This window comes from Amphibalanus amphitrite, unplaced genomic scaffold (genome assembly GCF_019059575.1).
Source record: "Amphibalanus amphitrite isolate SeventyFive unplaced genomic scaffold, NRLGWU_Aamphi_draft 000197F_arrow, whole genome shotgun sequence".
NCBI lineage: Eukaryota > Metazoa > Arthropoda > Thecostraca > Balanomorpha > Balanidae > Amphibalanus > Amphibalanus amphitrite.
Window position 1 is genome coordinate 113,742 of NW_024881692.1, and position 479,735 is coordinate 593,476.

At 48.9% G+C, this 479,735-nt stretch overlaps 31 protein-coding genes and 2 long non-coding RNA genes across 79 annotated transcripts; 12 read left to right on the forward strand and 21 right to left on the reverse strand.

Moving 5' to 3' along the window:
* Positions 1-912: 912 nt before the first annotated feature.
* On the reverse strand, positions 913-2,074 carry LOC122384712. The gene has a single exon (XM_043372378.1). It carries the CDS (start codon positions 1,759-1,761, stop codon positions 1,279-1,281), a length of 483 nt encoding a protein of 160 aa, XP_043228313.1. The 5' UTR covers positions 1,762-2,074; the 3' UTR covers positions 913-1,278.
* A 13,898-nt stretch (positions 2,075-15,972) lies between these two features.
* On the reverse strand, positions 15,973-17,268 carry LOC122384713. Its single transcript, XM_043372379.1, has 3 exons — positions 17,108-17,268; positions 16,350-16,703; positions 15,973-16,031 (listed from the first exon to the last, which is right to left on the reverse strand). The coding sequence occupies exons 1-3, from the start codon at positions 17,165-17,167 to the stop codon at positions 15,984-15,986; spliced, it is 462 nt and encodes a 153-aa protein (XP_043228314.1). The 5' UTR covers positions 17,168-17,268; the 3' UTR covers positions 15,973-15,983.
* Positions 17,269-35,847: 18,579 nt separating this feature from the next.
* On the reverse strand, positions 35,848-38,560 carry LOC122384714. 2 transcript variants are annotated; one of them, XR_006257082.1, is made up of 4 exons: positions 38,251-38,560; positions 37,243-37,285; positions 36,842-36,982; positions 35,848-36,319 (listed from the first exon to the last, which is right to left on the reverse strand). It is a non-coding gene; the product is annotated as an uncharacterized LOC122384714 (long non-coding RNA). The 2 variants fall into 2 exon arrangements; XR_006257081.1 differs by having other exon boundaries at positions 36,842-38,560.
* Positions 38,561-38,814: 254 nt separating this feature from the next.
* LOC122384715 lies at positions 38,815-41,641 on the forward strand. Its single transcript, XM_043372380.1, has 3 exons — positions 38,815-39,312; positions 39,636-39,748; positions 40,062-41,641. The coding sequence occupies exons 1-3, from the start codon at positions 38,895-38,897 to the stop codon at positions 41,343-41,345; spliced, it is 1,815 nt and encodes a 604-aa protein (XP_043228315.1). The 5' UTR covers positions 38,815-38,894; the 3' UTR covers positions 41,346-41,641.
* Positions 41,642-41,670: 29 nt separating this feature from the next.
* LOC122384716 lies at positions 41,671-44,143 on the reverse strand. The gene is made up of 2 exons (XM_043372381.1): positions 43,844-44,143; positions 41,671-43,036 (listed from the first exon to the last, which is right to left on the reverse strand). Exons 1-2 carry the CDS (start codon positions 43,996-43,998, stop codon positions 41,803-41,805), a joined length of 1,389 nt encoding a protein of 462 aa, XP_043228316.1. The 5' UTR covers positions 43,999-44,143; the 3' UTR covers positions 41,671-41,802.
* A 1,193-nt stretch (positions 44,144-45,336) lies between these two features.
* On the forward strand, positions 45,337-51,299 carry LOC122384717 (14-3-3 protein zeta). 2 transcript variants are annotated; one of them, XM_043372382.1, is made up of 5 exons: positions 45,337-45,721; positions 48,571-48,678; positions 49,390-49,710; positions 49,955-50,235; positions 50,711-51,299. In XM_043372382.1, exons 2-5 carry the CDS (start codon positions 48,576-48,578, stop codon positions 50,747-50,749), a joined length of 744 nt encoding a protein of 247 aa, XP_043228317.1. In that variant the 5' UTR covers positions 45,337-45,721; positions 48,571-48,575; the 3' UTR covers positions 50,750-51,299. The 2 variants fall into 2 exon arrangements, with proteins under 2 accessions (XP_043228317.1, XP_043228319.1); XM_043372384.1 differs by having other exon boundaries at positions 45,626-45,850.
* Positions 51,300-52,064: 765 nt separating this feature from the next.
* Positions 52,065-67,910, reverse strand: LOC122384718 (sodium/potassium-transporting ATPase subunit beta-1-interacting protein 4-like). 3 transcript variants are annotated; one of them, XM_043372385.1, is made up of 8 exons: positions 67,760-67,910; positions 66,492-66,611; positions 66,138-66,275; positions 59,993-60,073; positions 56,878-57,078; positions 56,237-56,297; positions 54,448-54,642; positions 52,065-54,131 (listed from the first exon to the last, which is right to left on the reverse strand). In XM_043372385.1, the coding sequence occupies exons 2-8, from the start codon at positions 66,543-66,545 to the stop codon at positions 53,728-53,730; spliced, it is 1,134 nt and encodes a 377-aa protein (XP_043228320.1). In that variant the 5' UTR covers positions 66,546-66,611; positions 67,760-67,910; the 3' UTR covers positions 52,065-53,727. The 3 variants fall into 3 exon arrangements, with proteins under 3 accessions (XP_043228320.1, XP_043228322.1, XP_043228321.1); XM_043372387.1 differs by having other exon boundaries at positions 67,851-67,896; XM_043372386.1 differs by having other exon boundaries at positions 67,670-67,797.
* Positions 67,911-68,080: 170 nt separating this feature from the next.
* Positions 68,081-77,042, forward strand: LOC122384719 (angio-associated migratory cell protein-like). Of its 7 annotated transcripts, none has more exons than XM_043372392.1 (2): positions 68,081-68,312; positions 75,276-77,042. In XM_043372392.1, the coding sequence occupies exon 2, from the start codon at positions 75,298-75,300 to the stop codon at positions 76,585-76,587; it is 1,290 nt and encodes a 429-aa protein (XP_043228327.1). In that variant the 5' UTR covers positions 68,081-68,312; positions 75,276-75,297; the 3' UTR covers positions 76,588-77,042. The 7 variants fall into 7 exon arrangements, with proteins under 7 accessions (XP_043228327.1, XP_043228329.1, XP_043228324.1 ...); XM_043372394.1 differs by having other exon boundaries at positions 68,107-68,143; XM_043372389.1 differs by lacking the exon at positions 68,081-68,312 and adding an exon at positions 70,469-70,543.
* Positions 77,043-81,764: 4,722 nt separating this feature from the next.
* Positions 81,765-83,850, forward strand: LOC122384721. Its single transcript, XM_043372396.1, has 3 exons — positions 81,765-82,095; positions 82,290-82,504; positions 82,625-83,850. Exons 1-3 carry the CDS (start codon positions 81,921-81,923, stop codon positions 83,708-83,710), a joined length of 1,476 nt encoding a protein of 491 aa, XP_043228331.1. The 5' UTR covers positions 81,765-81,920; the 3' UTR covers positions 83,711-83,850.
* Positions 83,851-89,169: 5,319 nt separating this feature from the next.
* Positions 89,170-108,130, forward strand: LOC122384722 (mutS protein homolog 4-like). 3 transcript variants are annotated; one of them, XM_043372400.1, is made up of 25 exons: positions 89,170-89,212; positions 91,741-92,031; positions 92,450-92,567; positions 92,929-93,091; positions 93,593-93,741; positions 94,121-94,305; positions 94,763-94,884; positions 95,251-95,410; positions 95,760-95,886; positions 96,162-96,290; positions 97,097-97,283; positions 97,736-97,872; positions 98,275-98,442; positions 98,683-98,838; positions 99,419-99,520; positions 100,313-100,426; positions 100,851-101,062; positions 101,391-101,586; positions 101,949-103,766; positions 104,069-104,178; positions 104,536-104,763; positions 105,153-105,388; positions 106,239-106,448; positions 106,800-106,990; positions 107,305-108,130. In XM_043372400.1, the coding sequence occupies exons 2-19, from the start codon at positions 91,955-91,957 to the stop codon at positions 102,186-102,188; spliced, it is 2,742 nt and encodes a 913-aa protein (XP_043228335.1). In that variant the 5' UTR covers positions 89,170-89,212; positions 91,741-91,954; the 3' UTR covers positions 102,189-103,766; positions 104,069-104,178; positions 104,536-104,763; positions 105,153-105,388; positions 106,239-106,448; positions 106,800-106,990; positions 107,305-108,130. The 3 variants fall into 3 exon arrangements, with proteins under 3 accessions (XP_043228335.1, XP_043228334.1, XP_043228332.1); XM_043372399.1 differs by lacking the exon at positions 89,170-89,212 and having other exon boundaries at positions 91,210-92,031; positions 101,949-102,497; positions 103,407-103,766; XM_043372397.1 differs by lacking the exon at positions 89,170-89,212 and having other exon boundaries at positions 91,210-92,031.
* Positions 108,131-109,935: 1,805 nt separating this feature from the next.
* On the reverse strand, positions 109,936-112,817 carry LOC122384723 (pseudouridylate synthase 7 homolog). 3 transcript variants are annotated; one of them, XM_043372401.1, is made up of 2 exons: positions 112,753-112,817; positions 109,936-112,275 (listed from the first exon to the last, which is right to left on the reverse strand). In XM_043372401.1, the coding sequence occupies exon 2, from the start codon at positions 112,233-112,235 to the stop codon at positions 110,088-110,090; it is 2,148 nt and encodes a 715-aa protein (XP_043228336.1). In that variant the 5' UTR covers positions 112,236-112,275; positions 112,753-112,817; the 3' UTR covers positions 109,936-110,087. The 3 variants fall into 3 exon arrangements, with proteins under 3 accessions (XP_043228336.1, XP_043228338.1, XP_043228337.1); XM_043372403.1 differs by having other exon boundaries at positions 112,768-112,816; XM_043372402.1 differs by having other exon boundaries at positions 112,720-112,765.
* Positions 112,818-113,613: 796 nt separating this feature from the next.
* LOC122384724 (casein kinase I-like) lies at positions 113,614-144,045 on the reverse strand. 2 transcript variants are annotated; one of them, XM_043372404.1, is made up of 11 exons: positions 143,850-144,045; positions 143,645-143,722; positions 141,590-141,700; positions 138,239-138,387; positions 124,496-124,724; positions 123,341-123,511; positions 122,858-123,006; positions 118,747-118,858; positions 116,853-117,057; positions 115,911-116,001; positions 113,614-114,824 (listed from the first exon to the last, which is right to left on the reverse strand). In XM_043372404.1, exons 2-10 carry the CDS (start codon positions 143,718-143,720, stop codon positions 115,965-115,967), a joined length of 1,239 nt encoding a protein of 412 aa, XP_043228339.1. In that variant the 5' UTR covers positions 143,721-143,722; positions 143,850-144,045; the 3' UTR covers positions 113,614-114,824; positions 115,911-115,964. The 2 variants fall into 2 exon arrangements, with proteins under 2 accessions (XP_043228339.1, XP_043228340.1); XM_043372405.1 differs by lacking the exon at positions 115,911-116,001.
* A 3,344-nt stretch (positions 144,046-147,389) lies between these two features.
* LOC122384725 (zinc finger protein 2-like) lies at positions 147,390-193,366 on the forward strand. Of its 13 annotated transcripts, none has more exons than XM_043372415.1 (11): positions 147,390-147,601; positions 151,364-151,625; positions 152,542-152,690; positions 155,933-156,009; positions 158,203-158,286; positions 158,685-158,761; positions 162,788-162,863; positions 165,591-165,697; positions 166,166-166,308; positions 166,535-166,668; positions 192,377-193,263. In XM_043372415.1, exons 2-11 carry the CDS (start codon positions 151,422-151,424, stop codon positions 193,066-193,068), a joined length of 1,743 nt encoding a protein of 580 aa, XP_043228350.1. In that variant the 5' UTR covers positions 147,390-147,601; positions 151,364-151,421; the 3' UTR covers positions 193,069-193,263. The 13 variants fall into 13 exon arrangements, with proteins under 13 accessions (XP_043228350.1, XP_043228345.1, XP_043228346.1 ...); XM_043372410.1 differs by lacking the exon at positions 192,377-193,263 and adding an exon at positions 180,370-182,216; XM_043372411.1 differs by lacking the exon at positions 192,377-193,263 and adding an exon at positions 172,578-174,321.
* Positions 193,367-196,490: 3,124 nt separating this feature from the next.
* Positions 196,491-212,764, forward strand: LOC122384727. The gene is made up of 12 exons (XM_043372420.1): positions 196,491-196,510; positions 200,729-200,950; positions 203,240-203,385; positions 203,754-203,893; positions 205,847-205,923; positions 206,810-207,315; positions 207,806-208,139; positions 209,592-210,408; positions 210,659-210,883; positions 211,368-211,555; positions 211,667-211,865; positions 212,106-212,764. The coding sequence occupies exons 2-11, from the start codon at positions 200,765-200,767 to the stop codon at positions 211,850-211,852; spliced, it is 2,805 nt and encodes a 934-aa protein (XP_043228355.1). The 5' UTR covers positions 196,491-196,510; positions 200,729-200,764; the 3' UTR covers positions 211,853-211,865; positions 212,106-212,764.
* A 461-nt stretch (positions 212,765-213,225) lies between these two features.
* LOC122384728 (DNA excision repair protein ERCC-6-like) lies at positions 213,226-247,789 on the forward strand. Of its 3 annotated transcripts, none has more exons than XM_043372422.1 (22): positions 213,226-213,349; positions 214,007-214,136; positions 217,414-217,571; positions 217,870-218,041; positions 218,335-218,471; positions 218,818-219,182; positions 219,401-219,602; positions 219,966-220,103; positions 221,529-221,665; positions 222,021-222,199; positions 232,771-232,947; positions 237,521-237,637; positions 238,561-238,656; positions 239,311-239,517; positions 239,977-240,151; positions 240,509-240,617; positions 241,020-241,118; positions 242,346-242,499; positions 242,807-243,811; positions 244,204-244,323; positions 245,469-245,581; positions 246,237-247,789. In XM_043372422.1, coding segments are annotated over exons 1-22 (4,539 nt in total). In that variant the 5' UTR covers positions 213,226-213,347; the 3' UTR covers positions 246,784-247,789. The 3 variants fall into 3 exon arrangements, with proteins under 3 accessions (XP_043228357.1, XP_043228358.1, XP_043228356.1); XM_043372423.1 differs by having other exon boundaries at positions 213,305-213,331; XM_043372421.1 differs by lacking the exon at positions 213,226-213,349 and having other exon boundaries at positions 213,883-214,136.
* Positions 224,187-236,766, reverse strand: LOC122384730 (glutamate receptor ionotropic, delta-1-like). The gene is made up of 2 exons (XM_043372424.1): positions 236,721-236,766; positions 224,187-227,228 (listed from the first exon to the last, which is right to left on the reverse strand). Exon 2 carries the CDS (start codon positions 226,816-226,818, stop codon positions 224,575-224,577), a length of 2,244 nt encoding a protein of 747 aa, XP_043228359.1. The 5' UTR covers positions 226,819-227,228; positions 236,721-236,766; the 3' UTR covers positions 224,187-224,574.
* A 383-nt stretch (positions 247,790-248,172) lies between the features above and the next one.
* LOC122384731 (cytochrome c oxidase subunit 6B2-like) lies at positions 248,173-255,155 on the reverse strand. 4 transcript variants are annotated; one of them, XM_043372427.1, is made up of 3 exons: positions 255,087-255,155; positions 251,644-251,737; positions 248,173-248,431 (listed from the first exon to the last, which is right to left on the reverse strand). In XM_043372427.1, exons 2-3 carry the CDS (start codon positions 251,709-251,711, stop codon positions 248,263-248,265), a joined length of 237 nt encoding a protein of 78 aa, XP_043228362.1. In that variant the 5' UTR covers positions 251,712-251,737; positions 255,087-255,155; the 3' UTR covers positions 248,173-248,262. The 4 variants fall into 4 exon arrangements, with proteins under 4 accessions (XP_043228362.1, XP_043228363.1, XP_043228360.1 ...); XM_043372428.1 differs by lacking the exon at positions 255,087-255,155 and adding an exon at positions 254,971-255,062; XM_043372425.1 differs by lacking the exon at positions 255,087-255,155 and adding an exon at positions 254,958-255,052.
* An 87-nt stretch (positions 255,156-255,242) lies between these two features.
* Positions 255,243-275,890, forward strand: LOC122384732 (meiosis 1 arrest protein-like). Of its 3 annotated transcripts, XM_043372429.1 has the most exons (11): positions 255,243-255,626; positions 255,970-256,142; positions 256,431-256,533; positions 262,382-262,501; positions 262,894-263,040; positions 271,821-272,004; positions 273,405-273,547; positions 274,087-274,198; positions 274,486-274,607; positions 274,856-274,999; positions 275,310-275,890. In XM_043372429.1, exons 1-11 carry the CDS (start codon positions 255,522-255,524, stop codon positions 275,532-275,534), a joined length of 1,578 nt encoding a protein of 525 aa, XP_043228364.1. In that variant the 5' UTR covers positions 255,243-255,521; the 3' UTR covers positions 275,535-275,890. The 3 variants fall into 3 exon arrangements, 2 of the variants coding, with proteins under 2 accessions (XP_043228364.1, XP_043228365.1); XR_006257084.1 differs by lacking the exon at positions 274,486-274,607 and having other exon boundaries at positions 255,251-255,626; XM_043372430.1 differs by lacking the exon at positions 255,970-256,142 and having other exon boundaries at positions 255,262-255,626.
* On the reverse strand, positions 256,569-262,822 carry LOC122384734 (PAXIP1-associated glutamate-rich protein 1-like). 6 transcript variants are annotated; one of them, XM_043372432.1, is made up of 3 exons: positions 262,736-262,822; positions 262,356-262,486; positions 256,569-257,654 (listed from the first exon to the last, which is right to left on the reverse strand). In XM_043372432.1, the coding sequence occupies exon 3, from the start codon at positions 257,585-257,587 to the stop codon at positions 257,138-257,140; it is 450 nt and encodes a 149-aa protein (XP_043228367.1). In that variant the 5' UTR covers positions 257,588-257,654; positions 262,356-262,486; positions 262,736-262,822; the 3' UTR covers positions 256,569-257,137. The 6 variants fall into 6 exon arrangements, with proteins under 6 accessions (XP_043228367.1, XP_043228368.1, XP_043228371.1 ...); XM_043372433.1 differs by lacking the exons at positions 262,356-262,486; positions 262,736-262,822 and adding exons at positions 258,258-258,350; positions 258,761-258,771; XM_043372436.1 differs by lacking the exons at positions 262,356-262,486; positions 262,736-262,822 and adding an exon at positions 262,063-262,109.
* A 4,100-nt stretch (positions 275,891-279,990) lies between the features above and the next one.
* LOC122384736 (cerebellar degeneration-related protein 2-like) lies at positions 279,991-374,416 on the forward strand. 3 transcript variants are annotated; one of them, XM_043372439.1, is made up of 9 exons: positions 279,991-280,147; positions 327,586-328,279; positions 353,988-354,100; positions 366,937-367,085; positions 369,758-369,911; positions 370,838-370,972; positions 371,247-371,344; positions 371,661-371,781; positions 372,224-374,416. In XM_043372439.1, exons 2-9 carry the CDS (start codon positions 328,117-328,119, stop codon positions 373,310-373,312), a joined length of 2,022 nt encoding a protein of 673 aa, XP_043228374.1. In that variant the 5' UTR covers positions 279,991-280,147; positions 327,586-328,116; the 3' UTR covers positions 373,313-374,416. The 3 variants fall into 3 exon arrangements, with proteins under 3 accessions (XP_043228374.1, XP_043228376.1, XP_043228375.1); XM_043372441.1 differs by lacking the exons at positions 279,991-280,147; positions 327,586-328,279 and adding an exon at positions 331,349-331,821; XM_043372440.1 differs by lacking the exons at positions 279,991-280,147; positions 327,586-328,279 and adding an exon at positions 347,542-348,054.
* LOC122384740 lies at positions 289,466-292,462 on the reverse strand. The gene is made up of 3 exons (XR_006257086.1): positions 292,294-292,462; positions 290,251-290,359; positions 289,466-289,963 (listed from the first exon to the last, which is right to left on the reverse strand). It is a non-coding gene; the product is annotated as an uncharacterized LOC122384740 (long non-coding RNA).
* Positions 357,458-359,553, reverse strand: LOC122384738 (protein N-terminal asparagine amidohydrolase-like). The gene has a single exon (XM_043372442.1). The coding sequence runs from the start codon at positions 359,406-359,408 to the stop codon at positions 358,473-358,475; it is 936 nt and encodes a 311-aa protein (XP_043228377.1). The 5' UTR covers positions 359,409-359,553; the 3' UTR covers positions 357,458-358,472.
* A 122-nt stretch (positions 374,417-374,538) lies between the features above and the next one.
* On the reverse strand, positions 374,539-377,744 carry LOC122384739 (testis-expressed protein 47-like). Its single transcript, XM_043372444.1, has 7 exons — positions 377,446-377,744; positions 376,897-376,995; positions 376,451-376,570; positions 376,187-376,300; positions 375,650-375,793; positions 375,241-375,400; positions 374,539-374,896 (listed from the first exon to the last, which is right to left on the reverse strand). The coding sequence occupies exons 1-7, from the start codon at positions 377,554-377,556 to the stop codon at positions 374,850-374,852; spliced, it is 795 nt and encodes a 264-aa protein (XP_043228379.1). The 5' UTR covers positions 377,557-377,744; the 3' UTR covers positions 374,539-374,849.
* Positions 377,745-379,346: 1,602 nt separating this feature from the next.
* Positions 379,347-383,714, reverse strand: LOC122384735. Of its 2 annotated transcripts, XM_043372438.1 has the most exons (4): positions 383,624-383,644; positions 381,571-383,071; positions 380,992-381,313; positions 379,347-380,709 (listed from the first exon to the last, which is right to left on the reverse strand). In XM_043372438.1, the coding sequence occupies exons 2-4, from the start codon at positions 382,974-382,976 to the stop codon at positions 380,392-380,394; spliced, it is 2,046 nt and encodes a 681-aa protein (XP_043228373.1). In that variant the 5' UTR covers positions 382,977-383,071; positions 383,624-383,644; the 3' UTR covers positions 379,347-380,391. The 2 variants fall into 2 exon arrangements, with proteins under 2 accessions (XP_043228373.1, XP_043228372.1); XM_043372437.1 differs by having other exon boundaries at positions 381,571-383,714.
* An 11,600-nt stretch (positions 383,715-395,314) lies between these two features.
* Positions 395,315-397,646, reverse strand: LOC122384742 (band 7 protein AGAP004871-like). The gene has a single exon (XM_043372447.1). It carries the CDS (start codon positions 397,061-397,063, stop codon positions 395,978-395,980), a length of 1,086 nt encoding a protein of 361 aa, XP_043228382.1. The 5' UTR covers positions 397,064-397,646; the 3' UTR covers positions 395,315-395,977.
* Positions 397,647-397,733: 87 nt separating this feature from the next.
* LOC122384741 lies at positions 397,734-419,123 on the reverse strand. Of its 2 annotated transcripts, XM_043372446.1 has the most exons (5): positions 418,987-419,123; positions 418,138-418,235; positions 409,952-410,115; positions 402,800-404,539; positions 397,734-402,556 (listed from the first exon to the last, which is right to left on the reverse strand). In XM_043372446.1, exons 1-5 carry the CDS (start codon positions 419,041-419,043, stop codon positions 398,217-398,219), a joined length of 6,399 nt encoding a protein of 2,132 aa, XP_043228381.1. In that variant the 5' UTR covers positions 419,044-419,123; the 3' UTR covers positions 397,734-398,216. The 2 variants fall into 2 exon arrangements, with proteins under 2 accessions (XP_043228381.1, XP_043228380.1); XM_043372445.1 differs by having other exon boundaries at positions 397,734-404,539.
* Positions 419,124-421,891: 2,768 nt separating this feature from the next.
* LOC122384759 (uncharacterized protein K02A2.6-like) lies at positions 421,892-426,043 on the reverse strand. The gene has a single exon (XM_043372474.1). It carries the CDS (start codon positions 426,041-426,043, stop codon positions 421,892-421,894), a length of 4,152 nt encoding a protein of 1,383 aa, XP_043228409.1.
* A 2,880-nt stretch (positions 426,044-428,923) lies between these two features.
* LOC122384743 (cytochrome P450 2B2-like) lies at positions 428,924-432,285 on the forward strand. Its single transcript, XM_043372448.1, has 3 exons — positions 428,924-429,165; positions 429,990-430,162; positions 430,449-432,285. The coding sequence occupies exons 1-3, from the start codon at positions 429,081-429,083 to the stop codon at positions 431,658-431,660; spliced, it is 1,470 nt and encodes a 489-aa protein (XP_043228383.1). The 5' UTR covers positions 428,924-429,080; the 3' UTR covers positions 431,661-432,285.
* A 1,237-nt stretch (positions 432,286-433,522) lies between these two features.
* LOC122384744 (farnesoate epoxidase-like) lies at positions 433,523-438,074 on the reverse strand. 2 transcript variants are annotated; one of them, XM_043372449.1, is made up of 3 exons: positions 437,909-438,074; positions 435,525-435,697; positions 433,523-435,399 (listed from the first exon to the last, which is right to left on the reverse strand). In XM_043372449.1, the coding sequence occupies exons 1-3, from the start codon at positions 437,991-437,993 to the stop codon at positions 434,191-434,193; spliced, it is 1,467 nt and encodes a 488-aa protein (XP_043228384.1). In that variant the 5' UTR covers positions 437,994-438,074; the 3' UTR covers positions 433,523-434,190. The 2 variants fall into 2 exon arrangements, with proteins under 2 accessions (XP_043228384.1, XP_043228385.1); XM_043372450.1 differs by lacking the exon at positions 437,909-438,074 and adding an exon at positions 435,917-435,956.
* Positions 438,075-438,779: 705 nt separating this feature from the next.
* On the reverse strand, positions 438,780-451,676 carry LOC122384746 (CLIP domain-containing serine protease 14D-like). Its single transcript, XM_043372451.1, has 7 exons — positions 451,546-451,676; positions 448,991-449,187; positions 442,575-442,834; positions 441,960-442,150; positions 440,648-440,749; positions 439,861-440,060; positions 438,780-439,474 (listed from the first exon to the last, which is right to left on the reverse strand). The coding sequence occupies exons 1-7, from the start codon at positions 451,610-451,612 to the stop codon at positions 439,301-439,303; spliced, it is 1,191 nt and encodes a 396-aa protein (XP_043228386.1). The 5' UTR covers positions 451,613-451,676; the 3' UTR covers positions 438,780-439,300.
* A 1,398-nt stretch (positions 451,677-453,074) lies between these two features.
* Positions 453,075-468,281, forward strand: LOC122384748. Of its 3 annotated transcripts, none has more exons than XM_043372454.1 (8): positions 453,075-453,213; positions 455,347-455,469; positions 455,996-456,192; positions 462,141-462,243; positions 465,984-466,190; positions 467,089-467,375; positions 467,606-467,823; positions 468,081-468,281. In XM_043372454.1, exons 3-8 carry the CDS (start codon positions 456,044-456,046, stop codon positions 468,173-468,175), a joined length of 1,059 nt encoding a protein of 352 aa, XP_043228389.1. In that variant the 5' UTR covers positions 453,075-453,213; positions 455,347-455,469; positions 455,996-456,043; the 3' UTR covers positions 468,176-468,281. The 3 variants fall into 3 exon arrangements, with proteins under 3 accessions (XP_043228389.1, XP_043228391.1, XP_043228392.1); XM_043372457.1 differs by having other exon boundaries at positions 453,093-453,213; positions 468,084-468,281; XM_043372456.1 differs by lacking the exon at positions 455,347-455,469 and having other exon boundaries at positions 453,086-453,213.
* On the reverse strand, positions 467,602-473,300 carry LOC122384749. The gene is made up of 2 exons (XM_043372458.1): positions 472,609-473,300; positions 467,602-469,137 (listed from the first exon to the last, which is right to left on the reverse strand). Exons 1-2 carry the CDS (start codon positions 473,109-473,111, stop codon positions 468,873-468,875), a joined length of 768 nt encoding a protein of 255 aa, XP_043228393.1. The 5' UTR covers positions 473,112-473,300; the 3' UTR covers positions 467,602-468,872.
* A 2,263-nt stretch (positions 473,301-475,563) lies between these two features.
* Positions 475,564-479,031, reverse strand: LOC122384750. The gene is made up of 2 exons (XM_043372459.1): positions 478,273-479,031; positions 475,564-477,208 (listed from the first exon to the last, which is right to left on the reverse strand). The coding sequence occupies exons 1-2, from the start codon at positions 478,626-478,628 to the stop codon at positions 476,806-476,808; spliced, it is 759 nt and encodes a 252-aa protein (XP_043228394.1). The 5' UTR covers positions 478,629-479,031; the 3' UTR covers positions 475,564-476,805.
* Between the last annotated feature and the right edge of the window lie 704 nt (positions 479,032-479,735).

Genomic DNA, 479,735 nt, shown 5'->3' on the forward strand with positions numbered 1-479,735 from the left:
CAGGGGCGGAGCTTCCTATGTTGGTGGGGTGGCTGCCCTACCAACTTTCCATTCGTCCTACCAATAAGCTCCGTGCCCCACGAACTTTAGCTCATTTGTCAGACTTTTTGACCTGGGAAATTTAATTGAGGAGCTTTGGAAGAACTTTTTATGCAAAGGATTCTTTGTAATGATAGGAATTGTTTCAGTCTAGCATTTTATTCAACTTGACAATCGGGCATTTTTAGATTGGTGACATTTCCCCCCACCCCCTCCAGCTTTCCTAGAAAAGCTCCACCCATGCGGCCGTAACGGTAAGTATACGCCATCTGCTTTTTTAGTCCTGAGCACAGAGTTACCAATAGAAAAATCGCCGGCTGCGGTTATTTTTGGCCTAATGGCAACCCGAATTTCCCCATCCACGCGGAAAAAGAGCCACGGACGTGAAAAGTAATATCAATGAGCCTAGCTAATAAGGTTTTACGTCATTTGTATACTTTTTCGCGTGGTTGCTATCTTCTTCAAATCGTTGTCATCTTCAAATAACACCATACAATTTACTTCTTTTCAAAGGCAAGGACAAGTCAAAGTAATATATGGTCGCATAAAGGCTAGGGCAGGTCTGTAAACATCATTGGTAGTTTTTCGCTTCAAAGTGCCGCAGTAGCGGTAGATCCATAAGCGTGGAACACAGCGCCAGGTTACTATCCATATCGTGCACTTGCCACGATTGTAGCAGGTGCAACAATCGTGGCAATTTCACGTGTCGGTCCTTAAGGAGTGACACGTGAAATTGCCAAGAAGTGTTTTTTTTTTTTCTCGGATCCAAGGACGTTTCGGAACGATGTTGAGATGTTAGCTAATAACCAATCCATTTCTTCGTCGCTTCTCATGCTCCCGTTCTTTCCTTTTTGAAAAAAATACGAACTGTAGTACGTATTGTAATGTATTCATTCGATGCACAAATATTATTCACAAACAATGTGTTGTGATGTATCCAATGAACATGCATGCACAAACAATGTATTGTGGTGCATACAGTGACAAGTATTCACAAATGGTGACCGTGGCATATTAACTGGAAATGTGAGCTTATTACACTCAGCTTTCATCACAAGATAAATCGTGAACACTAGCCGTCTTTTAGGCTCTCGGCTCTGACGCCATGCATCAGCGAAAACCGGACATAAGTCAGCTTAACAAAGACATTCAATGATCACTGATCAGTACTGTGTCTTTCGAAAGTCTGGTGTAACGCGTGGAACATTATACACAACATGCAAACAGAGATCAATACATTCACGAAATGGACGCCCGCAGGTGCTGCCTGTGCAGGGCGTTGACGGCAGCCAGGGGTACCCTCTGAGTGGGCAGACCGGACGCTCCGCGCACATACACGTGCACCACCGGCTGGCGCAAGATCCTCTTGGGGGCCTTCTCGGGCTTGCTCTTCTCAGAAGCCGCCGCTGCCAGCGTCAGCTTCTTGAGACTCTGCGCCAGCGCGGCCATCTTCCCGTGCGAGCGGTGGTCGTGCGGATGGTCCGGTAACCGGAAAGAGACGCTCCTCTTCTCTGCGGAGCTGGAGAGGGGCGCCACGTCCACGCTGTGGCTCTTGCAGAGGATCGGGCGAGGTCGAGAGCGCTCCCCCGGCGCTGAGCTGAGCGCCGTGGGCGAGGGCGGCTCGCTGGATACGTGCGGGAGCTCCTCCTCGCTGTGAGTTCGGCTCGCTGGAGTCCGGGGCGTCTCTGGGTGGACGCAGTCGTCAGGCGCGTCGTGCGGCATCTCTTTCACAGTGGCGAGCTGGCAAGGCCGACCCAGGGCTGCGAGTGCGCCTCGACGGCGAGGAACCGACTCGGCTGACTTCTTACTCCAAACGCGACACGTGATGGGCTTCGTGTTTGAGGGAGTGGTGCGAAGCAACTCAACACCGAGCGAGCTTCGATGAACGAGGTTCTTCAACTTCACCGCTTCTCTTCTTCCGCAGGTCACCAAAGATCGGTAGCGACGAGTTGGAATGGGCTTCGAACTACACAGAGCAGCGAGTCTCAGAAGCGTAACCTGACACCGCCGACGGTACCGACGTTCTGCCCGCGGAGCGTCGGCCGCTGCGGTAGTATAGTGGTGCGGGGAGCACCGGCTGTCTCGGCCGCTCCCATTGGCCGGCCGATGTGACCCGGCCGCTGGTTGGTCGTGGCCTCTGACGTGCCCCCGGGCGGCTCGATAGGTGTAAACAGAAGCACGCCACCAACCTGGAAACATTCCACTAAACTACGCAGCACGCAGCAATCATTGCGATTAGCGGTGCGAAAACACGAGAAAACCACCAGATATGAAATGAACGCAGAATCCCGGGATAAACTTTAATAAACGATAATTCTTGGCGTGAACTCTGTGGGGAATCTTTGAACATCCTCCAGGTTTTCGAAAAAGACGGCAGCAAGCACACCTGTTACAGTCAGACCATCAGTTCAGATCAAGTGACCTTGGAAAGCATTTAAGTACTGCAACTGAATATTGCAACTGCATACTGCAAACACATATGCTGGGAAAATGTCTGGACACTGCAGCAGAAGAGCTGTTACTTATTGGTTATGCTGTGCAGACTGCAGTGTGCACCGATAATTACCGCACTGACGAACAATGAGTCCATCTTTAAATAAGGTCTCTGAAGTTTCATCTCTGCCCACCTAATCACAATTCTTTGTCAGCCAAATTGTGTGACCTTTTCATCGTCAGTCACTGACTTTGTAATAATTCACTGACGAGGTTCACCTAATACCATAAGAAGCACGTCTTATTTTCCAAATGACTTGACCTTCATTGACCTCAGCACCGTGCATTTGAGCCCATTAAACATCGTTACGAGCGAGCGAGCGCAGCGAGCGAGCGAGTTCATTACGGAGCGAGCGAAGCGAGCGTAGTCTTCCCTTAGATTAACGGAAATTTCTGAGTATGAGCGGCCGGCCGGCCGGCCGGCCGTGGTCACGCTTTTGCGAGGCTTATATCTCAGCAACCACTTGACCGATTTACATGCGGTAATTTTTGTAGGGTAGCTTCATTCCTTCTACCAAGTATTGGACTATTCCCGATGCATGTAGGTGACCCCTTATGCACGTGCCACGTAAAAGACGAAGAGGTGTCACTTTTGTAATTGTTGCAATATCTCGGTAACTACTTGGCCGATTGCGCTGAAAGTTGGCATGTAGGTAGGCACCCACTATGCAATGCATATCCATGTGCCAGAGTTGAGGTGCTGCTGCACGTGCGCACGTGCAGGGGTCGATTCCAGATCTCGAGAACGGCTGGACCGATGGCGCTCAAATTTGGTACATGGTTAGGGACCGGTTAGTAGGGTGCCGTGCAAAAGTCAGTTGGGACCCATTTTGCACGTGCGCACGTGCAGGATGCCGCTTCCAGATCTCGAGAACGGCTGGGCCGATTGCGCTCAAATTTGGCACATCGCTAGAGACCGGTTAGTAGGGTGCCGTGCACAACTCAGTTGGAGGTACCCCCTCGCAATTTCGCACGTGCAATTGGCTCACCCTCTCGCTCGCTCCGTTAGTCGCCCCAAAAGGCGTTATACTGGTACTGAATTAAGGGAAAATCCTGAGTATGAGCGGCCGGCCGGCCGGCCGGCCGGCCGTGGGGACGCTCTTCAAAAGCTAATATCTTAGGAACGGGACATCCGATTGACAAGCGGTCTTCTTTACTGAATGTCACTTGGACGTAAAAGTTATGTGGTGTGATGGCCACCATGCGTTCTTGCCAACCACCGCACATGGCGCGTGGTAAAGTTGGACATTTTTTAAGAACCCCCAAAATTGCAACCTCAATAACGGCACAACGGTTGGGCCGATTGAATTGAAACTCGGTACACAGTTAGGTCTCCATCAGATAATTCATCTGCATGTGTTAAGGTTGGGGTGCTACTGCACGTGCGCACGTGCAGGGGGCGCTCCCAGATCTCGAGAACGGCTGGGCCGATTGCGCTCAAATTTGGTACACGGTTGGGGACCAGTTAGTAGGGTGCCGTGCAAAAGTCAGTTTGGACCCCGTTTGCACGTGCGCACGTGCAGAATGCCGCTTCCAGATCTCAGGAACGGCCGGGCCGATTGCGTTCAAATTTGGCACACCGCTAGCGGCCGGTTAGAAGGGTGTTTTGCACAAGCCCGTTGGAAGTACCCTCTCGCCCTTTCGCACGTGCAGGGTTCACTATGTCGCTCGCTCGTTCTTCGCCCAAAAGGCGTTTTACTGGTTGTACGGTATTTTGCGGTTCCTGGCTTGTAGTCTTGATTAGAATTACCTATACATAGACATGACAAAGCTCAGTTACGTCAAAATATCTATGAGTATTGCAACAATCTTATTTGGCATCCTAATACCCTATTTTGGCATCATAGTTGTTGTCCGCAATAACAATTTGCCCGACAGTTTGACATAAGTCAGATCAGATGACTTAACCCGGCACCGCCTGGGCTATTTCCGTACCCACGACAGTGTGGGGGTGGGTCGGATCCGACCCCCCCCCTGTTATCTCGAGAACCAATGGTCGTATCGAGCCCCGCGAGGCGGCGTTCGAAAGGTCTCTACGAGACCTTCCCAAAGCACTCTTAAGATTTTAAGATTGAGGTCAACTTTCGGGTCAAGGTCAGGTAAAAGGTCAAATTCAGGGGTTTTGCATGATTAGGCTTACGGACAGCGGAATCGATAGCTGCTGCTCGAAACTCACCACAAATGACCTCATAGACCTAGTGAAGGTACCATGTGCGTATAGGGGTCATACTAAGTACGGGTCGAGGTCAGGTCAGGTCACGAAAGGTCACGGTTTTCACTTTCTGCTACATGGGCGTGCGACACATGTTTTATGGCTTATTTTTCACGCCAAATCCGATGGTAATGGTTATATGTGACCCCAAGTCACTGTGCTGGTGATAAGTGTGCATTGAAAGCAAAAAAAATCGTTTATACCATACATAACTAAACGAGGGCTAAGAAAAAAAGTCAATTTTTCAGCTTTTTATTTTTGACATAAAAATGCACTTTTCTAGACGAACTTTGTCCCAGGAATCTGGTGGTGCCATTTGTTTTCACATGCGATGTTCAGAAGTGCCTTTAATTCGCGAAAATGCTTATGACGTCACCATGCCCTATGCATGTTGGAGCTATTTTTTACAATTTGGGGGTCAAAAATCAAGATAGAAAGTTGAAATTGGGGACATCTAATGTTCTAATAGAGCTCTATAACATATATTCCGGTTTTTTGGAAATTCTCAAAATTTTGGATTTTATTAGCTGTTTTCCAAAAAATATAGTTTTTTGAATTTTTAGGGGTGAAAAACGCATTTTATGGAAAATCCGAGATAGCCATTTTAAAGAACTCGTTGAGCTGCGTCTTTTCGTGTCCTCAATTTGCAATTTGCTTAAAACCTCGATTTTTGGTGATTTTTTAAACATTTACCACTTTTTGACTGAAAACGCCATGAAGTTACATCACTAAAATCGATATATCTAAAAAAAATTGAAATTTTTTTCTTAAATATTGCACAGGAGACGTCAAATTGATGGGGGAGAAGGTATGCCAAGTTTCAAGTTGATAACGCAAGCGGTTCATGAGTTATTCAAGAAAAACGGAGGGGGGTCGGATCCGACCCCCCCCCCAGGCGGTCGCGGGTTAACATCATGTTTGGACAATGATTGGGGAATCATGAGCTATAATGCATGTTCTTTATTACGGAAAAACAAAGGTAAAAAAAACTCCCATGGGACATCTTCCATGTGCCTTGTTATGTAATCGACCCCTTGCCGTGCACCGTCATCATGACGTAAGCACAGCTCCCCTCCCCTCCCCCCCCCCCCCCGCCCCGCCCGCCCACGCGGCTCGTCATTAGCCTTGTGACCCGCTGTAACGCCGACGGCTCGGTAAGCTGATGAAATGCGATAGCGTCTGTATACGCTGTTAAACGCTTACCATCGCTCCGCCGACCACCTGTGCGCGATAACGATAGGGGCGTTTGAACACGGCTTCCAGCTCGGACAAGATGTAAAGTTCCGTCGGACTTAATTTCCGATAGGTAATGAAAATGAAGCGACGCAATTACAATTAGCAATGCTTATTGCTTGCAATATGTTGCCCTTCGATTTCAATTGCTTCGGGGTTTCTTTCATTTCAGAGTTAGTTCTGTGTAAATTATTTTGCAGGAAAGTGTAATAAAATATGCTACATTATTTATATGATTAAGCCGGACAAAACTGTACTGCCAAAGGAATGTGTGTGCTCTATCGGTGCCGGTCACTGGCTCAGAATATCGACACAATGTAACGACAAAACGCAATATCTTGATCCAATACTGTCGATATTGCATACCGCTGACGTTAACATACGTCGCGGAAATCCACCACTAGCCTACCATCTGTATCATTATTGTATTTATTGCCTCCAGAGCCGCCATCGCAGCTCTAGTATACGTGCGTTGTTCTGTATGCATTCGCCCTTGGTATGCGTCGGCGCTCTTAACTGCCTTTCGTCGTGCGATGTTGCCAGAGAATTCGTCTGCTCCGCTGCTGCTCCGAGCAACTTCGATCCGACCGGGCCTCCGGGTCTCGGCCAACCACTGTCGGCCGCTCATCCGAGCACCAATGGCGGCTCGTCAGACAGTCGCGGGTCGACTCGAGCCCCCGGGCAGAAGTCGTAGTAGCGGGGATCCACGCACGCACGCGGGCGTGCTCGGACCGCATGAGCGTGGTCGAATTGTGGCCGAGACACGGGCCAAATGGGCCACTCAGATGCGGCACTCGAGCTTTCAGAGCTGTGTTTGCTATGGCGGGGCAGATGACGGCCGGCATTTGGCTCCTTTGTTTGTTTATTAGGGACTAGAGTGGAGTAATTTCATCGGTATTTCGTGCCAACATTGCCCTCGTAAAAGTGGAAATCGTGAATGATGTTGCTGCGACTCACACATTTGAAACATGGATGAAATAAGCATTACCTAACCAAATTTCCACTTGTTTACCCGGACTTCTTAGTTATCAGCAGTCCAACAAATGAATTTCAATTCACGCTCAAAGCTGGTCATTTCAGGTTTATCAAAACAGTCTCGGCACCGGAAGACATATGGCTGGAGAGGAGCGGGTGCGGGCTGGAGGAGGAGCGGTCCTGAATGTCTTGGAATAGTGTGCATTGGCAAGTTCAATACCCATTCAGTCAACTGATGATTCGAGTATGGACTTACGAGCACAGTATGTATGTATGTATGTATGTATGTATGTATGTATGTATGTATGTATGTATGTATGTATTACCATCATGGACAATCCACACGAGGCGTGGCTATTACAGTCCAGAGTCTGAGTTGGGTACATACAAAAACATGCATGGGCAAGAAACATGGACATACAAATTCAATTGCTGGACACTCGCTCTCTCTATATATACATACGGACGATTCAAGACAGCGCACCGCACGTGGATGTCAGAGCGCCTTCCCCCTGACACGGGTCAGCGTCGGGCGATCGTCATCGCTGGCCAGACTGCAGACAGTGCATCAGAGTTTCAATAAGGTGATAGGTTTAGATGGTGTAAACTGTAACGTCAACGAGCTCAAGTTACGATCGCGATAGGACATTGGCCATTGCGCGCAGGTGGCCGGGGCACGGTCCGGGTCACTCATTGAATTTAACTGGCTGTGGATACTCCCACAGAGTTCATGCCGGCTGAAATACCAATGTGCCCAGCGCCGGAGCGACTCGAGAATTCGCTACTGAGCACGGCGCTCCACCAAGCGAGACAAGAGAGATAGCGAGACAGAGGAGAGAACATTCTCCTCACGAAGGGTGATTTGTCAATGTGAGATGTGCGTCAGCCCTCACCGAACTATGCTGTAAGCCTTACCCAAGAAAGGAAACGTTCTCATTTAGACTCATGCGTGTCTCGTCTTTGTTAGTGTTTTGATTTCAGGTGTGCCGATTGTTATGCGTATTGCGGTCTGCATCTATTCAAATTCACCATGGTTGCTTTACCAGTGTTTTACCTCTCTACGACATACCTTTCAACAGCTTGCAGTTTCACAGGATTTGCTTAGTAATATCGTCTCGTACGTTAATTTCGTCACCCGGATTTGTGACGTCATAGTAACCAGGATTGAGTAAATGTGGTGGAAACAATATGCGCCATCTGCATTGTTTCAGGAGAGCAGTTATCGTGAGTGACAGTGTTTTTCCAATTTCCACGTCATCGTCGTTTCCATGACTGGCAAATTAAAACGATGATAAATAGGCAATGGTTCTAATTACCACAAAACGCTGTCATTTTATCGATTTTTCTTACAGGACGTGCTCGCATCAAATATTGTTCTGATTATTCGTGCGACCACGTTATACCGCGTAATGCTTCGGCTTCATGCTTTATATAATGTTTCACCTGTTTATTATTACCGAGTTATTACCTTCTAAATGGGCTTCTAGCGTGTCAGATGATCCCAGAAGTCTTTATCGACATCCAATTACACTTCTGGCACTCTCTCCTCTATACGGAAATGTTTGTGACGTTTCCACCGAATCCGTAAGTGTAACGAGATCAGGGGCTCTCAGACCAATGCACTCGTAGGTGGAAACATATCGCCGCTGCCCTCCCCCCCCCCCCCCAAAAAAAAAAAATTGCGTGCAGCATAGTTCACGATGTGTACATTACCGAGCAAGATGCGTTGATGCAAAGCATCTTCTGATCCGATTACGAGAAGTCCTAACGCTAAATTAATTATCGAAATTCGTTATCAATAGCGAAGGATCTCGCTTAGGTATCGAACAAGTGAGCTTGCAGCTTCAATCTTCCATCAAAAAATCTCATTCCTGTCAAAAGCTCCAGCCTGTCGCACCCTGTTGGTTGTCTGTGCCATGATTATCGATCCCCGTTGTTATTTACAGGGTGGGGCAGCATAATCGGGAATGCTTTTTGGGCTCTGGTCATGAGTAGGCATGGCATTATTTTGATAAATTATATCATGGCAATGAAACGCCCAAAAGTTGTGCATCATCTGACATGACTACATCCATGAGCATGCAACTTCCTGGAAAAGAGCAGCAAAATAGTTCGACGGTGCTCCAAGTGCTTTGCGCGCGCCCATAGACACTAATGTTAAACGAGTAAAACAAGAACATTTTGTTTAAAACAATGCCATTCCACGTAAAGGTTGCTGGACAGGACAACGTGTTATCACGGACGATAAGGATTGTGTGGGGATACTTAGGACAAAAAGTTAACGTAATCGTCGTAAAATAACTCTTAGCAGAGGACATACAAGATGACTCACTTGAATATAAGGAAGAAGCTCTTGAGCATATTAAAAAGAAACAATGTTCAAAACTTCAGCGACCAAAAATCTTATCACCGACTGGAATACGATAAAAAAGAATGGCATGCCATATAGGGGATTGTATCGAGAATATTGCAGCGGTCATGCAAAGTAAACATCCTGTTGAGGTGATGGACCTATGGGTGGTCTTCAAGGGAGGTGCACGTGGTGCACCCTACTTCATCGAGCCCGGATAAAACGAGCACCTCTGGTAAATACATCCACACTCTGGCAGACTCACGTGGAGTCGTCGGAAGAGAGGATCACTGACGGTCCAGATCACGTCTTACGAGGACTCTGTCCGTGCTGGTACTGCAGTGAGGACGACATGTTATTGTGTAGGGCACCTCCACCTGAGATGAACCAAAAACTTCTGGTCCTTCAACTCCGCCGATTTAAATCCGACCAAATTCTTTATATGGAGCGTTTTTTGGTAGAAGTTTAATGAACAACTTATCATCAGTAAAAACGGTCTTCAGTGCAAGGTACGAAGCTGATGGGCGATCATGGACAAGCAGGAGGCTGCACGTGCATGCGCGTGCTTTTGGACCCGCCTTGAGAAGGTCATCGACGCGAAGGGCGGTCAAATAGGATGAGGGATAGGTAAAAGGTGACCGATTGATGGGATGTTGTTAAAATAGTGCTTGGAGCTATATTTTTAAATTCATGACCAAATAATCCCGTTTGATATTTATTCCCGATTATGCTGCCCCACCCTGTAGCTTCCTTTGTGTTACTGTTCTGCCCACACCCCAATCCACGCCTTCATCCTAATTCGGATTCCTCCAACTTGCCGGGCAGCGTGGTTACCGCTTCAGCCGCCGCGCCGGCCGCGGCAGTGGGCCGTGCGGCACAGCCTACCGTCCAGGGGCTCCCGCAGAGAGCCCGGCGGCACAGCATACCTTCCAGGGGCGCCGGCCGCCGCGGCCGCCGCGCTTGTCACTCAGAGCTCCAGCACAGCAACACATCACGGTGACTATAAATAAATTACCGCGAGCTTCAGCTTTGTTGCCGAGCGTGACTGCATGCAATAAACGATTCATGCTTCATGAGCTCAGCAGTGTTACGACACGTTACACACCTACGCGCTGCTCGGGCCCCAGCGTTACGCTATGCTAGCGTCTCTGCTCTCTTACCTTGTTTTCGTCCCTGGTTGTCATGCGTTATCGGTGGTATAACGCCCCGCCACCGACCCGCGTTCCCCGAACTGGGGAAGGGATGGCTTATCAGTACCGATGTCCGCCAATTATCAGCACGGGTGGACCAGACCCAGATGTGACAGTTAAAGGATTACAGACTGGCGGTGTCCATCCCACGGCCCCACCAGCCAAGTCGGCCGGCGCGGGGGGGGGGGCTAATGCGCCCGGTGAGGTCCGACCCCTGCTCCTCCCTACCGCGACCGATAGCGGAGCGGCGCCGGCCGGACCGTTATGAACTAGATCGTCCCGAGCCCTGAGAAAGTGACGCTGCACCGTATGGAAAGTGGAACCTGTCATTGTCCGGTGCTGCTTCTGTGCTTGCTTTTATAAAATTCCTTCGGGGGAATTATTATACTGGAAACCAATGGGGCATTTCATTCACTAAACTTGCCTTTTTTGAGTAAGAGAAGCTTCAGAATGACTAACTTGCAGCCTAAGTCAATTTTGTATTGAATATGTCTTTACTTTGATTATAACTGTGGTGTAACTTGTGCGTAAGTTGTGCATGACTGAAAATCTTGGGCAAAACTATTGCTATTTTCCGGCCGGCAGCGACAGGCCCAGCAAATGCAGACGGGACCCAGAAGTGTGGAGAGCAGCCTGGACGTCGGTCCCATCGTTCCGAGTCGGAATTCCAGACGTTGACAGAGCCAGAAATCAGCAGAGAAACATACTGGGAAATCGTCATACAGGTGTCAAGCGACCAAATAATCGACAGAGTAATAATCAACCAAGCTGCATCAACGACTACATTCAATGCCTACCTGCACCTGTGATTGGGCGATGGAATACTGCGTGGCGTGCTAATGCTAATAGACAAACAATGACCATTGGCCAATTAGTTTTGTTTAGCGACATACTATGCGCGTTTTACTGCATTTAAAGGGACTATCCCACCTTCTAAAATGTTGTTAAAACCAGTTAAATTGTGCCCGACTTTATAGATTGGATGACCAGGAACACGGTTCTGGCATTCATTTTTCATTAAACATCTTAGGCTTCCCATATTCCAAACACAAACTTTCAAATATGTGACGTCACAGCCCAAAATTACCTCCTTCCCCAGGCCACATTACTGTCATAAAGCTGATTCTTTTTACTCTGTAGGCACAACAACAAAGTTCAGACCAAATTTTAGGCGATTTTTCAACGAACAAACCCATTTAAATCAGAATGACTAAACGAGGTGACGTCACACTAACGGTCGCTCCATGTTGAAGATAGGGCCTTGTACAAGACCCATTTTCAAATGAAGGGAACGAATTTCTTCAACACCAAGAGGCCGCGGGGGTTGCAACCTAGATAGATAGTGGTTTCTGAACCTCGCCGCAAACTTGGCTATTTCAACTCAAACCCCATGTTAAAGGTGGGATAGTCCCTTTAACTTTTTTCTTGTATATCAATGCGAGAAAAGACTTCATGACATTTTAACTGAAATGCAGCACTTAAATAAATCAAGAAAGATATATACCATAGTGTAATAAATACCATGGTTATTTATTGCACTCCTATAGGGTGAATAGGTCAAAAACGCCCCCCTTAAGCGCGAAACCTTCTGATACTCAACCCAACACAGATTACTTAAACCTTTGGGCACCATCATGTAGCTCAATCTTTTTACTACGCTTTGAGACCAAGCAAAGACACCTGCGTGTGGTATTTAACCCCCAAAAAGGTTTTCGCATACCCTTACAAAAGGGCGTTTTGCCCCATACCCTGGGTAATACGCCCACACCCATGTGCAAAGCGCCCCCACCCCATCCATCAACAGAAAATGATGAACATGGCAGAACTTGATGTCATTCTGACGTCATTTGTGGTCAACCTATCATAGCCTTTGGAATAAAATTTTGTTGCAATGTGTAAAATGGATGCCCGGAGGAGTCCTGAAAGTTTGGTGACGATATCTGCAGTCGTTTAGGATATATCAGCAAAAAAGGACAGGGAGAGGCCTTTTCGGCCCCGACCTACAGGGCGCTACCCTGCACTCTCACCACCGTGCAAAACGCCCCCCCTTTCAGAAAACTGGGGGCGTCTTGCCCCATGCATCGAGTAGGCGTCTTGCCCCATCCACTCCATTTCCGGTCAACAAAATATTGACAAAAAAACGCGCCACTAACGCCGCAGCATAATACATTCAACAGAATGACAATAAAACGCAGTTTTGAGTGATGTGCACAATAGCAAGTTTTGTGATATAAAGAGGGCATCAAAATATTAGGAATCTTCTGTAAAAACACCAAAAACCACACCCAAAACCAACATCAGCACCTACCCACGCTGCTCCTCAAGACGCAGAACCGGAAATAGAAACCTACGTAAACAAGCAGCTGACTGTTCAGAAAGACAGGATAAAACACCTATCCGTCGAAAAGAAATACGATTTTTTTAGGGGAGGCGTTTAACCCAGGGGTGCGTTTTCCCCACAGTTACCCTACTTTACGATGCCTACCTAAAATGCAGTAATTCTGCCTCACTTGTTCTGCTCTACTGCATCACAAATTAGGCAATGAATACTTCTGCGGCAGAATTCCCTAATCTCTAGGTATGATTTGGCAATGCTGCTCGCTGCCACCTTGTGTTGTGTAATGAAATAACAATAGTTTTGCGGAACATAGCTAAATAACTATTGCTAATGGAAAATAACAAACTATTGTTATTTTCCAGCCGTGATAAAATAACGGCTAGAAAATAACAAAAGCTTTGCTCCGATGAGGTGAGGGATGTCCGGCGCCAAACACGGCCATTGAAAGTCCAGTTTTACGGTTTGATGCTGGCGGTCTGCAGGGGCACGTTTCTAAACATCAGTGAGCCGTTCAGTATGTCGAACCACTCCCGCTCCGAGAGTGGCCCGCCTGGTATCCGGTGGCAGCGGTCAGGGAATACTGAAATGGACTTGCACGTGTGAGGAAATGTGCCAGCCGATCAAGTGTAGCAAGGCGGAACGAAAATGCATCAGACGATGCCACCGAGGCAGTCACTGTATCAGTGCCTTGGCGATTTCTGGAAGACCGCGTTCATTACAGGTGACGCCGCCATAACAATATCAACTTGCATTCACAGGTGAAAGCAAATTTCACAATGTGACCAGAGTTCACAGCTGGTGCCACCGTCTCTCCTAGCCGCTGCACGAGGAGCCCGTAACGAAGAAGACAAGAAGCTAAGAAGCGCTAGGAAGGTGAAAGGAACGTCGTAACGTTGATGGCTCTATTTGTAACTGAACTCCATACCCGTCGCATACATCTATTTTCGGTGCTTTAAAACAATTGTTAAGTAGCTTATTTCGAGCCGACTGTTCATCACGATGGCTGTGTCACGATGTTTGATATTGCATATTTGTGGAAAGGAAAATGCTAAATTTCCTCTTACAATAAGAACAGGGACTTAATTGTTCGATTGACACACAGGTGGTGGAACATTGTAACGTGGTTAAAACTATTGAGTTAGGTGGCTAAGACTATTAACCCATTGTGAAGAGATGCATAGGAGAATATTCTGCATTCAAAATATCCGTAACCCAACCTATCGTCAAGAAAACGATATTCACTTTGCGTGACAAAGCGCTGAGCGCAGCACCCCGTACCTCGCAGTCCCAACTCGGCGACCACGTCGGCGACTCTGCGCCCTCTGATCTCTGATCTGCCCGGTCACCGTCGCGGCCTCGTGGGGACTGCACACGTGACCACCCACGTGACCGCTCACGTGACCGCCCCTGTGCGCCTGCTGTACCGCCGGGCGGGGGCCGAGCGAGCCGCGGCGCGGTGCTGCGCGGGGCCGCTCTAGGCACGACAAGTTGTAGTAGAGACTGCTGCATTGTAAATGAGCCGAGAAATCAAACAAGTCGAAGCAATTGTGCCGGTTCTTTGAATGACTTGATTGCGCTGGTGTTTAAAAGAGACGTTAGAGCAATGGAAACACTGTGGACCTGTTTGTCTCCACAAAAGGAATGGATTAATTTTTGCGCATGATGATGTTTGATCTGTTGTAAATTTGTTATGTTGATATTTTGATATTTTTAGGTCACGAGTCATTTTTAAACTTTTTTATATGGAGTAACTTTGACTTCTATTTCTGATGACATTGACTTCTACCTTGACTCGAAAAATACTGAATCAAAACAATTTCTAATTGCTTTCAAAGGACCCTCCGATTTTTCCACATGCCCCTGAAGCTGAGTGAAAGTGACGTGCATGTAAAAGTGTCCCTGTGCCTTGCCTGGCTATGATCTTATTATATAGCCATCTCAATGATCAGCCCAGAAGTCATTGATCGCAACGCTCAGCCTGTTTTGCATATTCAGAAAACGACTTTTTGGTAGATAACCGTTATTTACCCAAGTAATCAAGCCTGCTCTAATGACTGGTTGGCGGTGAGTGGATCACTTCAGTAATACATTTACTCCAGCTAAGATTCTTCCCAAAGGGCTGTCAGCTAAGATTCTTCCATTGCTTATGGAAGACAGATTTCGGTCCTCATGCCTACGCAATGTTAAACCTCGCCAGGCGAGGGCATTTTTTTATAACGCGAGGGGGTACGACTCTTCTCCCCTGGCGATTGGCTCCTATGGCACTTAGAAACACCAAATTTACACTTAACAGTGTATGTGGGCCCGTAGGAGATCTCGCCCCTGTGCAAATTTGGTGACTCTAGGTCAATATTTAGGGGAGTTTTGGGGTAAAAAATTAAAATGTGAAAATCTAATTAAAACAAAATTTGGCGGCGCTAGCCGTTTTTACGCTATTTGCGAAAACCTTAGGGGGTGCATCAACCCCCCTCGCCGGGCGATGGTTACGACGTTTCTTTAAAGTATCTTGGTTTCTGTCGTGATGTTTTTCTTAGCCGTTAGCCGCCGTTCTGGATAATTCACATCGCGCCGCTGTTTAGAACTTGTGTGACGCCCATTAGACAGCCGTGTCCCAACGTTCACCAAATCCAGTGTCATTGCTTATTTGCCTATTATTGTTGCCCACAAAACACAGTCAACGGAATCGAGGCAGTTTATTGAATGTCAAGCACCATTCAGACATTACACGCCACGAGTACGAATGATAAACAATGGATGAAAATGGACATTCAGCTAGAAACAACTAGCAGTGAACATGTTTAGGTAAACAATATGAAGACAGCAATCACTCGACGGCACATCCATGATCTGCATCCAGGAACTACACATCACAACAAATTTACGAGTTATCGCCAAGTCGTAAAAGCACTCTACCTACTCTACATGGACTATGATTGTTTATCACTTGAAGAGCAACAGCTCCTGCACATAATCACAGACTGGTGAGTATATCACTAAAAACGCAGTCACAAAACGCAGACGGAGCTCATTGCACGTTGTGATTCACTCACGATTACCCGTACAATTACAAAATATCCCCCTACTCTCCACTGTCCTAGCCCCGCAAGCGCCCCCCCCCCCCCCCCTTCGGCTCCGGCCCCTCCCGTCACGGCCTCACTTCCGAAGCCGGCCCAGCACAGCTTCCTCCCGCTGCAGAGCCGTCTGCAAAGACAGAGAACTCTGTTAGCGGAGGTCGCTTTCGGACGTGCTGATAGGACGGTCGGGAGACACAGCTGTGTACTGTATTTTGCATGTAAACAATGGCATACGATTAGAAATTAAGCATGCCCTGGAAATATAAATTTGCTTTGTGCCCCTTCGGTGCGTTCTCTTTTTCGCACATTAGACATTTCGACAAAGCGCTTTGTGTGCTCACATAAAAAGGTGTACTTTGGTAAAAGTAAATCCGAATAGTGGCATTCTCATATACATAATTATTTCCAAACACATCATCTCCATAAACAACAGCCGAGCACGTACCTTATATTTTCTCAAGCACCACTGCTGTGTAGCGTGAATGAGCGCTCGGTTCCTCAGCGGCAGCATCTCCTTCGGCTCGAGGCCCTCTTGTCCATCCTCATGGCTGGCCTCCAGACGGGCGGCCATGCTGCCCAGCAGCTCTCGAACCTGGAGGTACCCCAGCTTGGGGAGTCGTGGCCGGCGCATGACCACACCGGTCGCCGGCCTGGGCTCCGACACTGCCGACTTCGCCGCCGGAACGCCAGCGCCTGAGTTGCAGCGCCTCTTGGGCTGGCTGGCGTCGCTCTCGGGCTCAGGCACCCAGCATCGTTTCCGCGATATGGGGACCTCGAAGACCAGCGGAGCCCCGATGCTCTGTGGGAGAGCAATGATGCTGGTTAGAGGAAATGTGTTGTGAAGTCACACGTGTCCGCTTCAGGTTTGGGGCTCCGTAATGGTACCTAATTAAAATAGAGTGAAACGCATTTCGTTCTGAGAGAGTTTCATCAGCGAAAGAAATGTGTGCAACGGCCCCATAGTTATAATCAAATAATTACGTGGACCTGCTTTTCTATCGCCCTGAGTCCTGACATATTGCGAATAACTTATAGTCTAAAAAATGTCTAAAAAACGTCCAATATTGTGATGAAGGCAGCGTATTACAATGCACAATTTGACATGGCTCGATGAGGATCATTTATACACGGAACAAATGCGAAATAAAAGAGATTTATTCATCATAAAAACAGCTTGAAATCGTCAATCGATCATATATTTACCTCAAAATACGCCAACACTTCCTCCAGCGACAGCTCAGGCAGAACGGCGCAGCACTCCATCTTCACCTCACAGAAAAGCCTCACAATCACAGACACACTCACAACCGGACAGCTCACACTTCTTCGAGGCCTCACAAGCGAATGACACACCGATTTACACCCTCGGCTATATCAACGATCCTTTTCGGACCATACAGAACCACTAAGACGTCACATTTTCGGGGATACAGGCTCCTCCCCTTTCCGCTGGCGTCCCCTTGCTCCGCTCTCACCCTTCTCCTGATAAGAACAAGATAAGAACGGTGCCCGAAATCCACATCTGGTGGGAAGTTGGTCACTAACGACCGAGGAGCACCGCTGGCCCCCTCAGACCCGGCGGGAGGCCGGGCAGGGTCAATGGGGGGGGGGATTAGCGGCCGGCCGGCTACCCCGTGGTGTGCCCTCACCGCTAATTGAGGGTGAGTTTAAATGTCACCGCTCAAGGAAATTAGAAGGGACGCTGATCACTCAGGCTTATGTCAAAGAGTGTGATCCGGTCGCGCCAATAATGTCTGGCGGTTACAAAGTTCGGTGCCCAGGTCATCATAGAATAGTACGGTCCGAATTCAAATGGCGTCAATATGAAATATTAGTCCATATTCTCCATACATATGTCCAACGATCGGCATTTGCAGGATGCACACCCTGATTATTTGCTATTATTCAGAGTGGCTGTGGTGGCGCCCTTGCCATGTCGGACAAAGGTGAACTTATCACATTATGCAGAAATGACCGAACTTGCTATTTGAATTCCCCTGATAATAGAGTTCAGTTAACAGCAAAGTAGATGCTTGTCCAATGCAGCTAGAGCACTTCATGGGCCGGATAAATCCGTTATCCACGGATAAATCCGCGGACCGGATAGGATTGGATTCTAAATTTGTTAAAAAAAACGGATATGGGCGGGCCGGATTTGGGAATTGAAATTTGAACCCGGATCAAAACGGATCAAAATTTTAACATTCAACAATGAAGTTAAAAATTAACCTATTGTGTTAAGCGGCAGCAGAGGTTTGATTAAAGTAATAGGCATCATTTTATGACACTCACTTGTCACAAGACTTGTCTTCAAGTGGATGATGTATGCAATGTATGCATGGTTTTTGGAACCATGATGGTCTATGAGATGTATGGCTGTCTGGTCCCTTAGATTGAATTTGTTAGTCCAGTTTTGGGTGAAACCAGTAATTGGTGAAACGGATTATTACGGATATTTTTTGGAAGTTTGGCTGCAATACGGGCCATGGGTGGGCCGGATTCTGATATTCAAAGAAAGGCGGATAATGGGCGGATCTGGATATGACTTGCCGGATATGGGCCGGGCCGGATCCTAAAAAGCCTATCCGTGAAGTGCTCTAAATGCAGCTAGTTAACTTCATTTAGTTGGATGATAATCTTCTGAAAATTGGCACTATAATTCACCAGACGTTGAGCGTGTTGGTAGCGATAACATTAGATAATAGCACCGTAAATATGTAACAAGCTTAGACACAATTTAAACAATTGACCTCTGAAAGCAGCCGATTTTACAATCATCTTTGTAATAAGTAACCCAACCAGGCAAGTCAATGATGATCTGTTACCTCCAATGCATGCCAATTCGCTTTCACTGTAGTCAGAATCATTTGCTGATTCGACCTTATCGTGACGGTGTCGCAATGCGGATCGGACGGCCGGTCGGTGTATTTTTGGCCAGACAAATGACTCCCCTAGGTGACAGTGAACGACCCCCGTGAGACGGCACGTGGGAGACCTCTGTCCGCCGACCGGTCAGAGCCGGGCACCTCTGGCTGACTCCTCCCGGGAGCCGTAATTCCATTAGACGCGCCGACCGTGTCCAGTAAAGCCCATTTGTCCGAACACCCAGCGCGCGTGCGTTCGAAGAATGTCCTGCAGTTAAATTCAAGTGCTTTAAGTCGATCAGAGCACCCAGGGAAAGTATTTTGTGTTGCGAGCAGTGGAGAGTTTCTGAGATTTTCTACCGGGGTCATCTATTCGGCACGTGTGGAAAGAAAGGGGTGTTTAACCTCTCCCTTCCAGCAGCGAGTAGAAATAAAGGAACGCCAGTGCAGCGGGGCGCGGGTTAGGCATTGAGGAATTCGTTTTCGTGGGCTTGAATTCATTCGAACCCTTGTCGCATGTGGCGAAGATGTCATTGGCGGTATACATCTATACTATGCATATCCGACGGGACGCCTTGATAGTTGACCTAACCCGACCTAGCCTGCCCCAAATGTACAAATATGTCACTAGTGAACAAAACGAATGCCAAATTCAGAATCATCATCACCCAAAATGTCAGAACCCGAAATCAGAACCCCAAATGTTCCAGCAAACCATTACTTCATGAAGATCTGGCTGGTAACGATTTTCCCCCATATGTGCGTCAATGATCTGACCTGAAGGGCAATAGCTGACCTACAACCTCAGAATTGTTGACCTGCTATTGACTTCGTCTCGTCAGGAGCAATGTTTTTTAGCGAAACTCTAACCCAATCAAAGGCCGAATGGCTGAAAGATCCGATTGAGTCCCGCCTTCATACTTACGCGGCTGTGAAAACATCAATACGGGAGCTGGTCAACAGTTTTGAAGACTTCTTTTTGGATGATGTTTATAGAATCACGCAGTTTATTTGGGCACAAATGATGATCTGTGAATCGACAACACCCATTCTATGTATCTATTTAAACCTTTACACCATTCACGACGTTATCATTTCGGGAGCATGTTGTATTGATATACCTAATGATGAGACAATCGGATATTGCATGACGGTGTCTGTACAGCGGAGCGACGCTGGGCTACTCCCACGCACCGGCATTCTTCCATTGCACGGCACACCAGTTCTTTCTGAATATATGGCCGTTGTGCGTCATCGGCGGGCGCTCGCGTGCCTTACAGGATGTTCAGATTAGATATTTCTGTATCAGATCTCGGCGGAATGAGTCACATCTCGACGTTACGTAGTCGTGAATAGCGTCAAGACATCGATCTGGAAAGCACCGGATCATGTTCTGCCCGTCCGTTGATGGAGGTCAGTGCACGCCCTGCGGTCGCCAGGCGGTGCGTCTAGGTATAGGTCGCGCTTTTAATCCTCCCCTCCCCCACCCTGCCCTACCCACACGGGTAGCTTGATTAGGTACAACCTCCGGTCGTCTTGTTGGGCCACGTTTTTAATCCGACCCTCCCCATCACTACCCTACCCCTCCCGGCCGACCCAATGAGCTCCGGAAAGGTCTTAGCGACGGTCTTGTGACTGCAGACGGAGATTCCCGTATGACCAGAGTCGAGCCGGAGCGGGCGAACAAGCAACATGTGTCGTGAAGAATAACCTGACAAATAACAAAACACGTGACTGATAATTAAAGTATGAATAATGTAATTGACCCAGACGACTGACCATTCACACCGATTGGAAGCATGCCGGATACGTGCAGAACAATGCGAAGCTGTTTGTAGGTATGTTATGTACCCCGACGCCAAGATAAGGTCAAGAAAGTCCCCCTGAGTCCCGTAATACACATCTCTCCGTGTGACATCTAGTAGTTATCACAATCTTGTGAGGAGCTCCTCATTAGTTTGCTTTAGGTCAATAAAGTGCAAAAGTTAACTAGAATAAGCACGGCGGATATGAGTATCGGCACCTAGACTGATTCGCATCATAAGGTGCAAGAATAGGTGCACAGTTATGAGAGATGTAATGAGTTATTTTGGGCCAGCGTCGTAAGAATACCCGGTGGAATTCTTACATTGTTTCTCTGTCTCGGTAATATAAGGGTAAAATTGCTATTAATAGAACAGGGTTCCTTTATTGCTTCATGTGAATGTAATAGTAGCTTGTAATAACATCCAATGCAGCGGTGTATCTAGCTTAGAAAGTCGGTTGTCATATAAGGCTGCATTTGGCAAGCAGCTCAACGGGCAACGGCCTCGAAAGGGCCGTTGCTCGGCAACTCTTGACAGCTCATCACTAGGTAACCGATTGTAGCATGGTGACTGGCCTCAATAGAAGCCGGCAGCCCAAATGGGAGCTGTTCCCATTTACTTATGTCATTATTGCATCAGACTCGTCGATTCTCGGCAACGCAGGTAGCTAGCGTGGCCGCCGTCTTTGTCAAAGGCTGGTCGCCGATTGGTTGTTATTCGTACACACCAATGCTGGTTTTTATACTGTTGGCTGTCAGCTCATGCCTCATCAGTGTGAATCATTTACCACGCACGTGATTCGCTTATTTGCATTTATGAGGGGTTTGCATCCAGGGCTAGTCAAGAGTTGATGGAAATTTAGAAACAATGCATTTTTATCCAAAAGTTAAAATTCGGCCTTGTGAAAATTTGACGACAGCAGCTTCACAACCCCAATCGCGTAGCTTTGAAGACCGAACAAGTTGACGGCAACACTGAGCAGCATCTATCTCACCATTTGACCGAATTTGTCGCTATGAAGCTCTCGAAGACCAGCATCGTTGATCCCCCAAAATATGGTAAGAGCAGTACCTATTCAACCATATATTCAACTATACACCTGAGTAACATTCCACGATTGTTCTGATGCTACCAAACAGAAGCAGCCTGTTGCTGAAAGGTGTCGAAAAAGTTATTTGCTTATCTCAGGATTTATGTCGGATCCAAGTTGTCAGCTTCAAACGCACGGTGAATGAATGTCTTCTTTTTAAGTATGTGGATCGCAAAACGTATCATTGCTGAGCAAACACAAAGCAAGGCAGTAAACAGAGTCTGAAATGCGTAACCTCTTGTTGAAATAGTTTGCCTTTGTCCTAAGGACTTCAAATCAAATCTATAGGCCATTCCTGAAACCGCAGATGCAACATTATCTAGGTAGGTACATAGAAAGCTCCCTATACCTATAGAAGACATAAGTAGATTATCAACTAATCAAAATGTACCTACTTATGTTGCTTGTTTTCGAGCTTCATGCTTCCCATACTATTAAACAGAATACCAACGTCGTACCCGGTACCTACTACCGGCTCACGTTCATCTGTTTGATGTCCAAAAGTTGAACTGCCGTGGTCTGGATTCACCTGGTCCAAAATACGGACTTCGTGATATAATTAACACCTTGATCCAGCCAACCAATCGTCGCTGAGCACAAGCTCGACGGACCAATCGTCTGCAGCGGCACAGCCTTCTGACCAATGAGCGACGCCGAGACAGACGTTGGACGGGCTTCGTCGGCGCCGGAGCTGGCGAAGCTCTCGGTCAGGTATAAATACGGGCATCGCACGGAGCATCAGGTAGATACATTCTGACTGCTCAGGTGGATCTAGCCTAGACACCAGTGCCCGTGAGACGAGGAATCTTCGACTTGTTGATCGTCGTCAGTTTCGATCACCGAGAGTCAGGTCAGAGTCAGCCGAGAGTCAACAGACTCCTCCCTCGGACGACTCAGTCAATCAGCTAGACTGCGAGGATCGAACCAAGGCGAGGCTGAGCTTTTGTCTCGTGGATCGTCTCCCATCTATCTACCGATCACCAAGATGCCGATGCGCGGCCGAACGAGCTCCGAGTGCCGCGGTGAAGCCGAGAGCCGGGTCGGGCGCCCCGTAGTGTCAGCGGCGCTCGCGGAGGGCGCCAGCGGACGCCCCCTGCCTCGGCCGTGCCTGAGACGCCCGCTCGGTCGCAGCCACAGCGTGTCCGAACCCACCCCGGCAGGCGCCTCCAAGAAGAGGAGCGTCTCGTTCGTGCTACCGATGGAGGACGCGCCGGGAGGCGGTCGGGTGGCCGCACTGGCCCGCAGCCTGAAGAGGTTCGCCTCCGGTGGAGGGCAGACGAAACCCGAGAAGACCCCCAAGAGGATCCTGCGCCAGCCGGTGGTGCACGTGTACATGCGTGGAGCGTCCGGTCTGCCCACCCAGAGGGTACCCCTGGCTGCCGTCAACGCCCTGCGCAGGCAGCACCTGCGGGCGACGTATGCGTTATGAAAGTTTGGAAACGTGTAACATTGTTCCAATGTGTTATTGCCAGGTCCAATATTTGGACTGTCATTTCGCAGAGTAAATGGAGCATTGTAATCATCAATTACATCTCGGCAGTGTCGTCAATTTCATCTTTCATCAATTTCATCGTTGTTAAACTGTGCTGCTGCTTTCATATTGCGTCATGTGTGTAAACTGTCGACAAATGGAGTGTGGCATATTTGTATTTTATGGAGAAATTGTAATAAATGACAAAGAATCTCGTTAAAATCTTTAGATGGGGAGAGGACTGAGAGAGAGAGAGAGAGAGAGAGAGAGAGAGAGAGAGAGAGAGGGAAAGAGAGAGAGAGACAGAAAGAGCGAGAGAGCGGGGGAGAAAGAAAAGGCATCAGGCAGACAGGGGATAATGCGAAAAGTACGTGAAACATGCAAATGCGGAGCACATGAAAATAGACGAACAACAAATCATCTCATGTGTACACATTCCGCCACACTTCTTGATAGGTAGACTTCTAGCCTTCTAGAGGTCTGTGATTCAGCACATTAGAAACGTTTTGCACTTATTCACACAAGAGACAGCTTTGGTAATTAACGTGTTTTTAGGACCTTGCGGTCCAATAAGCCTCTACCTGGTCATGTCATGAGAGGATGAGGGAATATATTGGGTATAGGGGCTCCGCACCACGTCGGTTCGCTGCTGCGTTTGTGACCGGTGAACAGAATCCCGACAGAGTTCATCGAGCCACACTTCATCGCCAAGAAGAGTTAACCCCGAAAAAATTCGCCGCGATCGCATTATGTATAAATTTGCGTTGCCACGACCGTTCAGCAAGGAAAGGGGAACATTAACCCACGAGCCGCTGGGGGGGGGGGGGGCATAAAGTTGCCCCCCCTTTACGTTTTGTGAAATATCTCCGAAACCTGATGAGCTACGAACGTGAAACTTGGCATAGCTTCAAATGAATACCTAGGCAATGTTTGAGAAAAGTTTGGTGGTTGTAGCACCTAAGATGACGTCACAGTGACGTCATAAAGTTTTGCCGTTTTCCGATATGGACCTTTTCTGATGACGCTGAGCATGAAACTCAACTGTAAATGAACTAGACAGCACCTGCTGTCATCCTAAAACATCTAACTATACTTCCATCTAGTTTCTGACCAATAATTGACCCTTTATATTCGGTCCCATATATCTGATGTATCGTGAGGAATATGAGAGTCGCAAATCTATTATTTCACTTCTGACGTCACTGTGACGTCACTTCAAATGGGATCGACACCAAATTTGGACACAACCTCGGCTAGGTATTCAGGAAGATGTGTGCAAAGTTTCGCTTCTCTATCTCTTCGCGTTGCGACGATATCGTCGCAGAAGTAAAGGGGGGGCAACTATATGCCCCCCCCCCCCCCCAGCGGCCGGCGGGTGGCGCGGAGGCCCAGCGGCCGCCGGGTTAAAAGGAGTGGGTTTTCAACAGGATGGAATGAGACAAATCGAACAATCGATCAGATTCTTTATAGCGATGTATCCAGCGGTTAGATTTATTTGATGAAAGTTAATAGACCCAGAGCACGAAAGAGTCGCTATAAGCCCATTCTTGAACACAACACTGGCCTTCATTGACATAAGATTGCATCTGACATCGTATTGCACGGACGACTTAGAATAACGTATACAGAAAAGGGCAGTAAAAACGTGCCGCTCGGCCTTTTTGGCGTAATGTGTTGCCTTGGTAAATATATGTAAGTACATGCCTAATCACTGTGCAGTGGGACGCACAATACTAATCGACCTCTTCTGAATCAGTCTATTGTACCTATTGATATTTATATTTTATACAATCTTCTTCAAGCTTATAGGGCTTCTGTCGTTCGTTTCACAGCTCCTTTATTTTCAACATAGTCATATATAGAGCGTTTCACAGCAGTTCAGGATTCAAGAGGCTTAGCAAGAGATAATATCAAACTGAATAGCCGTTGCCTTTCAAATGACATGTTCAATGATAAGTCAATGGTCAATACAAAATCGAACATTATGTGAGCAACGCGTATTGCGCATTCGCATTGCTTTCATAATGTATTATGAGAGTAATGTGAGGATCTTTCCATAGGCAGGCTCACATTCAGTGCAGCCAATAAACTTGTTCATATTCTTAAGACCTTTAGCTTATGGTAAGATTCAATAGGTGTGTCGTAACCTTTCACAAGTTTCATGGATCGTTCGCATGAACGACTGGCATAGGAGCACAGTGAGTATCGACTGGGGCGGGGTAAATGGCAAATGCCTGGTGCGGAGCTGAGCGCACGTGGTGAAATGTCAGGGACGCCGCCCCGCTGCTCTTTGCAGTGACGCATGAGAATGGAATGACGCTGAATAGTGAATGGAGTTGAACAGTTACGAACTCGGATTGACATTTGAGACCTCAAAGTTATGCTCGTTAGGAGAAAGTTTCTGGATTGTGATGCTAATAATGCTACACAAATTAATTGGGTGGAGACTTCCATTTCGCTTCTAGCTATAGACGCGTCCAAGGCTTAGACGCGTCTAGCTGGACGGCAAGGCTTAGACGCGTCTAGCTGGACGGCGGCAGCGTCTATCTGCCGACAGCTAACATTAGACGCGTCAATTCCTCATTGCAAAGCAACAGCATTTAGGAATTTGATTGAACACAACCGAAACTCCATGTAGGTAATACCTAGGAAAGCTATTATTGCATGAAACCTGCGTCGGGAAGTGTTCAGCACTCCTGGACTTTCACCACACATTTTGAGGCTTACTTCAGACCGAGTATTTTTGGTTTCAAACTCATAACCGTTAAGTGCATCCTTTTTCCCGACATTCCGCGAGGATCACATATTTCAAAGTCTAAAACGACAAATCATAAAACTACTACTACATTATTGTCAACATTTTCGGTGATAAGCGCCCATGATTTTATTTTAAGCCTATCATGGACTGGTAAACTCCCAGCTGAGTATCAGCGGCAAGTCTTCTGACGTGGCCCGTATATCATGCACTCTGGGGCTGGATCTGAGCTGCGTCATCGTGCCCATTAACCTCTCCCGGCAACGGTGGCGCAGGTAGCCGCCGCAGGGCAACTATTTTTATCACAGGCCCCGTCCGCGGTCCATTACCGCTGATGACGAGGCGGAAAAAGTCCTGTCGCTCCCGTGTCCCGACCAGCTACGGTGCAAGGTCGGGTTGGACGCCCCGCTGCACAAAATCGCCAAAATAGCTCCCGGAGATCGAGCAGTTGGAAGGGTTTATGGAAAACGATAAGCTGTGCAGAGAAACCACGGCCAAGGTATGGTTACCACTGCACTGCGTGGAAACTAACTGTCATCGCTGAAGCTTGACAAATTGAAGGAACTGGATTGCATGCTTTGGAAATGTTCTAACAAGAACACTTATTTTGGGGCAAACCTATAATACGGACGCCGGCGAATGCGCCTCGTATGCTTTCACGATGCAAACAAATATCATCTTTCCTGTTCTACCTATCCTAAGAGCAGGCCCATCGACCATTCTCATGCCTGCCTCATGTTAGTGCACCCTTATTCCAACATCCGGTCATGCAATAACTACCCCGTCCCTTCTCACGCATCCAAACATTCAATGAAAAACGAAACCGATTCTCGTACGTTGCCAAGCTTTGAGCCAAGCCGTGTTTCAAACGATTGTCACAAAATGGCTAGTACAAGCACGTGCCGCTTGGTCACATGAGCCGAGCTGGTGTCACATTAAGAGGAGCGGTACCTGTTCAAAAGAAAGTGATGATTGGAAGGCGCTTCAGTGAAGATAAAACTGGCGAGGAAAGGTGACGGACCATTTAGTAGTCAGCACTCTTACTGCGGCTTTCCCCTCAGATCCACCCACGAGCAGAGCTTTTCAACTCAGTATTCAACAGCCGGTGCCGTCCGTTAGTTTTTGGGTATTTGATTTGGATTTTATGTTGTACGTATGTACACAGCACGTGTCTCCATGGTCACATGCGCACAGGTATATGTAGACAATAAAGAGTAGTCTGTATATAGAGAAGTCTGTGGCCCAGTTAATAGAAGAGGCGACGCCTGTGCAGAAGAAAACTGGCTGATCGGATGAGAGGCCGCGTATGGGTAAAGATAATTCGTGAGACGGATCCGGGCAAGACTATTCACAATTCACATCACTACCCAGTTCCCAAACTGAGATTTCCCCTATTCCACGTACGAGCTCGTTCGCTGTGTCCGTTCTCTAGTTAAAAAACAGCTTTATTGCCATCTAATCCGATTCTGGTATTCCCTGGAGAGACTAGTTTCCTTCTAAATGTCTCGGGCTGCCGGAGCCGGGGGGGGGGGGGCAGCCGAACGGCTCGCTAAAGGTCAGTTTGAGCCAGCTCGGCGGCGGTTTCCGTCAGTTGATGCTCAGCCAAACCACGACCTGTGCTTCGGGAGGACACAGCTCTGTCCGTGAACTCATCATCAAGGGCGGCAACCCCAGCCGATTGCGCTGCATTACGACCCCTGTGAACCCTGTCATCAAAGTGGCTATTCCGGGCCACAGCGGGCGCCGCGCGCGGTCCGGCCGGGACCCCAGTGACCCCCCACGGCGCCGGAGCTGGTGACCTGGGTCGGATTCGGTCGGACCGCACACCCTGCCGCCGCGGGGCTCGCTCGGTCGCGCTGTCCCGTCGACTAATACCGGCATCAGCGGCGCTCGGGCGCGGCGGCGACGGATCAGCCTGCCGCGGGCGGTGACGCGCGGGGCGAGGGGTGCGGCGCGGCTGATGAGATGGACCGACAGCTCAGCAGCGGAGTTCGGTTGGCAGACAGACCCCGAGAGGTCGCTCAGCCGATGATGGCACAGGGGACCGTCAGCAGGGCGACAGGTCCAGCTTTGAGCCGACCAATCAGATGATTAAAGGTGGACACACTAGACGGTGACGCAAGCTGACCTGGGCAGAGTTGCATGCGCCACTGCGCACCGGCAATGCCCTTTGGTCAGGGAGCTCGCGGGACGGGTCACAACCCGGCGGACCGGGGGTGCCTGACGGTCAGGGAGCTCGCGGTACGGGTGCCCACCGGACCGGGGGTGCCAGACGGTCAGGGAGCTCGCGGGACGGGTCACAACACGGCGGACCGGGGGTGCCTGACGGTCAGGGAGCTCGGCACGGGTCACAGTCTGGCGGACCGGCGGTGCCCTCCGATGGAGAGAGGTCAGCGCAGGTCACAGCTGAGCGGACTGCTCTGCCTACCCCGGGGTCTCCCGGTCCTTCTCCCCACTGAGTCTGCGCCAGTGTCAATCAGCAGAGCGTCTTCGACCAAATGGTGTCCCTGATTATCTGTTTCATCTATGGATTTTCCCTAATTTTACGTCTTCTGTGCTGAGATGTTAAGGTAATGTCCCTCTCTTCTCGTAGTTCAGAAGCACGAAGAAAATTAGGTACCTGCTCAAGCACTCACGCAATTTGCGTCTCAACTTTATACGCATTTCAGTGCATTGAGGTGTTTTCTGTCTAGCTTATTTGCCTGACATGAGACGATTTAGGTTTTATGAAAAGCTTTGAACTTGAAAGCGAGTCATTTAGTGGCATATGCAATCTTCTCTCGGCTCAAAACATTCTATAGACAGAGTTGTATTACACTGAGTACAGCTCGAGTAATTGAAGAATTGAAGCGATTTTGTTTTATATATCCGAGGTTGTTGCAACGATTATAAAAACTCACATTGCAGACATTTCCCAGGCAATGCCAGCGGGGAGCGGACAGAGGCGCTGCCGCAGAGGCTCACAACGCTCCCAATAAGTGTAGGTACATACATACAGGTACAGCCCACCGCTAAAGTAATGTGCGGTTCTACGGATGGCTTTGACTGGCGATGTTTTTAATGCGGAGTGATCGAAAAGAAGACGTCAAAAGATAAAGCTCAAGCTGCAAGGGTGACGATACATGTAAGCTACATTCAAAGTTTCATTGTAGTCTGGCTATTCTTTCCCAAGCTTCAGAAGCAGAACATACCCATGACTGAAACCGCACATTACTTTTGCTGTGGACTGTACCTATAGGGGGTCACAGAGGATGATTATTGATTGCCCTTCTAATAAGTGTAGGTGCTGCTGCCAAACTGCGAGCCCACGCCATGGGGCATGAATTAGCAGTAAATACACTACGGATATGTTGCACGATGGCTGGACTATGGACGTAGGCACTCGATTTTCAATCTTCAATTTCAGCTCAAGTAATCGACCAATCAATCACCAAAAGCCTTGGCGTGAAATAAAGTGAAAAACATGGCTGTAATGAAAGCTAGGAGCAGCGAAAAGATCCGTACACGTTCCAGGTATCCCCAGGTCACCACCAGGCACTTTATTCTCAGACGGTTCTCGATCAGAGTTCCGAATGGTTCACATTAATTATGAAACCTTGTCATGCCTCCCTATCCAGACAAGAAGCCTTGGCTACCTTGGGAACTGCTCCGAAATAGGCAAACTTTCACAGTGTTAAATGTTCTAAGGCCAACTTTCTCAGTGATTAATATTGGCCTCTGAAGTCCTGACTGGACTGGCTAGAAGTTGCCCAAAAGTGCTGCAAATAGGCACCAGTTGACGTCAGCGGCTGGCGGATCTGCTTCAAGGCTGAGTTCGTCGTCGAAGATGCACGACTAAATCTCCAAGAAGTGAGATTTAGCTTGGAGGGAGGCCGGAGGCGGCTTAATTCCATGCGAATTGTAGGAATCGTTTGATACTTACGGTTCAAACCCAAGCCGTACTGGGTACTCTGGTGGCTTTGCATATGCCTATAGCTTTATTTGGATGTAACGGGCAGCACTGTGCGCGAAGTTAAGACATATAGCCGTACGTATACTTTCATGCTGCTGATGTATTCATTGGTCGGTCGTATCCCGAAGCAACAAATTATCGGTCTGACGAACGGTCACTAAGCAGAAGTACTAAACATCCATCTAGCTTAACTTTCACGATGTGTTTCCTCCCGGCACAGGCGAGCGGCTGCAGGTCGGAGGTCAGGTCAGTGACCTCTGCCGCCGGCCGTGTGGGGATCGGCCAGCTGCAGGCACCAGAGGCCAGCGCCCCCAGAGGAAGCCATTCATCGCCGACCCGACACCCAAACGACCAACTAGAGCCATTTCACTCTGTTACGGCTCTGGTGGTGCCCCGTAACGCTTCATAGGACGCATGCAACTGCCTAACAAACGCAAACGAATGAGGCTTAATGTGTTGTGATTTAACGGCCTGTTAGGATGCAATAAATAAATTTGACGTTTTGAGAATCTGGTTAAATCAAAAAGTCGAGTCGCACATGTTTGGTCGGCCTCAGCTGGGTGCATCCGTTCCAGGGGGATTCCTATGGGGAAGGTTCTTACCCTGCTGCTAGATCTGGCGTTTTGCGATGTTTAGACTTGTCTCATGTCTGATGTGGTCTGATTGCTTTGCTATGGATGCACATATTTACCGACTTATCTGCTGGCACCGGCGCCTGAAGGAACTCCCACTGGTTGGGACGGTTAGGCTACGGGGCACAAATCAATAGAATGGCAGATGATAAAGGAACGATGTGAATCGTTTAGATCCACTATCGCGTAATTCCTTATTCGTCCCTGTTTTTCTGCATTATTTCATCTTTCTCGAGGTGCAGGAGGCCAAGTTTGCAAGGTGCAACCACCTGTATCGCAGGATGATTGCAGACAGGCCACAGGGGTCACTATCAGACGAAGTACATAGGTACCAGACATGTGCATGGATCCGAGAAAATTGGTTTCAAATGTTGTGCATGGCGGGATCCACTCAGATCATAGATCCCCGTTCTTATTTTATCGTCAGATCCCGTGAGATCATAGGATAAATTTTTTCACGGCGGATCTGGTGGGATCATAGATCCTATAGCCTGCAGTTTGCTCCGAGATTCACTGAGATCATAGATCCATCACTCGGATCCATGTACGTAGGTGCAGGTCTCGAGGGTTTTAGCGGTAGGTTTTGCACCTAGAAAATTTAGTGTACTTCAGGCTATATCTTCGTCGTCTTAAGCTTTTAAGTGTTGAAGAGGCGATCGACTTGTTGGGTAACAAGCCGGCCATGATCGTGTAAAATGGCTTCATCGTAGATCGATTAGTTTCTGAGATATAGGCGGAAATGTAAAAGTGCAAAACCTACCGCTTAATCTCGCGAGAGCCGTACATGTCTGATAGGTATGTATGTACCTATAGTAACGATTTACAACAGCCACTTTCATGACGACTTTCATTGCCTCGGTACCGGTAACCTTAGGTCAAGTTGACCTTAGGTTGATGCAAGACTTTAGAAGTAATTACCTGTCGCTGCGTCTCGTAACCAGTAGCGGCGGAACACTTTCAATTAACCCGCGCCCCAGTGGCGGTCTCAGCCAACTTCGCCCTAGTGGGGGGGGGGGGGCATATGTTACCACCCACCTCTAACTCAAAAACTAAGAGGGCCAGAAAGACGCGGTAAAAAGCCGTCGATAGCTCTCAATGCGTACCTACGTTTGAAATTATTTCAGTCATTTTTCACCTTAGAGCAATATTGGGGTCACCAGAGGTCATCAAAGGTCAAAATTTGCCAATTGTCATTATATTTTTCAGAAAACATGCCGCTATCTCAGGAACTATGGTAGCTAGAAAAACGCAGGGAAAAGCAATCGATAGCTTTTGAACTCTTCTTTTGATAAGGCCATTATCAAAATTGACCTCAGGTCAACGGTTTAGCCTCCAGAGGGCAAAAACTCCAAAAATAGCTGTTTTTACGAAAAGTGTTTTTCGACAATCACTTTCGACTACAAAAAGCCACGACATTTCTATTGCCAGAATCGTGTTCCCCTCGCCGCGACGCGTCGAATGAACAATAATTTGACCTTGAAAGGTCAACTTGAAAATTTGACCTCAGGTCAAGGTCATGACCTAACCGGAAAAGGTCATGTTACATATCAGTCGATGCGTCTCAACAAGACAAACAATGAAACCATCCCCAGCGTTCTATCTCTTTCCAATCGCGAGTTATTGGCAAAAAACTGTTTGTAGCCTCAAATGACCTCAGATGACCTTTGTAGAGGCTATCAGCAAAAATGACACCTTGGTCATCACGAGTGGTCTAAATCATTGTGATTCTGAAATATTTGGAATGTTCCTATGCGTACACACGGATCTAGAGGATCTATTTTCATTTTTCTCCATTGACTTGTAATTGAAAGATCACGCCACTGACCTGACCTTAGGTCACGGATATAAAAAATCCGAGATATACAAACTGTAGGCGCCCATAACAGCATGCAATTCGCCAAGTTTAAAACCTTTCTGACAAACACTGCAGGCTGGACATGATTGCAAACTTTTTTAGGCTTGGTCAGTTAACTTGACCTGGTGACCTGACCTGACATGACCTGAGGTAAAAAATTTCGCACATTTTCAAAAATTGATGTACCAAAAGGCAAAAGCTACCCCAAGCGGCGCGGCGCTACGCCCGCCGTTTTTTTATTCACACGCAAAAAAACGTGACAGGGTGGTAACATATGCCCCCCCCCCCCACTGGGACGAAGGTTAACCCTCGCATGTGTGCGGCGTTTGCCAGCTTCTAATGTGTAGGGGGGGGTCGGTTGGACCCCCCCCCCTTGCCGTTTGGCCCCTGATCGAGCTAGAGCTTCGCGGAAAAAACGAGCGTGTTGCCCGTGACGAGAGGAAGCCGATGATAACCAATTTTAAGGTCCTAGATCATTGGTTGACCTTCCAGGTCAGGTCAATGACCCAAAGTCGGGAAAATCGGGACCTGTTGGAAAGTCGTAAAGTGTGGCTGCTAAGGGGTTTTTCGGGGTGCTGATCACGAATATCGTGTTAGTTTTGATCACAGATGATGTCTTGAAGCATTTAGACCAGGTCGGGTCAGGTCAGGTCAGGTCAACCAGTAGGCGTCGTGACGGGTAATCGTAGTACGTGTCAACCGCCTCTGACAGCTTCGTAACATGTTACGAAGTCACCAAAACTACTTCGTAAATGTTCAAATGGTTGCTAAATTCGAATTCAGCTCCAAAAACTAGCCTAGAAACATGTAAAACTCGAAAAAGTGACCCGAGGTCACCCGAGGTCACCAAAGGTCAATGACCTGACCTGACCTTCAGGTGACCTTGACACACACGGGAGTAACATCAAATCACATGTTTGATTGTTTGAAACCACAAAAAGCTTGCAAACACGCGGCTAGTGCGAGCCGACATACGCGAAATCGCGATTCCGGCCAAACATGGTCTCGGAAAAGAGGTCACAGGTCAAAGGTCATTTGGGTCAGGGTCATGAAATTTACAGGGTAGGTGTAAAATTGATCAATGCGAGGGTACTGAAAGTTTCGTCGCGATCGGCCTCTTTTTACGCGATTTATTCGCGAAAAACCATGGGGGGGGGGTCCATCCGACCCCCCCCCCCCCCCCTACACATGCGAGGGTTAAGGGAGGGGGGGGGGCCACTGCCGACTTTTGGTCCCATTCTTTCCATGCAACGCCCATAGGGCTAATGTTAAAATACCAAAATCAAAGGGGGCACGGTGCCCCGGTGCTCTCCCCGTTCCGCCGCCTATGCTCGTAGCGGTGCATCCGCTAATTTTTGCGAAGCTGTATTCTGTAAATTGCCGTTTTGTCTCAACTCTCAGCTAGGGACGAAACAGCCGGAGGTCGATCTCGCCCCTCCATTGATGCGTAGAAAAACGACAGCCCAGGTTAGTGAACGGATTGCCTCGTTGGGACATTTCCGCCGCCTCCCAAACGGTCATCCGGAGAGGATTTACTGGTGTGTGGACCCGACCCTATCCACTCCACGGTGGTCAGGTGGGGTGACCGCCAGCCCGGAAGGAACGGGAGCAGGAACGGTGGGACGTGGATGGGTTTGTCCTGAGGATGGCGACGACGGATGAAATGCAAACTCTGGAGTCGCCTTATATCAACCCCAACACCCGTCCTCCACCTACCCTCTTGGAGTTCTATAGCCTTGCACCGACTCTTTAGTGCCTTGCCTTGCACCTACCGAATGCTCACTCACGGCGGATCAACCCCATTCTCACTGGTTTGTGCTGACATCTATACACAATATTCATCCGATTATCCTGCCACCTAGCGGATCTTTTCTGATGATACTCAGGTCCGATCTACGGTTATCCTGCTCTAAGGTTATCTGTAAGAATCTTGATTTTGCTAGTGTTAATCATTTGGTTGTCGCAGTAACGAGCAGAAAAGTATCATCTAGTTACAATATCAGCCACAAATACATGAAACACATGCCTTTGTTGAAAAAAAGTGGAAATGAAGACCTTGGTAAGAGAAGATTGGTTTAGGTACCAAATCAGGAGTTGCTGCATGCATCTAATAACAAGGCAACATGCACACTGTGCAGTCATATATATTGCCTTTCATGGATAAATGTCAAGCTGCTAAAATACAACGCGAAAATAAGAAATAGATCCACCGGATCCACCCATCAATACCAACTTGTCGATGTTTTCAGGGAGACACCGGTTGGTCACGTGACTCGGAAACAAAAATCAGCTGATAGAGTGGCGGAATCGCCGCGATCAAACACGAATAATTCCGGACGATAGAGCGGCAGTATAGGAGTTATCTTCACAACAGGCAAACATTGCAATGTTTTATCATTCTATGATCAAGAAACGTTCATAAATCATATATTTCTTCGATGATTACTGCCGCAACCGACACGAACATATCGTAGCCAGCGCATAAAGCTGTGCTTTGCGATATTAAATGTAAAGAAAAGCATTCTATATCTTGCTTCAACCTTCTACTTACGCTTTTATAATTACGACAGCGACACCATACGGCCTATCGACGCTATGCAACTCCATGTAGTGTCCGGCCGCACTCTGCCGAGTGTGCCGAGATCAGAGGCGGACCATCCGGGGCACGTCCAGCTGCACTGCCCGGTCGCTGGGAGGGCGACACCTAGCGCCGCTCTTGCCGCTCGCTTCCGCGCACAACTTAGCTACCTGGCTACGCCTGTGGGAGGGGAGGAAGAAAACCAACAACAGTCTGATGAGCCAATGGAGTCTACGAGCCCCGCCAATCAGCGCCTTCCGCGCGCAGACGGGAGCTAGAGCTAATCATCTCCTTTCCTGTTTTCGCTGGTCCGCCAGTCACCAGCATCGTTCCGTGCTCTCCATCGTCGCGATTCGGCCGTGTTGTCCCTTGTGCGTCAGCAACGACAGTGAGAGAGAGAGAGAGAGAGAGAGAGAGAGAGAGAGAGAGAGAGAGAGAGAGGGGGAGAGAGAGAGAGAGAGAGAGAGAGAGTCTCGGATCACGCCAGACAAGACAGCCACATGGGTATTATTATTTACTTTCCAGTGATCGCAAGGGTTTAGTTGTTTGGAACCGGGTGTGATCAGTATTTGACGCATTTCTGTGATCTGTGTGATAAAACTGAAAAAAATAGTGAAAAATATCCACTTTAATTCACATATCGCTTTTGATTCATGGTACGGCTGCTTGATTTTGCTACAGCGTACATAGTTCATACACAACCGATCTCGGCATGTTTCTGTTCCAGAACAGCAGCTGCAGTGGACACCAAAAATTCATTCATGTTCTGACAACTTATTCCAAAGATACACATATTTTACGACGAACGTTCCAGAAAAAGTATTTTCTCGCTCACAGATGCTCAGCAGGAAGCGCGCGATTGATTGCAACTAGCACGCTCACGATTTCTAATATAGCGCTGGCCAAAACCTGCCCCTTACATCCAAATATAATAATATTAGTTCCAGTCTCTGTCCTATTTATTATTTATTAGCGCATCGAGAGTGAATGATACCACGGCATAGCCGTCATATTACATAGCACAAATTGCGAGACGACGTCGAGACCCGTATTGGCGTATCCTTCACAGATCCGGGTGTCTCGCCTCCACTCTCAATCAACCCTGACACACCATCAACCGAGCCACGTCGGCTCCGACCATCTTGATCCCCGCACTGAAATCTGATGGCCGGCCCGTAATTTCATCCTATCCGTCAGCGCGCACTACACCCGAGCTCAGCCTAAAGTGCACTGTGCGGCCTTCTCCGGATGACGCCTCTGAGCATGGCGCTTGACTTGCATCTGGATGCATAGAGCCTCTTGTTCGTGTACGGCCATTATCATTTCAGGAATCGGATGGTCTCGGCGGTGGCGGCGCTGGTCACCGTGGAGCCGTTGAAGACACAGTCAACTCGAGCACCAGCGACCAGTGACCTGTAAAGCAGCGAGTCGCGGCACATCAAGACGACCGTCACGATTCAGTCACGAAGGCCGTTATAGAAGTCACGGCGGCCGTCATATGCCAGCCGGCAGCCGCGGCGACCATCACATAGCAGTCACGGTGACCGTCACAGGTCACGACGGTCGTCAAATACCACTACGAGCCACGGCGACCACGACTCATAGCTCATGATTAACGTTTCCTGTCGCACACTCAGCTTTAATAACATTACATTAGCCTGTACACACATTTCTCACTCGAGAAATCGAAATCCGAGCCTGAGACCCATCATACGTCACGACACTTGCAGCGGCACCTGCATTAGCAGACATCCCATCCCGGCAGCACAAAAAGTTCCCCCGAGCCACCCACCTATAGGTGAGTGGTCCTTATAAGGACGCGGCGACGGGTCACACAATGCCATTATGTCACTGACCTACTACCTAGTGACGTGGTGGGATACAGCCTGACCAGTGACCTGTGGACGCGTTGGACTGGTCCACACAGTTACTGACCTGGAAATGATGTGATGGTTTCTGGACAATGTGGCTGGATACACGCGCCACGTGACTGGCCATCACAATGCTACTTCCTGCAGGTGACGTTCTACAGCTGGGATCGAACCACTGTCTCCTGAACCACTGCCAGCAATGAACCTGGTGGAAGATAATATGGTCAGAACTCAGAATCCACAAAGCATACCTACAATAGGAACGACAAAGCCAAACACATGAACGCAATGGCAGAATGTTATGCTAAGCTTATCATGTTTCCAAGACTTTTAGTTTCATCGACACATAAGACTGCAATTGTCTACGTTAAACTCATCACATACCTATCTAACAAAGTACTGACTTCCTGAGAAAACGCAGAACTTGTTTAATTATCAAGCAGCCTTTGTCTCCGTATTCCTCACACATTGAGCAGACGGTGGATGAGGTGATAACGGTAATTAAGCTCTGTGGAAAAGAGGAAGGAAATGAAGTCCATTTTATGCTAGAGTGTACCAAGCTAACAGAAGAAAGACAATGAAACCTAGCTCTACTGAGGCCATACGTGGAAGAACCCAACGAGGTACTGAAAGCATTCCTCTTCAACGATGATAGAAAAGAGATGGAGCAGAACAAGGATGGACTCTACCAGCTCTGGAGGCTGAGGAGAAAACTGGTGACAGAGGCGGGTGATGAGGAAAGGGCTTAACCAACATCCTAAGCTTATTCTACTAATACCCTCCCACCCGACCTGTGTTTATAGGGCTATCAGTCCTGTGACACTCACCACACCCAGCTATTATGGCCATACTCCTGGGGGAGCTTCGGGCTTCCCACATAGGATAGTTGTCTGTACAACCCGGAGCAGGATTGACCAGGATTGGCCAGAGGGGCAGGGCATGTACTTCAAGATCGCTACACAAATATAACTTTTTAGTGATATAATATTTTAATAACTAATCCTTGTCAGCTTTTGTTGATTAATTTTCACAGCATCATTTATTTCTGGTAATTCATTTCTAACGCTCATTGCTGCAAGCTCCAAAGGCACCTACCTCAATGGCCATCCGAAGCAGGGGGTTGATACCTACGCAGAGGAGAAAGAGGATGAAATCGAGAGGGAGAACACCATGGAAGCGCACAAAGAGAGAGCGGATGCACAAAATGAATCTGGGCATTAGGTTTATAAAGACTTGCAGTAGACTACATACTTCGTAGGATTGGTAATTGAGGCATGACAAATCAATAAAACAAATAATGTACGCCTTGCGGAACAAGGGTATGAGGAACAGGAACATGCATGCAGCATGCAACAAACTCTGCCCTGGTTGTGGTGATTTCAATCTCAACTAAACCATAGATCAAAAACTTGAAACAAAATCACCCAGCCTGGCACAGGTAACCTCTCACAATAAAACATCAAAAGTGCTTACCATAATACCACGGGAATGGTGTGACTGAAAAATGCCTAATACCTTGCCTAATCATAATACCACCAAATCCAACAACAATAATCAACAAAAATCAACAAAATACACAGAAACCAAAATAAAACTGCAGAGTGTTCTCGATTCGCAAAAGAAACGCCGTTAGACCAATCAAATGCGAGCACTGGCGTTTGCCAGCGAAAGCAGTACAGAAAACTGTGCGCAACTGTGGGTGATAATCATGGTCTGCAGTTTTCAACACCGAATCTCATAAATGCCAGAGGTCATCATGTTTTACGACTTATATCAACAAATAGACAATTGAATGGACCTCTTGCATGAACAGTTTTTTTGGAAAAAATGTATGAAACTGGGGTATTTCCAACCCCAAAAAATGGAATCTGGCGTTACTTTCTTTCTTAAAAATGGTTTTCCTTACTAAAATCGCACTTAAACTTAAGTCCTCAAGTTTTCTGCTAGAGACGCAACGTGATTGGCTAATCAATATTTGACGTCACATCTAGGGTTCGCCTGATGGCGCATCTGCGACAAATCGGTACGTTGCATGTTTTGCGTTGGGAGTGTTTTGCTGAAACCGGAGGCCTGTGAAGCAGTTTTTAAACGAGGGAAACGGTATTTGGCGATTGAAAATGTTGAAAAAACGGCAAGGAAAAGGAAAATATCAAACATACCGGTGGTGTTTTGTTCCCAACTGTTCCAACACCAGTGTTACTGCTCCTGATTTGCTCTATATACCGGTGCCGGTCTCACATAAAGAGCGTGCTCATTGGTACAAGATCGCACGTAGGGATGGTGCCCTTGCATCTGGAGCATTATGGGCATGCGAACAACATTTTGATGTACCAGATGACCTGGAAAATTACTTATATGTCAAAATGATGGGAGGAGCCGTCAAAATCAAGGCAGGAGTGACTCCCCACAAATTCGCTTGCCAAAGCCGTGGCGTTGCTGCAGAACATGTTTTGCAGAAGCGAAGCTCATTGCAGAGAAAAAGAAAGCTTCAAGAACTGCTTGCTGAACCTGCGGACGATGCAGCTCCAACAGAAGGTGGGTCTACACATTTACCTGGTTGTGGTGCTGGTTAAGTTGCTATTCAATCATGGGGCTTATCTCACTTCTTGAAGCATGATATGCATTTATTTTATCAGACACTGTATGAAATTTAATAGTATGTATTGGGTGGACTGATAAAGTAACAATTGCAGTGCATTTTAAATATGTGGGGACCATGCATGATGGTTTTTGACGAGCTCATCAAAGTAGAATTTGTGGATGGTCCTGATATTATCTGGAGTTTTCCTTTAGAAGGTGACATTATGTGAGTTATGCCCTTAGTGCATCTTATACTTACACCCATTTCTTCCCTCCAGGTGGTAACCTGGACAGTGGACCATTACCAGCTGATGGAGGAACAGCTACAGACCAACATCTTCCGACCTCAAGTGATAGTCCTGCAGCATGCTTCAAGGATGCATCTGTCCAGGTGAGTAAAAGGGATGGTGTTTGCTTGTACTTCCTTTTGTTAGAACACATTATTTATGTGTAGGGTGATAAAAATTTCAAGTAAGTTGTGCTACTGCCAGTGGCAGGAAGATGTGTAATGCAGCTGTTTCCAGTGATAATCTTTGTGTAAAGATTTTTTCATAAAGCCAGCTATGTATTTGCTCTGTTAGCTTTCATAAAGTACAAACTTCTTACTTTATCAGCCTGTCTCAAGCAAAAAAAGTCTGAAAGGCCAATTTAAAAATGAAAATTCATAATGGTACCTAACTTTTTCAAATGTTGTCATTTCTCAGGTGCACCCTGTTCGGAAGAAGTTCCGGTCTAAAGCGACTCAAGCAGGTTTACCATTAGGATGCCATGATGCACAAGCCAGCGGACAGCATGATCTTGCTGTACCTTCCAGCATGGAACATCAAGTCGGTGTGACGTCTGCAGCAGGTCACCAGAAATACAAACCAAAGGATCCATCATCCCTTGCAAGTGCCTCTGCCTCTGGTAAAGCATGTTCTGGTTCACCTTACAATGCTGACCAGGATCAAAACAATGCTAGAACTGCGATTTTAGTGAGCTCACCTGCAGCAAATGATACTGATACAGATTCTGATGGTCCCATTACGGCAGACACCAGCCCAGACTATGTCCCTGAGTCAGAGTCTTCTGACGAAGACTCCCATGGTGGCAGGGATTGGAAAAGATTGTCCCGCGAGCGCATCCGGCATTACATTGCTACGGACCCTATGCGTTACTTGGGCATTGGCAAACACAACATGTTTGTTTTGAATAAGATAGCCCAGAAACTAGACTTCAGAGAGAGCCGCGGAGGCATCACAAAGTTAGATATTGTCTTCATGATTCTGATGCGTGTTAGGACTGACCGCCAGTATCATTTTCTGGCTGACGATTTTGGTATTTCGGAGAGCTTTGTCTCTCGTGTCATCTCGGCATACCTCCCTGTCGTGGCCAGCTGTTTACGGGGTTGCATAAGGTGGCCAGAGAGCAGTGAAATCCGCAAGCGGCTTCCACTGGCTTTCAAAGCCCGGTACCCATCTGTGGTAAGCATCATCGATTGTTTTGAAATTGAGATAGAGAAACCCTCTGCATCTCTGCCACAGGCAACATCATGGTCCGAGTACAAAAAATGCAACACCATAAAGTTCCTAGTGTCTTGTACCCCAGACGGCTTGTGCAACTTTCTATCACGAGGCGTATCAGGTAGAACCTCAGACATTGACATCGTAACTAAAACAGGATTTTTAGAGCTTCTCCCATCAGGCTGCACCGTCCTTGCCGACCGTGGATTTAAAGGAATAGAAGGAGCACTGGCTTCAAAAAACTGCTGTCTCGTCCGGCCACCAAGTGTTGCTTGTGACGTTAGCCTCGATCGCGCCGATGTACTGAAGATGCGCACAATAGCCGGCCTACGCATCCATGTTGAACGCGTCATTGGTCGCTTGAGAGTTTTCAAAGCGTTGGACATTCACTCCAGGTTTCCACTGCAGATGGTAGATCTGCTGGATGACGCGGTCGCCATCGGTTGTGGCTTGATTAACCTCCAGGAAAAAATTGTGAAAGTGTAAGTCAAAGAGTCAGTGTGGTTAGACCGAAACAGGCTGACATAGGCGGGCGGTTCTACGGTTTGTCGTTGGTGTGAGCTGTTGCACTATGTACGCGTTTGTGATCTTATTCTTGCACCGTCAGCGACTCGTCGCTCAGTCCATAGGTTCCGTTGATGGGCGAAATGTGACTGTGCCTATACATACAAACGTTTGAGTTCTTCCTAACGATTCGTGTGAAAATGTACTCTGCGTTGTCGTTGGAGTAATTAGGGGATGCTACTGAACACTATGTAATGGAATACATCTTCATGCACCTACGCTTTGTGTATATAAGGTTTTACAACATGCAGCAACGGACGGATATTTATTGTCCACACAATTCAAGCATAACAGCGACAAACAGCGTTACTGATCACGACCGCACCCTGTCGACATCAGCACCGTCTCAAGGTGCTCGTCTCAATGACATCAGCTCAATCTACTGCTGACCACGTCCCTTGACCAACTCAGGGAAGACATTCTCACACCAGAACTTGCTGGCGGTCTGAATGAGGTCGCGACAGTACGCCTCATCATATCTTTCTTTACATATGTACACTGCCTTCTTCTGTGGGAAACCAGGGTCTGCCACACAGAAGAAGGCCAAGTCGCGCCCGGTCATCAGCATCAAAAGCTGCACCTGAGCGCGATGCTTGCTGACCATCGTCTGCTCCTCGGTAATGTATCGCCTCAGAGTCTTTTCGCTTGACGGGCACTTGACCTCTACCACCGCCCTGCCGTCGCTCGTCAGGCCGTCCGGCGACGCGCCAAAGATAGGCAGGTCAGGTCGGAGTACGAGGCCCGCACTCTCGACCTTCCCCACCTTCTTTGATACGGCTTTGAGCACCTGTGGCTCCAGCTCGCGCCCTCGCTGCATAGCAGCGCTGTCCTTCAGCTTAGCCGCACCGATGACGGACATCACGAGGGATCCGCTCTTGGTCTGGCAGCGCGCCGCCTCGTGCAGCTTTGAAGCGGTAATGCGCCCGAATCTCATGGCATGCCACATGCTGGACTGATGTTGCGCACGAGTTTCATTGCTTACAGCTTGGCACGTGGCCGATGTCATGCGGTTCTTGGCAAACAAGATAAAATCTTTGGCGGACACGTCTCCGTGACAGGTACCTAGGTAGGCATCCAAGAGACGGTCCATAGAGCACCCTTCCCACGGAGCCTGTGACGGTACAAAATAGTCAAATAGTAGGCCACTTGCACCCGTCTCACCTCTCCGCACCTCTTCGACCAGTTCCTTGAAAAAATCCTCACCCGCGTCCCCGAGCATGTTGCCACCAGGTGTGGCACTGCCGCTGGAGGTGTCCCTCTGATGTGGCCGCAGGTCTCCAGCTGGTACAGCCTTTACCGCGCCTCCCACCATCGAGAGACGCGGCTTCTTCCAGTAGGCCTGGACGTCCGTCACAGACGGCTCTGAGCTCCGCCTGTGGAGCCACATCAGGAGGGCAACGCCATGTTTGCAGCCTCCCTGGCTTGCCACACAGTCGATACACTGCACATATTTCACCTCCTCCTCTTCTTCGTCGACCAGCACAGTGACTCGATACCCTTTGCTGGTCACCTTGTGCTCTGGGGTCACACGTGCCCACACCTCACACTGGTTGGAGGTCCTCTTCAGTTGGACGTAACCGATGGCATCATCTCCATATTGTTCTCTTCCGGACCTGCCAGCAAACGGGGAAATGTTGTCAATGTTATGTTGCATAAACTCTTAGAAACCTGGCCTATAAAGCTATTTTCTATCCTTAAGTTATTAAGTATCTTTAATATCTAGAACATCCTCATAACACAACGTTATAAGAGCCTCCCTCATAAAGATCTACACAGGCACAGTGGAACACAAATTTGGGTAAATGATCTACCAGTGAACATGAACACATAACAAAAATTAAATATCTGAACATGGCACAACTGATGCCTGGGTTGCACACAGCATTACGCTGCAGTGCGCTACACACAACATTGAGAGCGCCAGAGTTTGTTGATGTTCACATGGGAGCGCAGTACAGCAATATGCATAGCGCATGTCGCACATGTAGCATGTTGCCATGGAACAGGGCACTGTTATTTGTCCTATATGTAACTGTTATTCTTTAACTTTGAGGTTAACTCTGGCACATGGCTTCCTGGCAGTTTAACAGAAATATCTTCCCATTTTTGCCCTGAATCTTCAGGTGCCAGGAAGGTGCCAGTCATTGTCCATTGTTTGCAGCAGGTAGGTAGGTTATAGGTACCTAAACCAACTCAAAATAATCTGGAAATCACCTTCACAATCTAATTAATTCATCTAGCTATGCTGTTCTCTCAACTAGGGATCATAATTTCAATTGAATTTCAGTTCTTCTCCTGAAAACAATGGAAACTTTAAACATTCCGTCAACCTCATAGTTAAATCACTCCAAAGTTTCTACGACTTAACCAGTACAAGTAGCTACGTTTTATTTTCAATTAACCATCCTACAGGTACTTACCTCTTGACCTTCACAAGACGAAATTCTGGACTGATGAAGTTGGTGTCCCTTCTGAAGAAGCTTTCAATCATGTCATTATCTACAGCCGGCAGATTTCTTGAATCGGCCTTCAAGAAGCCTTCATACATATCATCTACTCTTGCAGCTCTTTTCATGCCTGATAGCAGCCTCGACGACAGTCAGGAAAGCACTTCAACCTTTGTTTCAACAATCTAGACCTTCCAAAATCTCCTGCACCTTCTCACACCTTACAGAACTTCACAAATTACAACACAGCACACGTGAGACCTTTGTCCAAGCCTTTGTCAAACAGCCGCGCCAGTCTCGTAATTCCTGCGCCATTTGGGTGACCCTATATGTGACGTCATGGGGGATAAACCGCCCGCGGCTACGTTTCTCCCGCCATTCGAGAACCGAAATTTTAAAGTAAAAATTAAAGGTGATTCCCTTTGAATTTTGAATTGTAAGTGGTATTTTTGGAATCAGCAGACTCATTTTGACCCAATAAACGTTGCCACCAATTTCATGCAAGAGGTCCATTTTGTTTATTATTCATCTTGAAATAGACACCGCCATAGGCTTGTTTTTTAGTAATATTTCGTTAATTTTCATAGTGTAACCTTCAGCAACATGAATGGTAATTCATTCTAGGCCAAAAAAATATACTTAACACCTTCTAAATTGCAATTAAATATCCATATCTGGACAGAAAATGAAATTTTGATTTTAATAAAAAACTTTTAAAAGCAGATGATTGACAGTTTGACCAGGGAGCAATGATTTCGTTCAGAAATGCTGGGTTCTCAAAAATCTAAATTCGAGACTCGGAAGTAAGTTGTCAAAATGCCAGAGGTCATAGAGCTTTAAGCTTTCTGATTTCTTATAGTGTAGACAATTTTGTAAATTTTGGTAAATGTTTTAGACACCGCCATAGGCTAGTTTTTGAAAAATACTACATTTAGTGGAACAGGGTGACCAAGGACACCAATGGCGGCTGTGTATTCAACAGCTATTAAATTCAGTTCTTTACATTTAAAAGGCAACATCATGCACAGATTCTGAAAGATAATTTAAATTTGATGTTTTTGGACCATATTTATAACCCCACATCACTGATATTAGTCGATAATTTGTGGTAGAACAATGGCAGGTCCGGTAGGCTGAGAAGTTCAGCACTATGCTGATTTTGTAATTCAAGGAAACAATTTTTGCCCATGATATTACTTTTTCATTTTTAATTTTAAATTTTAAGAGTAGAAAAATAATGTTGTCCCTGACAAACCCCTAAAACCTTAGAACCATTATTTTGGAAATGGCGGAGTTGGGCAAAAATTTATTTTCGTTGTTACTTTACAGATTTTGATAAGCTGTGCTCTCTGTACCTTAATTCAAAATATATATTTGAATAATAAAACATATTGAAATCTGTTGCATAGTTTTCATTTTTGGACTGAAAAGGTCAGCTGAAAATAGTGGTCAAAATACCTTAGTGTTGAAGCGGCAAACCGGTTTTACCTAGTTCTCTATATACCGTGGATGTTTTCATGGCGCAGGAAAAGGGCGGGACAAGTTTGGTATTTTTCTTGTAGTATTTCTTTAACTGCTAAGAAAGGAGCTAAAAATATTAAGCTAGCTTTAAGATGAGGAGTGTTCTATTTTGAAGGGACAGATGCTGAAAAATACGAATTAAAATTGTACTAATATTTTTTTTAATTGAAAAGAAATATACAGTCAAGGAATACGTATACACCTTACGTGCGAGAATCCTTCACCGATCGTGGTTCCCGGCAAATTCCCGTGGTGCCCGGTTGGAGCTCCTGCTAAATTTTCAATCGGTTTTTTGAAGCATTTCTTGCCTTTCCCAAGCGTAAAAGTCAGGTAAGTTCATTCATCACTTTTGCAGATTCAATTCGCATTCCATATTCTCCGTGAATTTCAGCAATATCTCGAATTTGTGCAGCGTGGGCCCTTGACTGCGTCGCATTTGTCTCGGCGTGGCCGGCCAAGGTGATTTGGGATGGGCTGATCACGTGGGCGAAGTTTAATTCCCTTAAATCTGTTTTCATGATGCTTAATGTTGCTGGTTTTCTGCATGAAATGAATGTTCAGCTTTAAATATTGCATTAAATGTTAAATCATTTTACCACACAAGTTGAATTTTTTATTTTGCTATCAGCTAATTCTGATTCAATTTTGCACCAAGTTAGTTTGTTCACACCCATTTACTTGTGATACTTGACTTGCGGTTAGCAATAATAAGTGCATTTTTAATATTTACAGCATTTGATTTACATACAAACACTACAAATGTGAGTGCTTCAGTTAATGAAACTATGTCAAGTCTAAATATTTATCCATCAATCAATTTTGGCTGCCTTATCATACATCGACTCTACACATGTTCTAAAAATTGCAGACCAAGGTTGTTCAAGGTCAGGTCACTTGAAGTGACCCGACATGTTTCATGTCTGCCATAGCCACACTGAGTGGCCGATCACTTTGAAACTTTCAGTGATTGCTAAGAGCAATAGTATGTACAAAATGTATAGGTATCTCAGAATTTTGATATCAATGAATTAAGGTTAGGTCAATTTTGTGATCTCCCCATCATTAGTCAATGGGAGAGAATGAAAGGTGCATCTTTTGGATGAAAACCATTATAAACACTCTAACACTGAAGTACAAGTAACTAGGATACACTGAGCATGAAAATGGTACCCCTGACCCCTGTTTATGCCCCTGAGGTCATTTTCGGTCACGAATGGTATCTTGGCAGTTTTTCGCAAATAACTTTTGATAGAGGCATGCTAAAGTGATGAAAATGCCTTGGTTGTGTTCAGCTCGTCGATACAGATTGAAACAAAATTTTGCCTTCAATGACCTCTGGTGACCTGAACTTTGACCTGACCAAAAAAGTGACTGAAGGTATTTCGACATATTTGGTGCTCTTTCGAACGTCACCTTCTGCGCATAGCTATGTGGCCCAGGAGCTGGGTTAGGAGGGGGTGTTCAAACACCACCCCTCCCAGCAGGGCGTGGATATCCAGTACCCCAGTGGGGCATGGGTTAAAAACTGAAAAGTTTACAAGACAAAAACATGAAGAGAAATACATGTGTAGGTAGAAAGTGAGGCCACATAACAATGTTTTTTACACTTTTACTAGAATGTAATACAACATCCACACAAATGGATTTTCTTGGTAGTCTTGGGAGAGGAAAAGGTCCTAAAAGTTGGAGGTGAGAGCAGTAAAAAAAAAAAAACATTTGGATTTTGTTTCCTACCCCAGCTGACAAATTTCTGGACACTGGTATATGATACACTAGCTGGAACACAAGGTCACAAGCCATGGACTTGTTCATACCAAGAATGTCCAATTACTTCATCATTTGTCTGCTGGGGTAATTACCTAAGGTTATACTGAGAATCTTGATTCCTTGAGGCAGTGATATTTTGGCTATGTCATGATATTTTGATTGGCAGGTTCATGATTGCTAAAATCCTGATTGCTGCTGCACTAAATCTATTTCAGCTGTTGCACCCAGCTCTAAAAACTGTTGAAATTCACAAAATGATAATATGAATGGAAAGAGCATGTCCTACTAAGCTGGAAAAGTAACACCAATCATCAATACTGCCAATGCTTTTTACACCAAACATTGATGAGCAACACCTGACCTCCCATTCTGCCATGCAAAGGCAAAAATGATTGTCATGTCAGAGGTCACTACCTCAGGCCAGAGGTCATCCCTAATGTTATTGGTTTTGCCTTTGTATGGCAGCATTGAGTCAGGTAAGGTTAAGCAATGTTTTGGCATTTCTGCTTGTAGTGAGTCTTTTTGGTAAATGATTATATGAACAATTTTCTAGGTGGACATGGTTGTCACATTATAGTTTGGTTTTATTCAATTTTGAGCTGAGGGTGCAAAAGGCAACTCACAGCCCATCCAATCAGGGTGATGCATCTGTTGTGCTGCATTCTGCCTGCTGTGGTGCTGGGGAAGAGTGAAGGGCTGTGATTTTGCCATGTTGGTGGCCCACATGATAAACCCTTTCTGAGCTGCATGGGTTTTGTCTGGACCCTGAGGCAGAGTATTAGCAACATCACAAGTCATCAAATGGTGTGCACTGTGCAGCCTTATTAGGGACATTGGCCTTTCACATTGAGTGAAACACATATAATTTTGGTTGCCACAACCTTTGTGTTCTGTGGCGATGGCCAAACTTAAATTTGTAACTGGTAATGTTGCTCTGAAGTAAAAATTGCTACCAGAGTTGGTATTGAATGACATCATTGCTCAGTTCACAACTGATCATATGCAAAACCCTCGCAAGCATTGCTGTCAATACAAGGAAGCCCTGTGTAGAGTTGGTGCTATGAGCTATCTACAACAGCATTTAGCTTTTGTTCTGTAGTGATGTTGCAGTACGTCATTTCAATTATGTGAGGCATTTTTATGTATCATGCCCCATGATCAGTGTAGCAAGTTCTTGTTTGTTAGCAAAATGGTTATCTCCAACATAACTTTTGCTTCCTATACAATTAATGCATTGTGTTGTCAGCACGACTCACTCATTCCTGGGAACTAAGAGTGAAAAGAATCGTTAACGAGGTGCTTTTAAATTTGTTTTAAGAGTATGTCTGCAATTTTGTCCTTCCACACAGTCACATACTTGTCCTTCTGTTTGCAGTGTTGCTGGTTCTGACCGGTGTCCCTCTCCCCCACAGAAACCATGTCTGCCGACAAGGACGAGCTGGTGCAGCGGGCCAAGCTGGCCGAGCAGGCCGAGCGCTACGACGACATGGCCGCCGCCATGAAAAACGTCACAGAGACCGGTACGTGGATCACTGCGGGAGAACTGGTCACAGCGACTGTGTGATAGCGCAGCAGTCCTGGCCTTTGCTGATGCCTTCCATGATAGCTTCATAACTAATTGAGTTGCTTGTTAGCTGAATGTAACATAACAGCATGGAATAACTTCAAGATAAATGTTCGTTGTTGGTAGTCATACTGCTTGCATGACTGAAGTTCATTACACCACATTGTTTGTGCTTTGATAGACCATAAGAAATGCCTTGGGGACTAATTAAGAATTTTTATGCTGTGTTGCTCCTTTGTACATAATGTGGAAGGGTAAATGCCTAGTAATCACATACTAATCCCGCTGTACAGTGTAGACGCGCACTAAGCTCCAACAGCCAAAACCTGTGCTAAGTGATTTGTGCTTATTGCAGAGGTCACAGCCATAATTGCAGTGTCATCGGGAAATAGCGTACCGTTGGATTCATATTTTTATTGGTATCAAATTTATAACCGTCGTACATTAAGGAAATTTTCAATTGAGGTTACATTGCAAATATGACAAGACGTGGCCGTGCCTACGTCAGTTCTCCACCATGTAACGTAAAGCCAACTTTTATGACAAAGTGGGTGTCTCAGTCATGCAGTTTCAGACTCTTGACAATGTTGTCCTAAAGGACGCTAAAATTTGGCACGGATAAAATGAATGACACCCTGCTTTATTGATGAAGTTTGTGTCTCTCCAGGTAACGAGCTGAGCAACGAGGAGCGCAACCTGCTCTCGGTGGCTTACAAGAACGTGGTGGGCGCGCGGCGGAGTTCCTGGAGGGTCATCTCCTCCATCGAACAGAAGACGGAGGGCAGCGAGAAGAAACAGCAGATGGCCAAGGAATACCGCGAGAAGGTCGAGAAGGAGCTGCGCGAGATCTGCAACGACGTACTCAGCCTGCTCGATAAGTTCCTGATCGCCAAGGCTACCACGGCCGAGTCGCAGGTGTTCTACCTGAAGATGAAGGGCGACTACTTTCGCTACCTGGCCGAGGTGGCCACCGGCGACGCTCGCAACAGTGAGTGGATGGGGCGGCACACGGGGGGGGGGGAGTCAGCCGCTGTGGCAGTTTGGTAGGCTGGGTACGGACGTTTGCATGTGAAGTTACGATATCTTATCAGTTGACGGTCCCTTTCGGATAGCCAAAAACAAAGCATAATCGTAATAATGTGAAGTCGTACAAACGTGTAATCGTATTACGTTTTATGTCCATGCAATTATCTAGCGGTGTTGTGTAATGTGCTTTGTTTTGCACCCGACAGCGATCGTCGAGGACTCTCAGAAGGCCTACCAGGACGCGTTCGAGATCAGCAAGAGCAAGATGCAGCCGACGCACCCGATCCGGCTGGGCCTGGCCCTCAACTTCTCCGTGTTCTACTACGAGATCCTCAACTCGCCCGAGAAGGCGTGCCAGCTGGCCAAGCAGGCGTTTGACGATGCGATCGCCGAGCTGGACACGCTCAGCGAGGACAGCTACAAGGACTCCACCCTCATCATGCAGCTGCTGAGGGACAACCTAACACTCTGGACCTCCGACGCCCAGGTCAGTGCCGCTCAACTCAGTCGGCGCCGGGGTAGCGGGGAGCTGCGGTATGATCACGTTTGTTTGGGACTGTAACTATTCAATATTTATTGTATTGATACTGGCGACTGACAGGCTTGCAACCTGTTGCTGCGCCGTAGAGGTACAATTGTCTTCGTTGATATCTACCGGTTTGATAAGCCGGGTAAACCCGTGCAGCCTTACGATTGTCTTATCGATAAGTGGTTGTATTCTTCAAAGCTTATTCAGACCCATCGTTATCGTTTTGTACGGAGTAGGCACCATCGTCCGGATGTGGACGTCTGCTCTGGACTTAATATCGTTGGTGGTAAAGTCGGCTACATTCCTTCGGTTTTGACTGGTTTGCCTCCGTAATGCCCGAATAGGTTGTTCTCTCCTCGTAGCGTTTGGTCTGTACTGCCCCTTCCGATATTTTGAAATTGCATTATGCTGACGGTCGTCTGACTTTTCGCAGGGCGAGGGCGAAGAGCCTCAGGAGGGTGGCGACAACTGAGAGCGAGCGAGCGCGCGAGCGGTGGAGTGCCAGTGACTTCTGAGGTTGTGTATGCGTGAGACGGCTACAGTGACGACGCACGCGGCCGGGCGGCGTTCGGGCACCGACTGGCGCCGCGCGCGCGCTGCCGCCACCGCGCGGCGCGCGCGCGTGAGCGTGTAGGTCATTCCATTGCACGTGTTATGTCAGTGTAACAGTGCTTGTGTTGCTAACACCTGTAAACTTTGCTCAGCAGCGCGGGCGGCCCGGCCCGGCTGTGCGGCTTCTCTCCGTCATTCTGTCCGGACGGCGGCGCGGCGCCGAGCCGATATCTGGCGGCGCGTCTGCCCGCCCGCCCGCCGCGCACCGCCCGGACCACCGTGAAACCCAGCGAGCTGCGAGACCGTCGCTTGGAGACGAATTACATTGTAACATGCCCTGTGTGTTATGTTTGGTGTTACAATAATTGTGACTTTCGGCACGTAATTTATTCTGAAGCTTATTCGCCGGTAGTTGGTAATTTATCGGGTTTGCTCCTCTCGGAACTGATAAAAATAAAAGCTAAATTGTGCATTGCCTGTTTGATCCTGGGAAGGTGCTAACCACACAGCCTCGGCAATGTGTGACGTTGCGAGAGGTGGGCTGGCGATAAACAGAAACCATACAGTGAACGCAAACATTCAGGTCATTGGAGGGCCCAGGTGTGGTTGGACGGCCTGCGGGAGAAATACACGCAAGTCCATCATCGTTGCCACTCGTTAGCGGAAGCGGGGCGGTCACAGTTGCGACCATTGTTGCGATATTAGGGGGCTTTGTGGGTGGCTACGGATCAATTGCTATAGTTTCGCTCTTCCAATCACGTTCACGCAAAACTAACAAAAAGTCCGTATCATTGTTGTACCTAAGCGAATAACCGTTGGGTACTGTAAGCTTCGCTTCGCCCCTCCAATGCCTTCGGAGTAGACGAGCAGTGGGTCAGCACTGCTAATTTATCATTCAGGTAGACCGCCCGCTGTTGCAGCGTCAGGCCCGTCACCTGCTGTCGAACTCTCGTTACCAGATAACAAGGTTCTCTCCAAATTTATGAAAACAGACTGGCCAATGAGGGAAATCGACGACCGAGTATTGGATGACACTCATCCTTGACTGAGTGCGTGGAACTTCATCCATCCGTAAACTGCTTGCTGAAAGGCGATTGAAATAGATCAAGGATTCGTACTTTCCTAAAAAGGGTCTCAAATATTACCTATGTCGCGAGTGACCTGCAAAGCTGCGGCCACGTTGCTCCAAGAGTCTGTTCCGAGTCGTCGGCGTCCACCACACCACACGAACCTTGCACGAGTCAGTTGTATTCACACACTGAATAAATATACACTACGCCAACATGAGTTTATGGAGTATGTAGCATGACAAACATTCCGGGCAGTTGACATGAACAGTCGAACACGCAGCAGCAGATGGGGATTTTGCTATCGCTAGCAGCAAACCCATCACGCAGGGAACACATATGGCCTCTGTTAGTGGCTCAGAATCGGCTGCTGAATTTGTACAGGGTGGGCGGGTGGCGTTCGGCTGGGCCGTGCGCGCGACAGATCCACGGTACATGGGTGATGAACACTGGTGTGTATACTAAAACGGCACCCTAGCGGCACACAGCGTAGCCGCCGGCGAACTATACAGCAGGCTCCTCGAAAATTACAAACGCGCTTCTATGCGCCAAGCTAAGGGAGATCGTGCAAGGCACTCGCAGAACGGCCACAGTATGGGTTTCGCCGCTAAGGGCGATATCACGACACCTAACTACGGCAGTTTCGCACTACGAACAGTGACCGTTTGGCCTAGCTACACTGACAGGCTGTCATGGGATGCAAGTCAATAGGGCGACTGAGCTTAGGACATGGACCTTCAGACACAAAGTCGATATCGGACGGGACAGAACACATCAGATCGAAACAGCTCGGGCACAGCAATACACCAACAGACAACGCCACGACTGCGGCACAGATCAATAGCGATGAACCTACGGCCGCGTCCATTCAACATGGCCGCCTGCATATAGCACATGAGAGCCGCCATTATGGAACGGACGATGCAGGCTTCAGAACCAAACTGACAACTGTCAAAGTGTCTAAAACTCCTCACTATCAGCGTAGCCGCGATACGTAATAGAAAAGATCAAGTGCCGGACAAACGCGTTGCGGCCTATAAAGCATATCAATTACTGCAACGAGACAATCATTCTGGGGCACCTGATAAGATTGGTTTCAACCATTAATCCTATGTATATCCAATGGCAACTACAAATGTTTACGTAGAAAACTGCTTCAAATAGCGGTCGATTTGATTTCTAGTATGATTGTCAAGCACGAGTCTCATGAAGCATTCGATCGCCGATCTTATGTCAGAGAGGCTGCTCATGCCTTATCTCGTGTGTACCCGTGGGGTTCTATCGACAAAATTGAGTCTGCACAGACTGGCGCAGCAGCTGGCCTGTCATGGATGCTAGCGAGCGGGGGATACCGACTCACATCAAAGATGACCAAAGATATCCTTATCAGTCCAAGGGTCCACCCGAACACTGACACAGGCGCGCACACATCAGCATCAAATATCCTTTCAGATTCACAGACTGAGTCACTTTAAGGACTCACACGGCGACTCAATGAGCAGACTCATCATGATTCTACGCATGAGTGAGCGCACAGCCCCTCCGTACGACGGGGAAACGCTACAGTCATCACAGACACAGATAAATGTGTAAAGAAAGGGGAGAACACTGGGGGTGCTACGTCACTCAAAATCAGATCCAAAACGTACATGAACGAGCGAGCGACAGATCAAAGTTTGTTCAAGAGTTACAATGACGGGAAGACGAGCATATTATGCACCAAGAGAAGCCGTTAAAGCACTTGTTGCTTTGAAAGGCTCGTCACTACCCACCCACCCCACCGCCAAGCCGTCTTCCCATCCCATCCCTTCCCATCCCGCATCTCGTCCCTTCACATTGAAGTCTCTGTGAGGCTGGGCACGGCCTCGTACGGAGGCGGGCCCGCCCGGCCGTAGTCGCTGTACTCACTGCCGTAGCGGCTGGCGGCGGCCGGTCGGCGGCCGTAGCCGGACGGACCCGCACTTAGCGTCCCCGTCGTGCCGTAGTCCGAGGCCACGGCGGCAGCGGCTGCGGCGGCGTGCGCGTGCGACGGTCCGGCGCGCCGCTGTCCGTGGTAGTTGCTATAACTGGAGTGTACGCTGGGAGGCCGCGGCGGCTCACCGGACAGGTAGCCGGCGTTGGTGTGGCCCCGCTCGGCCAGCTCGCTGGAGGAGGAGTCTAGCAGCTGGGTGACGGGGTTGGCGTGCCGCCGCTGCCGCTGACTGGAGCGCGACCGGCCGCTGCGCGTGCTGCGCCCTGGTGGTGGGGGAGGGAAACACGGCGCGGCGTTAGTTTATACACTACACAGTACAGGCAGACCTCCGTGGGCATCGGGTGAGGATATTTCAGCTGAGGACGTTATATTTCTCACGAGTACAGCAGTGCAATAGGTAAATAAAACGCATCAAGCCATTGTAAACACAATGCTGTGCATTACGTCAGGAAAAAAACGCAAGATTCAGCCTCAATCAATCCAGCAATCAATCAGTGACTCTACAGCGTCTGTACTGTATTGAGCATCGACCATCAGTTTCCAAACCAGCACCCCCACCCCATCAACCCCTTTCCTCACCTGACGACCGCTGCGAGCTGCGAGACATGGCCCGCCGTTTAATCTTCCTAGGTGTCATGGGCGCGGCCCCGACCGCCCCTGTCGCCTGGTCGCCGGAGGGCAGCACCGCCGCTGGACTCTCGGGTCGCTCCTCCACGCGGTGCGGGCGGTACTCGATGTGGAACGCCGGGGAGAGAGGCCGTGGCTTGCTGGCAGCTGGTGGGAGGGTGAGGTGAAGAGTCAGAACAGGGAGAGATACAACTGTTTGTTAGTAGGTAGTGTACTGGTTATTGGTTAGAGTGGTTGAGAGAGCAAACACAAGGGACACTGCAAACAGGGGGCAAAATAATGGGACCCAGTGTGTAACAACGCCAGAACAGCACTAAAAATCGGACGGGAAGAATGCGGAGTAGTGTCTTGAAACAATGACAACACTATTTGAACACTAGATACAAGAGGCGAAGGCTTAGAATATCAGCAAAACTGGAAGCAAGCCAGCACATGGTGTCAAGGCAGACACAGACAGACTTTGTCATTTCATTACAGACAGACACAAGCAAACCAACCGCATCACTCGAAAGGCCTGAGGTCAGTCGCTAGTCTTAAGAAGCACCAGCCACGAAACAAAGCACGTGGACCGTGCCAACACGTTCCATTGGGATTAACCAGCGAGAAAACGTATGCGGCTCCTCAAAGATGGATGAAAAGACGCCAGCCCAGCTAGTGCCGATATTGATAGCTGAGAGTTTAGGTGCTCAGACACACTGTAGATTTACCGGATCACGCTAATCACATTATTCAAAGTCCTCTCGTTAATAAACAAGTTTTCCTTGAACATTTACTGAAGCTATCAACCTGCCAATGCACCTCACACGGCTGAGGCAAGCTACAAAGTCTGCAGAAGCATGCACCACTCAACATGCAGAGTGGAACAACTCACTGTTTCATCTTGGTTTCATCGGCCTTCGATCAACGAAACCAGTCTCTGATGATTTCAGGGACTAAGCATAACTGAGCTAGCGTACGTCACAAACACAAAGAAAACGCCATCTACAGACAGCTGCAGACTGGAATCACTCGCACAGGCACAGGAGCTAAGCATATGGCGATATGACAATATGTCACAGCCAGGGGAAGAATGGAGCCAGTGGACGCATTGCAGCCACAAAACACACAAAGCTGCTGGTATGACTTCACAGCAGGCGGTCAATCTCTCTGCAGGCGGTCTCGCTCTGCAGGCGGTCAATCTCACACACATGCGTGGGACGACGCAGTAGGTATTGAGCAGCTACCAAACCGAACCGCACCGCCGTGGGAAACGACATGCGCGCTCACCGCGCCACCTGCGGCCGGCCGACCGAACTACGAGTAGGCGGGGGCGCCGTAGGGTGGCGGAGGAGGCCCCTCGCTGGCCGAGAGCAGTGGCAGACGGGTCGGAGAGACGAGAGCCGGCTTGTAGGTGCCGCCCATGTCAAACCCGCCCACAAAGTCGACTGTAATGGGGAACGGTGTGCGATTGGAAAGGTCGCGTCAGGGAATCTCAGCCAATCACGTCGGGAAGAGGGCAATCAATGGATATGTGACGTCATACACAGGAAAACATGCGTGCTGAAAATGGATGGGCACCAAAAACATTGACCAATGAACATATTTCACTCGTATCAATGTCAATATCACTTATATTTGCAGTATAAGTGGACTGAAAACCAGCTCGAAGAGCTCTCTCAGTCGGTCCCAGCCCTCTGCCCTTCCACTTGCGCTGCACCATATCCCCCGGTCCTCAGCCATGTCCCTTCCGTCCCCAACTTACAGCTGTCGTCCTCCCGACGCCTGGCGACGACGAGACACAAAGCCAGGATAAGGCCCGCCACCTGGCGACAGACGGTACCGGTCACGATCGGGGAATCAGTCCGTTGATCAGAGAATCTGAATCGGTCAGGTCACGGGTCATGGTTTACTATTACTAAAGTAATCTTGATGGCTTACAGATACAGGCCACGGTTCACGGGTTACGAATCCCAGCACCACGAGCAATCGCGAGGGCTCAGTCACGGGTTACTGATCACAATATGGCATGGTTCGTGAGTCACGTGACATTCATAGGTCACGGTCACGGTTCGTCAGGCACGCGGCGTCTAACTAGTAACTGCGTTCGGCAGAGGCGCGATTGCAATAGCGACGATGAAGCGATCTTTCCGGTATATGCATCCGTGATTTTGTGGTGAGATGAAGCAAAGGAATTCAATACTTGAGGCTGGTGTAATTTCGAATATGCGCTCAAAATATTTACATTCATAAGGGCATATCTTAGAGAGCGATGCAATCACCCAACACACATTGCAGCCCCACCAACTGGTTAGGACTAACGGGCCGTTGATCGTTCACTTCTTGACCCTTACGATACTTATTACCCCACCTCTACCCTCTAATTCCCCCCCCCCCCCCACTCACCGCCAGTGCCAGGTGAATCCCGGCATGCAGGGCCTCCACGTGTTCCACAGGCAGCCAGCAGCCGTCCACGCGGATGGGCCGCGGTGGCCGGAACGGATCCTCTGGTACCGTACCGTTGGTGGCGTACACGGGTACACAGCCCGGTCCGGAGGCTTCCCAGAAGGGCGCGGCGCCCGTGTACAGGCTGAGCAGCTCGTTACTCTGGCGGAGGGGGGGGGGCGTCAGTGTCGACGGGGGTAGGTGATCAGTAGTTAAGATGGCATTGTCATTGGTCAGTACCGATGGGGAAACGACAAAGGATGAGGGGGCAGCAGGGTCAGTACTGTCGGGAAGTGACCAGACGAAAAATAGGGGGAAGGCAGGTGAAAAACATAAATCTTACTCATAAATTCGAGAATAAACTGATCACAAATTGTCCAAGCATGTAACGCACCAAGATCTGGAGTCCACTAGAAAAGCCGATGCGTAAGATTCCATATAGTTCAAACGAGCGTATTGCCTGTTGTTATGAGAATTATATTATATGAACTAATAGCACCAGTTACAAAAACACCCTATGCGTTTGGACCACCTAGATATCATGGTAGCACCTATCGGAATGCGTCAGAGCTACAAGGAAGTACAATCAACTAACGTCAGATACGCCGTCGCCATAAACAATATTCCAATGTAATTACCCCACCCACAGACGCACACACACGACCAAATAATCTGATCGACAGCTGCTAACTTCCCAGTCTGTGTGTTTTGCGTAAGAAGTGCGGTGCCCCCCCCCCCCCCCCGCCGCTTCCCACTGAATCTCTCCCACGGCACTGTCCATCGCGACAGGGGGGAGGTATTTGCTAGTATCTTAGTATTCGGTGCCATTATCGGCCTCAGACGCACTAGCCAGTAAGCACCTAGCGACGGCATTTTATCTATTTTTTTTTTATCTGAGCAGGTCTTAGTGATGGCAGTTGGTAACATTTAGCGCTGCTTGGTATATTCAACCGGTTGTTAGGTACGAACGTTGATTAACGAATTATCGGGATGTTCAGTATAAGAATCCTGAACAAATCGAATGTCAGTGACCAAAATGGCATGGACCGTAACGAGAAAACTTGCTTGGTGGAATGTCTTGTTATCTTAGGGCCTTAGGGGTGAAAATATTGAATATTCTGGCACTTCATCCTTGCCTCAAAGTAATTACCAAAGGTTGCACGAAAATAGCTATATAACAAGTTATAGCAGCAGTCACAATAGCAAATGGGGAATATTTGTTTCTGGTCCCTAAAAAGCTGTTTCTGGCACCTAATTGCTGATCAGCCCCAAAATGCTTATTCGACCCTAATATCTGAATCTGGCACCTAATTGCTTCCACACAGCCTAAAGTTGCCAGATCGTCTAGTTGAACTCCGTATTTGCTGTTTGCTGATTCAGCACCAAAACCAAAACATCCAGCACCTATTTTATTCCACGTTTGCCTACCTAATTCGCGTAATCTTCCTGATTTTATGTATCCTAACAAACATGAACTTTGCATTCGGTGATGTCAAGTGCCATTTTCGCCAGTGGAGATAATGATTAATGCCATTTCTAGCCAAAAGAGAATCACTAGCCAGCTATGGTGCAGCATAGCAAGACGCTCCTATACCAGCCCGCTATGTAGAGATTATTGCACCCTCAGCCATTTTAACGTGAAAAGTTTGGATCCGTCACTTCCAGCCAGGCTCTCAGGTCATAAACTGGAGTAAAGCAAAATGTCAACTCTGAACAGACATGCCACGCAACCGGCCCTCTTTTCAATATTATTAGCTTTCTGGCTTTCTGCAATCATCGTCTGACTCCATCTCGATCAAACGCAGCGTCCGGTTTCTACAGGGGCGTTTGACTGACCGGCCACACAATAACCAAAAACAAAATCAAAGCTTCATGCACACATAAGTAAGAAACGGATGAAAAAGGCACAACCACGGCACAACTCTGCGCGGCAAACAACGGACAATGTCCCACGCAAGATCCCGCGTTTCTTCAGCGGCCTTGAACGGAATGAAAACATTACATTTCTTTTTTGGAGCTATTTGATGACGTCAAAAAATACAATACCCGTTTTAATGGTCAAAATCGAGACAATTACTCACAAAAATGTTTCCCTTTAAGCATTACAAATAAATACTTTTAAATATTTAAATAACATTGTTTTTTCAAACAAATCAATATCATTTGCTTACTTAAACGTCATATACAATGCTGAGATCACTACAGGGCTGTCTTAGAGTGTAGCTGCACTGGCAACCTTTAGGCTAGACTCCAGGGGTGATTATACCAGAACAACATGATTCTACCAGCCAGTAGTTCATTTTTCTACTAGATTGGTGCTACGCTCAGCATTTAGGTGCCAGATTCAGAAAAAAGAGTAAGGCGTACCGATGAATAGGTGCCAGAAACAGCTAATTAAGGCCATTTTCCATGATTGGTGCTGGTATCCACCAAATAGGTGCTGAGGACCACTTTTGGGGCGAGTCAGCTTTTAGGTGCCAGAAATAGCTTTTCTGGGACGCAATTAAATGGCGTCCATAGCAAATACACATTGACATGCGTCCAAACAATTTAAGAGTATTTTGCAACAACAAGCACGACCTAAAACACCGCCAACTGAAAAAAAGGTCAACAGCATGACAACATATTGTGGGCGGAAGCAGGTAAATGAGCATACCTTGTGATGACACTGCAACAACAACGCATGACAAATAGCTTATTTTACAAAGCTTCCAGCTGGGCGATCAGTATCATTACGTGGTGGCATGGTCCAAACAAAGGGGGCGGGCAGGCAGAACGCATACGCCCATTGGGTTTCCGGGCGCGCCCATTCTGTCTCCCAGCCTCTATGTATTACCTTTTCTACTGTGAATTGCGATCACGCATTGTCCCACACCCACTGATGTAAAATAGGAAAATTGAATCACACTTGAGACGTAATTCAGGTTTTCTCATTCCCCTACGTCTACTCTGTTATTTTCAGCATCGTACACTCGTCCCCCCGCTCGTAGTCTCACAGAGTAGTCGCGAGTTTTCGCACGCCGTGGGTTTAGGGTCACGTCGAGGGCGGAGGTCATTACGCGCTCCCCGTACTCACCCTCTGCAGTTGGCCGACCTCCAGGTAGAAGCACAGTACGAACACGTTCCAGCCCAGCCACACCACCGTCCAGACCACGTACTGTGGGCAGAAAAAAAATACATTGAGCGTCAGCAGGCGCATCAATCATCTCAATACTCATGGGATCATGGCGCCGTGTACAGTTGACATGCACTCAATGACTAAAGAAAACACGTTCGTCATCTCATCGTTGATTATACCCGAACAGAGCAATAATACTCGTATGTTGTTCAATTTTGCTAAACGCTATTCTTCTTTGTCGGGTGGTGAGAGTTACAATACAACCAACGAGCCCCCCCCCCCCCCAAGATATCCTTAGGCTTCACGTCGCATATTGGAGACTTCATAAATTATCACACTTCAGCAGATTGACAGCTCAAGGACGCAGCGAGTTGTCCTAAAGCGCAGCATCACCCATCCTTGTCCCAAGTATCCAGAAAAACAAGCATCCAGGGTCGGTCCATGTGTGCAGAGGACGGACATCAGAGCTCAAAAGACAATAGGAAGCTACTACCTGGATAGCTATTGGTGATGTGAGAATCGGATATCGAATAACTTATTCATCGTGTAATGAGTGTTTGCTTGACACAAACCCACACACATCAGCATGAAACACGAACAGCCTGAGCCATCCCTGAACACGTCAGCTCGTTCGTCTCGCTTCACCGCCCGGCCGAGCTGGCAGCGTGCCAATGCTCGCTCCCTGAGGTGAGATTCCTCACTGGTCGCCCCCGCAGACCAGTAATAATACGACTGGCACGGCACAGCTTGCCGGTGGCAGTCGTCCTGATGAGCCGTCCCCTCAGTCCGTCATGTGACGTCATAGGAATGATGTGACGTCATACACCGGTGGCATTCGCCCTTGCCAAGGCCCTGTTTCACCGGTGATAGCAGCAAGCTACTATCAAATTGCGCGAGCTGACGTAATGTGATGACGTCATAGTGCTGACGTAAGGGGCAATTCTGGCGCACGATTGCCGCAATATTGTTTTACGTCATCAACTAAATGTTCGAAGTTAACGTCCAAATTTTCCTTAAACCCAACTTATTTTAAATACATTATATTAAAAAATATATATTAAAAATAAATATACTATCATGACTGCGTAAACTCTTACTTTTAGAGGCTCATACGTCACTTAATGCCGCGGCCAAGGTCGCGGCAATCGTGCGCCAGAACTGCCCATCACGTCAACAGTATGGCGTCATGACATGACGTCAGCTCGCGAAACGTGATAGCAGCGTGCTGCTATCACCGGTGAAACAGGATCACCGGTGAAACAGGGCCCAAGTGTGATCAGCCGTCGCTTTAGTCAATCATATGCCATCATAAGAATTTATGACGTAATCCACCTGTGGCGGCTGGGTCCAGTAGCCATTCCAGACGCGAGCGAATCTGGCCGGCCGGCCGGCCGGCGCGGTGGGGGGGGGGGGGGGGAGCAGGTGCAGCGGGGGAGGGGAGAGGCCACCAAAGGTCGTCTGGGCGCGTCGGCCGACCACAGGAAGTGGGCACAAACGACTGGGAACGCGAGGGGTGCCGGTGCCAGCGCCGCGGTCAGGGTGCCGGAGCCGGCCGGCCGCGGGCACGGCGCCGCGGTCTGGATACAGTGATATGAGGCGCTCGTTTGGATGCCGTAATATGGCCATTTTGATGCTGGTTTAGTTGCCGTAATATACAGTAATGAGGCTCTCACACACTGGGAGTTACGAGGCGACATAAACTGACAATGACAGGAGCTTCACAACGGCAAGGTAGTAGAAGTGCAACAAAGGTAGCTTGCAGATAATTCGTTCCATGCAGTGTCATCAAACATTATGATGAAATTAAAAAAACATTGGGGGGTCAGACGACCCCTGAGGAGTTTGCTGATGAGCATCACAATACAAGTGAAGATTATGATCTCACACCAAGCTTTCACCGAGGAACCATAAAGATAAAGCAATGGGTAGCGAATTCACACGAGACAAATGAGGAAACAAAGTCCCAGGTGAGAAATACTCCACACCTCAAGCACATTTGTTCGCGTTCCATGAGACCTCAGTTCGAAAATCATCTTCCGCCGGCAGCCCGCGCTACGGCCCGGCAGTCCCTCCCCTCCCCACGTATTACGGCGCTGCTACAGCCTGCATTACAAGTTACAACAATGCATGCCATTGTGAGTGCAAGGTCGGAGCGGCGTCTCCGTTCCGTAATTGGCGAGCGGCGCTCGTTATTGGCGGACGGCCCAGACACCGTCTGGTATGCGGTCGAGCAGACGTTTACGTTACCACACATAGGATTCCGAGACACTTCTGAGGGAGACTGGGATCTTTATTCTTGGATGTCACTGCACGCGGGATATGAAATGGGAAATGGGGCCCAAGCTTCACCACTCATGGAACTAAAAAGTACGGATCTGACCCTTGAGCCCCACTCGCGCTTTAAAAAAGATCAACATTTGTGGGGCATCTTGTCATAGCACGCCACTCCCAGTACCCAATGATTATGAAAATTCCACAGGTGACAGTGTGCTGTGTCAGCATCTTCTAAGTTCTAACCCTGTCACGCATCTGTTCATCGGCAAATACATCGTCTAAGGTCGTTCTCAGGAGGCTCGGGTCCTCCAGAGGAAGCTGCATCGAGTTGCTGATCACTGCCAGTCACACCGCCGTTCATACCTAAATCGGGCTGCTGCCATCCCCTCAGCAGTCAGGAGTTTATACAGCGAGCTGTTGCTGCTCAGAAACTCGGCAGTCCAAACATCGGCCTATTCGAGTCTCGAACGCGTCTCGATCGATAAGTTCGTCTTGTTCCGCGTTGGTCGACCGATAGTCGTCGAGGGTGCGGTCCGCTTCACAAATCACAAATTACCAGCTGTGCCTACCTGGCTGGCTCCCACGGTGTACTGATAGCTCAGACTATATAACACACAGCCAACACCGGTCAAATGTCACTCCCGCCTCCTCTCCTGCAGCCATGAAGTTCGTCGTTGCGCTCGCCCTCGTTGCCGCCGTCGCGGCCCAGGCCCCTCCGACGCCCGATCCCTCCAACCTGCAGTGCCACTGCAGCTTCGGCATCCACAACCTCCGCGACGACACCATCCTCTTCAGCTTCCGGCCTCTGTGGGAGAACGCCTGCGACGAGAGCGCCGACCACCTCTGTCAGGAGGAGTGCGTCACCCAGAGGGACGTCCTGGAGGCGGCCGGCAGCTGGAGCGTGCTCGTGCCCGAGCGCAACGAGACGGTGGGTGACATCGCCTGCGGAAACCTGGGCCGGGACGAGCCGACGGGCGTGCACTGTGGCCTGTACCACTCGGTGTGTGACCAGCTGCCGCGCCGCAGCAGCCACGGCCTGTTCGAGCCGCTCTGCTGCGCCGATGGGCTGTACGTGCAGTGCAGCTAGGACACCACGCCGGCCGGATACTTCAAGTTCAGAGAACTGCTTAGGGACGGCAGCTGCTAGTCAAGCTGCGTGGTAATGTTGTTTGTTGAGTTGTTGAATATACATGTGAAAGCTGGTTGAGAGTTTTGAAGCGTGTCACTTTTTAGGAGCGCTGCTTTCTGCTGTTCACGGCGACATTTTAACAGTTCGACACGAATGAACTGGAAAACCTCGACAATCCCCTAAAGAAGGTTGGATAGTTGAACTCGTGCGCAATGTTGTAAGTCGATTATATGGCTATCCATGTCGCACCGAGCATCGGAAATGTCAATATCCATGCGCTTAAAACAAATTCTAACACTTTAAAAGGCTTCTCAATAAACACGACTAGCAAATTATACGCAGCAAATACCGAATCATCTGAAGCAGAAACAAAAGATGAAGACCACTTACATAGATACTGATTTTGTCAGTAATTTACGGAGACTGAAATTACTTATATTTTTGCACGGTGTACAACTTTATATAAGCTAGTTTCACAACATTATTTGAAATGAAGTGAATGATACAAAAACAATTCACTGCACAATAAACTCGGATCGTTGAAGTTTAAGGGCGCCAGGACTCAGCTGTTCATCGGTGCCCACCATTGCACATTTGCACGGGACGAAAACACGCGATGCGACACCACCACAAACGCCAGACCTGCCAAACCACAGCCTGTCGACCAAACAGACAGGCGATCGGGAGGCGGGTGCTGGAGACGGACCCCAAAAGGTCGGTGCACGACACCTAACCACCGATTAACGACAGCATACGACACCGAACCACCGGCAAAGCAGGCTTGGTACGGAGACTGATACACAACACCGAACCAGTGATAAACTGTGGAACACGACGCCGAACTGTTCTGTCGGTGGCTTGTCGGTTCCGACAAGCCGCATCTTTGTAGCCCCGCGTCAGTTACCTCACATGACTGACGTTCACGCCGGTATGGGGCGTGAACGTAAAACGTACGCCGTTGTGTGTTCCAAGGCTGTCATGTAAAATGCAGTAAATTTTGTGCTTTGTGAAATGTATATGAATATGTATTTGAATTAGTGCCGTCCCGAATCAACCCACCCTTGATGACCGCTGGGAAGGTATGAATAGAACAGAAACGTCAAATGGTGACTAAATGGACCATAAAATAGCCAAATAATAGCCGGACCAGTCACTGACCGACCGCCTACAGGCTGTCATCGCACCTGTCATCAGTTGGCGTCTCAGCTCAAGCTCCGTGCACGGGTAGCACGCGAGCCGAGTATGTTCACGTGCTCAACTGAACCACCCAACTCCATCAGTGCCGCCGCCAGTTCAAAGCCCCACTTGGCACCCTGCCTGATCAGTGGACACTCAGCCACATACTGACCACGCTGCTCAGCGAAAGGTAGAAAGAATGTCGCGGCGGGCGCACGACCCACAGACAACCGCGCTCGGCTGGCCGGATATGACTAACAGGACGGCGACCCCGTCTGGCCGGGAGTCTGAGTGAGTCACTAGGCCGGGAGTCTGAGTGAGTCACTAGGCCAGAGTCAGAGTGAGTCACCGAGTTTCAGTAGTCTTAAACTCACTTAGTATAGTATGCGTGCAGACGACAATGCTCTCTGAATGTGAGAATATTCCGAGGTAGTGCGTATCCATAACAACACCGTAAGATTGTTAACAACCTTAGAGAGCAAACATCACTGTCCCACTGGCTAACTTCTCAGAGTTATGCAGAGAGTCGGGCTCAGACTGAGTCGGACTGAGTCACACTCTCTTCTCCAAGGTCAGCGAAACGGCCGAGAGAATAGAACTCAGCATGTGGTTGTTCCAGCGGCGACACTGACATTCCATTCCATAAGCAATGAGTGACACTACCGAGATGCGAGACACGGTGTGTGTGCAGCGAGAGAGCTCCGCCAGTCGGCAGATATAATACAGCCTGACGGGGATACTGGATGACTTCTCCACTGTGGACAATGACTCTCCCATGGTGGTACTGACAGTCCTCTGTGAGTAAATGATTGTCCCAATGGGAGAGCTCAGTGACCAGATAATGACGTGCTGATATGGCCATGGGGGCCTCAAATCTCTCCACAGCGCTTGCCAGAGCTGTGACTGTCAGAGATTTATAGGCCGCGAATCCGTCACATGCTTATTTAATGACAAAATGCACGCATACATACAAAGACTTAGGCTGAATCCGGGGAAATCACGGTTACATCTGGTACAGAACATCGACAGATGAATCCATCGCCGAGAAGAAAAAGAACGTGGGCCGTCAACTGATGATGGATTACGGTAAACCGAGACCTCCACCGGCTTCTCGCTGGCAGCAAAACAGCAAAGCAGTCCACCAGCATCCACCGACCCCCAACCACAAACCGCAGAAAAACGGGGATATTTCGCTCATAAAATCCCCCGAACTGCACTGCACCGTGAGGCGACTTTCACCTGCGACTCGGGAATGGAGAGTCCTTGACCGGCGACTGCAAGACAGTCACGATGGAGGGAGAGATTCGATCGGACCCTCAGCTATGATACATGGACTGACTACTGACCAAACACCTCAACTGTAACGTTATTCCTAACTCAACTCGATCTTTTCCTACTGTCTTCTTAGCATCATTTCTACTCATTATTTACCGACTGTCTGAACAAATTACGCTAATTCAAGCAGCACGGAACAATCTCCACCACAGTCATTAACTAAGAGGACTGAGCAGAGCCGGTACTCACCACCAGCAGGTAGCGGACTCTGTGCTGGTACGCGCCGAAGAAGCCGAAGATGACTGCCACCATCTGCAGGAAGTTGGCGATGATGGGTAGCCACATGTAGCTGAGGAAGTCGAACGCCTGCCGCTCGATGGTCGCCAGCTGAGGGAGGAGAAGGTGTTGAACAATAAAAGACCAATAAAAAAACAATGATGAGCCAGTGACTGTTTGTAAACAACTTAAAAGCTTCAGCCATCTTGCAAAGCCCTGTGACAGGACAGAATAGGTGCTCGAGTGCCAATGTGAATCATAATGCTGTTTCTTCAAACGACAACTCAGCTAGTTTTATCTCTTCATGAGCTATCACCATATTCTTACCAGCTGGATCACACATATTGTGATCAGGCCACATTTTGCTGTGCAGAGTCTCATGGCATTCCTATTGTACCACTGAGGCACCACTCATGCTGCCTTCTTGCTGGAGCTACTTAGGAACACCTGAAATGAAATCACAGTCAGTTCACTCTTCAACTGGCAAACCTCTGCACTCTTCATACAATATGAGCTGAGCTCAGGGCTCAGAAAATAAATTGAATGGGTGGCTGCTATCTAAGGTGCCTGCTCAGCAGACCTTGTTTCATGGCACCTCAGAAGACACCAACCAGCCATTTTGCCCATGCATCACCAGTGCAAATCTTGTGTGAATGTTTAACTTGTCCCAGAAAAGATAATGCCACAAAACTGCTCTATCATTCTACTCTGAAACTCTCTTGCCAGCTGCAAGCTGACCTTATTGAAAGTGTGGGTCGAACACTGTGAGTCATCGCACCCGTCACTTAAAAGCACTCAAACTCACTGCTACTCTCAATGAGTTAAAAATTTGGCACCTCATCCAATAGGCCACAATAGAAGCATGATGTGCAAACCACAAGATTAGATGTTCAGTTCATAACTGAACCATCAAAGAAACTACTTCAAACAAACACCAGTTAAAGCTGAAGATCTCGCACTAACCCACTGCACCTGTCAAACAAAGGATTAGCTTGTCACCAGCCTAGGCATGAAGCCCAGAATGATAATGCAGATGTCAGCATAGTAATAGGTTATACAGCCAAAATTTATCAGATTTGATCTCAACTTTACAGACACCAACACAGCTCATCAAAAGTCAATCTGGTCCTCTCTGTAGTTTAGTGTAAAAGGTGTCAGCCGTCAGTCCCCAAGCTATCTGGCAGTGAATTCAAGTTTGTGAATGATGACCAAGAGTTCCACATTGACATTGTTTGACCTGTGTTCCTTTTTTAAGGCATCTGGCACCTGGCAGTGAGCAACATTCTTGCCTCCTGGGTTCAGCGTTCTCCCAGGTCAAGGTTTAGCCCTTAGACCTGGAGAGACTTAACAAAAAACTGAAATTGTAGAAATTGTCATCAATTAACAGAGTGCGAGTGATGGCATGTGATCAGCGCCTGGCGTCACGGTCCTGCTCAGTGGGGCATTGGGGCCCAGTCCACAGCCACCAATTCATCTATTTGGACAAAGGTAATTTATAAACTTAAATTTTAGAAACATAGCAGTCCAGTCGTGCGATAGATTGGGGGTGGCCTCAGCCTGTATGCTAACAGCACATTGGTAAAGTGCATACTTACTCAAATCACTGCATCTCAAACAATGAAGGACATCAAAGTAATACTGCACCAACTCATTTGCTAAGACGCAAATGCAAAAAAAAAATTCGACCTATATCCTTCCGTTGTTCTTTGCGTGCGCGTTTGTCATAAGCTGCAAGGTCTAGTGAATGAAACGAACAGAAATAATAAGCAATAAAGACAAAGGAATATGACGTCATGAGATAAATTTCCTTCCTGTCCCTTGTTTTATGCTTTATTCGCCTCGTGACACCTCGCTAGGTGGCAGCACCGTAGAACCGTATAGATAGGATAGCGAATGTGGCGCACGAGTTACGAATACCGGTAAACGTGTATTTCTGTATCAGCTTCAGTGGAAATTTTATCGATTTTGATCCCTTTTATGTAACGTTTTGGGTTTTTGACCTTTGGAGTAAATTACCCTGCTATCGCTAGTGAATATCATACAGCATTTGACTTTTAATCTCAGTCTGAAGCAGCTTACAAAGACGCGTGGCAATTCGTTAAATGATCTTGTTTCCATTATTAGAATGGATATATTTCAGGCAATAAGGTGCATATGCAATCTTTCATGTTGTAGCAATAGCATGGTATGACAATGACATGACCACACAAGTACAAAAGACAGGACTCGGACTACAACTACTAGTGGCATTTGACCGAAATCGGAAGTCAGAAGTGATGGCTGCCAACCCGATTCCACTGCTAACAGCAGCTGTTCCACTATGCTAGGGTTTCTGAGGCAGCTTCCAGCAGCAGGCTGCAGCCCTGGAAGGAAGGAACTGAGGAGTCTTGCTGCCAACCCTCAAAACCCACTTGCTGCTGAGATGGCTGTTTGTTTCAAGGAGGTAGCTGAAGCGATTAGACCTACAATTAAGTCTGTTGCTGGCATGTGTGGTGCAGCACAATATGCTACATGTGTTCTGCACATGTGTCCAGCAGAGCACAGAACATATTTAGCTCATTGCACCTCACCTCAGTCACCCCCTTACTCAGCATTGAATCGACAAATGGTCTGCTTTATTAGTTACAACCTCTGCTCAGTGCTTTAGAAGTTGGTGCAGTATTGGTGGCATTAGAGGCATTGTAATCAATGATATACGTTCACAGCTGGCCTGAATTTGCACATATATCTCTTTTGTTTCCTGAACTATATCAACATCATATGATCAATGGTGTGAGAATACTACCTGGGAGAGGGAAGCCATCTGACGTCCTCGGGTGTTCATTCATACCTTCCCTTCAACAAGCCTGGGGTACCCTTAAAGTTATTTTCATTGCCAGGGCCATTCATCTTTCACATATGTAACTGATAACTGAATGGAAGAATGTAAAAGTCACAAATTTTTGGTGTCACTGGTCATAAGGCTCCACCCTCTGAAGCCTTATGAATCTGAAGTGATAACTCAGAACTGAGTTTGAATTACACAGATAACATATCCAACCCCCTGTCATTGGGAGCAGAATCAGCCTCTTCTGAACCGAATACATCCCTCATTCCCTGCTCAGTGCTCAGGCTAGTAGCTACTGCCTTTTGGCCCTGACATGCAGATATCATTAGCAAAAAGCAATGTGAAATGAACATGTCCCTTCGCCTTCCGGGGCGCCGTTCGAGCAGCTGGTTTTGTAAGTCTGTTCCATTCCATCCCACTGGTCAACAGGTCATTTGAAAGGTGGAGCGAACCCGCACTGAACTCACCGTTGGCCCGCACCAATCCCTGATCATTCTACATCGGCACCCGAGCGTCCACGCTGGTTTCTGAAGGCTGCAATCTACAGGTCTTTGAGGGCTCCACGGTGGCGTTTTGGGGCCCATCGCAGATTTAAGTTCCGACGGTAGTCAATGAGGACCTTATGCAGGTTTCCGAGAACTCCATGCCTATTTCTGAGGGCCCCACGTCGGCCTGTGACGGGCTATAAAAGGTGAATGTCTTATGCCGGCATATGAATGCTCTTAAGATCTCAGGGCGGTTCCAAACTCACCGGGCGGTACCTACCTACGTAGAAAACCGTTACGGCGAGGGTTCAGACAATGTGCCCGGAACCTTGCTCTTTCGGCGGATTGCAATATCCTTATCGGCCGCCCTTACCGCCCTAACATTGGTTGTAATCACCAATACTGCTTACGAAGTGCCACGGGACGCTTTGTTCAGGGCCCTTTTGACTGTGAAAAGATGTATGATGGGCTATGAGAATCATTATTCGTGATCTATGAGGAATTTGTCGTCGAATTATGTGCATTGCATTCCAATTTTGAAAGAAAAAGTATTCGAAATCCGAGGTCTCGTGAGATTAGACCGGCCGGTCTGCCTGCGGAGCGGCCGCCGGATCCTACCTATAGTAGTTCAGGAAACGGCCACCAGATGTCAGCCACTTCTGAGTCACGAGGCGAATTGGCTTCCATCATAGATAAACTCTTCTATCTGGCTAATAAGAGATAATATTTCTCATTTGATTTCCATTTTATCATTCATTTATGCCTCATTCCTTAAAAAGGAAGATGTGCACAGTGTGCACCAGGGCACTGTGCATTGTGCAATATTGATGAGGTTGATGAGAATGTTGGATTTTCGGTCTTACTGGTTTTCTACGCTGTTCAGATTTACATATTTTAAATTAATTAAAATATTCTAATCAAGAGACATTTTTCCAAAAAAAATAAAACTTCAAAAACCACAATGCAAATAAATTCTAAAAGCGAAAACATGCGGGACAAAATAGAATACTTGAACTTCAAGATGGCGCTGTCCATATTCTTGTGACTTGCTTGTGACAAATCTCAGCGTGAGTGAAGTTCCTTGAAATTATTAGAATTTATCGAATTAAACTGCGGTAAAACTCAACAAAACGCAAGTGATAGGGTGGTAAACTCACTTTCAATGCTTATATACTCAAGGCCACCAAAAGTGAACACATACATACTGAATAGAAAGGGATTTTGGTGAACCCAGCACTAGACTGAGCTGAGACTAGTCGGTGAACACTGAATCCAAGCCCCAAGGCAAGGAGGGTCAGTCAGAATGTGAAGTGTGAAACATCAAAATTCATAATCAAAGGCCAGAATGACAGAAAAAAGTTGCTGCTGGTATTTGTATTTTCAAAAGTCAGAAGTTAACCCTTACGAGCAGTGGTTCCCGGCTCCCGCATGCGATAGGATGAGCGATAAAAAACGATAATTATTGCTGTTAAGTAAATCAGTTATCGTTATCGCAAACCTTTCTTATCTTTTTATCGCTCTCACAGGTCCGAAAGTTAGTTATCGCGGAAAGCACTGCTTACGAGAAAGAATAACCGCTGATTGTGAAAGCATCAGGTTATTAGTAGAGCAGATGTCACAATGTTTTTTCAACTGAGGAGAAGCGCTATACACATGCTATATGATGCTTCTTTCTAACAAAACTTAAACCCAACCTGAACCTAACCTGACTTAACCTAACCTACAAACCTAACCTAAAAACCTACAAACCACACCTACCCTATAACCTACAGACCTACAGCACCTCTCCTCAGTTGGAAAACCTTTGTGTGATGTCTGCTCTACTGGTGCCAACATCACTTACCTATGAGTTAAGTTATTTGATACCGTTTTATTATTTTTCATTTCATGTTTTTTTACGTGAGGGACTGGCAAAAGTTTTGGGGTTCTGGGTGAAAGATACCTGCAGCTGCCATTTTCATTTGATTAACCTGGCCTCAGGTGATAATTTTACCATTGGAGAAAAGCGAACTTGGGTCTGTAGGCCTTAGGCCATGGCTCTGGCTTCCTCTGCCCTTTTGTCTCACCCACTGTGGCCTGCTGCAACCACTGTATCTCATTCTGGTTTCTGAATACGGACTGAAATGATCCCTGATGTCAGATGTGAAATGCAGATTGTGTTCGGAACACGCATTCTCGGGTAAACACCACGGCTCAGTTAACTAATGTATTAATCTATGCACATCGGCTCATTACACGCTAGTAACTACACTGACTGCCCATCAGGCCGGACCTACTGTCCGCCGGCTCATCCCCGAGCTCCCCTTGGCGAGCCAACCGCTCAGCCCCCAGCCCGTCTCGCCGAGCAACCCGCTCAGCGACTGCCGCCGCCGGCGATGCGCCGCATTATATAGGGGGGCTGGGCGCCCGCCGACCAATCAGCGGCCGCCACGTCACCTACGTCACTGGCCGGCCGAGACTGCAGGCTGCAGCGTCGGCGCACGCTGCCGGCGGCCGATACGAACGGCCGCCGCTCCCCAACACACACCCCCCCTACACAAGAGAGGTGTACGACCGCTCACATTTTACAAGTATGTACAACACTTCACAACGACACAGTGCACGATACACTACCGCGCCCGCGATTCGCGCAGTTCAGGGACCCCCGCCTGACACTGTACAGGGGCAGCCGCGCCGCATTCGGTACGGCGCGGACGGGCCGAGGGCGGTAGGAGGCGACTCAGGCCTCGCGCCGCGATTTGGGTGATGCCGCGCGCGCGCCACGCCCACCACTCGCGGCAAACCGCACGTCTGTCCATCGTACGCTTTCAGGTGGTCGTGGTGCCACATCTTGGTTTTACCGACGCCGTCCCACACTCGGTAGATGGCCCCTCTTCCTTCGCTTCTTCCGTGGCCCCACGGGCCCTTGTGCCGCAGGCCGAACTTTGGCTGCCCTCCAGCTGCCGCTCGGAAGTCGCGCTCGTTACCGACTACGCGCTCGAAGGGGCGTGTGGCCGGCTTGTTCTGCACCGGGGCCCTTGGAGGTGGGGTGGGCCTTTTCTGCCTCACCACTCGATCATTCTGACCTTCAGAGTCCAAGGCCCTGTCCCTGTTTCCCCGCACCGAGGTGTTGCAAGGCGTCTGATAGCTGAGGCGCTGTCGGGCGTGATTGTGCGGTGGGCTCTCTTCTTGCGCCTTCTGCGTGCCGCTCCACTCCACCGGACTAGCGTCCCCTGCGTCGCCGTCGACACCTGGACGGCTGGTGGTGCGTGCTTCTTCGCCCGCCACATCGCCAGCCGAGTTGACCTCGCCGCTGGCCTGGGCGGCCTGCCGGTCAGGTTGGCCTGCGATGCCGATGCTGGGCGACCCGCCCCCGCAACGGCTCGTCCTGGACCCGTCGGGCTCGACCAGGTCCCCGCATGGAGTCACTGGGGTTGGTCTGTGTCGCCATCGGTCCAGTCCTGCTGACTTGAAGACGGCCCGAGCGGTGCAAGTCACCAGGGCCACTGCCCGCGCGCAAACCTGTGCGCACTGCCTTGCCACGCCAGTGTTCGAGGCCCCCGATCGCTCGCGATGCCCGAGCTTGTCGAGCTGAGGTCGGGATGCAGGCGGAGCCTCGCTGCCCGCCGGCTCTGATCGTATCGTGCACACGAACGACGGTGTAGGAGGGCACCCTTGCCCCTGTCCTGTCGCGCTACAATCCCTCGATTGTGTGGGCTGCCCTGTCGTAGGGGTCCCGTTGAGGGCAGGTGGGTCAGCCACCCTCCGCTGCCACTCACGGTCGCACCCCGCTGCCGGTGTGTCCCCCCGCTGCCAGCGGCCCGCGTGCGCTGTGGGGCCCTCCATCACCGGGCGGGCAGGCATGCTCACAGCCGCAGTCGCCGGGGCAGGCGGGCGTCCCGCCCATCGCTGAACCCCACGGCCGCACCCGGGGCAGAAAGGCGTCCGTCCGCCGGCCTCCTCAGACGAACCACGGGGGCGCTCCGCCCACTCCAGGCCCGCCTGCTGATAACCGGGTGTGACGAACCGCCCCACCTGCTCGTTTGCGTGTGTGCGCCGCGCCGGACATTTGCGGACCAAGTGGTCGGGGCTGTTGCAAAAGAAACAGCGGCGCCCACTACCCCGCCTATTCGGGTTTGGTGGCCCTCGTTGGGGGTTCCTCGCCCCTGTCCCGTGCCCCGTGCGGTAGGCGTCCCGCCTTCCCGCCGTCTCAAGGGCTTGCAGAGCGCGCTGCAGCTCTCCAATTAGCCTCTCCAGCGCGTCCAGCCGCGCAGTGCCGGGCGCGCCTCGGTCTTGCACCGCCAACGCCTCGCCCTCGCTGGGCGGGCGCATTGCTCTGAGTGCGTCCTGCTGCCTTTCGAATTTATCGGCGACCTTCACGGCTTCGATGAGGCTGGCCGGGTCCTTCGTCAGCACCCGCACCCGCAGCTGCTCCTCACGGAGGCCGCATATGAAGCGGCTGACGACGGTCGCTTCCACGGACGGGTCGCCGGCTCTCGCCCCCGGGTAGGCCTCCCGGCCTGCCTGGCGCACCCTGTCGGCGAAATCGCGTGTCGCCTCACCGGGCTGCTGTCGGATGCTCGCTAGTTCAGCGTGCGCCTGCATCGCGTTCTTTGCTGTGCCGAAGCGGGCTTCCAACGCGGCCACCGTTTGCTGCAAGTTGCCTTGAGCATCCTCCGACAGCGAGGCGAAATAGTCCAGGGCGCCATCTTGCAGCAGGCTGACCAGGCCCTGCAGCCGATTCTCTTCTGAGAACGCGATCGTTTTCGCCCGAAACCGTCGGTACCATCGACCCCATGATTGATCATTTACCCCCGTGAAATTTTCAAAGTTAGCTAAAAGTAAAAGTTCTCTCTCCATGTTACGTTACTCTACTGAGCCGATTCAAAATAGAATAGAAATAAAAAATTTACTTTAAATGGTGCAACCCAACGAATGCGTGTCCGCTAGTGTCCGAACCGTCCTACCGACCGCGCCAGTTGTTCGGAACACGCATTCTCGGGTAAACACCACGGCTCAGTTAACTAATGTATTGATCTGTGCACATCGGCTTATTACACGCTAATACCCTGGCTGCCCATCAGGCCGGACCTCTCGTCCGCTAGCCCATCCCAGAGCTCCTCTTGGCGAGCCAACCGCTCAGCCCCGAGCTCCACCCGCCGAGCCACCCGCTCAGCGACTGCCGCCGCCGGCGATGCGCCGCATTATATAGGGGGGACTGGGCGCCCGCCGACCAATCAGCGGCCGCCACGTCACCTACGTCACTGGCCGGCCGAGACTGCAGGCTGCAGCGTCGGCGCACGCTGCCGGCGGCCGATACGAACGGCCGCCGCTCCCCAACAATTGCATGGCACAGTTGATGAGCTGCAGTAACCAATGTTAGAAATATATGCCATTGCCATTGCACACTAATTGCAATAAATCCACATCGCCTTGGGCCAGGAACCCAGAGTTTTGCTAACAGAATAAGAAGTTTGCATTTGTAATTTATAGAAATGTTCAGTTGTCCCTAGTAGGGCTGGTAACTAGTAAGGGTCATGACCTAGATAGTGTGCACACTGAAGTAGCTCATTGCAGTTCCTGTGTGCCAATTTTTCAGTTAGTGAAGGAAGTGCAGTGCTGTTGGTTCCTCATTTCCAGGTACCTATTTATCACATTAAGCCTGGCAGTAGTGGCTCCTGAACAAAATGTCAATCAAATGAACAAATACTCATTGGTCAACAGTGAATTGCTATGCTAATAAATTTACACTTCTTGTGTCCTGGGTAGTGTAGCAATCAACTATCCTTATGTCTCTCACATCTCTTTTTCTGCCACCAGGTAGCTGCATTATAAGATAATCATGTGTGGCGCGACCAGAGAACATGACACGCCTCCGCCATCACCGTTCCGTGGCTCCGGCGACGAGGACGAGACTCTGGAGCCCGATGAGGTGGTCGTCGATGACGATGGAATGGTTCTGGAGGAGGTGGAGACGCTGGAGGAGGGTCCTCCCCCTGAGGACGAGGACGACGACATGGACGCTGCTGCCGTGGAGGAGGAGGAGCCTGTCGAGGACATGTCGCGGCTGACTCTGGACGGCCACAAGGGGTCGGCGTTCTGCGTGGCAGTCTCTCAGGCGGGAGACGCACCTCTTATCGCCTCGGGTGGTGAGGATGATTGCGCGCGCGTGTGGCGAGCCGACACGGGCGCTCTGGTGCTCACCACCTCCGGCCACAAGGATTCCGTAACTCAGGTGGCTTTCAGCAGTGATGGCAAGTTACTGGCCGCCGGAGACATGGCAGGACTGGTACAGGTGTACCGCGTACTGGGAGGGGAGAAGGTCTGGGAGTTTGACACCGGCCTGGACCTCACCTGGCTGGCCTGGCACTCTGTGGCGCCGGCGCTGCTGGCCGGCACCCAGGACGGACAGGGCTGGATGTGGCGCATTCCTCGCGGCGACACCAAGACGCTTGCCTCGCACGGAAGCGGTTTGAGCAAGGCGGCGCTGCTGGCGGACGGCGCCCACCTGTTGGCCGGGTATGAGGACGGCTCGGCGCGTCTCTGGCAGCTCCGCTCCGGTCAGCCGGTACAGCAGTTCAGCGGCGCCGCTGCTCACTCGTCACCGGTCACCTGTGCAGCCGCGCACCGTGATAACGTCCTCCTGGCCACCGGTGCTATGGATGGCTGGGTGAGACTCTACAGCGCTACATCGGGGAAGCTTCTAACCACCCTAGCAGCTGCTCCTGATGCCGGCGCTTCTACTGACGCGGATGATGACGAAGGCGGTCCCCAGTGTGTGGAGGCGGCGGCTTTCGCCCCGACGGAGACACCCCTGCTGGCCACGGCTTCTGTCGGCGGCGTCCTGACTCTGTGGGATGCTGTGGCGCAGCGCGCCCGTCACCGTCTCTCCGACCTCTCCGGTGTAACCTGTCTGCGGTGGACGGCGGACGGTACCCGGCTGCTGGTCGGATGTCTGGATGGAGAAGTGGTAGAGGTGGATGCGCGTGCCGGTGGGGTAGTGAGACGTCTTACCTCGGTACCCAGCAGTGTACTGGACATGGAGCTAACAGCGGACGGTAAGGCCGTGGTGGTGGCGATGGATGACGGAAAGGTGCGACTGTTTGACCTGGCTCAGCCCGCGGCTACATAGGGACGACGAGGTGATCGCTCGACGGGCGAGGTGCCACTGTTTAATGTAAATGGATATGGTTAATATCTGGTCATCGGAGCATTGTTTTCTGAACATCTTGTTAGGATGCTGCAATAATGCCGATCGCATTCGTATTTCAGCAGGCTTTTGCTACTTGGATCCGATTTTGACGATGATCAGGAATTCATTTGTGTTGTATTGTTGGGCGTGGCTATGCCTGCGGAGAAGTTTATATGTATGACGAAAGTGTAATGTTTTCTTCGCATCATGGTAGACATGCTTGAATCCAACAGTAGCGCAGGATTATTGTCAAAAAGTTGTTTTTTGTTCGGTACTACGGTGGTTCAGAAATCAGATACTTGAAATTGGTTTGATAGTCGATATCGAACGAGGGTCTTAGGGACTCTTTTGTAATAAACTGCCTTATCTTGAATAAATCGTCTACGCATTTGGCAGTGACCTTTTTTGCACTGAACATTTACGGTGGCGGCAGGGCCTCCTCTAACATACCCACTGGGTGGGCAAATGCCCACCCAGTCACCACAATTGCCCACCCAGTGGCGTCGATTTGCCCACCCAGAAGCAAATGCAAAAATTCTGGTCCGGCCGGGCGTCCGGTACTACCTTTCTGGTCTTAAGCAAACTGGATGCTGTTTGAAGGTCAAAAAAAGTTTTATGGTTGCCCGATATTCAGGGGCGTAGCCAGGATTTCCTCAAGGAGGGGGCCAAACGCACAGGGGCCCAAGATAACCCCCTCAAAATCCAAAAAGCCATCTGGTTGCATCCAATATTTTTTGGAGGGGGCCCAAATAAATAGGGAAAAATATTTATTAACAAAAATATTAGAACTTAGGGGGTAAGCAGTCCATGGGCCCCTGTTAGATAGGCCCACGAATAGCTTCATAGAGTCGCCAGTCGGTTTTGAGGGCGGTCTGAGGGCCCGTAGGTCGGATGAGGGTTCTTCAGACCGTCAGAGGCCCCTACAGCGCATGAGAGCCTCGTAACTCGTAAGCCGTCTGAGGGTCATATAAGCCGCCTAAGGGCCACTAAGACCGACAAAAGCCCTCCTTGCACTTGCAGAGGCCCAGTCATGCCGACGGAGGGCTCTCTTAGACAAACTAAGGACCCGTTCAGGGCATTTGAGGGCTTCCTCAAACCGATAGGGGTCCCTCAGATCGACAGTGGATCCGATCCGAGCTCCCTCAAACCGATATAGGGTCAGACCAACAGTCGGAACGCATTGATTCTGTTTACACACCGTTGGACCCTAGTTGGACCCATCCCATCCAACTGGCCCCCTGGTTTCAATAGGGCCCCAAGGCTCTAAAATTGGGGCTCTCTTGGCCAAAGTATAACTACTCAGCTGTGTCAAAGGATCTGCCGCAGGGGCCTTTGCGTCGCCAAGGGCCCACTGTGTCAGCCAGGGGCCCCTATAGAATAAGGACCCCTGGCTTCCAGGGGGGCATGGTCCCTTTGGCCCCCTCCTTGGCTATGCCACTGCAGGTGACAAACGTTCTTCCAGGCGACCAGGGGGCAGGGGCCAGGCGACCAGGCCCCCAGGCGGCTAGCCCTCAAGCGACCGGGGCCCCCTAGGCGACCAGGGGCCCCAGAAAACCGGGGGTCATCGGATGAGTGCAGGGGCCCATTGGGTCATCAGAAGGCCAGAGAAATGAAACTTCGATATCAATTTTCTTCCGAGTAAAAGACGTTTTATCCAGTGTTTGAAAAAAATATCCCGGGGCCTGAGGGGCTCTCCCATGGCGCGTTTTGCGCTCAAGGGAGGGGGCCATTGCCCCCGTGGCCCCTCCCCCTTGGCTACGCCCCTGCCGATATTGTTATTCATGGACAAAGCCAGCTAAATCTCTAAATACGGCTGAGCTGAACAAATAAGCAAGAATCATTACCGGTTCGGGTAGCCTTTACCAGGGGCGTCGCCGACGGGGGGGTCGGGGGGGTCGTGACCCCCCCCCCCACTCTTGAAAAATGGGGGTGTCGACCCCCCACTTTTTGCGATGTTGAGTATGCTTTTTTAGCTTTTATGTCAGTGAAGCAGGCGTCAGCAACACCAACAAATATGTACATCAGATTCAGAATCGCTTCAAGAGCTCCCTAAAGCCAATTAGCCAATTAGCTTAAGTTCAATTAGCTGTGGGCGGGGAACACCAGCACAACAATACTTTTAAGTAGCCACCATTCTAGTACCTTTTTATCCCTCAAAGGATTGGACGCGCCAAAACTGCCCCGAGCGTTCGTCTGATCGTTAAAAAAATGGTCGCAGTCGATTCGTCGGATCAGTACCTAACTACAAAACTACAAACTAGCCTCAGCCCCATGGCTACCGTCACAACTAGCTGTGCACATGTTGTGGACAGTAGGGGACAGGGAGTCAGATGAGACCGTCTCGGGCTTTCGCAAAGAAAAGAAGTCGCGCAAAAAGGAGCCGATTGCAACGAAACTTCCGGTGCGCTCAAGTTAATCACCTACTTAAAAATAAATCGATATCCCTGATTCAAATTTTTCATAACATGCTTTTAACCCGCGCCCTGCTGGGGGGGGGGGGGGGTGTTTGAACACCCCCCTTGTGGTTTTTCGCGAATATCGCGCCGCCGTTTTTGGTACACCTTATCATACATCAATTCTACACATGTTGTGAAAATTTCAGACCAAGGTCATTCAAGGTCAGGTCACCAGGTCACTTAAAGTGACCTCACCTTATAAAAAGTTTCAATGTCTGTCATAGCTACACCGAGTGACCGATCGCTTTGAAACTTTCAGCGATTGCTGAGAGCAATAGCATGTACAAAATGTATTTCTCACAATTTTGATGTCGATGACCTAAGGTCAGGTCAATTTTGCGACCTCCCCATTATAAGTCAATGGGAGAAAATTGAAATGCGCCTCTTTTGGACGAAAGACATTATAAACACTCCCAAACACTGAATTACAAGTGGTTTAGACACACTGAACATGAAAATGATGTCCGTGACCCCTGTTTATGCCCTGAGGTCATCTTAGGTCACGAATGGTATCTAACAGTTTTTCGCAAATAACTTTTGATAGAGGCATGCTAGAGCGATGAAAACGCCTTAGATGTGTTCAGCTCGACGATACGGATCGACTGATATGCAACATGACCCTTTCCGGTCAGGTCATGACCTTGACCTGAGGTCAAATTTTCAAGTTGACCTTTCAAGGTCAAGTTATAGTTCATTCGATGCGTCTTGACGAGAGGAACACGATGCCGGTAAAAGTAAGCTTGTACAAGGCTTGGGTCAAAAGTTATTGCAGAAAAACTGTTTCCGAAAAAATCGGCTATTTTTGCAGTTTTTGCCCCCTGCAGGCAAAACCGTTGACGTTAGGTCAAATAAAATTATTCAGAAAGGGCGTTAATAGGGCTATCGAATGCGCTTTTCCGCGGCGCTGTATCTCTATTGGTTCCCGAGTTATGCGTTAGCTTCTTGGAAATTGTCAACATTCGACCTGGAAATCGGCGAAATTTTGCATTCAATGACCTCTGGTGACCTGACCTTTGACCTGACCAAAAAATTGACCGAAGTGATTTCCTCATTATTTTTGACGCTCTTTCGAACGCCGCCTTCCGCGTATCGCTACGTGGCCCAGGAGCCGAGTTAGAAGGGGGGGGGGGGTGTTCAACCCCCCCCCCCCCCAGCAGGGCGTGGAAATCCAGGACCCCCAGCCGGGCGCGGGTTAATTTAGGTATAGGATAGTTTTTGGAGCTGATTTTGAACTTAGCGCCAATCTGAACATTTAAGAAGTAGTTGTGTTGCTTATACATATGTATAACATGTTAGGAAGCAATCGGTGGTGGTCATCCACTATTAGGTACTGGTTGATCTGACCTGACCTGATCTACCCCAAATGCATGGAGTCATCATCTTCGTTCAAAACTAAGATAACATTCGTAATCAGAACCTCGAAAAACCATCACAACTTACATTCGCAAAGTTCTAGCAGGTCCCGAGTTTCCCTACTTATTGGCGATGACCTGAGTCCTGAGATGACCCGAAACCTTGTAAATGGGTATCATCGGCTTTCTCTCGTCACGGGCAGCATGCTCTTTTTCTGCAAACCTCTAGATCGATCAGGGCTCGAAAGCATACCTCAGCGTTACTTTAGTATACGTTATACCACGGTACATAGAATACTAGGTAACACCGGTTTGTCCGCTCAACACAGGGTCAATGGTCACCACTTTCTTCAGCTGACGTCTGTGACCTTGAGCTGACCTAGGACGATAGACAGCTGACAATTTAAGCTATTTGGAACTCACTTGACAGCTGAAGAGCGTGATTTAAATTATAAATATTTGTCAGACACTGACAAAAGATATTATTCACCTATCATTTTTTAAGCATATTCTGTCATAAATTAGCTGACTCCCTCTGGTCTTCCATACGGCAGAAAATGCAAGTGCAAATTCTGTCATCTTGAAGTGAACCAAACGCTTATGATACACATGATCGTTTCTCTCAGAGCACAACGAAAACTGCGAGAAAACAAGAGAGAGTCGGACTCTACAAATGGATGAATTTGGAAGAAAAATAGCTGTATTTTTTCCAGTGGAAATATTGACTTTGAAAACATTGGCCATCAACTTTAAAATTGCCCCCAAATATGAAAATGTGTGAATTGACAAAACAGGCAATCTTGCTGTTTTTGCCCAAGTTTGTTCATGATTTAGAGAGATTCGATGCGAAAATGCACTGATAAATACTTTTGAAAGCGAGGTCTCGATCCGTGTATTAATTTTGATTTTTAATTTAACGCTAGTCCCACTTTTTCTTCCAAGAAAATATTTTTGTCAATTTTTCACTAATTCTTTTATGCGTCATTGCTTTAAAAATAAAGAGAGTCGGACCGTAATTCTTTCAAAATGACTGATTGTGCTCAATATCTATCGGAATATATCAACAGATCCGTCAGACTCATTGGCTAAATATGTTTAAATTGCATTTTTCTTACTTTCTGCAGATTTTGCTGCAAAATTTTACTGTAGTTTTAGCTGCGTTTCCTGCAGATTGTGTTCACAGACCAATGGGAGACAAGTATTTCTTCATCAACAGGTTTATTCGCCACCAATTGGTCTAGCGGGTGTTTTTCGTATGCGCAGCTTATGTCACAGCTGCGTAAGAACACGTTCACTATAAGTCATAGAGGCCTCCACGGAGGCCGGTGGATGACGTCACGGAAAATGCCGCCGGGCGCAGTCAGCTGCTGGTAGGCAAAACATTCCGTGGTAGGCGTTGCGCCACTATAGGGTGCGGCGGGAATTCGAGAGGATGGTGGAGGTTAATCACGTTTTATCGTGAAAAATGCCGACTTCTTGTGCTGCTTATGGTTGCACTTCTCGCTCTGGAAAAGATAAGGTGTCTTTTTATCGGTTCCCCAAAGATAATGACCGGTTGAATGCTTGGGTACGTGCTACCAGGAGGAAAAACTTTGTGCCCGGCGCTGGGGCAAGGATATGCTCTAAGCATTTTATCACTGGTGAGTACCTAGTTAAAAAAAAACTGTGTACATGTTTAATATGAATGTCATTTCTACGTCATACATAATTGTGGAGTCAAAATGCCACAATATTTTTGCATGGCATCTCAGGCTATCAAACATATTGTCTATGGTTTGTGAGTGAAAGTTGATCCACCACCTAGACAAATTTTGATATATTTATTCAATTACAGGGGCACCAGTCAGTGAGAAAGGGAGTCCTGACTGGGTACCAAGTGTCTTCAACTTCCCGTCATCTCAGCATGCCAGCAACGTTGGGATCGGCGGAGTGAAGAGAGCAGAAAGGGCCCAACAAAGATCAGCTCAGAAACAGCATGCGTCTCTCCACCTGTCGGCTTCATCTGGAGATCAAGATGAAATGTGTACAGCCGAAGAACCAGTGTCTCAGGTGAGCTACAAACATTGGCTACTTAGGTACCTACCAGTTCAACCAGTTTTCCTGGCACCAAGAAGTAGGTAACTATCTCTATTTTGTTGATAACAATGCCTACTTTTTGTTATCTTGCAGGTCAGCATTGAAGAGGCCAGAGCTGCAGAGGCACTGCTGGAGATGTCAGCAGCAACTGGCACCCGTGAGGTTGGCTGCAATACTGATGGTACATGGGGAGAAAACCACAAGACAGTCGTCTCAGCTCTACTTGATAGAATTCATAAGCTGGAGGCTGAAGTCACATCGTTGAAGGAGGAGTGTGAGCAGCTGTTGAACAGCAAAAAGCATAACTCATTTGAGACTTTGAAAGAGAATGAAGAGGAATTTAAATTTTATACCGGGTTCCCATCCCTAGCAATGTTCATGTGGTTTGTAAGGGTTCTTTGTCTGGGGTGCGACCTTAGCAAAATATCCAGGTTGTCTGTGCACAACATGGTTCTTATGGTGTTGATGAAGCTCAGGCTTGGGACAACCAATCAGGATCTTGCATGGCGTTTTGGTGTAAGCAGGTCCTTGGTATCAAAGATCGTTCAAGGAACCCTCAGTCCAATGGCTGCAATGTGCAGGAGGCTCATCATCTGGCCATCAAGGGAAAGCATACAGGCCAACCTCCCTCTCTGCTTCCGTTATCCCGAACTTCGAAAGGTCAGAGTGGTAGTTGACTGCTTTGAAATTTTTACAGACAGGCCAAGGCATCTCACATCCAGAAAGAAAATGTTCAGTTCCTACAAACACCATAACACATGCAAGGTTCTAATTGGTGTGTCACCAGCTGGGGCAATTACATTCTTGTCTCCAGTCTGGGGAGGTCGATCATCAGACAAAAAGATCACACTGTCATCTGAGCTCATTGACATCCTTGATCCATTCGATGTGGTGTTGGCGGACCGGGGGTTTACCGTTTCTACAGAAATGGCTCTGTACAATCTCAAAGTTTTGACACCAGCATTTGTTCGTGGTCAAGCCCAGCTTCCTAGGGCAGAAGTAGAGAAGTCTAGGCTTTTGTCTCGAGCTAGAATCCATGTTGAAAGAGTCATTGGTAGAATGAGAACGAAGTTTCGCATTCTGAAGTCTACATTGCCAGTCACCATGTACACGCAGGTAGATGATGTTGTTTGTGTGTGTGCAGGTATCATAAACCTGCATCCAAGTGTGGTTCCGTGAGATGCCCCAAAACTCCATGGAATGCATGATTAGATGGTACTAAGTGCTGGTAACATGCTCCGATCATGTATTGAAAACAAACTCAATTGAGTTTGTTTTCATGACAGTGACATTGTTGATGAATAAAACAGACTTGCAAATGATTTGTGTGAGGTCACAAACAGATGTTATAGTTCGTAATCAGCATCACCTGTAGCACCAGCATCACGCCATAACCCAAACCCTTGTTATAAAGATAAGCTAGCACAAAAGATATATTTGTCAGCCAGACAATGATGATCAATGCAGCCAGCATAGCAAAATCAACACGACCATCTGGTGTCAGTGACAGAACAACCTACATGTGCACTAATGGGCACCCGGCACAGTCGCTAGCTATGACATCACTTCAGGAGTGCTGGCACAATCTCTTTCACATAAAAGGTTTCAAGAACCTTCACCAGGTAGTCACCCATGCTCTCCATGTACTTTATCACCAGAACATGGGGCTTCTGCCCCGGCACATACACACAAAATGCACATGACTTTAGCCCACAGACCATCATCTGTCCCTGCACCTGCATCATGTACGGGTGCTCTGCTTTGAGGTGCCCATTCTCATCTAGAAACCCAGCCTCCTGCGGAGACTTGTCCTTCAGGCTAAAGGGGCACTTCACCTCCAGAACCCATGTCCCACAGCATGCACACTCAATGATACCATCTGGGGAGGCAGCCAGGTAGGGGTGGTCAGGGCTGACGAACAGCCCACACTTACGAATTGTCAGCTCACTATGCATAGAGCTCAGAACCCCTTCTACAGCAACACAAGCATCTGCCTCGTGTGTATGTCCCCAGACTACAGCAGGCACTGTAAGCTTACAGGACGCTGGCTCCACGATCTTACGCACCAATGATGCACTCTGTCGTCCCCCCTCGACATGGCTCACCACCTCACCAAACACTGAAGCAGTCACCCTTCCATGCCTCTGGTTAAGCCACTCCTTCGATCCTCCCTGATCCACAGTAGCTCGCTCGACGTTCCCTATCACATCACTCGGGTACATCTTCTTCAGTTTGTTAACCAGCATCTCACAGTACTTCCTCGATGGCTCAGCATCACTAGGAGCTATCTTCTTCAAGATGGAGAACATCTTGTAGATGGGATATGGCAGCTCAGTCCTGCCATCCACAACATCACCACTGACTGGCAGAGAGCTTTGCAGCGCACACCCAGCAGGCAGATCCTGCAGCTCTGTCTGAAATGCAGCATCAGACATGATGAACTCGACGCTGCTTCGCTTGGCAGGAATGCCCATGTCTGCTGCAATGTCAAGGACCTTGCTGGGCTCCACCTTCTTCGTAGCTGTCTGATGATTCCATTGACAGGCCTTGCTTGTTGGTGCATTCTCTGTCAGTCCGTGGAGTACGGCTGCTTGGATCTTGTAGAGCACACCTGCCACATGGCTGCACACTTCTCCAAGTCCTGCCATGCATTGGCAGTGGGCAGACATAACACTGCCATTGGGGTGGCAGAGCACCCATGCATGATACGACTTTGAAGCCGTCTGACTGGCCTGTACCTCTGCCTTCACGAAAACACCACTGGTATCCACTGAGCAGAGCTTGAGTGGGCCAACATGACTAGACAAAAACACATTCCAAGCATCTAGTGACTTGAAAGCTTTCAAGTTGTCGGACGTGAAAGTGCCAGAAGTGGAGACCAGATACGCAAATATATCTGGAAACAGCACGAGTGGGAGCTTCTCGAAACTGTCCGAGATCCAGTAGGCCTCATCGATCTTGTACGGATCAGGAAATACCTTCTCTCCCAGGCAGAGCTTTGCTTTGTATCGTGAGGAGTCGTACATCACGAACAAAAACACAAACTAGAGAAAAAACTATCGAAAACAGCTCTCACAATCCGATAAACCACGAGACGCCAGTGCAAATGGCCGCGATCGCCCGGTTTGTTTTGCCTACCAGTCAGCGTTGCCAGTTACGAAAAATAGTTTGTGACGTCACCGTGGAGGCCTCTATTATGGATATTTCTTTTCAAAAGGTCAATGTGTTTCGTTAGATTTGTGGCGGCGGGATTATCGTTAACTAATTACTTGATATCAGATTTTAATGGGGAGTGGTGTAATTCCCGCACAACTGTTGACTTTCATTGTAATTGCTTGAGCTGGTTCCCGGGCCGCCTCAGATAGCAGGATGGTGATTGTATGTCAAGTATCAGCATGACGGGAAGGTGGGTACCCAGACACTGAAATTTCTGTGTAATTTGCGCCAAAAATTAGGTACTTATTTGTGCGAAAATTAAGCCCTTTTTATATAAAGCACATGTGCACATCTACTGATCAAGGCTATATCAAGGCTATGGCGTCCGCCGCCACGCACCGAATTCGGCGCATGCGAAGTTACGCCGGACATGCGCTGAAATTTTCGGCGCAATCCCGCCACTATGCCGGACATATTAGGCATAACGTGTATTATTTCCAGTCTGTTACAAAACAAAAATCAAACCTTACCTAACCCCATGTTGCATGTTCATATGAACTGTAGATCAGATATTTTTTTGAACAAATACCCGTCTTTCATCCTTTCAGCATACCTACAACCTACTAAACAGCCTTGGTATCAACCTAGCATTCATACTTTATCTGCACATACATATTGATATAGGTGGTATGTTTAAGTGTTGATGCACATAATGCAATGTGTTTTTTCCATGGGCGCAGGGACCTCACGTAAAGTTTGGGGGGCAGAGAACTTCAATGTCACTTTGTGGGAACCCTAATACCCCTATGAACAAATTCTTTGCAGTTTCGTGCTCATCTCACCTTGCCGAACCATTTCATGCTCTTAGTTTTGAATTTAAATGAAAAATAAATATTTTACTTTAAAAATTAGCATAGCTGAAAAGTGGGGGCATGCCCCCCCTCCGCTCCTACGCCTATGGTTTTTCTTAATGGTACAAATCATCCACATTCATATGTGAAGGGTAGGTAGCTACCTACAGAACCAAATCAATGCCTCGATTGCTCATTGTTTTCTTACAATAAGTCCCTCCTCTGCCAATCGCACTAAAGTATCTACTGTCACAATGCAGTGTGCGTCATGATTTCTCAACTCTATGCTTACAATATATTTCCATTTGTCAATCACATATTGTTTTTTTTTTACAGGCTTTCCGGTTATGACTGAGGCCGGCATCTCACCTGTCCTGGCTACGCCAAATCACTGCGGATGCCGGATGCCGAGGACCGGAGAGCCAACCGCTTTGAGGCGTGAGCTCTGTGGCGTGGCTCGAGTGACGGCTACGGCGCCGTCGACCTGGTTGAATAGCTGGGGCCTGGACGAGGGTGCCCTTAGTACGGTGGCCAGTCGGTTACGTCCGAGGGGCGCTCGAACACGCTGCCGTCGCGTGGCTGCCGGCGGCCGCCCCCTCGCACGTGAATCTTCTGGAGCGAGGACTGCGAGAGGCGGCCGCACCATCACCTGTGTCCGCGCTCAACACCGTGCCACGCACTAATGGCGGAAGCCCGACTTTCTCCGATGGAGGAGAGAAGCTGGACGCTGGCTGCCAGGCTGCTGGGGAGGGCGCTGGCTCTGCCATCAGGGGACCCCCTGCGCGCGACCGCCAAGGCCTCGGCACCGGCGCGCCTGTCTTCGGTCCGAGGCTGGAGATTGCGAGGCCGCCAGGCCTGGGCGAGAGCGAGAATCCCACCGTGTCAACAGACGGCTGGCGTCACCTTCCGGTTGGACGTGTGCCCGATCCGGGCTGGGGCCACGGCGGCGGAAAGGGAAAGCGTGGCTACGCTGCACCTCGCGTTCTTGCCCCTGTGTGCTGTCCGGCTTTGGACGGACGGATCTGCGGAGGGCGGAGTCTTCAGGTGCTGGGCGGGAGCCGTGCTGGTCTGGCTGTATTTGTATTTGTATTTGTATTTACATTTAAGAGCGATCCACATACAAAGTGCGTGGCGATTACTGCTCAGAATCCGTATCCGCGGCTGCTAATCTAATCATTCAAAACATTTGCACATTCACTCACGTCAAAACAAGGACAAGGCTGGACGAAGAGGCCGAGGAACTGCGGGCCCCGGCCGGAGAGCTGTGCTTTAGCTACCGCGCGGAGATGGTGGCGCTGGTGACCGGTCCGGAGACCCTACTCGGAAGAGACAGAGACCAGGACCTGCGTTCCGTACCTATCTGCTAACTGTGCAGTGGTGCTGGTGTGCAGCATTTTTGGATGGATAGCTACATTTCACGATTAAATAGCTGTTACGTTTCAGTGCAGGTGGCGTGACGAACAATGTGGTAGTTATCTGTTCGTCACTTCTGCGGCCGCTGCTATTTCCTACTCGAAGGCGGGCGCGCTGTTTGGCTGGGCCGCCAGGATGTTCCCATTATGTGTCGACGACAAAGCGAGTATATTCATGTTCTTTTAATGCACAGAGGTCTGTTGTATATTTGAAGTTTTATTTTAAGTTGACGATTGCGAAGGGCAGATTCATCTTCTCTCTTTCATTTGTGTTGCCACTTTATCGTTCATGTTTGTTATAAGTGTCCATGCGGCTTGGTTGTCATCTTTATTCCTGATGTATTTTATTTTACGAACATGCTGGTGATCAATGCAATACACTTTTGGTTAATAATGCTGCTTTAGCTCAGATCCTTTGTGGTATGTCTTGACTGTACTACTGCGATAGCGATTTTTCCTCACCAAAATATGCAGGCAACCAATGTAAATGCTGCCAAAAGTTTGTCATTACGTGATGTATCTAAGAAACATCGAGTTCCTGAACGTGGTCGTGTACTACGTAACCGGAAACTCAATAGGACGCAGAATTCTGTGAAGCAAAACTACAGAAGTGAGGCTGGCCACGCCAAAATCAAGTGAGATATGTCTAGCCTTTCTTCAGCCGCCAAGGCTTCGATAGACTATCCCCGGGTTCGGTGTCTCTCGAACTACGAAGATTCAACGTCGTCCAGCCAATCCTGGTTAAGGTCAGCGGGGATTTAGCTGTGGTTATGGAACAGGATTGGCCGTCCGAGAGACTCCGAACCTGGGGTATGTTGCAGCACAGCTATGTCGACAGAGTGTCGTCGCAAGCTGCACCACTAGACGAGAACAAATAAAACCGTCCCGTCCTAGGCTGACTAGGCTTAGCTAGGTGGCAGCACAGTCGCGCCGGCAGGGGGCAGTGCCACAACCAGCCGACTGATATTTTCGTGTGACGTCAGAACCGGTGCCTCCCTGCGTTATACGTTAGCGACTGGGGCGGTGTTTCACGGGACGCTGCTACCACGCTGCTATCAAATTGCGCGAGCTGACGTCACACTTGCGGTAGTGTTGGAGCAACGGGCCTGTTGATGTTTCCATGGAAACCCAATTTGACACGTGTAAAAGCAGCGTGCTGCTATCACCGGTGAAACAGGGCCCAGGAACCCACCAATAGAAGGGCTACAGTGAAGCAGAAAACATATTCGATAGCTCTTTCAACGCTCTTTCGCTAGATTCGCGTCAGATTTCATCTCAGGTCTATGTTTTGCCCATAGAAGGCAAACAGCGAACTGGACAGATTCTGCCGAAACATTTGCTTTGCAATAACTTTAGATTCCGTGAATTTGTATTGTATTTACATATGTTGTCTTGTCACCACCGTGTTTATCTCTTTTGAGACGCGTCACATGAGTTAAAATTTGACCATTCAGAATTAACGTTAAAACGACCTCAGGTCAACGTTATGTCCTGATCGAAAAAGGACCTCCTGCTGCATATGAATGGATCCGTGTTGTTGAGCTGAACAATGAACACCTTCCAGGTGCTGTCATCGCTCTACCGCGTCTTCGTCAAAAGTTGTAGAAAAAAAAATGCTGGTGGCCCTCGATGGACATTTCCACTAATGACCTTTCGAGTCATCACTCGCCATAAGTTGCACCCTGTCCCTGGCAATGATGAGCTGATTTGTCATGGCTCCAAAGATATTTTGCGTTTCTGACGAACGTTTTCAAAGCAGGAGGCATTCGTGCTTTTTCTAATTTCTCATTATTTTCTCATGATGAGGTCACGTATTTGACCTGCCTCCAGATCATAGATGTAAATCCTCAGAATCATGAATTGCTGACACATATAACCCCATACATTAGGTATACAGTGTACCAAATTTCGAAGTTATGGGAGAAAAGCTACAAGAATGGCGAGAGGGGAAAGTTTGATAGAGGTATACCGTATGTATAACTGAACTTGACATGGCGACCTGGCCTTAAGTGACCAGTGATAATTTTTACGCAAGTGATGTAGGTAGGTATACCTACCTAATAGGTTATACCAAATTTCGCGGCGCTGCGCGCCGATTTGTTACACGCGCACACACACACACATACGCACGCACAAAACTGGGAAGTGTGGCAAAAAATCACCCCTACCCATCGGGTGAAGACTAGAAACCCGACCCCCCACTCAAAATCCGTGGCGACGCCCCTGGCCTTTACTACAATGTATTATGTTAGTTAGCCCTCGCCCGATGAGGGGGGTTGATGCACCCCCCTAAGGTTTTTCACAAATAACGTAAAAACGGTGGCGCTCAAATTTCGCATACCCTCTGGGGCAGCCTTTTGGCACTTGTCCTGAAAATTTCAGGTCTCTAGTCTTTTCAGGTCAGGTCACCAGGTCACAAACCCGGTACAAGGTCAGGGGGAAATTGGACTAACAGTTAAGCGGCAACCGAATGCCAGAGTTTTTCGTTGATAGCGTGAGTTCTATAGCACGTAGCGCTACCAAATTTAAGACACGACTTGGAGCATCTGTTTGTCACTTGGCCTTGGAGTTTTAGGTTCCAGTGACCCGAGGTCAGGTCACAAGGTCACAAAAACTGGTGCATTGTCAAAATAGCAAGAATACCGAATAAGAATACCTACCTACCACGCAGTTTGCAGAGGGCTGTACATGTAACTCTGGAACGAATCCCTCGAGCATTGCTAACCATAAAACATACGACAAACGTTAACTTTGCAAACTATCATCTTATTTCCAATAACGGCACTGCTTATTTCGCCTCACCCCCGCCCCCCCCCCCCGGTAACAGGTTATGAAATTGGTTGAACCCCAAAACAGTGGCTGGATCCACCCTTGGGCAGGGGAGTAGCGAAAACTTTGCCCACCCAGTGAAAAATCCTTAGAGGAGGCCCTGGGTGGCGGACCTTGAGACTGCAATCCCCTGGAGCTTTAAAAAATAGTATTGATTTTGCCATAACACAATGTCATTCATGCACGGTGGCTGTTTCGACCGCTGCTTTTCTGTATCGCAGAGCGGGTGTAGGACGCTCAAGTGCGGGGTAGGAATAAAGGGAGTGGACCGTCGCAAGCTGTCTGAAAGGATCACAACGACACGGGCGTTATCTGTCGCGCCTTGAAGGCTGCAGAAAGGGATTAAGTTCGCTCATGAAGGATTATCTCACGTGCGGCACTCATGAACAATGCACGTTATTGTTTCTGGTGTGACCCAGAGTGAATAAGGGCTCTAAATTTTACCCAATGGTGGATCGAACAGGACTAGCTCGGCGTTTAGTGTTTACCACTAAACCCCTCCGGCAGCTGCGAAATTGACGACAATTTGTCGTTTTCCTCTCAGATGCTTAAGTTTTATACAAACAACATTCGGTGGAAAGGTGGTTTTAGAGGTCGATTCATCTCATTTCATTGTTCCCAACGGGAAGGGAAACGAGATGCGAATAGTTTTATCATTTCATTTATGCATTTTATATGTTATCATTCGAATATTTCAGACATTTCTTGCGGGCATTTGGCCCACAATAACAGAAATGCTATTCATATTTCATAACTACACTCTAAATAATGTCGTATTTAAAATGCAATAACTGCACGTATATTTTAGTAGCCTACACCCAAATCAACAGCAGAAGCAGCTGAGCTGCGACCTTGAGAAACGCGTGCACAAAACAAATGTTCCGAAATGTAAACAGACGAAAGGGAGATCGCTTGGAAGAAGGGATGCGTACTCACTCCTCGTGACAAATTTGAATTTAAGCCTCAAAGAAACTTGCAGGCAACATCGCCTTTCTGGAAAGTGTTGTCAATTGTCGATTTTGTTGACACCGAGCACAAACGTTTCCGCTTGGATGTCAATGTTGAGCGTGCAGCGCCATCATCAATCATAGGGGCTGCGTGCACAGTGAATGCAAATCAAAATGTAGCATTTCAAGACTTATTCGATCAAATTGATCATCAAATTCGACTGAGACATGCAGCGCAACTTCTTCAGCTTGCCTCAGTCGGTATCCGGTTCCAGTTTCTCCGGTCATGGCTCCGCCAGGTCAAGGTAAGAAGACGAGTCACACGTTACAGCGCTGTGCGTTACAGCGCTGATTTTCGAGTACCTATTGTGCAAACAAAATGAGTGGCGTGCTTCTTCGAACAAGTGGACATTTTCATAGCGGCTGCAGTTTATGTTTCATGAGCTTTGCGCTAAGGAATGGCCCCCATTTTCACGATGAATATCAGCAGAGCTGGAGAAGAGCTCTAAAACGATCGGCAATTAGTTTTAGTCCGTTATCGTAACCGATCTGTAATCGTAATCGTTATACGGCGATACCACCGGGACGATCGGCTGGGGGTTGAGTTGGTCTATTGATAGTTTGCGTCTATCGTCTATACCCTATCGTTGGTGTGTGTAGACCGCGATGACCGAGTGATCGCCGCTGCATCCTGTCCCTATTCGCTCGATGTGTCGCTTTCAGAGTCGGAGCGGGGCAGAGCGGCGGCCTGCGGGCCAGGACGGCGCCCCGGAGCGGCGGAAGTGGTCCTAGTGGCGCACAGCGCACCCCGCGGCTGGACCAGCTCGGCCTCTCCTCCATCGTGAGTGACACGATCCGGAGACCGGAGACCCGGGCCCGGAGACCTCTGAACTCAAGCACTCGCTCCGGAGCTCCCACGCTTGGTAGTTCGGCGCGCTGACTTCTGCGACCATCTCAAATCGTCTTCGCTATCTTCCCATTTATCAGGATTAATCAGATAACTTTTGGGACATTTATTTTCCCGGTTCAATAAAACAGCTTATTTCCCCGTACTCCATGCCTCAGCTGCCATCGTGATTACCGTCTACCACTGTGCTGTGGCTGCTGTATGTCTACTACTGTCTACTGTCTGGTGTGCTTTCTATAGACACTGTACCACTGTAATGTATGTACTGTTCACCTCTCCGCTCCCCTTCCCCCAGTCGGCGGGGAGCGGCTCTCTCGGTCGGACCGCCCACCGGTCCTCCTCCGGGTCCTCCACTCCGTGGTCACGGCGCTCCCACACCCCCGGGTCGGAGAGGCGCCGGGCCCACACCACACCGGGGTCTGTGACACCGCGACCCGTGCAGTCCTCTACTGTACTCGGTGAGTTGTCTGCGGGACTCGGGGAGTTTGAGTGGTTGCTCCCGGTGGGTGTAAGAGATGACGTCTGGGGACATCCCACATCCCGGTATATAAACCCACCTGTTAGATTTCCACAACCTTGGCTCGTATAAGAAGGAATGGCATGTGGTATATGACATCCGGGGACCGGGGGTATATGACATCTGATAGTGTAAGGCAGCCATGTCCCCGTTTCATTTTCGTTTTTCGACTGACCTGGGGTCCGATCCGCCGTCCGGTACGGTTAAAGTTTGGTCCGATAGGAGCCCGGTCCATTTTTAGCTTGACCCGCTATCAATCCGGTGACGATCATATCATATCAGATCAAACCTTCTGTTCCTTGTTATATGCGGTTTGCCTATGTTGTGTTTTAAAGGCGTTTATTATGTTGTTACACTTCTTCACCAAACATATTACATTTTGTCGCATGCCTATCACTTCCATGAATTAAACAAACCGACCGTCTGATGTCGTCCTCGCCAGCGCTGGCGGCCGGCCGCGGTCAGGCGACAGGCGCCGTGGGTCTGGCCGCCCTCGACCCCGACTGTCCCCTGCTGGTGCTCTCTCAGCTCAGTGACTCTTACACCTACTCCCGGGTGATCGCCAAGATCCAGGTCATCAACCCGTGCCAGGTACGGCACGCGCGGTCTGCGACAGCTGGCACCTTGACGGGAATGGTGATAGACCTCGATAGTCATTTAGCTCTTGACTTGATACTGATGGATTACAATCGGGACGGGACAATGTGTCAATGTGTCGAGTAGCTATTCGATGTCGTATTACAGTTACGCTTATTTTTATCACGGGCATCTGTGATAATAAACCGACCTCGTGTACCTATCGAAAATGCATGAAACACTGTTCACTGTTGTCCAGATGAATAAGAGAATATTGGTGGAGATCACTCGCTTTGACCTGTTTCCCGAAGAACCACCGAATTCAGCGGGCAACGTTAGCAGGTAACGTACTCGTATTTAACATTAAAAACCTCACTCTGATCCTTGCCGGCAGATCCTGCTACCCAACACACTGTGCGACCCCAGCCAGCCGCTGTACCGGCTGCTCTGCGAACAGTTTGGTGACGTCACTCTGACGTCACTGCCACGTCATCACTTCCAGTCGGAGGCCGGTCAGGAGCGGGTGGCGGGCCTGTGCCTGCCCTCTCTGGCCAGTGTCACCTCTGCGCTGAGAAATATGTTAGTTGGGTGACGGGGCGGGAGCCTCCGGGCCGGGCTGAGCTCTAACATGTCATTGGGTGACGGGGCCCTGTCCTGACTACGTCGCAGATCGTCACTGTTACTGTTGGTTGCAAGTGCCTACCGTCCGCATTTTGCGGTCGCTAACGACATTAGTATCGGTTACCGTAGTTTCAGCGATTACCGTTTATATTTACCATTTACGACAATATCTGTCGTTACAATGCATCGTACTCTCGTAACTCATCTCCCGCTTTGATATCGGCCATCTCATTCGTTGAAGCTTATTGTTCGCTGGAACTTGTCTAAATTGCATGAACAACACATCAAACGAGAAGGCCATTAGCCAAGAAGAACTCGTTTGTCGTAATAACAGCTGAGGCTCACTGTAGCATATGTTGGTTCTTTTGAGTGCATGCTGAGGAATATTTACAACAGTTCTCGTCCTCTCCGGCAGGTACTACTGCGCCACGGCGGCGGCCGCTCTGCTCGTCTACATGGAGTCGGTCAAATCAGTCGTGTTCCGACAGCACACACTCAAAGTCGAGTTCCAGACCGCCGAGGCCACCGTCATGATCAGTGAGCAAAAATAATTACGGACGCTCTGCGCGCTTTTCTTGCTCGTTGTTAGATAAAATGCTCACTTGAACTTCGTCTGCTGAATAAAGTCCTCTAGTTGGGTATCTTCAACTGGGCTGCGTCGGGGTGCCGGCTTTCGAAATCGTGGTGTAGAAATGCGTTGTATGCTTACATCTTCTGAATAAATCGTCCAAGAAGCATGCATTTAAAATCGAACACCATAAATTCGATGTGCGATTTGCGACAAACATGCATTTCTCGGGAGACCGTTCTTCCCCATACAATGAAACGAGCCCCCGACTGGAGCTAGTGCACCCACTTGGAACCCCTTCTCCTCTATCAGGAGAATCCTTCCCCGATTCACAGACAGTGAGACCTGCCGCCGTCTGGAGCTCGTACAGCCGCAGCCCGGGGGACGACCCGAGCAGACGGTGTTCGCCGTTATCAAACGGACTCAGACCCCCGGCGGGTCGCGCCGGCTCAGAGCTGAGCTGCTGCAGCCCTCCGTCAGCCTGAGCTCCATCAGGTGAGTTACTACACCAACCACTCGACCACCAGGTCAGTCTCAGTCAGCTGAGATCCATCAGGTCAGCCTGAACTCTATCAGCTCAGTTACTATTGTTCCGTCAGTTCTGACTGAGACTGAGTTTCAGTTAGAATGACTGTGAAAAGGGGTAAGTGCTTAAGGCGGTCGCAGATATGGTGGAGAACTACCGCTCTACGTCGCACGGCATATCGGGTCGATCCTTCATATCGCTGTTGCCTGTGGTGATCACAGGTTACATGTTTGTCAGTCCTGTAATTACCTGTGACCCGAGACCTGGTGACCTTTGACCTGACCTCTGGTTACCTCTGACCCATCCTCGGTCCGCCAGGACCCGTCAGGAGTGTGTTCAGGAGCTGGTAGACAGCCCCGACCTGCTCTACCTGCTGAGGGCCGTCATCGGACGCTTCCAGGACATCGAGAAAATACACTCCTTCTGCATTCAGCAGCACGACTGGGTGAGATAATACGACGTGGATGTAGTCCTCTTTTATCATCGGCATCCCGGTGTACTTGCTGCTTATCCTTTTATTCCTGTCATTCTCATAAGGCAACAACAAGGTTTTTCATGCACAGTGAACCAACTCCTTTGTGAATCGTTATGTTGCGTCGGTTGTACATATATAGCATAGGTACCTGCCCGGTGTGACTGTGCCTTATCAAATATCTCACTGTCCCGTCTTCTGCCGCCTCTGTGCTAAGGCCCTGACCTCTTCACCCCGCACATCGCCAGGACACGGAGCGAAACGTGGAGCACCGGCTGAACCACATCATTTCACTGAAGGCTTCCCTGGAGTGTGTGGAGGCGCTGAGAGAGGCGCTGGCGCCCGCGCAGCATCCGTTCCTCGTGTCAATGAGAGAGGTGAGGAGAGAGAGAGAGGGGAAAGAGGGAGGGAGAGAGAGAGAGAAAGAGAGAGAGAGAGAGAGAGAGAGAGAGAGAGAGAGAGAGAGAGAGAGAGAGAGAGAGAGAGAGAGAGAGAGCTGCCGAGATCGGTACTGTTGTGACGGTCATCTGTGTTTCTATTTTGGGTCTAAATGTCGATATTTTTCTTTCTTCTTGCTGGGATTTAACTGTTCCGACTACGGGCCAAGTCATTGGATATCCTCCTCCCCCCGGTGTAGTGACTACAGGAGACAATGGTCGAGTCCCTGCAGACCAGTATGTAGTATCGGCGGAGTCCCGGCTGACTCCCTTCTTGTCACAGTGCCTACAGGAGCCAGTAACTAGTCGAGTCCCTGCTAACCATTAGTATCCTGTCCCCGGTGTAGTGCCTACAGGAGCCAGTAGTCGAATCCCTGCTAACCAGTAGTACCCTGTCCCCGGTGTAGTGCCTCCAGGAGCCGGTAGTCGAGCCCCCTGCTAACCATTAGTATCCTGTCCCCGGTGTAGTGCCTACAGGAGCCAGTAGTCGAATCCCTGCTAACCAGTAGTACCCTGTCCCCGGTGTAGTGTCTACAGGAGCCGATAGTCGAGCCCCCTGCTAACCAGTAGTACCCTGTCCCGGTGTAGTGTCTCCAGGAGCCGGTAGTCGAGTCCCTACTGCTGCTTCTCCGCGCCGTTGACTCTCCCGTGTATGCAGTGTTTTGCGGAGCCGATGGCGGAATCGCTGCTGTTGCGGCTGCGGCTGACCAGTAGATGATCCCCCCCCCCCCTCCCTCCCGTTGTAGTGTCTCCAGGAACCAGTAGTCGAATCCCTGCTGCTGCGTCTCCGCGCGGTGGTCCACGATGACGTCCAGCCGTGCCGCGGAGGTATAGAGCAGCGCGTGCAGCGCTGCTACGCCATCAAATCGGGTATCAACGGCATGCTGGACGTGGCCAGACGACTCTACTCCGAGGCATACGACGAGTTCGTCTGTGAGTTCGCACTCGCGGCTGATGGCTGCAGTACAGACCTGTCGACAGGAATGAGAATGCTTTTGTGTTTTTCTGTTATCTGCGAAGTCGTGTCACTTTTTTTGTTGAAGTGCGAAAATTATACACAATTATAGCAAAGCATCGCAGTATTTTTGACTTATCGAAGTTTTACCCGAATCAATAATCGTTTACTGCACTGATGTAAAGCTTTTTGTGACGTGCATCTCGAGGGGCACCTGTCCGACTAGGCTGAGTATAAGTAAAGTAATCTTGAGGCTGAGTGCCATCAAAAGTCGGGAGTCGGGACTAGTTATTTCGATCGACGTCCTATAGACAGAGATGGTATCTTTTTTCTTAACCTCCCGACGAGTAAACCTAAGGCTTTCCTCGGATGGAACGGTAGGGCATATCGTCCATTCCGAGCCCTGACTCCCGGTACCTGCGTGTCTCAGGCTACGTGCAGCAGCTGGGCGAGCAGCACCGCCTGGCTCTGAAGCCGGGCTACAACACCAGCCGGGGCTTCCACGCCATACTGGCGCTGGGACGGCGCGGCAGCCGGCCGCCGGCGCTGCCAGAAGAGTTTATACAGGTGGGCATCTTGAATCGTTATGCGGCTGAGTTACATGATTTGCATGTACAGATGTAGATTATAAGTGTATGTTCGTGGTCGTCTGTGCTAATTATGATTGTTTCGGACTGTCTAAGGCTGTTGCGTCACTGGGAGAGTTTATGCAGAACGAGGTGGAGAAGAGGCTGCTTTAAATATAGCCGCGAGGCGGCTAATATGATAGGTGGGGACGAACTGCCTCAGCGGTTTATTTGAAAGTCCCGTCGTATAATTATGGATGTTGTAACTCAAAGATGCTTATAAATTTAGTGGCAGAGCTGCATGACCGTGACAATAACAAAAAATGACCGATGATGACTCGTAGCAGTGAGATGATTATATGACTGGATACGTTTTAGGACGTGTGACCGCCGTCCCCCTCAGGTTCAGCACAACCAGTCCACGCTGACCTGCACCACAGAGGTGATGGTACAGATGAGCCAGAGAGCAGACGCCTCCGTACTGGAGATCGGACAGCTGAGCAACATCGTGGTGTGCGAGCTACTCAACGAGCTGCAGAGTGACCTGTGCTTCCTCTATCAGTTGGCAGAGGTCAGTCGACTCTTGACCCGGGGAGGGAGAGGGAGAGAGACAGATGTGCTAGAGACCCCAGGCCTGTCAAGATTCCTCCCTCTCTATCCTTTTTATTATCCTGGCCTGGAAGCAGCAACGGCCGTTTTTCTTGGCCCGAGTTAATCACCAGGCTGTCATGAACTGATGTCACTAAGCTGTCTGAATCATCTCCACAACGGACCTGCTGGTGTTTGACCTGACCTGACCTGATCTCCCCAGATAGTCTCCACCACCGACCTGCTCGTCTCCCTGGCCGACCTAGCCGCTGCCCAGGATCTGAAGAGGCCTGAGTTCGGGGGCCGGCTGACGATCCGCGGCGGTTGGCACCCGCTGCTGGCGGCGACTACCACTGTGCCGCTACAGCCGTCAGACCTGGTACGGAGGATAATGGGGGAACATTGACACAGGGGGAGGGAATATCATCACTGGGGAGGGGTAGTGCCACCAACGTGCCGCTTCCGCCGTCAGATCTGGTACGGGAAGGAGGTAACGGGAGAATAAGCACTGCTGGGGTAAAGGCAGTGCCACTACTGTGCCGCTAACGAGTACAGTCGCCATACCTGGTACGGAAGGGGAACCGGTGCCAAGCAAACCCTAGCCTGAGCTATAGGGGAAGATCGTCAAAGAACAGAGGACAGTAGACGCAGCAAAGTATGCTTTCTGCATTCATCTGCCGCAAAGCCCGAAATGCGATTTTTTTTTCTTTTTCGGATCGGGTGGCAGTTTTACATTACATGAACGAGTTGTCCAGCAACATAGGAGGGGAGACCGACAGTCATTTCTTACTTATCACAGCCACTGTGTTTATATTCACACAGGACGTCCTGGAGCCGGAGTGTCATTAAACACTCATCAGTGATTTTACCTCAGACATTGGGTATTACTCTTCACGCCGGATCTGTAGCCGGAGTGTTGTTTTACGCTTACACAAATAGCGTGTTGGATCTTCACCCAGGACGTGGAGCCGGAGTGTCGCCTGGCCGTCATCACCGGCGGTAATATGAGCGGCAAGAGCACGCTGCTTAAACTGGTGGCCGTCACACAGATCCTGGCGCAGGTCAGTGTCGAGCTCGATGCAATACAGGATATGTCGTATGTACGGGATAGTCACGTGCCTGTATTGTATTCATAGGACACGCAAGGTTGTAGAGAGAATATTTAGTACGGTAAACATAAATCATTTAGTAACATACGGAATGCGAATGCGATAGGAGGATTCTTTGGTAAGCAATAACCGGTAAAAAGGCATGCGCTAGTGTTACTGGAGCGCCTGAGTGCCTACTGTACCGCACTTCGCTACCCTGGTGGCATTAGCACATCCGGGTGCCGACAGGTGACGCTAGCGTCGAGCGCCTGAATATCCGCTGTGCCGCATGGCACTTGTGGAATTAGTATAGCTGCCGCTAGATGGCACTGGTGTCGAACGCCTGAATGCATGCTGTACCGGACTACACTACCACACTGGTGGCATTAGTACGGCCAGCTGCCGATAGATGGCACTAGTTTTGGGCACCTGAATGTATGCTGTACCGGACTACACTACCACACTGGTGGCATTAGTACATCCAGCTGCCGATAGATGACACCCGGCGTCGAACGCCTGAATGTATGCTGTACCGCAAGGCGTAAAACCGATAGCGGCCGATCGGACGCTGCGACTGACAGCGGCCCATACCAGCCGCTCAGCTACCGGACCGGGTGAAGTAAAACGGCTCGAATCAACACACATCAGTGACGTAAAATCACAGCATGAAGCATGTAGTCACTTACAAGAGGAATGGTGGATATTTAGGTATTTCATAGAAACGTATAGTTTTAGGGGCTGTGACACTCGGCGTATCGCCTGCAGCTGGGCTCGTTCGTGCCGGCCGACAGCGCCACGCTGCCGATCGTGGACCAAATCTTCTGTCGGAGTGGCTGTGAGGACCGCACAGAGAAACAGGCCTCCTCATTCATGGCAGAGGTGAGCTGTTCTGGCAGGGGAGACAGAGCTGTGACGCTCTATAATCAGACTCATTGTGGTTTCCAATCAAATTTACCTAAAAAGAATGAACAGCACACTGATGTGTGCGCTACTACCATGTTGTAACGAACTCTCCACTTCCCGACCGCCCCTTCCCTGACCGGCGGCTGTACTGCTGTCTGCCCTTTGTGGCCACTGGCCAAGATGTGGAGCTTTCCTACGTTCTCCGATCGGTATTTGGCCGCTGACCATTGAATTCTTATCGTTGTAAGTATGTAATCGTCTGACTCTTCTGCTGAGCACTGACTGTTTCCATGTTTTATTGCCAAGATTGCTATTTTATCAGCGCTCTTCTCCCTGTGCTCCGTCCTCGTCCTCTGATACGATTGACTACTGTTTGATCACGCCTGTCTATGTCCGTCAGATGTGGGAGGTGTCTGGCGTGCTGCAGCAGGCCACCGCCCGCTCGCTGGTCCTGCTGGACGAGCCGGGCCGCTCCACCGCCGCCGAGGAGGGCGCTGCGCTGACCTGGGCGGTGTGTGAACACCTCCTGCGCCGCAGGTGCCGCACACTGGCCGCCACACACCACCAGCAGTGTAGCGGGATAGCGGATATGTATCAGAATATGGCCGCCAAGTGAGTGTTTGATAGCGGGACGGGCGTAGCGGGTCACATCCGCAGGCGATGCGAGTCAGACTAGAGTAGGATTTTATTGGGCAATGGTATTTGAGTGGGTATTGCAGCCTGTATCACTAACTTTTGGCAATAATTGAGTGTTGTTTATGCTGGCGGCAACTCAGACTCTGTCTTATTTCGCAATGGTACAGCTAAAATATTACGCAGAATCCAAAGTCAACTGTTCTATCTCGCTGTATCCAAGCGAATAGTAAAAGCCTCAGTCCTCCCTGTCTGCGAGTGTCCACCTTGATGTGATACTACTATGCATCTCCCTCCCGTCTCTCAGTTTCCACCTGGGCGCCTGCGACGGTGACCCGGTGGACACCGGTGACCAGCGGGCGGCGGCCGGAGCGGCCCACCGGGTGTTCGCGGGCCGTCTGCGCCGCACTGGGTACGGCCTGGAGCTGGCGGCCACCACCAGCCTGCCCCCGGCGCTGCTGGAGCACGCCAAACAGCTGCTCGAGACGGTGCTGAGGCCGCCGGTCAGTCGGGAGTGGGGTTTGAAGGAGAGTCAGTCTGATAGGAGAGGTAGAGCGGCGGGCAGCCTGAGTTCGAGGGGTGATATGGTGGGATTGTGGGACCGAGGTGGTCAGCGTGTGGATGGTTGGAGAAGACGGATGGATGAATGGACATTGGTGTCCATGTGCGACATGTGATATGATTTACAGCTTCTTTGTGATCTGCACTTTGGCCTGTTACTCCGGGCTTAACCCGTCGTCTCGGACATGGTCTGACCCATAACTTCTGCTGTTATTCGTACCCTCCTGCTCTGGCTCATGACTAATGTGACCTGGATATGACCTCTATGACCCCTACCCTAACCCCCGACTCCCCTCCCTCACAGAGACCGCTGCGCGTGTCCGACCGCCGTCAGCAGGAGCGTCAGGTGTGCGCGCTGGCTGCCAAACTGGCGCAGCTGGCGGACGGCGCCAGCCGGCCGACCGACGAGCTGCGCCAGGAGCTGCGCCAGCTGCGTCAGCAGTTCGTCGCCAGTCAGCTGGAGGGGGCTAGGGAGGAGGGAGAGGACGGGATGGAGGGGAGAGGGGAGGTGGGAGAGCAGAGGGAGGGAGAGATGGTGTGCTGAGTGATGATCGGCTGTGATCGAGAAGGGCTGTGTTGTTTAGTGATCTTTCGTGTTGCGATGTTTCGTGCAATATTGGCTGTGTGTCTCTGTCGTTGGGCGGAGGTAATAGTTCATGTGTTTTGCTGTATATGTCAAGTGGAAATGCGTTGTAGTTCTTTCGCTTGTAAGCTTTCCGCTGATGTGAAGTTTTGCGGGACTACTGACATTTAATTGTTATTTGTTAACGCTATTTTGCGTAGAGTTTAATGGTTCAGCGTGTTTGTTGTTGCCTTGACTTGGACTTGACTTCTGCAAGATCTCTATCGATGCGTGAGTACGTCGATTAGGTGTGTTTCATAGTGGTCTTACGGTAAGATATATGCCGTTTCTTATTTATCAGCGATACCTGATTTATGCCAAGCATATGGGAATCCCCGGGAATGCGCGTACCTTTATTGACCCTGTGTCAGATAAATGTATTCTAGAAAAGGATAATTGAATTGTTCGTAGAGTGTCTCTCGATAACCAGTTGCATCACTTACTAGAAAATTAGGTAAAAAAGAAAATAGGTCAGCTTCAGGTCTAAACTTCATTCGAACCAGTAGGTAGCGCGCATATGCATTTTAAATAACCCTTGTCACGGTTGCAGGTACCCATTGGAGTGCATCACGTGTTTATTTGCGAAATATCGAGCGTGTGTCAGCGGGGAAACGTCCTCTATAATAATCTCCCACGTAATTTGCGCACCAACTCCGTGCTTCCGTGCACCGTCATTGGGTTTGACCCGTGTCAAGACCTCTCATCTTCCAGGCTGCAGCTACGAATCATCGTCGTGCCTGCGCCTGTCATCGAACCGATATTTTGAACTACCATTATTCTTGGCCTAGCCATTATTCTTGATCTTGGCACTAAGTGTTTTCACTATAAAATTATTACAAAATAATGATGCTTGATATATCTTAAAATATTCGAGATAACCGTTCAGCAGGCTACGTAATATCATATTTTACCAATATTTGCAAGCAGTCCAGCAAGCCTGTGTCTATCGTTTGGCTGTTATAGAATCATCATGGCTGCCACGGTCTCCGCCGCCAACCGCGGGCGCTTCCAGCCCGCGTTTCCCCGCTCCCACGCAATCCACGAGAGTCAGAAGGCGGCTCGCTACTCTGCCCGCAAACGGGGCGTCAACTCCGGCCGGCCGATGGAGTACATTGACCCGGGCCGGGCTGAACTCCGCAGCGTACTGGTACGGACCAATGCCGCCATGCATCGCACCAAGTCTGGACAAAACTACGAGAAGGCGGTACGAGTGGTGAACGCGGAGTACTGGAAGCCGCCCAAACCGATACCCGGAGAGTGGTTTCCCAACGTCGGGCAGGTGTTTGACCTGAGGAAGGGAGATGTGGATGCGACGAAAGTGGATCATTTGTGTGAGATCTTGGAGCATATGCCGTTTCTGTTCAAGGCGATTGACAGAATCAAGATAAGTTGGTTGAGGAATAACTACCCGCTGCCTCTGAGAATAGTGCGGGCTCTCGATCGCGATGACTTTGAGCTGATCAGTTCCAACTTCCCTGGACCGATTGGCGATGTCAACAGGTTAGTAAACACCTGGTAATTTATCATTGCTCGAATATTCATCTTCCATATGTTTGATAACACCATTTAAGTTCACTAATAGGTGCATACTAAGTATCACATGCAAAGTTTTCATTCAGATAAAGAGCCGTTCGCGCCCCTTGTACGCTACAACACACTGATACGGCGCGAGACCGTTTCCCACTTATGGACCATGCCTGTTATCTCCACGGACCATAGCCTAACCTGTCGTGCATGTCGCTTGCGCCACCATATACTGACCAATGATTGGTGTTTACCCTGACCACTTTTGTTTCCACCAGGTACCCGGGGGCCATGTGGACCATGTCTACGGACGGAGCCAAGTCCACACCGAAGCGGACTCAACAGATGCGTCGAGACACGGTCACTCGATACAGTCGACCCTTTGACAGTGAGTGTGCTTCCAGCTTACACACTACGATAAAAAAAAATAAGATAGAGATAGAGATCTAGGGGATATGGTAGAAATCATAAACGCGATACTCATGGGCAATTCCGGTTGAGCTTCACTAACAAAGCATGGCCCAATGCATGACTCACTGATGGGATTCAAGTATAACTATTCCGCCTGTGCATTGAGATGTTGAAGATTTCAGGAAAGTGTCAGAGGAGAGGAATGTCAATGTTTTTCATGTTTTGTGCCGAAACCGCCCGTTAACCGTTTTCTTATATCAATGAGACTGTGTTTAAGATTTTCACCAGTTCATCCTGAACCCTTATGATTCCCCATCCATGATCCCGCCGGCAGAAACGGCATTGGCCGCCGACCCCAGCGCCGTACCCAAGACGGTCGTCCCCCACCGACGCGACTGGAACCGACTGGTACACCGCTACCTGGACGACTGTGTGTCCTCTATGCGGCCGAGCGGAGCTCAGCAGGGCCCACCGCGCGCTGATAGAGCCTCCTTTGGTGTTGGTGGAGAGAGACATAGTGTGGTGGGAGGGAGGAGACAGTCGGCTCTGGACTTGGAACATGGTGAGAGGGAGGGAGGGAGGGAGGGAGAGAGAGAGAGAGAGAGAGAGAGAGAGAGAGAGAGAGAGAGAGAGAGAGAGAGAGAGAGAGAGAGAGAGAGAGAGAGAGAGAGAGAGAGAGAGAGAGAGTCGGTACATCATAAAAATAAGGGAAATCATTTGGCTCAAGAGTGGGAATATGGTGAGAAATTGCGTCAATTCGCGGTAAACTCGGTACCTAAAGGTAATTGTTGAGTATTACGGTCACCGACGGTTATTCAAATGACACTGTTCAGTGGCATGACGGTGCCGTTTTTATAGCAGTGCCACCCTATCGTCAAGCAGTTCTCTGACACCGACAGTGTCCCACCCACCGTAAGTCCGTCTCACCTACCCTTCCCGTTCCGTCAACAGCGTCCGCGGCGGGCGACATGACCGGCTGGCCTTCCGTGCGGATGGAGCGACCGGTCTCGCGGCTCATGGAGCCACTCTATCCTCCCTGGCAGCTGGTTCAGGAAGCTGAGGAGAGCGACAGGCGCGTCTCCAACCTGAGCACAGTGTCGGCAGAGGACGCCAAGCTCATCATGAAGCGGTGCAGGCAGCTGAAGAACAGGACACTGGCAATGATGGATCAGCACTACAAGGCAAAGGTAGGGGAGACGTCAAAAGTAAAGGCGATATCAAGGCAGTGGATCGACGTTTGAGAGGAAATTCATGGCAATATTTTACTCAATGACATGTCATGATGGCATTTAGAGTTCGGCTCAATATCAGGCCGGCCTATAAAATATACCTACCGGAGTGCTTAGCACGGTTATAATCAGGGATGCGGAGCCGGAGCCGGAGCCGGAGCCGGAGCCGCCGGAGCCGGCATATTTTGCCCGGAGCCGGAGCCGGAGCCGGAGCCGTGAAACAATATAGCCCGGAGCCGGAGCCGGAGCCGGAGCCGTCAAAAATGGGGCGACTCCGGCTCCTTTTCTTAAGAGGAAACAATTATTTACCTAGTTCGGTTTGACAGTACAAGGCGTAAAACAATGTGGTATTCAAAATAGCCTTGTTATACAAATACAGAAGCAACGTGTACCAATCCGGCCCATCGCCTTTTTTCTTCCACCCGTATTTAATTGATCGCATAGGGGATGTACTGAGTAGAAGCCGGAGCCGGAGCCGCCGGAGCCGGATCATTTTACTCGGAGCCGGAGCCGGAGCCGGAGCCGCAATGACATTTCACCCGGAGCCGGAGCCGGAGCCGGAGCCGATTTTTTTTCTCCGGAGCCGGAGCCGGAGCCGGAGCCGTCTGAAATTTCCACGGCTCCGCATCCCTGGTTATAATGTAAATCGAGTCACTCATTTCTCGAATCGGTGAATATGGAAACGTAACTACCACTTAACGAACTATGGGTCTTGCTTGCCATAGTTACATACGGGTTGCGTGCTATCTCCCATAAACCATTCACTCTTTTCCCTTCTAATCAGTCTCTCCCCGAACCCCGCAAACAGATTCACAAGCTGGAGGACAACCGTGAGCAGCGTTACCGCCGCAAGGTGTCCTACCTGGTGCCCCCGTACCGGACCGCGGGCGCGGACATGCCGGCGATCCGGCGGCGGGTACAGCGGCGCAGTCGCCTGGAGGATGTGACGCTGCGCAGCGCCGCCTGGTACGGACGACTGCTGCAGCTGTGTGCCGCCGTGGGAGCCGCCGATATGCCGGTGGGTACCAGCGGGGTACCGGTGGGTGATGGTGGTACGGAGGTGGCAAATGTGTACCTGGTACCGGTACCCGATGTGCCGGTGGCAGCGGCATGCGTACCGCCTACCGGTACCGTGCATATGGCAAACGGGTGTACCAAGTGGGTACCCTCGAATGTATCAATAGCCCGGGGACCCACTCTGATGTATCCGGGTCGATCCCAGCGATCTTCTTATGTGCCTACTTCCAGTAGTGTCCGATATCAGATATGCTTCTATGTTCCATTAGGAGCATAGTTTACCAATCACCCCTCTCCCTGACCCCGTCTCCTCATCTCTGCACCTCGGGTAACCTCCCCACTGACGTTCCAGCGCTGTCAGGAGCTGCTGGATCAGCTGCTACCGTTCAGCCGCCGGGACGGCTCGCAGATCAGCCGCGGCAGCGAGAAGCTCTGCCTGCTGCTCATGTCCGTGCCGTACTATGATGCGCTACAGCAGGGGCTGCAGATGGCCATACTGTTTGTACACGTGCACTTCCTGCGGGGAAGTGAGAATGTGTTCAGGTGAGCAGGGTAATAATCGGGGAGGGGGCATAGTGCAGATATGAGGGGGAGAAATGCCTTCGAATGGGGCGGAAGTGATCATAGCGGTAAAATGGGAGATGGTAGCGAATAGACAATGGAGAAAAGGAAGGCCGCTGATAGATGGGAAAGAGGGTAGGATGGAGGGAAAATCAGGCGTGAGGCGACTCTCATCAGGTGGGCTATTAGCGAAAGGAGGAAGTATAGGCTACTGAGAGGTGATAGGGACAACCCCATCAAGGACTGGAATAAGTCGTCGTCTTCTCACTCCATCTATGTTGTGTTTTCCTGTCCAGACGATGGCTGGAGGCGCGGAGTCTAGCCGACGCCACCAAGAGCAGCCCACTGCTGGCGCTGGTCCGCGGGGAGCTGGCGCCCGACCACGACAGCTCCTCCAGCTCCAGCTCCAGCTCCAGCTCCGACGACGAGAGCGTGTCGTGACCGAGCTGAGTAACCGACCCCGGTGACGGCTGAGGGTCAGTGGGGTCAGCCGGCGCGCTCCTACGACGACGAGAGTGTCTCCCGATGATAGGGGGGTTAGTGGCGCCAGCCTGCGAGACTGCGAAGCTAAGGACTGTACGATGCGATACGTATCCAGAATTGCTCACCTCACGTACGGGTAGGAGAGACGGATATAGACGGTCAGGCTGAGACGAATCGCATCCGGAGCTTTATGCATGGGGACAGATATATGACCAACGACAGTATTTTGGCGACTTCCTTGATTTTCGTGCCTGCCTCCATGCACTTATTCATTGATCAGGTATACAGTGGCTCCAAAAATGGTTCGAAAACGTACACTAATTTACAACGCTGCAGACGTTCATATTACATAGGTTCTTGGTTCTCCTTTCACGTAAGCTGGACTTGGAAACTGATCAAGAAAACACTTACGATAAACGAACGATAATGAACGACAACGGCAACGGACGAACGACAACGAACGACCCCTATCGTAAAATACGATCGCAAAATAAGGGTCGTAATGCTTTGAGCATCCTGAAAGTGTCGCTTGATAGGCCTTACAACATGCCCGCACATGTGAGACTTTTTTGTTTGTGAACTGTATTTGCTGGTATGACATGCTGTGCTATGATTACATGCTATTGAGATTGAGATATACGTGTTTGTGCGCCATGTATGATTCGACGTAGGCGTAAATAAAACGTTTTTACTGTGTAGCACGTAAGTAGCCAAAATAACGTCCAACCTCAGGAGTATCTTCCGAACAGTGTCCTCTAACTCAAGGACATACCCGTTCTCGCTCTGGATCACGACCTGTTCCGGACTGCCGATCACTCCACATGGAAAACCAAGGACGGTGGAAGCCAGCGTCATTCGAAGCATATCCTTCCGTTGCTCAGTAGCGTAGACGAACCAGCCCGTGTTGACTCAGCCAAAGGTATTAACCAGTAAAACGCCTTTTGGGCGAAGAACGAGCGAGCGAGATAGTGAGCCCTGCACGTGCGGAAGGGCGAGAGGGTACTTCCAACGGACCTGCGCAAAGCACCCTTCTAACCGGTCGATAGCCGTGTGCCAAATTTGAACGCAATCGGCCCAGCCATTCCTGAGATCTGGAAGCGGCATTCTGCACGTGCGCACGTGCAAACGGGGTCCAAACTGACTTTTGCACGGCACCCTACTAACTGGTCCCCAACCGTGTACCAAATTTGAGTGCAATCGGCCCAGCCGTTCTCGAGATCTGGAAGCGCCCCCTGCACGTGCGCACGTGCAATAGCACCTTAACCGCAACACATGGGAATGCATTGCCTGGTGGGTGCCTACCTGCCTGTATGCCAAGTTTCAGCGAAATCGCCCCTGTAATTAACGAGTTATTAAAATGGGAACAAATTTGACACCTCTTATTGTTGTATTTTGCACGTGCACTGGGGGTGACCCACATGCATCGAGAGTATCCTATTTTTGGTAGAAGGGATGCTGCTACCCTACAAAAATTACCGCAAGTCAATCGCCCAAGCGGCTGCTGAGATATGAGCCTCTCAAAATCACTACTTTTGCAAAACAGCTTGAACACCCTTGACTTTTCACGTGGCACGTGCCACGACGGTCACTGAGGTGTATCAAAAGTAGTCAATTACGGGGTAGAAGGGATGGGGCTACCCAGCAAAAAAGACCGCAGGCCAGTCGGTCCAGCGGTTGCTGAGATATAAGCCTCTCAAAAGCGTTACAGGCCGGGCCGGGCCGGGCCGCTCATACTGAGATTTTTTCGTTATATTGAAAAGACTCGCTTCGCTCGCTGCGCTCGCTCGCTCGTAATTACATCCCCGGCCTCTTTTCCCTCATCCCAACCCAAAACCATGAAATCCGCGGTTGACAAGGAGGGTCGCCGGACGCATTCTGCCCTTCCTTCAACGCTGTTCCGAGCCGCTGCTCTCGGCTTGAAGCCTTGCGGCACAGCATGCAATCAGGCGCTCTACGCTAGTGTCATCTATCGGCAACAGACATAACCACACCACCGGTGATATTGTAGAGCGGTACAGTATACACTACCACTACATCCAGGCGCTCGATACTAGTGCCATCTATCGGCAGTTAGAATTACTAACACCGCACGAGCAATGCGGAACAGCATACATTCAGGCGTAATGCATTAGCGCATTACGCCCCTCGCCAGCTATTGGCACCTGGACGCACTAATATCGGTCGCACAGCGGAGATGCGCGCAGGCGTTCTTCATACTGTATCCGTGCTGACCTGTGCTGAATGTTTTCCAATGAGATTTGTGTGATGATGCTGACATTGATGCTAAGAAGTTGATGCAAAATGTATTCAGCCTGGACAGATAAATCGTCACGACTAGGAGAACTCAGTCCGGAAAATTTTCCTCTATCCCTTGACACTGATACAAGTCGATAAATAAATAAATGCTGAACAAAACTAAATGGCGTCAACAAATGGAATGTTCATACAAGTCATATGTATATTCAAAGCCACTTTCTGATGACATCGCGAGGAAGTACATGACCGAGCTAGAAACATCACCGAGCTACAACATGACCAAGCTAAGACCGAGCATGACCGTCAAGCTATAACACATGATGAGCTAGGAAAGCACATGCTACACAGCCTCGGTTTTCAACCGCTTCTCATCTGCACCCTCCTCCAGATCCGTTGACCTTTTCTGACCCCGATCGGACTGATCCCCAGACTGTTTCTCGTCGTCCGCCTTCTTTCCATCCGCCTTCTCGGCGTCTCCCTCTGCCTTCCGTCCTTTGTTGGACGGGTTTCGAGCCTGCTGGATCTCAGCACTGTAAGCAGCGTTCAGTTTCATCTGGGCAACCAGGCTGGAGTCTGTACCGGTGATCTCCCGCACTGCCATTGTCGCGTAGCTGGACGGCGGCAGAGAGAACTGCATGATGAGCGCTCGGAACGGCGCGTCCGGCTCGTCGGCCGGTTCCGCCGCTCCCCGAAGACGATCGACGTCGCTCAGCAGTAGGTCTGAGTTGGGGTTAGAGTAGCGCAGCACGCGCCAGGAGACATCACCCGGCCGGGCCAGAACGTGCCGGTAGGCGCCAGCCAGGCTGTACTGGGGCATAGTGTCACAGAGCTTCTGTGTGAGCTCCACCCCGTCCTGAGAGAGCATCTCTTTGTACCAGGACGAGAGCTCGTTCTCTGGATGGCGCACCGCCCAGCCAGGCAGAGGCATCACTAGATCATAGATCGAGTGCGCGTCCAGCTCGGCCTCTGTGAGCGCGTGCACCTCAGGCAGTCGCGGTCCGCCGCTGCTGGTCGGTGCGGTGGGTTCTACCTCAGCGACTGTCTCCAGTTCAGCGGCCGGTTCCATGTCCGTGGCTGACTCCTCGGCAGTGGACTGGTCACCGGCCAGCACCAGATCTCCGGGCCGCAGCTTCAGGCCGTGCTCGGCCAGTCGGCGCGATACCAGCCGGTTCCACACCCACGACTGGTAGGCGTGCACGTAGAGCTGCCGGGTGCCCGACGGGAGTCGGTCGAGCGCCTCTTGATACGCGGTGGTACGGATGGTGCTCAGCGTGTGCAGCACCCGTCCCTCGATCGTCGTCCTTTGCTGGCGGCCGGTGAGGCAGGACAGAGCCCTCTGCGGGTCGCGGTCGGCCCGCCAGGCGCGGTGCGCGTCCGCCATACTCCCCATCTCGCTCTCACGGCCCGAGAGAAGCAGATCGACGGCGACCCGCCACTCGCGTCGCAGGATCGCACGGCCCACCTCATGAGTCCCCGAGCTGGTGGTGCCGAAACGCTGCATGCCGTAGTAGTTGACAAAGCCCACCGACTGGAACGAGGTCATCCTGCGAGCGATCACGTCCTCATTTCCTTGCACGTGGCGCAGCACCAGATCAAACCGATTGCCCTTGAGGTCACCCAGCTTGAGCTCGCGGTCCTTGTAGGCAAAGTTTCCAACTATGATCTTCTGGAATTTCTTGGCTGCCTCATGCACCTGTTCTGCTGAAATCTGCTTGATGGAGACCATCTGAGATGTTTTTGCTCTGGCGTCTTTGGTGCCAGCAAATGCAAACTTGTTGGACTTGGTTTTCAGATCCATGCTCAGGTTGCTCAAAGCCACAAATGTGTCAAGATTCTCTTTAAACATGCAGAAGTGGAGGAACTTTGGCCTGCCCTGAGGCCAGGGCTTGTGCTTCCAGAATGTGTTCCTTTTGTCGGGAGCAGCGCTTGCCTTCCTCACTGAGATCACCTTCTCGCCATCAGCCTCAGCAGTGTTGGTGACCATCCCAGGGAAAGATGATTTGATGGTTTCATGAAACTGGGTCCTCTGCTCCTTGGTGAGCTGCCCGGCTGGGATATTGACCACCTCCCCACTTTTCTCCATGGCACTGAGATCAGTGAGCTTGTTCCAGCTGTCCTCTGGAAACCAGGCAGGCCTAACTGCATCTCCCTTTGCCTTCTGCTGCTGCACTGGAACAGCTGTGTCTGTCAGTGTCACTACCTCCCCAGCAAGGTCAATTTCATGTACAATGAAGTCACCCCATCGGTGCTTTGTAATCCCTGTGAAACCCTCTGAAGAATCGATAAAATGGCTTATTCCAACTTCTGCTTCAGTTCTTCCATTGCACTTCTGTTCACTTTCCTTTTTCTGCTGACTCTTGTCATCAGTGTTCTTTACCTCACGAAACTGTTTCATGCTTTGGAGAACTTTGGACTTTGTTTCTGACTTCACTTTTTCCTCATTTGTTATGGGCTCAGCTTTTATGGAGCTCCCGCCATTCTGTTCCATTTTGATGCCACAGCCTTGGATATTGTACAATTATTGCAACCTGAAATGTCAATCAGATTGTCAGTTACACAGGTATTGAATATCATTGGCAATGGTAGGTGGACTCAGCAGAGGAAATCATCAAAAAAAAAACACTGTCTGAATTCCAAAACTTGGAATGTCAGATCACAATTCCTTATGCAATGTGTGGTTTAGAGGAAACTTAAGGTACTCAAGTGGATAAAATTGGTTTAGAATTATTTCTAAAACTTGCAAAAAGATGAAACGCATTGCTGTTATGGGAGGCTAAACACAGTACGTCCATGGTCCATCCAGACCAGGCCGGGCAGGAGGCAGGACTGGCAGGAGCAAATTTACAGTTCAAGTTTGGACTTTGGTCCACTTCAATGACATGATGAGGCCTACGCATAAGATCGGAACATATGAGTAAACAGTAATGGCAATAATGTAATTAGCATTAATCACGGTAAAATTCCTCCAATACTTTTTGAAACTCGCCAACGATAAAATCAATTACAGCGGTGTGTTATACTGATACGGCGGTATATAGGGCCTTGCTGATACGGCCTGCCACGTGAAAGTGTCCGATTTGCGCCATTGCTCGTAACAATCGAGCTGGATATGCATCTAACAAAAGAACTCTAGTATTTATAAGTTGTTTACAAGATTTTCACACTCACAAGTCAAAGAGATTCCAAAAAGAACAATGTAATGAAAAAAATAATTACATATTTTTAGGGATATATTTTTGGTGAAATTTTCGCAAAATAATAGCTACGAATATGCTACGGATCATCTCAATCTACGGATCAAATCGCTTTAACGTTCGTCAAACCATATTCAAATTGGATTTTGTGATTCCGTCGCTAGCGGGCACATACGGTTTCTAAACTTTTTTGCTATTTATTCTTCCCTTTCTCTGGCAGATAGGAACTTGACAGCAATATCACATGCATAAAACAAAAGGTAAATTATGCAGCTGTTATATTCCCTATCAGATCAGTCTCCCTCCCGTTGACCATCTTGAGGGGGCCGACGTGGTTTTAGACTTGTCACGCACAGCTAGGTCAAGGTGTCGACAGGACGGCGACAACCTGGAATAATAATCGCGAATACACTACAATTCAAAGAAGCAATGTTAACAGATACGGCGTTACCAGAAAACGTGACAGGAATCCTATAATTATATCCTATAACTATAATCCTATATTTTTTTTATAGTCCTCATAACCTCCACTTCCACTAGATTCTCCACCTGCTTGAATTAACCTGTCCCTGATTTTTCCCCGGAATTCCATTTACTGAATGCCTTGATAGTAGATACCATGGTTGGAAGTCGGAACTAAATTCATAAGAAGAATCGGTAAAAATCATGAAATCGGATGTGTTACATGTATTGTGGATTGGTATGAACACAATGTTCACTCTACAGTTTACAAAACGAACATATATCAGTAGGTACGGTCTTTGACACATTCCACATCGAAGGAGAGCAGCCGACCGACCGCCACCTATCGGCGACCGCCGCAGGCTGAAGTGCGGGCCGCTGCCGCCAGGGGCGCCCGGTCGCGGCGCGGACACGCGGCCGGCGGACCAGCAAACCCGCGGCGCCGGGGCCAGAGCCGCCGAAAACCAGAAAACACTAAAACAAGGCTGACGCGAGGCGGAGGAGGGCTAGTCGGCCCGTCTCCCTCTCTCTCATCACGCAATGTAAAAACGCTCCTCACACTCTCCAGAGACGGCGCGCAGGCCTGTGACGGCGAGCCGCGGCCGCGTGAGCCCCGGGTGACGGCGGACGGCCGGCGGGCGCCGGTCGCAGTCAGTGAGCGCACGGACACACCCCGACCCGAAGCAGATTGTCATCCCACCCCGCCCCGTCCCCACATTACCCTCAGCCGGCGGAGGAGCCGCTGGGAATTCGACAGATAGGAAGGCTGCGTATTAGAGAATTACTTTTCAAGAAATTGGGAGAAATTATATCAGCGTCCGATAGCAAAATATGTTGTGCGAAATCGATCCAAATAATCTTCAACTAGCTAGGAGACTTCTGAAGAAAAAAGAACATAGAAGATAATCACGAAACGCAAATCGCATCAACCATACCATTCACGAGTCACGCATGTCGCAATACATAGAACTCACGGATGGAGGACTCACACCAGCAACCACTGTTCACTCTCACGACCACTGGGGTAGCTTCCCCGCACTCACACAGACCACAGTCTCTCTCATAGATCACCCACCATAACAACAGTGCGCCAGTCACCCGCCCAATACAAAACACTCAGCCGGGCTGTGGGTCGGCCGAGCGCCACTGAGCGCCCTGTCGTGCGGCGCAGAGGTCACGAGAGGCCGCCGGGCCGAGCGCCCCAGCCGCCAGAGTCATTGCAAAGTCCGCGTATATCACGATTATAAAACGGTGCAGCGCAGGCGGCGGCGGGGCCTATTAGTCGCGCGCCGCCTGCCATCTGGCGGCGGCGGGCGAAGCTGAGTTACGCGGTCACCCGCTGGCTGGCAGCACCGGTCAGTCCCGGATAACCTCCGCTCGACGCCCGGCAATCAGCACGCTACTATTTCTTCCATGTCGAGCTGGAACGCGAACAAAAATATGTTAGTGTTTACGGAGAGAGCACAATATATTGACATCTTTGAACCGAAAGTACACACATAAAGGACGAACGCAGAATAACAAAATTAAAGAGCAAAAAAATACTTGTAGTATGTGGGCTTCTACCTGGATCACTGTAAGCTTGACTGTAAGTCAGTTGAGAAAAAAGTTTGTAAAGGAAACTGTTAAAAGGAAATGCTTGCCCACGTGTAAAGCTAATAAACTATAATCCCTATCCCAGTGTGAAGGAAGCATTCACAAGGAAGCAAATAAGATAAGAAAATAAATTCTGCCGTCCAAAGGCAAAAACGCATATGTCGGGTCATGACCTGACCCGACATATGCGTTTTTGCCTTTGGACGGCAGAATTGCCAAATGTCTATATGTAAGGGTGGTAAGCGGAGATAGGTATGCAATAACTAAGGCTTCGTTGTGCTCGAATGAATAGCACTGCGAAGAATGCAGGCAATATGTACATGCCATCATATAATAGAGTCGAATTATTTCGAATCATTGGCGCTTGAATAGCGTGATGGATATCTTCTACAGGTGTCAATAGTGTCAATATGTCAATGCAGGTTCATGGTGCATTTAATCGCCGCTACGTTGCGAGCGTGAGCCCCTGGCTGGTACAACAGGTAATGACACGCTTATGATAATTCCAAGAATGCACGATTATTCGCATGAATTTGTCCTTAAATCTGGATGCACTCCGATTATCGGAGCACCCATGAAGTGTTCCATCATAATGATGAACAAATGTTATATTCAACCTACTCTTATTCAACGAATAAGGAGATGAATATGTATATTCCCCAGCTATTTTTCACTATGCATTGTGCAATAGCTCCGTGGATTTCTAGTGCCAGAATTTTCCGACACTTTTTGCGATCTAATAATCCAACCAACTACCCACTAATTCTAATGTCAGTGTCGACACATTTCGGCAAGTTGTGCTCTATACCACTGGAAATACATGGACCGATAGGAGCGTCACGTCAGTGAAGGGACATGTGCAGAGCGGAGTAGCACTCAGAGCGCGCAACGCGCGCCGCTCTCAGTCTTACGTGTGTGACAAGCGCGCGAGCGGCGGCCCGTCGACGGCGGCGCCCGACGGCCGGTCACAGATCATCGCGGCTCGGAGGCGGCATGGAGGTGCTGTGGTGGGGCGACAGACACCAAAACGGCGGTTCACCACTGGCCGGCGGCCGACAGGCGCACAGCGACAGAGCGAGCGACAGGTCGAGCAGGAGAGAGTGGCACAGAATGTGTGTGTTTGTGTGTGTGGCAGAGAAAAAGATAGAGAGAGAGAGAGAGAGAGAGAGAGAGAGAGAGAGAGAGAGAGAGAGAGAGAGAGAGAGAGAGAGAGAGAGAGAGAGAGAGAGAGAAGAGAGAGAGAGAGGAGACAGAGAGAGACAGAGAGAGACAGAGAGAGACAGAGAGAGAGAGAGAGAGAGAGAGAGAGAGAGAGAGAGAGAGAGAGAGAGAGAGAGAGAGAGGGAGGGAGAGAGAGAGAGAGAGAGAGAGAGAGAGAGAGAGAGAGAGAGAGAGAAAAAAAAAACCACCGTCTCAGATGAAGATGTAGCGCAAATGTAAGCGACAGAGAAAGAGCTCCGTGTTTTCGAGAGTGTAGAGAGTAGCCATGCCCAGCAACCGAAAATGCATAAGCAAACAACCAAACAAATCATCACGCAACTCAAAGCTAGTATCTATCTAACCAGTACCCCGACAGCTCCCTCACAGTGGTCTACGAAGCAGAGCCGACACGAGTCGCTTTCTTTTGGGAACACCCCTGTCCCTCATCCCTGACATCAGGCTACCCACGTCCTGTCACCCATGTCACCAATGGAATTGACAGTCTCTCCTTCCGTTGCTGTGCCCTATCCCGTGTTTTGTCCCATAGAGTGCCCTGCCTCACCCAGTGATGAATCCGCCCAGCCTGTCGCCCAGTTCCCCTCCCTGCCTCTCACCGTTTCCCTCCCTCCCTCTCACCGTCCAACCCTTCTCACCTGGCAGACCGGCCGTAGGTGAGATCGGAGGTGGACAGGTTGGGCACCGTGCTGAGCGAGTGTTGCGCCGTACCGCCGCCGGGCGCCACGGCGCCGGCCGCAGCCCGGTGACCACGCAGGTACATGCGCCGCGGGTCGGCGTCACCGCCGCCGCCGCCGCCGCCGCTCGGGGGACGCACTGCTGTCCGTGCCGCCACCGGACCGGCTGCGGAGGGAGAGGGACGCTCAGTGGGGCGGGAACGGAGCTAGCGAATACACACAGATGGAAAGGGCCTTTGACAGAGAGAGACTACGGGTCGCTGGGAGGGCAGTCAGAGGGAATACGAACCATACTAGTGCAGTATATCACACGCATCGAGCCTTTGGCACAAGAAGGCAAGACTATTACTCATGAGTGACGACGGAAATTATGTCGATTTATTGTTGTAATGAGACCTTATCCTGGCATGTGACCGAAAACGGCTACAGGAGACACGATATCCAAACAACGATTAAAAGCACCGCCGACAAGTTGTCAATTTCAATGCCACTGCAGAACTACTGAATAACGTTTCCGGTGAACACATGTTGGACGGAGTAGCACTTCCAAAAACCACCCAGCGGCACTAAGACTACGTCAGGACATTGATGGCACGCAGCCATGTCCCCTGTCCACGTCCTGCAGTGGCGAACCGGAGAACCACGCGGCGGCGGAGTCACAGAGGAACTCAAACGAGTGCTGCACTCACAGGGTACTCACAGGATTGCTGCAGGCGTCGCCGCCGCTCGGCCGCCGCGGCGCGGGACTCAGGAGCGGCGCCAGGACGGGAGAGCGCCTCTTCACTCGGAAGACCAGCGCTGGGTACAGCAGAGGATTGTGGAGAGGGGATGACGAGCTCACAGAGATGGGACATAGGGGTAGGCGAAGGAAAGGAGGTAGATGGTAGAGGATGGAGGAGGCACATAAGTAAGATTAATAATTTAACACCAACAGGTCAAAAGCCAATAACATGAAGAACAGAAAGAGATTAACAAAGGCTAGCGTTTGAAATGGAAATCAAAATAAGCGACCTTCTTGATAGCCGCAAATGCAGCCCTTGTGGGCTTTCCGAGGGCGACTGAACGCTGCAATCCTCAAAGCTGAACTTCCTTCTTTACACCGCAAACCACTCAGATAAATTTTACAGAAATTAATGAGAGGATATTCACACACATAAATTAGGGGTGGGAAAAGAGAGGAAAACAGCAAGGTGATACGTCATCAATTTATATTTTCAGACAAGGTATCATTGTCTGGCAGTCACTGCCAAACTGATTTTCATTTCTTGGCTTCAATAAAAAGCATCTATTCCGTTAAATAGTTGATCTGCTCGTCGTATCGTTCACTCTTCGGTCGCACATTCACTAGCCCCGCCTTCACAGCTCCATTCATAGCGAGGCTCAAACCGTCAAACAAACTGGACCTTCAAACCCAGAGACTTAAGCTTAAACCATCCAGCAGTCTTCATACAAACTCCTTCAGAGTTTGCAACTCCTTCAGAGTTTGACAAGCCACCCACTCCAATTCGGTTGCATTATCAAACGAAGCTGAGACTTCCGTGCTCGTTTCTAACTAAACTAAGGACCACCTTGGCTCACCACCACAACTAGGGCGTCTCAGCTCACTCCAACATCAGTTCCACCGTCGGGACACATCTGGCGTCCCATCACCACCCACTCTGCAGTCCATTCAGTTCTCTCTCAGCGTCTCTGGAGGTAGGAGATCGGGCGGCGGTGAGGAGCGGTGAGGAGCGGCGGACTCAGGATCAGGCCTCGGTGGGGCGGCGGCCAGTGTGACGGCGTCAGTGCAGCGCCGGCCGCGACGAGCGGGACCGGCGCGCGGCGCTGGCGGCGGCGGCGGCGGTGGCGGACTCACCGACTGGCGGCGGCGCGGCGCCGGGTCCGGCCGCACCCAGCCGGTGGGAGCCGCCGTGGCCGCCCCGGTGGCGGCGCTCGCGCTCCTCGCTCTCCGCCTTCTTCGAGCCGCCCTGCACGGACACATACGGCGGGGAACATCGTCAGTGGGTGAATATACAGAGCGTCACGGTGTAGGTAGGGGATGTATCTCACCGTCAGAGGGTACACAAACAGTGACGTGAGATGCGTATGAAACACACTGTCACAATGGGAAATAGGACACTAAGGCATCCTCACAATGCGGGGCTACGACACGACTGAGAGGAACACACCACCACAGAGAGGAATACGTAGACAGCGAACAGCATATCACCTGTCCGTGCTTCTATCCTCAGGATACTGAAATCCTTCTCCTCCACGCCTCAACCCCCCTCCGGGCTGGGCAGGCAACTTTGTCTCATGCGGGCTGCTCCCTTGGAGCGGCACCGCTGCTCCCGAGGGAGCGCACCCCGTAGCCGGGTGCAGTGAGTGCCTTGGGGCTGGGTGGCCTGTCCTCTGGACGGGCTCAGCCCCGGCGACTCACTAGGGTGCCTGCCCAGACCAATGTCTCCCCCTAATTCCTATCATCCTTCCGGCTCTGCAATGGTCTTGTCAGACCGAAAGGGCCTAACCCAACAAAACAAACAAAAACAGCATAGGGATGCATATCGAAGAGAGAGGCAGCTGATTATACAGACCACATTTCTTGGAAACACGGATAAATCCGCAAATTAAGAAGACTCGTCAATAAATAGTAAGAAAATTAACCTCACTCTCATTCTATCTAAAAGTAAATTCCGGATTCGAAATAAAACAAACTTTTTGAGAAGCTTTCGGCATTGCGCCATCATCAGCTCTGGAGTTTTATTCGCAAACATTTGAGAAAATATGCATTCGGGCTGATAGTTTTGTCTGCAGTTATTTCATCCAGTACTTCCTTCATATTATATAACAGTTGGCGGCGCAAGAACATTTCGTTACACACATGCATGTAGATCGACATCGTATCAAATAAACATCGTATAAGTTAACATCAAATAAACCTCGCATCGTATCGTGCATCATTCTTTTGAACAGATTCTTTTGAACACATAGGAGGCCCAGATATTGTGAAGTAAAACACCTTAAATACATTCATCACACAAACATACAACGAAAAAAAAACCACAAACACATACAACATACAAATAGGACATACACCTTGCAAACAGTTGATCGATGTCGATCAGTCTGTCAGGCTCAGGTACCACGCCGTATCAAAGACCACGATGAGGTTTGTGTGTTAAGGGTAGGTTTCAGATCACGAATGTATATTGATTCCCAAATCTTTCTGTCTGGACCGTCTTTGGAGACATGCAAAATTTGGATCGAGATGTTGTCGCTGCCCAGCTGAATATCTGGATGTTTGGTTTGATGGAAGCCAAAGGGAGTGTCTTCTTTTCTGTTTCTAGCATCTCTGATGTGCTCGTTGTACCTGAGCCTGACAGACCGGCGAGTTTCTCCGATATAAAATGATGCGTTTTCGTCGCACAGCTTACAGTCCATTCGATAGATGACATTTTTTGGTGACATTTGCCTTTAAAGGAAATAGTTCACTTTTAACATGGGGTTTGGAACTGGAATAGCAGTTTTGTTGCTTGCGCTGAGACTAGCACAAATCAGAAGCTTTTACGGCCCAACGATCACCCTAGACGAAGATATTCCATTTTTCGTTCCGAAAAGAGTGCCTTGCAGAGGAATGCGTGCCTTGCTGAGGAATGCAGTCACGTCATCGTCAGCCAATCAGAATGCTGCTTACAGCCGATGGGTTTGTCCTACGCAATATGATTGGTCAACGCGTAATAAGCTTCCGCGTCAAACATTATTTTATATAGAATATAGTTCTTCTTATACTAAAATATAGAAAATAATCCTTTTTACAAAAACGTTTTGTTTTATTTTCTGATCATTTTGAGCATAAAAAAACATAAATCCATAGCAAAATACTAATTTCAGGAAAGTGAACTATTTCCTTTAAGGCCTGCCTCACACCCATTGCACCGCCTACCTGCCCCCGGACACGGTGGAGGAAGGTAGGCTGACCTAACCAGTTTTTTCTTCAAGCTGGGACCTCCCTTCCACGCTACCCTTATGTTCAGATGACTACTCCTGATGATGCCTTCTGTCTTACGGCAGAGTTCATCATCCACGAAAGGGAGGGTCATGAAGGTTTGAGAGGGTTGTTGCTGAGTGGCATGAGTCAGAGAGGCTGATGCTCTTCGGACTGCTTCGTTTTTCAACCGATTGACTAAGTGAGGAGCACCGCTTACCTTCCTCCACCGTGTCCGGGGGCAGGTAGGCGGTGCAATGGGTGTGAGGCAGGCCTTAAAGGCAAATGTCACCAAAAAAATGTCATCTATCGAATGGACTGTAAGCTGTGCGACGAAAACGCATCATTTTATATCGGAGAAACTCGCCGGTCTGTCAGGCTCAGGTACAACGAGCACATCAGAGATGCTAGAAACAGAAAAGAAGACACTCCCTTTGGCTTCCATCAAACCAAACATCCAGATATTCAGCTGGGCAGCGACAACATCTCGATCCAAATTTTGCATGTCTCCAAAGACGGTCCAGACAGAAAGATTTGGGAATCAATATACATTCGTGATCTGAAACCTACCCTTAACACACAAACCTCATCGTGGTCTTTGATACGGCGTGGTACCTGAGCGTGACAGACTGATCGACATCGATCAACTGTTTGCAAGGTGTATGTCCTATTTGTATGTTGTATGTGTTTGTGGTTTTTTTTCGCTGTATGTTTGTGTGATGAATGTATTTAAGGTGTTTTACTTCACAATATCTGGGCTTCCTATGTGTTCAAAAGAATCTGTTCAAAAGAATGATGCACGATACGATGCGAGGTTTATTTGATGTTAACTTATACGATGTTTATTTGATACGATGTCGATCTACATGCATGTGTGTAACGAAATGTTCTTGCGCCGCCAACTGTTATATAATATGAAGGAAGTACTGGATGAAATAACTGCAGACAAAACTATCAGCCCGAATGCATATTTTCTCACATGTTTGCGAATAAAACTCCAGAGCTGATGATGGCGCAATGCCGAAAGCTTCTCAAAAAGTTTGTTTTATTTCGAATCCGGAATTTACTTTTAGATAGAATGAGAGTGAGGTTAATTTTCTTACTATTTGTTACAATGTCTCTCAAGTTAGCGTTGAAACATATTCAAGACTCGTCAATATAAGGAGAACCCGTCACGATGCGGAAACACCGTCATTATGCGTAGATACTATTACGCTAGAGGAGATATTATTACGGTACAAAGACACCATCGCCGTCATAGTACCAAGAACGAACAAGAGTCAGCGTGCGTACACTTGGCCTCAATTCAACGATCAATGAACTAATGGTGGCAATTACGCGTAACGTCTTCTTCGGGCAATGTCCACATCGTGGAAATGATTATATCCAGAAACAGATCCATCATTCATTACACATCGTGTAATGTGAATAACTTGGCTCACTATCGTCCATCAGTGTTTACAAACGCAGAGTACGTAGGCACTTTTCCGTCGGCCACAGCACGAATAAATAAGCAACAATAGAACATCCCAATAATGATAATGTGCCTTTTCGTCTAAAAATAGTGCAATTGGCACAATCATAATTGCCCCAAGAAATGCCGCACAATATTAAAGCCCTAAGCTTTAAATTGATAGGTACCTATATTTAGAGGACGTAATCAATTTCAATTTTGTCTGATGTAGTTTCAATTCACGCAGCTTTTGATGGAGTGTTGTAAGCGTTATTGTAAATACTCGAACTGTCTTCCAGACGTGTTAAGAGCTTCAAATGTCACCAGTCGTGCGTAACTGACGTTATGTAACACAAATTGTGTCGTGCACATACCCTACAAACAGAAAAGTAAACTTGTCAAAACACCCGCATCTCGGCACTTTCAAACACAAACACCAACCCTTTACATACCCAACGCACGTTCAGTAACGACATCTTCCACAAAGCCAAAGCGCTAACTAGGTTTTACACTTACACCGACGACACAAAAGATCCCGGCACAACTTACGAATTTGAGCATGTTCCAGTCAAAGACGTAGTCGTAGGTAAATCCCTCTCGGTGAAAAACGGTGCGGAAGAGTTGGCGCAGGAACGAATAGTCTGGCCGACCATCGAACGAGAGCGCCCGGCAGCACTTGAGGTACGCCGTGAACTCGCCTGAGGAATAGAGGCGGGCGTCAGAGTTAGAGTAGGACTACACGCAGGATGGATATGGGGGTAACTACACCACTGTGGCTCAGAAGTGGGCGTCAGGTTAGAGTCAGGAGTACACAAGCTGAACGTATGCATGGATGAAAGACAAGGCGTAATCTGGCTGCGGGCAAGCAATTATCAACCCTAAGCACAGGCATGGTTACCAGGCCATCGCCCATAACAAACGCAGTCGTAGCTAACGCCCCCCCCCCCTCCAAAAAAGGATACACTACACTAGCTGGCTAACACCCTAAAACAAAATCACCAACCGATCACCCTTCTTATCCGCTAAACTCACCTGGGAACCCCTTGCACAGCTCCTCGATGGGTACGGTCAGCTTTTTCTCGCTGATCTTCTCGTACTTTTGGCGCTTGGTGTTGGCCTTGAGGCCCTGCCAGGGCAGCGAGCCGCGGTTGAAGTACATCAGCACGTACCCCAGCGACTCCATGTCGTCTCTCCGGCTTTGCTCTGTCGGGTAAAATGTGGTTTGGAGGTCAGGGGCAGGGGGTCGGTACTGCGACGGGGAATGGGCTAGGGGCATTTACTTCAAGTGGGCAGGTCGGTGGAAGACTGGGACTGTACCATGAGGGGGTCATCAAGCTGCATTTAGAAATTGGCATATTTAAATATGTACGCACTTAAAGTGTGTTTGACTACATGGCCAAGTGTGCGCTGCATTCTTAGCGCACAGAAAATGGAAAATGGGTGCACCGTTGCAAATGCACATTGCAGATACTCATAGGCGTCTGGAAAAACACAGGGATGATGACTGATGAGCATGCTATGTATAAATGTATATTCAGGACTGTCCAATGCATAAGCAGTAGGTAATGAGTCAAAACAACACGGAGACGCGTCATTCTTCCACCTACACCAACAAGATTACTATCAGTGTGATTTTCCAAACCTGGAAAATCCCCAAGTGCCACATTCAACATCCCGAAAAAGCCCCACTGATTATTGAAAACTCGGAAAGCAGCTCGGTGCTAGTTAGGTGCAACTATGGTTTATTGAGGGTATGATCGTAAACAAACGTAGCCTCCACGAGTCCCATATAAACAGGCAGGGATACGGATGATGAGAAATTGGGGAGCGTCTGTCATGCCAGGATGAAATGAAATGTGTTTGGCCAAATCGAACGTTCGGCTGACCTGCAAACGCCTACGGAGTTGGTTGAACGTCACCGGAATAGATTAGGCAGGCATGCAAAATGCACCTTCATTAATTACGCTGTAATTACGAATGAACAAAGATAGGCGACAGACTACGCACAAAGCAAAGGAGAGAAATGATAATATCTTTGATATTTGCAACCTACATCTGGACAACATAAGACGATATTTAACGAATTATACACAAAATAATGCAGGGATACCGAAAATACAGCGCCGTCCTTCACAACCGAAAGAACACCACACCCGTGTCCACAACACCCAGCAGTTTGTATCTCACCGATGCCGATGTGTGTGTTGAGCGAGGCGTACCGCGCCGTGCCCGTCAGGTTCTTGTCCTCCCGGTACGGAATGTGGATGTGCGTCCGCTCGTTGATGTACCGCTTGGCCAGGCCGAAGTCGATGATGTACACCAGGTTGCCCTTCTTGCCCAAACCCATGAGGAAGTTGTCGGGCTTGACGTCCCGATGAATCAGATTTCGCGAGTGTGTGTACTCGATACGTGTTATCTGCCGAAAGGACGCACGAGTTAAATATGGTAACGATAAAACTCAAGGACAAACTGTGCTCTATCGAACTCGAGCAAAAAGGGCTGACGGTCTACCAGAAACATTTAAATAAACACCACGGATGGTCTCAGACACAATTGGACACACGCTGTCACAGTTGTTCGCTTGAACACCAAATACTGGGCGGACGGTTACGCAATATTTTCAAGGCATCATAAATGCCACGATACTAATGATACGACACATGTTACAGTCACAACATCTTGCATAACGGAATATTTCCGCGGTAAAACACTCGGCAGCAGAAAGCAGCCAACAAATCAAGTCAAATCTACAAACAGCTGGAGAGCAGGCAATCACTTTGCACAATCTGTGCCAAATGCCGTGCGAGTACCGATAATCGAGTTTTAGGGCGTTTAAAGCAAGCGTTTATCGGCGCCTGAAGTGCAATCGTGGGACGTTTAGCTCTGGTATCGAGCCCCGTGTATCTGGTACACGGAACACAAGTAAAGGCCTGGCTACACTATGCGTTTTCTTCGTGCGTTTCTGCGTGTTTGCGTGTTTTGCGTGATATCGTTCTAGAAAAAGGAACGATATTACGTTTTTGTGATGTTTTTCACCTTAAATTTTAGTTACATAAGAGTTATATTAGCTTTTGTATATAACCAAAGTAAAAATTATATTGTTTATAACTTTTTTTTCTAGAACGATATTCCGCAAACCACGCAAAACTGCAAAAACGCACGCAGAAAACGCATAGTGTAGCCAGGCCTTAAGTCCCCGCTTTGCAAGGCGCCGACGCCTAACCGTAACCCATATAACCGTCCTATCCCGCGAAGGTACACCTTCTGTAGTCGTCCTTTTCTGACGACTACAGATCATCGGAAAAGGAGGAGTAGGGGAAGGTGGGGTAAGACGGCCCAGCGGGGCAAGACGGACCACCAGCCCTCCCGGCTGAACCGCTGCTGGTATCTACATACTGCTTTATGCACTCACTATGTTTGTTTTCCTTCGTAACAATGGCCACCTTGAGCTCATGCTGCTAGGATGCATAGCTTTTGAGTTATTGAGAAAAATGTTGTTTTTCGTCAAACCGATCTAATATAAGAGGTCTAAGGGTGATTCAATTACGGCGGTTTTCTTGCATGATTAGTTTCTATTTTGCACTTAACTGTGAAGAACAAAGTTATAAACTTAGTTATAGTCACACTTTAGGAAAGGCAAGGTTTTGCAATGTTGGGCTATTCGACATATACGTCATGATAATGACAGAATTTAGATTTGGGGCAAGACGGACCACTGTGGTCCATCTTACCCTGTGGTGGTCCATTGTACCCTGCATATGGAAAGTTCTTTTCCAAAACATTGACACAAGTTTAAGTAAGCTAATTTTTCAGGAAGGAGTCTTTGTTGCATGTGAGCCATGCATGCAAGTGCTCAGTTAGCATGCATTCATGCCAAACGACAATCAACACACATGTTCCCAGCTTTTAGCTGCACTTCCATCACACATGAGTAAAGAATAAAGGCTCATTTTGTTATTTTACCATTGTTACTTTTTCTTACAAGAGTACAGAGCAGAAGTGTAACACACATGAAAGGATAGCAGGCACTTCTGGGTGGTCCGTCTTACCCCACGTTTTTTGTTGTCTGAACTTTTGACATGTCCCTCTTTAACCCTATTCCTGGCGGGCTCCGACGGGACAAGAAACTGGCGGGGGGGGCCGATTCGGCCCCCCCTTCAGATCTCAAAAACTACACATCGCAGCGACAAACGGTAAACGGCATCGGATACGCACGGTCAAGATCTACAATTTTTACTGAGGTCATTTTCAGGTCAGGTCAAAGATGACGTCACAGGGGTCGAAAAAGTCAAAATGGCGGCGCTAGATATGGAGAGTTTTTCTCGAATAACTTTCGAATTAGTCAAGATAGGAACAAACTAAGGGCATCATCGTGATCCTCTCGTCAATCCGCATCGAATGATATATATGTTGACCTCGAAAGGTCAAGGTCAAAGGTTGACCTCAGGTCACGTGACCTCGAGGTCATCATGTATATCATTCGATGCGTCTTGACGAGCTGAACACAATGAGACCATCCACGCGTCTGTATCTTGTTCCTGTACGGAGTTATTGGCCAAAAACCTTTGGTGACCTTTGATGACGTCACATGACCTCACAGCTGCCCAACAGCAAAACAGACCTCAAGGTAGTGAAGGTTGATCGTATATGAAGCCATGTATGGTATATGGGGCCATTCCGACCCGTTTTAGTGGTAAAAACAGGGAGTTGATTTTTCCCCCATTGACTTATAATGGGGAGGTCGCGAAACTGACCTGACCTTAGGTCACCGATATCAAAATTCCGAGATATACAAATTGCACATACTGGTACCCTAACTAAAGCCTGAAGAGAAGAAATTGATCGGTCAAAAACTCTAGCTCCGGCGTGATTGCAAACTTTTCTGAGGTAGGGTCACCAAACCGCCTCTGGTGACCTGACCTGAGGTCAGATCAACTCAAAATTTTCAGACATGTTGCGTAGAAGCCTTTTAGGAAAAGTCAGAAAATTTGAGCTTCCTAGCTCAACGCGTTTGGGAGAAATAACCAAAAAACCTGAGGGGGGGGGCTCCTGAGGCCCCCCCCCGCCAGGAATAGGGTTAAGAGCATCCACCACCTAGATGTCTTTAATTTGAAATCTAGTCTTTACACATATCAACAGAGGAAGGATTGAGCATTCCGAAGACTATAAATAATATGAATTACGAGAGCAGTGTAGCAAGATATGCGGCCTCAAACCTTAGCTGGTCCGTCTTACCCCACCTTCCCCTACCGGGTCGTTCCCGTCAGGAGGCGTGTGGGGATTTACATGATCAATGATAACGAAATGTTAATTTGTTGGTTCAAACGGTTCCGACTTTCAATGTAGGCCCATGCCCCCTTCAATTTCAATGAAGGTTCATACTTCTGTTTTATAGTCAGAGCACAATAAAATACCACAAATGTCAATCGAAGCACCTAACAGAGCACAGCCCGTCGCTTCGTCACTCCGTTTTACCAACACACGGAAGGCGTGATACTTCCTTGCTGTTCATCACCTTTCACCTCCCCCGCCTGTAGCCTTCAGCGCCGCGCCGGTTGGCATGAGGCTGCACCTCTTCCTACCCCTCCCCTACCGCGCCCGCCCTCACCCCCCCCCCCCCCACTACGGCGCACATTCCCAGACCTACGGCGCAGTTGTCGGGAGTGGCCACTAGATGGCAGGGCGGTCTACGCCGAGCCGTCTCGCTCAGCTGGCTGGCCCAGAAAGGGAGCGTAGTTCTCACGATGATAAGGAGTCGTGCCCGCCCGCACCGCCAACGCTGTTACCAACCAGCCGTTAATCGTCCAATCACCGTCACCAGAACCACCTAGCTGCCCCTCTATTCGCGCACCACCACAAAAAAACTATCAGTTACACCAAGCTAACTTGGCTGCTCTTCTCCTCCCCCATCCCCACAACCATCACCCAGCTGTTGCCCTTTCCCTCCCCACATACACCCGCTCCCATTCTCCAAACACTAAGCCTTGAATCCAGTGTTGTTTGGCACACCACCCCTCCTGAGTCCCCTTATGCGACTCCCAGGCTCTGTGCCGTCACGCGGAGCGCCCATTCCCAGGCGTTGTGGCGTCACCACACAGCCGTGAGACCGTCACAGGCCGTTACGTGACGGGCACGTGCGGTCCGACAGCGCCACTGGCCGGGTCACTTTCACAGCCGGCATTGTCGAGTGTCGAGCCGCGAGCCGCGGGCCACGCGCCGCGCCGCGCTAGGGCAGTCAGGTGGGCCGAGGTGCGGGGAGGCTGCCCAGGCGGCGTCAGATGGCGATGGACCGCACCTGGTCAGCGCGCGCGGAGAGACTGAAACCGGCGCTCGGACAGCCCAGCCTGCAGCCGGTGAGAGGAGGGTTTGCAGCCGGCGGAGGCTGCAGCCAGCTCGGAAACCCTACCCTGCAGCCAGCGCTGGCGTCCTGCAGCCAACGGCGACCCCTCTGACACTGAGAGTCGTTCAGTGACCCCGTGCGCACGACCGTGATATTTATGACAGGCAACCGGAGAGCGGTGACAGTGACGGGTGACACTTCTGACAGTCCCTGAAGTAATGTCAATCGTTAGCAGCGTTTCACCAGGGCCTCGATGGCCCGACGACAACCTACACCCCTTCCCAAGCCCCACCCCTACTCAAACAGACTTCGACAGAGCCCAGACTGTCGCTGGCTTGTAAAAGACCGGACTAAAATTAAATTCGGGACGACTAATCCAAGTTATTCACGCCTCCAATGCCAAGCTAGTCCCTCGTCTCACTCTCCACAATGGGTACTCGCACGAGACATGAGTTGCAAGTGGACTGAGATGCTCTGAAATCTTAACAGGCTAAATCAAGTGGTGAATTGAATATAGAATCGTACTAAATGACACCGAGAAGGTCGGCGCTTGGGTACTCTCCCGATCTGCCATGAATTGGACCCAGTGGCCCCGTCCAGCATCTCACCAAATCAATGTCATTTCATATTCATTCTATTCATCGACTTGAGATTGTAGGGCACGACAGTTTAGTACCCAAACCTATGCAGTGCCATAATTATGACCATTGTCCATAAACGACAACTCAGTGTCATACTGTCATAATCATACAGCAACTTTTCCCATGCATGTATCATTCAAGAACGCCCTGGTTGGCCGGTGTAGCCTTGACCCAGTGAGCTGGCAGCTCAGGTGCCATAGGCGTAGGAACCGGGGGGGCCAGGGGGGCCACGGCCACCCCACCATTTTGGAGTGGGGGGGCCAGTAATGTGTGTGGCCCCCCCACTTTTGAGAGCACTCCAATGTCTGAGATTCGCTCGCTAAACACAAAAAGATGGGCCACGGTGCCGTTTCTGTCACGGATAATCTGTGCTTTGCAGGTAGAATTAATACCGTCTAAAACATGCAGCAGTTTAGCGATTTAGCGCGTAAATTTTCAAATTCAGCGCAGAAGAGACATATCTGATATGTTTATTGCGCCAACCGGTTTCGTTTTGTGGATCTGGTCAAGGCACTAAGATGAAGATCTGGTTTGAGTCAGGTAGAATTTAGAAATGAGATGGATATAAGAAGTTTTTTTTTGCGAAAAAGGTGGGTGTGTATCTGGTGAATATACATATTGCATGATTAATGCGACCTTGACAGGGGTGGAGAATTATGTAAATCCCAGGGTTGCCTTTTCTGGACGGACCTATGCACCTACCCTACCTACAATTTCCCCAATTTCATTCAAAATTAGCTACAAATGAAAGGTTGCCTTTTGTTCATGGGTACCTTTGGAAATAAGAGTGTGTTTAAGAGAGTGTGATAAGAGTGTGAAATAAGTGTGTGGAAATAAGAGTTTTTCGTCAATAACTAGGTACCGATCAAATTGAGCTAGCGAGTCGGGAAAGCCAACTATGGACTCAAGAAGACCTGCCGAATCGAATGATATGCGACATGACCTCCTACGACCAATTTCGTGACCTGGGGACGCCGACCTGACCGTGACCCGAGGTCAACACCCTAAGTTTACCTCACCCAAACAAAAAGTATATCATTCGACGCGCCTGAGAGAGGCGAACACGATGCTGGCAAAATCGCGGCTCTGCGGCCATTTTTTGCGAAGTTATTCACCAAAAACGGAACCGTGCCTTGAGGCACTTGACCTGACCTCAGAGGTCACCGGTTTTTGTTTGTTTTGTTGGGTTAGGCCCTTTCAGTCCAATGAGACCATTTCAGAGTCGGAAGGATGATAGGATATACATAGGGGGAGACATTGGTCTGGGCAGGCACCCTAGTGAGTCGCCGGGGCTGAGCCCGTCCAGAGGACAGGCCACCCAGCCCCAAGGCACTCACTGCACCCGGCTACGGGGTGCGCTCCCTCGGGAGCAGCGGTGCCGCTCCAAGGGAGCAGCCCGCATGAGATAAAGTTGCCTGTTCAGCCCGGAGGGGGTTGCGGTGTGGAGGAGAAGGATTTCAGTATCCTGAGGATAGAAGCACGGAACGGTGTCAGAGGTCACTGGTTGACCTAGGACCATAAAATCGGGTATCGATCTCTGCGTCTCGTAACGGCGCACACGCTCATTTTACCGCGACGCGCTAGCTCCACCTGGGGCGAAACGGCGAGGGGGGTCGTACCCGCCCCCCGCCCCCTCGGCCAGCGCGTATGTAGAAAACCTATAGGACCGGGCCGTGGAGGGTTAAACTGGCCTCTGAAGGCCCAGACCGTCTAAAAGTCCCACACCGGCCTCTGATAAGTGAAAGTCAATCAGCCCAGTTGCAGTGGTCGCTGATATAAAACCTCTTAAAACGTTATAGGCCTGGCTGAGCCTAGCTGGGCCGTTCATGCTGATTTTTATAGGTATATTGAAAAGACTCGCTTTGCACGTTTCACGCTTGCTCGTAATGAAAAAGTTGCTGGATGCCTCTGGAATTTGCATGGGTGCCAACGGCTGCGGAGGACAGGGGAACGCGTCCATCAGTTTGAGTTTATGGACGGGAGAGTGGAGACTCCCTGAAATTTCAACCAATTTTTTTCTTTTTTTTTGTCTCTATTTTTTTTACCTCTGAGCATGTTTGCGAAAACAAAGTGGCCGAAATCCGAGGAGAAATCGGATTTTGGGGGTAGGTTAGGTTTTGGATCTCTGGGACCCTGGCCCCCCCCACTTTCGAAAACGTTCCTACGCCTATGTCAGGTGGTACGTAGGCGGAACCGGACCCAGTGAACCGCGCGTCGGAGCCGCGGCTCAGTAAGACAAGATTGGAGCTAGAAAAACTACAGAGGCGAGTGATAGAGGAATTAAGATAGAACTAGTCGTATATCAATATCAGGTCCATTAGGACAGGATCAATCGGATAGCCTTGGGTGTAAATAATGCAACTCAGATGTCCGTAATAAGCGCAGTTATTCCTTCCCCTTCCCCTCTCCCTCCCTTTAACTATCCATCAGTCACTACCGCGCCTGGCTGCAGCCAGAGCTGCTCTTCCGTCTGCCCGCAATATAGGACACGCGGCTCCATTCTCGCTATTCTCGCTCCACTCTCAGTCCTCGCCCGCACCCCCGCCCGCTCGGCAGGCCCCGCCCCGGGGAGCGATGACGTCACTAAGTCAGCTGATCATCGACCGGTACCGCCGCACACTGCCTGGACCGTGTGTGCTGGTGTGGGGTGGGAGCGCACCTCTGCACCTGACCGCCGCTTACAGCCCGGCGGGGCTAATTAGACCAAAATGGGATTTTATGCAGGTGTGTTTTGGATGTCAAGGGGTGAGCTGTGACAAGAACTGGTAAAATGAGCTGATATGATTGACTAGGTGGGATCTTTGTTACGCTAGGTACTGCTCTGCAAACTTCCATATCACTTTCTAGGAGAAAATTATCATCCGATATTTTACTGGTTATTTCATCGGTTTTGGACAAATAAAAACTTGCAAAAGCTCCATAAGATTACGAATTATACCTACCACTGAGGGTAAATCATATCAATTTTTTCCTCACAAGAAACAAGATGCTAGGGGTTATCAATCTGATAAAAAAAAAATGCAGAAAGCGTTGAAAATAACTTTCTACGTGGTACACACCAGTCTGGATGAGATGTCTTTGGCTAATGAACAATCATCTCCGATACCCCGATATGTATATCGGGGTATCGGAGACAGCCTCCTTAGAGCATTAGAAACCTGAGAGCAAATCGCCGAACAAAAACTGGGCGACAAATTTCGTATAAGAACCATTCATTCACAAAAACGTACAAAAAAGGAGAATGATTAAAAACGAAAATTAATTTGAGATTCCGTTTCAGTAATTATCGAGATAGCAGAGGTAATCAATACGATACATACCTACTTAGTCTGAAAAATATCGCGAACCAACGACAACGACCCGGCAAAACCGAAACCTTCATTAGTTATCGCCATATCCTCTACGCTCATAGCTTCTGTATATGGCATATAACGAACACCTGACCCGGTAGGTAATCATCACCGATATAGCGTGTCGCGTTCTCACTTCTAGACGATCCACTCTGTAATCGCACCCGCCGCGCATCTGACAGCGGGCATACGGTATGTACACCGACGGGGCTGGACGAGCCGCCGAACGCGGCGCACTCTACTCGCACTATAGCCTTCCGCCCCGGCCGGGCGTACCCACAGCCGTACCCACGCCGCCGCAGCACGAGGCCCGAACCGGTTCGCAGCCAGACAGGCAGACAGGCAGACAGGCGGGGCAGGGTGCGCGCAGCCGGCCGGTGCCCGAGCTCTGCCGGGAAATGTGGCAGGTGCGGCCGGACGGCGCTACAAACGTGGCGCACAGTCATGCAGCGCCCGAGCAACTGCGGCAGACGTGGCGCCCCAGAGGCTATGGTCAGATTCTGGCTGACGCCATAGGCTAGAAATAAAGTAATGCCACCTTGGGACGGCATGTTACGCAACAAACAGGAATGTGCCGAAAGTTGCGAATACAACAGAACAGCGGTGCTCCAAAATGATCATTACCGGCCAGGATAAACGTTAGCTCGACTTTCCAGCCAACACCATACGGAAAAGAACAGGGGAAGACCACGTGTCGCAACACGTTCCCACACCAGTTCATCCACACACCGAGTGACACGGCGTCAATGACGCCCCGGCTCCACCGCCCACGTCAGCCGGCGCAGGCACGCTCCTACGAGCCGCTGACATTTGGCACTGAGCGGAAGGTCCGGTTCCGAGAGTCGGTCGTCGTCGGGAGCTGCGCCAACGGTACCGACGCGGCGCCCATGTCGGTCAGAGGCCGTACGACCGACTCGGCCGGCTCGTGGTCAGTGGGTCAGGGGGAGCGCCGTCTGCCCCGCGGCAACGGAGCGGAGCGGGTTAGTAAATCAGAGCAGAAGATTTGAGAGTGGAAGACAGAGAGACTTGCAGCGGAATTGTCAGAACCACGCGGTCAGTTTTACCCAGTTTTAGTCGTCATTCCGGACCAGTGTCTGTTCAGAGAGTGACGCATTTTCACTTTCCTAGCAATCAGGACATTTCCCTCCTTGTCTATCAGTCCTCGCCGCATTGAAATCCCAGTACCGCTGCAGCGAAGAGGACTTTCTCTTTCCAGACCCCATTTGGTCTGACCGACTTTACCACCTCCATCCCGTACCGCGATTATGTTAGCTGTGACGTAGTGGCCGTTCCAGCACCGAGTCTGCTGCCGAACTGCCATACAAGGCCGACCGAGTCCACAGCGACCGAACACTGAGTGCCCCCGATACCGCGACATGCATCAGCTTTACTCCGGACCGAAAACGGACTTCACTAGCCCTTCTCTCTGTCTCGGCCTCTCAGCTCCTCCGTAACGTGCCCTGATTGCGCAAAGGATAAAACTCACAGCTCAAGAGACACCAAATGTGTTCTCGGCCGATGACATTGATGTCAGCTGATCAACACCTCAACTCGGGGCCGCGCCGGCCGGCGGCCTAGCGCAGGCCGGTTGCCAAACAGCGCTAAGATTATTCGCTGATACGTCCAGTCAGTGCAAAGCTACCCGCAGATCACCGAGAGACTCAGAAGACTCAGTGGAGGTATGCATCACCAACGGAATCACTTTGACGTCACGATGTCGTCAGTGGGCAGAACTGGCTTCCCGGTATTGGAAGACACGCACAGTGGATAGCTCACTGCAGGAGCACCGCTGGCAGCGATCGCAGCATTTCTGGAGCGCCGATGAGTGGCCAAAAAGGATCCGGGAGTGGTATGTTAAATCATATAAATACATAAGAAAGTAAGCGTAAAAGGTTACCGCTGTAAACTGGATGACATCTGTAACTGGCACGCAGCAGATGGAGTTCATCTCACCCAGCTAATCACTGAGCGTGGTTGTTGAAGCCTCTATGATTCCATCAATCCGCACACACTAGACCCGAAATGACCGGGCACAACAGGCTACGCCCGTGCTGACCGAGCGCCCAATGTGCGTGTCGGTGTGCCACACCCCACAATCCAGCACGGACCTGGGTGCGGTGTATGGTTACCTTCAGCCACGCATAGAGCTAACAGTCCGACAAAACTGACTCAGCTCACCGGAATGAGCAGAGCTGCACAGTAAAAGTACATCAAGGCTCAAAACAAGCACAGCTGTGGCCTGTGGTACTGGGTAGTGGCTAAAGGTCATAAGAAATGACTCAGCTGTCAGCTGTGGGTATGTTGACAACAAACGTCCCCACCACCATTTTCAGCTGCATTCTGTATGACGCCATGTTTTATAAAAATACGACTGAAATTCATACCATACCGCCAAGTTTCGGCTGAATACGAGTATGGGCCAAGTAAGTCATATACTCCCGACCTTCGAACATTCCTGTTCCACTCCATCCATTGCCTGGGTCTTTGCGCGCCGTCACATATGGCCCTCAAGATCCCAAACAATAGTCTCTCCCATGCAGTACCCTTCGTCCTCCGTCCGGCGTTCCAGACCTAACAGCACCGCTTGGGTCCACGGCTCCGTCCTCCCCCCCCCCCCCCCCCCGAGCAGCTGAGACCGGCCCGCGGCGCCGGGCCGACGGACAGTGCCCTGTTTGTTGTGTCTGCTCGTCCGGCCCGAGGGTCAGCAGTCTGTCAGAGGCGGGACACTGGCCGCCAGGCACGCCGTCTAGCCGGGTGGAGTCATGGACAGTGAACACCGTCCGGCTATGCGTCCGTCGGACCACGGGCTGTATCAACCCGATACACTTGGCAAGGCCGTGATAAATCGACATCTTTCCGTACTCTTCGGAGGCAATGCTGGACTGTTCAATTTCCACTGTCCGCTCCCACAATTCATTGAAATCCAGAGATACTTTGGAAGGTAGTCGCTGTGTGGATCCAATGAGCTATAATAACAGCAAAGCGATTACGTGTTGTTCACTAGTTCAGTTTGTCCGGACCTCGCATCATCAAATGACATATCACATACCACGTCCGGCATCCGGCAGAACCTAACCGAAAGCGAGCAGACCCTCTGTCAGGGACGGCTATCCTCCCTAACCAGGTCACTATCGGGGCGGCCCGCCTGCCGCTGGGGCAGCACCCCTCTCCTCCACTCCCCACCCCTCTCCAAACGAGCCGGGTCAGGCAGACGATCAGCCGTTCACGCCGCTACCTTCCTCTGCGGCGGTCAGGAAGAGCACGCTCAAGATATCCTGCTAGATCATGCTGGATATGATTGTGCACCGGCGCGGGCCATTGGTACCAGAAGTATCATGTGTGACAAAGCCGAGCGTGGAGGCGTGTCGAGCCCGAACTCGCAGTATTACCACCGTCAGTCCAACGCTCATTGTTTGAGCTAAAGGATATACATTGTTTGAGCTAAAGGATATACATTGTTTGAGCTAAAGGATATACAATCAGCTTAGTACAAAGACACAGTATCAGTGTCTTAGATAAGGGGATTTAACATTTAAACTGCGCCAGGCCATTGTTGAAGATAGTTCTAGGGACTAGATGGCTCATGATAGAGATAGTTAATGATTCATAACAATTGACATTGTAGGTAGTTAGTAGTAACCAGTTATCCAGTAAACCGTCTCACCAATTCACCACTACCTTGTCGGCACTGCATAGCAACTTGTCACCGCTACTTTGGGGCCCGACTGGTGCGCAGAAGTACTGAAAATTAAGCTGGGACATCGGACATGGCCGTAATGTTATCACAGTTGCGCCAGCCACGCCACTGCCTCTCCGCTCCTGGCCAGTCAGTCCATCCGTCTCATCACCTGGCCCAGTTCGGACCGACCACGGTACGAATGACGTCACCGGCAGCCTGGTGACGTCACCCATCAGCTGAGCGCCGCCGGCCGCGGGGGTGGACCGTCGGCGGCCGGTGGCCGTGAGCTAAGGTGGGTCGTGGCAAGGCCCTATCCTATGGCTGTGGGAGACACAGAGCCTCGCTACCAGTCGGCGAGGGCAAATCTAGTGTCCAGGCTCCGTTCCGTATCCTGAGGTGGGGACGACACTGATTATGAAGGAACGCAAAGCGTACTGACACAGGTCTGAAAATAACTCAACGGAGAAATAGACACCAGCCACCAATGATTGTTCCGCACAAAAAAAAAGATATCATGAGGACTCCTGAAGCATCGTGGCACCAATTAGATAAAAGTCATGCACCATCGAGCTCAGAGGTTCGTTAATGAGGAAATCGAGGTAATAAGAGAGCCTGAAAACGGTTTCATTTAAAATAAAATAGATACGTCGCAGTCCTGCGTGATTCGCTTTCTAATGATGCCATGCGGCAAAATAAGTGTCAGATTTTCCTTCTAATGCTGATCTGTTGAGACTTGATATACGAACGCTCAACAAGAATACTGCTGAAAAAAAATGATTGTGGCGAACCTAGCAGTCTCGAAAACAAACCATCCTAGTGCGTTCCCAGAGATCAAACCGGACACTGCCGACCACCGAGGCGACCGGAGCTCGCAGATCTTTGGCAGATCCGTGTCAGTATCGCTCAGATAGTGCGCGGGCGGGCGCCGCCGCTACCGGGGCTCAGCCAGAGCCGGCGCACGGCGGACAGCGACCCTCAGTGACTCATCGACAGCCCGCGCACCGGGGAGGGGCGAGGGGCGAGGGGGCGTGCAGTGGCGGACACCGTGCGCTGCCGCGGCCCCGCCCTGAGGAGGCTGGGCAGTGGGCACTCGACTGACGGGCCGAGAAATGTCAACGCCAAGCTGGTGTGGGACTATCAGCGCAAAGCAGCGCGATCGGTATCAATATTGACTGCAAATGTAGCATTATTTCATGCCCATTGCCCACAAAACGGGACATTTATCCAAGAAAGATGATATAGCATGTTGGAGGTTCGGACAAAAAAAAAACACGGTTTAATTCCTTGGAAAGCAGCAAAAGAATATGACCATCAAGACCAAATCGTCTCACCAGCATTACCGACTACCGTAATCTAATGCATTGCACGTATCACACCAGTTACCAGAATAAGCACTGCGTATTGGCTTGACATTTCCCGAAGATAGCTAGCACGCATATTAATGCTAAAGCAATGTGTGGACAATGTCCTAGAAGCTTGTTGTCAGTCGAATCGAGATTTCATGTCGTGACGGCGAGTAGCGTTTACAACTCGTGACTAAAATAATTCAGACATATTGCAGTTTCGCGTCAATGGTCAGCTATTCCACTACGATACAATATCCTGCAATCAGATCGGCTGTGCTCACTACACAGGTCACCCATAGCGAGTGTGTCTGCTGTGAGCACTGCGAGTGTTAGTCACTGTTACACCCTACTGCACACTACACAGTGCACATATTACACCCTGACAGGGAGTCGGCTGCGCACAGGTAACCCTATGCTGGGGTGTCAGCAGTGCACGCAGGTTACACCCATGCACAGGGTGTCAGCAGTGCACGGGTTACACCCACACACGGTGTCAGCAGTGCACGGGTTACACCCACACACGGTGTCAGCAGTGTACGGGTTACACCCAAACAAGGTGTTATTCAACACTCACCATCTGATCCGCCAGGAGGAGCACCGTCTTCAGTGAGAATTTCCTAGAGCAGAATGTGAAGAGGTCCTCTAGACTGGGCCCAAGCAGTTCCATGACCATCACGTTGTAGTCGCCCTCTGTTCCGTACCATTTGACCACCGGTATCCCCACTGTCGGTGGACGAGAATAGTTTGCGTCAGAGCTGCGGCAAGGGAAGAGAGAGGGGAGGGTGGATGGGATGAGGGAATAGAGGGAAAATAGTGAGTGAAGAGGAATGAGGAATATGAAATTAGAAAGAAGGGGAGCATACAGTAGATCATGAGAGGGAATTACGAAAAATGACACTGAAAAGTCAGGAAATGAACGGGAAAGAAACAGCGAGATAAAAAATAAAAAAGTAGTAAAAATACGGGTATGTCGACGAAAGCTCAGCCTCAAACAAGCATACAGCATTTCAATTCTAAAAGACGGTCATATTAGGCACAGCACGTCAAACAAAGGCAACACAAATCTCACAGTCAGATCGCTTCTCATACTGGCAGGAATACACACAACCGAAATGACGTCTGCCAGGAACCCATAATGAGCAAAGTTGAGAGCTCGGCTACCATCATATTTGTACTCTTCTGAGACGGGTGCATGCCGCACCTAAAAATAGCCAGCAAGCACCGCCCCTGGCACGGCAAGTTTGGCTGAACTCGTGTGACGTGGACAGCAGGCAGCCGTGACCTTGGCTCCATCGTTCCGACGCGCAGCTGGTGTCAACGTAACGGGATCGGGCGGCGCGCACCGGTCTGGCCCGCTGGCGGGCCACGTGGTCCCCCGCCGATTCACGAGCTGCTATTTACCCCCAATGCCCTGGGACCGGCGCCCACATGACACAGGGCACCCAGACAAACCGGCTCTGCGAGCAATTTCCATTATCTTTTGGACCACAGGAGACACGTCCTTTTCATCCAATCGCTTCCGGTTTTCACAAAACAATAGATTAAACACAACTGAGTATTGACAAGTTATCTAATACCGGCCGGTAAGCCATGGTTAAAGTACCTTCTCTCTGGCACTTCTCGAGGGTCGAAAGTCCCCCCCCCCAGTTTTTTCGCGATTAACTCACGCAAAAAGCGGCTGATCGCAACGAAACTTTCAGTACCATTGACGTAAGCAATTTTACACCTACCCTGAAAATGTCATGACCCTGACCCAGTCAACCTTTTTTGTGACCTATTTCTCGAGACCCTGTCAGACCGGAATCGCGCTTCGGCGTATGTCAGCGCACATTATTCGTGACTTTTTAATCTTTTTGTGGTTGCAAACGTTCCAACATGTGAAACCATGTTTGTCCCATGAGCTATGGCGGGTGTCAAGGTCACGTGGAAGCTAGGTGAAGGTCATTGACCTCAGATGACCTCGGTTCACTTTTACATGCTTTGCATGATTCTAGGGAAGGTTTTGGAGCTGATTCCACATTTAGCACCCATCTGTACATTTCATAATTAGTTTTGGTTCCTATGTAACATGTTACAAAGCTGTCAGTGGTGGCTGACACCTACTATAGATAGCCGACAGGACGCCTTCTGGTTGACCTGACCTGACCCGATCTCGCCTAAATGCATGAAGATATCATCTTTGATCAGAACTATAATGAAATTCGCAATCAGGAACGCGGAAAAAACATCACAACCTACAACCTCGCTTTACAAAATTCTAGCAGGTCTCGATTTCCCCGCCTTTAGGGTCATTGAGCTGGCCAGTGACCTGGAAGGTCAACAAATGCCATAGGACCTCAAAATTGGGTATCACCGGCTTACTCTCGTCACGAACAATGCACTCTTTTTTCGCGAAACCTGGTTCGATCAGGGCCCAACGATTGGGAGACCCACCCCATATCTTAGATGCTGCAAAAAGGACCAGCACGGGCGAGGGTTGACCGAAGCACTGGCTGAAATTAGCCAGCCCTGTTCTGGTCATGTTAGGCCACTGGCTTAACCCGCACCGGGGCTGTGCTCGACGCCAACTGCGCCGACTTCTAACTCGGCTCCTGGACCAAGTAGCGACACGCAGTAAGCGGCATTAGAAAGAATGTAAAAAAATGACGAAAGCAAATCAGTCATATTTTAGGTCAGGTCAAAGGTCAGATTCCTTCCTAAGAAAGAATGCACAAACAGTCACTCATGATTGGCTCTTACGACCTCCCGCATCGCTGATCGGAAATTGGCTGCGGTGGGATCCAGGCGGTGCTCGTTCAGCAGTCTGACGCCACGGTATAACACATGGCCTACGCCGGCCGTACTCGGTGCGTATGCGCGGCAGCATGCGGTTTCCAGCGCGGCGCGTGTCGTGCTGGTGAGTCTCAGCTGCCCGTGGGCCTATGGTGCTGTATAGGTGTGCTGGCTCCCCATACACGATGACACGACGCACAGCACACAATGTATGGTAGACAATAAGCTGCTCAGCCGTGAACCATCCGAGGAGCTCAATGGCATCAGAGACGTGATCGTTGCGCCGCCTACCGGTCACGACACGCGCACAGAAGTTAACAATTTTCTGTATCCTTCGCACTTGCGTGGCTCCGCAAGAGCCGTAGTTGGACAAGCAATATCGCACTACGGATAGTACAAGTGGATGGGTATTGGGTACTATCATAATCATCATCATAATCAGGATCATAAGGATGGGTCACGGAGGCAATTTTCCTATTCAGTGCGTCATTTGTACGTGTAACTTGATCTTTGTGAGTGTTGAGAATGACATTCGTCCAAAAGAGGCGCATTTCAATTTTTCACACTAACTTACACGTAATAGAGAGGGCGCAAAATCGACCTGACCTTAGGTCACCAAAATCAAAATTTCCATATAAAATTATACATATACTTCTTCTCTTATCAATGGCTGAAAGCGTAAAAGTGATCATTCAATCAGTGTATCTATAGTGAGCATTCAAACATCTTCTGAGGTAAGGTCACTTGATGTGCCTTGGTGACCTGATTTTGATCGACCTGGGTCTGAAATTCTCACAACATGTGCAGAAAAGGTGCGTGAAAAGGAGTGCCCCGCGGAAAAATCACAATCCCATGGCCGGCACGGGTTAAGAAGTCAATAGCGAACCTCTGCAGTTGCACTGTCTAAGCACGTCGCTACTTCGTGGCTCAGTGTCCAGGAATCTTTTAAAATCATCAGCTTCCAGTTCCTTTTGTCATGGACAACGCGCCCGTTTTATCCGCGAAGCTGTACCTCAGACCTCAATCAAGATCATCCGAACTGCTCGCCTGCTGGCTCCCCTGCCAGTCCAGCTACTTCATAATTAAGTTTAGGCAGTTCTCCTGGTCACAAAGCAAGACACCACATCCGCAAGCCCCTATCCCATGTACTTACCCCCTCCCAGCAGCATTTTATAAAATCTAGATTCGATGTACAGCTGTGGATGCTTTGTCCTTAGACTTTCTAGCTTGATGGCGACCTCCTCCCCAGTCGATATATTTGTACCTGAAACACAGTTGAAGAGGCTTACCATAAGACAATGAGATCAGTCACTATAGATAATCATCTTATCTAGCTGAAAATCTGAGCCTTTGATCAAAACAAGGTTGCATTACATCACTGAATTAAAATTGTTCTGTGTGAAGTCCATTGTGAAGGAGTGAGACCATATCTATTATGTCAGTGTCCACTGTCCAGGTAAAAGACGATTTGAAAATCATGACATTTTATACCAACATAACGTGCATTTGACCCATTAAAAAGGGCTCCAATAACCTGCAAAACATTATTTCCAAAGCGAAATCACAACAGTTGCCTATTGCCATGCATCTGAGCAGTAGTAGGAGCCATTTACAGGCTCCATCAACCAGCTTTCATCACATGAAAAGCTCCAGCTAGCCATTGTAGGTTTCAAGGTCAATATTTTGAAGTGAATGATGATAAGCCCACATAGTCATGGCACTGGAAGACCCAGCTAATAGTGAATAGGCTTACAAGTTACACTGTTGTCACTGTTCACTTGTTCCTTGCAAATCTAACATGTTTGGTGTGATATTACCAATTATCCTTTATGTCCATAATGAAGCTTTTACAATAAGGTAGGTAACCATACCCATCAGCTTGCACGAAAGTCAGGCTGTAAGATAATTGCCAAGGCAGGTAGACTCATGTTGGTAATCTTTGGATGGCCTCGCTAGTCAATGCACCAGAAATATGTCCAAAGTAGCAAGCCTATAACCTATTCAATAGAAAACATTTAAAAGGACACATTAAAACTCACCATACCCAAATTGAGAGCCCGGCCTTACAGTCTATTCAAAGCATACTTAGCATCTATATAGATATGTTTAACATTTAACCAACAAAGGGCATGTGTTCCTATTTTCCCTTTTACCTCCTTGGTTCATTTCATTACCATGCAAAGCAGCTCCTACATGCTCCAGCATTTTCACGTGACTCTATGATACCCATTTTCCACTATTTCTTGCAAGTGACTCTATGATACCCATTTCCCACTATTTCATGTGCCTGGTCAGTGGTCTGTCTGGCAATTTTCCACTCTTGTCCAACTCATCATAGTGAGGAATTTCCCCCCACAGACACCTAAGCCAAGATATAATTTTGGGATACTGCCCAACACCCCACACTGATCTCCCATATAAAGCTACAAGGTAAGTTTGTCAAAGAATGCCTGTTAGGTAAGGGTCCATCATTTTTCAAGCGAGTAGTCTCGAGAAGTGGTTTAGTATTTCATGTGGCATTGTGACAGGGTGCCATGGTTTCATTCAGAGCTGCAAGACAATGTACCTTCATCAAATGTTCTTGTCAGAGTCAGTCACGTATGCCGAAGCTGTCACAGGATAACATGAAGGTAACAATGTCACATCCCCTAAACATGAAAATTTATCAACCTATCCAAGCACTACCCAGCACCACCAGCCACCCAGTGTACAGCAGGGTAGAAAGAAATGAACAGTGCCTGCATTTTTGCTCCTTTGTATCACAGTCACAGGTTGGGTTAACTTAGACTTCAGTCACTGGCTGATCCATAAAGGCAGTCTTGGACACTGGGAAGGGCATACCTCAAAAGTTTCTCCGAATTCCAATAATTTAATTCTAGTGGTATGAACTTCCTTATGCAATGCTGTGGTGTTTAAAACAAACTTTCCATTGTAAAAATTGTTCAGTTTGCATTTTATTCTTGAAAAAACAAAAAATCCTCTCAATTTTAGGTGCTGCATGGTGGCCCCTGGACCCCCCAGGACTTCGGTGACCATATCCATGTTACAATTCCCCTCTGGAAAGCTTATATTTTCTAGTAAATAGATTACACAAATGTTTTGCATACAAGAGAGCCTCATATCTTATTAAATAGTCAATCCGTTATTGATATCATAACATGACTTTAAATTTAATCAGTACCTAGTGCCCGTAGTGGTAGGAACTTACCTAAGTAAATGTCACCAAATGATCCACTTCCAATTTTTCGACCTAATCGATACTTGTTGCCGACACGAAGCTCCATTTCTGAAACAAAATTGTAACATGAATTAAATGGGTTCGAACAACACAAAATTTCACCTTTCACCCAATGAAAACAGCTGATCGTCGGCCATATTGAATACCACAAAGGAATACACAAAGAGACGTTTACCTCTGCTCTTCTCGCTGCTGCCCGGTCTCCGGGTCTTGCGAGCACTTGAGAACAACACCTTGACTCTTAAATTTGAACCCTGAGTACCACAATCATTCCTAAAACTTTAATTTGCGCCGCACGCACACAGCCTTCACAAATCCCACGCATTCCCACACCACAACCTCCGCGCCGCAATACGCCGCGATACTGATTCCAAGCGCTTACACATTAGTTAATAAACTTATCAATAGGTGGCGCTGTAAACGCTAACTACGGATAATCTATTGCATGAAAATTTACTAGTGCTCAAAATGGTAGAAAAATGCAGTTTATCTTAGAAAGTGATGGTAAGTTGAAGTAATAGATGTGGCTAAAAAGTAGCATTTACAAAAGAGATTCAAAATAATCAACATGCTGTTTAACCCGCGCACCGACTTAGAACCGACGGGAGGGCGGATGATCGCCCCCCCCCCCCTGAGATCTCGAGAACGAAGCAAGGTAGTATCTATGACCGTGGAAGCAAGATAGCGACAAGTGGTAAACGGCAACGGATACGCACGGACAAGGTCTACAATTTTTACAAAGGTCATTTTCAGGTCAGGTCAAAGATGACCTCACAGAAGTCAAAAAGGTCAAAATGGCGGCGCTAGATATGGAGATTTTTTCTCGAATAATTTTCGAACTAGTCAAGATAAGAACAAACTAAGGGCATCATCGTGATCCTCTCGTCAATCCGCATCGAATGATATATTTATATATATATATATATATATATATATATATATATATATATATATATATATATATATATATATATATATATATATATATATATATATATATATATATATATATATATACCGACGTCGGCCGACGTCGGGGTGACGTCGGCAACTCGGCATCGGCATGCCGACGTCGGCCCGACGTCGGTCCAACCTCGGCACGACGTCGGCTGGATGTCGGATATGCCCGCATGTTCCGACGTCCAGCCGAGGTCCAGCCGACGTCGGACCGAGATCAATTGCTGAGGTCCAGCCGACGTCGGGCCGACGTCGGGGCGACGTCGGACCGACATCGGCCGCTGTTTTGACCGTTAAAATAATATAGAATAATGTTTTATGTTTCACAAAGAGCTTCTGTATTCAAAATATCCTCAGGAAACTCAAATCTTCCTCCACGCCGCAACCCCCTGATCCGGACTGGACGGGAAACTTTATCCCATTTGGAATTGCCCGTAAGCCGAGCTCGCCCGTAGCCGGGTGCAGTGAGTGCTTGGGGGCTGCTCGACCTATCCTTTGGTCAGGCTCAGCCCCGGTAACTCACCAGGGCCGGGCCCAGTTCATATATGTAGAAAGGCCAGTCGGCAAGTGTCACTTTGCCAGAGTGCCACTTATCAAAGGGACACTTTGGGAAACGTTGGTGCAGGTGTGTAAGAGTGGCTATATGAATCCATTGTGGGGTCGCCCTTTCCAATAAGTGTCACGTAACAGCAATGGGACCAGGGACTCTATATGAACTGGACCCAGGGTGCTCGCCAAGAAGACCAATGTCTCCATCCTATCATCCTTCCGGCTCTGAAATGGTCTTGTCGGACCGAAAGGGCATAACCCAACAAAACAAAGTAAATTTGATGTCTGGCTGCGTGGTGTAGTGGTTAGCGCACTATTCTCCCGTTCATATGACACGGGGTTCGAATCCCATCGCCGGCTGATGCTTTTGGCGTAAACATGCCGACGTCGGCGACTGGGGGGCTCGAATCCCGCCGCCGGGCGCCGGTTGATATTTTTGGCGCGTTGTCCCAATAAACATGCCGACGTCGGCCCCGTCGGTCCAACGACGAACGATCTCGTCAACCTCGGCAAACGACCTCGGCCTGACGTCGGCTCGACGTCGGCTGGACTTCGGCTGGACGTCGGAACATGCGGGCATATCCGACGTCCAGCCGATGTCGGGTCGAGGTTGAACCGACGTTGGGCCGACATCGGGCCGAGCCTCGGCCCGACGTCGGGCCGACGTCGGCATGTTTACTGGGATGATAGGATGGAGACATTGGTCTTCTTGGCGAGCACCCAGCGTCCAGTTCATATAGAGTCCCTGGTCCCATTGCTGTTACGTGACACTTATTGAAAAGGCGACCCCACAATGGATTCATATATGCCACTCTTACACACCTGCACCAACGTTTCCCAAAGTGTCCCTCTGATAAGTGGCACTTTGGCAAAGTGACACTTGCCGACTGGCCTTTCTATATGAACTGGGCCCGGCCCTGGTGAGTTGCCGGGGCTGAGCCTGACCAAAGGATAGGCCGAGCAGCCCCCAAGCACTCACCGCACCCGGCTACGGGCGAGCTCGGCTTACGGGTAATCCCAAATGGGATAAAGTTTCCCGTCCTGTCCGGATTAGGGGGTTGCGGCGTGGAGGAAGATTTGAGTTTCCTGAGATTATTTTGAATACAGAAGCTCTTTATGAAACATGAAACATGTATTTTATATTATTTTAACGGTCAAAACAGCGGCCGATGTCGGTCCGACGTCGCCCCGACGTCGGCTGGACCTCAGCAATTGATATCGGTCCGACGTCGGCCCGGCCCCGACGTCGGTTGGCTCGGATGGACGTCGGTACATCAACATGCGGGCATATCCGACATCCAGCCGACGTCGTGCCGAGGTTGGACCGACGTCGGGCCGACGTCGTCATGCCGATGCCGAGTTGCCGACGTCACCCCGACGTCGGGCCGACGTCGGCATGTTTACTGGGTATATATTATATATATATTTAACGCACTAACCTCGCGTTCAAATGACATGGGGTTCGAATCCCATCGCCGGCTGATGCTTTTGGCGTGTTGTCCCAGTAAACATGCCGACGTCGGCGACTGGGGGGCTCGAATCCCGCCGCCGGTTGATATTTTTGGCGCGTTGTCCCAATAAACATGCCGACGTCGGCCCCGTCGGTCCAACGACAAACGATCTCGTCAACCTCGGCCCGACGTCGAGCCGACGTCGGCATGTATATATTATATATATATATATATATATATATATATATATATATATATATATATATATATATATATATATATATATATATATATATATATATATATATATATATATATATATATATATATATATATATATATATATATATATATATATATATATATATATATATATCATTATTATATATTTATAAACATATATGTATTATATATATTTATTAATAAATATATCATTCCATGTAAAAAAAATAAATAATTAAATATACATGCCGACGTCGGCTCGACCTTGGGCTCGACGTCGGTCGTTAACATTTTTCAGTTTAGGGACTATCTCAAATTTCGTAGGAATAATTTTGGTTTTACAATTTTGCTTTTGATAGTCAACAAAAATAGAATCTAAGCACGGCACGACTCAAATATAGATATATATATATATATATAAAATTACAAGTTTAATTCAAACATGGCCGCCAGGCGCCAGGCATCTTGACTGACGCGTTTGCTTCGATCTCGGCGCGTAAGCAAAAGACCATTAGTTGTCAGCGGCCAAAGATTCTTCAGTCACGGACCCGGCCGCTGAACAGCGGCAGCGGCCGGGTTTGGGCGACCACAGGCCCGGGTACAACAATCGGCCCTCAACAGCGGCAGCGACATATCCTCCACTCTTCAAACCTTTCCTATCATCCAACTTTTATCGTAACATCGTAACCCTACCAATTACCATTCACAAACTTCCTCCTTCCCTCCCCTCACAAACACCAATTTAACGGTAAGTCTCACTGTCATTTATGTATCTTAACGTAAATTCATGGGTTTTTCCCCATATTCATGGCATAGTACATGGATATGGGTTTTCCCATGTTGTCTTGCAGTAAAAGTGGCCACTGGTCTTAGTTAGGACGGCCGGTTTCTTTTGCGCGGCGTAGTTAGGTCGCCGCCCTCCTCGCGAGGCCAGTAACGTAAGTTAGGGCCACTAAAAAAAAAAATGTTGTTGAGTGTATTTATATACTTTGGTGAGGTCTGTGCATTAGATTGCATGCTCTGTTGATACGCTAGGATAGTCCTTTGCATATTTTTGCAAAGAAACATATTAAGCCCTGCCTAGTCGATCCTAAAGCCCTCATAACACCCTCTTCAAGAAATCTACTTGATCATGTAGGTCAAGGTAGGTACCCATACCTACCTGTGCAATGCAAAATGAAGTCCTAATTTATCCCAATATAATCGCTGTCCGCAGCCACTTGCTCGCCCGCTGGTCGAGCAAGTGGCTGCTGCCCTTCAATGCTTCAAAATGCAAAGTGATGCACATTGGCAGACTCAACCCTGGGAGAACCTACCACCTGAACGACTCTGCCATCGAGGGAGTAACGGAGGAAAAGGACCTGGGCATCATCATCGACGAAGACCTGAAGTTTCACCAGCAAACAGCGGCTGCCATCGCGAAAGCCTCCCAGATGCTGGCTGTCGTCATCGTGAAGCGCTCCTTCGCTACCATCAATGAGGTCACTCTCCCTCTGCTCTACAAGTCCATGGTCCGACCTTTTCTGGAGTATGGGAACCTGATCTGGGGACCCTTTGGCAGAGTTGACCAGGCAAAACTGGAGCGTGTGCAGCGCAGGGCAACCCGGATGGTTCTGAGCATCCGGCATCTCCCGTACCCGGACCGACTACGTCATCTTCGCCCCCCCCCCCTCGCTGTATTACCGATGACGCAGAGGCGATATGATCACCGTCTTTCAGCTGCTGCACGGCGAGATGGCAGTGGAACCCGAACGGTTCCTGCACAAGAGCACCTCCAACCAAACAAGAGGCCACCAGTGGAAACTGCTCAAGCCCAGAGCGAACACCCTGACACGAAGAAACGCCCTCAGCACAAGAGTCGTCAACGACTGGAACGCCCTGCCGTCCTCAGTAGTGTCTGCCACATCGGTTGTTCAGTTCAAGGCACGACTGGACCGACACTGGGCGAACAGGATGTACGACATCCCGAATCCCTACCATTAACCCTATTCCTGGCGGGCTCCGCCGGGACAAGAAACTGGCGGGGGGGGGGGGGCGATTCGGCCCCCCCTTCAGATCTCAAAAACTACACATCGCAGCGACAAACGGTAAACGGCATCGGATACGCACGGCCAAGATCTACAATTTTTACTAAGGTCATTTTCAGGTCAGGTCAAAGATGACGTCACAGGGGTCGAAAAAAGTCAAAATGGCGGCGCTAGATATGGAGAGAGTTTGTCTCGAATAACCTTCGAATTAGTCAAGATAGGAACAAACTAAGGGCATCATCGTGATCCTCTCGTCAATCCGCATCGAATGATATATATGTTGACCTCGAAAGGTCAAATTCAAAGGTTGACCTCAGGTCACGTGACCTCGAGGTCATCATATATATCATTCGATGAGTCTTGACGAGCTGAACACAATGAGACCATCCACGCGTCTGTATCTTGTTCCTGTACGGAGTTATTGGCCAAAAACCTTTGGTGACCTTTGATGACGTCACATGACCTCACAGCTGCCCAACAGCAAAACAGACCTCAAGGTAGTGAAGGTTGATCGTATATGAAGTCATGTATGGTATATGGGGCCATTCCGACCCGTTTTAGTGGTAAAAACAGGGAGTTGATTTTTCCCCCATTGACTTATAATGGGGAGGTCGCGAAACTGACCTGACCTTAGGTCACAGATATCAAAATTCCGAGATGTACAAATTGCACATACTGGTACCCTAACTAAAGCCTGAAGAGAAGAAATTGATCGGTCAAAAACTCTAGCTCTGGCGTGATTGCAAACTTTTCTGAGGTAGGGTCACCAAACCGCCTCTGGTGACCTGACCTGAGGTCAGATCAACTCAAAATTTTCAGACATGTTGCGTAGAAGCCTTTTAGGAAAAGTCAGAAAATTTGAGCTTCCTAGCTCAACGCGTTTGGGAGAAATCACCAAAAAACCTCAGGGGGGGGGGGCTCCTGAGGCCCCCCCGCCAGGAATAGGGTTAAGAGCCTCGCCTTTACCTGTCACACACGCTCGTTGGGAGCGGGACCTCCAGGCCTAGTGGCCTTATTACCCGATAACCGATAAGGTAAGGTAAGGTAAGGTATAATGCCTGCTTAGACTTAACACCTACCTCTGCTTTTTGGTATCTGCTGCAGTTGAAATGGAGATGAACTTCAGTCAAAGCTAACTGGCCAATGTCAATTAGAATTGGGGGCAGCTCGGACACATGCAGCATAGATGTAGAGCTGCTCTGTCTGCGTCATTCCCAGGTGATGTCAGCCGCCCACTCTGCTGGTATGCAGAGCCTAAGGCTGCTGAAGCATTTTAGCAATCTTGTTCCATATGCCCGCTGCTTAAAATGATCCGCAACAGCTGATCCGATCCGTCTGAGTGTGCCCAACATTCTTCCCTCCCGTTATGTGTCCACTGTTCAGTGAGGAACTAGTGCATCAATCCCCAGCTGTAGCAGGTGGTGCTGGAGACTCAGCTGGAGCTGCTGGTGTTTCTGTAACTCCCCCTTCCCCAGTGAGAAGCTGGTGCTGCTGATGTCTGCCACTGTCCACCACTGTTGGCCTCTGCGGCCTCTGTCCGCAACTGTCAGCCTCTGTTGACCCCTGTCGACCCCTGTTGACCATGTCCACCTCTGTCATTCCTTGTCGACCCTTTTTGACCTCTGTCGACCTCTTCTGTCAACCTTTGTTGACCCTGCCCTGCCCTGCCCTGCCCTGGCTCGTGTCAGCTCCTGTCAGCTCCTTGTCGACATCTGTCAACCTCTGTTGACCTCTTCTTACGACCTCCTTTGTCAACCTCTGTCGACCCTGCCCTCCCCTGCCCTGGCTCCTGCGCTGCCCTGGCTCCTGCCCGCCCTGCCCTGCCCTGTCCTGGCTCCTGTCGGCTCCTGTCAGCTCCTGTCAGCTGTCCTGTCAGCTCCTGTCAGCTCTTGTCAGCTCCTGTATAACTCCCCTTCCCTATTCAGGAGCTGATGCTGCTGATATCTCCCTCTGTCCGCCTCTGTCCACCACTGTCGACCTCTGTCCGCCTCTGTCGACCTCTGTCCGCCTCTGTCGACCTCTGTCCGCCTCTGTCGACCTCTGTCGATCTCTGTCGACCCCTGTCGATCTCTGTCGACCCCTGTCGACCCCTGTCGACCTCTGTCGCCCCTGCCCTGGCTCCTGTCAGCTCCTGTCAGCTCCTGTATAACTCCCCTTCCCTATTCAGGAGCTGGTGCTGCTGATATCTGCCTCTGTCCGCCTCTGTCCGCCACTGTCGACCTCTGTCGATCTCTGTCGACCTTTGTCGACCTTTGTCGACCCCTGTCGACCTCTGTCGACCCTGCCCTGCCCTGCCCTGGCTCCTCCCCTGCCCTGCCCTGCCCTGGCTCCTGTCAGCTCCTGTCAGCATGCGTAGGTGGGTGGGAGGGTCCCTTTAATAAATCATGTGTGGTTGGATCCATGGAAAAACACATCACATTGGCCCAATTTTACCTACATATCTATACCTTTTCTTATGACTCATGAGTGATTTATTCCTGCAGAACTTCAATGTGAACTGACTGGGGCACATCCAACCAGGCTGTGAGACCGCGACTGGCCATGCAAGCAGCATCAACGCCACCACCTGAGCCACCGGTCGAACCAAAGTGGTCTCATGAAGAATCAGCGGATGAGGACTTGAGTGTGACACGGTGTGCGAGGCAGTCTGAGAGGGGGATCGACTCTACTGTCATGGACACTTCTAATGATACTGACATACTGGTGGCTGCAAAGGAGGTCAAAATTGAAGTCACTTCAATCAAGGTGAGTAGGTATATGAAATACTTAGTTAATGATTTTGTAAACTTAATGGTACGTAGGGGAAAGTTGGGTAATATAGGCCAGTAGGTAATATCGGACAGGGAGCTATCTTCTGAACTCTCCCCTAGGTGCATACGCAAATATTTTATTTGGAAAAAAGGTAGCGCTGGATTTCCTTTGTCGCCACCTCCTCTCGCAGGCAGTTTGCCGCTAGGCTGTCATAATTTTTTTTATGATAATCACCATTTGTCCTTCCATCCATACAACTTATTAATTACCTGTTATCGCAGAGATAAAGAAGTTGTAACTGCCTGTGTTCAATGTGTTTGTTGCTCCCATTTTGGCGCATTTTGAACGGCCTACGTGTTTGCTATTATCGGACACCCATCCGATATTACCCTATGGGGGAAGGTGTTTGAACCCCCTCCCCCTCTTCTAACTCGGCTCCTGGGCCACGGAGCGACGCGCGGAAGGTGGCGTTCGAAAGAGCAAGAAGCCAACGCATTACTCTGGGATCAATATCAATATCAAGACTCTTGGGATCCATTTGGGCGCCCGTCCGTAATTTGCTGCTGCTGTCTGATAATACCCAAGTAACTTTTTTTGTTAAAAAATCGCTGCGCTCCAACGCAACACCGGAACCTCAGCAGACTTTCAAAAAACAAAGTTTTGGGCTTTCTACGTATATTTAAATGACTCCCAGTTACATAAAGATGATAACCTTCATGTTACGATGGCTTGAAGTTGACCGTCCGATAATACCCAATTTTCCCCTACTGCCTCTTGGTATGACAAATTCTCCTTTACATGTAAAAAAAAAATATCCCGTGGACTTGCTCATATGTCTGGTCCATTTTCAGTTCATTGCAGTGGAGTGACAATAAAGGCTGTATATAAGAGTTTTTTTGTTTCATTGCAGGACGAGAGACCGGAGTCGCCGTCAGTGCCGGACGAGGATCCTCTCTCATGCAACACTGCGCGGCCTCTTAAAGAGGAAGAAAAGTTCCGGTGTCGGTCGCCGACACCGCCTCTTGACTTTATCGGGTTCACTGAGGTTGACCGGGACAGGTAAGTACAATATGAGCGTGTGTGTGTGCGTGTGTTTTTATTGCAATGGAATTTACTCCCACCCCTTCATTTTTTTTTTTTTTTTTGCGAATTGCTGGAGCGCTGTTCGGGTGCATGCATTTTGTGAGCAGGGGATGACGCAATCCGCGAGCTGACGTCATACTCGTAGGCGATGGCGTCGGCTCGCGTATGAGCCGAACGCTAACCGAAGTCCTCGTGGCATGCACGGCACGGTAGTATGTTGAGCGGCCCGCTCAATGAGGGATCTTGAGAGATTTGCTTATTTCAAATAATCGTTGCATCGTCTCTGTTGGCTTTGCTACATTTATTTCTATTTATTGAGGCTTACTCGCCGCTCAAATTGTTAAATGCCTGTCATTTTTGCCGGTCCAGTAGCTCAGTCGGTAGACTGTAGAGCGTTGGACTCCGCGAGGTGAGAGCTCGCGTCCCGGTAATGACAGTCCGGGTTCGAAGCGCGACGGGCGCTCGATGTTTATGAGCCTTCTGGCGGGTATGGTTGCCGTTGGTGGCAGGCCGTAACCAGGCGAACTCAGTGAGGGGTCCGGCCGTGCGCGGCTATGTGCGCACGTTAAACTTGGACTCTAAATTCTGCCATAGACCAGGAATTGCGCGATCGGAGGGTGGAGGGTAGGGCCATCGCAACAAGCTCGGCTTAGCGGGGGCTCTGTCCTTGTGAATCCTTCCATTCAAAAGGTTCGGACTAAATTTATTTAAAAAAAATATTACCTACGAAAGAATCTTCGGTAAATGCCATTGCAATGGACCGAATATTTTACGATAAAAATTCCTGTCGACGGAAATACAAGTAACACATTTTTTGCCATTAATTTCAACCATTCTTGCAAGTTGCAACCATAAAACATGAACTCAACTTTCAACAACAATAGAAGGGATGAGCATGCTAACGCGCCGCTTTTGTGAAATGCGTCGGCAAGTGGTGCGCTGCTAGTGCTCTTTGCCTGCGTTCAGGTGGGTCGTTTTTTGCGTGGAATTTTCACGCTGAGAAATTCCACACGAAAACAGTCGTTTTGGTATCGTGAAACATCCCACGGGATCCCGCAAAACGGACCTGCCCGAACGACCGTTTTCGTGAAAAATTCCTTGGCGTGGAAATTCCACGCGGAAAACGGCTGGTCCGAACGCAGCTTTTTGGATCGCACAAACCCTGCACGTGCGCGAGCACGCTACGTCACATGCAGGGGCACGGCTATATATGAAAAATCGCACGTGACGTCACACTTTCCTCGCTGCTCATTGGACAATAGTCCGTTGCCGGGGCAACGAGCATATATGCTAGCGCGGGATAGCGCGCTAGCCAACCACCAGTGACAGCTTCGTAACATGTTACGAAGGCATCAAAACTGCTTCGTAAATGTTCAAATGGGCGCTAAATTCGAAATCAGCTCCGAAAACTAACCTAGAAACGTGTAAAACTCGAAAAAGTGCACCGGGGTCATCAAAGATCAATGACCTTGACCTGACCTTCACGTGTCTGAGTGTTTACGACCACAAAAAAAAAACGGGAAATGCGCGGATAATGTGAGCCGACATACGCCAAATCGCGATTCTGGCCGAACATTGTCTCGAGGATCAGGTCACAGGTCAAATGTCATTTGGGTCAGGGTCATGAAATTTCCAGAGAATGTGCAAAATTGATTAACTCGCGCCGGGCCGGGGGGGGGGGTGTTTGAACACCCCCTGCGGTTTTTCGCAGATATTTCAAAAACGGCGGCACGGGGCGCCGCCGTTTTCCATCTTTTCCGCACATGTTGTGAAAATTTCGAGCCCAGGTCGCCTAAGGTCAGGTCACAAGGTCACGCCAAGTGACATCACCTCAAAATACAATAGGAATGCTCGTCATAGCTTCACCGTCACCGACTGAACGATTGCCTTGAAACTTTCAGAGGTTGATAAGAGCAACAGTATTTATAAAATGTTTATCTCGGAATTTTGATATCGGTGACCTAAGGTCAGGTCAATTTTGCGGCCTCTCCATTATAAGACAATGGGAGAAAATTGAAAAGCGTCTGTTTTGCACGAACGCCATTCTAGACACTCTTAAACATCGAGATGCAGGTAAAATTGACACACTGAACCGGAAAATGGCAACTGTGATCCCTCGTTATGTCCCCGAGGTCAGCTCAGGTCACGAATAGTATCTAACAGTTTTTCGCTAATAACTTCTGATAGAGGCATGCTAGAGCGATGAAAACGCTTTAGATGTGTTCGGCTCGACGTTGCGGATCGGCTGATATGCAACATGACCTTTTCCGGTCAGGTCATGACCTTGATCTGAGGTCAAATTTTCAAGTTGACCTTTTAAGGTCAAGTTATAGTTCATTCGACGCGTCTCGACGAGAGGAACACGATGCTGGCAAAATAAATGTCGTGACGCCTTTGAATCAAAAGTTATTGCCGAAAAACACTTTTCGTAAGAACGGCTATTTTTAGAGTTTTTGCCCTCTGGAGGCTAAACCGTTGACCTGAGGTCAAATCTGAGGGCATATTAGCGAAAGAGCGTTAAAAGAGCTATCGAATGCGCTTTTCCGCGGCGCTGTAGCTCTATCGGTTCCCGAGTTAACCGTTGGCAGTGTCCAAAATGTTGAAATAGCCAACATTTTACCTTTGGTGACCTGACCTTTGACCTGACCTAAAAAATGACTGAAGTGTTTTCGTTCTGATTTTGGCCGTTCTTTCGAATACCGCTTACCGCGTGTCGCTACGTGGCCCAGGAGCTGAGTTAGAAGGAGGGGGGGGGGGTGTTCAGAAACCCCCCCTTCCCCCGGCCCGGCGCGGAAGTCGCGGAGCACCGGCCCGGCGCGGGTTAACTCGAGATTTCTGAAAGTTTCGTTGCGATCGGACGCTTTTTGCGCGAGTTACTCGCGAAAACCTTAGGAGGGGGGGGGGGGGTCCGTTCGACCCCCCCATTAGTGCGAGGGGTAAGCTGAAATCAGGGAAGGTAGGGGTCATTGAGCGGACCTGAAACATCAACTACTGACCTTAAGTTCGGTAGAATCGCCACGAGAAACACGTTCCGTGTTTTTGCGAAGCTCGAGCACAAGCATGGACGAAACGGCTGGAGGAATCCAACCGAGGTTCTTCCTAAGCAAAGGCCATTGTAAAAAGGCAAATACTGATGAGTTTTAGTGTTCGATACCGGTGGATAGTTTTTGTTAAATGCTTATACTGGTAATTAATAACGTTGTTTTTTTTTCTTGCAGTGCTTGCTTCATCTCCAATGCCAAGACCATTCTGCTATCGGACTACCTGCCGTCAGACAAGCAAAACACTGTAGAAAGTAAGTGGAGATCGAAAGTTACTATAGTCAGTCTGTTCGGTATTGGTGGCATTTCTGAATAAGCTCAATGTTATATTTCCGAAATTCTGGCAAAGGGCAGCATGCTTATTGCTTATTTGTTCCTTAAAGGTAGTGTGCCAGCTTTCCTGAACCGTATGGAGTTAATGGCCCAGATAAGGAGAACCGGATTTTTAGAACTTATCCATACATTCAAAACTCATGGAAACGTCTTAAATTCTTCAAATTTTGAGTACCCCAGTGCGAAATTCGCCCCGACGGGTTGTCGGTCGTACCCCAACCACATTTCACACCACTATGAACAATAAATGCACACACTGAAATCGCTATTACCGATATGCTCATCCAATCAAGTTTCGATAAACCCGTTCATCATCAGCTCCTGCGGTTTAGAACACGCCTGTTAGGTGGTGCGGTAGACCGCGCCCAAAGCCAGGGCCCCGGTAACGTGAGGTAGCCGAGTCAGGGCAGCGTGCGCTGACCCAAGCCGGAGCCGCGCGTCCTCCCGGTGTCATGTGATAGCCCGGGGCTGCCCGCGGGGATGCGGTAGACCGCGCCCAAAGCTGCGGCTCCGGCTTGGGTCAGCGCACGCTGCCCCGACTCGGCTACCTCACGTTACCGGGGCCCTGGCTTTGGGCGCGGCTTCTGCTCATACTTTGTGGTGCGGTGGTGTGGTGGTGCGTCGGGCTGCGCGCTCTGACTTCGGCCAAGAAAAATGCGTCAGCTGATCATTGTCATTTCTGCCACTTGCGTGTGGTGAAGAAATGGGGTCATAACTTATGAGACGGCTTTTTCATATCAATTATTTTACATAAAATCATATTTCAAATCATAAATAATGTTCGACAGCCAAATAAAAGAAACAATACCAATACAGGCTTACAGTTTAAGGCTCGACATTGTGTTGTCTACGATTAGACAGCTGATAACTCATTCCCGTACGTCGTATGGTCGTAACACTATAATGACCTTTGCTTATTGTCACATGTGCGCCGCATTCGCGATTGTTGCCGACGCCTGTTTGCAGGTGAGCCCACTACAGTTGTTATACATATCTAAAAACCGATAAACTTTTAGGCGAAAAAGGCACTATTCCAGGCCCATTTTTGATTTTTTTTTTGCGAAATTAGGTAAAAACAGAAGCTTCTTATCCTAGGAAAAATAAAATGGGAAATCTTTCAAAGGTGGCACACTACCTTTAACCCGGCAGTTGCTGAGGTATTTCGTCACCCGCCGTTTGCTGGGGGGGGGGGGGGGCGTATTGGTTATTCGAGAACCAATAGGCGCAGGGAAACTCACAGGCGGCAAATAAAAAAAACGACCTGTGACTTTTGAGGTTACAGGTCGGGTCAAAGTCGGGTCAAACCCCTGAAATCGGGCTTTCGATAGCATGGACTACAGAATCTCGTAATGGGCGCCTCTCGTCAATAACTCTGTCAAAACCGTGCACAATCCTCCATATAAGTGCTACAAGTGTGTCAGATCTATGTAGTGGTCAGTCAAACATAGGTCAAGGTCAAGGTCAGGTCAATCAGGTAAGCACATATCCCCGAAATCAAAACTGGTATTCGCAGTCTATGACAGATGTTTGTTGGTCAACTTTAGGCGTTGAACACGATGGTGACATTCATTTTATCATAAGAGTACGTGTTTGGTTGAAAAAGATGAATTTAAGAAATGCATGCATCATAGTCGTGAAGTAGTCACGAGAAATTGCCAAGATTCAGTTCAGGATTTTGGAAAACGTGGAACGATAATGAAATATTCGAAGATAGCTATTTTATTATTCATGGCATTGGCAGTCTAATGTCGTTTACGACATGTCTCTATGTCTCTTCTGTGATTTTTTTTGAACATGTGCCGTTTTTGGTCGAATACTCAGAAATCATGATGTCACTAAAACCTTAATGTCTAAAAAAAATTATGACTGATTTTTCTAAAACTTTGTCACAATAAACTTCAATCGATTTCCTACAGGTACCCAAAATTTGGCGCACGTCCTGCTGCGCGACGTTTTTTAGCTATAGCGCGGCGAATAATACCCCTTCCCCCAGCAGTTTGCAGGTTAAGATTAATGCACTACGAAAATTTGTTGAAACCCGAACGACGAAAATATGACGTGCATTGCTTACCTACGTAGTAAATGCACTTGTTTTTTTTTTTTGCTTTATGCAGTTTTTGCCGAAGGAGAGTTCATCAAGAGCCAACGTCTCGTCATAAACTATCGGGACGTGGATGGTCTCGATGATGGCAACATATGTGAGTATTGTTTAATGAAATGAAATACATGTTTCAATTATACCTTGCACATACCATTGCATTTTACGTTGCACTCTTTTATATTTTTTTTTTTCACCAGCGCTTTTCTATATTGCCTTGTCTGATCTTGACGGCGCTTGCTATACCTTCTACTTGTCAGGTTTAATTGAATTGAGTTTCAGGTTGGGCCTTGCTCAACTAACAAACACCTAATTTCCTTGATGGTCCTCACGTCAGAACTAAGAGGTTATAACAGTTTAATAAAATATTAAGCGTCACGAATACAGTCTTCGTATAAAGAGCTGTAGACATTTGCTATTGACAGTGATTGCTATAGCCAATACAGCTTGCATATCTTAATATTCAAGCCGTGAAGAATCTGTATTGTTTTCCGGCAGTTTGTGAGCTGTGTTGCCGTGATCGGGACGGAGAATGTCTCGTCCATGGTCCGCTGGAGGTCGTACACGACACTAAGGTAAGGGACGGCAGCTCCGACTAGCAACTTTATTGTATTGTATTTATATTTAAGAGCGATCCACATACAAAGTGCGTGGCGATTACTGCTCAGAATCCGTATCCGCGGTTGCTAATCTAATCATTCAAAACATTTGCACATTCACTCACGTCAAAATACGGACAAAACTGAAAACACTCAGGACAGCCTCATCGCTCTTAGCCACCCCCACCCTATTGGTCAGCGACGATGTGCTGATTCATCGTCCACGATTGCGGCTTTAACAGCGCGGGCGAAGCGGGCGGGAGGCAGCTGCGACAGGTGAGGTGGCAGGCTGTTCAGCAGAGCTGCAGCTCGATAGCCGAACCGCCGCTTGCCCGTTTCCAGCCGCGGACGGGGAAGATGAAAGGGGTGATCTTGCCTGGATTGTCTCTCGCGAATAGCGCTATTAGCGACGAACAGGGCTGCTAGTTGCTCGGGTTCTCGGCGCTGCATGACCTTGTGTGCGATGACAAGGGTGTGGAAATCGGACATACCGCGCGGGTACAGCCACCCGAGTTTTGTTCGCAGGTCGGAGACATGGTCAAATTTACGGCGATCGAAAATAACTCTAGCGGCGAAATTAATATTTTTTTTGGAGTCGATCAATTTTTTTGACCCATTACCATACACTGAAAGGCAGTACTGGATACGCGATACTGCGAGTGCCGTCACGAGCGTTCGAATGATGCCATCTGGGAGACAGTGGCGCGCGTGTGAAAGACCAATCAACAGTCCCGTACACCGGGGGCAGAGTTCGGAGACGTGTGCGTCCCATGACATAGTGCTGTCGAAAGTGACGCCAAGGTTCCCCAACTGTGCGCACGGCTGCAACGCTGCATCGCGGAATGGTACTCTAAAGTCTGGTAATTTACGTAGATTTTGACGACTGCCAAATACAATAAGCTGTGTTTTACTTGCGTTCACTTTGAGGGCGTTAGCGCAAAACCAGTCGTTGAGAGACGCGAGCGAGTCCTCCATGCGCGAGATGAGAACTGCGAGGTCCCGAGCTGGACCGCTAACGAATACTTGAGTGTCATCGGCATACTGAAACACTTTTGCGTCGCCCGCGTATAGCGATAAGTTGTTAGAGAAAATCGTGAAAAGAAGCGGCCCTGACGCAGAGCCCTGGAAGACGCCCATGGCATTAGAAAGAGGCTTAGACAGCACTATACAGGGTGCGGAAAAAGTTCTGTCATATGCATGCTAATCTCGCCTACGAGCGCTGCGGTTGAGTTCTGGGCAGCGAATAGCCGCAGGCGTGACCTTCGGTGACCTAGCCACCTGGCCGGAGGGCAAAAACTACCAGCCATTCACGGTCAGTCATGAAAAGGCAGGCTAAACGACGCCTCGTCGCTGGGTGCCTGCGCGCGGCGGCCAAATCGGGCATGACTGATAAGCAGGTTACGGCAAAATGTGGAGTCACCTGGCGAACAGTCATGCGCATTAAAGCCAAAATACGAGCAGGGGAGACCAAGGGGGAGACTGTCGATCCGATGGTTCGATTCAATCAGGTGAATAAACATCCACACAAGGTGATGGTGCTCGGCGTGGTGGGTTCGGACGGCAAGAAGTGCCCGATGCTCTTCATTGATGCTAATGAGAAGGTGAAGAGGGTGGTGTACGAACGTCTGCTGAACAATGACGTCATCCCATGGATCCTGAAGACCTACCCACTCGGCAATTTTGTGCTCCAGCAGGACGGAGCGCCCGCGCACACTGCAAGTTCCACCCAGCAGAAGCTGACGGAAGAGCTCGGGGAGGCCCATTTCTGGCGCAGGGAGATGTGGCCTCCTCAGTCATCCGACCTGAACTCCCTCGACTACGGCATCTGGAGCGTATTGCAGGAGGAGGTCCAGGGAGTGTCCCATCCTAATGTGGAGGCTATCGAGGCGCACATCGTGAAGACGTGGGAGGCGATGGACCCCGCCTACATCTTCAAGACATGCTAGTCTTTTAACCCCTGTGTGGAGAAGGTCATCACCGCTGAGGGGGGTTATATTGAGTGAGGGGGGAGTGAAAGCATGTGGTAAGATGTGGCAAACCAGTGTTTGGTGGTTTTATTAAATATAGCTGCTCAGGTTGCATTTGTTTGTGGAAATGCGGAGATATGACAGAACTTTTTCCGCACCCTGTACGTCCGGATACATCTTTCAAAGACACGCTCTGAGTGTGTCCATGTAGATAGGCGGCGAACCAGGAAATTTCAATGCCGTGTAGCCAGTGTGCCAGAATTTGTCGATTTGGGTGGGAAACGACATCCAAATGAAATTCATTTTCCACTCTCATCACCAATTTTCAAGAGCAATTTGCCACTCAGTATTACATAGAAAAAGCGATTGCATAGCCGATGCTCTGTTTGACATCCTACAACACTTCATTGGTCACTTTTCACTCTTTTTGACCCAACCCAACTGGCAGTTATCCACTCTCATCCCCCCTTTTTGGTGGGTTATTTTCCTCTCTGACACCCAAGCCAAAATACAATTTTGGGACACTGCGTGTAGCACTAGTTTTTGCATCAGAAGATCGTGATCAATCACGTCAAAACATTTACTGAGATCAAGAAGGCATAGCATTGACAAATCCCCCCTATCAGTGGCGGCCAGGATGTGTTCAGTGACGGACAGCAACGCGGTTTCCGTGGAGTGCCGGGGGCGGAAGCCGTGCTGGGAGGATGCCAGAAGGTGATTATGGGAGAGGTAGGCGTAGAGCTGCTGATGGACAATGCGTTCAACTACTTTCATGATTACAGGAGCTAGGGATATGGGTCGGAAGTTTGCGGGGTCTGAAGGGTTACCGGACTTGAACAGAGGGTGAACTATGGAATGTTTCCATGAATCGGGGATGTCAGATTGGATTAAGCAGGTATTGATAATATGCAAGATGACGCCACCAATAGCGGGGAATCCGAATTTCAGCATGCGGAGGCAGACGTTGTCGGAGCCGCAGGCACTCGAGCTACGCATGCTGAAAATAATCCGCTCGAGCTCCCTCAGTGTTATCTCACGAAGTTGAAAACTGCATGCGCCGACACGGGTGAGACGCACATCCAAATCGGTGGGAGCGTTTTGGGCTCGGATCTCGTAAGCGACGCGAGGACCGACAGATACAAAAAATGAATTTAAATCATCGGCAGATAGATCGGGCTGGACGTTTGGGCCGTCCTTCTTCGCGGCTACCACTGACCTGATGCATTGCCAAACTTTGTTGGGGCCCCGCTCCCCAATTTCCCTCCGTATCTCTACTCGCCTGTCTCGACGCACTGCTGCCCGGACTGAGCGGTTTAGGTCTCTGTATTCGCTCGAGTTGCGGCCTAGATTAGATGGCGAAGCGCAGCGCGACGTTGAGACATGAGGTTACGGGTGGCGGCGGACACGGGAGGAGCGGTCGGGTTACGGATAGACACACGCTTATTTGGGGCATGGACATCAAAAACAGGTACGAAGAACGACAAGAAAGCATGCCACTTGTCACTGACGGTTTCGGCAGAGAAAACATAATCCCAGTCGACATCGAGTAAGTCGTGATACAGTGCAGGGTGATCTAGGCGCTTAAAAGAGCGAGATGAGATAATGGCGGGCTTTGACGCACTTTCGGTACATTGACTGCAATGCATGCATAACATAAGTCATAGGTTTTGTATTGTGGACCTTGCGTTACGTCTCATATGACGTCACTAAGGTCGTTTAAGGTAATTTTAGTACTCAAAACTAGATTTAGTGAGCTAGTCTGGAAAGGCGCCGGTGTATATAAAGTGTACTGCAAAGGCGAATCGTTTTTGGCAGATCAACCGGACCCCTACCTGGGTACCCTTGATGTGACCTAAGAGGTCACCGATTGACCTAAGCTGTGAACTAGGTAGGTACCAGTCGCTGCGTCTCGTAAGGGCTTATGGTATTTTTTTTTTTTTTTTTTTAGCGAAGTTCTAGCACAAGGTCTCTAGCACAAGATTAGTATCACGGATGGTCCGCATCACTTGCGTTACACGCCATAACTATATTCCAGGCACGACCCGGCATCGGAGATCCTGAAAGGGACGTAAAGACTCTGCCGCAATCTCTCAGTTCGGGACCTAACACCGGTAAGACATCAGTTTTAACCCGCGCCCCGCTGGGGGGGGGGGGCAGAATCTGCCCCCCTCCCGTTTTTCGCCAATAACTTCTAAACGCATTATGCCAGCGACGTCAAACTTTCAGTACCTTATCATACATCAATTTGACACGTTCCCTGAAAATTTGAACGAAATCAGTCGGAAATTTTTTGAGAAATTGACGTTTTAGTGACGTCATGTTCGCCATTTTCGCCGCAAAAACGGCAAAATTTCAAGCGCCGCTAACATCTTCATTTTTAAAGGAATCAAGACGTAGCAAAAAAGGTTATACGTGATTCCACGTTGTCTATCAAATGGCTATCTCGTCTTTTTTGGAAATTCTGGATTTTGGCCCAAATTTTTTCAAAAAACTGATTTTTTTTAAAGAAAATAGTTATAAAATCCAATATTTTGAGTGTATCGGAAAAAAACCGGAATATTTGTCAGAGAAGTGGTCATTGTGCATCTACATACCAATTTTTAGAAGAATCGGTGCAAAAATGTGGGAGTTATTCAAAATTTTATGACGTCACGACACACAAAATTTTTGAAAAATGATTTTTTTGGAAGTTCTAGACCTCGTACGGAAACAAAAATAGCACCACTCGATTCGTCGTGAAAAACTGCATCAGATAGACACCTTTTTGGGCCTTAACAACCAACTTCAAAATTTGACCTCAGTTGACCTGACCTTGACCTGACCTCGACCTGAAATTCATCCAGAGGTGGTCCATATCACTTATTGAGTGTGCCTATTGAATTCTATGAGTAAAATGACCCATAAAACATGTGTCGCACATGCCCTTTTCTATATTTTGTTTTTGGTGACCTGACCTGACCTGACCTGACCTGACCTTGACCTTGACCTTTGAATGACATTGTATGCAACGAATATTGTCTTGGTAGTCTAAGAACACGTTTTGGGCAATCAGTCTCAGTCCATTCTTCGGCAACTACGGTGCAAGGCCGATACTGTAGAAACTTGCATTTTGTACCCTTGACCTGACCTTGACCTGACCTCTGACCTACTTAAGCAAAAAATTTTGGGCTCTTAAGGTCCGCCTTGTTGAGAGCTTTCGATTGCCGTTTTCCCCGTCTTTCTACGACCATCGGTTCGGAAGTTAGACAGGGGGGGGGGGCAGAATCTGCCCCCCCCCCCCCCAGCAGGGCGCGTATGGCTGAATAGCCCAGCGGGGCGCGGGTTAAGACAACAGCATTGCACAATGCACATCATATAAGACTGTTGGGAGTATGCATGCTGCTAACTGTTGGGAGGGTCTCGGCGTGTTCATCCCAGTAAGGATATTAGCAGTATTTACGAGGTGGATCCATCATTTCAATACTCAGCGCAAAAATAAGCTGTGGAATTATGTCCCGCACCAATCTTAAGTCACGCGCATTGCACTTGCACCCTATATACGGTCTTGTATTGCACACTATTTCTACTGCTGACATATGTAATCACTACGTTTCCATGACACGTCTAAATCGATTTAGCGAAATTTCATGTGCGTGTTCTCGGATACTATTCAACTTATGCAAAAAATGAGCATATACTATGAATGGTTCAATGATTAATTAATGGCCCCAAACCCCCAACAAACAAACTATTAATGGTTTAAGCTAGCACTTAACCCTCGCCCGTATAGGGGGGGGGGGGGGTCGAACGGACCCCCCCCATGGTTTTTCGCGAATAACTCGCGTAAAAAGCGGCCGATCGCGACGAAACTTTCAGTACCCTCGCGTTCATCAATTTCACACCTACCCTGAAAATTTCATGACCCTGACCCAAATGACCTTTGACCTGTGACCTACTTTTCGCGACCATGTTTGGCTGGAATCGCGATTCGGCGTATGTCGGCTCGCATTAGCCGCGCGTTTGCAGTCTTTTCGTGGTTTCAAGCGTTCAAACATGTGATATGATGTTGCCCCCATGCATTAGGGTGGGTGTCAAGGTCACCTGAAGGTCAGGTCAGGTCATTGACCTTTGATGACCTCGGCTCACTTTTTCAAGTTTTACATGTTTCTAGGCCAGTTTTTGGAGCTGAATTCGAATTTAGCAACCATATGAACATTTACGAAGTAGTTTTGGTGCCTTCGTAACATGTTACGAAGCTGTCAGAGGCGGTTGCCACCTACTACGAATACCCTTGCTGGTTGACCTGACCTGACCTGACCTGACCTGGCCTAAATACATGAAGACATCATCTGTGATCAAAACTAACATGATATTCGTGATCAGCACCCTGAAAAACCCCATTGCGGCCACACTTTACGACGTTCTAACAGGTCCCGATTTTCCCGCCTTTGGGGTCATTGACCTGACCTGCAAGGTCAACCAATGACCTAGGACCTTAAAGTTGGGTATCATCGGCTTCCTCTCGTCACGGGCAACACGCTCGTTTTTTCCGCGAAGCTCTAGCTCGATCAGGGGCGAAACGGCAAGGGGGGGTCCAACGGACCCCCCCCCCCCCTTATACGTTCGCGGCTGGAAAAACACCAATACGGGCGAGGGTTAATATTATAATTATAATTTCAAATGATGGCAAAATGATTTGATTGAGCCTGAGGAAATCCATTTTGAAAAATGGGCTTAACTTGTGTAATGGAAACGTGGCTATTACGCTGATGATGATAATATAGTAACACTTAAGTTCCACCATTTCATTTTTTGCTCCCCTTAAGGTGAGCTTCTGTTATGCTTTCGTATAATTCCAGGAGTTTTGGCAGAGAAGAACCTTCCGGCCCGCCAAAGATTCGGCCCATACGAGGGCACGCTAACCACCGACGAACCACGGACTGGAACCGCTGGGTACAGGTGGAAGGTTAGTGTTGTTGTGATTGTTGTCAAGCGGGAAATACTGCGCCACTTCTTACGCATATCTCTCAAAAGTTAAAAAAAACTGTGTTAGAAACACGCCAGAATGCCTAATAGTCGTTTTCGCGCAGGTGAGGAGAACGCCTATTTCCTATAAAAACGTGGGTGTGCGTTTTCACACTTATTCTTTTATTTTGTTCTTGTCTTTGTATTTTGATACATTCATAGAATCATAGAAAGCTTACACAATTTAATGCGTCAGCCGCACCTGAGCAGTTAGTTGTGTTGAATCAATTGCCATCGTATTGGATTTGAATGCTGGCTCAATTCATGCCTGCTTTTTCTTCTATTGGAAGCATTATACTGGTTCATCGCTCGTGTAATGATATCGTTTGAATTGCATTACATTTTCACAAAGGCGTACTTTTGCATCTTATGTATCTAATTTGCGTTCTGTTTTTTTTTTCTTCTACAGGTCAAGAAGGGTGACCGTGTTCATCACTCGGTGAATGCCGAGGACCCGAGCTGCAGCAACTGGCTCAGAAGGGTCAACTGTGCCCGCTCGGAGGAAGAACAAAACCTAGTCGCCTTCCAGCACAAGGGCCAGATATACTTCAGGTGTGTTAAAATGGGCGCCGAAATATAATACGGGTATGTTGTCTAATAAATTTAGTTACGCTCTGCATTTTGTGTGTTCTACTTAGTGGTTGATAACTTGTTTGTGGTTGTAATCTATCTACGAGTATACTTTTTTAAAGTGATTGATGACCACTTTTCTGGTGCATGAGTCATGAGTATGCCAAATCAGCAATAGGTTTTGAGTTTGTGTTGTTGACTATTACAGGACATCAAAGCCCATCCCGAGGGGCTCAGAGCTGCTGGTGTACTACGGAGACGACTCGGCCCGGGAGCTGACCGTACACTCGGAGACGTCTGGGGAGCCTGCGGCTTCCCCTGCGCCCGGACCGTCATCCTCAGGTCAGTAACATTTATGCCACTTTTCGAAACCCGGGCATTCCACGATAGATCGACCAAAAAAGAATAAAATTTACACCCTCATATTTTATTTTTTGCTTAAAATTGGTCTAATGGGTTTTGATGGGCGGGGAACCCAGCTGTGGCAAGGATTTTTTTCTTCGAACAACGGTTTCCGAGATATAGCCTCGGGCAGTTCCTGGAGGTCACGCTGCAACCCTATGTTTGGCGGCTTATAACTCAGAAACTATTGGTTTTCTATGGTAAAAACTTTATATGGTTCAACTCGCAATCAATCAACAAACGTTTTGGCTATCTCGGATTTTCGATTTTTGAAAATTTTGATCACGTGACATCTTGACCTTTTTTTCGAAGAGTGACCTTGATATTTTCCCAACTGAAAGTCGCAATTTTGTCTGATGACGATTAAAGCCTTATTAATTGTCATTCATATGCGACAATAAAAAAGTGGCTTTAGGCCTGCGTTGACCTCAGGTCAGGTCATTTTTATGACCTTCCCATTATTACGAGCGGGAGCGACAGCGAAATTTCGAGAACAAAGCAAGATAGCGACAAGCGGTAAACGGCACAGGGTACACATGGATAAGGTCTACAATTTTTACTCAGGTCATTTTCAGGTCAGGTCAAAGGTGACGTCACAGGGGTAAAAAGAAAGTCTAAATGGCGGCACTACATATATATGAAGTTTTTCTCGAATAACTTTCAAAGTATCCCAGCTAGGAACAAACTAATAGCACCATCGTGATCCTCTCGTCGATCCGCATCGAAACATATGTATGTTGACCTCGAAAGGTCAAGGTCAAAAGTTGACCTTAGGTCACGTGACCTTAAGGTCATCATATATATCATTCGATGGGCCATGACGAGCTGAACACAATGAGCCTATCCGTGCGGCTGTATCTCAAACCTGTAAGGAGTTATTAGCAAAAAAAAACATTTGGTGACCTTTAACCCGCGCCGTGCTGGTGGCCTGAACTTTCCGCCGAGTGCTGGGGGGGGGGCGTTTTCACGCCCCCCCGTCTAACTCGGCTCCTGGGCCACGTAGCGACACGCGGTAAGCGGCAATCGAAAGAGCGTCAAAAATAAGGACGAAAACACTTCGGTCATTTTTTGGGTCAGGTCAAAGGTCAGGTCACCAGAGGTCACCAAAGGTAAAATGTTGACTATTTCAACATTTTGGAAACTGCCAACGGCTATCTCGGGAACCGATAGAGCTACAGCGCCGCGGAAAAGCGCATTCGATAGCCCTTTTACAGACCTTTCTGAGTAATGTTCTCAGATTTGACCTCAGGTCAACGGTTTAGCCTCCAGAGGGCAAAAACTCCAAAAATAGCCGTTTTTACGAAAAACGTTTTTTCGTCAATAACTTTTGACTCATAAGCGCCATGACATTACTTTTGCCAGCATCGTGTTCCTCTCGTCGAGACGCGTCGAATGAACTATTCGTTGACCTTGAAAGGTCATTTTGAAAATTTGACCTCAGGTCAAGGTCATGACCTGACCGAAAAGGGTCATGTTGCATATCAGTCGATCCGTATCGTCGAGCTGAACACATCTGACGTGTTTTCACCGCTCTAGCACGTCTCTATCAAAAGTTATAGCCAAAAAACTGCTGGCGACCGTTCATGACCTGAGATGACCTCAGGGGCACACAGAGGGGTCACAGGTGCATTTTTCCTATTCAGTGTGTCATGTTTACCTATGAACCGATGTTTGAGAGCGTTTTGAACGATATTCGTCCAAAAGAGGCGCATTTCAATTTTCTCCCATTGACTTATAATGGAGAGGTCGCAAAATTGACCTGACCTTAGGTCACAGATATAAAAAATCCGAGATATACATTTTATACATACTGTTACTCATATCAATCGCTGAAAGTTTCAAAGTGATCGTTCAGTCGGTGTAGCTATAGCGAGCCTTTGAACTTTTTCTGAGGTAAGGTCACTTGACGTGACCTGGTGACCTGACCTTGAACGGCCTAGGTCTGAAATTTTCACAACATGTGCGGAAATGATGTAGGAACACGTGTACCAAAAACGGCGGCGCTGCGCGCCGCCGTTTTTGAGATATTCGCGAAAAACCTGAGGGGGGGGCGTAAAAACGCCCCCCCCCAGCACGGCGCGGGTTAATGACGTCACATGACCCAAGAGCAACGTCACAATTGACCAAGAGCAAAAAAAGGTTTTAAGGTAGTCAAAGTTAGTCGTATATGAAGTCACTCATGGTATATTAGGCAATTCCGACGCGTTTTAGTGTAAGAATAAGGGAACTGATTTTTCCCCAATTGACTTATAATGGGGTGGTCAAGAAATTGACCTGACCTTAGGTCATCGGTATTGAAATTCAAAACGAACTGGCGCTAGGCGAAAGCAAACGCATTGGCGCCTATTCTACGTCTGTTTCTTTATTAGATCAAAAGGTACAGCCAAAAACGGAAAATTATTGTGTGTTCAACGCGTGACCTCGGATGACCTTTCAGCGGGTCACTGATACAAAGCTGCACCAGTGCCATCAATAATAGCCTAACTTAACATGATTCAAAAGTATTTGAACCGGTCAGATGCGTTTGAACCGGTCAGATTCGGTGGTAGCCGATATTTCTGCCATTGACTTAAAGGACAGGTCACAAAAATGACCTGATCTCAGGTCAATGCAGGCCGAAAGCCACTTTTTATTGTCCCATATGAATGACAAGTGATAAGGCTTTAATCGTCATCAGACAAAATTGCGACTTTCAGTTGGGAAAATATCAAGGTCACTCTTCGAAAAAAGGTCAAGATGTCACGTGATCAAAATTTTCAAAAATCGAAAATCCGAGACAGCCAAAACGTTTGTTGGTTGATTGTGAGTTGAACGATATAAAGTTTTTACCATAGAAAACCAATAGTTTCTGAGTTATAAGCCGCCAAACATAGGGTAGCAGCGTGACCTCCAGGAATTGCCTGAGGCTATATCTCGGAAACCGTTGTTCGAAGAAAAAAATCCTTGGCACAGCTGGCTTCCCCGCCCATCACAACCCATTAGACCAATTTTAAGCAAAAAATAAAATATGAGGGTGTACGGCTTTGGTTGATCTATCGTGGAATGCCTCCATGTTTGGTCGGTTTTGCAATTCGGCGTATGTCGGCTCGCATTAGCCGCGCGTTGGCAGTCTTTTGTGGTTTCAAGCGTTTAAACATGTGATATGATGCTGGTCCCATGCATTAGGGTGGGTGTCAAGGTCACCGGAAGGGCAGGTCAGGTCACTGACCTTTGATAACCTCGTTCCACTTTCTCGAGTTTTACATGTTTCTAGGCTAGTTTTTTTTAGCTGAATTCGAATTTAGCAATCATTGAGCATTTACGAAGCAGTTTTGGCACCTTCGTAACATGTTACGAAGCTTTTAGAGGCGGTTGCCACCTACTACGAATACCCAGCAAAACCCTTACTGGTTGACCTGACCTGACCTGACACGACCTGGCCTAAATGCATGAAGACATCATCCATGATCATAACATGATACTCGTGATCAGCACCCCGAAAAAAAAGCATAGCAGCCACCATTTACGACGTTCTAACAGGTCCAGATTTCCCGACTTTTGGGTCATTGACCGGACCGGAAGGTCAACCGATGACCAAGTAGGGGAGGTTGGGGTAATTTGGCCGTTTTTTTTTTTTAGAAAACGATGTAACTTAATATTGACGACATATTTCTGCATTTTCTCAACGCTGGCAGGTGTCGCATTCATTTTACTTTACTGGACAGTGAACTTGAAATGATAGAGTAATTACTTATATTGTAATTGTGACGTATTACAAAGGTCTGCAAGGCCGCCAAATTGCCCCACTAGCAGGGTTATTTGGCCGGGGGTGTGGGGTAATTTGGCTGGTGTTAGTTTGAGGCCGGGATTTTTTGTTATAGGCGAGTCAGCTTCACATTCAACAATGGCGTGTGTCCTACGACGCATTTGACGCATTTCGGAGGTTGACTCAGCAGTCTCAGGGGTCGAAAATAGTCAAAATAGCGGCTCTAGATGCGATCACAGTTTTTTACGAATAACTTTTGAAGTAATCAAGCTAGGTCAAAACTAAAAGTAGCATCGTAATTCTTTCGTCAGTCCGCATCGAAACATATATGTGTTGACCTCGAGAGGTCAACGTCAAAGGCAGACTTGTGCCAAGGTCCCAAAAAGGTCCGAGATCCAGGGTTCGCAGAGTCCAAGGTCTGGGACCTTGATGGATCCTGGACCTTGCATTGTCATTTTTGTCGTGAGACCTTGGAAACCCAGGACCTTAAAACATCCATATGCCGCGAGACCTTGGAATCCCAGGACCTCAACTTTTGAAGGTGGGAGGTGGAATCTAACATAAACTTAAAAGCACAACAGAGCATTTCTTATTCAACATGCAGCACTTCCGCTTTCATCCGCCATCAGCAACTCAGTTCAAAGAATGATACATTACATCACTAAAATTTATTTCAAAACACCTCTGCATGGTGTTTACACAAACAACAGTTCTTTACTAGGCATGGTCGACCTCAGGCCACCCACACTTCAGCATACAGGGTATTATCAATGTTTAACGGCTCAAGGTTAGTCGTCTTGGATGCTCAGAAATAAAAAGGTGAACATTCATTGTCTCTTCCTTAGTTGTCACCTTAGTTGATTGTGGACTTCTCAGAGCATGTCTTGATTATGGAGTTGAAACAGCAGTGAACAAATCATTTATCATTTTGATACTATGATTAATTTTAGAGAGTTGCACACTTGAACTTGACACCTGCCATTGATAAGTTCATGGCTCTTGCATTCTTCAGTCACATTTAGGACGGCCTCTTAACTATTTAAATACAAAAATAAAAATACTACAAGAATTAGAAGACTATTAGAATTAGTTTGGCATATCAATTTATTTCTCCACCTCGTGGCACCGGAACGAATGGGCGCTGTTCAAAGAGGCGTTGTTATTTTTCAAGGTTTCGATAAAAAACAAGTCGACAGATACAGAAACTTCGGAAAAGGCGGAAACGTCACAGGTTTTAAGTGCCAATACCAATACATTGTGGCACTTATTTGCACAGATGTCAAAATCAAACACAAATTTCTTTGCGATGAAGTAATTGCTGGAGAAACGGTTTTCACGGCTCTGATTTTCAAAGAACGCCCATCAAGATGGCTATCTCAACTCAATTCTAATGTTAAGGTGGGACAGTCCCTTTAAGGGCCGCCCCACACTGGACCTCGCATGCGGGTTGCGAGTTTTTGGTTTTTCGGGTTTCTTCAAAATTAAATAATTTCTTCAAAATTAAATAATACAATCTAAGCTGAGTGACCCACACTACCATCTAACAACGATTCTGCATGTTTTTAGCTTGCGAGCGACCTTGCATCGCATTCCAAAAGTTGATTTTGAGTCAACTTTCGATTTTCCTCGCTGCGAGGTCTGCGAGTTCTGCGAGGTTTGCGAGTTTTTCGTTGGAGTCGAATTTTGGTTCGTTGTGCTGGTATTGCGACTATATGTAAGCTTCTGAAGGTGTGCCGGTTTCACTGCATTCATGAAGTTACGATAAGAGAGCGGTCTAATCACTCTATGAATTAGTATTATGCCCGCAAACTCAAAACCCGCAAACTCGCAACCCGCATGCGAGGTCCAGTGTGGGGCGGCCTTAAGAGATAGGGACTAAACTAGTCCCACTCTGCAACTGAAGGGAACAAATTTCTACAACACCACGAAGCTGCGGGGGTTGCGATAGATGGTGGTTTCTGGACCTGGCCGCAAACTTGGCTATCTCAACTAAAAAAACTGGGATGGTCACTTTGATGCGTCCATGTTTCTTCAGGTAGCTTGGTATGTAATGGGTACTCGGCAGCAATGTTCCTTCATCCTATCTGTGTGTTTGCTGTTTCAGGTATCTTAATCACCGGAAACAGACTTAGCTGCCCACACTGTTCCTACGAATGTTTGGGACAGCATTGTCTGGACGCACACGTGAAGACACGGCACGGCATCGGCCGATTCCAGTGCGAGTGGTGTCCGTACTCTACCAACCATTCGGGCTATATGATAAAACACCAAAGAACTCACACGGGAGAGCGGCCACACGGTTGCCCTGTGTGTCCAGCCGGGTACAAACAAAGCGTAAACCTCACCCCACACCGGCGGAATCACAGTAGGAAGGGGTCGTTCCGCTGTTCCGTTTGCACGGCCCGGTTCGTTCAGAAGACAAACCGCACAAGACACATGCGGATTCACACTGGGGAGCGGCCGTACCAGTGCGATGAATGTGCGGCCAGTTTCACTCAACGAGAACATCTCATCAGGCACAAGCGGACTCACACGGGGGAGCAGCCGTTCGGCTGTTCCATCTGCCCGGCACGGTTCATTGTGCGGTCAGAACTCACCATGCACATGAGGACCCACACGGGGGAGCAGCCGTTCAGCTGTTCCATCTGCCCGGCACGGTTTACTGAACGGGAAAGCTTCAACAGACACATTCGTATTCACACAGGTGAGCAGAAACACGGCTGCTCTATCTGCCATGTACAATTCACGTCATGGTCGCACCTTATCGTGCACTTGCGGACTCACTTAGATGAGCGGCCGTTTCGCTGCTTCTTGTGCAAGGCACCATTCACTGAACGGACAGACCTCAACATGCACATGCGAGTTCACAACAAAAGCGGCCGTACGGCTGTTTCGTCTGCCCGGCACGGTTCAGTCGACGGTCACACATCTGAAGACAAATGCGATCCCACACTGGAGAGCGGCCTGGGCAGTGCGATGAGTGTAAGAACAGTTCCACCACACGATCAGATCTTATGAGGTATATTCGGATTCACACGGGGGACAAGACGCAAGGCGGCTTCATCCGCCTGGCACCGTTCCTTAACGGATACATATCAGGACACACATGCGGATTCACATGGACACTCAACGACTCAAATGGTCACTCACATGGTCGCGGATCACTCAACGATCAAGTATCATGAATTAATTGGAAGTTCGCGAGGGTGACGAGCCGTGCGGCTGCTTGCCCGGTTCTGGGCGGTTTGTTGAATAATCACATCTAAAGAAACACATGCGGGCTGATGCGGAAGGAACGTTGCACGGCTCAATCGCAGATGTTCCCACCAGACACATGTAGACTTGCAGGAGTTCGGTCATACCGTTGTTCTACCTGTCACCTTTTGACCGGCAGTGAAGCATGACACACCACGTGATCTGCCATGACACAAACACATAACACAACTATCGGTCCACATGTGAGCTGTGTGGAAATAGTGATTCCATCGAACAGGCTGCGCAGGTTATCGACATACGAGTAGGCATGATTGGTGTGATGTACATACGTTTTGTGCTGTTGTCATTGCTGCTGATTTGGGTTTGATTTTCTCCAGCTTGCGCTTGCATTATTTCTTGTAACACGGTTACAAATATCAATGTGGGTTGTTATATGTTTGGAAGATACGTTTTCCGGGCGCTGATCACCGATGGTTTCTGATGTGTCTTTCCCCCCGCCCCCCCCCCCCCCCGCCTCGGTGATGTGGCACCGAGCGACAGAGGTTCAGGCATCGTTGGAGACTGTCGAGAAACCTTTTTGTGTATTATATAGGTTGTAAATGGTAGTTGAAATACAATCGTCTAGAACACAATGTTTACCTGTCACTGCAGAGTGAGGTCCTTATGAAGCACAGACATGTCCCCCCTGCCTGGAGTGCTTAACCCGCGAGTTGCTGGGGGGGGGGGGGGGGCATTAAACGCCCCCACTTTTTTCGCCGCGCTGTAGCTTAAAGGGAGATTATGACCTTTTTCCACAGAATCTGAGTTAGGACCATTTTCTGACAAAACACAACAAGTTATAATGTAAATTAAAACCATTTTGCTCAATTCGGTACCTTGCCGCAAATATCTCAACTTGAAGTCACGTTAGCGGGGAGCGCTGAAAATGACCGTTGAATAAGTACTTACATCACTTTTTGGTACTTGCATGTAATTTTGTAAAATGAGCGTATTCATTACATTTGATCTTCATCACATCTAGTTAGTTAATGGTCGTCTATAGTGCCTTCAAAAGATATTCATGGTTTGGGGGTGGTTTATGTCTAAATTTACGCAACTATTTTTCCTGTTCATCTGTCGCCATATGCTGCTATTTTAGTAGCAACGACTCAATTTTGAATCGGTCCCGCCGACTGCACAATAAAAGAAGATAGATACAACACTTTTGCGGCATCACTGAAAAACTTATGCAGTACTGTTATCAAAATTCTCATAACACCGTTCGATAAACCTGAAGTCTTTTTGAAATAAATATGCTTGTATTTTTCGCTTCAGGCTCTGAGGCCAAAATAATGAATTTCGTAGTCGCAATCGCAAGATTTGGCTGCGTTTCTGGCGCTTGCCGTTCATTTGTGGCGCAAAATAATGTTGGAAACAAAGAAGAGTAGGAACTATGTACCCCCGAATTAGAATCTAATTAATTCTAAACCGAATTAACTCTAATTCAAATTAGAATCCTTACAACCAAGCAACGACAAAGCGATAACATAAACAAAAACCCAAGCGTCGCTGTTTGAAACAAAAGCGCCATATACTGCGACTTTTTTATAGAGAAGGACAACGCATTTCGGTGGGTGTTACAAGTACTGGACTGTAATCGCCACGCCCCGCGTGGATTGTCCATGAAGGTAATACATACATACATACATACATACTGCAAGTACTGCTTCTTTTTTGCAAAAATAAAAACCTTTTTCACATACGAAAATGTGCTAGGAAATTTTCATATTTTATAGAAACTACAGTAGAAATAGTATAGATGTCGAGTAATTTTTATTTAAGAAAAAAGAAAGCTCATTATCTCCCTTTAACCCGGCAGGCGGTGGGCCTCCCGGCCACCTTCCGCGCGGTGGGGGGGCATTTTTTGCCCCCCCCCCCGTATCTCCGAAAATACTGGACGGATCCGGAAAATTCAAACAGAATTCAAACGGAAAATTCACCGAGTAAAACGCATTTTATCGAAAATCAGCGATAGGGCGTCAGTTGTCTAGTACATATGTTGCTATAAGAGGTCACTGGTCATACCAGGTCAAGTCACAGGTCAGGTCACCAAGGGTCACCACATGAACCGAACTTTACTAAAGTTGTGCGTTGCATGTTTTATGGCTAATTTTTTCTTCATTTCCAACTCAATGGTGTTGGTTATAAGACCATCAGGTACGGTTTAGGGGAAGGAGGGTGAATTGCGCCACCTTAAGGAAAAACGATAATTGTAGGAAAACCGCTGGAGATATAAGCATGCACTGGTAATCATTTCAAAGAGGAGCTTATTGGCTACGATTTAAGAGCCTCCCGATCAATTAAGAATGTTTCGTTTGCTTCTGACAGCTGCTTTTTCAGAAAGATGCAAAAGGGCGCATTTGCCAACAACTGCTGTAAATTGCGCCAGGGGGATGGCGCAATTAGAACCCAATTGCGCCCTATACTTTAACATGGCTAAGCGAATGAGACGGAATGCATACACCCCTGCAGTCTAATGTCATTGCAGCTTACTTAAACATTCATAATGTTAGTCATGCTGGTTAAATAACAAATGTAGGTGTAAATCGCGATGCTTTTGCCCAGGTAGATTACCTACATGTTGTCGCGGAAGCGCGGAATGAGAGAAGACTGAGCGGGCCGAGACTTGTATTGCAACGGTGGTTCTGATTCTGATTCGGGGTTCGCCAGTGCCTGTGCGTTATATGCAAGGTGGTTGCACAATGAAGGACCGGTCCGCCGACCCGCCGGGTCGGTGGACGGTGCCGACACGTGGGGAAAGTGACGGCTATTTCTATGTAACAAAGCTTGCACGTGTACTCTCTTTATCATGATATGGAAGAAGGGAATCGGTCCCACATTATCTTCCCTCCCCCCAGGGAAGCGTAGGGAACCGAAGCGATCATAACAAAGAGAGGAAACGTTTAGCTGACGGAGAAAGAAATTTCCATATGAGCGTATCACAAAATGGTATGAACAGATAAGTAAGTTTCGTGACAATTACACCTACTACCGGGCGATCCCTCCGCACTCTTGGCGGGGACCGTCCCTGGGCATCTCCATGGCCCTCGGCATCTCTGGCCGAATATCAATACAATATAATTTCAGTGAATTGACCACGATTAACGTATTTGAATGTTCATACCGTTGAGAGTATGCTCTTTCTACGTTTACTAGTGTCAAAATGACACGGCAAAGTGCAGGCAAAAATTAAATGCACTTGCAATTTCTCCGTAAATTTTGGGGTGAGCAACCACAATGAAGCACAACAAACGACAGAACACTGACGAAAACGGATAATGAAACAGTACGGTTTTTTGAAACACATCGAAGTTAAAACAAATTTCACAGCACAATTTCACTGTCACTTTTTGACGAAAATACAGCAAAAGTTCATAATGGGTGAATTTTCTTGATTTCGGTGCCAATTTGTCTTGAATTTAGCGTTGTACTTTTCGTCTTCTCTCCTCCGATCTTGAGTCCTTCAGCGAGGTGGTGTCCATCACTCGATGATGCTGAGGAGGACGGCGCGGGCTGATGAGCCGTACGCTGTCGGCGGGCTCCGTAGTAGTCCAGGGTAGCTGATGACCTTGCCGCAGGGCAGATAGTCTTGCTGGGCAGAGCTACTCACTGGAGACGGTGCTGCTGGACGATGACGAGTCCAGGATGGTCAGCTCCCTAGTCGATGACGTGACGTACAGGAGATACACCGTCACGGAGCACGGACTAACCAGTCTGCGATGTCAGTGCAGATGTAGAGGCTGGGGTCCGTGGTGAGGGGCACAAGTCCCCTCGACCGCCGCTGCCACCATTGTCGCGGAAGCGCGGAATGAGAGAAGACTGAGCGGGCCGAGACTTGTATTGCAACGGTGGTTCTGATTCTGATTCGGGGTTCGCCAGTGCCTGTGCGTTATATGCAAGGTGGTTGCACAATGAAGGACCGGTCCGCCGACCCGCCGGGTCGGTGGACGGTGCCGACACGTGGGGAAAGTGACGGCTATTTCTATGTAACAAAGCTTGCACGTGTACTCTCTTTATCATGATATGGAAGAAGGGAATCGGTCCCACAATGTGTCCGTACGCTTGTAAAAGTGCAACGAAAACGTTTACTGTATAGGGTAGACCGGGGCAAGTCGCCCCGCCGAGGTAAAACGCCTCACCGATGTTTCTCGGAACTGACAGGGTTCTGGGGAAACATCATCTCTTCTATAAAACGTGCACTATATGATCATTATATGAGCAGACTGGAAAGAAATTGTGATGACTCTTTCGGGAGATATAGCAATAAATGTGTTTTTTGAGTGATTTTTATGTTTTGTTGTCAGATTATGTATCATGGCGTTCTTTTATGGTCCACATTAGGTTAACGACTTTTATGTATTTTGAACAACTATTGTCTAACGCTTATCATGCCGGGTTGGTTCGTGTTAAATTATGTCTTACTGGAGTGCAGGGCGTTGTTCTCTCACCGAACTACGTGATGGGGTAAAACGCCCCAGTAGGTCGCGGGGCAAAAAGCCCCTGGGGCGTTTTACCTCATGTGTTGTTCGGGCTACCCACTTTCTAATGTTCGGTAGCTGGCGAACAGTAAGTTTCTATGCCTTTATATGTATTTTTCTCAGCAACTGGATGGCAAAGGAAGTATTTTGTTAACATTTGCATTGCAATAATTTATTATTTGGTCTTATGAGGTAGGTGAAAAACCTGCTCATACAATAGTGTCATAGCTGAGCACCTGACAGGATGGAATGTGCTAACTTCAGTGCCGTGCCTCCAGAGGTCTAACGGACCTCTCACATAAGATTTAGCCAACTACCATGTTAAATCTTTAATCTTAAGTATGGGGCTACTTGCCCCAGGCCGTGGGGCGTTTTGCCCTGGGGTTGGGGCAAAATGCCCCATTTGCAGTTGCTTCACAAATCACTTCCTAGCTTGGAGTCCGATCATAAGTGAATCAATTTGAGGGGTGCAATTTAAAGTAAAATGTCCAAAGAACGCATTGAGCACAAATTTGGCCTTCCAGGTGATGTGGGACAAAATCTATGTAGCAAAATAAATTATCTGGGGCGCTTGCCCCAGGCTACCCTACCAAGTACCGACTAGATATATGTGATCGTATGCGCCTATACGGTAACATTTTCAATCGTTTCTCTCAAAATTAATAATTTTTATCGTTTCGACAGCTTTATGACATCAGTTTTTACTTTTTATCATAGCTGTCACCTCTCACGTCTGAGCCCATGTTGAAAATGTTGTATTTTGTCAATTAGGTACACCACAAGTTCGTAGCCTAAATGGCAGCTGCATTATAAGTTTGACAAGAGAAATAATTTGCGGACTGGCGACAGAGGGCTGCTCCCCTGCCTGACATTAAATTCCTTCTTTATTGCAATCAGTTAATGATGCATTCATACTGTCGGGATACAATAGCTACACTATTATTCTATTTGTGCCCCCCCCCCCCCTGGCGCAATTGCCATGGGCGCAATTAGAATCGAGGTACTTTTAATAAACGCGTAGAAGTTATCATAAAGATGTTGAAGGAAGTTTACTGTTTCAGTGAAATATAATGAAAAAAAGGGTTTTTCTTTCTAAATATCACTCCGAAAATCACACAAATATTACAAATTTTTATAGCCAACGGTTCAAAATACTGCAAAAAAAGCTAAGAAAACGCCGTAACATCTTTGATGGCGTAATGAGCCTTGCTGATTGGCTTTATCAGAGAGCTTGGGCCATAAAAGGAACTGTCCAGTGGGGAAAATAATGTTTTCGAACACAAAATTCAAAACATGCCACTGAATCCGTGGGAATGTTGGTGGGCGCAATTGGTTAGGAGGGCGCAATACACCCACTTTCCCCTAGGTCACTTTATGGTGGAGGTCAGGTCAAGGTCAGGTAAAAAAGGTCAACTTTCAAAGTTGTTAGTTTTACATAAAATGGGTATTGGTTCGATGCAGCTCGTCACGGGGAGCCTAATGGTGGCTTTGTTTTGCGCTACGAGATCTAGAATTGCTAAAAATTGAGTTTGAAAATATGACTTCATCAATTTTGAACAGTATTTTCGCTATAATTTGGCCAAAAAAGGTATTGATCTCAAATTTGGTATGTAGATAGAAGGCCGGTAGGGACTATCACATATATTCCGCTTTTTTGTTTTTTTTTTTTATTTTTCGGCTATTATATGATAAAAATCTTTTTTTCTTTTTGTGGTCCAAATCCGAAAATTTCGAAAATTTGAGATAGTTTTGAAGCATTCTTAGTTCTACACCTTTTATGTCTGTAACATTTTTCTGTATCTCTAAAGCTGTAGGCCTTACAGCTCCTCCCGCGAAATCTTTTTTTGGGGTCGAAAATGGCAGAAATGACGTCACTCTGACGTCATTAGCGGCCAGTCTATCATAGCCTTTGGAAAATTTTTGGCCACAATGTGCAATGGCTATTCACGGGAGGGTACTGAAAGTTTGGTGACGATCGGCGCAGGGGTTCTGGAGATAAATTGAAAAAAACTAAAGGGGGAAGGCACCCCCACCACCACCACCACCACCACCACCACCACCACCACCACCACCTGAAAGTTTAGGTCAGCCGATCCGTCCCCCCCCCCCCAGTCAAAAATCTGTGGCGACGCCCCTGCTCATACGTATGTCTTTGTCTTACAGGTAGTACACTTCAGTGTCCCCACTGCGACTTCAACTGTTTGGGACAAAAGCGTCTGGATAAACACTTGAAGACGCGGCACGGTCACCTTGGTAACAAGGGCCGATTCCAGTGCGAGTGGTGCCAGTACTCCGCTGAACAGCCTGGTCATCTGAGGGAACACCGTAGGACCCACACGGGGGAGCGGCGGCACGGCTGCTCCGTCTGTCCGGCACGATTCACAAAACGAGGAACCCTCAACAAACATATGCGAACGCACACAGGAGAGCGGCCGTTCCGTTGCTCCATCTGCCCAGCACGGTTTGCTGACCGGTCAAACCTCAAAAACCACATGACAATTCATGTGGGGGAGCGGCCGTACCAGTGCGATGTATGTCGGTCCAGTTTCTTGAAACGATCTCATTTAGTCAGGCATGCTCGGTTGCACTCGGAGGCCCGGCCGTACGTCTGCTCTATCTGCCCGGCACGGTTCACACAACAGGCAGACCTGAAAGCACATATGCGGACTCACCCCAGGGAGAAGCAGTACACGTGCGATAGGTGCTCATCCAGGTACTCAACGCGAGCACATCTCAACGTACACATGCGGACTCACACGGGGGAGCGACCGTACCAGTGCGATAAGTGCCCGTCCAGGTTCATTACGCGAGCAAAGCTCAACAGACACATATGGACTCACACTGAGGAGCGGCCGTACCAGTGCTATAAGTGCCCTTCCAGGTACTTTACGCGAACACATCTCAACACACACATGCGGATTCACGCTGAGGTGCTGCCGTACCAGTGCGATAAGTGCCCGACCAGGTTCTTTACGGAAACAAATCTCAACAAACACATGCGTATTCACAAAGAGAAACGGTCGCATGGCTGTTCCACCTCCGCAGCACAGTTCACTCTACGAAAAGGGCTCACCACACATGTATTGATCCACACGGGGGAGCGGCCTTACGGCTGTTCCAGTTGCCCGGCACGGTTTGCCCATCGGTCAGAACTCACCACTCACATGCGGACTCACACGGGGGACCGCCCGTACCAGTGTGACGAGTGTCCGTCCAGTTTCGTTACCCAAGCAAATCTCATCAGTCATGCTCGGATCCACACGGAAGGCCGGCGACATGGCTGCTCCGTCTGCCCGGCACGGTTCACTCAACTGTCAGACCTCGGCGCACACATGCGAATTCACATGGGCGAGCGACCGTTTGACTGATCCATCTTCACGGCATGGTTCCCTGAACGATCAAGTCTCATCGGACACGGGAAGGTCCACAGGAGTGACCGGAAGCACGGCTAGTCGTCCTGTCCTGCGCGGTTTGTTGAACGATCACATCTCGCCAGGCTTATGCCGACCACACAGGAGAGCGATGCAACGCGAAGCCACCACATACTGTCAGGCGTCACGTCATCCGACATTACACAAACACATCACGCAGCTCTGGATTCATGTTTTAACAGTGTGGGCAGGGCTGCGGAGTCGGAGTCGGAGTCGGAGTCGGAGTCGGTCGGAGTCGACAGTTACGACCGGAGTCGGAGTCGGAGTCGGAGTCGATTTTATAAACCCGAGCCGGAGTCGGAGTCGGAGTCACCGAAAATCTGTCGACTCCGCAGCCCTGCTAGGTCTGCGGAGTCGGAGTCGGGAGTTGGAGTCGGTCGGAGTCGACAATTCTGCCCGGAGTCGGAGTCGGAGTCGGAGCTGGTTTTTGAAAGCCGGAGTCGGAGCCGGAGTCGGAGTCGCTGAAAATCCATCGACTCCGCAGCCCTGAGTGTGGGAGTGTTAAATGGATCCAATATGCTACGGAAGCATGTCGAGAAGGGCGTGAATGTTATAAAATACAGGTTTTGTGTTGTTAATGCTGTTGACTTGGTTTGATGTTCTCTCCTGGTTTCATTTTTTTTTTTGTAAGACTGTCTCAAATATCAAAGTGAAATGCTTTATCTTTGGAAAACTTTGGAAGTGCCGACTTCGCCAACCTTAGAAACCCAGCTTCAGGGAATACTTATCGATCATCCAAGGACCCTGCTTGTCATCTGCGGTGATTTAAGTTTTAACCCTCGCCCGTATTGGTGTTTTTTTTTTTTCCAGCCGCGAACGACCCCCCATGCCGTTTGTCCCCTGATCGAGCTAGAGCTTCGCGAAAAAACCAGTATGTTGTCCGTGACGAGAGAAAGCCGATGATACCCAATTTTAAGATCCTACGTCGTTGGTTGACTTTCCAGAGGTCAATAACCTAAAAGTCGGGAAAGTTGGGACCTGTTAAAACGTCGTTAAGTGTGGCTGTTATGGGGGTTTTCGGGGTGCTGATCACAAATATCATGTTAGTTTTGATCACAGATGATTTCTTCTTGCATTTAGGTCAGGTCGGGTCGGGTCAACCAGTAGGGGTCCTGCCGGGTATTCGTGGTAGGTGTCAACCGCCTCTTGACAGCTTCTTAACATGTTACAAAGGCACCAAAACTACTTTTTGATTGTTCAGATGGTTGCCAAATTCGGACGCAGCTCTAAAAACTAGCCTAAAAACTTGTAAAAGTAAAAAAAGTGAACCGAGGTCACCAAAGGTCAATGACCTGACCTACCCTTCAGGTGACCTTGACACTAACCCTAATGCATGGGACCAACATCATATCATATGATATGGTTTGAACGCTTGAAATAGGTTTGAACGGCGTCCCAATAAGGTTTGGCAGGCGATAAGGACGGTTGTTGCTGGAAGAAAGATGGTCCTAGCCTTCCAGGCAGGGGGAGCATTTTTTGCCCCCCCCCTTAGTTTTTCCATATATCTCCAAAACCGCTACGCCGATCGTCACCAAACTTTCAGTACCCTCCCGGGAGTAGCTTTTACACATTGTGACCAAAATTTTTTTTTCCAAAGGCTATGATATGTTGGCCGCTAATGACGTCAGAGTGACGTCATTTATGCAATTTTCGACAAAAAAGGTTCGCGGGTAGAGCTGTCAGGCCTATAGCTTTGAAGTACAGAAAAACGTTAAGGACATAAAAGTTGTAGGTAGAATTATCAGGGCTACGAAACTGCTATCTCGAAATTTTGAATTTTTTAATTTTGACCCCCAAAATAAAAAATGAATTTACGAGGAAAAAATCCAGAGTTTTTTGATTTTCGAAAAAACGGAATATATGTGAAAGCCCCTACCGACTTCTATTCACATACCAAATTTTAGATCGATACCTCTTTTTTGGCTAAGTTATAGCGAAAAAACTGTTGAAAATTGATGACGTCAAATTTTCAAACTCAACTTTTAGCAATACTAGGGGGCATTTTTTGCCCCCCCCCCGTATCTCCGAAACTACTGGACAGATCCGGAAAATTCAAACGGAATTCAAACGGAAAATTCACCGAGTAAAACGCATTTTATCGAAAATCAGCGATAGGGCGTCACTTGTCTAGTACATATGTTGCTATAAGAGGTCACTGGTCATACCAGGTCAAGTCACAGGTCAGGTCACCAGGGGTCACCACATGAACCGAACTTTACTAAGGTTGTGCGTTGCATGTTTTATGGCTAATTTTTTCATTTCCAACTCAATGGTGTTGGTTATAAGACCATCAGGTACGGTTTAGGTCACTTTATGGTGGAGGTCAGGTCAAGGTCAGGTAAAAAAGGTCTAATTTCAAAGTTGTTAGTTTTGCATAAAATGGGTATTGGTTCGATGCAGCTCGTCACGGGGAGTCTAATGGTGGCTTTGTTTTGCGCTACGAGATCTAGAATTACTAAAAATTGAGTTTGAAAATATGACTTCATCAATTTTGAACAGTATTTTCGCTATAATTTGGCCAAAAAAGGTATTGATCTCAAATTTGGTATGTAGATAGAAGGCCGGTAGGGACTATCACATGTATTCCGCTTTTTTTATTTTTCGGCTATTATATGATAAAAACCTTTTTTTATTTTGGGGTCAAAATCCGAAAATTTCGAAAATTTGAGATAGTTTTGAAGCATTCTTAGTTCTACACCTTTTATGTCTGAAACATTTTTCTGTATCTCTAAAGCTGTAGGCCTGACAGCTCTTCCCGCGAAACCTTTTTTTTGTCGAAAATGGCAAAAATGACGTCACTCTGACGTCATTAGCGGCCAGTCTATCATAGCCTTTGGATTTTTTTTTTGGCCACAATGTGCAATGGCCATTCACGGGAGGGTACTGAAAGTTTGGTGACGATCGGCGCAGGGGTTCTGGAGATATATTGAAGAAAAAAACTAAAGGGGGAAGGCACCCCCACCACCACCACCTGAAAGTTTAGGTCAGCCGATCCGCCCCCCCCCCCCCAGTCAAAAATCTGTGGCAACGCCCCTGCTCATACGTATGTCTTTGTCTTACAGGTAGTACACTTCAGTGTCCCCACTGCGACTTCAACTGTTTGGGACAAAAGCGTCTGGATAAACACTTAAAGACGCGGCACCGTCACCTTGGTAACAAGGGCCGATTCCAGTGCGAGTGGTGCCAGTACTCCGCTGAACAGCCTGGTCATCTGAGGGAACACCGTAGGACCCACACGGGGGAGCGGCGGCACGGCTGCTCCGTCTGTCCGGCACGATTCACAAAACGAGGAACCCTTAACAAACATATGCGAACGCACACAGGAGAGCGGCCGTTCCGTTGCTCCATCTGCCCAGCACGGTTTGCTGACCGGTCAAACCTCAAAGACCACATGAGTATTCATGTGGGGGAGCGGCCGTACCAGTGCGATGTATGTCCGTCCAGTTTCTTGAAACGATCTCATTTAGTCAGGCATGCTCGGTTGCACTCGGAGGCCCGGCCGTACGTCTGCTCTATCTGCCCGGCACGGTTCACACAACAGGCAGACCTGAAAGCACATATGCGGACTCACCCCAGGGAGAAGCAGTACAAGTGCGATAAGTGTCCGTCCAGGTTCTTTACGCGATCAAATCTCAACGAACACATGCGGACTCACACGGGGGAGCGGCCGTACCAGTGCGATAAGTGTCCGTCCAGGTTCTTTACGCGATCAAATCTCAACGTACACATGCGGACTCACACGGGGGAGCGGCCGTACCAGTGCGATAAGTGCCCGTCCAGGTTCTTTACGCGATCAAATCTCAACAAACACATACGGACTCACACTGAGGAGCGACCGTACCAGTGCGATAAGTGCCCGTCCAGGTTCTTAACGCGATCAAATTTCAACGAACATATGCGAACTCACGCGGAGAAGCGGTCGCACGGCTGTTCCATCTACACAGCACAGTTCTGTCTACCAAGAAGCCTCACCAAACATATGCGGAGCCACACGAGGGAGCGGCCGTACCGGTGCGATAAGTGCCCGACCAGGTTCTTTACGCGATCAAATCTCAACAAACACATACGGACTCACACTGAGGAGCGGCCATACCAGTGCGATAAGTGCCCGTCCAGGTTCTTTACGGAAACAAATCTCAACAAACACATTCGGACTCACACTGAGGAGCGGCCATACCAGTGCGATAAGTGCCCGTCCAGGTTCTTTATGGAAACAAATCTCAACGTACACATGCGGACTCACACTGAAGAGCGGCCATACCAGTGCGATAAGTGCCCGTCCAGGTTCTTTACGGAAACACATCTCAACACACACATGCGGATTCACGCTGAGGTGCTGCCGTACCAGTGCGATAAGTGCCCGTCCAGGTTCTTTACGGAAACAAATCTCAACGTACACATGCGTACTCACACGGGGGAGCGGCCGTACCAGTGCGATAAGTGCTCGTCCAGGTTCATTACGCGAGCAAATCTCAACAAACACATAGGGGAGAGTGGGGCAATGGCGGACGGTGGGTAATACCGGCCACCCATCTCTAGTGAGTACTTTGTCCATCACTAATCAGCTGATAATGTTTACATTTCAGTTGAGCGCCATTCTAGCACGTGGTGCAAGTTTGTCACGGTAGCTCCATTATTTTCATTTTTATAGCGTTAAATGTGTTTTTCGTATCTGATTTTTAATTTTTGTTGCATCTATTTGCTGACTGTGAAATGTGTTAACGCATTTTCAGAAGTGCTGCTTTGCAATGACCTTCAATTAAGCCTTTCTTATGCGATTGCTGGATGTGAGGCGTTTGCGGCGCAATGCCTTTGACTGCTGCCTGCTTTCTTAAAATAAAGCTGACCTCGGGGTAATACCGGACACGTGTCCGGAATGACCCCACGCGGTTTTGTTTGCGACTTCTGTCGTTAAAGCTCAACGTTTCGGGTTGCTCTGTTTACGGCTGTGCTAGTTTGCTTGCTGTGTTTACGGTTGTGTTAGTTTGCTGCTCTGTTGGCGCCGCGCTGTTGTGTTGCAGCGAGTGCAGTGTTGTGTTGCGGTGCAGTGTACTGTTAACTGCTGAATACAGTTGTCGTTTCTTAATTCTCACTTAAATTTCCATCGAAAGAACGGTTTAAGGATAAATACCAGTGACGATATTTCGACTTTTGTGCTATTGCACTTAGTGGCCGGCATTACCCCTCGCTTTTTTGCACCTCCATTTTTCACCACATTTTCGCGTAGGCTCTGAATCTGTCATCAGTGATCTGAGATACTAAAACTGGGTGCTATCTGAAAGCCTATTCCTTTGGCTATAACCACAGTCAAAATCACCATAAAATAGCTTCAAATAGCTAAGCTATTGAGCAAAATGCTTATGGTGTCGCCATTGCCCCACTCTCCCCTAAGCATTCACGCTGAGGAGCGGCCGTACCAGTGCGATAAGTGCTCGTCCAGGTTCTTTACGCAAGGAAAGCTCAACGTACACATGCGCATTCACACGGAGAAACGGTCGCATGGCTGTTCCACCTCCGCAGCACAGTTCACTCTACGAAAAGGGCTCACCACACATGTATTGATCCACACGGGGGAGCGGCCTTACGGCTGTTCCAGTTGCCCGGCACGGTTTGCCCATCGGTCAGAACTCACCACTCACATGCGGACTCACACGGGGGACCGCCCGTACCAGTGTGATGAGTGTCCGTCCAGTTTCGTTACCCAAGCAAATCTCATCAGTCATGCTCGGATCCACACGGAAGGCCGGCGACATGGCTGCTCCGTCTGCCCGGCACGGTTCACTCAGCTGTCAGACCTCAGCGCACACATGCGAATTCACATGGGCGAGCGACCGTTTGACTGATCCATCTTCACGGCATGGTTCCCTGAACGATCAAGTCTCATCGGACACGGGAAGGTCCACAGGAGTGACCGGAAGCACGGCTTGTCGTCCTGTCCTGCGCGGTTTGTTGAACGATCACATCTCGCCAGGCTTATGCCGACCACACAGGAGAGCGATGCAACGCGAAGCCACCACATACTGTGAGGCGTCACGTCATCCGACATTACACAAACACATGACGCAGCTCTGGATTCATGTTTTAACAGTGTGGGAGTGTTAAATGGATCCAATATGCTACGGAAACATGTCGAGAAGGGCGTGAATGGTATAAAATACAGGTTTTGTGTTGTTAATGCTGTTGATTTGGTTTGATGTTCTCTCCTGGTTTCATTTTTTTTTTTGTAAGACGGTCTCAAATATCAAAGTGAGATGCTTTATATTTGGAAAACTTTGGAAGTGCCGACTTCGCCAACCTTAGAAACCCAGCTTCAGGGAATACTTATCGATCATCCAAGGACCCTGCTCGTCATCTGCGGTGATTTAAGTTTTAACCCTCGCCCGTATTGGTGTTTTTCCAGCCGCGAACGACCCCCCCCCCCCCTTGCCGTTTGGCCCCTGATCGAGCTAGAGCTTCGCGAAAAAACCAGCATGTTGTCCGTGACGAGAGAAAGCCGATGATACCCAATTTTAAGGTCCTACGTGGTTGGTTGACATTCCAGAGGTCAATGACCTAAAAGTCGGGAAAGTTGGGACCTGTTAAAATGTCGTTAAAGGGACCCTCCCACCTTAACATTAGATTTGAGTTGAGATAGCCAAAATGGGGTCCCTGGCTCACAATTACCGGTTTCGGCACTCACAACATCGAGAAATGCCTTAAATCGGAAATATTGAATTTCAAAATTGCAGCATTTTGATTCAGAGGGGCTAATGCATAGGAATACCCCTCTGAATGTGTGACGTCAGCGCAGATATCTAACGATTTTTAAATGCTTGACTAAAACGTTTTGTAGCACGCGGTGGTATATGCTGCTTTGCGCGCAACATCTGCCGCAAACGCCGCACTTCCAAAATGAAGTCGCTAGAAACAGCGGAGATTCCAAAAAAGTAAACAAAAGTAAATGTCTAATATCTTGAAAACCGGTGAATATTTTTCGGTGAAATTTGGTAGATATTCGTTTTTGCTCTTTCTGAACCGAGCGACATCACTTTCATGCCAATTCATGAACTTTTTTGAAGGTGGGAGGGTCCCTTTAACCCGCGCCCCACTGGGGGGGGGGGGGGCTATTTATAGCCCCCCCTCCCGTTTTTCTGCAATAACTTCCAAACCGCTTGACGGATCGACGCCAAACTTTCAGTACCTTCGGCTGCATCAATTTGACACCTTGTGTCAAAATTTGAACTTCGTAGCTACCATAGGTCGGCCGGAAATGACGTCAGAGTGACGTCATGTTCGTCCGATTTCGACGCAAAACATTGAACCACAGCAATCGCTCCCAAGAGCTCAGTGTTTAAGCTAGATCCAATTTCTTTACATGAAAGAACTCAGAATTGACCGCGCTATCAAACTGCTATCTCGGATTTTCAAAATTTTGAAAATTTCGAAAATTCTATATAATAATATTCAAAATTTATATTTTTATATTTTTTCCTAAAGTTTTTGACTTTTCGAAAAAAACCGGAATATATGTGACAGAACGCATGATTATGACTAACACTAGCAAGTTTTAGCTAAATATCTTCAAAAATGGCCAAGTTATACGCATTATTGCAAAAAATTCACAATTATTAATTTTTCAAATCAATTTTTCAGTACGTATTTGGCATCGTACACCAATATAAATGGCACCATCGTGTTCCTGAGCTCAAACTGCATCCAATAGACACCTTTTTGTTGAAAAATTTCAACTTCAAAATTTGACCTTTTTTGACCTGAAAGTGACCTGACCTAAGCTAAATTCGACTCAAAATGACCTCGAATGACATAGACGACATCAAATTAGAAATCTATGGCCTAAATGGACCATAAAACATGTGTCACGTGACCGACGCATGATATAATATTTTCGTGACCTGTGATGACCTGACCCTGACCTGAAAATCAAAGTACAAGTTTGGTACCCTCAAGGTATCTAGAGCATCTGTTCACGAGTGTGGAAACCAAAAATGAGCCTGATCTGACTTGTAAGACGGCGGCCAGAGCCCAAAATGTGAACAAGCCAAAGTGCTAATAATTTTTACTTTGACCTGACCTGTGACGTCATCGGTGACCTCGAGGTCAATGAAATTAGGTTTCGTTCGACAGTTTTTCCGGGGCTATCAGACGCCGTTTGAATTTTGACAATCGGCCCAGTAGTTTCGGAGTTAGGAGGGGGGGCTATGAATAGCCCCCCCCCCAGTAGGGCGTGTTATACACAGACCCCAGTGGGGCGCGGAATCGCCCCTGATCGAGCTAGAGCTTCGCGGAAAAAACGAGCGTGTTGCCCGTGACGAGAGGAAGCCGATGATACCCAATTTTAAGGTCCTAGGTCATCGGTTGACCTTCCAGGTCAGGTCAATGACCCAAAAGTCGGGAAAATCGGGACCTGTTAGAAAGTCGTAAAGCGTGGCTGCTATGGGGTTTTTCGGGGGTGCTGATCACGAATATCATGCTAGTTTTGATCACAGATGTTGTCTTCATGCATTTAGGTTAGGTCGGGTCAGGTCAGGTCAGGTCAACCAGTAAGGGTATTCGTAGTAGGTGGCAACCGCCTCTGACAGCTTCGTAACATGTTGCGAAGGTGCCAAAACTACTTCGTAAATGTTCATATGGTTGCTAAATTCGAATTCAGCTCCAAAAACTGGCCCAGGAACATGTAAAACTCGAAAAAGTGAACCGAGGTCATCAAAGGTCAATGACCTGACCTGATTTTCCGGTGACCTTGACACCCACCCTAATGCATGGGAGCAACATCATATCCCATGTTTGAACGCTTAAAACCACGAAAAGACTGCAAACGCGCGGCTAATGCGAGCCGACATACGCCGAATCGCGATTCCGGCCAAATATGGTCTCGAAAAGTAGGTCACAGGTCAAAGGTCATTAGGGTCAGGGTCATGAAAATTTCAGGGTAGGTGTAAAATTGATTAACGCGAGGGTACTGAAAGTTTCGTCGCGACCGGCCGCTTTTTACGCGCGTTTTTCGCGAAAAACCGAGGGGGGTCCGTTCGACCCCCCCCCCCATACGGGCGAGGTTTAAAGGGTGTATCAGTGTAACAAAACATAATTGGGTATCACCTAAAAGCCTCATCAAAGACATTTCGTTTGAGGGTATTTCGATCCTCGGCAGTCGCCTTTCTGAGCCGCGCCGGGGTCATGTTCGAGATGATTCCTTTTTTGCTCGATGCACAGTTCAGCCCGGCGCAGCGCGACCTCTGCTGCAGCACGACCCACGGAAAGCTGCAGACGGCACACCGCTGACTTCACTGCATTTTTTAGATCTTCGGAACATTTTGGGTGGTTTCGGTACACCTGGGACTTGAGGTGGTCCTAAAGGAAAAAGTCCGGTGGGGCTACGTTCGGAGAATTCGCCGACCACGGGCGTGTCTCGAACCTCGGCTCGAGATCACGCGCTGCATCCGAAGCGCTCCCACAGCCCCTCCCGGTTTTCTTTAGCGGTATTGGCGTGGCACCGTCTTGCTGGAGCCATTGGATCTTAACCGTTTCCGGATCTCTGCTCATCCTGATATTGCAGAACCCTCCAAAACGTCGCCAGAGCCACCCGATATCGCTGACCATTGACAGTCTGAGTAGCGCATCTCTCACACGAGTGGTGTTCGCCGTGAGCCTTTGATTGAGTTTATGGCCGCCGCTGTGTTCCTTGAATTGCGTTAACCTATTGTTAACACTTCCTCGAGCCAGAAACTTGTCAATAATGTGGAAAATTTTGTTTCAAGATGTTGCTCTCTTTGCCCTTACGTGTTTGAGGATCTTCCGTGGTGTCGAACCGACCGACTTATCTGGGAAAGCATAATTTCACGAGTTTTGCTTTTACTTCCTAAGACCACGGCTTCATTTTTTAAGCTGAAACCGTGGTGTCATATAAATCTACGAAAAATTCTCCGTTTTTCCACGTGCATTGATTTTGCTTAAATGTTGTTAGGGGTCCTCTATTCGCAAGCAAAAGAAATCCGTCTAACTTTTTTGAGAAGCCCGGTAACTACAAGCCAACTTTCAGAGTAATCGGCCCAGTAGTTACCGAGATATTGCAACTGTTACAAAACTGGCACCTCTTCGTTTTGCACGTGGCACGACTGGGGTCACCCACACGCATCGGGAATAGTCCAATACTTGGTAGAAGGAATGGAGCTACCATACAAAAATTACCGGCATGTAAATCGGTTAAGTGGGTGCTGAGATATAATTCTCGCAAAAGCGTGACACTGACTACGGCCGCTCATACTCAGAAATTTCTGTTAATATACGAAAGACTACGCTCGCTTCCTTCGCTCCGTAACGGAAGACAACGCTCGCCTTGCTCGCTCCGTCAACTGTAAAGAATGTTCCATTATTCTAGGTACCTACCAGTAAAATGCCTTTTGGGGCGACCAACAGAGTGAGCGAGATGGTGGGCCTTGCACGTGCGAAATTGCGAGGGGTACCTCCAACAAACTTGTGCACTGCACCCTACCTACTAACCGGTCCCTAGTGATGTGCCAAATTTGAGCGCAATCGGCATAGCCGTTCTAGAGATCTGGAAGGGACACCCTGCACGTGCGCACGTGCAAAATGGGTCCCAACTGACTTGCACGGCAGAGTCTTGTGTCGGCAGAGTCTTAGAGACTTGTGGCTTTAAGTGGCACACGGGAGAGCAGCACGGTCAACTTTACCTATACCTTCACGCTTTTGCTGTCTTCAAACATTGTCGTCATATTTTCCAGGCGGACTGCCAACGGTCAGTTGTCGTCACTGCGACTTCAGCTGTCTGGGACAAGATCGTCTGAACATGCACGTCAAGGATAAACACGGTCACATCGGCAGGAACGACAAATTCAAGTGTGAATGGTGTCAGTACTCTACGAGGAAATCCGACCATATGGCAAACCATCGCCGTATACACACGGGAGAGCGGCCGTACCGCTGTGATATATGTGACAAAACGTTTCCTGTGCAAGATAGTCAGACCAAACACCGCCGTATACACACGGGAGAGCGGCCGTACCGCTGTGATATATGTGACAAAACGTTTCCTGTGCAAGATAGTCTGACCAAACACCGCCGTATACACACGGGAGAGCGGCCGTACCGCTGTGATATATGTGACAAAACGTTTCCTGTGCAAGATAGTCTGACTAAACACCGCCGTATACACACGGGAGAGCGGCCGTACCGCTGTGATATATGTGACAAAACGTTTGCCGTACAATGGAGTCTAACAGTCCACCGCCTCTCACACACGGCAGAGCGGCCGTACCGCTGTGCTATATGTTTGAAGTCGTTTTCCGATAAACGTAATCTGGTCAACCACCGCCGTACACACACGGGAGAGCGGCCCTACCGCTGTGACAAATGTGACAAAGCGTTTTCCCAGCAATCAGCCCTGGCCCGACACAACCGATGTCATGCACGCTGATGGGTCAGACGCTGATACACTGACGTTCTCACACCGCCAAAAAGGTGGCACGGTGGTACGGTACGAGTATACCGTTGAAAGCTCGGCGAAGTTCCGTACCAGCGAACGCAGGTGGGCCGCACGGCTGCCCCACCTGCGCGGCACGATTTCTTCACCTGTCACGTGCTATCAATATCATACACATACGGACCCACGTTGTGCTACGGAAACGGATCAAGACGGCAATCCTGCTGATTTGTGACACAACAGTGTTTACTAGGATACCTGGTGAAACAAACATGGCTTGCAATACAATTTGATAGATGAAATGGTCTATCATCAGTCAAACTGACTCAGACCGACTCACCAACTCTATTCTGATCGACTCGGACAGACTCAGAACGACTCAGGCAGACTCAAACCGACTCAGGCAGACTCAAGCTCACTCGACCGACTCAAACCGATTCAGATCGACTCAGACCGAGTCAAACTAACTCAGACCGACTCAACCGACTCAAATCGATTCCGATCGACTCAGACAAACTCAGAACGACTCAGAGAGACTCAGGCAAACTCAAACCGACTCAGGCAGACTCAGACCGATTCAGATCGACTCAGACTGACTCAGACCGACTCAACCGACTCAAATCGATTCCGATCTACCCAGACCGATTCAGAACGACTCAGGCAGACTCCAACTGACTCGACCGACTCAAACCGATTCAGATCGACTCAGACTGACTCAGCTAGACTCAGAACAACTCAAACTGACTCAGACCGAATCAACCGACTCAAATCGGTTCCGATCGACTCAGACAGACTCAGGCAGACTCAAACCGACTCAACCGACTCAAACCAATTGAGACCGACTCAGACAGACCCATCGGTTTGACCTGAATCATCAGACCTAAATTGGTTTCAGATAAATTTATAGGTAGGTATATAAGATAAAAGATAAATATTTATATACACTGTGATAAATATGAGAAGCCCAAAACAAGTTATTGAAAACATAAACAATGGTAACGTTACAACAAAACTGAGCCAAAACACTCAAAACTAAGTGTTTCAATGAACGCAAGATTAATGCGTGTCACAGAAGCAGCTCAAGCTGTCCACTGTAAAGCGGATATTTTATTCAGAGTATTTTATTCACAGTAAAATTTAACTGTGAAGGAGCCCATGCCCACTCATACATGACAGGTGTGCAAAAACATGCCTGTAATACCTTATGCCTAGATACATATAGGTAGATGAAAATGTGTTGTGTCGTGGTTAGTGGCAAGACGTGACATGACTATTATCAATACCTGACAGTACAATTATTATGATATTATCATTATTGCAATTGCAATAAAAATGATAAATTTAACTTTTCGTCTCACTTTAAAGGGACACTCCCACCTTAACATTAGTTTTGAGTTGAGATAGCCAAATTGGTGGCCATGGCCTGCAAATACCCAAGATTACTTTACTTATAGCAAATACCGGTTTGGGCACTCACAACATCGACAAATGCTTTAATTCGGAGATATGGAATTTCAAACTTGCAGTTTTCGGATTCTAAGGGGCTAGTGCATTGGTATGCCCCCTTAGAATTTGTGACGTCAGCGGAGATCTAACGATTTTTAAATCTTTTACTAAAACGTTTGGTAGCACGCGGTGGTATATGCTGCTTTGCGCGCAACAAATGCCGCACTTTCAAATAAAGTCGCTAGGAACAGCGGAGATCCCAAAAAGTAAACAAAAGTAAAAGTCTAATATCTTGAAAACCGGTGAATATTTTTCGATGAAATTTGGTAGATATTCGTTTTCGCTCTTTCTGAACCGAGCGACATCACTTTCGTGCCAATTCATTAACTTTTTTGAAGGTGGGAGGGTCCCTTTAAAGGGACCCTTTAAGGGTCCCTTTAAAGGGACCCTCCCACCTTCAAAAAAGTTAATGAATTGGCACGAAAGTGATGTCGCTCGGTTCAGAAAGAGCGAAAACGAATATCTACCAAATTTCATCGAAAAATATTCACCGGTTTTCAAGATATTAGACTTTTACTTTTGTTTACTTTTTGGGATCTCCGCTGTTCCTAGCGACTTTATTTGAAAGTGCGGCATTTGTTGCGCGCAAAGCAGCATATACCACCGCGGGACCCTTTAAGGGACCCTTTAAGGGTCCCTTTAAAGGGACCCTCCCACCTTCAAAAAAGTTAATGAATTGGCACGAAAGTGATGTCGCTCGGTTCAGAAAGAGCGAAAACGAATATCTACCAAATTTCATCGAAAAATATTCACCGGTTTTCAAGATATTAGACTTTTACTTTTGTTTACTTTTTGGGATCTCCGCTGTTCCTAGCGACTTTATTTGAAAGTGCGGCATTTGTTGCGCGCAAAGCAGCATATACCACCGCGTGCTACCAAACGTTTTAGTAAAAGATTTAAAAATCGTTAGATCTCCGCTGACGTCACAAATTCTAAGGGGGCATACCAATGCACTAGCCCCTTAGAATCCGAAAACTGCAAGTTTGAAATTCCATATCTCCGAATTAAAGCATTTGTCGATGTTGTGAGTGCCCAAACCGGTATTTGCAGGCCATGGCCACCAATTTGGCTATCTCAACTCAAAACTAATGTTAAGGTGGGAGGGTCCCTTTAAATAGCCAAAATACCCGAGATTTTTTCATATCAAGTTTGCATACTCCAAAATTGTAACTTTTCTGCTTCCTCCAGTACCTAATAAGTTTGCGCAAGACTTAATTACCTATGACCTATCCATTAGATGTAGGGACGATCATGACCACTAAAAAATGGTTCACTTGGTTCTTACAAGCCTGTTAACTCACTACACAAGGGAAGGGGCTCAGGGGGGCACTGCAAAATGGCGTGGAAATCGCCAGTTGTCTCAAGATGTTTAATGCATAATAATCGGCGCCAAAATATCGTCGTATTACTATGCAAGGTCACCAAAGAAAAAGCCAACGTTATTTATCAAATATCAAAGCAAATTGGCAATATCTAGCACAACGAAACACATAATTCAACTCCTAACGATGCATGCCGAGTCCCCGATACCACCATGGCGACCGCTCAAGTCCAACTGGCCGGCAACTGGCCAATCCAAGGGCCAATCAGGGGCTTGTTTGTCATTTCTGGGTGGGATTAAAAAACATGCTACCGGCGACGCCAGGGTTACCGATACCCAAAATTGGGTAACATTAGTACCTGAGTCAGGGTTAGGTCGGTTCAAGGCTATGTAAACCGGTCAGGTAAGGTAAGGTTGTTTTAGTTTTTATCAGGCCATATTTTATTTTCAATCTTTTTATTCTTTATAATTTATGGAACTCTAGAGTGTTTTGTTACGTTACAATTCTACCGCACTTCGCACACATGGCGCGTAAACAAACATCGAAATGGCGCGTCTCGGTAGGTAGCAGCCTGAGCCAGCGAGGTTTACCCAAGGCCGTATAAGAGGGTATACCGTGGGTACTTGTCGCAACTCGCAGGTAGTGTCATTTCGTTGTGAAATACGTGAAACACAAATACGCGTGGTATAACAATAATGGTGATAGAACTCTAGCCACTAATATGAAGGTGGAATGGTCTTTATAGTCACCGTGGAATGGTCAAACCCAAACAAAAAATTTACCATTGAATGTGCCAGAACCATAGGTGTAGGAACAGGGGGGACGGGGGGGGCGGTGGCCCCCCCACTTTTCATAGTGGGGGGGGCAGTAATGTTAACTGGCCCCCCCACCTTTTGCCGAACTTTTTAATGTATTTGTAGGTATCACCCTGAAGAACAAACTTGACGGTTCTCCGACCTGCTCTTCCATGAAGATTTCCATTTCATTAGGTGGAACTATGGTCATGAGTACCCAAATATAGGAACGTTCCCATTTTGGGGAACGGAGTTCCCAAATATGGGAACGGGCGTTCCCATTTATGAGAACGGAAGGTAACTTTTCGGCCGTTCGCCCATTAAAACTCATTATTTCTCTTATATAGGTCACTCTGTGTGGCTTATTTATAATTTTTATGCTGATTTCGATCATTCCTCGTGCCCATCCTACCAGGCCTTTTGCCACTTACACTCATTAAGAAAGGAAAAAACTAGATTTTCCATGGGACTAGGTGTTTTAACCCGCGCACTGACGGGGGTCTGCGCCAACTTCGCACCGACGGGGGGCGGATGACCGCCCCCCCCCCCTGAGATCTCGAGAACGAAGCAAGATAGCGACAAGCGGTAAACGGCATCGGATACATACGGTCAAGATCTACAAGTTTTACTAAGGTCATTTTCAGGTCAGGTCAAAGATGACGTCACAGGGGTCGAAAAAGTCAAAATGGCGGCACTAGATATGGAGAGAGTTTTTCTCGAATAACTTTCGAATTAGTCAAGATAGGAACAAACTAAGGGCATCATCGTGATCCTCTCGTCAATCCGCATCGAATGATATATATGTTGACCTCGAAAGGTCAAGGTCAAAGGTTGACCTCAGGTCACGTGACCTCGAGGTCATCATGTATATCATTCGATGCGTCTTGACGAGCTGAACACAATGAGACCATCCACGCGTCTGTATCCTGTTCCTGTACGGAGTTATTGGCCAAAAACCTTTGGTGACCTTTGATGACGTCACATGACCTCACAGCTGCCCAACAGCAAAACAGACCTCAAGGTAGTGAAGGTTGATCGTATATGAAGTCATGTAAAGTATATGGGGCCATTCCGACCCGTTTTAGTGGTAAAAACAGGGAGTTGATTTTTCCCTTATTGACTTATAATGGTGAGGTCGCGAAATTGACCTGACATTAGGTCACCGATATCAAAATTCCGAGATATACAAATTGTAGCTACTAATGACCTAATAATATCCTGCGACTTTCAAAGGCCTCCGACATCTACTGTAGCTGTGGCACGGTGACAAAGTTGCAAAAAAGTGACTTGAGGTTGGGTCATTCAAAGTGACCTGGTGACCTGACCTTAAAAGGTAGGAAGTTCAAACTTGCACACCATGTGTAAAATTGATGAGGTTATAGTCATACCAAATTTCGCGGCGCTACGCGCCGCGGTTTTCCCGCTATTCGCGAAAAACCTCAGGGGGGGGGGCGGATATCCGCCCCCCCGTTGGTGCGCGGGTTAAGGGTGTAACATATTCAGCGTTCCCATTTTTGGATACTTCCTTGTGCTCGTCAACTATCGGTGATAAACAGACAGGTGCTTGACATGTCTCCACCCTCGGCGCGGACGGTGGATATAGGTATGGAAGACCTTGTTGAACATCGCTGAGCGTTGTGAATTACGTAATCCTGCAGAGGGGGGCGTCCCGCTGCGAGATCGACGGGAATAAAAGCGCAGAAGACCGGGCGAAACATGCGACGGTCTTGCCGGAAAGGTCATCTGATGATTGTTACGTTAACAATAATTTGCGGCGTTGGACGTGATGCTTGTTAATGAAAAGAGCCCCTGAAAGGCGTCGGTGAAATCGTTCCCAATTTTTGGTACGCCGTTTCCATAATAAGGAACGCTTGCAGCGCCAGTGTACGAGAGCGTTCCCAAATTTGGGCTCGCGGCCCGGATGATGGACTGCTTTAGAAATAGGGGAACGATTTGAAACTACGATGGGCCTTACAATATCAAACTCTTTCCCAACAATATTGAGGCAATTATCAGGCGGTTCACGATCGTTTTATATTTTTTGGACGTCATTTAACGGTTCTTTTTCTTGTTTTAAATAATTCCTACATGGCGTTCCCATATTTGGGTTTATCGTTCCCAAACATGGGAACGAAAATGCGTTCCCGAAAATGGGTACGCTTGACCATAGATCCGCCTACCGATTTGTGCTTCATCGTTATTGAGTGCAATTTTCCTCCACCTAATGAAATGTAACTTTGTCAGAAGCAATGCGCGCTGCAAAGAGAGGCAATACTACTGGCGCCGCAGAATGCGTAAACGGCGTAAACTACCAATTTATGTTAGGCGGCCTTGCATTAGTTGATCGGTTACTGGCATAGGCGTAGGAATAGGGGGCAGGGGGCAATGGTCCCCACTCTCGAATGGGGGCCAGCAATGTAACTGCCCCCCCCCCCCACACACCTTTTGCTGACTTTTTCACTTCTCACTTTACACGCTCGCTCGTAATAAAAAGTGTTTTTGGATGCTTCTGGAATTAGTATGGGTGCCAACCAGTGGCGGATCCAAGGTGGGGTCACATGGGTCATGCCCCCTTGGGGCCCGGGGGCACCACAGGCCTACCAGGGGCACCACCGACCTATCAGGGACACCACAGACCTGACAGGGGCACCACCGGCCTGTCAGGAGCACCACTGGTCTGCCAGGGGCACCACAGACCTGTCAGGGGCACCACAGGTCTTCCAGGGGCACCAAAGGCCTTCCAGGGGCACCACCGGCCTCGCAGGGGCACCTTGGGCCTGTCAAGGGCACCATGGACCTGTCAGGGGCACCTCAGGCTTGTCAGGGCCCAGGGGCACCAGTACCACAGTCCTTTCAGGAGCACCACAGGCCTGTCAGGGGCACCAGAAGCCTAGCAGGTGCACCACAGGTCTGCCAGGGGCACCACAGACCTGCCAGGGGCACCACAGGCTTGCTAGGGGCACCCACTGGCCTCGCAGGGGCACCTTGGGACTGTCGGGGGCATCACGTGCCTGTCGGGGACACATAAGGCTTGTCAGGAGCACCACAGTCCTGTCAGGGCCCAGGGGCACCAGCGGCCTAGCAGGGGCACCACCGGCCTCACAAAGGCACCATGGGCCTGTCGCTGGCACTTCAGGCTCGTAAGGAGCACCACAGTCCTTCCAGGGGCACCACAAACCTGCCAGGAGCACCTGCGGCCTAGCAGGGGCACCACAGGCCCACCAGGAACACCACAGGGCTGCCAGGGCACTTTTGGATTTTGGATTGATAATTCTTTTTTTTTGGGCCAAGTTATAGCGAAAAAAAAACTTCAAAATTGATGACGTAAAAATCTCAAAATCAACTTTTAGCAATTATAGACCACGTAGCGCCAAACAAAGACCACCATTAGACTCGCCGTGACGAGCTGCATCGAATCTTTACCCATGTTGTGCAAAAATATCAACTTTGAAATTTGACATTTTTTGACCTGACATTGACCTGACCTCCACCAGGAAGTGACTTTAACTGTTTCTGATGTTCCTATAACCAACACCATTGAGTTTGAAATGAAAAATTGGCCATAAAACATGCATCACACAGCCCTAGTAAAATTGGTTTCATGTGCTGACCCTTGCCATGGTGAGGTGACCTGACTTGTTACCTGACGTGGTATTATCAGTGACCTCTAATAGCAACATGTGTGCTAGGCAACTGACGCCCTATCGCTGATTTTCGATAAAATGCGTTTACTCGGTGTTATAGTGCATTCCCCAGAAGACCCGTGGGCCGTGAACGGTGAAACATTTTGTCTTTGACCTGACCTGTGACGTCATCGGTGACCTCGAGGTCAATGAAATTGGATTTCCTTCGACAAACTTGACAGGGCTTTCGAATGCCGTTTGAATTTGCCGGATCCTTCCAGTAGTTTCGGAGATACGATGGAGGGAATACCCCTCCCCCCCCCCCACCACCACCACCAGTCGCGTTACAAACAGACCCCACCAGGTAGCGGGTTATTGTAACTGAACCTGATGAACCATCAACCGACAGGACCATATTCCATCAGACGGTAAACCACGGCCAGTCATGTCAAATCCATCGACACAACCAGTGGAGCCACTTGCTGAACCAAAGTGTCATCATGAAGGGCTCCTTAACGAGGAATGGCCGCCGGAGAGGGAGAGCGATCCCATCGCCCTGGACGCTCGCTCAGAGAGCGACTTACAGCTGAATGTGAAGGAAGAGATCAAAATGGAAGTCTCTTCACCAAAGGTAAGTCTAGTGTGTAAACTGTAAATTAATGATAGTCCTCTACATTTTTTTTTTTTTACAATAACTTGATTTAGCATGCTAAAGCGCTGAAAACACCATGAATGCGTTCAGCTCAGTGATACTTATATACTGATATGAAATGTGACTGTTTCTGTGGCCTTGACATGAGGGAAATTTTTAAGTTAGTAGACTGAAAAAGTCAACTTATTGTTCATTGTGCGCTCGTTGGCGAGGGAAACGCGTTGTCGGTAAAGTCAACACATTGCAAGCTTGTTGTCAAAAGTTATTATAGAAAACGCTTTCGGTAAAAACGACAAATTTTCGGATGTTTTGCCGTACGCTAAATTGTTGACATTAGGTCAAATCTGATAATAATAATCGGGAAGACTTTTGAAAGAGCTATGAAATGCGTGATTCTGCGGCGCTGTAGCTCGTTTGGTTCCCGATAGGGGACTCGACTTAAGCACCGATTTGTGAAAAGTTGTCAAAATCGTGAACCAAAATTCGTGATAACATTACTTTTGTGATGTCCGGTGACCTCAGCAATGACCTGATCGAGAAATGGCCTGTATGATTCTAAAAGGTCTTATGTGGGCTATCAATTGATTTTCTCTGCGTCATCGTAACTTTCTTACTTTTCGAGATAAGCTTGTGTGGCCGAATACGACCCTTGGTTGAGAGGCCCATCCGTCAGGTGTCTTAACCCTCGCATGTGTGCGGTGTTTGCCCCTCTTGGTTGGACCCCCCCCCCCCCCTTGCCGCTTGGCACCTGATCGAGCTAAAGCTTCGCGGAGAAAATGAACGTGCTGCCCGTGACGACAGGAAGCCAATGATACCCAATTTTAAGGTCCTAGGTAGTAGGTCATTGGCTGACCTTCCAGGTCAGGTCAATGACCCAAGAGTCGGGAAAATCGGGACCTGTTAAAAGTCGTAAAGTGTGGCTGCTACGGTTTTTTTGGGGTGCTGATCACGAATATCCTGTTAGTTCTGATCACAGATGATGTCTTTAAGCATTTAGACCAGGTCGGGTCAGGTCAGGTCAGGTCAACCAGTAGGGGTCGTGACTAGTATTCGTGGTACGTGTCAGCCGCCTCTGACAGCTTCGTAACATGTTACGAAGGCACCAAAACTACTTCGTAAATGTTCAAATTGTTTCTAAATTTGTTACCAAATTGTTACCAAAAGTTTCGTCGCGATCGGCCGCTTTTTGCGCGAGTTATTCGCGAAAAACCATGGGGGGAGTCCATTTGACCCCCCCCCCCCTAGGTACACATGCGAGGTTTAACCCTTTCCGGCACGGGGAAGGGTTGATGCAACCCCCCAAGGTTTTTCGCGAATAACTCGCGTGAAAAGCGACCGATCGCAACGAAACTTATAGTACCCTCGTATTGATCAATTTTACACCTACCCTGAAAATGTCATGACCCTGACCCAAATGACCTTTAAACTGTGACCTACTTTCCGAGACCATGTTTGGCCGGAATCGCGATTCGGCGTATGTTGGCTCGCATTGGCCGCGCGTTTGCAAGTTTTTCGTGGTTTCAAACGTTCAAACATGTGATTTGATGTTGCTTCCATGCTTAAGGGTGGATGTCAAGGTCACCCGGAGGTCAGGTCAGGTCATTGACCTTTGGTGACCTCGGTCCACTTTTTCGATTTTTACATGTTTCTAGGCTAGTTTTTGGAGCTGAATTCGAATTTAGAACCATCGAACATTTACGAAGTAGTTTTGGTGTCGACGTAACATGTTACGAAGCTGTCAGAGGCGGTTGACACGTACTACGAATACCCGTCACGACCCCTACCGGTTGACCTGACCTGACCTGACCCGACCGGGCCTAAATGCTTAAAGACAACATCTGTGATCAAAACTAGCACGATATTCGTGATCAGCACTCCGAATAACCCCACAGCAGCCACACTCTACGACATTCTAACAGGTCCCGATTTTCCCGACTTTTGGGTCATTGACCTGACCTGGAAGGTCAACCGATAACTTATGACCTTGAAATTGGGTATCATCGGCTTCCTCTCGTGACGGGCAACACGCTTCTTTTTCCGCGAAGCTCTAGCTCGATCAGATGCCAAACGCGGGGGGGGGGGTCATACCAACCCTCCCCCTTGTGCCGTCAAAGGACGCAAAATGGCCTGTGCCGGCGAGGGCTAAGAAAGTGAGACAATGGAAATGGAACTGATGTAAATATGGGTACCTGTGTCCTTTTAGCTCATTTATGGAGGAAGAAGTAAAACATATCTCAAAAGAGTGCGTTTTATTTTGGTTCGTTGTAGGTTGAGCGGTCGTCTTCTCCGTTGTGGGACGACGATCCCCTGTCGCACGACGCTGAACAGTCCCCAGAGGAGGAGGAAAAATTCCGGTACCGGTCGCCGTCACCGTCTGAGGACTTCGTCGGCTTCACTGAGGTGGACCGGTACAGGTGAGGTTAACTAGGACTATTCGATAATCTGCTCAACGGATTATGGATGAAACCTAATCAATGTTAATGAGAGTAGTTCAATGCTTGGTTGAAGGGATGGAGCTGCTCTACAACATTACTTTCAGCGAATCGGTCCAGTGGCTGCTGAGGTATGAGCCTGGCATAAGCGTGACCACGGCCGCTCATACTCAGAAATGTCTGCTCTTCTACGTTAGACTTAACTCGCTCCGCTGGCTTTGTTATAGGATTAATTGCACAAACCTACCAAAGTTTATGACTAGAGCTTTCCCGTACGAGGTTTTAAAGTTCATGCTACTACTTTCAGATTTTTTGCCTACATACATGGCTCCGTCTTTTTCGACTTGCAGGACATTGGACCCTATTCCGGAAGGCTCACAGCTGATGGTATACGACGGAGGCGACTCGGCCCAGGAGCTGACTGTCCACTCGGAGACGTCTGGGGAGTCTAAAGCAGCTCCTACTGCCGGTCCGTCATCCTCAGAGTCAGGTCAGTGTACTGCTCATGTTTTGGGGCTATTTGATACTCTTTGAAGGGCGCTCTATTTGTGGGCCTTAACCCGCGCCGGACCTGGGGCTGTTTTGAGCAAGGCCAGAGGTATATGAAAAATTGCAGTGCCGTAACACTTTTCTCGCTTCTCATTGGTCAATAGCCCGTTGCCGGGGTAGCACGTTGCACGTGTGTGAGCGCGGGCTGGCGCGCGAACCGACCGCCGATTAGGGCTCCTATTAACGCCCTTTTAGGAGTGAATCCATCAGATTTTGTCTAGTGTCAGCGGTTTTGCCTGCAGGGGGCAAAAACTGCCAAAATGGCCGATTTTTTTTTTGGATTTTTTCCCCTGCAATAACTGTAATTGACTCAAGCCTTGCACGAGCTTACTTTTACCGGCATCGTGTTCCTCTCGTCGAGACGCATTGAATGAAGTATAATTTGACCTTGAAAGGTCAACTTGAAAATTTGACCTCAGGTCAACGTCACGACCTGACCGGAAAGGGTCATGTTGCGTATCAGTCGATCCGTATTCCGTATCGTCAAGCTGAACACATCTAAGGCGTTTTCATCGCTCTAGCATGCCTCTATCAAAAGTTATTTGCGAAAAACTGTTAGATACCATTCGTGACCTGAGATGACCTCAGGGGCATAAACGGGGGGGGGGGTCACGGATACCAGTTTCATGTTCAGTGTGTCTTAGTTACTTGTAATTCAGTGTTTGGAAGTGTTTATAATGGCATTCGTCTAAAAGAGGCGCCTTTCAATTATCTCCCATTGACTCAGGGGAAAATGGGGGAACACCCCCCACCCCGATATCAGAAGTATGGAAAGGTCCAGGATGACAGCTGACTGGCTTTTGGCAGCGTGACGTCAACAGAAGTGCAGGTATAGGCAGTTAACCACTTTGTTTTAGGTGGTTGCGAGACTCCCAATTTTACGTTTCGTGAAAAAGGTGTCATACTTTTTGTAGCATAATTAGCAGAAGGAAACTTATCTAATTTGACAGACAATCATAGTCCTGAAGTAGTATTTTTGCCATAATTATGACCAGGGGTGCGGAGCCGGAGCCACCGGAGCCGGCATATTTTGCCCGGAGCCGGAGCCGTCAAAAAAGGGGCGGCTCCGGCTCCTTTTTTTTTGAAGAGGAAAAATGTCTTGACCTAGTTCGCCTTGACAGTACAAGGCAGTAAGACATGTGGTATTCAAAATATGAAAGTAGCCAAGGCCCTAAAAACAAAAATAGCCTTGTTATGCAAATACAGAATCAACGTGTACCAATCCTATTGTCTTTTTTCTGCCACCCGTATTTAGTTGCATAGGGGATGTACTGAGTACTGAAGCCGGAGCCGGAGCCGGACCATTTTACTCGGAGCCGGAGCCGATGCCGGAGCTGCCATGACATTTCACCCGGAGCCGGAGCCGGAGCCGATTTTTTATCCGGAGCCGCATTCAACGAAGAACCCTTATGTTAGGGTACACATCAGAGCCACAATGTGGCTGTGTGCGCTAGTCCCGGCACGTGCTCGGGATTTTTTAATGGGAGGAGCACGACCTGCAGACGCCCCCATGCCAGAGAGCCCCAGGCCCCAGCCGTAAAAGTCGCCCGAGCTGGGCCCGAGATCGGGCTTCCCGGCCTTTTCAATACCTGGTTTTCAATAATCATTTCAGCTCATTTTTAGACGGTCTTCGGTTGTGCTGGCGCCTGTGACGTATTGTTTAAGCGTTTAACTGATAAAAGGCTAAGCATTGCATCCACTGGATGGAACCGACCACACAAGAAGAAGGCTGTTTAAAGTTGGGCCCCCAATGCGAATGGGGCTGGCCCATGTGCCCCCCCCCCCTTTATGCGCCCTTGGCCGAGACTATTCGGCGGCACTCCTAGCCGTCCAACCTATATAGAGAGAGAGCAACAGAGGGTCAACTACCCTGACCTGTCTTGTTTTCCGGCAGTTTGTGACGTGAGCTGCCATGAGTGGGACGGAGAATCTCCTGCTTCAGGACCCCTGAACGTCGTACCCGATATCAAGGTAAACATTGGTCTCTTTCCGTGTGCAATTTATCTGTGGATCAGCTGGCCTATACATTATACAAGGTACACCATTGTCGCATATCCTGACCGATGCGAGACTCACCCAGGCCTAAGCTATTATAAACCTCTTGAGCATGGGCCACAGCCTTCAAGCGTTCAAATGCGTCTGCAAGTGCCCTAAAATATGCTGTGCATTCTAATGTGAGGCGCTCGTGCTGAGACGCAAGTTGCACGCTTTACAGCTGTATTTCAGCCTTGAGGTTCCAGCATGGGTTGCCCTCATAGCACCCAAGGGCGTATATAGCACCGCGCTGATCGGCGCTGGCGAATAGGAAAGTCATACCATCTTAGATCAACGAGACGTCATCTGGAGGCTGGAGCTCGACCTGATCAAACGGCCTTGCTCCTCTTTGGCACGAAATATTTAAGGGCGGCTGAGGCCAACGCCGGTCACCTCAAATCAGATCATCGAGCGTTGAATTACCTACTTTACACGCTGCACTTTTTAAACCGTAACGACCTTGGTTGTTAGTCCTTGACTGTTGTAGCGACGCTCCGTGACAGAGAAACGCAGAAGGCAATCATGCTTGTTTGACAAAGAGCCATGTGTGACATTCAGAGACCATTGTAATACCTCGGAGATCGGCCCAGCCGTCTCAGCGGTTAGGGATCTGGGACCCTTTGAAAGTTTGAAACCTACGCAGGACCCTCGCACACTGACGTGAGGCTCTTAGAGGTGGGCGTGGGGCCAACTCAGAGCTAACGGCCGGTCCGAGCTGCCATGGCCAAGCGAGGGGGCTCAGGTAAACAAGCAATGTTGTAGTATCATATTTTGAAAGAGAAGTCGAACAATTACGATAATGAAATGTGCGATTTGTCTATAGATGTCACCTGTGGAGCGGCGTGGTCCTGCCGTGGAACGGAGCAGCTGTACCCTGCCGCCCGGCTGGGACAGCTACCTGTCTCCCTGGGAGCAGTCGTGGATCGGCGGACTGTTCCGCACCACCACCCACGGCGGACGGAGACACGCCGAGCTGCGTGACGGGCTCACCGAGCTCTGGTGTCGGCCACCGGAACCTCCAGCGGTGGCCAGCGAGCCGCCCGCCGACGCCGACCGCTACTATGGCGTGCCTCTGTTCCTGTGGCTGCCCCGCCGGCTGTGGGGTGCCAGCCTGTTCTGTCCCCAGTGCGGCGCCCTGCTCAACGGGTTCGGCCTGCACAGCCGGCTGAGGAAGGCGCTCGACCTGAGTCTGGGCTACTGGATAGCCACCGAGTGTCTGACGTGCCCCCAGTGTCGGCCGCAGAAGGTGTACGCCGCCTGGGACCACCGGCTCGTCCGGCAGCTGGACTTGGGCAGGCAGCAACAGTTCCCCGCTGTGCTGAAAAACGAGTAAGTCGCATCCGTCGCTAAATGAACTGATCTGGATAACACAAGAATGAATTCAACACTCAACAGTGCTTTTATCCCTCTTTCCCATATGATATTTCGCTATTCTAGAGCTGTGTGCCAAGAGAATTTCGGCACTGTACTGAGATGAATTAGGGGAGCGAAACCGGGGTTTTTGGGCGCCCGGACTAACAGCTGTCATCGGCGAAACAGAAGGCAGAAGGATGAATTAAAATGCTTTACGTACTTCGCTAGGCGCGAAACCTAGCGAAGTACGGACACAAACACTAGTAATTGCTGGGTAAAACACTGGTGCTGGTAATTTAACGATATCCATTTCACATAAACCTTCTATAAACTAAATTTTCACCTTTCAGTGTAAATCAAGATAATTGAGATATTGCTGATTTGTCTACTTGAAGTACCTAACTAGCTGCCAAAATGCGCACTCATCTGTTATGCCATTGAATACCAATGTACGACCTGTTTTCAGCCTCGCGTGCGACAAAGCCATCATCAGCCTGTTTCGCTCGACGGGCCCGTGGAGGAACCCGGCCGAGATACAGAGGAATATCTGTGACGGAGTGGGACAGGCGTACCTCACGCGCACTCTGTGTTACCTGAGTCACTGCGACGAGCACTCTGCCGCCCCTGGCGAGACGCAGCGACGGCGGCCGGTCGCGCTGCCACCTCCCCATCCGGTGGTACCCAGCGCCAAGAGGCTGATGCGGGTCTACCTTCGTGAAACCCATGCAAGACAACAGCGATACCTGGCCACAATCACCAGTGTATTCGGTGACGTCCTCAAAATGGACTCCAGCCGTAAGGTGCGTACCCTTGCTGCTGTTTTTTTTTCAAAATGAAAGGAGGAAGCTTTCATTTCCGTAACCAGTTATTATATCGATCGTAGCTGACCAATGGTATGCAGTTGCGTGTTCAATAGGAACATTTTTACCCTTCATTGAATTTGTATTCTTATATTACGTTGAATGATATGGGAAAGGTTACCAATGGCTAAGGTCATGTCAAAGTCGCTTAGGTCAGGAAGCTGGTCGAGTGAGTTCCTGCTGCATACGGTACTATCCGGCAGCTCATTTTTAGTACATTGGTGCCACCACAGCTACCTCCTCGGTAGCTCATTTTTTTTTTTAAACGTTTATTTACATCATCTGACACATACACACACATTCATCATATCAACAGAGACAGGATAGTTATTAAAAGTAAACACATGATGATGATTTTTTGGGCCCGTCTGGCCAGACCGGGACGACACTCAAGCTACATAGTGCCATCCCGGCCCCGGGGAGAGCTGGAGGGTACCTCCCCGGCCGGGGAGAGCTGTGGGATACCTCCCCGGCGCTCCAGACGGGCCTCCTGCCCCCGCCCGCGCTGCCCTACTTCTTCTTCATATGAAAATGGAAAATAAAACAGTACACAGTACACACGCATTCGTAGGGGCAGCGCCCCTGACCACCGACCGCCCGAGCGGGGCGCCGGGGCGCAGACCGCCCTTCCGGCGCCCCAGCCGAGCGGCCGGCGGGCCAGCCCTGCACAACATGCTAGGGCCGGCCACAGGTTAGCCTGGATGGGTTGGGGGCGGGGGCAGTTCGGTAGCTCAATTTTATCTGGATTCATCGACGAAAATCTCGAATAACTCAAATGACCTTGATAATGTAAACTTTCACGTCTAGCAATGTGGAAAAAATATAGGGCCTTGCAGTGGGGAATGCAATTATATGTTCAATATGTATTGTATAAACGGTTTATAAATGAAAAATGTACCTACATAACATTTTTACTACAGATGTTTCTATGCAACGTCATCTTTCAATAACCGGACATGAGCTAAAATGTGTTTGGCTTCCGAATGTTTTGCTTGAAGTAAAGGTCAAATGTGTCAAAATGTCTATTTCCCTATTAATTACAACACATTTCGACTACACACAGCAACCGTAGTTACTCCATTCGCCGCCAGAGGTGACCCGACGTCAGTCCGGGTTAGTGCTTAGTTAGTAGTTAGTTAGTTAGTAAGTTAGTAGTAGTTAGTTAGTAGTAGTTAGTTAGTAGTTAGTTAATCATGCGCAGCCAGATAGTCATAGTCGCCGCCTCAGGCGTGGTCGAGCGGAGTCTCGTCGGAGTCAGTGTGGGGTGCAGCGGACGGTTGCATTTGTTTCTTTTTAAATATATGTGACTGGCGACAAATGGGTATAACGTTGGTTTTAGGAAACACATCAGCTGCAAAGTATAGAAACTAACAAAGTCTGTGCTGCCCTTAGCTGACCCAGAAGTTCGCCGGAGTGGCAGCGGGGAGCGCGCGTTGGACTACAGTCACCAACGAGTACGACCAAGTTCTGATGTGCGTCCTCACCCCTGCGGCGGGCGACGGACTGCTGGACATGGGCCGCAGTCTTGTGATGCGGTACCGGGACGCGACAATGGGCCTACCGCGGCTGCTGTATGTGGACACCGGGTGCTGTGGTGGCTCTGAGAACACGCCCGCGGCGCCGGCGCTCCGCTGGTTCCCCGGCTGGGAGAGCGTGCCAGTGCGGCTCGACGCCGAGCATTTCATGCTTCGGATGGCGGCTGGTGTCACGACCAAAAGGCACCAGCTGTACGGACGCCTGGTGAGCGGACTCGCGGACGCGATCTTCGAGACCGACCCAGCTGACATGAAGGCACTCGTGCGGGCCAAACGACACGAACTTCGTGCTAGAGGCCTAGTCAATGTCACTGACGAGATGGCGCGGCAGGCGGTGACCGAAGCCGAGCGCCAGCGTCACTGCCGCCGCCGGACCCGCGGTGTGGACGTCACCACCCGCGCCATCGACGAGCTGCTGCGCCGGCTCTCGGGCCCCGCGGGCACGGATGGGCCGGACGGCACGGGTATGCCGCTGCTGGATCCGACCCGAATCTGGGCCATCTGGGAGGAGCAGAAGCGGCACCTGGCCTGTCTACAGGACGTGCCAGGGGTGGCTCTGTACCGCGAAACAAGTCCACTGACCAGGCGCGGCGCCCAGCTCCAGTGCTACTCCTCAGCCCGCGGGACGACTTTCGCCGAGAGCTTCCACAAGCATCTAGCGAAGTTCATCCCAGGTGTGCAGTTTGAGCATGGTTTCGTGTGAAGATATGCTATGAAGTCGTAGCTAGCAGTGCTGTAAAATGCTTACCCGAATGACGCTTGTTCATGAATACTTTTGCGCTACGGGGCGGTTTTTCCCTGCCTATACCACATCCAGCATCACGAATGCGCTGTAAAGTAAAAGAAACAGTTTCTTTGAAAAAGTCGCCCAAGTATAAATCCTTACCCGCTCAAGATATCTTACAACCGTTTGTTCACTTACAGGGAACGCTGCGTTGCGGGACCTGCATTTCCAGGCCCTCCTGGTCGAGGGCGTGGCGCGGTGGAACACCGAGCACCATCGGGCGAAGACAGAGCCGGACACCGCGGACAATGTTCAGCTGCAGTTCCTCGACGACTGGACACGCGCGACTCTGAACGACCTATCCCTGGCCGCGCTGAACAAAAAGTTTCTGAAGACAAACCACGGCGGACGCGTCTGGTATAACGGTAAATGTTCCTACGACGCCACTTACCAGAGCTAGACTCGGTGCTTTATGATAAACAGAAATGCACACATGTTTGGGACACACAACACATATTTTCACAAATCGCACAGTATATTCACATATATTTTAAGTATTTTCACAGTATTTTTTCAGTCTTTTTTCCGCAGTATTTTCACAGATACATATAGCACAGTATTTTCAGCGGAAATTGTTGCAAAACAACTGGTCAGTCGGAACTCCATATATTCAGATCAGTGCAACAAATCGTCTCACAGGCATAGGGAGTTGGAGGTGGGTCGATTGGATCCTCCCTGCCAGCTTTCGGCCGCTAATCCAAGGATTCAGCTTCGCAGTAAACGCCATCCGTTTAACGCTAACGCTATACTCGCTATTTGGGTGTTCAGTGTAGTGTTTGCACTATTCAGTAGTGTATGTTGCATGTCAAGGCTGGTTGGTTCCCATGCACTCTTTCTCGTTTTCTTTAGGTGAGCTAGTTGGTGTCGCCTACCTGTACAGTCAGACGGGCCGACAGCTCGACAATTACGTGGAAGGCGAGCTCGACCCCGGTACTCAACACGGCGACCAGGAGGACGACGGGCTGGACGAAGCGTTTGAGGGTACCGAGGGCGCTTATGATTACGCGCCCAGCCTAAGCAACATCCTGGGAATACCGGTAAGATTTCTCAACAATACCGGTTATAAATTCGGAGCTTACTGTAATTTTCTCTCGAGCCGTCAATCATATTCCAGAGTTGATGATTCGTTTGTCTGGGTTTATGTTCAGGAGGCTTCTCTGTGCGCGGCGGGCTTCGCTTCTGGAGCCACCGGAGGTGCCCCCGGAGCCGCCGAGGGCACCGCTTCTGCCGGCGCCGCCGGCTCCCTGGCCGTTGGGACTGGCGCCCGATCCCCAGCCGGCGCCGTCGGGCCATGGACCACGGACCATACCTATGGTGCCGGACTGGACAGCTGAAGACCCCACGCAGGTAGGGGCAGTGCCACGAGAATGGCGGCTGGGCAGCGGTCGTAAGCTCCTCTGCTTTAAAAGGTAATGTCCGATAATGTGGCAGAAATAGGTATATGACTTCGATGAAGTACCTCGGTTCGCCTCTAGCAAGGGGAATATGCACATTATTTAACCATGTGATGTAAACTATTCGCTTACGTTACCGCCCTAACGACGTGTCTGGCGCTGCCTAACGAGTGTTTCCATTTGTTCCTTCCAGCACGGTGTCCGGTCTCTACCGGCTGCCTCGAGGGCTGCTGGAGCAGTCACCACTACCGGCAGCGCCGCTGTGTCCTCAGCCACTGCCGCCGCCGCCGCCGATACAGGTGCAGCTGTATGAGTGTAGCACCCGGACCCCGTGTCCGCCTTCACACAGTGCCGAGCGCTGCCGCGCCTCTCACCCAAGACGGCAATTCAGACAGTGAGACGCATCCAAGAGGAACTATGTCCGCACTTGGGTCGTGAACGACTGTGGCCAGTGTAAACGCCACCTTACCTCTGACTAGACGGGCCACAGAAAAGGGGTAGGCGGTCTTGCAGAAATGAGGCGAGAAGCGCATTTGTCTTTCGGTGCGGCCATGTAAAACTTGTCAACGAGATCGTAATTTACGAGTGAAACTTATTCGTGTGTGTACGTATGTCAAGATGTGCCGTTCGTTCTTTGGGCCCCTGTAGGCCATGCAAAGATCTCTCAGTTATCAGGGAGTCGTGGGTCGCTAGGCGAGCGGCTGGGTAAATAGTTCCGTTCCCTGCACCGCTGAGTGTAAGTGTGTTGGCATAGGATTTCCATTGCTCCACGCCATCGCCCTGCCGGACAGGAAGCGGGGTAAGTGGCGAGGGGCATCCGTTCAGACTTGAAATACAATGTGAAGTACCGTATTGTCTTCTCTCTGCGTGAATGACATAGCCCGGTGGCTGTTTGACTTGACGGGTGAATGGATCCATCGGATTCACGGAGTTTAGTCCGAAGGGGGCTGGCTGGATCATGGATGCACGCCAATACCAGGGTACATCGAGTATCAATATGACCCGTCACTAGCAGCAGATTCGAAATGTGAATCTGCTGCCTGACCTGTCCACGGCTTTGTGTCTACTCTTATTAAATACTTCACGTCTCGGTAGAGCAGCAGATAAAAATTTGCGAATATTCTGCTGTCTGGCCGTTGCTTTGGGGGCAGTTCACCGGGCGCTCGGTCTGGCTCGGTCCTGCGGCAGCAAAGTGTCCATTGCGGCTGCGAAATGTACCGGCGGCGGGCCGGCAGTGGACTCCAGTGGACTCCTTCCGTAAATTTGGCAACAGAGTATGCAGCAGATTACGGAAATCAGCCTGCTGCTAGATTGACAGACGTCAATTCTTACCGTACGAAGCAGTTCTGGCGCAGCCTAGACAAAATATTCGTGTAAAAAAAACGTGTGGGGTGGGATTGTTTGTTTCAGGAAAACTAAGTAGGTACCTAATTGGATGTAAGTGCCTGCCTGCCTTAGCTGACGCTTACCCATGCATGTTCCTGAGGGTGAATTAGGAAATTGTTAGAAAAATATTATTCTTGGTTACATTCTCGTATCGCTCTTATTGCCTCAGCCTTGCTGTTATCCATGGTTACATAACATTGCACCATGTTTTGTTCAAGGTCGTATAAGAGGTTTTGTTTCAGTTTGTGGAACTAGGTGAACTTGAATTGCTTCAGCTGAATCAGAAATATTTTTGATTTTTTATTGCCATCTGTACTTTTTAGGTGCACTTATTTTCAGCACTGGCGGTTCCAGGTGGTGCATCTAGGGCTATGCCCCTCCCCTAAAGCCTGTTGAGCCCCCATTCCCCAATAGACCTCAGTTTTACCATTATGCTGGTGGCAGTGCAAGGTGCATGGAAATAAATGGGCCATTTCAGCCAGGGTATTTAGAACCTCAACTCAAATATAAAACAATTTCGGCCATTTGCCCCCCCCCCCCGGCCCCCGCCCCTCCCCCATGTCTGAGTGGATTTGTTAATGACTTTTAGCATGATACTAAACTTGTCAAGATGTGAACCAAGATGTGAACCATTGAACCGTTATGCTGGCTTTGTTTCTATTGTAGTGTCATAGTTTTGTCATTGGTATTTGCATTCATTTGGGGCAGGATGATGAATGAGGAAAATGGCAATGAAGATGCAAGTATGGGTGGGGATCCCACTGAAGACAGGGAAGAGGAAACAAGGAAGATAAACATTGATAGCTCCTTGATTCAGTCAGCCACACTTCGGGATGAGGTGAGATCAATTTGAGTTTTCAGGAATCAGGGCTGGGTTGGGACCGATTGAAGTCGTAACCCTCGGCTTTGTCATATCAATTGTTTTTTTCACTTTTTATGAGGTTATATCAGAACTCAGAAGACTTGCATGCTGTTGAGATGATAGTGAGGAGCAGGGAGGGCTTCACTTAACCTTCCAGGTGATGGGGGGGGCATTTTTTTGCCCCCCTTTAGTTTTTTTCGATATGTCTCCAGAAACGCTGCGCCGATCGTCACCAAACTTCCAGTACCCTCCCGTGAGCAGCTATTGCACATTTTGACCAATAATTTTTCCAAATGCTATGATAGGTTGGCCGCAGATGGCGTCAGAGTGATGTCATTTCTGCCATTTTCGACCCAAAAAAAGGTTTCGCGAGAAGAGCTGTCAGGCCTACAGCTTTAGAGATACAGAAAAATATTTTTGACATTAAAGGTGCAGAATTAGAAGGGCTACGAAACTGCTCTCTCGGATTTTGAAATTTTTGGATTTTGACCCCCCAAAATAAAAAATAGATTTTTTAAAAATATAATAACCAAAAAACCCATTTTTTTAATTTCGAAAAAACGGAAGATATGTGATGGTCCCTACCGCCTTCTATCTACATACCAAATTCGAGATTGATACATTAGCGTCGCCACGGGGGGCAAGCGGGGCAACTTGCCCCCCCAGGCCCCCAACCTCTGACCGGGCACCCCCTGACATCGATACAGATCCGATGAGATTTTGGAGTCGGGAAAAAATGGGGGTACCTTTCTGAGAATGCCTGTGAGGTTAGACTCGGTTTGAGCGTGCAGTTCAAACCAGAGTCTGACTCGCAGTCGCCAAAATCTTCAAGACTCCGAGTCCAGACTCGGAAATGTTAATGCTGTTATTCATTACATGTTCCTAGTTCATTCTTTATTACATTTTACAGCTGATTTTCATAAGTTTTGGAGTGCTGACACAATTTTTGTTCAAAGCGTGAAACAAAATCTTCGGGGCCTTTCTCAACTCGTCAAATGTCTGCGACAGGCTCAAGTACCTACCGTACAAGTGTTGCAGGGCTCATGAGCTTGCTTTAAACAAAGGCTCCTAAGGAGCTCCAGTGAGCCCTAAAGAAGCTTTCAGAGGGCCCAAACCGGCCTCTGAAAGTCCCACTGGTGTTCATGTTCTCTGAGGGCCCATACAGGGATCTTTGAGCCTTCGAACATTTCTGAGAACCTTAACTGGCCTCTGATAGTTCAGCCAAATTTTTGAGGCGACAGACTTTGCCAACCCCAAGCCGGCATCTGAGGGGTCACAGCCCACGTGTCCCTCTGAGGTCCGCAACACATGTTTATTATGTCCCTACGTAGGGTCCTTAGGGATTCGACACAGACCCCGAGGGTTCACACTGCTATCCGAGGGCTCCAGGCTCACCCTGGGCCTAGTCTCTTAGCGCCCGCCGCCCACACTGCTTCTGAGGGCCCCACCTTGGGCTCGGAAAGCCCTAAAGCACCACGTACACGTAAATATTTGAGGTGACCCACGTCGATCTCCGGGATCCTAAGCAGGCTTCTGAGAGTCAGTACTGACCCTGAGTGCCCTGAAATGGCCTGGAAGTCACAAACCTATCTCTACGGGATCCCTTGCCGCTATGCCGTGCGTTACTTTTGGTTCCTTTAACAGTTTTTGTTCGCGTTTGCAGCGCTTCCCTTCACACGAAAAACGAGAAACTTTTGTTCACACTCGAGTGAACAAAACACTTCATCTCACTGAAGCAAAGATGAATTACTTCCGAATTCCGATTCACACTTCCGACATTCACTCTCCGCCGAATGCCCAACTTAGCTACGATCGGCGGCTGGGATAAGTCCTATGCATTTCACGTAAAACCTCTGCATGCATGCGTGAATGGAGGTTCTAGCAGGGGGATCCGATTAAATGGAGCGTTTTTCACCTCTTAATGGGTAATGATCATGAGCGTCGAGCGTCTGCACAGGGGCCCTCTGCAGTGCGTCGGCAATCGCAGCCACTATGATTCTACCAGTCGTTTTGTTATGAAATTTCAAAATTTCGAATTTTTCTGTAAAAAATTACATGTCATAGCTAGAAGGAAACCTTTGTCACCATCGGATTCCTCGCACCATTGCGCGTCGAATGATATGTAAAACGAGTGAGTAAAGACTGGGGAAAGGCAAGTTTTGACACAAAAGTTGATTTTGCCCCCCCCCCCCCCTACCGACAATCTCTGGCGACGCCTATGGATCGATATATCTTTTTTTGGCCAAGTTATAGCGAAAAAAACTTTCAAAATTGACATCAAATTTTCAAACTCAATTTTTAGCAATTCTAGACCTTGTAGCGCAAAACAAAGACCACCATTAGACTTCCGGTGACGAGCTGCATCGAATTGATACCCATTTTATGCAAATCTATCAACTTTGAAATTTGACCTTTTTTGACCTGACCTTGACCTGACCTCCACCAGAAAGTGACTTAACTGTACCTGGTGGTCTTATAACCAACACCATTGAGTTGGAAATGAAAAATTGGCCATAAAACATGCATCGCACAACCTTAGTAAAGTTGGGTTCATGTGGTGAACCTTGGTGACCCTTGGTGACCTGACCTGTGACCTGACTTGGTATGACCAGTGACCTCTAATAGCAACATATGCACTAGACAACTGACGCCCCAGTGCTGATTTTCGACAAAATGCGTTTTCCTCGGTGTTATAGAGCTTTCCCTAGAGGACCCGTGAACGGTGAAACATTTTATCTTTGACCTGACCTGTAACGTCATTGGTGACCCCGAGGTCAATGAAATATGGTTTCCTTTGACAAATTTGACAGGGCTATCGAGCGCCGTTTGAATTTTCCGGATCCGTCCAGTAGATTCGGAGATACGGGGGGGGGGCAAAAAAATGCCCCCCCCCCACCGCGCGGAAGGTGGCCGGGAGGCCCACCGCCTGCCGGGTTAACCCTCACGGGCCTTTGGGGCGTTTTCGCCCCCCCCCCGGTGAATATTTGTGATAGCTCCTGTAACGCTTAGGGATGGGAAAACAAAACTTTCAGTACCGTTTCTCCCATCAATTTCACATCTTCTGAGGCAAAAGTTTTTGACCTAGGTTTCTTGATGACATCACGACACAGGGTCAATTTTCTAGACCTCTGCACAGCAAATTTTGGCGTAACAGACGTGAACTTCAAATTGCTGTCAAAAATAGAGTTTTTGAGATAAAGACAAATCTGGAGCATGGCTGTGTAGCATTTGACTGCCGGGATGCCGCCGCCAGGATGCCGAACTGGATGGGCTCGGCCTGCGGCTGTACGACCAGTCCGCCCTGGAGTCGGGCATCCGGCTGCAGGTGGACGCCGCCCTGGACAGGATGGAGGCCCAGCGGCAGAAGGTCAATGCCGAGAAACGCGCCAGGACGCTGCGCAACCGAATCAGGTTCGTGGCTGCCGATTCCAGCGTGCTAACTGCTTATCACATATCAGTGTCTAATGTCCCACAAACGTATTGAATGCATGCATTTTTGAATGGAGTAATAAGATGAAAGTAAAATAAAACAGCATTTCCTGGGTGCAATCAATGTTCGATGCTGCATGTATATTGTATGCTCAATTATCGAGGATAGGTATCTATTGATGCGAAAACAAAAGCCATGAGCTGGCCACTCTATCTGTTCATTCCTGTGTATGCTGTTAGGCATACTGACTGATCCGTCCCCCGCCCCGGTCCCTCACAGCCAGCTCCGTCAGAAGTGCCGACACCTGCAGCGCTCGGCCGTCACGGCGCCGCGGACCTACGAGGAGCTGCAGCGTCAGAAGCGGCAGCAGTCGGAGCTGGCCGACCGCAGGCAGGAGCTGGCGGAGCTCGAGGCAGAGCTCGCAGCGCTGGAGGGTGCCGGGAGCTCGCAGGTACGGGCCAGAGCTGAGCGCGTAGTCGTGCCCTCATTTGTGCTATTTGATCAGTTTCCCGGGCGGCGATATTACGCCTGGTGCATTCCTGGGCATCAAATATGTGATGATTTTTTGCTTTGTCAAACGCATGCTTCAATTGTGATGGAGCAGGTATTGTCAAGCAGCTCAAATTCTGACATCAGGGGGTTGGCTCTCGACTAGATTCCGCAACTCACGGTAATAATCCCCCCGGTGGTTTGTTTGATTTGGTGTCTCGGTTTTACACGAACTGTGATTGCTCGTCTCGGCAGGACGTCACCGGTGACGACCAATCAGCAGCGGCCCTGCTCTCCGGCGACGGCGAGTCCGAACTGGAGGCCAAGGTCCGGCTGGGCGAGGTCACGCCGTTCGGCACTGACCTCTCGGCAGTCACCGTGGAGCCGGCCAGGTCAGTTGGGGCAGCTGGAGCTGGGACTCAGGGGCGGCAGCTTATCAGCGATTGTGCGTGTGGGTGTCCCTGTTTATGTCGAGCCTCAGGAAGCAACTGCATGACGTAACCACAAGTGTCTAAGTTTAAAGTTATCAGTTTTTCATATTCAGTTTAACTGCTGGTGGGAACCCCAGAAGAGAGCTGAACAGATTGCTGCGTTTTTTTTTTTTACATATATTTACCTGAAATAGGTAAGATGGATATTTTTTTCTGCGATTTTTGCGTTGTTTAGTTATCTGATGTGTAATCAGCTCCTCTATGCGTGTTCACTACTCAATAATCAAGTCACTTCGGTTTGTTTCAGCTCCTCTTCGAGGCTCATTCATTCTTCCGCGAAGTCTCCTCCAAACGTTCCCGGGACCTCAGCTATGCGCGGCACATCAACAGAAACATCACCACTACAAACAAAAACGAGCCAATCGGAACTCGCCAAATCCCGTCCGTCCGCCAGTGTCAACCAATCAGCGTCGGCGGTCCGACGGCCTTCAGTCGGCGATAGCCAATCAGAGGACGAGTACGTCCCGTCAGACGAGTCGGCCGACGAATCAGACGAGCCGTACCTTCCTTCGGACGAGGAGGGAGGAATAGAGGACCGGCGGAACGGAAAGGGACGGCCGGTGACCAAAGGGACCAAACGGAAACGGGCTCACGCAAGCCCCAAAGTCACAGGTCAGTGCTTGATGCTGGTGTTCGATATTTTTTGAATTTTGAAAACATATCAAATCGTCGTCAGTGTCCTGCAATCATTATCAGCTGATTACTATTTTCCTAATATGCTAAATTAGATAGACAATAGACAATGTCTGTGAGAAACTGAAACAAGTCTGGAAACGCGTTTTTCTCATTTGATTTTCCCGTGTCAACCTAACAACTTATCACTCCCGCAGCCAAACGCGTCCATCGTGAGACCGACGACGGCGACCCCGAGGCGTACGCGGCGCGGATCCGCGAGTGGCGGCGAGAGCGGCGCGAGGAGCGTCTGCTGCGCATCGAACAGGGCATCGTCGACGACGACGGCGGCGAGGAGCGGTGTGTCGAGTTCGACGGAGGGTTCCGCTGCCCCGCTTCGCTCTGGGACCGACTGTTCAAGTGAGTGGGGAGGTGGGGGGGGGGGGGAGAAAGTATGCGCTTAGCCTACCCTTGGTGACAGTGCTGGGATAAAGGAAGAGGGCCAGGGAAGGCGGGTGGGGACTGGGGAGAGATAAGGAAGAGGAGACAAGAGAGTGAAAGACAAATGTATGAAAGTTAGGGAGAGTAAGAAAGAGGGAGAGAGATTGTGACATCACACGCTGTCATTTTGAATGTGTGACATTGTGCATTACTTTCATTTATTCTCTATGGCTATGTCCATCATTTTATTTGATGTCACATGACTGCTCTATGACGTCGCATTATGTCTTATGACATCATTTTGATCCTGTGACATCCCACGCTGTTCTGCCGTCTCGCCAGGTACCAGCAGGTGTGTGTCCGATGGCTGTGGGAGCTCCACCAGCAGCGATGCGGCGGTATCCTCGGGGACGAGATGGGACTCGGGAAAACCATCCAGGTGATCGCCTTCCTGGCCGGCCTCAGCAGCAGCAACGTCAGGTCAGTCAGTCAGCCAGGAGTCAGATGGCACAGTCAATTGGTCAGTTTTTACGAACCAGCTTGTGCAGTTTGTCGTTTATTTCTTAGGTCGACAGACCCTGCTGTAGTGTTTAGCATGGCCATTGGCCACTTCATGTCACTAGCTTCACCAGCTGCTTAACAAGGTCCGTTGGTGTCGTTTCCGCTGTATGGCTAATATGGAATTTTCACTATGTGCTTAAAGGTAGTGTGCCACCTTTGAAAGATTTCCCATTTTATTTTTCCTAGGATAAGAAGCTTCTGTTTTTACCTAATATCGCAAAAAAAATCAAAAATGGGCCTGGAATAGTGCCTTTTTCGCCTAAAAGTTTATCGGTTTTTCGATATGTATAACAACTGTAGTGGGCTGAACTGCAAACAGGCGTCGGCAACAATCGCGAATGCGGCGCACATGTGACAATAAGCAAAGGTCATTATAGAGTTACGACGTACGGGAATGAGTTATCAGCTGTCTAATCGTAGACAACACAATGTCGAGCCTTAAACTGTAAGCCTGTATTGGTATTGTTTCTTTCCTTTGGCTGTCGAACATTATTTATGGTTTGAAATATGATTTTATGTAAAATAATTGATATGAAAAAGCCGTCTCTTAAGTTATGACCCCATTTCACCACACGCAAGTGGCAGAAATGACAATGATCAGCTGACGCATTTTTCTTGGCCGAAGTCAGAGCGCGCAGCCCGACGCACCACCACCGCACCACAAAGTATGAGCAGAAGCCGCGCCCAAAGCCAGGGCCCCGGTAACGTGAGGTAGCCGAGTCGGGGCAGCGTGCGCTGACCCAAGCCGGGGCCGCATCTTTGGGCGCGGTCTACCGCATCCCCGCGGGCAGCCCCGGGCTATCACATGACACCGGAAGGACGCGCGGCCCCGGCTTGGGTCATCGCACGCTGCCCCGACTCGGCTACCTCACGTTACCGGGGCCCTGGCTTTGGGCGCGGTCTACCGCACCACCTAACAGGCGTGTTCGAAACCGCAGGAGATGATGATGAACGGGTTTATCGAAACTTGATTGGATGAGCATATCGGTAATAGCGATTTCAGTGTGTGCATTTATTGTTCATAGTGGTGTGAAATGTGGTTGGGGTACGACCGACAACCCGTCGGGGCGAATTTCGCACTGGGGTACTCAAAATTTGAAGAATTTAAGACGTTTCCATGAGTTTTGAAGGTATGGATAAGTTCTAAAAATCCGGTTCTCCTTATCTGGGCCATTAACTCCATACGGTCGAGGAAAGCTGGCACACTACCTTTAAATGTGCGTATTGCTGATTATTCGCTCTGAGACCTGAGTCGTCTTGGTACTTCCAATAATATCGTTCGGCGCAGCAGTCACACGCTACACTTGGTATTTGGTAACTATTGGCTCTCTCCTTTGCCGGCAGATGGGGCGGCGAGCGCGGCCTGGGCCCGGTTCTGGTGTTGGCCCCGGCCACCGTGCTCCACCAATGGGTGGCCGAGCTACACCGCTGGTGGCCGCCGCTGCGGGTGGCCGTACTGCACGAGTCTGGGTCACACGCAGGTCAGAGGGGGTCACACAGAGGCTGGCCAGGTCAGACAGGTCATGGGTCACATGTAGGCCTGATAGGGTCAGTCAGGTCAAACAGGGTTACGTGCAGGACGTGAGGTCACATGCAAGACAGGTCACATGCCAGAGGTCACTCAGAGGTCACAGTCGCAGGTCAGTCATGCGCAGGTCAAGAAAAGTCACTAGGAGGTTCTACAAGGTCACACAGAGGTCAGACAGGGTCACACACTGGTCACTTCTGAATATCACGATTCACGAGTCCGCAGCTGGCATTATTTACTTGACGGCCCGATCAACTTCTATCTGACTGGCGCCTTTCACTCCCCTAACCCTCCCCACCCCTCCACAGGTAGTCGCACGGGTCTGATCCGCCAGATGGGCAGCCGGCGTGGCGTGCTGCTTGCCTCCTACTCGGCAATGACCTCCCATAAGGAGGCGCTGGTGGCGCAGGACTGGCACTACGTTATACTGGACGAGGGGCACAAGATACGAAACCCAGACGCACAGGTCACACTGGCTGTCAAACAGGTCAGTGCTTTGGGTGTCGAGCGGTGGTGATTTATCGTTCCTGAATGAATGTCTGGAAATTTGTACTTCTGGCCGCTTTGAATGGAGCCTTTTGCTGTCGTTCCACAATTAAATGCGAAGATTGAAGCGTAGTGCGCCGGCCATAACTTTTACCGCTATGTCAAGGTAACTTTTGGCCGACGTTATTGGTCGACCTTTAGCGGGTCTGTCAAGTTCGACTCTGCGCTCTCACTGCGTATCCGTCTCCTATCATTTCCAGTAACTGACACATGTATTGGCAACTGATCCGTTATACCGTATACGAGTATATGGCGCATGACGGCGCATACCCTATTTAGTTGTTAACTGCTGATTGCCTGGTTTGCTGTGTGCGTTCCATTGCGTGAATGGAATTTCGTGAATGGAACGGCTCATAAAAGGTTTGACCGTGCAAGCTGGCTACATTATGCGTTTGTTGCGTTATAGATATACGCAAAGCTTGTGTAATTGCGTCTTTAAAAAAAACGGACGCGTATGCTAAAAGAGATCATTTGGTCCTTAGAAAATAATGAAGGCTATTTTGGTCGCCATGTGCTGCGACAGAGCTGCGTAATTGGTAACCATAACCGTCGACTGTCGAGTACCTACGAGGATTTGCATGAATGGATGGATATTGTAACATTTGATATTGTAACAATGGCTCGTTGCAACATTCACCTGATATTTGCGTCTCGATTTATGTCGAACCCATCTGAGCTATCAATTTTCGTAAACTAGTTTTGAGTTTATGGCTTTTTTGATCAATTTTCACTCCCCTGGACGACATAGTTAGAATAAGCACGCTTTCCTGCAAGCATGCTGCTTCTAGATCGCACAGCGGTCATTCGCTGATACGCCGATGACTGAGCCCCTCCCCCATCCCTCTTTTCCCTGTCTTGTATTGTCTTACGTATTTGTGTCTTATTGATTTTGCTCCAATGGACCCGTATTCCAGCAAACGTTTTGATAAACTATTTCGAAGTTGGCTAGAGACCTGTTGCTGGTAAGAAATGGACACTCACTCTAAATACACCTTTACGTTTCATACTATATCGCACACTCAACATTGCACATTTAACTGGCATGACTGTCCTATGGCAGCATCCATGTCACTTCCATGTCATGTCACTTCCATGTCACATCCATGTCACATCCATCTGTTTACACCATGGATCATGACAAATCGAAGCGGTCTAATCAGCCTTGCGTGAACAGGCCGCCGGACGTTATGCCGATAAATGACTCCGCTGGTCAATATTGCACAGGCGCTAATGAGCCCGTTCGGTGTAATACTTGCGGTGATAGCTCCCGCGCCAGGGGCTACAGAGCCTGTACCACGCTGCCCGAACGAGCCGATTGCCAGCCGCTACGGAAATGAGCCGCTTCAGACGACCAGTGGCGGCAACGTGTTTCATCACTGATCGCCAATCACCCGCGTGTCGTGGGCTGATGAGACAGGTGGCTGTCGTGTAGTGTCGCGACCGCCTTCCCCTCTAATAACGCCGTTCGACGCGTTCGACGTTCGACGTTCGACGCGCCGCGTGCAAAATGAGACGTTAACCGGGGACGTGTAATGATTGCCCGTCGATAGTAGGGTGGTTTGGTGATTTACGGTTAATGAACTATCAGCAGGTGTTGTAGTTTGGTCGTCGGCGAGGAGTAGCGGGCGCGTGATCTCATCCTCTGAGCTATACTACAATGTTGGTGACCGGGCTGAAAGACACCGAGGTCAAGGAGCCTCACTGAGCTTTTGTTTGCTTTTCATTTCGATATACAGGCTAATTATGGAGTCAGTTGGCTTTTTCTCAGCGTTTGATATCACGTTGTGTTCCTCGTTAATTGCAAACATTATTTGCCTCTCTTCAGCTCTTTCATGATATCCGATAAGCAATGGTAGCTGGGCTTTTCAGTCAGGAATGCAAACCGCTAATTTGGGAGAAACATATTTTCCATACGAATGACAGCTGGCTAATCTTGTGCGCAATGTATTTTCACTCGGTCTTTCAGCGTTATGGCGCTAACGTCTAGCGTCTATTGTATTGGAGTTTTCACAGTAGCCCGCTCCTAATCTTTGAAAGGCAGCGTTAATGTGTTAGGATGAATAATGTCGACTGAAGTCGGCGTGTGTAATGGTGATTCATTTCATCCGTCTGATCACACAGAAAGCACACATGCATGAAAGGAGCCGATTCAAGGTTAGCTGAAAAGCGCTGTTTCAACTAACGAATCTGCTGTCCAGGAGCAACACGGTGCGTGGTGCACTCAGGTGCTGTTACATTATGCCTGTAATTATCCTACTGCGACAGTACTCATACACTTCACCGTAAGCACAAATCCAAGCGTTCGACCCAAGTCTCTTAGCTGGGCTGTTTCCGCGACCGTTTGGTGCGCTGCCCACGCCGCTGCCTGCGGGCCCGTCGTCTCGCCCAGCGGCACTCTGCGAACGCCACCAGAGCGGCGGTCAGCATTCCCACGGCCAGCAGTGTGAGCGCTGGGGCCGTCTGTCTCAGCGTCATGGTGCTAAACTGGGAGAGACGCCGGCAGCCCGCCGCTGTTGGCTGCAGCAGTGTCTTCTCCCAGAGGTGCTTTAGTAAGCCGGCTTCGGAGAGGTGGGATAGTCGCGTGGCGATGGCGTCTCGATAGGGAAGGTCCCGCTGAGCAGTCAGGTAGCCGGCCGAAGGTAAAACTCGGATAGCAGACCACACAAAACTGCAGTTACGTCGGAGGACGTGGTCGACGTTTGAGAACGCTGTAAAGAGCACCGTCTTGTCGTTCGTGAGCAGAATATCCAAGGCGTGTGGGAGAAAGGCTTTTATCGGTTCAAGTTTACCAGTTCTGTTGAGTTCGTGAATTCTGAATAGCTGGTGAAGGTCAGCGCTTTCAGGGTTGGCGATGATTTTCCAGTCTGTCAGAGCAGCGAGCTGTTCCAGCGTCTCGAACGGCATCACGTAGCGTGTGCTGGCGAGCAGAGAGACGATGTTACTGGTGAAGCTGGCAAACAGCACAACACTGAAGACCCAGAGCGATCCGAGGAGAATCCTTTGACTGGAGGACTCTGGCACAACAGACGCGCCTTGCTGTACCAGCACCCCAAGCACCGTCCAGAATGGTTCAGCTGGTGTCGCGGTCGCGCCTGGCTCTGAAGCGTTGGTCTCTGCTTGCGGTGCGGCCGCAGCCATGGCGCTCCACACACCAGCCGCGCACAGCAGCAGCGCGAAGGCAGCCGTCCACAGTGCCGGCGAGAAGGGCTCCGTGTAGGCGCGCCAGTTGACCTCACTGTCGCCGAGTCGCAGCGTCCGGTCGCGGATGACGAAGCCGTAGTATGTCCACTCGACGGGACCGAGGTAGTCGACGACCCTGCGACGTTGCTCTAGCATCACCAAAGAGACGAGCATCAGCTCTGCGCGGCGATGCTGCAGAAGACCCACGATACCGTTCCAAGTTCCGTTGGGGAGCTGATAACCGAACTTGCCGTCTTTGGGACAGACTATCTTCGGCGTGAAGTTGAGTCCCGCGGCAAGCATGTCCAGAACACCGGGAAGATAACCACCAAGCACCGGCTTGCCAGAGCTGTTATCCAATGTCACATACGGTGGGTCCTCCAGCATCGCCACGCGCAGTGTGCGTCCTTTGAAGTCCTTTGGTCCGTCGTACTGTCTCGGCTCCAGCCAGAGACCCTCGGCTTTTGTCCAGTATCCCCTGAGCTCTGTGAGAGGTCGTGGGTCACCCGGGAACGTCCACGCTTCGTAGATGACGGCACCACCAGGCTCAAGCGTTGCCTGGAAGAGGTGGACGTTTGGGACGGATAGGAGAGGCTCCAAGACGCGATGCGTTAGCAGGAGAATGATGGAACCTGGCGGCATCGTTAGCGCAACTTTCCTCAGATGGTCACTAACGACGTCAAGTTGGTGAAACTCATCACTCAGTATTTCATTTTCTTCATTGTGCGATGCTCTTGAAGAAATGTTGTCATGCGTTGAAGTCATTTCATTCTTTAAGGCATTTCTTACTCTTACATTTAGTGCGTAATCAGGACCTTGCTTTGTAAAGTTGACCTCTTCTCCACCAGCTGTCTCGTTGTTTTTAAAGTCATCAACTCCAAGGACCACCAGTTGCGGCTGTGTAGTGTGAACAACATCACATGAAACCGTCACAAATGCCGGTGACATCAGCACGGCTCGCGCTACCTGCCGACAGGACACCAGCTGCCCGCCAGTCAGCAACGTCACGTGTTTCAAACGCAGCTTTCTGACGAACGCCTCCACAATGAATGGTGTGTGGTCACGCAAAGTGGCTGATGTTAGCGGCTTGGACTTGCTGGGTGATTGAACATGGATAGCGGAAGAGAGGGGGCGCGGAGGACCCATGGGAAGGTCAGAACTCCGGCGGTGTCTAGCAGGGGACAGTGGTGGTCCATGTCGTGCTAGAGGCAGCGGTATACCCATTTGTGCTGCTACGTTTGGGGAATCGGAGATGGGCCTGGGTACGCCTGCCTTTCGCGGTTTCGCGGTCCCTTCGTAGAACGTTCCAGCTGTACACATCAACACCAATAAGAATTGCAAGCTGATTATGCTGAAGAGCAGGGGTACGTGCCGCCACATTGTAGCAGGCTCAACGCGCTCGATGAAGTCAGCTGAATAAGTAGTCGGTGATTGTAATCTGGGTGCCGATAAGCAAAGGAGAAACTTTCCGCTTGATTGAGGTTATCTGGCAACGCTAAGCTCAGCAGAACACCTCGGCGGCGGGTGTAACGACGCACAGCAAGAACATGTATCCTGCCGCTTGTAGCAGTCCTAGCTGGCTTCCTTTTCTGCGCCAGCAGTGATATGCCTGGGGTTCTGATTTTGCCAGGCTGGAACTACCTCCTCTGAAGCGTGTAGCGAAAGTCGCCGTTCGCCATCACCGGCGCATGAAGTCGGGAGGCAGCTCAGCCCGGTCCCCTGGTGACTGCTGATGAACGGAGGCGCAGCTTCGTTACACGCTGCTCATTGTGATGCGGCTCCGTCGCAGCCTGCGAAAAGAAATACAGAACGTCAGCCAGGGAACGTTGATCGACGGCTCAAATTATGTCCCACTCTCATGAAAACAGGACTAAACATTGACGGGACAAGGAGGTATCATTGTGCGATTGGGATGTATTATACTCGGCTCATGCCTGAGAGGGTAGATATTTCGTGATACTTTTAGTTTCTGTTTCCATACGGTGTAACATAAGCCAAAGCGGGACTAACTAGAGTTGAGATGAAACGGCCCTGCTGTTGATCCGGGAAAGTTAACACTAAGCATGCTGCCGATTACCGAGAAATATTACTGCCGAATTTCGGTTACACAAAGTTCACGGAGGCAGTATTGCCCTGTGACTGTCTTATGTTGGAAGCTACATCATACTTTTATGTTGCAATCAAATCCGTCAGTTTGTGTGGATTAGCTACCAATGGTTAAATTTGGTTTTATGATTTTCTTAGCTCTTTACTGCAATCAGTGGTGCAGAGTCGTGACGGCTGGTGCACGGTAAAGCATTGACACTGTGTAGGAAGATGAACTTATGGACCACAGCGCGCACCTACATGTTTCTGAGGCGTTTTCTTGGTTTCCTGACGCTGCACTTTTTGAATGAAGGGCATGACATGACGTGCTGCCTGGCCCAGCGATACTCGGCGAAGGCTACCAGTGCGGCAGTCAGTATTCCAACGGCCAGCAGCGCCAGCGCTGGTGCCGTCTGTAGCAGAGTCATCGTGTTGAACTGAGAGAGACGCCTGCATCCGGCTGCTGTCGGTTGCTGCAACGTCAGCTCCCAGAGGTGCTGTAGTAAGCCGGCCTCGGAGAGGTGAGACAGTCGTGTGGCGATGGCATCTCGATAGGGAAGGTCCCGCTGTCCAGTCAGGTACCCTCCTGATGGGATCACTCGGATAGCAGACCAGACGAAGCTGCAGTTGCGCCGAAGGACGTGGTCTACGTTGATACGAGCTGTGAAGAGAGTGGCGTCACTCTCAGTGAAGAGAATTTCCAGACCGTCTGGGAGGAGCGCCTTGATGATTGAGTGCCTTCCGCTGATCTCGGGAAGGCTGGTGACCAGTCCTAGGTCAGCACTGTCGGGATCTGCGATGATCTTCCAGTCTGTAAGTGCAGCCAGCTGCTCCAAAGTCTCGAACGGCATCACGTAGCGTGTGCTGGCGAGCAGAGAGACGATGTTACTGGTGAAGCTGGCAAACAGCACCACACTGAAGACCCAGAGCGAACCAAATAAAATCCTCTGGCTAGATGTCTCCGGCAGAACAAAAGCGCCCTGCTGGACGAGCACCCCCAGCACCGACCAGAAAGGTTGCGGTGGGTGCTCGCCCTCCTCAGTCGATTTACTCGGCGAACCGGACTCTAGCACAGTCCAGAGAGCGGCCGAACACACCAAGAGCGCTGCAGTCGTCACCCACAGGTCGAACGCAAACGGTTCCGTGTACGCCCGCCAGTTGACGGAGTTGTCGCCCCGCTGGTTGGGTCTATCGCGGATCAGGAATCCGTAGTGGCTCGTCTCGACGGGGCGGATGTAGTCGACGACCTTGCGGCGTGGTTCGAACATCGAGAAGGAGACAAGGGCCAGCTCTGCTGTACGCTGGTGAAGCATGCCGAGGATGCCGTTCCAGGAGCCGTTCGGGAGCTCCACGCCAAACTTGCCGTCTGGCGGCTGGATGATGTTGGGTGTGAAGTTGAGGCCAGCGACCAGCATATCGAGGATTTCGGGAAGGTAGCCACCGAGCTTTTCTTGGCCCGTTGAATTGTCGGAGGTGACGTATGGAGGATCCACCAGCATGGCCACACGAAGCGAACGACCCTGGAAGTCGCGAGGCCCCTCGTGCTGACGGGGTTCCTCCCAGAGGCCCTGACTGGGTGTCCAGTATCCCCTGAGCTCCACGACAGGCCGGGGATCGCCCGGAAATGTCCAGGCTTCGCGTATGATGGCACCGCCTGACTTTAGGGTTGCCTGGTAGATATGGACGTTGTGCACTGGAAGAAGTGGTATCTCTGAGCGGAATGTCAAAAGGAGGATGGTCGACCCGGGTGGAGCTGCTAACGCCGCCTGAGTTAGGCGATCATTGACAAGGTTGCTACCCATGGGTGATGTTCGATTTGTGCTGGCCCATCTGAGGCCATCTGTCATTTCTCGACCGCCGTTCGATATACTCTGGGTCTCGTCGATATTGGTGTCTTTATTCAGTGCTGCGGTGGCGTCCCCGACAAAACTGTCCAGTACATCCACCAACACTACCAGCTGTTGCCTGGTGTCCAATCGGCTGCTGCAAGACACCGATACGAACTCTGAAGACACGAGTAGCTCCCTTGCCACCTTGCGGCAAGGCAGTACGCTCTCGGGTGTAAGGAGTATCACATCTAGTCTTGGCATTTTGCTGATGAAAGAGGCAATGATTGCGATCGAAAAGTCCCGTACGGGATCCTCGGATATGGGAATTTCTACAGCCGCGAGGATCGACGGTGCGATAGTGGGGTTGTAAAAGCGGTTAGACAGATCCGAAGTCACGTTGTGGGATTTACGCTCTGCTGAAGCGTTTGTTGGGAAATGCTGGGGGAGCGTCATGGAGGTGCCCATGAAGAAAGTCGGCATTACAAACGCTCCTGTACTACGTCCAGCTGAAGTTTGTGCCACGATGGTAGCTTCGATGTTGACTTTCAGTGACAGAACAACAATTGCTGCTCTGACAACTTGCACTGAACAGCTTAGACGAGCCATTGCGATGGTGGTGTCGCAGTTCACTTCGATGGTTGTCTGGTTTACTGTAATGGTTGGATAACAGAGACGATCATAAACTGGCGATGCAGGTTCGGTATACTTTCATTCTAATCCGCTCTTCATCGTCCTCTTGATTTTTGCGATGAGCTGCACGTTGAAACGCTGGTTTCAAGCGTGCGTTATTTGAGCATTTCAAAAGGTAAATCGGGCAGATAAAATTTGAAATTATCCTAACAGTAAAAATATGACAATCAATCGCAACAACCCCCTGTGTTTGTAGATGGTCTCACCGTAACTTTTTACGATATCTTCAAACACCTAAAGGACGTAAACCTACATCTGGCACGAGTATTTCGGATCTCCCAATTCAGGATCGCCGCTGCTCGTGGACGTTTCACCTCTTCTTCTCAGGAGTGGTTGAAGTTCACCCACGTCGATTCGCCACCTCCCTCCCGGCGCGTGCTCGGTGCACGGGCAACTGAGAGAGACTGCCGCCGTAGCCGACTTTCGCCTCATTCAACTCAGCTCCGACTGGGTTGGGTCGGGGTTGGAGGGGGGGGGGGGGGGGGGGCTTGAGCCCCCTCTACTCGCGGTCGTCATTGATGACTTAGGGACATATTTGGCTGGAACTCTTCTTGCATGACCTCGAAGGCTCGTGTCTCAGAACGTATGCATTTTTTTTGGTGAAGATAAGCTGTATTCGTTATGGACCACTAGGGAAATTGTTTTTTATGTTTAGGAGGCTTATGGTACTTACGTCTTAAGCGTTTTATTATATTTCAGGCTCGCATTTTGTCATAATGCTATGTTTTCTTCGCTCCAGCCCATTCATTTTCCTTTTGTGTGGATTGTTTTTGACAAAGGACTCCCGTGATCGACATCATTACGCCCCGGCGGTAAGAGCCAAGAGGGCATTGGAAATCGATGAAGGGCGCAATCCGATAACCGCCGCCTATCATATTTACTCTGCTTGAAGGGCTTCAGATTTAGACAAGAATGTTTTTTTCATTTATTTAAAGTACTTGTCATTCACCCTGTGTCATGTCACTTACTCTAACACGTGTTTTATGTATAACAATTCTTTGCAATATGCTTATGGAGGATGGCAACATTTCAAGCCCTGTCATTGGATTGAATGTACCAACTCAACTCACACGATAATTGGAAATGCCTCTCAGGATAACATTGCATTTTGTATTGGTTTTCAGTGCCACCTACGCGGTAGGCTCGGGACCGACAACTCACCGTCGCAGATCCTTTAGGCGTGTTGTGCCCTCGGAGATGTGTCCACTCTGTTCTCTCGGCTGCCACTCGTCACAAAGGTACAACGAACGCAGCAAACGCTGCCAAGTTGTTGAAGCTCAAAACTATGAATGCTTCCTCCGTAGTTAACGTTCCTAACTAACGAAGGCTGCCAAGCCAGTAAGCTTCACCAACGTAACGAATGTAACGAGCGCTGACGGGCTAGTGAGCGTCCCGCGGGTAACGAAGGCGTGCGAATGCGGCACACGTCCGGCGGTCATTTACCCAGCTGCCGCCTCCCACCGGCCGCCTTTGGCGCCCGGCGAGCCAGACCAGACACTAATTGACGCCTCTATGCTCGCTGACGAGCTGCCATCGCGGCCAGTGGCCGAGCAGACGCCCTTTCTTCCCACCGGTCACCGCCGTGCCGCGTGGGCCGCCGGCATATACGGGCGGCTTTTATAGCGCTAAGTAGACACGGTTTGTGCGTTCTCAGCTGTTAGACGCGTGAAAGGATGTCCGAATGTGTGAAGGGTTGTATGAGGGTGGATGTGTTGAATTCAGCGTTTTATGATGGGTGTGTAGAATGTGATCGATATTCCTTTGGAGCTAAATGGGTTTGCGTTGATGTGGGAGAATGCAGATGTTTTTGACTGTATGACGCCGTATATTAGTGTAATTCTCACTGATGCATGATGATGTAATGGTCATTTCGACTGTGTCAGAAATGTCGTGGGCAAAAAGGTCCATAAAGTCCACAATACTTCAATTTTATGCTATCCACGGTAATGGTTTTTACATCAATCGAAAAAATTTCATCAAGCCCATAATCCTTCAACTTTATGCTATAGACACTAATCGCTTTAAATATCAATCGAGCTGTTTTGCTTTAATTTTACGCAGCTCTCTCCATTGATCGAGTTGGATTAAACGCCAAAGCGCTTATAAATGCTAAGTGCCGCGTACTTTGAACGGGCACTTTAGAGTCATTTCAGCGATAGTAAACGAAGATGCTTGCGTCAGGTGACCCTGACTGCTTGAAGGGCCAAAAAGCAGTTCTAAGACAGCCGATTCGCAGTTGGTTACGTTACGACAATAAGGATCTGTCGCGCGAACTCTTGCATTGATCTGTCTGGAAAATATGGCGTCCCCTGACTACCACTTTCGGGATCCCCTACCCCTGACTAGCCCCCCCCCCTTCTCAGTTAGTTAGCAATGGGGTAGATTAACTCATGAAGCAGGGTTATCATCGGCCATTAATTGTAATACTATCCCTATGTTTTCTTGAGATGACAGGTGATTACCACTGTTACATGAAATTGCATCTTATTTCGCTACTGAATGCACATATTCCGGCTCCAATCTTACGAAAGTTAATTACACCTCTGCTTTCATGCATCTTGTACTCCACGACCTTTGACATTGCATAATGCAGATAACCTGCTCATCGACATTTCAATGAAGGTGATAGTCTCATCCTTTCTACTTCCATGCGCAGTCCACCAATTGCTGTGTCTCAACCTCTCCATAGGATTTACAGTATGACTTATGCGGTTGTCTCCGTTTTCAGGTGCGCACGCCCCACCGGGTGATCCTGAGCGGCTCGCCGCTACAGAACAACCTGCGCGAGCTCTGGTCGCTGTTCGACTTTGTGTTCCCCGGCAAACTGGGCACCCTGCCCGTGTTTATGTCACAGTTCGCGGTGCCCATCACTCAGGGAGGATACACGAACGCGTCAGATACTCAGGTGAGGGCCGATGGAAGTGGAAAGGGTTGGTGAGAAATGTGGGATGTGAGCTAAAGATGAATATTTTGACGTTACATCCGATTCAATGTTTTTGTTGGAAAGCGGCGGTACCATGGTATGCAAGACATAAAGTTCCGATTTAGGTGAAGGGGATGGGACTAATATTTATTATGATCAGACCGGTTTCGGTGTATTAACACCATCATCAGTGAGTAATTATACAAAAAAACATACAAATACATCGCAATCATTCAGTCGTTCGTAATATATGCATTCGAGACACTAATACAAGAAACAAGTACACTAATTCGTGCGTGCTACACAATACGCATGACAGTTATATTTGGACGCCTCTGTTGTATGAAGCGTCACTTATAGGTCACTCATAACACGATATTGAGTGGCAGCGCCGAGTTTTGGAAATTCAGTTTTGGTCTATGTTTGTGGATGTAGAGAGACTCTAATAGCCTAAGATCAAGCTCCAGGTAACTCCTCTGCAGAATTGTAAAATCGTTAATTGAGAAGGCGGTGCCACACTCATCAGAGTGGTCTTTAACTGAAGAGGGCTTTGGGCTAAATACCATTAAGCCAGTGCGGTCAGAAATCCCCATGTGCTGGCACACTCTAGTAGTGAGGCGTACATGAGTGGACCCAATGTACGACTCCCCACACGAGGAGCAACAAAACTGGTATACAACACCAGAGCGGCAAGCTTTGGGAACCCTGTCTTTGAAGTGGAAGATAGAACCGATGGTGAAGGTGTTTCTTAGAATCACCTTGGGGTCAAGGTAGGGATAGAAGGACGTCAGTAAAGTTATGAGGTCTTTTCGCAGGCTAAGGGATTGTGCACCAAAGTAAGGTAGTACTAGGTACTCTAGGTACTAATGCCTTTTCAGGGCATTCCGGCTCTGCTCTGATTTTAAACTGTTTGACAGCGAACTCAAGTTCCTACGAAAGTTCTTTCAAAACAATGGCTTTCCAACAAAGATGTTTGATTTTCATGTTAGAAAGTTCCTTGACAGACAATATGCAGCAATATCGAGCGAAGTCATCGTGCCCAAGCTGGAGAAGTACCTAGTACTACCTTACTTTGGTGCACAATCCCTTAGCCTGCGAAAAGACCTCATAACTTTACTGACGTCCTTCTATCCCTATCTTGACCCCAAGGTGATTCTAAGAAACACCTTCACCATCGGTTCTATCTTCCACTTCAAAGACAGGGTTCCCAAAGCTTGCCGCTCTGGTGTTGTATACCAGTTTTGTTGCTCCTCGTGTGGGGAGTCGTACATTGGGTCCACTCATGTACGCCTCACTACTAGAGTGTGCCAGCACATGGGGATTTCTGACCGCACTGGCTTAATGGTATTTAGCCCAAAGCCCTCTTCAGTTAAAGACCACTCTGATGAGTGTGGCACCGCCTTCTCAATTAACGATTTTACAATTCTGCAGAGGAGTTACCTGGAGCTTGATCTTAGGCTATTAGAGTCTCTCTACATCCACAAACATAGACCAAAACTGAATTTCCAAAACTCTGCGCTGCCACTCAATATCGTGTTATGAGTGACCTATAAGTGACGCTTCATACAACAGAGGCGTCCAAATATAACTGTCATGCGTATTGTGTAGCACGAATTAGTGTACTTGTTTCTTGTATTATAGTCCATTTTATTTCAAAAGGCGCACGGCCCGAAAATAGATTTTAGAATTGTCACGTGCAAAGTGGTGGTTTTGACAAAAATCAACGAACACCGGCTTGGCACGTTTCGAAATCAGGGTCGGCTGGTCTCTGATTTGCGATAAAGTATGGACCCTGGTATGGACATAAGACACATAATGAGGAACTGTGAATCGAAAATGCTTCCACACGGGGTCTAGCCATAGGCACTAAACAAATGATTAAAATGATCACGTGGATGACCTGTTTGCAGGCCTACAAAAATAACACACGGATTGACATTTTGTTTTAAGTTTATTTCCTGGTAAGTACAAAAAGAAACATGCGCCAGCATATCTGCCGACCTATTACAATACTGACCGATCGATTTCTGCATTGGGAAAAAGTCGGTGGAAGGAGTTATTAAAAAGACGACCGAAGTTTCTACGTAGCATGCGAAAACACAATGTAAGACAACAATATAGAGCGTCACCAGCTTCAGCGGCTGACACATGTTTTCCATGAGCCTGCCGTTCAGAACTCTGGCCCCCGACAGAATATAGTAGCAAAAATCATTGTTCTGTCTTTTTCGAAGTGCACGCTAAACGGCTTGTCGTAGCGGGCTGAAATTTTCAGTACCCTCTGGGGCAACCTTTGCGCATCTTTTGCCGAAAAAAATTGATCGGGTCATGTCAGGTCACGGAGCTATGACGCCATAAGAGGTACAGCCTCCGGCCGGATTTTCACAAACTGAGTGCCAACGCCCGAGGTTTCCTGCCGGTGGCAGGCGCGGATACAAGGGGGGGCCATGGGGGCCATGGCCCCCCCCCCTTGGCCGATTTTTTTCAAAAATAAAATAAAAAGTTAGAAAGCTGAAAAGGGGGCCTCCTGAAAATAAAGTGGCCGAAATCCGATGAGTTTTTTTTTAACCTACCCACTTAGTTATTTCTTAGAAGACTAGCTGAGAAGACTTCTTTGTTAGAAGATTGGTAAAGCTTTTCATAACTTGGAGCCCGTGGAGGTCTCTTATACTCACAGAGATGACCACTTTTACAGGGCCTCCTAACCTGCACAGAGGGCCTCCAAGCCTGCACAGATGTTGAGATGTTGCCTGAACAGCTAGATAAGCTCAATAGACGCAGTTTTTTTTGGGGGGGCCAACAAGTGGGAAGATGGGGCCTCCAACAGGTGGGATTATGGGGGGGCCTCCTGGTTTCTAATGGCCCCTCCCTTGGAGATTTTCTGGATCCGCCCCTGGCCGGTGGTACGGACATCGGTTGATGGATCGTGATGAAACTTCCCATGCATGTTGGGGCAAGTATTGGCTATCATATGGTATAAGAAATTTGACCGGGTCAGGTCAGGTCACGGAGCTATGACGTCACAAGAGGAACAGCGTCGGGTACTATTTTTGAAAAGCGCCCGAACCACTATTTTGCTAATTCTTGTCACCTCAATGGGAATATGCAGCAATATTAGCTTCTATAGGGAGCAAATGGACCTCCCAAATCCAAAAATACAATCAGATTTCAAAAATTTACATTTTGATTTTTCGAATTTCTGCCGCCGACTGTGACCTTGCCGACTTCCGGCGCTCCCAACGCGCCATTTTTAGAGCTAGGGAAACGAAATACATACCAAACGATAGAGAATGGGACAAGGAACACGATAGTGAAGGTTTCAAGTCGATATCTCCCACCGTTTTGCCGCAATCGCCGCCGAAAGTTGAAAAAAGTCTATTTTTCCGAAAATTTGACCTTTGACCGGTCAAAAGTAGGTCAAATGTTGACCTATGACCAAAAAATATACCACCAATCGCGAGATCTCGTTGAGAGCAATCCGTTGGTTTTTTCCGCTAAGCTCTACGACCTTCCGTTTCGAAACGCCAGGGGGGGGTCGTAACAACCCCCCCCCCCCCCTGGTCGTTCGTGTTATGAGAAATGGCCTGGTCGTGCGAGGGTTAAAGATTTGCCGCTTGCTAGTTTCTCAAGTGATGGGCTGGCTGTGGAATCAAGGCTACTACAGGAGTGACGTTACATTAGCATGCAAAATTAACAGAATGGCTCAAATCTATGAATTTACAAACATTTTGAAACGTGACACAGAATATAAGCTCAACTGAACAAGTCGTTCCGTAGCACTGCGGTTATCTTTCAAAAATGGCCGAGAAATTCATCTCGGCTTGCGTTATTTTCTAGCGTTCCGCACGTGCTAACTCCAAAATAATACTTCGGGCCATGAGCCTTTTGAAAAAAAATGGACTATAGTGTCTCGAATGCATATATTACGAACGACTGAATGATTGCGATGTATTTGTATGTTTTTTTTTGTATTTTTACTCACTGATGATGGTGTTAATACACCGAAACCGGTCTGATCATAATGAATTCGATACAGTGCCTAATCTTACGTTTCCTAATATTTATTATCTTAATCGCTTTGCTGCTCCGTGCCTACTGCTTTTTTGTTTGTTTTTGTTTTGTTGGGTTAGGCCCTTTCGGTCCATTGAGACCATTTCAGAGCCGGGAGGATGATAGGATATAGGGGGAGACATTGGTCTGGGCAGGCACCCTAGTGAGTCGCCGGGGCTGAGCCCGTCCAGGGGACAGGCCACCCAGCCCCAAGGCACTCACTGCACCCGGCTACGGGGTGCGCTCCCTCGGGAGCAGCGGTGCCGCTCCAAGGGAGCAGCCCGCATGAGATAAAGTTGCCTGTCCAGCCCGGAGGGGGGTGTGGCGTGGAGGAGAAGGATTTCAGTATCCTGAGGATAGAAGCACGGAACGGTGTGCCTACTGCTGTCCATGTATGATCGACCTCTTTCTCTGATAGATCCCTGGTCCACCGTCAGGTGGTGACGGCTTACCGCTGTGCCATCTGTGATCGACCTCTCACACTAAAGGCTCTCCATTTCGCCGCCAGGTGGTGACTGCGTACCGCTGCGCCAAGGTGCTGCGGGACACGATTGCGCCCTACCTGTTACGGAGGATGAAGGCAGACGTCCAACAGACACTGCAGCTGCCCACCAAAAACGAACAGGCAAGTAGAGGGATGAGTGTTTGTCATGATAAAAAACGTGTTTTTTCTGTAGCGTACGCTTTTGAGTGCGTGGTTCATTTTTAGTTTTGCTGGTGTTACTTCCGTTTTTTCCTGATCGCTCATATTTTTTCACCATTTTTGCCGTTTCTCACCTCTTTTTTCTGGATCGCGTTTTAGCTGCGTGGTTTAGCTGTAATTTTGTCGTCTTACTATTTTTTTTCTAAGATAGTCCGTTACCCATGATCAGGTAACCAGGAGTGCCCCTCCCACAGTCCCGGCGACGCACAGAGACCTTACTTTAACACCAGGTAACATAATAAATTGATCAAGTCGCGGCACTCCCTGCTAAGAAGTGGAAAATATAAATAAAATATAACGCATGCAATACTACTAAAAAATGTTAGTAAGTACGCCAAAAAGGAGGAAAGTAGTCATTGCCAAGTGAAGCAAAATGACTGCCCACTATACCAACACAAGCAACTATCATTTATACCAGTGTTAGTAATTAACGCAATACGCATTCATACTCAAGGTGGGGAAAAGCATGCCTGGTCATGTTCTTGCAAGGTTATTTTTATTGCCGAAACCCTTGGCTCCGTCCGGCTAAGCTAGGCTTGTTGCCAGACAGAACCTCAGGAAACAGCACGGACTAGAGTATTATAAGAATTAGTACAATAAGTTGTATAGATGTCAATGTAGGTAATGCATGTAACCTACATTCAATTTGAATATTTACCATAAGGTAAATATGCAAATTGACTATCGTCTGATTGTTTGACTGTACCGTTTAGGTGTTGTTCCGTCCTGGGACTGTCATTTTTACCGTGCCGTACAGGTGTTGTTCTGCCGTCTGACTGACGTTGATTCTGTTCCGCTCAGGTATTGTTTTGTCGTCTGACTATCGTCTTTGCCGTGTCTTACAGGTGTTGTTCTGCCGTCTGACTGACGTGCAGCGTCAGTTGTACCAGGACTACCTGAACTCGGATGGCCTCAGGAGGATCATGCAGGGCAACATGAAGGTAAGGAATCATGGACATGCGTTATGAATTTTTTAACGTTAATAAGAGACGGGAACACTGAACAGGTGTCTGCCCAATGTGGTAGCCTAAGGATTAGTCGCCAGGGCGTTCTATGGTTAATGGTAAAACATTATCCAAAGTAAGCCTTACAAAGTGTGTTATATGCACGATCCGAATGCAGTAGCATATGTGCAACAAATTCAATGATGTCTTGACTTCAAATACCCATATGAAAGGCAACACGCCAATAAGAGACGTTCTTTTGGGCCTCACTATCGGTAACTTCTGGTTCCTTGGCACCCTTCCTTGGCATCCTCCTGACCTGGCCTCACCATCTCAATATAGACCCTATCCCGCGGCTGTCACTATCTCCCAATCAATAACTGTCTCGCCAAGCTGTACCTACCCTGGGCTTTCTCGCGGCAGTTGGTTTCAGCTGGCCAGGTGTTTATGGCTTGACAGTTCTCATGTGGTATTTGCGTCGTTCTGTCACCGCAACTGGACTTGTTGGCTAGGTGTTTACTAGTCTTACGGCGCTCATGAGGCCCCTGCGTCGTTCTCTCACGACACCTATGTGTTGGCCAGGTGTTAATTGGTGTCACGGTGCTCAAGCGGCACCTGCGTCGTTCTCTGACAGCACACCATGCCCCGCAGGTATTTGTGGGTCTGACGGCACTACGGAAGCTGTGTAACCACCCGGACCTGCTGACTGGCGGCGGTGAGCGGCCCGGTGAGACGGGTGACGAGCCGGCGCCGTTCGGCCACTGGCGACTGGCCGGTAAAATGGTGGTGCTGTCCACTCTACTGGCCATGTGGCGCCGTCAGGAGCACAAGGTGCTGCTGTTCACACAGAGCAGGCAGGTGGGTGACGGTTAGGGAAGAAGGGGGGGGGGGGGTGTGGTTATAGGGTGGGTGACACGGGGGTAGTCCCGTCTGTCGTGGGGACTGTGAGCTGCGGACTGCGCTGTTCCGGGTAGTCGGCTTTGTTCCATCTAGTTATACTTTTATCGTTTTTATTGTATGTACTCTGCTTTATGCATGAGTGTCCAAACAAGTTACTTTCTTTGTAAGCCTTGGTTTGAAGCGATTGGGAACACATTGATTGAACGGAATCTGCTGACCTGCTGTGCAGTTTTTTATCGTCCAATTCACTAGCCATCATCATTTATTTTTTGTTAATATGTGTCCCACTGTACATTTATTATAGTGCTTTGCTTTGTAGAGCTTACGTATCATAAACCTCAGCTGTCCTGTACAGTGTACAGCTTTAATATACCCTCACTCATTCTTGTACTCTGACCCTATTGTCTCTTCTGACAGATGCTGTCGATCGTCGAAGCGTTTGTGGCCGAGCGCGGCTACAGCTACCTGCGGATGGACGGCACGACTTCAGTCGGCTCCAGACAGTCGCTGATCGGGCGGTTCAACGCCGAGCCGGACATTTTCTGTTTTCTGCTGACCACGAGAGTCGGAGGACTGGGTGTCAACCTGACTGGTACGGGAAATGAGGCGGCAGGGTGGCTGGTAAAGAAGAGATTTGATCATTTGAATTGGCCAGTAAAGATAGTTAGGTGATAGTCTGTTACAATAAAAGTGACGGGATATGAGACAGGGACGCCAATCTGGTGCAAGACCCAGGTTTTCAGTTTGGTACGATTTTAGAGAACTGGGTTTTAGTTTGGCTAGAACGTAGGACTGGGTACCAATGTGGTTGATGCGGGACATTTGATGCATGTATTCGTCTTATAATTGACGCTTCAGCTAGGAACGCTTGGCCGTCGTTTCCCAAAGAATGCATGTTCGCTGCTTAGCGAGAAGATGCTTTGTTATTCACATAAACTTTGTTCCCCAGGTGCTAACCGTATCGTCATCTACGACCCGGACTGGAACCCGTCGACTGACCAGCAGGCCCGAGAGAGGGCCTGGAGGATCGGCCAGGGGCGGCACGTCACCATCTACAGGTCTGAGGCTGGGCCCGGGGCTGTCTGTCTCTAGTCTGTCTCTAGTCTGTCTGTCTGTATGTCTGTCTCGGTCCCTCTGTGTGTCCTCATATACGAGGATCTGGAATACTGGACTGTGATATGTCAATGTGAAGTCGGTGTGTTTTGAGTATGTTACGTTTGGGGGTTTTGATGACAGATTCTCGTTGGAGAGGGAATAATTGCGGATGGGTGGGATGGAAAGGTCTTCATCGTGCAGTGGCGACTGCTCTGTGTATTTTTTTTTTTGTGATCTCAGGTTCGCAATTGTCACCATCGTAGTGGGTCTTTGGCCTTGCAGGGACCATGTCATTACAGTATTATGTGTGTGATGTGTAGTTGTACCTACTACTGCCCGGTCCTGACGAGCCACCCTCGCCGCAGACTTCTGACGGCGGGCACCATCGAGGAGAAGATCTACCACCGGCAGATCTTCAAGCAGTTCCTCACCAACCGAGTGCTCAAGGACCCCAAACAGCAGCGGTGAGCTTGGCGGAGGTGTGCCGGGGGACGGTGCATGACGGGGACTTGGCACAGACTGACTATTTTCTCACTGAATCCGTAGGGACAGAGGAGTGTCCCGTTTTGAGCCAGCCAGGTGTCGCTGCATGTCAATAATGGTGGGCTAATCTTACAAGAATTCATGTTTGTGATGTACTCAGATAGGCTTGTTTTGACATCCATCCATTAACACGCGCAGTGGAAGGGGGGGGGGGCGGATTTCGCCCACCCCTCCTGTTTTTCGCCAATAACTCGCGCTGCAAACATAATATTAATGTGAAATTTTGGCTACCTGTCCAGAATTGAATTGCGGATCTTCCCGTGCAAGAAATAAGAAAATTGGTTCACAACTTTTCTAGTAATAGCGGTGTAAAGTCAAACATCCTGCCGCGGCGGCGGCGCGGCGGCCGGCGCTAGCCGTTACGCGCCGCCTGAATTGTAGACTGTGCCGGGGCGGGACGGTTCCGTCTTTACATCGCGCTCCTTACCGCTGATTACATTAGATTCGCGTCAAATTTGGTGAGAAGACTGAGAAATGTACAGGCAAGCATATGGTCAAAGAATTTTGAAAATCGGCCGGTAACAACTTGAGTTATGAGTGTGTAAACACAAAATTGTGATTGCCGCGTTTCCCGCGTCGGCCGATCCCGCTTCAGCCGGCGACATCTTACCCTTAGCAGGCTTCTAACTGCCATATTTATTGTTGGATTAACTAGAAATTCACCATACATACTCACAAATGTTTGGTCCTACGTATAGTGAAAGAAAAAAGAAAATCAGCCGATAACTTTTTGAGTAATCGGCGTGTAAACGCAAAAAAGTCGCAAATATGGCAGATTTGACCACATTTGACCTCATTTGACCTTGAAGATATTGACCTAGGGTCATGAAATTCACACACAACAGAGTTCCCCATGGCCCCCACCTACCCTCCAAATTTCGTTTTTCTAGCTCCAGTGGGAGCTGAGATCTTAGGGGGGGGGAGACATCCGCCCCCCCCCCCCCTTCCACTGGGCGTAGTACTCGCAACCCTTCCACTGCGCGTGTTAAATGAACAATGTAATCTCAGTCATCTAGTGATTGCATCAATCACAGTTGACATAATTGATGTTTATGTAATTAACAGACAATTCAATTTGTATGTGTTCGGCTTCGGCAACTCAATTGGTATGGGTAGCTCGCTCTTCATCTACCTGACTCCTGCGGCAGCTTCTTCAAGACAAATGACCTGCACGACTTGTTCACGCTGACTGAGGATGCACCGGAGGACGATGGGGGATCAGCGGCGGGGTCCGCGGGCGGCAGGCAGCGGCCGGTGGTCTCGCAGACCACGGAGACAGCAGAGATGTTCTCTGGGAGCCAGGTGAGTGATGGAGAGAGGGAGGGGGTGTGGAGATAGAGTTGAGTGGGGTATAAATGTCGAGGTCTACGGGAGGAGATGACTCATCAGCTGATACAGCTGAGTTCAGTATATGTATTTTGATACAGCTGAGTTGTATATGTATTTTGATGTCTTCTGATGGTTGTCTAGTTACTTTTGAGTTTTGGAGGAACTTTATGAGAGGGTTAAGTTGCTTGCTGCTAAAGTTTCTGAGCTTCAAGCAGGACGAGTTACATTACGTGGCTGTCACGATGGACAGTTTGGCTTACGATGCGGTCTCAATTCCCAGGTGAATGCGGCCGTTCTCGAGGCTCGGCGTCAGAAGGAAAAGAAACTGCGGAAAGAACGCGAAAAACAAAAGCTTCTCGAGGCCGAAAGACGCAGACGCAAGCTTCTTGAAAAAGCCCGCAAACTGAACCGAAAGCTGTTCACTGGGGGCTATGCGCCTCAGACGAGCGCAAAGAGCACGACACAGAACAGGAGTGGGGAGTCGGAGGGAGGGGACGGGTCCTCAGATGCAGCCGGGCGCATACCAGCAACTGATGGGGTCAATACTGGAGAGATCGTGGAAAGCTCCCAGGAAACGTGCGATGGTATTTCAGAGGACGCCGTGAGGACGACGAAGGGACAACCGATCTCCGTGAATAACGGAGACGGTCTTGTGACGTCGAAGGTTACTGGAAAAGATGACAATGAAGATATCGCAGGGCGAGCTAGGAGAGACACCGATGGAGCTTCCATGGAGGACGGGAGGATACCAACAGGTCTGGAAGCTGAAAACCCGGGGGTGGCGGTTGCATCCCTAGCAGCAGAGAGCAAGGAAGATGTCTTGGAGTCGGAACGCACCGGAAAGGCGACAGGGCCAGAAATAGCAAACGTGGAGGAAGGAGAGCTAGTTGAAGACGAAGCAAGCTCTTCACCTGTCTCATCTAGCCAAGATCGCGCTGAAGACCAGTCGATGCTCGGTACATCATCATCGACTGCAGCTGTAGCGGGTAGCAGTTCCTCTAGACTCGTGACAACTTCATTCAACTCCAAACTCAGTCGGTCACCAGAATACGAGCCCAAGAAACGCAAGGAAAGCCACCTCGACCGCACTAAAAGAAAAGAAAGAGATGAAAGAAAACGATCACGAAACGGCGAAAGAAGGGAGGATAGTGCTAAAGAAGAGAGGCGTCGCCGGCGACGACAGCGGCGGAGCGACCCGCTGCTCGGCGCTGTGGAGGGTCTGGTGGATAGCGAGGTTTACCGGCCGCCTCAGACAGATGACGCCGACCCCAGTGACCGGTCACAGGTCAGTCTGCGGTGGGGGCCGTCGGTCCGCTCAATGCGCGGGTCATTGGGCGGAAGGGAGCGAGCTTCTATGTAAAAGCATAGATGCAACAGAAATGTGAGGAATAGCAATGCTGTTTATTAGCGTAGATTTAAACACTTTACACGAGGATTTAAACACTGAACTCTGTAAAGTTGAGTGCCTCAATTATGCCTATTGTATCGTTTGGTTGTGGTGCTAAATATTTTTTTCCTAAATAGGGAGCAAGCTTTCATCAAATTGTGATAGTTACGAGTATCACGCCCGTGTCATTTTACGACTTCTGGGCCAGCCGCAATATGATGAAAAACGTTTTTCATTGTGGGCAATGCAGCGGGCTATGTCATTCAACTGACCGTCCTCCGTGCCGACAGGACGACTACGTGCTCACGAAGCTGTTCAAAAAGTCGGGCGTGCACTCAGCGGTCCGCCATGACGTCATAGAGAGCCACGGCACGCACGACGGCGCAGTGCTGGAGGCGGAGGCTGCCAAGGTGGGACGCTAGGGATGGGCTGGGGTCTGAAAGGGATACAGTGAAGGGCTAGATAGATGGGAGAGGAAGGTAGCTTGCGGGGGTGATAGCCTGAGAGTGGAGCAGGACCGGGGACTCCAGGGCGTGTCTACAGACGCTCCAGCGCGGGCAGGCAGCCCAACAGGAGGAGCTACCGGCGAGCATCTGGGCCTCTCTCCATGACCTCACGTGTTCCGGGAAGCACGTCACCCTCCAGTGGGTACCGGGGCACGCTGGCATCCCTGGTAATGAGGACGCCGACAGGCTAGCCAACCGAGCCGCGGCAGAGCTAAGCCAGGCAGCGGTCCCGCTGGACATGGCCGGCGCCCGAGCGGCGATACGCCACAGATCCGCCGAGTGGACCGCAGCCCGAGCCAAAGCTCATCCTCACCTACCACCCACGCCCGGACACGAGGACCTGACCAGGTGGGAGCAGGTGACACTGTCTCAACTGAGAGTGGGAAGATCAGTGCTCACAAGGAAGACTCTCCACGAGATCGGTCTTGCGACAAACCCCGACTGCCCGAACTGCGAGGAGGAAGACTCGGTAGCACACTTGCTGACCGAATGCCCAGCGTACGCCCACATGAGGTCCCGCCTGTGGGGCGGACCTCTGCCGAGCCTGGGGCATGTGCTGGGCGGATCAGCGACTCTCATCTTCGAGTTTCTGCGGCGGGTGGGCCGTGTCGACCCCCCGGTCGACGCGGCCACGGCCGTGGCCGCCCCGGCGGCCACGGCGTGACGTGTAGAAGAAGAAGAAGGGGTTACGCTTAGGGCTGGAGAGGAAGGTAGCCCGGCTGGGATGCTGGATATTCGCTTTGGTCTGAAAGGGGTACGGTGAAAGGCTGTATCGGAGAGGAAGGTAGCTCGGGTAACACAAACTGGTGATGTGAACGGGACCGGGCGGTAGGGAAGTATTATAGCTGCATGTACTGTGAGTCACAGGTCGGAATAATTCTGGCCGAGTAAGCCCAAAGTATCGCAGGGGCACATTCGGACACAATGTTCTATCGTTGGTCCCCACCAACCGCCCTCCTTCCGCCAGCCGAGGTGGCAATTGAGGCGGTAGCCCAGGACATCGTGTCCTATTATTCATCCCTTACTTAATGCCCTCTTTCCCTCCACAGGTGGCCAAGGAGGCGGTGGCGGCCCTGCGCGCCAGCAGGAGGGAGGTGCGGGCCGCCGGTATCGGTACACCCACCTGGACCGGCCAGAGCGGACGGGCAGGCATACCCACCAAGTAAGCGTTGTGTGGCGGATATGGTAGGGAGTGACACCTCATCGACGCTTTGGTTGTGTACCGAACATGAGGACAGAAGCCTGAATATGTAGCGGTCACCGTCAGGGTCACTTGTGTACATTTTTAGGTGTTTGAACAAAACAAAAGAGCACGCACCTGTCGCACAGCTTTAGACTCAAAAGGAGCAAAGTCGGGACATCATCCGTCTTTCGCTCCTTTTTTTCTTTTCAGCATTCATCTGCAGTGCTTTGCTTGGGTATGATAGCATAGATATAAAAGTTACAATTAATATGCTTACAAGTTACAATATCTCCAGCTACGGACCATCCAATCGCTCACCAGAACTGCCGAGCCGATTGATACCGCGCTGTTGATTCAGCGCCTGTGAGCGAACGTTATCAGTGGTCGCCTGATAACTGACCCTGATGATCGCGAACTCAGAGAGCTCGTCCGCTGAAATAGGGCGGCGCCTAACAGTGCGCACGGAGATAAGGCGACATACTCTCATCAGGAGACGCTTTTTTGTTTTATCTTCCCATGAATGTCTTGAATTATTTTTCCCTGTGATTCTTCTGTTACGTCTGTATTGAACTTGTTACCAAAGTTTTGCCGAGCCGAATGATAACATCACTGACTCCCTTTCTGTGTTCCGCAGACCGCGTTTCGGTCAGAAGAAGAACCCTCTGCTGGCGGCCAAGCCGGCGCCACCTCCCCCTCCACCCCCTGTGAAGAAGCCGGCCGCTCCGTCTCTACCTGCCCTCTTCGCTCCGGACACCGCGCGTCGTCCTGCCCGCCCGGCCGCCGCCCCGACCTTCGCACCGACCGCCGCACCTAACCTGTTCGGCGGCTCGGCGGCACTGGGTCTGGGCGCTCTCAGCAACGCCGCCAGTGCCGACAACGCGCCACTCTCGTCCGCACAGCTCCTGGCGCGCATCCGACGCCGCGCCGACGGCGAGGATGGCGCAGAGGCGGTGGAAGTGGCGCAGGAGCACGCCGATCTACTAGCGGATATTCGGAACTTTGTGGCGTTTCAGACGAATACTAACGGGCGTGCGAGTACGAGCGAGCTACTGGGAGAGTTCAAGGCACGATTGCCTCCCGAGCAGAGTGCGCTCTTCAAGGCGCTGCTGACGGGTATATGCGAGTTTGAGAGGGGCGCCGATAAGGTCGGATGGTGGGTGCTTCGTGAGGAGCTGCGATGAGGTGCCGGGCGGGCGGCGCAGTGGAGATCTATGGAGTACTGGGCGGTAAATTGTTACGTGGAGTAAGTACGAGTCTTTTGTGTCAGAGGCTAGCTAAGTTTGGTGAATCAGTCATCAGGATGGTGATCCTACAACAATGTGTGATAGATGGTGATTTGAATGTGCACTCTATTTCAATCCCGATGTATGATGCGTGATAGCGATGTTGATGAATGTTATTCAGTGATAAAAATGTTTCGCGAAGGTCAACGGCCTGAACAAATGTTTTGTGGCGATGGTCAACTGTCACCCTGGATCAGCAGTTGTAAGCAAACGTGTTGTGGACCAGGGAGGAGGCTACGGATTCACGTTATTGCGATCGTATTTGAACATTGTTACACAAGACAGGTACGGCTTGTGTCAAGGTTTGCCTAAGACTGCCTCGAATGTTTTCTTTTTTTTTTTGTCTTTCTTCTCGGGATGTAAGCGATACTTCGTTTTATACACAGTCTTCTAAGTGACGTGGTGTAAGATTCCTTAGGGTATGATTGTCGATCGGTGTCCATGTACTTCTTCTAAATCAGCATGTTCGTAGTTAATCTATAGTTGCCAGTTGCTTGTGTATTGTTTGGAGACTGGATTAGGGATTCACTCTAGCAGTATCTGTGCGTACTTATATTCCTCGTCCTTTGTGATTTCGTACACGAGCCAACTTTGCAAACTAGGGTCCACATCACATCTTATTCACTTAATCGCGTTCAGGGTACTTTCCATATCCTAAATGCATCGAGATGACGCAACATGCTTTTCGTTTGTTACTCTTTCTCGACTGTGGAAGGTGCTTGTAAACATGACTGTAGTTCATTACGCCGCCTTGAGGTATCAATGAGCAGGGCTTTTTTTACGTGAAATGAAGCGAGTTGCGACGTTCGTTCTCTATGATGTGAAGCACCATTGAGTCATGATAAAATGAAGTGATATGGTGATAAGCGCTGCTGAGTATTTTTCAATAAAATATCGTTTTCTTTTTAGTGTGTGACACTGGTGAACCGAGACAGATGATGTTGCGGTCAGTCTCCGGGAAAACAAATAACACAAATCAGTCGGTTACGTCATATAGGTACCGCCTTTGAGGAGGGTGCGTAAGGTGCAGGTGTATAGCGCCATGGCGATTCACCGCAATGATGCTCGTGCCCAGTATGCTCTCTCCCAGTTTCCACGTCCGATCAGATTGCATGGATGAACGCCCTATGATTGGACACTTTAGTGCAGCTTAATCAACGCAACTAAAACCCCTAGCAGGTGTGGCTGTGGTAGCGACAACCAAAATCAACCCTGAACCAGAGCCGATATTTATTATCAGGATCGATGCACATTCCGCAGCGTCTCCCATGATCCCAAACACGCAGCACCCGTTACATCGGTCTATTGATCTGTGTAAATTCACATCCAACCATTACGTCCACATTGTCCAATAGCACACTCGGCCCCGCGACCCGTTTAGATTTTGCCGGGGAACGTGCCCGCCTCCATTTGGTCGTTCCACTTCTCGATCCACGAGTTGGGGCACAGCGACCGGTAGGCCTTGCGGAAGTACTCGCAGGCCGGGTAGTCCTCGCCCTTCTTGCGGATGCACCGGTGGTAGTCGACGTACGATGAGTAGCAGTGCCTGCGGGCAGTGTGGCGTTACACGGGTGCGTCCGAGATTCATTGAGCTGCTGGGTTCGACAGAGCCACAGCCCACAGGGCCTTACTAACGACACTGGTATCATGAACATTGATGTTCGCAACCACCGGACTTGCTGGCCAACAGTCTGCCATACAGATGGATACAATGCAATGCTCACTGCTCAGTGTTTGACGACCACAGCACAACGTGCAAAAATCAGGCAATATTGTGCCCACTCAACTCCGACATAGTCCAGCCGCCAGGTCCGTTAACGTTACCTCGACTTGTGAATAGTTCTTATCTCATGTCACAGAACTCGAACGTCGCACTCCTGGGCGCAATCTTACCAATGCCGTGAATAGGATTTGGCAGCACTGGACAGAGTTTACGGCACTGATATCAAAGATAATAGATATCCTTTTTATTTACACCCAGCTAATCTTGTCCAATGATTTTGATAGCGTGAATGATTATGAATGTCGCCTGAACGAATGAATAAGTGAATGTGGAGTGGTTCTGAATGTTACCAAATGCTGTGAATGCGCATTCACGGCATTTTGTAAGATTGGGCCCTGATGAGTTTGTGGCATAGGCGTCGCCAGAGATTTTCGGTTGGGGGGGCAAAATCAACTTTTGTGTTAAATCTTGCCTTCCTCCAGTCGTTACTCATTCATTTTACATATCATTCAACGCGCAATGGTGCGAGGAATACGATGGTGACAAGGTTTTCCTTGTAGCTATGACTTGCCATTTTTTACAGAAAATTTATTTTTTTTTAAATTTTTGAACAAAAAACGACCGGTAGAATCACAATGGCTGCGCTTGCCGACGCACTCTGGAGAGCCCCTGTGCAGACGCTCGTCGCTCATGATCATAAAAAGGTTAAACGCTCAGCTTAAGCGAATCACCTTGCTGAAACTTTCATTCACGCATGCATGCAGAGGTTCTACGTAAAATGCATAGGGCTTATCCCAGCCGCCGATTGAAGCTAAGTAGGGCTTTCAGCGGAGAGTGAATGTCGGAAGTGTGAATCGGAAGTAATTCATCTTTGCTCCAGTGAGAGGAGGTGTAGTGTGAACAAAAAGTTTCTCGTTTTTCGTGTGTAGGGAAGCGCTGCAAACGCGAAGAAAAGACGTTTAACGGAACCAAAATTTCGCACGGCATAGCGGCAAGGGATCCTTTAGCGATAGGCTTGGGACTTCCAGGCCATTTTAGGCCACTCAGGGTCAGTGTGGGCTCTCAGAAGCCTGCTTAGGATCCTGAAAATCGGCGCTGGTCACCCCAAATAGTTACGTGTACATATGTGGTGCTTTAGGGCTTTCCGAGCCCAAGGTGGGACCCTCAGAAGCCAGTGTGGGCGGGCGCTAAGAGACCAGGCCCAGGGTGAGCAGGGAGCCCTCAAATAGCAGTGTGAACCCTGGAGGTCTGTGTCGAATCCTTAACCCTATTCCTGGCGGGCTCCGCCGGGACAAGAAACTGGCGGGGGGGGGCGATTCGGCCCCCCCCCCTGAGATCTCGAGAACGAAGCAAGATAGCGACAAGCGGTAAACGGCATCGGATACGCACGGCCAAGATCTACAATTTTTACTAAGGTCATTTTCAGGTCAGGTCAAAGCTGACGTCACAGGGGTCGAAAAAGTCAAAATGGCGGCACTAGATATGGAGAGAGTTTTTCTCGAATAACTTTCGAATTAGTGAAGATAGGAACAAACTAAGGGCATCATCGTGATCCTCTCGTCAATCCACATCGAATGATATATATGTTGACCTCGAAAGGTCAAGGTCAAAGGTTGACCTCAGGTCACGTGACCTCGAGGTCATCATGTATATCATTCGATGCGTCTTGATGAGCTGAACACAATGAGACCATCCACGCGTCTGCATCTTGTTCCTGTATGGAGTTATTGGCCAAAAACCTTTGGTGACCTTTGATGACGTCACATGACCTCACAGCTGCCCAACAGCAAAACAGACCTCAAGGTAGTGAAGGTTGATCGTATATGAAGTCATTTATGGTATATGGGGCCATTCCGACCCGTTTTAGTGGTAAAAACAGGAAGTTGATTTTTCCCCCATTGACTTATAATGGGGAGGTCGCGAAATTGACCTGACCTTAGGTCACCGATATCAAAATTCCGAGATAAACAAATTGCACATACTGGTACCCTAACTAAATCCTGAAGAGAAGAAATTGATCGGTCAAAAACTCTAGCTCTGGCGTGATTGCAAACTTTTCTGAGGTAGCGTCACCAAACCGCCTCTGGTGACCTGACCTGAGGTCAGATCAACTCAAAATTTTCAGACATGTTGCGTAGAAGCCTTTTAGGAAAAGTCAGAAAATTTGAGCTTCCTAGCTCAACGCGTTTGGGAGATATAACCAAAAAACCTCAGGGGGGGCTCCTGAGGCCCCCCCCCCCCGCCAGGAATAGGGTTAAGGACCCTACATAGGGACATAAGAAACATGTGCTGGGACCCTCAGAGGCACACCCGAGTCGTGACCCCTAAACTGCAGGCTTAGGCTCAGCAAAATCTGTCGCCTCAAAAGCTCGGCTGAGCTATTAGAGGCCTAAGGTTCTCAGAAATATTTGAAAGTATCCTCAAAGATCCGTGCGGCCCTTCAGAGGTCTACGCATGTGTAAGGTCCTCAAAGATTCCTGTATGGGCCCTCAGAGAATATGAACACCAGTGGGACTCTCAGAGGCCGGTTTGGGCCCTCTGAAGGCTTCTTAGAGCTCAGTGGAGCTCCTTCGGAGCCTGTGTGAAAAGCAAGCAGTCATGAGCCCTGTGGCACTTGAACGGTACTTGAGTCTGTCGCAGACATTTGACGAGAGTTGAGAAAGGCCCGAAGATTCAGTGTCACGCTTTGAACGCAAATTTTGTATCAGCACTTCAAAACTTATGAAAATCAGCTATAAAATGTAATAAAAAACCAACGAGGAACATGAAATGAATCACAGTATTGACACTTCCGAGTCTGGAGTCGGTGTTTTGACGATGTTGACGACTGCGACTCCGACTCTGGCTTGAACGAGTCTGACCTCACAGGCATTCTCAGAAAGGTACCCCCATTTTTTCCCGACTCCAAAATCTCATCGGATCTGTATCGATCTCAGGGGGTGCCCGGTCCGAGGTTGGGGGGGGCAAGCTGCCCCGCTTGCCCCCCCGTGGCGACGCTAATGGTTTGTGGTTCTCTTTTTCAGCAGGTCACTCACCTGGTCTGGTTCTGGTTGGGGAACCGGGGGTCGAAGGGGGCCGTCGACAGCTGCTGGACCTCAGACATTGTGTGTGAATGGCTTGAGCTGAGATCTGTAAAGGACAAGAGCTGGTTAGTTGGAAATGAGCTATACAGCTCAGTAACAAGTAGAAATGGGAGGGGAGGCTCAACCTGTTTGATTATTGTGAACTGGTATAGAGGCGATCCCAGTCAACGTTATTGAAGTTCACTACACCAGCCGCTTGCCAACCTCTCTTTAAATATCGACCTTGGCAGCTAGACAGAAATTACATTGTGCTGTTAAAACTTTGGTATGTAGCTGTGAATAGTTACATTGCATACTCCATTGCAGAATATGTATCCCAGCAGTTCAATCAAAAGCCAGTATTTCAGCCAACTATTCTTGCTGTGCAACTAATCCTTGCTGTAGCTAACCCTTGCTGTGCATATACCGGGTGGCCCAGAAAAAACGTTCCGAACTTTGGAGGCCTATATATCAAATTCGAGTACAAATAACGAGCCAAAATTTTCATCAAGATTGCGTCATTTCTTTGCGCATTGGTATGCCAAATTATAACACTATACCATCATTTTCAAGCTGGGAATCTTGAGTTGAATTCAGCAAGACGTTTTTGCTTTTTTTGCCGATGTCAAACGATAGTGATGATTGGGCTAGACGTCCTATATGATAAAAAAGAATAAAAAATAGAGCACGTGAATGAGACCAACACGTATGTTCTTATTTTAAATATTTTTTGTCACACATATGTGCCAAATATTCAAATACTAAGCCAAAATGGTGCTCATGGATGCCATTCGCTTCAACACCAAATCGTGTTTCGAGCAGGAGTGGCACGGTGCATGAATTACTGCTGATTAACCTCCTTTCAGTAGATCAAACAGTAAATCGACCGGATAAGGAAAACAAACTAAAGCAGACTGGTTCCTTTGCCAGAAGACCACAGAATTGCTTATGAAAATTGAAAAGCAACATTGCCAGCAGATGACAAAAAAAAAAACTGGTTGAAAAGCTACCTTTTCCCAGGAATGTCAGCCAGGAAAGCATTTGAGCCACAAGATGGTTAGAAAACTGGAAACTTCTTCCGATGCCGCTGGCACAGAGCCATCGCGGTTGCCTGAGGGAATGTGTCATCCTGAGACCCGAACCATCAATGAGACTAGCTGCCAGTAGAAGTCATGGCTCTAGGCCGCGGTGCCGCGGGGTGAAAGTGACCCGTTCACTCACATTTTTTTTAGTAAACATCGGAGCAAAAAAGTAATTTTTACATGGCATGCTTGAAACACGAACCGTTTAAAAAGTAATTTACCGAACACCATGAAAATCACACCACTTACTGAAAATGTGTGCCGCATTGACTATTCGAAGTTTCAATGTTGTATCTTTATCACTTTCTGAGAAATATTGATTTAAAGTTGGGAACGTTTTTTCTGGGCCACCCGGTAAGTGCATATATGCATCACTTGTGCACATATGTAGTTGAGGAATTCTGAGAATGCTCCAAACTGTTGTGTGTTTAGACAGACAGCTAGAGGTGAATGGCAGCTGAAATGTGCAGTTCAGCCAACTGATCTTGCTGTGCAACTAATCCTTGCTGTAGCAAACCCTTGCTGTGCATATAGGTGCATATATCAGTTGGGGAAACTATGGTAAAATCTGCTATTTTTAGCAGTCTGCTATTTTTAGCAGAAATCTGCTAAAAATGGGTACGCATGTGACGTCATCGTACCCAAATATAGCAGATTTGGGTACGGCCCCATACAAAAGCAGATCTGTACCCTAATTGAAGCAAATGCGCATCAAATGCCTGGCAGATTCATGATGAGAATAGTGCTGAGAGTGATCTCTGCTATTTTTGTTCAGATCCGACTATTTTCAAATTCGTTATTTGAAAAAGTCGGATCTGAACAAAAATATCAGAGGACATCCTCAGCACTATTCTAATCATGAATCTGCCAGGCATTTGATGCGCATTTGCTTCAATTAGGGTGCAGATCTGCTTTTGTATGGGGCCGTACCCAAATCTGCTATATTTGGGTACGATGACGTCACATGCGTACCCATTTTTAGCAGATTTCTGCTAAAAATAGCAGACTGCTAAAAATAGCAGATTTTACCATAGTTTCCCCGACTGATATGCATCACTTGTGCACATAAGTAGTTGAAGAATTCCAAGAATGCTCCAAACTGTAGTGTGTTTTGACAGACATCTAGAGGTGAATGGCAGCTGAGATGTGTAGGAGTTTGACAAGAGCATATTTTTTCCGAAAGCGATAATTTTTGTTTGTTGGGGGTTAGGGGCGCGCCGACTACGAGGTCATTTTGCGCCCATAACATATATTTGAACGAAAGCGATAATTTATCAATGTACATAGATTAGAACCAATAACTCATGAACCACATTGCAAAGCATGGCAACAGTTAATAAGCTGTGTCAGCCAGACTTAAAATATCTGCCAACCCACACCAATCATGATTCCAATTTACACCAGCCCACATAATTTAAAGTCTACTCTAACCACATAATGTTGATATCCACACAATTGGAAAAAATGGCCACAAGACCAATTTGAATTGTTCAGTTTGAGTTGCTGTGATGGCTGTGTTCAGTTGCTCTCACTGTGGTCTGTATTTTCAATAAATCATTTTCTTCTGCAGCATTGTGCCTACACTTTATCAATCCACAATTTCACAAAGGCAGAGGAAATCTACATCAAGAGTCCGGTTTCAAAGCAAGGCGCTACCTACAGTGTGAGCATGCTACGCGTACCAGTGGTACCAGTGAATTGGGCTCCCACAGAAGCATCCACAGACTCAGACGCTCACAATGCTGGAGCATCATCTGTAAGCCATCCAAGTTTGAAGAGGCAAATTCATCTCAGATGGCTCACAAATACTGCAGCCTAGCTAGCACATTGTAGCGTCATGCCATAAAACAGGGCCAAAGGTCAAAGGTAATGTTGTGGCATTGCTGACAAACTCATTCCTCAACCCAGAAAGCATGATACACAAACTACGCAGTACAATTACAATTTACAATAGCACTCACATTAGACTATATGTAAGAAATAGTTTTTTGTTAGAAAATATCATGAAACTAAATGACAATTGAGCAAAGGTCAGGCAAAATCAAAAGCAGACGATACTGGCGCACTAGTAATAATAGAGTACGATGCCTTTGACGTTGCAGCAATACCAACAACGGTTAGAAACAACACTCTCAAGCTATCCAGAAACGAACAAGGGCCATGTAATCACAAAATAAGAAATTGAAGAGTAAAACAGCCCCATACCAGCAAATCCCACCGAAAAAGAAGACGAAAGAAATTTGGTCGGGTCAAGTTGTCGAGTCTGCTAAACTTTTCTTTGCAACAACATGTGGTGCACCTAGCGGTGACATTTTAAACTACGTATTTTCTTACCGTGATTTGGAGTTAATTTGTTTTATTTAAACTCAAAATCATCTTTTACTATTTTTTATATATAAACTCTGAAATGGAAACAAATAAACATAGGAACAAAAAGATGTAATTACTTGCCAAATTCGTCCTTGTTGCGTCAGAAACGCTACTAAAAACGAACAAGCAAAATAAAACTGGGAAACTGAGCCTATACAAATCGTGCACCCTTGTCGTGCACGACACTGTAATTTGTAAATAAAAATAACAAATGTTGCACAATTGCATTGATGCATTGCTTGGAAGCCAAAGTGGTCCTGTTTCTGAACGGTCAACGGTGCAAGGCGAATCACTCTTCTCTAACCTCATCAAGCAAGGCTCAAGCTTGGCTGGGGCAGGACACAAACGTCCACTGCACTTCATAGCCTATTCATTAGTGGATTAAACTGTAGTCTGATCATGCAAAAACAGGAAACTAGGGTCCCCTTTCAAGACCAAATGTGTCAGGCGGTCATCGTGGATACTTTGTCGTCAGCCATTCATGGAGTTCAGACGTTTACAAAGGTAAGGGACTAAGGGTCATAAATTTCCTTCAAGATCTATCCTGCACGTCCGTACCCCTGTTGGCCATATCACTGGAATCAATCGATCGGCAAAACTCATGGTCCCGCATGGCCGTGATAATAGCGGCTCTCAGACATCGGCCCGTCCGGTCCCGCCGTCTTCGTGGTCAAATGACGCATAGCGGGTCTTGCCTGGACCAGAGTTTGGAGTCTTGATGAACCCCTCCCCCTTCCCTGATACCTTTCCACCATGCATGAGATGTCCGCTTATCACCGTGCCATCCAAGTCCTACATTTGTCATCAGGCACGCTGTTCTTATCCTCATCCTCTGCCGCCTCCTCAGAGTCTGCTGCGCTCGGTGACTCTGGCCGCGTCGGTTCGCGGCGCGGCGCGCGTGCCGGCACTGGGTCTGCTGGCTCTGGGTCGCGCCCCGACCATCTGCTGGCAGATGCAGGAGCCGCGGGGTCGGCTGGACCGGCTCGGCACAGCGGTCGCTCAGCTCGTCGACAGGGCACGGTCAGTTCGCCCGGGGCGCTGTTATACGGAGATCACCCGTAGTCGGTATCTGAACAATTCTAAGCGAGCAGCAGCTGCCAGCACGGTCGATCTGCTAAATATGGTAGTTAGCACTAGCAGTCAGGCGGTATCTGAACGGCTCTAGGAGGAAGGGGGATTCCCGCAAGCTTCAATCGGTACCATTTTACGGCCCCAGCATGGATGAAAGCGGGATTAAAGGCAGTCACTCATCCATGCCCCATGGTATCAAAATTGGGACAGCACTAATTACTGTGTTCGATCTTTCAGCCTGGATCCAGGGGCAGTCTCAACTGACGATGATGGCACGGGTCGGCTGGAATTCGCCCTGGATATAGTCAACACAGAATTTGACGACTTCTGCTCTAAACAGGTGCGCACACCAAACCAGCTCTCTTCCATTGTGTAATGTTACGGTAAAACGAAATGTATTTGTATCTATGCACAGATCGCGAGAAGTGCAACGTAAAGGGTTTAATTGTAATTGATTTTCTTTCAAACCTTTGCAATTAAGCGTGATAGATTACTGTCATCAGGCTTCAGGTCACCGCAGAGCAAGGCATCATTAACCATAGCAATGCTCACACTAACGCAACAGGGAACGTATGAAACATACATCTCGTACACGTAACTTTGCATATAAAAGATGGAGAAATGCTTACAAAAGAAAAATGAAAATGATGTGTAAGGACCATGTCCAATCAGAAAAACACCCATATGAATATGAATATGACGGAACGCGCCACGCACCATGCTTTCTCCCGAGGTGTATCACCAATGTATACACTATGCAGCAATTATGACGAGCGTCCTAGTCACAGACGTCTGATATTCGACACAATGCACAGTTTCACAGTGTTCTCATGGATAGTTTAAAATGTTTTCTGTCACAAAAATTGTTCCACGCTGTCACTGTTGTCAGTTTGTCAATTAGATTAATATCACGCGATTAAGCACTTCAAACACGGTCCTTAGCATCATCCTGCTTTCTCCTTGCTGTTGGCTGCGTTTGCCTCGCTCGCTTCCCGCGCCTCGAGCTCCCGGGTCCGCTTCATGCTCTTGAGAATTTTATCCAGACTCGTGGACTTCTTCTTGGCGCTACCTCTGGGCGCGGCCCCCGGCTGACGACGCGGCGTTTTCACTGGCTGCGACACATCATCCGCACCGAAGTCAAAGTCTGACATATCGGGCAGCTGTACCGGTTCGTCCTCGTCCTCTGAGGGCTGTTCGGCGTCCATCTGCCGGCGCCCCAGACAGCGCCAGACCAGCTCGGGAGGCTCGCCGCTCTCCACGGCCGAGTACAGGGTCTGCACGGCGTCCAGAGGCGGCACAGGCTCACCCTCCTCCACCGTCCAGTCGGCGAACCGCTCGTCGTCCGAGCACTCGATCGACCACTCGGCTGTGGTCGCCGGCTCAGAGGTGCTCATGGCGGAGACACAGGGAGGTGGCTGGAGAGATGCTTCAGTCGAGGAGTCCCAGGTGGCGAGAAATCACCTGGTCGGCAACAGACGCAGACAGGGTGCAATGTCAGCCAAATATAGCAGCTATCTTGTTTGTAAGATAAATACTATCTGCTTTCAGGTTGTTCTTGGATAATCACTTTGAACAAGAATTATTCATTTCAATTGAAAGCTTCAATGTATGACATTGGAACTTGGAAGGTACATTTGAAGTGATGTGATGTCAGCTGTATTGGAACACTGCAAAGAATACTAAAAACTGAAAGTCTATTCTTTGTTAAAATCCAGGTTTACGTTCACAATTCCTTTATATCAAAACATCGTGGTGTCGCATCATTGTTCTCTTCTGTTCTGACTAGGCAAACACTAGTCTACAAACATGTTCAAGATTTTCTGAACCATTTGATCAAAAGTAAGATCAACGCAGCTAAGGATGTAAACCAGTCATAGACATGCATTTATCTGCCATTTCCAAAAGGAACCTTTCTAAGTGATGGCTCCACAATATAGGTAGACATGATAACAGAGGACAGAACATGTCAGCAACAATATCACTATTGCGGCACTGAGCACATAGAATGAAAAACTGAGGCAACTGGACCTCCTTCAGACCATGGATGGATCTTTTAGAACTCACTTATGCTCTGAAGCTGAAGTGGCCACAGATTATAAAAATGTATAGGAATGTAGGCACATATAGAACAGTGAAGAGAAAAATGAAACCTAGGCACTGGGGAATATGAACAGGACTCAGGAGCATTCATGCAGGTGATATTTCTTACAAACTTAATTTTGAAAAATGAGAATATTTCCAAGATGCATGCAGCATATTTCCTGACTACCTACCACCAGTGGTGGTCACAGAGGACTGAAGAGCACTCACACATAATGATCATTTTGACTTAAGGTCAAGAATTATGTCTTAGGCAGTGTAAATAAAAATGGAGATTTAACACTAGTGGTGGTTGTCTCTGAACAATTTCCAGTAAATCAACTAATGCATTAAGCAATACTTAAACTAATAGCCAAAGCCAACAAAGCCTCTCCTGCTCGGTGTTTCCAGTCCTCGGGTAGTTTTGACCGTTCTGACTTATGACTGGCATCTGATATAATACAGCTTCATTTGGAAATGTCTCCTACATGTCTGAAATCTATCATAATGTCAAAATTTATTGCAGCACAAATTAATTACACACACTAAGCCTAAATGATGGTCCTCAATAATGTTCAGTTGTCAGTCGGTGACACACCAGGGAAATAAGCTAATATTAGAGCGCTCTATTTATTGCTCCCGCTACTTCACCGTCTCCCATAGGGCCCTGTGTTGAGCTAGTGTCGAGGCTCTAAAAATGACGCCGATTTTTGCACCCTTCTCACGAAAACCGCTCGGACCGCCTGGAAACTAATTGTTCCGCTTTAAAAATTTCATGATCGACGGAAAAATGAACGAGGAAAAGATTGGTCCTGAAATAATTCTGAACTCCCTGTAGAACATATCGAATTATGGCTGCAAACTAGGAGCATGTCAAAATCGGCAAAACAATACAAATAAACTTACCGGGATTTTTTTATTTTCCATGCATCTGTGTATGAAATCAGTCGGTTTTTCGGAAAGATCATCTTCTGTTTAATAAATAATTCCACAATTGAAATCGAGAAAAAAAATCATTTCTGCTGTGACAGCAGTTTTGGCATTTTGCCAGTAGTGTGGCGTGCGCCACGCGTGCGCGGTGCTGGGTGGTCGTCGGGACGTAGTTGTGAGTATTTTCGGTGTTTTAAATGGTTGATGGCCATTGGAACCAGCTTTATATTATTTCCTACCAATTTTTGCATCAAATTATTGCTTTGAAAGACCATTGAAACCCCTTATCTCTTCATGAAACACGATCATATTCATCGTCGACGAAAATGGCGCGGGACTAGATGTGCGTTTCCATCGAAATAAATCGTAAATTTAATAATAATTGATGATAAATATCATATTCTAGTGACACATTTTCATAAAATAAGGCATAAACTTTGCAAGGAAGTCAACATTGGATAATAAGATTCTTATTTTGCTCACATATCCTTGTAGTAGTCAAATGGCTCAATTGTAAGATAAATGTAAGCATATGTTTTGGCTTGATGTTTGCTGTGAAACCAACCAGCCACTTGCTGGTTGAGTGGTTTTCTGATAATTACCTGATAATCATTCCTCCTTTTCCTTAAAAGAAACTAAAATTCTTTTCAAAGTAACCCATTTTTAGGAAAGGCGGCTGGCTCATTGACATTTCATGTTCTTGTTTTGTTATTGCTGGCAGTATTTTGATACAAAAAAATGCAATATGAACTTTTTGCAATAATAAAACCTAAGACAAACTTAGTTAATGCATCAAACACCCAACAGAAAGATTGTGAGTCCTTGTGACGTGAAGTAGAATATTCTATGAATGTTTTATAGAATATGCCAAACTTTAAATTGATTTATTATTTGATACTAATAGCTGAGCATTTGAATTATGCCACAATATAATTTCATTTTCTGGTTTTGAAATAGCCGGCAGTATTTTACTTCAACAAATGTAATATACATGGAATACATGTTATGTTATGTTTAACAGCCAACAAGAGGGGCTGTTTCAGCAGATAATGTTTGTACCTTATGCATTACCTTTCTTTTCTGCAGGACCATGCTTCCGCTGGGTGGTCGACATTTGCCTCCTGAAGAAGTTGAGCAACATGAAGACCACCAGATGAGGTGTTTGCAGTTCATGTGGAACGCTGCAGACTACAAGTGTTATGCCAACCACAACCAAAATGCTGTGATCATGGAGGCATGAACCTCATGACAACAATTCAGATTTGCAGTTGTACCAAAGTGTGATTCAAACCTTCTGTGGCATCTCACTCAATGCGTGAACAGCGTGATCATTGTGCAGTGTTCAGCTGCAACTAAGACATTTATTAGTGACTTGTTTTGCAATTAGCCACCAAAAGCATTTTTTGGGCTGGCTGCTGTAATTTGTTGTGCACTGCGCAATAGTGGTAGTGTTTTGTCACTTGTCAAGTTGTCAGTTGTGCATGTTGCATGTTTCACTCCCCTCGGCCTTCATTATCAGTTAAGTGGTGAATTGGCATCACTCAGTCTCCTCAGATCTCCATTGACTGTCTGTCAACCACCTAACTTGAGACGGTATTTGCTAATAGTGTCAGAAAAGATGTGATTGTAGACATTTTAGGAATATGAGCTCCGTTTCATGCGTGTTCCAGTGGTCATTTTGTCACATGTCCCATAGTGTAATAAATGGAAACTGTTGTTCCCTTTTGAAGGTACTCGCGGATGCAGAAAGCGTTGGGCCTAATTATTAAACGCACCCTCCTATCAGCGACACACGTAGTCGACAAATATCATCCTTTTTAGAACAGGAGGAAACGAAAACTTGTGAACATAGCTGTACCTACAACAGTGCATAAGGAATTGAAATTCTGGGAGTTTTTGAAATTCGGATAAACTCAAGTTGTCGACAGGTATGCCCCCTTGTACGTCGAAGACCGCCTTAAAACAAACGTCTACAAATGAAGGCAGTATTCGTATGTTCGTTGTACTTGTAGCAGCCTAGCAACATGCATTGCGGTCCGATGGCGAATTACATTCGTGCTAAAAAAAAAAAACTATGCCGGCAACTGCCAATGTACTTAGGTCATAGGTGAGGAGAGGAAGGGTTATGTCAAATGTCAACATCATAGAAATGGCTTCATCTATTGAGCTGTGCCTATTGTGCATAATTCAACCAATCAATGCATTTCGTTTCTTGCAATCTACTCATGCTTTCACTCCAGCTTCAGAGTAATCATCCCATATTGTACGTCTAAAGATATTGATTTCTATGGCGGTTTGCAATTGCTAGCCACGTCTTATCTCAGTTTGGTGGCCCCGCATCGGCCCACTCCGCCGCTCTAAAATTGACTTACGGAGGAGGATGGTGGCTTTTATTTTAGCTTCTCCGCTGACTGCGGGGAGCGCCATCGCCGAGGTAGGAGCAATAATAAGCTTATGTTTGGGACTAATTTTCACGCTTAATTAACATTTTAATGTTATTTTAATTAATTCATGTTAATCGTTGACGCATTCTCTTTCTATTGATACCATCCACCGGTCTGAGAAGTGCTGCCTTGCTGCGTAAGGGTCGATAAAAGATCACGCTTTTAGGGGTATCTCTTCAACATGGGGCAGGAGCAATAAATAGAGCGCTCTAATTTTAGCTTATTTCCCTGGTATGTCACCAACTGTTGTGGAACGTTAGCACTCTGAAAACGAGCAACACTCCCTGTCATTGTAATTGAAATGTCCTGAAAAATATGAGAACATTAAATGGCATTAATTTTGTATGCTAACCTAAAGCCAATATGATGTGAATTATTGATTATTCGGGGAAATTATAACCCAAGTTCTACCATACGCGGTAAAATAGCAGCGCGTCGGAAATGGCGCAAATATATCAAAACAAACAAGGATGCTGAAATTCCAAAGGACAAGGATACAATGCTTCTGAAAATGACGTCATGAAACATGTGACGCCACGAAGCTGAACACATTTGTTATTTTCAAAAGCACAATTTTATTATGCTATTAAAATTTAAATCTAAGGTTGTTATGTCGTTGGGTTAGGTTGCTCAACTGATACGGAAGTCAGACAGATCATAGTCGCATGTCCGTTTTTTTTTTGTCCGGGGATCGAGAGGATGAGCTGACCCGTTTTGTCCCGTCGGTCGCCGCAGGCACAGACCAGCGGCCGGCTGCAGCTGACGGTGCTGACCTCTGACCCCGAGGTCATCGGACGGCTGCGCCGCTGGAGCCGTGCCGCCGCGGCAGCCGCCACTGGCCTGCAGAAGATACAGGTTAGCCGACAGCCCAGCCGGTCCCACAATTCAAAGTGTTGCTAACGTCTAGCGACACAACCGGCCGAACCGTTAGTACCTCTGAAGTCTGAACCAACAGCAATCTACGCCATGTCAGTTTTTGTAGGGCCTCCAGTGGTGTATAGTAGTGTTTAGTAGTTACCGCCACTGGGGTCGGCCCATGGGGTACGATGCTCAGACAGGTAGCTCGGGTCACACGGGGACACTACTCACCCGTAAGCCCAATGCTGATTGCAGACTCTGCAGCTCAATCGATACGTTCCTTTGGCCTTCCGGCTCGTCCCGCGATCTTCATCGTAGTCATACTGCCGGACCGAATTGTTTATTATATCATCCGCGTTGTGGACTGTGGTTATTTATTCCCCCTGCAGGTGTTTGAGGTGGTGGGTCCGAACGAGGCCACCCAGGAGGCCGAGTGGTGCGAGGACATGGACGCTGACGGAGACGTCGAGGCCGTGCCGCTGGAGGTGCTGCGGACCACGGCCGGCGACTCGGCGCCCTTCGACCGACACTTTCAGGTCAGTTTAACCAGGCATCGGTAAAATCCTTTTTGAAAGGATTGCATTCCCAATCCACATTCCTAGTGCCGAAGTGGATTGCATTCCAACCCGCAATCCCCTTTTTTCACTTGGATTGTGATCAAATCGGCAATCCTTTTTTGCAATCCTGTTGTATCATTATGTGCACTAGTGGATCTGGGGGAGGGAGGGGGGCATAGGGCCGTGCCTCCATCCCCAAATCACCCATTTCTAGTACCTAGTCTTGCGAGTAATTCCTATCTAAGGCACAGGTATTTTATGGGAAATATTTTTTGCCTCAAACACCCCGGCACATTTAAACCTCTACCCAACCAGTGTTTTATATTTTTAAAACTCGCCCTCAAATACGTAATTTTGCCCTTCCTATGAAGTTCATCAGCGTATATTATTTTGAGCCTTTAAATTAAAAGCGTTTGAATTATTTCCAGTTTCGATGTAAAGCCCTTGATAGCAAATTACATTAGGCCGATGAAGCCGATTTCATAATTTTCAATCGCAACAAACCATTTCAAAGCACTAATCAAACACAATCCGGATTGGATTGCAAAAATTGGAAGTATGATGCAATCCAATCCGCAATCAAATCCTATTTTTTGGAATGGATTTCAAATCCAGGTGCAATCCACCAAAAAGGAATGCAATCAGGATTTTGCAATCCTGCAATCACAATCCTACCGAAGCCTGAGTTTAACCTCCTAAAATACCCCTCCCCCCATTCACACACATACCCGGGGAACTCACCTCAACGCCACCCGACCGCCGGTCCCGTCCCTATACTCACACTCACAGCGCGGCGCCCGGGATCCGCGGACCGTAGGCGTGTCGGTGGCGACTGGTGGACGGTCGGTCGGTCAGTGGTATTCCGCTCTGGGACGGCGGGCGACCTCTCAAGACCATTAGAAACCATCAGAGTTGGCCGGGTATCGCTGGGAAGCCAGTAGCTGCACATAGCACTGCCTTTAGCTGTTTCGCTGTAACTTGTGATTTGTGCGTTGGAAAATTTAGCATTGTACTGAGATATCAGTGCCTACAAGTACATCTCACCCTCCTTACTAAACCGGCGCCTAAGATTTGGGTAAAAAACTAGATGGCCAGGCGATCTACCCGGTCCCGATCGCGAGACGCGGTCGCTCAACTCTAGGAAAACTTTGTCGGACGTCGGGTCACTTGTATGTATGTATGTATGTATGTATGTATTGACGATCAAGAGCAATCCACAATCGGCGTGGCGATTACACTCCGAGTCCGAGTCCGAGTCCGACTTGGTGGATGGACAACGCGGTGCGCGATAACAGTTTGCGAGGATTTCGTCTAAATCTTCGGCCCCAACGGTATAGAAAAAACATGGGCGCCGCCACCGGGGGGGACGGGGGGGACGCGTCCCCCCCACTCTCAGAATGGAAGGGGGACGTCCCCCCCAAACTCATTACGGAGCGAGCGAAGCGAGCGTAGTCTTTCGGGAAATTTCTGAGTACGAGCGGCCGGCCGGCTGTGGTCACGCTTTTGCGAGACTTAAGTCTCAGGAACCACTTGACTGATTTACATGCAGTAATTTTTGTAGGGTAGCTTCATTCCTTCTAACAAGTATTGAACTATTCTCGATGCATGTGGGTGACCCATTATGCACCCGCCACGTGAAAAACGAAGAGGTGTCAGTTTTGTAACAATCAGGGGCGCCGCCACGGATTTTTGACTGGGGGGGACGGACTGACCGACTGAAAACCCACAAGTAGGCATTCTTACCGTGGCTTTTTTGGTCCGATGCATTCAAAGTTTAAAGCACATATGCCACTTTTACCATTGGGTTTTGAACTGAAATAACAGTTTTGTAGCCTGAGCTGAGACGAGAACAAATCAGGAGCTTTTATGGCTCAACGATCACCCTAGCCAAATATATCGGTATCGATTTTAGGTTTGAAGACTGAAGTCATTCCCATAATTACACTTTGTCATTCCCTTACCGAGGAATCCATTCCCTTACGGAAAAATGCCAGCCAATCAGCATTCAGCTGGTTTGAACTACGTAATCTGATTGGTCAATGGGTAATCAGCTTCCGCTGCAATATAGGTAAGGCCTCTACGAAAGACGGAAATTGGTTCTTATGTAAAAATAAATAAAAAAAAACATTTTGCAAATATTCATTACCTATGTTATTTCCTGACCATTTTAAGCATAAAAACTCATAAACCTGTGGCAAAACAACTGGTTTGAGGAAAGTAGTTTAGGCATTTCCTTTAGGTAGGTAATGGCTGTAGACTGAATTCCCACCGAGTACCTACCTATATACACATCTATTGTCCGATTCAATTTTGGCATGGCAAAGCCTCTATAGTGCCTCATCAACAGGGTATAATTGCTGATGTATGCCACTAATCTGATCGGTAATGCATATTGCATAGGTAATGCATATTGCATACCCTCGTGGGGGAGGAGGCGTTGTATAGTTACAATCTCTCTGTCTGGGTTGTGCATGAATTGGCGCGAAGTGCCTCGAAAATTGGCAAAAATAAAACATCAGGCAAAACTGCTCTAAAATACGAATTTTGCAGCTGTTTAACAAGCTTGATACCAGAAAACCTTTAGTCAGGTCACCAAGTCAAGTAGTCAAGTCGCCTCAAAGTTTTGTGGCCCTGTCAGTGTCAACGGTATAGCTTATTTCCTAGAAGCTGAAAATTTAGTATAGTGTGACTGCAGAACTGTGGGGTCGGAGCCGGAATCAGTCGGAGTTGACAGTTTTGGCCAGAGTCGGAGACTCTTGAGTCGGAGTCTTCGAAATTGTTCAGATTTTGACTCCGAGGTCGGATTGGTTTAAAGTCATGCTCTTGGCTGGTTAGACGAAATATACTATGCCCGTTTTTGGCCAGTCGTGTTATACGACACACGTTGATCACGATATCAAAAATCGGCAGTTCCGCGATGACAGGTCGGATAAGAGCTGGAGATTTTGTTGGGCGAGGTGGCAGGGGTCAGACCAATGCATGTAGGCCCATACCCCACATACTGAATATCTAAACCTCCTGGACCCTCTCAGATTCGGCACCGTTCCATCGCTTCCATCCTCAGGACAGTCAAATCCTTCTCCTCCACGCTGCGATCCCCTGCTCCGGGCTGGACGGGCAACTCTATCCCATGCGGGAATGACTCCACTGGAGCTATAGTCCGTTGCCGGGTACAGTGAGTGCCAGTGGGCTACCTGTTCAATTGGTCGAGTTCAGCCCAAGTGGCTCACTGGGGTGGCTGCCCAGACCAATTTCTCCCACTAATTCTCTCATCCTTCCGGCTCTGAAATGGTCTCATTGGACCGAAGGGCCTAATCAAATTTCGAGTAGGAAAACAACCAGTAAAACGCCTTTTGGGGCGACCAACGGAGCGAGCGAGGGGGTGGGCCTTTCTCGTACGAAATTGCGAAGTAGTACCTCCAACCAACTTGTGCACTGCACCCTACTAACCGGTTTCTAACGATGTGCCAAATTTGAGCGCAATCGGCCTAGCCGTTCTCGAGATCTGTAAGCGGCACCCTGCACGTGCGCACGTGCAAAATGGGTCCCAACTGACTTTTGCACGGCACCCTAATAACCGGTCCCTAACCATGTGTCAACATTCAGCACAATCGGTTCAGCCGTTCTCGAGATCTGGAATCGACCCCTGCACGTGCGCACGTGCAGCAGCACCCCAACTGTGGCATATGGTCATGGATATGCATTGCCTGGTGGGTGCCTACCTACCTACATGCCAACTTTCAGCGCAATCGGCCCAGTATGTTACCGAGATACCTATTGCAATTGTTACAAAACTGACACCTCTTCGTTTTTCACGTGGCGGGTGCATAATGGGTCACCCACATGCATCGAGAATAGTTCAATACTTGTTAGAAGGAATGAAGCTACCCTACAAAAATTACTGCATGTAAATCAGTCAAGTGGTTCCTGAGACTTAAGTCTCGCAAAAGCGTGACCACAGCCGGCCGGCCGCTCGTACTCAGAAATTTCCCGAAAGACTACGCTCGCTTCGCTCGCTCCGTAATGAGTTTGGGGGGGACGTCCCCCTTCCATTCTGAGAGTGGGGGGACGCGTCCCCCCCGTCCCCCCCGGTGGCGGCGCCCATGGTAACAATTGCAATAGGTATCTCGGTAACATACTGGGCCGATTGCGCTGAAAGTTGGCATGTAGGTAGGTAGGCACCCACCAGGCAATGCATATCCATGACCATATGCCACAGTTGGGGTGCTGCTGCACGTGCGCACGTGCAGGGGTCGATTCCAGATCTCGAGAACGGCTGAACCGATTGTGCTGAATGTTGACACATGGTTAGGGACCGGTTATTAGGGTGCCGTGCAAAAGTCAGTTGGGACCCATTTTGCACGTGCGCACGTGCAGGGTGCCGCTTACAGATCTCGAGAACGGCTAGGCCGATTGCGCTCAAATTTGGCACATCGTTAGAAACCGGTTAGTAGGGTGCAGTGCACAAGTTGGTTGGAGGTACTACTTCGCAATTTCGTACGAGAAAGGCCCACCCCCTCGCTCGCTCCGTTGGTCGCCCCAAAAGGCGTTTTACTGGTTGTTTTCCTACTCGAAATTTGATTAGGCCCTTCGGTCCAATGAGACCATTTCAGAGCCGGAAGGATGAGAGAATTAGTGGGAGAAATTGGTCTGGGCAGCCACCCCAGTGAGCCACTTGGGCTGAACTCGACCAATTGAACAGGTAGCCCACTGGCACTCACTGTACCCGGCAACGGACTATAGCTCCAGTGGAGTCATTCCCGCATGGGATAGAGTTGCCCGTCCAGCCCGGAGCAGGGGATCGCAGCGTGGAGGAGAAGGATTTGACTGTCCTGAGGATGGAAGCGATGGAACGGTGCCGAATCTGAGAGGGTCCAGGAGGTTTAGATATTCAGTATGTGGGGTATGGGCCTACATGCATTGGTCTGACCCCTGCCACCTCGCCCAACAAAATCTCCAGCTCTTATCCGACCTGTCATCGCGGAACTGCCGATTTTTGATATCGTGATCAACGTGTGTCGTATAACACGACTGGCCAAAAACGGGCATAGTATATTTCGTCTAACCAGCCAAGAGCATGACTTTAAACCAATCCGACCTCGGAGTCAAAATCTGAACAATTTCGAAGACTCCGACTCAAGAGTCTCCGACTCTGGCCAAAACTGTCAACTCCGACTGATTCCGGCTCCGACCCCACAGTTCTGCAGTCACACTATACTAAATTTTCAGCTTCTAGGAAATAAGCTATACCGTTGACACTGACAGGGCCACAAAACTTTGAGGCGACTTGACTACTTGACTTGGTGACCTGACTAAAGGTTTTCTGGTATCAAGCTTGTTAAACAGCTGCAAAATTCGTATTTTAGAGCAGTTTTGCCTGATGTTTTATTTTTGCCAATTTTCGAGGCACTTCGCGCCAATTCATGCACAACCCAGACAGAGAGATTGTAACTATACAACGCCTCCTCCCCCACGAGGGTATGCAATATGCATTACCTATGCAATATGCATTACCGATCAGATTAGTGGCATACATCAGCAATTATACCCTGTTGATGAGGCACTATAGAGGCTTTGCCATGCCAAAATTGAATCGGACAATAGATGTGTATATAGGTAGGTACTCGGTGGGAATTCAGTCTACAGCCATTACCTACCTAAAGGAAATGCCTAAACTACTTTCCTCAAACCAGTTGTTTTGCCACAGGTTTATGAGTTTTTATGCTTAAAATGGTCAGGAAATAACATAGGTAATGAATATTTGCAAAATGTTTTTTTTATTTATTTTTACATAAGAACCAATTTCCGTCTTTCGTAGAGGCCTTACCTATATTGCAGCGGAAGCTGATTACCCATTGACCAATCAGATTACGTAGTTCAAACCAGCTGAATGCTGATTGGCTGGCATTTTTCCGTAAGGGAATGGATTCCTCGGTAAGGGAATGACAAAGTGTAATTATGGGAATGACTTCAGTCTTCAAACCTAAAATCGATACCGATATATTTGGCTAGGGTGATCGTTGAGCCATAAAAGCTCCTGATTTGTTCTCGTCTCAGCTCAGGCTACAAAACTGTTATTTCAGTTCAAAACCCAATGGTAAAAGTGGCATATGTGCTTTAAACTTTGAATGCATCGGACCAAAAAAGCCACGGTAAGAATGCCTACTTGTGGGTTTTCAGTCGGTCAGTCCGTCCCCCCCAGTCAAAAATCCGTGGCGGCGCCCCTGAACAATTGCAATAGGTATCTCGGTAACATACTGGGCCGATTGCGCTGAAAGTTGGCATGTAGGTAGGTAGGCACCCACCAGGCAATGCATATCCATGACCATATGCCACAGTTGGGGTGCTGCTGCACGTGCGCACGTGCAGGGGTCGATTCCAGATCTCGAGAACGGCTGAACCGATTGTGCTGAATGTTGACACATGGTTAGGGACCGGTTATTAGGGTGCCGTGCAAAAGTCAGTTGGGACCCATTTTGCACGTGCGCACGTGCAGGGTGCCGCTTACAGATCTCGAGAACGGCTAGGCCGATTGCGCTCAAATTTGGCACATCGTTAGAAACCGGTTAGTAGGGTGCAGTGCACAAGTTGGTTGGAGGTACTACTTCGCAATTTCGTACGAGAAAGGCCCACCCCCTCGCTCGCTCCGTTGGTCGCCCCAAAAGGCGTTTTACTGGTTGTTTTCCTACTCGAAATTTGATTAGGCCCTTCGGTCCAATGAGACCATTTCAGAGCCGGAAGGATGAGAGAATTAGTGGGAGAAATTGGTCTGGGCAGCCACCCCAGTGAGCCACTTGGGCTGAACTCGACCAATTGAACAGGTAGCCCACTGGCACTCACTGTACCCGGCAACGGACTATAGCTCCAGTGGAGTCATTCCCGCATGGGATAGAGTTGCCCGTCCAGCCCGGAGCAGGGGATCGCAGCGTGGAGGAGAAGGATTTGACTGTCCTGAGGATGGAAGCGATGGAACGGTGCCGAATCTGAGAGGGTCCAGGAGGTTTAGATATTCAGTATGTGGGGTATGGGCCTACATGCATTGGTCTGACCCCTGCCACCTCGCCCAACAAAATCTCCAGCTCTTATCCGACCTGTCATCGCGGAACTGCCGATTTTTGATATCGTGATCAACGTGTGTCGTATAACACGACTGGCCAAAAACGGGCATAGTATATTTCGTCTAACCAGCCAAGAGCATGACTTTAAACCAATCCGACCTCGGAGTCAAAATCTGAACAATTTCGAAGACTCCGACTCAAGAGTCTCCGACTCTGGCCAAAACTGTCAACTCCGACTGATTCCGGCTCCGACCCCACAGTTCTGCAGTCACACTATACTAAATTTTCAGCTTCTAGGAAATAAGCTATACCGTTGACACTGACAGGGCCACAAAACTTTGAGGCGACTTGACTACTTGACTTGGTGACCTGACTAAAGGTTTTCTGGTATCAAGCTTGTTAAACAGCTGCAAAATTCGTATTTTAGAGCAGTTTTGCCTGATGTTTTATTTTTGCCAATTTTCGAGGCACTTCGCGCCAATTCATGCACAACCCAGACAGAGAGATTGTAACTATACAACGCCTCCTCCCCCACGAGGGTATGCAATATGCATTACCTATGCAATATGCATTACCGATCAGATTAGTGGCATACATCAGCAATTATACCCTGTTGATGAGGCACTATAGAGGCTTTGCCATGCCAAAATTGAATCGGACAATAGATGTGTATATAGGTAGGTACTCGGTGGGAATTCAGTCTACAGCCATTACCTACCTAAAGGAAATGCCTAAACTACTTTCCTCAAACCAGTTGTTTTGCCACAGGTTTATGAGTTTTTATGCTTAAAATGGTCAGGAAATAACATAGGTAATGAATATTTGCAAAATGTTTTTTTTATTTATTTTTACATAAGAACCAATTTCCGTCTTTCGTAGAGGCCTTACCTATATTGCAGCGGAAGCTGATTACCCATTGACCAATCAGATTACGTAGTTCAAACCAGCTGAATGCTGATTGGCTGGCATTTTTCCGTAAGGGAATGGATTCCTCGGTAAGGGAATGACAAAGTGTAATTATGGGAATGACTTCAGTCTTCAAACCTAAAATCGATACCGATATATTTGGCTAGGGTGATCGTTGAGCCATAAAAGCTCCTGATTTGTTCTCGTCTCAGCTCAGGCTACAAAACTGTTATTTCAGTTCAAAACCCAATGGTAAAAGTGGCATATGTGCTTTAAACTTTGAATGCATCGGACCAAAAAAGCCACGGTAAGAATGCCTACTTGTGGGTTTTCAGTCGGTCAGTCCGTCCCCCCCAGTCAAAAATCCGTGGCGGCGCCCCTGAGAAAAAACCTCAAAGAAACCCCCTACCCCATGGCCCCTAGTGCTTCAAGCGCCCCAAGGAAGAGCGCCCCTGTCCGCACCACGCGTCGGGGCTCCCCGACCGTATCCGTATCCTGGGCCCCTTGACACCATTAGAAACCATCAGAGTTGGCCGGCATTCGCTGGGCAGCCAATAGCTGCACATAACCCCGACCGGCCGAATGAGGACACCGCGGTCGAGTTCGCGACTGTGGCGACATCTGTAACGATGTGCCTTATCTTGCTTCGCTTGCGTTGCTTCTACGCTAAAGAACAATTTATTTTGTCTTGTGAAAATACTTATTTGAGGAAATGGAAAGGTTTGGTGTGTATTACATTTTTTGGTTCTTATATTGAATTATTTCTTTCGGTGTTATTGGCTTGCCTGTTTTCAGTCATGGTTGCTAGAACAATCGACCTCCACCGAGCACGTACGTTTGCTGCTGCCGCCGCTGGAGGCGCCACTGTCGCTACACTGCGACATGCAGGCGGCGCTAGTGTCGCCGCTGAGCCTTCCTTTCACCCACCGCCTTTTGCTGACACCTGAGAAGACGGGATGGCACGCCGGCGGCCGGGGTGGTAAGAACGGGCTGCTGGGGTACTGTGGGGTGGGGGGGGGGTTGGATATGAGAGTGCTGAATAGTAAATAATAATTGTGCCTAGTGAAATTGGTGGTATGTGTCTCCTCATCAGCCAGTTTCCGGTCACACGACAGACATATCGGAAGAAAAGAGGATAGCAATTTGCCCTTATTTTTAGTGGGATCATATTCAGTAAAAGTTTTGATTTGGGTAACTGCAATAATGTATGTTATTGCCTGTTCGTTTAAGGTAGCCAAGTGCTTACAGTAAGTAGTCTTCTAAATCCCGTGCTTACAGCAGTTAACGCAAATCAGATATTTATGCGGTATGCTCACTTCGAATGCCGTTAAATTTGGGCAAAACCATAACGCCCACGTCTTCGAGAAACGCACCCACCACCGCTCACCCATTCACCCAGCCGACTCCCGGCCCCACGGCGGCGATCGGCCGTCCTACAGCCGTCGCCGCCCGGCGCCCGCCGACCACCAATCACGCCCGTGCCGTGACCGGGGCCGCCAATGGGACGGCGCCGGGCGGGTTATGCGCAGCTACTGGCTGCCGGCCGACATTGGCCGTCGGGCCGCGCGTCGGCCGTGCGCCGCTCGTGATTGGCCCCCAATGTGCCAATCCAGACGGCAGAACGTAGCCGTCTCCGTGCCTGTGTGTCCGTCTATCCTTGCTTGGTGGTCGGGCCGTACGAACAATCATGGCGGCTGTGGGTCTAGGGATCGGGGCGCGGCCGGACGATGTTCGTAAAATTCTTGGACCGCCAGAACCATCGTGGACAACCGCAATTTTTGCGTTGGTGCGTACGGCGAATGAAATCTGTTAACGGATAAACCGTTACCGGAATAAGAGTTGAACGTATTTAAATGACTGCCGACTGGTGATCGATTGTGCCGTTTCTCGCTGTTTGCTTCAATCATGAGATACCGATTCCTGCTGCCAATCGAAACCGATTGCAATCACGACCGATTACGAGTCACGAGTAGGTACAAAAAAGGCCTGATAACCCTTAATTGTATTTCATTTAAATGTTTTTTTTTTAATTTGTCACATTAAATTGAGCTTATGAGTCAAAAATTTAATCGAACAATTTTGAATGGTGAAGTCATTTGAAATGTTTCGAATAGGATATTACTTTTCACATAATATATCCAATGAAGTCACCATACCGTAGTAGTGCCCTCACAGCCGTCTCAGTGAGTGACGTCTCTGCTCCCAGCGGTGGCGGACGGCGGTTTACCAGGTCGAGTGACCCGCGCCGGTCTCTGCGGCTAAATGTGTCTGTCCTTTTCCCCAGCAGCGGTAGTGGTGTACCAACTGGAGGTGACGGGTCGAGTGGCCCGCGCCGGTCTCTGTCTTGTCAGTGGCTGATTGGTCTCCTCTCTTCCTCAGCGGTGGCGGTGTACCATCTGGAGGTGACGGGTCGAGTGGCCCGCGCCGGTCTCTGCCAGTCAGCCATCCACGGAGAGCCGCTGCTGCTGCGAGCCTCCGCCTGCGTGCGACAGAGCTGGGACGAGCTGGTCGCCAACTCGCAGGTCAGCTGCAGTCAGAACTGTTCGTCAATTCATACGTTCATAAAGCTGCACGCTCATAACTAGGCAGACATGTGTATGGATTCGAATGATGGATCTATGATCTCAGTGGATCTCGAAGCGAACGGTAAGTTAGGATCTAGGATCCATTGGATCCCACGCTGAAAGTAGTTATATGCTGAATCTCTGATCTCATAGGATCCGACGACAAACCAAGGAGTAAAGAACATGGGTCAATGATCTGAGATGATCTCACCACACCTCAAACCAGCGGCATCATGTTTCCGCGTCGGGGTCTCAGCTGCTCATTGAGCTGGCAATACGGAATACCGGCAGTGTGGCCCTATCGGTATATATGCTGAGACTAGTGAGCTGATGATATCACGTGCACTTGTTGGTGACCTAATGACGGTACCTGTCCTCAGAGCCTGCGCAGCCTATGCTCGGAGCTGCTGGCCAGTGGTGACGTCCTGTGCTGTTAACTGGTGACGTGTTTCTGTGTTAGTGAGTTGACACGATATTCCCCCCCCCCCCCCCCTCAGAGTCTGCGTAGTCTGTGCTCGGAGCTGCTGGCCAGCGGTGATGTCCTCATAGCCCGGCTGGCTGGCGGTAAAACGCTGCCAGACGTCTCGGGACGCTTCGCCGTCATGCCGGGTAGGTGCAGTAGTGACATGACTTCATTTATGAAGTGGGGTGACGTCTCGTAGTATTCCTGGACGCCGGGTAGCTAAGGGTGTCGTCGAGTTAGTTTCATCATAATACCAAGCAGACTGAATGTGTGACGGTACTCCAAGTTGAATAGTAGCTAGTGGAGGCTTTTCTTTCCCATATCTGCCCCATGCCCTGCCCGTGTCCTGCCCTGTGCTCTGAGCTAGCCTGACCCTGTCCCCGCTGAGCCTTGGCTTTACTGTCCGTGTGTCCTGCTCTTCCCTGATCCTCAGCGTCCTCTGCACCGGAGGGAGACGGTGGAACGCTGCTGCTGTGTTCCCTGGTCCCTGCCGAACTGGTGCTGCCGCCTGGCGGCCCTCCGCCGTACTGCGCAGATGAGCCCGTACCGCAGCAGGTGGGTAGACCGGAGAGGGAGTCATAATGCATATAATAATGAGGGAATTAGAGACAGTTTGGGACTCAAAAGCGAAGTCACTATCTGACGACTACGTATGTACTTAAACAGACCCCGGTAGGCAAGCCCAAGGCAAACCGGCCTCGGTGGTTCAGTATCAAAGGCGATTCGAATTCAGAAACATCCATCAATTGAGTGTGTTTTGTGTAACATGAGACGCTGACGACAATCGTCTGTTCTTTACCCAGGTGACGGCTGAAGTCCGCCGCCGGCTGGCCGGTCTGTCCCGACGGGTCGAGTATAACCCGCTAGAGGTTCCCTGTGGTCTCAGCGAGGCGCTGGCCGCACTGTCTCAGAAGCCGTCTGCGCCGCACGGAGCGGCCAACACGCAGGTCAGGGCGGGGCAGGTCACGGGGGCTGGTCAGGTGGTGCTAGTGGGGGCTAGTTCAGGACGATGGGCTGGGTCAGGTCTTAAAGGCTAACCACCAGAAGCTTAGAAACGCAAAATTACCGTTTTACTGTATCTGTGCATTTGCAAGATTTGAATGTGGTTTACAGCTGTCGGTAACCTGATGTTTTTCATGGAACGATTTCAGCAGTAATTACTTTAGTCAGTAGTAATATCAGTCCTATTTTTGCCGCTGCACGTGCCCTCTAACCACCTAATCACTGACTAACCCCTGTCCTCATCTCCACCCTCAGGCACCTGGACCTGAGAGCGCCAGGCCAGGCCAGCCTCCCTCTTCTACTGCTAGCTCAGCCGGCCCGTCCCGCGGCGGCCGAGCCGGGGCTAGGGGCGGGACTACAGCAGGAGCCAGAGCCGGATCCAGGGCTGGGGGTAGAGTTGGTCGAGGTGGGGCGCGGGGAGGATCCGGCAGGGGGCGGCCGCTCTTCTGGAAAGAGGACTGGGCGGAGACCGGTCAGTAAAAACCTGGTAGCTAGCTCGACCAATGTGATAGTGTAGTGTCTGAGCGCCATTATATACGGCTGTGACATTTTCAGGTGCCGTTTCTCGAGTTTGTTTGTACTTTGTGGCGTAGTATTTTTTTTCCACTGATAAGTGATATCGTCGAGTCGTATTTTCGTGGCAAATTTGTTCTTTATTACGATGTAAGAGCATTCAAAAGGCCACTTGGCCTGTGCAAGACACATTGTGTTATATTATTGTTCGATAATTCAGACGCATTGCTATTCGTTACTTTGAACGCCATTTAGGCTTCCGTTGCTGATGAATATGCTGGTAGTTGGAAGCACATATCCAATACAGGCGATATTTTAGTGAAGTGGTGTGTTTGCCGATTCAGCTAAAATGCCCCAAACCCGAACGTGCATGCGGCGACTGGCTGCCCGTCTAACGCCATTCCCCCGCGGTCGTCCCCCGAGAGCTCCGGTCTCCCGAGCCCCGATAGCTGCAGCTGCAGTCAGCACAGACACCCTGACATGGGCTGTCTCAGTCTGTTTCTAAGGACATTTCATTCCGGGGTAGTGCCAGACCCCAGACGAGGCAGTTTATATCCTTTTCAGAGACTCATATCATTTGTCCCTGTTCACAGTTCACACCACACAGAACAGACAGGCACACGAAGCAAATTGAAACTGAGCATTTGCCGGTCGAGCCGTTGCAAAACTAAGAACTTTCATGGCATTCCTGATTTTTACATTACACATCTAAATAATTATTTTCTTAGTTTTTCTAAGAATAAGGAGGATGTCCGGGGGCGAGGGAGCGGGTAAGTTCGCGATCCTTGCGACCATACCATATTTGTCTCTATGATCACAAAATAATCTCACAATTCTCAGGCGATTTCCGAGAGCCGGGAGCTTAGCATCAAAATCCCTCCAATCTTTTATCGCCCACGAGATTTTCAATCAAGTCCTGCAAAATACCCAAAATACAATATCATTTTGACACTGCTGTTTCGGATTTTTCTCCTATCCTTCCCTGTCGTACTCGTGTTTTGATTTTTTGTTTTGGTTTGTATTTTGTGAGGAGAGAGAGAGAGGGCGGACCGGCGGACATGGAGGGCGAGTTTCGGCGGTTCGGCCACTGCGTCAGTGCGACTTCAGGGATCCGCGGAACCAAAGCGCATTTTCGTGTCTCTGCTGCAAATATATTTACTAATATTCAGTAGACGCACATAACCCGGCTACTCGAGGCGACCGGTAAGCCCCGCCCACTGGGAGTTCACTCCATTCAACGGCGCGCCGCCGCGATGACGTCACGGGCCACCGACCAATCAGCGTGGGCTGGCTGGAAGCCGACCTGCGGGCTATGGGCGTCTGCTGAGAAGGCTGTCCGTTCCGTCGAGAAAAGTCCGCTTTGGGCGCACCAAAACGGCTAGGGTGGCTGGCTGGCTTGCTTGCATGGAGCCGGGGCAAGACAGACGGACGGCAAGGAGCGCGCTGGCCGGGCAGGTTGATTATTGATGCTTTGCGATGCGAACTTGACACGATGAAGTAAGTAGTGTACGAAACTCTGTCCATTTGCAGCTGTTTCAAACATTTAGATGGGATTCGTTTAAACCGTGTTTTTTTTTTAGCCTAGACTCGTTCCGCCCAGACTGGGGATGCGAATACGGATCGATTGGATTCGCACACCACCTAGGGGCCGAGGGCAGGTGAGGAACGTCGAACTATGCGGCGGCCTCTTAGCCGCCACTGATCTTCCATATCTAAAAAATATTATTTTTATCCGATCATAGTGCGCGGTTATGCAGCCCCTTCCTGCGTCTCGGTCGAGGGCGGGTGGTGTAACTTCTCGGCATTTCGATCCTAATTGCGAATAGCTTTGCGAATAGCACTGCGCTACTACAAGACACAACGACTGGTAGGGGAAGATGGGGGAACACCGACCCCCTTAACCTTTTAGGGTCTACTAGTCACGTAATTTCTGGCCAAATAATCAATCTCTCAGTTTCATTAGATTGTCGCATCAATTTTACATACATATCAACCAATTGTTTTCTTGAAGTGTCGTTCATTATTGCATTATTCCACATTTAGCAAATGTCTACATTTTTCGGGGTAACACCGACCGTTGGGTAACACCGCCCGAGCTCAGCAGGCAACGAAATTTGCAGATTGTTGGACTATTAAGTTGTTCAGGCTATACTTTGAGCATTTATTTTTTTTGCAACACCACTGTGACCGGCTTAATTTTGGTAAATTTTGTTTTGAATGTGCTGCCGGGGTAATACGCCCGGCCCAGTGGCCCACTTTGGTGTGGGGCAAACGCCCATCATTGGCCAATGGGAATTATACAGCACGGGTAACTGCGAGCATTTTGGGCCCAAAGTGAGTGGCGGGTTATACGTTTCTAATGCTCAGGATTTTTAATAGATAATGCAATTTTCTGGCTGGGATCGTCTAGAGTGATTCATTCGCAAGATCTGATCTCTGCTCCCCAAGGCGGTGACAGGCGTTGACTGACTAGGACTGGGGGGGGGGGGGCGACAGCAGTGCTTAAGATGCTTTAACCCGCGCCCGGCTGGGGGTCCTGGATTTCCACGCCCTGCTGGGGGTGTGTTTGAACACCCCCCCCCCCTTCTAACTCGGCTCCTGGGCCACGCAGCGATACGCAGAAGGCGGCGTTCGAAAGAGCGCCAAAAATAATGACGAAATTACTTCGGTCTTTTTTTTGGTCAGGTCAAAGGTCAGGTCACCAGAGGTCATTGAAGGCAAAATTTCGCCGATTTTCAGGTCGAATGTCGGCAATTTCCAGGAAGCAACGCATAACTCGGGAACCAATAGAGCTACAGCGCCGCGGAAAGCGCATTCGATAGCCCGTTTGCAGACCTTTCTGATTAATGTTCTCAGATTTGACCTAACGTCAACGGTTTTGCCTGCAGGGGGCAAAAACTTCAAAAATAGCCGTTTTTTTTCGGAAACAGTTTTTCTGCAATAACTTTTGACCCAAGGCTTATACGAGCTTACTTTTACCGGCATCGTGTTCCTCTCGTCAAGACGCATCGAATGAACTATAACTTGACCTTGAAAGGTCAACTTGAAAATTTGACCTCAGGTCAAGGTCATGACCTGACCGGAAAGGTCTGTTGCATATCAGTCGACCCGTATCGTCGAGATGAACACATCTAAGGCGTTTTCACCGCTCTAACATGCCTCTATTAAAAGTTATTTGCGAAAAACTGTTAGACACCATTCGTGACCTGAGATGACCTCAGGGGCATAAACAGGGGTCACGGACACCATTTTCATGTTCACTGTGTCTAAACCACTTGTAATTCAGTGTTTGGTAGTGTTTATAATGTCTGTCGTCCAAAAGAGGCGCATTTCAATTTTCCCCCATTGACTTACGAGTATAATGGGGAGGTCGCAAAATTGACCTGACCTTAGGTCACCGATATCAAAATTCCGAGATATACATTTTATAGATACTGTTACCCTTATCAATCGCTGAAAGTTTCAAAGCGATCTGTCACTCGGTGTAGCTATGGCAGACATTGAAACATTTTATGAGGTGAGGTCACTTCAAGTGACCTGGTGACCTGACCTTGAATGACCTTGCTCTGAAAATTTTCACAACATGTGTAGAATTGATGTATGATAAGGTGTACCAAAACGCGGGTTAAATAATGCAGTCTGTCGTGTAGAGGTTTAACGAAATGAGGAATGGATGAACGCTACACTATTTTGCCAGAGTATCAAAATTGTGATGAAACGTTCAGGACTGGGCGTTATGCCCCACTTATATGGGCGTTATGCCCTACGGATGGGACAAAACGGCCCGATCTGTAGTCCTCTTAAATCGGACGGCATATCTCAAGAACTGTGCATGCCACACGTTTCTGATGTGTTATTCGAAGAAAGCTAAGGTAATGAGCTACCAGATCAGCTACCTGGTTGTTCTTCAAATTTGTACGATAAGGAGATAATGAGGATGGAAGGTTAAGGTGGGCGCTTTGCCCCATCTTACCCTATCATCAATCATATGCAGCAGATCGTATGAAGCCCAACAGCAACTAGCCAAATCGCATAAAGCTTTCCTTGCAATGGTTGTTGCCAATGTTGCCTTTAGTCCCCATCCCCAATTGTTGGAAAGAGGGACACCGCTGGGCTGGGATGGGTTAGCGACGGTCCAATGGAATATTTAGGTAATAAGTCAACATCGAATATCGATGGACCCATTCCTCTTCTGGTTACTCCTCACTCGTTGCCTCGACACACAATACACCTAACGAATGCCGTAAGCTTCCTGTCGTACCAGGAAGCATGACACCCACTGTTCTACCTCATTATTCGGACACGGCGCCGTCTTTCCCTAGCCGTCGACCGGCGGCGGCCGTTCGGATTATCGAATAACTCCTGGCGTCGGCGGGTCTGCCTACCTGCCAGGCGGCGGCAAACGGCGCGGCGGGCGGCGCATATACCCTGGGCGGCGCGGCGCGCGGCAGGCAGGCGGCCGCCGGCAGTCGCGTTGGCGGCGTGGGTCGCGAGGGAAGCGCCGTGTGAAAAGGTGACATTCTGTGTGATATAGCGCGGTGCGTGCGATGCAGAGCTGACATCTGATTGGATCTTGAAAGGTGAGTTATTTGGTGTCACGGGTTTTGAGTCATGTGTACAGGGTTGCGATCGCTGGTAAGACCTTGACCTTGACCTTACGCGTGATGGAATGTGCGTAATGTTCCCCTTATAATGTGTTTTATGCAGATATCAGTTGTTCTCCTGTGATGCTGCTGCTTCATTTAAACTTCTCAGACGATGGGACAACAAACTGGAACAGCAGTAGGCATCAGCCATCTAACGTCAGACTTGTCTACCGAAGGGGAGATCTGGGAGGGGAAGAGGGGGGGGGGAATGTGACCTCTCAGAATACCATCGGTATGTTTGGGGACTGTGGATCCTCCCGGAAGGTATGTTGGGAAATAACTTACACGGTGATCTAAGACTTCCGAACGAACCGCGAGGCACGCCTCAGCGTCCTACCCAACTCACACGCTGATTCAGTCTCCGTTTCGTGGAAGTTCACTATCACTAATGGCCCTTTCACACGTAGCAACTTTTCCGGTCGCCGGCGACGGCAACTGTCGCCGGCGATCGCCAGCGACCGGGGTCAGTCGCCGGCGATCGCCAGCGACCGGGGTCAGTCGCCGGCAACTCCGCAGTTGTCGATATCAGCTGACCAGTCGCCGGGGTGTGACGTAGCAGTCGTGTCAGCCAATCATTGAAGAGTTGTCGGCGTTGCCGAGAAAGTTCAATTTTTCCAACATTTTGAAGTCGCCGGCGACTGTTCTAGCCAGCCGCCGCTCAACTGTCACGTGACCCGCTTGACCTTGAGTTGGCACCAGATATTGCGCTGCTGATACATGCAGCGGCGCAGCTTATTTTACTGCATTATTCAAGGTACTAAATATTTGGACATGTTTTGCAGGATGATAACTACCGTCTAGGTAATATTGGAATAATATTTATTAGATCTATTATTGAAACAATACATAATATCAATGAAAATACAATCAAACTGCGATTCTTCTTCATTGGAATTCAATGCACTCAAGCATAAAACTGAAAAGTGATGTGTACTTGCAGTTCCTCCATTTTTCCTAAAGACTACGAGTGCTGCAGATTTTGCTCACCTGTCTTGTTTATTCAACTACAACCCTGTTCTCAATAAATGAATAACTTCGCTGTAACGACATTAGCATTGAAGGAATGGTTGGTGGTAAGCATGGGACAATCACAGTGATTTGTGGTCACACATTTGAACCGTGCTTTGTATGTGAAAAACAGAAAAAAGGCATTCTAGAAATGTAGCAGAAATTCAAATGCCAGAAACGGACCTGAGGAACGGCGAAGCCTACCACCCACATAAAACACAGGCTTTCATTATGTCAAAAACAGATGCTGTATTATCTAAAGCGCTAGATTGGGGAACACAAGTGTACCCCCCCCCCCCTTATAACAAAATGCATTTTTCCACACAGTGGATATCACTAAACATGGCGAGGTGACAGTATATGACGCCATACGCGAGACCACATAAAAATGCAGCACGCGCGGACACGGGGCAAGGACGGTGGCACAATATGCCGATACCCAAGAAGACACAAGCCTAGGTCAAAGGTGACAATACTGTGACAGAAATCTTAAAATCAGCCTGGACACAGCTCACTCTTCATGACCGTTTTTATCGAAAATAGACCAACAAAACACCAAGGCTCCTTCGTCCAAAACTCAAAACTCGACATGCCGCTCCAAAGGCCTTGCAAAACAGCGCACACCAACAACGCATAATAGCCAGCAACGCACACGACAGGATTTTCGAGGCACGAGTCGTCAGCCGCCGCCGCCGCCGCCACCTCCCGGCAGCTGATTGCCGAGTGCCTTGCTCCGGCTTGCCGCACCGGCGCCGATCGTGGCGACCTCTTTACTCTGGCAGAATCGACCCTACCGAGCGGCGACAGCATTCAGTTCAGAAGCAAAATGACAAATGAATTCACTGCACTATGTCAGAAAATCAAATGCACATGCCATGATCACACGCGGTGCCGTCCACGGGGCCGGCAGAAGCTGCACACTGTCACCGAACACCACCTGCACCTTGGACGCAGTATGTGAGGGCTTGCGCCGCCTCGCGTGCGGTATTGGCATCAAGGCCCGGACACGAGGGAGCACACTCGGCGCAATCAGAGCACACCGTCCGGGGCCGTCAGTGTCGATCTCCTGACCTCACAGAAAGTTGTGCAGCACACAGGTGAACGCCGTCAGTGTGGTGACTGGTGCGGAGCACACCGTCCCACGGAAGATCGTCTGTGGGCCGTGGTGCAGATGCTGTCTCTAGGCAGAGTCAACAGTGCAGTGGCAGAAGTTGAACATTCAGCTGCTAGACTCCTTTTCGGGTCAGCAATGCCGTCGAGTTGGCCATCAGGTGGTGTTGCAGAATCATCAGGTACTCTTGATCAGGTACATCAGGTACAGAACCTCTTGACTCATCAGGTAACGCTGTGACTTGTCTGCCAGGCACAGAGGGCGGACATGTCAGAACATACTTCAAATACATTTTTAAAAATCATTTTTTAACCAAAAGCTCTGCAAATTAGGAAGCCTGGAATAGGCTATTGCTTAGCATCATAAAAACTACCCAAATACCCAAATCAGGTTAGGTTTGGTTTACCCAAATACCCAAATCAGGTTAGGTTTGGTTTTTACACTTCAGGCTTAAATGAGAACAATCTTAGCATCATTATCCTTGATGTAGCATTGTTGACGCTTTTTGTCTTGTACAATTGGCAATCAGTATTCAGTGACACAGAATTGGAATTTGTGGTTCAGAAACCTAGCATTATTTGAAATAATAGCATTTTAGCAGTGCTCATTCTTTTTGAAAGCAAGTGTATTTTTAATATAATTTTCTAGGTAATTCATTTCCTACTGAATATGGTTATGAGACCATTGTTACTAATTTTGGTATTGTTAAGGCAGCTGTAGCATGAGTGGGCATATGCTGTAGAGACTGGAGTGATTAAAGTCACTAGAGGCTTGAGGGTTTTTTTAGACATTATGCAGCAGCCTGGGGAGATATGCAGAGGCAAGTCTAGGCACCACCAGAAGGGGGATAAGCAGTCAGCACAACACACAGTGGGCACAAGGGGAGAAGATTGTAAAAACTATTGCCTGGATCCACCTCTGTGGACATCCTCAGGCATGCCTCTGTGGACATCTCCAGGCTGCTGCATGTAAAAAAGTATCAAGCCTCTAGTGACTTTTTCCACACTGCAGCAAATGCCCGCTTATTCTTGGTCTGCTCTACCTTCCTCCAATTATGAGTTTTGTGTGAAAATGACATTTTTACATTGGTGGAGCTTGTGTGCGCATGGTACACATAAGCCATGCCGGCAGCATTGCTGCAATGAATAGGAAACAGCTCCAGGGCCAAAATACATACCACCTAATACCTTGCCAAAATACATGACATACCTACCACCTACTATGCATAATGCAATTATTTATGTACTAATAAGCCATGGATTATCATTTGCCCTGTGAGCACGCACACACATGCGAACCCAATGCGGATAAGTTTGGCCTGGGTTGTTTATCCATGGTACCAAGGAAAACTCCAGCAGAAACAATAACAAAATTGCAAAGCTACCTGTTTGATTTTGGTCATGCTAATTAATGAGCAGCAATATAATATTTTGTTGCTATCAAATATTTCCTTGTGTCGCACGAATAGGTAGGCAAATAGCTGACTGATGGGTAGGCACTTTGTCCTCAAGGGCACTGATACTGAATGTAAACAATGTTCTTGTGACACAACAAGCAAGTTTTCATTACCTTATGAAACTAGTGTCAATTTCAATGTCATTAAAATACTCAATTTTGATGAAAAAATACATATTTATCACAAATAAAAATCATGGGTGATCATGGGCAAGTGCGCCACAAATGACATAAACCCTCCAATATTGTCGAATCAAGCTTAAATTCAAGTCACAACAGCTTCACGACAGGCAAACTACAAGATAATAATCCCTACGCTACTGTGCAACAAATTTAAGGTAGCCACACCAACCAAAAATGCATCACAAATCACCTAAACCACTCACCAAGGACAAAACTGTCATGGCGGCGTCCGCTGCTCGAGAAGAGTCGCCGGCGACTGGCCTGTGACGCGGATCTGACGTCACCAGTTGCTGGCGATTGCCCGGCCGTGGCCCGGCGATCGCCGGCGACTTGCTTACGTCATACCTACGTCACACACGATCGTTGGCTGGCGGTCGCTGGCGGTCGCCGGCGACTGCTGCTGTCGCCGGCGACTGAAAAGTTGCTACGTGTGAAAGGGCCATAAATCACGAGAGTGGGATTCTTACCTGCTCAATGCGTGATGGTAGTCAAGGCCGGGCAGCAGCTGCAGGCTGCCAGAGTGCTCCATGGTTTGGTTCAGTGGTTAATTGGTCAATGGTCATTGGGTTGACTCATCGAATATCCTTTCATTGGCGGCGATTGGTATCGTGGCTCATTGGATTAGCTCACTCCCTTCCCGTTGCTGGTGTGTAGCTCCATGGATGGATCATTGGATTGGCTTGGCTTACACCTTACCATTGCTGGTGTGACCCCATGGCTCATTGCATTAGCTCACTCCCCCACTGCTATTTTGCAGCTCCGTAGCTCGCTATATTAGCTCTCCGTAATGGAGGGATTAGCCCACCGCAGCATACGTCACCAACCAGTTCCAAGCGAGGACGTTTGCATGACGAGATCAGTCTCGATGCGAAGCCGCCTAACCTTACCAGCGTGAGCCTGCTGTCTAAAGCGGCGGGATATGACAGGCAGCTTGATTTTGGCTACTTGTGCTGGGCTGCGCTCTTTTAATCCATGATTGAAGCCGCCTTTGAGGCACTCTTTCAAGCAGTGCTCGGTACCTATGTGAGTCGACAACTGTTCAAGTTCAAGGATTCTCCATTCACCGAGGCCATGCAGCTGAATCTGTACACAGTAACACATTCATGACTGCTCGGTTTCCTCGTCAGCTCAATACAGGATGTGTCGTGTCTCCAAAATGAATATTTCCTGTCATACAATAATGAAAACCTCAAGGATGCACCATTCAAACCGCTGCTACAGCACCGATCAGTGCAATCCTGCCAGTCTCACTGGTTCGCCACTGCTTCAGGTGTCCTACTAGCTAGCCCCAATGCTATAGTATCAATTGTTCGCGCTGGGTCGGACTGTCCAACAAACGTGGGCGCTGGCTGCGGTGGGTCCGGAGAAGGGGGGGGGGGGTGACCTCGGGAAAACTGTCCGTCTTTCCTCCCAACCAGGAATGAAAGGGCCAACTCGTATCCACTGAATCACTATTGACCAATCACTCACAACCAGACCAGACATCTCTCACTGCTCACAACGCAACGCTCACATCTCACTCATGTAAGCTGTGGCCATCAAACATACGCGCTCACACAAACCGTGACCCTGATCCACTGTGAGACCCTGTCAGATCGCTCTTCGAGTGACCTTCGCACACTCATCGGCTGGTTTGGTGTGAGGTAACGGAACACCTGTTCACGTAGAAACCTACATAGAGCGCTGAGCTGAAAAGCCGAGGTGTCCGACTCCGTCTCTCCACGTGTGTGCGGTGGTTGTGGGGCAGGTATGGTCTACAATCTACATTGGTGTGTAAGCACAAGTGGGGAATTTCGTGTGAACAAGTCGGGTGCAAGAAGTTTTAACCTGGCATGTGGGCTGACTTTGAGGGCTATGAGCCGATATGGTCGCCATGCATGGACATGGTGCATACTATGGGGACTTCGCATTGATGCAACGGATTTATGGATGATTAAAGTAAAGGAATCGAAAGTCATGCAATCACTTATGCCGATTCCTTTACAAGTTTAGAGCCGGACCGACACTGTCCACGCCTTGTGTGCGGTGGGAGGTAAGTCCAGTCACACCGGACGACCTTGTGAAATGGTGGAGCGACTATTCTCCTCCCCGCTCCCGGTCCCGTCCACCGAGCACCGGCCGGATGTTGTAAGTCTATTGCGGTATAACTGGATTACAACTGGACAAACCGGGGCTTGTGGAGGAACGTGTCACATGCCAGTGCATGGCCAAGGAAGGGGCTGTTTAAACAAAACAAAATCTGCATTGCAGGGTGAATGATAACGGGATATAAAACAACGGAGCGAGCATAACAATAGATAAACCAAGGCTAAAATTTAACTTAATCCAAGCTGCGGACAACTCCAAATACATATCGCTGCGTTCGATGGCTCCACAAGGCTGCCGGCTGCTGTAAACTGCGACTGAGCGGATCTTTGAGTCACAGGCATCGGTTAGGAGACGGTATAGATTGTAAAATGTTGATTGTATATCTGTGTTGGTTTATTGGCTAGGTATTTAATTATTGATGAGCATTTCCTTTTACATAAACCCCAGTATTTGAAGAAATTTTTACAGATAATGCGTAAAAATGAAAATGTATACGACTTCTTCATTGTTCTACAGCTCTCTGTATAGCTGTCAGCCCCTGCCGCCACCCCTCCTCCCTCCAACAGCTGTGTGTGTGGCGTGAACCGCTGAAAGCGCACTTTGCACTGCGGCTAGGACGGGTACTGGGGGGAGGGGCGTACTAGACCAATCTAGCCGACACACCTGTGTTCCTGTGAGTGACACACCACGACGGCTGGTGCCCTACAGCTCTGCTGACGAACGCGGTGGTGGCTACACACCGCTCACTGATGACCTTGCCGATTATTTAGCCAGCATACGATTTCTTAGTCGTCTTGGTTGACAGTTATCACATTCACTATGGCTACATTGAATCGATAACGTGCATCATTTATATTTTGGTCCATTGAGAAGGTAATTATATTGGTGGTCCATGGAGAAGGTTATTATATTGGTGGTCCTTGAGAAGGTTTTTTTTCAGCAATTCTGAATGCGTGTTCATGTAGCTATCTTTTTCTCGCTTATTTCGCTAATGTTCGTATACCATGAGTTTTCCACCGTCCACTGTCCAGCCTCCAGTGTGTGGTGGCCGGACCGTGTGGACCAGACGGCGCCGCCACTATCGCTTATCGCTGGTCACGGCGATATTAACAGGTACAGTCAGCTGATACCCAGAGCTGGCCCGAAACTAATATCACAGTGCACACAGGTGGCTCGCTGGAATGGTGCACTCAGCCATAGGCGCGGGAGCCGGGGGGACAGTGGGGGTGTAACAGCTGAATGCTGTGACATTTTTTTTCATCAAAATCCTACATTTTTCATACATATAAACTGCCTCACATAGTACCCTGTCTGCCGGGACGCCGGGCCAAGGAGGAGACCGGGTCACACACCTACCGAGCAGCTGCGCCATCGAGCCGGCTAATGCCGCAAGATCAAACGCTCGCCGCCGGTAGCGCAAACAAACTCCACCCGACGCCGAGCCAGTGGCCGACAAGCCGGCGCCTCGACATCCTCTGGAAAACCAGGGCCGGGCCAGCTGCGTCCGACATCGCTGGAAGTCGACATCCGGCGAAACACCTGGTGCTGGCTAGTGCGAAAAACACCGCGTCCGGTGCAGCCAAGGACCGACAACCGGCGGAAATCGAGTGTGAAACGTCACATCCGACACCGGCAACGGGGGCCGACTCCAGCGGAAACAGCGGAGGAGGGGAGAAATCCGAAGCTTCGGCCACGCCGGACGTGCTTCCTCTCGAAGCCCCGGTCAGGGGGCTACCGCCGGAGATCAGCCAGGAAAGGACCGATTAACTGTCCCGGTCACAGAAATCGACCCCCCGCCGGAACCGGATAACGAAAGGAATAAAATCGGACCGCAGAAGAGGAGAGAGACAGAACACCCGGGGAGTCTCTGCCGGCTGGACCAGTGCTCTCTTCCTCTGACTCTCTGGTGCAACACTCATCAAGAACAAGACCAATCTTCGACGCCACCAAAATTCAAGTGAGTCGCCAGCAGAAAGCTGCCTGCCACTCCCAGCCCTCCAGCCATGCCCACCACACACGCATTCTCTCCCCCTTCCCCCATATCTACCGGGCGTCTACCCCAGTCTAGACCTACCGTCCCGTAGGGTCAGGCCTTGCCACCATTAGCAGATGTAACAGCTGGGGGTAGGGTGATGGGGATTGTTCGACGGCGCCGCACTGCCGGGTGCGGCAATGGTCCATTTACATTTTGTGTCGGAGCCGGGACCATTTGCCAACCATTTACGCTCCTTTGTACGCGACCGCCAGGGCCGGGGGTAGGTGTGAGGACGGGATAGGAGGGGTGAAAGTTCTGACATCATTAAGTGACGTCATGCGGCACCGGTCCCCGTCCGTCGGGCCAGCGCGCCGCCAATGGTCGAAACCATTTGGTAACGTGTCACTTGATGCGCCGCGATGCTGTCACTAATTAAGTCTAGAATTAAGCATTAAGGTAGGCCGCGCCTGTTAGGGTTAGGTTTAAGTAAACAACGGGATTGACAAGTTGACAATCTCGAGTACGATTTACCAATAGCACATTGGTTAGTTTGTCATTAATTGTCCGTGTAGTGTAAAATAAAGCGTGAAAATTTAAACAACCTGTCTGGGAAAGGGGAAGGGGTAGCTATTTTGCGTTGCGAGACGAGTATCAAGGAGGTCACTGACGCCAGAAACAACCACTTACGATTAGTGGTCAGATGGTCAAAACATGACGCCGCGCACCACGCACAGAGCGACCAGGGTTGAACACTATGTACACGCAGCGGAGCGGTCGGTCGGGCCAGGGGGTCAACTATCACCACGACGGAGCTATGAGCGCCTGGCTTGGCTTATAACCCAGATTTGAGTCAGCAACACTTCATTGTGCGGTCCATTGGGTATACCGAAAGCAGATAAGATTAATGTCGTCCAGAATTTTCACGAAATGAACGTCATTTGGTACTAATTCCAGTCACTAGCATACAATATTTTATGTTTATGCGAAGTTCCAAAAATGTTCTTTTTTTTCACCTGTAAGTGAATACCCGCCTCACCAACCGTCAGCCCACCAATTCATGCCTTGTTTCGCCTAATTACCATCAGCGTTCAGAAAGCCGTGACGAACACACGCACCCTAGACTTGAATCGACATTTAACGAAAAATCGCCGCCAATAGTGACTCGAGCGCCTAATATAATGCCGTCTATTAATGAAAGTCTCAAGGAGTCAATAAAACCAACTTTTAACGGAAGGTGAAATCAGAAATGCGCCTCATTACATATCGTCAAGACTTGTCCTGTGAATTCAGCGCTTGGTCCCGGGGCAAGGATACCTTCAAGCGATCGGTTACATTTATCCTTGCATTGAGAACCCAAACCAGTCATAGCTTACTATTACACATTTTTGTCATACCCATGATAGACGCCTTACGTTGCTTCGAGGAACGCAAAGTGGTCACATTTACATCGAACTGTTCAATACGTATTACAAACCGTTCAATACGTGTTAATGCAGGATTTCTCTAACAAGAATAGGTTACAGGACAAGTGATAGGGTTTCCCACTCCGTAGTAATCAACATTCTAAATCATGTTTGTCTTATCAAGTTTAAGTATCGCCTTCCCAGGCCCCTGAACGCGCGGCACGACCTTAAAATTATTCAACCACGACAAAGGGGTTCGTGCAACGAACTCAGTAACGTTCATAATTAGACCTCAGTTCGATGCGGTTAGCTCGGGTTTTCACCAGCACGAAAGGGAAGGGCCACTTGGGCATGCACAAGCGTCAATTCCACTTGCGGAGTGATCCCTGGTCAGAACGACACGCTGCCAGCGCCACCTACATCTCTAACGTCGGCCCTGTGCGTTCCGTTGCCAGTGCCACCACGCAGACAAGCTAAGCACTCGCTCGCCACCTAGCGTCCGGTATACCAAGCTTTAGTTTCCAGCCCTGCCGTGAGAGATCGCAGTGGTGATCCCATCCATGATTGTGCGTATAAGCTTACCAGTGAGTCAGAAAAAAAAATCGTGATAACGACGCAAAGCTCTGCCTTATTCCGGTATCTTAATACATTAACAACTTTGAATTAACCCGAATTAACCAAAATTAACCCTTGCAAGCATAATAATATCTCAAGGTTCTAGCAGCTGGGTGAATTACACTATCTCTTGAGAGCCAGATTGATCTGATCTTATTCTTAACGACGCAGATCGATCAAGGAAGTCGTTGAATCTCACGCCATGGATGCAGCTGATACCACCGCCGACCGGAGAAGCGTGGCGATTTACACAGCTCTCAGTTGTGCCCCCGACGCGATCAATCCGGCACGCCGTTTGATCATCCTGACTGGGAAGAAATGATAATTCGAGTCAGGTTAAGTGCGCCTGGTCTACCTTCGGTGTCATTTGCTCGTTGTATCAGTCCAGTTCGAGTGAATTTTTAAGTGTTTGATGGTTTCAATTGGCTATAGGTTCAACTTCTGTGTACCAAAATTTAGATAAATTTGTGAGGCCACCAACCATAGGTGATAGCCTTAGGTGAAATTTCTTTTAAACATCATTTCATGTAAGCTCATGATAATTGAACCCTTTTTTGTGTTTTTTTTTTGCAATCTCTTCACTGATTGATGGCAATTATGTGAATGGTTGATCCCCGCACAAAGATAAATTTTGACACAATGAACAGGACGTAGGCGTGATCCCACTCAAATTTGGGCAACCAATCGCGTTTGGGTTTGAAAATCGCACCTGAACAAGATTAGTCAGACATGCTCCATCACATCGCCTCAAGGACTTAGCAGCCAGAGACAAACTAACGAAATGTGAATCCCAGCCCTTCTTCAAGCCTGAGATCAACATCTCCATAGAAGGTATTTTGATTACACCCCTTGCACAAACGTTTGTTAAATCATTCAGATATGTAAATTAGAAGGATTACATGATAGCTCTGTTAACATACACCAAGGTGAGTTAATTCATTTTCTTTGCCACAAGCACTCCCCACAGCTGGCCTGGTAAACATCAAGGATCGCCCGTCCTGTTGCTATTGACACAGTTGATGACTGATGAGCAGGAACAACCATATGACCTTGCCGCGCCGAACCTCAGATAACCTCCACCCCGATCTCATGTGCAACATGGAAAGCTACTGAATATCACCACTGTGGTTATAGTTTGGAAGAGTATTTTGAAATTACGGAGGCCCGACTATTACGAACCGGCATTAGGTTATAACAGGCGAACAACGCCCAAATTCAGTCACAGTTTTTCTTCCATTTACATTGGTGTCAGCCAAGAAATAAACTTAACAGTTAAATTCTCATCATGACCAGAACGGTTAATAGGAACAGCTCCTTGTGCCATCTAATTCAGACAATTGCTAAAATTTGACCAATCATTAGCTAATACAATAACTCCCCAGCCATTAATGGGCGGCACAGACCAAGACAACACTGCTAAAGCCATTTCATGTGAGCTCATAGTAATTCCTTTTGTCTATCACTTAGTCTGGTTGATGGGAATTACTGAACGGGTTGGCCCCATACAAAAAAAATTAAGTACAAGAAATAGTCTGTGGACTTGATCCCATGCAATATAGGGCTAATCTTACTCGAAATTGACCATGCTCGTTAACAAGATTGGCCAGTGATACGCCCCATTACCTAGCATCAGGGACAGCAACATGACAAATTACCGAACGTCATCACTGCATTGACTGTGGTTGCTGGTTTTGATGAATACCTAGTTGGAATTTGAAGGTGGCAGACTATTACTAAATTGTAACAGGTATATCAGGAAGGCATCAAAATTTGGCTTATCCAAATTTCCTTTAACATACCAGCCAAGAAATAAGGCTACCAACTTAATCTTGATTTAGAATGGTCCACGCTCCATCCTGCAGGGACCTGAGCAACTCACCCGCATTTCGGAATCTCTGTATTGTTTAAATTATTTGATGTTTTAGCTATTTGATCATGGCAAAAGTAACCACTCATTATATCAAGTAATATATGCTGAATAACTTGTATTTTTTTTTTGGACTGTTTGCAATTATATCCGGCCTGAACTAAATTCTGCCCAACAGATAGTACCTACAAGAACCCATTCATATTGTGCAGTGAATTCAAACTTGAGCCTCACACGTGGGTCTAGCAGGGCAAACAAGTGAATTATTTGACATGTCGCATGAAATTCTACAAAAAAGGCAGTCAATATATCATTTGAAATTGAGCCAAGTCCGGAGAACCAAACTGAGGCAAACTGTGCGCACACCTCACTTACCAGTCCGCCACAAATACTTACGAACCAAGAGGAATTACGGTAAAGATCTAGGTCCAATATCAAAATTTTTCGATAACCCCACCCAATTTACAGTGAAACTAATAAATTTCCACAATTATCACTGAATCTACGCCGCGGCAAAAACCCGACATTTGAAAACCAGCGTGGGTTCAAGGTCAGGTAATTGCGAGAGCAAGATATGCCAGCCGAGCGCGATTTGGTAGCCGAGGTCTGCGGTGTCGGCCGGGCGTAAAGTTTTTCCTTCACCACACAGTTTTTTTCGCGCAAACTGCCAAAGTTCATGCCAAGATATCATAATCTGGGAGTGAAAGGGGGATAAAGTTTCGGCCCCAGTAGGTTCAATGATTCGTTTATACAAGCCCATCTGCTAATCAGGCCACAAGGTAGGTAAAGAGTCTGAAATCGAAGTCCCAAAGGGACTGTCCAAACACAGACCCCGAAATATCACGTTCTTTTGTTTGTTTGTCAAGCAAAGTTATACAAAATTTTGAAATGCGGTTACACAAATTTTCCTGTTAAGGTAACAACAGTGCAAACACAAGAATTTACCAGGGGCGGTCACGTGACCGAAGATATAGTAGGGGTTGAAACAAACGCTTGAGGGGTTTAAATCTGTGTCTTTATGGGTCCCATGATTAAATTGAGGAATCGCGAATCGTTCCCTGACGTACAAATTTTTGGTGTGTAGAATAGTTTTTTTTTTCTCCAGCAGAATTTATATCGTTTAGCCTGGGCCCTATTTCACTGCCGGCGCAGTACTCCGTCTTAGAACTTCGTCCAGGTCTTCCCCAAATCAATGCGACCTATCTGGGGTAGTTATCTTGATGCCATTCTCCAAGGGCCACGATTTAAAGACGTCACGAGTCAACTCCTTTGCCAAGGTCAACACTGAGCAATCATAAGAAATAAATGACGTCACTGGTGGAAGTCCATGATGCTTACCAAATTATGGGCGTACTGACGGGCGTAACAATTGTCGCGGAAATAAAAGTTACGTGACTGTTCCTCGTTATTCGATACGTACAAGTCACAACTGCAATTTAGACGAATCTCGATGAGATGGCTGATAGACACCGACATACACCTTCATGAACTAGACAGGTAAGGAGATACCCAACTGATTTCCGTAGAATGCTTAGGTATCCCTAACCATGGAGACCAGGGATATGCAAGGAAGTATAAGATTGATGTTAGCCGAAGAGGAGGTATGTTGCAGCACTTCTATGTGCTTCTAACTCTCTGATACGTCGAAACCTGCTTGGACTGGGGATAGTCCCTCGTTGAAAGGAAATAATTTAAGATAGTTGAGCAAATAGAACGCCATAAGACGCCCAACAGAGGTGAGTTCGTTCAAAAGACAGAGAGTCAGACAGGGGCGAGGGAGCACCCCGCCGAAGGTGAGTGGTAAATACGAAGATGATAGAGGATAAGGCGAAGGAAGCAATACCGCCGGGATGAGGTGAGTCCACCGTTGGAAGGATCGCAGCATACGTCACTCATGACGCTAACGCGCTTGAACACACATCTGCAGGACAGAATTCCACGGCGTCGGATAAAATTGTAGGATAGATTCAGTCATGGAGTCTTCGAGTCACACCGGTCAATGATTCAAAGGCGCCACTTGCGGGTGCCATGACTACATGAGAGTACTGAGTAGGTACCTGTCTATGAGCCCAGCGAGACTGCGGTCGTCGGGGCGGCAGGGGTTGTGTCCACCGGTTCGTTAGGTGAAAACGCGTAAGACAGTCTCTCACAGAAGGGCTGCAAGGGTTAGTAACCAATGTCCGGCTGCGGGGTTTTAGTAGGGAATCAGAGATGTGCCGTGAGCGGCAGGGGAGAAAGAGCCAATCACACCCGTCGACGAACGCTAATAACCAGTCGCTACACTGCGTCGTACCTTTAGACAAGTAATCCGGGTCGAGTGATGTAGGGTTCTAGGTTTAGTGGGCCGAGATGGGCCAAGGGAGGGTGCTAGGACGGGCACCAAGAGATCCAAGGTTACAGTGGGGCGCAATAAGTCGTTGTGAGGTGTGATTGAAACAAGAATTATTTTTTTTTTATCCCCCTTACATTTAACACGGGATCCAAAAAAAAAAAACACTTACGTTTATGGCTCTTCTATGCACCGCTGGAGGGAGTAGATTATCGTTGGGAGGGACCGAGAGGTCAACTCGGAAGGAAATTCATCGTAGCGGGATGGGCGTTGTATGAAAGGAAGTGTGCGTCGGTGAAAGATTGATGTACGCGTCGGTAGAATAAGGACCAGCGGGAGATTTGACCCTCAGCATAAAGGTGACCTCAAACGGGGATGTGATTTTTTTTATAGGACAAAAAGGGGGAGAAATATAAGGGTTGATTCGTATTTTACCCTAATCAGACGGTGGCTAAGGGGCTGACCCTTACGGGAGGCATCAAAATTGTTGATAGGGGGAGACTTCCACATCCCAAATTTCCTTACGATGCAGACACCATCCCAGGCAGGAAGACTATATGTTGACAAGCGACAAGCCAGCCTCATTATAAATATTGTTTGTGACGAGCCCCAGGTGCAAGGAACGGTGGCGGAAAGGAATCGGTCAGCTTGAAACCAACGGACCGACCAGCAATTGGAAATGGGTGTGTAATTACGTTTGAACAAGAGAGAAATCAAACAGCAAGAAAAATCAACTCATTAATCAACCATTTGAGGATCTACCAGCCGAAAACACTCGCCTGAGGTTGTTCCAGAGCACGGCGCAGGTCGGCAACCCTCTCGGAAAGAAAAACACCCCCGATGAACAAAAATTTATTAAACAATATTTGTTTTTGAAAACATACTCCCCACCGCTTCCGGACCCCCAGGGGGCACAATCACATTCGTGGCGCCCAACGTGGGGCAATGGCTTTGTTGCATGCAACATGAAATCAGCAGAGTTGCACATACCCGAACCCAAAGAAAAAAAATTCAAGTTCGAAGACTGGAGGAGCTACGGAGAGGAAACACGTTGTATCCACTATCTGTGAAGACAGGATATCATCCAACAAGTCCTGAGGCGCTACGACCCAGAGCAGTTGCAATCCAGTTGCATGCAACATGCAATCAACAGAGTTCCATATACCAGAAGCAAGAAAGAAAGAAACAAGATCGAAGACTTGAGACGCTGCGAAGGAGTAAGATATTACAACTAGGGAGATTGTCGGAGCCCAATGTTCAAGAATATTGCAGTCTTGTTGCATGCAACACGCATTAAAAGCTGCATCAACCTGAACCTAAGAGAGGAGGAGGCTAACGACGGATAGAACGCGGAAGTGCTACAATACATCATTCAAGAGGGTGACGGCCAAGTGAGCACAAGTGATCTGACTATCCGAATAATTGCAACCCATTACACACAACCAGCATGAAGTATTGTTGCATAGACCAGAGCCCAGAAAGGAACGAGATCGAAGACAGGAGAAATTGAACAGGAGCCGAAGTCAAAATGAAACACATGCAGGAATGAATCCAGAGAGCAAAAACAAAAACAAAGGCTACAATTTGGTCATTTACAAAACAATTTAACGCATACATGCACACATATGTATTTATTGAATCCACATTACCACAAGAGCAGGATCAAAGATGGAAGAGATAAATGCATATGTTGCGTCGATACCAAGAAGAAGGTCACTAAAAGAAACCCTTCTGTGTATTCCAGGATCATGGAGCGATCCAGGATGATCGGATCGGTGGACAACTTCGACGGTCAGCAGAACTTACAAGAATGGATCCAGATGGTCAACAGGGCAGCAGAGTTCGCCGGCTGGACCGATGACGCGACGTTCAAGGCAGCCATGTTCCGTCTGCGGGGTGAGGCCGGTGAACACGCAGAGCAGCTGAAATCCGAAGGAAAGATCACATCATGGCCGGAGCTTCAGGTGGCACTGAAGGACCGCTTCGAGACAGCAGGAAAGGAGCAGTGGCATCAATTCCTCCTCAACACGGGCACCCAAGGCTCAAAAACCGTCCAAGAATGGGCCCAAACGGTGCGCATGCTGTCGCTGAGGGCTCTGGGATCGGAGCCCTTGGGCATAAAGGAAGAAGGAGAGGAACCAATGACTGCGGAACAGAAGCTGATCGCCGAGACGGCCCAGAAGGAAGCAAGAAAAAATCTCTTGGACTTCATGAGAAGGACCAACTTCGTCAGGGGACTAAGGAGCAACCTACGCCAGATGGTATGGAGGAGGAAATGTAAGACGTTCGACGATGCAGTTAAAACCGCAGCGGAAGAAGAGGCAGTGGAGGCCAGCCACCGGGAGGAGGAAGTCCTCAGCTGCTATGTGAAAGGATTTCCCGAGCCTACAACGACCGGACTGGTAGAGAAAATCGTAGCCGCGCTGGAGATGCGAGATGAAGAACGAAAGGAGAAGAAAGAAAAAGGAACAGAAGCATCCAGGACCAAGAAACAAAAGCCCGGACCCGCTGGTGTAACCGAAAGATCAGAAGACGAATACGAGGGAGACGAGGACGAACAAGGGGGAGCACGCCGAAAATACTATCCCAACCGAGCGACGCCCCGTCCCAACGGTAACTCTTCTGATGCCCGGCCTCAATACCGGGAACAACTGCCCCTCCCAAGGCAAGCCCGATTCCAGAACGGTCCGACCACCGCACGGGAATGGCGGCGCGCCGAGCTCCCGAACGGCAGGAGGTTCGGCGGCTACGACAACCAGGCCAGGCGGGAGAGGGACCTGACCCTGAACCTATGCTTTAACTGCCACCGCCCGGGACACCGGGCCTTCGAGTGCCCTACCAGCCAACGCCAGCAGGGAAACGGCTACCGCCGGCTGTATTAGGGGACCAGCCGGCGACGAATGGACGAAACGCCCCTTCGATCCACCTAGAGGAGGAGGTGATGACCGACCACGTCATCGAGACCAACTACATAGCGCCGTCAACATCACGAGATGCTAACCAACACATCAAAACGTGTACCTGTCGAGCGAGGATCCAGGGAAAACCGGCACTGGTTCTAGTGGACACTGGATCTATGGTCACCATCGTGAGATCCTCACTCATCGGACATCATGAACAGCAAGCCTCCCAAGCAGTGGGCGTGGTCCTTCGGTCCGCCTCAGGTCATGTAATACCGGTCACCCAAGAAGCAGCAGTGGAATTCGAGTTAGGAGGAGAAAGGAAGAAACACGACGCTTTTATGTGTACAGAGCTTCACTATGACGCCATAATCGGATTTGACTTTATCCAAAAGAACAACATCGTCATCGACGCAGCCAACAGAACACTCTGGCTCTCTCCAACCAACAAAATCAAACTGGAGAACGGGAAAGATGACACCCCAGAAGAGAGCGTGGGCCTCTACCTAACCAGCATCGGAGACACAGTGGACCAAGTTGAACGGTCCCAGGCGGAAAAGGAACGCCCCAAGGATACAGCTCGAGCAACCAGTGACCGGGGAATATCAAGCCGTGCCACAAGAAAGCCAGCAGGTGAGCAGAGCCGTCAGCAACGGGGTCAGGATCAACCCGGGAAAAATCGCCAACAAGCGGACCAACCACCCAGGCAATCCACCACCCAAGAGGAAAACGTTGAAAGCCACGAGCAAAAACTGCCAACAACGAAAGGCTCAAGCGGTCAACACATCAGTGAAGAAAACACCCCAACGTCTGCCACAGCAGGAAGGAAAGAAGAAAAAAGAGATCTGGAGATCCTCGATACCGGAACGCTGAATCCGGAGCAAAGAAAACAACTGCAAAACTTGATCGAAGAACATTCAGAATGCTTTTCCTGGAACGGAGAACTGGGGACCTGTGAACTTATCGAGCACCGGATCGAGCTGACCTCCAACAAACCAATTCGAAGACCTGCCTACCAAGTAGCACAAACACAAAGAGAGTTCATGGAAACAGAAGTTCGGGACATGCTGGAAAAAGGGGTAATTGAGCCATCGGTTTCACCCTACGCAGCCGGAGTGGTGCTGGTACCCAAGAAAACAGGTGAACTACGGTTCTGCGTCGACTATAGAGGGCTGAATGAGGTCACAAAACCCGACCACTACCCACTCCCGGTAGCACACAACGAGATCTTCGACACGCTGGGAGAAGCAACTATTTTCAGTTGCCTGGACTGCCAACAAGGATACTGGCAAGTAAAAGTGGCGGCCGAGGACCGACCGAAGACAGCATTCCGATGCTTCCTGGGCTTGTTCCAGTTCCTTAAATTGCCGTTCGGCCTCAAGGGAGCACCTGCGACGTACCAGCGCCTGATGTCCCACGTCCTGTCGGGCTACACAGGAAAGTTCTGCCACTGCTTCATCGACGACATTATTTGCTATTCGAAGAACTTTGAAGAACACCTAGAGCACCTGAAACTGATCTTCGGCAGACTGAGCGAAGCTGGCATCAAACTGAAGCCCTCCAAGTGCGCCTTCGCCAAAGAGAGCGTCACCTACTTGGGCCACCGAATCTCCGTAGGAGAGCTCCGCCCCGACCCTGACAATGTGGAAAAGATCCGCAACCTGCCGCCTCCAACAACACGCCGAGAGGTACGCTCCTTCATCGGGATGGCTTCCTACTACCGCTGCTTCGTCCCAGACTTCAGCAGGAGGGCAAAACCACTCACGGACCTCACAAAAACAACCGTGCCCTTCGAATGGGGAAAGAAACAGGAGGACGCCTTCGCCGACCTGAAGCAAGTTCTCACCCAAGAACCAGTGCTCGCCCTCCCAGACTTCTCACAGCCATTCATCTTGATGACCGACGGGAGCTCGACCGGACTGGGGGCGATCCTAGGCCAAAAGAAGGAGAGTGAGAAGAAAGAGAGGGTCATCGGGTACGCATCTCGGCGCACCACCGCCAACGAAGAAAAGTTCTCGGCCTGTGAACTCGAGTGCCTGGCTCTCGTATGGGCTGTCCAGCACTTCCGAACCTACATCCTCGGGAGAAAGACCACGGTGGCCACCGATCACTGGGCACTCAAATGGTTGCTGGATATGAAGAACGGGAACCCACGTCTTCAGCGATGGAAAATGGCTCTCCAGGAGTACGACTTGGACATCATCCACAAGCCAGGGAGCATGCATCGGAATGTCGATTTCCTGTCCAGGATGTACCAGGAAGAGACCGACGAAAAACAAGAACTTTGCTATTCCAACGCAACGGCTGAAACACACTCTGCCAAGGAGGACAGGACAACGCCCTCAAGGGATGAGGACCTCAGTGCACCCAAGAGCAGACGAGTGGTCTCAGAGAGTGACCGCAGGCCGGTGGAAATCCAAGAAGACACGCCATCAAGGCCAACAATGGGGACGGAAGGCGAAGAAACATCACGCGCAACACCAGGAGGCGACATCCAGCCCCTCAGAAGAGCGGAGATGAGAAGGAACCGCTTCGTCCGGGACCGAGACATCAACAGCATACAGACCGAACAAACCTCGGGAAGAGAAGCGGCAAACATCACAACAGCATCGGAAAGTCTCGGGAGGCAACTGCTGAAACAAGAGCAACAGCAAGACCCAGACTGTTCCGAAATCAGGGACGCCATCAACAACCAACGACCCTTACCGAAATGGGTGGAAAAGGACACCATTCGAATCGCCACCGACGGAGTGCTGGAAAAGATCGACAGAGATGCAATCGGAACAGAAACATGCAAGCCCCTACTCCCGGCCCGTCTCGCAAAGACAGCGGTAGCAGATGCTCACGCCGGGCATCTCAAGCTTACGAAAACGCTCGCCAAATTGAGGGAAAAGTATCATTTCAAGCACATGCACGCCCAATGTACCAAGTACATTGCAGGATGTCAAACATGCCAAGAGAAAGACCGAGGCAGAAAAATCAAAGCCCCGTTGGGTATGCTCCCAAAGCCCTGGGGAGCCTGGCACACCATCGCCGTGGACGTCCTCGGACCCCTGCCCCAGACAAGGGCCGGAAACAAGTACGTGATCATCGTCACCGACTACCTCACTCGGTACGTCCTCGCTTTAGCTGTGAAGGACCAAACAGCAGAGACCACAGCGGAAGCGCTCATGCAGAAATTCCTCGAGTACGGTTTTCCGGCGAAACTGATCACCGACAACGGGCCAAACTTTAGAGCAAAGCTGATGCAGCAGCTATGCTCGCTCCTGGAGATCACCCACCTCTTCACCACCCCGTACCACCCACAGTTCGACGGTCTCTGTGAGAGATTCAACCGAACGTTGGCATCGATGCTTCGGGCATTCGTACAAGAGCATCAGCGAGACTGGGACGTCCATCTGCCCTACGTCATGTACGCATACCGAACGGCGGTGCAGGAGAGCACCAAGGAGACACCATTCTTCCTCATGTTCGGACGACAATCACGGGAACCGCTAGATCTGCTCCTCCGATCAGAAGAGGATCCAGACAATCTAGCACTGACGAGCAAGCCGGCAATGGTGGTCAGGATGCACGCTGCTTTTGAACGGGTCCAAGCACAGCTACAAGAAGCTCACACGAGACAGAAGCAGTATCATGACCGCGGCTGCAAGGACCGCAGCTTCGACGTAGGGGACGAGGTGATGCTGTTGGACGAGAGAGTTCCGGTTGGACAAACCAAGAAACTACACCCACCCTGGAAGCCCGGATACAGAATTCTGGAGAAAGTCGGGCCTCTCAACTACAAGATCGAACACCCCAATCGACGTGGGAAGATCCTGAGAGTCCACCTCGACCGACTGAAGCTGCAAAAGCCAGTTCACATTTGGCCGTGTGAAGACGAAGATACACCCGGAGGCCAGGCCTCACAAGCCACAGCAACAGGCCCCTCCCCTCTGGAAACCTGGCGGCGGGAGAAGAAGGGCTACCGACCATTCCCGGAACACTGGTCTGGTCTAGAAGATACCGAGACGGAAGAGCAAGACGAGAACAATGAAGGAGCAGAAGCCTTCCACACTCCTCCCGCGTCACCAACAACTACCTCTCCAGCTGCACCAGACGTCGATCTAGCACGACCAGCCCAGGAGAACACAAGTGGGCCAAGGGAAAGCACGCACCAGGGTCCTCCAACCTCTCGGTCATCCCAAGGAACAGTCAGTCGCAGCCCCGCCCAAAGAACAGAGCACGGCCCGACAACACCGCAAGACGAGGTCCCACTGGTCAACACGGCGCGCCATCCCATCTCGCTAGAGGAGGACCACAACGCTCCTAGACCTCCCCAGCCAGAGACCCTACGAGATGGGCCGCCTGACCAACCAGCGCTTAGAAGATCAGAAAGGATTCGAGCTCGTGACGAACACCGAATGGACGAGGAGGCCAGAGACGAACAAGGAGGAGCCAGTGGAGGGATGGTGGCTGACCACACCCACAATGCCCATGCCACGACCGAACCCAATCCACCACCACAGCTCAGGGTCGACCCCACTCACAATCTCGAGGACAGCTCTGATAGCGGTATACCTCGGACGGGGACACCACGGCAGGGAAGGACCAGCCTCCGCGCCACATTAGATGAAAACCGGGGAGCCTCACCAACCTACCAACCCAGAACACGACGGGGCCGGACAACCAGACCTCGGGAAATTCCCATAATTCGACGCTCGGAACGGATCAGAGAAAGAAACGCGCGACGAAACGAAGATGAGAGTGCTTAACAACCTCTCCATTGTTGCAGGATCGACAAGATGAAGCCACGACAGATCATCAACATGGGAACTTGGCTGCTCATCATCTGGATGTGTCTCGACACCTCCAACTCGCTGCAGGAGCCGGGAGACGGCACCGAGGAACGCGAAAGGGTTATTCCGGGCCTGCACAGCGGGCTGCTGTTCCAACCAAGGGGACCTCTGTTGCTGGCCACCGGTGTCTGGACGGCAGTGGTGAGGTTCCACCACAAAGATGTACACGACCAGGCCACATATCTGCGGAAACAATTTCAAGACATCACCAAAACCCTAACAGACCTACTCGATCAAGCCGCAAATTTCCCTAATCCGCACGGGACGCGCGAAGAAGAAATAAGAAAGACCGAATTCCTTAAAGGAGTAATGGAAACCTGGAAACACGAGAAGATATGGATGGAAGCCGAGGTAGAAGCCGCCGAGCAGGAAATCCTGGAACTTCGCAGCGAACTAAGACTCAGCCGGAGGGAGCGAGCCCTGATACCATTCCTTGGAGATGGTCTGAAGTGGCTTTTTGGTACATCCACGGAGAAAGACACCCAAAGGATTCATCAAGAAGTGAAGAAGGTAGAAGCCAAGGTGGGACAGTTACATCACATCGTTGGGCTACAAACAACTCTGATCGGTACACTGTCAAAAGACCAAAAGACGAACAGGCAGAATATTGCTCGACTGGCAGAGAAGACCGCGACCCTGGAAGTCACTTTAGTTGCAGCCCGAGAAGCCAGACATAACATCCGGAACGAGATCGACCTCACACAGCTTGTTTCTTCAGCGATTAGAACAGCCGGCGCAGCAGTGATGGCCTTCCGCCATGAGGTACAGAAAATCGTACTAGCCATGGCGCACACCCAACAAGGAAAAGTCACCCCAACCATACTACACCCAAAGAGCTTGAGGGCCATTCTGATAGACATCAAACAACACCTTCCGACCGGATGGACCACCGCAGTGACCCTTACAGACACGCCAGCGGAAATCTACAACGTACTCGACATTGCGGCGATTGCTTCTAGTGATGGATGGGAGGTACACGTCCAAATTCCCCTGAAAAGCCAGAACTACGGTGACTTTTTCATATACCATGTCACATCCATACCGACTCACTTTATGAACTCGACAATAGCTCTGCAGACGGATGTTGGCGCGGAGTTTTTCGCCATTTCAAACGACCAGCGACTTCACATTGAAATCACCCAAGAAGACGTCGAACAATGCAAAACGACCACCAAGAAGACAATTTGCCAGCGATTCGCACCCCTCATCAGAGAAACACGCAAGGGATGCCTATACCATGCATTTAGAGACGACCGTGCAGCAGCTGACCAAGACTGTACCCGGAGGATCGTCCGGACGAAACCCCAAGTTTACTCGCTGTCAGACCACCAGTGGCTCTACGCCCTCCCTCAAGAGGAACTTTTCGCCATGCAATGCGCCAAAGACAATGAGCCTTCCAAAGGATTCAGACTTCAGGGCACCGGAGTTTTCTCCCTGCCACCCGGATGTGCGGCGATAGGAGACCAGTATATCATACCAGCCCATCTGAGAGGAGAGGCACAAGCCAGGGACTTTGACCTAGATGACCTGACACACTTCAAGTTGAACCTGAACGTCTCAGCAATCTTCAAGCGTCTTCCGGCTACAAAGGATCTCGACCAAACTGTCCTGGAACAGATAATTGACACCATGCCAGCGTCCGACGAAGAGGCTCCTAAACTGTCCGAGTTGAAAAGGAAAATGGCCGAGTGGGACCACAAGCCGACCAGTGACGTCCGCGAAGTCTCAGTGATTGGCCACACTTCAATCTCCATTGGAACACTGGGAGTGGTTGGAGTGGTGATCCTCGCCATCTTCCTATGCCGCAGAAATGTCACACCCAACAGCACACACGTCATCCAAAGCCCTCCGACAGTATCCGCCCCAATCAATTCCGAAAGCCCGAACTCAGCCATCATTTCGCTGCAGACACGAATGGGTTCCCTGGAACGGGCAATGACCGAAGCAAAAGAAGAAGCCTCAAAGGTCGCTACGGTACAGAAACAAATTCGGGAGCTACAAGAAAAGTGCGAAGAGCTGCTGTAATCGGCAAGAACGAAATATCCTATCCAAAGGACCAATCCTCAAAAGGTAACTTCCTTTCAGCCATCCTACCCATTACAAGGGTCAGGCACAGGACCCAGGTGATCCATTCCTTCCCCCCAGCGATTCCCAAAACCCCACGTTTTTTTTCAGGAAGCAGACGAACGACGTCCCACCAAGGAGGAGGAGGAGGAGGCAAGGGCGTTGCCACAAACGCCCAGGGCCCAGCGTCAAGGGCTCGAGCTACACGACTACGCCAGCTGAACCGGAATGGACCCAACCGACCGAAGGGCCTCGCCAGGCGACGAACTGGAGGCAAGGCCCAGGACTCCGCACCCAAGTTGCCACAGGCGAGCCACGCTGGACTTCGAGCAAAAGTGTGGGGGTGATGTACAGATATGATGATGCGCGCGCGGTGTGTGTGATAGGTTTAAGTAGTGAAGGGCGCCTACCGCCTGAGAAGGCAACAGGTGTGTAGTGTGTACCGACCGGCCGACCTGTCGGGACTCTACCCTAGAAATGTGGGGAAACGTTCGGGGAATAGGGGCGGGGGCGTATATCATGTAAGTTAGGTTAAGGTAAGGGGTGGCAAGGGTCTGGCCTCAAGGGAATTTCACATCCAGTCCAGTCACAACGTCCAATCACTAGAAGACCCCAGAGCCACTCACCCTATCGTCCAAAACCAAAACCCACCCATCCCGCTTCTTAATGGTCACAGAAGCAGGCGTCGCCGCCCAAGACACCGAGGGAACATGCGGATCTGCAAGTCACAAGGCCTCCGGATCTTCGTACAAGACACTCCACTTCAATTGTGAGGGCACAATTAAAAGAAGAAGCCTGAAAATGTAACAGCTGAATGCTGTGACATTTTTTTTCATCAAAATCCTACATTTTTCATACATATAAACTGCCTCACATAGTACCCTGTCTGCCGGGACGCCGGGCCAAGGAGGAGACCGGGTCACACACCTACCGAGCAGCTGCGCCATCGAGCCGGCTAATGCCGCAAGATCAAACGCTCGCCGCCGGTAGCGCAAACAAACTCCACCCGACGCCGAGCCAGTGGCCGACAAGCCGGCGCCTCGACATCCTCTGGAAAACCAGGGCCGGGCCAGCTGCGTCCGACATCGCTGGAAGTCGACATCCGGCGAAACACCTGGTGCTGGCTAGTGCGAAAAACACCGCGTCCGGTGCAGCCAAGGACCGACAACCGGCGGAAATCGAGTGTGAAACGTCACATCCGACACCGGCAACGGGGGCCGACTCCAGCGGAAACAGCGGAGGAGGGGAGAAATCCGAAGCTTCGGCCACGCCGGACGTGCTTCCTCTCGAAGCCCCGGTCAGGGGGCTACCGCCGGAGATCAGCCAGGAAAGGACCGATTAACTGTCCCGGTCACAGAAATCGACCCCCCGCCGGAACCGGATAACGAAAGGAATAAAATCGGACCGCAGAAGAGGAGAGAGACAGAACACCCGGGGAGTCTCTGCCGGCTGGACCAGTGCTCTCTTCCTCTGACTCTCTGGTGCAACACTCATCAAGAACAAGACCAATCTTCGACGCCACCAAAATTCAAGTGAGTCGCCAGCAGAAAGCTGCCTGCCACTCCCAGCCCTCCAGCCATGCCCACCACACACGCATTCTCTCCCCCTTCCCCCATATCTACCGGGCGTCTACCCCAGTCTAGACCTACCGTCCCGTAGGGTCAGGCCTTGCCACCATTAGCAGATGTAACAGCTGGGGGTAGGGTGATGGGGATTGTTCGACGGCGCCGCACTGCCGGGTGCGGCAATGGTCCATTTACATTTTGTGTCGGAGCCGGGACCATTTGCCAACCATTTACGCTCCTTTGTACGCGACCGCCAGGGCCGGGGGTAGGTGTGAGGACGGGATAGGAGGGGTGAAAGTTCTGACATCATTAAGTGACGTCATGCGGCACCGGTCCCCGTCCGTCGGGCCAGCGCGCCGCCAATGGTCGAAACCATTTGGTAACGTGTCACTTGATGCGCCGCGATGCTGTCACTAATTAAGTCTAGAATTAAGCATTAAGGTAGGCCGCGCCTGTTAGGGTTAGGTTTAAGTAAACAACGGGATTGACAAGTTGACAATCTCGAGTACGATTTACCAATAGCACATTGGTTAGTTTGTCATTAATTGTCCGTGTAGTGTAAAATAAAGCGTGAAAATTTAAACAACCTGTCTGGGAAAGGGGAAGGGGTAGCTATTTTGCGTTGCGAGACGAGTATCAAGGAGGTCACTGACGCCAGAAACAACCACTTACGATTAGTGGTCAGATGGTCAAAACATGACGCCGCGCACCACGCACAGAGCGACCAGGGTTGAACACTATGTACACGCAGCGGAGCGGTCGGTCGGGCCAGGGGGTCAACTATCACCACGACGGAGCTATGAGCGCCTGGCTTGGCTTATAACCCAGATTTGAGTCAGCAACACTTCATTGTGCGGTCCATTGGGTATACCGAAAGCAGATAAGATTAATGTCGTCCAGAATTTTCACGAAATGAACGTCATTTGGTACTAATTCCAGTCACTAGCATACAATATTTTATGTTTATGCGAAGTTCCAAAAATGTTCTTTTTTTCACCTGTAAGTGAATACCCGCCTCACCAACCGTCAGCCCACCAATTCATGCCTTGTTTCGCCTAATTACCATCAGCGTTCAGAAAGCCGTGACGAACACACGCACCCTAGACTTGAATCGACATTTAACGAAAAATCGCCGCCAATAGTGACTCGAGCGCCTAATATAATGCCGTCTATTAATGAAAGTCTCAAGGAGTCAATAAAACCAACTTTTAACGGAAGGTGAAATCAGAAATGCGCCTCATTACATATCGTCAAGACTTGTCCTGTGAATTCAGCGCTTGGTCCCGGGGCAAGGATACCTTCAAGCGATCGGTTACATTTATCCTTGCATTGAGAACCCAAACCAGTCATAGCTTACTATTACACATTTTTGTCATACCCATGATAGACGCCTTACGTTGCTTCGAGGAACGCAAAGTGGTCACATTTACATCGAACTGTTCAATACGTATTACAAACCGTTCAATACGTGTTAATGCAGGATTTCTCTAACAAGAATAGGTTACAGGACAAGTGATAGGGTTTCCCACTCCGTAGTAATCAACATTCTAAATCATGTTTGTCTTATCAAGTTTAAGTATCGCCTTCCCAGGCCCCTGAACGCGCGGCACGACCTTAAAATTATTCAACCACGACAAAGGGGTTCGTGCAACGAACTCAGTAACGTTCATAATTAGACCTCAGTTCGATGCGGTTAGCTCGGGTTTTCACCAGCACGAAAGGGAAGGGCCACTTGGGCATGCACAAGCGTCAATTCCACTTGCGGAGTGATCCCTGGTCAGAACGACACGCTGCCAGCGCCACCTACATCTCTAACGTCGGCCCTGTGCGTTCCGTTGCCAGTGCCACCACGCAGACAAGCTAAGCACTCGCTCGCCACCTAGCGTCCGGTATACCAAGCTTTAGTTTCCAGCCCTGCCGTGAGAGATCGCAGTGGTGATCCCATCCATGATTGTGCGTATAAGCTTACCAGTGAGTCAGAAAAAAAAATCGTGATAACGACGCAAAGCTCTGCCTTATTCCGGTATCTTAATACATTAACAACTTTGAATTAACCCGAATTAACCAAAATTAACCCTTGCAAGCATAATAATATCTCAAGGTTCTAGCAGCTGGGTGAATTACACTATCTCTTGAGAGCCAGATTGATCTGATCTTATTCTTAACGACGCAGATCGATCAAGGAAGTCGTTGAATCTCACGCCATGGATGCAGCTGATACCACCGCTGACCGGAGAAGCGTGGCGATTTACACAGCTCTCAGTTGTGCCCCCGACGCGATCAATCCGGCACGCCGTTTGATCATCCTGACTGGGAAGAAATGATAATTCGAGTCAGGTTAAGTGCGCCTGGTCTACCTTCGGTGTCATTTGCTCGTTGTATCAGTCCAGTTCGAGTGAATTTTTAAGTGTTTGATGGTTTCAATTGGCTATAGGTTCAACTTCTGTGTACCAAAATTTAGATAAATTTGTGAGGCCACCAACCATAGGTGATAGCCTTAGGTGAAATTTCTTTTAAACATCATTTCATGTAAGCTCATGATAATTGAACCCTTTTTTGTGTTTTTTTTTTTGCAATCTCTTCACTGATTGATGGCAATTATGTGAATGGTTGATCCCCGCACAAAGATAAATTTTGACACAATGAACAGGACGTAGGCGTGATCCCACTCAAATTTGGGCAACCAATCGCGTTTGGGTTTGAAAATCGCACCTGAACAAGATTAGTCAGACATGCTCCATCACATCGCCTCAAGGACTTAGCAGCCAGAGACAAACTAACGAAATGTGAATCCCAGCCCTTCTTCAAGCCTGAGATCAACATCTCCATAGAAGGTATTTTGATTACACCCCTTGCACAAACGTTTGTTAAATCATTCAGATATGTAAATTAGAAGGATTACATGATAGCTCTGTTAACATACACCAAGGTGAGTTAATTCATTTTCTTTGCCACAAGCACTCCCCACAGCTGGCCTGGTAAACATCAAGGATCGCCCGTCCTGTTGCTATTGACACAGTTGATGACTGATGAGCAGGAACAACCATATGACCTTGCCGCGCCGAACCTCAGATAACCTCCACCCCGATCTCATGTGCAACATGGAAAGCTACTGAATATCACCACTGTGGTTATAGTTTGGAAGAGTATTTTGAAATTACGGAGGCCCGACTATTACGAACCGGCATTAGGTTATAACAGGCGAACAACGCCCAAATTCAGTCACAGTTTTTCTTCCATTTACATTGGTGTCAGCCAAGAAATAAACTTAACAGTTAAATTCTCATCATGACCAGAACGGTTAATAGGAACAGCTCCTTGTGCCATCTAATTCAGACAATTGCTAAAATTTGACCAATCATTAGCTAATACAATAACTCCCCAGCCATTAATGGGCGGCACAGACCAAGACAACACTGCTAAAGCCATTTCATGTGAGCTCATAGTAATTCCTTTTGTCTATCACTTAGTCTGGTTGATGGGAATTACTGAACGGGTTGGCCCCATACAAAAAAAATTAAGTACAAGGAATAGTCTGTGGACTTGATCCCATGCAATATAGGGCTAATCTTACTCGAAATTGACCATGCTCGTTAACAAGATTGGCCAGTGATACGCCCCATTACCTAGCATCAGGGACAGCAACATGACAAATTACCGAACGTCATCACTGCATTGACTGTGGTTGCTGGTTTTGATGAATACCTAGTTGGAATTTGAAGGTGGCAGACTATTACTAAATTGTAACAGGTATATCAGGAAGGCATCAAAATTTGGCTTATCCAAATTTCCTTTAACATACCAGCCAAGAAATAAGGCTACCAACTTAATCTTGATTTAGAATGGTCCACGCTCCATCCTGCAGGGACCTGAGCAACTCACCCGCATTTCGGAATCTCTGTATTGTTTAAATTATTTGATGTTTTAGCTATTTGATCATGGCAAAAGTAACCACTCATTATATCAAGTAATATATGCTGAATAACTTGTATTTTTTTTTTGGACTGTTTGCAATTATATCCGGCCTGAACTAAATTCTGCCCAACAGATAGTACCTACAAGAACCCATTCATATTGTGCAGTGAATTCAAACTTGAGCCTCACACGTGGGTCTAGCAGGGCAAACAAGTGAATTATTTGACATGTCGCATGAAATTCTACAAAAAAGGCAGTCAATATATCATTTGAAATTGAGCCAAGTCCGGAGAACCAAACTGAGGCAAACTGTGCGCACACCTCACTTACCAGTCCGCCACAAATACTTACGAACCAAGAGGAATTACGGTAAAGATCTAGGTCCAATATCAAAATTTTTCGATAACCCCACCCAATTTACAGTGAAACTAATAAATTTCCACAATTATCACTGAATCTACGCCGCGGCAAAAACCCGACATTTGAAAACCAGCGTGGGTTCAAGGTCAGGTAATTGCGAGAGCAAGATATGCCAGCCGAGCGCGATTTGGTAGCCGAGGTCTGCGGTGTCGGCCGGGCGTAAAGTTTTTCCTTCACCACACAGTTTTTTTCGCGCAAACTGCCAAAGTTCATGCCAAGATATCATAATCTGGGAGTGAAAGGGGGATAAAGTTTCGGCCCCAGTAGGTTCAATGATTCGTTTATACAAGCCCATCTGCTAATCAGGCCACAAGGTAGGTAAAGAGTCTGAAATCGAAGTCCCAAAGGGACTGTCCAAACACAGACCCCGAAATATCACGTTCTTTTGTTTGTTTGTCAAGCAAAGTTATACAAAATTTTGAAATGCGGTTACACAAATTTTCCTGTTAAGGTAACAACAGTGCAAACACAAGAATTTACCAGGGGCGGTCACGTGACCGAAGATATAGTAGGGGTTGAAACAAACGCTTGAGGGGTTTAAATCTGTGTCTTTATGGGTCCCATGATTAAATTGAGGAATCGCGAATCGTTCCCTGACGTACAAATTTTTGGTGTGTAGAATAGTTTTTTTTTCTCCAGCAGAATTTATATCGTTTAGCCTGGGCCCTATTTCACTGCCGGCGCAGTACTCCGTCTTAGAACTTCGTCCAGGTCTTCCCCAAATCAATGCGACCTATCTGGGGTAGTTATCTTGATGCCATTCTCCAAGGGCCACGATTTAAAGACGTCACGAGTCAACTCCTTTGCCAAGGTCAACACTGAGCAATCATAAGAAATAAATGACGTCACTGGTGGAAGTCCATGATGCTTACCAAATTATGGGCGTACTGACGGGCGTAACAATTGTCGCGGAAATAAAAGTTACGTGACTGTTCCTCGTTATTCGATACGTACAAGTCACAACTGCAATTTAGACGAATCTCGATGAGATGGCTGATAGACACCGACATACACCTTCATGAACTAGACAGGTAAGGAGATACCCAACTGATTTCCGTAGAATGCTTAGGTATCCCTAACCATGGAGACCAGGGATATGCAAGGAAGTATAAGATTGATGTTAGCCGAAGAGGAGGTATGTTGCAGCACTTCTATGTGCTTCTAACTCTCTGATACGTCGAAACCTGCTTGGACTGGGGATAGTCCCTCGTTGAAAGGAAATAATTTAAGATAGTTGAGCAAATAGAACGCCATAAGACGCCCAACAGAGGTGAGTTCGTTCAAAAGACAGAGAGTCAGACAGGGGCGAGGGAGCACCCCGCCGAAGGTGAGTGGTAAATACGAAGATGATAGAGGATAAGGCGAAGGAAGCAATACCGCCGGGATGAGGTGAGTCCACCGTTGGAAGGATCGCAGCATACGTCACTCATGACGCTAACGCGCTTGAACACACATCTGCAGGACAGAATTCCACGGCGTCGGATAAAATTGTAGGATAGATTCAGTCATGGAGTCTTCGAGTCACACCGGTCAATGATTCAAAGGCGCCACTTGCGGGTGCCATGACTACATGAGAGTACTGAGTAGGTACCTGTCTATGAGCCCAGCGAGACTGCGGTCGTCGGGGCGGCAGGGGTTGTGTCCACCGGTTCGTTAGGTGAAAACGCGTAAGACAGTCTCTCACAGAAGGGCTGCAAGGGTTAGTAACCAATGTCCGGCTGCGGGGTTTTAGTAGGGAATCAGAGATGTGCCGTGAGCGGCAGGGGAGAAAGAGCCAATCACACCCGTCGACGAACGCTAATAACCAGTCGCTACACTGCGTCGTACCTTTAGACAAGTAATCCGGGTCGAGTGATGTAGGGTTCTAGGTTTAGTGGGCCGAGATGGGCCAAGGGAGGGTGCTAGGACGGGCACCAAGAGATCCAAGGTTACAGTGGGGCGCAATAAGTCGTTGTGAGGTGTGATTGAAACAAGAATTATTTTTTTTTATCCCCCTTACATTTAACACGGGATCCAAAAAAAAAAAAACACTTACGTTTATGGCTCTTCTATGCACCGCTGGAGGGAGTAGATTATCGTTGGGAGGGACCGAGAGGTCAACTCGGAAGGAAATTCATCGTAGCGGGATGGGCGTTGTATGAAAGGAAGTGTGCGTCGGTGAAAGATTGATGTACGCGTCGGTAGAATAAGGACCAGCGGGAGATTTGACCCTCAGCATAAAGGTGACCTCAAACGGGGATGTGATTTTTTTTTATAGGACAAAAAGGGGGAGAAATATAAGGGTTGATTCGTATTTTACCCTAATCAGACGGTGGCTAAGGGGCTGACCCTTACGGGAGGCATCAAAATTGTTGATAGGGGGAGACTTCCACATCCCAAATTTCCTTACGATGCAGACACCATCCCAGGCAGGAAGACTATATGTTGACAAGCGACAAGCCAGCCTCATTATAAATATTGTTTGTGACGAGCCCCAGGTGCAAGGAACGGTGGCGGAAAGGAATCGGTCAGCTTGAAACCAACGGACCGACCAGCAATTGGAAATGGGTGTGTAATTACGTTTGAACAAGAGAGAAATCAAACAGCAAGAAAAATCAACTCATTAATCAACCATTTGAGGATCTACCAGCCGAAAACACTCGCCTGAGGTTGTTCCAGAGCACGGCGCAGGTCGGCAACCCTCTCGGAAAGAAAAACACCCCCGATGAACAAAAATTTATTAAACAATATTTGTTTTTGAAAACATACTCCCCACCGCTTCCGGACCCCCAGGGGGCACAATCACAGGGGCAGCTTGCCCCCCAACTCTGGGGCCGTGGGGGCGGTGCCCCCACAGCTTTTAGACGGAATACCACTTTTTTTGCAAATGTTTTCTTTTTTGTTGAAAAAGCCGAGGGGTGAAAAATAAGTGGCCTAAAACCGGTGAGAAAACTAGATTTGGGGGTACCCTAGGTTGATCTCTATTATGGTGTGCCCCCCCCCCCCCAGTCGGAAAGTAGTTCCCGCGCCCCTGCACTCAGCTGACTCACCCTTAGGAACGTGCCTCCAGCGGCGGTCCCATGGGCGGCACTGGTAGTCATTGGTAGGACTCATATGCATAATTTTAGAATCCCAAAATTATTATTATTCCGTCACGCCGAAGCTTACGACTGAGGTTACGCTACACTACCAGAATTGCTGGAAAAGCTCAAGCTCAACCCTACCATCCAGTATATGTAAAGGGACGCCATTCAAGCTCTCTCTCTCTGGTGCCTTTTATAATAAGTCCACTCTTCGTTGGTCCGCGACTCCGCTTCTTGTACTGTATATGGTAGTCGCATTCTCTGATGGTCATATAGCTCTCTGACCGCCCGCCATGACATCCTTCATGACACTCCGGTGACTCGCGCTCAGTCGGGACTGTATCTGACCGCCTCGCTCGTGCCGCAAGCGGTGCGGAAGACCGGCCGCCGACAGGACTCGATCGGAGGGATGGAGTACTATCGAGGTCAGCCACGCAGGTCACGCTCCAACGCCGACAGCGGTCGGTTCAGGACTCTGGTGAGTGGTGATTGTTACATCGGTACTGCGGTACGGTCGTAGTGTCGAACATCAGGATACGATTTATCTATTCACTGGAGAGCTTAACCCAGCCGGCCCATCCATCCGAGTTGAGGCACTCGGTGTATGCCAAAAGCCGTTGCTATGAAAATGCTTATGATTTTGATTATATGGAGTAAATCAATGCAATGTTTTATTTGGAAAATGAATGATTTATTAAAAAGCAGTTGTGGAGGCTCTCACATCTTGGAATAGAAAGCTTAATTGCCGTTTGCTTTTTTTTTTATTTTGCCCACTGCCAAGGCATGTTCTACAACTTACATACAGCGCATTTGTTCATTTTGCAAGTCACTCTTTAATGTTCCATCTTTCCATTGTCTGTCACGACACAACTGGTACCGGAAGTCACTAACTTCCTGTCTGGGGCACCTTACCGTCACGCCGGCGGGCGGTGGGGTGGGCTCTAATTGCTCCCACGGACCTTGAACTTGCCGCGGCGTGGGCGAGCGCGCGCGCTACCGATCACCGGAGCGTAGCGCGTGCCGCCGACAGCGGAGAGGTGCCAGGTGGGAAGGCTGCTTACTGTATACACACGTGTGTGCACTGTGCAGTGTGTTCGTGTCTTGCCCCTTCTCCTCCTCTTTCTTTCTTTCTTTCTTTCTTTCTTTCTTTCTTTCTTTCTTTCTTTCTTTCTTTCTTTCTTTCTTTCTTTCTTTCTTTCTTTCTTTCTTTCTTTCTTTCTTTCTTTCTTTCTTTCTTTCTTTCTTTCTTTCTTTCTTTCTTTCTTTCTTTCTTTCTTTCTTTCTTTCTTTCTTTCTTTCTTTCTTTCTTTCTCTCTCTCTCTCTCTATCTCTCTCTCTCTCTCGCTCTCTCTCTATCTCTCTCTCTCTCTCTCTCTCTCTCTCTCTCTCTCTCTCTCTCTCTCTCTCTCTCTCTCTCTCTCTCTCTCTCTCTCTCTCTCTCTCTCTCTTCCCTTCCCTCCCTCCCTCCCTCCCTTCCTCCCTCTCCCTCTGACCTCTCCCTCTCCCTCTCTTTCTCTCTCTTTCTCTTTCTCTTTCTCTTTCTCTTTCTCTCTCTCTCTCTCTCTCTCTCTCTCTATCTCTTTCTCTATCTCTTTCTCTATATCTCGTCTCTCTTTTGGTTTATATTCAACCAACCTGTCTTGCGGTTACCTACACATGGGGACAACGTTTGCCAAACATGGCGCAATTTCAGATGTCGACTGCCGTGATTGGAGTGCACGTACACTATCCTCCTAAGCCAGTTGCGTGAGGTAAGATCTGATAGTGACCAGAAAAGTGTTCACCGGAAGTCTCACGGTTTTCCAAGCCGCCAGGAGCGACGACAAGGACACGCAGTCGGCAGGCGCCTGCCGCATTACGAGTACATAGTAAGTGCGCACTGCGCAGTGGCCGAGCACACCCATGGGTTGTACGAGAACGTCACGCTACGCCCAATTTAGTCTTGTGACGTCACCGAAACCACGCTGTCAATCATTTACTGCAGTGCGGCCAAATATAGCAGAGGTAGGGACTTGACAGGTAGCAAGTGCGACTTTTTTTGTTTACATCTGTGCTGGCCATATGTTTTGTTCTTTTCTTTTCTTTCTAGCTACGAGATGATAACACAATGAAAGATAAGAGTGACGATACAATTTTTGTTTCTCTCTAATGACTCCCCGAATTTCCGATATTCGGGTAAATTTAACCTCCGATCTCCCGGCCAGGTTCACCGTCCTCCAAACCCTCATATCAATCCTCAAGCCGCAATTTAGTGGTCCGTCTATCTAGACAGAAAGCACCTAAATCCTATCCCAACAAATAAAAAACGAATCCTCCCCCTGGCTGCACAATGACTTCTCTAAGGTCACCTTCAGCAATGCAAGGTCGAATACAAGGCCGAAACCATTTCATCGCTGATAGTACATACTTACTCATGCATGCACATTGTGTAAAACAGTTTTCTGCAAGCGTTTCTGCACCAGGACCGATATCAGATTCAGACGCGTGATTGCGCCCACCAGCGCTTTGCTTTCCCTGATGGCTTTGCAGCTTAGTAGGTGCAGGGTTTTGCTGAGCATGGTACAATATCAAATGTTTTATCGGCTGCGCTGGCTAGAGCACAGTTAGGCCATCGTTAGCCAGTGGCGTGGAGCAATATCGGATTAAGATTTTAATAGCTTATCGGGGGCAACTGCAGAACCCCGGCCTTTTTATTTTGCTTCGCTGCACCGTGATTTTGACCGATTGGAATGGAATTCGACGCTCTCCATGGATTATAATGGGTAAAAGTCTGGTCCCATGCAAGTCTCACGGTCTTGTTTCCTTTGCTGCCTGAAGTGAGCGTAGGAGTAACTGTTTGATGAACTTCTCCCACCTTAGATCCCATTTAACCGTTTTTTAAAGTCTTTATTTGTATGGCATACTGCTGACATTGGACGAAGGACGTCTGAACTCTGACAGATACAGTTGTGTATTCGCTGTTGACCGTCTCGGGAAGATTGCATCGGGAACCGTTTCAAGCGTTGACACTGTCTTTCAAGGGCTTGCGTCGCCTATGCCATTGCATCTTATTGGTACTGATTACTGAAGCTCCAACGTGTTCCGCCCATTTATGTTATTGCTAGCTGGTGGCCTTGTATACCTATGTATGTTTAGCGGCATAGCGGTCGGCTCTCGGCTTGTCGGCTAGCTGACTGGCTGGGCACACCGTCTTCAGTGATTGAATGATTGATTGTTAGTTAGACGCTTCAGTATCGCGAGTGTTCCATCTCCCGTTAAGAATCGGCTATAGTAGGTCGGTTCTGCCGGGTGGCCGAGCACACCCATCAGTGCCCCCTTTTTCGTCAGCATCCTCCTGACAATAGCGGCGAGCCCGGGTTGGTTCCGCCACATTGAACTGTGGTTTGTCAGGGTACGTGGGATCGACCGATTTCACTACCCTTCTCTTTGTATACAGCCTATCGTATATTGTGGTTACACGTCACTTCACCTATATATGGAAATAGTCTCGGCTGGTAACTTTCATGACGTCATGGGATCAACACCATCACTGTGTTTGCTTCATCGATGTACGCATTCATCAGCCTTACACAAAATAATAAAGGATGTAATCAAAACCTGCAGTGGGTTGCAAAGGTTGCAGTGGCATGCTTGCAACGGCATGAGTTTTTTCTTGTCAACCGTGGTGCCTCTTAACCCTTGGATCCCCGCTGCTCCCATCGTATTCACCTGCCGTACTCCAGTGATCTTCGCACCCGCGTCATACCCACCGTATGTACCGCGTCGTACTCACAATACCATTCTGACAGCCTTGCCTTGCTGCCTCCGCGATGACCTCACCGACACCCGCCATACCACGGTAGCCGCGTCAGGCCAGCCGGAGGCGCCGCCGCGGTCGGCTGACCTCTCGCTCTACGGTGGCTGGCGCGCGGTGCCTCCGCGGTGTGAGACCCGTTACTGACCAGCCGATACAGCCGACTGCTCACGACGCTCACGAGCTGCCGCTGTGACTCTGGGCGAACTCTGCAGGAATGGTGCATGCTACTGTAGCACAGACTGCAAGGATGTCTGCTTCGTAGCAGCAGCCATGATTGGTAATCCGGAGTCACTGGACACTGCAGAGTGCAGGCACTGTGGGCACTGCGCAGGTTCTGCTCTCTATAAGGATGTCTTTGCTTCGCTTTGCTCTGCACCGGCCTATTGTTTGCTTATATAAATGATAATTCTTCAAATTGTTCATATTGAACAAGTTGAATTGTTCATATTCAACTTCATATAAACACGCTGCCAAACATAGGATAGGTGAACATCCATCTGCATATCTGTAGTGGGTATGTAACTATTTGAGATCGGCAATCGACCTTCTATATCTCTTGAATTCGTCAATCTGTCAACATTCGGGGTACTGAACCTCTTCACACTCAGTTGGTGTTCTGAGTCTACTTGAAACTACGAACGTTTGTTGTAGCCATCGAGCCGTGGAATGGCTGAGCACATCAAAGGATGTGCTGTCTGCGCCACTGTAATGGTCGCCACTGTAATGGCTCTAGTCACCAACCGTGACCGGTTTTACTTTCGGTCGTTATGACTTCACAGTCTGGGTCCATGGTCTGGACGCTCCGTGACTCTCGGACAAGCTCCGTGAGTTTTCGTGATTCGTGACATGGGAGATGTCGTGATGTGATGTAACGAGACGTTTTCGCCGGCCAAGAACAGACCATCGACAACGATGCTGCTTCGTCCGTTTTTTTTTTTTTTGCAATAGATAAACCGTCTGTTTTTGATAACAGGCCTTTCGATAATGAATTATAGCGCCTAAAAGAAATCGTTATGTTTGTTTTCCTAGCTTTTGTTCGTGGATGTAACGCAGATGTAGCATGCCTGAGGTCGTCGATTCCGAGCTATCAAAGCTAAGCGATAACCGCAGCGCATGTGGAGCATGATCATAGAATAATTAATATGCTTCCCTGACCCTGTCTATTCGTTATGACAGCATGGAATGAATAATTTAGTGGATTCGTGCACTGCTGTCTACGTCTAGCTTTATATTTGCAGCATCTTTGTACGCTCCTTTTTCGTCATTAGGGTTTACGAGCCCACCAGAAAACTGGAAAAGCCCCACAGTATGAACTCCCCACATCAGCAGCAGGTGTCCCCCATTTCCTGCCGCTCATTCTCGTTGAATTCGGCTCCCATCAGACGTGTTCTGGCTTTCTCTGACGATTGCTGCTCTTGTTAGCGCTCCGCTCCCATGCGCACAGCTATCCGCTTTTGGTGGGCGTCCCAAGTGAAAACGAATGATGGAATGCGCTCGTTGTAACAAGAAGAAGATGTGATGCTATGGAATGTAGTTTGTGTTTTGGGTGAAAATAAATGTACGATTTCTTCTTATGCAAAGTTATTACCAGTGATATGAAGGTCTAGTGCCTTATGTCAATTGAAATCACTTGGCCTATTTTACATTGGTGATGTAGGCAACGCACCAATAATAAGCTATTATCAGATTCAGTCACTCATTCTCACGAGACTCACCATGCAACTAAATGAAAGTGCAATGTGGAAAGTTGCACTGCGGTCCACACATCACAAGGTGTAGGTCATCGTGAGACGCGAGAAGCCATTTTAAATGGCTGTTCAGCTATCGTTTTCACTCTCGGCGAGTGTCTTGGGAAGGCCAAACCAGGCTTTCTGGTGGTACCGGGGTGCGAACCGTGGATAGTTGGACTGGAAACCGAGTCAATTGACCTGAACGTAACGCCTCAGTGACGGTCAGTGCTGACCGGTTCTGACGTTAACCAGCTGGCGACCGCAGCTGAAACTGAAAGGCAACTGAGCCGCAGTCAGTTAGACAGTATTACTGACTGTCAACTTCTTTTTCATCATTGTTCACAGGAAAAGTGAATTATCTTATATTTACGCACTGTGAGTTCTGTCATAAATGTTCTGTCATTGTTGACCAGAAAAATGTTGGAGGACGGCGTTTGGAAGGGAACTCTGGCCGAAGTGCTTGACTTTCGACGATTCTGACAACTGACAGTATATGAACCCTGACACATTGACGACATTGCCGACACAGGCTGCACTGTTTCGGTAAAGAAGGCACCACACCTCGCTACACTGCCTCCACCAGACATGAGAGACTATCCTCAGAACGGATATCATTGACGGGATGCCTCAGGAAGAAGACAATGGAGATCAATGACCTCGGAGTGACGCCCGAGGACGACCCGAGACGCCGGAGACTGGGGGCATCAGCCGAGGTCACATGGCTTCTTCGGCCCGCGATAGAAAGCTGTCACCATCCGAGAAGTCGATTAGTAGGGGTATAAGGGTAGAGGTGAACGAACTTGTCCTTTTTATCTACATAGCCACTCTCGCTGCACAGTGCACAGTCCTAGTTCCTACGCGTCCCCACGCCAAAAAGTGACTTGACTCCACCGCCTCTCATGCCAGGGTGGTAACACTAACCACAAATCCCCTCCGCGGATCTCGTGTCCCGTGCGATCACGCGACCACCCGACCAGAGGCCACTCTCGCCTTTTGAAGGGCTTCTCGAGGGCGGCTTCTCACGTGACTCGATCTGCCTGGCGGCCGCGCGGGCGGAGTAGCAGAGGCGACACAGGCCAAACATTCTGCGTCAGTGAGCAAATGAGTCAACGATAGACGCCAGGCTTCGTTTTGTGTGGATTGTTTGGCTTCTAGCGTAATTGACGGCTTCGGAAGGCTACCTAGACGAATGAATGGCACCGGAGATCAAATTTTGCATAGGAATGTGACTTTAATTACAAGTTTCGATAGTTCGAGGCTGGCGTAAAACGTCAATGTGTAGGGGGCGTTAATAAGCTCTTTAGCGCCATCTTAAGGAAGACAAGTTGCCTTTATGCGGACTAAGACTTTGGAGAAAGGTCAGAGACCCAAGAGAGGTCGATAGACGTTATCGACGGCTCATTATCTTTAACTGCTAGTTGCACCTTCTTATTAAGGTTTTTCTAGTGAGCACCATGCAGTGGTGAGTGGTGACAATGGGCAAAGGAATTGTGAGAGCACTGGGAGGAATTTGGCGAAACGGGAGGGGATTTGGGTGACAGGGGATTCGGAGGTGTGAGAACATAAAGAGTTGGAGAAAACGGTAAAATATTCTAAAGAGTTAACAGACAGTAGCCCGAGGATCTAGGTATAAAAATGGGAGAAAAGGGAAGGACGGAGGGTGGGAGAGGAGCCCGTGCCCGACCCTCCGACCGCCAGGTGTGCCGTCACGCTCGGCCGGACCTGTACGATGGCCTGTCCCCTCCCTTCCTCCCTCCTCTTCCCTCCCTCTCTCTCTCCCCCTCCCTTCCAGCAGCCATCAGAGGTAATGGCCGGCTTCTGCTGCGGCAATGGGCAGTCAGCGGGAGGCGGGCAATGCCCTCCAGACTGTCAACACCGGGTAAATGTCAACACCCGACCACCCTATGTATTCCACCCGGCCCCACCCCAACTGATAGCGAGTATGTGGCAGTGTGGCTCTGTATCAATTCACCTGTATTTAGTTCTATTTGATGTTTTTTTATTATGAAGCGACTAAAAACATTTGTATACTGTACTGTAAATGCATTATGCGTACATATACATATATCGTCGGTATACAGTGATCTATGGATGAACGAAGCCGCTTCATTCCTGATCTACTTCGTCTTTCTACCGGCATGTTTTTTGTGATCAGTTTTTTAGCATGTCATGCTGAATCTGTCATACAGGACCATTCCGTCTCATCACACCAACCCGACGGATGAACCGTTCTTCTCGTCCCACCAGCCTTGGGAAGGTATCGTGTCGTCCCTCCCGCTTCACTAGACGCGGGACGGGACCGTTCCTCTCCATTCTATCAGCCGTTCCCGTCAGCCCGCGGAACTGATGCCCAGTCGCGCCGCCTGGCTGGTCATAGACACTCGTGGCGCGACTGTGACCAATGTGGCGCGCCGCGGCGGTCACGGCGCACCACCTGACACGGCTTAGTCCGCACTCGTGTGCACGGAGAGAGAGAGCTGGTGTACCATTTGGGTCGTACTTACATACGTTAACCATTGGCGACATACGTGTAAATCAGAAGCTCATGTTAAAGCTCTTGCTAAGATGACTTGAATCTGCCAGATGGTTTGCAAGAGAAATAAGGCTGTTGCAAGTTATAACACAATTTTATCGCTTGTTTTAATCGGTTGGAAGGCATGGAGGAAGGAAGAGAGGGAAAGAAAGAGGGAGAGCGATACCCAGAGAAGAGGGGTGACGTCAGAGAAGATAGAGGAAGAGAGAAGATGCTTGACTGAGCTCCACTAAACTCCAGTGTGATCTGTAACTCAGCTGCTCTTGACTGGCATGACGCCGAACAAATGCTACACATTTTATTATAATGTAACCTGAAATAGCCCAGTCGAATGGCTGGTCTGTCGGTCGATCCTCTTTTGAGAGTCTATTCCAGCTACTGAACAGTGGAAACACCGCTCTCCGGCACGTCTGACCTCCCCGGTAGCAATGGGTCACTCGGTGCCCTGCACGTTCCACACGTGCCTGCAGTGACCAAGGTTGGTCCGAACTCCGTCCCCCCCCCCCCCCCCACCGCCTCCCGCCCGGAGTGGCCGGATCCGGCGGGAGGGGAGGGGGGGGGGAGCGGTCGGAGGGGAGGGGTGGGGATTGACAGGTGAGGTCAGCGCCTCACGTCGGGACCTTGACTCGCATGGGTGCGCCGGTGGTCATGTTGACTCGCCTGGGCGCTGCTTTGGCCATGTCTCAGGTTACACGGCGGGTGGAGCTCTCGAGTGGCAGCTCCTGTTAGCACGGACAAAGATCGATGGAGTGGAAAGGTAAATTGGTAGGTAGTGTTTGCTGAATGATAGCAGTGTGTAAGGAACTTAAGAAGAAGGTAAAAACGACTTAAAAAAGCTTCGGTAAAGGTGCAGCATAAACGTGACGCAGCTTCTATAACGAAAAGTCTTCGTGACAATGCGAAGTTTGGCAAAGCTCTCTAATTTATTTATTATCTCTAGGTAGGTACCTACATATGTTTTCGGATTGATAATGTTAGTGAGCTGTAACTATTGCTCAAACTTAATAGATAGACTGAAGACAGAAAGCGAAAGTTTTCAGGGAATATCCCATATCTCATCATCTCAGTCACCATTCAGTTTGTTTCTTGATAACCATAATGCTTATTTCATCCTCGATTTCTCATAACTTTCAGTCACTGCGCCGTCGTATTCCCAGCTCGCTGCTTTTTAGTTTGCATCCCGTTTAAATGGTTCTTTGGCAACCTTTTTCCGTTTCCTTATTGTGTCATCCTTCCATCCACTTCCCCGGTTCCTTTTACTGTCACCTCGTTACTTTCTCGCCATGCTTTGTCACTGTGATGAAAATGCCACGCCATGTCGACATACCCACTGCGAGAACAGTAACAGTCGACAGTCGACACCCAACCTCTTCTGTGTCACTAGCGTCGAAAGCGCTCTCCGACCAGGGTCTCGGTCACCTAACACCGCCAGAGGCTTTGACCCGAGGGGTCCGTGGCCACCTGACACCGCCGGAGGCTCTGGTTTCCGGTCGGGACAGACTACACCGGAAGTGGCCGCTCACAGTGGAGTTGAATGTCGTAGCTCTGAGAGTGGGCTGGCCGTCAGAGCTCCGTTCAGAGTGTCGACAAGCTACCTTTTCCCCCATGCTATAATCAATTATCATTCATTCCTTCATAAAGAATCAAAAGCACTTTTAGATGTAATCGATGGACACACCCAAGATCGAAGGCCTACTATAAAGTACTATGACCCTTCCTCAAATACCTTTATCACCCTAATGTCATTTTGATCGCATGCGGTATGTATTTCTCCTGTTCGCAACACAATCATCTCAGGCACAGGTTTTAAAACCTCGTTACACTGTAAAAAAAAAGTTTAGCACCGTAGAGGTACTTTTCAATTGACTAATTTTCAGTACCCTAGCGGTGCTAAGCTAAGCATTTTATTCGTACTTAACTGAGATCTAGTTTAGTATCAAGGTGCTAATATAAGTACCCATATTTGTTTAGCACCCGTGTACTAAATGTAGTACCCTACACCTGCTAGACCAATTTTCAGTACCCTAGCGGTGCTAAACTTTAAAAGGTGCTAAGAATAACATGCAGTTAGTACCTTCCGTACTCACATATGAACCGTTTTAGCGCTATTGTTACCCCACGACAAGTAGAATAATGCTAACGAAAGCATTGGGGCTGAAAGTAGAATATCTATACTAGTTAAAGCTGCTGCATGAAAAGTTCGCAAAAACTGCTTTCTTTAGCAGCACATACTTTCACTAGTTACTGCAAAAAGGACTAATCAATTACCAAAAAGGAAATTGTGTAAGGCCGAAAAGACGTGCAAAAAAGGTTATATCCTAGATAAGTGATAACTACAAGTCTCAATGATTGTGTTTTGCATTCTGCAACAGGGGCGGATCCAAGGGGGGGGGGGTCACATGGGTCATGGCCCCCCCCCTTGAGGCCCGGGGCCCAAAGATCTGCCAGGGGCACCACCGGCCTATCAGGGGTATCACAGTCCTGACAGGGGCACCACAGGACCGCCAGGGGCACCACAGGCCTAGCAGGGACACCACGGGCCTGGTGCCCCTGGGCCCTGACAGGACTGTAACGCCCCTGACAAGCCTGAAGTGTCCCCGGCAGGCACGTGGTGCCCCTGACAGGCCTCAGGCGCCCCTGCAAGGCCGGTGGTGCCCCTGGCAGACCTGTGGTGTCCATGGCAGGCCTGTGGTGCCCTTGCTAGGCCTCTGGTGCCCCTGACAGGCTTGTAATGCCCCTGGAAGGACTGTGGTGCCCCTGGGCCCTGACAAGCCTGAGGTGCCCCTGACAGGCCAGTGGTGCCCTTGCTAGGCCTGTGGTGCCCCTGGCAGGCCTCTGGTGCCCCTGACAGGCTTGCGGTGCCCTTGGAAGGACTGTGGTGTCCCTGGGCCCTGACAAGCCTGAGGTGCCCCTGACAGGCCCGTGATGCCCTTGTTAGGCCTGTGGTGCCCCTGGCAGGCCTCTGGTGCCCTTGCTAGGCCGCTGGTGCCCCTGGCAGGCCTCTGGTGCCCCTGCGCCCGGAGAGGACTGGTGCCCCTGAAAAGTCTGAAGTGCCCCTCGGCAGGCCCGTGGTGCCCCTGACAGGCCTAAGGTGCCCCTGCAAGGCCGGTGGTGCCCCTGGCAGCCCTCTGGTGCCCCTGGCAGGCCTGTGGTGCCCCTGGCAGGTCTGTGGCGCCCCTGGCAGACCTGTGTTGACTGGTGCCCCTGCTAGGTCGCTGGTGCCCCTCACAGACCTGTGGTGCCCCTGGGCCTTGACAAGCCTGAGATGCCTGGCTATGACAGGCTCGTGGTGCCCCTGATAGACCAGTGGTGCCCCTGCTAGGCCGCTGGTGCCCCTCACAGGCCTGCGGTGTCCCTGGAAGGACTGTGGTGCCCCTGCCCCTAGGGGTGCTCATGGGCCCAACAGGCCCGTTGTGCCCCTGACAGGCCTGTAGTGTCCTTGCTAGGCCTGTGGTGCCCCTGCTTCCTGGCGGGCCTGTGGCGCCCCTACAAGGCCATAGGTGCCCCTGACAGGTTTGTGGTGTCCCTGGAAGGACTTTGGTGCCCCTGACAAGCCTGAAGTGTCAAGGACAGGCCCTTTAGACGCCAGTGTCAAGTTCGTCGGACTGACAACGATTTGCTTACCTGATAACGTTCCTGGTAAGTACTCACTACTCAGCGTCCACAACATATACATATACACATAGCACATTCATATATACTTGCTTACAATTGGTAAATGTGGTTGTGGCTAAGAGTTAAGATACTGAATAAAAATAAAAAATAAAAATAAAAAAACTGAAAATGGGGGCACCACCAAAATGAAGTGGACGAAATCCGTTGAGTTTTTAATTTTGGGTATAGGTAGGGGCACCACTTCGATTCATGACCCTCCCCTTGGAGTTTTCCTGGATCCGCCCCTGTTCTGCAATATTCCCGTGTAAGTGCATCTTTCAAGCATCCAACACATTATAAAATTAAAAAATAATAATGGAACATTTATTAACACTTCATATCATCTGCATGAAAAACAAATGTAAATATATACACAAACAAACGCACGGAAAATAACGAAAGGTCGCTCATATACCTGCACACTCGCAGTGACCGACGATTAACGCGAGATCGACTGGGGGAGGCGGGGGGGGGGGGGTCGTTGAACCGACGTTCCGTTCATGGCCATAAGTTCGACCTCATCCACGACCAGACGGCGTTTAGTGATAGACGGAACCGGAGACCCCGTGTTGTTGTCGTAGTTGTCCTCCATTGTAAGTGGTAGTCGACGGAAGAACTGACCAGGCCCCATGCCTGGAGCAAAAAAAAAAAACTGGATCAGTTCCAAGATTTTTTTTTTCTGTTGGGAGCTATTTTCGCAAACAACACAACTTTCCTTCAGACCAAGAAGCGCGATTTGCCAAAGTCGGAATATGAAGCACTTAAACAATATAAGATAATGTCAAAAGATACAACGTGTCAGACTCAGCAAAGTCGATCAACGTCGGTGTCGGTGGCATGTGTCGGTGGCAAATGCTCATGTACCACCCGGCCCCGGAGCACTTCACTTCACTTCACTGCACTGCTGCACTGCACTTCCCTCCACCTCACTGCCTCCCGGAGCAGGGGCACGCACTCCCATGCCACGCACGACGGATTCCACCGATAATAGCTGATTTAAGCTATCATTCCATGGCTATCACTCGGTGGCATGTGCCCGGAGCACTTCACTTCACAGTTCATTTCATTTCACTTCATATACCGGAGCACGTGCACACACTCCCACCACGACCAACGGACTCCACTAAAATGGCGCAACACGTGGCCGGAAACAGCTGGCACGCGCATGCGCATATCGCTCTGCGCCGTCAAAACGTGCTAAAGGGCTGGTGATAAGACTCCCAGAGATTTGTAAAGCAGGGCTTAGCTACTTTCTTTGGCGCCAATTTCAAATTTGTTTCCTCTGTAAGCATGTCCGGTTCTATTGTGATACTAACGTAAGCACCATATTCAGCAGTACCAACTTCTAAAACACTTAAAATGGTTCTAATTAGAAATCCAGCTTGAAAGAGCACTCACTGATGGACTGGGTACTAGCAGAAGTAGACGTTAAGCTCAGTAGAATAGGTGATCTAAACTTATAATATTTGATGGGAATGTTAGCTATCATTAGCACAGTATTAGCACCATGCTTCTTTGTAAATACGTCGTAGGGTTCTTTTGACGCTAAAAGGTGCTACGAATAGCAGCCGTTAGTACCCCAAATGCTAAACTTTTTTTTACAGTGTACTACAATGTCCTCTAAGCTGCTGGTCATGCGTCGGATGCTGCAGAGGAATGTTGAGTGAATTGAGCGGTGAGCCGGAGAGCCCCGCGGGGCTCTGAAGTTCATCTTCCATTCGATCACTGTCGTACGACCGGTTCCATTCATCATCGATCTGCTAATAGCTGAGAAAGCTCAGCCCACCACAGACAGGCTCCTGAGCTTCAATAGCAGTCTCATACGATCTGAATTCTGAGCATGACCCAAGGCTGCGACAGCTGCTGCACGGTTTGAGGTGGACCCAGTACGCCTCCTTGCGGCACACCGACCGGTGAGGAACGCGGAAGAAACCGCGTAAGGTCAGTCACGTGACCGGACGGTGGGTGAACCGGGCGGGTGATGCATGGGTCACGTGACACTAACGGGCCAGCAGGTGAAGGTGAGTGCACTGGTGATGACCGTTCGGTGGAACCAGTGAGGCAGGGCGGGGCTGTGGAATGTCGGAATGTCCAATGAGGATCAGATGGGCGCCACCTGCTCCAAGCTAAGAGGTCACACTTTATCTTTGACAAATGACATCGCCTCAACAGATGTTTGATGTTCAATAAGACTCATATGACAGCTCACGAAAACAATGATAAAGGCCACAGGGGACTAACCCGAGCGAATTCTTAGAGGCAGCCAGCTTGGAATGCCATCGCGATACGAAGTGGCTCCTTGAAAAGGAGGACTAAAATTGTTTTAAAAAATGGAAACACTTCTGTCGTTTTCTCCTTACCTTCCATCTCAGCATTTGTTGCGCCAGTCGCCACTGTTTGTGGGTGGTCGGAACCTCTCGTGCCGCCCCGTGTCTGTCGACGCGGCGTGCCTTTCCGCTCACGGCGTGATCCAGCACCGAAACGGGAGGCGGTCACATCACACACCCCACACCTTTTGTGGGCCACCTTAAAACCACGGCTTTGGACGTGCCGTATTCTGGTGCACGGCCCCATGCTTCAGCTTCAGCTATATGACTTGGCTGCTCGGGTCAACTCGGGAATGAACTTGTTTTGTGACCTCTGACACTATGGGCTTGTTTTGGCGTGGTTGAGTCTTTGACCTCACGTGCAAGTGGTATTGTACTTTGATGTTATCGTGACGACTATCATGTGCATCAGCTGTTGAACATTGTTTTGGCGAACTGCTGTGTTGTCCGCTGTGGTGGTCCGTTGGGCATTGTGCGCTGTGCACTCTGCAACTGTGCATTATTTACTAACTTTGCCTTCTCTTTTCGTTTCAGCGGTGCAGTGGCAGGAGCGGCGAGCGACCAACCAAAAGTTGTGACTCCGCCAGAGGAACATTCCTGTTGGCGATCAAGGACATGACTGTCATGCAGTCGAAAGCAGCGCTTGATGGCGAAGTGTGTTTGAGAAAGTCGTGGACTAAGGAGGTTTGAATGGTCCCTTGGTGAACGAACGTCTCACTGCTTCAATGTTTCTCTCTTTGTATTTATTTCATATTTATGCATTTATTAAAGTCGACCAAGTCACACATCAGGAACACTGAACATGAATGAAGACGTTGCATCAACGCAGTGCCTTCAACTTCTGGGTGACCGCAAGGCCTTACACGACTTTCATGTGAGAAGTGCTGTTGGAGAACATTGAAGAGTCTATTTCCTCCAACATAACTGTTCACAAATTCTCTACCCAACCCAGTGATCGTGTCATGCTTCATGAGGTGGCCTCATCTGACTCTGAGAGGCAGTGTTTTATCGTTAATTTGAATCAGAAACGTCACACTGGCTGAGAGCTGGCCGTCCGAGTGGCCGATGTCGGCCTCTCCTCCTGCATCGACCTCCTCCTCTGGGGACGCCATGCTGCTGGCTCTGTGGACTGACTGGCACGATGGCACCGTATCCATGGCAACCAACGATCAGCTGTCGCTCGAGTGGTCCATGCTGAATGAAAACTGCTACACCTGGGACGATAACGGTGAGTACCGTACCTACTGCATCAACAGTCAACAACACAGCCTACTTATGCAACACGTAATGCATTATCCCAAAAGTCGGCAGCCCCCACAACGTTTTGAGCCGGGGTCAAGACGCACACAAAACGAAGGCTAGCAAAATTGAAACAGCGGGTACTTGTCCCATGGAAAGCTATCAATGATCCATTAGCGATTACCCAGCTACCTACAACATTCAGCGCCTGCCCATCGATCATATTAATAAGAATTACACACTCGTCAGGGCAAGATTGCTTTTTATAGCTCTTGCAACGGAAATAAAATTCACGTTATTTTACCCGTGCGTTGTTGTTAAATGTGGATCACTTTATACTCTTTCGCATTTGCATGTCAAGGAACCCGTGCGTGTCAAACGGTCTCCACAGTCTCCAGTTCCACCTGACTCAGAATACTGACCCACACAAAGCGACAACGTCTCAGACCGATTCAATTCAAATGTCGGGGCGCCATGAGGTGTCCCGTTCTTTCTGTGGCACGCCAAGGTAACGTGCTGGGAACAATAGTCGGTGGGTCGGTGGGAGGGGAGGGGGGCTGGGGTAGAGTGGTGTGGGTCGAGGGAAGCAATGCTTTTGGGTCACATCACAAGGAAGGTCATTTCAGAAACGAGAGGTGACTTCTGAGGTCTGCTGAGTGCTGACGGTGGATGACCATGGGATAATGTATTTGTGGACGATGGACGATGGACGATGGACGATGGATGATGGACGATAGACGATAGACGATAGACTCGAGAACGGTGGACGATGAAACGGTGAACGGTGGACGGTGGATGTTGGACTAGTGACGGTGGACTGTGGACCTGTAGACGGGTGATGGACTGATGGACTGTGGACTACACTCAGTATTAGACTCATCATTAGATTGATGCGCCGGTGACGATAGAGCGGTGAAAGTGAAACGGTAGTGGTTGGTTTGCAGTGTCAACCGTACACTGTGCAGCATATCACGGCCACACATCACTGGAAGTCGCAGACGCTGATATGAAATATGAATTAATACAATTATATGAAGCGCGATATCAGATTGTTGGCTTCTACACGGTTAACTAAACCAAATTTGCTTCTCAGAAAGCGAAGCGAAAGGCACAAGCGAAGGCAATAACAGAACGGCTTACGTGTCGCCGGATGGGGGCGAAAGGGACAGTGGGAAGCCAAAAAGGAAGCCCGACGGCCGACTGGCCGTATCGACAAGAATGGGTAAAGGGAAGATACCAAACAACTTTTTCTGTATATGTGGTCAGTGACTGTTGAATTGCAATACTATAATAGACTGGCTCTACGCATAATGTAGGTATCATATGTATCTATTAAATATTTTTGCAATAGGTGTTTATTGACGAGGAAAATGTAATAAAGAAGGAATAAGATAGGTATATTCTGACCAGCACGTCATTAAAACGTAAGTGTGAACCCAGAAGAAAACTAAGCAGGCATTTACTGGATGGCAGGGCAATGAAATCAATGTTGAGACAAGTCGCTGACAGCTGTAGCCATTGTCCACAGCCCAGTGGCCATCTCACGATCTGTCCCACGGGTCTGCCTCACTCGCGAGTTTTTAGTCGCCCTCCCGTGCGGTCGGCGCCGGAACCCGGCACACTGCTAGCTCTCTGTGACTGCGCGTGACACTGCTGGCGCGTGATACGCGGCTCTTCCGTCGTGACTCGGAGCTGAGACGAACCGTGGCGCACCGTGACGAAAGCGCCACGACCTAACGACGAGACGGGTTTCTCCGAGAGTGTCAAAGGCTTGAGACGACAGTTACAGTGTTTGATTTTATCAGTGATACGGGTTGTTTAAATACCGGCGTGGTATCAAATTTTGAGCCACTCGTGTTGCATTGTTATTTCAATATTTCTTCAGAAGTTTTTTTAGGAGTGCATGAAGATGTTATACTTGCAAATAGGTACCTTTTATATAAAAAATAGGCTACTGGATCGACAACTGGAACCCACATTAGGTGGATCTGTTTCGCAGGCTCGGAACCCGACAGGCGGATCGGGCTGATAACGCTTTGCCTCCCATCACCTATCGGAAGTCCGATGCAGCCTGCGGGCGCTCTTCCAACTGTCGGCTGAGGTACGGGGTGTTCTTATCATTGTGGGGATCATGTACCCCATTCTTGACTGAGGGATTGGTCTATTTGCCACGCTATACCAAGGTTAAGCTGCTGAACCATCAAGTAGTTATCAATTGAGACTCGAGAAGGTCGAGTGGAGAAGGCCAGGTCGGGGTGTGAATGGAACAGTAGCGCCGCCCTCGGAGCACTCCGAGTTCTTGTGCTGCCACCTAGTGGATGATAGTGGTACTTGTCTCATTCACGCAAACCTAGTACTGGATAATGGATATCACCGGAACAGTAAGAGAGACATTCTTGAATGCTGATGAGCCATATAACGAATCAGTTCTGTCATAAAAATTCCATCGCACTAGCGTCATATAAGTTGCAGTCCTTCCGTTCTTCTGTCGATAAACTCGCACCAGGTCATGGGACCTAAAGGCGAGTTTTGCGTGTTATGCCTACCACTGAAAACACATAAAAACCCAGAAAGGTTTACTAGTACCCGTGGGGGTTACCCGCTGTGCCTGTGACCGACCTACGGTTACCTGTTCTTTGCACCTGAAATACCACGATGTCTATCTCCTGTAGAGTCAGACACAGACCTGCCGGTGGCGCTAGTGTGCGGTACCGGTAGGTCCGCCGGCTAAGGTGCGCTAACGTAGGTGGCGCTTTGAGCGCGGACCTCCACCAACAGAGCAGGTGAGCCAGGGCCGTGGCTGTGTGCCGTTGTCTCGCCGTGAGACCAGGTGTTCCACGGTTCCCAGACCGCTGGAGGCCACTGAACGCCGGGAGCGTGCCGCTCTTGGCGGCTGGACAATCATCGATCCACTCGTGACCTTCCCATGAGGCCGGCGGACGGTCGGCGACATTGAACCGAGCCGGGCGGGGCCGGCCGGCTCACCCCCAGTGAAAGTAGGTACCCCTGGCCGCCGCCCCCGCCGCCTCCCGCCCCGCCGCGCCGGCCGCGTTCAGCCAGTCGGCGCGCCTCGGTGGGCCGCGACGCACGTGACCGTCACGTCGGTCCCGGCGCTGCCGTCGGTACCGACAAAAGTGAGGTGACACGTGCGAGGGTACACCCGGAGCTCCACCGTCAAGGGCACCTGTTCGCACAGCTTCGGCACGCGCGTGCAGTTTTTGTGCTGGTTTATCAAGGTCGGTGCAAACCGCACCCGGGCGGTGTCCGTCCCACTTCTGGACGTGTGCGGTGGACGTGTGTGCAACATTTGACGCCATTGTGCCCGCCCGGCGCAGCGCGAGTGGTGTACCGGAGGGAACTGTGCTGGGACCTGTGTTCTAACCATGGCTCTGGCGGGTGGTTTAACCAGCGCGGTAGTGGGTACCGAGCCAGGGCTGCTGCCTGGTGGGACGAGGATGGTGTCCGAGGCGGAGGGATCCGGGGAACCCAGCTGTGTGCACCTCTGCGAGCAGGGCACCTGCGTCATGCATGGTGAGTAGACACACGGTCGCCAGTCCGCTTGTCATGATATTCTCTGAGTTTGTCAGAGCCGAAGATTGTCCGTAGAGGGTGCACTGCAGTGTACTGAGCCCTCTTCTGCGATGCCGTATACCTACCGAGCGATTTCCATTCAATGCAGATTGCAAGTTGCATTAGTCGTTTCAGTCGTGGTAGCTATAACTAGTCGCCCCAGTTCAGGTAGCTTGTGTTAGTCCCCCCAGTGCACGTAGCTTGCTTCCAGTTGAGGTAGATTGCACTTGTCGCCCCAGTCGGGTCCGTCTGAGCTCCGAGCCTAGGAATAAACCATGCCGAGCGACCGCGCGGTCCGTCAGATCACTCATCACTATACATCCTCTCGGCGTACCAAAAAGGCGGATGACGTAGACAAGATGGCATGCAGTCGGAGCTCTGTGCTTATCGGGTATGGAAATTCTACATTTCGTGTAACTCCGGGCAACGTTTGCGAAAGACAACGTGGCAGGGAGCCTGCAACCGCAGCCGCAGCTGAATAATGTATGAGAGTTGAATCATTTGTTGAGGACACCACCCAGCTAGAAAGCTCCTTGAACGATGCAAAACATCGCGGCAATTAATGAATAAACGACCCTTAAACCTTCTTAACTTCCGCCATGCTACTGGTTTTCTCCTAGACGATAAGTTTTCCATTTTACTTGTACAGACTGAGGATTGTTTGGCACGGCAGTGCATCTTATATGCACCAGTTGGCGGGCGGCAGTTGGCACTGGATCAGTGGTATTCTGGTGCTGTTATTAAACGGGCTTCCTGCAGGTGCGCCGAGGCCGGCAACAGTTGATGGTATGCTACCCCATTCGGTCGATATGGCTTCGGGCTTCCATGAGACCATAGTTGCTTTCCGGTCGAACCAGCTACCTACATACTGGGCTGTGTAGGAAGGTTGGGATGATCTGGAGGTTATTGTTTCGTCTGGAAATAACTCATGAGGCAATAGTCCTCATGAGGCGGTGCATGACAATATAATGAAGAGCGTCTTGTGTCCGTCAGCATGCTAATTGCCCATCCCCAATTTATATCATTGGATGATCAATCCATACCTTCTTAATAATCTTCGTATCACATCTGCCTAATTCTTGCCATACCTTTTCCTTCGGAATTTTATCCAAGACAATAGTTTTGATCGTTTTGAGCAGCTGTGATATCTAACCGGCTTATTATCAATCTTACATGGATAGTATGTTGATATCACATGGTGCGACTCATCGTCTCGCATCGTCGTAGCATGTTCAGCTTATCACCCCTCTGATATGAGATGATGCGATGTCACATGCAGTGTAGGTTATTCATAAATCGGTAGACAGCTACGTTATAGCCGAATGCTGAGTAATGGAACCCGATCGCTCACCTAACCCAGCCACGCAAGGTTCACATCTCACCCTACCCTGCCGTGGTGGGACGAGTTGCATCACCGCTGCGACGTGTCGTGTGGTATTATCCCGTTTGTGGCAGACTCTCAGCCTTGACGCCATGCACCAGACTGTGTGGTAACTCTGGAACGGAGACAGCACACTCAACACTAGTACAGCACGGCCTTGCCGTTGTGAGTGAGCGTTTCTGGTTGAATAGCGGCCGTGTGGTGTGTGGTGACCGCATTTTGTCACGTCTGACATGTCATTCACACCACATAGTGTCATAGAATGTGGCGGCGCTAACAAGTTCCACCCTCAGCTGACGTGCTATTGAATCGTGTCCTGAGAAGATCGATGGTAAATATATCTTTGGCTCTTAGCCGGTCAGGGTATGACGGATGAGCCTCATCATCCTTTCCTGTCAAAATGTGTGTTAACGACAGTTTTACTAGCTGCCGTGCGTCAGCGTATGTAAACAAATCGGCGGCGCTTTTTCATTCTACCCAGCCCTAACTGTATGTGCCCAAACTGTTTTCTGTTATTCACCCGAACCTTGGTGTTTCAGGCCTCAGCCAAATGTCTAATAATGAGACGCTAATTGGCCATTACTTGCCATTAACACAGAAACTGAACATCTCCGACCCTCCCTTGTTCACGTGTCAGTCATCATCTCTACCAACACGGGAAGACTAAGAGCATGGCCAGCTTTATGTAAATGCTCGGCAACACGCCGCCCTAAGCCATGGGTAACTGACGGCTGATGGGTGGTGGTCTGTCCTTGGCTGCTGCTGAGTGTTTGTTCCGTCGTGTTGATGGACTCACAGCACGTAATGGGCGGGAGAGAGAGGGAGAGAGAGAGAGAGAGAGAGAGAGAGAGAGAGAGAGAGAGAGAGAGAGAGAGAGAGAGAGAGAGAGAGAGAGAGAGAGAGAGAGAGAGAGAGAGAGAGAGAGAGAGATTTTATAAAGTTTGTCCTCGCATTTGTAATCTTATTTAAGCCACATCCGGATGGACTAAGCGGCATTGACAGGGGCGGAGCTTCCTATACAGTTGACAACTTGGAATTTTGCCCGACCAGTAAGCGTTCTGCCCCACCAACTTAAAATGATTTCTAAGACTTTGTTGATTTGCAAATTAATCTTTTTCGTATTGAAGAGCTTTGGAATGTCTGTTGAACGCAAAATACTTTATCTGTAATGATAGGAACTGCAATTCAGTGTGACATTTTATTCAAGTTCATAATCGGACTTTGTGGGTTTGACGACTTTTTGCCCCACCAACTTCCCTGGAAAAGCTCCACCCATGGGCATTGATGTTTTTTTGTTTGTTCGTGTCTCTCGTAGGTGCAGTCTGGACAGTGGACAGTAAAACCGTATGTTACTGACCGACTTGGTCTTCTTTTAGTTTTCCTCATTCAGCCTGTGGCATTGCCCTCATCCATTGCAAACTCGTTTTTGGTTTTATGATCAGGTGACCTTCCTAACGGTTTTCCACTACCATTGTAGGACTACCTGTTTTGTACCTCGTAACGGTCGATTTTGTCAGTTGTATCCTCATACAGATCCATAAAAGGAAAGATCTAGCGATTACTTTGCATCTTTTTGCGTGTGTTATTGGATATGGTCCTTGTCCAGCTTATATCGTTCATCACAGTCGTTGTCCCAGTAGCTTCGCGATAAACTTTTTACACGGGGTCAAATATACAAACAACCGCAAGCGGTGTCATATGAAGCCTGATAGCAATCTTCAGTGGTGAAAACGACCCCATGGCAATACCCCTAAGAGCCTTGCGGCAAACAACTGCAGGACGCAAACAGCTACCTGCGGTGTCCCAGGAGGGGATACGCCGCCGTGAGCTGCAAACAACCTCACGGTCACGAACACAAATAACTCAGAGTTAATTATTCAGGCAGGTCATTTTAATGAATCCATGAAGCCTCAACAGCATTTTGCTGTTGCCTAATAATCAACCAAACTCGGTTCAGCCTTCGCTAGTTAATGACATTCAGCCCAAGTCGATCGCTGTCAACTTCGGTTCAGCCTGATTTACAACCTTCATATGTACCTATTTTGGTCCATGGTTCAGCTAAAATCAATACAGTTCAGCTCAGTTCTGAACAACTCACCTCAGCTCAGCTCAGCTCGATGCAGCTCAGTATTCAATCCCAGTCCAGGACAATTAATGATATTTAATCCAGTTCAGTTTGGTCCGGTCTGTCTGGTTCATCCCTAATCAAGTCCTCTCCAGCCCAGTCCAGTTTACCTTCAGAATCCAGACAGCGCCCCTGGCCCTGCTCGTCCATGGCGGACATTGCTGAAGGATTCCAGCCGCCTGCCCAGGGCCGGTCGGCCGGTCGAGCGCAGACACTTCCTTTTGGAAGGATTCCAGCCCAGTCAGCCGACGATTTAGCCTCTCCGTGCTTCGTGTCTGATCTCGTCTATCAGATCATCGGACTGAGATATATGCTGGCTTCTCATTACAGCGCCCGATTATTTACATGCAGCGCCAGCTCAGTTGCAGTTAGGTAGGTATGTGGATTGCCTTTGGCGGTGGTCGGTGCTTATCAGCTCGCTTGAACGCTCAAAGATCATTCAGAGTTTTCTCGACACAACCATCCGAGCTATTTCCTCCATTGTTTATGCTGGCATTTACAGTGGCCAATTGTGCTCCCAGGTATAGGAGGGCCAGAGGGAGGATGGGGAAGGGACGCGCCCTTGTCGAAGGCACCTGGTTAACCTTGAGCTCGGACGGCTTTCTTTCCGGCGCTGTCAATGATGCGGTGTGTCGACCAGCTTCTGATTGATTGATTGTCCACTCCTTTCCGGGACACGGCAGCGTTTACATACACGCAACTGACTCCAATAGGGATTGACATTTTAAAAGTTCAGTCTTGCATACCTGATGACATTTGTGGTCGTGTATAATAGTCTAGTTACAACAAGAGTTACAAGACGTTATTGATAGTATGTAGTTCTGCTTCTTTTAATATGCACATACGGTTTTATTATGTTTTAGGGGGCTTTATTGCCATGACATTTACTCATTTAATGGTATACTGTTTCTACGTCTAAACAGCAAGAAGGAACAGGACCGAATGCGTGCAAGTTCTCAGTTGGACTGTCCAATAACGGGCAGGTACCGATAACGAACTTTTTATGCTTATCGATGTGAAAAACTCTCGCCTGCGGTCTGAGAGACCGCGGTGTGTAGTTTGAAAAATTTAGGTACCGTGTATTTGTTACAAGAGAGGTGGTTACTTCCTCAGTTTCTTTTTTTATACATGTATAAGTTAATTCCCAACAAGCTGCAGCTTGTGGAGAATAAACTTTTTTTTTACACGAAACATGGAGTTAGACGCCATATGACTGGATATGGCTGTCCGAAGCTTCTATGGATGTGTCCAAGTGATGATGATGATGATGTGTTCGGGGTATCGCCTTAGCATCGGCACCCCTTGAGAACCCCTGGGTTTGGGCCATCTCGGCGACACTGACGCCGTGCCGCAGACACCGATGGCGCAGTTGGCCGGCCCTGTGCGCCAGTTCACACCCTGGGGCTATTCGGGTCGCGAGCCGTCGTGTCATCCGCGCGCCGGCCGTCCATCACAGATTCCAGTAGCGTTCCGGACGGCGCGCGGCGGGCCGGTTAGGGCTCTCACGCTCTCCCGTACGGGACCCCGGTCATGTCAGGCATAGATGGACAGTGGGAAAGGCTGCTGAGTGGTGATTGAAGAAGGGCTCGGTGACTGAACCGCGATGACTGGTCGTAGAGAGACGAGTCATCCAGCCATAAACGGGTTATCCAGCCATGGGCTTGAGCGTTTCTCAGTGGAGACACGGGCTATCTAGCCATAAATGGGTTATCCAGCTGAAACGGGTCACTCAAATTAAGTGATACCTCACCCATTGCAACCTTTGACATAACCTCCAAAACTAGTCAAATAATTTCCGAGTTATTTTTGCTGAGCCATCGAATGTCGCTTGCCGTTTTTCAACACCCGGTCCAGTAGCTTGCCGAACTAGTTTTGTTGATGGTTACCGGCCATTGACTTTGTGTGGGCTGATTATGGTGTCGCAATGCACTTGTTGAGATAACTTCAATGCCTGATTGTTGCAGTAGTTCTGCATTAAGCAATCTATCTTTCACAAATCACAAAAATGAATAACGCCTGCGACATGGTCATTGCAAGTCCATGAGCTCACTAGTGCTGCACACTTGTAAGCACGCAAATCAGTACGCATGTAATTACAGTCACAGTTCTCGCAGCATACACGTATGACGTATGTCCTGCTTCCTCCCAGATTTTCTTCTCCGTCCACCGGATGGGAGATGGCGAGGGAGTGCCGATCTCAGACGAAATGTGGGAGGGTCTGTGTAAACGTCCCATTAACAGAACTCAGTGTGAAGGTCCCCGCTTTCACCGTCAATGCCAGCGTTAATGGGGCGTGTGATTGTGGCAGATGTCCCTTGATTGAAGCGGATGGAGAGGTCCACTAACTAGAGAAGAGAGAAACTCATGTATCCAAGTTTCAATTTATTGTAAATCCTACATCCACTGATGTGTGAAAACTACCCTTTCTTTTTATTCTCTTGGTCATCTTCTTCCCCGTTCGGTCATTGCGATGACTGAACGGTCAGTTGTGATGACCGGCCGACCGACCGGCTGATAACCGAGGTCATCGGTCCGGATGACCGGCGAGTGCGCTTAGTGACCGGCGAGTGACCGGCGAGTCCGTTCGGTGACCCTCCGGTCACCGGAGCGCGGTCAGTGGTCTCAGGTGATGGGAACTGGGTCTGTTCTGTAGCCATCAGCCACCCGCGCTTCTTACCGCTACAGAGACCATCGTTACAGCGTCGTTAACGACTTTTAATTGTCGGTAATGTCTGGCTATCACGGTATGAAGTGTTCCGAATTTCCTGTGCTAAAGGAAGGATGATACGAGTACATGAAAGAGGATAAATCGTGGGAAGGAGGTCGTCGTACTTGTGGCGACTCGACTTTATCACTGTGTTGAAACTGAACATGATAAAGTAGTAGCTCTGCTCTGACATAATAATGTCATAGCATGTAGCAGTTATCACGAATACGTCATTACGCTCAACGCGTTCTAATGGCGCTCAACGTGTTCTACTGTAAATAAACAAATACATCTGGATTTTCCAATTTTCGTTCGCTAATTTTCGCTCTCAATTTTCGCTCTAAGAGCTATTAATCAATGCGATCACTATGTGTTCCGTACCTTGCAACCTTACATAAAAGTTTGCCGATATTGATTGGATGCATTGCCAAGCTTTCTATGCTTCATATGAAGATAATCACGAAACAGTATTGCACACGATGTGTTTTCATCGGACATGTCATGTGCAAATGCACCAGTTTAAATATCATGTTATCAGATCAAGGCTATGTGACTCTGTGTGAAATTGCTTTCACTATTTAGGCATTGAATGAAGCTGTGATCAAGCAATTATCGTTTTTATTCAGAGTTGACATGGTCTTGGAACCTAGCCATCGTGATTTTTCAACATCTCAGTTCTGCATCAATTACGCTGGTCTCCTTCGGCTTCATTGTGATCATGGGTGGAGAATGTTTGAAAAAGTTACCCCGGCCGGCGACCGATATTCGGAAAGACGATATGCTCACGTTGTTGTCAACGATCGTCATAAGCAGCCAGGGCTAGGTATTCTGACCAGGGCTGCGGAGTGCGGAGTCGATAGATTTTAAGGTGACTCCGACTCCGACCCCGACTCCGGGCTCAAAAATCGACTCCAACTCCATCTCCGACGCCAGCTCCGACTCCAGGCATTGCTCATTAAGTCCATAGTAGGTAATGAAATCAGATTTTAGGCTGGATGTTTTTTACCTTGCCTGAAATGAAATTTTGCGCGCTCCAAGGCCTTGTACTGCAAATGAGTATTTTTGAAATAGCATGCAAAATAAAAACAGGTTTTGACGCAGCAGCCTTCTTCAGCTTTTTCAACAATAAAAACGCTGGTCCAAAACAGGGTATGTCCTTCCATTCAACCAAGCCTGATTTTGAAAGGTTAACGAAAGAAAAATCGTCAAGCTACCAGGTGCAAGGCATGACTTTGAGCCATGCAGTTTTAACTCCAACTCCGGAGTCGGAGTCGGTAAGATTTTAGCGACTCCAGCTCCGACATAGACTCCGGGCAAAACTGCCGACTCCGACCGACTCCGAATCCGACTCCGCAGCCCTGATTCTGACCCATGGAAATGGAACAATGGATGTTATGTTTGTTAATTGTTCAAGGATGAGCGTTGTATCCGACATCCAGTAGCGGCGGAACACCCTCAAGCAACGGGGGGGGGGGGGGGGGGGGCACTGCCGACTTTTCGTCCCATTCTTTCCATTCACCGCCGATAGGGCTAATGTTAAAATACCAAAATCAAAGGGGGCACGGTGCCCCGGTGACGGTGAACAGTTCCGCCGCCTATGCCGACATCGTATTATTCATAACATTTTTGGAATGATTGAAAGACAAGTTCCTTTTAAGTGATTTTTCTTTACTTAAACCTGCAATTTCACACCATACCCCATTATAATATGCCATTTTGAGTAAATGTTGCGTTTTCAGCTTTTTATTGTGTCTCAAAATAGGAACAAAAAGACGACAACTCACCTCGTAGAAGCTTTACAAAGAAAATTGACAGATCAAACCAAAGCACTAAAATGGGTCACTGACATCCACGGACGCAGCCTTTTTCAACAGGGCCTCGGCTAAGGAATTTTGACTGGTGGGCCACTTGGGCAGCAACATGGACTGACCTTCGTAGCCATAGCCCCCCCCCTAATTTTTTATTTTTCCCCAGATTTCGGCCACTTTATTTTGCAAAAAACGTCAGGATTGAAGATGGCATTAAAAAAAGTAAAAAAACGGGGCTCGACCTCCCCCCCAGACTCTTCAGAGAGAGGAGAGAGTAGGGACCCACAACCCTCTCAGTGGTGATACTTCGGCGGTGCACATAAAATCGCACTAGTATGCACAAAATATTGACGCAGATTGTAAAACTTTGGACGATAACTTACGGCCGGTCGGATGTTAAAAATCAGCGAGCCCCGAGTGGATCGCTCGCCGACTAGTCGGAGATTCGGAAGCGGTCGGACGGGAACGGACGTTGTCGGATGGATCGGGAGGAATTGTGAACAGCACGAGTACAACTTTATATATAAAGTGGGTTGTAGCAGGAACCCCAAAAGGGGGTTGTAGCAGCAACCCCAACATCTCTGAAAATGATCATTAAGCCTATTGGTGTCGCATGGAAAAGAATTGACTCAAAAGCCCAAGCGCACTGCGCAACCCTAATATTTTCTTTAAAGGGACCATCCCACCTTAACATTAGTTTTGAGTTGAGATAGCCAAGTTTGCGGCCAGGCTCAGAAACCACCATTTATCCTGGTCGCAACCCCCGCAGCTTTATGGTGTTCAAGAAATTTCTTCCCTTTACTTGCAGGGTGGGACCAGCTTAGTCCCTATCTCTTAACCATTAGCGGTTTTTTGATGACGTCAGCAGTCATTTCAACGCCCGCCATTCCTTGAACCCGAGTTTTGCTGACCTTGAGCTACCTTTTTTATCAACGTGAAATCCGTCGTCGGCGCTGAGAAAGCATATTGCTTTTCATTTTAATTTGAATATTAGAAGATACCCACCACTGGAACTTGGACTGATATTATACCAAGGCCGAAGATGATCAAGCTGCCTGCTATATCTGGAGCTTGGTGTTCAACTTCAACATGGAATAAAAAACAAAATATCAAAGCAAACTGGATATGGTACTGCAAGTTAAAGTCCAAAGAAATTTGAAGAGCTGACAATTGACATTAATTCTTTTCCTGCAAGGTTTCCATATGGAGATCACAGTCACACCATGAAGAAATATTTTGATGTTAACAGTTGAAAGGGGATTTATCTTCCAGTTTTGACAAAAGACGCTGCTGACTGTCTTTGGAAAAGGATGTCGGCATGAGGTGCAATTGTGCTTGTGAAGTGGTTATAACTGGTCTTTTCACAGTATTAAATTAAATGTGCCATTGCAGCCAAGTGTGTTATCATGTAAGGTAAAATCAAAACTACAATGTTGGTTTTACGAGCATTGAGAAGGCTGGTAGGTAACACCTGCCTGTGCTCGTAAATCATGCTGCCAGAGTATTCTAAATTAATTTTATCATACACTTTTGTTGTCCAGAATGGTTGCACTATTGTTTGGTATCATATTATTCCATGTAAATATGGTAGTGTAAAGTCCGACCAACATGTTACCAGATTTGAAGCTGTTACGTTACCTAAGTACCTGTTTTTTACTGGCGTGGTGAATGTCACCTGGATTTTGTTTTGAGGTGCAGACCTAGTAACTCTGACTACATGGGTTTGAAGCTATTATCTATTCTGTTTTTACTGGCCTGGTGAATGGCGACTGATGTTGTCCGTGGATGGCACTGAAACAAATTTTGAGTGTTTTGTACAGTGTTTTAATACAATGCTGAGGGCTGAAAGTTGTCTTGTTTAGAGTGGTGAAAGTTCAGGATATGCCAGCCACCATGGTGGGTCAGAGTTAAATGTGTTGCAGTCAGTTCGGCTTCGGCAAGCACACGGATGGGCATACGCATCAAGACCTGCTCTGCCATACTTTCAGCCAATTTTACCTAGGTAAGTCTTTTCTTTTTTTCTGCCAAAAGCTATGACATTGTGAATTTCAGCACTGTGGCCTGTGTGTAGCTTTCAGGAAAGCAATTCTAAATAAAGCTCTGATAAAGTGCAAAATCAGCAATGCAGCCCTCTATTACATTTTCTACAACATCTTACTTGTTCCTTGCATGGAGAGAAAAATGCAATGTTATGAATTCGTTTATTCACATAATTTGACAAGCATGCAGTTACCTGCTACTATCACTGCACAAAACAGAGCAGAAAACATCAGTTGATCAAACACAAGACATAACAGAAGTTTACAACATAGGGCTGCCGAACCTGCTTCCTCCCACCACAGTTGATGCCATTTCCTAGCCTGGCTTGATGTGAGCACTGAATAGCTGCTCTGTCTAATTACAGCTCACTACCATTCAACTTAAACTACTCTCTTTAAAGTAAGAGTGAGAGCGTTCAGTGTTCATAGCAGCTCGACAGACGACAGACAACAAACATCTTGACAAACCAACCAGTATTTGATTTGGCTAATGATTTATGTGCTTGTTGTATCATGGCCAAACTACTTTAACAGCAATAATCCCTGTTTCATCTTGATCTTGCTTTTATTTCCATTTGAACTCAGATCTTGAAACAATCATCTGAAGTGATATCAGATACTGGCTTCTGTTTCTCTTGAAAGCAAGTTAAAACAACAATGATAAACTAAGGCAGGAGATGTGAGGTGAGTTGTGGCAGTAGATTTTTGATTCAACATATGTCAACCTTATATTGCTTGAGACCTCTGTGACAGACAAACAAATATTTATAGTTTTTTGATAGTTTGGATTCTTGACTTGATTTAGCAGATCAGCTGTGAACCTTGACTTTGAAATCACATAAATGTCATGGTACCCGAACGAATCCTCGCATGACATTTCTTCGTAGCACAATTTTTCGTCCGCATTTCTTCGTCTACAAATCTTCGTCGGTGCATTTATTTGTCCCTCAATGCTTACTCTTGCATATATTTGCGTTGAAGAAGAAATGCGAGCCGATTTTCATATACCCTGGTGCGAGACAAAGTAATGCGATAGGTACGAATAAATGCCCTGACGAAGATTTGCAGACGAAGAATTGCGATACGAAGAAATGCCATAAGAATTGTCCTGGAATCCTTTATTGGCCATCATATATTGACCTTGATAAGATAAACGCATCATTCGCGCAATATTTGTCGCACTTTGATACCAAACTATTGCTTCCAAATGCCGACGTAAAGAAAACCTTTATGTGACGTCATAGAAACAGCGGATTTCCCAAAAAGTAAACAAAAATAAAAGTCTTATATCTCGAAAACGGGTGAATATTTTCCGGTAAAATTTGGTAGATGTTCATTTTCGCTCTTTGTGATTCACGCTACATCACTTTTATGCCAATTCATTAACTTTTTTGAAGGTGGGAGGGTCCCTTTAAAAAAAAAAACCAAGTTATGTACACATCTGGTGAACAGTGTCCCAAACATCAGATTTCTCTTGGATGTCTGAGTGGAAAATTCTAGCCACCCAAAATGTGAGAGTGGAAAATTATCCATTCTTACTCTTGAGTGTCATCTTCAGCCCAAATGAGAAATTTTTGGAACGCTGTCTGTGAACGGTTCGAAATTCGTCCGACTGGTCAGATGTGTGACTGCAAGCATCATACCGGTCGTGAAGACGCATAATATCGCTTGCAGACTTCAATCGGCTGGAAGTCGCCGACACTACCTCTAGTTTGACTCTGGCTTATATCGTGTCTATCGGCGAGTCGTCTGAGATCGCTCGCAGGCTTATCCCCGACCATCTGAACTGGTCTGTTCTTTTTTTTTTCGTTGCTTATTCGTAACTTTTCTTGTAACCGACTGGTCTGTGGCAGATGCTTATGTGACTGCAACCACTCGATCGATCGGAAAGCTTGCAAGAACTCTCGCAGACCTCGATCGGCTGGAAGCCGCCACCTGTAATTGACAGAGGCAGACGTCTTTCACGATTATTGCATAAAATTTAAAGCCCGTCGGTCACACTTCACCGGATTGGACCAACGGACGAGAAACGGACGAGAACTGTCAGCGTCCGGTGATGTCCGTTTGTTTCCGTTGGACGTCCGTTTCGTTTGTCATCCGTTAACATCGTTCCATGTCCGATGGTGTACGGTTGAGCACACCGGACACTTATGATTTCCAATTATGCAACAACTGGTGCAAAATATGGCAGCAATTTGACTGTGACGTCACAAAGTTGCGGGTACTATAGTCCACTTTTTATCCCAAGAGGATATTGCAAACAATAGGTTGAAGTTTTTTCACAAGAATATGTTTCACCAATGGGTACTTGACAGCCTGAAAATGTACGATAAGATCTGCTAATTCAATTTGAAATGTGAAAAATGCTTATATTTTTCGGACAATTACTGGTGGGCCAAATCTTTGAGGCTGGTGGGCCATTTCGGGTCACTGGTGGGCCATTTGGCCCACCAGTTAACATGTTAGCCGAGGCCCTGTTTTTCAATGTTGGGCGGCTCTTATAAGACAAACAGGGAGTCGATCCAGGAATATCGACCGGTCCCGGTCTCGCAGCTCAGTCGCTAGAGCATTGGACTCCGCGTGGCGAGAACACGCGTCCCGGTTACAACAGTCCGAGTTCGAAGCATGACGGACGCTCGGTGTTCATGAGCACCCTGACGGGTACGCTCATTAACGGGCATGATGGTTGCGGTTGGTGGCAGGTCAGTCGAAGGCAGTGAGGTCAAGCAGTGGTTTTGAAAAAGTGCGCCAAAGGCGCGCAAATTTTCGAAACTGAACAGGATTTGAGAGCAATCTTGGCATTGGCGACCACACGCTGGTCCTAGCGTTGGAGATTATGGCAAGTTAAGTAACTGATAAATACCTATATTACCTGATTTGCAATAGTACGCCCATGGAAGTTAACATTCGAAGAGCGAGAGTTTTCTTTTCTCGTATGGAGACAGCTTTTTAGGATTTACAAGAGTGGAAAAGTTACCCCGGCCGCGCCGGGGTATGCTAAAAGTTACCCCGGCCACGGCCGGGGTGGCCGGGGCATGTTCTCCACCCATGATTGTGATTGATAATGGGAACTTGTCTGTGTGAATGACTGCCAACGCAGCTGGTGGTCGTTCGCACATTCCAAGGTCAGCACTGACTCAGGGCTATGATTCAGTTGTGCGCCGGTGTGCCGCGGGTGCACCATACGCTGTGCACTGTGCAACGTGTGCAAAGTGCGCTCTATTGTTTGTGCACAGAAGCACGTTCACACATTTTGGCGCCCGCCGCGAGCACTTGTCCATCAGCAAACGGCATAATGGTTGGCTGCGCTACTGGAATAGTCACCAGTCAGTAGTCATGATGAACTTGGTGGTTACTGGTTATTTTTGGTGCATGGCGAGGGTTTTGATTGCCGGCGGCTGCTGCAATACAAAAACGAACGTCTTGATATGCCATAGGGCACCGAACTCCGAACGAAAGCACCCATTTTCTGATAGTGAGCGCAGTTCGTACTTAAATAGGAGCCGTACTAAAACAATGGGAGCTGTTCTTAGACGGTATATTCTTCTTGAACAGCCATGCCGTGATCCGACATTGAGCAGCGAGCGCCATGAATACCGCACCATAGGCGGGCGCCGAGCTTCACGAAAGCTTCCCAGGAGCTTCACGGACTGCCTATCTCGAGGTCAGCTCTGACGACCGAGTGTAAGTACCAGACGAGAGCGTGGAAAGACGAAGGCCAACAGGATTACCACGAGAGAGCTCTGCTGCACCCAGCCCCACGGCGGGGCTCTGCTGCACAGAGACGGCCTGAAGCGAGCATGATCGCTTCACATTGGCACGATTTACGGTTTAGATGTCGGTTTCGTAAGGATTGCATCGAAAAATGTCGGGAAATGGCCTCCGTTGATGCCCTTGATTTAGCCGTCGGATAGACCGCACGTAATTGTCAGGTCACTGGGCTAAGTCAAGTTACCTCCAAAGAAGCTATAAGCTGCATAGCTCGTCTAAGCCGAGGAAGTGATGTGAAACTCTGAGCAATGGTATGGCATGAGATTGCAAAAGAAAAGGAAAAAACATTGACAACAATTTCACCTGACCCACAAAGACCGAAATTATTCTATGTATTATATTTAGAGCTCTAATCAGCATCATCTGCTGCTACTCGCGTGATGGTTATTGGCCAAAGACCCAATAAAATGAAGGGGAATGTCGAACGCTCTTCTCAATGCTACGTTCATGATGCTACGTTATTCAGAATGCCCGAACGATTATTTTTTGTTTATTTATTTTCCTTACCAAGTGCCCCAGAAGCCGAACGTTCAACGTTTCGAAAAAGCCTGTCTCTGTTTCCAGTTTCTTCACTTTGAACTTCTGCCGATGGGCCCAGCACACATACCGCGGTGTCATTTTTCGTCCAACCCACTAACGTCACTCGCCGTGACGCCGTGACGCCGCCGGCACACCACCGTCACTATCTGGGTCACGTGCCGGTCACATGACCGTGTGCTGGAGCGGATGTGTCCGGTCACGTGTCCCTGTGACCATGTGGTGTGCGGTGTGACAGGTAATGGACGGTGTCCACTTTCCAACTTCCCAGCCTCAGGGCGGATGTCGGCGGCACCTTGGATGAATTGTATAAGGCGGCCTCGAGTGGCGGATCTTCGCTTCATTTGGGGTAACGTTATAAAGCTTGTTCTAATTCACGTTATGCTTCGAAAGTATGGGATCAGGTGCGTGCGGAACTAAAGCAAGATCTCTTATATCTCTTATATATTTCGTTTTGATTGCGCTTTATTCAAGCTCGATAATTGGACTTATGTTGTACGAATTTCCCTGGTATCTTTCGTATTTCTCAACTGAGTTCGCCGAATACTGTCAGAATCACAGAGGTCATGACTCATGAGTGAATAAGTCTCTCTCAAAATTTTCTAGGCGTTGGTACATGTTTGATCTGAATGGTGTGTACCTTTGGAGCTAAAAATATAAGTGGCACGCTACTCACAGCCCAGCATTGGCCTCGCCCACCGACATCTCATCCTCTTTATCAGTCCATCAGCGCACTGATCTTGATTCTGAGATAGCCCAAGGCCACTCAGCTGTCAAGGGTCCTCAGTCAGCTGTTCCTGACTGATTGGATGGTGAGGAACTGTCAACTGTGTGTTGTGACAGTTTAAGGAGATTTTTTTCTGTCGAGCCGACCCGACCTGACCTGACCTGACCTGACCTGACCTGACCTACACTGCGAAGAGGCTATCGTTTTCATATTCAAATCAATGTGAGCTAGTGACGATGACGTATTACTCGAACTCGATTCGGGACGTTTGAATGGCACGTTTTCTAGAAGCTGTTGTGACGTATCTCGTATTCGCTCAGTGGCGGCAGCGATATCCTACAAAGGTAAAAAAAATCCAAAAATACAAAATCCAAATAAAGCCCACGTTTTTAGAGGGCGCCTTACAGTCTGCATTGTGTGGGTTCTGCTGACTCCCCGCCTTACGTAAAATTCTGACGGTGGGGTGGCTCTCTCCTCCTCCCCTCCCCCCCCCCCCCCCTGATGGTGCGTCAGTCCGGCCCAGCTGTCACCACAGCTGGGCCGGAGCCGGACTCACTAGTTCCCGCCGCCGCCGCCAGGAGTCTCTGCCGTCGGCGTGCGGCTAGCCGGCGCCTCGGGCACACGAGCTCAGTGTGCGAGCGAAGGGCGAATGTGCTGTGCGGTGAGTTGTGTGAACGGAGAGACGGAAGGGAGATTGTGGTGAATGAGGGTGCAGTGAGACTGCGTGTCCGAGGTGCACTTTGGGCAGTGATGTGAGCGATACCAGACCTCTGGAGGCGAGTGGTCCGGTCTGATTTGCGAGAACGTCCACCGTTTGAGGTCCATCCGGTGTTGTGAAGGCATTCAGCTCCAGACTCATAGTTCGTGTCGTGCTACTTCCGTGAATGCCACTAGCGTGAGACTTCGGTGGGCCGTGCCGATTGTGGAGACCCGTTGGAGATTGTTTGGCGCCGACCCCGTCTTACCTGACCTGAGTCGGGTCAGCGGTTTACCACCATGTCAATGTCTGGCCAGCCTTCTGACTCGCTGGAGTTCTGCTCCATGGACTACTGGGATTACTTCGTCGAGCTGGAATGTCTCCAGAGCTGCAAAGGAAAAGGTAGGCTGCATTTGGTTGGCTGCAGTGCATTTGAACAGTCATGACCTTGGGCCGTAATCTGGTTTGCTCGTGCCGCCCAGCGCGAATCGTGAAGGTCGCTTGACTGCCGATAGAGGACATGAGGGTCACATGTCATCTGTTTGAATGGCCAGAGCGGTTTCACTCATCACGAAGAGTACGAACCCGCGAGTTATTGGCCAAGTAATGCGGGGAGTCGCGGCTGCCGGCTGTCGTCATTGATATGAGAAGCTGTCAGCTTTGATAGGGTGTTTTGAAATGCACTGACTGACAAGGACACACTCCCACAATACGTAGCAGACTAGCAGCTCCAGAGGCGTTTGTGTTATGTTTTTGTCAAGTGTTTGAGTGTAAAACTTACAAATGGTTTATGCTGAATGTGACATTTTCCTTAGCAAGACATGGCTTCCTGGTCTGCCCTGATGCTCGACCACGGGTCTGTCCAAGTCCCTTTCTCCCAGGAGTTAGTCAGCATGCCACTACAGTTCGTCACTTCGTCCTTCACTCTGTCACTCCCTTAGTCACTCGCGTCACTTTGTCGTCCGTGGGGGAGGGGCTCTATTCGAACGGACCACCGACAAAAACAATGGACGGAGGAATGAACGGAAACTGGACACGTTAGTCAGTAGTCGGACCTTGCCTCGCTGGGCGACAACCGGCCACTACATTTTGGCTGAAGCCTGTAACTTGTCTATTCATCATATCCACTAATTGTTTATGGTGCCTCTGTTTGTGTTTTTGAGGGCCTTGTTTCACACCTCTTTGTTGCACCATCTTATTTTCCCTCATCTTCTCGTCGCAAAACTTCTGTTACTTCTGATGAACTAGCTCTAGACAGCGAATCAAAATTTTACATTATCATCCTGGATTTAGCATGAAACTTCTAACAGCGAATAACGGTGTTGAGGTTATTGGTGATGTAGGATCTTATAAATTCATCTGTTCATCAGACTGCCGAGTGCAGACACTTGTAAAGTCATTTCCGCCGGTAGCAATTAACAGAATGAGTGAGGCCATCCAGAAATACCATCACTCAGGGGGCATTGTCTCGCCTCAGCTCTCTTGGGCACCAGCCGTGACGTAATCGGTGTTCCGGCCGGCGAGCTGACCATTCATCCGGCGCGGGGTGACCTCTGTCTCACGCTGTGACCTCCCCGTGACCCGGCCGGCGAGCGGAGCCGTGACCCGTCGTGGGACACCCGTGACCGGTAGTCGACCGTCGGAGCACGGGTCAGGTGACAGCGGCACGGCGGTGGGTCCAACCTGACCTGACCTCTGACCCTGTGTCTGTGACCTGTGACCCTATCTAAAACTGGGCTCTTTGGAGAGCCTGATCCTCCCTGGGGCACTGCACGGCAGGTGGGCGTACCTGTCACGGTTTGTGAACTAACCTATTGCGGAACTATAATGGAACAGCCTGTCGTGCAATTGATGCAGAGATAGCGATTGAGTGAGATCGAGAGAGTGAGACAAGAGAAGGTGACTGATGTAGAATGCTAACCATGCTTGTCCGTTCAATTCATTTTTATCTTTCGTCATGCTCGTACTAGCAACGAAAGTGTTGTTGGATATTATTAGGTACTAAAAACTGTTCTCCTTCGACAATTTCTGAAGCAAATTAGAACGGTCACACTCACAGCTGTGGGGGTATATGAACTCCAAAGAAAAGATCTACTCTTCAGCGCATTTATAAGATTACAAATACAAGAGATGAATTTAACATTTAGCAATCTAGCCGCTATCGATTTTCAATGAATTCATCGATATTCATACGTTCTCATCATCCGCAATTCTTCTGCACAGAAAAATCTTATACACAGACGTTTCGAACGTTTTGCGTTGCGAGCGTCCTTACACCAAACCAAACCGCTCGTCTTGGCGGTGCGGCGTTGCCCCCGTTCTAGATAACTTCGTTCAGTTGTCATTTCAAGTGATGTGATTGATCTGTGTCAAAACACTGCGCCGTTTGACCAGCGGACTATTTCCTGTCACTGGCAGGCGTGCTTTTCGACAGTTGTGAATCACCATTGAGTGTGTTGGCCAGCGAATGAAGTGCCCGAAATAATTAAAGATGTGTTAGCAAAGTGGAATAATTGGACAATGGACATACACTGGACTTTGATGGCATAGCCTATCAGGGTTGATCGATCAGCATGAATGATCGATTGGTGTAATTGTTTATTGTTGGACCGTTAGGTGGTCGTAAATCCGTTGTCTGACCCGTCTAACCGTCGCTCGAAAATTTGACTGACCACTGACCAGTTGGTATTTTACACTGACTTCCCGGACGTTACCGGTGCATTTCTCTCACGGATACCTCGTTACCGGATCACCGTACCAGTGGCAGCGAATTTCCTCGTGTGCTCAAACCGGGCCGTAGGAAAAAGTAGAAGCGGACGGTTTACTGAATAGCGAGCGGTGTCCGGCTACGTCGTCTGCAGCCCATGAGGGTCAGTTATAGAGCCCGATTGCGGCCAGATGTGAGACCCTTATAGACACCCTAAGGTTAGCTGCTGTATTTGTGGGAATTAGGATACCTTAGACCTTCGCTATTGCCATTCAAGAGTGGTCAATGACGGTTTGGTAGTTGGTACTTCTCGACATTCTCTCGCCGTCTATTATCGTCTTTGGTAATCTGAAGTCACCCTTTCTGACAGCCTCTGGTCGTGCCTAACCTTCTCTGGGTGTCTCTGATAGTCTCTGGTTATCATCTCTGGCCGTCTTTGGCATTCTCTAGTAGTCTCTTACAATGCATGGAGGCCTTTGCCGTCTCTAGCCGTCTGGAGTAGTCTCTGGCAATATTTGTCTATCTTCTGACAGTCTCCTGTCGTCTCTGTGAGCACCACAGTCAGCCGCTTCAGCTATCGTCCGATGAGAGGCGCAGACTTTGCCACGCTCCTCGCCGTGTTACCGCCGCTTCCCACGCCGACAGGTTTGCCGAACCCACGATGCGGCTCACCACGATACGGCTCGCTCTCAGAAAGACATATGTCGTGTGCAGATATGGATGTTTGACGATTGAGTCATTTGCAGAATTGCAGAAAGATACGCGCTCAGTTACGAAATTCAGTGTTATGGTTCTTGAGTTTCCATTCAGTTGCCGCTTACTTCAGCTGCTATGGTGTAAGGTACGACAATCTTACGGCCAAGTGCATCTACAGGTGACATGCCGAGCGTTTGTTGTTGTGTTGCACGACCTCTGCGGAAGTTTTACTCGGTTTCGATGCTACAGAAAGTGGCTTTGATATCCATTTTTACCACCCGGCTGAGTTGCGGTCTATTTTAGTATCTGCAATTATGCTGTTCAACCATTTAGTGATTTCTATTCCATTTCGCAACTTTTTACGGATCTTAGCTAGCATTTCGCCGAACTATCAGCTACCTTTCTCTCTGATTGAGCTGATTCACCTCTCCATTTGAATATCTCCCTGCAGACACCCATTGGGTGGGGCTGGTCAGCTGGCGTCACGGTCACAATCCGTGACGGACAGACAGCCCCGTGACAGGGCCGTGACGCTCGGGTGCGCCGTGACGCTCCGTAGTCGCACAACCGTGACGTTACGGCGGTTTTCAGTGCGAAGACACGGCTTGCAAAGCTTCTGCAATGTGCACTGGCAGCTTTAGCCCTGTTCGAGCGGGTGTTAAACATCATTTGGCTACTTGTAGGTACCAGAGAAAATAACCATCGCTCTCAGGCAGGCTTAACATTAGGGTAACAGTGTGCAAGTTGCACATACATATATGCGCTAATTTGCTCGTGTTTAGACTTGTGACGCTTTACTTATGGCTCATTCGTCCAGATAAGAGAAAACATTGGACTAGAATTTACGTTAGGCTTAACCCGCGAGTTGCTGGGGGGAGGCCGTTAAACGCCCCCACTTTTTCGCCGGGCCATAGCATAAAGACGGCGCGCCGCAGGCGCGCCAAATTTTGGGTTCCTGTAGGGAATTGATTGAAGTTTATTGTGACAAAGTTTAAAAAAAAATCGGTCGGAAAATTTTTCAGATATCAAGGTTTTAGTGACGTCATGATTTCTGAGTTTTCGACCAAAAACGGCATAAGTTCGAAAAATCATATAAAATCACACAATAGACATACAGACATGCCGTAAACGCCATAAGACTGCCAATACCATGAACAATCAAATGGCTATCTTCGATTATTGATTATCGTTCCGCATTTTCCAAAATCTTGAACTGAATCTTGGCAATTTCTCGTGACTACTTCACGACCATGATACATGAATTTCTTAAATTGAACTTTTTGAGCCAAACACGTACACATATGATAAAATGAATGTCACCATCGTGTTCTACGCCCTAAATTACCCATAAAACATGTGTCACAGGCTGCGAATATCAGTTTTGATTTTCGGGGATATGTGCCTACCCGGTTGACCTGACCTTGACCCTGACCTATGCTTGACTGACCCCTACATGGAGCTGACACTCTTGTAGGCCTTATATGATGGATTGAGTACCGTTTTGACAGAGTTTATGACGAGAGGCGCCCATTGCGAGGTCCTGAAGTCCATGCTACTGAAAGCCCGATTTCAGGTGTTTGACCTGACCTTGACCCGACCTGTGACCTCAAAATTCAACTTTAAAGTACTCATCTGAAGCGTCTCGTCGCGTTCTTTCGTTTGCCGCCTCGTGCGTTTCGCTGCGCCTATTGGTTCTCGAGTTATCGGCTGGGGGCGTTTAACGCCCCCCCCCCCCCCCAGCAAACGGTGGGTGGCGAAATACCCCAGCAACTGCCGGGTTAAAATGCCAAAGAAACTGCATTTTTCTCCCCCTGACTCCGTTAACTTCAGTCCGACTTTTGCACAGCCCCGCCCTCGCTCGTGTGTGGCTGGCTCGCATAACTCCCGCTAGACTCCCACGACGGAAAGCCTCGGGGTGGAGTCTGAGTGAAGTCGGCAGCCGGCTGGGAAACGGGTGTCTGTGAGACCTCACGAGATGCCCCGGGGAAGATTAGAACACTTTGGGACCGCCACGGAGCCGCCGGACCAGCCTTCAGGCCAGCGAGATGCATGAGGGAAACTACATGGCGGCTAATAGCCAGTTAAAGCGTTACACGCTGGAAAGGAACCCGATCAATGGGAGAAGCTTGTCATCATGGTGCTACATCCGTCCAGGCAGAAATTCGACCAAGGGATTGGGATTCGTGGGAACCGGAACTTCCGCCGTGGGTCACTCGTGTTGAGTGAAACTCGATCACGGATCACACGTGTGGACCAAAACTCCATCACGATATTACATGTATGGGGCGGCAACTACCTCCAGCATGTGACCAAGATACTGCACATGTTGGTCTGGAATGTTAGTAATCTGAATGGTGATCATTGGAAATTTTAACTTTTATCATACAAGTTTCGAATAAAATGCAATATTAATCAGTGAAGATGCAGCTCATTACCTATCCTAACACATATCGCAGTGTGTATTATGTATTAGAACATTCACCTGCTCACAGTAGACAAACAAATCAGCGCTGTGGTATGCTGCGTGTTGCCGTGTGGTTTTCCCTGAGAGGCGTGTGCCCGGTACAAACGGCGTCTCTGTAAAGGAGACCGCGCGATGACAGCACACACCTGTGACGGTGTCGGCCTGACAGGCTGTGACAACGACGAATGTGACGGCTGGGACGAATGTGACGGGTGTGACGGGTGTGACGGGTGTGTGTGATGATGGCAGTGACGAAGTGGGCCGATCCCCTGATCAATTGCGATTTATCAGCGGGCTATTCACGTGGCTGCTGATTCATAGGATATCTGATAGAGAGTAAGCTCCTTTTTCCTAACGCACTGCACCAGTTTAAAGGCTCTTTCAGAATGTTTGTTTCATCAGTGAATGTTCTATCAGTTAGACGTATATCCACGTAATTATTCACGATTCTTTTGTCTTTTTTTGCAGACCTGCAGCTGGCGGCGGAGCTGGGCAAAACTCTTCTGGAGAGGAACAAGGAACTGGAGACGGGCCTGAAGCAGCAGCAAACTGTCATCGACGACCAGAGCCAGGAAATCGAGGTAAGGAGTCCCTGGAGTCACTGGTGTCACTAAAGTAAGTCACTCCAGCCTGAAGCCAGGAGATAGAGGTAAGGAGGCACTGGTTACTGGAGTCACTGCGACCTGAAGCAGCAGAGCTAGGACATAGAGGTAAGGGGTCACTGGAGGCGACTCTTTGACTGCTGAGTCAATAAATTAATTGCGTATTTAACCCGCGCCCGGCTGGGGGTCCTGGATTTCCACGCCCTGCTGGGGGGGGGGGGTGTTTGAACACCCCCCTTGTAACTCGGCTCCTGGGCCACGTAGTGATACGCGGAAGGCGGCGTTCGAAAGAGCGTCAAAAATAATTAGGAAATCACTTCAGTCAATTTTTTGGTCAGGTCAAAGGTCAGATCACCAGAGGTCATTGAAGGCAAAATTTCGCCGATTTCCAGGTCAAATGTCGAAAATTTCCAAGAAGCCAACGCATAACTCGGGAACCAATAGAGCTACAGCGCCGCGGAAAAGCGCATTCGATAGCCCTATTAACGCCCTTTCTGAGCAATTTCCTCAGATTTGACCTAACGTCAACGGTTTTGCCTGCAGGGGGCAAAAACTGCAAAAATAGCCGATTTTTTTTTCGGAAACAGTTTTTTCTGCAATAACTTCTGACCCAAGCCCTGTACGAGCTTACTTTTACCGGCATCGTGTTCCTCTCGTCAAGACGCATCGAATGAGCTATACCTTGACCTTGAAAGGTCAACTTGAAAATTTGACCTCAGGTCAAGGTCATGACCTGACCGGAAAGGGTCATGTTGCATATCAGTCGATCCGTATGGTCGAGCTGAACACATCTAAGGCGTTTTCATCGCTCTAGCATGCCTCTATCAAAAGTTATTTGCGAAAAACTGTTAGATACCATTCGTGACCTAAGATGACCTCAGGGCATAAACAAGGGTCACGGACACCATTTTCATGTTCAGTGTGTCTAAACCACTTGTAATTCGGTGTTTGGGAGTGTTTATAATGTCTTTCGTCCAAAAGAGGCGTATTTCAATTTTCTCCCATTGACTTATAATGGGGAGGTCGCAAAATTGACCTGACCTTAGGTCATTGACATCAAAATTCTGAGATATACATTTTGTACATGCTATTGCTCTTAGCAATCGCTGAAAGTTTCAAAGCGATCGGTCACTATGACAAACATTGAAACTTTTTATGAGGTGAGGTCACTTCAAGTGACCTGGTGACCTGACCTTGAATGACCTTGGTCTGAAATTTTCACAACATGTGTAGAATTGATGTATGATAAGGTGTACCAAAAACCGCGGCGCTCGGCGCCGCCGTTTTTGAGATATTCGCGAAAAACCACAAGGGGGGTGTTCAAACCCCCCCAGCAGGGCGCGGGTTAACCCTCGCCCCGTTGGGGGGGCCATTTTGGCCCCCCCCCTGTGGTTTTTCCTGAATAGCAAGAAAATGGCGGCGCGCAGCGCCGCCAAATTTTCAGTACCTTCCCAGGCATCAATTTGACACCTTCACACCAAATTTCAAGTCTTAGGTCACCTTAGGTCAGGAGTTATTGAGGTCAAACTGAGGTCATGTTCGAGCAAAAATGAGCAAAAAACATGCAATCTTGAAACGCTCACCAATCTACAGTTATCAAGCAATTTCAAAGTTCTTTATATGGTCTAGTAGACAAAAAGCGGCGCTACAAAACTGCTATCTCGGATTTTCAAAATTTTTGGTTTTTGACCAAAAAAAAAATCAAAAAATTGATTTTTTTAGAAAAACTTTGAAAAAATCCAAAATTTTTCCGAATTTCGAAAAAAACCGGAATATATGTGATAGTCCCAGCGCTCTTCTATATACATACCAAATTTCAGATCGATATCTCGTTTTTGGCCAAGTTATAGCGAAAAAACTGTTCAAAAATGATGACGTCAAATTTTTGAACTCAATTTTTAGCGATTCCAGACCACGTACGGCAAAACAAAGACCACCATTGAACTCCCCGTGACGAGCTGCATCGATTCGATACCCATTTTATGCAAAAATATCAACTTTGAAATTTGACCTAATTTGACCTGACCTTGACCTGACCTTGACCTGACCTTGACCAAAACGTGATCTAAGCTGGCCCCAAAGGCTGCCTGACCCATATAATCGCATTTGTCATGTAAAATGGACCATAAACATGTATCACACGACAACTTTCATATTGTGACTGACCTCTGTGACCTGACCTGGTATCAGTGACCTCAAATAGCAAAATATGTGTTTGAAGAACATTTCCCCAGCGATGATTTTCAATGAAATGCATTTTACTCGATTTTACAAACGCATTTCTTGAAGTGCCTGTAAACGGTGAAAATTGGACCTTTGACCTGACCTGTGACGTCATCGGTTTGACCTAGGTCAATAAAATTGGGTCACAAGGTAGTTCCCCGTTGGGGCTATCCAACGCCGTTTACCGCTTGTCGCTATGTTGCGTGGTTCTCGAGATCTTAGGGGGGGGCCAAAATGGCCCCCCAACCGGGCGCGTTGCTCGGCAGCCCAACGGGGCGCGGGTTAAAGGAACTATCCCACCTTCTAAAATGTTGTTAAAACCAGTTAAATTGTGCCCGACTTTATAGATTGGATGACCAGGAACACGGTTCTGGCATTTATTTTTCATTAAACATCTTAGGCTTCCCATATTCCAAACACAAACTTTCAAATATGTGACGTCACAGCCCAAAATTACCTCCTTCCCCAGGCCACATTACTCAGATTACTGTCATAAAGCTGATTCTTGTTACTCTGTAGGCACCACAACAAAGTTCAGACCAAGTTTTAAGCGATTTTTCAACGAACAAACCCATTTAAATCAGAATGACTAAACGAGGTGACGTCACACTAACGGTCGCTCCATGTTGAAGATAGGGCCTTGCGCAAGGCCCATTTTCAAATGAAGGGAACGAATTTCTTCAACACCAAGAGGCCGCGGGGGTTGCAACCTAGATAGATAGTGGTTACTGGTTTCTGAACCTCGCCGCAAACTTGGCTATCTCAACTCAAACCCCATGTTAAAGGTGGGATAGTCCCTTTAATAGTGGGCACTGGGAAGACAAGCATGTCTTCTGGGTGGATAATTTAATATTGGGCTGTTGTTCAGTGGCTGCTCACGACTCACAAAGCACCAGCTCTCTACAACAACTGGCCAGGGAAACCAATGCCATCAAATGGCTCCTGTATATTTTTTAATTATTCATAGTTGTCCCTCGCGTTTGACACCATGACGTATAACCATGCCCTCTAAATCGATATATGATGGCTCTATCACTATCGGGCCCTTAACTCAATATAACCGGTATAGGACGGCCACTCTATTGGATTTGTTAGGGCCCATTGTTGAGTTCAAGCTATGTCGCTTCTCTTGAATTGGTAGGCGCCGGCATTTCACCAATGGACAATGTCGTTCAGATAAGCCGTATCGAAACCTGATACCGCTTACTTGAAAATTCCAATAACCGCGACCCATTGTCGCTATCTGTCCCTTATCAAATGTATTCCTGGCTCCTGCCAGATAGCAGTGCGAGAAATGAACGAAACTTTGTTGTTTTTTCATGAAGAGATTTGGAGCGCCTGATAGAGCTATCGTAAACTGTTCGGCCACCTAGCCAGGACATGATTGGACAAGTGGCAGAGCAAGGTTGTGACCGGGGAAATTTTCATGAAATCGCCGGATTCATTCATCTGAGGACGATCCGAGGCGAAAAAAGCAGTCGATACTCGACATTCTTTTTATGAACACACAGTCCCGTTTCATAAGAGGTATTTTTTTATTTTTTTTTATAAAAAGCTTACCCTAAATGATAACACAACAACGTGATATTTATACATCGAAATCGAAATTGTGTTATTCTGCAGTCATCTTGAGTCACTCATAGTTGCCAATAGGTACTAGACCATTGCTGCTCACATTAAATACTCTGCGTCTATCAGCACACTGCACAAAAAGGTCATTTCCTTGGCCCTACAAAGGGAGCAGAGGACCGTTGGCGCAGCGTGTTCAACGGTTCCCCGGAACGCAGTCATCACTGGAATTAGGTGCTTCCCCTGTGCCTCAGGCCACTGGCGACGACCGTAGCGCTGGCGGCCATCGCTAATATCAACCACCGCTGCCGGCCGGCGATTAGGCTTATCGCGTCAGGCTTATCACGTATCACAAGTCGCACACAACATCTAACAGCAACAGCTAACAATACACAGTGCTGCTGGACGGCGGGAGCCCGGTCCAGAAGTCGCCACGGCTGGTCGTGTGCCGGCTGGGCATCAGTAGCCGATCTGCACCCACGCGCTGGCCCCACAGGTCTTTGGGCCGGCCGTAGTGAATCTGGATTATTAGAGGAGCTGGATCAGTGGCGGACCTGGATCAGGAGCTGAGCTGCACCCACTGGCTGGACAGCTGGTCCCTGCGGAAGTAATGCGGACGTCCGTCCGGGAAGATGGTACTGGCCGGGAACGGATGTTCCTGGATGTACTTCAGTGAGGCGCGCGCCTGCGTGGCGAAGTGCGGCGGCTCGACCTCGGGACTGGTTGAGAGGTGTTTGAGCAGCACCTCGTCACTCTGACGCAGCCACAGGTCGACACTGCGCAGCGGCTCGTAGTTGAACGGGCCGATGCGCATCAAGCCCTGCTGGCAGTCGTATATATCCAAAACCTGTTGGTGTCCGCCGGTGTAGAAGCGCGCATGCCGGAGCGCCATCTCTGGACCCTTGTCAGGGAATGATGCTGGGAAGAGTTCGCCGGTCTCCACGGTGACGCCCACGCCGTACACGACCGGCCAGTTCATGCCGTCCCTCGTGATGGTATTGAGTTCGCCCAGACAGCAGGTGACCAGGTCCACTTCGTACCGAGTCTTTGACAGCGCGTTGAGAAGCGACAGGCTAACCTCCTCGGAGACGCCGCGGCCGTCCCTGTAGCCCCCGACTAGGTGCAGCTGCACTCGTCCGGCCGGGTAGCCCTTGGACAGCTCCGCGATGCGCTGAAGGATCGTTTGCAGCGGCTCCTCGTGCTCGCAGGAGTCCAGATGAGTGAGACTGGTGGCGCCGGACGCTGTATGCCGGAACACGGCCATGTGACAGGTGGTGCAGTCGTCGGTACCCAGCACGGAGGCGTTCCTATCGTGCGGCACGGTGACGGCCAGCTCGCGCTGGCTGACGTACAGCAGACCGGCCGGGCCGACACACTTGGCAGGCAGGCTGCAGAGGTGACGAGCACCCTCCTTCAGGTGCGGGTACAGTTGGAACAGCGTGCGCAAGTCCTGCGGGATCGTGTCGATCGGTGTGCCCGCGATGCACAGCACCATCCTGGTGTTGCAGTTGGAGCAGTTGGAGCAGTTGCAGTTGGAGCCACGGCTGAGCAGGGGCGGACCGCTGCCCGCCTGTTTGCACCAGACACCGACTAGCGCGGAAATACACCACCGCCGGCCGGGCCGTCGGCCGCCGCACTGCTCAGCCGACGACACCAGACATTCCATGTGGGCGGTGGTTCCGATAACTCGGGACCTGCTGGGGGAGGGGGGGGGGGGACGCCGCGCCGCCGCTGGGTGCTTGAACAATCCCCTGCGGATTTTCGCGAATATCTCAGTAACGGCGGTTCGGAGCGCCACCATTTTTGGTACACTTCATTATGCATCTTTTTTGCACTTGCTGTGAAAATTTCAGACCAATGCCACCCAAGGTCAGGTCACCAGGTCACGTCATTAAATGGCCTCACCTCCTAGAAAGTTGCAATGCCTGTCATAGCTACACCGAGTGACCGATCACTTTCAAACTTTCAGCAGTTGATAAAAGCAACAATATGTACAAAAAGTTCATCTTGGAATATAGATATCGGTGAAAGGTCAGGTCAATTTTGAAACCTCTCCATCATAAGTCAATGGGAGAAAATTGAAATGCGCCCCTTTTTGGACAAACATTATTCTCAACACTTCCAAACACATAATTACAAGTGAATATGACACACTGAACTGGAAAATGACACCCGTGACACCCCTCGTTATGCCCCTGAGGTCAGCTCAGGTCACGAATGGGGTCTAACGGGTTTTCGCTTGCAACCTCTGATAGAGGCATGCTAGGAGCGGTTAAAGCGCCTTAGATGTGTTCGGCTCGACGCTATGGATCGACTGATATGCAGCATGACCTTTTTCGGTTAGGTCATGACCTTGACCTGAGGTAAAATTGTCAAGTTGACCTTTCAATGTTGACTTATAGTTCATTCGACGCGTCTCGACGAGAGAAATACGATGCTGGCCAAAGTAATGTCGTGACTCTCTTGAGTCAAAAGTTGTTGAAGTTTTTTTTTTCTCGAAAACGGCTGTTTTTCAGTTTTTGCCCTCTGGAGGCTAAATCTTTGACCTGAGGTCAAATCTGATGCCACAGTCTGGAAAGAGGGTTACAAGGGCTTACGTATGCTCTGTTCCGCAGCGCTGTAACTCCATTGGTTCTCGAGGTATGTGCTGATGTTTCGAGAAATGTTTGAACTAGGCAACATTTACCTTTGATAACCTCTGGTGACCTGACCTTTGACCTGACCTAATAAACGCCCGAATTGTTTTCGTCCCTATGTTGGACGTTTTTATGAATTCCCCTTACCGTGTGTCGCTACGTAGCCTGCAGGAGCCAAGTTAGACGAAGGAGGGGGCTGCTCAAACACCCTCCCCCCAGAAGGGCGTGGAAATCCAGCCCCCCCCCCCCCCCCCCACCAGCATGGCGCTGGATAATATAAAGCCGTACCAGTTCAGTGGCCGTACCCAATGATAAAATGGCAGTGGTTATGCATTGAAGAGGGACGGCTTGGCCATTGTGCAATGAGTAGTATGCTTCAATGAATCTGGTAAAACTAATCTGCTTTTTGGGTTTTTACTTTATTATCATTAAGAGCATGGATCTTCTCACACTTTTAGTTTTTTGTCAGTAAATCAACGTGATTCGGCGTGGTTCTAAGTTTGGGGCAAAACTGACGCAATGTTTTATTTGGCCGACATCTAAATCAGACCTGCCAACGCCGGAGGGACGTAGCGAGGCCACTTTAGCGTCAGATCTTATCCGCAGTCGTTCAGCTCGCTGTGCTCCACATGTGTACCAAACATATGTACGAGCAAAAAAACAACACCGCCCGCTGACATTGAGAGGGCCAGCTGCTGTCTCTCAGCTCAGTGTCTGCTGGACAGATGTTTTTCCCGTTGTGCCTTGTGCCTGTAGTGACTTGGTGACTCGCAGTGACAGCTTCCTGCACTTTGTTTATTGTGCACCGGCTGATCCGACGCTGCTCGGCTCTGAAGTTGAGTGTCGACATGATCCTCAGTAAACAAATGCGTTGTTATACAGGATTCTTCGGACAAGCTGCATGCAGATCCCTTGAAAAGGGTTCTGAAGTCACACTGTCCCGCGTCCCAAACCGTGCAGCAAATCATGGTTTTACAACTTTTTATGTGTATAAAGATAGAATATCTTCGACAAACTTCGTGGGATTTCCTATAAACAGAATTTGCTGCGAACATTTTCTCATCACCGTATTTTAGGATCATTGCTGACGGTTTTGCCTGCTCTCTTCCACATCCCACTGATATACTCTGAGATGCGATGTTTTCCCAAACAGCTCTTTTCTGCTCAGTCCACGCTATCCCTACTGTTAGTATTGGGCTTGGAGCCAATATGTCACTCAACAATCAGACCGAACCTAATGAGTGCGGTTTTCAGAACTGCCTTTTTCTAGACTTGGCAAATGTAGAACGGCCAGGGCGGAACAAAGGTGATATTTTTTAGACTTGCGGGCATGCCATGCGGGCATGAGGGGCATGAGGGCATGAACCTTCGCCCTGTCACATGGCCGTCAGAGAGCACAACCAAGGACAAAGTGACTGATGGCATAGGGGCAGTGATACTGACAAATCGCATGTATGTAGGTGGGTGAGTGGACTGTGAATGGTTGTAAAGCTTCATTTGACATCTTAGCGCTACATAGTTTTAGACAGCGTTCTGCGTAGTCTCGCATATTTAAATTAGAACGGGAATGGTGTGCTAAATATTTGATTTATTTGGTTAGTTTATTTAGGCATATAGTTTGATCTCTTGGCTCCCTTCTCCCGTCTCTCGTCTATATTGTCCCGTCATCCTTCTTCCGTTCACGCATCTCCCTCTCGTTCTCGCGTTGTCTCCTACCTCTCTCCTCCCGTCTCCTTTCCCATCATGTCGGTCGGCTCTCGTTCCCTCCTCACGCCGTCTCCGTCTCTCGTCTACCATCTCCACTCCCTCCGTCTCTCGTCCTTCGTCTGCCGTCTGCCGTTACCCGTCACGTCTCCGTGCTCAAGTCACGCTCCTCACCACTTGTTCGGTCATGCCTTAGTGCTTCTACGGTGCAGTTCGCTGCGGGCGGGGGGGGGGGGGGGGGCAGTGCAGTCATCTGAGGGTCGGGGGTACAGGTTGAACCAAGGTCACCCGGTGCTATTCAATGGATAAGACGTGCAGAGGATCTTATCATTGAGGGCTTTACACGTTTTCGTTACATAATAGAAGAATTAGCAACAGTGTTTTGCACTCAATCTCTTGCTAGTTATGACTTTAACCGGACAGAAAGAAACGTGTATCAGCTTCACTCAATGGCTTTACATGGCTTTACTATACCTACTCACATTTTTTGGCGCAGCAAAGAAAACAATCAGAAATCAGAAAACGTGAAGCGCTTTCACGGAAGGACACGTCAAGTGTGTTCACGTCAAGGATTTTGCGCTATTCATGCTCTTCTTTTTCGCGTGATTTTACCATGCATCATAGTGCACGGGATGCACTGATGGGTATTTACTGTGCCATTATAGGCTTTATTATAGCTTTCCGTGACTCGTCCCGTACCTTCCACTGCTCAAATGGCAGCCTCTCGGCTCTCTCCCTCTAAGCGCGCTCATCCCCGTGCCCTGTGTGCCTGAGTGCGCCCCTGCCTGGCCATTACTGGCACGTGGGGCATTCCACGTCAAATCAAACACCGAAATCCGTCATCCCCTTCGATTTTTCTGAAAATTTGTAGGCAGACTGGGCATGGTGCAAAACTGAGTTACGTGTAATATTTTCGAAATTTGATAACGTATCGCCGAGATATAGGTCATCGAATATAGCCAAAAATGCCACACATCATTTTTTTAAATGCTTATAACTCTGGTTCCTTTTCTGGTATCAAAATGATATTAACAGGGTCTTGTAGGCAATTGATAAGGCTTTGATTTTTAATTATAAAATTAAATTGAAGTGACCTTGAAATGCATTTGACCTTGAATTAAAACAGAAAAATTTAAATAGCAAAAAACACGCCACCTTCGATTTGAGTAATTTTTACATATTATGTCCCTCACAATGTTCCTAACCATCTGTGAAAAAATTGGAGTGGGCCATTGATAACTTTCGCGGCAAACGCCATTTTCATGCATCAACATCACGCAATCGCGCGTGACCTTGAAAGACAGAGTCAAGACATGCTTGCTTGTGTACACTTTCTGAAATGAATGATTGCTGATTAGTGATATCCCAAACTCTGCGAGAATGGAAATGCATAGTCATCGTAGTCAAGCATTCACGTTCCATTGTAAAAAGTCTCAGGCAAACGGTATTTTGCGGTGAATTTTGAGCCGTGTGGAAATGCATCATGAAATAAATTCAACGAAAACATTATCACGCAACGATATCTTCACGTCTTTTGATCTTCACTATACGAAAGAACATACATTTTTGAGTATGTATGGGGAATTTCTAGTTAATCCGATAATAAATATGGCAGTTAGAGTTCTGCTAAGAGTAACATGTCGCCGGCTGAGGCGGGATCGGCCGACGCGGGAAACGCAGCAGTCACAATTTTGTGTTTACACGTTCATATTTCAATTGTTTACCAACCTATTTTCAGAATTCTTTCACCATAAGATTGCCTGTACATTTCTTAGTCTTCTCACAAAATTTGACGCGAATCGAACGTAATCAGCGGTAAGGAGCGCGATGTAAAGACGGAACCGTTCCGTTCCGTCCCGGCACAGTCTACAATTCAGGCGGCGCGTAGCGGTCGGCGCCGGCTGCCGGGTCGCCGCGTCGCCGCGGCGACAGGATGTTCACTTTACACCGCTATTACTAGAACAGTTGTGAACCGATTTTCTTATTGCTTGCACGATGAGATGTGCAATTCAATTCTGGACAGGTAGCCATAATTAATTTCGCATCAATATTATGAGATATTGGCGAAAAACAGGAGGGGTGGGGCGAAATTCACTCTTCCCCCTCCACTGCGCGTGCTAACATACGTTTGCATATGTGCCATTTTCTTCAAAACTTATGAATGGCCCACTCTAATTTTTTCACAGGTTGTTAAGAATATGGTAGGCAATAAAATATATGAAAATGAGCCAAATCGAAGGTGGCGTGTTTTTTGCTATTTCAATTTTTGTGCTTAAGAACAGAGTTAAGCAAATTTCAAGGCCATATATTTAAGTCGATGCAATTCTAAACAAATGCTTAAGAATTACCTAAACAGTAAGGTTTATTTCATTCAAATCAAACAAGTACAACCAGAGTTATGGTCGTTCAAAAATATAAAGATGCAACATTTTGTAAAAATTTGATGCCCTATATTTAGAAGACCTGTGGTCAGAATGTGCAAAAAACATCAATGTAATGTCCGGGGCGACACAGGAACTCGCTCACAAATTTATGATGAAATCGCTGATGGTAGGTTGCAAAACAGCCGATTTTTGTTCGATTTGACGTGGAATGCCCCACGTGCAGTCTCGTCCGTGGCACCATCCTGTCCGCCTGGTCACACAACCAGCGAGCGGCGGATGTCTCGGACTCTCGACCGCCTCGACAGGACGGAAGTGCACCGGCCGCCGCCACGCCTCACTGTTTATCAAGGTCACCACCAGATGGTGTGGAGGGAGCGTTGTCTGTGCTTGGATCCGGGAGGTGGGAAATACTGCTGGAATAAATTGCATGGTTGTAAATTGTAATGGAGCGACATTTGCATGAATCGGCAAGAAGACAATAGCTGGTTGGAAGGGCAGCATCGACACGCACTTCGTATGCGTATTGTAGAGTTCTCACAAGGAACCTACATTTTAGGACATCACAATTATCTCACAAATATATCCATACTTGTGGATATTTTGTAACTGCCACGTATCTCTAATACAGGTCATGGGAGTGCCCGTGGACTTACCTATACCTAGTCGCATTTTCCCTTGCGAAATTGCTAGTCCAGTTATCAGTATGTCGAGTTATGTATCGGTTTCCCACTTGTACTTCTTATGCTTACACGTATCTACATTAATCGAATAGCTCTGCACAGCCCAACATTATTGCCAATGTTTTTTGCAACCAAATTATGAAGTCTGAGTGGACCGTTTGACACCATGCAAGAAGCCATTACCGATGCTGATCTCATCTAACATTTTGCAAAGCTCGATCCATGCTGCTGACATTCTTATTCGTGACAATCATGCAATGGGTAGTGCTGGCCTTAGTCGTGGTGAAATAGCGGCCCGAGCAACACCATTTTGTTGGTGTCAAAACGTGCCGACGATTTCATCACGATATATGTGGCTCGTGCCGGCTATGTGATCGCCATGTGTCGGTTCGTGTCTTCGCGTTCGAGTCTCATAAGGGTGTAAAGATGAACGGATGGAATAAAACGTGCGCTGATCGTGTCGAAGGGCCCTACATTTCGGTGACATGCAATGTAGAGGAGTGAGAAAAATAGAGAGATGAAGAGAACGGGGGAAAGAGAGAAGGGAGGAGGGGGAAGAGAGGAGACGATAGGAGAAGGGAGTTATCCTTTTTAAATGTTAAGTGCAAGTGTGGTAGCATAGATAACATGAAACTATGGTCATTCATGTTATCTATGGTGGTAGATTAAACGTATAGCTCGAGCCCCTTTTTCTCTTATTCCCGGCTGCCGTTTTAGCTCCACTACTCGCCAAGCACAAAAAAAAACAGTGTTGTTTTATTGTTGTGCGCAGAAACATTTTCTCCTTAGATCGGCTCAAAGCCAACGTGTTTTCTTTGGTCCGTTCTCTATCTGCCATCTGTTGTTCCTTTCTGCTATCTGTTTCGGTTCCATCTACAGGAATGACAGCTCAGTAGGTGGCCACTTTAGGACATGTCAGCTCGTTCTAGTTGGCTCCGCCTTTTCCTACTTTTCTCCGGAAGCAGGTCACCGTAGTCTGGATCTCCGTCGTTCCATGTTTTGTGGTCGGGATCCTCGCGACCCGATGTTCCGCGACGGAATGCCTACGCCCGTGTGACTCAATAGCGGTTCGTCGCCGACGGGCGTCCGCGCCAGCCTGCCAGCCAGGTCAACTGGTGACGTTCCGCGGCGCGGACGCGCGGAATGCGGCGTGAGCGGCGCGCCGTTCCGCTTCTGGCGCGGCGCCGGAGACGTTCACACGGTGCACTGCGTTGTAAATGTCTCGGTGACGCACCGTAGCACTTCAACGCTTGGCAGGGAGTGAAGCGAATAGAGGGAGTTACGGGGAAAAGCCGTGGGTTTCCATTTTGGTTTTTGAAAAATGGATTCTCTTCAGGATACGAAGGATACTTTTAGTAATTATCGAGTTGCACAATTACCTAGGAGCGAAATGCGATTACAAAGTCGTGACCTTTTGTAGTTTCATTAGAGTACTTACAAATTGCTGATTTTCTCCTTCCAAGCAAAGCTTTATGGAAATGCGTTTAATAATCTGTAGACTCGGTATGTTGACATCCTTATCTTATATTTGTTCAGTGACGTATAGTGAACTGTGATGTGAAGCCTGTTTTCATGCCCTGGTTCAGCTCCGTTCACACCTGTCCCTGTTCTGTCCACAGTACCTGAGCAAACAGTCGGTGGCGCTCCGTGAGGTGAACGACTCCCGTCTGCGGGTGTACGAACAGCTGGAGGTCAGCATTCAGGAGCTGGAGGTCACCAACCAGCGACTGCAGGACGACAGCGCCCGAGACAAAAAACGCATCCGAAGGTGAGGCTGCTCGCGCGAGACAGGCGCGCACTTGGTCTGATTCGATCACACGGTAGTTACACTCTTCAGTTAAAAGTGACAAGTCGTTTGACATTTGCAAACCAGCTTTTAGATGATTTGCAGTTTGCCTTCTACGTTTAAGATGAAAATCTACATGTAGATTTTCATTGTCAAGTGTGATCTATTGATTACTAATTGCCTTCCATTTCCCAATATCGTTGTGGAAACTATGTTGGAGCCATTTCGAAATACAGAGGCCCTAGTCCTACCCTCGTAACTTCACCCAATACGCATTATCACGCTTTGCTTCGCTTCTCCTAGTGACCTTCAGATCACTTAGTGTGCTATTTAGGACCATTTAGCAGAGCCAAATGGCGACTGGTGCGACTCTGCAGCTCCGCTTATCACGCTGTCTGCGGGAGCCGGGAGCGTTTAGCCGGAGTTTGGCTCATTGCCTCGCCGTGGGTCAAAGGAACTATCCCACCTTCTAAAATGTTGTTAAAACCAGTTAAATTGTGCCCGACTTTATAGATTGGATGACCAGGAACACGGTTCTGGCATTTATTTTTCATTAAACATCTTAGGCTTCCCATATTCCAAACACAAACTTTCAAATATGTGACGTCACAGCCCAAAATTACCTCCTTCCCCAGGCCACATTACTGTCATAAAGCTGATTCTTTTTACTCTGTAGGCACCACAACAAAGTTCAGACCAAGTTTTAAGCGATTTTTCAACGAACAAACCCATTTAAATCAGAATGACTAAACAAGGTGACGTCACACTAACGGTCGCTCCATGTTGAAGATAGGGCCTTGCGCAAGGTCCATTTTCAAATGAAGGGAACGAATTTCTTCAACACCAAGAGGCTGCGGGGGTTGCAACCTAGATAGATAGTGGTTTCTGAACCTCGCCGCAAACTTGGCTATCTCAACTCAAACCCCATGTTAAAGGTGGGATAGTCCCTTTAACTTAATGTCCGATGCTGTCTCACGACGTTTAGCTTCTGTCTTGTACTGCCTTATGTACTCTGTCTCATGAACCTGAACTAACACCTGGGTCAATCCCGAGCTGCTAGCTGATTGCTGACATGATGTCCGGCGCTGTCTGACGGTGTTTGGTTCGCTTCTGATCTGGCTCTTCTCGACGGCAGAGAAACGACCGTCAGTTAAGTCTATTTGGAAACCCTTACAGCCGAAAAATGCGACGATAACATATATACTGCTGTTGACCCTTGGACACAATTTATACGTTTTCGGCGAAATCAGCTGAAGTTCTGATTGCCTCAGCGCCCAGCGCTCAGTTTTTGCAAGCACCAGTCGCGAGGAGATAAACATATCGGGGCTCTGTTTATGTTCGCTGTAAACTGTCGCTAAGAGCGCTGCGTTTTCCGTTGGCGGATCAGGCGGGACGGAGATGATCAGGGTGTCCTTTGTACTCTGGCGTGGGAGGGAGAGGCAGTGGTTGACGGCCCGACACGGCGTGGGCGGTCCATCCGGTGTCTCATCAGCACTCACATTTTCTCACCGCCCGCTCACCTCCCGCTCACCTCCCGCTCTCTTCATCACCCGACGAGTGAGCACACTCTCACGGGTATGATGTCAGGTCAGCCCTGCTACGGTGTTAGTTATGGCGGCAGCTCAGCGAAGTACATGAGTTGTTAGTGTTGGGCAGTCAGATACATTACGATGTCATGACAGTATATAGTCATCGCGGGACACGGGAGCTGCAAATAAACTGCTGGAGAGCTGCTAGCTGCAGGAGGCTGCTGCCGTGTACCGCGCACCCCATATGTTGGCCAAATTTAGGAACCAGCCACCCCTAAAGCTAAAACAAACATCAGTCTGACCATCCATTCCTCACCTGCAGTAGCGCACTATTGTCAAGAATATTCGCTACTGCCCGCCACCGGCCACCGCCACCCACTCATGCGAAACCCATGACCCTGATAGATAACTGTGCGGCTACCGTTTAGACCACCTCAGTCGTTAATGGGAGGTTATTGGTCGACCCCGAGACCCAAAACGACGTGCACTCTGACCTAAGACAGCCGACTCATGATGGGGTGTCCGCCTACTGCGAAAACTGGGCTACATTCCATCGTGGAATGGTGATGTATCTATCAGTTCCGGAGCATCCGTTGTGGGGTGGGCGGTAATCGGAGTGGAAGTCGAACTCAATGGTTGATTAATAGAGCTAATGGAGTCGCTCAGTTGATGGACCTTGGCTGTTAATCTTAGAACACTGCATTTCCAACATGTGATTTAGTGCCTGTTCCGGCTGCTGATAGACTTTTTGACAGAGACGTAGCCAAAGGGGGGAGGGGGCACGGGGGCCATGCCCCCCTGAAGGCGAGAAATAAAATACAAGTTAATAAAAAATAAAAATAAGTAAAAACAGCTGCACCACACCCCCAAAAATAGTGGTCCAAATCCGAGGAGTTTTCCTTTTTGGAGGGGGTGCGACACTAGGCCGCGACCTGTGGCCCCTCCCTGAGCAAAATCCTGGTCACGTGGTGGACTGGACACCATTTGGTAACAGCGATGTTCTGTAAACTATTTGGCGTTGTCTGGAACCCCTTTTACGTTGCTGTTGCGATCTCTGTGTGCACCTCTGGCTCACCTCTCGTATGTGAGCCATGTAGCTGACCCTCCCTCTCCCCTTGCCCACAGTCTGACCCAGTCTGTCGAGTGTCTGGAGCAACGGACCGCCGAACTACAGACTCTGGTGGACGAGCTGCGGGCTGCCGAGCGGACCTACCGAGCTGCCGCAGCCGCCGCAGCCGGCCAGGGGGACGAGGACGAACAGGGGGACAGCGAAACGAGGGTCAGTACTGGGTAGGAGGGAATAAAGGGACAAGGACGGGTATAAAGGGACGAGGATGGACAGGGGGACAGCGAAACGAGGGTCAGTACCGGATAGATCGTCTGGGATGAGACGGATATGGAGGGGCAAGTAAACATAGATAGGCATTAGGGAAAAGGGATGCTCGTGTTACAGTGAGTGAAACGATATCATTTTAGCAAAAATCTTACCGTCTCTAATCTGAGCTTCAATATAAATTATGAATGTTGAAATGGCGAAAAACTGCTAAGTAGTTCACTGAAGCACTAATAGATGTGTCTTAGGTGCTGAATGTCGAGTAAAGCTTTATCTGACATGCAAGTTTCCCATGTCTTGCCGTCTCATGTTTTATGTATAAGCCGGATTTGATGGCGTTAAATCGCCGTAACATCGCTGATGTAATGCTTCCCCGTCCAATTAGCCCAGGGACAGCCGACTGGCTAGCACGACAGTACCCCGTTCACGGATGGCACCAGCCAGCTGATACTATCGGCTGGCGGGAAACGATAGCTCTTTTTCCTTCAGTTTCTCCCACGCATCATTTCCTGCAGTGAAAAACGATGGGATTGGTTAACGGCTGTAAATAAAGTACAAACTATGAATTGGTTCCGTTTCATTTTCAATACGCCCCGGGAGAGAAATAAACACAGTGAATAATAGATTTGTTGCACGATTAGGTTATCCATATTTCATATGTATAATGCTACCAAGTGCTACTAAATAGTTGTACTTCCCACCAAGTTACTAAGTGCAAGCACCTCTTCTAAGCCAAAGTGACTTGCCCCCCCCCCCCTCGTTACTCTCCAGTCGGGCCCCTCCCGAACCTCCCTTCCCTTCCCCCCTCATCTCGCCTTTCCCCAGCTGCCACGACCCTTCTGACTTATCTGACCGTTTGCTACGTTCGCCAGGTCCCCAGCACCTCGGACCAGCTGGCAGAGCGGGTGACGCTGCTGGAGCAGCAGCTGACTGAGGTCAGGGAGAGGGAGAGGAAGGAGAGAGAGCGGAGACAGTGGGCAGAGATGGAGGTGGCCACCGCCCAGCAGGTGAGAGGGTTGGGGAGGGAGGTGAGAGGGTCGAACAGGGAGCTGGCAGTAGTTTAAGACTTTGTTCGTTTTTTATTTATCCTCAGTTTATTAAGGGAAGAGTAGTTACTAGTGGAAGAGTTCAGTATTTTAAAGACATCTTGTCATATTTCCCGTTTTAACTGCGCTATGTTTTAATCATAGCCTGTTTAACTTATAGCTATCTAGCTGTCTCTTTTTCAATGCATGATATGCTCATTTTTTGTTAGACAATATCATTCTCTTGTTCCCACAGGAATGTTCCGAACTACGACACGAGATGGCGGCACTGCGGGAGCGCAGCGTCAAACTGCACACACTGGCCGAGGAGGTGCACGCCCTGGAGGAGCACAGGTGAGGCTTCTCTCGCGCAGGCCTCCCAACTAGGCTGGACTCGCTCCTCTGTGGCGGTCGCTAGAAATTGCTATCGGGTTGCTTATAGGTTAAAGCAAGGCTGCTCCTTGGGTTTATGGCACAAATTTGAACACTAAATCCTGTCAACAAAGTATTAGCAGGAGCTCTCATGCTGTCCATAATCGTCCGGGAGATTCGGAGTCCTGTGATTTATCAGGAATGAAGACCAGATAGCAGGTGTGGAAGCGCAGGAGCTTTCCTCAAGGCCAGGCCGCTACCAGGATGTCACTGAGTGTCTATGTTTCTGCGTTCACAGGCTGAGTCCGTTCATGCGGCACTGTTCACCGCGAGCTTCCAGCGCCTCACCACAGATGGCAGGAGAGTCGCGAGCGGCCGGATCCGCCTCGGCAGACCGGGCGCGATCGGTCTGGGGCGAGGTAAGTCACTTGATCAGTCCCAATTATGGACGGGACTTTCTTGTATTAGACCATTAACGCTGGGCCTTGTCTTGTACACTCAGTACAGTCAAGTCTTGTGGAGAGCGGTAAATAGCATGGATAACAAATTTAATTCTCTAAGTCAGTCATTATCTCCCCATTAATATGGATTGTGTGGTAATCATGTCCTCGTGGTGAATGGTTCGATAGCAGCTTATTATCATTGGCTTTGCTTGCGTGCATCGTTTGACGTTTTTCTTCCAATTTTATTCGTATTAAGGAGCTCTCAGGGAAAGGTAGTCGAGCGGACCATGCATTCGCAGGCTACGTGACATTAAATCGTCCTCGACCTACGCACCTTATGCTGCGTGCGCTGTGCGACGTGCGTGCTCTCATCTTATCACCATCAGACACCCCTGACCCCGTGTTCCCACGTCCCCAGGACGCCGGCCGTCTCTCCAGTGCCGCCGAGGACGCCGGATCGGCACCCGCCTCCCTCATCAGTGATCTGGACGCCCACTACCGAGTCCTCCTCGACCACATGGACAAGTACGAGTGGATGGTGAGCTCGCGACCTGTGCGGCCCCCCACCCCCGATCAGCCGAGCTCCCTGTCACTGCTGGAGGAGCTGCAGCTGTCGGCAGCTGCAGCCGACCAGCCGCCAGCTGCGCTCCGGGCGACACCGCTGCGCGACTCGGGACCGGCGTCTCTGATGCTCCTTGGGGCTCCGTCCGATGGGGATGCCTCTTCCTCTGGGTTCTCTGAGGGAAGTGATCCGAGTAGAGCGGTCTCTCGGGCGACGCAGACGCCGGACGGAGAGGTGACAGCTCTGTCGCAGAGGAAGGCGACTGGGACACTGCAGCACTCCACGCAGTACAAACAGCTGTTCCAGGAGATTTTCCAGGTACTGAAGAAACCCGTGCTGGTGTCGCCTGCTCTTGGCTCTATCGCAGCGCCTGTAGCAGCTTCAGCATCACAGACAGCAGAGGGTACACCAGCTTCAACATCCTCAGCGTCACCAGCAGTGGCTCCAGCTACTGATGTCATCGCTGAAAGTTTAGCGTCCAAGGAACAAGCAGAGGTTGAAGAGGTAAACGTAAGCCAGGCAGTTCCCGCCACAGAAACGAGTAAAGACTCGCGGGTTGCGGCGACATCTGCAGAAAGGGAGTCCTCAGCGGTTGAGATGTCTCTACGGACCACTTTGCCAGCTGAGCCATCAGAGGAGACTGTTCCTCCGCTGCCTCAGTCGCCTGGGGACTCTGAGACATTGTCTCGAAGTAGTCGCTCCCGCTCTGCCAGCGTCCCTCGAGCATTCTCTTTCGCCGAGGAATACGAACGCCGGTTGCGAGAGTCCACTCCATCTACCGATGGTTGTGCCGACTCTTCACCAGGCGTCGCGTCGAGTGGTGAAGAGTTCCCTCTCCTGGTGCGTCCTTCTGAGGAGGTTGCCAAGTTGCGGCTGCTGGAGCGCTCGTACGCGGAGGCTCTGAAGGCGGGCCGGCGGTGTTTTTACAGGCCCACCCTGCTGTGAGCCGCCTGGCTGGGTGGTGGCGCGCCGCCTGGTATCTGGCGGCCGCCGGCGATGTGCTGATGGTGGCGTATTTCTGCTGGGAGGAGAGGGTGCAACGGACTCGGGCGGCGAGCGACTGGCGGATGAGGAGTCCGACACGGAGCCGCCATACGGCACGGCCCGAGTCGCCCTGGTGCGGGACACCTGACTCCGCCGTAATGTGGCCTTGAAGAGTTATGGTGGTTCATACAGGGCGGAAAGCCAATGCTGTGGGTCCGTGGGTGGTCCGTTATGTTCCCTGAAGTGGATTTTCCTTGCTCGCCAGTGGCGCTTCATTGTGCTGAGGCGACCTGCCTGTCGCGTCGAGGGACGCTGTATATTGTCCTTTTGTGTATTGTTGTAAACAAGTGCCTGAATGGCGTGCATATCTCGGGAAATTTGCTCGCGAGGAGTTTTATAATCAGAAGTACAAGCAGTCACGTCTTGCTACGTGATGTACTTGATAGCATATGCTATTCATGACTTCTAAAGAAACGTTTTATTTCCGAATGTTTTGCGATTCTTGTGAATTAAGCGGACGCCTGATGCGTTTTATGTGAATATTGATTCCATCGTGTGGACTAAGTGGCACAGACACGCCTGTAGCGAACTATGAGCTTCTGTACGCCAAGTTACATAGTGCGACATGACTTTATGCTAATTCATATGCCAACGATCGTATGTAAAAAGAGACATCTCGACTTGGACAATATCTGATTGCATAGTCTCCGCCACCTCTATAGAGCTAGCATTCGAATGGTCGACCAAAAATATTCCTCCGTCCGTTGTAACAAAACTGAATTCAACATAGAGACTGCATCGCCTGTCCACTTCCCGCCAAAATATGTGTACATGTGTATCCAAGAGCAGCCAAGAGCCCCCAATGCCGAGATCCGTCCCAGCCAGCATCCGACTATGCTCCCGATGACTTATACCGCGAGTTTCTGGTGCCAAATAGTGTGATCCAACTGGGTATCGATGGCGTTTGAAGCGTCCACTGCAGTGTTCCAGTGAGCCTTCTTTATGTGCAATGAGTCGTCTATGGTGTGTGAGATGAGGGACAAATATATACGGATATTCTTAAAATGATGGTGTTGCGTAGTGTCGCGTATGACGTTCATACGTTATATCTGCTCGGGGAACACAAGACGATGGCAAATGGCTGCCTGCTTGTTGTCACTAACTATGCAATGCACTGAAAGACATCGTCAACACTGAAATCAAATTAATCCCAGCGCTCTGCTTTTGCGAAGTGTCGCTTCCCTAGAACCATGCGAAGCACCGATCGACACTTGCCTTATGACCAAGCTGGAAGGCCAGTACAGGTCGGTGCTCATGGTAACTGACGTGCTGTCTCAACTCCTTACGTATCGTACCGCACAAATACATTACGTGCTTGGTAAGCACATCACACCGGACGAAGCGGCGGGCGTTTGAAACGGCGACTGGAGCCAATGTCGAAATCCTCGTGACGACTAGCGCCACTCCGTCCGATTGGTCGATATCTCGTGGCCGCTCATCAGTGATAGTACGGGAACATGTGCCCCGGCAGTGGCCAGACCAGCTCTGAAAACAACGACACAATGTCACAAGGAAAACTGAGCGAAGAATTTCCATACACTATCTGCAAGTCATTGTGAATGGCTTTAGCTCCACTTGAGCCATAACCAATAACCATTGATCAACCTCGTCGGGTGGCAGTGAGCACAGGCGTAAAACCCGACGGCCTGAATGTGCCTGAATCTTCCACCTGGACCCAATATGTGATCCAAGCCCTTGCAGTGTAATCGAATATCGAATCCAATCCAATGTGATCCAAGTTCCAACCCAATGATGTAATGATCCAATCTAATGTGTTGCAGTGATATCCAATGTGTGGGTCCCGTCGTCCGTCGGTCTCGTCATCTCACCTGTTTCGTCGGCAGGCGCCAGCGGCGTGTAGTAGAGATCCAGGTACTCCTCGACACTGAGGAAGGCGTCCTGTTTCAGCAGGAGCTGCAGCAGGTCCTCAGTGGGCAGCAGCTCCGGCACCCTCTCCGACAGCAGGTCCATTGCGTTCTTCAGATTCGCCTGGGAATGGACGGACTCGTTTGAAAATCTTGATTCTGATGGAATGCTGAGCATATCTGAACGTTTTCCTAAAGATTGTATTATTTCAGTCTGCCTTCTCAAGGACAAGCTGCAGCCTCATCTGAACGGTTTCCCAAAGATAACGTATGTAACTTCATCTAAGCATGCTAGATGATCTGTCTACATCCAAACTCTTCCTAGAAGAAATCTGACTACAGCTACACCATTCCTTGACGGACCCTGGCTGACCTTGGGCGTCTTCTTGAGGTGGGCAGCCAAACCGAGCAGCTGCGTCAGGCAGGCGGTGGCTGCCTTCCTGGAGGACATGCTGGAGTCGACCTGTTCGCGGGAGGGGGCGCCGATACCGCGGTACGACCACGCCTCGAACAGGCGCTGAGAGGCAAACAGCAGGAGCGGTACGGTACGTCAGCGTAACGGCAACGATGTGGGAACAGAACGACACGACAGGGTAACGGTAACGATATGGGAACGGTCAACGGAACGACACGACGAAGTAACAGTAACGACAAATGTGAAGCACGATGCATTGTCTATATGTGATAATTCGTAGCATTATCACAAATTCGTGATAATGCTACGAATTTGTGGAAACCAGCTGAGCCCGATATAGCCTCCTTGCTGGTGCGCCCTAAAACACCAAATCATCGTGCAAACCAGATGACGTTATTCTACACAAGAGAATCGAGAGGACCAAGCGATGGTCGTAGGACGGAATAGTATGATCCAGAACACACTGATGTTAGAATAACCAGACCCAGTACTGACCGTAGGAATGTCATGCGCCATCAGCAGCACTTTGGTATCGAGCAGCTTGGAGTTTGGCTCCTGTCGCATCTGCCTTAGCGCCATCAGATACGCAACTATGCAGTCTTCAGAACTCTGCAAAAATGATAGAAAGATGACGACCATCATATCCAAACTCAGTTTCACAGTCCAAACGCAAGGCAAAGCATGTTCTTGCAAGTACAATTTGCTACTAAAACACACGTGGATAGTCGCTTGTCGGGTTATCAGGTCGCCTCACGGTACCTCTAGCATATGCACCATGTATCTTGGGTAGATGAGCAGAAAGCCGGAGGCTGCCTCCTCCCGGTACGTGTTGTAGAGCTGTTTTATCTGCTGCTCACACTCGCCACCGAACTCATCCAACTGAAACGGGCCAGATTTAGAGTGGAGTTAGGGTGATCGAGTGTGGTTTTGCCTATAACTCGCTGGGACTGGCTCAGTCCTCATCTCTCTCACCGGCACAACCGTTGGCTTTTGTACGATCCCGCTCTCATCGTACGATTCTTTGGCTCCAAATGGTCCTTCTAAAAGCCTTGCGAAAGAATAAAACGAATGCCTTGCACTCCACGAGAGGAGGTTTTCGATCAGTTTCTTACGACTTCAGGTCAAACGATGATCTCAATGGTCATTGGTCATGCAAACATTGATACAATGATCACATTGGTGATGGCCTTAACGAGAGAACTTACTTGCGTCTTAACGAGAGACGCTCGCCGCTGGATATCCTCAGGTTCTTCGTATCGCAGGTCCAGAGACGCGACCAAATATAGCCGGTGTAGCCAGGTGCGCTAGTAAAAGGACACGTTAGATACCTACTCGGTTGACTAGGTAGAGGACATTGGAGGACACGAGCATGAAACGGTACTTACGCAGTTGTTCGGACAAGACCATAAACGAGTGCGGATTTAGATTGCGTTTGCAGGACATTTACACGCATGTTACGTTACATGGTAGTTATTGATAATGTTATTGACTGGTGTGTATTAGTTTTACACTTCCTGGTCTTAAACGGCTACACGTTGAGTTTGAAGCTATGACTAGAAGTCATCAGGTTTGAATTTTCGTTCATTCGGGCACTAAAATCGGCTTTGGCATGCTTAATGCCAAGCTACGGTTTAATGTGCCTGGGATTATGTTAAATGTTTGGGTGCACATAGGCATCAGTCTACCCCACTTAAAACCCCGTTCGGCGAAATACGTACACTATACGTCGTACGCAGTAGGTACATAAACCTTACCTTACCACCAGCCTTCAGTTCCTTGTCCCTGACTTCAAACAAATTGGTCTGGTTGACCTCCGGCGACTCGTTTCCCTCCTCGTTTGTGTCGCTCTCCTCTATTTCAGACATTGCGATCTTTGAAATAAACAAGTGATCCTTTTACCCTGCCTTGCAAAGCCTTGGTTTATGTTTTATAGTATAAACAACGTTTTTAGACCACTGTAAACCATGCTACAATGTTTGACACTACTGACCGTATCCAAGGCCAACCGTATCGAGGCCGAGAAATCCCGCGTGGTCCCGGGTGAATGAGTCGCGAATCGATGCCTTCCGGTTGCCATGACAACGCCACGACATGTGTGCCGCCCCCAGGGCTATTTAGAGACCCTTGCTTTCTCTTGTGCCACTGCAGTTATACCTAAAACCGTTAAACAATTAACGACGCGCATAATTGCCCAGCCTAAAAAGAGGTCGCTATGTTTTGCGTATATTTTGCACACATATTTCCATAAACGAAACATAGAGGGGATGCGTTGTGCATCGCCCGTCCAATGGCGGGAAAGATAAAGCACGCAATAAAAGACAGCGGACTGGAGCTTGTGGGCTGCGTAGTGCATATAGAAGCCGTGCTTCAGTCAAGGGCGGCGCCACCGTGGGGGCAGTGGGGGCAGACTGCCCCCACTGGCAGGAGGCCGTGGGGGCAAGACTATGTTTTTACCCCCACAAAATTTGGCTGATTTTGAAATGGGAACAGAAGACCGGTGCAATATTCATGATAGGCGGTTATAATAGTACGCCTGTTTTTGACGATTCCCGTATCAAGTGCATCAGCAGAACGTTCGTTCTCAGACCGTCTGTCGCATATCTCCTACTCCCACTCATTTTCCTACTCATTTTCATTCACCAGAAGGCTGCCCTCGAGCTTGACCTCGAGGAGGTTGAGAGGCAGCTTGTCAAAATCGGCCAGAGAAGAGTTCACCCTCTTTTGGGAACCCTTAGACTGAGACTGAGCTCAGGGAGGTATGACAAAATGTGATAGGTAGGTATGTATATCCGGGTTATCTGGAAATGTATATGGATCGCCCTAATAGAGCTTATTCTGGTATCAATAGTGTGTGAGAGAAACGCATATATTCGCACTACGGTAAAAAAGAGAACTAGGTACTGATTACTGATTACTGTCTACTCCTAAGCGTTCATATGGTATCACAAATATTCGCCAGGGGAGGCGAAAAACGCCCCCCCCCCCGTTCCGGGCCCGGGAGGGTTAATGCTTAAGCTCAATACGCATGCATGAAACCTGAAACCATGATAATTTCTAATTGGCAACATCTAGGGGCGAGGAGCTCATGGATTTTGCAGATCGGGTTATCAGACAACAGTCGGGTCACCTGAAGCTTGCCCCCACTGGCGAAAATTCGTGGCGCCGCCACTGGCTTCAGTTCTGTTGCTGTTGTGCTACCACATAAAGATACAAAACCATCACCTGCCACAAAAACAGTAGCATCCAGTAGGTACCTACCTAAGCTGTGGATGAGATTCCGTTTAGCCTCAGAGAACAACGCAGTGTGAAAATGACAAATATACCAGTTTTCCTATGTTGGCATTTTGCATAGGTATCAATCGAAACGCATTTAATAGCGAAACGCCTAAAACATTGTTTACCATCTTTCGCAAAATAAAAAAAAAAACAGTTTTAGTTGCGTAATTTAACGACCTTAATATCAACCTCGAGTTTGCAGGATAACACATACTCGTGCGAAAACAAAACAATAACACATGCTTCTATGCAGTTCAATAACTAAATCTTACGGTATACGGTAATATTTACAATATACCTCAAGTAGGTACAGTGATCCCTAGCCTGTTCGGGAGATGCAACACTGACTAGTACATTCACACAAATGCAAACACCTATCATTGGGGACATTTCCTTATATGAATAACATCAAACACATCCTAGAAAGCGAGCATTGTCTGAAGTGAATGCAAACATTTTGATCCTCGTTTACAGCCTAAGTCAAGAAAGCCACAATCTTCACTAGGAAGACCGACAATATCCATGCCATTCTTCGACAGCGGTTATTAGTACACTGCGGACACCTTATTGTCTACTCGCACACACAAGCACAAAACACCGGCGCGGTGCAAGCACACTTCTGACTGGTCAAACCAAACACATCGAACCCAATCAAATTGAGCAACTGCGAGCTGCTTCAGGCGAGTCAATGTCCAACGCGACGAGTTTTACCAGAATCTTCATTCCAGCTGAGCAAGTAAATCACACATCGTGTACTTCGTGAGCTCTTGCTAGTGATTCAGCTGCCCGCATTCAAACGCACCCCAGTTATCCTGAACACTCGACTAAGCATAACAAAAGTCCTGTGACTCATAAAGTTCCTTTAAAAGCCACGCATCCCCCTGCTATCGGCTGATTCTTACGGTCGATCTGGGAAAAGGCCGGATTCTACAGTAGATGTGGAAAAAGCGGTGAGGACGGTGAAAACCTGGCGTCTAATGACGACAAAGCATCCGGAGAGGCGGGAAGGCGAGTATCCATCACAGACGCACACCATTTAACATCACAGAGGACACAGCCGAGTGTCTTCCTCGCCCCTTCAGTCAGACACTGCCGCCTCAGTCAGCCGCTGGGCGCCGTCTGCAAGCACAGATGTGATTCAGTCAGCAATGCATGCTGCAGTGTCGGATGCTGTTGGTCACTGTCGATAGACTAACGACTGCCAGGGATGTCGACTGTCGTTAGATCCGCTGTCGGCCGGGTGACTGCCTGCTGTCGGTTGATGTCGGTAGACGCTGTCGTTTGGCCGACTGTCGGTGAGCTGCTCTTGAGCTGCTGCTTCTCAACGGCTGTCTCTCAGTCGCTGACGTCTGCATAGTTTCCAAAACTGACGTTCAGCTCTCGGCTGAACAATTGTCAGTTCTTGACGTTCAGCAGCTGTTCGTTCAGCAGCCGTCGGTGGGCCTGCTGTCAGTCAGCTGTAGTCCTGTTGAGTCAGTACACGGCAGACCAGGCTCCGACCCTGGCACATCATCCACCTTACCACCCGCCTGCCACCGGGAGTACCGGGACAGATCACGTCTGATCCGGTCCCTGACCCGATCCGCCAGCGTGAAGAAGATGAAGATGAAGACGCCCTGCAGGGTGTTCAGGACGACGAACGCGTACCAGAGCGGCGGGAAGTCGAGCCAGGTGGCGACCAGACCCACCAGCCACGAGAGGCCAGTGATGGTGGCCAGGCGGCTGTATAAGCGCAGATTTGTCTGGGGGCAGAGGGCCGGGGAGGTCAGATGTGGGTCATGTGGGTGCGGCCTAGGTGGAATGGTGATATTGTGGTCAAGGTCCCGGATCATGTAACTTGTAAGCAAAGCTTGACGTGCACTAGCATCAGACACGAAGTGGAATTTTGACCACATGACTGAGCGCAGATATAAAGTGAAAGTTTGACGTTTTAATTCGCACGCGAAGGCCACATGAAATTAGAATTATCCATCCTAATCTTATTTCAAGTTAATTAGGCACCCCAGCCGACATCTTCTCCTCACCTTTGTTGGGCCACAAGACATGGATGCCGTCGCTCGCCCTGTTCTTCTGATAACGCTGGCACTTCCCAGAAACAGCGCCACATTGGCCACCATGATCAGAATGAGCGGCATGGCGAAGAACACCATGAGGGCTCGGCGGCGGCTGAACCAGCAGACCCTCTCTCCGAACGCAGGGCGGTAGGCACTGGTCGGGTCGGCTGAGGAGTCAGTTCCGACAGCGGCGGCCACCAGAGCTGCCGTCAGGACGCAGACGTACAGCAGGTAGAGAAGGTAGCGCTTCCGATGACGACCGGAGGTGACGCGTAGCTCAGTCATCGCTTGCCTGTAGGGAATGCTTCAGAGTCAGTGGAGCGTTACAAGTGTGTTTGTGAGACATGCAAGCGCCGGAAGCGTGATACGCATCTGCAAGATTGTTGGCACATACGACGCGTACCAAGGTAGCAAACAAAGCACATCTACAATAAGAACAACCGAACCGACTCAATAACAACATCCAAATCATTCAAACATCCAAAGACAAATAACAATAACAACTTTGTTACACACCACAGCTCCTAAGACAGACGTCTTATCACTTACCTCAAGGTGATGAACACGTCGAAGGCCATGACGTTCATCCAGAGGAAGGACGCAATGAAGGCGGTGTACATGACGATGCCGAGAGTGCGACATCCTTCGCTGCCCGCCGTCTCGAACGGTGAGGTCACAAAGCAAACGTATCCCAGCAGGAGACACACGCAGAGTGATGCCAGGTTCTTACCGGAGAGATTCCTCAAGTCCGGCACTAGGCAGAAGAGCACCAGGTGACAGCACAGGCAGAAGATGGAACCAGCAAGAAACACCAGCGAGAGAATCGTCAGGGCATAGTCGAACTTGCGGAAGTCGGAGGCTACCGAGCAGATGGCCAGCTCCCCTTGACGCATCTCGAACTCGCCATGCCTGAAGATGAGCTCGTACTGTTCCACCAACACGGTGCCGTCAGGACGCTCGATGAACTCACCAGGTGAGAGATAGATCTTTGGGCAGCGCTGGAAGTCGACGGCCTCTTGCGTTTTGTTGTCATCTTCCTTGACATTGTTTCCGTTCTCGGGGAAGACGATGGTGCCTTTACCATTGGGTTTGCCCGTTCTCGACTTCTTTTCTGCCACACACACATTGTTCTCTAGCTTGAAACCCTCGTCACAAGATAAGGAACGGCATTTGATGAATGCCTGGTCCCAAAATTCACCATCATCACACACCGTTTTTGCACCGACAATGTTACTCCCGGTGTCTTCAGTCACATCCAGCAATATGGTAAACGCCTGCACATTGAAATCGCGGCGAATAAGACCTCGCTGCCCGAGCTCCATATCGCATATCATGTCAACAGCATTCACTCCGTTACAGAGTGCACAGTGCGGGTTGCGAAACGACAGTTTGTCTGCATCATGGATTGCAGCTCTGACTTCAGAGTCGAACGCCTTGGCAGTGTAGGCGCCGCAGAGTTCGGCGACTTCAGGATCGTTCCAGGACTCTGGGCAGCTGTCCACAAGCGGCTGACAGTGACGCACAACATCCGTCACGGTCTCTGGCATGAACGGGTCCACGAAACACGCATGGACCACCTCCGTGTCGTTAAGCATCTGACTCAGTCCCCACTGGCCACCGCCCAAGTCCTTCAACGTCACGTTCGCACCCTTGCTCGCCGTGGGGCACTCGAGTCTCGTGGGCCACGAGACGGCTTCGTCGGTGTCCTCGTGGCACAGCGCACACGCCCAGTTGCGGTAGGTGAGACCAGTGCGCCGGTTTGTCACAAGCGCCTGTGCCTGGAGATTCTCCGGAGAGCCGACTTCACACATCTGCCTCACCTCATCCTTTGGCCATTCGGTCGGACACTCCGACACCACGTACACCCCCGTGTACTGACGTAACGGCATACACTTCACGTCACTCCTGGGCGTTTCAGCAGCTCGGTCTGCGTCACGGCAGCAGTCCCCGAACATGCCACAGGCATTGTCACAGTAGCAGCCGAGCAGGTACCAGTCCTCCTTCCTCCGCGGCTGGCGACCCTCGCGCTCACACACGTGCCACGGACAATCTGGGTAGTTGTTGGCGGCTAGGTTGACCTGGATGCGTTTTGTCAAGTTCGACGAGGTGTCTGTGGGTCCGTTGAAGACAATCCTACTGTCCTGGGTCTGCGCGCTGGCCACCGCGACAACGAAAACCAAGGTCACTGCGACGCCCATTGTCGAGAGGCACCGCATGGGAAGCGTCCTTTTCAAAACCCGGCTGGATGAGCGAGCCATGCCCACCCTCCTGTCACAGCCCGGCGCTACTGGCACGTCGACTGTCACTAATCCTCGTTTATGCCCCCGAGAGCTGGCACAGTTCCAGTCCTTTCCGCGATAACTACTTCCACCTGCGTCCCGTGCACGGCACTCCGGACACGCTCACCACACTGACAGGCTCGCCAAATGCCGCCGCCCGGCGCCGCTGCCCCGCTGTTCCGTCAGCACGCAGACGGATCCCGGAACTCGCCGGTTTCACTGAAAACCGGCCAAGCGACGCGCCACCACGCTCGCGAAACGAGGCACCACACGGCTCACTGTCCACGCCTTTCACGGTCCGCGAACTGCCAACTGATATCAACCTTTGGGTCAAACTTTCCTCACAGTTCTCTGTTTTTATCTAGACACCGCGTATTACGACCCCACACTGGACGTTTTGGAACGCTGACTGGCGGGACGAGCGGAGGGCGGCCGCGGGCCGGGCCGGCCACAGTGACGTGCCATCCCTTGACGTCACATACCGGCTAGTGACGTCACAGAGACGGAGGCGCCTGATTGGCGGAGCGGCTCCGGTGGATGTGGGTGAGGTGCGGGTTATCCCACATAGCGCTGTCCAGCGGTCAGCTCCCGGTGAAGTATCCGGCCGTGTGGGCACTGTGAAGGTCGAGGGAGGCTCAGGACAAGTCCGGACCAGCATATTTAGAGAAGAGATGAGAGCTCTGCATATCTGAAACTTGCTACTTTTCAATGCATTTTGCACCGAAGATCGAGGATCGGCGACATGCTTTCCCAGAAGGATGTCAGCCTACTTTTTAAACATTTTTTTTTTTTTTTACGATTTACCCAGAAAGTTATAAGCCATAATCAACACTTAGCGACTTTTTTGCTGCGAAGATGTTTTCCAACATATTTCGCCAGTTGCGATTCCGCAATTTCCGGTTATAACGCAAGACGGCACCAGGCTCTGGAAGAATAGGCGTAGGTATTTATTTCAAGCAAGCTTATAAACCACGCAGGTAGACAGAAGACCCTTTACGGCCCATTCTTAATTGGTTCGGAAGCGTTTTGAAATGTGCAGCTGTTGCCAATAAGGTAGTGTGAATCATATGCAACTGTCGCTAAGGTACAGCCCACCGCTAAAGTAATGTGTATGTATGTATGTATGTATTTATTGACACCAAAAGCCTTCCACATATGGCGTGGCGATTACGGCTTGTGGTTTTACCAATCTTAACGGATGGCTTTGACCGACGATTTTTAAATGCAGACTGATCGAAAAGAAGACGTCAATAGATAAAGTTGTAGCTGCAAGGGTGAAGATACATGTAAGCTACATTTAAAGTCTCGTTGCAGTCTGGCTAATCGTTCCTAGGCTTCAGAAGCAGAACATACCCACGACTGAAACCACACATTACCTACTTCTGCTGTGGACTGTACCTATGCCTAAGTCGTATTTGCTAAATCAAAAGGTAGGTATCTACATACAGGGTGGGGCAGCATAATCGGGAATAAATATCAAACGGGATTATTTGATCATGAATTAAAAAATATAGCTCCAAGCACTATTTTAACAACATCCCATCAATCGGTCACCTTTTACCTATCCCTCATCCTATTTGACCGCCCTTCGCGTCGATGACCTTCTCAAGGCGGGTCCAAAAGCACGCGCATGCACGTGCAACCTCCTGCTTGTCCATGATCGCCCATCAGCTTCGTACCTTGCACTGAAGACCGTTTTTACTGATGATAAGTTGTTCATTAAACTTCTACCAAAAAACGCTCCATATAAAGAATTTGGTCGGATTTAAATCGGCGGAGTTGAAGGACCAGAAGTTTTTGGTTCATCTCAGGTGGAGGTGCCCTACACAATAACATGTCGTCCTCACTGCAGTACCAGCACGGACAGAGTCCTCGTAAGACGTGATCTGGACCGTCAGTGATCCTCTCTTCCGACGACTCCACGTGAGTCTGCCAGAGTGTGGATGTATTTACCAGAGGTGCTCGTTTTATCCGGGCTCGATGAAGTAGGGTGCACCACGTGCACCTCCCTTGAAGACCACCCATAGGTCCATCACCTCAACAGGATGTTTACTTTGCATGACCGCTGCAATATTCTCGATACAATCCCCTATATGGCATGCCATTCTTTTTTATCGTATTCCAGTCGGTGATAAGATTTTTGGTCGCTGAAGTTTTGAACATTGTTTCTTTTTAATATGCTCAAGAGCTTCTTCCTTATATTCAAGTGAGTCATCTTGTATGTCCTCTGCTAAGAGTTATTTTACGACGATTACGTTAACTTTTTGTCCTAAGTATCCCCACACAATCCTTATCGTCCGTGATAACACGTTGATCTGTCCAGCAACCTTTACGTGGAATGGCATTGTTTTAAACAAAATGTTCTTGTTTTACTCGTTTAACATTAGTGTCTATGGGCGCGCGCAAAGCACTTGGAGCACCGTCGAACTATTTTGCTGCTCTTTTCCAGGAAGTTGCATGCTCATGGATGTGGTCATGTCAGATGATGCACAACTTTTGGGCGTTTCATTGCCATGATATAATTTATCAAAATAATGCCATGCCTACTCATGACCAGAGCCCAAAAAGCATTCCCGATTATGCTGCCCCACCCTGTAGGTAGGTGATCAAAAGGTAGGTGTACAAATAGGGCGAGCGATGGGTGGAACGTTTCGGGCTCCCACCATTCCTATACCTTCCTATGGGTGTCATTTTTTTGCTAGGGCTTTGTAAGGCTCGAGCCCGCCCGACCAATAACTTCGGCAATTTAGCATGAATCCTAAGACGTTGCATGGTAGGAATGGCCTTGACATCGTTAAAATTAACCATTGGAGCCATACCAATTAATTTCAGAAAGTGACGCTAGTACGTAGGTAGGTCTCAGCGACTCAATGAATCTTTACTTCCTCTTTTTTATTTCATGAAGAATTTAACTTTGCTGTCGCAATAAAATATCTACATTTTCAATAATAGATTCCCCTGTGGCCATTAGGTATAGAGTTTACGGCAACTTGTCGTACATCGGGGAAAACATGATGAATACCTGTCCATGCTTATAAAGGTGTAATGAAAATATATTATTCTCGTCGAAACAAAAGCCGCTAAATCTAGGTACATTATGCATATGCCCGAGATCGATTCACACTGGACGAACTGGTAAGTTGCTATAAAAGCATGCTTCAGATGGTGCGTCTAAGCTGTCGAGTGTTTAGTTTCAGAAGACGTCGCTTGCTTTTGATAAGCGCGATCAAAAGCGACCGCCGATTCCTTTGAAAGCACCGACAGTAAACGGATACCTACAAATGACACATAGGCGGCGGAACGGGGAGGGCACCGGGGCACCGTGCCCCCCTTTGATTTTGGTATTTTTAACCCTCGCATGTGGGCACCGTGCCCCCCTTTGATTTTGGTATTTTTAACCCTCGCATGTGTAGGGGGGGTCGGATGGACCCCCCATGGTTTTTCGCGAATAACTCGCGTAAAAAGCGGCCGATCGCGACGAAACGTTCAGTACCCTCGCATTGATCAATTTTACACCTACCCTGAAAATTTCATGACCCTGACCCAAATGACCTTTGACCTGTGACCTCTTTTCCGAGACCATGTTTGGCCGGAATCGCGATTTGGCGTACGTCGGCTCGCATTAGCCGCGCGTTTGCAAGCTTTTCGAGGTTTCAAACGTTCAAACATGTGATTTGATGTTGCTCCCATGCATTAGGGTGGGTGTCAAGGTCACCTGAAGGTCAGGTCAGGTCATTGACCTTTGGTGACCTCGGGTGACCTCAGTTCACTTTTTCGAGTTTTACATGTTTCTAGGCTAAAGTTTTTGGAGCTAAATTCGAATTTAGCAGCCATTTGAACATTTACGAAGTAGTTTTGGTGCCTTCGTAACATGTTACGAAGCTGTCAGAGGCGGTTGACACGTACTACGAATACCCGTCACGACGCCTACTGGTTGACCTGACCTGACCTGACCCGACTTGGTCTAAATGCTTAAAGACATCATCTGTGATCAAAACTAACACGATATTCGTGATCGGCACCCCGAAAAAACCCTTAGCAGCCACACTTTACGACTTTCTAATAGGTCCCGATTTTCCCGACTTTGGGTCATTGACCTGACCTGGAAGGTCAACCAATGACCTAGGACCTTAAAATTGGGTATCATCGGCTTCCTCTCGTCACGGGCAACACGCTCGTTTTTTTTCCGCGAAGCTCTAGCTCGATCAGGGGCTAAACGGCAAGGGGGGGTCCAACCGACCCCCCCCCCCCCTACACATTAGAAGCTCATGGAAAACGCCGCACACATGCGAGGGTTAACATTAGCCCTAGCCCCTATGCGCGTTGCATGGAAAGAATGGGACCAAAAGTCGGTAGTGCCCCCCTTAATTGAAGGTGTTCCGCCGCTACTGAAATGACAAGGCCGCTACAGTTTACATACATGTGTGCATGTGCATATTATGCATTGTTATGACTTATGGCACGTCTCCGTGTCTTGGTATCGCAGAAAATGACACGTTACGAAAAGACGAAAATTTACATCTCTGCTAACGGTGAATCATAAGCCACATGGACATCTCACAACTGCGTCAGTGTTACGGATAATAGAGCATGCAGGAAGGAAGTGCTCGCGAGCCAAGGCCGTTCCACTTCCATTCTTGGAAGTTGGGGCTGTCTCTGTTCGCCTTCGACGTGTCATAAGCACTGGGCATTGGATTACGGGAGACGATAATACTGCTCTACTAAGAACGCACAATGGTAGCACTCATATCTACTATACTATTTGTGAAATGAAACTCTGTCTGTCTGTTTGCACCGTGTAGAGGGGTGCTTTGACGCTGTGCACAGGTCAAACGGTGCGTTCGATGGGGCTGAAATTTTCGCAGGGTGTTGATGACGTCACGGGCACGTGCAGTGTCGAGGTTCGAGTCCCGGGGGTTGGATGGGTCGCACGTGGCACGCGCTGGAAAAAGGTGCTTTTTCTTCAAATTTTGCTCGAATCTCAAGCTTGCTTCAAGGCATCGGCAGCCGGGTTCAATCGCCTTTGACAATAAAATGCATGACGATCGGCGGCGGGTTCCTCTCATTTGCAGATTTGCAGGTTATTTATTTTGCTAAACAGAGGCGAATGAAGGTTTTGATTTCGGTAAATAAAGACAGTTTTCAATACGCCTACATAAACGCGCCGGGTTCGACGCAATGCGCCACATTTGTCACGAGGCGCCATTTTTGCCGCAAATCGCACAACTTTGTCAAATATGGTCCGATAAAGGTGCAATTCGGTGGAAGGATGCATGACAAAATGACAGGTACAACTGCGCTACGTTTGTCGCAACGCGCCACATTCGTCACAAGGCGCTATTTCCACCAAATATGATTAAGAATAATGGAATTAGACGAGTTGGAGCAGGGTTAGGAACTCTTTTTTTAGTTCATCAGTTTATATGATAGGCTGTGACCTCACATGACCCAGTGGTAGTGGTGGTAGTGTAGTGGTAGTAGTATTGGTAGGAGTAGCGGTAGTGGTAGTGGTAGGGGTAGTGGTGGGGGTAGTGGTAGGGGTAGTGGTAGGGGTAGTAGTAGGGGTAGTGGTAGGGGTAGTGGTTGGGGTAGTAGTAGGGTGGTGGTAGGGGTAGTGGTAGGGGTAGTAGTAGGGGTAGTGGTAGTGGTAGGGTTAGGGGTAGGGGTAGTGGTAGGGGTAGTGGTAGAGGTAGTGGTAGGAGTAGTGGTAGTGGTAGGGGTAGTGGTAGGGGTAGTGGTAGGGGTAGTGGTAGGGGTAGTGGTAGGGGTAGTGGTAGGGGTAGTGGTAGGAGTAGTGGTATGGGTAGAAGTAGAATAAGTGTCGTACAGGCTGATCCAATGTGACGTGGTGACCTATACGACCTGGCCTGACCGAAGGTGACCTGGCCTGACCCAGTGTGACCAGGGATGGCCAACTTGACCTGACCTGACCCCATATGACCCAAATTTCATCCAACTAAGTTATTATGTTCAAAAATTTCCTCTGCACGTTTCCGTCCATATCTCTGCTTCCAGACCACAGATCAATTTAAATAAAACACCATTCGAAAGCAAATTGGCTGGTGCCGCATTTTCTGGCTACGCCGCGAAGCAAGTGGCGCAGCCGCTTGTCTACTATACTATTTGTTAAATGAAACTCTGTCTGTCTGTGTGTCTGTTTGCACCGTGCAGAGGGGTGCTTTGACGCCGTGCGCAGGTCAAACGGTGCGGTCGATGGGGCTGAAATTTTCGCACAGTGTTGATGACGTCACGGGCACGTGCAGTGTCGAGGTTCGAGTCCCGGGGGGTGGATGGTTCGCACGTGGCACACGCTGGAAAAAAGGTGCTTTTTTCCAAATTTTGCTCGGCTCTGAAGCTTGCTTCAAGGCATCGGCAGCCGGGTTCAATCACCTTTGACAATAAAATGCATGACGATCGGCGGCGGGTGCCTCTCATTTGCAGATTGACAGCTTATTTATTTTGCTAAACAGAGGCGAATGAAGATGTTGATTTCCTGTAAATAAAGACAGTTTTCAATACGCCAAATGCACCGCGTTTGACGCAATGCGCCACATTTGTCACGAGGTGCCATTTTTGCCGCAAATCGCACAACTTTGTCAAATATGGTCCGATAAACGTGCAATTCGGTGGAAGGATGCATGACAAAACGACAAGTACAAATGCACCACCTTTGTCGCAATGCGCCACATTTGTCACAAGGCGCCATTTTCGACCGAATGCGATTAAGAATAATGGAATTACACGAGTAGGAGCAGGGTTGGGAACTCTTTTTAGTTTATCAGTTAATCTGATTGTCTGTGACCTCACATGACCCAGTGGTAGTGGTAGGTGTAGTGGTAGTGGTAGTGGTAGTGGTAGTGGTAGTAGTAGTGGTAGGAGTAGCGGTAGTGGTAGGGGTAGTAGTAGGGGTAGTAGTAGGGTAGTGATAGGGGGTAGGGGTAGTGGTAGGGGTAGGGATAGTAGTAGTGGTAGGGGTAGAAGTAGGGGTAGTGGTAGGGGTAGTGGTAGGGGTAGGGGTAGTGGTAGGAGTAGTGGTAGGGGTAGTGGTAGGGGTAGGGGTAGTGGTAGGGGTAGTGGTGGGGGTAGTGGTAGGAGTAGTGGTATAGGTAGAAGTAGTAGAAGTGTGGCACAGGCCGATCCAATGTGACGTGGTGACCTATACGACCTGGCCTCACCGAAGGTGATCTGGCCTGACCCAGTGTGACCAGGGGTGACCAACTTGACCTGACTTGACCCCGTATGACCCAAATTCATCCAACTAAGCCATCAGAAAAGTTATTATGTTCAAAATTTTCCTCTACACGTTTCTGTTCATACTCTGCTTCCAGACGACAGATCAATTAAAAGCAAACACCATTCGAAAGCAAATTGGCTGCTGCCGCATTTTCTGGCTACGCCGCGAAGCAAGTGGCGCAGCCGCTTGTCTATCTTACTATTTGAACAGGATCCGTCTGTTTGTTTGTTTGTTTGTCCGCCACGCCGTGTAGTGGGTTCAATTTAGCCGGCCTACAGGGCAGACGGTATATCGTAGGGGGTTGAAATTTGCACACCTTCTAGGTGACAGAACGGGTCAGCGCCTTTTCTAGGTTTCGGCTCGCTGGGGTGCACGGTTCGCGCGTGGGGCGCGCCGGAAGAACGCCAATGAAATTTTGATCGGTTCGTAGATCTTCACTGAGAGCCGGGGTCGACAAACTTTGTGAGCTAAATGCATGCCGATCGGCGGCGAGTGCCTCGCATTGGCGGATCGGCAAGTTATTAATTTGAATAAAAAGTGGCGAAAAAATGTGTTGATTTTCGTTCAATGGAAACAGTTTGTGATACGAGTATACAAATGCACCGCGTTTGCCGCAATGCGTCACATTGGTCACAGGGCGCCATTTTTGCCGCAAATCGCACAGTTTTGTTAAATATGGCCCGATAAGGGTACAATTTGGTGCCAGGATGCATGCTCAACCAACAGGTACAAATGCGCCACATTTGCCGCAATGCGCCACATTTGCCACAAAGCGCCATTTCCGACAAAATCGAGTAAGGGTAATGGAATGGCACGAATAGAGGCAGGGCTGAGAACACTTTAGGTCTGATATTTTAGTACTGATTGGATCCAATTATTCTGTGACCTGACATGACCCAGCGGTGTTGGTAGGGGTAGGGTAGTGGTAGGGGTAGTGGTAGGGGTAGTGTAGTGGTAGGGATAGGGGTAGGGGTAGTGGTAGGAGTAGTAGTAGGGGTAGGGGTAGTGGTAGGAGTAGTAGTAGGGGTAGGGGTAGTGGTAGGGGTAGTGGTAGGGGTAGTAGTAGGGGTAGTAGTAGGGGTAGTGGTAGGGGTATTGGTAGGGGTAGTGGTAGGGGTAGTGGTAGGGGTAGTGGTAGGGGTAGGAGTATGGGTAGTAGTAGTGTTAGGGGTAGGGGTAGATGTAGTGGTAGGGGTAGGGGTAGTGGTAGGGGTAGTGGTAGGGGTAGTGGTAGGGGTAGTGATAGGGGTAGGGGTAGTGGTGGAGGCAAAAGCAGAACAGTGGCCCGGGCTGATCCCAGCGGACGAGAGGTGACCTATGTGACCTGGCCTGACCCAAAGTGACCGGGGCTGACCCCTTTGACCCGTCTTGACCCCGTATCACCCAAATTTCATCGAACAACGCCCTCAGAACAGCTCTTTTTAAATTCTCTTCACATTTCCGTCCATATCTATGCTTCTAGACGACACATCGACATGAATCAAACACCATTCGAAAGCAAATTGGCTGGTGCCGCAATTTTTTCCTACCACGCAGCAAAGCAAGTGGCGCAGCCGCTTGTCTATATTACTATTTGAGGAAGGCGTAGTTTCTGTCTATTACGAAGGTCGCGACATGGTGCTACGTAGCGCGGGTTACAGGTCACACCGTTGCACCTACCGCGCTGAAATTTGCGCAAGTTATAGAACAAGGATGGACAACGTGCCTTTGAGCGGTCTCGGCTCGATCGGATCGATAGCGAGCGCGTGGCGCGTGCCCAAAAAGTGCAAATTCGCGTCATAGACTTTACATGTATAAATCGGCTGGCAAAAACGGGCGAAAATGGCTAAATTTGCCCGACACGGGTCCGTTCCCCGTGCAATATCTCGGTAGCCGTGCGCCCGATCGGCACGGGGAAAACAGCATCGTGTAGAGAATCGAACGGGCAATCGAATAGTGTGCGGTGCAGGGGTGGCACGCGCCACGTGCAAGTGTGAGGGCAATTTCATTTCAAAAAGTGCCATTTTAGACGTATTTTGGATTTTATTTTATTTTCCCGTGACCATCAGACTGAGAGAGTTGAAACAACGTCAATTGCCAAGAGAAATGTACCGCCTCTCATGGAAAAATTGTGGACAGCTAATTGATCAAAAACAATGTGGAAAAATCGCTGAATTAAAATGGTATTTGTCCACAATGTGCCACTAAAAAGATACACGGGATTTGCTGCTTAACCTGATACGCTTGACAATTGAAAATGCTATCATTAGAAAGAGCATTCAATTCTCTTCAAGATCCAATCATCACGTTTGCATGACAAGCAACAGTATTCTTAAAAATATAAATGTTTTAAACCTCTGCAAAACGATTTTTAGCGAAAATTATCTACGCCTTTCATTTGTCTTAAAACTACGCACCTCAATTATAAAGCACATTTGACAGATTCTGAAGTGGAAAGCATGCTTATCAGACACGGGCACCTCGATGCGGTGGATATTTTTTCCACAAACCAAAACGTTTAGCCGTCAAAAAGCAATCGACCGAAATGGATAGATAACCCAACCGACACAAGAACAACCGAACACCCGCCGATCGAAAATATCCCTTTTCGCGTTGCGGAGCACGCGGGTCACCCTAGTCCCCCACTCTTTAGTGCTAACCGTTCATGCAAGATAATGTCAGCGTTGTCGGCATCACACCCACTAATGTAAATATTTTCACGCCAATCGCATATTCTGTATGAAACTGTGAACCATCCGTCAATCCGCCCAAATCTTACATGAGCAATGTAAGTGCGCATATGTAAAATGGCGCTGCATGGTCCTGACTCAATGCAAACATAGTCCGTAATGCGCATTTGAGCGCCAAATCTCATGTATCGCGAGGTTTTTGCCGTACCGACTTAGATCTGTGTTCCGTACGCTATCAGTCTATCGGTGTATCTGGGACATTTCCTCCCACTCGCTGTCGCAAGTCGCAGGCGTCACGTCATCCAGGCCGCTTCAGCGAAACAGCCGAGTCGAGCTACACAAACGGTCAGTGGTGATAACTTGTGAGAAGGGACGTGAGAAAGAGCGGTGAGAAGGGGTTGAGCACGGTGAGAGGCACTGTGGGTATTGAGCGGCGAAAGTGGTCACCTTGCCTAGATACATCACAATAGTCAGAATAAGTTAATGAAAAAATGAATGAATGAATGAACGAATGAATGAATGAATGAATGAATGAGCAAATGAATAATATATAAATGAGTGAGCGGACGGACCACGAAAGTCATTGTACTATAGACGGCTACTTGACCATAAGCGTTCACTGGGGGGCTACAATAGATAGACGGTCACTGCGACTGCAGGAGACGGTCACTACATTACAGACCAGGGGCGCGGGGACTACGTTCAGACTGGGGGGGGGCACGCCATAATAGAGATCAACCTAGGGCACCCCCAAATCTAGTTTTCTCACCGGTTTTAGGCCACTTATTTTTCATTCCTTGGCTTTTTCAACAAAAAAGAAAACATTTGCAAAAAAAAAAAAACTGTGGTATTCCATCTCAAAGCTGTGGGGGCATCGCCCCCACGGTCCCAGAGTTTGGGGGCAAGCTGTCCCCACTGCCCCCCCCCCCGCGCCTATGTTACAGACGGTCAATGTACTGCATATGTAGAAGAGGCTGTCCACGGACTTGAAACAGACAGTCACTGACTGTAGTGAACAGTCGCGGAACCAAAACAGCCACTGAACTGGAACAGACGGCCACTGAACTGTAGACGGTCGGTCGACTAACATTGCTCAAACAGACCGCTTTGCTTGTGAAATGTGCATTGCGGTGTCGCCTGTGTGAGTCATAGCGCTGGCTGCAGGTCGCACAGTCGTCACAGCTGGATCACCCACCACTCCGACCCTAGTTATATGGGGTATTAATGGGTTTAGCGCTAGAATGTCCTAGTCGCAAATAACTGTTCAAAATCAAATCAAGATTGGGGTGCATAATAGAAATATTGGACAGAAGCAATGAAATCAATCGCCCTTTAGACCCGTCTATTCGAAAGGGTTCTCAGGTGCGACCCACCCACCGCTGCCAACCTTTTCCGTAACGAGAACGACCCCCTTCACAGCACAGCCAGGGGCAGCCCATGGCGCACCTTCCCAGGAGGCCCCGGTGGACTTTGGCCCGGTGTCAGGTACCAGACTCTGAGCCAAATGCATCACAAGGAAGCCCATAATTTCCTAGTGAGGGCGGCCAGCGCATGAGACAGAAGGTGTGACCAATGACGGGAACTCAGTGGCGGAAAGTCCAGGCTGACGTAATGACATGCTGTTCCGCTAAGTACAAAATAAGGGTGAATGGGTGGAGGTGTTGATAGTTGATGCAATCAGATTAACTGTCAATTGCATCAATGCTAAGCACACTGTGCACAATATCGACGAGCTGAGTGACAGGCCCGATGACGGACAGCCTGGTGTCTCACAGTGTCCTGGTAGCGGATACGGAATGCTGTACAGCGCATACGGACTACGCGACACGCTATACGGATTACCTCGGCGCATTGACGGCAGGTACCGACGCCGTGCAGCGATAAACGGGTGGGCAGTGAGCACCCTTCGACTGAGATTGTTTCAGAGAGGGTGTTTGTTTACCGAACGTAAGGTCCAAACGTTCACGAGTCGCAGGTCATTCGACACTAGGCACCCACTAAGGACTGCTGCTGAAAGGTCGTGTGCGAAAATTGTTTCATTTATGGTTAAGCTAGAAGCACGAAGAAGCTGTAAGAATACAAAAACGAGAAAAAACGAGCAAACACAGTTATGAACATAAGAAAAAATATATTTAGCCTGATTTTAATCAGCTGACACTGTGAAATTTATGCCTAAAAGCATATGGTACACACAAAATGAAAGAGCGAATATGGGAAAATAAATTGAATCGATAAATGAATGATGTGGAAATTAAAAGACCTAAACCAACGATACCTGGTCAAGCGTTACAAGATGCAAGATGACCAAATATCTATCCGATATCTTCGGAATTTGCTTTTAAAATGATCAATTGAGTGGTGAAAAAACGCTACATACAATACTGGAATGAGGTATCTAAGCGGAGTAAGGGAGTAGGCATACCTATCGCTAAAAATAATGCAATTTTAACTACAATGCTAAACCCACCTACTTATAATTTGTTATCAATCCGCACCTGTCTTACACGACAAGTCACAGGGATATTCCAGCCATCAGTATGCCTGCATACATACTTCAAAGACGTTAAACGCTATATAGAACATGAAGGGTGTGTCTGTCTGGCATCCCTACAATCCAAAGGGTGTGCGCTTTTCTTAGAAGGACGTCTGTCTGCTACTAAGAGCGACCTGGGGCGTCCGTCTCACAAGGGCGTCATGTTGCTTCTGACGTCCGTCTCAGAAAGACGTCCGTCTGAGCCTTCTCGGACGTCCAGCACCGGGAGCGTCCACCCTTCTCAGGAGCGGTTCAGCATCGGCCCAATGATGTCCATCGGTAGCGGGAACACGATCGTCGAGTTCTTCTCGGCAGAGATGGTGTTGAGCGTCTGCAGGTAGCGCAGCTGGAGCGCGCACGGGCTGTCGGCCATCACGTCCGCGGCCTCCTTCAGCGCGCGCGACGCCCGGTTCTCTCCCTCGGCAGCGATCACCTTGGCCTTGGCCTCGCGGGCCGCCTCGGCCTCGGCAGCCATGGCGCGCTGCAGCTGCATCGGCAGGCGCACGTCCTTGATCTCGACCCGCTCCACCTTGACGCCCCACGGATCAGTAGCTTCGTCCAGGGTCTCCTGCATGTGGGCGGACACCTCCTCGCGCTGAGACAGGATCTCCGCCAGCGTGCGAGTTCCAAGAGCGTTCCTCAGCGTCGTCGCAGCCAGGAGGCGGGTGTTCTGCGCGAAGTCCTCGACGTTCGCAACGGCCACGGTCGGGTTCGAGACGCGGTAGTAGACTACTGCGTCGACGGCGATGGTGACCGAGTCCTTGGTGAGGATCTCCTGCGGCGGGACGTCGAAGGCGATGCTCCGCAGGTCGACCTTCATGTAGCTGTCGACACAGGGCAGCACGAAGAACCATCCGGGTCCTGCGGCTCCACCACGACGCAGCCGGCCCAGCCGGAAGATGACGGCCCGTTCGTACTCGGTCACGATCTTGATGCTGCTCCAAATGGTGATGGGAGAGGTGATGAGGAAGAGCAGGTAGGACATGGCGATCAGGATCACCGAGAAGCAGTCCATCGAGCTGTCGTCGCCGTCGCCACCGATGACGACACCCTGCTGTTGCTGGCGACGGTACTGCGAGCCGGAAGAACCGGCCATACCGCCCTCCAGCTGCGGGTCGTCGTAGTCGACTCTCTTACCGGCCATGGCGGGCGCTGTCGGGTACCGCTGCTGCTCTGTGTACCGCTGCTGCTCTGAGTATCGCTGCCCCTCTGTGTACCGCTGCTCCTCCGCGTAGCGACGGTGCTGGTGCCAGCGCTGGCCGCCGTCTGCCGAGTCCTCGTACGCGTCTGCCGCCTGATTGGTGTACTGAGGTCTCCTCGAGGCCATGGCGACGAGGCCGTGCGTCAACCACTGAGGCTCTCAGAGTGACGGCGATAGGGCTATCGGGCGCGCCGACCGACGCTGATACGCAGAAATCGTTCACGGTTATCCCGTATGATAGCAATATCGGTGCGCACGCGTGTGTCACAAACGTTTTCGAGGACATGGCTTAGAAGATAGCTATGCATTATAAATTGGAAAAGATTGCACAAAATCAAAGATAAAAAACTATTCTGCAAACGGTTCTTTGAAGCTGAGGCGTATGAAAGGCAACGCAGCATAGCGGTGGCACATTCTTTACCAGTGGATAATGAATGTCATGGTTGGGTGTCGTGTGGAGTGTTGAGCAGCATGTGTTGCAGACGGGTCTGTACGCATTGTTACTAGCCCAACGAGGTTAGGAAGACACCGTTTAGTGGTCTTAGGCAAAGCGCATCGCACGTCAGGTAGGTATGGTGTGCCAGGTATAAGGTGCCGTGTGGCATTGCCTAATCGAAATGTCCTTCACCGATGTACCAATAACCGAGTCAGCAGTGGACCAATAACCTGTGTACTGTCTTGATATCCGTATCAGCACATGACCGCGTCACTGTTGCATAATCACTCAATTCGTGCATACAACGTAGTCGATAAGGGCGGCCGAGTCTTCTAACTCAAACAAGGAAACGCAAGCAAACTGGTTGGGCATGACCTAGTTATATATTAAAGAACACAGCAGGGTTCATACACAGACATACCTTTGTGTGACACAACACTGTATAAAGTTTACTCATACAGCGGCCCGATAACCAATGCAGACAGGCTGTTGTTTTTGTCTATGCTAAGGCACCACGCACGTAAATTTCACAAAACAAATCAATATACTGCAGGATGGTGTAGCATTGGTCTATACAGAGTGGTCACAGAGTGGCCCCATAACTAAAGCGGAAAGGCTGCGAGCTTTTCAGAATTGAAGAATTGCATCACCACTCAGCAATGAATAGTCCAAAACCTCTGCACATATGGGGCTTGACAGAACATGAAGAACATTTCAATGCTCATATTTACAAGGCACACAGTAAAAAATGCGACAACTCCAATGGCACGGCGTAGAGAACACTTCTACACGATTCGAGATCTACGCCTGGCTATGCTGAGATCGGGACCAGCTTGTCCTCGATTAACACCTCATGCGAGCTAGCGCCGCCTCCACGACCGCCTGTGTCTCTCGCTCGCTGGCCTCGCGCGCACGCCGATAGGCCTCCAGCTGCGCGCGGAGGCCACGCACCAGGGACTTGCAGTCAGGCATGCGGAACGGGGGCGGCAGGGCCGGTATACGCCGGTCCCCGACTCCTCGACCAGGTGTGATTGTCTCAGTGCCACGAGCTCCGTCTACGACACCGACCCGGTCAACTGCAGTCGTATGTCTCCTCCCACTCCGCCGCTCTGGAGACCCGGCACGACGACGACTTTTGGGTGAGTCATCCAGCGCCCGAGTGCGCCGGTACTGGGACGCTCCGTCCGAAGCCCAGCACGGTCCGTGCGCGGAGACTGTGCGTCGCAGCTCTACCGGTGGTGACGGCTCTTGAGGCGCCTTCGGTGTCTTCTCGACCGGTGGTCGGCCGGATCGACGGTCTGGTGGACCACTCGAGTCACGATCGTCTAACCGACGGCTGATGGCGTGTGCTGCAGGGCTTGTCGGTGGCTTGTGGCTGCCAGCGCATGGCGAGTCATTGATGACACTGATGTCTGGGAACTTCTCGTCGTTGAGGTCAGGCTCAAGAAGGGTGTCGTCAGCTCGCGGCGGCGTTCCCAAGAACATGTCACTGACGCTGCTTTCGGCCAACAACGACCCGGGGTTAGCTCGAACGCGACTCGGCGAGCGGCGCTCGTCACGATGATCAGGAATGAGAGATCCCTGATGGAAGACTTTACTCTCCTCAACCGGAGTTGGTCTTGCAGGAAGAACGTCTTGATGGTTCTCGAGAGAAAAACTCGATTGGATTCGATATTGGAGCTCATCTAGAGTTTGCTCGCTAGCAGAGCTGGCCGGTTTTACCTCACAAACGTCGCTTGCCACAGGCACGGATCTTTGCAGAATAGTGGAAGCATCTGAGGGTGCCTTCGACTCGGCATCCCGTTCGAGTGTAGCTGTTGCCGGCTGCACCTCTGCGTGTTCACCCAATGAGCGAAGGTCACTGGTGGATCGACAGGTTGACACATCACCTGGTACGTTGTCAATGCTCTCCCTTGGTCGAGAAGTGGGAGACGAGACTGGTTTCAGAGCAGCTAAAGGCAGCCTCGTATCAGTGCTGCCACATTCTTCTCGTTCCTCAAACACCTTCTGATCGGACGCTATGTCCCGTGAGCTGTCTACCGGATGGGCTTCGTTCTTCTCCAGACCATCAGTCATTTCCAACCGCGGGCTTTTCGGCGACCGAGGCGAGTCATCCGATCCTTCGAGGGGTCGCTTCGGCGGACTGGGAGTCGTGGTACACTCGAACAGCCGACCGCGTTTGGACGACGGTCGACAGGGCGAGTCAACGGCTGGACGACGACAAGTGGATGTCCTGCCAAGTTCCTTCGGTGCTGGATCCACTACTTCGCCAGCTACTCCAGCAAGGCTGCTGATGTCACACGATAAGGACTGAGATAAGCTTCTACCGCGCGTGAGAGTGCGGGTCTCAGTGGCGTCTTCATCACCAGATGACTTGGACGGGTCAGGTGAGGAGACTGTGTGCGGAGTGAAAGTGGGGCGCACATCCTGGCACAAGTTGGCCTGTGCTGGCTCAGCGTATCTCAGACTGACTGAGTCCTGCACGTCAGATGCCACGTCCAGCTGGTTAGTTTCCCCGCCATCTATAATCACTCCATTGGAAGACCTTTTTGAGGAGGCCGCGCCGGTAGTATTATCTGGTTCTCCCTCAGCCTGGGCGATGGTGCCAGCCTTCAAAGAGGCGTTGGGAATATCAGGAGAGCCCGACTCAGCACCGAATGCATAAGCACTTTTGTTTTCATGTGAAGAAGCATCGATCTCTGAAGTGACAACTTCGCGGTCCTCAGCCACACAAGGTTCGTTAACCTGGCTTGATGGATCTGAGACACATCCACCTGAAATTTCAGACTTGTTTTCAACAGTAGCTGAAGCTTCAGTATCTTCTGCTTCCAATACGTAACTTTTCACCATGCCTGATGGCTTTGCAACAACTTGCTTTGGACCAGCCGCCGCAGCATTCACCTCGGCTTCACTCACGATGACTTCATCACGTGGCGACTTCATTATCCGTTGCGAGGCAGATCCACTCGGCTGCACGCCCCCTGTGTCTTCTTCAATCTCATCGAGTTTGCTGGGTAGCAGCTGGTCACTAGTTTGCTGGGCAGCCCAATCCTCCACACTCATCGTCATCACCCCAGATATTTGGATGCAAGCAGCCGTTCCAGGCTCCTGAGCTGCACTCAACTCCAAGTCAGCTCCTTCAACAGTGTACTTGTTTGATGACTTCTCCGTTACTTGAGGATAAGCTGGAGGTAGCTCCATGTCCGCTCCATCCACCATGCTCTCACTTGATAACTTCACCATTGCTCCAGGCACTGCTGCGGTTAGTTCCATGTCTGCCCCATCAGCAATGCTCTTGTTCAACTGACCAGATGACTTCGCCCGTCCTTGAGGCTCACCAGCTTTCATTGCTATGTCAGTCACATCAAGCATGCTTCTGCTTGATGACTTCTTGGTCACTTGTGGAACTACAGCAGTGAATTCCATCTCAGTCTCGGACACGATGCTCTTGGTTGATGGTGTCTTAGATACTCGAGAAACTGCCGCGGTCAAATCCATGTCATTCCCACCAACGATGCTCTTGCTCAGGTGACTTGATGGCTTCATCTTTGTTTCAGGAACAGCAGCGGTCAGCTCCATGTCAGCTCCACCAAGCACGCTCCTGCTTAATTGCTTCGCAGTTGCTTGGGGGACTGCAGAAGTCAACTCCATATCAGCTCCATCAACGATACTCTTGTTCAGGTGACTTGATGACTTCAGCTTCATTTCAGAAACAGCGGTCGACTCCATGTCAGCTCCAAGCATGCTCTTGCCTGCTGCCTGTTCCGGTACTTGGGAAACTGCAGTGGTTAATTCCATGTCCCCTCCGTCGAGGACGGTCTTGTTAAGCGGACCTGACAACTTCGCCTGTACTTGTGGGATTGTCGCAGTCTTGGCTTCATCAGACAAGCTCTTGCTCGATGGCTTCTCAGTCACTTGAGGAGCTGCCGTGGTCAATCCCATGTCGTTACCTCCACAGATGCTCTTGTTTGCATTTACAGATCGTCTTGCCATTGTTTGGGGAACCGCAGCAGTCAGCTCCATATCAGCTCCATCAACGATGCTCTTGTTCAGGGCACTTGATGACTTCGTATCTGCTGCAAGAGCTGCAGCGGGCAGATCCATGTCAGCTCTATCAAGCGTGTTCCTGCTTGATGGCTTTTCAATCTTTTGAGGAACAGTCGCTGTCAATTCCATGTCAGCTTCTATCCCGATGCTCTTGGATGATGGCTTCTCAGTTACTTGAGGAACAGCAGCGGTCATCTCGATGTCGGCTTCAAGCACGTTCTTGTTTGATGACTTTTCAGTTATTTGGGACACTGCAGAGGTCAAATCCATGTCCCCTCCGGCTCCGTCGTGGATGCTCTTGCTCACCTGCCCTGACGACTCGATCTGTTCTTGAAGTTGAGGAACTGCTGCAGTTAGCTCCATCTCAGCTTCATCATCATCGTTCTTGGTTGATGGTTTCTCAGTTACTTGACGACTTGCCGCGCTTGATTCCATGCCATCTCCGTCACAGACACTCTTGTTCATCTGAGCTGAAACTTGCGCCTTTACTTGAGAAACAGCAGCGGTCAGCTCCATGTCGGCTTCATCAACCATGCTCTTATTCAGCTCACCAGCTGGCTTCGTCTGCTCTTGAGTAACTGCAGGAGCTAACTGTTTCTCAGCTTCAACAGGTAAGCTTCGTCTCGATGGGTTTTCAATCACTTGAGGAACTGCTGCGGTCAGTTCCATATCACCCATATCAACGACGCTCTTGTTCAGCTGACCAGAGGATTTCGTCAGCACCCGAGGAACTGCTGCGGTCAGTTCCATGTCATCCATATCAACGATGCTCTTGTTCAGCTGACCAGAGGGCTGTGCCTGTACTCTAGGAACTGCTGCGGTTAGTTCCATGTCATCCATATCAACGACGCTCTTGTTCAGCTGACCCGAGGGCTGTGCCTGTACTCGAGGAACTGCTCCGGTCAGTTCCATGTCATCCATATCAGCGATGCTCTTGTTCAGCTGAGCAGAGGGCTCTGTCTGTACTCGAGGAACTGCTGCGGTTAGTTCCATGTCATCCATACCAACGACGCTCTTGTTCGGCTGACCAGAGGGCTTAGTCAGTGCCCGAGGAACTGCTGCGGTCAGCTCCATGTCATCCATATCAACGATGCTCTTGTTCAGCTGACCAGAGGGCTTCGTCTGCACTCGAGGAACTGCTGCGGTTAGTTCCATGTCGTTCCCATCAACGATGCTTTTATTCAGCTGACCAGAGGGCTTAGTCAGTGCCCGAGGAACTGCTGCGGTCAGTTCCATGTCATCCATATCAGCGATGCTCTTGTTCAGCTGACCAGAGGGCTGTGCCTGTACTCTAGGAACTGCTGCGGTCAGTTCCATGTCATCCATATCAACGACGCTCTTGTTCAGCTGACCAGAGGATTTCGTCAGCACCCGAGGAACTGCTGCGGTTAATTCCATGTCGTCCCCATCAACGACGCTCTTGTTCAGCTGACCAGAGGATTTCGCCAGCGCCCGAGGAACTGCTGCGGTTAATTCCATGTCGTCCCCATCAACGACGCTCTTGTTCAGCTGACCAGAGGGCTTCGGTGCAACTGCTGCGGTTAATTCCATGTCGTCCCCATCAACGACGCTCTTGTTCAGCTGACCAGAGGGCTTCGTCGGCACTCGAGGAACTGCTGCGGTTAGTTCCATGTCATCCACACCAATGACGCTCTTGTTCAGCTGACCAGAGGGCTTCGTCTGTAAACGAGGAACTGCTGCGGTCAGTTCCATGTCATCCATATCAACGACGCTCTTGTTCAGCTGACCAGAGGATTTCGTCAGCACCCGAGGAACTGCTGCGGTCAGTTCCATGTCATCCATACCAACGATGCTCTTGCTCTGCACTCGAGGAACTGCTGCGGTTAATTCCATGTCGTCCCCATCAACGACGCTCTTGTTCAGCTGACCAGAGGATTTCGTCAGTACCCGGGGAACTGCTGCAGTCAGTTCCATGTCATCCGCATCAACGACGCTCTTGTTCAGCTGACCAGAAGGCTTCGTCTGCACTCGAGCAACTGCTGCGGTCAATGCCATGTCGTCCTCATCAACGACGCTCTTGTTCAGCTGACCAGAGAGCTTCGTCTGTAAACGAGGAACTGCCGCGGTTAGTTCCATGTCAGCTGCGCACGAGACGTCCGGGACAGCATAACTGGTCGATGCATTTAGCGTTTGAGCAGCTGGGACATTGACAGTCAGTTCCATGTCATCGGAAACTAGTAGAGTCTTGTCCAGTCGATTCGACGTCCGTCTTGTAGCCCCACGACTATGGACTGCTGCAGCCTCATCTGTGATACTTTTGTCCGGGCTGCCTACTGGTCTCACGGGGAGAATGGGCGGGAACGCGCTCGTAAGCTCCATGTCAGCACTGTCCACGACTGTCCTGTTACACGCAGCGACAGTCTCCACCACCCAGTGCTGTCCCGCATCCGGCTTGCCCGAGCCTCCCAAAACCTCTTCACTTTGCCTCATGTGACGAGAGCTACTAACAGTCTGCATATGCACTCTCGACCTCTGAAACTGCGATGTCCCAGCAGCCATCGCGGAACCCGGTGCGTGGGAAACAGTAGACGACGTGATCCCAATGTAGGACTCCTGGATCGCGACATTACTCTGAGCATGGCGCTGTTCTCGAGCAAAGTCGTCATCCAAAGCATCGAGATACCTCAGAAACTCTGGCGTTTCCGCCTCACTGTCACCCCCGAGAAGCTCGAGCGCAGAGCGACCCACCATCGGTGTTATCGGCAGCGGGAGCGACGAAGGCGGCGACGGAGGCGGAGCCGAGACAACGCCGGCGCGGCGCAGCATGTCCAGCACTCCGCCCGGCGCCGGGTTACGCAGGAACGGCGGAGTGGGCGCGTCACTGTCGCCCAGAAGCTGGAGCAGACCACTGCCGGCAGACGGCCCCGGTGAGCGCGGTCCGGGAGCCAGCCACTCGGGATCTGCGACGGCGCCCATCGACTTCTTGACGCCGACACCAGGAGCAGCGGGTGGACGCGGGGCCATGTTCTCCTTGTCGGGATCGCTGTTCTCTCTCAGGAACATCGGTACCGGGCCAACTGACGCCTCGAAGGCGTTGGCGTGACCTCCATGGGCTGGGAAGGCACCGGCTGGAGCCGCGCCAAACGAGCTCTCCAATCCTGAAAATTAGGCCAGGCAGCATCAGTTAGTGGCAATACATAAGGTTGGCTGTTTACACAAGAAGACTGGGTAGGGTTGGCAGGTTGGGACTATTTTTCACACCGGTCAGCTATGCACTGACGTTTGATGGTTTACACCAAAATAATACATTTGTAGGAAGTCCTGTCAATGCTACAGCTTCATCAATGAAAGTGTCCTGTGTGATAGCACTTACGGAGACTAACTCGTCCAGTTATCGTGATCAACTTATAATGATCTTTGATTGAGTTTTTCACTAACGGTTCGTTTCACTTTATCGATACATATACTGAAATAGAGGAAGAAGAAGGTGATATCTTCTCGAATGATAGCAAAAATGTAATTAATTGCAATAAGAAAACGGGCATTGTAAGGTGCTTTGAGAAAGTGGAACTGTAAAGAATACATTCATTTAAGGAAACGAAGAATCTTTTTTCATTGAATAATCAGCTTAAAGGGACTATCCCACCTTCTAAAATGTTGTTAAAACCAGTTAAATTGTGCCCGACTTTATAGATTGGATGACCAGGAACACGGTTCTGGCATTAATTTTTCATTAAACATCTTAGGCTTCCCATATTTCAAACACAAACTTTCAAATATGTGACGTCACAGCCCAAAATTACCTCCTTCCCCAGGCCACATTACTGTCATACAGCTGATTCTTTTTACTCTGAAGGCACCACAACAAAGTTCAGACCAGGGGTGCGTTCGGAGAGGCAGATTCCCGGGGAATATTCCACGCCGGCATGAAATTTCCGCCGAATGTGCCGTTCGGAGAGCGATTCCCGGGGAAAGTTCCGCGGAACGGACGCGGAAAGCGCGGAATCTAAAAAGCATCTCACGCGTCGTTCCCGTCAAGATGGCGGCGCCCATCGGTATGCTCGAGTGAGTATATTATTGAATATAAATGGATATTTCTTGCGTTTGTTTCCACCCTGATCAGTTTTATTGCAAATCCAACAACTGATAATGCTTACTCAGTTGTGTGATTGTCCTCTGAAGCAATGAAAACGATAATTTGAAGTGTTGTGTTGTGTGTGTTTGGGGTGGGGGGGGGGGGGGCACAGTACAGATGGGTCTTTTTGAAAATAATTGTGATTTTTCTTAGTTGTTCTTCCTTCAAGAGCTTCATTCTTATTACATCTTGCCATATAGGTATGTAGCGTTCCAAATAACCAAATAACCCAAATAACCCAAACAAAATCCCACGAACTCAACTTGGCGCAGTAGCGGCGATCCTTGAAATTGGCGGTATGGAATGTCCCTCTCCGAACGCAACACGGGGAATTTTCACGATGACGGGGAATATTCCGCGCTCTCCGAACGAACCCCAAGTTTTAAGCGATTTTTCAACGAACAAACCCATTTAAATCAGAATGACTAAACGAGGTGACGTCACACTAACGGTCGCTCCATGTTGAAGATAGGGCCTTGCGCAAGGCCCATTTTCAAATGAAGGGAACGAATTTCTTCAACACCAAGAGGCCGCGGGGTTTGCAACCTAGATAGATAGTGGTTTCTGAACCTCGCCGCAAACTTGGCTATCTCAACTTAAACCCCATGTTAAAGGTGGGATAGTCCCTTTAAAGGGACACTCCCACCTTAACATTAGTTTTGAGTTGAGATAGCCAAATTGGTGGCCATGGCCTGCAAATACCGGTTTGGGCACTCACAACATCGACAAATGCTTTAATTCGGAGATATGGAATTTCAAACTTGCAGTTTTCGGATTCTAAGGGGCTAGTGCATTGGTATGCCCCCTTAGAATTTGTGACGTCAGCGGAGATCTAACGATTTTTAAATCTTTTACTAAAACGTTTGGTAGCACGCGGTGGTATATGCTGCTTTGCGCGCAACAAATGCCGCACTTTCAAATAAAGTCGCTAGGAACAGCGGAGATCCCAAAAAGTAAACAAAAGTAAAAGTCTAATATCTTGAAAACCGGTGAATATTTTTCGATGAAATTTGGTAGATATTCGTTTTCGCTCTTTCTGAACCGAGCGACATCACTTTCGTGCCAATTCATTCACTTTTTTGAAGGTGGGAGGGTCCCTTTAAGGCAATTAGAAAAAATGCTCAATAGTATGTATTTCACAGCATCATTTTTAATCGACTTGACCTATAACGCCATCAGTGGTAGATCAAGGTGACGAAAATCAACCCGCGCTTGACTGAACCTCCAGCCGAGCACCATTGACTGAGAGGGGGGGGGGGGGGGGGCGTTTAACGCCCTCCGGTTATCTTCAAAAATAAGCATCGTAATACGATCCTGAAATTTGGAATTTGAGGTCACTTGACCTGTCAAGGTAGGGTCAAAGGTCAAAACAGAGCATATTCACATTTTGAGCTCTAGCGAACGCAGATCACGGTATCGAAGCTATTGAACCCATTTTGGGCTTTGATACGACTAAAAGATTGATGAAGCTACGAGTATTACGACATACTGAAATAATAAAAAGAATTAAAGGTCAAGGTGAGATCAAGGTCACTGACTTTAAAAATAATGCAAATTGCAGGTGACATACGTTTTCTGACCAGTATCGCCTGTGACGTTTGACATCAATTTTCGCAATTAAGGGTAAATATCAGGTCAAGGGCAGGACAAAAGAGGTCAAATTTTAAAGTTCCGCAATTTCAACGAAAAAGGTGCCTAACAGATACAGATTCATCTAAGGAATCCAGCAGTCGCATTCGCTTCTCTGTCTGATGCCTATAGGTGCCAAAAATTACCTTTGACATAACGGCGTTATAATTGGACACAATACTGAAAAGTAAAATATTAGACTTGGAGGTCAAATATTGAGATATCTTGCTGAAATTCGGCACAGCGGTTTGTCTCACATAACCGTCACATAATTTCCAGATTTTGGAAAATTTTGGAAACCAAAAATTTTAGAGAATTTTTTTTTCAATATTTTTCAAAAGTTCTGAAAATGTTCAATTAAAACTAACTCTTTTGAAACCCGAGAGAGCCATTTAACATTTTGTAGTACACTATATTTGGTGCCCTTGGTGGTTTTTACTATTTGCAACTCCGTCAAAAGATACACCTTTTAGAGAGCTTATAATACATGATATTTTCAGTCGAAATTAACGTGAAGTGAGTCACTAAATCGGCCTTAACTCGATGTTTTTCGACGAATTCGGTCAAAACTTTAGCAGCCAATGTAAAATTGATGCAGGAGAAGCTATCACAAATTTCAGGTTGATCACATGATTATTTGCGTTATGGCGAAGGGTCAGCAGGGGGAGAGGGCGTTACGCGCTCCCCTCAGTCAATGGCGGGTTAGTGCTGCGACAAATTTCCTTGGGCCAATGAGTGGCTATAGAAATGCGTAGAAATCATTCTAGTAGTTTGCGAGTTCATTCGGTAACCCACACTCCGCAGAAGCTCGTGTCATGTGTAAACTCATCTCAGATGAACATCACACTGTTCATTATATGACCGATAAAATTGTCCAACTAAAACAACGAGCATTGAACGAGCATTCAATTTCCAGCAGTGATAGCGCGGCGCTCCATGCACACGACTCCTGACAAGGATTGTATATGGTCGGCAGAAACAGAAAACAGGGCAGCAATGAGCAAGGCAGTGGTGCGATACGTCTCCAGATTCGTAGGCTTATTGCTCAGACTTGGTCTCTAAATTCACATGCCCGGACAATCTAAAATTTCCTGAACGGACAGTGGGGGGGGGGGGGCGTATCTTTGTGCAACTAAGACAGCTTGGATTGTGCAATGCATGCAAACGGAACAACAAATGCATGTATGACAGTATGAGTTGGAACCAAACTCAAACATGACGTTGGTTTACGCCTAAGCATACGCGCATTTTCGAGTGTTGTATTTCTATAAAAAAAAAACGATTTCCATGTACCGTTCTTTTTCCCGCTACTTTTGGGTTCAGTGAGTGATAGGTACTTTAGGGTGCGACGTATAAACACCGACATCCGACACGGAAGGAGCCGAAATATACCAGAAAGATAAACAAAGTATCGCGTGCATCACTCATCCGTAGGCACTTCATCCGTTCTACCGTCATCAGGATCATGCACCAGCCACGCCGGGCGCTCCCAGTTGGCGGCAGAAGGGGCGCACCAAGGCCCTAAAACATAGGGCGCACGGACAGGGCTGCGGAGCCGATAGAGCTTCGGTAGCTCGGATTCCCACCCCGCCTTTCAAAAATTGACTCATACTCCAACTCCGGGCCGGAACATGTCAACGCCAACCCATTCCGGCTCCTACTCCGCAGCCCGAGCGGGCCTTCGAACTCTACTAATCTTCGGTGACTCTACTCCGATTCCAGCTCTGGCTTTCAAAAACATATTCTAACTCCGGGTAGAACTGTGACTTGACTCCAACTGACTCCGATTCTGCAGCCCTGCGCAGGCGGTGTCGGGTCGGGGACGGCCGACGCCCGTGTGACAATAGAACGATCACATGACACCGCTCAGTCCCCGATGGCGCGCATGAACGAGGGGTTTCACCCCACGCAGTGTTGATTTCAGCTGCATGTATTAACATGGCGCTGGGGACTTAGTTGAGCATGGGTCTCTATTCCTGAGCGAGACAGGTATATAAAGCCTGGTGTGGCGAAACGGCATAAGGATGAGGCATGCAGGAAATAATGAAACAAAATGGCAAGGCAGAATTTTGAACGGAAAATGGGAGACACGGACGCTCTGACGTTTTTTTTTTCAAGCAAGGAAGACCGGGCAAAACTGAGAAACGGTGTGGGCAAGACAATTCAGGACAACATAACATACTTTAAAGGGACCCTCCCACCTTAACATTAGTTTTGAGTTGAGATAGCCAAGTTTGCGGCCAGGCTCAGAAACCACCATTTATCCTGGTCGCAACCCCCGCAGCTTTATGGTGTTCAAGAAATTTCTTCCCTTTACTTGCAGGGTGGGACCAGCGTGGTCCCTATCTCTTAACCATTACGGGAATCTGATGACGTCATCAGGCTTTCGAACGTCCGTTAAATGTTTGACTAAAACGTTTTGTAGCACGCGGTGGTATATGCTGCTTTGCGCGCAACAAATGCCGCACTTTCAAATAAAGTCGCTAGGAACAGCGGAGATCCCAAAAAGTAAACAAAAGTAAAAGTCTAATATCTTGAAAACCGGTGAATATTTTTCGATGAAATTTGGTAGATATTCGTTTTTGCTCTTTCTGAACCGAGTGACATCACTTTCATGTCAATTCATTAACTTTTTTGAAGGTGGGAGGGTCCCTTTAACTTAGTAAACATAAGTCAGAAAATGAGTTCTAATCGCACCTTCAGTGTCTGACCCAGCGAGTGTGAGTGTGTAAATGTGTGTGCCATGCCTGCGGGCTGTCCTAACGTGACACCACATCAGCTGTAGCTTTGACTGAGCTCAACCCACCTGTGAGCTCCATACTGGCGCTGGCGTTGGAGTTTTGCAGCACGCCCAGCAGCGGGGCGCCCCTGGCGGCCGCCGTGGCGTCGCCGGAGCTGTCCGTGATCTGTGCCTCCTTGTCGTACGCCTCGGCCCAGCCTCCCATGGTCACCTCGTCACAGAAGAACTCCCTGAGAAAGGCACACAGTCATCGGTCAGCGTCTTGCAGTGTGGTGGGTCGCCGACATTTAGGGCGATAAGGGTAGGCAGTGGTTACATACAAGGCAAGTCAGCACAATCGGCGACAGGGACTGCGGTTGCATACAAATCGGTAGAATAGGCAAAAGCTAAATATGAAAACCAGTATAACGTCTTTTGGGGCGACTAACGGAGCGAGCGAGAGGATGGGCCTTGCACGTGCAAAATTGCGAGGGGGTACCTCCAACTGACATGTGCAGTGTGCACGGCACCCTACTAACTGGTCTCCAGCGATGTGCCAAATTTGAGCACAATTGGCCCAGCCGTTCTCGAGATCTGGAAGCGGCACCCTGCACGTGCGCACGTGCAAAATGGGTCCCAACTGACTCGTGCACGGCACCCTACTAACTGGTCCTGTAGCGCGGAAGAATGATAGAAAAGTGGGAAAAGTGGAAAAGTGAAGTTGAAGTGTGAAATTATAGTTAGAAATGAAGAAAACCGTCCTTTCGTCCGTACTCCTTCGATAGACGGTCAAAGAGGAAAATGAGAAGAAATAATAGAGGAAGAGTAGAGATAGAGTAAAGATAGAAAATGATGAAAGTCCTCCCTTGCAGACAATATTGCATCGGGTGATGGTCGATGCTTTGTTATTTGAGGCTGGTCATTCTAGTACATTGAATCGGCTTCGCTAGGTTGAATGACAATGTTAATCTTAAATTGGATTCCCTCGGGTTTCATTTCGAAGGGTCACACCGACTGAGTTCGTCGCAACTCCCACTGGTCCTTAAAGGTAGTGTGCCAGCTTTCCTGGACCGTATGGAGTTAATGGCCCAGATAAGGAGAACCGGATTTTTAGAACTTATCCATACCTTCAAGATGCGGAGCCGTGGAAATTTCAGACGGCTCCGGCTCCGGCTCCGGCTCCGGAGAAAAAAATCGGCTCCGGCTCCGGCTCCGGCTCCGGGTGAAATGTCATTGCGGCTCCGGCTCCGGCTCCGAGTAAAATGATCCGGCTCCGGCGGCTCCGGCTCCGGCTTCTACTCAGTATATCTCCTATGCGATCAATTAAATATGGATGGAAGAAAAAAGGCGATGGGATTGGTACACGTTGCTTCTGTATTTGTATAACAAGGCTATTTTGAATACCACATTGTTTTACGCCTTGTACTGTCAAACCGAACTAGGTAAATAATTGTTTCCTCGTAAGAAAAGGAGCCGGAGTCGCCCCCTTTTTTGACGGCTCCGGCTCCGGCTCCGGCTCCGGGCTATATTGTTTCACGGCTCCGGCTCCGGCTCCGGCTCCGGGCAAAATATGCCGGCTCCGGCGGCTCCGGCTCCGGCTCCGGCTCCGCATCCCTGTAATCAAAACTCATGGAAACGTCTTAAATTCTTCAAATTTTGAGTACCCCAGTGCGAAATTCGCCCCGACGGGTTGTCGGTCGTACCCCAACCACATTTCACACCACTATGAACAATAAATGCACACACTAAAATCGCTATTACCGATAGGCTCATCCAATCAAGTTTCGATAAACCCGTTCATCATCATCTCCTGCGGTTTAGAACACGCCTGTTAGGTGGTGCGGTAGACCGCGCCCAAAGCCAGGGCCCCGGTACCGTGAGGTAGCCGAGTCGGGGCAGCGTGCGCTGACCCAAGCCGGGGCCGCGCGTCCTCCCGGTATCATGTGATAGCCCGGGGCTGCCCGCGGGGATGCGGTAGACCGCGCCCAAAGCCGCGGCCCCGGCTTGGGTCAGCGCACGCTGCCCCGACTCGGCTACCTCACGTTACCGGGGCCCTGGCTTTGGGCGCGGCTTCTGCTCATACCTTTATGCTTTGTGGTGCGGTGGTGGTGCGTCGGGCCGCGCGCTCTGACTTCGGCCAAGAAAAATGCGTCAGCTGATCATTGTCATTTCTGCCACTTGCGTGTGGTGAAATGGGGTCATATCTTAAGAGACGGCTTTTTCATATCAATTATTTTACATAAAATCATATTTCAAACCATAAATAATGTTCGACAGCCAAATTAAAGAAACAATACCTATACAGGCTTACAGTTTAAGGTTCGACATTGTGTTGTCTACGATTAGACAGCTGATAACTCATTCCCGTACGTCGTAACTCTATAATGACCTTTGCTTATTGTCACATGTGCGCCGCATTCGTGATTGTTGCCGACGCCTGTTTGCAGGTCAGCCCACTACAGTTGTTATACATATCGAAAAACCGATTAACTTTTAGGCGAAAAAGGCACTATTCCAGGCCCATTTTTGATTTTTTTTTGCGATATTAGGTAAAAACAGAAGCTTCTTATCCTAGGAAAAATAAAATGGGAAATCATTGGAAGATGGCACGCTACCTTTAATCCAAGAATCATGTCTCATTCATTCGTGCTTCAGTTTCTCTAGCAGATTCTCTCGTATCCCTTGTCGTTCTTTTGCGACGCCCCCAAAATCTCCCTCCAGTGGTGCCGGTGACCAAACGAGAGATTGACCCCCAGGTAGGATAAATGTCCATAAAAAACGCATACATTCTCACTAACAGGGTTTTAAGTGTCGTCTTCTGTCTGCTATCCGCCATCTAACAAAGAAGCTAAATAAAGACTCACCGGAGGCTACCATGCTCTCCCATCCCGGGCCTTCCTCAATTTAGGGCCCGTCGGCCTGCCGAGTTACCATGAACACAACATACACCAGGCGCGGATACAAGGGGGGGGGGCTATGGGGGCCATGGCCCCCCCTTGGCCGATTTTTTTCAAAAATAAAATAAAAAGTTAAAAAGTTAAAAAGCTGAAAAGGGGGCCTCCTGAAAATAAAGTGGCCGAAATCCGATGAGTTTTTTTTTAACCTACCCACTTAGTTATTTCTTAGAAGACTAGCTGAGAAGACTTCTTTGTTAGAAGATTGGTAAAGCTTTTCATAACTTGGAGGTCTCTTATACTCACAGAGATGACCACTTTTACAGGGCCTCCTAACCTGCACAGAGGGCCTCCAAGCCTGCACAGATGTTGAGATGTTGCCTGAACAGCTAGATAAGCTCAATAGACGCAGTTTTTTTTGGGGGGGCCAACAAGTGGGAAGATGGGGCCTCCAACAGGTGGGATTATGGGGGGGGGGCCTCCTGGTTTCTAATGGCCCCTCCCTTGGAGATTTTCTGGATCCGCCCCTGACATACACTGCACCACGTCACTCGACGTCACCACATCTCGGCCTAACTTTTACGGGGGAGCCCGTCGACTCCGAGGACTTATCGATGCCTATCCCACCGACTAGGACTTATCAGGCCTCACTATCTTTTACAGGGGCTCCTTCAAAACGTAACTACTCCTTAAAGGGACTATCCCACCTTTAACATGGGGTTTGAGTTGAGATAGCCAAGTTTGCGGCGAGGTTCAGAAACCACTATCTATCTAGGTTGCAACCCCCGCGGCCTCTTGGTGTTGAACAAATTCGTTCCCTTCATTTGAAAATGGGCCTTGTACAAGGCCCTATCTTCAACATGGAGCGACCGTTAGTGTGGCGTCACCTCGTTTAGTCATTCTGATTTAAATGGGTTTGTTCGTTGAAAAATCGCTTAAAACTTGGTCTGAACTTTGTTGTGGTGCCTACAGAGTAAAAAGAATCAGCTTTATGACAGTAATGTGGCCTGGGGAAGGAGGTAATTTTGGGCTGTGACGTCACATATTTGAAAGTTTGTGTTTGGAATATGGGAAGCCTAAGATGTTTAATGAAAAATAAATGCCAGAACCGTGTTCCTGGTCATCCAATCTATAAAGTCGGGCACAATTTAACTGGTTTTAACAACATTTTAGAAGGGGGGATAGTCCCTTTAACCCTCAAATACCTTGACTACCAAAATTATCCGAACTACTTTAACTTAATCCACCGATACTCCATAGACGTTACTACCTCACGACACTACGCTACCGGCCCCTCTCTCTGCCGAAATAAGACGTGCAGACATTGTTGACACAGCCCTGCCAATACAGACCTCTCCCTGTACGCATTCAACTGTACAAAAGCCATGTTGGTAGAAATGTCGACATAGAAGCCGGGCACACAAGCCGTCTAACCTCGAAAAAAAAAATTGCCCGTACGATAACATAAAAAACAGAAACTTCCCGCCTCAACCTACTCTCGACTCCTTACATTTCCCGAGGAACTCCTACCCATAGCGTCAAAACACCTCGCCACGAACCACTTGCCCTATTCCTACTTCGCACTCGTATCCATTTCCTTACGTCCCACTGTATACCTAATCGTAATAGCATAAAACAGCGGTTTAACCGAATAAGCATTTCCCGACAAGGCTAACCCCTCCTACTTTAACCCTGCTCAAATCAACGCCTGGCGCCTCTTAACCCCTTTCTCGTAAATTCCTTTGTAAAATCATATCCTCTTCTCTCACCCTAAACAACTAACGTTCTTAACTTACAAAATACAGCGTGGTCACGGCTAGCACTCACAAGTTTAGCTGCTCGTTATTATTCCTATCTTGATCTTACTCAACCCATACTTTCCTTATTCAACGAGAAAATAACGACTATAAATGGGAAGACTGAAGGATAATGTATTTAGTAACGGGGGTCCAGATTGGGGCTCTCCTTCGGACGGGTACGGCAAGAACTGATCACCAGTAACTCGTCGGGGCTTGGGATGAGCGTATGGACGGGGTACGACAAGAACTGATCACCAGTAGCTCGTCGGGGCGTAGGATGAGCGAATGGACGGGTACGACAAGAACTGATCACCAGTAACTCGTCGGGGCTTTAGGATGAGCGTATGGACGGGTTACGACAAGAACTGATCACCAGTAACTCGTCGGGGCTTAGGATGAGCGTTTGGACGGGTTACGACAAGAACTGATCACCAGTAACTCGTCGGGGCTTAGGATGAGCGTTTGGACGGGTTACGACAAGAACTGATCACCAGTAACTCGTCGGGGCTTTAGGATGAGCGTATGGACGGGTTACGACGAGAGCTGATCACCAGTAACTCGTCGGGGCTTAGGATGGGCGTATGAAAGGAATGCAGGACATATTTTAGTCGTTGACCCTATAAACTAACAAACGGGTGTACATCCTTATAATATCTTTAATCCTACTTCCCGAATCCTATCCTGATATCTATGTACTTGGACAACCTTCGGAGAATTTACAGAAAACCCTCTACTGATTTTGGAACACCGTAACATTACAATGAAAGAAAATCACTCATCTTTCTGGAACCTCTCCGAGCCAGCTCCTCAGCCTCTGGCCAGTGCGCGGTTGAGTCAGTGTGCGCAGGCTGCCGTCTTTCTCTGCTGCCGCCCATGTTTCTCCCTTTTCCCGATCGTCGCGATTTACCCTCGTGTTCTCCCTCTCTTTCCGTCCCTTCATTTCGTACTGATAACTTCCTACCCTTTCCCGAAATTTCCCTCAAGACTCTTTATGAAAATAACAGATTGATATATTTGTGAAGTGAAGCAAAGCGAGCAAGCGTTAACAATAAAACAGTAAAGAAATGGTACGTTCCTCCGCCAACGACGATAAGTCAATAGTGAACATTTTCCTTTACAACTGACATCATACTCTGGTTTGGTAGTTGTTACCTAACATTTAATCATTCGAAGATTTCCTAACCAACAAAGCTAAACAGATCTTATCATATTACACGTTCCGGAAACTAAGCCAGTTTCAATCATTGGAAATAAAATATTACGCTGGATGTGCCAGTTCTCCTCGCCAACCCACGAAGGTACTGATTCCTACGAAAAGTTCTGCCTTTTCCGCAGCTTCTATCATGGAGTAAATCAATTTCTCAAATCATTTCCCAAGTTACAACGCATTTTCCGAATAATAACCAATCAGGTAAAATCCACACACAATATTCCTAAATAAGCATTGGTAACCTGCGTCCAGCCTGTACGGTATTGAAATTTAGCTGTATTCGTTACGTTGTTAATTCATAATATAATAAATTTCTAAAACCCCGTTTAATTTACCCCAGCCAGCCGCCAGGATAATTTCAGGGAACTTACATGGTGGGATCAGGCGTCAGCGCCGGCCGGAGTCCCCCAGGGATCTGTCTGTCCGCCTCCGGCGGCGAGCGCTCCTCTGCCGCTCTGAGGGGTGTTCACGGGCACCGCACACTGCTGCGTGCGGTGCGTCCAGCAGGCGTGGGGGTAGGGGATGGGTAGGCGGTTCTGACGTCACGGCTGCGTGCGGTGGACGGTCCGCTGTGGCCAGTCCCGACCGGCCACAGCGATCGCTGTGTGCGGTGACGGAAGGCTGACGTAGGGACGAAGTGGGCGGAGCTTCGAGGCTGTGTGCGGTCCGACCGCACACAGGGCCCGTGAACAGCCCCCTGATGCGTCATTGCCAACTCTTCTCTGATTGGTCCATTTGCTAGGGTACCATCTGGGATGCAATTTATGTCTTGAAATCTTACTGGTTTCTTGTAGATCTCTTGAATATTAGCTACGATATGACGTCCAGTGTTTGATGTAACCTTTTACTTGAGTGTTTTCAACGTCCCCTTCCATTGCTGATGGATTTTGCGACTTCGGTCCTGTGCTGTCCTCTGGTGACCATTTGGGGCTCTTCGGGGAGGGGTTGGTGACGTACCCTCGCGGCTCGGCCCCTGGGTCGTTGGAGAGAGTCACCCGACTGATGGGACTGCTGACTCTGCGGCGGCGGCGGCCGGTGCTCGGTCCCGACGGTGCTGGCTCAGCTGTGGTTGAGTCGTAGTGAGGGCAGGCAGGTGCCGACGGGCTGTAGCCACTACGCTCCAGTGGGCTGAGGGCTCAGTCGGGGCTTGTGATGTGCCCCTGTCGCTCCAACGTGCGGGGTCGTTGAAGACAGTCACTTGTTTGATATGAGAATGCTGACGCTGCGGCGGCGGCGGCCGGCCGGCTCTCTGTCCTGACGGCGCTGACACTGGTGGGGATGAGGGGCGGGGATTGAAGGCATGTGACCAGTGCGCCACGGTATGATGACTGCTGCTGCTGAGCATGGGGAGGGGAGTATGGCGGGCGGCTGGGTCCCGATCTGAAAAATGTTAAGACGTCCCAAGATGTAGCCTTGCTACAGTCCCTAACCGTGTACCAAATTTGAGCGCCATCGGTCAAGCCGTTCTCGAGATCTGGAATCGACCCCTGCACGTGCGCACGTGCGGCAGCATCCCAACTCTGGTACATGGATATGCATTGCCTAGTGGGTGCCTACCTACATGCCAGCTTTCAGCGCAATCGGCCCAGTAGTTACCGAGATATTGCAACTATTACAAAAGTGACACCTCTTCGTTTTGCACGTAGCACGTGCATAAGGGGTCACCCACATGCATCGGGAATAGTCCAATACTTGGTAGAAGGAATGAAGCTACCCTACAAAAATTACCGCATGTAAATCGTTCAAGTGGTTGCTGAGATATAAGCGTCTCAAAATCGTGACTACGGCCGGCCGGCCGGCCGGCCGCTCATACTCCGTTAATCTCCGTTAATCTAAGGAAAGACTCCGCTCGCTTCGCTCGCTCCGTAATCAGTACGATAGAGGAGGGTAGCGATTGCATGCACTTCCGCGAGATCAGTAGTAACTCAGTGACATAGTTAAAAACGACATGAGGAGCGATAACCCTAAAATCAGCATGTTGTACGTTTGCAAGATGTTATCATGATCCGTAAATAGGAAATTGGGGCAATAATCTAAGTTAGATGCCACCTACGTGAAAGCGCCCCACCCCTCCCCCAACCTGTCTGGATGTGCTACGATGGGACCACCACCTAGACGTGAGTTAACTTCTGGCCAGCAAGACCCTATCTTGACAAAAGAAGACGCTCACAGTAACGCCTTTGATATCTACATGACCTGAAACGCCCACCAAATCTCCAACAGCACCTCAACCCAGACAACCGTGCACTCCTCCTTCTACAACAATGCCCCTCACCCGATAACTGTACCAACACACACTCCGATAACTACGCCCTCTTCCCAACACCAGCGCCATCGCAGCGGCATTCGGGGGGTGTACTCAGTACTCACTGAACGCGAAACCGGTCGGCGAAGCTGACCCGTCTTGACGAGCGACGCGAGGTGAGGTCTTCCGTCATCTCTTCAGGTGACGCAGGAGCCTTCAGAATCTGGAACGGCACAAGGCGGCTCGAGTCAGACAAATACTGTCAGACAAGTCAGGCAGATTACTGGTGTAAGGCTAAACAGCTGCCAGTCTAGTATAGGTGCAATGGCATGGCAGGGTTTACATGTAGATATATTTGCCTTCTCTCCCAACTGAGGAGTCAGGCTGAGTTATGGCTTTCCTTTGAATGTGACATTGACTAAAATGAAACACAAAAATATAGGTACTAGTCAAATATCTGTCCTACACTGACTGTATATGAGTTTACACCAGTTGACATAAGTGGATAGAGAGCAGCTCAATTGCCTGTCAACTCAGAGTCTGATGCAATCATTCAACATAAACATACCGATTCACTGCAAAAGGAATAAACATCATGTCCCATACACTGCATGACATACATTATCAAGGACAACATGTTGCTTAAATTAGGCCATACCATATTACAGTTACAGAAGAATGCCATGACCATCTATCTATACACGAACGACCATCTATACACGTCATATCAAAACGCATTATCTACTGACACTGTCCTAACTGTGAAGCTTTAAAGTTTACATAGTTACCCGACATACCTCATGCAGTGAGGCTCCAACTCAGAGAGCTACGAGATCGATTGACAATCTACGCTCAATCATGCACTTTCTACACTGCTTCATTATCTTCCTCTCCCCCCCCCCCCCCCAGCTGTTGCTGAGGGCTCATCTGTACCACCAGCCATGTGACCATCTGTTCAGTGTGCAAACACGTACCGAGGAGCGGCGGCGCAGCCGGCTCTTTGGCTGCTCTGGCGGCCGGGCTGGCTCCATCGCGGTGCAGCTGGTGCTGTAATCAGACAAAAGAACCGGGTCGGCAATTAGTTACGAAAAACAGTACAGCTGAAACAGAAGATAGAGGTATGGGGACCAACAGTTGCTACTGTACAGCAAACCTGAGTTTATTGTCCCAGCACCCTCACAGGGAACAATGAACTGTCATAATGCTGTCATAATGCATGTATAGAAATCCTAAGTTGCTCAGGTAGACCGTAGAGAGACCAGCAGCCGATATCAATGTTAACAGTTGCTACTGGACAGGACAGATGACTAGAGTTGGGGTTCTGGTTCTTGTACAGTAGCAGCCTTGGTACCATGTATGTGATTTTCTGACTGATGTAAATGGTTTTTTCTTTTGCATGACAGAATGGACTGTCTTAGGCTAGCAAGTGGCAATATTTGCACTTTGCCGCAGGGAGGTAACTTCCCTCCCAGGTTACCAGAAATGCTTGAAAAACTTCCTGTTTTATTCAATGATAATGCAAGGAGTTAATGCATCATGACTTGCCCAATGCCCAGCTATTAAACCCAGCTGGCTGGATTTAGTAAAAGGGAATTTACCAGCCAATATCTCCTATAATACCAGACTCCTTTCCACCAATTTGATGTTGCAGTTTGAATCCAGGAAGGTTGGGTTCAAAATATGGACAAAATAAGTCTTTACAAGTTGTATGACAGTATACTTTGATAATTATCCTGACAAGACTGTCCAACTCCTGCCTGGACCTCATCTCTTAATAAGAAACCTGAGGCCAGTTTAACCAACAAAAAAGTAGCCGCCTGCTGGATTTTTTTTTTTACTTAACCCGCGCCCCGTAGGGCTACCGGCGGACCCTACCACCCGTAGGGGGGGGGGGCGTTTCGGCCCCCCCCCCTAAGATCTCGGAAAGTTACCGGCCGATTTTCAAAATTCAAACGGCGTTCGATAGCCCCACCCGGGAACTACCTTGTGACCAAATTTCATTGACTTAGGTCAAACCGATGACGTCACAGGTCAGGTCAAAGGTCAGATTTTCACCGTTCACAGGCAATTCAAGAAATGTGCTGTGAAAGCGAGTAAATTGGTAATTTATTGAAAACCATCGATGGTACATTGTTCGTCAAACACATACTTTGCTATCTGAGGTCACTGATACCAGGTCAGGTCACAGCGAGGTCAGGTCACCGGGGGTCACAATATGAATGTGTCGTGTGATAATGTTTTATGGTCCATATTACATGACAAATGCGATTATGTGGGTTAGGCAGCCTTTGGGGCCAGCCTAGGTCACGTTTTTGTGAAGGTCAGGTCAAGGTCAGGTCAAATTAGGTCAAATTTCAAAGTTGATATTTTTGCATAAAATGGGTATCGATTCGATGCAGCTCGTCACGGGGAGTCTAATGGTGGTCTTCGTTTTGCTCTACGAGTTCTAGAATTGCCAAAAATTGAGTTTGAAAATTTGACGTCATCATTTTTGAACAGTTTTTTCGCTATAACTTGGCCAAAAAACGAGGTATCGATCTGAAATTTGGTATGTAGATAGAAGATGGTAGGCACTATCACATATATTCCGGTTTTTTCGAAACTCAAAAAACTTTTTGGATTTTTTGGCGAATATATCCAAAAAAATGCTTTTTTGATTTTTGGGGGTCAAAATTCAAAAATTTCAAAAATTCGAGATAGCAGTTTTGTAGCCCTGTCAATTCTACACCTTTTACGTCTTGATCATTTTTCTGTATCTTCAAAGCTGTAGTCCTGACAGGTCTTCTCGCGAAGGTCTTTTTTCGGTCGAAAATGACAGAACATGACGTCACTCTGACGTCATTTTTGGCCAACCTATCATAGCCTCTGGAAAATTTTTGGTCACAATGTGTAAAATTGATGCCCGGAGGGGTCCTGAAAGTTTGGTGGCGATATCTCCAGCCGTTTAGGAGATATCGACCGAAAAGGACAGGGGGGGCCGTTTCGGCCCCCCCCCTACGGGGCGCGGGTTAAGACCGATTCACATACAGAGCGTAAACGATATAGCCCTATCCACTAACGTGCCCATCGCGTTTACGCTGCGTATATGAAGCAGTCTTAACTAAGTAAAAAAATTCCGGCAGGCGCCTATTTTTCTGTTGGTAAAACTGGCCTCTGTAAATATCTGTTCCAGTTCTAGAGTAGCAAGCGATAAAAAATAAGCAAGCATGAGATTCAAGCACTGATAATAAATAATATTGTGCTTCCATTTGAATGAAATTGTCAATCACAAAGCAAGCAACAAACGTAATGAAAGGCAATACCTAAGTGAAGACAGCTGTGAAGCTGCTACAGTCAGATTTTTATGCCAGTTGGATCTACTGAGTGCGAACACTGCACAAGTCAATACGGTGTACCTACAAGACAAGGAAGAAAAATCAACAGAGGGCCAAAACTGAAATCGAGAGAAAGATGACATTTTCAGCTGGCCTATATGACAGACTTCATATCTATGCACTTTTCATTGAAGCACTTTGGGCCATTGGACTTGATAAACCCGACCTGGAACGGTGTTATAGTGTCCTGGGTGTGTAATTCCGTCGAACGGTCCGGGCCACGACACGCCACGATTTGTCCAAGATGGAGACTGTTTATTTCCGATAGTGGCGGACGAGAAACGACACAATAGAGAAACGAGTACTCGGTACTCAGTACGACGGTACCCATAGGCTACGGTCACTACATCCGCCACCTCAATAAAGTTGAACATAATTGACACCGGACGATACGCCAAGTAGACACGACACAGCTTATACTCGAAGCTGTTAAACTAATACAGAAACGCGGTTAGAGCCAATAACTGAAACGAAACAATCAGACACTGTGGTTCTGAAAATACAATCAGCGCAGCCTCACAGGCACGAACCGACGGCGACCGAACGACGATCTCGGCAGCTCGTGTTCAGCCAGATCAGAGTCAGGCACGGCACGGTCCGCGCTATCAGCGCCGGCGGTGGCTGGCTGTGATCGCGGGGGCGTTGTTCGTCCTGTAGATGGCGGTGCTGTCTCCGGCGGTGGCGCTGGCGGCTGGTCCCGGAGTAGAGTCGGTGACCGCTGAGTCGGCGGCTGAGACAGCAGCGGAGTGACGGGTCCGGCTGTGCCTGACGGCGGTGTGGCAGGTCCGGTTCCATCCTGGCTGCCACTAGGCACGCTAGCCAGGTGAGCCGCGTTCCTTCTGGTGCCGTCAGCCAGCAGGTAGGTTGCTGGGCCGAGCTGCTGGGTGACTGGGACTGGAGCCGAGAATCGACTTTGATCCTTCGGGACGTGTCCTGGCTTCTTCACACGGACCAGGTCCCCCGGCCGCAGACCAGGCCGCTTCACACCTTTACGTGCGGCGTAGTTCCGTTTGTTTCGGCGCTGTTGTTTGGCGACACGGTCGGAAATCCTCTTGTCATGTGCTGCTTCCTCTACGACTGGTAGATTCAGACGCATCCGGCGTCCATGCAGCAGTACTGACGGCGCCTCACCGGTGCTACAGTGGGGGGTCGTCCGATACAGCGCGAGTCGCTGTGTGACGTGGTTGGAGAAGGAGTCTGCTGTCCTGAGCCTCAACTGGGCGGCTTCCTGCAGCCAGCTCTTGACTTCTCGATTTAGCCGCTCGACTGCAGCGTTGCCACGCGGCCAGTAGAGTGATGACCGGTGGTGCGTGATGCCGCGACGCTGCAGGTACGTGCGGAACTTCTCACTTGAGAACTGTGGACCGTTGTCACTGATGATTTCATCGCAGAAACCTTCTCGAGCCCAGAGAGCGCTGAGCATCCTGATGATGTCATCAGTTTCGACTGTGGATGTCAGAGCTATCTCTGGCCACTTGCTGTAGTAATCGGTAACGACGATCGCGAACCGTGCGGCAGGAGGCGCTGCGGAGATGGGTCCCACGATGTCAATACCGAGCTTGGACCATGGTCGGTCAGGCAGCTGGACGGGCTGTAGTGGTGCTGGTCGCGCCTGCTGGGCGAGCACCGAGTCCTTTGAACAGCACACGTGGCAGTTCTTCACGAGAGCGGCAGCAGCAGTCGCCATGCCGGGCCACCACGCCAGGTCTCTCAGGAGTTGTTTCGACCGGACAACGCCTTGGTGACCGGCGTGTGCCAGCTCCAGGTACCTGCTGCGCAGCGTCTCGGGGACGACGACCCGTTCAGGTCCGCGCATGACGATGCCATCTTCTCTGCACTGGAGTTCGTGGCGCACGGCGAAGTAATCGCGAAGGTCCGGCGCGCACTTGCGAGCCGTGTCGGGCCAGCCGAAGCGGATTGTAGAACGCAGCTTCTCCATCACCGGGTCGGCGGCTGAGGCGGCTCGGATGTCCTCCTCCGTGAGGACGTCGGCAGCGGCATCAGTGACGAGTGCGACGACATCGTCACTGTCAGTCTCAGCGGCAGTGGTGTCTGGGAGCGGTAGTCGCGAGAGAGTGTCCGCGACCGGGATACTGTGGCCAGGCTTGTACTGGACGGTATAAGAGTACGACATCAGTCGTGACTGCCATCTGGCGATCCGAGCTCCTGCGCGGTTGGCTGACTGAGGCGACAGCAGCGTTGTCAGCGCGGAGTGGTCGGTTCGTAGGGTGAAGTGGCGGCCCCAGAGGTAGATCCGCCAGTGCTCGATGGCATTCACAGCACTCAGCGCTTCTTTCTCGGAGACTGAGTACTTCGCTTCAGCATCTGTGAAGGAACGTGACCAGTAGGCCACTGGGCGCTCCTGTCCGTCCGCCTGGATCTGAGTCAGGACGGCGCCTGCACCACGGTCACTGGCGTCCGTGGTGACGATGGTGTCCAGTGCCGGCGAGAACGGCATCATCACCGGACTGGAGGAGATCAGGCTCTTGACGCTGTTGAAGGCGTGTTCCGCGGCTGGGCCCCACTCGAAGGGGACGTCCTTCTTCAACATCACAGTCAGCGGCTGGACCACCGTGGAGTAGGCGGGGATGAACCTGCTGAACCAGGCGGTGGTGCCGATGAAGCTCCGTAGCTCCTTGAGGTCGGTGGGGTGTGGTGCACCCACCACAGCCCTGATTGCTGACTGCAGAGGTGCGACTCCGTGCTTCGTCAGGCGGTGACCACAGAAGTCGACCTCAGGCTGGGAGAAGACGGACTTCTGCATGTTCACTGTGATGCGAGCTGCGCGAAGCCGGGCCAGGACGGCATGCAGGCGGGCGTCGTGCTCGGACTGAGTGCGCCCGGACACCAAGATGTCGTCGAGGTAGTGACCACATCCTGCGATCCCGTCCAGGACTTGGTCCAGGAGCTTCTGGAACGCAGAGCCAGAACTGACGAGACCCATGGGAACTCGTTTCCAGCGGAAGAGGCCGTCCATGGTGAGGAATGCAGTGATGTCTCGGGAATCTTCATGCAGGCAGAGTTGGAAGTACACGGACTTCAGGTCTATCCTGCTGTAGACGGTGCCTCGTAGGTTCCGCTCCAGGTCATCTATGGTGGGAAGTGGATGTACCTCCGCGATGATCTGAGAGTTCGGCCATCGAAGATCAGTGCAGATGCGAAGTTTGCCATCCTTCTTGCGAGTGACAGCCAGTGGGCTGACCCACTGAGACGCGTCTGCTCGTTCGATGACGTCAGCTCGGAGAAGTCGATTGAGCTCAGCTGACACCTCCTCCCGGACTGAGAGAGGCAGACGACGAAGCTTGAACGCTTTAGGCACAGCGTCAGGCTTCAGCTGGATCCTGTGAGCGTATCCGTCGATAGCTGGGAGATGAAGTTGCTCCTCTGACGCAGAGGTCTGCTCATCCAGATCGAAGATGGTGTGCGAAGCTGGGTGCAGAGTTAATCCCAGGGCACTCAGCACATCCATACCCATGATGGCCTCCAGGCGGGGCGTGTCCACCAGGTAGAATGATGCGTCGACCTTGCGCTCGTTGTAGCTGATGATGGCAGGGAGGGTGCCATGAACTTGAATGGGGTTGTGGCCGAAACCGTACAGGTTAGCAGAAGTAGGCTCGTAGCTGACACCCTTGAACAGCTGCTTGGCACGCTGCAGGCTTAGAAGCGAACAGGTGGCACCTGTATCCACTTGAAGATGCACACCCTCACGTGTGATGTCACCGGCTGTGATGGTCACTGGACACGACAGCTTCGTTGACTTGCCCTGTTCACAAGCCAGAACGTGCAGTTCTCTGACAGCTTGTGGTCTGGAACGGCTGGACCCAGATCTGCCGCCACGAGGACCTGGTTTCTTGGGTTTTGAACCTCCACCCCTGGGTTCTGGGTTGTCGCGACTGCGACACCAGGCAGCGAAGTGTCCCTGGCGGTTGCAGATGTGGCAGACGATGTGCCTGGCTGGGCAGCTGGGATCACGGACAGGGTGATCGTGACGTCCACAGTTGGTGCACGGGGTGCTGACGGTCTGGGCAGGTTGCTGATGTCCTTTACGTGTCTCCACCTTTGCGACAGCGGGAACAGGTGGAGCGGCGACAACACCATGCTGAATAGTAGCGGCCTGCTGCAGAGCCTGCTCATGAGCCTCTGCCATGCCGAGCAGCTTCGGCAGTGTTAGGTCATGCTCCTGCAGAAGGCGCTGACGCAGAGCATTGTGAGGGGTCTTCTCCACAATTTGGTCCCTGATCAGCTCGTCCTCCATCGCTCCGAAGTTGCACTTCTTGGCAAGTCCATGCAGAACTGCAGCGTAGTCTGCCGTAGACTCATGTGACTGCTGGCCTCTCTGCCGAAACTGGAACCGTTCTACGATGACGTTGGTCTTGGGTTCGTAGTGGTTGCGTAGTTGGCGAATGGTGACGTCATAGTCGTCCTCGTTCTCGTCCTTCACCAGCGTCGGCAAGTTTTCATAAACGCGATATGCCTCATCTCCGATTGCACAGAGTAGCAGTGCACGTCTCTGGGCCGCTGGTAGAGGGGTGTCGCCACTGCGAGCAATTAAGTAGTTCCCGAACCGCCGCTCCCACGTCGCCCACGGCGTTTGCGGCGCACCAGGGTGCGGCAGGAACGGCGCGGGGAGTGGCACTCCGCCGTCGAAGGCGCTCATTGCGTCGCCGAATACAAGAAAACTGACGAAAATATAACACACGCGCTCGACATTACGTGAAAAGTTCGAAAAGTATCCACTCGTCGCCACAATATAGTGTCCTGGGTGTGTAATTCCGTCGAACGGTCCGGGCCACGACACGCCACGATTTGTCCAAGATGGAGACTGTTTATTTCCGATAGTGGCGGACGAGAAACGACACAATAGAGAAACGAGTACTCGGTACTCAGTACGACGGTACCCATAGGCTACGGTCACTACAGGTGTGAAACCTAGTTGAGTTTGAAATTGTTTGAAAAAACAACAATAGCTTGAACAGGGGGTGAGTTGTGAGCTTTCAGCATAATTTTCCAAATGTTTTCTATTTTGGCTATTTATTTTACAATGATAAATCAATGCGAGACGAGGAGAGTGAGTGTCCAAAACAAAAACAAAAACTGAAACCCGCTCAATGTCCAGCCAAAACCGCTCAGCCACTACCTGTACATTTTAAAATATGCTGATTTTAGTCTTACCAAGATTGATTGTTGGGTAAAAACTAGAAAGTTTTCCTGTGTGCTGTATTTTTTCACAAATAAATTATAAAGCAATATAGAGCCGACCCGCCACTTTTGCCTCGTCACCATTTCGCGTTCAAATTCCCGCATAGAGATGAGAGCATTGTGATTGTTGTGAGTGTTACGTAGTTTTTCTGAATATAGCTTTATATCTTTTGAGAAATAATGATATTTTTAACAATTTTATTTTATTTGTTCCGAAATTTTATGTTTTCAAAAATATTGAACAAATGTTTCAAAAAGCATTGGTGAAACAGAGTGGCAAGTTTATTTTCCGAGTGCGCTAGTCAGTCGCCTCGCACATTGTGCAGTGTGCATCACATCACGAGACACGACGATGAGTCTGGTTGCAAGAGTGCTAAACTGGAAAATGGCTTCAAAGATGTGTTCCTTGGATCTTTTTTATGTCAACTTAGCTCGCCCCTCACATTTCAACAAAAATGGCCAGATTTCGCCTAAAATAGGTAGTAGTTTCACCGCCTTTGCTTTGTTTTGTTACGGAGCGAGCGAAGCGAGCGTAGTCTTTCCTTAGATTAAAGGGACCCTCCCACCTTAACATTAGTTTTGAGTTGAGATAGCCAAGTTTGCGGCCAGGCTCAGAAACCACCATTTATCCTGGTCGCAACCCCCGCAGCTTTATGGTGTTCAAGAAATTTCTTCCCTTTACTTGCAGGGTGGGACCAGCGTGGTCCCTATCTCTTAACCATTACGGGAATCTGATGACGTCATCAGGCTTTCGAACGTCCGTTAAATGTTTGACTAAAACGTTTTGTAGCACGCGATGGTATATGCTGCTTTGCGCGCAACAAATGCCGCACTTTCAAATAAAGTCGGTAGGAACAGCGGAGGTCCCAAAAAGTAAACAAAAGTAAAAGTCTAATATCTTGAAAACCGGTGAATATTTTTCGATGAAATTTGGTAGATATTCGTTTTTGCTCTTTCTGAACCGAGCGACATCTTTTTCATGCCAATTCATTAACTTTTTTGAAGGTGGGAGGGTCCCTTTAACGGAAATTTCTGAGTATGAGCGGCCGGCCGACCGGCCGGCCGGCCGTGGTCACGCTTTTGCGAGGCTTATATCTCAGCAACCACTTGACCGATTTACACGCGGTAATTTTTGTAGGGTAGCTTCATTCCTTCTACCAAGTATTGGACTATTCCCGATGCATGTGGGTGACCCCTTATGCACGTGCCACGTGCAAAACGAAGAGGTGTCAGTTTTGTTATTGTTGCAATATCTCGGTAACTACTTGGCCGATTGCGCTGAAAGTTGGCATGTAGGTAGGCACCCACTAGGCACTGCATATACATGTGCCAGAGTTGGGGTGCTGCTGCACGTGCGCACGTGCAGGGGTCGTTTCCAGATCTCGGGAACGGCTTGACCGATTGCGCTCAAATTTGGTACACGGTTAGGGACCGGTTAGTAGGGTGCCGTGCACAAGTCAGTTGGGACCCATTTTGCACGTGCGCACGTGCAGGGTGCCGCTTCCAGATCTCGAGAACGGCTGGGCCGATTGTGCCCAAATTTGGCACATCGCTAGAGACCAGTTAGCAGGGTGCCGTGCACAAGTCAGTTGGAGGTACCCCCTCGCAATTTCGCACGTGCAAGGCCCACCCTCTCGCTCGCTCCGTTAGTCGCCCCAAAAGGCGTTATACTGCAGTTGTACTGTAGGGTTAGGATCTTTCGGTCTATAGAAACCTTAGCTCAGAGCCGGAATGATGGTACGACTGTAATGTAAGACCAGGGTTGAACTAGTAGATAAGTAAGGCTGGTGTGGGCGGCCTCCCTGGTGCCCCGCCGGGACTAAGCCCGTCTCGATGGACAAGCCAACTACATAATCCCGCTGACGGTCTTCCCACACCTCCCACACGCACATGAGGGCATGCCTCTGAGGAGCTTTTGGCCGTTTTCACGACGGGCTATCCGGCGAGAGCACCTAATTTGACCAAATCTGCACCTAATCTCTTTTACAGCAAATATATGTATTTTATGAATTTATTTCAGTGTTTTCATGAATGATACTTTCTGATAATATGACAAAGCAGGCATATAAGCAATTAGTGCAACCCTAGCTGATAGCTAGTAAGAGACACACCGAACCTGATTTGACCAAATCTGCACCTAATCTGCACCAAATGTGCACCAGATGTGTACCAGATGGCCATCGTGAAAACGGCTATTCACGTCAAATAAGGGTGACCGCCCAGCCCGGAACAAGGGCAAGGGATGCGAGGTGTGGAAGAGTGAAAGAGAAGGATTTGAATATCCTGAGATGAAACAGGCGGAACGATGACTTCCACTGTGTGGCATAGCATAGCGGTTTCCGTTTGCAGGCCAATAACCTTCTCCAGACAAGATTACGCAGCTGACCTTGAGCCCGGTGGAGGGAGAGTGACGGACGGTATGCCGTACCGTCGTCTCAGTCGTACGGAGTGGTTCAGTCGTCCGCTGATCCTGGCCAGGGAGGGGCGTCGACAGCATGTGGCTCAAGGTGGTGGCAGCGTGCCTGGTGCTGGGGTACGTGCTGAAGAGGATTCTCGAATACCGTAAAAATCTTCCACCAGGTAAGTACATGCGCAGTGCGCACTGATAACATAAATCTATCGGCCACAGAGTGAGTACTGAGTAGGTAGGCAGGCTATGCAAATATACATATTAGGTACGGCCCAAAGTTAAAACACTGGTTGATCTTAATTTGTTGGACAATTAAGATCACCTGCTTGCCTTGGCCACAAGAAGTGGTTGCTTTCTGTCACATCATAAGGACACAGGCTCAAGCTAACGGAGACCATCATAGAGCAGATGAGAGTCAGCCCGTCTCGCTCCCGTAAACTAACTGGGCGAAGGTCACTCGTCCTATCTCGTAGATCGGTCGTCTTCCAAGAAACCAGCAGGCAAACCATCGAGTGAATGGGCTCCCGTGTCCCAGCGAATGTTTAAAATGAACATTTAAAATACTAAGAGGCAGGCTGAACATGTGAATCTTTGAATATCACAACGTGTGAGGCTACTATTATTCTTGATAAGCTAGTTACTTATTGTCGATTTGTATGCACGTAGAGCTGCGATGGCCCCTAGCATCTGAAGTTTGCATTTCATTTTTAATTGTCATTCCAGTCACACCCTAAACATTGTTCATAAGCAAATATTAGGCATATTGACCCCTCTCGTCGGTCACCGTATCAGAAGTATTATGAATGTCTGGTCCATTCCGCCACAATTGAGACTTTAAGACGTCACGACTCACGACATTTTTATTTTATTTCTTTATTTCTCGTTGCAGCTGACAACCACAAACAAGTGGGCATTACGAAGGAAACTGACAGACACACTGATGAGAACATAGCTGTGACTACCGACTGAAAACATACTTCTCGACTGCCGACAGGTCCGTTCAACATCCCGCTGCTGGGCAGCTGGGAGTTCCTCCGACTATGGTGGACCGGCGGATCCCTCACCGAGATGTACGCCCGGCTCGGCGACAAGTACGGACCCATCATCTTCATGCGCCACGTGCTTGACGCGCCAATCGTCACCATTCGACAGTATGATGCTCTGAAGGTGAGCTTCCTAACTTGATGCCGACGTTGATTGCTTTGACAGAAGGCGATCCGTGCTGATATGCCATGTGCTTCCCGACTTGGTAACAGAGAGTTCGAGACCTGTAAAGGTGTGACTGTTCGGCGCAGCGTGAGAGGGTTTCACAAAACCCGGCAGGATCGCAATGCAATATATGTACTGTAGTACGTTGTAAGCACCTAGGTTTGCAATTTGCATTGGATACTGCTTTTCGATGCAACTGTCGAGAATCTACCTATAATTGTCTAACAAAGGTCATTCCTTCCAGGAAGCCGCAAGGGACCCTCTTCTGAACGGAAACACCGTGCCCTACCTCTACCGGCTGATGAGCGACTTTTCCAACTACGGGATCAGCTTCTCAGACGGTCCCAAGTGGCACTACAACAAGAAATTCACCGTGGCCACGCTAGGAAAGCTGGGCTTCAACAAGCAGCGCGTCATGACCATGGCCACCAACGAGTGTTCTAGTGCGGTAGAAAAGCTGCTTACGAAGAAAGGTCAGCCGGTAAACATCGAACACGAGCTCTTCGGTGCCATCACCAACGTGGTCATGCAGGTGCTCATGAGCCGACAGTTTGATATCGACGATCCACTGTTCAAGCAACTACGGGAAGATGGTTTTACACTTTTCTGCATCGCCGCGAAACTGAAGAGTCCCTACGACTTCGCGCCCTGGCTGGCGTACGTGGCAGGCGAGAACTCCGATGTCCGCACGCTCCGAAGGGTCATGGACCGTTTCGCCGCGTTCTGTGCTCAGGTAATCGAAGAGCACGAGGCCACTCTCTGTCCTGACGAGCCCAGGGATTACGTCGACGCTTACCTGGCGGCTATACCGACTGCTCAGGCCAGTCACGATATGTCAAAGGACAACTTACGAGTTGGGCTCAAGGACATGATTGTTGGAGGAATGGAGGGACCTTCTATCATTCTGGCTTGGCTTCTGCTGCTGACTGCCGAGCATCAGGAGATCCAGGCTCGCATGGTCGCCGAGATTGAAGAAGTTATCGGCTTTGACCGCTCGCCTACTCTGGACGACGAGACACGCTGCCCGTATGTCCGTGCCGCAATCGTGGAGACAATGCGGTTTGTGACGTTGACGCCAGTCCATCGTCACTCGGCCTCACACGGCTCGACAAGTCTGCGTGGCTACCACATCCCAGCCGGTAGCATGATTCTGGAGGACGTCCACTCGTGCAACCACGATCCGGCTGTGTTCGGCGACCCGGAGACGTTCCGACCCGAGCGCTTCCTCGGAGAGCGCGGCGAGCAGCTGAGGAAGCACGAGGCCACCTTCGGCTTCGGTCCTCGCCAGTGTCCGGCCATCGCCTACAGCTACACGGTGCTCTTCATATTCCTGGTCGGCCTGCTGCAGCGGCTCAAGTTGGTGCTTCCCGAAGGCGCCGAGCCACAGTCCAACCGAGGCGCCTACAACGTCGGTGTTCGTCCCAGCCAGCCGCTTCTGATAGCGCTCCCGCGCTAAGCTGTCAGTCTCTGCGCATTGTGGGCTTCAGAGGCCATTTCTGACTGTTTGCGCTCTGTGTCATGGCTACAACAAATATCTGGAATGGCTTTGGGGAATCTATTGTATCGAGCGATGAGGTTAGAACAATCTCAGGTTGTCGTTTTGAAGTAGTGCTGGTGCTTACAAATGATTGGAGGACAAAGTTTCGAAGCGAGTCTAAGCAACGCTGTACGTAGTATTGGCTTTCATCACGAATGGTTGAGTGAAGACCAAATTCGTATGATAGTTTGTCGTGGCATGAGTAGGTGAATAGGAACAAACATTTTTAACTATTGCATCCACTTAATGGCGCCTTTACATATGCTCCCCTCATCAATATTCGAAGGAAGCCTTAAGACTAATAAAATATAATGGTCAAACTGGTACACTGCCATAAAACACTGCCACCCACTGCCATTATACAAATGTGATAAGCCCACTACTTATGCAATCCGCATGTCTAAGACGATGTACGTAGTACGTACAATGTACTTTGCACATATGCATCCGCTACCGTTTATATTCCGACTGTTTGCTCCAATCACCATGGTCTCTGGCCTGTGGTTGTCCAAGTGAATATGCTCTAGTACAAGCTCTGGATCTACGAATGCCTTTTATCTGACAAAATCTTTTGTGTCAATCTGAGAACGGTAGTAATGGTTGACTAAGCGTGTTGAATGATATACCGGGTGGCCCAGAAAAAACGTTCCCAACTTTAAATCAATATTTCTCAGAAAGTGATAATGATACAACATTGAAACTTCGAATAGTCATTGCGGCACACATTTTCAGTAAATGGTGTGATTTTCATGGTGTTCGGTAAATTACTTTTTAAACGGTTCGTGTTTTAAGCATGCCATGTAAAAATTACTTTTTTGCTCCGATGTTTACCAAAAAATGTGAGTGAACGGGTCACTTTCACCCCGCGGCACTGCGGCCTAGAGCCATGACTTCTACTGGCAGCTAGTCTCATTGATGGTTCGGGTCTCAGGATGACACATTCCCTCAAGCAACCACGATGGCTCTGTGCCAGCGGCATCGGAAGAAGTTTCCAGTTTTCTAACCATATTGTGGCTCAAATGCTTTCCTGGCTGACATTCCTGGGAGAAGGAAGCTTTTCAACTAGTTTTTTTTTTTTTGTCATCTGCTGGCAATGTTGTTTTTCATAAGCTATTCTGTGGTCTTCTGTCACAGGAACCAGTCTGCTTTAGTTTGTTTTCCTTATCCGGTCGATTTACTGTTTGATCTACTGAAAGGAGGGTAATCAGCAGTAATCCATGCACCGTGCCACTCCTGCTCGAAACATGATTTGGTGTTGAAACGAATGGCATCCATGAGCACCATTTTGGCTCAGTATTTGAATATTTGGCACATAAGTGAGACAAAAATATTTAAAATAAGAACATACGTGTTAGTTTCATTCACGTGCTCTATTTTTTATTCTTTTTTTTTATAACATGGGACGTCTAACCCAATCATAACTATCGTTTGACATCGGCAAAAAAAGCAAAAACGTCTTGTTTAATTCATCTCAAGATTCCCAGCTTGAAAATGATGGTATAGTGTTATAATTTGGCATACCAATGCGCAAAGAAATGACACAAACTTGATGAAAATTTTGGCTCGTTATTTGTACTCGAATTTGATATATAGGCCTCCAAAGTTCGGAACGTTTTTTCTGGGCCACCCGGTACATATGTTGAATCGTGTGTTGTGTGTCCTTGACGTTTTAGGTCCGTGCACACTATAATTATACCAATGCGTGTCGGTAGTACACTGGTGTCACTGAAAAGTTGTAGGATTGCCCACCGACTACTCCACATTACACCGACACGTCCATCTCCACGGCCTCTGTATGTATTCTAGCAACAAACACTTGTTCAGCCATACTAGTTGCCAGCACAGCGCCTATCTCGGCGACCCGCTCCTAGTATGTGCCAAGCGACAGCCAATCAGCGTACGCACAGGCACAGCGACAGCCAATCAGCGTATGCACAATCACACTGCCGCTCCCGTGCGGAGGCGGAGCCGTCAGGCGAGACAGCTCACACAACCATCAGCGTTGTCGTGGCCCTCGCTCTGGGACGCTTCGGTGGCGCTAATGTTACACGCGTCCTGAAATGTAAGCGCGCTTTTTTTCTCGCATGACCATTTCAGTTGGCTTACTTACAAAACGCTAGCGAAGTTACAAAGTCACATAGCAATCCTTCTCGAAATCCCTTATGCCGAATTCAATCGTAGTACCTATTACTTGATAGCGTCATTGAGTTGACACTTTGATCAGACGATCATCAAAGATCATCACTTTTCTCTCCACGAAATGCGTGGATATATCTGGTTTGCCTGTGGACGTCATCCCGGGTAGCTTCATAGCTGGAGCGCTATGTTCTATGGAACCCTATGAACATCGCCATTAACAGGGACACCACTAGGGAGTGACAGCTCAAGTGCGGGGGCTCTTTCATTGGGGATTGGCTGCCAACGCTGACAACCAGCAGAGACTGACAGCTTAGCGCGGAAGTGCTATCAGAAGCGGCTGGCTGGGACGAACACCGACGTTGTAGGCGCCTCGGTTAGACTGCGGCTCGGCGCCTTCGGGAAGCACCAACTTGAGCCGCTGCAGCAGGCCGACCAGGAATATGAAGAGCACCGTGTAGCTGTAGGCGATGGCCGGACACTGGCGAGGACCGAAGCCGAAGGTGGCCTCGTGCTTCCTCAGCTGCTCGCCGCGCTCTCCGAGGAAGCGCTCGGGTCGGAACGTCTCCGGGTCGCCGAACACAGCCGGATCGTGGTTGCACGAGTGGACGTCCTCGAGTATGATGCTGCCGTTCGGGATGTAGTAGCCACGGAAGGTGGTTGCTCCGTGCGGGACCGAGTGTCGATGAAACGGCGTCAGTGCCACGTACCGCATTGTCTCCACGATCACAGCGCGGACATACGGGCAGCGTGACTCGTCTTCCAGAACAGCAGAACGATCAAAACCAATAACTTCTTCAATCTCGGCGACCATGCGGGCCTGGATCTCCTGATGCTCGGCAGTCAGCAGCAGAAGCCAACCCAGAATGACCGAGGGTCCCTCCATTCCTCCCACGATCATGTCCTTGAGCCCAACTCGCAAGTCCTCCTTGGACATGTGGCTGACCTTGCCAGTCGCCATAGCAGCCAGATAGGCATCAACGTAGTCCCTGGGCTCTTCAGGACAGATAGTAGCCTCGTGCTCTTCAATTACCTGATTACAGAACGCGGCGAAACGATCCATGACCCGTCTTAGCCTGCGGGCGTCGGAGTTCTCGCCTGCCACGTACGCCAGCCAGGGCGCGAAGTCGTAGGGGCTCTTCAGCTTCGCCGCGATGCCGAACAACGTAACCCCGTCCTCCCGCAGTTGTTTGAAAACTGGATCGTCGATATCAAACTGTCGGCTCATGAGCACCTGCATGACCACGTTGGTGATGGCACCGAAGAGCTCGTGTTCGATGTTTACCGGCTGGCCCTTCTTCATGAGCAGCTTGTCGACTGCGCTGGAGCAGTCGTTGGTGGCCATCGTCATGACGCGCTGCTTGTTGAAGCCCAGCTTTCCTAGAGTGGCTATGGCAAACTTCTTGTTCTGATGCCACTTGGGCCCGTCTGAGAAGCTCATGCCACGGTTGTTGAAGTCGCTCATGAGACGGAAGAAGTATGGTACTGTGCTTCCGTTCAGGCGAATATCTTTGCCAGATTCCTGGAAAAGAAGAACATCGTAAGACAAACGTACACGGCAGTCTTGTTGAAAGAAACATGACTCTGTTGACTCAAGTGTCTTAAATAAAATAGCAAATGTCTCCTACAAACTATAGGGGAGCTCACCTTCAGAGCATCATACTGTCGAATGGTGACGATTGGCGTGTCAAGCACGTGGCGCATGAAGATTACGGGTCCGTACTTGTCGCCGAGCCGGGCGTACATCTCGGTGAGGGATCCGCCGGTCCACCATAGTCGGAGGAACTCCCAGCTGCCCAGCAGCGGGATGTTGAACGGACCTGTCGGCAGTCCAGGCTTAGCGTCAACGTCCCAACACTTTGCACAACACCTGATGTCATGCCTCAGAAACACGAAACATTGCACATATTTCCATTAGATACAGGGAGCCTGAATTCCCCCCTGGTTGGTACGCTTTGAACACCCTTTGAGGTGCATACTGTACATAAAGCCGATCCGCGAATAACCGCAAGTGACCTTCACATAGCTCGTTCATATACCGTGATGGGACGACACTGTTACCATCCGCGTGACCATCTGATAAGCTCAACATACAAATATACAAACACTGCTCTCGGTCAGCTCCCTAATGCGCCCCTCGCGACTGGTCGATGGAGTAAGGTGATATTTATTGCTGTAGGGGAAGGTGGGGTAAGACGGCCTAGCGGGGCAAGACGGACCACCAGCCCTCCCGGCTGAACCGCTGCTGGTATCTACTGCTTTATGCACTCACTATGTTTGTTTTCCTTCGTAACAATGGCCACCTTGAGCTCATGCTGCTAGGATGCATAGCCTTTGAGACTGAGAAAAATGTTGTTTTTCGTCAAACCGATCTAATATAAGAGGTCTACGGGTGATTCAATTACGGCGCCTTTCCTGCATGATTAGTTTCTATTTTGCACTTAACTGTGAAGAACAAAGTTATAAACTTAGTTATAGTCACAGACTCACACTTTAGGAAAGGCAAGGTTTTGCAATGTTGGGCTATTTGACATATACGTCATGATAATAACAGAATTTAGATTTGGGGCAAGACGGACCACTGTGGTCCATCTTACCCTGTGGTGGTCCATTGTACCCTGCATATGGAAAGTTCTTTTCCAAAACATTGACACAAGTTTAAGTAAGCTAATTTTTCAGGAAGGAGTCTTTGTTGCATGTGAGCCATGCATGCAAGTGCTCAGTTAGCATGCATTCATGCCAAACGACAATCAACACACATGTTCCTAGCTTTTAGCTGCACTTCCATCACACATGAGTAAAGAATAAAGGCTCATTTTGTTATTTTACCATTCTGGTTACTTTTTCTTACAAGAGTACAGAGCATGAAGTGTAACACACATGAACGGATAGCAGACACTGCTGGGTGGTCCGTCTTGCCCCACGTTTTTTCTTGTCTGAGTTTTTGACATGTTCCTCTTTAACAGCATCCACCACCTAGATGTCTTTAACTTGAAATTTAGTCTTTACACATATCAACAGAGGAAGGATTGAGCATTCCGAAGACTATAAATAATATGAATTACGAGAGCAGTGTAGCAAGATATGCGACCTCAAACCTTAGCTGGTCCGTCTTACCCCACCTTCCCCTACGCATACATGCTATTAATGCTATATCATAAGCAGTTCAGGCATTGACCTGTGACTAGGCATAGGCTGTTGTTAATCGTGCATTTGTATCGACTTGTCTCGGCCTTCTCGGTATATACCCTGTATGTGCCCTGTAATCATTTAATACCTATGCATTAAGGGGCAAAAGCAGTCGTAATAGTCATTTCGGTGATTCGAGAATACCAAATCTACGTGACCGTGGGGATGAAGTCACTTCGGTTTTGTTTTGTTTTGTTTTGTTGGGTTAGGCCCTTTCGGTCCAATGAGACCATTTCAGAGCCGGGAGGATGATAGGATGTAGGGGGAGACATTGGTCTGGGCAGGCACCCTAGTGAGTCGCCGGGGCTGAGCCCGTCCAGAGGACAGGCCACCCAGCCCCAAGGCACTCACTGCACCCGGCTACGGGGTGCGCTCCCTCGGGAGCAGCGGTGTCACTCCAAGGGAGCAGCCCGCATGAGATAAAGTTGCCTGTCCAGCCCGGAGGGGGGTTGTGGCGTGGAGGAGAAGGATTTCCGTATCCTGAGGATAGAAGCATGGAACGGTGACTTCGGGTTACCACGTTCACGGGTATAACAATGTACGCGATAGAGTTCATATTTCATTTTACAAGCAGCAGAACATTGTACACCCGGTTGCAATCGCTGACTGCGAATAACCACTGCTGCTTTTCGACGCCAAAGTTGGAAACGGTTCTTCACCTTAAGCGCTTCGGAAAATCAGAAGCCTTTTTCAAAACGAGACAATTTTGTGACCTATTGCATAATTCGATGCGTTAGGCTAGTCTTTATACATATCGCACCAACGCACACCCCACAGTCACAGTACCTAAGTGTAAACTCATGCTAGCATTTGCTTTATTAGGTATATCAGGACGGTCTCACCTGGTGGAAGATTTTTACGGTATTCAAGAAATCTCTTCAGCACATACCACAACACCAGGCACGCTGCCACCACCTTGAGCCACATGTTTCCGATGTGCCCTTCCGATGTGCCCAGTCCCCGACCAGGACTGGCAGTCGACTGGGCAGTCCGGGCGACGGACGACGGTAGAGCGGTGGAGGACTCCCTCACTCTCTCCAGCCTGGTCCACGGCATGCAGCGTAAACATGGCTGGAAAAGGTCATCGGTCTGGCTGGAGAAGGCATTGGGGACACTCAGTCATCTAAATACAGGAGAGCCTCACTAAAAAGGTGCCCATCTGAATATTGAGCTCAGTCGGGCTGTGATAATGGGAACCTCTCAAGGGATAAGTCCTCAAGTCTCGACACCTGGCAGATGCAGGGGGCCGGGGGGGGGGGGACAGCATGGAGCATTTGCTCCTCCAGCGGAAGGAGGACGCTGAACACATCGACAGAAATTAATAGAATTTGCGTCTTCCTCGCATGGAAGCAAAACATAAAACTTTTGTCATGAGCTGCATTGCAGCGTAATGAAACAAAAACCGATTTTTTTAAATTAAAGAATACTTTTAGAAGATTGTGCCCGCAGCGCTCAATAACATAGTTCGGGAACCGCTAAACGTTCTTTCCCGAAGCTGAGACCATTCATGTCAGTTGAGGAGCCCTCTAGATAGGTGACCACATCGAGCAGCCATAATTATTGAAAGAAGGCTTGGCTTGCTTGCAGACTTCATTTTGCTGATTACTGGAGAGCAACGTCATCCTTTCACAGCATGCCTGATGCAGAACTGTATAAATTATTTCTCTCATGTCTCTTTGAAAATTGTATGTCATGCGATGCAAACACAATAGGTTGATAACTGACAGATTTATTTCGCACAGCCTTTTGACATAAGCAGATCGCACATCGTTACAACACTTCACGGGCAGCGCCATGCTTGCCGGTTTACCTATTCGGTATAAAAATACGTGTATGTATATAGTGAAAGCGAACGTGCTTCATGCCCTTTTAAAACCTTCAGACCTTTTGCCCAACCGACCAGCTGGATAAACCTTTGTGCCTGGCCTGGTTATCAGGTCAGCTTTATTGACATGCAACGGGCTACATATAAATTTCTCATCTCAATTATCGCTCAAATAAACTAGCAAGTCGGACGACGTTGCACCATGGGCAGCTTTGGACAATACCCGAAAACTACGCACATAAGACATCTTGCTAAACCTAATAAGATTCTCCTACTATGACATATTTCGCCAACTAGTCCTCACACAAGACCTCAGATTAGGGATAGACATTGGAATATGGACCCCTCCTCATCGAGATATCGCTCTCTCGCTCGCTCGCTCTCTCGCTCTCAGAAGGTCATCTTTTTCTCAATTTTCGGAGACCGTCTGAGCGATCCAGTCGAGAAAGTGGTCCACGCGGGTGTAGAGTCCGGGGAACACGGGGTTGCCGCAGCCGGTGCCGAAGGACACCACGCCGATGGTGTACCAGCGCTGTCTGTTGAACTCGTCTCGGCGCTCCATCAGTGGTCCGCCGCTGTCGCCCTATCGGAGAGAGAGCCGTCCACAAGGGACACTCCGTCAGCGTGAGCGCACCGTCATGGAAACTCTCGTCAGCATGGAAACTACGCCAGCACGTGCGGGGCACTTGGTCCCATCGGGTGCTCCGTCAGGTTGGACATTTTCCCAATGACACTCCACCCCCACGAGCATATTGTTCCAGAGTTCTGTCCCAACAGACATCCTGCCAGGACAGCACAACACAGTATGTAGAGATCGCACCAGTTAGTGGCGGTTTTAAGTGCCGGTTACGGCTTATAATGAAGACTAACTATTCGGAAGCTTTTACGGGTAATTGATCCCTTTGAACAACATAGGTGTTTTACATAGACAAAACTCATTGCTAACCACCCACACCATCCCGAACTCACCTCACAGGCGTCCACACCGCCGCGGCACGAGCCGTCATTGGCTCCGGGCACACACCCGTCCTGTTTCAGGTCATCCCCAGCTGCACAGATGTGCTCGCTATCGTCCACCCGTGCTCCGGTGCGGGCGTAGGAACTCTGGCAGGTGTTGTGATCGGTGATGTTGACCGTCGCCCACATCATCACCGTGGAGGCGTCTCCAGCTGCGGAGAAAAGGGGGAGAGAGTATGTCGCTAGAAGGATGGGTTAAACTATTGGACATGGTATACCTTCATTTTGGAATACTTCCTTTATGGATGTGAAGGAGTGAAAGATAGATACTTATAGCAAAAGACCGATGGAGGAAAAAAGTAACGGGTAAAAAAGAAACAGAAATAGGGAGATAGAGAGTGAGCGAGAGAGATAGATAGGGAGAGATAGGGAGATACAAAGGGTCATATAGACATACCTAGATGGGAGGAGAAAGAGAGAGAGAGAGAGAGAGAGAGAGAGAGAGAGAGAGAGAGAGAGAGAGAGAGAGAGAGAGAGAGAGAGAGAGAGAGAGAGAGAAAGAGAAAGAGAAAGAGAGAGAGAGAGAAAGAGAGAGAGAGAGAGAGAAAGAGAAAGAGAAAGAGAAAGAGAGAGAGAGAGAGAGAAAGAGAGAGAGAGAGAGAGAGAGAGAGAGAGAGAGAGAGAGAGAGAGAGAGAGAGAGAGAGAGAGAGAGAGAGAGAGAGAGAGAGAGAGAGAGAGAGAGAGAGAGAGAGAGAGAGAGAGAGAGAAAAGAGAGGGAGAAGAGAGACGGATTCTTACCAAATTCCGTGAGTCCCCATCCGGCAATGTAAGATCTTCGTATGCGCTCATACTCTTTGGTTGATCGTTTGCTTTGAGGTAGGCAGATCGGTTTTGAAATATCTGCAACAGACGTTAGGTTTAGTGTATAATAGAGCAGTGTATACAGTAGGATCTACCACTCTAAAATCAGTGTAAGTTTATATCGTTGCAGATTGTCAAACGTGTAGACGTGCAATTTGCTTGTCGTCCTCGTCACTCGCAAGCACGGTGGCAAGTTGAAGTTTTCCGCAATTGCGATTAACCCTCGCACGACCAGGCCATTTCTCATAACACGAACGACCAGGGGGGGGGGGGTTGTTACGACCCCCCCCCCCTGGCGTTTCGAAACGGAAGGTCGTAGAGCTTAGCGAAAAAACCAACGGATTGCTCTCAACGAGATCTCGCGATTGGTGGTATATTTTTTGGTCCTAGGTCAACATTTGACCTACTTATGACCGGTCAAAGGTCAAATTTTCCGAAAAAATCAAACTTTTTCAACTTTCCGCGGCGATTGCGGCAAAACGGTGGGAGATATCGACTTGAAACCTTCACTATCGTATTCCTTGATCAATTCTCTATCGTTTGGTATGTATTTCGTTTCCCTAGCTCTAAAAATGGCGCGTTGGGAGCGCCGGAAGTCGGCAAGGTCACAGTCGGCGGCAGAAATTCGAAAAATCAAAATTTAAATTTTTGAAATCTGATTGTATTTTTGGATTTGGGAGGTCCATTTGCTCCCTATAGAAGCTAATATTGCTGCATATTCCCATTGAGGTGACAAGAATTAGCAAAATAGTGGTTCGGGCGCTTTTCAAAAATAGTACCGGACGCTGTTCCTCTTGTGACGTCATAGCTCCGTGACCTGACCTGACCCGGTCAATTTTCTTGCACCACACGATAGCCAATGCTTGCCCCAACATGCATGGGAAGTTTCATCATGATCCATCAAACAATGTGGGTATCACCGGCAGAAAACCTAGGGATTCGGCGCACACGTTTGGTAACTGTCGGCCGGAGGCTGTACCTCTTATGACGTCATAACTCCGTGACCTGACATGACCCGATCAATTTTTTTTTTCGGCAAAAGATGCGCAAAGGTTGCCCCAGAGGGTATTGAAAATTTCAGCCCGCTACGACAAGCCGTTTAGCGTGCACTTCGAAAAAACCTCAGGGGGGGGGGTTGATACAACCCCCCCCCCCTAGGCGTTCTAGGGTTAATCGTCTTCAGCTAAACTATTCATGAATGCACACACAACACGACATCAACAGCGCACATCGCTCGAATCATTCTCACCGGAGAACTGAAGCTCACTGCTGAGTTTGATGAGCGCGATATCGCTGAAGAGGCCGCGGTTGGGCGCCCTGTACTCGCGCCGGTAGTCGGGGTGCGCGAAGATGCGCTCCACGCGCACATCGACGGGGGGTTCTCGGAAGTAGTCGTCGCTGCTGGTCGCAATGTCCAGGTCACGGACTCGTACCGATATCCTGTCGGTCAGACAGCTCGTCATTGACGGGTTGGGAGCGAAATCTAAGCGCACTTTGATCTGGAGAAGGTTTGCTATTAGCTTCTCTCAGTGCCTGTTAGTCAGCGGACTTTTACATGTGCTTATTGTTCATCGAATTGCATACATTACAAAACACATAAATAATGCGACCTCAAATCAGGCTAGCTGGTCATCTCTTGTGGTCATCAATAAAACATAAGCACTGTGGTTACTGGTTGGTGTTGGCCTTGAAGTGTCGCAAAGCTGCAAACGGTGATCAATCGTTGCTTTTTTCGGCTGTGTGCATAATGCAAAACCCGGTGTTCAGGCGCCTTTACTCACACCTCTCTCCTCGCTCTGTCTACTCCCTACATAATGCAAAACCCACTGACCAGGGTTCTCGACCTTCTCCGCTCTATACTCACGGTCCGTTGTCGGTAATGCAGTGAGCCGCCGTCAGCACCCATCTCTCATTCAGAACCGCTCCTCCGCACCGATACAGCGGCTTGGCCCCGTCCGGAGCCCACTTCAGGATCGCCATCCAGGGAAAGTCCTTCAGCTGACGAACAGGTTCCCCTCCGACCACCCGACCCGGTGCAAACTCGGAGTCTCCACACAGCGGGTGGTTCCGAAACTGGGCGATAGGCAGCGCTGCAGTCGCTGGGCCGTCCGAGTCTGGGCAGCACTGTAGGGACATGGAATGGAGTGTTAGTGGTCAGTAGGGACAAATAATTGTCAGTCCTCGACTTCCTCAGAACGAAGCCATTAGCATCTTTGGTCACACAATCATTTATCGGGATGGTCACTCCCACCTGCTAACCGGTAGCGAGAGCAGGTCCTTTGGACTAAGCTCTGTTTCCATGGTGACCGTTCTAGCGGCAGGACGGACGAGCTATCCAATTTGGGTAGGCAATTGTGAAAACAGGCCGAAAAGATTTCGATGATGCTTTTTTTGTTTGCCTAAAAGCCGTCTTCGGTTGAATTTCCAAAACATTTGTTTTGCTGAGAGACGATACTTCAATACCTATATCGATTTTCCTTTAACCAGACGTTCACAATTATGTATTTGTTACGGTGAAGAACGTTATCTAAACAGTAAATCGAGCAATTGTGTTCAATAGTTTGAATATAAATTGTTTTAACTAGATCCGTCGTTTGGAAAAGATCCTGGGATACAGTTGGGTAGGTATAGAGGTAACCTGTGACTTATCGATAAGCCGATGAAACGTTCAGTCAGGAGTTAGATACCTGATGTCTGATACAGCTGATTCATGGGATCGGATGAGGCAATGGATGGCCTGGTAGATCCGTCCGATCAAGCTCGGGACGCATCAACAAACTTGATCTATTGGTTTGTTTGGTACTGGAGTTCTCTCCAGTGCTTGTCAAGCCGGTTTTTGTAGCTGTTGGTTGTAGCTGTTGGCAAATGCAGTACCACGCGAAACCAGCTTCATTTTTGACGTTATGAGTAAAACATTTTCAGCTTAACGTTGTAAGTACCTTAACCCTCGCCCGCACATGGGGGGGGGGGGGGTGGTTGCCACCACCCCCCCAGGCAGTCTTTCTGCTCTGCACTCAACATTTTTAGAGCTAGAAGGCTGATTTTTCGTATAGCTGCTCGTCTATCCTTTCTTGATGTATACTGAAAATTTCAAGTTTCTGTGATTTTTGGTTTCGGAGATATGACCTTGTTTTTCAGGTCATGTCATGACCCAAATGGCCAATTCTCAACATCTTGCGTTTGCCATGGGCCTTGTGAGCTTTTGACACCCTGATTTCGGCCTTTTTTGCCAGTCTTACCTCCCACCTATCATGGAACATGTTGTTCGACGATGTACAGGGGTCAAGGTCAGGGTCAAGGTCAACCTAAGTCATCTAAGATAATTGCGTTTTAGGCAAGCTGAATTTACTTTTTGTGAAGTTTTTTGACTGCATTTTTGGTAAAAGCTTCTCAGATCATGATTTCATGTTATATGGACCCAAAAACAATCGGTGCACACATCAGTATACACACAGACACACACAGACATACAAACACATATAATTGACCTTGACCTAACTTGACCTGGAATGACCTCAGCAGCAAAATTCTGGTCGGATAGTGTGACAAAGAGGTTCTAGCTGGCTTGGCACCAGAAAACAGCATCGTCATCGGTATTTGCTAAGCAGCGCACTTGATATCCAACGGTGACCCAAAACAGCAACATTTTTTAGTTTGACCTGACCTGGAAGGTCAATGACTGACCTGAGAAGGTAAAACTGGGTATCATTGGATTCGTCTCTTCCCAAAGAATCTTTTTGGTCTTTACTGCTAAGCTCTATCTCCAACAGGAACGAAATGGCGCGGGGGGGGGGGGTGGCAACCACCCCCACCCCCCCATGTGCGTTCTAGGATGGGAAAATGGCATGTGCGGGCGAGGGTTAACCCACGCCCTTATAGGGCGGGGGGGGGGGTCGAACGGACCACCCTCGGTTTTTTGCAAATAACTCGCGTAAAAAGCGGCCTATCCCGACAAAACTTTCAATACCCTCGCCTTAATCAATTTTACACCTACCCTACAATTTTCATGGCCCTGACCCAAATCAACTTTGACCTGTGAACTACTTTTCGAGACCATGTTTGGCCGGGATCGTGATCCGGCATACATATGTCGGCTCGCATTAGCCGCGCGTTTGCAATCTTTTCGTGGTTTCAAGCGTTCAAACATGTTTTTTGATGTTGGTCCCATGGATGAGGGCCGGTGTCAAGGTCACCTAAAGGTCAGGTCAGATCATTGACCTTTGGTGACTTCATTTCACTTTTCGAGTTTTACATATTTCTAGGCTAGTTTTTGGAACTGAATTCGAATTTAGCAACTAGTTGAACATTTACGGAGTAGTTTGGGGCCTTCGTTACCATAGGGATCTTATATACATAGGGTAGCCTGGGGCAAGACGCCCCAGATAATTTATTTTGCTACATAAATTTTGTCCCACGTCACCTGGAAGGCCAAATTTGTGCTTAATGCGTTCTTTGGACATTTTACTTTAAATTGCACCCCTCAAATTCATTCATTTATGATCGGACTTCAAGCTAGGAAGTGATTTGTGAAGCAACTGCAAATGGGGCATTTTGCCCCAACCCCAGGGCAAAACGCCCCATGGCCTGGGGCAAGTAGCCCCATACTTTAGATTAAAGATTTAACATGGTAGTTGGCTAAATCTTATGTGAGAGGTCCGTTAGACCTCTGGAGACACGGCACTGAAGTTAGCACATTCCATCCTGTCAGGTGTTCAGCTATGACACTACTGTATGAGCAGGTTTTTCACCTGCCTCATAAGACCAAATAATAAATTATTGCAATGTAAATGTTAACAAAATACTTCCTTTGCCATCCAGTTGCTGAGAAAAATGCATATAAAGACATAGAAACTTACTGTTCGCCAGCTACCGAACATTAGAAAGTGGGTAGCCCGAACAACACATGAGGTAAAACGCCCCATGGGGCTTTTTGCCCCGCGACCTACTGGGGCGTTTTACCCCATCACGTAGTTCGGTCAGAGAACAACGCCTTGCACTCCAGCAAGACATAATTTAACACGAACCAACCCGGCATGATAAGCGTTAGACAACAGTTGTTCAAAATACATAAAAGTCGTTAGCCTGATGTGGACCATAAAAGAACGCCATGATGCATAATCTGACAACAAAACATAAAAATCACTCAAAAAACACATTTTTGGCTATATCTCCCGAAAGAGTCATCACAATTTCTTTCCAGTCTGCTCATATAATGATCAGATAGTGCACGTTTTATAGAAGAGAGGATGTTTCCCCAGAACTTTGCCAGTTCCGAGAAACATCGGTGAGGCGTTTTACCTCGGCGAGGCGACTTGCCCCGGTCTACCCTATATAAGATCTCTATGTTCGTTATAATTTACGAAGCTGTCAGAGGCGGTTGACACGTACGTACTACGAATACCCGACAAGACCCCTTTAGGTTGACCTGACCTGGCCTGGCCTAAATGCATGAGGACATCATCTTTGATCATAACTAATATGATATTCGTCATCAGTACCCCGTAAAACCCCATGACAGCCGCACCTTCCGATGTTCTAACACGTACCGATTTTCCCGACTTTTGGGTCATTGACCTGACCTGGAAAGTCAATCAATGACCTAGGACCTTAAAATTGGGCATCATTGGCTTCCTCTCGTCACGGGTAACACACTCGTTTTCCCGCGAAGCTCTAGCTGGATCACGGGCCAAACGGCAAGCGGAGTCCAACGGTCCCCGCTTATACGCTCGAGTCTGGCAAAACACCTATGGGCGAGGGTTAACCCTAGCTCACCGGCTGAGGGGAGGGGGCAGGCGCCGCTCCCATAGGGTTTTTCGCAATATCTAAGAACAAGCTGGCGATAGAAAGATAAAACTTGGCATACTGACCTTTGATTCAAGCCAGATCTTTTGACACCAACCACATTTTTAGGTCAGGTCAGGTCACTGACGTATAACGCCATAAGTGAACCTCTACACGGTCTTCAGATGTCGCAGCAACGCCCTCAGTGCCAAAGGAACTTTCACAGGGAGATGAAACTTACATGAACTAGTATTCATCAGAGGTCTCAGAACTTGTATATCTCGGATTTTTCCTTAAGGTCACATGAGGTCAGGTCGGTCACGTAACCTCACCGTTATGAGTCAATGGGGGAAAATAAAAACAGCTATTTTGGCGCCAGGAACGATCACAAACTATCTCAACCACACGGAATCGTGATTTCATGCACTCCTTGCAAGTTTCGATGCTTCACTTTTGCATTGTTGACTTTGCATTGACGTGACGTCATTTATTACGTCACTAGGGTCATTAGAGTTTTCGTCAACAACTCCTGATCAAATTTAGCTAGCTAATCGCGAAAGCCACCAATGAACTCAGGAAGACTTGCCGAATCGAATGATATGCAGCATGACCTCCTTTGACCAAGTTCGTGACCTGGGGGCCTCTGACCTGACCGTGACCCGAGGTCAACCACCTTAAGTTGACCTCACTCAAACAAAAAGTATACCATTCGACTCGCCTGAGCAAGGCGAACACGGTGATGCCATGATAGCGGCTTGGCGGCCATTTATTGCAAAGTAATTTGCCAAAAACCGAGCCCGTACCTTGGGCCACTTGACCTGACCTTAAAGGGACCCTCCCACCTTCAAAAAAGTTAATGAATTGGCATGAAAGTGATGTCGCTCGGTTCAGAAAGAGGAAAAACGAATATCTACCAAATTTCATCGAAAAATATTCACCGGTTTTCAAGATATTAGACTTTTACTTTTGTTTACTTTTTGGGATCTCCGCTGTTCCTAGCGACTTTATTTGAAAGTGCGGCATTTGTTGCGCGCAAAGCAGCATATACCACCGCGTGCTACAAAACGTTTTAGTCAAACATTTAACGGACGTTCGAAAGCCTGATGACGTCATCAGATTCCCGTAATGGTTAAGAGATAGGGACCACGCTGGTCCCACCCTGCAAGGAAAGGAAAGAAATTTCTTGAACACCATAAAGCTGCGGGGGTTGCGACCAGGATAAATGGTGGTTTCTGAGCCTGGCCGCAAACTTGGCTATCTCAACTCAAAACTAATGTTAAGGTGGGAGGGTCCCTTTAACCCTCGCCGGACCTATTGGTTTTCTATGTACATACGCGCCGGCCGAGGGGGGGCGGGTACGACCCCCCCCCCTCGCCGTTTCGCTCCTGGTGAAGCTAGCGCGTCGCGGAAAAAACGAGCGTGTGCGCCGTTACGAGACGCAGATATTGGTACCCGATTTTAAGGTCATAGGTCAACCGGTGACCTCTGAGGTCAGGTCAAGTGCCCCAAGGTACGGTTCAGTTTTTGGCAAATAACTTCGCAAAAAACGGCCGCAGAGCCGCGATGTTGGCAGCATAGTGCTCGCCTCGATCAGGCGCGTCGAATGATATACTTTTTGTTCGGGTCAGGTCAACTTAGGGTGTTGACCTCAGGTTAGGTCAGCACCCCCAGGTCACGAAGTTGGTCGAAGTAGGTGACTTGTGTAAGACGGGTGCGCATTGATAACAAATCATAAGAAGGTGGGTTTAGCATTGTAGTCAAAATCGCATTATTTTTAGCGATAGGTATGACTACTTACTCCCTTGCTCCGCTTAGATACCTCATTCCAGTATTGTATGTGGCGTTTTTAACCACTCAATTGATTATTTTAAAAGCAAATTCCGAAGATATCGGATAGATATTTGGTCATCTTGCATCTTGTAACGCTTGACCAGGTATCGTTGGTTTAGGTCTTTTAATTTTGCACATCATTCATTTATCGATTCGATTTATTTTCCCATATTTGCTCTTTCATTTTGTGTGTACCATATGCTTTTAGGCATAAATTTCAAAGTGTCATCTGATTAAAATCAGGCTAAATATATTTTTTCTTATGTTCATAACTGTGTTTGCCCGTTTTTTTCTCGTTTTTGTATTCTTACAGCTTCTTCGTGCTTCTGGCTTAAAGGTCACTGGTTGAGTTGAGGCCCTAAAATCAGGTACCAATCGCTGCGTCTCGCATCGGCGCATACGCTCGTTTTTTCCGCGACGCTCTAGCTCCATCAAGGGCGAAACGGCGAGGAGGGGGCCGTACCCGCCCCTTCCACCCCCTGCCCCCGGCCGGCGCGTATGTAGAAAGCCGATAGGTCCGGCAAGTGTTAAAAACAAATTTAACTGATTATTTCACAAATGGTTATCGGTTTCCTTTTATTTACTGTTTATAAACAGGATTCCCAAACATCTATGGTTACGTAGTGCCTGTCGAACACCAAAAACAGATAAAGACACTTAATCACTTACCAAAAGTGGCACCGGCCGCGCATTTCCTGGGACCAGCTTTTTGCCGCAATTGGACACAGCGGCTTTCAGTGCGGTCAAATTCCTCGCGCGCACGTGCGGTATGTGCTCAGGACACTCGAAGACCTGTTTGCATGTTCCTGATCTTCCGTGAAGATCGCATGAGCTGATTGTGCTGCTGCTACCGGTGTTGAAGAATACTGAAAAAATCCATCCGTAGAAATGTTACCAACTACAAAAACTGCAGACGGCACCGACGGACTTTCACAGGTGCAATATATTCCATCCTGCTCAGCTATCAGTTCTGATTACACGAACTGCCAAAACGTTTTTTACCAAATTGTGATGGTTTAACGTTCCTTATCGTTAAAATTCCTTCAAAGTCAGTCTGATGTTCTATGGACGGGATTTGATACTTCATGCATATCGAAGGTCGATTATTACTATATCAAATCAATCGCAACTCGAGGACTCAGTGGCTTTAAAACTGCGTGACAATCACTCCGTTTGTTAATTACAGATAATCACAAAAAGATGCATCAAAAATAAAGAAAAACTATTTTTGCTATATAGGCTACAAACAATCAAAGTTCGTCGAATCCTGGCGGTCAGTTATATACCTATTCCGAAAATCCCAGACTGCGCATAACAGAGCCACACGTCTCTAAGAAGTCGCATCATGAAAATGCCCAAATAAGACGCGATTCAATGCTACCTGCGACGCATTTCAGTCGTGGCACTTCCGGATTAACATAGCCGAAAAAGGCCACGGCCAGGGGGTGTCGAAGTCTAGTAGGAAAATCTGGCAAATTCCCTGCGTGACGTCACGTCGGGGATGACCGACGGCACCTTGCACTGAAAGATACGGCAGAACGGTAATTTTTGAAAAATGATTAAAAATACTTTTGTGCTGTTATGACGCATAAAACGCTTATCAGCATGTTCCTCATCATGTGATAAAGGCATATCCGTGGTCGAAAATAGCTGAGCCCCTCCTAATTTCCAACCACCGACCACATAAGCAAAGGATGTAAGCGTAATCCTTAAGGGCGACTTTCCTATACATATCCGTACATATGCGTCCGTATGGAAATCGGTAGTGTGGCGATTGGCGACGCGCGCGACATCTGTGTGGCGACCAAGTGGCGACTGTGGCGACACCTGGTGGCTGCTTTTCTGCTGTATGTAGGCATTGGGGTTTTGCCAGATGTGGTTCCTACTGCTACACCACTATGGTGACCCAATACTAGAAAAGTTATTTTGCTAGTAAAAGGCAAGCAAATTGAAAGTTGATTTATAAAATTGCTTATAAATGATTACGAGATAATAATAAAGAAATTTTGATTGAATAATTATTTAAATAATCAACCGTGAAACTATATTCTGGTAGGTTTAGTAGAAATAAGTCCGTGCAACCTTGTATTTAGGGCCTTGGCCACGGCTAAGCCAGCGGCTAATATCGTCAATCGTAGATGCACAGACAGATATTATACATACACTATATGCATCGTTCATGTGCGCTGTGTAATCGGTATGAATCACAGGATAAGTAACAGCGCAGCGCACAACGTGGAAGATGATCACAATTTACATACATACCTCCGTCCAGCTATGCTAACGCCGATCCTAAACAGCACGGCCACCCGACTCCTATGAGTCCTACCCAGCTTTAAAGGTAGTGTGCCACCTTTGAAAGATTTCCCATTTTATTTTTCCTAGGATAAGAAGCTTCTGTTTTTACCTAATATCGCAAAAAAAATCAAAAATGGGCCTGGAATAGTGCCTTTTTCGCCTAAAAGTTTTTCGGTTTTTAGATATGCATAACAACTGTAGTGGGCTCACCTGCAAACAGGCGTCGGGCAACAATCGCGAATGCGGCGCACTTGTGACAATAAGCAAAGGTCATTATAGTGTTACGACCATACGACGTACGGGAATGAGTTATCAGCTGTCTAATCGTAGACAACACAATGTCGAGCCTTAAACTGTAAGCCCGTATTGGTATTGTTTCTTTTATTTGGCTGTCGAACATTATTTATGGTTTGAAATATGATTTTATGTAAAATAATTGATATGAAAAAGCCGTCTTATAAGTTATGACCCCATTTCACCACACGCAAGTGGCAGAAATGACAATGATCAGCTGACGCATTTTTCTTGGCCGAAGTCAGAGTGCGCGGCCCGACGCACCACGCGTATTTGGAAATTCCGACCTCGACGAGCATCAGAAGCCACCTAACAGGCGTGTTCGAAACCGCAGGAGATGATGATGAACGGGTTTATCGAAACTTGATTGGATGAGCATATCGGTAATAGCGATTTCAGTGTGTGCATTTATTGTTCATAGTGGTGTGAAATGTGGTTGGGGTACGACCGACAACCCGTCGGGGCGAATTTCGCACTGGGGTACTCAAAATTTGAAGAATTTAAGACGTTTCCATGAGTTTTGAAGGTATGGATAAGTTCTAAAAATCCGGTTCTCCTTATCTGGGCCATCAACTCCATACGGTCCAAGAAAGCTGGCACACTACCTTTAACCTCCCATATTACCTACTCACTGTTTTGCGCCGAGGTCACTGCAATGACCGTCCAGAGGACCACCGAACCACACAGCGCACCCTCCATGGCAGCCAGCAGGTGAGTGCGGCCCGCACCCGTCCCGAAGATTATTCCCTCCCCCTCCCCCCTCCCGGACGAACCTGTCCGACAGGCCGTGACGTCACACACACGGCCAGTGACGTCACGGCAGTCCTCGGAGCCTGAAAACAACTGATGCGGCCTCTTTGTGGTGTCTGCTGCGAGCTCCGCCGGGGATTCCGCCCGCCGCGAGTGAATATGCATCGGCTCGCAACGCGATACAGGAGATCAGAGATGTGGTTTTCCCTGACACAGATTTTGAAGGAAGCACCAAGCTGGATCAGATGCATTCGTTGCATCGCAACCATTGCAGCAATTATTGCGTCGCCAAAGAAGGTGAATACCCGGTTACTTCAGTGTATCTCTCGTAAGCTAAAACCAAGAACTGTGCAATATTTTAAAGATAAGATGCGATTTCATTTTCTGAGACCTCAACACTCAGCAGCCCTTCAGTGACCGGCGTAATGCATAGAGCAGCAGTGATCCACCATTCATGACGTCTCTCAGTTTCCCTTTCTTCAAGTTAGTAGTGAACGGTGGCGGAAAGTTTGCTATGGATCGCCGGGAACGGGGAAGGTAATTTCCTCATTCATTAAGAACTGTCACATTCACAATACACGAGGCGCTACAATGTACGAATGGAGCATTCGATCGCTAATAAGCGCTTACACTGGTCGCGAGCTGAATGATTTCCGTTCAAATGCATGCAAGGATGTTGAAAGAGGGGAGGGACAGCCCAAACTCCAAGGTTGCTGGTTAATTCGATGGTTGCTATGAAAAACGAATAAAATCTGTTAGAAGTGTGCATTTTAATTGCAAAAATGTCAAAGTATCCGCCACAACTGAAAACTAAATTGTAAGGACGTTTCGGTTCACAGGTCGATGTTTTATTTGATAGGGAAATTATGGTCACTTCCGAAGATAGGAAAGTATAGAATGCAAATACAAGTCAATATTACGTGATGTGAGGAATGGTTGGGTTTCATGATAGATTGCCGTCACTGCAACCTGCACAACGCGATGTTCTAGCTAAAGGCTGCTTTTTTGTAGGTGGGTAGTGGGCAGCTTTCTATAAGTAATCGACGTTTGCTATAGGAAGTTTCTATCACTTCCCGTTCCTACGATTCAATACATTATCATGACGTCAAAGTCATTTCAGGGTTAATGGCTATGCTTTGAAAAACATACATGAAAATTGTGCATTTCTTCTACCTCCAGCATTAATATTCTAATCGATAACTAATCCTTTTTTTCATTTAGGCAGACATGCCTCCCAAATACCTGCGTTGCAGGCGCCGTTCGTGTCACCTGACATTCAATGTCGTGAACGCTTTTCATGCCAGCATATGACGAGTGAAGCCAATGCTCGGTGAGTATTCGACGCTGTTCAATCGTCGTCATGGTAACGGATAACACGGATCCTGTCAGCCAAGGAAGTAGCCGTCGTTCTGTTTGCACGCCGAGTCCCTCCGGGGCCACGGTCGGGGTCGGTAGCTGTGGGGGTGTCGCGGTCGGTTGCGGTAAAAACTACGCACGTAAAAATTCGCAAAAATGGTGTCTGGCGCAGATGAACGTCTCGGAATGGGAAGGTGAGAGCGTATTTTCCTCTCGGTGACAATATCGGAATGTGAAAATCCGAGTGTAAGCCGATTAGACCGATGCGGCTGTTCTTCGTTTTCTTTGTTTATCTTATTTTATTTTGTTTTCCGCGCCGTTTTGCGGTGGGGTTTTTCTTCCGAGGTGGGCTGGGGCGTGCAGTGCGCACGTTTTTTTCTGTTACTCTATTTGCTGTTCGTTTTTTAACTTTATTTCGTTCTTTCTTGTTCTTTTCCGCGTCGTTTGCGGCGGCGTTGTTGGCAGTTTGCTACGGGTGTGCTTCGGACGGGGCGTTTTTCATTGTTTCTTTTTGCCTTTTTCGCGGCGTTTGCGTTGACATTTTGGCGGCGGGCGGTGCCGGTTCCCTTTTTTAAATATATTTTTCATTGTTTTGTCTTGTTTGTTGTTTTTACTCTTTTTCAAAATCTCGGTTTGAAAGTAAAGCAAACGCCTTTGAATAAAGCATTGTGCATTCTGTCTTTATTACGAATGAGATAACCGTAAAATAACTATTTCTGTGTAGGTATGACAGGCGTCAACTATCAGGCAAGGTTCACAAATTATTAAACAACAAATACCGGAGTTATGGCATGGAAACGTGAAACTTGCCTTGCTGGCTATGCCCCACCGTTTATCCTGATATTTGGCCTGATGCTTACCTGTCGTTTACCAAAATGTATGTCTTTGCATCCATCGCTTGTCTTGTTGACTGTCTTACCGCTGGTCCTGTTTGTCCCACTGCTTGTCCTGTTTGTCCCACTGCTTGTCCTGTTTGTCCGCTGCTTGTCCTGTTCGCTCAGCCTCATGTATCGATGTTTTGACTGAGTGTGTATTCTGTTGCAGGCTTTGCTAGGTGTCTGGAGTTACGGGCCCTGTCACTATGTCATACAACACTGTAGTGATGTCACTCAACGGAAAATCATGATACCGATACCAAACCAAATACCAACACTCAACAGGAACAATGAGAAAATACCCAAACCGAGCCGACTTGGGAATATCAGGGTTAAATACCAACTTTTACCAACTTTTTACCAAATTAATAGCCTCTTTTACATTAGAGAGGATTCACAATACCAACAAAATACCAAATGTGTTCGCCTCGAAATACCAACTGCCAAGTTGGTATCGGTTTGGCTTCGGTATAACAAAAAGTTCATATCCGATTGACAGCTCTACAGCAGTCAGCACTGTCACTTGCCACCGGTCATTGATGATGCATGACTGTCATTCGGAGAATGCCTGCCTCTTGAATTTTTCAGCGGCATTATCACTAATGTATGTGTTTAAACGCGAGTTGGCACTTAAAACAATCGAGTCCGCCACGACCCCTTGGGAACTTATTGAGGAATATGTAATGCGAAGTAGTTGATGCAGAGCACACATTTCTGAAATATCTCCTCAAAATCACGTAGTCCATTGTATGGTATTTCATCCGTTTTATTGAACACTTACGTTTGAATACGTTTTCGAGCAATCTGCCGTGGAATGCATTTTTTTCCCAGTTTCTTCATGGACTTAACATGGGAAATTTAAAGGTCACGTGGCACGTGCACCAGATTGTCCCCGGAGGAGAGACCCATACCAGAACGTAGATCACCTGGCCCACTAGAAATCCCGAAAAAACAGAATTTTTGGGGCTGCTGTTTTCTGTGGTATCAAGATGTATTGATCTCAGGCAGCTTTTGCCAAATTGTCAGGGAACTCAGATTTGTTTTTCAATAGAAAAACACAATTCTAATGAATAGTGTTTTAACTATGACAACAAGCCTTCGGTTGCCTTCTGCTGCATAATCTTGATTTTAACTTTCGGATGAGGATGTTTTATTGTGTTACTAAACTGTATGTTTAGGTAATGTTTATGTAGGTTTATGTAAAAAGTTAATCGAACGTGAAATAGACAGGGAAAATAGTGACAAAAAGATAAATCGTTCGCTGTAGTGTCTGTTTTTACCAGGGAGGATCGCTATGCTGTATCGTCTTCTTTCATGCATACAAATTTCATAGTCAATAGTCATGCATGAATATATCAGCCCATCGACCTGGAAAAGATCGAACGTATTGACACAAGTTGCATGCAGCTTATCAATTCGAATAGCACTTCCATCTGTGTTTTCCCACTGCAGGTAAACGAAGACTGGACCAGTCAAAACGCTATTGGCTCGCTGTCTACCCTTTGTTGACAAGGCCGGATCGGATCAATGGTGGCCCAGAGACCGATGGTGCATGATGGTGGAGCATAAAACGCGGTACATATTGCACATTGATGGACTGCTTGTATGATGAGGCTGTAAACGTCTAAAGGACATCACCTGACCTGACCTTTGAGAGCGTGGAGCAAGAGAACTGCGTCGAACATTAAAGTGTAAATGGGTGGCCATAACCACGGTGTTCTAGTAGCCCCTTGTTGGTTGGAAATGTCACAAAATCAATGTTAAAGAGAATCAAATGCTTTTATGTGATAGATGACGAATTATTAGGTGCTAAACGCTCCGAGAGATCTATAAGTTAGCCTTCTACGGAACATAATTTAACTATGAATAGCGAACATGGTAATGTCGATATTCTGTTGCCACTTAAATGCTCTGTGTCCGTTGTATTGATCGACATTAGGATTAGACCATAGCCATATGGTAGCTGAATATGAGTAACATTGCGTTTTTTTCTCATTCTTTTTTAGCGTTTCGCTTGCAACGCGTTTTGGCACGTCATTCTGCGTGTTGGATCATCCACTCACTCACCCCCCCATCCCCTATCTTTCTACACACCCCCCAGACCGATCGGTATCCGGTGACGTCACCAATCCTCGTCGTCCGCCCGTCCATGGGCTGGCCGCGTCACCCGCGACCCAAGCGCAGTTTGTTGGAGCACCTGCTGCGATACGTCTGCTGTAACAGTGAAGAGGACTGGATCGACTGGTGGGAGGAGAAGGATAGAGAGCGGGAGGAGGAGCTGCGGCGCTGGGAGGAAAGGTGAGGGGGCTTGGAGGGGGGGGGGAAGGGCAGATGCACATCTAGGAGTACCTAAAGGCTCCTAGATGTGGCCGCTCCTAGGCCGTGCCGGAGACAAACGGGAGAGATAGTGTTTGACGCCGCCTTCTAATTCGGTTCAAAGGTAACGTAGTGACAGGCTGTAAGGCTTGTTCTACAGTTTTTGAAAGATTCATATGCATAACGGATGTATGTTTCGTTCAATAGGAGGACGCAAAAGGGCTTTAGCCATAGGTTACGCGAAAGACATTCTTAAATTAAAATATTTTATGAGTAACTATAGACAGCTCATAAGTCATTAAAGGTAGTGTGCCAGCTTTCTTGGACCGTATGGAGTTAATGGCCCAGATAAGGAGAACCGGATTTTTAGAACTTATCCATACCTTCAAAACTCATGGAAACGTCTTAAATTCTTCAAATTTTGAGTACCCCAGTGCGAAATTCGCCCCGACGGGTTGTCGGTCGTACCCCAACCACATTTCACACCACTATGAACAATAAATGCACACACTGAAATCGCTATTACCGATATGCTCATCCAATCAAGTTTCGATAAACCCGTTCATCATCATCTCCTGCGGTTTCGAACACGCCTGTTAGGTGGCTTCTGATGCTCGTCGAGGTCGGAATTTCCAAATACGCGTGGTGCGTCGGGCCGCGCGCTCTGACTTCGGCCAAGAAAAATGCGTCAGCTGATCATTGTCATTTCTGCCACTTGCGTGTGGTGAAATGGGGTCATAACTTATAAGACGGCTTTTTCATATCAATTATTTTACATAAAATCATATTTCAAACCATAAATAATGTTCGACAGCCAAATAAAAGAAACAATACCAATACGGGCTTACAGTTTAAGGCTCGACATTGTGTTGTCTACGATTAGACAGCTGATAACTCATTCCCGTACAGTGGGTCTATTTAAGATCTCCAGAGCCACCACGTGGCGCTACGAACGGGGTAGGGCGAGTCCAAATCCCGAGGGAAGTGAGGTCACCGGTCATTGTGGGGGAAGGAGGGAGGGGGAGTGACGCGGTATCACGGCGCATGGGGCGTGCGTAGCGCCGGGAGTGGGCCGCCCAGGGCCGCCCGCCACTGCGCCGAGGCTGAGGGGAGGGGATGATGGTTGCGGGTGCGTTCACTCCGGTATGGTGGTATCCTGTTCATGTGGAACCGGCAAGAATGCGACTGAAGGGAATCATTATCTCAAACAAACGGCAAGCCAGAGGCAGCGTCAGTTCCAGCCAAAATGTTGAACAATGATAATTGAAATCTAGGACGTATTCATAGCATGCAACTATTCAGTCGATAGTTGCATGGTGTCTTAGGCTTTTCTAAACTGTTATTTGAGTTGGTTATTTTTCATTTGGCACGTTCAGTTTTGGTGGGTTTTATCGGGTCGACAAAAAAATCCGAAAAGAAAGAGTTGAAATGGCTCCAGAAAAATGGCCAAAAAATATTTTCTTTAAAAATGAAACTTAGCTAAACATTTATAAGCGATAATTTTGACTTTTTTTAGAGGATATTGGGGAAAGATGTTGGTGAAAGATGTCATCGTGCTCATCTGTGTTACAGTAGAAGGAAAGGTTTGGTTCGTGTCGAGATAAAACCAGACCCGGGAATGGGGCTCGAACTCACGACATCGCATTCAGCTCACAGGTTACCCAACCTCAACGCTACGAGCACCTATCGCCCTGCGCAGCTTGCTCAGTGTTTCGGCTAGAGTTCGGCCAAAGTGTCTGACGTCTGTCAATGTCACGAGGCGAAACCACAAGGTAAATGTCCGTCCCGGTAGCTCGGTCGGTAGAGCGTTGGACTCCATGTGCCATGTGGTGAGAGCGCACGTCCCGGTTGCAAAAGTCCGGGTTCGAAACGCGACGTGTATTTGACGTTTTTGAGCCTCCTGACGGGTATGGTTGTGGTTGGTGGCAGGCCGCTGCCAGGCGAAGTCAGTGAGGGGACCGGCCGTGCGCGGCTATGTGCGCACGTTAAAATTTGGACTCTAATTCTGCTATAGACCAGGAATTGTTTGATCGGAGGGTAGAGAGCAGGGTCAACGCAACAAGCTCAGCTTAGCGGGGACTCTGTCCTTGTGATTCCTTTCATTCAAAAGGTTCGTGCCAAATTCAATATAAGGGGGAGCCGAACCAGGTTGGGCCGGGTTGAACCCTGTTGGACCGGTGTCTTTCACGCAATCATGGGTCAGGCCAGGGTCAGACAAAACAGAGGCTAATTTCGGGTCAAATATCTTTAGGTATTAACGGATCTTATTATTTTTTGCTTACACGCTTTTAGGTTTTTATAACTCCAGACTTCATGCACAAAAATGTGGCATTCGTCTACTTTTCCTCATCTTCTCTTAGCGACTTGATTTGACCTTAAAGGCCCATCTTATCAGTAAAAAAATCACCTGCGTGATAATTATTTGCCAAAGCTACGCAAGAAACGCCAGCCGGTCAAAAAACTGGCGAACGATACGATCTTTCTATTGCTTGAATTATATTCAATGAAAATTTCAGGAGACATAAATAATATTAATCCTTATAGCTACTGGGCGCCCGGAGCATTCGCTAGCATTGCATTGCCAGCTGCATTACCAACATCACATTTGCATTACTTTGGGTTCATCATAGTTGACAGTAGATAAACCGGCCACAGCAAACCCATGCCTCATTATCCTTTCCTTCCAAGCAGCCAACTGTCAAGCTAACCGGCCGCCCGGCCCACCACCGCGATATGGAACAACGCTGGAGACTGGAGTGCGCCATTTGCCTGCGGCAGTGCCCCACCGCGCCGGGGCTGTTTGACAGGTCAACCGCACCGTGACCTCGCCACCCGCCCCGCCCCCTCGCCCCTCCCCACCTCCTCACCGGGCTCAGCTCGGTAGTGACCTCTCCTTGAATCTCACATGGACTCGACTGAGGCTCAACGCCATCTAGTTTCGTCTGGAGATCCTTACTAGATCCACTGTACGTCGTATGGTCGTAACACTATAATGACGGACGACGGTGAAAACAGGGCGCCTGGGGCGATTTGATCAAGGTTCGTGAAATTTACACGTGACGTTTGGGATATAGAAGGTCCTTGGAGCGGGAGAAGTTCCAAATGTCACGTGACTAATATGCCCTCCGGCGCCCTGTTTTCACCGGCGTCCATAATGACCTTTGCTTATTGTCACAAGTGCGCCGCATTCGCGATTGTTGCCCGACGCCTGTTTGCAGGTGAGCCCACTACAGTTGTTATACATATCTAAAAACCGAAAAACGTTTAGGCGAAAAAGGCACTATTCCAGGCCCATTTTTGATTTTTTTTTGCGATATTAGGTAAAAACAGAAGCTTCTTATCCTAGGAAAAATAAAATGGGAAATCTTTCAAAGGTGGCACACTACCTTTAACTTGAGTGAAGATGGCACGCGTGCCATAAAAGACCGCGGTCGTATGACATATATGACACATATGACCGCGGTCATAAAAAGGATTGCAGCTCTATAACATATCTACGTTTCGAACAGCCCTCGAACGGTGATCAACTACTTAGACATTTTTACAACATGCTGACAATTTCCTGGACGAATATTGAAAGAGTCTTGATATTGATTGATTGCTGGATTAATTTTCGCATTAGTTACACTTCCCCATGCTTATTTAATTTTTACACCAAAACAATTGTGATGATACTGTGCGATGCAATTCCCATGCTACACGGTTGTTCGGTTGCCTAGCAGCGCCGTTTGCCTATCGATGTGTGCAAACCATTGAGCGTCAAATGACCTTCCAGCGAAAAGATGAACGGCACTTTGAAGAAACGACGATACCTATGATTAGTTAACGTTTGTTTGTTGTTCGTTCTAAGAAATCGATATATCGAAGTGGGCTGGCGGCGGGCAGTCGATTGTTTTCTTTGAAGATCACTGAAGGCACATAACCTAGCGCTGCCAGGTATGGGCTGTTTGTTTGTCCTTGCATATTATAGTACCTACCTACAATAAGTATGTGCAAATGTGCCGCATTGGATATGCAGAAAGACGTATAGTTCAAGGACAAGGAAAATTGCAGGCAATTCAGTTATTAGGTTTCTATTTTTTTTTTTTGGCCTGGTGGCTGTTGCTTAATACTTTTTACTCTTGCAATATGAAACCTATCTCAAGTAATTTCAAGTTCATTAACCCTCGCCCGCACATGGGGGGGGGGGTGGTTGCCCCCCCCCCCCCAGGTAGTATTTCTGCTCTGCACTCAACATTTTTAGAGCTAGAAGGCTGATTTTTCGTATAGCTGCTCCTATCCTTTCTTGATGTCCACTTCAAATTTCAAGTTTCTGTGATCTTTGGTTTCGGAGATATGACCTTGTTTTTCAGGTCATGTCATGGCCCAAATGGCCAATTCTCAACATCTTGCGTTTGCCATGGGCCTTGTGAGCTTTTGACAACTTGATTTCGGCCTTTTTTGCCAGTCTTACCTCCCACCTATCATCGAACATGTTGTTCGACGATGTACAGGTGTCAAGGTCAGGGTCAAGGGCAACCTAGGTCATCTAAGATAATTGCGTTTTAGGCAAGCTGAATTTACTTTTTGTGAAGTTTTTTTTACTGCATTTTTGGTAAAAGCTTCTCAGATCATGATTTCATGTAATATGGACACAAAAACAATCGGTGCACACATCAGTATACACACAGACACACACAGACATACAAACACATATAATTGACCTTGACCTAACTTGACCTGAAATGACCTCAGCAGCAAAAATCTGGTCGGGTAGTGTGACAAAGAGGTTCTAGCTGGCTTGGCACCAGAAAACAGCATCGTCATCGGCATATGATAAGCAGCGCACTTGATTTCCAACGGTGACCCAAAACAGCAACATTTTCTAGTTTGACCTGACCAGGAAGGTCAATGACTGACCTGAGAAGGTAAAACTGGATATCATTGGATTCGTCTCTTCCCAAAGAATCTTTTTGGTCTTACCGCTAAGCTCTATCTCCAACAGAAACGAAATGGCGCGGGGGGAGGTGCCCCCCCCCCCCATGTGCGTTCTAGGATGGGAAATGGCATGTGCGGGCAAGGGTTAATGTTTTTTTTTTTAATTTGGGTAAATACGGGATCCGATACCTTACTGGATCTGTGAAAATCATTGCTGGAGCTCTTTATGATGACAATGATTGTTGAGTTTGATGATGATAAAAACATTGATTATTGCATCCAATTCACAAAAAAGTATATAAATGAAACACTTAGCCACAGACAGGAGTACAATACTATTAAAAACATTGCCTTGGGTGGGCGAGCTCGCCGTTTTTACTTTTTTGTAGGACCGATTTTGGCCCTGTCGGTCTGGTGACGCCTTTTCAGAGGCGGAAGGATGGTAGGAATTATGGACATACGTTGGTCTGGGCGGCCCCCCTGACGCGTCACCAGGGCTGAGACTGTCACAGTGGACAGGCCACCCAGCCCCGCTGACGGTCACCACTCACCCCATCGCGCGTGAGGAGCTATTCGAGAGGAGCTCCCGAGAAGCTATTCCTGAGTAGCTCCCGAGGAGCTATTCGTGAGGAGCTCCCGAGGAGCTATTCACGTCGGATGGAAGTGACCATCCAGTCCAGATTAGGGAGCTACGGGCGTGAAGGAGAAGGATTCGAGTGTCCTTAGGACAGAAAATGACAGAACGATGGGCTCTGGCCTGGGTAGGTAACGAGAGGTCAAAATTTCGCTGAAGTCCTCACTTTTGAAGACATTGCTAGGCATAACGTCAAAGGGCAGTTATGTTTCACTGGTGGCAATGCTATTTGCAATGCATTTACGTAATCAGCCGCACAACGTGCTGCATCGATGTCCTTTTTGAACTGTTTCCTTAGGAAATAAATTGGAGGCACAAAAGTCCTAAAAGGTGCTGCTCGTGGCGCTTCGAGCGGCAGTTGACGGATCCTCTGTTTCAGCTTATGGACGCCAGGTGGCAGGCCTGTAACGGTGAGAGACTGGCCGGGGGAAGTGGCGTTCGAGTCGTGGCAGCTGCAGTACGACGGACTGACTGAAACGGGCGTAAGTTATGTCTAGCATCAACATGATGCCTCGCTCCTTCCTTGACCCCCGGGGCGCTGAAATGTCTGGGTCATAGCTGTGATTTGTCTGACTTTACATTTTATGAAAACCTGTGATGACGACATGATGACTTTCCAGTGCAGATAGGTACGAATTATCATCCATCCTTTTATGATCAAGACCAGTCCTCCTTGCAATCCTTCATGACACTGCTCCGCCTGGAATGACGGTCACGGCAATAGAGGCGCAGGGAAAGCTTCAAAGGCACACAACGCTCCAGGGTTATCGTTTTAGTGCCCGGGTGGTCTGTTCACCGGAACATTTCCGTCTCAATGGGTTGCAATAGGAAAAATTTAGGAAAATTATTGTAAATTATCGTTCGTAGCACTGCACAACAAGAAGGTGCTAGTGCAAGTGCCAGTGAAAAGGCTACTTCAAGCTAATAATTAATGCTGTAAAAAGCGGCGTGAAAGCTCATAGCAAATGGATGACCAAAATATGTCTTGTTAAGTAGTTATGGGCCACGCGATATCTAATCGATAGTGATCAATATAAAATAAACGCCCGTCCCTGGAACCCATTAATTATAAACTGAACATTCAACAACGCGCCGTAGTAGCATCTTTGCACAGTGTTTCAGTACCAGCCGACCCCGTTGTGTCTGGCTATTGATTCGGGGGCCGCCGTGGCCGGAATCTGGCTGATTGTCGTGTACTAAAAGACTGTAGTCGGACGGTGGACAGTGACCCGGCGGCACGTGGGGTCGGCAGTGCTGTGGGGGCCTTGATAATGGTGTAGGGGGATGTGTGAACCGTAGCTAATAATGCGGGTGTAGGGGTGAGAGTGTCGTGAGAGCCCATAGTGGAACAGTTGGCTGTGATGTGAGCGCTATGGTGAGTAATGCGGGAAAGGTTAGCATTTCAAGGGTCATTGGGCATTGCGGGGTATGACATACCGTTTAGTGGTGACGTAAAGTGAGGGTGATGCCAATCATGTGGCGAACTGGACAATACGTTTTTTATTATTAGGCGGTATGTACATATGTAGAAACTAAAGCCCAGACTTAAATAACTTAGCTGTCAATGGCAATTTATCAACGAAGTTATCTCCATCATTTTCTTGGAACCCTCCTCCATCTGCTTGCATCACGTTAAACTTTCGGTTTCGATTAAATTGACCGGGCCTGTGGCGGCTGGTTACCGAGTCTGCGAGGTCTTTCACTTCAGTCACATTGAATGGACACCAAATCAATCGTTTGGATCAAATGTCGAAGAAGAGGGCCATACTCACCAAAAAAGGCGGATGCCACGTGCAATGTGCATGCAAGACGTGTAATTATACAACTTGCAAAACTGTACCGCAGCTTGTCTGAGTCGCAACCAAATTTATGGCGCTGCTTATGGCTGGATAAAGCTCAAAACAATCCGTTTCATCGTCGTCGCTAAAATGGCCAACTGCACCGAAGTTTACGTTATGAACAAGGATAGCGTTGTGTTCAAACGCTTGTCACTCTTACTTTGACCTGAGGGCCGAGTTGCGATATAAATTATTTGCAATTAGGCTGCTGAGCTTATGGACATCCTTTTCTGCCTCTTCTGCTTTTCGCTAGTCTGTTTTGTACTGCGTCTCCTGAATCGGGATAACATATGTCGCGATTGTTCAACTTTTTGGTGCTAGCGATGTGGCGAAGCACAGTGTTATTCCTTCCGTAGATTAAACCACTGAACATAGGGCAATGTTACCCGTTCCAAAGTCCTGCCTTGTCCACTAACGCTGTCCACATTCCGCTCCACTGCCCAAACAGTATCGGGTCCGGGCTGGGGCGAGCTGCTCTTGCAGCAAACGACCGTACCTATTTACCGGGTACGTAATTACTGTATACTCGTGACGGCAAACAGTTCGATCTGCGCTTCGCTGGCAGCGACATTCCCAAGCCATTTTGAAATTACCTGGAATGGGGCGTAATTACTCTTCAGTCTTCGGTACTAAACGTTGCCTAGAGCCATACCCCAGGTCGATGCTTAAGTGGATGTTTGTTCCAGAAGCTTATTACCAACAATTTTGCTAGCGTCTTGAGCTTACTTGCCATTATTTTGAAGTCATTACCTGTATACGTACAGCTATTCGTGCTGGAATGCACAGTGCTGGTTTTACTGAGGCACTCACCAAATTGGAGAGATAGATTGGTTGAAAACAAGGACAGCGATTAATGAGGTATATTGGAAGCGTAATTGAAGCCTTTAACTTGTGGTACGTTGCGACATAACGTAAAACTTGACCAAAACGAAAGATATGGAAATTGCAAGACGATTTATTTAAACTCGAACGTTGTAGTTCGATGTTTGGTCGTTTAAAAGTACAAACTCATGTAGGCTTCCTTATTTTGAAGATCGCGAATCTCACGATCTGACTTGAGCTTGAGCGCAGCATCTGTGCCATTGTGCTGATGAATATCACTACAGTCTCGCACCTTCTCGAATGTCTCCATGTACTGGCGACTGTAGGCCGTATATGCTGTTGCTTTGTGCATAAGCCTCTGATAGCACTCCCGACACAATATCTCTTTGGTGTTCTCATAATAGTCCCCACACGGTTTACGTTCACACGCGTTACACATATCTTCCTGAACCGCGACGCACTTGACTCGAATAGACGGCAGGACCTCTGTCCTTCCTCCAAAGCTGTATGATCGGCGCAGCTCTTTGCGTATTTTACACTGCTCGGGACGATATGTGCCGGGTCCGGGCGTTCGTGACGCCTGAGCGTGTCGTGAGTCGTAGAATCGATCCGCCGTCTGGTCAAACGGTGGCTGGGCGCGGTCGGGGTCGGTGCGCCGCTGCGCCAGGCTCGGCCAGGGCGTGTTCAGGTCGGTCTGGTGTCGGCCAGGGGAAGGGACTCGCTCGGATCGGTCCTTCGGAGGGCGTGGTTCGGTGCTTGCCCCGAACATGACACCCCGCTTGCTGCGTGTCCTGCGGTCGAGCTGGTAGACGAAGCCGGTGAAGTCCTCGATTTTGTACCGGCCGGGACCCAGGCGGGGGCGGAAGTCGCGAGACAGACTCGCCCCCAGTCGGGTAGGAGGAGCTGCCGAGGGTAGAGTGGGCAGCAGAGGTCGGTCCTGTACTGATCCAAACACCAGCCGAGGGTCGGGCGGCTTGTATAAGCCCAGACTTATCAGCACCTCCATCTTGTATCTGACGTGGCGACAGTCGGTTTTGTATCTATTTATGAATATTCCATGCACAAAAAGAGGTTAATTAAAAGGCGTGGGAAATGTCACAAAATGTTCCACATCTCAAGCTGAATTTGAAATGCTGAAGGCGTGCCGTTTCTGTTGTATTTTCTGAATAAATATGAAATCGATCGATTGAGCTAAATTTGTCATGCTATCGAGTTTCCGTTAGGAAAAAAGGAAAACAACGCTTATCCTGTTGGACGTATTTTCCTGGTCCGCCAGACGCCATTTTCATTTCTAGCCATGCTTTGAATTTTGATTGCCTAGGCAGTGCAATTCACATGCACTATTTCAGATTGACCTCCCATGCGCCTATCGTGCATAGGTAGTGGATGACCAAATGTCCTCATTCCTCAATGTGTCCACGAGAAAACATTTTTTCTTGCCCCCTTCGAATGATTTTTTGCCAAATGCTGAGCGTTTTATTTAACTTTGCATGGATAAAATCCAGGACCATGAGTAACTCTGTTTATGTCTACCAGCTCCCCACACCCGCTCTGCTCCTCAGGCTGCCTTCAGGGGCCAGAAGCTGAGGATCAACAAGCCTCCCGAGGTCAAGAATCAAATGGTGACCATACACCGTCCTCGACAAATTAACCCCGACCTGCTGGAAGAGCGAGAGCGCCAGTACTACGACGCTCTCTCCCGTGACGTCAACGGAGCCCGTGACGTCACCAAACTCACCACAGTTGACCAACGCGACATTGAAGAACAGGTGAGAATTAGAGATGTCAATCGGATACCAACTTTTTGGTATACCGATACCAAACCGATACCAACTTGGTATTTGGTATTTCAATCCTAATGTGTTTGGTATTTTGTTGGTATTTTGTACCCTTACTAATGTATAAGGGGCTAAGAAATTGGTAAAAAGTTGGTATTTCCCTCATCTTTCAAAGTTGGTTCGGTTTCGGTATTTCCCCACGGTTTTGGTTGGTATTTGGTTTGGTATCGGTATTCCGATTTTCTGTAATTGACATCACTAGTGAGAATATCCTCAGTTGATCATTAGTTGTGGGTTCGCAATACACATATTTTGGAAACTCATCAAATAAACAAGCCATTGCGATGAGTGCAAGGTTATGAAGGTAAATGTGGTAGATGAACTAACGTAGCCATATTCAGTAAGATGTGCCATCGCCGTGTCGTAATCCATGTACCGTCGCGTCCGTCGCCTATGGTCTAGGACGAAAAGTAGGGCTTTTTCCCAAACCGTTACCCAGCTCGGGTAATTACCTTTTACCACGGTCGCGTGCCATCTGAGTTCTGATCGAGAGGCTTGCGGCTTTTTACTTGCGACAGGGTTATGTTCCCAAGACGGTAACCGTTTGTTCGTGTGTGAAACCTGAGGATCTCCATTCCCCACACTGTAAAAAATGTTTACCTGTTAATTTCCTAGTTATCCGGCCACTTTTCACTAACAAGATGCGAGTGGACTTCACTTTTCACTAACAAAATGCGAGTAGACTTAAATTCTACCCGCATTTTGTTAGCGAAAAGTGGCCGGATAAGTAAGAAATTAGAAAAAAAATACAGTGCAACGTAAGGGACCTCCTGTATGGCCCCTCCGTTTTCAACTAGACTCCTTCGCTGATCTCCATGTTCGCCACCAGGTGACTGAGCGGCACCACCATCGTCCTCCCGAGCCCCCCTCGGAGCTGGATGACACGGTCCGCGCCTTTCTGGATCACGTGATCACCCTAGCGGTCACCCCACCCCAGCCGCCGGAGTTATCAGAACATGGGACCAGCGGAGGTGGTCCCGGGCCGCCCCTGCCGCCGGCGCCCTCCAAGCAGAGCTCGCTGTATCTGGACGCGGCCAAAGACAGAGCACAGCTGACCTCTGCCGAGAGCAGGAGAGAGGAGGAGGCGGCTGTGAAAATACAGAGCTCCTGGCGGGGGTATGTGTTCAGAATATACCGGGAGTGATGAAAATGTGCGTGACTGTTCAGTTATTGAGCTATTCTTAGTAAACGTGCCGACCAAAGATAGCACCAAAATCAGGCCGTACAGGCCGTAGCCGTACACTTATGAACATACATAGGTACACTTGGTTGTGTAGGCACTGATATTGCCTTCATTCATCGTAAGACGTTCCTTCTGTTCTTTTTCAATGTTTTTTTTTTCACAGGCATCAAGTGAGAAAATCACTGAAGCCAAACAAACCGGACGATAAGCAGCCCGCAGCAAAAAGCTCAGAATCGCCAGCAAAAGTTGCCAAGAACGATAAACCGGGAGTTACTGAGGACACCAAGCCGCCCAAAACTCGAAAACGTGTCAGCAAGACGGCCACAAAGGTCGTTCACACAGCCCCCAAGGTCAAAGGAACGCGACCCAAGGAGACTAAAGGTAAAAATGAACACAACAGTTTCATGGGCAAGGGCATAGTTTGACGTACTTATAATGTGACGTGATATGCAGGAGTAACTAAAAATATTTACCCATAGGCGTGCATAACTGTCGTCATTTGCAGCAGCAGTCAACATGGATATTGGGCAGTCTGGGTCAGATATAAAGATCTGCCACGGCCAGACCCTTCAGATTTATAAACCAATTCCTGGTCAGGCCAGGCTGGAGCTAACCGCGTCGTCTTTGTCTTTCTTCAGCAGGCCCACGGAACCGGACCTCTACCAAGTATAGCTACAACATGGCACCGTCGCGTACCACCAGCAGGAGAAAACCCAGCGACACTACCCTGTGAACACTTGACCCTAAAAGGTCGTATCCAAGGCCTGATGTGGGTACAGTGTTTGGTGACGTGAGTGAAATACCTATCGACCTACATATATAAAACCGAAGTGGTTGAAGAAAACAGACGGGCCTAAGAATGTCGAAAGTAATGGGCCAAATGATCGTGAAGGTGATATTTTATGAATATTTTTTCTTGACATGTATATTACACCATACAAAGGATATTTTGTATTACACCGTCTCGTCATTGCCTAACTAATACGTTACCTTGCATCATCTTTGTTTTTAACTGCGCTAAAGCCACATGGGCAATGCCACTGACAAGTGACATGGAACAAGCTTATGCATCTCTCACGACTCGCAGTCACATCAAACAGAATCTTCTTTGTCCTGTAGAACTACTTGGGGACTTACTGGTATGTCGCATTGATCGTTATGCTATGCATGTCAATAAACATCGTTCAAACTGTTGTTCATTGTGGAACAGTACCAAGAACATTATGAAGTGAGTCATGAGATTATGAAGTTTCCTACGATCGATCATTGCTACGCGTTCGCATGATACGTCTTACAACTTCAAACGGCTATTGCGCCTCTACACAATGGCAGGCACATTACAAGGACGTGCAACTCAAAATAAATTTAAGTGATCATGCGTATTCAGTACAGGACACATCAGGATGTGCATCATTTTCCATCAGTCTTTCCTAGCTGCGGTCTATCACCATTCTCAGACACGGCAAAGTTGTCGCCTCGCCACCACCTCCGTCCTTCAAGCAGTCATCAGCCGGCGTTTTGGTGACGTCCGTCCCGTCCATGGGCTCATAGGGCGGCGGTTTGGCTCCGGCCACCAGCTCATAAGGTGGAGGGGAGTCGTCAGGAATGGATGGGGCCGACGGTGGGGGGACAGTCCTGGCACCAGCTGTCCACTCGGGGTCACTTGGCTCCGGGAACGGGCCAGCTGGAGCGCTCCTGTAGGAAAGAGACACATTTGTGACTGAAGTGACTGTGAGACACACCTGAGGCCTCTTGCACCAAAATCCTCTTGCCCCAATGCTTGGATTATTTTGCATCGTATACCCAGTCCAAGTCTCAAATGTAACAATTTGCGTGCAAAATTTATCGAGCACATGTAGGATTAGGGGAGAGTGGGGTGGGTTGTATCAGTTTTTACTCCGAGACCCATAACCTCGTAACTATCCGTGATAAACTCATTATTTCCATACTATCCCCTTCCTTGATTCTTCTGCTTTTTTGTGCAAAGTAACTTTTCCGCTACCTCTACCAGTTTTTCTTCTACGGTCTCCCGAATAGAACAATGTTTTTGATACAACTTGCCCCATGGCTTGGGTGAGTTGTATCACATGGTGGGGTAATTTGTATCACTATTTCAAGTTTCAGGGAGTGTGCTTGCTACTGGTTTTGAACATAACAACAACATTAAATGGGGTTAATACAATGTATAGGTATGCTCAAAGGCCTCACTTTATTAGACCAAACTTAGGTCAATGCAATCCGAACGAAACATCAACAGACTAGACGCAAAAGTGGCCCGTTAAGAGCAAAGAAGCCAACACATTGTGCCGAAATGGAACGAGCATTGACTAGCTACCTACAAACGCGAGCCAGGGCCTAGCTTTCGCGATCAAAAGCAACATACCCATACATACATACATACATACATGTTACAACATACCCCACCCGGCTCTGATACAACATGTACCTAGCCGCCATCTTGGAAAAAAAACATCCTCGTGCTAAAAAAACAGCGGACAGCTGGAGAAATACGTTTTCACTCACGCAGCCTTAGAACCTACCCTCACCACCGCTACGGAGATCTTTCAAATTCGTGCACATCTAAATGCCCAGAACACACATTTTCTTGCAACTTATTTTTTAGAATGACATTAAAAAAACATAAAATCGGCTCTCACCTCGAGACGCGTCCACTCAGCCACAAGACAGAACAGGGAAAGATGGCGCCCGGAAAACCTCGTCGGCTGGTCGTGTCGCGAGCGCCATCCATTGGATAAGTTTGGCACAATTCGCCCTGATACAACTTGGACATGATACAACTCTCCCCGCTCTCCCCTATGTATTGGGCTATTGCAAACAAATTTACCACCGTTAGATAAGCTTATTCTGAAACCGGTTTTTCGATTTTACCTAACTAGGTAGTTTGGTGCAAGAGGCCTCTGCTAAGGGGAAAACGTCATTGGTCAGTGAGACAACTCAATTATTCCGGGAGACAGCCCCAGCGGAAACGTATACTAGGCGATAGGCAGTAATTGGGACATTGTCTGTCTCCACCATCAGAGACGGGCAAGTGTCTCGACTAAAAAACATTAACAAAAACTATTTAACAGTCACGCATACTCTTAGCGTTAGCCTCTCGCCTCTGTGTATTGTAAGAGTTGCACATGCCACATACCGTTATAAAAGTTGCGCGTATCTGCAAACAAACTAAAAACGGTGAAAACAATCATGAAATCAAAAAGCAAAAGCATACCTTTAAAGGTAGTGTGCCAGCTTTCTTGGACCGTATGGAGTTAATGGCCCAGATATGAGATAAGGAGGACCGGATTTTTAGAACTTATCCATACCTTCAAAACTCATGGAAACGTCTTAAATTCTTCAAATTTTGAGTAGGGGAGAGTGGGGCAATGGCGACACCATAAGCATTTTGCTCAATAGCTTAGCTATTTGAAGCTATTTTATGGTGATTTTAACTGAGGTTATAGCCAAAGGAATAGGCTTTCAGATAGCACCCAGTTTTAGTATCTCAGATCACTGATGACAGATTCAGAGCCTACGCGAAAATGTGGTGAAAAATGGAGGTGCAAAAAAGCGAGGGGTAATGCCGGCCACTAAGTGCAAAAGCACAAAAGTCGAAATATCGTCCCTGGTATTCATCCTTAAACCGTTCTTTCGATGGAAATTTAAGTAAGAATTAAGAAACGACAACTGTATTCAGCAGTTAACAGTATACTGCACTGCAACACAACACTGCACTCGCTGCAACACAACAGCGCGGCGCCAACAGAGCAGCAAACTAACACAACCGTAAACACAGCAAGCAAACTAACACAGCCGTAAACACAGCAACCCGAAACGTTGAGCTGTAACGACAGAAGTCGCAAACAAAACCGCGTGGAGTCATTCCGGACACGTGTCCGGTATTACCCCGAGGTCAGCTTTATTTTAAGAAAGCAGGCAGCAGTCAAAGGCATTGCGCCGCAAGCGCCTCACATCCAGCAGTCGCCTAAGAAAGGCTTAATTGAAGGTCATTGCAAAGCAGCACTTCTGAAAATGCGTTAACACATTTCACAGTCAGCAAATAGATGCAACAAAAATTAAAAATCAGATACGAAAAACACATTTAACGCTATAAAAATGAAAATAATGGAGCTACCGTGACAAACTTGCACCACGTGCTAGAATGGCGCTCAACTGAAATGTAAACAACATCAGCTGATTAGTGATGGACAAAGTACTCACTAGAGATGGGTGGCCGGCATTACCCACCGTCCGCCATTGCCCCACTCTCCCCTACCCCAGTGCGAAATTCGCCCCGACGGGTTGTCGGTCGTACCCCAACCACATTTCACACCACTATGAACAATAAATGCACACACTGAAATCGCTATTACCGATATGCTCATCCAATCAAGTTTCGATAAACCCGTTCATCATCATCTCCTGCGGTTTCGAACACGCCTGTTAGGTGGCTTCTGATGCTCGTCGAGGTCGGAATTTCCAAATACGCGTGGTGCGTCGGGCCGCGCGCTCTGACTTCGGCCAATAAAAATGCGTCAGCTGATCATTGTCATTTCTGCCACTTGCGTGTGGTGAAATGGGGTCATAACTTATAAGACGGCTTTTTCATATCAATTATTTTACATAAAATCATATTTCAAACCATAAATAATGTTCGACAGCCAAATAAAAGAAACAATACCAATACGGGCTTACAGTTTAAGGCTCGACATTGTGTTGTCTACGATTAGACAGCTGATAACTCATTCCCGTACGTCGTATGGTCGTAACACTATAATGACCTTTGCTTATTGTCACAAGTGCGCCGCATTCGCGATTGTTGCCCGACGCCTGTTTGCAGGTGAGCCCACTACAGTTGTTATACATATCTAAAAACCGAAAAACTTTTAGGCGAAAAAGGCACTATTCCAGGCCCATTTTTGATTTTTTTGCGATATTAGGTAAAAACAGAAGCTTCTTATCCTAGGAAAAATAAAATGGGAAATCTTTCAAAGGTGGCACACTACCTTTAAACCCAAATTCGGAGCTATCATCACACCCACCTATAGGTTTACGTCTTACGAAAAATCGTGCTCGTAATAATTTCCAACCCAAAGGCCTAAGGAAAGGTATCCGTTCACTGTCACAATATGCAGCGCCCGGCAACCCCCCCCCCCCACCACCTACCTGACCGGGGACCTCTCAGCTCGTCTCCTGTTCCTGGCTCGCCTCAGCTTGCACAAAGTAGCGAGAGTGACTCCAATCAACAGTCCGAGACACCCCCAGCCGAGCATTTCTATCGGAGAGCTGCCACCAGCTGAGGGTCGGACGGTGGTGCTCGGTTTCCACACCCCTCTACTGGTGGTGTAACTGGGGGTGGTAGTGGTGCTAGTGGTGGTGGTGGTGACTGGTGCTGGTGCCCATCCTCGCCACTTGTTGACTGTCGTGGTGACACTAGCTGGAGACGGTCGCTGCGTTGTCGTCCTGGTGGTAGTTCGTCTCCACGGCCGCCGAGTGGTGGTCTTCCTCACATCACCGTCCTTCGGGCAGTGGGACTGAACACCTACCCGACACATACATTTCTCGTACTTGTCGAGTTCCTCTTCTACAGGTCCGGACCCGAGACCCAGACACTGGATAGCAGCTATTGGGTAGCCGTTTGGGAGGAGAGAGTCATCACCGTAACCCATTTCAGCAATGCTGGCAACGCTGCAACAAAATAGAGCAGCGTAGAGTTTAGACTATCGATGGAAGATCCAGATAACCGCGCTCTGCAAGCACACCTCTTTCCAGATGAGACGTGCAGCCCGCTCCACAACGCACCCCTGCAACCAAACACAGCTCAGCCGCTCGAGCGAGCCGGCTCGACGGAATGCCGTTCTTGGCAGGCACCGACCTTGGCGAGGTCTGACGTCACAGTGACGTCATTGTTTACAAATGGGAAGGATCGATCTCATAGTGGTGTAGACATCTGGTGAGCGGTCGTGGAACTAGCGGGCGAGTCTGACTGCAGGGGTGGCGCCTCGGCTGAGGTCTTTTTACTCGCCGGCACAGGCCATTTTGCGTCCTTCGACGGCACAAGGTGGGGGGGGGGGGGGAATGGTACGACCCCCCTCGCGTTTGGCCCCTGATCGAGCTAGAGCTTTACGGAAAAAACGAGCGTGTTACCCGCCACGAGAGGGAGCCGATGATACCCAATTTTAAGGTCCTAGGTCATCGGGTGACCTTCCAGGTCAGGTCAATGACCCGAAAACCGGGAAAATCGGGACCTGTTAGAAAGTCGTAAAGTGTGGCTGCTGAGAGGTTTTTCGGGGTGCTGATCACGAATATCGTGTTAGTTTTGATCAGAGATGATGTCTTTGAGCATTTAGACCAGGTCGGGTCAGGTCAGGTCAGGTCAACCGGTAGGGGTCGTGACGGGTATTCGTAGTACCTGTCATCCGCCTCTGACAGGCTTCGTAACATGTTAGGGGAGAGCGGGGCAATGGCGGACGGTGGGTAATGCCGGCCACCCATCTCTAGTGAGTACTTTGTCCATCACTAATCAGCTGATGTTGTTCACATTTCAGTTGAGCGCCATTCTAGCACGTGGTGCAAGTTTGTCACGGTAGCTCCATTATTTTCATTTTTATAGCGTTAAATGTGTTTTTCTTATCTGATTTTTAATTTTTGTTGCATCTATTTGCTGACTGTGAAATGTGTTAACGCATTTTCAGAAGTGTTGCTTTGCAATGACCTTCAATTAAGCCTTTCTTAGGCGACTGCTGGATGTGAGGCGTTTGCGACGCAATGCCTTTGACTGCTGCCTGCTTTCTTAAAATAAAGCTGACCTCGGAGTAATACCGGACACGTGTCCGGAATGACTCCACGCGGTTTTGTTTGCGACTTCTGTCGTTAAAGCTCAACGTTTCGGGTTGCTGTGTTTACGGCTGTGTTAGTTTGCTTGCTGTTTACGGTTGTGTTAGTTTGCTGCTCTGTTGGCGCCGCGCTGTTGTGTTGCAGCGAGTGCAATGTTGTGTTGCAGTGCAGTGCACTGTTAACTGCTGAATACAGTTGTCGTTTCTTAATTCTCACTTAAATTTCCATCGAAAGAACGGTTTAAGGATGAATACCAGTGACGATATTTCGACTTTTTGTGCTATTGCACTTAGTGACCGGCATTACCCCTCGCTTTTTTGCACCTCCATTTTTCACCACATTTTCGCGTAGGCTCTGAATCTGTCATCAGTGATCTGAGGTACTAAAACTGGGTGTTATCTGAAAGCCTATTCCTTTGGCTATAACCACAGTCAAAATCATCATAAAATAGCTTCAAATAGCTAAGCTATTGAGCAAAATGCTTATGGTGTCGCCATTGCCCCACTCTCCCCTACGAAGGCACCGAAACTACTTCGTAAATGTTCAAATGGTTGCTAAATTCGAATTCAGCTCCAAAAACTAGCCTAGAAACATGAAAAACTCGAAAAAGTGAACCGAGGTCACCAAAGGTCAGTGACCTGACCTGAACTTCAGGTGACCTTGACACCCACCCTAATGTATGGGGGCAGCACCAAATCACATGTTTGAGCGTTTGAAACCACGAAAAGCTTGCAAATGCGCGGCTAACGAGCCGACATACGCCGAATCGCGATTCCGGCCATACATGGTCTCGGAAAAGAGGTTACAGGTCAAAGGTCATTTGGGTCAGGGTCATGCAATTTTCAGGGTAGGTGTAAAATTGATCAATACGAGGGTACTGAAAGTTTCGTCGCGATCGGCAGCTTTTTACGCAGTTATTTGCGAAAACCTTAGGGGGGGGGGGGTGCATCAACTCCCCTGCTTGGGCAACTTTTGTCCGTAGTGAAAATAGCAATAAAAACTAATATTATACCCAATTTGAACGTCAACTGACTCATGATTTTGTCAATTCAGCACTCCATGCTCAGTGTTTTATACCTACTCTTGAAATTTTTTTACTCATGCAATCATGATCAATAATTATACGCATTCACTTATAATTCGAGCCATATGAAAGCAAAGAAAATGGATCTCCGCACTGAGATGGTTCACATTTGCAGCACTCGTTACGGGTTACACCTCACCTTTAGATATAACCGAACCCATCTTACGGCGTCATTCCTGACATTCCGTCAGACGAAACACATTAATCAATAAATGTATTGACAAAATAGCTCACATGTACAGCTGCCTGCTCTCATGTCAGCGGCATTGTCATTTGAAACAACATTGCATAAAATCACTACTCAAGCTACACCAAAAGCGACGAACTTCCCTGTTTGATTATTTGTAAGCGTACGAAGGTCTAGATGCAGCTATATGTAGGCGTTGACTTACAACTAGCAATAGGCCACAGATGAAGTAGACATTCTGAATGCTCGTATCAACTCCAAGGCATTTGAAGATGAACGCGCATTCGTTTTGTTTCATTTGGATTGTAAAGAGCATTGAATAATACACATCACATTCACCACAGCGAGAGGACACTTGTGACACGGAAATATTACACGATTTAACATTTATATGTTTGCATAAATGGACAGGGCACAAGGCTGTAAAAAGCACATATTCATTAGCTAGCATAATTAGATAATAACATTACATTTTATACGCACGCTTGTAGCAAGTAGGCGTGTTTGAATGCATGTTTAGCTACACATGTTTATTCTGCAGCCGTATAATGACGTTCTTAGGGTTATTATACCTTTATCCTATTCCCCAGGCAAGGGGTTTGGGACACGTTCTAACGAAAACGACTGATAACCGCTAACAAAGATACATGAAGAAATACAAAAATATGCACGGCGGTAGGGGCGTTGGAATGCATACGCTTTGTGCAAATTGTGAACGATCTAGCCATTGTGTTTTTGTATAACTACACAACTCTAGGGCGCTTAAAAATTGTCAATCAACACTAATGCAATATCGATGTAGCCGGAATGTGAATGTCAACTACCAATTTCCTAAATTAATTCATCGCTCAATGAAATCTCATTACGGCAGGCACATTTTGTCGATGACATGATTCGTGAGAAGCACATTTTATAGAATCATTGATTATTGTGAACAGAAATGATTGCTTGGAACTGAGAAGATCCATCATAATACAATATAACTAATATATAATATCAGATGACATCACTGCTGTAATTTGTATACAAATAGTAAATTTATATTGAAATAAAAAATATCAAATAGACGCACTTTTGTCACGTGTCTGATCGCAACAAATTAAAATCACAAAAATAAAATCACAAAACTATCTACTAGGAACTATTGAGTGAGGTAGCATCGGCCTTATTTCCGAAACGCGAGCGCAGACGGCAGGTTTAGTTAGTAAGGCAGCTTCATCTGACATCACCCACTGGTCCACCATTGTCACCCGGGTCAGACAGCACCTTCTGCCTCCGTCTCTCCCCCTTCTCCAAACACTGCCTCATAGGAGGGAGGCTCGCTCTCCAGGAGCGTCTGACTGTAGGACGGAGGCGGTCCGGACACTCCCACAGGACTGGACGGACGGGAGACGGGACGGACCACATCCAGATGGCCCTCACTACGAGCACGTCGAGCGGCCGCCGGGCCCCCGCCGGCCCTGGGGCGCTCCTGACCGAGTGGCAGGCGCTCCACTCTGCGCTCCAAGCGCTCCTGGCCGAGACTCGAGCTCTCCACTGCCAGATCAGGAGACACCAGCTGTGCGGGGGGTGTGCTAACCAGTGGCTCCAGCTCAGCACTGGCCAGAGATCCAGGAGTGGCCCGACCCGGCTCCAGGATGCTACCTGACGGCCACGGCCTGGAACACAAACATCGATCAGGGACGAAATACTAGGTCACTCGTGAAAATACAACAGAGACCTTACATCTGAGACGATATCGACCATGTCATTAGCTGTCAGCATCTCGATTAACAGGCAAACCGACTAAAACTGTAATGGAAGCGAAGCGAACTCCTTATAGCTACATCAGCACGAGAACATCTATTTGTTGTTCAAAAGCTGTTCTTGTTTTGTTGACTTAGATAGGTTAATGAGAACATAATAAGAACATTTCAGGGTCATGGGATGGGATGGGATGAGAGATACAGGGGCGAGGTAATGAAAGTACCGATCACTGACTGACAAGCCGTTCATTTCCTCAGTTCATGAGCCATTCCTAGGAGAAGGGAGTGTATGCCGGTGGATCAGGTAGCACCTAGTCGCTAAAAGGAAATAGTTCACTTTTAACATGGGGTTTTGAACTGGAATAGCAGTTTCGTAGCTTGAGCTGAGACTAGCACAAATCAGGAGCTTTTACGGCTCAACGATCACCCTAGACGAAGATATTCCATTTCTCGTTCCGAAAAGAGTGCCTTGCAGAGGAATGCGTGCCTTGCACAGGAATGCAGCCACGTCATCGTCAGCCAATCAGCATGCTGCTTACAGCCAATGCAGTATGCGTAGGTTTGAAACACGCGATATGATTGGTCAACGCGTAATAAGCTTCCGCCTCAAACATTATTTTACATAGAATATAGTTCGTCCTACATTAAAATATAGAAAATAATTGTTTTTACAAAAATGTTTTATTTTCTTTCATGATCATTTTGAGCATAAAAAATCATAAATCAATAGCAAAATACTAATTTCAGGAAAGTGAACTGTTTCCTGTTTTTTTCCTTTTTCCTTTCGCTAAACGGTCATCCGCAGAGCAGCCGAGACATTTAGGTTGGCCCTCCACCGACCGGCACAGTCGTATATTTAGACGAGCAGAGGGGTGATCGCTGGCCTCGGACAAGGTAGTGTGAAAATGGGTGCGGATGGCTTGGCTCTAAAAATGGGGGGGGGAATAGATAAAAGGACTGCATAGGTATAATCTCACCTGGATGACAGCGAAGACCGGCTCATCCATCGCCTCCGATAGTTGCACGCGAAGAAACACACAAACAACACTCCGATCGGAAATATCCCCATCAGGATCATAAACAGTCCCCACGACTGGGTCGAGTTGTTTTCATAGTCCCGCCTCTGCACCACCACATTTTTCACCGTTTGCGCGTGTTTGTCACTGTAGTTATTCTGCCCCCACGTCCAAAAGGTGTCTTCGGAGGTAGTGTTCGCGCTCTCATCACAGTATGCTGAGATTCCTCGCTCGCACAGGCAGGTCCGGAATGTCACTGGGTCGTCTAAATGAAAACATGGATACTTCTGAGTAGGCGGTGTTTCGGTCGAGTCCATGGCTGGTGACCGTAGGCACGGTGAGTTTGCACGAGAGATGTCAAACGTAAAGTCACAGTCTCTATCACAAGAAGTTATGGAAGCAGGCCTAATGCACGGGGTCACGTGTCACTCTGGATGGACGTCACATGTGCACTCTCCCTTCCACCACAGCGCGTACGTTTCCCTGTTATGAAGGGTGCGGTCGACTGCAGCGCTCGTGCCACCCACCACCATCGCAGCGACGCGTCGAAACCGACGAAAGCCGTCCGACTGGGGGCGGGGGAGGGTCCAGACATGGTGGCGCCGGCGGGGGAGGTGGGGGGGGGCGCCGGCGGGGGAGGTGGGGGGGGGGGCACCATCCCCAACTGACAGTGGACAGGCCGGACCACCAGCCGCCGTGCACCACTCGCCGATCGTTAAAGGACCATCGGCCAGGGGCGGATCCAGGAGGCGCTGATGGGGGCGGCTGCTGAACGAACAGAGGCGAAAACAGGAACCGAACAAGGGAGTTAGTCACAATAAGATGCGAGACAAAAAGAGTCCCAGTTCGACGTCGACAAAAGGTCAAACATAGACGATAAACTATGCAAATCAAAGGCAGAATGGCATAGTTTCTAGATTAATGTTCGGATGGATGCTGTATCCGTGCCGTTGTTACCACAACCTAGCTCCTAAATAGACAGAAGTGCCCTTAAGCAGCCAAGGACAAACACCCGGTAGGGGGTTGTAGCACTTCGTCGTCGAGCCTCAAGAAAGGTCCGTGTTCGACGCTTGCATCTGTTGGGGATTATTGATTCCTGCGACACTGTCAGATTATTGCCAAATTGTCAGGGAACTCAGATTTGTTTTTCAATAGAAAAACACAATTCTAAAGAATAGTGTTTTAACCCGCGCCCAGATGGGGTCTGCCGAGCAACGCGGTCTGATGGGGGGGGGGGGCATTTTGGCCCCCCCCCCCCTCAGATCTCGAGAACCACGCAATATAGCGACAAGCGGTAAACGGTGTTGGATATCCCCAACGGGGAACTACCTTGTGACCCAATTTCATTGACCTCGGTCAAACCGAGGACGTCACAGGTCAGGTCAAAGGTCGAATTTTCACCGTTTACAGGCATTTCAAGAAAT

What these genes read in the sequence shown, in the direction of transcription:
- LOC122384718 (XM_043372385.1), bottom strand. Translation starts at nt 66,545, where the DNA reads ATGAGACTCTGCACAGCAAAATGTGGCCTGATCACAATATGTGTGATC. An exon ending in AGGTCGGCCAACTGCAGAGG is followed by an intron (nt 57,079 to 59,992) that starts GTGAGTACGGGG and finishes CCCCTCCGCCAG; the next exon opens with AGTAACGAGCTGCTCAGCCT. An exon ending in GCGTCGGGAGGACGACAGCT is followed by an intron (nt 54,643 to 56,236) that starts GTAAGTTGGGGA and finishes CCCTCCCACCAG; the next exon opens with CTGCCAGCAAGCCACGGCCT.
- LOC122384732 (XM_043372429.1), top strand. Translation starts at nt 255,522, where the DNA reads ATGCAAAAACAGGAAACTAGGGTCCCCTTTCAAGACCAAATGTGTCAG. An exon ending in ACGCTTCGCCGTCATGCCGG is followed by an intron (nt 274,199 to 274,485) that starts GTAGGTGCAGTA and finishes CCTGATCCTCAG; the next exon opens with CGTCCTCTGCACCGGAGGGA. An exon ending in ATGAGCCCGTACCGCAGCAG is followed by an intron (nt 274,608 to 274,855) that starts GTGGGTAGACCG and finishes TTCTTTACCCAG; the next exon opens with GTGACGGCTGAAGTCCGCCG.
- LOC122384728 (XM_043372422.1), top strand. An exon ending in CTCAGCAGCAGCAACGTCAG is followed by an intron (nt 220,104 to 221,528) that starts GTCAGTCAGTCA and finishes CTTTGCCGGCAG; the next exon opens with ATGGGGCGGCGAGCGCGGCC. An exon ending in TGTTCACACAGAGCAGGCAG is followed by an intron (nt 239,518 to 239,976) that starts GTGGGTGACGGT and finishes CTCTTCTGACAG; the next exon opens with ATGCTGTCGATCGTCGAAGC.
- LOC122384715 (XM_043372380.1), top strand. Translation starts at nt 38,895, where the DNA reads ATGTTGAAAAAACGGCAAGGAAAAGGAAAATATCAAACATACCGGTGG. An exon ending in CGATGCAGCTCCAACAGAAG is followed by an intron (nt 39,313 to 39,635) that starts GTGGGTCTACAC and finishes TCTTCCCTCCAG; the next exon opens with GTGGTAACCTGGACAGTGGA. An exon ending in TCAAGGATGCATCTGTCCAG is followed by an intron (nt 39,749 to 40,061) that starts GTGAGTAAAAGG and finishes GTCATTTCTCAG; the next exon opens with GTGCACCCTGTTCGGAAGAA.
- LOC122384742 (XM_043372447.1), bottom strand. Translation starts at nt 397,063, where the DNA reads ATGGCCTCGAGGAGACCTCAGTACACCAATCAGGCGGCAGACGCGTAC.
- LOC122384735 (XM_043372437.1), bottom strand. Translation starts at nt 383,279, where the DNA reads ATGGCTCGCTCATCCAGCCGGGTTTTGAAAAGGACGCTTCCCATGCGG. An exon ending in GACGTGTTCATCACCTTGAG is followed by an intron (nt 381,314 to 381,570) that starts GTAAGTGATAAG and finishes CATTCCCTACAG; the next exon opens with GCAAGCGATGACTGAGCTAC. An exon ending in TGTCTTGTGGCCCAACAAAG is followed by an intron (nt 380,710 to 380,991) that starts GTGAGGAGAAGA and finishes CTCTGCCCCCAG; the next exon opens with ACAAATCTGCGCTTATACAG.
- LOC122384723 (XM_043372401.1), bottom strand. Translation starts at nt 112,235, where the DNA reads ATGGAACAGAATGGCGGGAGCTCCATAAAAGCTGAGCCCATAACAAAT.
- LOC122384749 (XM_043372458.1), bottom strand. Translation starts at nt 473,111, where the DNA reads ATGGGTTACGGTGATGACTCTCTCCTCCCAAACGGCTACCCAATAGCT. An exon ending in GCTGAGAGGTCCCCGGTCAG is followed by an intron (nt 469,138 to 472,608) that starts GTAGGTGGTGGG and finishes TCTTTCCTACAG; the next exon opens with GAGCGCTCCAGCTGGCCCGT.
- LOC122384734 (XM_043372432.1), bottom strand. Translation starts at nt 257,587, where the DNA reads ATGAGCACCTCTGAGCCGGCGACCACAGCCGAGTGGTCGATCGAGTGC.
- LOC122384744 (XM_043372449.1), bottom strand. Translation starts at nt 437,993, where the DNA reads ATGTGGCTCAAGGTGGTGGCAGCGTGCCTGGTGTTGTGGTATGTGCTG. An exon ending in CCGTAAAAATCTTCCACCAG is followed by an intron (nt 435,698 to 437,908) that starts GTGAGACCGTCC and finishes GACTGCCGACAG; the next exon opens with GTCCGTTCAACATCCCGCTG. An exon ending in GACAGTATGATGCTCTGAAG is followed by an intron (nt 435,400 to 435,524) that starts GTGAGCTCCCCT and finishes CTTCTTTTCCAG; the next exon opens with GAATCTGGCAAAGATATTCG.
- LOC122384719 (XM_043372392.1), top strand. Translation starts at nt 75,298, where the DNA reads ATGTGTGGCGCGACCAGAGAACATGACACGCCTCCGCCATCACCGTTC.
- LOC122384743 (XM_043372448.1), top strand. Translation starts at nt 429,081, where the DNA reads ATGTGGCTCAAGGTGGTGGCAGCGTGCCTGGTGCTGGGGTACGTGCTG. An exon ending in CCGTAAAAATCTTCCACCAG is followed by an intron (nt 429,166 to 429,989) that starts GTAAGTACATGC and finishes GACTGCCGACAG; the next exon opens with GTCCGTTCAACATCCCGCTG. An exon ending in GACAGTATGATGCTCTGAAG is followed by an intron (nt 430,163 to 430,448) that starts GTGAGCTTCCTA and finishes CATTCCTTCCAG; the next exon opens with GAAGCCGCAAGGGACCCTCT.
- LOC122384750 (XM_043372459.1), bottom strand. Translation starts at nt 478,628, where the DNA reads ATGGACTCGACCGAAACACCGCCTACTCAGAAGTATCCATGTTTTCAT. An exon ending in CGGTCTTCGCTGTCATCCAG is followed by an intron (nt 477,209 to 478,272) that starts GTGAGATTATAC and finishes TTTGTGTTCCAG; the next exon opens with GCCGTGGCCGTCAGGTAGCA.
- LOC122384748 (XM_043372454.1), top strand. Translation starts at nt 456,044, where the DNA reads ATGGGCTGGCCGCGTCACCCGCGACCCAAGCGCAGTTTGTTGGAGCAC. An exon ending in CTGCGGCGCTGGGAGGAAAG is followed by an intron (nt 456,193 to 462,140) that starts GTGAGGGGGCTT and finishes CCTCTGTTTCAG; the next exon opens with CTTATGGACGCCAGGTGGCA. An exon ending in AACGCGACATTGAAGAACAG is followed by an intron (nt 466,191 to 467,088) that starts GTGAGAATTAGA and finishes GTTCGCCACCAG; the next exon opens with GTGACTGAGCGGCACCACCA.
- LOC122384713 (XM_043372379.1), bottom strand. Translation starts at nt 17,167, where the DNA reads ATGGAGTGCTGCGCCGTTCTGCCTGAGCTGTCGCTGGAGGAAGTGTTG. An exon ending in AAGTGTTGGCGTATTTTGAG is followed by an intron (nt 16,704 to 17,107) that starts GTAAATATATGA and finishes GCTCTCCCACAG; the next exon opens with AGCATCGGGGCTCCGCTGGT. An exon ending in GGTGCTTGAGAAAATATAAG is followed by an intron (nt 16,032 to 16,349) that starts GTACGTGCTCGG and finishes CTGTCTTTGCAG; the next exon opens with ACGGCTCTGCAGCGGGAGGA.
- LOC122384730 (XM_043372424.1), bottom strand. Translation starts at nt 226,818, where the DNA reads ATGTGGCGGCACGTACCCCTGCTCTTCAGCATAATCAGCTTGCAATTC.
- LOC122384739 (XM_043372444.1), bottom strand. Translation starts at nt 377,556, where the DNA reads ATGTCTGAAATAGAGGAGAGCGACACAAACGAGGAGGGAAACGAGTCG. An exon ending in TGGCGCATGACATTCCTACG is followed by an intron (nt 375,794 to 376,186) that starts GTCAGTACTGGG and finishes TTTGCCTCTCAG; the next exon opens with CGCCTGTTCGAGGCGTGGTC. An exon ending in GGCGCCTGCCGACGAAACAG is followed by an intron (nt 374,897 to 375,240) that starts GTGAGATGACGA and finishes CGTTGTTTTCAG; the next exon opens with AGCTGGTCTGGCCACTGCCG.
- LOC122384721 (XM_043372396.1), top strand. Translation starts at nt 81,921, where the DNA reads ATGCCGACTTCTTGTGCTGCTTATGGTTGCACTTCTCGCTCTGGAAAA. An exon ending in CTCTAAGCATTTTATCACTG is followed by an intron (nt 82,096 to 82,289) that starts GTGAGTACCTAG and finishes ATTCAATTACAG; the next exon opens with GGGCACCAGTCAGTGAGAAA. An exon ending in CCGAAGAACCAGTGTCTCAG is followed by an intron (nt 82,505 to 82,624) that starts GTGAGCTACAAA and finishes GTTATCTTGCAG; the next exon opens with GTCAGCATTGAAGAGGCCAG.
- LOC122384712 (XM_043372378.1), bottom strand. Translation starts at nt 1,761, where the DNA reads ATGCCGCACGACGCGCCTGACGACTGCGTCCACCCAGAGACGCCCCGG.
- LOC122384759 (XM_043372474.1), bottom strand. Translation starts at nt 426,043, where the DNA reads ATGAGCGCCTTCGACGGCGGAGTGCCACTCCCCGCGCCGTTCCTGCCG.
- LOC122384716 (XM_043372381.1), bottom strand. Translation starts at nt 43,998, where the DNA reads ATGAAAAGAGCTGCAAGAGTAGATGATATGTATGAAGGCTTCTTGAAG. An exon ending in CGTCTTGTGAAGGTCAAGAG is followed by an intron (nt 43,037 to 43,843) that starts GTAAGTACCTGT and finishes GTTTGCTGGCAG; the next exon opens with GTCCGGAAGAGAACAATATG.
- LOC122384725 (XM_043372410.1), top strand. Translation starts at nt 151,422, where the DNA reads ATGCAAGCAGCATCAACGCCACCACCTGAGCCACCGGTCGAACCAAAG. An exon ending in CCGCTGGGTACAGGTGGAAG is followed by an intron (nt 165,698 to 166,165) that starts GTTAGTGTTGTT and finishes TTTCTTCTACAG; the next exon opens with GTCAAGAAGGGTGACCGTGT. An exon ending in GCCCGGACCGTCATCCTCAG is followed by an intron (nt 166,669 to 180,369) that starts GTCAGTAACATT and finishes TTTGTCTTACAG; the next exon opens with GTAGTACACTTCAGTGTCCC.
- LOC122384746 (XM_043372451.1), bottom strand. Translation starts at nt 451,612, where the DNA reads ATGGAGGGTGCGCTGTGTGGTTCGGTGGTCCTCTGGACGGTCATTGCA. An exon ending in TGCATTACCGACAACGGACC is followed by an intron (nt 442,151 to 442,574) that starts GTGAGTATAGAG and finishes TCTGACCGACAG; the next exon opens with GATATCGGTACGAGTCCGTG. An exon ending in GCGGTGTGGACGCCTGTGAG is followed by an intron (nt 439,475 to 439,860) that starts GTGAGTTCGGGA and finishes TCTCTCCGATAG; the next exon opens with GGCGACAGCGGCGGACCACT.
- LOC122384736 (XM_043372439.1), top strand. Translation starts at nt 328,117, where the DNA reads ATGTCGGCCTCTCCTCCTGCATCGACCTCCTCCTCTGGGGACGCCATG. An exon ending in AGGGGGACAGCGAAACGAGG is followed by an intron (nt 369,912 to 370,837) that starts GTCAGTACTGGG and finishes TACGTTCGCCAG; the next exon opens with GTCCCCAGCACCTCGGACCA. An exon ending in CACGCCCTGGAGGAGCACAG is followed by an intron (nt 371,345 to 371,660) that starts GTGAGGCTTCTC and finishes CTGCGTTCACAG; the next exon opens with GCTGAGTCCGTTCATGCGGC.
- LOC122384724 (XM_043372404.1), bottom strand. Translation starts at nt 143,720, where the DNA reads ATGGAGCTTCGTGTCGGCAACAAGTATCGATTAGGTCGAAAAATTGGA. An exon ending in ATTTGGTGACATTTACTTAG is followed by an intron (nt 141,701 to 143,644) that starts GTAAGTTCCTAC and finishes ACTGTGTTTCAG; the next exon opens with GTACAAATATATCGACTGGG. An exon ending in TAAAATGCTGCTGGGAGGGG is followed by an intron (nt 138,388 to 141,589) that starts GTAAGTACATGG and finishes GTCCACCGACAG; the next exon opens with TGGGGATACCGGTGGTCAAA.
- LOC122384727 (XM_043372420.1), top strand. Translation starts at nt 200,765, where the DNA reads ATGTCAAATCCATCGACACAACCAGTGGAGCCACTTGCTGAACCAAAG. An exon ending in TGGAAGTCTCTTCACCAAAG is followed by an intron (nt 200,951 to 203,239) that starts GTAAGTCTAGTG and finishes GGTTCGTTGTAG; the next exon opens with GTTGAGCGGTCGTCTTCTCC. An exon ending in AAATGGACTCCAGCCGTAAG is followed by an intron (nt 208,140 to 209,591) that starts GTGCGTACCCTT and finishes TGCTGCCCTTAG; the next exon opens with CTGACCCAGAAGTTCGCCGG.
- LOC122384717 (XM_043372382.1), top strand. Translation starts at nt 48,576, where the DNA reads ATGTCTGCCGACAAGGACGAGCTGGTGCAGCGGGCCAAGCTGGCCGAG. An exon ending in GAAAAACGTCACAGAGACCG is followed by an intron (nt 48,679 to 49,389) that starts GTACGTGGATCA and finishes GTGTCTCTCCAG; the next exon opens with GTAACGAGCTGAGCAACGAG. An exon ending in CACCGGCGACGCTCGCAACA is followed by an intron (nt 49,711 to 49,954) that starts GTGAGTGGATGG and finishes TGCACCCGACAG; the next exon opens with CGATCGTCGAGGACTCTCAG.
- LOC122384738 (XM_043372442.1), bottom strand. Translation starts at nt 359,408, where the DNA reads ATGGTGCTGTGCATCGCGGGCACACCGATCGACACGATCCCGCAGGAC.
- LOC122384722 (XM_043372400.1), top strand. Translation starts at nt 91,955, where the DNA reads ATGCAGCGCAACTTCTTCAGCTTGCCTCAGTCGGTATCCGGTTCCAGT. An exon ending in TGCCAGAAGAGTTTATACAG is followed by an intron (nt 97,873 to 98,274) that starts GTGGGCATCTTG and finishes CGTCCCCCTCAG; the next exon opens with GTTCAGCACAACCAGTCCAC. An exon ending in AGACGGTGCTGAGGCCGCCG is followed by an intron (nt 101,587 to 101,948) that starts GTCAGTCGGGAG and finishes CCTCCCTCACAG; the next exon opens with AGACCGCTGCGCGTGTCCGA.
- LOC122384741 (XM_043372445.1), bottom strand. Translation starts at nt 419,043, where the DNA reads ATGGAGCCAGCCCGGCCGCCAGAGCAGCCAAAGAGCCGGCTGCGCCGC. An exon ending in GGCTGCGCCGCCGCTCCTCG is followed by an intron (nt 418,236 to 418,986) that starts GTACGTGTTTGC and finishes GTGCCGTTCCAG; the next exon opens with ATTCTGAAGGCTCCTGCGTC. An exon ending in CGCCAGTATGGAGCTCACAG is followed by an intron (nt 404,540 to 409,951) that starts GTGGGTTGAGCT and finishes CCTAATTTTCAG; the next exon opens with GATTGGAGAGCTCGTTTGGC.
- LOC122384731 (XM_043372427.1), bottom strand. Translation starts at nt 251,711, where the DNA reads ATGTCTGAGGTCCAGCAGCTGTCGACGGCCCCCTTCGACCCCCGGTTC. An exon ending in CCCAACCAGAACCAGACCAG is followed by an intron (nt 248,432 to 251,643) that starts GTGAGTGACCTG and finishes CACTGCCCGCAG; the next exon opens with GCACTGCTACTCATCGTACG.